Below are 576,716 nucleotides of genomic sequence, written 5' to 3'. Positions count from 1 at the left end.
ATCTCCTACACTGGCCGTACACCACTGGTGATCGTCGAGGGGACACTGAATAGTGCACGGTACATCCAAACCGTCATCGAACCCATCGTTCTACCATTCCTAGACCGGCAAGGGAACTTGCTGTTCCAACAGGACAATGCACGTCCGCATGTATCCCGTGCCACCCAACGTGCTCTAGAAGGTGTAAGTCAACTACCCTGGCCAGCAAGATCTCCGGATCTGTCCCCCATTGAGCATGTTTGGGACTGGATGAAGCGTCGTCTCACGCGGTCTGCACGTCCAGCACGAACGCTGGTCCAACTGAGGCGCCAGGTGGAAATGGCATGGCAAGCCGTTCCACAGGACTACATCCAGCATCTCTACGATCGTCTCCATGGGAGAATAGCAGCCTGCATTGCTGCGAAAGGTGGATATACACTGTACTAATGCCGACATTCTGCATGCTCTGTTGCCTGTGTCTATGTGCCTGTGGTTCTGTCAGTGTGATCATGTGATGTATCTGACCCCAGGAATGTGTCAATAAAGTTTCCCCTTCCTGGGACAATGAATTCACGGTGTTCTTATTTCAATTTCCAGGAGTGTATAAGGTCTCCAGTGGCCTTGCATAAGAATTTGTCCTCACATTCAAATACAGAATGTCAGGATTAAACTGTCATCACTCTCTGGAAGAATCTTTGACTATGTTCCTAGCTTCATATGGCGACAATGTACAAAACAAAGCATAGAAAGTAGAAAAATTACACAGTCGTCCTTATAGGTCACAACTTCCAATACTACATACATCGGTCAATCAGCAGTCGTCACAGAAAACCAATGACCACCGTCATACCATTCAGGATCCTATTGGAAACCTTATTCTTTCTAGGGGACACCAACAGTGGCTCCCAGCAGCAATAAAAGAACTCCTCGTGGGCTCCATGCCCGAAGTCACTCTGACAGCGTGGTCTGCCAGGAGCATATTAACCAAATGCGTCGCCGCAAGGGCAAACATCCAAACATAGGAGTCTTACCACCCGTTCTTTTTCCAGACTCAGGGATCCTGGAGAGGCCAAAAATATAAGAAAAACATTACAAGGTCATTCCAGCCGCAACCCATAGACGAGCCCACACATACTGAACCGACGACGAACATGATTCTGGTCCTCTCCCCGCCCACCCTCGAGGACCTGGAGTAGCAAGGAGACGTCTGGATGAACTTCAGCCCCTCCACGCCTTCCAGGTTGGTCGGGGAGGAGGGGTAACATATAATGACGTTGCGCCTGCAAGATTGGCAACACATCATACAGCCCAGCGTCGAGGATTGACGCCAGGCAAGCACTTCTCGCCGAAAAGCAGATTTCCTGCTGATCCACTAGGTGGCCCAAGCAGTATTTCCATAGGTTGCAGAGGACGGGACTTTACTTGCCTCCAAGATCCACATTACCGAAAATAGACCTCAAGATATGCTGCCACTGGATGGTATTTAGTCACGATCATCCAACAGTAGACCTCTCTGTCAGGATTCCAGTTCTGACATCGGAGCCTCCGTCCCTATAACCGACCAGCTGCTCCCACTACGGACAACGCCCTGATTCACTGTGACGCCACCGACAGACCTGTGACCGTGGTTGTGACTGTTGTAAGACTTCGCTTAAATTATTCTTGTAGTACACTCAATGTAGACTGTTCAAATGGAACTATAATTCCGTGCATAGACGGAAGAACGTTATTTGTTTGTTGAAATTTAGCACCGTTCCAACATGAAAGAACTGAATCTCTCAGCTGAATTTTGCTTCGAGACTTGCTCAGTACGGCTTAGCAGCTGTGACAGATTTGTTTCCTTAACTATGGCTTCCAGCCAGCGACCTTCAACTTGTAAATCTTGTACGATTTATTCCTGAAAGTAGACGAATAGTGTTTCTTATTTTTTTAAATAATTTTTGGTAGAATCTGTGACATTTTAGTGCCACCTACAGCATCTTATTTACCTATCACAAAAACATTTTATTATGCACAAGTTCTATGTTACTGTCTATGGGAAAAAGAAGAGGAAAGTTTATTGCAGCCAGAACAAAGCAGAGGAAAGGAGAATATGTCATCGCAGGGAAAGAAAATTTTGCAGACTAAGGTTGTAGATTTTCTCTTGTTAGATGTGTTGCTATATAAGAGTAGGCGTTTCTAAGAGCCCCTTAAACCATCTTCAGATAGTTCTCCACATACTGAATGCTCAACATAGCTTCCTGTACAGACACTATGTGTCTATGAATGCTCGCCAAGCGTTACTGTTTTTACAGTTCGTATCGTCTCCTCCACAGTGTCTTCAACTGTAGTCTGGACTGTCGCTGCCTTCGCTGGATTTCCAGTATTCAGTGACATGAGTCATCACCTGTCTCTCTTCCGACCTCACTCACCATTTCGTTAGTTTCCTCCTCATTTAGTGCATGTTTTCACAGTACATTGGGGACGATCCGTATATTGAGTAAGCAGTAAGGGAAACAAATGAAAAATTCGGATTAGGAATTAAAATCCATGGAGGAGAATTTGAAGTTCGCCGATGACATTGTAATTCTGTCAGAGACAGCAAAGGACTTGGAAGAACAGCTGAACGGAATGGACAGTGTGTTGAAAGGAAGATACAAGATGAACATCAACAAAAGCAAAACGAGGATAATGGAATGTAGTCGAATTAAATCGGGTTATGCTGAAGGAATTAGATTAGGAAATGAGACGCTTAAAGTAGTAAATGAGTTTTGCTATTTGGGGAGCAAAACAACTGATGATGGTCGAAATAGAGAGGATATAAAATGTAGACTGGCAATGGCAAGGAAAGGGTTTCTTAAGAAGAGAAATTTGTTAACATCGAATATAGATTTAAGTGTCAGGAAGTCGTTTCTGAAAGTATTTGTATGGAGTGTAGCCATGTATGGAAGTGAAACGTGGACAATAAATAGTTTAGACAAGAAGAGAATAGAAGCCTTCGAAATGTGCTGCTACAGAAGAATGCTGAAGATGAGATGGGTAGATCACATAACTAATGAGGATGTATTGAATAGGATTGGGGAGAAGAGGAACCTGTGGCACAACTTGACTAGGAGAAGGGATTGCTTGGTAGGACATATTCTGAGGCATCAATGGATCACCAATTTAGTATTGGAGGGCATCGTGGAGGGTAAAAATCGTAGAGGGAGACCAAGAGATGAATACACTAAACAGATTCCGAAGGATGTAGGTTGCAGTAGGTACTGGGAGATGAGGAAGCTTGCACAAGATATAGTAGCATGGAGAACTGCATCAAACCAGTCTCTGGACTGAAGACCACAACAACAACAATGGTGAAGACATGGATTGGTTCGCCGCCTCATTGCCATCTGCTACGTAAACTTCCTTTTTCTAGTGGTGTTATGTTCAGATTAAACTGTATCGCACACAACCAGTTTTATGCTGATAGTCGCCTAATACCATGATCGACAAAAAATTCATTAGTGGACAAATACTTTTCTTTCTGGCAGTATGAAAGTGTTTAGACTCTAGATGCCTTTTTCTCAAAACTTAGTAGCACAACTTAAGCAACTTCACTATGTGATTTTTATATTCTTTTTTGTTTTTAGTTAATGAGGCGATCAACTATCTGGGTAATGTGTTGATGGCAGCCAGACTGTGTCTCTTGAAATTTTGATACTGCATGTTGCTATGACCCACGAAAGTACAATGTCCGTTTAGCTTAAGGCAGTAACTTTTACTGAACAGATGGTATTGTGAGGTGAAATAGATGCTGTCGAGCAATAACTCAGACCAGTCATTATAAATCATTTTGGTCATACAAGAATGACCCACACTAGACCAATAAATCTTTAAAATAAAAAATTCTAGGGCCTTTGATAAAATATGAACAAAGTTTATAACACTACCGTATGCTACTGCTGCACCATAACCTTAAAGCTGGAAGTGGAAGCAGGTTGTGTAATAAAACTATTTTATTAAAGCAATTATGGTACAATGCAACAGAGCAGTGTTACCCTCTGAGAGGAATTTTGTTATGTTGACCGTGTTGTACCTAATGGAGGTGGTTTATCGGAAAATGAAAGTCAGAATTACGTAAATATTCGAACAGTAACAACCAATATTTTTGTCTAGCTATACTGTTTAGAGAAAAGGAAAACGGTCGCCAGCCTAATTAGGCAAGAGAAAGATTATCGTTCTCATTTAAGAAAGTAGGTATGAGTAACTTGAACGGACAAACACAACCTAGACTTGGCCACACGCGAGTGCAATGAACTCTGACACATACATATGCTTACGGTAAGACTGAAGCTAACAGCTAGAGCAGCACAAACTATTTGCACAAATATAATAGATACCGAAACACACTATTACTTTCAGGGCTTGTTCAAACTGAATGGTCTTTATAAAATTACTATTAACATTCACTGCAGGATCATAAATAGGACATAGGTTAAGTCTCTCTCAGTTAAATATTTTACTGTTTAAAATGAAAGTTAATTGGAATCCACTAACAGGTTGCTTCTCACTATCTTTTGGATAAAGAAATTATTGTTTACATAAATAGCGGTAAAGGATAACCTGTGGATTTTATTACACTATTACCATGCACTTTCAATACACAAAAGAAACAAGTGCTTAGCAAGCACGATTATATAACTTTCCACAACTGCAGTTTTCCACTTTTACTACAGTGAGACACAGATTTAACATATTTGTAAAATACTGACTCACCTTCTGCGATTTACAACAAGCAGCAATGTGATCATTTACTAAGCAAAACTTTATAAGCCTCAGTCTTAAAAACTTTTAATTTTGAAGTTGTCAACAACACATTAATAAGCAGTTTTAATAGGAAAATTATTTTCAGCAAGCATAATTTACTTTAACTCACTCTCTTGCCACATTAACTTTAACTTGCTTTTTACTATGTTCAAGAGCCATTAATTAGCAAAACACTGGGCTTTAATGTTCTTTCAGTAGGGATACTCGGTAATCACTATAGTTCAAACGGAGAGGAACCTGAGAGGTGTTATGATAAGGAAAAAAATCAAGGTAGGTACATGAATTCAATTATAAGTTACCTTATATTTGTGCACACTAAATCACCCAATAAGCTGATCCTTCACTATACATTGTTATAGTACTCCTTTGCAGTGATTGCGCAGTGTGGTGGCAACTGCATGTTGGTAGACGGATCTGCAGACAGAATTGCTGGACTCTGGCCGTTCTTGGTGGCGATGATGAATACCAATTCCAGAATCGTTCCAGCTATTTGTCCATCCATCCGAGGCATTGGAAAGTAGCAGAAAAAACTCTCTCGGAACCAGCACAATATACAACTTTTACATGGCAGTGCACAGTTTGGTAGCTCGTCCCCGACTGACTCTTGTTCCGCCTTTTCCACCTAGGCCAACCACAATTTGCGCGCGCTACACAGTTCGGTTCCCGAGGGGAACCACTACACCTTTTTCACACAAACTAACTAAGAATCCTAAGTGAAGGTCAGCAGTTTACATAACATCAAACAATCATTTTAAATAGAACAGAACATTTGCACATATTAGTGTTTCTACAAAAAATTATTCACACAGAAATTACAATTATATACAGTAAGTTTTGTTCCCTCCAAATGGGACAAAGAATTTAGATGACAGATATACTACTTTGCATAGAATCAAACCATGACATCAGTGTTTTTACAAAGAAAGGCGTAAACAATTTTGTGTTATCGATTCAGTCAAACACATTTACAGAAGCTCAACGATGTAACATTAAATAAAACAAAAGAGAAAATAAATCAGTAGAGCATTAGAGCTATGGTGTTACAAGTTAATTAAAGACTATGCTCCTGAGCTTAGTAACAGTCTTAAGTTTCTGTGTTATTAGTCATTTATTAGTGGATCATTTCCCAAATGGTCGAGATATGCTGAAGTTAAGGAGGTTGTTTAAGAAAGAAGATAAAGAAATTCCATCAGATCTCCGTTTTATTTCACTTTTCCCACCACTGTCGAAAATTATAGAAAACGTAATATACAGTCACCTTATTTACTATCTGACAACAAATAATATGTTGTCAAAGTCACAATTCCGATTTTGAGAAGGCTATCTACACATGCAGAGAGAATGTTTGGCCCGCTGGGGTGGCCAAGCGGTGTAACAGAAAATGCTCCAAAGTGGTTCAAATCCTGGACCTCCGACAGAAAACATTTGGTGTAAGTAGGAAAGGGATGTTTATTAAGCTATTTGGCATCATCTAACTGCGAACTGATTATATATGTTGTGCCACGAGGTTCCATCCTATTACCCTTACACTTCCTCGTAGGTATCAATGACCTTTCATCGGTAATGTTACCAAATCCGAAGTGTGTTTTGATTGCAGATGATACAAACACTGTAATAAATAGAAAATCAGGTATCATCTTACAAAGACTGGCTGGTTATCTTTTCATGGATATCAGTCTGTGGTTCCTAGCCATTTCTTTTTCACTAACGAACTATACGCAGTTCAGAACTTGAAAGATGTTTTTCGCCAGTTTATGATTAAGATACGACGACAAGTTGATAAAAGAAGTTGACGGTGCTAAATTCTTGAGAGTGAGCTTGACATTAAATTCAACACTGAACTACTGAATCTCTAAACAAATTTCTTATTGCAGTGCTAATATTGTCAGACAAAGGAGACATAAAAATAAAAAATCCAGCATCCTTGGCTTACTTTCATTCCAGAATGCCATATGGGATAATTTTCTGGTGTAATTTATCAAGCCACGTTGAAGTTTTCCAAGTTCAAAAACTTATAATAAGAATTAACTGTGATGTAAACTCAAGAACGTTCTGCAGAGTCCTGTTTAGGTAACTAGGGATACCACCTATTGCTTACCAGTATATTTATTCCGTAATGAAATTTATGTTTAAAAATATATCTCTTTTTCATACCGGCAGCGCAGCTCATGGAATCCATATAAAAAATGAGAATAAATTTCACCAAGATTTAAAGTCAATGACTTTGGTACAAAAAGGTGGCCAATACTCAGGAATACGCAGCTTCAGTAGCTTGCCAGTTCAGGAGGAGCCTGAAGGTTTTATTGGTAGTCAACACGCCTTACACTCCATTGATGAATTTCTTAGCGGAATCGATTGATATACATATGTTACTAATAATATCAAATAATGCGAGTTTTATGTACACCCTCAATTCTGTACGAATTCAGTGCAGTACTGTAATCATTGTAAATAGCTGCTGCACAATAGTTTTTCTGTTTGATGATGCGTGGCTACAATACTCTGCTAATTATCTTATACACCTCAGCATATTGGATGTTTGCATGTTTTGAACAAGTCTGTTATTTCCTCAACTGAAATTATATTTAAGATTTTCAGACTTATTCCACATCCATGAAGACTGTTTCACTTGGAGTTTGTACAAGGTATATTAGCAAATCTGTTTTTCCTTGTAAATATTTATTGCGCTGTTTTATTTACTGACATGTTCTACATCTTGGAGAATCTCCTCGTAGTGGCTACGTTACAACAAAAAGTACTCAAGGTCTAATCTAACAGTGTCGGCAGCGCTAGGCAGCGTGCTGGTGGTTCACAGCTGCCTCAGCTGCTGTGCTTAACTGTTGTGGGCGGCAGCCGTGCGGGCTCCTCCCTTAGCCCCGGTAGCGTGGCGAACACTTGTAAACAACAAAATTAAATTTTTAGTTCAATCTGATTACTTTTTCATTTTGCTGCCGGCAAAGTTAACAATAACTGTCTCAAAAATAGATTAATCTCTCCTCGTGTTAGAGCACAGTACCTACTTGACAGTCAGAACACTGAAGTTTTATCTGTTTCAGCTATTTAGCTTTGTTTTTCCCCTCTGAATTTAATGTAATTTTCTCTTGCTCCTACCAATATCATATAAATACATCCAGAATTATTAAGACAAATTATTCACTTATTACTAAAATGTGATACCTCTTCAGCAATTGCAAATCCAGGATTTGTCCGCTTTGGGTTAGTCAGACATAGGCGATTGGAACTTAATTGGGACTCCGTCTTTGCCTTGCCGCTTGTAACGCGAAAGGAAAGTACCTTTTTAATGGGCTATACTGCTGAATTTTCCTATATTTTCCGTACTATAAAGACTTTAAGTGAGCTACAACAAAGAATTTTTGCCCGTAAAGATAGGCTCCTTGTTTTACCCTTGCAATACAAATTTGGCCCAAATTACAAAAAGAATGAAACTTCCTGGCCGAGACTCGAACTCGGGACCTTTGCCTTTCGCGGGCAAGTGCTCTACCATCTGAGCTACCGAAGCACGACTCACGCCCGGTACGCGCAGCTTTACTTCTGCCAGTATCTCGTCTCCTACCTTCCAAAACTTTACAGAAGATCTCCTGCGAACCTTGCAGAACTAGCACTCCTGAAAGAAAGGATAATGCGGAGACATGGCTTAGCCACAGTCTGCGGGATGTTTCCAGAATGAGATTTTCACTCTGCAGCGTAGTGTGCGCTGATATGATAGTTCTGCAAGGTTCGGAGGAGAGCGTCTGTAAAGTTTGGAGGGTAGGAGACGAGATACTGGCAGAAGTGAAGCTGTGAGTACCGGGCGTGAGTCGTGCTTCCGTAGCTCAGATGGTAGAGCACTTGCCCGCGAAAGGCAAAGGCCCCGAGTTCGAGTCTCGGAGGGGCACACAGTTTTAATCTGCTAGGAAGTTTCATATCAGCGCACACTCCGCTGCAGAGTGAAAATCTCAACAAAAAGAATGTTGACTCCTTGGGTCTGTCGTTTGATCATATGCAGAAACTCGCTCTTCCACATTTGCCAGTGCAAGAACATTTTATCTCAGGCAGCTGTCGGTTTTTGATTTCAAGATACAGAACATGAAATCAGACAAGGCATGTTTTATTGTTGTGAAGTCCGAGATAAGAAAGGTCATAATGAAATGTGCACCTTTCTATACCATTAAATTGTGGACTTTGTCCCGAAAAACATAAAAGGGATCTACTTCTTCAGCAATGCATGCTGATGTCAAAATCGCAGTGAATAGTACTGATTTTAACAGACAGCGCCAGTTCTGAAAAAATCTACACTATTTCCTCATTAGAGTGCGCACTTATCTACCACGCGACCACGACTTTGGTGTCGTGATAAGAAAGTTGCGAATGCGCGAACGAAATCATATGATGGGAAAGTCCTCATAAACAAGAACAAGAAATATGTTGTTGAGAGACTAGTGAAATACATTACAGAACCGCAGTATCGAGTCCTCTATAATTGATCGAGGACGTGGCTTACCACAGAAGCGAATGAAGACTAAACTAGAAACAGTCTTTTTTTTTGCATAAATTGAACACAGTTTTAAGAATATGTGGCCTGTCGACTTTTTAGTATGTTTGGTTTTTTTTTATGAACGTATGGAAATTTAGTGAACACTTAGAGTAGTAGTACCCTCAGGACTAAAGCATTTCTTCGTTACATCTGTCGCGTTCGAAAAGATAGCGTTAATTACACTACTGACCATTAAAATTGCTACAACAAGAAGAAAGGCATATGATAAACGGGTATTCAATGGACAAATATATTATACTAGAACTGACATGTGATTACATTTTCACGCAATTTGGGTGCATAGATCCTGAGAAATCAGTACCCAGAACAACCACCTCTGGCTGTAATAACGGCCCTGATACGCCTGGGCATTGAGTCAAACAGAGCTTGGATGGCGTGTACAGATACAGCTGCCCATGCAGCTTCGACACGATACCACAGTTCATCAATAGTGACTGGCGTATTGTGATCAGCCAGTTGCTCGGCCACCATTGACCAGACGTTTTCAATTGATGAGAGATCTGGAGAATGTGATGGCCAGGGCAGCAGTCGAACATTTTCTGTATTCAGAAAGGCCCGTACAGGACCTGCAACATGCGGTCGTGCATTATCCTGCTGAAATGTAAGGTTTCGCAGGGATCGAACGAAGGGTAGAGCCACGGGTCGTAACACATCTGAAATGTAACGTCCACTGTTCAAAGTGCCGTCAATGCGAACAAGAGGTGACAGAGGCGCTGTCTGTGATGCAGCGTCAAGGGTAACCGCAGCCATGGTCTCCGAGCTGATAGACCATGCTGCTGCAAACGTCGTCGAACTGTTCGTGCAGATGGTTGTTGTCTTGCAAACGTCCCCATCGGTTTACTCAGGGATCGAGACGTGGCTGCACGATCCGTTACAGCCATGCGGATAAGATCCCTGTCATCTCGACTGCTAGTGATACAATGCCGTTGGGATTCAGCACGGCGTTCGGTATTACCCCACCGATTCCATATTCTGCTAACAGTTAGTGGATCTCGACCAACGCGAGCAGCAATGTCGCGATACGATAAACCGCAATCGCATTTATCGTCCTTATACGAGTCATCACAACAACGTTTCCCCAGGCAACGTCGGTCAACTGCTGTTTGTGTATGAGAAATCGTTTGGAAACTTTCCTCATGTCAGCACGCTGTAGGTGTCGCCTCCGGCGCCAACCTTGTGTGAATGCTCTGAAAAGCTACTCATTTGCATATCACAGCATCTTCTTCCTGTCGGTTAAATTTTCGTCTGTAGCACGTCATAGATAGATACGAAGCCCACACCTACTACAGTAGTACAAGTTTATATTCCAACTAGCTCTGCAGATGACGAAGAAATTGAAGAAATGTATGATGAAATTATTCAGATAGTGAAGGGAGACGAAAATTTAATAGTCATGGGTGACTGGAATTCGAGTGTAGGAAAAGGGAGAGAAGGAAACGTAGTAGATGAATATGGATTGGGGCTAAGAAATGAAAGAGGAAGCCGTCTGGTAGAATTTTGCACAGAGCACAACTTAATCATAGCTAACACTTGGTTTAAGAATCGTGATAGAAGGTTGTATACATGGAAGAACCCTGGAGATACTAAAAGGTATCAGATAGATTATATAATGGTAAGACAGAGATTTAGGAACCAGGTTTTAAATTGTAAGACATTTCCAGGGGCAGATGTGGACTCTGACCACAATCTATTGGTTATGACCTGTAGATTAAAACTGAAGAAACTGCAAAAAGGTGGGAATTTAAGGAGATGGGACCTGGATAAACTGAAAGAACCAGAGGTTGTAGAGAGTTTCAGGGAGAGCATAAGGGAACAATTGACAGGAATGGGGGAAAGAAATACAGTAGAAGAGGAATGGGTAGCTTTGAGGGATGAAGTAGTGAAGGCAGCAGAGGATCAAATAGGTAAAAAGACGAGGGCTAGTAGAAATCCTTGGGTAACAGAAGAAATATTGAATTTAATTGATGAAAGGAGAAAATATAAAAATGCAGTAAATGAAGCAGGCAAAAAGGAATACAAACGTCTCAAAAATGAGATCGACAGGAAGTGCAAAATGGCTAAGCAGGGATGGCTAGAGGACAAATGTAAGGATGTAGAGGCTTATGTCACTAGGGGTAAGATAGATTCTGCCTACAGGAAAATTAAAGAGACCTTTGGAGATAAGAGAACCACTTGTATGAACATCATGAGCTCAGATGGAAACCCAGTTCTAAGCAAAGAAGGGAAAGCAGAAAGGTTGAAGGAGTATATAGAGGGTCTATACAAGGGCGATGTACTTGAGGACAATATTATGGAAATGGAAGAGGATGTAGATGAAGATGAAATGGGAGATACGATACTGCGTGAAGAGTTTGACAGAGCACTGAAAGACCTGAGTCGAAACAAGGCCCCCGGAGTAGACAACATTCCATTGGAACTACTGACGGCCTTGGGAGAGCCAGTCCTGACAAAACTCTACCATCTGGTGAGCAGGATGTATGAAACAGGTGAAATACCCTCAGACTTCAAGAAGAATATAATAATTCCAATCCCAAAGAAAGCAGGTGTTGACAGATGTGAAAATTACCGGACAATCAGTTTAATAAGCCACAGCTGCAAAATACTAACACGAATACTTTACAGACGAATGGAAAAACTAGTAGAAGCCGGCCTCGGGGGAGATCAGTTTGGATTCCGTCGAAATACTGGAACACGTGAGGCAATACTGACCTTACGACTTACCTTAGAAGAAAGATTAAGGAAAGGCAAACCTACGTTTCTAGCATTTGTAGACTTAGAGAAAGCTTTTGACAATGTTGACTGGAATACTCTCTTTCAAATTCTAAAGGTGGCAGGGGTAAAATACAGGGAGCGAAAGGCTATTTACAATTTGTACAGAAACCAGATGGCAGTTATAAGAGTCGAGGGACATGAAAGGGAAGCAGCGGTTGGGAAGGGAGTAAGACAGGGTTGTAGCCTCCCCCCGATGTTATTCAATCTGTATATTGAGCAAGCAGTAAAGGAAACAAAAGAAAAGTTCGGAGTAGGTATTAAAATCCATGGAGAAGAAATAAAAACTTTGAGGTTCGCCGATGACATTGTAATTCTGTCAGAGACAGCAAAGGACTTGGAAGAGCAGTTGAACGGAATGGATGGTGTCTTGAAGGGAGGATATAAGATGAACATCAACAAAAGCAAAACGAGGATAATGGAATGTAGTCGAATTAAGTCGAGTGATGTTGAGGGTATTAGATTAGGACATGAGACACTTAAAGTAGTAAAAGAGTTTTGCTATTAGGGGAGCAAAATAACCGATGATGGTCGAAGTAGAGAGGAAATAAAATGTAGACTGGCAATGGCAAGGAAAGCGTTTCTGAAGAAGAGAAATTTGTTAACATTGAGTATAGATTTAAGTGTCAGGAAGTCATTTCTGAAAGTATTTGTATGGAGTGTAGCCATGTATGGAAGTGAAACATGGACGGTAAATAGTTTGGACAAGAAGAGAATAGAAGCTTTCGAAATGTGGTGCTACAGAAGAATGCTGAAGGTTAGATGGGTAGATCACATAACTAATGAGGAGGTATTGAATAGAATTGGGGTGAAGAGGAGTTTGTGGCACAACTTGACCAGAAGAAGGGATCGGTTGGTAGGACATGTTCTGAGGCATCAAGGGATCACCAATTTAGTATTGGAGGGCATCGTGGAGGGTAAAAATCGTAGGGGGAGACCAAGAGATGAATACACTAAGCAGATTCAGAAGGATGTAGGTTGCAGTAGGTACTGGGAGATGAAGAAGCTTGCACAGGATAGAGTAGCATGGAGAGCTGCATCAAACCAGTCTCAGGACTGAAGACCACAACAACAACAGCACGTCATCTTCGTGGTGTAGCAATTTTAATGGCCAGTAGTGCAATTAACTGATTATTACTTTGATGTGATTCAGATTAGAACTTTGGAATACTTTTACTTCCTCATTTATTGCTATACGGGTAAGTCCTGATGATAAAAGCCGCCATTGCAACTAAAATCATTTATCAAACAAAGCATTATTAGCCTTACAGAGACCAGAAAATGAATTGATCCTCCTGAAAGACAGAAATTCGCCATTAAATTATTAAAGATGTGGTGTGGAATATTTTTATCTTTTTCCTGAATAACAATATAAATCGTGAGTTATCACCTCTCTGAAATAAGTGATTCAAACGGTTTCACATGCGCAGTTCACTGTTACGCATAAGTCTTAAAAGTTACACCAAGGACAGTATCGAAAAAACTGCAGATAACCATCGAACTTCGATGTCGCCGGGTGGCTCTTGGTACCGCGAGATGAAATACGTGCTTAACCCAACACTCGAGTTGTCCAGCTGTGTAGCTCAGTGCACAGCGTGTGTGATTGATGTATGGAGACCCAATGTTCGATTCCAGGTTCTGTGAGACAGCTGGAATGAGGCGCAATCGGGCTCGTGGCGCTGACTGAGCAGTTACGTGATTTAGACGCAGCGGCTATGAAGTCAAGAAAGCGGACAACGGGTGTGCCGACCCCACGCCCTTCCATATGACATCTGAATGACGACATTGGCATCGCCCCCTAACTGACTATATATAGTGCACTTAACAAGATGACCACCGTTATGTGAACTGTTGTTTCTACAACACAATAAGTAGAAGCTGGTGAAGTTGTGCCTTGTATTTGAACAGAGTATCGGTTATAGTTCCTTCAAACGTATCTGCAGCTACACCGTGCCCATTTGCGTAATACGAATTGCAAATGAAATGTCATGTGACCCACACTCGATTTGTCTTCTGCATTCGTTTTCCACTTGGCGTAGATTAAACATCAAAGTATATATTTAATTCATGAAGAGTTGTGCCATGGTTGTTGTTAAACGTTTTAACTATACGACTCCCTTCCCCGTCCCCTCCGTCACGTTCTGCTCATTGCATTCGTTCCTGCTATCCAAGTGAGTGAATGAGGTGGCAGTAGGACTGTTCATAACGAACAATTGTTGTCCTTGATCCCTGTTGAAGTCTGCGTACTGTATGTTTTATTGTGGCAATGCTTTACATAAGCTTTCATGTATTTAAGAGAAAAATAAGTGGCATACGCTATTCAGAATTGCATTTGTAAGGTGTATGTAACTAATACATGCATATCAGCTTCATTTTTTTTGTCATCAGTTTTCTGACTGGTTTGATGCAGCCCGCCACGAATTCCTCTCCTGTGCCAACCACTCTTCACCTCAGAGTAGCACTTGCAGCCTACATCATCAATTATTTGCTGGATGCAATGTATTCCAATCTCTGTCATCCTCTACAGTTTTTGCCTTCTACAGGACCCTCTAGTACCATTGAAGTCATTCCCTAATGTCTTAACAGATGCCCTAACATACTGTCCCTTCTGTTTGGCAATGTTTTCCACATATTTCTTTCCTCTGACTTTACGGGGACACTCCTCATTCCTCACCTTACCAGTCCACCAAATTTTCAACATTCTCCTGTAGCACCACGTGTCAAATGCTTCGAATTTCATCGATTCCGGTTTCCCCACAGGCCATGTCTCACTGCCGTACAATGCTGTGCTCCAAACGAACATTTTTAGAAATTTCTTCCTCAAATTAAAACCTATGTTTGATAGTAGTAGTAGACTTGTCTCGGCCAGGAATGCCCTTTTCGCCAGCGCTAGTCGGCTTTTCATGTCATCCTTGCTCCGCCAGTCATTGGGTTACTTTGCTGCCTGGGTAGTAGAATTCCTTAATTTCAACTACTTCATGACCATTAGTCCTGATGTTAAGTTTCTCGTTGTTCCCCTTTCTGTTACTTGTCATTACTTTCGTCTTCCTTCGAATTATTCTCAATTCATATTCTGTAATCATGAGAGTATTCAATCCATTCAGCATATCATGTAATTCTTCTTCACTTCCATTCAGGATAGCTATGTTATCAGCGAATGGTATCATTGATATCTTGTCACCATGAATTTTAATTAGACTCGTGAACATTCCTTTGATTTCCGTCATTGCTTCTTCAATGTACAGATTCAACAATAGGGGCGAAAGACTACATTCCTGTCTTACACCCTTCTTTATCCGAGCACTTTGTTCTTGGTCGGCCGCTCTTGTTATTCCTTCTTGCCTCTTGTACATATTGTATACTACCCATCTCTCCCTCAGAATTTCGAACATCTTGCTCGACTTTATATTGTCGAACGCTTCTTTCTGGTCGACAAACGTGTGTTGATTTTGCTTTAGTCTTGCTTCCATTATCTACCGCAACGTCAGAATTACCTGTCTGGTAGTTTTACCTTTCCTAAAGCCAAACTGATCGTCATCTAACACATCCTCAATTTTCATTTCCATTCTTCTGTATATTTTTCTTGTCAGCAACTCGGATACGTGAGCTGTTTAGCTGATCCGCACATGTCAGCTCTTGCAGACTTCGGTATTGTGTGGATGATATTTTTCAGAAAGTCAGATGGTATGCCGCCAGTTGGTGCCCGCAACAGTTCGCCATCGCACTCCACCTCGTGGCCCGCAACATGGATGTCGTGTCCGGCCTCCTCGGCCGCCTGCCAGAAGCCCGCCTCCGGCCCTTCTGCCAGCTGAGCATCGGCGCAGGCCCAGAGGAGCGCGGCGGCCACGAGCAGGACAGCGGCGGCCTTCATGTCTGGCGGAGGACGTCACTTCGCAGCGCTCCTTTTATTCAAGCTCGTTTCGCTCACAGCAGATAACGACGGAAGGACACCTGAACGACGAACGGGTGTCGACAGCAATTTGCCGATATCGCCTGTGCAATCACCTAGAAGCAAATTCAAACTTGTTATTACCGCACTGTTATTACACAGATAATGAAACCCGTCCGGTAGTCGAGGCTGTCTTGATTCGAAAAATGTTGAGTGATAATGACATGTCTACATTTTACTAATGCCCAGAAGACAAAATACACTCCTGGAAATTGAAATAAGAACACCGTGAATTCATTGTCCCAGGAAGGGGAAACTTTATTGACACATTCCTGGGGTCAGATACATCACATGATCACACTGACAGAACCACAGGCACATAGACACAGGCAACAGAGCATGCACAATGTCGGCACTAGTACAGTGTATATCCACCTTTCGCAGCAATGCAGGCTGCTATTCTCCCATGGAGACGATCGTAGAGATGCTGGATGTAGTCCTGTGGAACGGCTTGCCATGCCATTTCCACCTGGCGCCTCAGTTGGACCAGCGTTCGTGCTGGACGTGCAGACCGCGTGAGACGACGCTTCATCCAGTCCCAAACATGCTCAATGGGGGACAGATCCGGAGATCTTGCTGGCCAGGGTAGTTGACTTACACCTTCTAGAGCACGTTGGGTGGCACGGGATACATGCGGACGTGCATTGTCCTGTTGGAACAGCAAGTTCCCTTGCCGGTCTAGGAATGGTAGAACGATGGGTTCGATGACGGTTTGGATGTACCGTGCACTATTCAGTGTCCCCTCGACGATCACCAGTGGTGTACGGCCAGTGTAGGAGATCGCTCCCCACACCATGATGCCGGGTGTTGGCCGTGTGTGCCTCGGTCGTATGCAGTCCTGATTGTGGCGCTCACCTGCACGGCGTCAAACACGCATACGACCATCATTGGCACCAAGGCAGAAGCGACTCTCATCGCTGAAGACGACACGTCTCCATTCGTCCCTCCATTCACGCCTGTCGCGACACCACTGGAGGTGGGCTGCACGATGTTGGGGCGTGAGCGGAAGACGGCCTAACGGTGTGCGGGACCGTAGCCCAGCTTCATGGAGACGGTTGCGAATGGTCCTCGCCGATACCCCAGGAGCAACAGTGTCCCTAATTTGCTGGGAAGTGGCGGTGCGGTCCCCTACGGCACTGCGTAGGATCCTACGGTCTTGGCGTGCATCCGTGCGTCGCTGCGGTCCGGTCCCAGGTCGACGGGCACGTGCACCTTCCGCCGACCACTGGCGACAACATCGATGTACTGTGGAGACCTCACGCCCCACGTGTTGAGCAATTCGGCGGTACGTCCACCCGGCCTCCCGCATGCCCACTATACGCCCTCGCTCAAAGTCCGTCAACTGCACATACGGTTCACGTCCACGCTGTCGCGGCATGCTACCAGTGTTAAAGACTGCGATGGAGCTCCGTATGCCACGGCAAACTGTCTGACTGACGGCGGCGGTGCACAAATGCTGCGCAGCTAGCGCCATTCGACGGCCAACACCGCGGTTCCTGGTGTGTCTGCTGTGCCGTGCGTGTGATCATTGCTTGTACAGCCCTCTCGCAGTGTCCGGAGCAAGTATGGTGGGTCTGACACACTGGTGTCAATGTGTTCTTTTTTCCATTTCCAGGAGTGTATGTTAAAAGCGAATTTTATCACAACAGTAATGTATAACAACGGACTGAGGCTCTCTTAACGTTTCCTTACACTGTACAATGTGTAAGTGCAATCACAACATTTAGCTCAACACTCATGGCATGGGAATGTTTCTAGTACCTGATATTTAAGATTGTTCTTACAGTGGCTTCTCAGTCAGACTATACCTATCGGCAGAGAAATCCAAATACATACAAACTGAATGTGACAGTACTACTTGAGGATTTCATGGACAACAATAAAAAAAGTTATGGAGATTTACTTTCAGTCTCATAACTTTTAGGTTAACAAATGATTTCGCATTCACATTCATTAAAATTAATCCTCTGAACTTTACATTGAAATGTATATTCCCCACATTCTTTCATTTTACAAAATCTAATTTTGTCAGTGCATACTACCGCTAAAGACGTATTTCAAGTCCCTGTATCACAACCAAGAATAATCACGAGATATACTATGCAGTATAGATAGACATCTATCACTATTAACTGAATAAATACTCTCTGTGTTACATTCACAGCCTCTTGCACACACACACACACACACACACACACACACACACACACACACACACACACACACACACACACACATACTCTGCATGATGCATTCAAAACAGGATTCACAAAGAATAAAAACATTTGCATACACTCCGTATAAATCATTACTTCTAACATTTCATTTTTCTTTGTACTTTGTATACAGTGTATACTGCCAGACAATACTGAGGGTTTCTGGTATTGGTGATCCATCTGTGGCGGTCATCGGCGATCAGATGATACTCACCAGGTATTTCTTTATACCTTGTTTTGATTGTGTTGCCAGTAACTTGCTCAGTTTAGAGGTGCACAATATTCGCAACATTGCAGGGTACAACCATGCCCCAAGTGCTTACTCCTGTTTAACACGTTAGCCACTTGAGCAGGTTCCTATTGTGGTCCTGCAGGTCAATGAATAGACATAGTGACAGATTTCTGCATATGCTGAACACAATGTACTGGCGGTTTGTCGCTGCTTGCAGCAGTGATTTGTGGAATATTCCTGCACCTACTGAAGTCTGTATACTGTAATCAAATCTGTATACGGTGTCTTTCATTGTGGTAATGCTTTAAGTATTTAAGACGAAAATACGCTGTGCAGAATTGTATTTGTAACGTATATGTAACTAATATATGCACATCAGTATTTTTTTGAGTAATCAGTTTTCTGACTGGTTTTAATCAGCCCGTCAACAATATCTCTCCTGTGCCAACCTCTTCGCCTCGGAGTAGCGCTTGCAAACTACTTCGTCAGTTATTTGCTGGATATATTCCAATCTCTCTCTTCCTCTACAGTTTTTGCCTTCTACAGCACCCACTAGTACCATGGAAGTCATTCCCTGGTGTCTTAACATATATCCTATTATAATGCCCCTCTCCTAGTCAGTATCTTCCATATATTCTTTTCTTCACCGTTTCTGCGCAGAACCTTCTTATTCCTTATCAGTCCATCTAATTTTCGACATTCGTCTGTAGCACCACACCTCAAATGCTTCTATTCCCACCTGTTCCGGTTTCCCAACAGTACATTTTCACTACCATACAGTGCTGTGCTCCAAACATACAGTCCCGGAAATTTCGTCATCAAATGAAGGCCTATGATTGATACTAGTTGACTTGTCTAGGCCAGGAACGCCCTTCTAGCCAGTGCTATTTTGCTTTTGATCTTTTGATGTCCTCCTTGCTCCGTCCGTCATTTGTTATTTAGTTGCCTAGGCAGTAGAATTCCTCAACTTCATCTACTTCGTTACCGTCAATCCTGATGTTAAGCTACTCGCTGTTCTCATTTCTGCTACTTCTCATCGATTTACTCACAGTCCATATTCTACACTCATTAGATTGTTCGTTCCGTTCAGCAGATCACGTAATTCGTATTCACTTCCACTCAGGATACCAGTGTTATCAGCAATTTGGAAAATTGATATCTTTTCATAAATGATAACCCTCAGCTGCTGACAGTTGTTGTTGACATATCTTGATGGGGACAGCTAGAAATGTGTGCCTCCAGCGGGACTCGAACCCGGGATTTCCTGCTTACATGGCAGATGCTCTATCCATCTGAGCCACCGAGGACACAGATCAATAGCGCGACTGCAAGGACTTATCCCTTGCACGCTTCCCGTGTAACTCACATTCCCAGCTGTCCACAATCTACATACGTAATGTTCGTAATAGAGCAGGGTTTCAATTAATTATCATTTATTCTAGAGAAGCTGCACGGTCATCAATGGTATCTGTTGTTTCGAGGACAGTCACTATCTTCATAGATATCTTTTCACCTTGAATATTTATTGCACTCGTCAACCCTTCTTTTATTTCCATCGCTGTTTCTTCAATGTACAGATTGAACAGTAAGGGTGAAAGACGACATCTCTGTCTTATACCCATTTTAATCAGGGAACTTCGTTCTTGGTTGGTCGTCCGCTATTATTATTTCCTCTTGCCTCTTGTACACATTGTATTTTACCCGTCTCTCCCGATAGCTTACTCCTACTTTTGTCAGAATTTCGAACATCTAGCTCCATTTTGTATTGTCGAGCGCTTATGCCTGGTCGACAAAGGGTGTCTTGATTTTGCTTTAGTCTTGTTTCCATAATCTACCGCAACGACAGAATTGCCTCTCTGGTTCCTTTACGTTTCCTAAGGCCAAGCTGATCGTCATGTAATACATCCTCAATTTTCTTTTCTATTCTTCTGTAAACTTTGCTTGTCAGCTACTTGGATGCATGACCTGTTTAGCTGATTGTGAGATAATTCTCGCGCATATCTGCTGTTTCAGTCTTTGGAATCATGTGGATGAAATTTTTCCGAAAGTCAGATGGTGTGTCGCCAGACCCGTACATTTTAAAGACCAATTTGAAATTAAACCAAACTGAACTCAAAAACTTATATAAAATAATGTTATTGCGTAGGATCTGAGGGCTCAAATGGTTCAAGCACATGTGAGGTCATCAGTCCCGTAGATTTAGAACTACTTAAACCTAACTAACCTAAGGACATTACACACATTCATGCCCGAGGCAGGATTCGAAACTTCGACTGTAGCAGGAGTGCAGCTCCGAACTGAAGTGCCTAGAACCGATCGGTCACAGTGGCCAGTGTAGGATTTGAAAGGAAGTTTCAGAGTTATGAACAGTGAATCGTGTCTGTATACATAGGGTTACAGAAGTAAGATGATGGTGAATATGTATTTCCCTTAATACGTTGTGGGAAAACAAATTACTCCTAATTATCCAAACGACTTTCTCATTTATTTATTCCTGAATGCGCTCAGTCTACAAGACGAATCTAAAAGAAATTGAATAGTATTATTCTGCGTATTTAAGCCCATCTATTATCATAAATTCACACTTCTACAATGGCATATGGTGGAGAAAAACATAGTGAGAAGATGTGAACCTTTTGTTGCAAGATTTTATGTCATGTATTCACAACAATACTAACTTCCATTCTCGACGAGTGTGACTTCCAGATTGCCTATCTTTTTCCCTACACATTATTAAACATGTGGTTCACATCAACATCATACATGTAAATTATCATATGTAAATGAAAATGTGATAATATTGGCTTTTTCGACGCATTTCGCAGACAAAATCCGTTCGAATTACCACCCGAGTTGGAGTCTCATTTTGAAATGTGACAAGATTACACAGGTAATTCAACTAGTTAATAGTCCACGACATTCCTTCAAACATTATGTTTCTTAAGATTCTTTGAGATAGTAAATGCTCCGCAATGTGAATTATGAATATAACTTTGGACGTATATTTGTTTATGTGACAACTGTTTAATTAATAAACTGGACAATGTCGAGGATACAGCTGTAGGCTGAAAAGTGTGTAGAACAGTGTGAAAGCCAGAGCCTATCTCCTTCAAAGCTATCCAAAGTGTAGACAGTACTGCCTTTTACAGAACCATTCCACGTATAGATGCCCTCACTATATGCGACACTACAGTGTGGCTACAGTAGCGCTTCCTGCCCCCACAGCCGACTTTTCTATCCGCAGCAGGCCGAACTCGTGCGCCGCCTCGCGGCCCGCATCTTCCAAGTCGTGTCCGGTCTCCTCGGCCACGTGCCGGAAGCCCGCTCCGGCCCTTCTGCCAGCTGAGCATCGGCGCAGGCCCAGAGGAGCGTGGCGGCCACGAGCAGGACAGTGGCGGCCTTCATGTCTGGCGGAGGACGTGACTCCTGCGCACCCGCAGCTCTCATTTTATTCACCCTCGCTTCTCTTATCGGAGATAATGGCGGAAGGACGCCTGGACATCGGACGAGTGCCCACAGCAAATTGCCGATATCACCTGTGCAACAGCCTTAAGCTGTTTTAAGCTCGTTGTGATTGGGGCACAGTTGTTACTCAACAGATAATGAGACCGGTTCGGTTGTCAAGGTTGTCTTGTTTCGAAAAATGTTGAGCGGTAATGACACGGCTACATTTTGCTAACGCCCAGAAGACAAAATCTGTTAACAGCCTATTTTTTCACAACGGTAATGTATCACTGTGGACAGATGCTCTTCCTAACGTGTCCTTACATTGTGCGATGCGTAAGTGTAATTACAACATATAGCACACCACACATGGCATGGAAATGTTTCTAGTGCCTGACGTTTAAGATTGTTCTTACAGTGGGTTCTCAAACAAAGCCACACTGATCGGAAGGCAAATCCAAATACGTCAAACTGAGTTTGACAGTACCATATGAGGATTTTGCAGACAACAATGAAAAAGAATTATAGAGATTTTGACTGTCTTCCATGTACTTTCAGTGTCATTACCTTACGTTTTGACATTTACTTGATTCCCATTAAGCACTTTTAGGTTAACATATGATTTCGCATTCATACTCTTTGAAATTATCCTCTGAACAGTACATTGAAATGTATATTCCCCACATTCATTCATCTTACAAAATCTAATTTTGTCAGTGCATAGTCTCGCTAATGAGATATTTGAACTCACTCTATCAAAAGCAAGAATATACAAGAGATATACTACACAGTATAGATAGAATTCTATGACTATTAAATGAACAAATATTTTCTGTGTTACATTCACATCCTCTTGCACACACACACACACACACACACACACACACACACACACACACATACACACACACACACGTGTACTCAGCCTAATGCTTTCAAAACAGGGTTCCAAAAAAAAAAAAACATTTTCATACCCACATACATTCTGTACAAATCTTTAATTCTTGCATTTCATTCAGTTACTTCGTTTGTAATTAATCAATTACTCTTCCCTCTTTGTACTTTGTATACAATATATACTGACAGACTAAAATGCAACAGCCGGAAGGACTCGCGCCCATATACACTCCTGGAAATTGAAATAAGAACACCGTGAATTCATTGTCCCAGGAAGGGGAAACTTTATTGACACATTCCTGGGGTCAGATACATCACATGATCACACTGACAGAACCACAGGCACATAGACACAGGCAACAGAGCATGCACAATGTCGGCACTAGTACAGTGTATATCCACCTTTCGCAGCAATGCAGGCTGCTATTCTCCCATGGAGACGATCGTAGAGATGCTGGATGTAGTCCTGTGGAACGGCTTGCCATGCCATTTCCACCTGGCGCCTCAGTTGGACCAGCGTTCGTGCTGGACGTGCAGACCGCGTGAGACGACGCTTCATCCAGTCCCAAACATGCTCAATGGGGGACAGATCCGGAGATCTTGCTGGCCAGGGTAGTTGACTTACACCTTCTAGAGCACGTTGGGTGGCACGGGATACATGCGGACGTGCATTGTCCTGTTGGAACAGCAAGTTCCCTTGCCGGTCTAGGAATGGTAGAACGATGGGTTCGATGACGGTTTGGATGTACCGTGCACTATTCAGTGTCCCCTCGACGATCACCAGTGGTGTACGGCCAGTGTAGGAGATCGCTCCCCACACCATGATGCCGGGTGTTGGCCGTGTGTGCCTCGGTCGTATGCAGTCCTGATTGTGGCGCTCACCTGCACGGCGCCAAACACGCATACGACCATCATTGGCACCAAGGCAGAAGCGACTCTCATCGCTGAAGACGACACGTCTCCATTCGTCCCTCCATTCACGCCTGTCGCGACACCACTGGAGGTGGGCTGCCCGATGTTGGGGCGTGAGCGGAAGACGGCCTAACGGTGTGCGGGACCGTAGCCCAGCTTCATGGAGACGGTTGCGAATGGTCCTCGCCGATACCCCAGGAGCAACAGTGTCCCTAATTTGCTGGGAAGTGGCGGTGCGGTCCCCTACGGCACTGCGTAGGATCCTACGGTCTTGGCGTGCATCCGTGCGTCGCTGCGGTCCGGTCCCAGGTCGACGGGCACGTGCACCTTCCGCCGACCACTGGCGACAACGTCGATGTACTGTGGAGACCTCACGCCCCACGTGTTGAGCAATTCGGCGGTACGTCCACCCGGCCTCCCGCATGCCCACTATACGCCCTCGCTCAAAGTCCGTCAACTGCACATACGGTTCACGTCCACGCTGTCGCGGCATGCTACCAGTGTTAAAGACTGCGATGGAGCTCCGTATGCCACGGCAAACTGGCTGACACTGACGGCGGCGGTGCACAAATGCTGCGCAGCTAGCGCCATTCGACGGCCAACACCGCGGTTCCTGGTGTGTCCGCTGTGCCGTGCGTGTGATCATTGCTTGTACAGCCCTCTCGCAGTGTCCGGAGCAAGTATGGTGGGTCTGACACACCGGTGTCAATGTGTTCTTTTTTCCATTTCCAGGAGTGTATTACACATTCATACTGAGGGGTTCAGGTACTGGTGATCCACCTGCGGCGGTCATCGACGATCAGATGGTACTCACGAGGTGTTTCTTTATACCTAGATTTGATTCTGTTGGCAGTAACTTGCTGAGTTGAGAGGTGCACAATATTCGCAACATTGCAGGGTACAACCACGCCCAAGGTGCGTACTCCTGATTAACAGTTTCAGCCACTTGAGCAGGTTCCTATAGCGGTCCTGCAGGTCAATCAATAGACATACCGATAGATTTCTTCATGTGCTGGACACAATGTATTGGCGGTTTGTCACAGCTTGCAGCATGATTTGTGGAATATTCCTGCACCTGTAGTCCATGTTATAGAAGTTCGCGTAACAAAGACGCAAGTCAAGATTGATGCGTTGTGTGACCAGCGATGGTTGCCTGAGTATCATCCAGGGGAGATATCTGAGTATCCGTTCATGACGGATGTACAGGTTTACTGTGTAAACCTGGTAGCTGGCCTATTCAAGAGTACGTTTGCCCACAGCACGCATGCCCCAACCCAGGCTTCATGGTGAGTGGGAGAATCAGTTGCAAATTGCAGTCATGTTTGTTGTTTTCGCACGCTAAATTGCAGGAAGGCGATGTACTTTTCCAGCAGGACAATGCATGTCCACATATGGTGCTGCAAAGCAGTGTGTTGTTTGTGCTGTTCAACAAATTCTTTATCCAGCAAGTTCACAATTGAACACGTATGAGACACGATGAAAAGGGAACATACGAACATACTCCTTCTCTAGAGCCTGCAACAACCATTGTCGAATTACGACAAAAGAATCTATGGTAGGATTCCGTTCGGCACCAATAGGACGGTTTGCGTGTGGGAATATACACATGCGTTGTCGCCAGGGAGGGCTACATTGTGTATTATTGCAACTGTTTGGAAATCCTATCCTGTGACGTATTGTGTCTTTCATTTCGTCTGAATTTGTTACTGTAATCACATCACTCGTGAATAAAATTACCTAGTCCTTCAGGCTGCTGCACTTTCTTGCTGGTACTGTATATATTTCATTTTTTAAACGTCTCTCCCTCGTGATATTTTTCTTAACTATAAAATCTGTCCCTGTTTTGCCACTTATCTTTCCCATTACTCCCACATTCACCTTACATAACTTTAAAAAGGCTTTATCTCTTACCTTAATCGTCTTTGAGAACTCTCTCATTACTATGAGCTACGCTGTCGACATGTTAAGTCATTACAGTTTCTTTCCTTTATTCTTTTCGTAATTACAGCTTGTGTATTATTATTACCTTATCGTTTCAAAAGAGGCACATACTTCGCTGTTCTATAATATTCAGTTATCTATGGCATATTTACTCCTCTTGGTGTGCACTTTGGCAGCAAGAATAGAAGAAAATCAGTCATCTATTATCCTTCGTGCAATTAGAGCTAATACTGACGTTTATCTACAACCATTCTACCCATGCGCCATTCACGAACGGAAAAGACGGGGGATCAGATAATGATACCAGAAGTACTGTCCAACATTCGCTGTCTGGTGGCTTGCATAATGTAGGACATAGATATAGATTGTATGCCTATGACAGTTGCTGCTATATCTTGTTAACTCTCAATGAACAAGAATAACATCTTATTTCTGTTCGTCTGAAAAGTATTGTATTCTCATAATTTTCTCCCACCTATCTTCTTCCATTCCCTCTCTTTGCCTGTTATTTGTCTTCCTAGTAGTTGTACCACAGAAGAACAAGTCTTTCTCAGTCTTTTTATGTTATATCCTTCGTTTCGGTTCAGCATTATATAGCTCAGCATCTTGTATAAAAAGCCATCTAAACCTAATAAAATAATGACTCTCAGTTTTGATAACATAAACATCGATTGACTAAAATACACGTCATCAGTGAAGAAATTTTGAATACTTATTTGATAACTATACTGCTGTTTCTGTCATTCACTCTTTGTATACATAATCTATTCGCTGGAAACCATACCCTGTTTGGCCGGCCGAAGTGGCCGTGCGGTTAAAGGCGCTGCAGTCTGGAACCGCAAGACCGCTACGGTCGCAGGTTCGAATCCTGCCTCGGGCATGGCTGTTTGTGATGTCCTTAGGTTAGTTTGGTTTAACTAGTTCTAAGTTCTAGGGGACTAATGACCTCAGCAGTTGAGTCCCATAGTGCTCAGAGCCATACCCTGTTTGGTTCTTCAATCTTGCGTCAAACTTCTTCTTGAGATAGCCTAAAAGTCGTACCGAGTCAAATATACTGCTAACCATATTGTACACCATTCTCTTGATTATAGGTCGCGATCTCACTCCTCCTGTTTGATCATGCAGTGACCGCATTTCAAATAACATGTCACTCTCTGCTTGCATTTTCTTTGCTCATCTGAGATTCACCTCTTACAACCCTGTATCCACCACTAGTGTTTCGGCTAAACCAACTAAATTCCCTTGGAATCTAGTGTCACTCATATCAAGTTCATTAATATTTTGTCCATCGTCTTCTAATGACCTTCTAACATGCACTACTTGCTCCTCGTTGACTACCTTTTCCTGCCTTGCCCATATCATATATTCTACATTAGTCCATGGTAGTAGGATGGGACTGCCGGTTCTGGGCAATAATTACTGATTCGAGCAGTGTCAGGTGACAGCTGATGCAGTTCTTCTTATTATAGCTCCACTGCTCTTGGCTAATAGAGATCATTCGAGTTCTTTACTCTACAGTGAGAGGTCCATAATTAATAAGAAAGAACGCTCACCATTAAAATTCGTACTAAATTGCCAAACTGGATGTGAAATTTGCAGAAAACTGGCAAAATTGTCGTAAACTTTTCAGGAAATTGCGAACTGGCTGTTAAATTAAACTGATGTTAAGATAACAGCTTAATTCCAACTCGTAATTTCTTGAGTCCTTGCGTTTTAACTCTGGACAGAAGAGATTAGGTTCTGTTTTAAATAATTACAATGATATAACAAATTATTGCATGAATTATTTCTAACAAAATGTTTTATCCTATTTTTAAGTACATTTTCTTAACAATATTTTTCAGTAATTTTTTTAATATTATGATTTGTTTGCAGATAATACATTTGTATTTTAAACATGAACATTTACAGTTTTATGATCAACAGTGTCAGGTGCATTTATATTATTTACTCTAGTAGAGGATCGATATCCAGAGTGTAACATTTAATCATTGGTCCTTCTCTCCGTATACTGCTCTATACAATATTTACATTTAATAACCAAGAATATGCAGCAATAGATGAAGATAAAGGGTGCGTGCATGTGCGAGCACACACACACAAACACGCACGCACACACACATACAGACACACACACACACACACACACACACACACACACACACACCACGTGTGTGTTGAAAGTATCGAGACTAACATCAACGACATCAACGCGAGTGATCTGGCATCGCAGTGTTGTTCTACTTGTGTAGACTGCTGTGTTCATCCCTTCTAGATGGTCTGTCCAAGTTTTAGCTCTGTGTAGCTATCACATGATTTTTGAGAGGGCCATCAGTGAAGTTGTGTTTTTATTGTGTGTTATGAAAATGGAACAGTTGTATTTAGAACTACGTTATACCTCAAGTTTTATATTAAACTTGGGGAATTGGAGAGTGTGACCTTTCAAAAGTTGAAACAATCCTATGGGTAACATTCCTTAACAAGAGTACAAGTTTTTCGCTGTCACAAATCATTTCTGGAAGGCCGAGAACACTTTGAAGATGAACCTCGCTCAGGAAGACCTTCAACTTCAAAAGCCGACGAGAATGTTGACTGCGTGTGTTCTCTTGTGAGATCATAGCGACGTTTAACAATAAGGATGATGGGCACCCTGTTAAACGTGAACACTTCCACCGTGTGGTGTCACCGCAAGACACCACACTTGCTAGGTGGTAGCTTTAAATCGGCCGCGGTCCATTAGTACATGTCGGACCCGCGTGTCGCCACTGTCAGTGATCGCAGACCGAGCGCCACCACACGGCAGGTCTCGAGAGACTTACTAGCACTCGCCCCAGTTGTACGGACGACTTTGCTAGCGACTACACTGACGAAGCCGCGCTCCTTTGCCGAGCAGATAGTTAGAATAGCCTTCAGCTAAGTCCATGGCTACGACCTAGCAAGGCGCCATTAGCCTTACATAGCAATTGATACTTATCGTATAAAGCATGTCTCATCAAGAACGATGTATACAACAAGGATGGATTAAAGTTAAGTATTCCAAAAGCTGTGTACTTTTCTTTATAGCATTCATTACGTATCCTGTTTCAGACCTCACGCCATCCTTCGTGTGTTTATAGCGTGCATAGCGGTCCCCTCGACTCACACTGTGTCGGCACTTCTGTCGACACATCACACCGTACATCAAATTTCGAAGGATGATGTGCACATAGCAGACAAGTATATAATGCATCATGACCATGCCACTTATCACACGACTACTTCCATCTCGGAATTTTTTATCTGAAAAGGCAGTCCTGTTATTGCACAGCCCTTTTATTCACCTTATCAGAGCCTTTGTGATTTTTTTTCAATTAATGCAATTAAAAATACTTAAAAAGACGTCTTCTTGAGATTCTGGAGAACATTCAGGTGTGTGTGACAGAGATGTTTAACACCCTATCAATTGAAGCCTTTTAGCGCTGCTACCAAGACTGGAAACAATATAGCAGCCTAAGGAAACTACTTTGAAGGTGACAAAGCTGTTGCTTGAGAAACAACTTTAGTAGATAAGAAATCAGTCTCATTACTTTTCTCATATAACTCTTATATCCATGCACATATAATGTGTAGTCATGTGCACAGCAGATGCAATATATTTACTCACACTGGAATCATTACACACACGCAAATGAATGTACTACATCAGATGAATTTTCTCGAGGTTGGTGACAGATAGAGCTTTCTACCTAAGTCTAAGGACAAATTCGAAATGTCAGCTAAATCTCAAAGACAGCAACATATTTGTAATAGGCACCAAACGCGGAATGGTAGCGATCCCTAATTAACATTATAAACTTTTTCAAATTTCGCACACAGTCTTACTTCCATGTATATATCACAAGAGCTATAACCATTAACGAAATGATGATTATATTATAATGAACCCGACACATACAGATATAAATAACGAAAGACGAATTCTTTTTACTGAATATTTTCTAAAAAATCGTTTAATTAAGGAGTGCGCCCAAATTCTGACATCGCCGTTTGGCTGGAAGGCGGTAAACACTGTCGGCCTCCCCTTTTGAAAAAAAACGAATGAAGTCGCCCAGCGCTTTAGACGAAAACTGGTCACTGTGCATTGGCCACGGTATCCTACATGGACTCAACCAGTGGAACTAGTGGCGGAAAAGTGTCCCTTCCCTAACGCTTTTCTGAGATGACTGCGAAAATTACTGTTAATGGGGATGTGTCATTGTTTTATAGCGGAAGAGTAAATGCGTTGGTCACTGCAGCTTTCATTACCGAGTAGTAAAAGCTTTTTTCCATGAAAAATGTGAAAATTCACATGTATTGTTAAACTTTTCATTTCTCTCTCTGTTCTAATTTTTCCATATCGCATCAACACGTAATAAGCTTACTATTTTCATCATGATCACGTGACCAGACGTACTCCAACCTTGAAACTTTACAATAAATACAGAGAACTTTTGGAGGTAGATGTCTCCCTAATATAGTGAATGTGTCACATCTGTGTTGAGTTGTACAACTAATGTGTGGCACGAATATTATTGCAGATTTAAGTTAGTTGCCTGCATGGACTTTAATTTGTTGTTAACATCTGACTTAATACAGAGGGACAGGGAAACACAAGTCACTGAATAAACAATATTATTTAACAGGCAGTTACGTCCAGAGCATTCACAAGAGTTTTAAATGAGGTACTATTTTGGAAATGTTAGACATCTGTTTAAGGCGGTACAGTATATTGATTGACACATACAGTATTCACAGCACCAGGTCTCGAAAAAAAGGAGATGTTGTGTTATCGTACGTTTTTCTCCTGTTAGTCGTGGAAGTGGAAATGTGGAATACCAATGAAGTGATAATAAAACAGCGGACTGGAACAATGTGCTCACACTTGACAAGGGCGACATGTTTACATGCTAACGTCGTTTTCGCTGTACCCGCAATGGAGTAGTACAATACGAAAACGCTACGTGGATAACACTACCAGATTATTGTTTCATTTTTATGCGTAGGGTAAATACTGTACTTATAAATGGAGGCTCACATACAAAATATTGGGCTAAAATAAGCTGTATTATGCAAGCTGTTAAGTATTTGAAATTATAGACATATTGATGATTTTTTGTAATAGGTATACCAGTTTTTTTTCTGGAGATCTATTTGTAGGGCTCAATCATAATCCGGTAATATCTTTATCTGACGGTACTGTCGTGAAAAATATGACTACGATGCTCTTTCAACATGACGTGTACTCAACGTCATTCGTATTGGTTCACACGCAACATGCGAGACGGAGCTCATATCAATGTCCGACTCCAATTTCTGTGTGTTTCTCAGAACAAGCCAAGAGTTGCAGAAATGGGAGTTCAGCCGACTATTTGATGTAGATGCGCACCTAAGGCAGTGCAAGACGTGTTTCTCCGTAGAAATGGTTTAGGTTTCGTACTTAAGAGTGGATGTTTGTGTGAAAAATTAGCTACAATTATAAAAAAGTATACAAAATGATCAATACATTGCCGGTAATTATTTTATTGAAGATATGAGACTTGAAGGCAGTCTTTAATGATGCCAATATTGGCTATCTTTTTAGGTGGGATAGCACCCTACCACGCACGCTCAATTTGCCTAGAGGTTAATATTTTTGCAGAATTTACTGTGTCATCATAGACTATAATGTGGAAGTATCTTAGTTTTATATTCATCACCATTTTGAAGAATATTCTGTGAACTATTAAATATATGCTGTCAAAATCTCAAACGGTACTTCGTAATTACAGCCATATTTTAGTTCGCAGATAATTGTCTTGTCACTATAGCGAAAGACGAAACTCAAACTGTGCCGATCTCATATGTTTTCCCCTGTTATACATAATTCACCTTTACTGTACTAGGATAGAGATGAATGAGTATACTGCGAGAGGAGTGAACAAGATCCTTGACTCTGTATTTTGTTTTATCCGTGGTTGGTGCGCTGGTCAGTTGTGCAGCGCTGGTGCGGACTTGTTTGAGGCCTTGTTGTGAGTAGCTGAATTTTTCAGATAATGAGATCTGTTTTTTGTGTCTGGGAGAAGCTATCTTGAATACTTTATTAAGCAGATGAAAACTCGTTAATAATACTTTCTCGCTCCTTATATTGTTGGAGAAGAATCTGGAGGCACTTTAGAGGCAAGAAAGGCATACACAAGAATGAAATGTTTGTTTCTCACAGCTTTTAACTAAAGGACATCTTTGTCCCTCTGATAACTAATAACATTCATGATTAGTGTTACTTTGATTTCTTTGTTTTTCATTACATCACAAACAGCTCAATTGGTTGAAATGTTTGTAGTTTTTTGTAATGAGAGAATTTTGTAATTTTTAGAGCCTTCTTATGTTGTGCAGTCTTTTCGTCAATAATCAGAGTTTCATTTTTCAAGAACGATATTTCTTGAAAGTAAAACTCACCTCCATGATTCTTAACAAATTTTGGAATATTTTGTCGTGTGTGCATTCCTCGCGATGTCAAAGGAAGTCACAGATTGTTTCTGACAATCAAATGGAAAGTTTCATTTAGCTGCTCCATTTGCTGATACGTATTTCCTTTCGAGAATGTCAGTACTCCAGCAACATAAACAGCGTGCTGAGCAAGGGGTAAGTCACTTTTATTTCAGGACAGATCTCACCTTGTTTTCTTGAGCAAACAATGTGTCGTCGGGATTGTCAGGTGTCGTGCTTGCAAGCAGATTAATTTTCAGTGAACAGTTTTGGCAATTTCAGACAGTTGCTTTCTTCGGAATTGCACAGTATTTATTTCTATGGATATTCCAAGTCAAACATTGTACTTCATATCTCGCAACGTTCATAATGAACTTCGGTACTGAGTTTTAGTTATATAGTTTTCACAGACCACACAATTAGTTTCTTTTGGCATTTAATTAGGTTCCATTTCTTTCTTTCATATTTTTCATATCATGAAGTTTAAAAGCTTTTTTGTCACGACACTGTTCACAGGGCAACCAAGAGTCAGTTTTGCTTAGTAATGGGAAAGATAAGTGGCAAAACAGGGACAGATTTTATATTTAAGAAAAATATCACGAGGGAGAGACGTTTAAAAAATTAAATATATACAGTACCAGCAAGAAAGTGCAACAGCCTGAAGGACTAGGTAACTTTATTGACGAGTGATGTGATTACAGTAACAAATTCAGACGAAATGAAAGACACAATACGTCACAGGATAGGATTTCCAAACAGTTGCAATAATACACAATGTAGCCCTCTCTGACGACAACGCATGTGTATATTCCCACACGCAAACTATCATATTGGTGCTGAACGGAATCCTACCATAGATTCTTTTGTTGTAATTCGACAATGGTTGTTGCAGGCTCTAGAGAAGGAGTATGTTCGTATGTTCCCTTTTCATCGTGTCTCATACGTGTTCAATTGGCGAGAGATGTTGTGAACTTGCTGGATAAAGAATTTGTTGAAGAGCACAAACAGCACACTGCTTTGCAGCACCATATGTGGACATGCATTGTCCTGCTGGAAAAGTACATCGCCTTCGTCGAAGAAATGGGAATAGTAAAGGAATAACAATCTCTGCAATTTAGCGTGCGAAAACAACAAACATGACTGCAATTTGCAACTGATTCTCCCACTCACCATGAAGCCTGGGGTGGGGCATGCGTGCTGTGGGCAAACGTACTCTTGAATAGGCCAGCTGCCAGGTTTACACAGTACACTTGTACATCCGTCATGAACGGATCCTCAGATATCTCCCGTGGATGATACTCAGGCAACCACAGTAACGTTACACTGCTATATATACGCATTTTTCACAAAAAGTGCAGTTATCTTTTGTATCTGTACAGTGCCCGAAAAGTTACGGTATACCTACACTTACGGCGGATATATGTCTCGATTCTCCTCAGTACTGGGAAATTATCCGACAAAGTCTTTGAATCAGCGCTTCTGGAAGGTGCTGCGTCCTGCCAAGATTCTCTCAAAGAAGTGGTATGAGGGACATGTGTCCAGCTCTATGCGATAATGAATACTGCACCTTCAGACATAATGCTTGTAAAGACATCACCGACACAAGTTGGTGTATTGTAATCAACATCACTGTCGATAGAAAAACAAGGAAAATGCGAGGGTATGCTTACGGGTGCCGATGAGGGGACGTATTGTTACAGCCGTATTGCCCGTCCTGTTTGTACACTATAGCAGATAAAGTTGAACACTGGCATTGCCATATTGTGCAGCTGTTTTTACATCATTCGTATAGCTATCAGCCGCAGACACTCGTACACATACCGCGAAGACAGACAGCATAAGCACATGCAGCGTAGGTGTACTCCCACGAGGTCCTGCGGTCGTCCACTAAAGACACGTGATCAGAGCGCCCTCAGCGGACCGAAGTCACTCTCAGAACTGTTCTACAAATACGGGTCAGCTCCCCTCGGCACAATAGTTACTGCTTCCGACCCAGACCTGCTAGCTTGCTCGCTTTTCTACACCCATATCCAGGATCTGGGATTACAAGAACATATGTAATTTCTCATGGTTTGCCAGAATGTCACACCATTTTCGCAATACTTCTCGATATCCATCATATAGCAGTATCCTACCGATCGCTCGCACAGTGTAATTCAGAAGATAAAGACTGGAACTTATTTCTCTACAGACTCGAAGCGTGGAGCGTGCTGTAAACTGTTGAGTAACTAGGAACTTCCCGTCTGCGAAGAACTTTATGAGAAAACTCGGAAAAAAATAGAGCGAACTGATATTTCCACCCGCAAGTACCACTGTTGGTGATGCAACAGATTCCAAATTATCCCTATAATTTACAATGTCAACTAAAGTGTTTCTCGTGTCTAGAGAACCAGCAAACTTGTCTTCCACCGGTCTTTCACCTGCTAGATGCACACACCAAAATCGATGTTTCCTCAATTAAATAAAGGCTCGAAATGTGAAGAAGCAATCAACCGAACAATCTACATTCGAGGGAATAATGGTCTAGCGCAAACACACGTTAATAATGAATCTTTTCAAATTTCCACGATATCACGAAAGCTAACCAACACCAACTATCAGTGCATTATTCGGCCATCTAGAGGACAGCGCAGTTAAGTCAGCGACATTCCTACCCTCCAACAGGCCTCTTCATTCGGACGGCTCCTACCATTAACCGGAAACGTGAATCATTCCCGCCACAGGCCACCGGTGCTGCACGGCAAGTACGCGTAGACAGTATCGTCCTAGAAAAAAAAAAAAAAAAAAAAAACTGGCCTTGTTTATATTTTATCACTGTACATACAACAAAATGTTGTGACTGCAGTCTCAATTGAATGACATTCGACAATGAGCAAAGTATCGGAAATACACCCTGCTGACGGATGTGGCTCTGGAAATAGAAATATCAGTACCATTCTTATGACTTCACATACTCTTCCCCTTGCTATCACAGTGGTTCTCGTCAATTTATACCTTCCTTACAGCTGGTCATAGTCATTTCCCTTGCAGATGTCGGAACACAAACACATACTTTATAAGCCTGGTGCTCAAGGCGAACGTATCACGCAACCCCTACTACTAATACTTCGTCAATAACTGATTGCTGGCGATACGAAATAATACTAATCGAAAATCAATGATGGTTGGGTGCATCTCAAATCTTTTTCTTGCAAGTGCTATCACTGTGTCTTACAAAGAGAGGCGTAATCGTCTTACAAACCGCTATATGTTAAAAGAACAGAACCATATTACCATCACAAGCAGTCTTGTTCGGTTACACGTGACCGATGATGACCCTCGTGATAAAATTACCAAATTTTGAAAGTGATTCAACCAAGTATATGGTGTGATGATTGAGATCGTAAGAAATGTACACTAGCTTTTCAGGTCTCTGGTGCTATGCTTCCGGTGGAAATGATGTCTGTGATTTGAAATCAAGTCTTTCCATTGAACCACATACCTCCGTTGGATCCTATGGAGAAGTCCTTACAGGCACTAGTGAATGATATTTCTGGCACTCTCATATCTCGAAACGAGTCACCTTTCTCGAACCTATCTGCTACAGTAAAATTCCAACATCTTGGAACTACCCCTGAGGCTCTGGACTACCATCCCACCGAGCGAGGTGGCGCAGTGGTTAGACACTGGACTCGCACTAGGGAGGACGACGGTTCAATCCCGCGTCCGGCCATCCTGATTTAGGTTTTCCGTGATTTCCCTAAATCACTCCAGGCAAATGCCGGGATGGTTCCTCTGAAAGGGCACGGCCGACTTCCTTCCCCGTCCTTCCCTAATCCGATGAGACCGATGACCACGCTGTCTGGTCTCCTTCCCCAAAAACAACCAACCAACCAACTACCATCCCTACAGGTTTGCGCATGTGATCGTTCCGATATAAGTCGGAACTGAGTAGAAGGCAGAGAAAGCTATATCTACCACCTTCTGCAACCCATGTAGAAACAGGCGAAGGTGAATTACTGCGACAGAATTGTGTTTTGGCCATTCGACGGAAACGGAGCCTTCTCTTGCTGCACGAGGCAGTATAAAAGATAGTATGGGAATGGGGAGAAGGACGTGAAATTTGCTATTGCATTGTGGTGCTTCTCAAAACTACAAGCAGATCCATGTCCCTCAGGGCCATTCCCATCTATCACCCCCTACATTGTCCACCATCCACCAGAGAAAATTTACGAACTATAAAAGTTCCACTATCTTTATCGAACAGAGAACTCAATAAGATTTTTACTGCATCTCTCTCCCCCCATATATCGAATGCAAATATCGCATGCATGCTGGCATGGAGCACATGTGACGATCTCATTAAATATACAGGTATTGATCCACTGCACAGACCAGTTTAAAGTTTCATCACCTGCATTGTAGGAGGATGACTATATCCCACAGATTATACTGTAAGTCGCAAGAGATGCTCCCTAAGACCCTGTGTCTTTGTATGAAACTTCGTTTTTTGTTGCCGTATCACGCTTTGTACACTGCCATACATTTTGTTTTTCCGCCAGAACTTCGAGGTCTCTGTCAGGTTCTAAACTGACATTAACACATTGTGATCCACTGCCTCTCACAGAAAACTAGATGTCGAGCGATGTAAATGATGTTGTTACTGCAGCTTCCCTAACACTCCACACACACTGGATGATTTTAAGTAAAAGACAATTACAGCATAAGGAAACTGGATGGCTTTGGCGGCATTGTGGAGAGTTTCCAAACTGCTGTCCGGAAGTGCTGGACGAGCTCTACATTTAAATAGCTGATGGCTGTGTTCCATTTCGATTGATTCCTCATATTGCAGTCATGTACGCGGTCGCTGTTTCAGTGCAATTCCTCCCCAGAAGGTGTTGTCGCTCCACCGAAACTCTTTCTCCAAACTCAAACTAGCGATGTCAGTCAATCATTATGTGGTAACCAACAGCATACCAGTGCACGGATGGGGTGATAAAGACACTACTGATTTACTCTAATAATAAGCATCACAGTTGATAGTGTGAATAATTTTAGCAAATTTACAGTATTTTCAACACCAAGCAATGATGCGACAGCATGTTTCCCAATTTCAGCATCATAGCTAAACTGCCCCCTCTCTACTATGCGAATATCATTGCGAATGTAGATAGATGACTGAGCAGTACTTCCATTCATTGTTAATTGTCAAACACATACATCATCAAGGTATACCAGACAGTACTCTACATGCTCCTAGCACCTATAGCACAGTGCGTAATTTACGATCTATCTCAGTGCAGATGGGTTTATTAGGATAAAATTAGAGACTGAAATGCCCCCTCCCCCCCACACTGTCTATGACCAGCCCACGCCGCAGCACCGTTACCGATTTAGTCTCCAGCTGACCAGAAGTTGATCGCATTCTGCGTCTCGTGAATGAATGGAGCTAGCCGAGTCCTCGCCCAATCAAGTACACAAGATTTCTCTAGATGCTCCCACGTCGAGGAGGCTAGCAGTCCTTATCGTTGTATAATAACAGATTTGAAAATGTGATGATGTAATAGCAGACGGTTAAGAAGAACAAGAACGAGTGATTTTTATGCATAATGGAGCTCCAGATGGAAGGTTTAGAAAGCATTTTACGTAAATCAACTACGCCATCAACTCTAAAGTATTGTTCTATAGTCTAGGCTCAGTACCTGGGAGGTATTGGTAAGAGAGAACATAAACTCATGCACTTCTAAGGCTACAACGTTCCTCACTTAAAACAGGCTATAATGTTAGATCGCTTGAGTTTCCGGTCTATCAGTCACGTGGAATGCAGCGCTGTTAATATTCCAATGTAAGAAATACATTTCTAGCAAATGACATACACTCTTCTTGCAGGTTTCTCTATGACAAACTATGGCATCGAATGGTAAAACGAGAAAACTACTTCCTTAATTGTGTGATACATGCACGATACAGCTTTCCAGAGATGTACAGTGTGCACGGTCTACATCTGAGCACGCTTCAGTAATTATACTATGCCCTCATCTGTCCTATAAAAGCCGGCCGAAGTGGCCGTGCGGTTAAAGGCGCTGCAGTCTGGAACCGCAAGACCGCTACGGTCGCAGGTTCGAATCCTGCCTCGGGCATGGATGTTTGTGATGGCCTTAGGTTAGTTAGGTTTAACTAGTTCTAAGTTCTAGGGGACTAATGACCTCAGCAGTTGAGTCCCATAGTGCTCAGAGCCATTTTTTGTCCTATAAAAAATGATCGTTAGTAATGGAGTATACCTCTTACAAGGAAACAGATAATCACATATCAGCGGCGTCCGACATGTGAAATTACAAGTCATGCCGCCACTAACTCTGTAAACAGCACATCTGTCAAGCAGATGTATACACAGGGGATTGCAGTGTCTCACAAACACCTATTGCTAATTTAGTTATGAAACTGAAGTATCGACTTAAGATGCGATAGGGGAATGGAGTACATCGTATAAATATTCGTTCGTTTAGAGGAGTGTGTCACTTTTCATCACACTTGAGATTTACTGTTAACGATCGCAAGTAGACACTGCTGTAAGACCCAAACAGTACAAGTGGTTATGTATGAGTCGAACGCAGGCTATGTCACACAACTCATGCATCCTGACGGTACATCAGCAAAAATGGTCAAATGAGCTGCAGCAACTTCTCCCTCTCTCTCTCTCTAGAATGCATCATCAGTCTACTATTAAATCGTAGCTCGCTACATCTCAACCGACCAATCCATCCACTCTATGTCATCCGTTAATGCAGATGCAAGTAAGTTCAGAGGTGGATGGTTCTCTGTCTTCCTGAAAAGCGTCAAATACAGTAGCCAAGTCGCGTGTATCACTGCTACCTAAATAGACATGCAGTAGAGTGGTGCCTCGATGGAAAAAAGTGAATGTTTCACTGGTTTCCTTCGCTTCCATGTCGATGTCTTCTCAGATACCTCTTTCCGTAGCATGCTTGTTCCCATGTACAAATTCTTCTGCGCCAAGCAGAACACATGGTAGTACTTCTACAATTTCCCCACATTTTGGTGTATGTTTCATCGATACGTACTGATTTTACGCAATTCTATCGATTTTTTTATGTCCGTTCTACACATGCGATCATGACATAACCTCTCGTTCCGTGTTCTAAAATTGCTTGTAAATGTAGTACAGCTGGCAACACCTAGCACAAATGCACTGATTGGGAGGTATAGTAAAGCATTGTACTCAATTGTATCCAGTCGCCTCCACCCCACATATTCCACATTGCACAGCGTCTGCTCTGTTTTCTGTATGTCTGTGTATGTGCTTGTGTCGGAATGGCTTCTACTTAGTTCCAGCTTAGACTGGAATGATCACATGCGCAAAGCTGTAGGGACAGTAGTCCGGAGCCTCAGTGGTAGTCACAAGATGCATAGCGGCTACCAAAAACCATGTTGGGATTTTACTGCAGCAGGTTCGAGAAAGGTGGCTCGTTTCGAGGTATGACAGTGCCAGAAACATCATTCACTAGTGGCTGTAAGGACTTCTCCATAGGATCCAACACAGGTATGTGGTTCAATGGAAAGACCTGATTTCAAATCATAGACATCATTTCTACCGGAAGTGTAGCACTAGAGACCTGAAAAGCTAGTGTACATTTCTTACGACCTCAATCATGACACTATTTACTACTGTCGGTGATCCTTCTCAATCAATCATCGCCTGTAAGTGAATATACCACAGAACCTCTGCGATGGCATCTAGACAGAATGCGTTGCAAATACTGGAGAAATATCTAGTGGTGTCGGCTTGAGGTAGTTGCAAATATCGGTTGCATACCACACTCCTTAGGCGAATCACTTTCAAAATTCGGTACTTTCATTACGAGTTTGCATCGTCGGTGACGTGTAACCGCACTGCTGGTCTGATAATATACACTCCGGCGATCACCGTCTATGTTGAGTGTCACGGTATTTGTCCGGAGAAACCACGTCATTCATAAGTAATGCAATACATGGGTTTATTAAGCCGGTATAGCTTTTAACATGGATACCTGTTTGCACCTTTAGAACCAAGACCGCTTGTCATGGTAATATGGTTGTGTTTTCTTAACATATAGCGGTTTTTAAGACTATTAAGCCTCTCTTATTAAGACACGGTGGTAGCACTTGCAAGAAAAAGTTATGATACATGCCCAACCATCGTGTATTTTCGATCAGTATTATTTAGTACTCGTATCGCCAGAAACCAGTTATTGATTAAGTATTATACTTAGTAGTAGGGGGTACGTGATACGATCCCCTTGAGCATCAGGCTTGTAAAGTATGTGTTTATGTTCCGACATGTGCAAAGGAAATGACTATGTCCAGTCGTAAGGGAGGTATGGATTGACATGAAGTACTGTGACAGCAAGGGGAAGAGTATGTCAAATCATAAGAATGGTATGGGTATTTCTATTTCCAGTGCCACATCCATCAGCAGTGCGTATTTCCGATACTTCGTTCATTGTCGAATGTCGTTCAATTGAGACTGCACTAATAACATTTAGTTGTAAGTGCAGTGATGAAATACACTCCTGGAAATGGAAAAAAGAACACATTGACACCGGTGTGTCAGACCCACCATACTTGCTCCGGACACTGCGAGAGGGCTGTACAAGCAATGATCACACGCACGGCACAGCGGACACACCAGGAACCACGGTGTTGGCCGTCGAATGGCGCTAGCTGCGCAGCATTTGTGCACCGCCGCCGTCAGTGTCAGCCAGTTTGCCGTGGCATACGGAGCTCCATCGCAGTCTTTAACACTGATAGCATGCCGCGACAGCGTGGACGTGAACCGTATGTGCAGCTGACGGACTTTGAGCGAGGGCGTATAGTGGGCATGCGGGAGGCCGGGTGGACGTACCGCCGAATTGCTCAGCACGTGGGGCGTGAGGTCTCCACAGTACATCGATGTTGTCGCCAGTGGTCGGCGGAAGGTGCACGTGCCCGTCGACCTGGGACCGGACCGCAGCGACGCACGGATGCACGCCAAGACCGTAGGATCCTACGCAGTGCCGTAGGGGACCGCACCGCCACTTCCCAGCAAATTAGGGACACTGTTGCTCCTGGGGTATCGGCGAGGACCATTCGCAACCGTCTCCATGAAGCTGGGCTACGGTCCCGCACACCGTTAGGCCGTCTTCCGCTCACGCCCCAACATCGTGCAGCCCGCCTCCAGTGGTGTCGCGACAGGCGTGAATGGAGGGACGAATGGAGACGTGTCGTCTTCAGCGATGAGAGTCGCTTCTGCCTTGGTGCCAATGATGGTCGTATGCGTGTTTGGCGCCGTGCAGGTGAGCGCCACAATCAGGACTGCATACGACCGAGGCACACACGGCCAACACCCGGCATCATGGTGTGGGGAGCGATCTCCTACACTGGCCGTACACCACTGGTGATCGTCGAGGGGACACTGAATAGTGCACGGTACATCCAAACCATCATCGAACCCTTCGTTCTACCATTCCTAGACCGGCAAGGGAACTTGCTGTTCCAACAGGACAATGCACGTCCGCATGTATCCCGTGCCACCCAACGTGCTCTAGAAGGTGTAAGTCAACTACCCTGGCCAGCAAGATCTCCGGATCTGTCCCCCATTGAGCATGTTTGGGACTGGATGAAGCGTCGTCTCACGCGGTCTGCACGTCCAGCACGAACGCTGGTCCAACTGAGGCGCCAGGTGGAAATGGCATGGCAAGCCGTTCCACAGGACTACATCCAGCATCTCTACGATCGTCTCCATGGGAGAATAGCAGCCTGCATTGCTGCGAAAGGTGGATATACACTGTACTAGTGCCGACATTGTGCATGCTCTGTTGCCTGTGTCTATGTGCCTGTGGTTCTGTCAGTGTGATCATGTGATGTATCTGACCCCAGGAATGTGTCAATAAAGTTTCCCCTTCCTGGGACAATGAATTCACGGTGTTCTTATTTCAATTTCCAGGAGTGTATATATGAGGCCGTTTTTTTTCCTAGGTCGATTCTGGCTATGTGTACTTGGGATGCAGTGCCTGTTACCTGTCGCGGGAATGATCCATGTTTCCCGTTAATGGTACGAGCCGTCCAAATGGAGAGGCCTGTCGGAGTGTAGGAATGTAGCTGACTTAACTTCGCTGTCCTCTAGATGGCCGAATAGTCAGCTGATACTTAGTATGTGTTGGATATAGCATTCGTGATTGCATGGCAATTTGAAAAGATTCGTTATGGACGTGTGTTTGCGCTAGACCATTATTCCCTCCCAAGTAAATTGTTCGGTTGATTGCTGCTGCACATTTCACGCCTTTATTTAGTTGAGGGAACATCGATTGTGGTGTGAGCATCTAGCAGGTGAAACTCCGGTGGAAGAAACATTTGCTGGTTCTCTAGACATGAGAAACACTTTAGTTGACTTTGTAAATTATAGGGAGGATTTGGAATCTGTTACATCGCCGACAATGGTATTCACGAGTGGAAATATCAGTTTGCTCTGTTTTTTTTTTCGAATTTTCACGAAACATCTTCACGGGATAAGTTTCTAGTTACTGAATGGTTTACAGCACGCTCCACCTGGCTAAAGCTTCGAGTTTGTAGACAAATAATTTCCAGTCTTTATCTTCTGAATTATGTTGCGCGAATGATCAGTAAGATACTGCTATGTGGCGGATATCGAGAAGTATTGCGAAAATGGTATGATATTCTGGCAAAAAATGGAAATTACATTTGCTCTTGTAATCCCATGGTCTGGAGATCGGTGTAGAAAAGCGAGCAAGCAAGCAGATCGGGGTCGGAAGCAGTAACGCTTTTGTGCCGAGGGGAGCTGACCCGTATTTGTAGAACAGTTCTGAGAGTGACTTCGGTCCGCTGAGGGCGCTCTGCCGGCCGGTGTTGCCGAGCGGTTCTAGGCGCTTCAGTCTGGAACCGCGCGACGGCGACCGTCGCAGGTTCGAATCCTGTCTCGGGCACGGATGTGTGTGATGTCCTTAGCTTAGTTAGGTTTAAGTAGTTCTAAGTTCTAGGGGACTGATGACCTCAGATGTTAAGTCCCATAGCTCTCAGAGCCATTTGAACCATTTTTTGAGGGCGCTCTGATCACGCGTCGGGAGTGGATGACCGCCCGACCTCGTGGGAAATGTTTAGTGCAGTGAGGGGGATACCTAGGCTGCATGTGCGTATGCAGTCTGTCTTCGCGGTATGCGTACGTGTGTCTGGCGGCTGATAGCTATACGGATGATGTAAAAACAGCTGCACAATATAGCAATGCAAGAGTTCAACTGGTCCTGCTATAGTGTACAAACAGGACGTGCTATACAGCTATAACAATACGTCTTCTCATTGGTACCCGTAAGCATACCCTCGCATTTCCCTTGTTTTTATATCGAAGTGATGTTGATAACGATACACCAACCCGCGTCGGTGATGTCTTTCCAAGCATTGCGTCCGCAGATTCAGTATTCATTATCACATAGTGCCGGACGCTTGTCCTTCAGTACACTTGTTTGAGGGAATCTTGGCGGGATGCAGCACTTTCCAGAAGTGCTGATTCGAAGACTTTGTCAGATAATTTCCTAGAACTGAGGAGAATCGAGGCATATCGCCGGCGTATGTGAAGGTATACCATAACTTTTTTGGGCGCTGTAGAGATATATAACTGCACTGTTTGTGAAAAATGCGTATATATTGCAGTGTAATGTTACTGTGGCTTATGTTGTGGCATGACCAGAGAAAATGAGTGTGTCTCCTATATTGAGGGACGTATAGATTAAGTGTACGATCAATATGACTGGATGTGAGAGGTTTTTACGTGGAAAATTATGTGCGTTGTAGATACTGAGATTCGGTCCAGTACCACGGCCATCAAGAGCAGACATTACCTGTTCATCGATTGGTGTCAGACCGCCGCAGCAATCGTCATATTTAATTGTATTTACACTGGTATTTGGTTGCTGATTCCCAATATTCTTGTGAATCTTGTATGTATTTGAAGAGAAATTTTGTGGCAATTGAAAGAGAAACAGCCCTTGGTCATTATATTTTTAACAAAGTAACCTGGTTTCAACACTGCTAGGAGAGTCTTCTTCTGAATTAAAAACAATGAATGATCTATATTCTTTAACATGGTCACAGAATAATGACTAAAAACGTATGATAGGATATAAGTACGTTGCAACCTGCACCTTAGTGGATCGCCATCACAGTTTTCTTTATCTTAAATAGTTTTGTGACTAATGTTCTTTTTGCATATTTATTATATTATAAATGACATATAAGTACTGTCAGTCTTTTACGATGTTTCCGTACATATACCCTATCATACGTTTTTAGTCATTATTCTGTAACCATGTTATAGATATAGATGTAGATCATTCTTTGTTTTAAATTCTGAAGAAACCACTCCTAGCAGTGTTGAAACCAGGTTAATTTGTTAAAAACATAGTTACCGAGGGCTGTTTCTCTTTCAATTATAACTATTCACGGTCTCTGAACGTGCAGCCATGTACAAAATTTTGAAATTTTGTGGAGTTTAACTGCTGTTGCCATATGTCGATGTGTACAAAATAGTTTTGCCGTTGAAAGTCTCTTCTGCAGAAAAAAGGGCGGACAGTGCTCCCACACCAGCAGCAGCAGCAGCAGCAGCAGCAGTTTGATGGGTAAATTCAGTGATGGCTGGGCTGTACCATTAGGATTGCTAGGAAGAATGCACCCTGTGCAGTTCTGGGAAGCATTGCGACACCTCTGTGGACCCTGGACCCACACCGTAGTTATGTATCATCGCACCAGCAATCGTGCTTAGATGAACACGTGTTTCGACAGGTTTTTCTCGGGTGTCATGTATGAAAGAGATGCCACTGCCTCACTCTTGCGAGACCCGAACTGACACCTACGCGCGATTTGGCAGCTGATGGCCGCATCGTCACTTCACGGGGACTGCCAGTGCATTCTGACTCCTGGGGTTGTGTGTGGAGTAGTCAGCGTTGGCGTGTGGTGTCAAGCGTTGGGATGTTCTTTTTATAAGCGATCATATGTTTAACTATATTCTGTCGATTTCAATAACAAATAGGATGCTGTGAATTAAAAATTATTTCAACATGGTGTTAGCGGTAGGGGAGGGTGTGTGAGAATGGGTGACATGGAGCAGAAGAGTAGGTTAAGTGCAGAACACTAGGTTAACTTGCATATTTCTTATGTAAAACTAAGTACAATACTCTAAGGTGGTGGGTAACAAAGAAGAATGGACCAGAAGTGGCATTGAAAGGTATGTGAAATTCGAGAAGTATACCAGAAAATGGTGGGAGGTCGTAACTAATTACTTAATTTGTTATCAAAGGTGGTACAATAGTTTAAGGAAATGGGGGTGACATGGAAAACCACTTAACAAAACAATAGGTTAAGTGCTGAAAAAGGGCCAAACATTAGGTTGACACACCCAGAGTACAGTGACGAGCATTCGGTTATGCAACATGTTTGCTCCATGTAATTACTTCTTACAAGACATACATGTGTCCAAAGAGCAGAGAATGATGAGGAAGAGAAATGCAACCACCATAAATTGATTTTTTTTTATAAATACACAATATACCCTTGAATTTCTAGTTATGACACCCTTCCTCTCCCCCACCAGACCGCCATCTTGCATTATGTTACATAAGGGACAACAGCGCCCTCTGGTGGCAGTTGAACTACAGACCTTAGGATGAACACACTTGATGGCAGTACTGCCTCTAATTGCTTAAATAACGACTGAAAATAAAGACTTATAACTCGGACATGAAATTGTAACTGTAGCAGTCTGGGGTGAGGTTTCCTGAGGAGGAAATGGAGTGGGAGGGGGTGGAGGAGCAATAGGCTAAGTGCCTGTCAATCAAAAGGAAGGATCCTTTTAGCAGAACAATCTGTTAAGTACCTGTCAATCAAAGGAGAACCATAGATTTGCCCCTGAGTGCATACCTGCACCTGATGTAGGACACCCGCACTAACAAAATGCACTGATGTGCAGAATAGCCTTCAGCTAAGTCCATAGCTACGACCTAGCAAGGCGCCATTAACCATTTCAAGATAGAGTCTCACTTGTATCATCAAGAATGCTGTATACAAATGATGGAATAAAGTTAAGTATTTCCGCAGACGTACTTTTCTTTATAGCATTCATGACGTCTCCTGTTTCAGACCTAAACTAGCCTGCGTGAGCTGACGCGTGCCCTTTCGGCTACCTCGCCTTGTGTCTCGACTGTTTTGTATAGACACAACAGATGTCCTTGTTGCCCCAGTGTTTACACATCTTCAATAACTTGCCAGTGACTGTAAAAAGTGTAACTATTGTTGAAGTTCAGTTCAGGAGGAGCCTGAAGGGCTTATGGGTGGTTAACTCCTCATACTCCATCGAGGAATTTCTTAGCAGAAACGACTGATATATATATATATATATATATATATATATATATATATATATATATATATATATATATATATATATATACATACTAATGGCCATTAAAATTGCTACACCACGAAGATGACGTGCTATAGACGCGAAATTTAACCGACAGGAAGAAGATGCTGTGATATGCAAATGATTAGCTTTTCAGAGCATTCACACAAGGTTGGCGCCGGTGGCGACACCTACAACGTGTTGACGTGAGGAAAGTTTCCAACCGATTTGTCATACACAAACAGCAGTTGACCGGCGTTGCCTGGTCAAACGTTGTTGCGATGCCTCGTGTAAGGAGGAGAAACGCGTACCATCACGTTTCTGACATTGACGAAGGTCGGATTGTAGCCTATCGCGATTGCGGTTTATCGTATCGCGACATTGCTGCTCGCGTTGGTCGAGATCCAATGACTGTTAGCAGAATATGGAATCGGTGGGTTCAGGAGGGTAATACGGAACGCCGTGCTGGATCCCAACGGCCTCGTATCACTAGCAGTCGAGATGACAGGCATCTTATCCGCATAGCTGTAATGGATCGTGCAGCCACGTCTCGATCCCTGAGTCAACAAATGGGGACGTTTGCAAGACAACAACCATCTGCACGAAGAGGTCGTCGACGTTTGCAGCAGCATGGACTATCAGCTCGGAGACCATGAGTGCGGCTACCCTTGGCGCTGCATGGCAGACAGGAGCGCCTGCGTTGGTGTACTCAACGACGAATCTGAGTGCACGAATGGCAAAACGTCAGTTTTTGGGATGAATCCAGGTTCTGTTTACAGCATCATGATGGTCGCATCCGTGTTTGGCTACATCGTGGTGAACGCACATTGGAAGCGTGTATTCGTCATCGCCGTACTGGCGTATCACCCGGCGTGATGGTATGGGGTGCGATTGGTTACACATCTCGGTCACCTCTTGTTCGCACTGACGGCACTTTGAACAGTGGACGTTACATTTCAGATGTGTTACGACCCGTGGCTCTACCCTTCATTCGATCCCTGCGAATCACTACATTTCAGCAGGATAATGCACGACCGCATCTTGTAGGTCCTGTACGGGCCTTTCTGGATACAGAAAATGTTCGACTGCTGCACTGGCCAGCACATTCTCTAGCACGTACCATCATAAGCCCTTAACTGCATGCCACTCCCTGTGTGCTGGCTGATTTTTTCTATTTTCAACAGAGTTTAAATGCTGTAAAGGACGTTTAGTTAGAGACATATAAAAACTACAGGTATGGTTTAAAAGTTTAAGGTTTCAACTTTACATGGGTTAACAGTCATGTGGATGGGGCATATACTAAGAAGTGATGCGGATTTGTCCTCAATTTTGCGAAAATAAATTTTTGTCAAAAATTTATTTTTACTACTTTATTCAATTTAAAGAAGAAATAAATTTTGGAAAGTGATCATTTGACACTGAAAAGACATTTGTTATACCATTTGCACATAAAGCATAGCTACATACACATAAGCTATTTTGCATAGTGAACCACAGTGTGATAAAACTTGAAGCACGGGGTGACACACAAACCTACATTACACCCACTGCACTCATAAGAAGTATCTTTCCTCCCAGCGTTCCCAGTAATGTTCTTTTGTTTTCCACTACACACTACACAACGTCTTTGTGCTTTCTTCTTCCTTCTGCCATTTCCACACGGTTCGGAAATGTTTCTGCGACAATCGAGCAATCGTTGCAGATCCATGAGAATCCTCAATTCTCTCTCCTCTCTGTAACACTAACGCAGAGCAGACCTCCTGTATAAACTTAGGAGTGCTCAGTTTCTTCTCGTTGATGCAATTGTGCAAAATACAACAATTGGAAACTGCCATAATTATACAGTGGAAGGCAAGCTTTCACCACCACTTCACTGTTTTGTGATCAAGTGCTCCATATGTAAGACGCTGATCAAAAAGGTCTACACCAGCTTTACGTTTGTTGTAATCCATCACTGCCAGTGGTTTCAACTTCTCATCTCCTTCTCTTGTAGCAACAGGCAACATTGAGGATGTGTGCCTGGTACTTATTATCCACACATCCCTCTTGTCTTTCCATCGCAATGCTAGCACATCGTTCTTGCGGCGAAATATTTGTTCACCCTTTTTGAGTTTACCCTCTTTGAGAGCCTTGGGCAATCCTTTTCTGTTTGGCATTACAGTCCCTACAAGACCAGTGTTGGCTCCAGCCAGTTCTTCGGCTAGCTGAACACTGGTGTAAAATCTGTCAACACATACAGTGTGGCCCTTACCTTGGAGTGAGCCGAGCAATCGCTTTACACTGCAGAAGCACTGTTGTCCAGTTTATCGTCCCTTCCGTGGTAAACTTCAAAGTTGTATATGTACCCAGTTTTGGATTCTGCAAGAATGTATAGCTTCATGCAATATTTGTTTGGCTTATTAGCCATATAAACTTTGAAACCTACACGCCCTCTGAAAGGACACATACCTTCATCAATGGTTAGCGCTTCACCTGGCTGATAACTTTCTTTGAAATTCCTTACCAAATCATGCAGAAGAGGCCTGACCTTATGAAGGGCATCAAAGTCTACTTCACCTTTATTTTTTTGCTTTGAATTGTCATTTATGTGGAACATAGACAAAATATTCAGAAATCTGTCCCTTGGCATAATATTGGGGCAAAAATTGCAGCTAACCACTGGATCACTACACCAGTGACTGGCCGTACTTGGCCTCTCACTGATTGACATGTGGAGTATAATAGCCAGAAACGTCTTTGTTTCAGCAACTGTTAGTGTCCTCCGCTGCTTGAATCTAGAATTGGGCCCTAATTTGTTTTGTGCTCTCAGTGTGGCCAGCTTGTGTCTAGCATATAGGTTTGTTTGTTCCTTCATAATTGAAATACCCCTTTCATTTATAAAATGAGAAAAAAATCTAAATATTCACTAGACTGACCGAGTCCTACATTATTTAGAACACCATGAGTCCCTGTAAATAACAAAATGTTTGGTGTTTGATCCACTATAGTCCAGCCATCCTGTGAAATGTCACTCAATCTTGGCCTCTTTCGATGATGAGTGGGGGGGGGGGGGGGGGGGGGGGAACAGGCGGTGGCTCACCTTCATCTGACGACAAATCTGTGTCTGAAATAATACAGAACGTAACAGAGCAAATCGCAACATGAACTGTCTTGTTCTGCATCGATTTAGTAAGATGTTAGACTTACCTAGACTATCGTTATTTTCGGGCATTTCGTAATCACTGTCACTATCGAAATCCGAAAAATCATCATCAGTAGGTTCAGAAAGTACTTCTTCAATCATTTTTCGAAGTTTTGCATCCTCATCACTCGCCATTGTGAGTAAAAAGAAGATAAACAAGCTAAACCAAAATACCAGCGCCAAAATCAACGGTAAACAAACGACAGGACACCACAGAACACGTAACATACGCGTGAAAAACACACGCGAATTCGTTCGGAAATAAATACGGATATATCGCATTACCTCACTAGGTGCTGCGATCTAGCGCTAATATGATGAACTGCAAGCATTTCAAGACCTACAGGTTGTAGCGGGAACGCTAACAATGCGTTTGAAACACTAAAACATTGTGGAATGCGGCGGGACGTAATATTACGGCGGCCGCATTTTCTTCGTTTCCGCCCGCGACGTAATATTACGGCAGCCTCACGGTAAGTGCTAGATCTCTTACCAATTGAAAACGTGTGGTCAATGGTGACCGAGCAACTGGCTCGTCACAATACGCGTCACTACCCTTGCTGAACTGTGGTACCGTGTTGAAGCTGTATGGGCAGCTGTGCCTGTGCAAGCCATCCAAGCTCTGTTTGACTCAATGCCCAGGCGTATCAAGTCCGTTATTACGGCCAGAGATGGTTGTTCTGGGTACTGATTTCTCAGGATCTATGCACCCATATTGCGTGAAAATGTAATCACATGTCAGTTCTAGTATAATATATTTGTCCAATGAATACCCGTTTATCATCTGCATTTGTTCTTGGTGTAGCAATTTTAATAGCCAGGAGTGTAATAGCCGGTATTTCCACCTTCTGCACGGGTAATAGCGAAGACGCGTCGTGGCATGGAAGCAATGAGGCCTTTGTACATCGCTGTATCGAGCTGACGCCACATCTGCACACACAAGTCACGCAAAGTAGTATATATATATATATATATATATATATATATATATATATATATATATATGTTAGTAACAATATCAAATAGTGCAGATATTACATACGCTCTGACTTCTGTACAAATTGAATGCAGTAATGTGATTAGTGTAAATAATTGCTATACAATGGTTTTTCTGTTTTATGATACATGGTTAAAATATTCTGGTAATTATCATATGTACCTCAGTGTATTGGAAGTTACCGTGTTCTGAACAATTTTGTTATTACCTCAAATGAGAATATGTTTAAGATTTTTAGACTTATTCCACGTCCATTAAGACTGTTTCACTTGGAGTTTGTGCAAGGTATATTAGCAAATCTGTTTTTCCTTGTAAATATTTCTTGCATTGTTTTATTTACTGACATGTTCTACATCCTGGGGGACCTCCTCGCAATGCACATGTTACAACAAAAAGTACTCAAGATCTAATCTAACAGTGTCGGCAGCGCTAGGCAGCATGCTGGTGGTTCACAGCTGCCCCAGCTGCTGTGCTTAACTGTTGTGGGCGGCAGCCGTGCGGGCTCCTCCCTTAGCTCCGGTAGCGTGGCGAACACCTGTAAACAACAAAATTAAATTTTTAGTTCAATCTGATTACTTTTTCATTTTGCTGCCGCGAAAGCTAACAATAACTGTCTCAAATATGCATTAATCTCTCCTCGTGTTAGAGCGCAGTATCTACATGAAACTCAGAACACTGAAGTTTTATCTGTTTCAGCTATTTAGCGTCGTTTTAACGTCTGATTTTAGCGACAGTTCCTGCTAAAAGAAGAAAACTCTTCAGAAATAGCAAATGCAAGTTTTGTCGGTTTATGGTTAGCGAGCCATATTCGCGTCGATTGGAACTACATCTGGACTTTGTCATTGCCTTGCCGCTTGTAGCGATCGGATCGATATATGCATTTGTTACTAATAGGGTACATCTCGATCAGGTGTCACATTTGAGAAATCAACATGTGGCTTGCTTTTAATCGGAGATTCTTGTTGTAAGCTTTATGTAATCCACAGTAATACTGACATCAGCATCTCACAGTTGGAACCTTCAAATGAAGATGAAGAAAAAGAAACCGATAGTAAGGTAAGCTTGCTTATCTTTTAATGGGCTATACTGCTGTATTTTCTTTATTATAAGGGTTTAACGTGAGTTACAACAAAGAATTTTTGACTATAACGATAGGATTCTGGTTTTGTCCTTTAATGAAGAAAGTGACCCATATTAACAAAAAGATTGATGACTGTTTGGCTCTGTCGTTTGATTACATGTAGAACCTCCCTTTTCCACATCTGCCACTGCAAGAACATTCTATCTCAGTCTGTTGTCGGTTTTTAATTTCAAGATACAGAACAAGAAAGCGTATCAAGATAAATTTTATTGTTGTGATGTCCAAGTTAAGATCGGTCCTAAAAACTGTGCAACTTTCCATACCATTAGACTGAGGATTTTGTCCCGAGAAACATAAAAGGGATCCACTTGTTCAGCGATGAATACTGTGGCCAAAATCGCAATGATAGGGGTATAAGAATGTTACTCATCTTAACAGACAGCGACAGTTCGGACAAAATGTACACTATTTCCCCATTAGAGTGCACTCTTAACTATCACGTGAGTATTACTTTGCTGTCGTGGAAGGAAAGTTCCGAATACGTTAACGAGTGCTTATTCCAGATCAGTACACGTGCATTGTCACCGAAAAAAGCCGCCTTGATCCCATTAAAGTTTGTGTCGCGAAACAAGCGAAATGGAGGATTTTGAAACATGATAGATCCCTTTATACAATCAGGTCGTCATATCAGCTGAAACAAAGGGACAAAGAACTAGAAAATAGAAAATATATGATTTGTCCCCACTCGTTTCTGTATACATTTCAGAAAAGAAAGTGCTCGTAGTTGTTAATTCCTATGGCGGAGGACTCTACATCGAGATCTTTACATCAGTGAAAGCAACTTTGGTCTTCCTGAAACAGAAGCATATGATGGGAAGGACCCCATAAACAAGAAAACGGAATATGTTGTTGAGGTACAAGTGAATTATATTACAGAACCGTAGTATAAGCTCTTCTATAATTAGCCGAAGACATGGCTTGCCACAGAAGTGGATGAAGATTAAACTAGAACCAGTCGTTTTTGTATAAACTTAACACTGTCTTGAGAATATGTGACCTGGCGACGTTTTGTATGTTTTGTATTTATTTTTTTATAAACGTATGGAAGTTTTCTGAATGCTTAACAGTTATAAAGTTAGAATTAAACACATTCAGTGGTTTGGATACAGAACGTTCGGAAAAAGAAAGTTGTTTCGTTATCGTTTATATGTACGTCATAACATTATTATGTATGGTGGTAGTACCCTTAGGACTGAAACGTAACTTCGTTACATTTGTTGCGAAATGCCGGTTTTAATTATATAATTAATCCTTATTTTCATGTAATTCAAATTAGAGCCTTGGAATATAATTGCTTCCTCATTTATTGCGATTAGGGTACGTCCTGATGATACAAACACCACTGCAGCTACAAACATGTTACAAACAAGGCAACATTAGCCCTACAGAGACCAAAGATTAATTCCTCCACCTAAAAGACCAAAATTCGCCACTACATTACTAAACAAATGTCGTGGAATATTTTTTCCTTTTTCCTGAATAACAATCGCTAGTTGTCCCCTTTTAGAAACAAGAGATTCAAACGGTTTCGTGTTACCCATAAGTCTTAAGACTTACACCGAGGACGATATTCATAATGCAACAAATATACCGAAAAATATTTGAGATAACCATCGAACTTTGAAGTCAGGCAGATAACTCTTAGTACAGAGAGACGCACTACGTCCTTAATACAACATTCAAATTGTCCATCTGTGTAGCTCTGTGCACACCTGTGTGATTGCTGTGTGGAGACCCTCAGGTTTTATTCCCTGTTCTGCCACCGATGTTTGATGAGTGACACAGCTGGGCTGAGGTGCAATCGGGCTCGTGGTGCCGACTGAGCGGCAACCTGATTGAGATGCAGCGGCTCCAAGGTCAAGAAATCCGACAACGGGTGCGCTGACCCCATGCCCTTCCATTCGGCCTATCGCCTACTAACTGATCATACACAGAGTACACAACAAGATGACCACAGTGTGTAGCAGTAAGAAATTGCCCTCCATTACGTGAAATGTTGTTTCTACAACACAATAAATAGATACTGCTGAAGTTGTGCCTGAATCAGTGATAAAACCCATTCCCGTTGTATTTGAATGGCAATATCGGTTGCAGTTCCCTCCAACGTATTTTCAGCCATGCTTTGCCCCATTGCGTAAGCCGATTTGCAAATTAAAAGGTCGTATGCTCCAAACGTGTCCGATCTTGTGCATTAGTTCCTCATTTGATGTGGATTAAACATCGAAATATATGTAGAACTTACAAAGAGTTGTACCATGGTTGTTGTTAAACGTTAAACTGGAGGACTCCCTCCCCCACCCTCACTGCTTCATTCTGCGCATTACATTAGCCCCTCCTTACCCAAGTCAGTGAATGAGGCGGCAGTAGGACTGTTTATAATAAACAATTGTTGCCTTAGATCCCTGTTGAAATATGTGTACTGTATGTTTTATTGTATTAATACTATTAATACTTTATATATGCCTCCATGTATTTAAGACGAAAATAAGTGGCATACGCGATTGAGAACATTGTCCTAATATAATGCCTCTCTCCTTGTCAGTGTTTTCCATTTATTCTTTTCCTCACTGTTTCTCCGCAGAAGCTCTTTCTTCCTTGTCGTATCAGTCCATCTAATTTTCGACGTTCGTCTGTGGCACCACATCTCAAATGCTTCTATTCCCTTCTGTTCCAGTTTTCCAACAGTCCATTTTCACTAGCATACAGTGCTGTGCTCCAAACATACATTTTCAGAAATTTCGTCCTCACATTAAACCCTATGTTTGATACTACTCGACTTCTCTTGGCCAGGAACGCCCTTCTTGCCAGTGCTATTTTGCTTCTGATCTTTTGATGTCCTCCTTGCTCCGTTCCTCACTGGTTATTTTGTTGCCTAGGGAGTAGAATTTCTAAACTTCATCTAATTCGTTATCATCAATCCTGTTGTTAAGTTATTCGCTGTTCTCATTTCTGCTACTTCTCATTACTTTCGCCTTGCTTCGATGTATTCTCAGTCCATATTTTACACTCATTAGAATGTTCGTTCCGTTCAGCAGATCGTGTAATTCTTATTCAATTTCACTTAGGATATCAATGTTATCAGCAAATCGTGTCATTGATATCTTTTCACCTTGAATATTTATTGCACTCGTCAACCTTTGTTTTATTTCCATCACTGTTTCTTCAATGTACAGATTGAACAGTAAGGGCGATAGACGACATCCCTGTCATATACCCATTTTAATCAGAGCACTACGTTCTTGGTCGTCCTCTATTATTATTTCCTCTTGCCTCTTGAACGCATTGTATTTTACCCGTCTCTCCCGATAGCTTACTCCTACTTTTGTCAGAATTTTGAACATCTTGCTCCTTTTTTTATTGTCGTACACTTATTACTGGTCGACAAACCTGTCTTGGTTTTGCTTTAGTCTTGCTTCAATTATCTATCGCAACGTCAGAATAGCCTCTCTGGTTCCTATACGTTTCCTAAGGCCAAGGTGATCGTCATGTAATACATCCTCAATTTTCTTTTCCAGTCTTCGGCAAATTTTTCTTGTCAGCCACTGCATGCATGAGCTGTTAAGCTGAATGTGCGATAATTCTCGCACATGTCTGCTCTTTCAGTCTTTGGAATTGTTTGGATGATATTTTTCCGAAAGTCAGATGTTATGTCGCCAGACTCATACATTCTAAAGACCAATGCGAAATTAAACCAAACTGAACTCAAAAACGTATATACAATAATGTTATTTCGTAGGATTTGAAAGAAAGTTTCAGAGTGGTGAACAATGGATCGTGTCTGTATTCATATGGTTACAGAAGTATGTTTATGGTGAAGATGTATTTCCATTAATAGATTGTGGGAAAACAAGTTACCCCTAATTATCCAAATGACTGTCTCATTCATCTATTCCTGAATGCAATCAGTCTACAAGATGAATCTAAAAGAAATTGAATAGATTTATTCTACGTATTAAAGCCCATCTAGTATCATAAACTCACACTTCTAGAATGGCATATGGTGGAGAAAACCATAGTGAGAAGATGTGGACGTTTTGTACCAAGATTTTATGTCATGTATTCACAACAGTACAAACTTCCATTCCTGACGAATGTGACCTCCAGATTGCCTATCTGTTGCCCTACACATTATGAAGCAGGTGGGTCACATCAACATCATACATGTAAATTATCATATGTGAATGAAAATATGGTATTATTGGTTTTCTCGACGCATTTCGCGGACAAAATCCTTTCGAATTACCACCCGAGTTGCAGTCTCATTTCGATTCGTGACAAGAATACACAGGTAATTCAACTAGTTAATGGTCCACGATATTCCTTCAAACATTATGTTTCTGAAGGCTCTTCAGACAGTAAATGCTCCGCAATGTGAATTATTAACATAACTTTGTAAGTATATGTGTTTAAGTGGCAACCGTTCAAAATGGTTCAAATGGCTCTGAGCACTATGGGGAGGTCATCAGTTCCTCTAGAACTTAGAACTACTTAAACCTAACTAACCTAAGTACATCACACACATCCATGCCCGAGGCAGGATTCGAACCTGCGACCGTAGTGGTCGCACGGTTCCAGACTGTAGCGCCTAGAACCGCTCGTCCACTACGGCCGGCTGACAACTGTTAAATTAATAAACTGGACAACGTCGAGGATATAGCTGTAGGCCGAAAAGTGTGTAGAACAGTGTGAAAGCCGGAGCCTATTTCCTGCAAAGCTATCCAAAGTGTAGACGGTAGTGCCTTTTACAGAATCATTCCACGTATAGATGCCCTCACCATAAACGACACTACAGTGTGGCTACAGTAGGCCTACCTGCCCCCACAGCCGACTTTGCTATCCGCAGCACGCCGAACTCGTGCGCCGCCTCGCGGCCCGCATCTTCAAAGTCGTGTCCGGCCTCCTCGGCCGCTTGCCAGAAGCCCGCCTCCGGCCCTTCTGCCAGCTGAGCATCGGCGCAGGCCCAGAGGAGCGCGGCGGCCACGAGCAGGACAGCGGCGGCCTTCATGTCTGGCGGACGACGTGACTCCTGCGCACCCGCAGCTCTCCTTTTATTCAGGATCGCTTCTCTTATCGCAGATAACGGCGGAAGGACGCCTGGACATCGGACGAGTGTCCACAGCACATTGCCGATATCACCTGTTCAACCACCTTCAAGCAATTTTAAGCTCGTTGTGATTAGGGCACTGTTACTACACAACCGATAATGAGACCCGTTCGGTAATCGAGGTTGTCTTGTTTTGAAAAATGTTGAGCGGTAATGACACGGCTACATTTTATTAACGCCCAGAAGACAAAATCTGTTAACAGCGTATTTTTCAACAACTTTAATGTATCACTGTGGACAGATGCTCTTCCCAAAGTTTCCTGAGATTGTGCGATGTGTAAGTGTAATTACAGCATATAGCACACCACGCATGCCATGGGAATGTCTCTAGTGCCTTTGTTCTTACAGTGTGTTCTCAAAATTCTGACAAAATTTTTATTTTTAGTTTCTGTTTTAATCGTGCCTTCCAAAACATTTCCCTACACAAAAGGTCGATTCGGACACCTCCCCCCTTCTAAAATGACGATTCATATATTGCAGGTGGTTGACAAATTATCTACTACCAGCAGTGTGCTAGTGAATGCTCTATTTCCTGTCATAATTTCTGCTTGTGTCTGCCAGAAAACATTCTGGGATTTAGTATGAATAGTACCTACTACACGACAGGTGCGAACTGCCAATGTGAGAGATCATCCCGTCTCACACATTTAGTTATAAAAATTCAGAGAAACCATGTTTGCTGAAGCACATGTGTCATTAACTACAATAGGATGTTCTCTATCTTCCGTTGCATCAAAGCCAGCTTGAACTACGGTATTGCTTTCTTCAAGACAAACGTTTGTACCTTATTAAATTAATGTGTTCTAATGTATTGCCCCCTTCAACTTCATCGATCTCAGTCTGACGGCACGATGTGGTCGAAATTACATAGTGGGATGTGTTGTAATTGTAGGATTACTTTTAATTATTTCTATTAATTAACAGGTTGGTTCGGTGTCTTCCAGTTTTGAATATTACTACTACCAGTACTTTGACTATGGTTAGGATTTTGTTGATACATATCCCATGGAATGGGATTCGTTGGGAACTAGGCTGTTGTTTGCCATGTCAGTGATCTATGCTGTTGTCACTGTTATTATGATTATTATTTCCTAGATTATACATCTTGTCATCCTTCCTCTTCTTATTGAACAGTGGTCTATCATTACCACAGTTCACACTGTTTTGCCTAAAATTTGTTGAAGTGATGACCTAATGTTACAGTGTCACTATAGTTACTGTTGTGATTGTTACTATGGTTATTACACTGTTCCTTTCCCTTATTGGTATCATAGTTATTGCCATGATTATACGATTTTGTATTCTCATGGAGTAGCATGGAGCAACTAACATGAACTATTCCCTGTGAGTTACTGAGGTATGTACTAATTTTCGCCTAAAGTGCATTGGCAATTTTACCTTTATAATTCTTATAACTAGATGAAATCTGGTGACCGCAGTAACGAGTTTCGTTTATGTATTTCTCAGAATATCTACGTAGCGTTCCTTATTTGCTATTGTTGTATTCTGGCCTATGTATCTCTTTTCGCAACCGATGTTGATGATGTGCAGACCAATATTGCGCTACGAAAGCTCTCTCAGATCGTTTGTAAGAATGACAATGGTCAATTATTTCCGAAGCTCATGGGGCTCTATGACCCCGTATATGTGACATGAAAAACTGTATCTTTTATGTGTCTGTATATGGTGTGGTTACAAAACCACGAAAACTTTTTATAAACACAACTATGAATGACGTTCTTTTCTTATGAGGATTAAAAACCTGAACCTGTTGGAATTTTAACAGACTTTCTGGCATTAGTACTGACGATGAAGTATTTGTAGCTTCTGTTTCAAAAGGCGAATAACTTGTATTTGGGTTAACGATAATCCTTTCAAGACGATACTATGTGTCAGGTTGTGCTGAAGGATAAGACTGAACGTTGCTACCACTTGCTACAACCAGAATTCGATCATGTTATTACACACTGCTGATGGCTCATGCTGGTAGTGGTGCTGGCCTTCTGAGACCTTTCACAATGTTTTCGTAAGAGGAAGTTTCAGACTACCAAAGTTGCAAAGGTATCACACCACATGTGGACATTATAGAGCCTGCACAGAATACCATAGCTGGTAGATGCGCACTTGGTTGGGCATTTGTGGGGAGAGTGGCGGCTGTTGGCAGACAGTGTAGAGGAAATGCTGAGTGTTGGAGGGGAGGGGTCATTCTAAACTAATGTCTATGCCCACATTTTTTGTACATATTAAGTGGAGACCGTCCACTCCCGTGCTTGCATGATGACCAATCAAACAAATGTCACATTATCTTTGGTTAATATCTCGAAAGAATTCCGCTTAAAATACAGCAATTTATTTTCGCCTGCTTCGATAACCATTTGCAACTTTCAGAGAGACTCACGAGTTGCGGATTTTGAGTAAAACCTACACATTTCTCTTGGTGCCATCCTAAAATTTGCTTCTTTTGCCAAAACACAACCGAGTTGTGTATCACCTCAATAACATGCTATGCTAACTCAATTCCAAGGGTATTCTGAAACATTCATTGATTGAGTATATGACGTGAGGAACTGAGGAAAAGTAAGGACAGTATCTTTTGAGAAAGCATATACTCAGAACAAAATAATCATGTAATGTCTTGGCTCGTGTTGTTCCAAAACCTATAGCATTCCTCGTTTCACCAGCTACACGTGGCCACTAAAAATTACATTGCTGTATTGTAAACGTCTTGAGTTACTGGAATAACAAGGTAGCTAATGAAGTTTCGCATAATAACCATATGGTAAAATACTGTCCTCTATGTGTGCTATCATTTGCCAAAGTCTCATTTTGACATATCAAACGGTTTATGAAATATGAGAAACGTTGTAGATATTTCATTCTGGCTTTATCGTTTGCGCGGCGCTATTGCAAATGTGTGTGCTTTATCAGAAGAATTTTCTCGAGGTTGGTGACAAATAGAGACTTTCACCAAATTCTATGGAAAAATTCGGTATGTTAGCTAAATTTCATAGACAGGAACATATTTGTAATATGCACCAAACACAGAATCGTAGCGATCCCTATTTTTCGTTGCAAACTTTAACGAACTTCGTGCTGTGTCTTACTTCTATGTAAATATCATGAACCTGAGACATAAAGATATAAGAAACGCAAAAGTGAATTGTTATTACTGAATACTTTCGATAAAATCGTTATTGAAAAGGCGTGCGCCTCGATTCTTTCATCGCTGAATGGCCGAAAGGTGGTAAACACTGTCGGACTCCCCTTGAGATGAAATGAATGAACTGGCCCAGTGCTCTGGACGAAAACTGGTCACTGTGCACCAGCCACCGTATGCTGCATTGGTGGCTGGAACTGGTGGCGGAAAGGTGTACCTCCCCTAACGCTTTTCTGAGATGACTGAAGAGAAGTTACCGTTCTTGAATACTGGGGATGTGTTACTGTTTTATAGCGGAAGAGTAAATGTGATGGACAGTGCAGTTTTTATTATCGAGAAGTAAAAGTTTTTTTCAGAGTGAAAAAAAATGTGAAATTCATATTTATTGTTAAACTTTTCATTTCTCTCTCTGCTCTAATTTTTCTCAATATGTAATGAGCTTAATATTTCCGTCATTAGCACGTGATCATATATATATATATATATATATATATATATATATATATATATATATATTGTGTGTGTGTGTGTGTGAGAGAGAGAGAGAGAGAAGTTCTGAAGGTGGCTGTCTCCCTAACACACTGAATGTATCACATCTGTGTTGAGTTAAATATTGTACGTTACTTGTAGCCTGTAGAGAATAGAAATACAGCAACATTCATATCCTGAATCTGCGTTGTTGACTTGTAGCCTGTAGAGAATGGAAATACAGCAGCATTCATATCCTGAATATGCATTGCTGCGCTTTACAGCGTGCGATGTGCGACATATTCTGTACGCTCGCACTAAGTACAGAACATACGATGTAAAGGTAGCTTCCTTCGATGGCTGCTCGTTCGCGATTCTGTGCATGATTTAGCTGTCATTCTGCGATATAAGTTTGCTAAACTATCGTGTGAATCATTACAACTAATGTGGGGCACGAATATCATTGCAGTTTTAAGTTAGTTGTCGGCAGAGAATTTAATTTGTGCTTAACATCTGACTCGATACATAGGGACGCAGAAACACAAGTCACTGAATAGGCAATATCATATAACAGACAGTTATCTCGAGGGCATTCACAAGAGTAATAAATGAGGTACTGTTTGACGCAGTACAGTGTATTGAAACATTTAGTATTACAGCATCATGTCTCGCAAAACAGGAGATGTTGTGTTATCGTACGTCCTTCCCCTATTAGTCATCGAAGTGTATTCTGGATTTGCAATGAAGTGATTATAAAACACAGCGGCCCTTGACAAGGGCGACTTGTGTGCATGCTAATGTCAGTGTTACTGCAGCCGCACTGTGGCAGTACAACACGAAAAAATATACAGGGATAACTTTATCCGATTATTGTTCCCCTTTTATGTGTAAGGTAAATACTGTACTTATAAATGGAGGTTAACATGCAAAATATTATGATAAAATGATGTATTATGCAAGCTGTGAGACGATCTCCTAGACAACATTGCCTCTCTGTCCTTGTTAAGTAATTGAAATTATAGACACATTGATTATAGACGCATTGATAAAAATATGACTCCGCTGCTGTTTTAATATAGCACTTACGCAATGTCATTGGCTTTGTATTGCTCGCAACATTGGAGATGTGTCGCGTATAAATGGCCACTTGCAATTTCTGTGTGTTTCTCAGAACAAGCTGAGATTTGCAGGAATGCGAATTTAGTCGACTATTTAATGAAAATGCGCACATAAGGCAGTGTAAGAGGTGTTTCTTCGTAGTAGAGTTGATACTTGTATGAAAAATCAGCTACGATTTAAAAGAAGTTGCAAAATAATCAATACATTCCGTTAATTGCATTACTGAAGGTATGAAATTGGAAGGCAGCCATTAATGATGCCAATATTGGCTATCATTTTCAGGTGGGATAGAATCGTACCACACACAGTCCGCCTAGAGGGTAACATTTTTATAGAATTTACCATGTTATCATAGACTGTAACGTGAAAGTATCTCTAGTTAATATTCAGCACCATTTTGCAGAATATTCTATGACCACTTTAATGTTTACTGTCAAAATCTCATACTTCGTAAAAACTGCAGCCATATTTTAGCTCTATAGTTAATTGTCTTATCACTAAAGCGAATGACGAAACTCAAGCTGTAAGGTTCTCATATGTTTTACGAAATTATGAGTAATTCACCTTTACTGCACTAGGACAAAAATGAATGAGCACACTGCACGAGAAGTGAATAACATCGTTGACTCTGTATTTTGTTTTGTCTGTGGTTGATGTGCTGGTCAGTCAGTTGTGCAGCGCTGGTGCATATTATTTGAGACTTGTAGCGAGCAGTTGATTTTTTCAGAAAATGAGATCTGTTCTTTGTGAATCTGGAAGAACCTATCTGGAATACGTTATTACGCAGATGAAAACTTGTTTATAATACTTTCCCGCTCCTTATATTGATGGGGAAGAATTTAGAGGAATTTTAGAGGCAGCAAAGGCATACACAAGACAGAAACGTTTCTTTGTCGGAGCTGTTAATTGAAGGACATCTTTGTCTCTCTGATAAATAATAACTTTGACGATTAGTGTTAATTTTATCTCTTTGTTTTTCATTATGTCACAAATAACTCTGTTTTTTTTTTATTTTTGTAATGAGAGAATTTTGTAATAATTAGAGCCTTCTTATGTTGTGCAGTCTTTTTGTCAATAATCAGAGTTTCGACATAAAAGTTTTCTGGCTATGGTACCGCGTCATATTGTAAAAAACTACTGCTGGTGATGAAGGAAAAAAACAAACAAACAAACGTTTCGGCCACCGTTGCAGCGGCCTTCTTCTGGGTCTAATGGTTAGACCCAGAAGAAGGCCGCTGCAATCGTGGCCGAAACGTTTTTTTTTTCTCCATGATGTGGGTTCCTGTTGTCATGTCCTAGTTCATGAACCACGGGCAATGTATGAGCGGCCAAGTAAGTGGTCCTGACAGTGGGGATACCAGTTACTTTGGAATAAGGCTGGGCATCTCGGACATATTCTGAGTCGTGGTCACCCTTGTGCTCAGACGGCAAAGACTACCAAATCCACCGGGTAATCCCTCAACCGTTAGGGGTAAAACTCAATGGGACCCGGGGCAAGTAAGGCTAGCAACCTGCTTCCCTGGTACTTTAAATATGATGCTGGCAACAATCAGAGCAAAATGCCTCGGACCTTTGGAGGTGACGAAGTCCCACCTCTAATTGACAAACCAGGGACTCCTAAGATACGATTCGACAAACGAATGGTAACGAGATGGGGAGCTATTAATATCAATTGGGGGCTATTCTGGGAAGAAGGTAGAGCTGGCAGAGGCTGCAAGTAAGATGGGGTTGGACGTTTTAGCTGTTAGTGACATTCGGGTAAGGGGTGAGAAAGAAGAGGAAGTGGGAGAATACAAGGTCTACACGTCAGGAGTCAAAGCAGGAATAGCACAATGGGGTGTAGGACTTTACATCAGGAAAGAAATGGAACCCAGCGTAGTTGCAGTAAGGTACGTAAACGAACGACTGATGTGGATAGATTTGACAGTGTCTAGCAAGAAAATAAGGATTGTGTAAGCATATTCGCATTGTGAAGGGACAGATCAAGATAAGATGGATAGTTTTTATGAGGCACTCAGTGAAGTAGTTGTTAGAGTAAAGGACAAGGCCAATGTTCTGCTCATGGGTGATTTAAATGCCAGGATTGGAAATCGAGCAGAAGGGTATGAAAAGGTTATGGGTAAATTTGGAGAGGACATGGAGGAGAACAGGAACGCGAAACAACTCTTGGATTTCTGTGCCAGTATGGGCTTAGTAATCACAAACTCCTTTTTTAAACATAAGAAAATTCACCAGTCTACATGGGAAGGCAGGGGAACCAGATCTGTCATTGACTATATAATAACAGATCAGGAATTCAGGAAGGCTGTGAGGGACACACGTGTATTCAGGGGATTCTTTGATGACACTGATCACTATTTAATCTGCAGTGAAATTGGTATTGTGAGGCCGCAAGTGCAGGAGGTCAAGTCCATATGTAGGAGGATAAGAATGGAGAAACTTCAGGATAAGGAAATCAAGCACAAGTACATAACAGTGATCTCAGGAAGGTACCAGTTAGTTGAATGCAGCCAATTACAGTCATTGGAAAAGGACTGGACAAGATACAGGGACCCAGTACTAGAAGTGGCTAAAGAATGTCTTGGAACAGTAGTGTGTAAAGATAGGATGAAGCAAACAGCTTGGTAGAATGACACAGTCAAGGCAGCCTGTAAAAGGAAAAAGAAGGCGTATCAAAAATGGCTACATACTATAACTCAGGTAGACAGAGAAAGTTATGTTGAAGAAAGAAACAAAGCCAAACAGATAATTGCAGCATCCAAGAAGAAATCTTGGGAAGACTTTGGAAATAGGTTGGAGACTTTGGATCAAGCTGCTGGAAAACCATTCTGGAGTGTAATTAGCAGTCTTCGAAAGGGAGATAAGAAGGAAATGACAAGTATTTTGGACAGGTCAGGAAAACTGTTGGTGAATCCTGTTGATGCCTTGGGCAGATGGAGGGAATGTTTTGAAGAGTTGCTCAATGTAGGTGAAAATACGATCAGTAATGTTTCAGATTTCGATATACAATGGGATAGGAGTGATGATAGAAATAGGATCACATTTGAGGAAGTGGAGAAAATGGTCAATAGATTGCAGTGCAATAAAGCGGCTGGGATGGATGAAATTAAGTCGGAACTCATCAAATACAGTGGAATGTCAGGTCTTAAATGGCTACACAGGATAATTGAAATGGCGTGGGAGTCGGGACAGGTTCCATCAGACTGTACGAAAGCAGTAATCACACCAATCTTTAAACATGGAAACAGAAAAGATTGTAAAAACTACAGAGGTATCTCTTTAATCAGCGTTGTGGGTAAAATCTTCTCAGGTATTGTTGAAAGGAAAGTGAGAGTATTAGCTGAGGACAAACTGGATGAAAATCAGTGTGGGGTTAGGCCTCTTAGAGGTTGTCAGGACCAGATCTTTAGCTTACGGCAAATAATGGAGAAGTGTTACGGGTGGAACAGGGAATTGTATCTATGCTTTATAGATCTAGAAAAGGCATATGACCGGATTCATAGGAGTAAGTTATTGTCTGTTATACGAGATTATGGAATAGGAGGCAAACTTTTGCAAGCAATTAAAGGTCTTTACATGGATAGTCAGGCAGCAGTTAGAATAGGCAGTAAATTGAGTTCATGGTTCAGAGTAGTTTCAGGGGTAAGACAAAGCTGCAAACAGTCTCCACTGTTGTTCATATTATTCATGGATCATATGTTGAAAACAATAAACTGGCTGGGTGAGATTAAGATATGTGAACACAAAATAAGCAGTCTCGCATATGCGGATGAGTTAGTTGTGATGGCAGATTCGATTGAAAGTAGCAAAGTAATATTTCAGAGCTATATCAGAAATGTAAGGACTATGGTATGAAGATTAGCATCTCCAAAACGAAAGTAATGTCAGTGGAAAAGAGATATAAATGGATTGCGTGCCAAATAGGAGGAACAAAGTTAGAACAGGTGGACGGTTTCAAGTACTTAGGATGCATATTCTCACAGGATGGCAACATAGTGAAAGAACTGGAAGCGAGGTGTAGCAAAGCTAATGCAGTGAGCGCTCAGCTACGATGTACTCTCTTCTGCAAGAAGGAAGTCAGTACCAAGACTATCTGTTCACCGTTCAATCTTTCGACCAACTTTTTGTATGGGAGCGAAAGCTGGGTGGATTCAGGTTACCTTATCAATAAGCCTCCCCCCATGAACCATGGAACTTGCTGTTGGTGGGGAGGCTTGCGTGTCTCAACGATACAGATAGCCGTACCGTAGGTGCAACCACAACGGAGGGGTATCTGTTGAGAGGCCAGACAAACGTGTGGTTCCTGAAGAGGGGCAGCAGCCTTTTCAGTAGTTGCAGGGGCAACAGTCTGGATGATTGACTGATCTGGCCTTGTAACACTAACCAAAATGGCTTTGCTGTTCTGGTACTGCAAACGGCTGAAAGCAAGGGGAAACTACAGCCGTAATTTTTCCCGAGGGCGTGCAGCTTTACTGTATGATTAAATGATGATGGCGTCCTCTTGCGTAAAATATTCCGGAGGTAAAATAGTCCCCCATTGGGATCTCCGGGCGGGGACTACTCAGGAGGACGTTGTTATCAGGAGAAAGAAAACTGGCATTCTACGGATCGGAGCGTGGAATGTCAGATCTCTTAATAGAGCAGGTAGGTTAGAAAATTTGAAAAGGGAAATGGATAGGTTAAAGTTAGATGTAGTGGGAATTAGTGAAGTTCGGTGACAGGAGGAACAAGACTTTTGGTCAGGTGAATACAGGGTTTAAATACAAAATCAAATAGGGGTAACGCAGGAGTAGGTTTAATAATGAATAAAAAAAATAGTAGTACGGGTAAGCTACTACAAACAGCATAGTGAACGCATTATTGTGGCCAAGATAGACACGAAGCCCACGCCTACCACAGTAGTACAAGTTTATATGCCAACTAGCTCTGCAGATGACGAAGAAATTGGTGAAATGTATGATGTGAGAAAATAAATTATTCAGGTAGTGAAGGGAGACGAAAATTTAATAGTGATGGGTGACTGGAATTTAAGAGTAGGAAAAGGAAGAGAAGAAAATAGTAGGTGAATATGGATTGGGGCTAAGAAATGAAAGAGGTAGCCGCCTGGTAGAATTTTGTGCAGAGCATAACTTAATCATAGCTAACACTTAGTTTAAGAATCATGAAAGAAGGTTGTATACGTGGAAAAACCCTGGAGATACTAAAAGGTATTAGATAGATTATATAATGGTAAGGCAGAGATTTAGGAACCAGGTTTTAAATTGTAAGACATTTCCAGGGGCAGATGTGGACTCTGACCAAAATCTATTGGTTATGAACTGTAGATTAAAACTGAAGAAACTGCAAGAAGGTGGGAATTTAAGGAGATGGGACCTGGATAAACTGAAAGAACCAGATGTTGTACATAGTTCCAGGGAGAGGATAAGGGAACAATTGACAGGAATGGGGGAAAGAATTACAGTAGAAGAAGAATGGGTAGCTTTGAGGGATGAAATAGTGAAGACAGCAGAGGATCAAACAGGTAAAAAGACGCAGGCTAGTAGAAACCCGTGGGTAACAGAAGAAATATTGAATTTAATTGATGAAAGGAGAAAATATAAAAATGCAGTAAATGAAACAGGCAAAAAGGAATACAAACGTCTCAAAAATGATATCGACAGGCAGTGCAAAATGGCTAAACAGGATGGCTAGAGGACAAATGTAAGGATGAAGATGCTTATCTCACTAGAGGTAAGATAGATACTACCTACAGGAAAATTGAAGAGACGTATGGAGGAAGGAGAACCACTTGCATGAATATCAAGAGCTTTGATGGAAACCCAGTTCTAAGCAAAGAAGGGAAAGCAGAAAGGTGGAAGGAGTATATAGAGGGTCTATACAAGGGCGATGTACTTGAGGACTATAGTATGGAAATGGAAATGTAGATGAAGATGGAATGGGAGATATGATACTGCGTGAAGAGTTTGACAGAGTACTGAAAGACCTGAGTCGAAACCAGGCTCTGGGAGTAGACAACATTCCATTAGAACCAGTGACGGCCTTGGGAGAGCCAGTCCTGACAAAACTCTACCATCTGGTGAGCAAGATGTATGAGACAGGCGAAATTCCCTCAGACGTCAAGAAGAATATAATAATTCCAATCCCAAAGAAAGCAGGTGTTGACAGATGTGAAAATTACCGAACTATCAGTTTAATAAGTCACAGCTGCAAAATACTAACGCGAATTCTTTACAGACGAATGGAAAAATTGGTAGAAGCGGACCTCGGGGAAGATCAGTTTGGATTCCGTAGAAATGTTGGAACACGTGAGGCAATACTGACCTTACGACTTATCTTAGAAGAAAGATTAAGAAAAGGCAAACCTACATTTCTAGCATTTGTAGACTTAGAGAAAGCTTTTGACAATGTTGATTGGAACACTCTCTTTCAAATTCTGAAGGTGGCAGGGGTAAAATATAGGGAGCGAAAGGCTATTTACAATTTGTACAGAATCCAGATGGCACTCAGAAGAGTCGAGGGGTATGAAAGGGAAGCAGCGGTTGGGAAGGGAGTGATACAGGGTTGTAGCCTATCACCGATGTCATTCAATCTGCATATTGAGCAAGCAATAAAGGAAACAAAAGAAAAGTTCGGAGTAGGTATTAAAATCCATGGAGAAGAAATAAAACTTTGAGGTTCGCCGATGACATTGTAATCCTGTCAGAGACAGCAAAGGACTTGGAAGAGCAGCTGAATGGAATGGACAATGTCTTGAAGGGAGGATATAAGATGAACATCAACAAAAGCAAATCGAGGATAATGGAATGTAGTCGAATTAAGTCGGGTGATGCTGAGGGAATTAGATTAGGAAATGAGACACTTAAAGCAGTAAAGGAATTTTGCTATTTGGGGAGCAAAATAACTGATGATGGTCGAAGTAGAGAGGATATAAAATGTAGACTGGCATTGGCAAGGAAAGCGTTTCTGAAGAAGAAAAATTTGTTAATATCGAGTATAGATTTAAATGTCAGGAAGTCGTTTCTGATAATATTTGTATGGAGTGTAGCCATGTATGGAAGTGAAACGTGGACGATAAATAGTTTGGACAAGAAGAGAATAGAAGCTTTTGAAATGTGGTGCTACAGAAGAATGCTGAAGGTTAGATGGGTAGATCACATAACTAATGAGGAGGTATTGAATAGAGTTGGGGAGAAGAGGAGTTTGTGGCACAACTTGACTGGAAGAAGGGGTCGGTTGGTAGGGCATATTCTGAGACAACAAGGGATCACCAATTTAGTACTGGAGGGCAGCGTGGAGGGTAAAAATCGTAGAGGGAGACCAAGAGATGAATACACTAATCAGATTCAGAAGGATGTAGGCTGCAGTAGGTACTGGGAGATGAAGAAGCTTAACAGGATAGAGTAGCATGGAGAGCTGCATCAAACCAGTCTCAGGACAGAAGACCACCACCACATCAACAACATATCAATAAGGTTCAGGTTACGGATATCAAAGTAGCTAGGATGATTGCAGGTACTAGTAGATGGGGACAATGGCAGGAGGGTGTCCACAATGAGGAAATCAAAGAAAAACTGGGAATGAACTCTATAGATGTAGCAGTCAGGGCGAACAGGGTTAGATGGTGGGGTTATGTTACACGCGTGGGAGAAGCAAGGTTACCCAAGAGACTCATGAGTTCAGCAGTAGAGGGTACGAGGAGTTATGGTAGATCATGGAGAAGGTACCTGGATTCGGTTAAGAATGATTTTGAAGTAATAGGCTTAACATCAGAAGAGGCACCAATGGTAGCACTGAATAGGGGATCATGGAGGAATTTTATAAGGGGGACTATGCTCCAGACTGAACGCTGAAAGGTATAATCAGTCTTAAATGATGATGATGATGATTCTCGAGCAGCAGCAGCAGCAGTAGTTTTTTACATTATGACGCGGTACCATACCCAGAAAACTTTTATGTCGACAGTCAGAGTTTCATTTCACAAGAGTGATTTTTCTTGAAATTATTACTCACCCCCATGATTCTTAGTAAAGTTTTGAATGTATTGTCGTGTGTGCATTGCACTTTATGCCGCAGGAAGTCATTGACTGTTTCTGACAAGAAAATAGAAAGAAATTAGTAGTGAGCACTTTATTTTCCTCTAGCTGCTGCATCTACCGATATGTATTTGCTTTCGAGAACATCTGTGCTCTTGACACAAAAACAGTGAACTGAGCAAGGGGTGAGCCACTTTTATTTCAGGACAGATCTTACCACCTTTTCTTGAGAAAACAGTGTGTCGTCGGGATTGACAGGTGTTGGGCTTTCAAGCAGATTAATTTTCAGTGAACAGTTTCAGCAATTTCAGACAGTTGCCTTCTTCTGAGTTTATTTTTATGGACATTCAAGTCTAACACTGCACTTCATATGTCGCACCGTTCATAATGAACTTCGGTAATGAGTCTTAGTTAAATAGTTTTGACAGACCACTTGATTGCGTTCTTTTGGCACTTAATTAGTTTCCTTTTCTTTATTTCAAATTTTACATATCACGAAGTTTAAAAGATTTTTTTTCATGACACTGTTCACATGCACAACGCATGGCCAACCAACAGTCAGTTTCGCTTAGCCGTCGAATAAGATATTTAAAATATATGAAGAGGAACTTTTAAAATACGTATATTCAAGTTTTCTTACCTACAGACAGGGGATCTTACATAATAAGTGGAATAATAATAATAATAAAAATTTGTTATATCAAATATCCAGCGCAAATTAATGTAGTTTACCAATGGGATAGGGTAAATTCCAATCTTCAATGGAGGACTAGTCACAACAGAGATGGCGAAGGTTTCTGTGCAGTTCAAGAAGCATGTGTACATTGGTGTATGTGCTGTGCACCTCTCGTAAGTGTATATGCACAAATTCCACTGCGAGTTGTGAAACCAGACTTTGCTGTTCCCAAGTTACCTTAGATGGCTACAGATAATTTTATCTGCGGAATGAAAGTCTGTGCTCCACATGAAATGATTATGTACAATACCTACACATTCGACACGTCTGTATATGCCACCAATAATCCTGTCTTTATAACAATGCAGAACAAGTAGGTTATCAACCTGATGAAATTCAAGGTGAACGCATTTATATTTAAGAAAAACATTGAGAGAAAGAGAGGTTTAAATAATCAAAGATATACAGTACCGAAAAAAAGTGCAACAATCTCAAAGAAAAGAAATGAAACACGCAGTACTTCACAGTAGCAATAATACATAGTGAAACCTCTCTGGCGACAACGCAGGTGTGTATTCTCATACGAAAACTGTCTTATTGGTGACGGGTGGCATTCTACAATAGATTGGTCCAAGCATTCTGCATCTTTTGTTGTAATTCGACAATGTTTGTTGCAGGCTCTGGGAAGGAGTACGTTCCCATTCATCATGTATCATAAGAGTTCAATTAGCGAGAGATCTTGTGATCTTCCTGGTTCAGGAAGTTATTGAACACCACAAAATAGCACACTCCACTTTAGCACCGCAAGTGGAAGTGCGGTGTCCTGCCGAAGAAATGGGGGCCGGCCGGAGTGGCCGAGCGGTTCTAGGGTCTACATCTGGATTTGCGCGACCGCTACGGTCGCAGGTTCGAATCCTGCCTTGGGCATGGATGTATGTGATGTCCTTATGTTAGTTAGGTTTAAGTAGTTCTAAGTTCTAGGGGACTGATGACCATTGAAGTTAAGTCCCATAGTGTTCAGAGCCATTTGAACCATTTTTTGAAGAAATGGGAACAGTACAGGAATAACAACCTTTGCAATTTAGCGGGCGAAAAGAGCAAATATGACAGCAGCTTGTAACTCATTCGTCCCATGAAGCCCAGGGTGGGACATGCGTGCTGTGTGCAAATGCACTCTAAGAAAGGCCACTTATCAGGGCTACACAATACATGTGTACGTCCATCATGTACGTACGTGTCGTCAGATATGTCACCTGGATGATATTTGGCAAACCACGGCTGGACACACAATGCATCAATTTTGACGTGCATCTGTGTTACGCAAACTTCTCAAGCAAGGTCTACGGATGCAGGAACTTTCCACAGATCACTGCTGCATGCTGCGTCAAACCACCAGTACTCTGTGTCCAACATATGCAGAAATCAGTCGATTAGTCCATCCATTTTCCTGCAGGACCACAATAGGAACCTGCTGAAATAGCTGAAAAGTACTACAACCCCTCAGTATGAATGTGTAATACACGGGCGCCACTGAGTCCTTGGCGGTGTTGCATTTTTGTCTGGCAGTAATATTATATACGAGTGTTATTCAATAATTAAATTGACATATTGGTCTATGGAAATAACTGTTAGTAGAAAAAGCTGGTACTTTTATGGTTTTAAGTTGGCATCACTGGGCTGACTCCTGATCAGCTGATGTATCAACATTGTTTTGTTTATTACCTCAAAAATACATTTCAAGATCGCGAGTCCGCTTGAAACGTCCGCATTAGTTGAACAACGTTCTGTTATTCGATTTTTACTTCTGAATGCGAGAAACCTGTGAATATATACTGTAGTATGCCTATAGTTAATGTTGAAGGTTTTGTGAATCGTGCGAATTTTTACAAATGGGTAAAGAATTTCAAAAATGGTCGCGACTCGGTGACTGACGAACACCGTTCTGACCGACCTGTTGAATTTTCAACTCCCTCACTTCAATGTTGAATTGATGACATTACTCGTGCTGACTGCCGTGTGACTGTGGAAATAATAGTTGGTAAGATTCAAGTTGGTACTGGTACAGTTCATAACATTATCTGTAACAAGGTGAAGTACCGCAAAACATGTGCAAGATGGGTCCCACTGGAGTTGACACGGCTACACAAAGAAACAAGATTGAGAGTGTGCACAGAGCTAAAGGAACATAATGAAAGAGAAGGCGAGCATTTCCTCAACAAAATTTTAACTTGGGATGTAGCTTGGGTACACTATTATGAGCCAAAATTGAAAAGACAAAGCATGTAGTGGAAGCACACCAACTCGCCTGTCAAGAAAAAATTCAAAACTCAAGCATCAGCAGGAAAAGTCATGTTACGGTGTTTGGGGATGCTGAAGGTCCAGTTTTTTGTGATCATCTCGAAGAGCAGAGTAAAATGAACAGCTAGTACTACTCGGTTTGCTTTTACACAAGGTGAAGCCAACCATGAGAAAGAGACGTCGTGGATCTCAGAGAGAGGTGTGATTCTCCAGCAAGACAACGCACATCCTCATATTGCTCACTAACCCATGAAACCATCCACAAAATGGGCTGGGAAGTATTGCCTCATCTCCCTTACAGTCTTGATTTAGCACCTAGTTTCCATTTGTGTTCTAGCAGTAGTGGACACTGAAAGATCCTGATGAACATCCTAGCAGAGAGATCGAAACGTCGATCATCTTAGAAGAAGTATGACACGGTCTAATAACACAGAAGATTTTAACTTCAGTGACAACGTTTACGAAAGCCTGCAGACTTCATAGTTTCCATTTGTTTGGTGCACTGAAGGAGGCATTACTTGGGAAGAGGTTCCAGGACAACGAGGACGGGGAGAAGTTTGTGGGAAATTGGTTCAAACGTTAAGATGACGAGTTCTTTGCGGCCGGAATAAAAAACCTAGTAGCCCGTTGGAACAAGTGCATGTATGTTCATGGGGACAATGTTGAAAAGTAGAAAAAGTATTGATTTGTAAAAGTAAACGTTTTTTCCTCGAGACCTTTTTGCCTCTTTAATTACTGAATGACCCTCGTACAATGTAGGGGAGACCAGGGCAAAACGACCCCTTTAAGGAGTCCGTCCATTTACTCTGGGTAAAATTCAAAATATTTAAAAAAATCCATTGGGTATATGTTTTGCACATATTTTACTTGTTATTTAACTTAATTATAAAATTTTGAAACTTAAATGAAGTTTAGAATAAATGCACAGATAGTTTTATGATAAAGGAAAGTTTTGCCCCTGGTCTTTGGGGTAAAACGATCCCCTGGCTTATAGTTTGCAGTTTACTGCCATTCTTTGTAATTTTGGTTTCTTTAGTAAATTAAATGCATACGTTACTCAACATTTACTGTGCAATGAATTTAGATAACATACTATTTTACATAAATGCAATTAATTAAGGGGAAATGAAATTTTTATTCACTGTCACAAAGTTAAAAAATGAAATATTCAAGGCTATCGTTTAAAATACAAATTGAACGAAAAGAATACGAAGCTGTTTACATATTCAACTTCCTTTTACTTGCCAGAACATTTCTGTTTCTACAAAAATCAGAAATGAAGTCATTATCGTCATTGGCAACTCCAGCACATTCTTCATGAGCCCAGTTTTTGCACCCCTGACACATAATCCAATCATCACCACTTAACGAACATAGAAAAGTTTCTTTGCAGTTAATACACTCTGGGTTGCCATCGCCATCGACATCCTCAGCATCGTCACTCCCACAACTCTCTAGCATTTTTGACCATCCCGTCTTCTTAGACGTTTCTTCACTGTGAGGATGTTTTTACATGAACTTGTTTACGTTTAGGTCTTTGTAGGCATATCTTTTTCTGTAAATCATCCTTTTTTCTTTTTTCCTCCACTAAGGCATTTTTATATGGACTACTAGTCAGTATTGTTGCGCCACCCCTCTGCCTCTTCCTAACACACCTTGCTCCTTTAGTTTTGGGAACTGGAATGATTTGGGCTGGCGATGTTGTGTCAAACGATGTTCTCCTACATAAAGTTTCGCCCACTCTACTTGGTCGTGGTTGGGAAATATCTGAACCTGGGAGGCCCGATTCAACAAAATTTGTGATTGTTGAGTGATTTTCATGTGTTCTAGGCTCTGCAGACTCTAATTCCTGATTGACAGAAGACTGTGCATGTGGTGTGCATTCTTAAATTAAGACTTTAGAACTGCTTTCACTTTCCAGTGCTTCACAATTTTACTGATCTTCCAACTGTTTCTGCAGCTATAAAGTCTGCATCAGTAAAGATTTCTAGGTCATAAGGATGTATCCCACATTTCTTAAATCCATTTATAGCTTTTATTGGTGAGCATGCTTTGAGGTAAGTTTCCTCAAAAATCTGACTTATCTGGAAAAGCGTCACTACCCTCCCTGGGTGGTTGTTAAGCCATTTCTCCAGAGCCTTGTCGTAATATGTGCTTAAAGGAAACATTAATGATACATCTAGTGGCTGGAGCTCGTGTGTGCAGCGGGGAGGTAAACATATGACGTTAACAAAGTTTTTTCTGGCAGCTTCAATCACATTCAAATTTTTCGTGTGACTGAGGTGTCCATCCATTATTAGCAGTGCTGGATCATCCTTTGATGGTTTTGCATGTTACACAGAATGCTTAAACCAATTGTCAAACACCTCGAGTCTCATCCATCCACTAGAGTGGCAGGCAGAAATAGTTCCAGGCGGAGCTCCATCAGTTAACCCTGCTTTCATCCTTTTTCGGGGAAATATGAGCATCGGTGGTATGAATGTTCCTCCAGCAGACATGCATAAAACAGCTGTAGTTCACTCACCATGCTCGCCAGACACAATTCACCCTACTTGTAATCGTCCCAGTCAGAATTTACTTCCCCAAGAATTTTGAAAAATTTCGTCACTACGGGCCAATTGAGTGCACGAGCTTTTGCAGCTGATGTTGATTCTGGAACTACGAGGGAGAGCTCTGGATGTCGTTGTCGAAAACCAGCTAACCAATGTTCTCCAGCCATACCCAGTTCTGTGTTAACGATATACCATTTTTCACTGCTAATTGGAATGCTAAGTGGCGCACTTCTTTTGTTGTCAGACCATAAAATCTTGTTTCCATATCCATGATTTGGTTAACCAGTTCCTCCTCTTGGCATTGAGTGAAAACGGGTTTATAATTTCGTAAGACTTTCTTATCTTGCACAACAGATGTATTTTTTCCTATTATTCTTCTTTTTAGCGCCATTCTAGGGACGTTAAAATTCCTACTGCCGGCCGCTGGTGGCCGAGCGGTTCTGGCGCTACAGTCTGGAACCGCGCGACCGCTACGGTCGCAGGTTCGAATCCTGCCTCGGGCTTGGATGTGTGTGTTGTCCTTAGGTTAGTTAGGTTTAAGTAGTTCTAAGTTCTAGGGGACTTATGACCTCAGCAGTTGAGTCCCATAGTGCTCAGAGCCATTTGAACCAAAATTCCTACTTTTTTTTTTACAGGCATTTCATTTTGAACTGCCTTAATGGCGTTGTTCATATTGTCAGCACACCAGCTTTGACGATTAGTTTTCCGAACGAAAGTTCGCACCATTGTCGAATCTGAAAATTGAAAGAATTGAATAAATATTCGCATGAAACTGAACAATTAAGCATGTCGTTAGGTAAACGCATGCATAAAAATATATAAGTAGGCTTATTTATACGTAATAGTTTACTAATGGGGTAATATGTTCCCTACGGGGTTCCATGATCTCCCCTACATGATCATTTTGCCCAAACCCTCGTCCTGCACTAACAACAACGTTGCGGGGGACTGCCATCTCGTATGCTAACAACAACGCAAATACAACCTCCTTATAAACTGCCTTAAGCGCCGAAATATTTGTGACTCGCTTTAGGGGCACACAGTGTGACATAAACAATTATAGATTTAGAACTTACCTTAGATCAACAGTGCATAAAACGAAGATTTCTTCTGTAAATCTTGTTGCAGAACACATGGCGGAACTATATCACTGGTGTAACCTCAGACTCATGTGAGCTCTTCATTCACGAACTATCCGCCGGATGGCAGCACTAACTGTGAAGACAGAGAGTGTGACCATTATGCCCCAAGGGATCGTTTTGCCCGGTCTAGCCTGCAAAGAGGGAAGAGTAAATGGTTAATTACAGAGGAAGAAACTGAATGAAGTGCAAGAATTAAAGATTCATACGGAGTGTATGTGGTTATGTAAATGTTTTTATTCTTTGGAAACCCTGTTTTGAATTATTGGGCAGGTTTTGCGTGTGTGTGTGTGTGTGTGTGTGTGTGTGTGTGCAAGAGGATGTGAATGTAAAACAGAGAGTATTGCTTGACGTATAGATTTCTGTCTATACTGCATGGTATATTTTGTGACTATTCTTGCATTTGATACACTGACTTGAAATATCTCATTAGCGAGAGTATGCACTGACGAAATTAGGTTTTGTAAAATGAAAGCAGGTAGAGAATGTACATTTCAATGTAATGTTCAGAGGATAATTTCAAGGAGAGTGAATGCGAAATCATATGTTAAACTAAAAGTAATTAATGGGAATCAAGCAAATATCAAAAGGTAATGAGACTGAAAGTAAATGGAAGACGGTTAAAATCTCTACAATTCTTTTTCATTGTTGTCCGCAAAATCCCCAAGTGGTACTGTCATACTCAGTTTGTACGTATTTGGATTTCCCTTCCGATCAGTGGGTTCTGATTGAGAACACACTGTAAGAACAAAGGCACTAGAGACATTCCCATGCCAAGCGTGGTGTGCTAAATGTTTTAATTACACTTACGCGTAGTACAATGTAAGGAAACGTTAGGAAGAGCATCTGTCCACTGCGATACATTAAAGCTGTTGAAAAATACGCTGTTAACAATTTTGTCTCCTTGGCATTAGCAAAATGTAGCCGTGTCATTACTGCTCAACATTAATCGAAACAAGACAACCTTGACTACCGAACCGGTCTCATTATCTGTCGTGTAATGACATTGCCCTAATCAGAACGAGCTTAAAATTGCATGAGGTGGTTGCACAAGTGATATCGACAAATTGCTGTCGGCACTCGTTCGATGTCCAGGCGTCCTTCCGCCGATATCTGCGATAAGAGAAGCGAGGGTGAATAAAAGGAGCGCTGCGTGTGCGCAGGAGTCACGTCCTCCGCCAGACATGAAGGCCGCCGCTGTCCTGCTCGTCGCCGCCGCGCTCCTCTGGGCCTGCGCCGATGCTCAGCTGGCAGAAGGCCCGGAGGCGGGCTTCTGGCAAGCGGCCGAGGAGGCCGGACACGACTTTGAAGATGCGGGCCGCGAGGCGGCGCACGAGTTCGGCGTGCTGCGGATAGCAAAGTCGGCTGTGGGGGCAGGTAGGCCTACTGTAGCCACACTGTAGTGTCGCTTATGGTGAGGGCATCTATACGTGGAATGATTCTGTAAAAGGCACTACCGTCTACACTTTGGATAGCTTTGCAGGAGGTAGGCTCGGGCTTTCACACTGTTTTACACACTTTTCGGCCTACAGCTATATCCTCGACGTTGTCCAGTTTATTAATTTAACGGTTGTTAGCCGGCCGTAGTGGACGAGCGGTTCTAGGCGCTACAGTCTGAAACCGTGCGACCGCTACGGTCGCAGGTTCGAATCCTGCCTCGGGCATGGATGTGTGTGATGTACTTAGGTTATTTAGGTTTAAGTAGTTCTAAGTTCTAGAGGGACTGATGACCTCAGAAGTTAAGTCCCATAGTGCTCAGAGCCATTTGAACCATTTTGAACGGTTGCCACTTAAACACATATACTTACAAAGTTATGTTCATAATTCACATTGCTGAGCATTTACTATTTCAAGAAGCTTCAGAAACATAATGTTTGAAGGAATATCGTGGGCTATTAACTAGTTGAATTACCTGTGTATTCTTGCCACGAATCGAAATGAGACTGCTACCCCGGTGGTAATCCGAAAGGATTTTGTCTGTGAAATGCGTCGACAAAGCCAGTATTATCATATTTTCATTTACATATGATAATTTACATTTATGATGTTGATGTGAACCACCTGCTTCATAATGTGTAGGGCAAAAGATAGGCAATCTGGAGGTCACATTCGTCGAGAATGGATGTTAGTATTGTTGCGTATACATGATTAGCATTTTTGTGAATACTTGACATGAAACCTTGCAACAAGCTTCACAGCTTCTCACTATGGTTTTCTCCACTATATGCCATTCTAGAAGTGTGACTTTATGATACTAGATGGGCTTTAATACGTAGAATAAATCTATTCAATTTCCTTTAGATTCATCTTGTAGACTGCTTGCATTCAGGAATAGATAAATGAGACAGTCATTTGGATAATTAGGGGTAATTTGTTTTCCCACAATCTATTAAGGGAAATACATCTTCACCATAAACATACTTCTGTAACCATATGAATACAGACACGATCCATTGTTCATCACTGTGAAACTTTCTTTCAAATCCTACGAAATAACATTATTGTATATAAGTTTTTGAGTTCAGTTTGGTTTAATTTCACATTGGTCTTTAGAATGTATGAGTTGGCGACAACACCATCTGACTTTCGGAAAAATATAATCCTCACCAATTCAAAGACTGCAAGAGCAGACATGTGCGATAATTATCGCACAATCAGCTCAACAGCTCAGACGTCCAACTGGCTGACAAGAAAAATTTACCAAAGAGTGGAAAAGAAAATTGAGGATGTGTTACATGACGACCAGCTTGGCCTTAGGAAACGTAAACTAACCAGAGCCAATTCTGACGTTGCGGTAGATAGTGGAAGCTAGACTAAAGCTAAATCAAGACAGGTTTGTCGACCAGGAAGAAGTGTTCGACAATATAAAATGGAGCAAGACGTTCGAAATTCTGACAAAAGTAGGAGTAAGCTATCGGGAGACACAGGTAATATACAATGTGTACAAGAGGCATAAGAAAATAATAACAGCGGACGAGCAAGAACGAAGAGCTAGGCTTAAAATGGATATAAGTCAGGGAGTCGTCTTCGCCCTTACTGTTCAATCCGTACATTGAAGAAGCAATGATGGTAATAAAAGAAAGGTTGACGAGTGCAATTAATATTCAAGGTAAAAAGATATCAATGATATGATTCGTTGATAACGTTGCTATCCTGAGTGAAAGCGAATAAGAAATACGTGATCTGCTGAACGGAACGAACTATCTAATGACTATAGAATATGGACATAGAGTAAATCGAAGATACACGAAGGTAATGAGAAGTAGCGGAAATGAGAACAGCGAGAAACTTAACATCAGGATTGATGGTAACGAAGTAGATGAAATTTAGAAATTTTACTGCCTACGCAACAAAATAACGAATGACGGATGGAGCAAGGAGGACATCAAAAGCAAACTAGCACTGGGAAGAAGGGCGTTCCTGGCCAAAATAAGTCAAGTAATATCAAACATAGGCCTTAATCCGTGGACGAAATTTCTGAGAATGTACGTTTGGAACAAAGCACTGTATGGTAGTGAAAATGGACTGTTGGGAAACTGGAACAGAAGGGAATAGAAGCATTTGAGATGTGGTGCTACAGACTAATGTCGAAAATTAGATGTACTGAAAAGATAAGGAATAAACAGATTCTTCGCAGAAACGGTGAGGAAAAGAATATGTGGAAAAAACTGACAAGGAGAGAGGCATTATGATAGGACATGTTAAGACACCAGGGAATGACTTCCATGGTACTAGAGGGTGCTGGAGAAGGCAAAAACTGTAGGGGAAGACAGAGATTGGAATACATCCAGCAAATAATTGAGGACGTAGGTTGCAAGTCCTACTCTGAGATGAAGAGGCTGGCACAGGAGAGAAATTGGTGAGGGGCTGCATGATACCAGTGAGAAAACTGATGACTCAAAAAAAAAAAAAATCTTGATGTGCAAATATTAATTACATTTACGTTACAAATGCAATTCTCATGGGGTATGCCACTTATTTTCGTGTTAAATACATGGAGGCATACATAAAGCATCAATACAATAAAACATACAGTATACAGACAGGAATGTAAGGCAACAATTGTTTACTACAAACAGTCCACTGACTTGGGTAGCGAGGGGCGAATACAATGAGCAGAAAGTGGCAGAGGAGATGGTGGTAGGGGGAGTCTTACAGTTTAACGTTTAACAACAACCATGGTACAACTCTTTATATAGAAACGAATGCAGAAGATCGGTAAAGTTTGGAGCGAACATACGACCTTTCCATTTGCAAATCGGCTCACGCAATAGGCCAAGGCATGGCTGAAAATACGTTGAAGATACATTGAAGGGAGCTGCAACCGATATTGCACTGATTCAGGAACACCTTCAGCAGCATCTATTTATTGTGTTGCAGAGACAATATTTCGCATAATGGAGGACAAATTCTTACAGCTACCCACTGCGGTCATCTTGTTGTGTACTCTATGTATGATCAGTTAGGGGGCGATGCCAATGGAATTATTAGGATGCTGATCCATTATGATTATCGTCCTTGGTGTAAGTCTTAAGACTTATGGGTAACATGAAACTGTACGTGTGAAACAGTTTGAATCGCTTTTTTCTAAAGGGGGATAACTCGCGATTGGTAAGTTATTCAGGAAAAAGAAAAAAATATTCCATACCATTTGTTTAATAATGTAATGGCGAGGTGTTGTCTTTCATGTGGAGGAATTAATTGTCTGCTCTGTGTAAGGCTAATGTTGCCTTGTTTGAAAAATGTATGTAGCTCCAATGGTGACGTTTATCATCAGGACTTACCCTTATCGCAGTAAATAAGGAAGCAAGAATATTCCAAGGCTCTAATTTGAATTAAATGAAAATAAGAATTAATTAAAGCCAGCATTTAGAATGCAAAAAATGTATCGAAGAAACGTTTCCGTCCTGAGGGTACTATTACCATACATAATAATGTTATGAGGTACATATAAACGATAACCAAACAACTTGTTTTTTCCAAACGCTTCTGTATCTAAACAGCTGAATGTGTTTAGTAATATATTCATAACTGTTAAGTATTCAGAAAAGTTCCATACGTTTATAAAAAAATAAATGCAAAGCATACTAAAAAGTCGCCAGGCCACATATTCTCTAGCCAGTGTTAAGTTTATACAAAACCGAATACAAGATTGTACTAAAAATTTAATTTTCTTGTTTACAGGCGTTCGCCACGCTATCAGAGCTAAGGGAGGCCACAAAAGTTAAGCACAACAGCTGAAGCAGCTGTGAACCACTGGCGCACTGCCTAACACTGCCGACACTGTTTGTTGTAACATATCCATTGCGAGGAGGTCCTCCAGGATGAAAAACATGTCAGTAAATAAAAACGCAATAAATATTTACAAGGAAAAACAGATTTGCTAATATACCTTGTACAAACTCCAAGTCAAAATGCTCTAATGGATAAGGAATAAGGCTAAAAATTGTAAACATAATATCACTTGAGGTAATAACAAACTTGTTTAAAATATGGTAACTTCCAATACACTGAGGTGTATATGATAATAATCAGAGTATTGTAACGATGCATCATCAAACAGAAAAACCATTGGACAGCAAAATACTGGTAATCCTGCGAAGGCAGCGGCGTTCCAAACTACAGGTGAAGACACAGTGGCTGCAGCACAGATAACGGAGGAGACGATACGAACTGTAAAAACAGTAACTGTATGGGAAGCTATGTTGAGAATTCAGTATGTGTATGAAGATGTGTAACTATCTGATAATGTTTAAGGGGCTCTTAGAAACGCCTGCTCTTATATAGCAACACATCTAACAAGTGCAAATCTACAACCTTGGTCTGAAATTTTTCTTTCCCTACGATGAAATATTTCCCTTTCATCTGTTTCTTCTGGCTGCAATAAACTTTTCTTTTTTCCATAGACAGTAACATAGAACATGTATATGATGAAATGTTTTTGTGGTAGGTAAAGAATATGTCGTTGGTGGCACAAAAATGTCACAGATTCTACAAAAAGTTTATTTACAAAAACAATAATCACTATTCGTCTACTCTGACGAATAAATGGTACAAGATTTACAATGGAGGTCACTGGCTGGAGGCCATAATTTAGAAAACAAGTTTGTCACACAAGTGAAAATGCTAAGCCTCACTGAGACACTCTTGAAGCAAAATTCAACTAAGAGATTAAGTTCTTCCATGTTCCAACATTCCTAGAATTCAACAAACAAATAACGTTGTTCCGTCTATGCACAGAATTAAAGCTCCAATTGTACAGTCTACAATGAGTGTACTACAAGAATAACAATCACAACCACAGTCACAGGACAGTCGGTGGGGCCAGAGTGAACCAGAGCATTGTCCATATTGGTAGTAGCTGGTTGTCAGAACAGGATTCCTGACTCGGAGAGATCTGCTGATGGATGATCGTGCCTAAATACCATCCAGTGGTAGGATATCTTGAGATCTATTTTCGTTCGCGTGGATCGTTGAAACAAGTAAGGTCTCATGACCTGGAACCTCTGGCAGTGCTGCTTGGGCCACCTGGTGGAACACTAGGAAATCTGCTTTTGGGTGAGAAGTGGTTTCCTGGCAAGTGGAGACAATCCTCGATGGAGGGGCTTGGAGCCTTTCATGCGTAACGTCGTGACATTCTATCCCTCATACCCCCCACCACTCCCCCACCCCGCCACCAGGAAATGTTGGATTGGGTGAAGCCTATCGGATTGTCTCCTTGTTGCTTCCAGTCCTCGAAGGTGGGCGGAGAGAGGGCCAGAAACATGTCCATATCCATCGTTGTCCGTTCAGTAAGTGTTGGATGATCCATGGGACTGGTTGATTCTTTGTGGCTTCTCCAGGGTCTCTGTGTCTGGAAAAAGAATGGGTGGTAAGGCTCCTATGTTTGGCTGTTTTCCCTTGCGACGCATTTGGTTAATATGCTCCTGGTAGGCCATGCCGTTTGTCAGGGTGTCTTTGGCCTTGGCCCCATCGTGAGGAGTTTTGTTACTGATACTGGGGGTATTGTTGGTGTCCTGTAAAAAAAAAAAGTTCCCATTAGGATCATGAAGAGTACATCGGTGGTGATAGGCTTTCTGTGGCGACTGTTGGTTGACCGATGTATGTAAGATTGGCAGCTGACCTATGTGGCAGACAATGTAATATTTCATCTGTCAAGGATCTGTATTATGCACTGTCACGATATGAAGAGAGCAACATAGTTAAAGATTCATCCAGAGAGTGATGTCACTGTAAATCTGACATTCGATATTTGAATGTGGGGACAAATTCTTCTGGGTGCTGTATGTATTAATTGCATACCATTCATTTCACGACAGGAAATAAAATGAACTGTAGCCCATTTCCAGCTACCTGGACTTCGGGGAGCCCTTGCACTGACAGAATTTTTGGTAGAGTCTAGATGAAACTTTCCTGGCAAATTAAAACTGTGTTCCGGACCGAGACTCGAACTCGGGACCTTTGCCTTCCGCGGGCAAGTGCTCTACCAACTGAGCTACCCAAGCACGACTCACGCCCCGTCCTCACAGCTTTACTTCTGCCAGTACCTCGTCTCCTACCTTCCAAACTTTACAGAAGCTCTCCTGCGAACCTTGCAGGACTAGCACTCCTGAAAGAAAGGATATTGCGAAGACATGGCTTAGCCACAGCCTGAGGGATGTTTCCAGAATGAGATTTTCACTCTGCAGCGGACTGTGCGCTGATATGAAACTTCCTGGCAGATTAAAACTGTGTGCCGGACCGAGACTCGAACTCGGGACCTTTGCCTTTCGCGGGTAAGTGCTCTACCAACTGAGCTGTGAGGACAGGGCGTGAGTCGTGCTTGGGTAGTTCAGTTGGTAGAGCACTTGACCGCGAAAGGCAAAGGTCCCAAGTTCGAGTCTCGGTCTGGCACACAGTTTTAATTTGCCAGGAAATTTTCATATCAGCGCACACTCCACTGCAGGGTGAAAATCTCATTCTGGAAACATCCCCCAGGCTGTGGCTAAGCAATGTCTTCGCAATATCCTTTCTTTAAGGAGTGCTAGTCCTGCAAGGTTCGCAGGAGAGCTTCTGTAAAGATTGGAAAGTAGGAGACGAGGTACTGGCAGGAGTAAAGCTGTGAGGATGGGGCGTGAGTCGAGCTTGGGTAGCTCAGTTGGTAGAGCACTTGCCCGCGAAAGACAAAGGTCCCGAGTTCGAGTCTCGGTCCGGCACACAGTTTTAATCTGCCAGGAAAGTTTCGTATCAGCGCACACTCCGCTGCAGGGTGAAAATCTCATTCTGGAGAGTCAAGATGGTTGACTGGACGACGCAGATGTAACGAAAAACCTACATCAAGAGCTATTTGTCAGATATGGTGGAGAAAAGGTCCGGAAAAGCCCAGGTATAGATCACAGGCAGTGACACACTCGGGGTGGAGTAGGGCCAGCTTTAGTTCTCCGATAGACGTGTCACACGGCAGTAGCGTAAAGTACAAGTATCTGTGTGATGGCGACATCGGTATCCCGGCAGGGAAGATGCTGGCATGCCAAAATTTTGGTAAGGACCACCCCAAAGTGCCACTCATGCAAATGGTTCAAATGGCTCTGAGCACTATGGGACTTAACATCTGAGGTCATCAATCCCCAAGAACTTAGAACTACATAAACCTAACCAACCTAAGGACATCACACACATCCATGACCGATGCAGGATTGGAACCTGCGACTGTAGCAGTCGCACGGTTCCGGACTGAAGCGCCTAGAACTGCTCGGCCACCGCGGTCGGCTACAGTGCAGCAGAGCCAGGACCTGTTGCTGTGGTCACGTCAGAATAACCACTCTCGAGCGCTGGGTCCCACTGTACAGGAGAAGAACGGTGTGGAGGCTTAAAAACACCCTTCTTCTAAGCCAGTATGCCCGGATTTCCTGGTTCTTGATGTGTCTTCGATCAGAGGTTTACCCCCGATGGAAGAACGACGAAGTCAGTGGGTGACCGGGTTGGCTGTGACTGGCCACCTGTGTATCGTCCAGTGGAGGTTATCTAAGTGAAAACCCTTCTGGCTCTTCGAAAAATTATGGGTCCTGACCTGCTGCTAATCAGGGGAGAAGTTCGGCATTAGCATTTTGTGTGGTAGAATGGAACTGGATGATATAACTATTTGCAGATAAAAATAATGTCCACCAATGTAAGCGGCGAGCTAACGCCTTGAAAAGGGTTAAGAATGGGTTATTATCTGCCAGAAACATGAATTTTCTACTATATACGTAAGTATGAAATTTTTTAGACTGAAGATGATGGCCAGTGGCCGGCCCAATGTGGCCGAGCGGTTCTAGGCGCTACAGTCTGGAACCGGGCGACCGCTACGGTCGCAGGTTCGAATCCTGGGCCGGGCATGGGTGTTTGTGATGTCCTTAGGTTAGTTAGGTTGAAGTAGTTCTAAGTTCTAGGGAATGATGACCCCAGAAGTTTAGTCCCATAGTGCTCAGACCCACCTGAACCATTTTTTTTTTTTTTTGATGTCCAGTGCTTCCTTCTAAATTTGACTAAAGTTTCTTTGAGCTATGGACCGCTGCATTCTATCGGTATTGTAGGATGACTGCTTCCACTCCATAGTCGGTAGCATTTGCCATTAAAACGATCGCTTGGGGTGGATCATAACTGGTGAGATACGTGTGTTGGAGGAGGACCAGCTTAAATTCTACGAAATGGCTGTCACACGCTGGTGTTCAATTCCACATTACGTTTGTTCTTAGGAAGTTAGGAAGATGTTTTGTGATGCTGCAGCCTTTTGTACGAATTTTTGCATTAGCTCAGTAGCTCTAGCACTGAATTGAGTTGGCTAATGTCTTTGGTGTGGACAGTGTTTGGACTACCTCTATATAATGTAGCGTGGGATGAGTGCCTGTACTACTGAGCACATGCCCAAAGTTTTGTTCCGGTTCTACAAAGAAGCTACACTTCTCTTTATTGCACCTACGATTTGCTTTCTGGTGCATTGACACAACTATAATCCACTGACATTTAGCGTGGTGATGTCCTAACTTCCCACATGTGTATTTTGTCCTGCAATAATGATATCAATGACATGAGTGTCATACAAAACACTGGCTACACGATGACAATTGTTGTCGACGCTACAGTATCTGATATTTTTGTGCCATCTGCCACTCCGTCGTGACTGGTGGTGGATGTCTACATCTGTGGACTGTCTTGGTTGCAAAAACTTGGTATGGGTCTTGGAGAGTTGCTGATGAAGGCAATGACTATCAAAAGTCCTACTGATGGAAAAAAATGATTAAAAGGAGGGTGCGTCCGTCCGGAATGCGTCATCTGGAGCCTGCAGTGATATCATGTTCCAGAGTAATGAAGCTGCATATGACTGTTTGATGTCCTGATTACTGGACACAAGTATACAGTCCCTGGATAGCTATTGTAGCTATGTAATCCACTTTCTGTATGACTTTATTTTCAGATTGTAATAGCTGAAGAACTTCCGTCTATGTTCAGCTATAGAAACTTGAGAATCGACATATTCAAGCAAACTTTATTTGACCATGTCCTATGGAAATATATGTTGCCCTGTCTCTGGGTTGTTGTTGTACGAGATAATATATCTCGCGCTCTGCTTAGGCCTACAAAAAAGTGCTCTGCTGCTAGTTGCCAGAGCTGCTCTGGACCAGGAAGTCTATTCTTCCAACGGATGCTGTGGACTAGGTAGTGCTACTCCATCCTTGCAATGTAGCTGTCCCACAGTTCGACCATGCAGTCAAATGACTGGAATGAAGGAGCTGCTGTGTGGAACACCTTGGCCATGGCTCAAACTGTGACTTCTCTGTCTGCCAGCAAAACTTCTGCTAATATCTACTGCCTGAGATATACTGAAAAAAAGAAGGAAAGAAAGAAAAAAAAGAAAAAAAACTTGTCGCAGTTTGAGATACATGCAAGCCACTGTTGGTGCACACGACAAATTTTTAATAATGCTCATGGCCAGAGTAGAATCGTCCATAGGAGGCACAAAAGAAGTCACCGAATCTTCAAAACGTTTAGGTACGAAAATGACAAACACTATTCGTCTCCAACGAAGAATAATTCAAGATGTACAAGTTGACTGTCAGTGGCTGAATGCCATAGTTAACGACTATGTTTGCCACACTAATGAAAATGCTTACTGACGAGGATGACGCAGCAAGTGCCATAATCCGAATTCCGAGAAACGTGGCTCACTGGAGGAGGAGTCCAAATACGCGAACACGTGTTTTGCCTTATTCATAGATACTCGACTGTTTCTAATAAAACTGCACTAAAATTTTCGTTGTAATTTAAATGCCTTCTAGTGCGTAATAGTTCAGCGCAACTGGTGGCGTACTGGCTAGGTTCGCGGCTTTTCAATTCCGAGTCCCATCTTCGAAACCCTGTTATTATGTTTACTTACTTATTTTTTTCATTTATCTGTTCATGTCCGTAGAAGGTTACGATACGAATTTTCCTTATCCAGTTAGTGGATGCAAGGGCATTACGTTAGTCGTAAAATTACAATTAGGTTTCCCAGTAAGTGTCATTCATTTGTTATATAAAACATGCGTGTATAGTATTTTCAGTGGTTTAGAATTTTCTAAATTTATGTGTCCTTCAATTTCATTCTGATATAAATTCTTAGTTGTTTCATTTTATTGTTCAGCAAGATTTAGTGATCCGTTTTATGATGCCTATCGTAGAAACATTTGAAACATAGAAATTCGGAATGCCCTAACTTCGTGCGAGGGCTGGTTTGCCCTAACGACATTTTTTCGTATGAATCTCACTAAGGGGAAGGTACGTCTTTAATGTTAATGATGATGTCATGGCAAATCACCCATAATAATTAACTTATTCGAAAACTGGCGCTTCGAAACGACTATGAGTCAAGATGCACCACACAAATTTCACCGAAAACAATGTCAAATAATTTTTCCCATTCATTTATTGCCTCTATTCTCTTTTTTAAAAAATTCTTGCACTAGACATGAAATCAGTGTAGACTGGAAAAAAAATTGTGCAGAAATCTTCTACGGAAATGAAAAACAAGAATAAAAATTATAGTCAGGTTTCGAAGACGGAAGGCGAAAGAATAAAGCCGGGACGGTAGGCACTGTGACACTGCTTCGGTTGGACTGTTTATTCTCGAAAAGGCACATTATTAATCTCAAAAACATTGGCTATCTTTTTCTCAGAATCGGTCAAATATCTCCTGATAAATTAGACATGTGTTCGCTTATGTTGACCCTCTTCCACTGAGCGAAGTTTCAGGGACACCAGGTTTTGGAAACTGCCATGCTTTCCTCGTGAGACCGTCTTGGAGTAAAACTGAAATACGTTTTAAGTTCTTCTGCCTATGCACAGAGTTAAATTTCAGCAGTAGTCTTAAGTTCTTGTGTTTATGTACAGAGTTAAAGTTCCCTTGGAACAGTCTACAGTCACTGTACTACAAGAATAATTTAAGCAAAGTTTTATTAAGTCCACAGCCACGATGACAGACCTACTGGCAGCGTCGCAGCGACCCAGGGAATTGTTCGTAGCGGCGGCGGCGGCGGCTGGCTGCTCGATCTGAATGTCCAAACTGCGGGCTTTGGTCTGAGTGCAAACTGTAATCCCAGCTCGGAATGAAACGCCGATAGATGACCGTACACCGGTCCAAAAATCGTCCAGCGGCAGGTCATCTTGTGATCTATTCTCGGTCATGTGGATCGTGGAACCTAGTAGTTTCCCGTGACTTGTTACGGTGCCGCTGGGACAGCCTAGTAAAGCAACAGGAAATCTGCCTTTGCCTGGTTGCCTGGAATTCACACAACCCTCGACACTGGAGTGTAAGATGTGTTGTCGGCCGAGCAGGCGTAACGTCGCTACATACATGTAGTTTAAGTGCAGAATGAAACTGTCAGTGCAGTAATAGTTTAAACATAGGTATAGTTTTTTTTAAGATAGCACTGGCCCCTTTCGGAATTGATGTTTTTATCATTCCATTATAGCGATTTCGACTTTTGAGCCATTATCCAATCCAACGTATCCGTGAAACTGAAAACAATAAGTCGTGTAAACGATAAAAAGTATGACAGAATGCGGTTAACGGATCATATGTGAAAACAAAAAATCAGGTAGCATTACATACGATAACAGTACATGTCAGCCATGTATTCATAATATGTCACAGTGAAAAATTTACTTTTTTCCTTTATTGTTGTTTCACTCCCTTGTGAGTAACAGCGCGCAGTTACTTCTATAAACCTCCCGCTCTACAATGAAACCGCTCTCCAGTGAAAAACAATATGTAACATACACAAAGATGAAGAACAATAGATTTAAAAGGTGAGTATTTAGAAATGTTTTTAAAGTTTAATAAAACGGACTGTACCTCTAATCTAACAAATTTTCAGGCAATCCTGGATCAGCCGTCCAGTTAAAATATATCGAATTCCGATTGAAAGATGGTCACAATGAAGGTGAAATAAAAAATTAACTTACATTTACAGTTCTTTCTGGAACTACAGTAGATGCTTTCTGTTGTCAACCTGCATTTCTCCACAGCAAGCGTATGTTTTGTCGAGGGTCAGTTCTTGGAGCTGCTCGTTACTTCCATAAGCGCTCAGCAGTGTCCGTTTGTCGACCGTTCTACCAGAATTTAGAATGTAAAAAGTGCCTCTGACAGACTGAAAGAAATCTGGCATTTCGTATTCTGCTGGCTACAGATAACGAAATGCAGAATGAAATTTTCGCTCTGCATCGGAGTGTGCGCTGATATGAAACTTCCTGAAATATTGAAACTGTGTGCCGGACCGTGATTCGAACTCGGGTCTTTTTCCGTGGTTCGAGTCTCAGTCAGGCTCACAGTTTTAATCTGGCAGGAAGTTTCGTTAGATAACGAATTGCTTGAGCAATTATATGATAAAACAGTTACAAGGCTAGATATAGACGTTGCCGCAATCTACCTTTGACATCGAGATGAAACTATGTCAGTTTGGGGCACATTTCAGTTTCTGCATTATCTAATAATAGGAGTTTCTCGATTGGTGCTTTATTAATCACCTCCCCACCGGAAGGCTTTATGCCGTCCTCAAGAAAGTGTATACGAAATATTTTGTACAAGTGAGGGACAACTGAAAATATCCACACGTTTTCTGCAGTGTCCTGTGGATGCACGGAGATCGGTTTTGAGATTTTCGGTTGTTGTCTTTAGGGTTGTTGGTTTTTGCATTTAGATACATCTGGAGGTCATCAGCGTACATGGGACAAAGCTGATGACATACGATGCAAAGAGTATAGGATCTCATAGTGATTCCTTGCGGACACCTGATTCTATCTGCCTCTATAGTGACTTTATGGTGCCAGATATGACTCGTTACTACCAACACGTCAGGTATGATCGAAAGCATTTGCATTGAATTTGGGGAGAAATTTAGGCTGCTAAGTGTGGCAAGTTAATGTCGATGTCGACAATATCAAAGGCTTTGCTGATGTCTGAGAAGCACATGATGGTCTCCTCTTGTGCATCCATGGCGAGCTTCAGGTCGTGCTTTAACTTTATTAAGGGAAGTGTGCTGCGATGTTTACGGAAACCTGATTGGTAGTCATCTAGCAGGTTATTTGTGTGTATTTTCTAAGACCTTGGACAGTGCAGGAAGAATACAAATAGGTCGGTAATCAGTGGGTGCTGTGGCAAAGTCTTTTTTATGTAGTAACTTAACTTGTCCCTATTTGCAGGTCTTGTAATTAAGGAGCGGTTGAAGATATCTGTAATAGTGGGAACTAGTGGTTCAGTGATAAGCTTCATCATTTGAACTGCGATGCCATCGTGTGCAGTAGATGATGATCTGATATGCACGTTGTCTTCTTTCATGGCGTTGCAAGCAGCATTATGTAGACAGAATTCTCCACTGCTAGAATCGGTTGCCCCCACGATGTCGATTGCGATTGTACATAACGTGAATTACCAGTTAAAGTCATCGGCTGGACAGATGGACCAGGTGCAGCTCTTACTTTACCTATACCAAGACCACTCAGGTATTTCTGTTGGACAGTTGCTCTGTTACTCTTGTCGGTTAATGTATGGACATACCTGAATTTCGCATTTGTCACAGCCTGGCTGAGTCTGTTCAGTTCTGCTTGTATGCAATATGATTTTTAGGTGTAGGGCGCAGAATGTATGCTCGAAATGCAGCGTCTCTGAGGTTCATGAGCTGTTTTAGTTCTTGAGTTACCAAGGTGCAATTTTCATTTTTAATTTTTCAATCTACAGGCGAGATTATTTGTCATATAGTTGAGTAAGTCAGGTAGTAAATCAATGAAATTTTTCGTTTGTGTTCGAGAAAGGAATAGAAGATATCCCCCAAACTATTTATTATACCTCAGATGCAGGATAAGCTAAGTTAATGCGTTTGAAGTCTCCGTATGTAGTTATTTGAGGTTTCTATCAGTGACATTTTAGCGAGTACATCAAGAATCTTACGGCGTGGGCAGACATGCTAGGTGCAGATAACAAAAATTACTCTGTTTGTGGTTTTCGTTGAAAATACATCTATGAGGATGAGACTATTTTTTGTATGATGACTAAGAGCAAACTGAAGCAGTGACAGGTTTGAAGAAAAATGCATCCGCTTGAATTTCGTACTGGAAAGACTATTTTTTGTATGATGACAAAGAGCAAACTGAAGCAGTGACAGGTTTGAAGAAAAATGCATCCGCTTGAATTTCGTACTGGAAAGACTACTGTATGGCAAATTTATGTTAGTGTCACCATCTATAACTGTGTGCTCGTACGTCGATTCGAAACTTGAAAGAGCATATTCGAAGCATGCAAATCCACCTACTTAAACAAGTTTGTAAAGGACACATACCATGTGCTTCCTATTAAGAGATTTGATCTCTATGAACATACGGTATATTTAATTTGTTTATCTTCAGTACTGTTGGATGTATGTAGCACAGATGACGATAATCAGTGCGTGTGCATGCTCCTACTGCACCCCTACGTCTGTTACATATGTTGTGTCTTAGAAATATGTAGACGTCTAGATTTACCAAACTCGTGAGTATTCTAGGTTTGAGCCAGGTCTCTGACACAAGTATTACATGGATATCTACGTCTTAAAGTATATAGAGGAAGTCGTCAAGATGAACTGGGAGAGACTGGAAATTTTCATGTGCAATATGGAGCTTGGTACGCTCAGGTACCAAGTACGCGAGGATGCCGCTGGTGGACTTTATTGACGCATGGTCAATGCTGGCGAAGGAACAGAGCATAGCGATGTACGCTGAGGTAGGGGCGCAGGTTCCTGGAAGTGATAGTGGCAGGTACTTCCAGGGAGGTTTAGTAGCCAAGGCTAGTGGGCTTTCAGGTGCTCGTTAGATAGCTGACTGTTGACAGGAAAGTTAACGCACTAAATAGAGCTAGAGTGATATGAACACAACAGAATTGAAAATTAGATAAATGTAATAAAAACAGGGTGAACTATCAATGGCCCTAATGATGAGAACAAAAATAATATATTACGTCGAAGGAAACGATTTATTGACAAATAGTGAACACGGATTCAGAAAATAGCACTCTTGTGAAACACAATTAGCCCTTTATTCTCACGAAGTAGTGAGTGCTTTTGACAAGGGATGTCAAACAGATTCTTTATTTTTAGATATGGTTGGTTGGTTGGTTTGGGGAAGGAGACCAGACAGCGAGGTCATCGGTCTCATCGGATTAGGGAAGGATGGGGAAGGAAGTCGGCCGTGCCCTTTGAAAGGAACCATCCCGGCATTTGCCTAGAGCGATTTAGGGAAATCACGGAAAACCTAAATCAGGATGGCCGGACGCGGGATTGAACCGTCGTCCTCCCGAATGCGAGTCCAGTGTCTAACCACTACGCCACCTCGCTCGGTTATTTTTAGATATCCACAAGGCTTTCGACTCCTTACGTCACAAGCGTCTTCTGATCAAATTGTGTGCCTATGGAGTATGGCCTCAGTTTTGTGACTGGATTCGAGATTTCCTGTCATAAATATAATGGATGAAAAGTCATCGAGTAAACGGTAGTAATATCTGTCGTTCCCAAAGGAAGTGTAATATGCTTGGTCTACTTGAACGACATAGAAGACAATCTGAGCAGCTTTCTTAGATTCTTTGCAGGTGATATAGTCGTTATTAAAGTCATCAGATCATCAAAAGCAGTTGCTTAATGATTTATACAAGCTTTCTTTATGGTGAGAAAAGTGGCAATTGACTCTAAATTATGAAAAGAGTGAAGTCATCCACATGAGTGCTAAAAGAAATCTGTTAAACGTCGGATGCGTGATAAATCACAGAAATTTAAAGGCTGTAAATGCAACTAAAACCTTAGGAATTACAATTACGAATAACTTAAATTATGAAGCGAGGTGGTGCAGTGGTTAGCACATTGGACTTGCATTTGGAAGCGTGACAGTTGAAATCCGCATCCAACCATCCTGTAATAGGTTTTCTGTGATTTCCCTAAATAGCTTCATGCAAATGCCGGAAGAGTTCCTTTCAAAGGGTATGGCTCATTTCCTTCCCCACACTTGCATAATCTGAGCTTGTACTCTGTCTCTAATAACCTCGATGTCGACGGAACATTAAAAACTAACCTCCCCCTCCTTCAGTAACTTAAATTGGAACGACCATATACATAATGTTATGCTTAAAGCAAATCCAAGACTCCAATTTATTGAAAGAGCGCTCATAAAGTGCAACAGGTCTACTAAACAGAATTCCTACAGTACGCTTGTTCGTTCTCTTCTGGAAAGTTCAGAGAAGGGCAGCTCGTTTTACATAATAAAAAACGGGCATTAATAATAAAGTAAAACAAAACAGTCAACACTTGGCTTAAGTTATGCATAACTATAATCTACAATAACCATATAAACACACGAACTACCGGCAGCAAAGTTTGACATGTTCTTAACTGCTAAAGCACAAGCTTTCGAGTTCATTTGCACTGCAAGCTGATTAGTTTCCATTCTAGCTCTTCACCATTACCCTGCCATCATTTGTCCATGACTTTTGTAGCCCAAATCTCGAAACTGCTTTGTTGAAAATGCTTAACCTTTCGGAAATGAGATACTCTCGTATTGTCACACCTGAGCTCCTGAGTTTCTTCTTAGCTCTGAAGATTTCAGATCTTTTCCCGTACGACACGAACTTTACTGTTATTCGTCCAGGTTTTGCAGCTCCTGGCGTCCTACTCCCACTCTATGATTTCTATGTCTGTCATTGTCACCTGCGTGTCTAGCTTCTCGCGGACAAGATTCGTTCCTAATTTATTTGTATACCCTCTGCTACTCTCTGGAATCCCGAAAAATCTAAGACTGTTACGTCTCTGATATTGTTCGTCAGAGCTCTCGACCAGTTTCTGTTCGACTAATCGTGCCCTACCATCGGTTTCTTTTAATGATTTGTTCATAGCACGGATCTCGTTCCGTTCGCATTCGCCTCTAAAGTTTACTGTATTTTGTCTGTGGCAGTGGCAGCACCGGTGATATTCTGAACAACAAGCGCAAGCATGCCCTGTGATTGGCGCACACTTAAGCCTTGACGAGTGCGGCGACGTCAGTGATGTCGGAAGATGCGGCCTCATCTTCCTGTGTCGGTTCGTACCCAGAATGGTCGGCATCCTGATCAGTGGCGAAGCAGAGCGTTGCTCGAAGGTCTCCTATTCTGAGAGCAGATTCACACAGCATATACTCCAAATGAATTGCTAATGTGACACTAGGCACGCATAACACGAATCTTGAATTTATAGAACAGCCTAACAGCTTAATAACACGCCCGTGCTTCGGGTAAACTTGCTAGCCGAACTACCGTCTGCCGTGTAGGAGAGATAAAGCGGAGGAGGGAGAACAGAAGCTTAGGACACGCGTGCAGTGAGATGAAAGGTGTGGAATTACGTATCGTTCATAATGACAAAGAATGGGCGATTAGGAAGATACATGCCCATAGTTAAGGGTGGTCCATTGATCGTGACCAAGCCAAATATCTCACGAAATAAGCGACAAACGAAAAAACTACAAAGAACGAACTCGTCTAGCTTGAAGGGTGAAACCAGACCGCGCTATGGTTGGCCCGCTAGGTGGCGCTGCCATAGGTCAAACGGATATCAACTGCGTTTTTTAAATAGGAACCCCCATATTTTATTACATATTCGTGTAGTACATAAAGAAATATGAATGTTTTAGTTGGACCACTTTTTTCGCTTTGTGATAGATGGCGCTGTAATAGTCACAAACATATGGCTCACAATTTTAGACGAACAGTTGGTAACAGGAAGGTCTTTTAAGTTAAAATACAGTACGTAGGTACGTTTGAACATTTTATTTCGGTTGTTCCAATGTGACACATGTACCTTTGTGAAATTACCATTTCTGAGAACGCATGCTGTTACAGCGAGATTACCTGTAAATACCACATTAATGCAATAAATGCTCAGAATGGTCCGTCAACCTCAATGCATTTGGCAATACGTATAACGACATTCCTCTCAACAGCGAGTAGGTCGCCTTCCGTAATGTTCGCACATGCATTGAGAATGCGCTGACGCATGTTGTCAGGCGTTGTCGGTGGATCACGACAGCAAATATCCTTCAACTTTCCCCACAGTAAGAAGTCCGGGGACGTCAGATCCGGTGAACGTACGGGCCATGGTGTGGTGCTTTGATGACCAATCCAACTGTTATGAAATATGCTATTCAATACCGCTTCAACCGCACACGAGCTATGTGTCGGACATCCATCATGTTGGAAGTACATCGCCATTCTGTCATGCAGCGGAACATCTTGTAGTAACATCGGTAGAACATTACGTAGGAAATCAGCATACATTGCACCATTTAGATGGCCATCGATAAAATGGGGGCCAATTATCCTTCCTCCCATAATGCCGCAGCATACATTGACCCGCCAAGGTCGCCGATGTTCCACTTGTCGCAGCCATCGTGGATTTTCCGTTGCCCAATAATGCATATTATGCCGGTTTACGTTTGTCGGGGAATGAAGACTCCTACGACATCTGTTGATGTTCTGTTAAGTCTGTACATTGTGCTGCCCTCTGCAGCGGATATATTTCAACTGTAACTGTAAAATGGACGTGTAAGAATGAAGGTGTGTGTGAGCTGAAGTTTTACTGTGTCCTTGATTTCACTAGTGTGTAGCAACATTTTGGTGCCGAAACCCGGGACGGACTTGCTGGATGACTCTGAATACGAAGTCGACACGGAAGCTTGTGAGGAATATACTGATAAATGCAAACGCGCCCTCCGAAAGGCGAAAGGCCTTCTAGGAGGAGCGCGCTCAGGAGACAGAAACGCGACGTCAGCGGCTCAACAACACGCCTGTATGGACATAAAATTGCCTACTATGAAACTGCACGCATTCTCAGGGAATATAGAAGCTTGGCCTCGATTTTGGGAGCAATTCACAGCTTCCAAAGACGAGAATCCGATGGTGTCAACAATGAACAAGCATGTATTCCTCCGTGGTTACCTTGATGGGGAACCTAAGGACTTGGTCGATGGGATTGCTGTTACAGCCGATACATATGAGCAGACTAAGCAAATTTTGAAATCCAAATATGGGGATAAGAACAGAATTATCCAAAGTCACCTGGATTTCTTGGAGAATCTTAACACTTCGACTTCAGGCGGTCCAGAGGCTCTCAATTCCACCTACATTGAGTGCCATAAGCGCATCCAAGCACTACGAGCTCTAGGAGAAAATGTGGGCTCTTATGGGAGAGTGCTTGCACCCAAATTTCTTCGAGCCTTTCCTGAAGAAATTTGCAAAAATTGGGTTGTTCATGCCCGAAGGCAAAAGATTGAAGAAGGGAACCTCACCCACCTTATGGAGTTCTTAAGTGAAGAGGTGGAAGGAGCTATCAACACACGCAAAATTCGTGGAGATACTGTACCACACGAAAATTACGTACCAACAGCATCTGCCTTCCATGTAAAGGTTAAAACGAAGAGGGACAAGAAGAAACAACAGAATTCAGAGCCCTTCTGTGTGTATTGCGGCGAAAGAGGGCACTGGGGCCAAGACTGCCAAAAGATTGCAAGCTTGCAGGCAAGAATCGACGCCCTCAAGACAATGAACCGTTGCTTTCTATGTCTGAGACGTGGCCACAACAGAAATCAGTGTTTCAAACGGGGAAAGGCGTCCTGTGCGAAATGTAAGGGGGAGCATCACATTTCTAACTGTAATAGCCATACCAAAACAGTAAATAAAATTGAAACTATGACTTCACATACCTGCAGACTGCTCGTGTGAATATCACAGGACCCACTGGTAAGAGCAAACAGACACGTGCCATCCTGGACACAGGGAGTCAATCGAGTAACTACTTTCGAATCCAGTTACAGTTCATCACTCTCAAGGAAGCAGGTGCAGTTTAATATGATGGGGTGCTCCACTCATTCCCACAATCAGTAACAGCCTTTGAAAGCACAAATAATTTTTCACAGCAACCAACAGTGCCACAAGATGTAGGAGATATGGCCTTGAGGGGTGGTACACCACTCGCAGATCCTAAAGGAGACACTGAAGATCTATTGAGATCCTGATTGGAGCTGATTATTACTGGAGAATCGTGACTTTGGAACAACCAATCAAGGTATCACCATCATTGGTTCTTCTCCCAACAATCTTTGGATATGTGCTCAGTGGAAACAGATCTAGCACCACCGTCAACAGAGCAACTGTCAACTTTATTCAGGGCAGCTGCAGTGATATATCTGATGAGTCAGTGCGCCGATTTTGGGACCTGGAGACAATCGGGATAACAGAACATCAAGAGCGAGCATTAAAACCCATGGACCACCCTATTTATCAGGTATTCCGAGAATCATACTGTGTGGAATATGGCCGCAGAGTTGTATCTATGCCTCGAAAGAAGGATATGCCTCTCTCCTGCAACCGCACAACTGCTGAAGCGCGTCTTCACTCCTTACAAAACAAGCTGCGAGGGAATGAAGATCTGAAGGTAATTTACCACGAGACCATGTCGAAATATATTGAGAAGAACCAGGTAGAGGTAGCACCTGAGGACCGTACTGCTGGAAACACATTTTACCTGCCACACCACATTGTGAAGAAATGCATCAGTGGAAGTGTGAAGTACAGAATAGTCTTCGATGCATCCTCACATGAGCCAGAGTCTCTATCGCTGAATGATGCCCTCGAAAAGGGACCAAATTTACTTCCGGATATTCTAGCAATCTTACTACGATTCCGCACACTTCCAGTGGGATTAGTGTGTGATGTGGACCAAGCTTTCCTGCAGTTAACGTTGAAAGAAGAAGACAGAGACCTCACGAGGTTCCTTTGGTATCGTGTTGAGCAAGCTGGAAGTGGTGCCTACATGACCACAAATGATGTGATTACATATCGCTTCAAACGTTTGCTATTTGGACTTGCATCAAGCCCATTCCTGTTGTCAGCTGCCGTAAGGGAGCTAGCAGCACTAAATAGTGAAAAATATCCACTATCTTCAGGACTTGTAAACAAGTCAGTGTTCATGGACGATTTCGTAGCGAGTGTTAGAGACAGCGACACCGCTGCAACTGTTTACCATGAACTGACAGAACTTTTCCAGCAGATAAGTCTTCCATTGTCCAAATGGGCGACTAATTCGAATGATCTGAAGGCAATATGGGATGTCAAAGGCCTTGAAACAAAGACCACAACCCAAGTGTTAGGAATTAATTGGAACACAGAAGATGACTCCATCTGCAGTGACTACGAGAAGATAGCTGAAAATCTAATGGACAAACTGGCTACCAAGAGAAATGTTCTTCGAGCAGCTGCTCAGTTTTATGATCCCCCGGGTGTGTACACTCCTGTTGGGCTCGTTTCAAAGATAATTTTCCAAGACACATGGCTGAGGGGTCTTATATGGGAGGAAGTTTTGCCCACAGATCTTGCATGTCGTTGGCACTCATGGGTCTCAAAGCTTCATCACTTGTCATCACTACATATTCCTAGATGGATAGGGACGCTGGGCACAGGTGGCTCTGCAGAGGTGCATGTATTCTGTGATGCATCTGAAAGAGCCTACGGCGCTGTTTTGTATATAACGACAGCTACTGAAACTGGATACACTGTGCACCTTGTCTGTAGCAAGAACAGATTGGCTCCTATCAAGAAGGTAACTCTACCCAGGTTGGAGTTACTTGCTGCATTGGTCGGATCACGACTCCTTCATTATTTTTGCCAGGAAACAGGGTTTGATGTCAACAGAGCTACCTTGTGGAGCGACTCAACAGTCACTTTGGAATGGGTACGGAGTGATCCAAACAAATGGAAAACATTTATCTGTAATCGTGTGACAGAGATATTGACATACACCACACCCAGCCAATGGAGGCATTGTCCGGGAAGCCAAAATCCTGCAGATCATCTCACGCGGGGACTAGAAGCAAATCTGCTAGCCACTCTTGATATCTGGTGGGGTGGTCCACCATGGCTTTCATAAGACAAGCAGTTCTGGCCACTGGAAATCTTATCCCCACCTCCATCAATGCCAGAAGCCAAAACGAGAGCAAATGTCTGATCAGCATCACTGAACCACTACTGGACATTGCAAGGTTTAGTTCATATTGGCGAGTACTGCATATAACTGCCATTGTATTTCGATTTATCAGCACAACAAGAAACAAAAATAGAATCTTTGGCAGTTTTAGTGCTTTTGAATTGCAAAATGCCCGCACCTACTGGATCAGAAGAGTTCAAGAGGAACTATTCACTAGTGAACTGTCTGCATTGCGTAAGGAAGAACAATTGCCCAAGGAATCAAAGATTGCTCGATACAATCCCTTTATATCGGATGGCATCCTTCGTCTTGGTGGTAGGCTGCAATGTGCTGCATTGTCACACTCAGAGAAGCATCCAGTTATATTGGATGGACGTCACCATTTCACTGAGCTTCTCATCAGACATACACATGTAAGACTGCATCATCTCGGTGTGCGGATTGTGTTAGGGGAACTGCGAGAAGAATTTTGGATTCTGCGAGGACGACAAGCTGTTCGGAGAGTTCTTCACTCTTGCCTACCATGCAAGATAATACACAGTCGCCGGTATGAAGAGATGGAGGCCCCACTACCACTGGACAGAGTTCAGCCTTCAAGACCATTTGCAGTAACAGGCATCGATTTTGCCGGACCATTATATGTCAAATCTGGACATCAAACAAAAAAGTCCTACATGGTCCTATTCACATGTGCAACAACACGGGCCATTCATATTGAACTTGCAACTGACATGTCCACTGACAGATTTTTGATGGCCATGCAACGCTTTGCAGGACGTAGGAGCCTACCAGTCACTGTCTACTCAGACAATGCTACAACATTCCATGCAGCCAACTCAGAACTGGCAGAGCTTTTCAAAACCATGCAGCATACTGAAGTACAGCTCTACTGTGCCCACCATCACTTGGAAATTCATACCACCACGTGCGGCTTGGTGGGGAGGCTGGTGGGAACGCATGATAGGCTCAGTCAAGCGCTGCCTGAGGAAAGTTCTTGGTCGCTCCCAGATGGATGATGAGAGCTTAAACACCACCTTGATCAGCATAGAAGCCGCAATAAACTCACGACCCATCACTCAAGGAGAGAGTGACACTGCACTGACGCCAGCCCACTTTCTAAATGGTGGGAAATTAGTAACAATTCCATGTGGGCCAGAGCCAGCAACTAGAAAGGACCTTGCCAAGGAGTTCCGACTCAGACAAAAGGTCAATGACGACATCTGGCGCAGGTGGAAGACAGAATACCTCCTGCTGCTAAGACAATATCATGAGGTGAAGGGATACCCTTCGCAGAGGAAACCGAGAATTCGAGAGGTTGTTCTGCTCCAAGAAGACAGCAAACCACGGCACTTGTGGAAGAGGGCTGTGGTAGAAGAAGTGCGGCATGGCAGAGACAGTAAAATACGGTGCATCATCCTCCGCCAGCCAGATGGTATGAAGATCTGTCGACCGGTCCAGCTGATCATCCCCCTCGAGATGGACCAGGGTGGGGAGGATGTCGGGGAATGAAGACTCCTATGCCATCTGTTGATGTTCTGTTAAGTCTGTACGTTGTGCTGCCCTCTGCAGCGGATATATTTCAACTGTAACTGTAAAATGGACGTGTGAGAATAAAGGTGTGTGTGAGCAGAAGTTTTACTGTGTCCTTGATTTCACTAGTGTGTAGCAACAACGTTACCGCTGTTGGTGAATGATGCTTCGTCGCTAAATAGAACGCGTGCAAAAAATCCGGCATCGTCCCGTAATTTCTCTTGTGCCCAGTGGTAGAACTGTACACGACGTTCAAAGTCGTCGCCATGCAATCCCTGGTGCATAGAAATATGGTACGGGTGCAATCGATGTTAATGTAGCATTCTGAACACAAATGTTTCTGAGATTCCCGATTCTCACGCAATTTGTCTGCTACTGATGTGCGGATTAGCCGCGACAGCAGCTAAAACACCTACTTGGGCATCATCATTTGTTTCCGGTCGTGGTTGACTTTCCACATGTCCTGAACACTTCCTGTTTCCTTAAATGACGTAACTATCCGGCGGACGGTCCGGACACTTGGATGATGTGGTCCAGGATACCGAGCAGCGCAAGCCCGTTGGGCATTTTGATCACAATAGCCATACATCAACACGATATCGACCTTTTCCGCAATTGGTAAACGGTCTATTTTAACACGGGTATTGTATCACGAAGCAAATACCGTCCGCACTGGCGGAATGTTACGTGATACCACGTACTTATACGTTTGTGACTAATGCAGCGCCATCTATCACAGAGGGAAAAAAGTGGTCCAACTAAAACATTCATATTTCATTACGTACTACACGATTATGTAATAACAAATGCGGGTTCCTATTTTCAAACACGCAGTTGATATTCGTTTGACCTATGGCAGCGCCATCTAGAGGGCCAACCATAGCGCCATCTGGTTTCCCCCTTCAAGTTAGACAAGTTTCGTTCTTTGTAGTTTTTTCGTTTGATGCTTATTTCGTGAGATATTTGGCCCGGTCACGATCAATGGACCTCTTATATTTTGTGTTCGCGACTCTTACGCGAAATATACATGGTCGAGAGATACTATTTTTATTTTTGAGCTAGTGCATAGGAGATGAGTGACGGGAGAAGATGTTGGAACAGAAGCTATACTGGTTGTCAGAAAGAAGGTCGTGTTGTTTCAGGAGTTGATGGATGTGCCAGGAGAGAATTGGTTCAAAGAACTTGCTGAATACTGAGTTGACGCTGTTGGGTGGGTAAGGGAAGCTATCAGTAGGTCGTTTGTGCAGCTTTAGGAAAAGTAGGCTTTTGGAGGTTTCCTACAGTTTAGGATCGTCACCTCTGGAGGTAACAGTCCTATAAAGTGAGAATTAAGGTGTTGATATTTAATACGATTGTGACCAGGGGAAGTGTAGCTTTTTCTGAGCTAGTTCTTTAATGTCATGTTCTGTGATAGGTGTATTTCATTCAGTTTGTGGTATGTTGTCCAAATACTGAAAATGGGGAGCCATGGTTGGGACACTGGTGTTTGTGTTTTGATGGCTTGTACTGCATAGGCTGTACTCAAGAAAGGACACCAGGAATTGTGAAGATGTCAGGAAGATAGGACGCAATGGAGTCAGGTTTGTTCAGTTTATCAGGCAAGGGATGATTACTGTGGAGGAGCAGGTAGAAAGCGATGGAATTACTGCCGGTGACAATATGGAGTGCTTTCGAATACTTGGGAGAGTTAATGGGGAGTGTAACATTGAGTCTGGTGCATGTCTGGCGCCAGTCCCGGCGTGTTTTAGCATTCAATAAGTCTGTGATATGTCTCTGTATTTACTGGTGGCATGCGAGTGTCTCTTGATCACGAGTCAATAGGAAGAAACTGTAGCAGCGACAGGCAGCGAGGGAGGTTTGCTGGAAGGTGTGCGATCCCCAAAATGAATGGATTTTTTAAAGAGTGTAATCGTTATTAATTTTATCAGCTGTGGGACGTGGGCAGAGGAAATTGTTCGGATGAATAACATTGTCGAAGGACGGTTTGGTATTGAATTTCTTGTAATATTGAACATGCTTACAGTGTGCTTGTGTGTTCATTGACTGCGATGTGACTTGCTTGTTAGTTAATGTGTGTTCAGGCAGTAGGTCCCGAGTCAGCGATGGGATTTACCAATGCAGAAGAAGCTGACTTGCTCATTGTGTATGGAGAATGTGGGCAGAATGCAGTTCGTTCTCGTGGCAAGATATCCCAATAGATGTCAACCATCAACTAATGTGAAAGCGGTACTGTAACGCCTAGACAACGTAACAGAAGGAAGCAAGTGACGACAGAGAAGCGCAAATGAATGTCCTTGCTGCTGTAGCAGTTGGTCTGTACTTTAGCTCCCTCGCAATCGCACGTGGAAGTGGCATGAGTCAGGAAAGTATCCTAGGCATTCCCCAATGAGATCCCTATCGCATCTCTCTCCACCAAGAACTTCATGGAAAAGATTATGAGAATGGTGCTAATTTTTGTACATGGTCATTAAGACAGGATACTCCAGAGTGTGATGAATCTTGTTTAATGATGAAGCCACTTTTACCAATCACGGCCAGGTAAACCGCCGAAACATGCACTATTGGTCTGTTGACAGTCCCTGTTGGCTTCGTGAGGTGGAACGTCAGCGTCCATGGAGTGTAAACGTGTGGTGTTGTGTAGTGAAGCATCAACTCATAGGCCCTTCTTTTTATAGGCGGAACATTGAAAACCTACCAGTATCGCAGCCTTCTAACTGACCATCTTCCATGGATGCTAGAAGTTCATTGGCAGACTAGTAGGAACCTGTGGTACCAACAAGATGGCTGTGCAACTTCTAGTGCACGAAGTACTACAGCATGTCTTCATGAACTGTTTCCAAATTGTTGGACTGGATGCAGAGGACCTGTACCTTGGTCTGCACATTCCCCCGAATTTAATACGTGTAGACTTTTTTTCTGAGGGAAAACTAAAAGACACTGTCTACAAGTACACACCAACTACACGCGATGATATGCAACGACGTATTACTGCAATCTTCTCTGACATCGGCCACTAAAATTCTAAAACGTGTGCAGCAGTCGTTCCATATCATTCTGGATGCGTCAATTGCCACTGCCGGTGGTCATTTTGAACGCAAGATCTGATGGTCAGTTGTCCCTTTACTGGTCAGAATCCACAGAAGTGGTGTATTTACTTATGTTGTTCTTTAGCGTGTGCTGCCACAGGTACTGTACAGGTGTCGGTCCTGGGAACTTTTCAAAATACGATATCTCGTAAACCACTCGACTAGAATCATGCAGCAAACACCACTGACATTTAATTTACCTTAGGTCTAGTTTGTTAATGTAAATAGGCATTATTTCATTTAAAAAAGTGAGTGGGAGGTATATATGCATGTGCTCAGTTTGCTATAGGACAGTGACTAGATGGTAGCAGTGACTGCTGGAGGTCTATGTTTACTGAGGACGTGGAGGACGTGTACTGTTCTGTTTTCTGTAGCTCTGACGCAAAGCCTCCGCTAACTCCCTGAATGTGGATACTTCATTAAGCATTTCATGATATGAGATACAGATTTTTGCCTTCTCCGTGGTACGTAACTTGGCCATCAGAAATCATGTCCCAGCTACACAACGCGGCGGTGGCTAATACATCGTCTACAAACACTGTAACGTCTTCAGTTGTGTTCCTAGGGAAGGAAGTTCTTAAACTTGTGGCCGAAGGGCCAATTAATGACGAAGGATTTACTGTTTCAGTATCACACAATCCCGATTGAGGTTGTTCTTCTGTCACTTGTTGCGTTAGCTGTTCGTTTAGTGTTTTTTGCCATTCAATAAGATTCAAACAATTTAGAAACTCGTTTCATAAGAACTCTCTCGCATCGTTAGTACTAGCTGCCCATGTTTTTCTAATTTTTGTGCAATTTAACTTTCCCTTTTTTTACACAGCTAGTACTACTACCAAAAAAAGAAAACTCTACAGCGAAAGTATTTTCTCCAAGTAGTACTGGTACAAATCTATTACAATGCGCAGAATGTCCCATTAATTTGCAGATTTTGCAAAGTGGCGGAATAAGATGCTCTTGCCGGCTGTTGCCTTTAAACTGGGATAAATCGGCTAGTTCTTTCGGTCCATACAACATCACTTCAAAGTCTTTATTATGGACGTAGCAAACAAGTAAAATAGTCTTCTCTTTGACGCTCTCTTTGTGACTGTTGCTTATGTTGGTGCGCTGGATCGTTGAAGGATACCCAACTGTCGCTGACGCTACGCTAGAACACTTCTGTACGCCAATTTGCATGGGCCACTACTATTAATTCGTCAGGATGCACACCGAGGACCTGGATGTTGAAACAATATGCAAAATGATTGCTTTTATTACTGAGAATACAAGTCGTTGCTGCTTCTTTTGCGACGACCTGCAGCTACGTAAGCCGGAGAAGACTCCGCTCAATTCAGTAGCAGACTCACGGCTGCCGAGGGCGCTGTATCAGCTCGGACACCCTGATGCGGCGATTATGCCGCCCCCTTGGTAGCTCTGCTTGAAAGTGGCGGTGACCACGGCTTGTGTGTTTTGATTCACACGCCGTTTCTGGGACTACTCAATCGCTCCCTGATCACTGACCGTATTGTCTCCTCAAGTGGACTACGATGTCTGACGCCGCGTAGTCGTGCTGAATGCTGAACCTGGCCCGCCTGTACGGTTTGCCTTCACACCCGTCTGACGCTGGAGTTTAGGTCGGTTCCTGCCCTATATTGGTAGGGTCGCGTTGGTAGACCCTCGAACAACCCATCAGTGCTGGCTGCTGTGCTGCCTTCAGGACTGGATGCTGGACCTCATCAGCCTGGCTTCCCATCGCTGATCGTCTCTTAGTGCAACAAATACAAGATCGACACTAGAACAGTGTCACACACACCATATACTAACCAGAGAACCGAATGCAAACGACATAAACGCCACAGATTCTACTGATCAACTGCCAAAAGCTTGTGGGAGTTATTTATTTTGCCTAGGAGAAATTGATTCTGCTCGTCCCAAGTCGTCAGTCAGCTTCAGTTCCACTGCATTTGCTTTACGATCTTGTTACGGGGCCTTTACTGCTTGCTCAAACTCCTATTAGCTGTTGTTGCATCGTAGTTAGTAACTTCCATATAGTGTCATGCGAATAACGAAGGCCATTCGGCCTGCGCTCTTCTATTTTCTGCTGAATTGCTTACTATCTCTCTTAGGAGTGTTGAACTGGCTGTGTTCCTGTGCACTTATGATACTCAAAAGTTTACATTTTCCACACTTCCGCGTGACTGAGTAATGCTAGCTGTTCGAACTCAGTAAAACTTTTTCTCTCATTTTTCCTTACTAATTTTGTTGCATAACGCCATAGACACATTCTATTTGGATGTTGTCTTGTATTAACACTGCGTCAGAGATTTTGTGAGATACAATGTTAAAAAAAAACACATATCCACATCAAATGACTGACCACTGTCGGCAGGTTGCTCCGTTTCGAACGCAGGATTGGTGGGGAACCTTGCCGTCGTGCAGACAGGTACATCAAGGCGAATAACCAGTTGATGAGCGAGGAGGAGTACAGGCCACGACTTCAGATACACTTTTACTTGGATGTAAACAATCTCTATGGGCATGCCATGCTTTTCTGCCGTTGGAAGATTCCGATGAGCGTTCAAAAAGGAAACCGTGAGAATGGATATATAGAACCAATGTCTGGCTGTAGATTAGTAGGATGTCATTGCTGGTTATGGTGCAAATAACTGACACCAGCGTCAGCTTTCCAGAAATTGGACTGATGTTAGGACATCTTGGTGTCAGTGTTCTGGGAATTTCATATTCCGATGTCAGCTTTTCTGGTGCTGAGGAAATTGTGCTTGTTACATTTAAGGTCATTGACTTCTCCTTTTTGCTCTCAGCCAATTACAAAATGTCAACTTCATATTCGACTCAGCAAGTCGCTGGGGGGGAGGAGGGCGGGGGGGAAATCGGGATGAGGATATTTATTATAACAAATTAATTTTTTCTTGTTATTCGAACTATGTTAGTTTCACCATTCACTGTAGTGATAAGATCATTAGCAGCAGAGCAAAAAATGGCTGCTAATGTTGTGAGGTAAAACATTTTGACAGTATAATTTAATAACGCCATGACGTAGAGGTGTGTGAGAAAAAAAATATGGTCCCCTTCAAAGCAGTTACCTTCGGCAGCTGTACACCGACGGAGTCATTGTTTCCAGTCTTTTTAGCAGCCCTGAAAGTTCTGAACTGGTAGTGCCTTCAACATGTCCGTCACATTCTTTTGAATGTTTTCCAGATTCCCAGAATGATATACTTTTCAGACACTTTTCAGTTTAGGGAAAAGAAAAAAGACACAAGGACTCAGATCGGTTGAGTGGGGGGGGGGGTGTTGTGCAACAAATAGGAATACCTTTTGAAATCAAAAGTCCGTGATAGTAGGGGCCATGTGACATAAGGCGTTATCGTGATGGAGCATCCGCTTGTCTGCAGTGTCTGGTCTCACTCGATTCACCCTTTTCTTGAACGTTTCAAGGACGTCTTTGTAAAGCATTTGGTAGACAATTTGTCCTGTAGGAACACACGCTGCAGTGGATGCCCACATTCGGCGTTTACGTCGGTTTTTGAAGTTCTAGGATTCTCTGAGCGACGTTAATCTTCAACGGGTTATCGGCCTTCCAAAACTGATTTGTGACAGAGAAACACTTGTGCTCTTGACAAGGAATGTTCACCATAGGCCTGTTTCAACTTTTTGTAGGTCATACTCACAGATTCCCCAAGTTCAATACAAAACTTGATGGGATTTCCCAAGTTGAACACAACAGTGGATGGCATAACGTTGTTCTAAATTCCTCTATTCCATTTTTGTAACACACTATAAAAACGCAACGTCACTTATGGTGCTCTCCAAAAACACGTGATGGCAGTTTGCATCTGAAACTCGGACTGAACATCTCGAAGGGACGAACACACCGCTCTTTAATACAGCGACACGGCATTGCCAGGAAGCTCGCAGTGTCGTCGACCTCATTATTTTCTCATACACACCGTATTCTGCAAAGAGCGGTAAAAATTAACATTAGATACTCTGACATTATAAATTAAGGGCGTCATGGCATATTCTGCAAAAATGTCAGTCCTCTAAGAGAACTGCGTGCGCTTGCGTGTGTATGTGTGTGTAACACGGGGATATCCCACATAAAAATCCTTGTCAAAATTGCACCGTTAATGAATTACTTCAAGTTTAGTATTTTCATTAACACAAATAGAAACAAAGTATTGGGTTAACAACAACACACACACAACGATGTCGCATGACATCATTTATGTAGCATGAGCGTTCCAATGACATTGCACCCACGTCACAGCAATATTACACGCACGTTATACTGACGTAGCTCAAAACTTCAATTGGCTCTAAGCACTATTGGACTTAACATCTGAGGCAGGATTCGAACCTGCCACCGGAGCAGCAGCGCGGTTCCGGACCGGAGCGCCTAGAACCGCTCGGCCACAGCGGCCGGCTACTGACGTAGCATCCATTACATCCTCTCATGACACTTTATGCAGGTTAATCTGTCTGCTGTGTACATACGTCCATTCTTTAACAAAAAATGCATCCAGATATAACCACACATTGTAAATAATTAGCTGCCTAGTTATATGTGACAGTAAATACTGCAAGAAGATTAGTCCTCTAGGCGAATTGCGAGTGTGTCATGGTGCTATTCAACCTAAAACTGAAAGCCAAATTGGCATAATTAATGATTGCCTTGTTTTCGGCAATTTGCTATAACTGTAGCTGATTTTTTACACTAATATCCACCCTACGTACGAGACAGAAACCGCTGCTACGAGGGAACATGTCTTTCACTGCCTTATGTGCTCATATACATTAAATGTTCGACTGAACTCGCATGTTTTCAAGTCTCAGCTTGTCACGAGAAACACACCCAAGTATTTCCACCGAGTCGGTAATAGGAAAATATTTGCTCTCTGACTTACCAATTTTGCTGTTCGAGCTTGTCGAGACGGTGCAATATGAAACTGCAGATGGGCATTAGTATGAGACCTGCCTCGAATGCCTTGTGACAACCAGAGCCATTTGTGTAAGTGTTATGTTACAACAGCTAGGGACTCATATTTTTCGCCACAGTACCGACAAATAAGCATTTTACAGAACTAATATCGAGCGCTGCAAGGAATGTTATTTCGTCGGTCTTAACGTGTATACAGGGTGTTACAAAAAGGTACGGCCAAACTTTCAGAAAACATTCCTCACACTCAAATAAAGAAAATATGTGGATATGTGTCCCGAAACGCTTAATTTCCATGTTAGAGCTCATTTTAGTTTCGTCAGTATGTACTGTACTTCCTCGATTCACCGCCAGTTGGCCCAATTGAAGGAGGGTAATGTTGACTAACGTGCTTGTGTTGACATGCGACTCATTGCTCTACAGTACTAGCATCAAGCACATGAGTACGAAGCATCAACAGGTTAGTGTTCATCACGAACGTGGTTTTGCAGTTAGTGCAATGTTTACAAATACGGAGTTGGCAGATGCCCATTTGATGTATGGATTAGCACGGGGCAATAGCCGTGGCACGGCACGTTTGTATCGAGACAGATTTCCAGAACGAAGGTGTCCCGACAGGAAGACGTTCGAAGCAATTGATCCGCGTCTTAGGGAGGACGGAACATTTCAGCCTATTACTCGCGACTGGGGAAGACCTAGAACGTCGAGGACACCTGCAATGGACGAGGCAATATTTCGTGCAGTTGACGATAACCCTAATGTCAGCGTCAGAGGAGTTGCTGCTGTACAAGGTAACGTTGACCACGTCACTGTATGGAGAGTGCTACGGGAGAACCAGTTGTTTCCGTACCATGTACAGCGTGTGCAGGCACTATCAGCAGCTGATTGGCCTCCACGGGTACACTTCTGCGAATGGTTCATCCAACAATGTGTCAATGCTCATTTCAGTGCAAATGTTCTCTTTATGGATGAGGCTTCATTCCAATGTGATCAAATTATAAATTTTCACAATCAACATGTGTGGGCGGACGAGAATCCGCACGCAATTGTGCAATCACGTCATCAACACAAATTTTCTGTGAACGTTTGGGCAGGCATTGTTGGTGATGTCTTGATTGGGCCCCATGTTCTTCCACCTACGCTCATTGGAGCACATTATCATGATTTCATACGGGATACTCTACCTGTGCTGCTAGAACATGTGCCTTTACAAGTACGACACAACATGTGGTTCATGCACGATGGAGCTCCTGCACATTTCAGTCGAAGTGTTTGTACGCTTCTCAACAACAGATTCGATGACCGATAGATTGGTAGAGGCGGATCAATTCCATGGCCTCCACGCTCTCCTGAGCGCAACCCTCTTGACTTTCATTTTTGGTGGCATTCGAAAGCTCTTGTCTACGCAACCCCGGTACCAAATGTAGAGACTCTTCGTGCTCGTATTGTGGACGGCTGTGATACAATACGCCATTCTCCATGGCTGTATCAGCGCATCAGGGATTCCATGCGACGGAGGGTGGATGTATGTATCCTCGCTAACGGAGGACGTTTTGAACATTTCCTGTAACAAAGTGTTTGAAGTCACGCTGGTACGTTCTGTTGCTGTGTGTTTCCATTCCATGATTAATGTGATTTGAAGAGAAGTAATAAAATGAGCTCTAACATGGAAAGTAAGCGTTTCCGGACACATGTCCACACAACATATTTTCTTTCTTTGTGTGTGAGGAATGTTTCCAGAAAGTTTGGCCGTACCTTTTTCTAACACCCTGTATATTACAATGGTGTATATATTACAAAATATTATCTGTTGTCCGTAATTTTAATTATTTAACAAAGAAAATTACGTACCTATTCCAAAATATTATCTGTTGTCTATATTTTTCATTATTTAAAGGGGCATTAGACATTGTTGTATAGGAGGTGGTATTACATCTCGCAGAATATAGCTATTCTCGCCGCGCTATTTTATGTCTTAAGTTTCATTTACAACTGCAGTGGTACCCTATACATAAAGAAAAACGTTTCATTGAGCCGAAAAAATTCATGTGATAGCACCTAATATCGTGTCGGATCTCCTTTTGTCCGTGTAGTGCAGCGCCTCGACGTGGCGTGGTCTCAACAGGTCGTTGGAGGTTCCTGCGGAAATATTGATCCGTGCCGCCCTTTAGGAGTCCATGATTGCGAAAGTGTTGCCGGTGCAGGATGTCGTGCACGAACTGACGTCTCGATTATGTATCATGAATGTTAGACGGGATCATGTTGAGCGCTCTGGCTGACCAAATCATTCGCTCAAATTGTCTATAATATTCTTCAAACCAATCACAAACAATTTTGGCGCAGTGACATGACATCGTTGTCTGGGAACATGAAGCCCATGAGTGGCTGCCAGTGATCTCCAAGTAGCCGAACATAACCATTTCCAGCCAATGATCGTCTCAGCTGTACCAAAGGATCCAGTCCATTCCATGTAAACACAGTACACACCATTACGGAGCCACCATCAGCTTGCAGAGCCCCTTGTTCACAACTGGGATCCAAGGCTTGGTGGGTTTCGCGCCTACCATCAACTCTTACCAGCTGAAACCGGGATTCATATGACCAGCCCACTGTTTTCCAGTCTTCCAGGGTCCAACCGTTATGGTCATGATCCCAGGAGAGACGCTGCAAGCGATGTTATGCTGTCAGCGAAGCAATTCGTGTCGGTCGTCTGCTGCCATAGTCCATTAACACCACATTTCGCCGCACTGTCCTAAAGGACACGTTTGTCATACGTTTCAGACTGATTTCTGAAATTATTTCACGCAGGGTTGCTTGTATGTTTGCACCGAAAAATCATCGCAGACCCCGCTGCTCTCGGTCGCTAAGTGAAGGTTTTTGGCCACTGTGTTGTCCGTGGTGAGATGAAATGCATGTAATTTCGTATGCTTAGCATACTTTGACACTGAGGATTTCGGAATACTTAATTCCTAACTATTTCTGAAATGGAATATGTCGTCTTAATGTTAAGCACTGATGCAGTAATTTACAGCTCGTGAGGAAGCTTAAATCTGGATGGTCACAGAAAATCTTGACACGTTTGCCACTAACGTAATAGTTAAACTTCTTTAGCGACCACACCACTGCCAGTGCTTCAAGCTCTGTTGCACCGTATGATCTTCCACATTCCGACACTGTCTACTTGCAGATGATTCTGATACCAATGTTAGAGTCATCTTCTTGTAGCTTGAAGAGATAAGATCAAAGGCCTGAAGACGAAGTATCTGTAGCTAAGAAAAAATCTGTTGATTTTAGGCTGACGCAAAATTGATGCATTCACCAGAACCTGCTTGATCTTGCCAAAATCTGCTTGACAGTTATCGTTCCAGCACTAAGCTGCATTTTTGCTTAGCAACTGGAGTACAGGTTCACTACTAAAAAATTGATTCGAAAAGACTCGGCAGTAAAATGAGACTGATTCTAAGAAAACTTTCAGTTCTTTTTTCGTACACGGAGGTGGCATATTTTTCAGTGTATATGTCTTTTTGCTGCCGGGTTTACTATCTACAGGTGAAATAATGGGCTTAAAAACTTAATTTTTTTTCTGATTGATTTTGATTTGCTTTTGTTTGCCATAACTCTTCCTTCCCTGAATTTCTGAAGCACTCTTTTTAGGAGCTTCACATGTTCTTTCCAAGTAGACATAGCTACCAGAAGTCATCTACATAGATGATTATTTTATCTGGGAGGTCAGGACTCAAAACTGTTATGAGTACACTAGCGCTAACATTGAGGCCAAATGGTAGGACATGAAAATGATAACGTCTTCTGTTAAAAAATAATTGCAGGGTATTGGCAAAATTCTTCCGACACTAAGACCTGCCAATATGAAGATCTCAAATTGATTGGAGGCACAAACTGTACACCATAAAACTTCTGGTTTTGTTCCTCCAAGTTTTTTATCATGTCCAGAAAGGTATGATAATCTTCTTTATTTCCCTTGCATCTAGTGCTAAGTGTACGGTACCTTCTGATTTCATGACGGACTGTAGGGTACTGGTAGAGGGGAGTGAGATGTTTCAATTATTGCCCAATCAAGCATCTTATTGATTTCACTATTTATGACCTCTTTCTTGGTCCATGGAATGGAGTAGGTTGATTGGCAATATGTTTAGTGTGGTTTCACTTGCATATGATATATATATATATCCTTTTTTTACAAGAGGTTTCTCAGTGAATACTGTTAAGTACTTATATAACAACCTACTAAGATCGTGTTTTTGATCCTCAGTTAAACATTCAGACTCAAATACTTTACCTTGCATGTCAGTGTTATTGCTTAAGATTTGGTTAATCACTAGGTATATGTGTGTTACCTCAATCCTTGTAAAACTAATTTTCACTTTTTGAAAACATATGCCATTTTTAGATTTTGTTTTAAGCAAATCTAATACCATTTTTTCTTGTCTCCTTCACAAAAGATGTCGCTGCAGAGGCCTCCATTCTTGCATCTCACTCTTCTCAAAAACTGATCCTCAGAATGCAACTGGTTGACACATTGTCTGCTACCAAGCATGTGCTTTTGAATTCTCCATTTCCTGTGAAAATCTTTACTTGTATCTGCCAGCTAACATTCTTAGCACCTACTACACTATAGTTTTAAACAACTAGTAATGTGAGAGGTGTTTCCCTCTCACACATTTCTTTATAAATATTCAAGGTCAAATATTTTCGTCGATGCGCGTGCTTCAATAATTAGAACAGTAGGTACTTTACCTACTGTTGCAGCAAAGGCAGCTTGAACTACTGTATTGGTATTTTCAAGACAAACGTTTGTACTTTATTAAATAAATGTGTTCCAATGTTCCAATGTTCCACAGTCTGAGGGCACGATGTGGTTGACATTAACTTGTTGAATGTGTTGCAGTTGGTTGATTACTTTCAATTACTTCAGTTAATTGAACTGGTTTTTTTCTATGATCCCCAGTTTAGAGGATTTTTTTTACTAGTTCTTTGACCATAGGATTTTGTTAATTCATATTCTATGGCATGGGATTCTGTTGCCAATTATGCTATTGCTGGAAAATCCAATAACCTATTCTGTTGTTACTGTTATTACAATTATTATTATTCCCTAGATTATACCTACTGTCATACTTTCTCTTCTATGGTATGGTGGTCTATTATTACTATCGTTCATATTGTTTTGCTTAAAATTATTTTGTTGAGGTGATGATCTACTGTTACCATTGCCATTATGGTTACGGTTATGATTGTTATTATGGCTATTATACTGTTCTTTTTCCTTATTGGAATTAGTCCCGTTGCCATGACTATACGACTTCGTATCCTCATGCAGCAGATCTATCGAATCTGTAACTGGCATGAACTCTTCCCTGTCAGTTACTGAAGCATGTGGGAACTGTTTACTCAAGTGCGTTGGCAATTTTGCCTTCAGAATTCTAATAGCATCTCTTGTTGAAATCGAGTCACTCCAATAACGAGTTTCTTAAAATATCTACGAAGCAATCCATGTCTGCTACTGTAGTATTCTGGGCTATACCCCTCTTTTCGCAAGCGTTCCTGATGACACGGAGCCCATACTGCGCCAGGAATGCTACCTCAGATTGTTCATAAGAATCACAACGATCAATTATTTCCTATGCCCGTAGGACTCCATCATACTGCATGTGTGATACGAAAAACTGCATAAAATATTCGTAGTTCTGTTTTTCAAGGCGCATAATTTGAATTTGGGCAAATATGATACGTTTCATCGCGATGCTAAGTATCAGGTTATGGTGTAGATTAAACTGTTTGTTGCTACCACCTGCTACAACCGGAATCTCGCTTATATTACTACGCACTGCTGATAGCACCTGGTGGTAGTTGAGCCACCCTTCGGAAATCTATCACAGTATTTTCAGTTTTCCCAATAAAGCTAAAAAAGGAACGACACCGTACAGACACGTTATACTTGTGAATCTGGTGTCGGATAAGTGTTTCTGTCTCAACGCTTTTCTGACGTGGAGAAGGAAGAATTATTGTCCTTGAATAATGGAAGTAGGTGTGTCATTCTTTTATAGCGGAAGGGTAAATACGATGGACATTGCTTCTTTTATTATCGACCAGTAGAAACTTTTTGCAACATGAAAAACTGTAAAATATATATTTAGTGTCAAATTTTTTATTTCTCTCTCTGTTCTAATTTTTCCAAATCGCCTCCATTTGTCAACAAGTAACCAGCGTACTAACTCCTTCAAGGTCACTTGACATGACGTATTATATGCTTCATTTGTCTGGCATTCTGTGATATATAGTGTTGCTAATAGTATCATGTGGACGTATACACTTTCCAGATAAATCGATGTTAATTTAGACTTGGATTATAACCAATGTGTGGTACGAATATCATTTCAAATTTAAGGTAGTTTTCTTCAGGGAACTTAATTTTTTGTAAACGTCCGACTCGATACAGAATACACGAAGATAAATAGACAATACCATGTAACAGATATTTATGTTCAGGGCAGTCACAAATGTAATAAATGACGTACTATTTTAATAAATGAGGTGCTATTTGGCAAATCCTAGACATTTGTTTAACGCAGTACAAAATGTTACACATACAGCATTTACAGCACCATGTTTTGTAGAGCAAGAGTTGTTGTCTTGTCGTAAATTCATCCCAAGGAAGTGATTTTAAAACATAGCGCCATGGAACAATGTGGCCACATTTGTGAAGGACTGTATGTGTACATGCTAACGTCATTTTCGCTTTACCCACACCAGAGTTCTACAATATGAAAAAAGCCACAGGGATAACATTACCCACTTAATGGCTTACTCTTATAAGTAGGGTAAACACTGCTGTTGTAAATGAAGCTTAACATACAAAATAGCGTCATAAGAGCAGCCGTACTCCGTATGATGTGATACTGACTCCTACACAACAATGTTTGATGTAATCGTTAAATAATTAAAATTATAGACACAGAGATAATATTATGGAATAGATACACCACTTTTCCCTTAAGATCTACAAAATAACAATCCTTGCAGCGCTCAATCATAGTTCGTTAATAAGCTTATTTGACAGTACTTTTGCGAAACATGTGACTCTCCAGTTGCTTTAATATAACAATTACGCAATGGCATTGGCTCTGGTTGTCACACGGCATTCGAGACGGATTTCATATTAACATCCACAAGCAGTTTCAATATTGCACCTTCTCGACAAGTTGCGACCTGCAAAAGTGCTTAGTCAGAGAGCACATACTCTTGCTATTACCCATTCTGTGGAATTGTGTGTGTGTGTTTCCCGTGACAGCCTGAGAATTGCTAAAATGCGAGTCCAGTTTTAATGTAAATGTGCTTATATGGCAGTGCAACACATGCTTCCTCGTAACACTGGTGTCTGTTCCGTACTTAGAGTGGTTATTTGCGTAAAAAACTAGCTATGTTGTAGCAAAATTGGGAAAAATGAGCAATCCTTTGCTGTTTATTTATTAAGTTATGAAACTTGAAGGTCACCATTAATGATGCCAATATTGGCTATCATTTTAGGTGTTATAGACACACAGTTCACCTAGAGGACTAATATTTCTGCAGAATTTACCACGTCATCAGAGACTGTATTGTCAAAGTATCTGATGTTAATATTTACCAGCATTTTGCTGAATATTCTATGACGTCATTAATGAATGCTGACAAAGTGTCTTAACTTGTAGTAACTGCACCCATTTTTGACTCTGTAGTATGGTCTTTTCACTGTGAAACTGATGTAACTGAAGTAATAATAAAAAATAATTTGTTATAAAAAATATCCACGCTATAACCCTCTTACTACAGAGCGCAGTAAAAAGTGGCGCCACTTCCTTTGATTAGCTAGGAGTATGGTTGCACTGACGTTTGACAGCTGAGAGTAAAACGATGGAGTGCTTGAGAGGTCAGTGCCGTTGAATATAACAACTCGTAGAATATTGACGTCGATGTCAGTGATTTCTTCTGGGACCCGCAGTGATACACCACTCGGTTTTTGCTTAAAGATATTTCCTTTGGGGGACCTGACATATCCTTCCCACTTTTATGATGCGCACAGCGACTTGCTGCTGTGTCTGAAGACCGAAGCTCGGTGCAACGGTTTGTTCCAAGCTGATGAAAGTGTAGGGGAATAAGCAGAGATACATTCTGCGCAACGGAAACCTCCAGAATTATCTTAGTTTGAGGAAGAAACGTATCGAAATTAGCGACATTATATTCTTCTTGCAGCGTCTCTGGTTGAAGAAGTACATTGATATAAATACCTAAAAGAGTAATCCAACGATTTGTGACTTCCGAAAGACTTTTTATAAATGAATAAAAATTCGGTATTAGAATCAACCGTGGAAAATGTAAGAAAGTACCGCGAAATTAATTTAGTTACGGCGCAACGGATTATATCACCAGGCTAAATCTTAAATCCAGGACTAGTCACTGAGGGGATGGCTAAGATTTCAGTACTGTTCAAGAAGCGTGTCTACATCGGTATGTCTGTTCTGGAGCTTTCTAAACTCCATATGTGCCGAGTTCCCAATGTGTTTGTGAAAGCAAACTTCTCTGATTTCAAGTCAGTTTATATGGATACAGACAGTTCAAAAAATGGTTCAAATGGCTCTGAGCACTATGGGACTTAACTTCTGAGGTCATCAGTCCCCTAGAACTCAGAACTACTTAAACCTAACTAACCTAAGGACATCACACACATCCATGCCCTAGGCACGATGCGAACCTGCGACCGTAGCGGTCGCGCGGCTCCAGACTGTAGCGCCTAGAACCACTCGGCCACTCCGGCCGGCACAGACAGTTCCAACTACTGGATGAAAGTCTGTGATCCATACGAAATAATTATGTACAATCCCAACAAATTCGACACTTCTGGATATGCCATCGATAATGCTTACGGTGTATTACCTCAGAACAACAATGTTATCAGCCTGATGAAAGTCGACGCGAATGGATTGCAGACTGCAGAGTTTGTAAGGCTCCAATCGAGGGCGTTGGCGCCACTCTGCATATGGTGCGTCAGGTAGTCTTTCGGTCAGAAGGCCATGATGTACGTACTACACTGCAGCTAAAAGCTGGCCTGTCACGTTGTGATGACAAATGGCTCATGTGTAGGTGGGTTCATGACTCTTCCATTCTCATGCTATCCACTTGGGTGATTGAGTGTATGGATGCATATATATTTGTAAATAGCAGATGAGTGCAAGAGCCGGCCGTGGTGGCCGTGCGGTTCTAGGCGCTTCAGTCCAAAACCGCGACACTGCTACGGTTGCAGGTTCGAATCCTGTCTCGGGCATGGATGTGTGTGATGTCCTTAGGTTAGTTAGGTTTAACTAGTTCTAAGTTCTAGGGGACTGATGACCTCAGATGTTAAGTCCCATAGTGCTCAGAGCCATTTGAACCATTTTGTGTGCAAGAGTGTATGCGGAATAGCTGGATTAATTACTTCTCATCACACGTGTGTGTGAATAATTTTACACTATCTGTATGTAAATATATTGTGTGTACTACGTGCATGGATGGATGCATATATATTTGTAAATAGCAGATGTGTGCAAGAGTGTATGCGGAATAGCTGGATTAGTTATTTCTCATCACACGTGTTTGTGAATAATTCTACACTATCTGTATGTAAATATATTGTGTGTACTACGTGCATGGATGGATGCATATATATTTGTAAATAGCAGATGTGTGCAAGAGTGTATGCGGAATAGCTGGATTAATTATTTCTCATCACAGTGTGTGTGAATAATTCTGCACTATCTGTATGTAAATATATTGTGTGTACTACGTGCAAGACTGCACACTATGTGTGCATGTATGTGTGAGGTCTGTGAGAAAAGTAATGAACTGATTTTTTATCTACCAATGTTTCTATTTCTTTCTAACAACATTATTGTCCCATTCAAAATAGTTCCCTTCGGTATCTATACACCCGTGGGTTGGTTGTTCCCAGCCTTGGTAGCAGCTCGGGAATGTTTCAATTGGTAGGGCCCGAAACAGCTCGGACACATTCTTTGGAACGTTCCCCAGAGTCCCAAAATGAAGTACTTTTTAGCCTTTTTCCATTTTGAGAGAAGGAAAAAAGTAAGAAGGACTCAGATAAGGTGGATAGTGGGGCTGCGGAAAAACAGTGATGCCTTTTGAACTAAAAAATTCCGCGATGGAAGTGGCGAAGTGACACGGGGTGTTATCATGATTCAGCACTCACTTGTCAACAAAGTCCAAATCTTCGGTCGACATATCCTGTACGGTGAAAGTATTTAATTTTAACAGGTGACCCATCATCTTTCTTGTTAAACGTTGCTCTGATCTCATAAGAGCATGCACATGTTCAAGGTTTTCAACGGTTTTTGAAGTTCAAGATCTCCCTGAGCGCGGGGCGCATCTTCAACGTATTTTGTCCTTCCAAAAATGATTTGTGCCTGCGAAAAACACGTGATCTTGATAAGGAATGTTCGCCATAAGCCTGTTTCAACCTTTAAAACGACAGACTCATGGATTCCCCACGTTTAACAAAGTACTTGATGTCATAAGTTCCACTGTTCCATTTTCGTAACACACAACAGAAACACAACTTCACTGATGACGGTTTAAAAAAAATCACGCGATGGCTGTATGGAGCTGAAACTCGGATTGAGCATCTGGAAGCGACGAACACACCAGTCTACAAATGGTTCAAATGGCTCTGAGCACTATGGGACTCAACTGCTGAGGTCATTAGTCCCCTAGAACTTAGAACTAGTTAAACCTAACTAACCTAAGGACATCACAAACATCCATGCCCGAGGCAGGATTCGAACCTGCGACCGTAGCGGTCTTGCGGTTCCAGACTGCAGCGCCTTTAACCGCACGGTCACTTCGGCCGGCACACCAGTCTACACAGCAGATTAATTAAAGTAGTATATGGAGTACATGTAGAGAAAAATGAATTATTATGTGGGAAATGTTGGATATAGCTTCTCTTCTAGTTTTAAATAGTGTACACACACACACACACACACACACACACACACAAGTCGTGTAAGACGTAACACTCCCTTTATTTCGGGGGCGATTGCACGTATCGGCATGCGGTTTTCGGCGAATCATAGCGGACTATGGGGCACATACGTTGGTACATGCACAATAATAACAACGTTTATATTGTCCGAGATAATGATGCAAGTACATGTTTTTTTAAATGGGACGCTATACTTTTTTTTCCATCATTCGAACGCTCTGGAAAAGACGCGTATAGTGATGTAACGCATGTTGCTATTGTGATTCAAACTTTGCTTAAAAGAGGGCGGATGAGGATTTACCTACGTAGCGTAGGCCGTGCATGCTGCATAGAGCACGGCAACTCGGCCCGCGGGTCGCGCGAGGCGTGTTTACAGTCTGCAGCCGCTTCCGACCGCCTCCACCTTCAATCGCACAATATTTCCCAGCGTCTTTTAAGCGAAGTTTGAATCACAATAGCTACATGCGTTACATCACTATACGCGTCTTTTCCAGAGCATTCGAACGACGGTAAAAAAAGTATAGCGTCCCATTTGAAAAACATGTACTTGCCTCATTATCTCGATCAATATAAACGTTGTGATTATTGTGCATGTACCAAAGTATGTGCCCCATAGTCGGCTGTGATTCGCCGAACACCGCTTGTCGATACGTGCAATCGCCGCAGGAATAATAGGGGTGTTACGTCTTACTCGACTCACCCTGTGTATATACAGTGTGATTCAAAAAGAATACCACAACTTTAAAAATGTGTATTTAATGAAAGAAACATAATATAACCTTCTGTTATACATCATTACAAAGACTATTTAAAAAGGTTTTTTCACTCAAAAACAAGTTCAGAGATGTTCAATATGTCCCCTCCAGACACACGAGCAATATCAACCCGATACTCCAACTCGTTCCACACTCTCTGTAGCATATCAGGCGTAACAGTTTGGATAGCTGCTGTTATTTCTCGTTTCAAATCATCAATGGTGGCTGGGAGAGGTGGCCGAAACACCATATCCTTAACATACCCCCATAAGAAAAAATCGCAGGGGGTAAGATCAGGGCTTCTTGGAGGCCAGTGATGAAGTGCTCTGTCACGGGCTGCCTGGCGGCCGATCCATCGCCTCGGGTAGTTGACGTTCAGGTAGTTACGGACAGATAAGTGCCAATGTGGTGGCGCTCCATCCTGCTGAAATATGAATTGTTGTGCTTCTTGTTCGAGCTGAGGGAACAGCCAATTCTCTAACATCTCCCGATACTGTAGTCCAGTTACAGTAGCACCTTCGAAGAAAAAGGGACCAAAAACTTTATTGGCTGAAATGGCACAGAAAACGTTCACCTTAGGCGAGTCACGTTCATACTGAGTTGTTTCCCGCGGATTCTCAGTGCCCCATATACAGACATTGTGACGGTTGACTTCATCACTAAACGCAATCTTTGAAACGAAAGATTCATCTGTTTCCATTTGAGCAAGGATAAAATCACAGAAATCGATTCTTTTAATCTTATCAGCTGCAGACAGTGCTTGAACCAATTCCAGACGATAAGGTTTCATAACTAACCTTTTTCGTAGGACTCTCCACACAGTTGATTGTGGAATTTGCAGCTCTCTGCTAGCTCTGCGAGTCGATTTTCCTGGGCTGCGAACAAATGCTTGCTGGATGCGTGCTACATTTTCATCACTCGTTCTCGGCCGTCCAGAACTTTTCCCTTTGCACAAACACCCATTCTCTGTAAAATGTTTATACCAACGTTTAATACACCACCTATCAGGAGGTTTAATAGCATACTTCGTTCGAAATGCACGCTGAACAACTGTCGTCGATTCACTTCTGCCGTACTCAATAACACAAAAAGCTTTCTGTTGAGCGGTCGCCATCTTAGCATCAACTGACGCTGACGCCTAGTCAACAGCGCCTCAAGCGAACAAATGTACAACTAAATGAAACTTTATAGCTCGCTTAATTCGCCGACAGATAGTGCTTAGCTCTGCCTTTTGTCGTTGCAGAGTTTTAAATTCCTAAAGTTGTGGTATTCTTTTTGAATCACCCTGTATATATATAATATGTTTGTGTATGTTTGTGCGTGTTTGATGTGTTAGTATCAGTGTGAGCGTGTAACAGATAGCATGAATTGAAAAGGATTGGAAATGTTCATGTTTAAAGTGTTTACTATTGATTTACTTTGCAGATAAATCATGAAATTAGAAAAATATTGGAAATGTACTTAAAATTAGATAAAGGATTATTATTAATAATAAATCAAATAATACTTTGTTATATCATTATTGAGTTGGAATTAATTAATCATCTTAACTTCAGCTAAATTTTATAGGCAATTCGCAATTTCCTTCAAAGCTTAGGATCTTACCAATTTCCTACCAGTTTTATAGACAATTTCCTGCCAATTTTTATTGTCAAATGTTCAAATGTGTGTGAAATCTTATGGGACTTAACTGTTAAGGTCATCAGTCCCTAAGCTTACACACTACTTTACCTAAATTATCCTAAGGATAATGACTGCAGCGCCTTAGACCGCTCGGCTAATCCTGCGCGACTTTTATTGTCAATGGTGTAGTCTACAACATTAATTATGGTTATGTCACTACAGACTAGAGATCTCAAATGAACCCTATTGCCTAAAAGCAGTGAAGCCCTGTGGCTATAATAAGCATAACTGAATTAGCTGTAATCTGACACAGCTGTCATCAATGATTTTTTCCTCCGAACTGGCAGTGCCATCCTACTACCACGGACTCATGTGGTATACAAGAATAAAAGTAGCAGACTGTCTAGAGCTTAAAACAACAAAATAGACCATGATGAAAAGTATTACTGACGTACATGTGCATTTGTGCGCTTTAAATATGATGAGACATTCCTGTTTTATCAAATCATGTCCTAACATGCTGGAGCCATAATGGCATCGACAAATGAAAAAACACAAAATCAGCGCCAGCATCGTCTAACATATATAAATAATAGTGTACACAAGAGTCACCTTGTCAGCCGCACTAACTACTGTTTAAAACAAACTGCCGTAGAGTAGCCACAAAACTTTTGTTTGCAAGTCTGCCATATGTCACTACCATAATTGTACGATGTAAAATAAAGGGGGATACAATCAGTAAAGTCTTTAATGAGCTTATAAGGTGCAGAACGCACTACAGTAGTAAAAAGTAATGAAGTAAAACATGATAAAAGTTATCTTGTTAAAAAAGAAAAAATTAAGAGACATTAATTGACGTAGTCAGGAATAATGTCGAGAAAACTGAAAAGAGACATTTGAAAAATTGGCTCAATAGACCAAACCTCAGAACGTGCATATTGTAAAACGTAAGGACGGCATTGAGCAACATCGCTTCAATGACAAGGTAGCTAACTTAAGAAGCATTGTACTGTTGTTGTTGTTGTTGTTGTTGTTGTGGTCTTCAGTCCTGAGACTGGTTTGATGCAGCTCTCCATGCTACTCTATCCTGTGCAAGCTTTTTCATCTCCCAGTACCTACTGCAACCTACATCCTTCTGAATCTGCTTAGTGTATTCATCTCTCGGTCTCCCTCTACGATTTTTACCCTCCACGCTGCCCTCCAATACTAAATTGGTGATCCCTTGATGCCTCAGAACATGTCCTACCAACCGATCCCTTCTTCTGGTCAAGTTATGCCACAAACTTCTCTTCTCCCCAATCCTATTCAATACTTCCTCATTAGTTATGTGATCCACCCATCTAATCTTCAGCATTCTTCTGTAGCACCACATTCGAAAGCTTCTATTCTCTTCTTGTCCAAACTACACTCCTGGAAATGGAAAAAAGAACACATTGACACCGGTGTGTCAGACCCACCATACTTGCTCCGGACACTGCGAGAGGGCTGTACAAGCAATGATCACACGCACGGCACAGCGGACACACCAGGAACCGCGGTGTTGGCCGTCGAATGGCGCTAGCTGCGCAGCATTTGTGCACCGCCGCCGTCAGTGTCAGCCAGTTTGCCGTGGCATACGGAGCTCCATCGCGGTCTTTAACACTGGTAGCATGCCGCGACAGCGTGGACGTGAACCGTATGTGCAGTTGACGGACTTTGAGCGAGGGCGTATAGTGGGCATGCGGGAGGCCGGGTGGACGTGCCGCCGAATTGCTCAACACGTGGGGCGTGAGGTCTCCACAGTACATCGATGTTGTCGCCAGTGGTCGGCGGAAGGTGCACGTGCCCGTCGACCTGGGACCGGACCGCAGCGACGCACGGATGCACGCCAAGACCGTAGGATCCTACGCAGTGCCGTAGGGGACCGCACCGCCACCCAGCAAATTAGGGACACTGTTGCTCCTGGGGTATCGGCGAGGACCATTCGCAACCGTCTCCATGAAGCTGGGCTACGGTCCCGCACACCGTTAGGCCGTCTTCCGCTCACGCCCCAACATCGTGCAGCCCGCCTCCAGTGGTGTCGCGACAGGCGTGAATGGAGGGACGAATGGAGACGTGTCGTCTTCAGCGATGAGAGTCGCTTCTGCCTTGGTGCCAATGATGGTCGTATGCGTGTTTGGCGCCGTGCAGGTGAGCGCCACAATCAGGACTGCATACGACCGAGGCACACAGGGCCAACACCCGGCATCATGGTGTGGGGAGCGATCTCCTACACTGGCCGTACACCACTGGTGATCGTCGAGGGGACACTGAATAGTGCACGGTACATCCAAACCATCATCGAACCCATCGTTCTACCATTCCTAGACCGGCAAGGGAACTTGCTGTTCCAACAGGACAATGCACGTCCGCATGTATCCCGTGCCACCCAACGTGCTCTAGAAGGTGTAAGTCAACTACCCTGGCCAGCAAGATCTCCGGATCTGTCCCCCATTGAGCATGTTTGGGACTGGATGAAGCGTCGTCTCACGCGGTCTGCACGTCCAGCACGAACGCTGGTCCAACTGAGGCGCCAGGTGGAAATGGCATGGCAAGCCGTTCCACAGGACTACATCCAGCATCTCTACGATCGTCTCCATGGGAGAATAGCAGCCTGCATTGCTGCGAAAGGTGGATATACTCTGTACTAGTGCCGACATTGTGCATGCTCTGTTGCCTGTGTCTATGTGCCTGTGGTTCTGTCAGTGTGATCATGTGATGTATCTGACCCCAGGAATGTGTCAATAAAGTTTCCCCTTCCTGGGACAATGAATTCACGGTGTTCTTATTTCAATTTCCAGGAGTGTATTTATCATCCATGTTTCACTTCCATACATGGCTACACTCCATACAAATACTTTCAGAAATGACTTCCTGACACTTAAATCTATACTCGATGTTAACAAATTTCTCTTCTTCAGAAACGCTTTCCTTGCCATTGCCAGTCTACATTTTATATCCTCTCTACTTCGACCATCATCAGTTATTTTGCTCCCCAAATAGTAAAACTCCTTTACTACTTTAAGTGTCTCATTTCCTAATCTAATTCCCTCAGCATCACCCGACTTCATTAGACTACATTCCATTATCCTTGTTTTGCTTTTGTTGATGTTCATCTTATATCCTCCTTTCAAGACACTGTCCATTCCATTCAACTGCTCTTCCAAGTCATTTGCTGTCTCTGACAGAATTACAATGTCATCGGCGAACCTCAAAGTTTTTATTTCTTCTCCATGAATTTTAATACCTGCTCCGAATTTTTCTTTTGTTTCCTTTACTGCTTGCTTTACTGAGTCGCGATGAAAATATTTTGCTGAATAAAGGTTTACAATATAAAATAAGTCCATATGTTACTAACGAAAATATTAAGCGAGTAATAGTTGAAACTAAAATGACATGCGAAGCGACTGGGAGGACGATATCAGAAATTTTAAACGTTCTCAGTCCCAACTCAGAGAAGGAGAAAGCAATGGTTATTCGAGCTGACAATGGGAATACGGCAGTTCTTACATAGCAAGATGATTACATTCGGAAAACTGGAGAGTTTTTTTGCAGAAAAAGATATTATAGAAATTCACAAAGATCCGACTGAGAATTTTCACACTAGCTTGCGGATAAAGACTGATGGCTCCTAGTTTCATCTCAACGAATATGAAAAGAAATCACTTAAAAATGATGAATCTTGATCTCCCCCAGCTTAGATCTCAAGTTAAGATTCACAAAGATGGAAATCGAGTTCGTACGATTGTGAATAATTTGTCATCATCAAGCTATAAACTAAATAAGTTTCTTAACAATAAACTTAAATCAATTAACACGCTCGATAATTCTTTTGGGGTCAATAACAGTTCTGAGCTAGCAACTACAGTCAAGGATATACATACACCAAGTAATGCGACTTCAGCATCCTTGGATATAAAAAACCTCTACAGTAATATCCCAAATAAAAGAAACTATTGACATTATTAAACGCAGTCTCCTATCCGATAACAAGATCAGTACTGTAGAGTGTACAGAACTAATTGAATTTCTAGATATTGTTTTAGCTTACAATTTTTTTACCTTCACCAACAAAATACAGTATATTATCAAAAACATGGGTTTGGGATAGGTTATACTCTACGATTTAGAACGTAAATTTTTTACAAGTTTCCACAGCTAAAAGATAATGTGATATATATATTGACGACATTTTATTACTGATAGAAGGTGACAGCAGTGAGGTCAACGCATTTGTCCAAGTCATTGTAGCGGAACCCAAAAATAAGTTTTACTACTGAAGTTGAAAAAGAGAGCTCCATTAACTACCTTGATCTTACTATTAGGAAAGTTGACAACAAGCATAAGTTTTCGATTTTCAGAAAACCTACTTGTACAGATAGTATCATCAATGGCAGTTTCTTGCCATCCTCCCCGATACAAAAAGACCTCCTTCACCTCCCTGATTTACCGGCTTCTTCGTGTACCTTTGGACGAAAGCAAAATACGTGAAGAACTCAGCATTTTAAAGAAGAATGCTGTAGCTAACGGCTTTTCTGTAAATGACGTCTGGAGCCCTTACAATGGGTTGAAGGAACATATAACAAACTGCGGGCACGCATACACTCACACAGAAAATGGAACCAGTAAAGAAAGAACGAAAACCATTGCTACGAAATTTAACGACAAAGTGCCCTACCAAATAGAAGAATATGTTTTAAGAAGTCTGATTTTAGATGTGGCTTTCAGGCTAACACCACCCTAAAACTGCAAGGTAAACATAAACTGAAAAGGACGTATGACAAATCTGATGGCCCTGGAGTATAAAGGATTGATTGTAGTAGCAGTGACAAATATTATGTCGGTCAAACGGGCCGCTCTTTTAACGTAAAGTTTAAAGAACGCTCACAGCTGTAGAACAAAGCTGATTTGAGACTACTTATCTGAAGCTGGTCATTCTGCAGCGAACATTAAGAACAGTATGCGTATTCTCCAGAGGGTGGATAAAAGCAGCGACCTTAACTTGTTAGAATTGCTTGAAGTTTATAATTTGAAGAAACAAAAGACAACAAGTATCTGCAACCGACACGACAATTTCGTACCAAAAACCTACTTCCTTTAGTCTGACTGAACGCTTCCGTTTTATATATTTTGCCTGTAGTTTCACCTAGTATAGAGTGCCCCCACATACATACTTCGTTTTCTTACGTCGTGCGCATAAACGTAGTGTTTTCTTGGTCCTTCTCTGTTTATATAATATACGTCATTAACTAGATAATATCTCTCATTCGCTCGTACGGGGATTTATCATTATTTCCTTTGAACCGCTTGCCGCAGGGAGCGAGGGCCCATCTGTTGGTCACGTTCCTCTAACCACTTCTCGCCTACGCGGCGTTCGGGCGTTAGCGCCAAACAAGGGCGCTAATTATGTGCGGCTGTCTGTTTTCATTCATTGAGCTTGTTTGGCTATTTGTTTCGCTATTTTTATATTATCCTGTGTGCTCGGAAAGCTTTTTATTATTGATGCCATCTACAATATCGTCATTTGAGCGAATGCCAATTGCTGTCACTAAACTTTTTCCTTTTCAACAATATAAATTTTGTCGTGTTTTATTTCATGCCTTTAGGCCTTATAAGCCCATTACAGACTTTACTGATTGTATCCCCCTTTATTTTACATCATACAATTATCATTGAACAGTATGTGTACGCCTACAGTAGCGACATCTGGCGAACCTTCAACAAAACACTATTGTTGGTGTGCGGTAGGTTGTTTTGAACAGTACTGCTGCTGACAAGATGACTCTTGTGTATACTATTATTTATATAAGTCCGACAATGGTGGCGCTGATTTTGTGTTCATTATTTTATGATGCCACTATGGCTACAGTATGTTAGGATATGTTCTTATAAAACAGGTATGTCTCATCCGCAAAATACAAAAAACCCGATGCAGATCCACCAACACAAGGAAAAATCCAGCTCTACATCAAAAAACTCAAGAACGAAGTCGACAGGAGAAGAAGGAATCATCGCAGGAATACTGAAAAAAAAAAACGTGGACCCCAAACACTAGAGGAAATCACACAGACCATTCAGGAAGTATGGAGAAGTGAAAACCTCTCAGACGACAGGAAATGTGCACCGATCCAACGACTCCACGAAAAAGGAGACAAAACTGATGTGAATAACTACAGAGGAATAACCCTCCTTTCAGTCCCTCATAAAATCATCTCCACGTGTCTCTTACAACATGCACAAGAACAAGTCAAACCCCTACTTGGTGAATACCAAGCACAATTCAGACCACACAGATTTGGCATCAAGCAAATTTTCTACCTGAAATCCACACTGAAAATATTACAGTGCTCTGCAGAAGAAAAACGTAGTTTTTCAAAAATTTCAGCCGAGAGATGCAGATTGTCAGATTCTAGTAACTATGACTGCATTATTATTTGTTGGTTCATATGAGCTTTTATGCCGTTTATTGTAACTACTTTTTAAATGTGGACCTGGAACAATAGAAACATCAGATTTTCGCGATATGGAATGTTCGAATTCACCTTAAGTCTCCACGTTTCGAGCAACGGCAGAATATCCGTCAGAAATGTTGACATCAAGAAACCAGGTCATGCCTCACTTCTTGTAGCTGTGACAATGACAGTGATCTCAATAACAATATTTTATGGCAAAGATAAGTTGCCAAATCAGCCACTGGAGAAGCTCCAAAATTCTGAATCGCGTCTGGTGAATACACTTACAAGGTTTCGGTCTGATTAAGACAATAAAACACAAATATTTGTCGTAGTTATTAATTTATGACGTTTCGTTTGCACTCAGTGCATCGATGTATTACAAGTAATTACACTCTAGCCCTTAAACCTAGTTACAGAAATCCGAATAAGACTCATTGACATAATAAAGAGGATATTCCGGCCCTTGCCACCCACAGCTAGAGACGAAGTTATAGTCACTTCCGAGGTCACTCACAGAACACATAAGCTAGTATCCTTCCTGGTAGTATAACTGAAACTTGGCAACAGCGCAGAATATGTTTGGGAACTCTGTGGCCGACGAGTTACTTCTTTGATGGCACAGAACTATCCAACTAAATTCACTTGATATTATCGTGTCGTTTCAATTGAATAATGTGAAGATTTCCTCTTGAGGTGTGATATGAGGATATCAGTTAATTCTTTTGAGTCCACGAAAGTCATCCCACACGGGAAATACAATTTCTCTCGTCTCTTATGTTGCGATTTATCTGCCATAGTGATAACTGAGCCAATAAGTAAGCCCACATGTCCTGCACCTCTTCGCTAGCTCAGAGGTAATGTGCCAGCGTACCAGCTACAAGCAGCTTTTGTTGGCCTTTCGAGACTCGCTGAGCGCCAGGTTTTTAATTCTTTTGTAGCACAGCTACAAGGAGGCAGATAGAAACTCAATAACGGAATAGTAAGACAACGCTCGAGCAAAAATCGTCTTGTTACTTTTAGCATCCCACAGTGTCAGAGCGAAAACCTGCCACTTTTGTTTTCTGCTGACATCTTTTTGTTGTTGTGAATACATAATTTTATCTATGACCTGCCACATTTTCATAATACTTGAGTATGATACAGGACATGAAGTAAATACAGACCTTCTCGAAGTCAGAAGTTGATAATATCCTACTAATTCGTGCTAAAATAGGTTCAAAAATGGCTCTGAGCACTATGGGACTTAACATCTGAGGTCATCAGTCCCCTAGAACTTAGAACTACTTAAACCTAACTAACCTAACGACATCACACACATCCATGCCCGAGGCAGGATTCGAGCCTGCGACCGTAGCGGTCGCGCGGTTCCAGACTGAAGCGCCTAGAACCGCTCGGCCACAAAGGCCATCACTAAAATAGGCACAATCGTCTTACAGGCACTTAATGCTTTATTAAGATAGACTGCCGTCGTAATGCTTCTGTAGTAAATTATATTTGTATTATTACAGCGAATATCAAATGGTTCAAATGGCTCTATGGGACTTAACAACTATGGTCATGAGTCCCCTAGAACTTAGAACTACTTAAACCTAACTAACCTAAGGACATCACACAATACCCAGTCATCACAGCGAATATCTTTAATGCATTTTCCAATAGTTTATTGAATACAATAGTAATCGACAGAAAGAAATTAATCTGCAACAGTATATTCTTTCACGGTATCTATAACAATCTGCCAGTGCTAAAGCAGTTTACAAATTCTACGCCTGTAGAAACCTACTGGTTCTAACGGTGTCATTAAACCAGCGTAATTTGAAGAGCATTTTCGTCTAGTTATGAGTTGCCTTGGCGGTTGATCGATGAGGAGCAGGAAAGGTAAAATTTTACGAGTATGCCATCAGAGGAACAAATGCCTGACTTCCGTATCAATCTCCTGAATAGTTTTGTTTCTCAAATCAACAGAGTGCATTATCACGCATGAGCACACGTGACGTAGTTTTGTCGGTCGATTTTTTTGCACTACGACCAAAAGGTGTCTCAACTGTTGGCGACAAATTCCAGCTGTGATGGACACATACTTGGGGAAGAATTTTAGTGCAAAACACACTTTTGGTGCTATCAGATGGAAAATATTATGTTCACACTACTCTTTGCTCGAGTTTAGGTCACTTGATAGGACTCAGCCTTTCATTTCTTCTTAGGAAATTAACGATAAAGGCATCATAACTTGTCACCAGCAGCAGTATTGCATAGGAATGCTCAATGGTGACGTTCAAGCAAAACTGCAGTAATAATCACTATGCTGAATTTTGTTGTTTCGAATTAGAGCATACAGTACTCCTGCACCAGACTTCTGAAGTTCAGATTCGAAAACGACAGCTGATACACACACTGACAGTTGTGCGGCGCCCGATTTCAGGCAGCGGGTAGCGTTTGGCCGGTGGCTGGTAGCCGGTACAGCGCGAGGAAACGCTCTAGCGTAAGCTGTTCTGATCTCGACGCAGCCACGAGCTGTCCTGCGGAATTGTTTCTGGAAATATTTGTTATTACTGGTGGGTGGAGTGTGAAGCGAAATATGTTAGATGTTCTATAGGACTCGCAACTTTAGACGAGGGCCCAAATGTGGTTAATAATAAAAAAAAAAAATAAAATAAAAAAAAAGAGAGACACAGTCGGAAGCGAACACGCGATTATACGTTTGGAATGCACGACGATTACCACTTGACCACAGTCTCACACAACGCATAAATATCTCGGAAGTAGTCAACACTTCCTCCTGACACATTTTACCGTGTTATCAGATTGTGCATATGGCCGGACTTAGCGTTTTCAGGGACGTTTGGTTTTATTGGCCACCTTAAGTGAACGACTCGAACATAGTCTCTGTGGCGGCGGACCGGCGGTCAGTTTTTGTGTAAGACTGTACATCGCCTTCCTGTCGAAGAAATGGAAGTAGAACAGAAATAACAGTATCTGCAATGTAGTGGGCAAAAGAGCAAATAGGACTGCAACTTTGCAACTTGTAACTCATCCCCCCCCCCCCCCATTCACCATGAAGCGATGTTTGTTACATTTGTTACATGTGTGTTGTGCGTGAATGCACTTAACAGGCCTACACAGAAAGATGTACATTCAGCACTCGTACACAGACAGAATCTACTCTGGTCAATGAAGACAACAGAACTCCATACCACTCTGCAGCCGAGTAGCCATGCTATAAGGATGTCGAGCTTATTCCTTGTTAAAGCAGACGGTTCCCATCGATTCTCGGTGACACAGCAGGTGCAACGTGTCCTATGATATCTTCCTTGGGTAAAATTAGGGTGGACACCGCTGGTCACACAATGCATCAGTCTTGACGTGTATGTGCATTATGCGAACTTCTAGAACATGGATTACAGGTGCAGGAATATTCCACAGATCACCGCTGCAAGCAGCCGCAAACCACCAGTACATTGTGTCCAACATATTCAGAAATTAGTCGATATGTACATCCATTTTCGTGCAGGAACCTTCTCAAATGGCTGAAGTTGTTCAACAGGAGTACGCACCTTTTGCTGGGGCATGATTTTACCCTAGAGTGTTGGAAGTACTGTGTACATGTAAGCTCAGCACGGTTACTGCCTACGGAATGAAAATAGAAGGCATAAAGACATACCTTCTGAGGTCTCCTGATTGCCGATGACCACCACAAATGAATGAGTAACACTACAACCACTCAGTATGTACATATTACACCTGGGAACCGCCGAACAGAATCCTTGGGGGTGTTGTATTTATTTCTGGCAATATATGTCATACACAAGGTACAAAGCGGGAACACTAAATGGTTAATTGTAAATGAAGAGTCAAGGGGATGGCTTAAATTTTTATATGGAGTGGATACAGATGTGCAAATGGTTTTATTCTTTGGAAGGCCTGGATCAGGCAGAAAGTGTGTGTGTGTGTGTGTGTGCAAGAAGGTATTAATTTGGAAGAGAATGTATTTTTATCTATAGTGCATAGTATATTTTGTGATTATCCGAACAGAGAACCCATCTTGCGTTTGATACAGCGACTTCAGATATTTCACTAAACAGATTGTGCACAGACTGTTGTGTCTAGACAAGACAGCCTAGACACAATGAGAGGAAGCCGAAAGGCACGCGCTTAAACTCACGCAGGCTGGCGTGAGGTCTGAAACAGGATACGTAATGAATGCTCTAAAGAAAAGTACGTAGCTTCTGGAATACTTAACTTTAATCCACATTTGTAGAACATCGCTCTTGATGATACATTAATAGAATCTCAATATCAATTGAATACGGCGCCTTGCTAGGTCGTAGCAAATGTAGCTGAAGGCTATGCTAACTATCGTCTCGGCAAATGAGAGCGTATTTGTCAGTAATCCATCTCAGGCAAAGTCGGCTGTACAACTGGGCGAGTGCCAGGACGTCTCTCTAGACCTGCCGTGTGTTGACGCTCGGTCTGCAATTACTGACAGTGGCGACACGCGGGTCCGGCGTATACTAATGGACCGCGGCCGATTTAAAAGCTACCACCTAGCAAGTGTGGTGTCTGGCGGTGACGCCACACAGACAACATTAGATTTTGTAAAATGAAAGAATATGGGATTGTAATGTTTACCAGATAATGTAATGGAACCTGAATGTGAAATGATTTGCTAACCTAATGGTACCCTATGGCAATGAACTAAATGACAGAACGTAAAGTAATGAGACGAAAGTAAACGCAGACTGTTAAAATCTCTACAGTTCCTAATAAATATTGTGCATTATTCCCAATACTTCGAATTATTACGGATTGTTCAACGTTTCTAGGCAATCGTCTACCCCAACGATGGGTAGATTTAAATTCATGTTGGCAGTTGCTGGAATCAAATGACGACCTATAGAATAGTAATAAAACTAGCTGGCCGTCAGCCTGCATCATATTACTGTTTGGTATCATCAAAGACTGTGCCCGGGTCTCACCGAATGCATCCTAACGCAAGAGATGTAACAGTGGCATTAGCTGTTCAACGTTCTCGTGCTGGCAGGGTTTCACATGAAGCTAAGATCAAGCTGTTGGATCGATTTAAGGTCAATGAGCAGTGCACACAACACCAGGTAGGTGAATAGGAAGGGACAGTAAGGTAAGCAGCACTAATGTTATTACTCCATTGGTGGACACTAGAGCAAATAACGTAGGCTGAAATTAGCTCTTCATGTAGTGATCTAATCAAAGAATTTGTTGCAAAACACTTTTAGATGGATAAGTGTTAGGGTGTATGGTACATTCTTTCGTTATTATCATCAGATGTCGCGTGTTGAGCTGTATGTTGTTATTACACTTATACATTGTACAATGTAAGGAAACGTAAGGAAGACATTCGGTCCACGTAGCACATTACCATTTTGAAAGAAATAAGCTGTTCGCATGTTTTGTCTTCAGGGCATTTTTGAAATGTACAGATGTCATAATCGGCCAACATTTTTCGAAAGAAGGCATCGTCGACTACTGGGTGGGTTTCATTATCTCTTGTGCAATAAGAGTGCCCTAATCATAACGAGTTTAAAATTGCTTGGAGGTGATATCGTCAAATTGCTGTCGGCACCCGTCCGTCTGGGTGTCCTTCCCCCGTTATCTGCGGTAAGCGAAGCGAGGGTGAATAAAAGGAGCACTGCGGGTGCGCAGGAGTCACGTCCTCCGCCAGACATGAAGGCCGCCGTTGTCCTGCTCGTGGCCGCCGCGCTCCTCTGGGCCTGCGCCGATGCTCAGCACTGGCTGGAAGACCCGGAGGCGGACTTCTGGCACGCGGCAGAGGGGGTCGGACACGACATCGACGACTCGGGCCACGAGCTGGCCCACGATGCCGGCCTGCTGCCGATAGGGAAGTCGGCTGTGGGGGCAGGTAGGTCTGCTGTAGCCAGGCTGTCGTTGCTTGGTTGGTTGGTTTGGGGGAGAGGGTCAAACAGCGAGGTCATCGATCGCATCGGATTAGGGAAGAATGGGGAAGAAAGTGGGTCGTGCTCTTTCTAAGGATTCATCCTGGCATTTGCCCTAAGCGATTTAGGGAAATCATGCTGAATCTAAATCAGGATGAACGGATGTGGCTTTTAACCGTCGTCCTGCCCAATGTGAGTCCTGTGTGCTAACCATTGACTCGATCCAATCTGTGGTGTGGCAGACTCTGAGCACGCCTATACGTGGAACGATTCTCTAAAGGGCAGTACCGTCTACACCTCGGATAACTTTGCAAGAGAGAGGCTTGACCTTCCTCACTGTTCTACAGATTTGTCGGTCTTCAACAATATTGTCGACGTTGTGGAGTTCACGAATTTCATAGTTGACGCATAAACACATAGACTTTGAAACCTATATTCATAACTCGCACTGCTGGACATCTATTGCCTCAATGCATCTTCAGGAACAAACGTTTTGAACCAATATCGCATGCTGTTTCAGATGAATTTTATATGTAATCTTCTCACGATCAAAATGAGACTGCGGGTCGGCTGGTAATTCGAGAAAATTCTGCCTCTGAAATTCGACGAAGAAGAGAATATTACCATATTCCCTTTTACACAGGAAATCATTTAAACATATGATATGGATGTCAACCACAGGGCGTGGGGCAAAACTGACAGTTGTCGAAAATGGAGGTTAATGTTGTTGTGAATATGTTATATAAAATCTGCAAGACCTCCACATCTTCTCACAACAGTGTCAGCCCCCGGTAGCTGAGTGGTCAGCGTGACAAAATGTCAATCCTAAGGGCCTGGTTTCGATTCCCGGCTGGGTCGGAGATTTTCTCTGCTCGGGGACTGGGTGTTGTGTTGTCCTAATCATCATCATTTCATCCCCATCGACGCACAAGTTACCGAAGTGGCGTCAACTCGAAAGACTTGCTCCCGGCGAACGGTCTACCCGACGGGAGGCCCTAGTCATACGACATTTACATTGTACTATACATTAAATAAACTCGCAGTTGAGAATAAGGACAACCATCAGCTGCAGAATGAAACTCGGATCCCGATTTTCAGCTTATCGCTAGCCGTCGCCTTACATTTGCCTATCTGTGCACGACTCACAGCCATATCCGAACTTCCACACGTCGTCAACTGTGCGTCTATGACCTGTACTAGTACATCCATGCTGTATATTCCCGTACAGGTCAGACGTTGAACTTGAACGTCGCTTCCCCGGTGTTGGCAGATAAATACGGTACTGCAGTGCCTGTGTTATTCAGATTACGAGACAAAGTTCCTTTGGACTTGCATGCATGTCGCTTTCAGTTCTGCTGCTGATCGATGTCCTTGCTCGCAATTGCGAATTCATTTAATGTATTTCATGATATGGAACTTTGATTCGTTATCAGAATAATACAGGCACTGCAATAACGTATCTTGTCACTATGGTTTTCTCCATTATATAGCATTGTAAAAAGTGTGGACTTAAATCGTTCCAGTAAATCTATTCAACGCCTTTAAGATTCATCTTATAATGGAACACATGAAGGTATAAGGAAATGAATAAGTCGTTAGGATAAATAGGGATTATATGTTTTCGCATGGCCTATTAAATAAAATACATCGAATAAAGGGGCATGGTTAATTGTTCATCACTCTGAAAGTTTCTTTCCATCCCTACAGAATAACACTATTCTATATTAGTTTTTTTCAATTCTGTTGTGTTTAATTTAAATTGATGTGCATTTATGTAAGTTACAAATGCAAGTCTGAGTAATGTACGTCCTTATTTTCCTCTTAAATACATGGAGGTATACTTAAAGCTTTACCACAATAAAATATACGATATACACGCTTGAAGAGACATCGAACACAACAATCGCTTGTTGTCAACAGTCCTGCTGAAACCTGACTGACTTGTGAACCAAGGGGAGAATGCAATGAGCGGAACGTGGCAGGGAGGGGGGATGGGGGAGGGAATCTTACACTTAAACGCTTATCAACAACTCTTTATAAGTTATATATTTTGATGTGTAATCCCAGCCATGTGAGAAACGAATACAGAAGACCTGTCAAATGTGGAACAAACGACCTTTTCACTTGTAATTCAGCTTACACAGTGGACCACGGTATAGGTGAAAAACCGTTTGATGGAACTACATTCGATATTGTTGTTCAAATTCAAGGGAAATAGGTTTCGTCACTGATTCAGGCAAAACTTCACCGGCATCTATTTATTGTGTTGTATAAACAACGTTTCACATAATGTCCGGCAAATTCTTACTGCTGCTCACTGTGGTCATCTTGTTATGTACCTTATGTATGGTCAGTTAGGGCCAATGTACCAAGATATCGTCCCATTCGGATGCTGTATGCAAGGGCGTGAGGTCAGCACACCCGTTGTCGTCTTTCTTGACCTTGGAGCCGCTGCGTCTCAACCACGTAGCCGCTCAGCCAGCACCACGAGCCCGATTGCACCTCGTTCCAGCTCTCCCACTAATCAAAAATCCTTCGCAAAACCTGGAACCGAACCTCGGATCTCCGTATAGCAGTCATACACGGTGTCCACTGAGCTACACAGGTGGACAACTTGTGTGTTGGGTTAAGCACGAATTTCATCTCGCCGTACCAAGAGTCACCCGGCTGACTTGAGAGTTCGACGTTTATCTCCTATTTTTTCGACATACTCGATCCATTGTCGGTTATTGTCCTTGATGAAAGTAATAAGACTTGTCAGCAAAACTGAACTGTGCATGCGGACTATTTGAATCGCTTATTTCTAAAAGAGGACAACTCGCGATTGATAAATTATTCAAGAGAAAAAAAAAATTCCACACCTTTTGCATAGTAATTTAATGACTAATTTCTTTCTTCCATGTGCAACAATTGATTTTTGGGCTCTGTAAGGCTAATATTCCCATGTTTGAAAAATTTATTTAGCTTCAACGGTGATGCAGTGCATGTAAACGATAACCATATAACTTACTGTTTCCCAATGCTTTGGTATCTAAATCACTGAATGTATTTAATATTAACTTTATAATTCTTAAAGGTTCAGAAAACTTTCACTAGTTAGTAAAAAATAAATACAAAATATGCCAAAAAGTCGACTAGCCAAATGTTCTCTAAACTGTATTAAGTTTATACAAAAATGCATACAAGACATACTACAAAAGATTGATTCTAGTTATTTTTCAGTCAACTTCTTCTACTTCTGTTCTGGGCCACACGTTCAGCAAATTATAGAAAACTTGATACTGTGCTTCTGTAATGTAATTCACTATTTTCTCAACAACCTATTTCTTTTTCTTGTTTCTGGGAAATTTCCAGTGACATGCTTCTATTTCAGGAAGCCCAGTGATCTTGTTGTGACAATACGTGTTAGCTTTCACTGGTTGTAAAGGTATGGACGTAGAGTCTTTCGGGATGGAACTTAGCAACTACATGCCGTTTCTTTTCTGAAATATACTCACTGTATACGAACGACTGGGGATCAAATATTACTTGTTCCTGATTTCTAGTGCCTCTTCCCATTGTTTCAGCTGATACAGCGACCTTTTTGTAACACGGTATCTGCTATTTAGCTTGGTTTTTCATTTCTTCTTTATTTCTTTTTTTTTTTTTTATTTGCACAAACTCTACAGCAACCAAGGCTACTGGACTCGGCGAAAAGTGACACTCACTGATCTGGAATAAACCATCGATCCCGCATTCGCAACTTCGTTATCTAACTCTCTCCCTCTAATGAGAAAATATTGTAGATTTTGTTAGATCTGGTGCTGTCTGTTACATCACTAACACTCTTCATAATCATATGACTGAGACTGTGTCCTCACGTTACATCGCTGAACAAATGGAGCTCTTTTATGTTTTACGGGACAAAGTTCCCAGTGTAATGGTATAGAAAGATGCACACTTCATCAGGACCTTTCTTAACTATTAGTTCACAACGACAAAATATATCTTCATCTGCTTTCATTTTCTGTACCTCGTAATGAAAAACCGGCAGCTGCCTAAGATAGGTTCTACCGATAATCAAACGAAAGAGCGAAACAATCATCATTCTTTTTGTAAATTTCAGCCACTTTTCGCATTGTAGTGTAAAACTTAGAAGCCTACCTTTTAAGGATTAAATTCTCATTATACCTTATTTAAAGGCTTTGTGGCGCGTAAGATATAGAAAAACTCTACAGTTTAGCACACAAAAAATAAACATTCTTACATTTCTTTCGGGTTCTTGTTTCTTCGTCTTTATTTGGAACTCTCAACGGTGACTTGCCGATCTTAATATTACTATGAAATATTTGAAGGTTACAACGAAACTCATCTAAGCGTTCAGTATGATTCCAAGGCTACCATATGTTTATTTCTCAAACCTGACTATTCATGGATTTGTAGCGTGTTAGAAACAAATACAAATTTCATTCCGATCTCTACAAGCGGAAAGACAATGGTGGCTTCTCAATTTACCTCAAATCGATGCGATCATGTCTCACTGAACCGAAACTGTCAAAACCTGCGTTTCAAACTTTTTAGAAGTTTTCCCTTTTTATCAATAAGTGATTAATTTTTTTTAATAATCCTGGATGTATGTGTACGATATTAGTAAGAGTAAAAAGAAACTGCTGCAAAAATCAGAAGGAGAAAACGGGGCAAAGTAGTTGAAACAAACTTCAGTGTTCTGAGTGTTAAATAGATGATGTGTTCTAGCATGAGGAGAGATCAATCTATTTTTGAGACATTGTTAACTTCTCGGACAGTCCAATGAGAACGTAATTAGACTGAACTAATAGATTAAATTTGCTGTTTACAGGCGTTCGCCACACTACCAGAGCTAAGGGAGGAGCCCGCACGGCTGGCGCCCACAGCAGTTAAGCACAGCAGCTGAGGCAGCTGTGAACCACTGGCACGCTGCCTAGCGCTGGATCAAGTGCAAGCAAATCCAATACGGGGAGATCTCCTGGATGTAAAACATATTAGAAAACAAAGGAACACAATAAATATTTACAAAGAAAAATAGATATGCTAATGTACTTTGCACGACTCCCGAGTGGAATGATGGTCGTGGATGTGGAATATGTAAAAAAATCTCAAAAACGAGTTTACTTGCGGTAATAATAAAACATCTCACAAAGCAAGTAAATATACAGCACATCGAGGTGCATATGGTAATTGTTAGACTATTGTAGCCGAGCATGAGCAAAGAGGAAAAACATTTTACACCAGTTATCTACAATAATCGGATTACTATACTGAATTTGTACAGAAGTCAAACTCTACGTAATATTCGCATTGTCTGAAATCATTAGTAACATATGCACGTCAGTCGGTTCTGGTAAGAGAATCCTCAGTTTAGAATAAGGAGTTTAGCACCAACAAACTCCTCCTAAACTGAACTTGATTAATAGTTAAACTTTTTACAGATTCTGGCAAGTTATTGAAGATATTTTTTCCTGAATAATGGACACCGTTTTCGACCAAGGTAAGTGACTTCAAATCGTTGTGAAGATCAATCTTATTTCTAAAATTGATTTCATGAGTTGAGCTGTTGGTTTGAAAAAGAGATAATTTTTAAAGATAAATTTAATTAAGAATAAATATATTGGAAAGCAATGTTCGTATCCCTAGTTCCCTGAAAGAGCCTCTGTAGGGCTTTCTCGAATTCACATCACAAATAATTCTTATTATACTTTTTCGACTTTGAAACCTTTAATTCGGCTTAATGAGTTACCCAAAAATATAATCCCATATGGCATTATGAACTGAAAGTAAGCAAACTTGCGGGCTTTTTTAATTTTGACATTGCAAATAGAGATTTGTTTTGCGCTTCATTATTTCTGTGGTATGCTCCTCCCAGCAGCAGTCATTATCAAGATGTTGTTCCATGAATTCAACACCCTCAACTACAACTATCAACGTGTCGTATTTTAGGCGTATACTGCAGGAAATATCTCACAAGTTCTGAACACAGTATAGTTCGTTATTCCAAAACGACAAAGAATTGGATAGGAACAATATATTAATATCCATGAACATGTAATCAGCCAGTCTTTCTAAGATGATAATTGATCTACTCTTTATTACAATGTTTGTATCAGCTGCAAACAAAACGTAATTGCGATCTGTTAGTATTATCGATGAAAGGTCATTTATATATACATGAAAACGTAAAGCCCATAGGATGGAACCTTGTGGGATGCCACATATCGCAGTTTCCATTTGGATGATGCCTGATAGTTTAATAAGCCTCACTTTCCTAATGATACCAACAGCTTCCTGTCAAATGTACAGGATCAGAAGCATTTTGCAGCATTTCCTGTCACACTGTAATATTGTGATTTACATAGATGCCTGTGATAGATCGCAAAATATACCGTTAGTGTAGTGTCGGCAGACTTGCCAACACTACGCACACTAATTGAAAGAGGCGGCCAAGATGCACGCGCTAACTCACGAAGGATGGAGTGAGGTCTGAAACAGGATTCGTAATGAATGCTATAAAGAAAAGTACGTAGCTCCTGGAATACTTAACTTTTAATCCATCCTTGTATACATCGTTCTTGATGAGACATCTGGAGATTGTGGCGATACAAGTGAGACTCTTTAGATACATACAATGTTACAAATGGCGCCTTGCTAGGTCGTAGCCATGGACTTAGCTGAAGGCTATTCTAACTGTCTCTCGGCAAATGAGAGAAAGGCTTCGTCAGTGCAGTCGCTAGCAACGTCGTCGTACAACTGGGGCGAGCGCTAGTCAGTCTCTCGAGACCTGCCTTGTGGTGGCGCTCGGTCTGCGATCCTGACAGTGGCGACACGCGGGTCCGACATGTACTAATGGACCGCGGGCCGATTTAAAGCTAGCACCTAGCAAGTGTGGTGTCTTGCGGTGACACCACAGTTAGCCTGTAATTTATTGTCTAATGAGATCATTACATCCATTTTCTCTGTATGTGTACGTGGCCTTCTGAAAATCGGAAATCTGACTTTGACAACATATCATTTGTTTCCAGAATGAGATTTTCACTCTGCAGCAGAGTGTGCGCTGGTATGAAACTTCCTGGCAGATTAAAACTGTGTGCCGCACCGAGACTCGAATTCGGGACATTTGCCTTTCACGGGGCAAGACCTCTACCAACTGAGCTACCCAAGCACGACTCACGCCCCGTCCTCACAGCTTTACTTCTGCCAGGACCTCGCCTCCTACCTTCCAAACTTTACAGAATCTCTCCTGCGAACCTTGCAGAACTAGCACTCCTTAAAAAAAATGGATATTGCGGAGACATGGCTTAACCACAGCCTGGGGGATGTTTCCAGAATAAGATTTTACTCTGCAGCAGAGTGTGCGCTGCTATGAAACTTCCTGGCAGATTAAAACTGTGTGCCGGACCGAGACTCGAACTCGGGGCCTTTGACTTTCACGGGTAAGTGCTCTACCATCTGAGCTACCCAAGCACGACTCCTACCTTCCAAACTTTACAGAAGCGCACACTCTGCAGCAGAGTGAAAATCTCATTCTGGACACATCCCCCAGGCTGTGGTTAAGCCATGTCTCCACAATATCCTTTCTTTCGGGAGTGCTAGTTCTGCAAGGTTCGCAGGAGAGCTTCTGTAAAGTTTGGAAGGTAGGAGGCGAGGTACTGGCAGAAGTAAAGCTGTGAGGACGGGCCGTGAGTCGTGTTTGGGTAGCTCAGTTGGTAGAGCACTTGCCCGCGAAAGGCAAAGGTCCCGAGTTCGAGTCTTGGTCCGGCACACAGTTTTAATTTGCCAGGAAGTTTCATATAATTTGTTGTCAGATGGTAAACAAGGTCACTGTATATTACATTTTCTAGAATTTTCGACAATGGTGGCATAATTGAAATAGGACTGAGATTTGGCGGCATTTCTTGATCTCTCTTCTTAAACAAAGGCTTAGCTTTAGTGTATTTCAAGCATTTAGTGAATGTTCCACTGATAAATGACTGATTATACAGATAACTTAAGAATGTTAATAAGCTCAGGAGCATAACTTTGTTCACAGTTTATCATGAGAACTAGAATATCTTGATTTTAATGATTTTATGGTGAACATTACTTTTATTCGTGTAGTGAGGGTCAGCCGGCCGGAGTGACCGAGCGGTTCTAGGCGCTACAGTCTGGAACCGCGCGACCGCTACGGTCGCAGGTTCGAATCCTGTCTCGGGCATGGATGTGTGTGAAGTTCTTAGGTTAGGTTAAGTAGTTGTAAGTTCTAGGGGACTGATGACCTCAGAAGTTAAGTCCCATAGTGCTCAGAGCCATTTTTTTGTAGTGAGGGTCATGTTTGTATTACTAAAGTTATTTGTTATCAATGGTCTGGGCTGTTCCTCGACAGCATATACTGCACCTGACAAGGCCATCTCTCCAGTAGCAATTATGAAGTGCTTAACAGCTGTTCGAGACAGAGCTAAATGGGGTTGTCTGTCAATGGCAGTCGTTTGTTAAGACTTCTGCTCGTTACTTTGGATTGTCTGTGACATAAGGCAGACGAACATCGTATTGGGTATTATAGCAACATGCAGTGTGAAAATCTGAAGAGACACAATCTGATTGGCATTACCACATCACCAATATAGATGTTCCCTTCATTTCCAAAACACGAAACGAAATTAAGAACCACATAGTAAAGCAGGCTGCTCTGTTCTGCTACTAAATGTTGAGAGAAAGGCATCCATAGTGAAAACGTTTTCATTATGGCAGAAGGAAAAGTATGTGAACCCCTTGAATTATTTTGGATCGTGGTATTAGATGACTTTTTGCATAAAGAAGTACGTTGTGTTAGACACGGTTTAAGCTGAACGCAACAGAACGTCATCAGAAACGTTTTTAAGTAGGGACAAAACACATTCGCCTCTGTGAAAAAGGAAGTTTACGTAACAGACTTAAATGAGGCGTTGAACTCATCCGTATCTTCCCCAAGGTACTGTCGAAATGTGCGCCAAATGAACATTGTCAGCAAAATGACGGGATGGACTGAAGGCAGGAGTGATGAGGGATGACGGAAGAAAAACATGTGATGACTCACGGTGGTGTCACAACACTGCTAGTCCTGCGAAGGCAGCGACGGAGCGGACCACTGGCAAGACACCACTGGCTGCAGCCCAGATGACGGTGGAGACGATACGAACTGTAGAAACACTGACGCACGGCGGTCATTCAGAGGCACATAGTGACTCTACGAGAAGCTCTGTTGAGCATTCAACATGCGTATAAAGACATGCAGCTATCGAATGATGGTCTAAAGGGCTGTAGAAACGCCTCGTCTTAAACAGCAACACATTTGACAAGTGAAAATCTACAACCTTAGTCGGCAAAATATTCTTTTCTTAGAATGAAACATTATCCTTTCCTCTGCTCTTTTCTGGGAAGAATAAACTTTCTTTCTCTTCTTCCCATACACAGTAACACAGAACTTCTGTGTAATGAAATGTATTTATGGTAGGTAAAGAACATGCCGTAGGTGTCACAAAAAGTGTCACAGATTCTAGAAAAAGTTTATTTACAAGAATAAGAAACACTATTCATCAAGAAGAAATCGTAAAAGATTTAGAATCTGAAGGTCACTGGCTGAAGCCCAAAATTTAGGAAACGAGTTTGAAACACAAACGAAAATCCTAAGCCCCACTGAGACCGTCTTCAAACGAAATTCAACTAAGAGATTTTCTTCCCTGTTTTAACGGTGTAAAAATTAAAAGAAACAAATCAGGTTCTTCCGTCATTGCGCTGCGTTAAAGTTCCGTGGGAACAATCCACAATCAGAGTACTACAAGAATAATTTAACCTAAGTCATAATCACGATGACTGGTCTGTAGCTGGCCTCGCAGTGAACCAGGTCGTTGTCTGTAACTGCTGCAGCAAAAACCTGTTCTACAAAGAAGCAACACTTTTTCTTATTTCACCCAAGATTTGAGTTAGAGTGAATCGACCTTGTTTTAGTCCACTGACATTTTTCATGGTGATTGACGTACTTATTCCCGCATTTTGTACATTTTACCCTGTGATACTGATATCGATGACACAGCATCATATAAAACAGTGGCTACACGGTGCCAATTGTTAGTGTCGATGCTTCAGTACCTGGTCTTTTTGTACCATCTGCCAATCCGTTCTGACTGGTGCTGGGTGTCTACACCCGTAGACAGTCTTGGTTGCAAAACTTCAGATAGGTCTTGCAGTGTTACTGCTGAACGCAATGATGGTTCAAAAGTCCTAATGACAGGAGACATGTTTCAGAGAAGGGTCTTTCAATTTCAGCATGTCCGTGCAGAGTGCGTCATCTGGACCGTGCAGTAATATCATGTTCCTGACTAATGAAGCTGCATATGACTGTTTGCGGTGTTGATTGTTGGACACAAATCTACTGTCCCTGGATAACTCTTGTAACAGTATAATCCATTCTCTTTACAACTTTCCTTTGAGGTTGGGGCGGTTGAAGAACTTGTGTCTAGCTACAGCTCTACAAACTTGAGAATCAAAATATTCAAGCAAACTTGATTTGACCATGTCATATGGAAGGTCATGGGGCTCTGCTCTGGGATAAGTTTTGTACGAGATAATATATTTCAAGTCCTGCATAGGCGTAGCTGCTAGTACTAGAGACGCTGTGGACCAGGTACTGCTAACCCAGCCTCGCAAAGTAGTTGGCCCACGGTTCGACGCAGTGGAATGGCTGAGACGACGAGGCTGCTGTGTAGAGCACCTTGGCCATGGCCTCGATTCTTGAGAGATGGTTGGTACCTAGACGATTGAGGCTTAAACTGTGACTTCTCTTTCTGTCATGGCTTGCACAGTTTGTCGGATGTACTGGAGCATCAGCAAAACTTGTGCAGTAATGTCTACTATTTCAGACATTCTGAAAGACAAAGAAAAATTTGGTACAGTCTGAGAGCACATGTAATCCACTAAACGTTTCTGCTGGTGCCCATGTGAAACTCTTAATACTCCTCATCACCAGTGAGAATCCTCCAGAAGAGGCACAAAAGAAGTCACAGAATCTTCACAAGGTTTATGCGGGAAAATGAAAAACACTGTTCGTTTTGGACGAACAATAATTTAAGATTTACAAGTTGAAGGTCAGTGACTGGAAGTCACAGTTTTGGAAACAATTTTGTCGCACGAATGAAAATGCAAAGTCTTACTGACGAGAAGAAGACGGCAAGTGCCATAATCCAGTTTCTTAGAAAATGTAAGTGAACGTGTCTCTAGGTTTCTCCATCGATACTCAATCGTTTCTGAGAAAACAACATTCAGAGATTTCGTTTTAATTCAGGAACCTTTTAGCGCGTAGAAAGCTCAGCGCATCTACTGGCGTAATGGCTAGTGTCGCGACTTTTCGCTTCTGAGTCCAATGGTCGAAACCGTATTATTGTTTTCATTTATTTTCTTTGTTTCATTTGTCAAACCATGTTCATAGAAGATTACTACACGAATGTTTCTTAGCAACTTAGTCGATACGAGGGCATTACATTAGCTGTAAAATTACAATTTTACCAGTAAGTGTCAGACATTTATAATATACACTCCTGGAAATTGAAATAAGAACACCGTGAATTCATTGTCCCAGGAAGGGGAAACTTTATTGACACATTCCTGGGGTCAGATACATCACATGATCACACTGACAGAACCACAGGCACATAGACACAGGCAACAGAGCATGCACAATGTCGGCACTAGTACAGTGTATATCCACCTTTCGCAGCAATGCAGGCTGCTATTCTCCCATGGAGACGATCGTAGAGATGCTGGATGTAGTCCTGTGGAACGGCTTGCCATGCCATTTCCACCTGGCGCCTCAGTTGGACCAGCGTTCGTGCTGGACGTGCAGACCGCGTGAGACGACGCTTCATCCAGTCCCAAACATGCTCAATGGGGAACAGATCTGGAGATCTTGCTGGCCAGGGTAGTTGACTTACACCTTCTAGAGCACGTTGGGTGGCACGGGATACATGCGGACGTGCATTGTCCTGTTGGAACAGCAAGTTCCCTTGCCGGTCTCGGAATGGTAGAATGATGGGTTCGATGACGGTTTGGATGTACCGTGCACTATTCAGTGTCCCCTCGACGATCACCAGTGGTGTACGGCCAGTGTAGGAGATCGCTCCCCACACCATGATGCCGGGTGTTGGCCCTGTGTGCCTCGGTCGTATGCAGTCCTGATTGTGGCGCTCACCTGCACGGCGCCAAACACGCATACGACCATCATTGGCACCAAGGCAGAAGCGACTCTCATCGCTGAAGACGACACGTCTCCATTCGTCCCTCCATTCACGCCTGTCGCGACACCACTGGAGGCGGGCTGCACGATGTTGGGGCGTGAGCGGAAGACGGCCTAACGGTGTGCGGGACCGTAGCCCAGCTTCATGGAGACGGTTGCGAATGGTCCTCGCCGATACCCCAGGAGCAACAGTGTCCCTAATTTGCTGGGAAGTGGCGGTGCGGTCCCCTACGGCACTGCGTAGGATCCTACGGTCTTGGCGTGCATCCGTGCGTCGCTGCGGTCCGGTCCCAGGTCGACGGGCACGTGCACCTTCCGCCGACCACTGGCGACAACATCGATGTACTGTGGAGACCTCACGCCCCACGTGTTGAGCAATTCGGCGGTACGTCCACCCGGCCTCCCGCATGCCCACTATAAGCCCTCGCTCAAAGTCCGTCAACTGCACATACGGTTCACGTCCACGCTGTCGCGGCATGCTACCAGTGTTAAAGACTGCGATGGAGCTCCGTATGCCACGGCAAACTGGCTGACACTGACGGCGGCGGTGCAGAAATGCTGCGCAGCTAGCGCCATTCGACGGCCAACACCGCGATTCCTGGTGTGTCCGCTGTGCCGTGCGTGTGATCATTGCTTGTACAGCCCTCTCGCAGTGTCCGGAGCAAGTATGGTGGGTCTGACACACCGGTGTCAATGTGTTCTTTTTTCCATTTCCAGGAGTGTATTATATGCAGTACGTGTATACCATCTTCAGGTGTTACGATCTTTCTAAATTCTCATATCGTTACGCTTCATTCTGATATCAGTTGTGCTTTCCGTTGGGTGATACCTGTCGTAGAAACATTTGAAATATAGGTATTGTAAACACCATGAACATCGCGCGAGGGCTGGTTTGCCATAGAGATATATTTTCGTGCGAATCTCACTCCGGAAAGAAACCTCTTTAACGTTGCTGAAGATTTCACCGTAAACCACTCATAACAAATCATTGTTTCGAAAACTGGTGCTTGCAAATGATTATGAATCAAAATACGCTACAGGAATATCACCGAAAACAATATCAAATAATGTTTCTCAATCGTTTATCACCAGACGCGCATTAAGGAGACGAATAAGACAACGTTATTTCAGTATACATTGAAAACATTCGCTTCTTGTCTTCTACGAACATGGGTATATAAATAGATAAGATAATAATCGTGTTTCAAACACGAAAGGCGAAAGAGTAAAGCTGCTACGCTAGGCGCTGTCCCACAGCTTCTGCTGGACTATTTACTCGCTAAGAGGCACATAAATTAACTGAAAAACTATGACCTCTGTTTTCTCAGAAACGGTCGAATATGTACTGATAAGCCAGTAACGTGTTCGCTTATTTTGACTCCTCTTCCACTGATCGAAATTTCTGGGGAACCAGATTGTGTCAATAGCCGTGTTCTCCTCGTGAGACACTCTTGAAGCAAAGTTGAGATATGAATTTAAGCTCTTCCGTTTACCTACAGTGTTAAATTTCAACAGATGTCTTAAGTTCTTGTGTCTATGCACAGAGTTATAATTTCCTTGGAACAGTGTTCAGTCAATGTCCTACAAGAAAAATTTAAGGAAAGTTTTACAACATCCACAGACACCATGACAGGCCTGTCGGCAGCGTCGCAGCGACCCAGGGAAATGTTCGTAGCGGCGGCGGTGGATACGGTGGCGTGGAGCTGAATGTCCAAATTGGAGTCCTGGTTCCGAGTGAATAGTCGATAGATGACCGTACGCCGACCCTTATTTCGTTCGGTGGAAGGATACCTTGGGATCTATTTTTAGTTATGTGGATCATGGAAGCGAGTAGGTTCCCGTGACCTGACGGCGTTGCGGGGGGGGTGGGGTGGGGAATGTGTGTGTGTGTGGGGGGGGGGGGAGGGGGTAGTGGAAAGCCAGGAGATCTGCTTTTTGGTGAGAAGTGGTTGCCTGAAATCCTGATAACCCTCGACACTGGGGTGTATGATGTGTTGTCGGTCTTGTGGGCGTATCGCCGTAACATATCAGTTGGTTATGAACGTTGGCTTCCGCGGCCATTGTCACAATCAATAAAAATTTTCTGAGATTGTGACCGCATTGTCAATATGTCATATTGGCAATGCTGTCACAAGCCCAGAAAATTTTTATTTGATATCGGTTGGTATATGCAGAATGAAATTGTGAGTGCAGTAATAGTTTAAACATAGATTTAATCTTTTTAAAGATGGCACTGACCTCTTTCGAATCTATGCTTTGTATTATTCTATGATAGTGATTTCAGGTTTGTAGCCCTTATCCAGCAGACCCTGTGAAAATGAAAACAATTAAGATGTGTAAATGATAAAAAATAAGGCGTAATGTGATTAACTTACCACATGTGAAAAACTCGAAAGCGTGTAGCGTTACTTACGATATCAGTACTTCTCAGAAATGTCTTCACAATACGTCGCTGTCAAAAAATTACTCTTTTCCTTTATTGTTATTTCATTCCCATCTTCCCAAATGAGCGAGGACGAGCTCTTATTTTTATAAACAACCCGCTCTCCAGCGAAACAATGTGTAACATACACAATGATGGCAAGCAATGCATTTAAAAGTTGAGTATTTACAACCGTTTTTAATATTTGTAAGCATGAATATGATGAAGGCTGTATATAAAAGAAACTGGTTTTCATCGTTTTGTGTATTTTAAGCAGGAAAACTAGAAGGTAAAGCAAAAATACTAAGAATACGTTTAAAACTAGTTTTAAAAAAATGTGACCTTAAGAACGAAGCACTGCACTCTCAGTAAATCTTGAAGTACCTGCCCTGACAAAAATGGCTCTTGTTGGAGAGGCAACGGTTACGTATTTAGCAGAATAAGAGGATGTGGATACAGGTTTGGAGGGTTGATGATCAGTACTGTTGGCGATGGATTGGGTGTTGGGTAGGTAGGAAGGGAGGCGTAGTTAGAGGTGTCCATAAGGCCATAGTATGAGGGGGAGAAAATGTTAGGGAAAGATGGGGAGGTAGAGGAAAAGGGTGGGGTGGGTAGGTGCAAGTTTATTCTATAAAGGATGAGCCCGAAGTTGACAGCTGCAGTGATGACAGTGTCGAAACAAATCTGCGAGGGAGGGTCGCGAAGTTGGATTGCTAGACACAAACAGAACTACTTAACACACAATATTTACTATTTACGCATTGTTTATTGATGGGTACTTACTTCGCCATCTCCCTCCGACAAGGAGCACCACTGACGAGATTTCCGCCTCTGTGATGCTGCTGCTTTCTCTCTCTTCAATTCCGTATTGAGGTACCGTACTCTAATGAAAATCAGCTCCAGCGCCACGTGAGGATATTTCAGCCTCCGCAGCGCAGCGGTAGTGTTTCCCCCATACTACGCAATGGGGCCCCGGGTTCGATTCCCCTCAGGAGACTGGGTGCTGTGTGTCCTTCATCATCTTTGGCACGCTAGTGACTTGCAGTACGGTGGCCGAACCCCGTATGGGATATCCCGGCCAATAAATGCCATACGATTATTTCATTTTCATCTCTGCTAAACCCTTAGAAATATTTATTTTCTTTTGGCTGAGTGTCACTTCCATTAGCCCCGTCGAACAGCCTCACCATCAAACCTGGCCATTGCTTCAGGCAGAATTCCGCAAAGCAAACTCGATGACAGGAATTCTTGTTCGTTTTCTTCCAGTTCCACAGATGGAGTGCTCGACAGCGGAATGTCATAAGCATTCTTTCCCAGAAGTAACAAATGGAGGCGACGTTTCACTTCTTTCGGAGAAGGATACTGATAAAAACGGCTTGGACCTCTAGTCTGAGATAACAAGTTTTCGAGGCAATCATGGTTCAGCTGTCCTGTTGAAAAGTACTTAATTCCGAGTGACAGGAGGTCACAATGAAGGCCAAATAAAGAATTAATTGATGTTAGTATAATTTTAATTAATATTGTGTTTATATTGGTTGCTGGTGATCCAATTCATCGGAAGTTCCCTTCTGATTACCAACGAAACGACACCTCCGTGCAAATTTCCAATTAGAGAATACATATATAATGAAATTCCTTACACACCTTTGATGTAAATGGTCAGTATATATTTTCTTGCGTAGCATACAATATATTTTCAATCTCTTTCTTCCAGTAATGACACATATTCAATGCGGCTATTCGGCACGGAGAAGATCCTAGAAGTCCCCTCAACACAACAGAGAGAATATTACAAAGAGTAATTATGCGCTCATGGAATAGTAATAGTGCTGCACTACTTTGCGCATCGATTCTGCGAGTATATAGATGGTCAAGTAGGAAACATAATTCACTCATAGAATTGTGCAGGGATAATTAGTAGAATATAAAGTTTTGAGGATCATTTTCTGGAGCTGCTCGTTACTTACGTAAACGCTCGTTAATGTGTTTTTGTCGATCGTACTACGAGAATTCAGATTGGTAAAAGAGTCATTAACAAGGTGAAAGAAGTCTGCCGTTTCCTCTTCTTCCAGCAACAGATAAAGAAGTGCTTGAGCAGTTGTGTTCGAAAACATTTGCAAGGCTAGATATATACGTTGCCAATTTCTACCTTCCTTTGACACTGAGATAAAACTGTGAAAGTTTGGGGCACATTTTGTTTTCTGTGTCATCTAATGATAGTTCCTCGATTAGCGCTTTAATAATTTCTGTCCCATTGGAAAGATTTAACCGTCCTCAGGAAAGTGATTGAAAAATAATTTATAGAAGTGAAGGACATCTGAAAATACTTACACTTATTTCGCTGGGTGCTGTGGATGCGGGAAACATGAATTGACGTGGTCAACATGCAGTCCATTCCAGACACATTGATATTTCGGCTAAAGATCAGAAACGACTGCGGCAACGTTGTTACTTTTATTATGAATCGTGGGAAATATTGAGTTTACAAGCTCCGCTGTCATCTGAATGTCAAAGTCATAAGATATCGCCAGTTGCCAACCTGAAAAATGTTTAGGAACGACAGCAACCACGTTACTATGTGGACCTTCTAACAACCCCACCACAACAAAGGTCAAAAATTAATTATGATTGTAGTGTTGCTCACGCTGCTAAATATTGCATTTCCGGCCAACAACAAAGTTATATTATGTGGCAGGTATCATTAGAGCACAGTTAATAAAGTCATTTCTTGAAATAATTGATAAACTAGGCACTCATCTTTTCGTATTTCCCACGCTGGTCTCGTTGTGAACTCATGGCTCAATCGTCGAAAATCTAGGTAGTGATGATTCCAAGCTCGGATGCAAAGAGGCATATGTGTTATTATGCGATATTCAAAAGTTTTATAGATGTGTTTCATAAACCAGTCTTGAAAAACTTTTGCAAGTTAGGACAATTGTGATGTAAAAAAGTAATCAGCACTCCGAATTTAAGTTACACTTTTTTTTATTACTTTTATTGCAATGTCACGTAACTCGTTCCAAAACATCACTTCACAATATAAAACATACTTGAAAATATCTTCCTCACTGTTAAAGTTCACATTTCATAAAATGACTACAATTTGCGTCTTTTTAACATGACGACCAAAGCTTGACTCTCCAATAACCGCTTACGCGCCCAAAAGTCAGAGTTACAAGTACGTCAAAGATCATAGTGATAAAAGAAAGAATATACATAAGAATAATATCATTGCAATAATTCGATGTATCGAAGTACTTCTACATTAATGAAATCAAATCTGAATGTTGTCACAGAAATATGTTAGCTATTTTACAGAAACACAGTAGAATATTGCTGGTATCGAGAGGTTGAGGTGAGGTGCCGTAATGGTTACGTAATTCAAGTACAATTACAACCTACAACACGATCCTCCTCTTCATTAAACGTCACAGTCCACTGACGAGGCAAACAGGCTTGATGTCGAAGATGACTGTCTCTCGGCTTCATCAGATATAAAAGGTCACTCAACAGTGGAGGGCGACAGTGGAACTAACTTGACAACCATCCCTTTAAAGTCGAAGTTCCATGCAATGGAAAATCTAGTTTGTTCCTTAAGAAGGTGTTGCACTTCCTAAGCATAGCATGAAATGTCACTGCTTTGCATATGTCCTCTGTTTTCCACTTGGCTTGCTTTTTTCAATGGCGCAAACAGCTAATCTGACTTTCTGAGAAAATCTTCTTCAAAACGTCATTCACTGTATTAGATACTAGATTATTAATTGCTAACTGACTCTTCCTTCATCTGTGACCGATATTTTTGTTCTTTATAATTCCATCACTCGATTCCTGAGCTGCCACAGATCTTCATTTTCTGGGTTTGATAAATCAGTTAACATGGACTGATAGACTTCAGTTTCTAACGTTTTCAGTGTCATTTTCAGACTCGCTCTCGCCTAAAACCGGTGTTCCCTGCTTTCTTTTACTTGCCTTTCTGCACCCGTGCAAACACTTGCACCAACCGTCAGATTCACACATTGTTCAGCATCTGGTTTCAGAACTTATCTGGTAAGTATACTCAAGAGCTCTGCATGGAAGTCCTGGACATAATCGTCTGATTTAAAATGCTGTGTACAGACTGTACCATTTACCACTGCAATATCGTCTTTACGGCAACACTTCGCGGTCCGCACGTATTGAAATTGTAGGTATCCGTGGGGAATTGATGATGCCTAATTCCAGTTCCCTTCGTTTTCATGTTATAAGACAAGCAAGCAGTGACAGCATAACCAGCAATTCCTGTAGCAATACGCCGAATAAACGAAGCAAAACTTTCCCGCGCGTGCACACTCAGAATTTAAGATTCCACTGGCTTACACAATGACTAGCTTCCGCACTCCACAGCCACGTGCTTCGACCGTGACGTCAGGCGCACAACAACGATTTTCTCACTCTGTCTGCGCATACCATTCGGGCCCAAACTGAGTGGGTGAACTGGTAGAATGAGTAAATATCGAAATAGATTTCATTGTATGACAGAAGGAGACTGTTGAAATTTCATTGTGGATAGATGTGGAGGGTGTGCAACCGCAAAGGTGGAGCATTGTGTCGCTATAGGCGTGGTAGCGTACTGAAATGGTAATTAGAAAGGAGACAGTAGGATTAACGGCGTAGAGTTTGCGGATAGTAGGTAGAGATTGTTGAAAGGTGTTGAATGTGAATTAGGAGGATTTAATGAGGTGGTAAAGGATCAATGTGAGGAAAGATAAACAGATATAGTAAGCGAAACGGAGTGCATAAAGTTCAATATCTGTAGGGGCTGATGGAAGAATGGATATCCATGCAACGTTAACATAAGAAGGATCAGATCAAGGTTTTGTGGGTGTGGAAGACAGTGCACGGGTTCCCAAGTACTGCCAGTTAGTGCTTTTTATAGGTTTAGAATATGGTGGACTTCCTGTTCTATGGTTAGTAGGTGGGATTTTCATGTTAGCTGCCAATCGAGGATTAGTCCAAGGTATTTAGGTGTATTACTTAACTTAGTAGGATGTTAGAAAGTGGTGAACTGGAAATCATGAAGGAGGTCTCTGAGGGTAATTTCCTTACAATTATTGACTGGCTTTTGGAGGGGTTGGTCTAGAGAAGCCATTGGTTGTACTATGACGTGAACTGACAGGTCGCTTTGGAGGGATCCATGGGACATCTGGAGTCGGTGTCGTCAGCATACTGGAGTTGAATCGGTGGAGGTGGTTTGGTCATATATTTATTTTTTATTTATTTTATTTATTTGTTTATTTAACCTGATAAAATCAGGAGGATCAGGCTTCCTCTTATATCGAACCAGGATTTCACACATGCCGTACTTTTTTTACATCATTGTCACCAAAGTAATAACAATTTAAAATTACAAATAGTATTAAATAATCTACCTATAGTGAGAACCTAAGTAAGTAATACTGACTATAAACCCACCCACTAAGAACTGTCATGTTAACTTACGCAAATCCTGTCCGCATGTCACATACAGGCTCTAATACTACAATTAGGACCTAAATGTAAGTAATGTGTTCATTTCTAAAAATAACGATCACTACACGTGTGCATACTACCCATTTGGGAGACGAAGATGTACACTACTCTGTCTGGAATGGAAAAAAGAACCAGCTGTGATTAAACATTAAAACTTTCCGTAGAGTAGCTCTGAAGGGTGTTGGACTGATTATGGCTGATTTGCTAAGTAGCCGCACCAATGTAAGTGATTTGACGAATATTGTCGGAAGCTCTGTGACACTTTTAATATCGTATTTTGTAGGAATATCCTGTTGAAAAAAAGATGATGATCACTGACGGAAAAAAATCGCAACAACAAATAGTAATTAACGTAGAGTAACGAAATTTCGGGAATGCCTAATTTTAGTGATTAACACTGCAAGATCGCAGGTAAATGTAAGCGCGAGATAAGTCATTGAAAATGTGAAATATTGGTACATTAATAACCTGTGTGCTTGTTGGAATGTAGAATGCAAGCACGCAAACGTGCATGCGTTCTGGTGTAAAGGTGTCGGATGTCGGTTTGTGGGACGAAGTTACATGGGTGTTGCACTTAGTCGCTCAATACAGTGGCTGTAAGTGTTGTTTGTGGGTGACGCTCGAGTTGTCGTCCGATGATGTCCGATTTGTGTTCAGTTGGTGATCGAGCAGGCCAAGGCAAAATGTCGACACACTAAAGAGCATGTTTGGCTACGAGAGAAGTATGTGAGCGACCATTATCCTGTTGAAAACACCCCCTGGAATGCTGTTCACAAATGGCACCACAACGGGTCTAATCATCAGATTGACGTACGAATTTGTACTCACGGCACGAGATATATCCACGAGAGTGCACCTGCTATCGTACGGAATCGCACACCAGACCATAACTTTAGGTGTAGGTCCAGTGCGTCTAGCACGCAGACTGGGGTTGGAGACCCTCAACTGGTCTCTTTCCAGTCAACAGATGTCCATCATTGGTACCGAGGCGGAACCAGTCGTCATCAGAAAACAAAACAGACCTCACGCATGGCACTACTTATGTCGCAAATGGCGGTGGTTTGAGATCAGTGGAAGGCACGCTATACGGCATCTAGTTCGGAGCTGTTCCTGAAGTAACGAGTTGTGACACTGTGATGCCAACTGCTGCTCAAACGGCTGCTGCAGATGCAGTGCGGTTCGCCAGAGCCACACGTCGGACAGATGGTCTTCCCTCTCGGTAGTCACACGTGGCCTTCCGCAGCCCGGTCTTTTTGACACCATACATTCTTGTGACCACAACTGCCAGTAATCATTAACTGTGGCTACATTTCTGCAATACAGCAGAAGGAATTTCCAGCTTCACGCAGCCCCATTAGTCGATGGCGTTCAAGCTCAGTGCGATGCTGTTAATGGCGTCTTTGTCGTCAAAGGCGATCTTGACCAACATCAGTTCACAACGTCCAATCTCAAAGGTAACTAACGCTTACGACCATTACAGCGTGTATTTAAAGCAAACCTGATTTCCATCCTCATAGTGCCACTCTTATCCGACTGACGCGAAACTAAAATAGACATCATCTTTCAGATGTAAAAACTCGCCTACCAATTTTTGTTGATGTCACATACAGGGTGGCCCACTGATCGTGACCGGGCCAAATATCACACCAAATAAGCATTAAGCGAAAAAACTACAAATAACGAAACTCGTCTAGCTTGAAGGTGGAAACCAGATGGCGTTATAGTTGGCCCGCTAGATGGCGCTGCCACGGGTCAAACGGATATCAACTGCGTTTTTTTAAATAGGAACCCCCATTTTTTATTACATATTCGTGTAGTACGTAAAGAATATGAATGTTTTAGGTGGACCACTTTTTTCGCATTGTGACAGATGGCGCTGTAATAGTCACAAACGTATAAGTACGTGGTATCACGATACATTCCGCCAGTGCGGACGGTATTTGCTTCGTGATACATTACCCGTGTTAAAATGGACCGTTTACCAATTGCGGAAGAGGTCGATATAGTGTGATATGTATACTGCTCGGTATCCTGGACGACATCATCCAAGTGTGAGGACCGTTCACCGGATAGTTACGTTATTTAAGGAAAGAGGAAGTGTTCAGCCACATATAAAACGTCAACCACGACCTGCAACAAATCGCGATGCTCAAGTAGGTGTTTTAGCCGCTGTCGCAGCTAATCCGCACATCAGTAGCAGACAAATTGCGCGAGAATCTGGAATCTCAAAAATCTCGATGTTGAAAATTCTACATCAACATCAATTGCACCCGTACCATATTTCTATGCACCAGGAATTGCATAGCGACGACTTTGAACGTCGTGTACAGTTATGCCACTGGGCACAAGAGAAATTACGGGACTATGACAGATTTTTTGCACGCGTTCTATTTAGCGACGAAGCGTCATTCACCAACAGCGGTAACGTAAACCGGCATAATATGCACTATTGGGCAACGGAAAATCCACGATGGCTGCGACAAGTGGAACATCAGCGACCTTGGCGGGTTAATGTATGGTGCGGCATTATGGGAGGAAGGATAATTGACCCCCATTTTATCGATGGCAGTCTAAATGGTGCAATGTACACTGATTTCCTACGTAATGTTCTACCGATGAGACTACAAGATGTTTCACTGCATGACAGAATGGCGATGTACTTCCAACATGATGGATGTCCGGCACATAGCTCGTGTGCGGTTGAAGCGGTATTGAATAGCATGTTTCATGACAGGTGGATTGTTCGTCGAAGCACCATACTATAGCCCCCACGTTCACCGGATCTGACGTCCCCGGATTTCTTTCTGAGGGGAAAATTGAAGGATATTTGCTATCGTGATCCACCGACAACGCCTGACATCATGCGTCAGCGCATTGTCAATGCATGTGCGAACATTACGGAAGGCGAACTACTCGCTGTTGAGAGGAATGTCGTTACACGTATTGCCAAATGCATTGAGGTCGACGGACATAATTTTGAGCATTTATTGCATTAATGTGGTATTTACAGGTAATCCCGCTGTAACCACATGGGTTCTCAGAAATGAAAAGTTCACATACATGTATCACATTGGAACAACCGAAATAAAATGTTCTAACGTAGCTATGTTCTGTATTTTAATTTAAAAAACCTACTTGTTACCAACTGTTTATCTAAAATTGTGAGCCATATGTTTGTGACTATTACAGCGCCATCTACCACAAAGCGAAAAAAGTGATCCAACTAAAACATTCATATTTCTTTACGTACTACACGAATATGTAATAAGCTAGACAAGTTTTTTCGTTTGACACTTATTTCGTGAGATATTTGACCCGGTAACGATCAATGGACCACCATATATATATATATATATATATATATATATATATATATATATATATATGGTGTTTCAAAAATGACCGGTATATTTGAAACGGCAATAAAACCTAAACGAGCAGCGATAGAAATACACCGTTTGTTGCAATATGCTTGGGACAACAGTACATTTTCAGGCGGACAAACTTTCGACATTACAGTAGTTACAATTTTCAACAACAGATGGCGCTGCGGTCTGGGAATCTCTATAGTACGATATTTTCCACATATCCACCATGCGTAGCAATAATATGGCGTAGTCTCTGAATGAAATTACCCGAAACCTTTGACAACGTGTCTGGCGGAATGGCTTCACATGCAGATGAGATGTACTGCTTCAGCTGTTCAATTGTTTCTGGATTCTGGCGGTACACCCGGTCTTTCAAGTGTCCCCACAGAAAGAAGTCACAGGGGTTCATGTCTGGCGAATAGGGAGGCCAATCCACGCCGCCTCCTGTATGTTTCGCATAGCCCAAAGCAATCACACGATCATCGAAATATTCATCCAGGAAATTAAAGACGTCGGCCGTGCGATGTGGCCGGGCACCATCTTGCATAAACCACGAGGTGTTCGCAGTGTCGTCTAAGGCAGTTTGTACCGCCACAAATTCACGAAGAACGTCCAGATAGCGTGATGCAGTAATCGTTTCGGATCTGAAAAATGGGACAATGATTCCTTTGGAAGAAATGGCGGCCCAGACCAGTACTTTTTGAGGATGCAGGGGCGATGGGACTGCAACATGGGGCTTTTCGGTTCCCCATATGCGCCAGTTCTGTTTATTGACGAAGCCGTCCAGGTAAAAATAAGCTTCGTCAGTAAACCAAATGCTGCCCATATGCATATCGCCGTCATCAATCCTGTGCACTATATCGTTAGCGAATGTCTCTCGTGCAGCAATGGTAGCGGCGCTGAGGGGTTGCCGCGTTTGAATTTTGTATGGATAGAGGTGTAAACTCTGGCGCATGAGACGATACGTGGACTTTGGCGTCATTTGCACCGCAGCTGCAACACGGCGAACGGAAACCCAGGGCCGCTGTTGGATCACCTGCTGCACTAGCTGCGCGTTGCCCTCTGTGGTTGCCGTACGCGGTCGCCCTACCTTTCCAGCACGTTCATCCGTCACGTTCCCAGTCCGTTGAAATTTTGCAAACAGATCCTTTATTGTATCGCTTTTCGGTCCTTTGGTTAGATTAAACCTCCGTTGAAAACTTCGTCTTGTTGCAACAACACTGTGTCCTAGGCGGTGGAATTCCAACACCAGAAAAATCCTCTGTTCTAATAAACCATGTTGTCCACAGCACACTTGCACGTTGTGAACAGCACATGCTTACAGCAGAAAGACGACGTACAGAATGGCGCACCCACAGACTGCGTTGTCGTCTATATCTTTCACATCACTTGCAGCGCCATCTGTTGTTGAAAATTGTAACTACTGTAATTTCGAAAGTTTGTCCGCCTGAAAATGTACTGTTGTCTCAAGCATATTGCAACAAACGGTGTATTTCTATCGCTGCTCGTTTAGTTTTTATTGCCGTTTCAAATATACCGGTCATTTTTGAAACACCCTGTATGTGTACCGCGGGTATCTTACAGGAACAGAAAGGCGAGATTCCTACTAAATTGAATGTAGAAGTTAACAAGAATGGAATTTTAAAAAATTGAACAATAAACACAGCGTTATTTTAGCATAGCACTTCACACATTTCTGACATATTTGAACTGAAAATATGCTTATACCACGTAGAATATCGTGAACCAGGTGACACGAAGCATATTATCATCAGCAGCTAGCACTTAAAGTTTCTGTAACCTTTAGCATACCACATCAATTCAACAGATGTTATGTGTGTGCTACAGCATAATACTATACCCACTCATATAAAAGAGATCTTGCTTCACACCCTCTGTTATGAACTACTAGGGACAATAGTTTGGACTGGTTATGTGCGAATTTCGCTCTCCAGTTCTTCCAGGTAGTAGAATGCTGACAACTCTTTGGTATGATGCATCATGGTGGTTTTCTCGAGAAAAATGATGTCATTCTGATTGCCATGACTTCACGTTGATGTTGTTATTAAAAAGTTAAAGATTGGTGTAAAATAAATATAAAACAACATCAGAGTGCTAGAGTTCTGTCCTCTATGACTGATAGGATGGCATATAGCTATGGGCAGTGGATATTATCTGTTGAACGTCCAAAGGCGGTGATGAGGCAGTGTTAACAAAATCTTCAAATGTGAGTGAAATCTTATGGGACTTAACAGCTAAGGCCATCAGTCCCTAAGCTTACACACCACTTAACCTAAATTATCCTAAGGACAAACACACACACCCATGCCCGAGGGAGACTCGAACCTCCGCCGGGACTAGCCGCGCAGTCCATGACTGCAGCGCCTTAGACCGCACGGCTAATCCGCGCGGCAGTGTTAACAGTACAGTCATTTATTATTTACATGGCTGGCACCAGTAAAGCGCCTGAAGGCTGCTAACCACAGCTGACAGCTGTACACGCCACATCATCTCAGCTGGTCTTGAGAGAAAGGCATGGACTCAGTGACCTCACTGGTTTCAGTTCGGCAGGAGTTGTCAGTGCTGCCACTAGCAGCAAGCTGCATGGTTAGCAGGTTACCAGGATGCTCGTTGACGTAATAGACAGTGTTCCAGAAAGGCACCAGCAAATCTGCACAAGGTGGCTGGAGTCGTTAACAGCTCTGATGAACAGCTCTGACATGGAATCTAGTGAGAGCATCGCCAGCGATGTCAGTGTTGCTCATAGACGTTAGTTGGGAGGTGGCAGCTACAGTGTCCTCCCAGATTGATGGAAGTTCAGCAGCACTCCAGATGACATCAGCTAGGCTTCCAGCATCTCTGTGATAGAAGGCACCCCAGCATCGCTATCAGCGAAGGGACTGGTGAGGTGGCAGCAGCCAAGTCCTGAAGGCCAGGCTGGCTGTTGCATTGTAGAGTGGAGCTGGTTAGCTTCAAATGGGAGCTGTATTTTGGAAATCAGGGTATTTATATCAGTCAGTCTATGTCAGTGACGTTATATTGCGGCAAGCATGGCTTAATGTGATCTAGCTCTCAGCACTCCTCAGTGGTCTGCACTGCTCTGTGGTGACCACCTCCTCCCTTCAGGCTTCAATTTTGAATTTCCGCAGTTCATGTGTGCTGGGAAGTCACTCTTGCACACGACGTACACGTTGTGTGTGGTTGGCAGAATGACATCATGCTCCACTTTCTGTGAGGTCACACTGATGCATTGCCACCTTGGTCACATAATTCAGGTAGTGTCCCCATGCTACATGCAATGTCTGTTGTTCTTCCTTGTTGGTATTACATCCCGTGTATTGCGTAGTAGCCTGCCTAGGCTTCAACTAACGCCTGTTTCAAGGCATCAGACGCTGTCTGACAGTCGGTAGACATTCAAATTCCTTTCTTTCATCAGTAATCTATTCAAAGACTCTGTAATTTCAGTCAAATATCTGACAAAGTTCCTACAATAATTGCAAATTCCTAAATGCAGTTACAAATTTTACACTGACTTAAGATAATAAATTATGTGTTTTAATAGCGAAGGTTATATATGTATACACTACTGGCCATTAAAATTGCTACACCAAGAAGAAATGCACATGATAAACGGGTATTTATTGGACAAATACATTATACTAGAACTGACATGTGATTACATTTTCACACAGTTTCGGTGCAAAGATCTTGAGAAATCAGTACGCAGAAAAACCACCTCTGGCTGTAATAACGGCCTTGATACGCCAGGGCGTTGAGTCAAACACAGCTTGGAAGGCATGTACAGGTACAGCTGCCCATGCAGCTTCAGCACGGTACCACAGTTCATCAAAAGTAGTGACTGGCGTATTGTGACGAGCCAGTTGCTCGTCCAACATTGACCAGACTTTTCAGTTGGTGAGAGATCTGGAGAATGTGCTGGCTGGGGGAGCAGTCGAACATTTTCTGTATCCAGAAAGGCCCGTACAGGACCTGCAACATGCGGTCGTGCATTATCCTGCTGAAATGTAGGGTTTCGCAGAGATCGAATGAAGGGTAGAGCCACGGGTCGTAACACATCTGAAATGTAACGTCCACTGTTCAAAGTGCCGTCAATGCGAACAAGAGGCGACCGAGACGTATAACCAATGGCACCCCATACCATCACGCCGGGTGATACGCCAGTATGGCGATGACGAATATACCCTTCCAATGTGCGTTCACCGCGATGTCACCAAATACGGATGCGACCATCAAGATGTTGTATCTGAAAAAATGACGTTTTGCCATTCGTGCACCCAGGTTCGCCGTTGAGTACACCATCGCAGGCGCTCCTGTCTGTCATGCAGCGTCAAGGGTAACCGCAGCCATGGTCTCCGAGCTGATAGTCCATGCTGCTGCAAATGTCGTCGAACTGTTCGTGCAGATGGTTGTTGATTTGCAAATTTTCCCATCTCCTGACTCAGGGATCGAGACATGGCTGCACGATCCGTTACAGCCATGCGGATAAGATGCCTGTCATCTCAACTGCTAGTGATACGAGGCCATTTGGATCCAGCACGGCGTTCCGTATTACCCTCATGAACCCACTGATTCCATATTCTGTTAACAGTCATTGGATCTCGACCAACGCGAACAGCAATGTCGCGATACGACAAACCGCAATCGCGATAGGCTACAATCCGACCTTTGATAGAGTCGGAAACGTGATGGTACGGATTTCTTCTCCTTACACGAGGCATGACAACAACGTTTCACCAGGCAACGCCACTCAACTGCTGTTTGTGTATGAGAAATCGGTTGGAAACTTTCTTCATGTCAGTACGTTGTAGGTGTCGCCACCGGCGCCAACCTTGTGTGAATGCACTGAAAAGCTAATCATTTGCGTATCGCAGCATCTTCTTTCTGTCGCTTAAATTTCGCGTCTGTAGCACGTCATCATCGTGGTGTAGCAATTTTAATTGCCAGTAGTGCATATATACTATCACCTGGAGATGAATTGCAGACAATATATGTGTTAAAATGTTAAGTTCAGTGAACTGAATGTGGAAACATAACGTTGTAGGATTAAGGTTCAAAAACATGCCTTGCAGTTCAGCTCCGTGAGAGCAGGAAGGCAACCAAAATACACATGTGTGACGACATTGTTCCAAGAACTTCCTGGGTAAGATTCCAGGCGAATTTTCCAAAGGGCAGGGTAGTGTTACGCCATAGAATGATATTCCAGGCAGATGTAGAAATTTTTAAAGTGCTCACTTGCCGGTACCAGCTCTAGAGCTAAAGCCAAGGTAAGCTGCCATGCAGTATGTAGAATGGAATACTAAGAAGGAAGAACAACAGAAACTCAATGTGGCATGGGCACACCACCAAGCTAATTGCCACATGTCACATGAGTTGGATGACCAAGGTGCTGACTGAGCAGAATCACCTCACCAAGAAGGAAGCATAATGTCATTCACAGCCATCCATACACAATGAAGCAACAATGGGTAACTTGTATTATTTACTTGTTAACTTATTGCCAAATTATAGACCTGTTACCTGATCTTTTAAAACAGGCCATACATCTTACAGTTTTCGTTTTTTATCTTTTTCTGCAATTTTCTTTTCTTTTTGCTTTTATCTACAACATTTCACTAAGAATAATACTTTTCCAAATGACAACAATTTAAGGTTGAAATATAAATAAAATTTTGTTGTTTTTTAAGAACAATATAAAAGATGATAGGATAGAGGAGCGATTTGTTAGCGTCATCACCGATTGTGACTGATGGTGAGTACCTTGGAGTGGTTTCTTCGAGTTGCTGACCACCAGTCACAAAAAAGAAATCTAGTAGCAGAGAAATAATATTGCTAATCCTATGTACTGCTAATCCTGTGTATTAACTTTAGGTGCTCATCTGTGTACAGCATTTGGTGATTTTTTTGGCTAGATCGCCAGCATCCTATGCATAATTTTACTATCTACTTTCTTTCTCCTGTTCCTCTTCAATGTCACTGTTCCCACTGTCATTGTGGGTATCACTGTCGACTCTCTGGAGACTGTTGTTGCGTTGCATATAGGCATGTCTGTTACGTGGTGTCCACACGTTTTTGAAATGCTGTTTGTCAATACATTTAGTTCTGCCCATTGTTCTTCATCTCTTATTATTGTGTATCTATGTGTCTGTTTATGTGTTTCCTAAGTTCAGTGTATGTCTATTATTCGCGTATTGCCCACACAAAAAGACAGTGTGTTCTGGGGAATCTTCTTCCTCGCATGTGCACGTAGATGTCTGTCTCAAACTGATGCGGTTTAAGTGGGTGGGATAAGGTCTGTGTCCAGTTAAGAAATGTACCGAATCACGGTTGGGATCGATATGTTTCATTCTCGTTCTCAGGGAAGAAGTCATGCAGCCTACATCCCACTCACCTTTGGGTCATATTCCGAGCACCACACACATTGCATCCACTGAGGTGGTGCCGGAAGCTCCAGATAGCCAAAGTAGGATACTTCTCTACTTTGTCTGACTGATGCTTTGTTGGTGAACAGGTTTAATCTGTGTGTCCACAGTGATATGCCAGAAAGACTGATAGCGGTGGTCTGTACTGTTTTGAATTTAGGTAGTATTTTTCTGATTTGTCTATTGTTAGCCTTATGTGTTCGTGAAAATTCAATTTCTCATCTATGTGTACCCCAAAATAGCTCATAACATGTGCTTGTTTGATGTTTGTGTCCCCAATATTAACTGAAGACTTTCTTTGGAGTAATCTGTTCAGTAATGTGTAGGATGTTTTGTTTTCGGCTATCCTGAGTTTGTTGTTCTGACACCATTATGTAATTCTTTGTGGTATTCCAGTGGCTTTCTCTTCTAACAGGGCTCTGTTGTTTGCAGTGACTACAACTTAATAGGTCATCTGCATAGGTGACAATTCAGTCTGACCTGTCATCCCCATTCAGAAGTTATAGGAGGGATTCCATTGTTATGTCCCAGAAGATGGGGCCGCAGATTGACAGTGAGGACAGTCTTAGGTAATTCTTTCCATTACTTTCCGACTGTCCATCTGCCATTCGACTATTTAGTCTTTACGTAGTCTAGTAAACTGTTGTACAATGATTGCGGTACCTCCAGATGCCTTTACCTCTGAAACATTGTGGGCCACCAGAGGTTATAGAGTGCCCTGGCAATGTCAATCATTATTGCCATGGCGTGTGTTGTAGTATTAACTATGTGTAGGGCCTGGTTGATGGCTTCATATACTGATTTGCCAGTTCTGAAGCCGAACTGGTGTTGGCTCATACCCCTGAGAGCTTCGTGTGTTTGCACGCGGTTACACAGTAGCTTCTTCTGAACCCTTGCTGGGGTGTTTATTAAGCATATCGGCCTGTATGTCTTTGGATCTGAAGGATCCCTGTCTGCTGATTTTTTAATAATGACTGCCTTGGAGGTTTTCCATACTGTAGGTACCCTGCCCAGCTATAACTCATCGTTCGGTACACTTCATTTTGTCTCATGCTTCTTCAACGCTTTTTGCCTTCATACGTTTTTCACTGATGTTGCAATAGCCAGCTCGGTCTGAAGCAACTGGTTGCTGCCATCTCGACTTTTCATTTGCGAATGGGAAGATTGGGATGCCTTCTACACAAGACTTCTGGAGGTCTAGCTGCTAATACCTAGCCAGCAGCTGCAGCACTTCCATGAGCTTGGGGAAGCGGAGTAGCTCCCACATCTCAACTTGTGTCTAACAGCAGAATCTGACATAGCTGGCCATCCTCCCACCAGGAGACCATAAAGGAACTCCTGACGACTCTGGCCACCTTGTGCAGAGGTGTTGCGTGCCTTTTTGCACCACTGTTTAAAACACTTAAACAGCAGCGCTCTGGTAGGCTGATATTGATGTAGCTTGCCTCTTGTGCCAGTGCGGACAGTACTGGCCGAATTGCAACCAACGTGCCTGTGACGTCGCGGGACGCTACGCTGAACGTGTGCCTTCCTCACAACAGCACCTCAGATGTGACGTGAACAGCTGTCAGTGTATTCCACTCTGGCTAGTGCCCTCCAACCCGCCATACCGTTGTCAGCCATGCAGGAAGACAACTGTGTATACATGAATAATAAATGGGATTACTGCTAATATTAGCACCTTTGGACATTCGGCAGATAATAACTGCCAAACACTGCTCGACGCCGTCATGGCACTCACTCAGCACCCAACTCTAGCACTCTAAATCTGTTTTATACTTGTTTTATATTTACGTTAATAGTGTTAAAACCATTATAGAAGGAAATTAGAATGATGGCCTCACTATTGAGAAAACCACCAGTGATGCGTCATTCCAAACAGTCAGTGAACAGTCAGTGCTGGTGGGCGAAATCCGTCACGTGACCTGTCCAAACATTGTGGAGCACTATTGACCCTCTGGTGTGATAAAGTTATAAAAACCTTAAATACTGACAGCTGACGATAATTTACCCCCCACCTTCTAACTTACGGAATTCCATTTGAATTTTTAGAGCAAATATGTCAAAAAGATCTGAGTGACATGTGTAGACTGCAGTATCTCAATTCTCATTGCTGTCTTCGTTCACTGAAACTATTACGAAATTGATGTAGGAAAGAATGCAAGTGTCATGAAGAGTTTAAAACACTATGAGAAAAGTAAAACTAGTAAGTAATTAGAACGACTGTTTGTGAGGTCCACTTAATGTTACACGTAAAAGACTACTTCACAAAGAGAGCTATTACTGCCGGCTGTGTTGTTTGTATGTAACAATATTACTCCGAAGTGTTTCGTAAAAGAAAATTGAATTCCTTGTCCATTTTCTTTTTAATTTCTTTCTTCGTGAGTTCTAAGTTCACTGTAGTTGGCAGCTCACCTTTTGGTTCCTTTGAGGTACTCAGGTGATTGACAGTATACTGGAAGCATTTTATCTCCTATCCTATTATGCAATGTAATAGACAGTGAAACCTTTAGAGTGCAGCACAACAAACAGCGAGGGATATCGCCAGTTCTGTCACCGACCATACATACAGAGATGGAATCGTAATATCAGTGTATAAGAGATTCCTTACAAATCACTGTGCATCGTTTTTTTAGAATATTGCTCATTGTTATATACGACAAGTAGAACTATCTGGGGATATTGAACGTATACAAACAAAAGGGCACACACAGTCGCAGGTCTGTTTGCCACGTGGGGAGTGTAACATAAACGCCAGCCGTTGGTGGCCGAGCAGTTCTGGCGCTACAGTCTGGAACCGCGCGACCGCTACGGTCGCAGGTTCGAATCCTGCCTCGGGCATGGATGTGTGTGTTGTCCTTAGGTTAGTTAGGTTTAAGTAGTTCTAAGTTCTAGGGGACTTATGACCTCAGCAGTTGAGTCCCATAGTGCTCAGAGCCATTTGAACCATTTTTGTAACATAAACGCTGAGAACGCTGAATTGGCAGGAATGTAAAGACCCCACTGCCTACTACAAAGTTTCAAAAATAAATAATAGCTGAGACTCCAGCGATAATTTCCATCCACCTATGCACCATTCCCATAGTAACAATGAGGACAAGATTAGAGTAATAACAGCATGCATAGAGACACTTACCTAGTTACTCTTCCCGCAGTCCATGTGACTGGAACAGAGACAATCCCTATTATGTGATGTCGTGCAAAGTACCACTGGTCGCAGTGGTCTGTGGAGTACATATACATATGTAGATACTGTTGAACTACTGTATGCACACTTTACAGATATCTTTATTTACAGAAACATGGTAACGTTGCTGATGTAGTTTTAAAATGAATGATTATAATCGTCTTGTTCCTTGTACGTGAGACCTATTACATCATTAGCCTCCCTAATAATTCCTGATGATGACGGTTATAGTCAAAAATTAAAATTTTCCTCGGTGCATCGAAAAGCTCCCCTGCAATTATGTATGTAGCTATGGAAAATTTAATGTTATTAAAAGAGCATTAGACGTGTTGTTATAAGTTCTTCTTTTCACTGCTTTCCCATAACGACAGATTCAGTATCAGTACTGTACTCTAGATAATCTGTTATTAAACAAAAAAAAAATTACTTTTACATGACAGCAGAATAAGCACAGACTACATTATTTGTTGTTAGCTACTGAAGCAATTTCAAAAAATTGTGAACTTTTGCAACATTTTCCTGTACTCATTTATTACCTATGTGTGCGTTTGAGCTTACATTTATATGATACTGGGTATTAAACACATTTTTTACGTGCAATGGTCCTTTATTTTTTCCACTCGAGTTCAGGGTACAGGGTAGTATAAGCAGCTCCAGAATGGAACCTCCGCTGTGTGGCACCTCTTCATCAGTGGTGACTACCTGCGGTGGGCAGCTCTGCTGGCAGCGCCTAACCTGGCATGGGGTCTGACTCCGGCTCTGGCCACACCGTGTCGGCTGCCTGCCCTCGCATGTTTGGCGCGGCCAGCACGGGCGTGAGGTCTCAGCAGAAAATTTCACATTATAACATCTACACCTGCTTATGGCTTCTGCAAACACTACGCTTACATTTTATAGGCAAAAAGTATACTAACGAAGGGGATGCGACTTAGTTGATTAGTATATTATCTTCGATACAATTGGTGCCTTATTCCTCGAGGTATACCCACTTGCACACAATGTGAGTTACTACAATTTTTACACTACGTTGATATGACACATATATCTACGAAGTTGTCGACACAAAAATAAGTTGTAATGTAGGTATTTATTGCAATGTTCACAATAGCATTACACATTTCTCGAACAGTTATGTAAATATCTGCTATGGGTTTTTTTAAAACCAGTTTCAGTGGTTTACACAGTTCACTATGCTCCTTACGTGATACTAACTTCATTAAGAGTAGTTTGTATTCTCTCAATCATTGCAAGATATACAGGCCCCCAACATGCAGATATATTGTGCTTTAAGACTTACTGTGTCTGTGTGCTAGAACCACAGATGCTGTAACCTGCTTGTTAAAATGCTTCATGAAAAAAGTTAAACAATATGAAAGATCTGAAGCAAGAGGCCCATATGAATGCTCAATGTGTCACTACATAGCCTCAAAAGATACAATACAGTTCTAACCCTACTCTAATGAACTTTCAAGTACAATGCAAGATTTCTATCTGTTCTGTCACGAAGAGTACCTTGTAAAATTATGTTAAATTTCTAAGTGCAAAATAAAAATACAAGTGAGTAAATCGCTACCAGAAAAAGATGCACTGCCGATAGCACAAATCAGGACACCTCATCTAATTAGAAAACACTTGGACCCTTCCCTGGATAGTTATGATTGTATATACTACCTCTAGAGCCGCTGTCTACCTTGGTAAGCCTGTTACAGCAATGTGTTGTTTGTAGTTTCTTTGTGATACCGTTCCATTTACTTTTGGAATGTTACTTTTAATAGATATAAGAGTATATCACACCAAAAAAATACAACATATATCAGATTCAAGACTCAGTGTGACACTAAGATTTACGCCTCAAAAAACTGTCATCTTATGTCTTTTTCGTACATCGGCACTGACACTCTACTGAAACTCTAGTAATTATCATATCTGTAATCAAGTAAGTCACATGATCACTGTGCCCTGTGCAAAACAAAATTGTAAGTATGGAACACAATCTAACCAAAACAAAGGGAATGTCAGTTATGTAATATTATACATGAATATTGTGTTCACCATATGTCTCAGCAATGAACAATGGTACTATGTTTGTTAGTTTGTTAATAATGTTGTACTTACTGGGTCAAAATATTACCATTGTTTCACACTGCAGGAGGAGGAAGAGCGTCACATTGGTTTTTGTCTATGTAGTATGGAAACAGTTGTTTATGATGGGTATGGACTTCTGTTAGCATCATTACCAATTCAACACTAACTCTTATGGAAATTTGTAGTGCGAATTTAGTACCTCCCTGTATAGGCGACTAAGACGTGTTTTTGGACTATACTATTAAGTTACATGGAAATGAGATATCCCTATAATTCAGTATATAGCCTGTCAGTGTATCCCAATATAAACCTGACGCGCCTTATACAGAGTCAACGTTAGTAAGTATAACAATTTTAAGGAGCTAAACTATCCACATTAAAAGAATGTGCGATTAAATACAGCAGCGTATTTAGCCTACTGAGGAATGTGCTAGTGGTATAATAGTAATATCACCAAAACCTGACGACATGAATGATGCACCTGCGCTACTTGCGGACGGACACAGTATTAGGGCTCCTGCCTTGGGGAACCAGTAGCGACACAAGGACGGTTAGGGCCACACACAACCTACCCCCTTTAGCTGCTATTTACCTTTCGTTGAAACCCTGCTCTCTCCACTTGGACCCTCCTCAACACCGCTGTCGTTGGCGTCGTCGCCTGTTAAGCTGTCTGTCTCGCCGTCATCAGCGTCTCTGATTTAGGCTATTTCTTCCGCCACTTCGTCTCCATCGTCTGCAGCAGCGAGCGGAGTGCAGTACGCTACAAGCAACACGCCAGAGATCAGCAGGACGAGGGCTCCCTTCATGGCTGTAGTGGCTTCTAAGTTGAGGGCCTTGTTACAAGTGCCACAAGCGAGCTCACTAGCCTCCTCTTATATGGCGTGTAGGACACTTATCGCTCATAATGTGGCACGCAAGGGCAGTTACTTAGTGTGTACTTCAAAGTACGAGATTAGCCCTGTCGTTGTTCTATCTTAAAGGTAGAAATATCTTGCTGGACATGATATGAAAGCTAGAGGCTCAAGGTACCAAAAGACGAAAACGGAAGTGTAAGAACTACAGCTGATAGATACAGTGCGACTAAGAAAACAATTAGTGTACCTGAAAGTTTGTAGACATGAATTACGAACCTCTTTCCTTTTGCAAGAACAAGGATATAGAACAGTAATCATTCGCTTTTAGAACTAATTTAAAAACTACAACAAATTTACTGTCGATATACTGTTGTACTTCTTGTTCTCATTACTTTGCGCTATCGTTGTCCTCATTTAGCTACAATCGTCCAGTGTGTTCTCTGCGTTCACTGATTATTTATATGACAATTCGTTACACCATTTTGCAATAATTTAAAGTATTTTTTGTTTTATTTGTGATGAGCCATTAGATAGTATCAAGTAACTTATTCAGTCGTTTAAGAGATTCTCCAAATTCTCTTTAGTATTAATCATGACATAAAAATAGACTAGTGAACTCCAGCACTGATCTTTGGTGCCCTATGATTACAGCCCATAGTAGGAACTTTTATTCACCTTCTTCTAATTGCTTCTTCGATTGACACAAATAATAGCAGCAGTGATAAGTATTAACCAGGTTTCACATTCATCTTAGTACGAGCCGTTCTTTCACCTTTACTACAGCATTATTCAAAATTTTTATATATATTGTGAAACGAAAAGAAAAAATTAAACTTTGTTATACCAGTCGATATTTATCAAAATTTGAGGCAATATTTATGAGGTGACCTGTCACCTTATGAGGTGAGTGTCATCTAAAACTTTGATAAATATCAACTGGTATTACATGGTGTAAGTGATTCTTTAAATAAATAATTAAACTTTCCTCCCACCGTCAACCCAGAACTGTCGCCCACCATCAACATCATTATGACTTGTGACTATCATGGACACTAATACATATATTGTGGTAGGAAACAAACAGCCCCTGACACTAACCTTTAGGAATCTTTTGGCATGCCTGAAAAATGTGCTGTATCAGTATATGAAAGCTCTTGGCTGGGGCCTGGTATGCAAATATTCATCTTTCTATGCCTACTTTGTGCATGACAGAACAGGAGACCAGGAAGTCCAGTCAAGAATCTGTACGTTCCTCAATCCATTTGTGGTGTGAAATGCAGTGTGTTGTCTTTCATTCTGATATTCCATTGGGCAACTCAGTCATAAAGGGTATGAAAACATACTGCTGTGGAACTAATTTTATAACGACCACAGACCAAAATTTCTGCACTCCATTTTTTGCGCATCTGAAACATAAAAATGGATAAGATTAATTTACATGATGATTGCTACATTGTTTTATCAACAACTATGTTACACCAAGTTGGACCTACCTCCAGGAAGTTTCATTCCATCCCTTTAATCTTTCTTGCAGTGCGATACAAAGTATTTAAAAATTATCAGCAGCCTTCCTAAACGATAAACGTCCAACAACAGCTTATTTTACATGTTTCAAATCTACTGCAGTCAATTTCCTGCCCATCTGAATATCAATAGACAGTGACAGCCAGTGATCGACGATGGTTAGCGAGACTGGCGATGGTCAGTGGACAATGATGGTCAGTGGACAGCGGCGGTCAATGGACAGTGATGGTCAGTGGATAATAATACTCAGTGGACAATAATGGTTCAAATGGCTCTGAGCACTATGGGACTTAACATCTGTAGTCATCAGTCTCCTAGAACGTAGAACTACGTAAACCTAACTAACCTAAGGACATCACACACATCCATGCCCGAGGCAGGATTCGAACCTGCGACCGTAGCAGTGTGGACAATAATGTTGAGTGGACAATGACAGTCATTTACAGGTTCACAGCTGTTACACTACGCCTTTAAAAATTCCTAATAAACTATCATGCTGTGCAAGTAGCAATAACATGATGCCATGCAATCAATAAAATTACGATCTGTTCTAACACTGATACTCACTCTACTTTCAAACAACAACAAACAAGATAACTTGCACTACGCTGTTATGAGTGACAGTGTGGGCAACACTCCCTCCTCCCAGAGGTCTCTCACTTGGGCATGGGTGTGCGTGTTGCTCTTGGCATAAGATAGTTTAAGTAATGTGTAAGTCCAGGAACCTACAGCGTGTTTCAAAAATGACCGGTATATTTGAAACGGCAATAAAAAGTAAACGAGCAGCGATAGAAATACACCGTTTGTTGCAATATGCTTGGGACAACAGTACATTTTCAGGCGGACAAACTTTCGAAATTACAGTAGTTACAATTTTCAACAACAGATGGCGCTGCGGTCTGGGAATCTCTATAGTACGATATTTTCCACATATCCACCATGCGTAGCAATAATATGGCGTAGTCTCTGAATGAAATTATCCGAAACCTTTGAGAACGTGTCTGGCGGAATGGCTTCACATGCAGATGAGATGTACTGCTTCAGCTGTTCAATTGTTTCTGGATTCTGGCGGTACACCTGGTCTTTCAAGTGTCCCCACAGAAAGAAGTCACAGGGGTTCATGTCTGGCGAATAGGGAGGCCAATCCACGCCACCTCCTGTATGTTTCGCATAGCCCAAAGCAATCACACGATCATCGAAATATTCATTCAGGAAAGTAAAGACGTCGGCCGTGCGATGTGGCCGGGCACCATCTTGCATAAACCACGAGGTGTTCGCAGTGTCGTCTAAGGCAGTTTGTACCGCCACAAATTCACGAAGAATGTCCAGATAGCGTTATGCAATAATCGTTTCGGATCTGAAAAATGGGCCGATGATTCCTTTGGAAGAAATGGCGGCCCAGACCAGTACTTTTTGAGGATGCAGGGACGATGGGACTGCAACATGGGGCTTTTCGGTTCCCCATATGCGCCAGTTCTGTTTATTGACGAAGCCGTCCAGGTAAAAATAAGCTTCGTCAGTAAACCAAATGCTGCCCATATGCATATCGCCGTCATCAATCCTGTGCACTATATCGTTAGCGAATGTCTCTCGTACAGCAATGGTAGCGGCGCTGAGGGGTTGCCGCGTTTGAATTTTGTATGGATAGAGGTGTAAACTCTGGCGCATGAGACGATACGTGGACGTTGGCGTCATTTGGACCGCAGCTGCAACACGGCGAACGGAAACCCGAGGCCGCTGTTGGATCACCTGCTGCACTAGCTGCGCGTTGCCCTCTGTGGTTGCCGTACGCGGTCGCCCTACCTTTCCAGCACGTTCATCCGTCACGTTCCCTGAGGTAATTTCGAAAATTTTGGAACTGTCCCAACGTTTTCCGTTCTCAGTTATCACGTACTTGTTGCTAGAGGTTGCGTCTATAAGACGTTGAATAATAAAGACATATATTTGCTGCAAATTGCAGTGGTGCTTTATTTTTCCCACATGAGTGCAGGGTAGAGGACAGTGCGAGCAACTCCAGCCTGCACCTCCACGGCGTGGCGCCCGTCAGTAGCGGCGACTACTCTCTGTGGGCGGCTCTGCGGGCAGAGCATGACCTGTCGTGGGGTCTGGCTTCAGCTCCGGCTCCTACTTGTCGTCTGCCTGCCCGCACGTGCTTGGCGTGACTTGCGCGGGTGTGGCCACCTGCTCAATAGTAAACAACAAACGTGAAGTTCCAGTAATGCCTGCTTACATTGTCGTCTCAACGGGAAACAGAGAAGCGGATAAAACATGAATGATCGGTTTGTTTCCTTTGGAATAATTGCTGGTCTCGCGTACAGTCCATTGTTGCATTGTATCCATTTCCACATAATGTGGGTAACAGTAATTTGGAATTTAGTCCATGGTGCTGTGACATATATTTACAGAGTTGTTGACACAAAATAAATTGTAAAATTGGCATTTATGACAATGTTGAAAATGTCATTTATCCTTTTTGTATGATTGTAAGGTGTCTAAGAGAGTTACACTGATGTCTCTGATGTCTGAAATCAATTTTTAGTGTTTTCCTCTCCTCACTATGTCTACTTGTTAACACATTTCCTGAGGCAAGACAAAAAATGTAAAAGAACTGAAGGAAGAGGACTGTACGGAAGCACAATTTACGTAGTTCCATAACGTCAAAAGTTGTAATACACCTTTAACCCTATTCTAATGATCTTTCAAATACTCAGCATGAATTCTGTCCTGGAGCTAGGCTTATTTTTTTGTTTTATCAGGGAGAGTGACTTCCATAATTATGTTACATTTCTAAGTATAAAATAAAAATACAGGTGACTAAACGACTGGTGGAAAAAGATGTATAGTGGATAGCACAAATAAGGAAACCACCTATCTTATTAGAAAGCGCTTAGAGTCATTACTGAGTAATTACGAATGTATGTCCCACATCTAGAGCGTTACAGCAATGTGTTGCTAGTAGTTTCTTTGTGGTATTGTCACTTTTGTTACTTTTTTTATTAGATACATGATTATATCACACCAAAAACAGTACAACATAATTATAGATTTAACTCTGTTACTGTGTAGTGTCAATGGCATTCTTCCTTAGACTTAGTGTACCACTAAGGCATATTTCACAAAAAGACTGTCATTTATGTCTTTTTGCTACAACATCGTCGAACCCAAATATAGCCTGTTGAGCACTGTGCTAATGGTATAACAGTAATATTAACATAACCTGATGACATGAATGCTGCACTTGAGCTGCCTGCAGAGAGACACAGTGTTCGGGGGACTGCCTCAGGGAGCCAGTAGTCCCACCGCATTAGTTAGAGCTATTAAATTTTATGTAACGGAAAATTAATTTAGTAAACAGATCAAAACTAGCTTCAGTGCACGATTTACTACAAATTCCTGAGAGACAATGACCGCATTCATGTGTTTTGACATCAAGAAAGAAAGATAAGCTACTAGTGTATATGGGAAAATAATGCTGCACACAATGTCATTGGTAATGGTGAGTACAGTAGTATTCTGTATTTAAGAGGCATATCGCAAGCTGTCTTGTCAGTTGTTGAGTGGACATTGAGTGACAGACAGTGTTACTATAAATCTGATTAATTATGTAATACTATTGTTGCACAGTATCATGGTAAGTGCTATTTGCAACACATAGTTGCTTATTATGGATTTTAAAAACATCAGCTAATAGCAGGCACCGTGTGCACTTGCTATTGTTATCCGCTGGCCATTCTTGTCCACTAGGTTTGGTTCAAATGGCTCTGAGCACTATGGGACTTAACTGCTGTGGTCATCAGTCCCTTAGAACTTAGAACTACTTAAACCTAACTAACCTAAGGACATCACACACATCCATGCCCGAGGCAGGATTCGAACCACTAGGTTTCATTGTCCACTGACCATCGCTGTGCACTCACCAACAATGTCCACTCGCCATTTTTGTCCACTGACTGCCACTGTCAGCTATCACCAAGAACTGACCATCATAGATTTCTAGCCATCATTGTCCATCGACGATCACTCACCCAGTTTTAACAGTTTTTATGTACCACACAAGTAGAAAATGGACGGCATAAAATGTAAAACACGCAAAACAAGCTGCTGGAGGTTTTTTGTTTAGGGAGACTGCTGAAAATTTAAAAATACCTCGTAGCACACTGACACAGCGGTAAGCCCTACTTTGTGTCACATAGCTGTTGAATAAGGCAATGTGGCGATCATCTTATAAACCAATCTCATGTATTTCTATGTTTCAGATGGTTACAAAATGGAGTGCAGAAGATTTGAGTGTAGTCGCTATACCGTTAGTTCTTCAGCACTACAGGATGAAAATGGTAACGCTGTTTTAATATCCTTTGCGGCTGTATTTCCAAATGGAATACTACAGTGAAAGCTGCCATGCTGCAGTTCACACCACAAACAGCTCAAACAATGTACAGCTTATTGACTGGCCTTCCCTGCCTCCTGGCATGAATAAAGAATGCATAAGAAGACGACTACTTCCATATTAGAGGCCGTACAGTTGCTTTCATATACTAACACAGCATGTTTTTCAGGTGTTGCAAACAATTCCTCAAGATTGCGCTCAGGGGCTGTTTGTTTCATGCATCAATGTAGGCATTAGTGTCAATGAGAGTTACAATTCATAGTGATGTTGGTGGTGGGCATCAGTTCTGGGTCTTAGGAGGAAAGAAATTTTGTTATTTTTATCTTTTTTTTTAGGTGAATGTCACGCAGAATTTGATAGGTATCAGACTGGTGTGACTTGGTGTAAGTGATTTTTCTAGCGTCACTCTACACGAAAATTGTGAATAGTAATCGAATAAAGCCCAAAGAATTGATTCTGGTAAGATGGATTGAATCCTGTTTAAGAGTTATCATTGTTCCTATTATTTATCACAGTGGATGAAGCACAGAGAAAAAGCTGAAAAAAAGTTCTTGATACAGAATGTAGTTATAGGGCAACAATCATCAGTACTGGGCTTCACAAGTCTATTGTTAGGTCATGGTTAATAGTAAGAGTCTATAGATTACTTAATACAAAGTTATAGCCACAGATTAACATAGCAAAACAAGAAATACTATTAATTGTTGCTAAAATGGGATAACGAATTATCATACAAATAATCAAAGAATGCAGTGAATAACACTGGATGATTTTAGCTAAATGTAGAGCATGGTAATGCAAAGTAACAAGACGAACAAGTAAATTAATAGTAAACGAATCAATTCTTTGTCGTTTTTAAATTAGTTCTTAAAATGAGTGATTACTCTTCTGTATTGTTGTTCTTACAATAGAAAGAGGTTTGTAATTCATGTATGTAAACTTTAAGGTACATCAAATGTTTTTCTTGGTTCTCCTGTATTTAGCAGCTGTAGTGCTTACAATATTGTTATCGACTTTTAGAACCTTGAGCTTCAAGTTTTACTACCACGTCCAGCAAGATATTTCTACCTTTAAGATAGAATATCGACAGGGCTAATCTCGTATTTTGAAGTACACTCTAAGTAGCTGTCCTTGCGTGCCACAGTATGAGCGATAAGTGTCCGACGCGCCCTATAAGAGGAGGCCGGTGTGCTCGCTTGTGGCACTTCTAGCAAGGCCCTCAACTTAGAAGCCACTACAGCCATGAAGGCAGCCCTCGTCCTGCTGATCTCTGGCGTGTTGCTTGTGGCGTACTGCACGCCGCTGACTGCTGCAGACGATGGAGACGAAGTGTTCGAAGATGACGACGAGACTGACAGCTCAGCAGACGACGACGCCGACGACTGCAGTGATGAGGAGGGTCTAAGTGGAGAGAGCAGGCAGGCAGCCAAAGGTAAACAGCAATTCAAGTGGGCAGGCTGAACACAGCGCTAACCGGCCCTGTGCCGCTACTGGCGCTCTATCACTGTGTCTGTCTGCAGACAGCATTCATGGTCTCATTCATGGTATCAGATTTTGATGTAGATTCCGAGCCTATCAAACCTTGTTGGGTCGTGGCAATTGTGTCCGACGCTTTGGTTGGTCGGTTTGGGGGAGGGGACCATACTAACGTCAGCTACATATTCTCCCACGCTCCGTGGACTTGATGGCAATATGCCCTAAAACATCTGCCTAATTCAAGCACATAGCATTCCGGAAGGTTCCTTGACACGTAACATACCAGAATATGAATCTCCTCTACACCGTTTCTTCTACAGGCCTTCATTTAAAGCCGGCCGTAGTGGCCAAGCGGTTATAGGCGCTACAGTCTGGAACCGCGCGACCGCTACGGTCGCATGTTCGAATCCTGTCTCGATGTGTGTGATGTCCTTAGGTTAATTAGGTTTAAGTAGTTCTAAGTTCTAGGGGACTGATGACCTCAGAAGTTAAGTCCCATCGTGCTCATAGCCATTTGCTCTCCCAACTTACTAAACACTGTTTCCGCTGTGGCTTAACGTAACGCAGAAATTTTCACAAATTCACCGTTTTATATTTATTTTATGTTGGTAACATTTCCCTGCAAACAAGAACGCGGTCAGTTTTCACTATTCTTGCTCGAGAGCGATCTTCCAACAGCCGGCCGTCAGATCGAGGCCCGTCATGTACCACACGTTATTGAATTTTTGCTACACCTCGTCCAAACACTCGGGACAATTTGTCTCACGCTTTATAATCTTGTTAAGATCGCGTGCATCTATCACAATCCTAATGCTATCATTTTTCTTGTTTACCAAAACGACCGGGTTATTATATTGGCCCACGGTTCGCGCGCCCCCCCCCCCCCCTGTCAGAAGTTCGAGTCCTCCCTCGGGCATGCGTGTGTGTGTTGTCCTTAGAGTAAGTTTAAGTTAGATTAAGTAGTGTGTAAGCCTAGGGACCGATGACCTCAGCAATTTGGTCCCGTAGAAACTTACCACCAAATTTTTCCTAGCTAACGTACCTGATAGACTGGTCCAAAAAATCGCTCATGGCGTATCATTTCAATTTTGTACTCAAGGTCATATACCCGAAACGCTCTCCACTATCTTTGCAAATTCGTCGTCGAAAGGTGATATCGTGTTCCCGTTTCTGATATGATAAGCCGCGACCCTTTACTCAAGCCTTCACCCATAAGTAACGTAACTAAACTCAGCCCTCTAACATGATTTTCAATCGCCTGATTAATATCGCCAAAATTCTCTTCTAGTTTACTGTCTACTACAGAACAAGTCATTAATATCTTCTCACAATGAAGAATCATGTTTCATCATCCAATCCATACCCAGTATAATTCGAGTACTTAACTGGTACACCATTAAAAATCATGCTCACATAAAATACCTTTAATACGAAATGGCAGCAAGAGTCACTTCTTAATCGGTTTGCTACAGGCACCACTAGCGTCTATAACTTCCACTCCTATAACTGGAATCTCAACGATATCTTCTACTGTTTTGGTATGCTCATAAAATTTTTGAGACGTGATTCTAATTTGACTACTGCTATCTATTAATACTGAGTTTCTTTTGTCTATACTTCGATAGGTACAATTTTGGTCACAACGCTGCAATTTATTACTTGTATCTTCCCACAAGTCTTGTTCCACTTCCAGATCTTTCCACAAAACAGGGACGGTAATGCCTGACATGAAATGTTCGCATTTAACGTTAAACGTTCTTTCAGCTAATTTATCTGGGGTGTTTTTCAGTCTTCCCCCCTCCCTTTCCTCCTTTTTACACATGACATGTTTAACCATTGCTGTATCTAAGTAATCGGCACGTTCACTTTCATTGTCACTGTTTTCTGAATGTATCACACCACCCTTGGCTTCGTACACATTGGAACCATATCCTACTCTTGCCATATATTACAGTTTCTGGATGTCTGATTAAATAGGTCGATTTCGATTGAATTGGGAATGGCATCTGCAAAATTCTTAATCACTTCCACTTAACGTGTTCCCTTGTACTACATCACGCAACATCTCTCTCAGATTGCTCACCCCCTGTACTTCACACACTTCATAATTGTCATCACTCTCAATTTTCTTCTCACTAAAACTTATTTCCTACTTCTCTTCCATTCTTTCAACTTCTAATATATTTTACTTAACCAATTTAGCCATTCGTTCTCCTTGCCCACTGATTCGACCTCGATACCAACGACAACACATTTCTTCGTGACCGTACACTGATCCATAATCGGCGCCGCCGTACTACACGTATGCGCCGCACCCGATGCCGCTCCGACAACACCTCTGATTTCATTCGCTACCACATTTCATTTACTTTGTTCGCGAAATTCATTAACCTTGCATTGATATTTAGCGCACTGCTTCTTACTTGAACCTGTTGGTGTTTACATGCTTGACTTTGTTGGTTACTGAGCACCTATTGTTATCGCTACAGTAACACTGTTTTTGAAGGCGTGGCCGCTACTGCTGTCCACACCAGCGGTCCCCATTACTGTTGCGGATCTCCGTTTTCCGAAGAGTGACTTTCGCAAATTCATCCATTCTGATTTCCTCTTCCACGACGGCTACCTCCTCTTCCTCCTCTCCTACCTCTTTCTACGTGAGCACACCAACCCTCGTAATCATTCTTATTATTATTGCTGTAGTTAAAGTTATTCCTGATTTGGTGATTGTAGTTGCTGTAGTACCGCTTTTCACTGTCTCGGTACCTAGCATGAATGTCGCCAACTTTTTTCAGAAGAGATAGTTATCATTTTCGCTCATTAAGTAGCCCTTGACAGTTCACGGTAACTTTCCGCGCAGCACCGTTAACACGTTCTGTTCTGACGTCTGGCCTTCTACGTACGTGACTTTTTTGATCAGTTTCTCGCAGTTAGACTTCATGTTTGTTTCTTTGCGTGACCGTTACAGAGTAGCTTGCATAAATTCCTGCAATACTTCGTCCTTGATATCTAAGACCAGTATTTCTCTTCGAACCTTTTATTTGAAAGTCTTCTGAAGTCCGGCAACTGTCCATAACATGGACTACCCAGCTAATCGCGTCCTCGATTAATTTTATTCTCCAATTGTAATTCGATCCTCTTCAGGTAATGCTGAAGGAATAATTTTCATCCATGTGTCTATAAAAATAAATGGATGGACTCCGCTTCTTTGGTCGAACTTTTGAATTTCGAAATTTACGTAACTGGGGTAAGGTCATCCTAGCGTAAATTTCTCATATTCTCTATTTTTTCATTTGACTTTCTTACTTTCAGGTTTCAGATTAACTATTATAAATTTTAAATTCCACCGATTAGTGATTCACTCTAACTTCAAACGTCTGAGTTTTTCCCGGTACATGAGTGTTGATAGCAGACGCGGAATGTTGTAATTTGGTCTCTGTCTCGTTTTGAACTTTCATGATCCGCCCTTTTCAGGTTTTGAGAGACCGATCTAGTTCACTACGAATCTTTTCCTCCTCATCATTTACTATTTTAATTTGATGGGCTACTTTCGTGCTTAATACTCACGCATAGCGGGCAGGGCATTAGTCATTTTACTGCTAACTGCAACATATCGTTCTTCTCTTTGATTTCATCGTTTACCGGCTTCTTTAAAGTCTCATTTTTACAGTTAAACGTCTAGCTTATTTATGTTTTCATTTACTGTATCGGCCATTTGTAGAATCAGACCTTTTATCTGTTTACCAATTTTGGTATCCAACGAACTCATTTAATTATTCAGTGCCTGAACTGACGAAGACATGTCATTTTTCAAACCATTATTCATCCACATCTACATCTACGTGATTACTCTGCTATTCACATAAAGTGTGTGATTGAGGGTTCAATGAACCACCTTCAAGCTGTCTCTCTATCGTTCCACTCTCGAACGGCACGCGAGAAAAACGAGCACTAAAATTTTTCTGTGCGAGCTCTGATTTTTCTTATTTTATCTTGATGATTGTTTCTCTCTATGTAGGTGGGTGCCAACAGAATGTTTTCACAATCGGAGGACAAAACTGGTGATTGAAATTTCATGAGAAGATCGCGTCGCAACGAAAATCGCCTTTGTTTTAATGATTGCCACTCCAATTCACGTATTATGTCTGTGACACTATCTCCCCTATTTCGCGACATTTATCGTTAATATCATCTGTTTCAATTCAGAACTCCCAATTGCACATCGCCCACCTGATTCAGTACCAGTTTTATTTCTGTTTTCGTTTCGATCTCATCCGTACAACCCACGCCCTATAAGAACATCTCTGAGGTATTTTCCTGGTAAGAATCGTCGCTCTCCTGTTTTACTGTAACATTACTGAGATCTGCCGTGTCTATTTAGCTACCCATTCCACTGTCATTAGTCAGCTAGCCGTCAAATAATTTCGAGATCGGCTCACGTTTGTATTGCTGTCGATTTTAGCATTTTTTCTTTTTCAATTGTCTGATCGAAAATTCCAATACCTAATATTGATTTCACGACTAAAATTCTCGAAGTTCAGCCACTGGACTTTGGGAAAACTGAAATACCTGATGACACATGTTCCTAATATTCATGATGCCTGACATAAACGCATTGTTTCCGCAGAACAAATTAAATATAAAGAAAACGTAGAATCCATTATAACCGAATCGTTATTGCGCTATTACTTCTACGCAATAAGGATCGAAAGAATTATGCCAAATGCTAAAAACTGCAAAGTAGTTTGCGAAATTTCAGACAATGAAGTCAAATATTTCTTAGTTTACATTGTAAGGGTTATAGAAAACTGTCGCCAGCTTATGGTGTGAGCGAATAATATTATATTGCTGTTAGTCAATTTGGAAAAGTATTTACGTAATAGTTAAGGAATGACAGTCAGCTGGGAATGGGCAAAATAACAAGGACTAGAGCTCAGAATCAAACTCAGTTAGCAACATGAAATAAATCTAATCACGAATTCAGTAAAGCAAATTGCACTAAGAGTATCCACATGACTGCTAATTGTTTGGCACTCAGTTTGAGTAATAAATAGCTTCTCACAGTCCCCCGTAAAGCCTAATGTTAATATTTCTACTATGTAATTGTTCTTAAACAAATATTTTCTGTTAAGCAAAATATGTCTTAGTATCATGTAACTTTCAATAAATAACTACTGATTAACTTTTACAGAACCTGTTTTGGGAATGAGAGCAAAAACTACTGATGTCAATGAAAAACTTCTGATCTGTACTAATCTTCAAAACTCACTGAAATTATCTTTTCGTAATCACTGAATATTTATACTCATTTTCAAGTGAAGATTTCACTGAGCATAAAGTCGATTGTCTTTAACTATCTTGATTATTTATAAGTTTTGATACTTTTCGCTTGTTTAAACAAATTATCAAGATTAATTCATCAATTTTAGTCTTTTTATCATCAACATTGACACTCGGTTTTAATTAATAATGAAAGAATAGTGTTAACATTAAGTTGCTAATAATTCACAAAATTTTACTACTATGCTAGCTACACTTCTAAATATTAAATTTGTTCTGGTCTTACTTCAGCGAATGGCCGCTGGTGCTGTGTAAAGGAAATAATCGCCGACAGTGCATGGCAATAGGCTTGTCGTCGCTTTGCAATAAACAACTTTGGATCCATAATGCTCTTCTTTCCTATTAACTCCTCTTGGTACTTTATGCATTGTTCCCAATTATCTCTGGCCATCACATACATTTACTCCAGTTTGGTAGGCCCTACGTTACAATGTGCTGCACTACATGCCGCTAGCAAATACTACACCTGAGCGTCTCTGTCAGACATTACTGCACAAGAGCCTGGGCAAGGCTCTACTGCACTGTGAGCGTCCGTGCCCAGCGACAATGTTCACTAATTCAGATATATTCTTTGATTGTTCACAACAGCAAATTTCCCTATGTAGAAAGGCGTGTTTACTACATGTTACTATCCAACTCTTTTTGAGATATTGCATTTAAATTATTTAATCGTATTCATTGACAGGAAAATATTTACAATATACTGAAAAAACATATTACAGAAAAATGTACTGTATTTTCAAAATCATAACATTAACAGTGCGAAAATATCTTACATTAGACACTATGGTGTTGTGTTTCTTTTTTAATTGGTAGGCTGTTTTGTGTTCCATACTTACAATTTTGATTTTGACAGGGCACAGTTACCATACTAATTACTTGATTATAAATATAATACTTTCAAGAGCAAACATTTATGTGTCATCCACTTCTCAAATATAAAGAAGCACATAAAATGCAAGCTTACTGTTTGCAGCAGCTGTAGACAGGTGTTGCTGTTATGAATACTCGAATTTTCTGGTGAGACACTTGATCGACAAGTCTGTCCTTTATTGTTGAGCAGGTGCTCACGCTCGGGCTGGCCACGCGAAACACGCTCGTGCAGGCAGCCGACACGCTGCGGGCAGAGCTGCAAACAGACCCCCCTCCAGGACAGGCACCGCCCGCAGAGCCGCCCACAAGTTGTAGCCGCCGCCGCTGAGGGGGGCGCCACACCGTGGAGGCGCAGTCTGGAGCTGCTCCCACTGTCCTGTACCCTGCACTGACATGGCATAAATAAAGCACCACTGCACTTTGCAGCAAACATATGTGTTTACTACTCAATGCCTTATAAATGTAAGAACACACATGGGTGATAACTGCAAACAGGATGATACTGAAAAAGTTCCAGAATTTTTTAAATTGCTTCAGTAATCGACTATAAATAATATACTGGATGCTGCAATGTAATATCACCTTTACTCTACTTTTTCTGAGTCCTTCTCTCCTGTAAATGGCAGTTTGTTTTTATGTTTTATAAATGCTTATCTACAATATACAGTACTGGGATTCATGCAGCAAAATGATACTGAGTGAGCTGTTGGAAAAGAAATGAAAAGAGGTATTTATAACAATTTCACACCTAATGCTTTTCTAGTTACCACAAAATTTCCAAAGCTAAATATATAATTGCAGTGGAGTTCTTTGATGTACCATGCAGAGATGAAAGGAAAATTATAATTTTTGTCAAAAATAGCTATCATCAGAAATAATTATTAAGAGATAATGAAGTAATTAGTGTGACAGCTGGTAGCAGGGCAGGGGACTGCTGGAGTGGAAGGGACAAACCGAGTTTAGGATACAGTATAACAATAATCTTTGTTTACCAAAATATAACTGCACGCAAGCATAGGCATCCTGATTCCAAAAGGCGGCACTGTCGTATATGTGCATTCTGAAATTGAACTGTGGCCCACCAGTTTACAGTGGGTGGAGACAGTGTCTGAAGCAACGCCTGACATGAAAAAGTCAAATATGTCCCACTGCACAACATATTAAAGAACAACAAACTGACAGCGAAGTATGATGGTACTTGTCAAGCCACCAAACTTTATCAACCATCAATATAAGACATTAAATGTTCCAATTAATCAACCAGAGAAAGAAAAGCTTTTCCCTTAATAAATCACAACGCTTCTAGTTGTTGAACATAGCTGCTAAGGTTCAGTGACTGTATCAGAATATGATCAATATAATTCCATCTTTAAACTACCACAAAAGGAAGGAAACTTAATGGAAAAACTATTCCACCGTTCCTATGTAACCACAATCAGAGCAGGCAGCCGAGTAATAATTAAACACATAAGAACAGTTCACAGATGGATGAGGCGATTATGCAACTGTCTAGCCTAAGTATTACCAATTTGCTGTAAGATGAAGCAGACAGCTTTGAAGTCTTACAGTAGTTGTAATACATATTTAAGTCAGTTTAAGAATTAATGACACATTATTAGTAGTTAGAACTTCTACTGTCTTCATATAAGAACACTTCAGATACTAATTGCCTCCCCAAACGATTGCCAAACTATTTGGAAGGCACAACCGTTAACACTGGCCTCATCGACAGGCACACCCAACTGGTGTAAGTCCATGTAGCGCATAGAAGGGTCAGAACTCGGTCACTGGTGAACCAGAAGAATAAGACAATGTAATCACAGCGCAGTACAGTTTCCAACAGGAAATGGGCCAACAACAGCTCAACAGCTCAGGGGACAGAACGTATTGCAGCAAACAGCTCTTCCACAAGAAATGGTGGAGTTGGCAGCAGTGAGGAGGCTGCACAATGCCACATGATACAACATGGCTGCAGCCAGCCATAAAACCCCCCACAGACAGAACGAATTCCACTGCAGGAACTGGCAACACCAGTTCCACTCAACAACTGTGCCTTGTGCCATGCAGTTCTATTCAACTGTGCTGCCCCTCTGCATTATGCGAAGCCAATGGCGACACTGCAGTACTCCAGTGCTGACTGCAAACCCTGTCTGTGATAGCCTCACCATTATTGGCACACTGGTGTACTGCGCTATCCCAGTCGTTCCAACAACTCTCTGTCAAACCTCGCTGGAAACCAACTGATTTCGTGACCATTGTATCCTGCTCCATTAAAGCTTTGCACAGCCAGTCACACTACAGCAAAGGGAAGCCAAATGGAAGAGCCAACACACAGTCAGCACAACAGCTCAAACTCCCACATAAAGGCAGAACTGGGGTGGGTAACTGGAATCTCCTTTCTCTAAATACTTGGACTTGCTGTCTGCCCATCACACATTTCTTGCATCCCTCAGCAGTGTGAGCCTTTCACCTACTACATAAGGTCTGACAAACTTGGGCAACATTTTCTGCTGATGCCTTGAATGCATTGGCTTTGTCCTCAAAAATTTTTGAGAAACGCTTCATCCCCTACTTTAACTGAAGCGATTTGCTTCCCATTCTCCTACCAAGCTTTCTCCTGAGAATCTCCCATTTTATTTTATTTCTTCCAGATCCGCCTATTCCAGTAGTAGATCCTTGAGCGGCCATAAAATGGTCACTGGAGAATTTAATGAGAATGTTTAGCATGGCAGGAGTGGTGATAGGGGCTTCATGGTGGGCGGTATCGAAGGAAAAACATAGACAATTTGGCAACATGTTCCATCACCTCTGGGCCCTTGAATGGTAAACAGTGAGGGATGATTTCAAGTCATGGCTTATTTTTCCAGTAGAATATGGCCTTAGATACTAAGATATCTTGGTAATACGTATTATTGTCAAAACAGAACCAATTGAACTCTTTAGATGTGAAGGCTGATACTCACTAACTAAAGTTTTCAGGGTCCAAAACCGACGAAAATTTTCTCAAGATGCTGAATATTAATAGCCGCAGGGATCAACGAGACATACTTAGTGAAGGTGTCGATTATGACCAAGGCAAAAAGGTTTCTGCTTTGGGAATGAGGCAAAGGTCCCAGGTAATCAATACATGATTTATCGATTGGTTGAAACTCGTACTCAGCGACCAGTTTCTGAATGTCCCAGTCCAGATGAAACTACATGTGACCTCCACACGAAGAATAAACTCCAGAGTACACATAACTTGGATTCCTCATCCTCCCTGGAACAGAAACACAAGAAATCCTTGAGCCGTGCGTGGCTCATCTTCCCGCCATCATGTATTTTACACTCTGTTTTTAACGTACTTACATCTCACTACGTTAATTTAAATTAACACTGTCACTGAGTTGCTGCTTTGCCTGACCGTGAGCGGCGTTAGCAGCGCGTATCGATACATCCCCTCTCGTAGTATCTTTGCTTGACTGCTATTACTTCCCGGTCGTTGTCTGTCGTAGCTCGTCAGTCCGAGTTAGGAGTTCTTTGGGAGTACAGGCTACCAGTCTGCTGGAACGCGTCTGGAGCCCAGTCCGGACCTGCCAGTCGGGGAGTTGCAATGCGGCACTAGTGCAGTTGGGTTGGAGCAGCGAGGTCTGTGCAGACATGGCTCGCTGACCACTGCCGCCACGCATCACTTGAGCCAGGCCACGGTCTTGGTGGATCGTCGGTTGGTCGTCCTACCGGACGGCGCGTTTTGGCTCGCCGAATGTTCATGAGTCGGCTGTGTGTGCTTCGACTCCCGATTTTGCTTCATGCTTGCTTAATTGCTGTTATGTTCTTGGCGTAGTGGCTCTGAGAGGTTGGTCGTCTCATCGGGCGACGTGTAACTGGTTCTCTGAGCGCTTCTGGGCCCCTTCAGTTACCATCTTGTGGAACTTGGGTCAGTCCTTTCCTGGTGCATGGATGCCGTTTAGCCAGTGGATGTGTTTCCTCTGCATGGTTGGGTCCGGGCCAGTATTTCCGCCGTCGTGTGTCTGGAAGTGAGTGGCAGACGCACCAGCAGTGCAGTCGCAACGGAGCAGCAGTCGCTGACGGACAAGCAGGCAGTCGGACGGTTGCTGCGGACCAAGGAAGATATCTCCTCGCAGTGCAGTCGCTGGGTCCGCTGCCGCTCCCTGCACAGTGTCGGAGCGTGTGTGGAGCTGTCTGAACGCTACGAGCTTCGTGCCCTGGCCACTGAAGTAATTTCAGGCAGCGTACTTTCCTCACCTGTTGGGGCTGTCCAACGTAGTGCGTGGTTTTGATAGCTTAATACATATTTCCTTGAGGATAATGACGTTCGTGACATTTGGGGTTTGAGTTCTCATGTACCGATTGGTGGCGAGCAAGTCGTTTTGTCGGTCGGTCCATGGCTGTGCCTTGGTTGGGTTTCCGACGGATCAAGTGTATTTGGTCTTACCACCTGTCTCGCCTAAGTGAACGAGGGCAGATCGACTTCCCTGTAGGCTTCTGAGTGCCACTGGTGTTTAATTATCTGTTTTCAGCTGCTTAAAATATAAGGCTTATGGTTACTTTTCTTTTTTTGTTAAAAAATTTGCAAATTTAACATGTGATATGTTTTTTATTTTATTTGCCTCTTTAATTGCATCTTAATTTGTCGACGTTTAATTTTTTTGTTTTTAAACATTGTGGCCTTCAGCAATTTGTATTGCACCTTGCATATGTTCGTTCTATCTACCTAGCTGCTTTTTTTTTAATTACTTTATTGCTATCTGAACTGGATTTTTATCTTGTTGATTTGTTAAGATTTCTCAAAAATGGCTCTGAGCACTATGGGACTTAACATCTATGGTCATCAGTCCCCTAGAACTTAGAACTACTTAAACCTAACTAACCTAAGGACAGCACACAACACCCAGCCATCACGAGGCAGAGAAAATCCCTGACCCCGCCGGGAATCGAACCCGGGACCCCGGGCGTGGGAAGCGAGAACGCTACCGCACGACCACGAGATGCGGGCTAAGATTTCTCGTTTCCAGGCCTTCAGCCGTGAAAGAGTTGCATTCGGTAAAGGTTCGGCTACGTGCCGCTTTGGTTGTAAAAGTGTTATTAAATTACAATAAATTACAATTAGAAGGTGAAACTGATCCCAACCTCTTTGGCGCTTTCCACAATCGTAATTACCAGTTCTGCACAGCGAGTTTAGCGCGCGTCAATCCTTCTGCAGGGAGTGTTGGGACTCCTGTGTTGCTGCGTATTAACCTGGGCACCTCACTCACATCACCCACTTGAAACAATTGGCTCAACGCATTGGCAGTTTGATTTTGCCGCACTTTAATATGACAAACATCGAACTAGAACTTAGAGGTCATTACTGCCCACTGTGTTATTTGGCTTGTGTAGCGTGTCTTAACGAAAATCCAACTCTGAGCCTGGTTATCGATTTCCAGTCGACAGCGACGATGTTCCAAATAAAAGTTATATTTCTCTAGTGTGAACATAGCGGCCAGTGATTATAATTTGTACAGTATCTGGTTTCAACTTGTGACAACGCCCATGATGTGAACACAAGAGGCCTTCCGTCTCCACCTCGCTCTCGTAATAGGGCAACTGCATCCCAAACATGGGAAGTGTTGGTTTGAACAATAAACGGGCAAATAAAATCAGGGATCCCTGACACTAGTGCTAGTTTTTGACTCATTTTAATGCTTCAAAGGCAACTTATTGTGGTTCACCCCACACAAATGTTCTACTCATGGTATGTAATGACATAATAGGAGCTGCTATCTGAGTGAAATTCAGCATGAATTCAGACTGAAATTCACTGTTACAACAAAACAGATGGTACCTGTCTCGTCTTTTGGGACTGGAATGAATGAACTGGTTCCAGCCGTTGTCGAGGGGTCCCAGTTTTCATATTTCGTCCCAGGTGAAGCTTACTTTGTTTGATTGAACAGTCAGACCCGCTTCCTTGATGTGGCAGAACACCTGGCGGATGTGGTCTACCCGCTCTGCGGAACTGGCTCTGTAAACAGACATGAACATAAAGTCCTCCAGACGTAATCCAATGGACGCCATCAGACTGCCGCTCCTCTGGCTAGTCCAAAGATGACCCTATTAAACGCAGAAAGGTTGTAGGCGGTATGCAAAGCCGTTAAAGACTTAGACTCTACTGGTAAAAGCATCTGATAGTAGGCCTATAATGATTTATCTCCTGGTAATAAGCTATAGGTCTAAACACTTTCCCATGAGGCTTAGAAACCAGACATATAGTGTAAGGTGAGGCGAAGGATAGATGACACCATCAGAAATTTAATATTCGATTATATGCAAATGTTGCAATTCAGGAGTTGACCAGTAGGGAGCCTGATGCACTGAGATGAGCTGGTTCCGGTATTCAACTTTAGTAGTTACTCGCAATCTATTAATCAACACATCCGGAAATTTGCCCACCACTCGCAGATTGACCTCTGGGTAAGCGGGTAACATCAACCCTCGCGTGCTCTACACTCACTCTACATACCCTCGTGCCAATTCTATGGGTACAAAACTTAATATTCTCCTCTGACCTAAATTTAATATACGACGACGACCCACATAATCAACCAAACACTAGGTCAATTACAAAAAAAAAAAAGAAAAATCACAACCCAGAAGTCTTCAGAGCCAAATTTTTAGCAACGAAGCACACAAGTGCCCACTAGAAACCCTGGAATCTCAGTCTGATACAAGACTGAGCAACGACAATAAGTGCTTGTCCTTCCACCACATGACTCATCCAACTCATCACACTTAGCTCTGGGAACAAGATCAATTGTTTATAACGCGTGTACCAGGCATAGTCCAGGAGGGGGACATTACTCCATAATCCAGAAGAGCACACACATGTTCAGTTCCTAAAAATGCATGCACACAAGGCAGTCGCCCACCTTTGATGGTGCACGAGTGGAAGCATTCTGCATAATGCAGAATGTGCCCCTTGCTTCTGGCGTCAGCTGTTCATCCACCTACCCTTACGTATCGTAGATTGCCTGACAAAAAGGCCAGGCATCTTGCAAAAATAACATACAGTGCTAGTAACATAATGTGACTGACCAGCTCTGACTTCATACATGTTATTCACAATGCCCAGGTTATTGCTCAGATTTAGTTCCCCCATTCATGGTCACTATAAAGAATGTTCACGAATTCCTGCCAAAAGTTTGTCTATGTCGACATTGTTCACTGGTTTTTCACTAAACAATTTTCTGGACCTGTCCTCTGCTCCCATACCCTCCAAGATAATGCCATCACCAGTTATTCAGAGATCGCAACACACAATACTAAAATGCAAAGATGCATTTCATTAACACAATGAGGCAAATGATTATCCTTGCCTTGTACGCAGTATACATGTTGGTCTAGCAAATCTTTCCTCTTACAAGCACCCACGCATTTATTTAACAGCAACTTTCAGAAGTCTCACAACGTATCTGCATCTTCGAATGCTCCCAGAATTATCTTCTGCAAGCGGCCTATGGTCAATGGATAAACCTGGATAAACTACTCCATGATTATCCTGTAAAAAATTAGCCTGTTGATGTAACCCAACAAACAACAACAACAACTCAGTTAACTGATCGGTACCCTCTACTGAGAAACGTGACACTCTTTCAAGAGTAGACATCATAGGGTTCGGCTACTCTCAAAATAGGCTGTCTATCTACTTTACAAACAGGCTGCTAATTCTTTGTTCATATCTGCCCTCACTAATATTAACATCAACATCCAGCTCCTCATCCCACCAACGTAGGACAAACATTTACTGTTTCCAGGCCACAACCTCGTCCTGCCATTCAACCGGACTTTCCAAATCACGTACTTTTTCAGGTGCGGCATCTTTTACAAGAGAGGCTATGTTCAACAGCCACAACCAATAAATGTGAGCAAGGGAAGATCTGCACGCAACCATTTTTCATGTTTACCGAGACTGCTTCGCTGCCAACACCTGGGCCACATTGGCAGGCGATAATCTGATCTGTTCACACATGTTTTCCTAGCGACTGAACTCAGAGAGATACTTAACCTTTTTACGAGATACACTGCCAGAGTTGTTGAAATATGTTGCACTCAGCATGAGACGGGGAATGAGGTACCAACACAATAGTGCATGTGTACGCTTTGCACATGCAATGCAAATGCATCTGTACGAAACCTTTGGTCACAAATGGATAGGGCGCGGTGGGCCAGTAGCATGGTCTGTATGTTCTCCCGATTTGATGTTCACTGATTTTTTCTTCCGGCGCCACCTAAAATCTTTTGTCTTTCAGAAACCCACTGAGGCTGATGAAGAATTGATAGCGCGTATTATGGCAGCTTCCAATTCTATGTACACTTTGCCAGGAGTGTTTGAACGAGTGCGACATTCACTCCAAGGTCTTCACAAGGAGTGCATTCAGGCAGGAGGGCGTAACGTCGATAACTTTTTGTAACTGTTTTCAAATAAAGTTTATAAAACATCACACAGACATCTCATTTACCCTGGTTCCACAAACACATTGAAATCGTTGCTCAACAGACCTCCTACCATGACAGCTCGGGTGGCATGTTGTGTTTCTAGCCTCTTGGCAGTCCACAAAACTGTTCAACTACGCCTAACACCGTCTCCTGACTAATGCAAGCATGGATTGATATGTGAAATATGTTTGATATGTGCCACTCTGCCAAACCTCTCATTTTCTACTTCATTTCAGATACACGCTGCATGTATATATGTCACTCAATTGAAGACACGTCAGTAATCATAACAAGACCTTTCAATACTAACTGAGAGCCACCACAAGTAGAATAATATTTCAAAACGAAATATGTAATTTGAGTCCAATTACAATAATTTCATGTATCATAAACAGAATAAGCATCAAAGATTCAACCAACCCCCTGAAAAGGGGAACTTTAAGCAAAATAAAATTTTTAAAAATATTAATGAATCAAAACCCCTTTGGAGAAAATGTTTTAAGTGACAGTTTAATTTATCAAACTTCTAGCCCAGTGGGCTCGTTAGAATCAAAACTCCTTAACTCTGTTAACGTAAAATACTATAACATGCATAGTATAATTTTAAGAGAAAACCTTTTCTTAACAACATTCAAACACATCAATTATTGTGTCAGTCCTGTACGGCACTCTTCAGAGAGCATAGGCCCTCCTGACTGAACTTCACGGCGACAAAGTCTGATGCAACACAGACAAAATAAGGCGCACTCTACAATACATGAGAGAATAATAAATTAATGGCCAAGTGTGATAGTACTTTTCAAGGCACCAACATTTATCAACCACCAATGTAAAGCAAACAAATTCGTATTAATCAAGCGGTGGAGGTAAGGAATTATTTTTAAAATAATTCTAAACACTGGTAGCTGTCGCAGTTCATATGACCAATATGATTCTATCCTCAAACTGCCACAAAATAAAGTGAAAATTAATGGAAGAACTATTCCGCTTTTCTTATGTAACCAGAATCAGAGCAGGCAGCGGATTAATACTTAACCACATAATAATAATTCTCGGAAGCACTAGCGAATTAAGAAACCGACTAAGAATAAACGTCAGAGTTACTGGTTATTAGAACGTCTACTGTCTTCACATAAGAACACTTTAAATAGTACGTGGCTCCCACAAATAACAGTCAACTCTCTTGTAAGGCACAACAGCTAACACTGGCCATAAACAGTCACAAGAAACCGGTTTAAATATACGTAGCACTATAGAAGAGACAGAATTGGGACAATGTTGAATCAGAACAGAAAGACAATGCAATCACAGCACAGTACGGTTTCTAACTGGAAAAGTGGTTACAACAACTTAATAGCTCAGAGTATAAAACCACAACTCTGTGGATGATCATATATTTTATATGTGTTTTAAGAAGTTTGCTTTATTAGTTGTGCCGAATATTATTCTTTTAAATATGCTGTCAAGCTACAAATGCTATTTGTTATTTAAGGAAGAGAACACGCATGGAACGTTAATATTTTGTAAGTAGATACGCTGGCCTAGTCAGGGAAAAGCTATTATCAAAGAGTATAATAAATTGTAAAACCATTATCGCTGGGCGTGCGAGCAGTTATGAGTCGTGAGGAGCCGGTTGTTGTTGTTGGTTGTGTGTATTCGCCGGCGTGACTATGCAAAAGTGCGGAGGTAAAAAGTCTGTTTAGGAAACGCAGAGCAGTGAAAATTGAAATGGTTGTTTTGGCAAATGTTTAATTTGGGCAAGGTATGTGTATGGCATTTAGTGCGCACAGTACAAATACAACAAGAGTAATCACATAAGATCAAGACTGCTGAAGGCCCTTGATATTGGCTATGGTATGGCAGGATCCACCTGTGCCCTATTTTACCACTAAAAGAAGCCGCACGACAAACCAACGACATCATAACGTTAAGGAAGATCTAGGCGTTTTATAACTAGAAGTGTAATAGGCTGACCAACGGAGTTGGAAATTCATTACTTAAATAACATTGTTTTCATGCATATTGTCACGTAAATAATTTTCCTAAGTCGTTATCCAAGTGGTGTCCATCCCACCCCTTTGTACGAACCGAGATAATCAGAAAATGAAGTGAACATTAAGTTATTAGTTTATCAAAACATAATTTTTCGAACTTTTGGACAATTACGTAATAATGAAAACTTTGGTTGCAGTGTGAATAATGTCAGAAACACAATGATGCAAAAGTCAGTATTAATTCATTTGCTAAGAATAGAGTAACTTTCATAATAAAAAATTGGTAATAAAACTTTACGTAACTTGGACACTGAATTTCACTGTCAAAGGACAGTTTCTAATTTATAGCTTGTGGCATAATTTATAACTTTTACTACAAAGAAATATCAGCGTAACTGCTATGCAAATGACAGTCCTTAGCAATGAGTAAATTCAATCTTTCTGTTGGCTACAATTACGGTGAGTAACGTAACCAAAAGTTTCTGTCCACAGCCAGTAAACAATCTTACTTTAATTGATCTATGAAAATTAATATAATATGTTGTATGTGTTTGCTATTTGATTATTATCTGACTACTGTGGCATGTGTGGTGTGAAAAACTTGAAAGTGTGCGTTAGGTACTGTTTCTACGGCATGATGGCAATAACTATTCTTACGTATAACTGCTCACCAGTATAAAGTTCAGTTCAAATTTAATTATTTCTGCTCCTGTGAGGAACTGGTTACCATTGGTTGTTTTCATTAATGACGTACTTTGAAAACCTTTTTTTCCAAATTTTCCACTAACTAATGTTAATTAAAAATTAGTTTACGCATTAAAAATATGTAAATGTAACCAAACTTTGTTTCTAATCGTCATTGCTAAAGTACTGAGCAGTAGCGAGTCGGTTATAACTTTATCTATTTCTCTCGGTTTTGCATTATTCTTCGGAGTAGATGCCTTTTCCCCACAGATTAGGGTCTTTAGGTATACAGTCATATAGAAAAGCCTAATTAGTCAGAGAGGTAGGAGGCTTATAAGAGGACAGTACGTCTAGCAAGAAACATGTCACTCACAAGAAAGGAAGCAGTCAGCAGCGGCAGCTAGAAGGCTGAAGACGTCGAGTGAGACTATGGGACGGGATATGGAAGCACCCATGCGTAAACCACCCACAGACAGCAATGGATTCCACTGTGGGCGCTGCCAACCCCAGTTACCATACGGTAAGAAGCCCCTGTATAGTCCCACGCAGCTGTGGCAGCCCTCTGCGTGGTGCCAAGCCAACATCGAACCTAGACTGCTTCGGCGTTGGCTTCCAGCCACGAACACAACAGCCTCACCACCGTTGGCGCACGGTATACTGCCCTCTCCTGATCGCCCTGTAACTCTGTGTCAAACCTCGCTGGAAATTGACCAATCTCAAGACCGTCCTAGCCAACACCATTAAAGCTCCATGCAGCCAATCACGGTACAACAACGTTAAGTCAAATGAAAGAACCGACACACAGAAATATATATGGAAGGCGCTATGGCTCTTAATCAAAGCAGTAATTCCCGTGCAAGAAAGAAGACGATTGTAATCATTTATTATAAAACTAAAACAGCAAGATTAACATTAAAATGTTTATAAAATATGCATACAGATTTTCAATAGATCTGCATCTGCACACATACTCAACAGAACATGTGAGAAGTTGTAGTTAGGATGGCGCTACATGTTAGGGACTCTATCCGTGCCAGTCACGTTATGACTGCAGGAAGAATAAATACACAAGTACATCTGTTCATATTATTATTACTCTAATCTTACCCTCCCAGTTCCAATGGAAATGATACTTAGGTGGATGGCAAATGTCTCTGGAGTCTCAATTAATAGCTGGCCGCTGTGGCCGAGCGGTTCTAGGCGCTTCAGTCCGGAACCAACCGGCAGCTACGGTCGCAGGTTCAAATCCTGCCTCGGGTATGGATGTTTGTGATACCCTTAGGTTAGGTAGGTTTAAATGGTTAAGTCTAGGGGACTGATGACCTCAGATGTTAAATCGCATAGTGCTCAGAGCCATTTGAACCATCTCAATTAATACGTGTTTTGCTGGACAGTTACTATCTACCTATAGGCTCCTGCATATTGATCTATTTCACCATTTATGTTGCAGTCCCCACTGGTCAATCGAACTTGTGAAGTATATGTCCCCTTATTTGTATACATTTAGTATTCCCATGTAATTCCGTTTCGCATAAGTACTATAACACTTAGAAGCAAAACAGTTATCTACAACCGTCACAGCCAGTAATGCAAACTCTCTTGGTGAAGTACACTTTTCAAGACAACATGAAGCAGACCTCATAAAATGGTGTTCAAATTATTTTCCAGTTTTATTTTTCTCACAGTGTTGTGAGTTTTTGGTGAAAGATACACATTTTTTTCAACATCAGTTTTATAATAATTTCACTAGGGAACACAGAACTAAGAATTAGGATGCTGCAGTTTACACACATTACTCAGACATTTCTCACATATTTAGACTGGAAAGGTACTTACATCGCATGTAATAGCCTCATTTGGATGACGGGAGGCAGATTATCGTCAGCAGCATACTAGAAAGAGTCGACAAATTATGCTGGGTGCTTCACCAGTTAGATTACATCATGGTCAGACAGAGATTCCGAAATAATATTCTGGATTGTAAGGCTACCTAGGAGCAGATATAGACTCAGATCACAATATAGTAGTGATGAAGAGTAGGCTGAAGTTTAAGACATTAGTCAGGATGAATCAATACACTAAGAAGTGGGATACAGGAACTTTGCCTTACACGGGCAAGTGCTCTACCAACTGAGCTACCCAAGCACGACTCACGCTTCGTCCTCGCAGCCTTACTTCTGCCAGTAGCTCGTCTCCTACCTTCCAAACTTTACAGAAGCTCTCCTGCGAACCTTGCAGAACTAGCACTCCTGAAAGAAAGGATATTGCGGAGACATGGCTTAGCCACAGCCTGGGGGATGTTTCCAGAATGAGATTTTCACTCTGCAGTGGAGTGGACGCTGACATGAAACTTCCTGGCAGATTAAAAATGTGTGCAGGACTGAGACGCGAACACGGGACCTTTGCCTATCGCGGGAAAGTACTCTACCAACTGAGCTACCCAAGCACGACTCACGCTCCGTCCTCACAGCCGTACTTCTGCCAGTGCCTCGTCTCCTACCTTCCAAACTTTACAGAAGGTGTCCTGCGAACCTTGCAGGACTAGCACTCCTGAAAGAAAGGATATTGCGGATACATGGCTTAGCCACAGCCTAGGGGATGTTTCCAGAATGAGATTTTCAATCTGCAGCAGAGTGTGCAATGATATGAAACTTTCTGGCTGACTAAAACTGTGTGCAGGATCGAGACTCGAACTCGGGACCTTTGCCTTTCGCGGGCAAGTGCTCTACCAACTGAGCTACCGAAGCACGACTCACGCTCTGCACACCGTTGCTTTATTTTGCGTGGTTGACAGAATCACGTTATGCTCCTTTCCGTGTGAGGTCACTCTGCTTCATCGGCACCTTGGTCGTCCAGTTCAGGTGGCATGTGGCAATTTAGCTCCGTGGAGTGCCCTGCCTATACGCCATTTCTGTTGTTCTTCCTGGTTTGTATTCCATTCTACTGGGTAAAAAATATTGAACTGTATGAGAAAACTAAATTAGTTTCAAACTACAGTGTGGACACACTTTATTCAACATGAAAATGTCGCTACGGAGATTCGGATTTAGAACAATTTTGAGAAACATTTTTGGAACAGCACTCAAAAAGTTTTTAAAAAAAAATTTCTGTTTAAAATTCAGTCTTGAACGCACCACGTATGCTACATGAACATAGGTGACACATTTTGGTCGAATCACATGACCATCATCAGACCTGTAAATTAATTTAGAAAGTAATAGAAACCTTACTAAATTGACAATAAAATATGACAAAATGCTTATGAGGATAAAATACAATAAGACTTGTTATACCCATGGCATCCCTCGAAGATGGTAGGTGGAGCGCTCTTCCCAGCTGCTGTCATGTCAACTGGTGCCAGCAAGTGACGGGCATATGCTTAAATACGAAGATGCTCCGCCTACCTCTTCTCCCTCTACCTCACGTCAACCAATCAGTATAAAATGGGTTCACATAATCGTCAAAACGTAAAAAACAAAGTACAATAATAACATAAAAGTAGTTATGTATAAAATATATCTCTACAACCATGGAACTACTTACATATTGTATATCGTATCTTTTATACAATATTTAAGTAGTTCCACGGTTGTAAAGAGATATCTTATACATAACTATTTTTATGTTATTATTGTACTCTGTTTTTTTTTTAACGTTTTGACATGTGAACCCGTTTTACACTGATTGCTTGACGTGAGGTCGTATTTAAGCGTATGCCCGTCACTTGCTGGCACCAGTTGACATCACAGCAGCTGAGAAAAGTGCTCCACCTGCCATCTTCGAAGGATGCCATGGGTATAACAAGTCTTATTGTATTTTGTCCTTATAAGCCTTTTTGTCATATTTTATTGTCAATTAGTAAGGTTTCTATTACTTTCTAAATTAAATTAAAGGTCTGATGATGGTCATGTGATATGACCGAAACCGGTCACCTATTCTTGTAGCATACGTGGTGGGATCAAGACTGAATTTTAAAAAGTAAGATTCGGATTTAGGTTATGACACGTTCGATATGCCTGTCATCGTTGGTGATGGTATGCTACAGACGAATAGCGAAATTCTCTATGACCCTCTGAAGTGCCGGAACATCGATGCTGTCAATGATGTCCTGAATGGCTGTTTTCAGTACAGCTGCGGTTTTGGGGTTATTCCAAAACCGTCTCTTACCGTCCGGTAGTCACTCTGCTATCAACGCATATCACATTGATTATTCCATGACCGGACATTACACACCGCACAGTCAGGCCCGTTGTAGGTGAAGAGACTTATAGATCACGAAATGGGGGTTCTCAGTCAGCAAAATGCTCCAATTTCGCTTATTGACGAACCCATCTAAATGAAGGTGGGCTACGTCGCTAAACCAAATCATATTCGCATACTGATTCCCATCATGACACTGGGCCAACTGTGGAGTTTGAATGTCTTAACGCAAACTATTCAGAAGATCCAGAATGAGATTTTCACTCTGCAGTGGAGTGTGCGCTGATATGAAACTTCCTGGCAGATTAAAACTGTGTTCCCGACCGAGACTCGAACTCGGGACATTTGCCTTTCGCGGGCAGAAGATTCTATTTCATGTAGTTCAATAATTGTCATCCTGTATGTATTGTATAGTAGTCTGCATCGGTTTCAGCTCTGATACCGACCAGGGAACACTTTAACAATTGCTTCATCAGCCTGCAATATTATCCTGTGGCGTAACAGTCCACTTTCCTTTAGAAAGTTCGCGTGGAATTTTGCTTTTGATGTTCTTGGAACAAATATCACGATTTGTGGCTTTGACCAAAATACCTTACACACAGCGTCACCGTCTATGCTCCCTGCCATCCAGGAACGCTATTACCCAGTGCTACAAACTCTGTCTTAATCTACTGTTCTTACTACGCTTCTTCCTTGGTTGGCTAGTTTGTACAGTATCTTGCAATCGAATTCACTGTACTTTAATGCCCACTGAACTGATCTGTCAGTCCCAACAAACGCTTTTAGTGCGGCATGATCCATCACTACTTTGAACATTTGTCTATAGAGAAAACAATGTATGTTACAAATACCATAGATAAGTGCTAACATGTCCATCTACATTTTGGAATAATTCCACTCTGCTTTAATCAAATGTCTGGATGCGTATCGCACTGGGTGTTCCTTATTGTCTGTCCATCTGAAAGCAAAACTGCTCATACTACAGGATAAAATCAAATCGTATTCGAAGTTGGAAAATAATAACGATGCATCTGAAGACAGTACTTGTTTCAAGGCGTGAAACACAGTCCGACAATCGGCAGATCACTCAATAGTTTCTCTTTCGTCAATAATACGTTCAAGGGCTCTGTAATTTCAGTAAATATCTGATAAAGGTCCTACAATAATTTCAAAGAATTGTATGTTATTAGAGCAGTTTCAGTGAGTTAAGATAATAAATTATGTTTTAAATTAGTAGATAATATTATAAATTCATGGAATGTTGTACAACCATGTACGAGATGAATCCGAGACAATATATACAATATAAATAAATAGAACTAATATACCACCAAGAAATGTTAAGAATAAAATGTATGATAGTCAATAACTTTCCATTATTGTTCCTGTTATTAACCCAACCAGGAATGTCTGGAGGATAATGAAATGTATTATTGATATTAAGGGGACACGTTCAATGGATTGAATCTGGTAACATAATGTTATAGCTTTGAGAGATTAAATCATATACACAGAGGCTGAGATTCATAGCATCAGGAAGACCAACAAAATTCGCAGCGTTTGACGAGATTGTTGCAAGAACATCCGGAGCAATATTCCCGCCGGATTATTCTAATGGAAGGTGCAGTGTTACGCCATTAAATGAAATTAGAGGTGGATGTAGAAACTTTTAAAGTGTTTCCTGGAAGCTACAAGCACGAGAGTTGAAACCAAGGCTAGCTACTATGTAATATATACAATACAACACCAACAGAGGAGAACAACAGAAATGAAATTTAGCATAGGCACTTAATCGATCTAATATTGCAACATGCCACCTGAATTAGATGACCAAGGTGCCAATGCAGCAGGCTGACCTCACAGTGAAGTGGACATCATGTCATTCTGCCAACCACGTACACGAAGTAACAATGTGTAAGTCATATACAAGCAGACAGCTGCTTTCATAAATTTACCCAGCACGTTTTTCAGGCATCACAAGCAGTTTCTCAACATTAGACTCAAGGGCTGTTTGTTTCATACCACAATGTATGCATTAGTGTCCATGAAAGTCACAACCCATACTGATGAGAAGAGAAAGTTTTATTTTTATACCTGTCAGGAGGACGAAATGATATGATTCTTTTAGCATCACTCTATACACGAAAATCGTGAATAGTAATGAAATAAATCTGAAAGAATGGCTCCTGCTAATACGTATGAGAATCCTTGTTAGATGCTACCACTGTTGTTAGTATTTGTCACAGTGGATGAAGCACTGAGAAAAAAAGTGAAAGAAAGTTCTTAACCCTCTATTGCCCAAATTATTATTTCCTGTAGAAAAAAATATTTATATGCACAGAATGTTAGAGAATAATGTATTTAACACATATCAGGTGAATTTTTGTTTTTGAAAAAAATTATTTTTTAAAAATAGTTCTGTGACTCTGAGGTCACAGTGGGCAGTTACATTGTTTGTGTATAAAGCAGCCATATTGTAACACTCAAGTCACACTGGTCAAGAAAGAAATAACGATCCTAATGCGAAATATAACGATAAAATTTGACGTGACTTCAGAGTCACGGTGGGCAGTAGAGGGTTAATACGGAATGTAGTTATAGGGCACCGAACATCAGTACCGGAGTTCACAAGCCCATTCTCAGGTCGTAGCTAATAGTAAGAGTCTATAGATTACATAATACAAATTTGTAGCTCACAATTAATAGAACAAAACAAAAAATACTATTAAGTGTTCCTAAAATGGGATAACGAATTGTCATATAAATAATCAGAGAATGCAGTGAATAACATTGGACAATTTCAGTTAAATGTAGAACATGATAATGCAAAGAAACAACAACAAGAAGTACGTTTATAGTAAATTAATCAACTCTTTGTCTTTTTTAAATTAGTTATTAAAACGATTGATTACTCTTCTGTATCCTTGTTCCTACAAAAGAAAGAGGATTGTAATTCATGTCTATAAACTTTAAGATACATCAAATGTTTTTCTTGGTTCTACTGCATTTATCAGCTGTAGAGATTACAATTTTGCTAGCGTCTTTTAGAACCTTGAGCTTCAAGTTTTACTACCGTGTCCAGCAAGATATTTCTGCCATTAAGATAGCACAACGATACGGCTAATCACATATTTCGAAGTATGCCCCGAATAGCTGTCCTTGCGTGCCACAGTATGAGCGATAAGTGTCCGACGCGCCCTATAAGAGGAGGCCGGTGTGCTCGCTTGTGGTACTTCTAGCAAGGCCCTCAACTTAGAAGCCACTGCAGCCATGAAGGCAGCCCTCGTCCTGCTGATCTCTTTCGTGTTGCTTGTAGCGTACTGCACGCCGCTAGCTGCTGCAGACGATGGAGACGAAGTGTTCGAAGATGACGACGAGACTGACATTGTAGCAGACGACGACGCCGACGACAGCGGTGCTGACGAGGGCCTAATTGTAGAGAGCAGGAGGGCAGTCAAAGGCAAACAGCAGCTGATGTGGGCAGGCGGTGCTCAACTCTAACCCTCATGATGGCACTATTGGCTCCCCTGGGCAGGCGCTCTGACATTGTGAATGTCTGCAGGCAGCATTCACGTTGTCAGGTTGTGGTGATATTGCAATTATACGACCAGCACGGTTCTCAATAGGCTAAATATGCTGCTACATTCAGTCACATTTCCCTTTAATATGGATATTATGGCCCATTAAAATAGTTACGCTTGCTATTTATGGATCCATGTTGAAAGGGCATTAGGTTTACATTTGTGTCATACTGAGGGACTGTCTACTGATCACTATGATACCTCACTTCCATGTAGCTCAACAGCATATCATTTAGCGGCAAGTAACACATTAGCACTAGTCGTCTATGTATGTTGGTACTAAATTTGCCCTACAGATTTCTATGACAATTTGTCGCTGAACATGTACCGATACTAACAAAAATCCACATACCATAAGCAAGGCGAAAGAATGATGCTGTCTTCAGCCCAGCAAGTATGACATTAATAATAAACTAACAAGCATGCTCTCAATGTTGAGTGCTGAGACATACACTGAACACTTATAACATATCTGTCCTTTTGGATAATTGGAATAATTGATGGGACATGTTCCTAATATCCGTATTGACTGGGAAAAAGCATCGATTCTGAACAACAAATGAAATAAAAAAATGTAGCATCTGTTATAACCGAAATGTTATTACTCTACTGCTTCAATACAATAATGGTTGAGAGAATTTTGACAGATACTAAAAACAGCAAAGTGGTTACCGAATTTACAAGTAATGAAGGGACACATTTTTTAGTTTAGATTGTAATGCTTAATGTAAATGGTTGCCAGTTCATGTTGTGAGCGAAAAATGTTGTATAGTTGTTATTAACTTGGAAAAGTATTTACACAATAGTTACTGCAAGCCAGTCAGGTGGGAATGGGCCCAACACTTACTTGAGCTCAGATGCAAACTCGCAGTTAGCAACATGAACTACATCGAATCATGAAATCTGTAAGACAAATTGCATTAAGCAATGCACTCGACTCCCAATTGTTTGGCACTCAGTTTGCAAAATAAATAGCTTCGAACAGCCTGCCATAGCGCCTACTGTTAATATTTCTACAATTGTAATCGTTCTTAAATAAATATTTTACGTTAAGCAAAATATGTCTTTTCAGCATATATCTTTCATTAAATAACCACTGACTAACTTTTGCATTACTCTGTTATGTATTTTAGAAATGTGAGCAGAAATTGTTGAAAACACAAGGAATATAAATTTTCTCATAAACAATCATCTTTAAAAACTTTATCGAATTACTTCTTCGTAATCAATGAATATTAGTACTGGTTTTGAAGTGATTATTTCGCTGTTCTTTAACAATCAGATTTAATTATTTTTTAAATTTTGGTAATTTTCAGTTTTTTTAAACAAATTATTAAAATTAAATTTGGTCAGCAGTTTTTGTCTTCTTGTATTCAATAGTGGCTCTCAGTTTTAATTAATAATGACAGATAGGACCTTTGTTGATAACTGTTGAGGTTTTAGCACTTGTAACACAGTGTTAACATTAAATTGGTAATTATCCACAAAATGAAACTACTACATTGACTAGCCTTGACGTACTTCTAAACATTAAAGTTGTTCTGGCCTTAATTCAGTGAGTGGCTGCTGGTGCTGCGTAAAATAATGAACGCCCACAATGCATGGCAACAGGCTTGTCTTGTCCCTTTGCAATACACAGTTTATGGCCCACAGCGCTCTTCTTTCATATTAATTCCTCTTCATGCTTGATGCACTGTTCCCAATTAACACCAAAATTACACCTCGCCATAACACATATTTCTTCCAGTTTGGTACTTAACAATGTGCCGCTGGCAGCCACTATGCCTGAGCACAGTGGCAATGTTCCCTAATTCAAATACATTCTCTGACACCTCACTGTAGCAAACTGCCCTGACTGGACTAGCGTATTTGCTACGTGTTAGCACATAATTCCTTTCTAGATATTGCATTTAAATTGCATAATCATATTCACTGATAATAATATATTTACAAAATAGCGTTAAAATGCGTTACATAAAAATTTACTCCTGTTCTCACAATTACAACATTAATGCTGCGAAACTTTCTTGTGTGTGAGACATTATGTTGGTGTGTTACACACTGTATCCACGTATGTTCCTTTTTGCATTGGTAGGCTGTTTTGTTTCCCATGCCTACAGTTTTGTTTTCCACAGGGCTCAGTTATCGTGTGAGTTGCATGATTACAAATATAGTTGTCAGAGTTTCACTAATGAAAACAAAGTAAACATTTATGTGTCAACCACTTCTTAAATACGAGTATAAAAAATGTAGATAAAATGCAAGCTTAGTGTTTGCAGCAGCTGTAGACAGGTGTTGGTGTAATGACTACTGGAATTTTCTGGTGAGACACTTGATCGGCAAGTCTGTCCTTCATTGTTGAGCAGGTGCTCACGCCCGAGCCGGACACGCGAAACACGCGCGTGCAGGCAGCCGACACGCTGCAGGCAGAGCTGCAAACAGACCCCACGCCAGGTCAGGCGCCGCCCGCAAAGCCGCCCACAGCGTGTAGCCGCCGCTGCTGAGGGGGCGCCACACCATGGAGGTGCAGTCTGGAGCTGCTCACTGTCCTGTACTCTACACTGACACGGCAGAAATAAAGAACTACTGCACTTTGCAGCAAACATATGTGTTTATGAGTTTCCTTTAATTTACATCGATGGTCACAAGCTTTTATGTTAACAGATTACTGGATTCGGTCTTTAATGACCATCGTCAGACCTGCAGCAGAAATGGAAAAACATTAATACTCTCTCAAACTGTCTACAGCTTAAGAACAATACATAGACCATAATGAAAAGTAGTACTGACAAAATATGAATTTGTGCACTTTAAATATGAAGAGGCATACCTGTTTCATAAAAACAAAGTTCTAATGTCCAGAATGAGATTTTCACTCTGCAGCGGAGTGTGCGTTGATATGAAATTTCCTGGCAGATTAAAACTGTGTGCCCGACCGAGACTCGAACTCGGGACCTTTGCCTTTCGCGGGCAAGTGCTCTACCAACTGAGCTACCGAAGCACGACTCACGCCCGGTACTCAGTTGGTAGAGCACTTGCCCGCGAAAGGCAAAGGTCCCGATTTCGAGTCTCGGTCGGGTACACAGTTTTAATCTGCCAGGAAGTTTCATATCAGCCCACACTCCGCTGCAGAGTGAAAATCTCATTCTGGAAACATCCCCCAGGCTGTGGCTAAGCCAGGTCTCCGCAATATCCTTTCTTTCAGGAGTGCTAGTTCAGCAAGTTTCGCAGGAGAGCTTCTGTAAAGTTTGGAAGGTAGGAGACGAGGTACTGGCAGAAGTAAAGCTGTGAGTACCGGGCGTGAGTCGTGCTTCGGTAGCTCAGTTGGTAGAGCACTTGCCCGCGAAAGGCAAAGGTCCCGAGTTCGAGTCTCGGTCGGGCACACAGTTTTAATGTGCCAGGAAGTTTCATATCAGCGCACACTCCGCTGCAGAGTGAAAATCTCATTCCGGAAACATCCCCTAGGCTGTGGCTAAGCCATGTCTCCGCAATATCCTTTCTTTCAGGAGTGCTAGTTCTACAAGTTTCGCAGGAGAGCTTCTGTAATGTTTGGAAGGTAGGAGACGAGGTACTGGCAGAAGTAAAGCTGTGAGTACCGGGCGTGAGTCGTGCTTCGGTAGCTCAGTTGGTAGAGCACTTGCCCGCGAAAGGCAAAGGTCCCGAGTTCGAGTCTCGGTCGGGCACACAGTTTTAATCTGCCAGGAAGTTTCATATCAGCGCACACTCCGCTGCAGAGTGAAAATCTCATTCTGGAAACATCCCCCAGGCTGTGGCTAATCCATGTCTCCGCAATATCCTATCTTTCAGGAGTGCTAGTTCTGCAAGTTTCGCAGGAGAGCTTCTGTAAAGTTTGGAAGGTAGGAGACGAGGTACTGGCAGAAGTAAAGCTGTGAGTACCGGGCGTGAGTCGTGCTTCGGTAGCTCAGTTGGTAGAGCACTTGCCCGCGAAAGGCAAAGGTCCCGAGTTCGAGTCTCGGTCGGGCACACAGTTTTAATCTGCCAGGAAGTTTAATATCAGCGCACACTCCGCTGCAGAGTGAAAATCTCATTCTGGAAACATCGCCCAGGCTGTGGCTAAGCCAGGTCTCCGCAATATCCTTTCTTTCAGGAGTGCTAGTTCAGCAAGTTTCGCAGGAGAGCTTCTGTAAAGTTTGGAAGGTAGGAGACGAGGTACTGGCAGAAGTAAAGCAGTGAGTACCGGGCGTGAGTCGTGCTTCGGTAGCTCAGTTGGTAGAGCACTTGCCCGCGAAAGGCAAAGGTCCCGAGTTCGAGTCTCGGTCGGGCACACAGTTTTAATCTGCCAGGAAGTTTCATATCAGCGCGCACTCCGCTGCAGAGTGAAAATCTCATTCCGGAAACATCCCCCAGGCTGTGGCTAAGCCATGTCTCCGCAATATCCTTTCTTTCAGGAGTGCTAGTTCTACAAGTTTCGCAGGAGAGCTTCTGTAATGTTTGGAAGGTAGGAGACGAGGTACTGGCAGAAGTAAAGCTGTGGGTACCGGGCGTGAGTTGTGCTTCGGTAGCTCAGTTGGTAGAGCACTTGCCCGCGAAAGGCAAAGGTCCCGAGTTCGAGTCTCGGTCGGGCACACAGTTTTAATCTGCCAGGAAGTTTCATATCAGCGCACACTCCGCTGCAGAGTGAAAATCTCATTCTGGAAACATCGGCCAGGCTGTGGCTAATCCATGTCTCCGCAATATCCTATCTTTCATGAGTGCTAGTTCTGCAAGTTTCGCAGGAGAGCTTCTGTAAAGTTTGGAAGGTAGGAGACGAGGTACTGGCAGAAGTAAAGCTGTGAGTACCGGGCGTGAGTCGTGCTTCGGTAGTTGGTAGAGCACTTGCCCGCGAAAGGCAAAGGTCCCGAGTTCGAGTCTCGGTCGGGCACACAGTTTTAATCTGCCAGGAAGTTTCATATCAGCGCACACTCCGCTGCAGAGTGAAAATCTCATTCTGGAAACATCCCCCAGGCTGTGGCTAAGCCATGTCTCCGCAATATCCTTTCTTTCAGGAGTGCTAGTCCTGCAAGTTTCGCAAGAGAGCTTCTGTAAAGTTTGGAAGGTAGGAGACGAGGTACTGGCAGAAGTAAAGCTGTGAGTACCGGGCGTGAGTCGTGCTTCGGTAGCTCAGTTGGTAGAGCACTTGCCCGCGAAAGGCAAAGGTCCCGAGTTCGAGACTCGGTCGGGCACACAGTTTTAATCTGCCAGGAAGTTTCATATCAGCGCACACTCCGCTGCAGAGTGAAAATCTCATTCTGGAAACATCCCCCAGGCTGTGGCTAAGCCATGTCTCCGCAATATCCTTTCTTTCAGGAGTGTTAGTTCTGCAAGTTTCGCAGGAGAGCTTCTGTAAAGTTTGGAAGGTAGGAGACGAGGTACTGGCAGAAGTAAAGCTGTGAGTACCGGGCGTGAGTCGTGCTTCGGTAGCTCAGTTGGTAGAGCACTTGCCCGCGAAAGGCAAAGGTCCCGAGTTCGAGTCTCGGTCGGGCACACAGTTTTAATCTGCCAGGAAGTTTAATATCAGCGCACACTCCGCTGCAGAGTGAAAATCTCATTCTGGAAACATCGCCCAGGCTGTGGCTAAGCCATGTCTCCGCAATATCCTTTCTTTCAGGAGTGCTAGTTCTGCAAGTTTCACAGGAGAGCTTCTGTAAAGTTTGGAAGGTAGGAGACGAGGTACTGGCAGAAGTAAAGCTGTGAGTACCGGGCGTGAGTCGTGCTTCGGTAGCTCAGTTGGTAGAACACTTGCCCGCGAAAGGCAAAGGTCCCGAGTTCGAGTCTCGGTCGGGCACACAGTTTTAATCTGCCAGGAAGTTTCATATCAGCGCACACTCCGCTGCAGAGTGAAAATCTCATTCTGGAAACATCGCCCAGGCTGTGGCTAAGCCATGTCTCCGCAATATCCTTTCTTTCAGGAGTGCTAGTTCTGCAAGTTTCACAGGAGAGCTTCTGTAAAGTTTGGAAGGTAGGAGACGAGGTACTGGCAGAAGTAAAGCTGTGAGTACCGGGCGTGAGTCGTGCTTCGGTAGCTCAGTTGGTAGAGCACTTCCCGCGAAAGGCAAAGGTCCCGAGTTCGAGTCTCGGTCGGGCACACAGTTTTAATCTGCCAGGAAGTTTCATATCAGCGCACTCCACTGCAGAGTGAAAATCTCATTCTGGAAACATCCCCCAGGCTGTGGCTAAGCCATGTTTCCGCAATATCCTTTCTTTCAGGAGTGCTAGTTCTGCAAGTTTCGTAGGAGAGCTTCTGTAAAGTTTGGAAGGTAGGAGACGAGGTACTGGCAGAAGTAAAGCTGTGAGTACCGGGAGTGAGTCGTGCTTCGGTAGCTCAGTTGGTAGAGCAGTTGCCCGCGAAAGGCAAAGGTCCCGAGTTCGAGTCTTGGTCGGGCAGACAGTTTTAATCTGCCAGGAAGTTTCATATCAGCGCACACTCCGCTGCAGAGTGAAAATCTCATTCTGGAAACATCCCCCAGGCTGTGGCTAAGCCATGTCTCCGCAATATCCTTTCTTCCATGAGTGCTAGTTCTGCATGTTTCGCAGGAGAGCTTTGTTAAGTTTGGAAGGTAGGAGACGAGGAACTGGCAGAAGTAAAGCTGTGAGTACCGGGCGTGAGTCGTGCTTCGGTAGCTCAGTTGGTAGAGCACTTGCCCGCGAAAGGCAAAGGTCCCGAGTTCGAGTCTCGGTCGGGCACACAGTTTTAATCTGCCAGGAAGTTTCATATCAGCGCACACTCCGCTGCAGAGTGAAAATCTCATTCTGGAAACATCCCCCAGGCTGTGGCTAAGCCATGTCTCCGCAATATCCTTTCTTTCAGGAGTGCTAGTTCTGCAAGTTTCGCAGGAGAGCTTCTGTAAAGTTTGGAAAGTAGGAGACGAGGTACCGGCAGAAGTAAAGCTGTGAGTACCGGGCGTGAGTCGTGCTCCAGTAGCTCAGTTGGTAGAGCACTTGCCCGCGAAAGGCAAAGGTCCCGAGTTCGAGTCTCGGTCGGGCACACAGTTTTAATCTGCCAGGAAGTTTCATATCAGCGCACATTCCGCTGCAGAGTGAAAATCTCATTCTGGAAACATCGCCCAGGCTGTGGCTAAGCCATGTCTCCGCAATATCCTTTCTTTCAGGAGTGCTAGTTCTGCAAGTTTCGCAGGAGAGCTTCTGTAAAGTTTGGAAGGTAGGAGACGAGGTACTGGCAGAAGTAAAGCTGTGAGTACCGGGCGTGAGTCGTGCTTCGGTAGCTCAGTTGGTAGAGCACTTGCCCGCGAAAGGCAAAGGTCCCGAGTTCGAGTCTCGGTCGGGCACTCAGTTTTAATCTGCCAGGAAGTTTCATATCAGCGCGCACTCCGCTGCAGAGTGAAAATCTCATTCCGGAAACATCCTCCAGTCTGTGGCTAAGCCATGTCTCCGCAATATCCTTTCTTTCAGGAGTGCTAGTTCTGCAAGTTTCGCAGGAGAGCTTCTGTAAAGTTTGGAAGGTAGGAGACGAGGTACTGGCCGAAGTAAAGCTGTGAGTACCGGGCGTGAGTCGTGCTTCGGTAGCTCAGTTGGTAGAGCACTTGCCCGCGAAAGGCAAAGGTCCCGAGTTCGAGTCTCGGTCGGGCACACAGTTTTAATCTGCCAGGAAGGTTCATATCAGCGCACACTCCGCTGCAGAGTGAAAATCTCTTCTGGAAACATCCCCCAGGCTGTGGCTAAGCCATGTCTCCGCAATATCCTTTCTTTCAGGAGTGCTAGTTCTGCAAGTTTCGCAGGAGAGCTTCTGTTAAGTTTGGAAGGTAGGAGACGAGGAACTGGCAGAAGTAAAGCTGTGAGTACCGGGCGTGAGTCGTGCTTCGGTAGCTCAGTTGGTAGAGCACTTGCCCGCGAAAGGCAAAGGTCCCGAGTTCGAGTCTCGGTCGGGCACACAGTTTTAATCTGCCAGGAAGTTTCATATCAGCGCACACTCCGCTGCAGAGTGAAAATCTCATTCTGTAAACATCCCCCAGGCTGTGGCTAAGCCATGTCTCCGCAATATCCTTTCTTTCAGGAGTGCTAGTTCTGCAAGTTTCGCAGGAGAGCTTCTGTAAAGTTTGGAAAGTAGGAGACGAGGTACCGGCAGAAGTAAAGCTGTGAGTACCGGGCGTGAGTCGTGCTTCGGTAGCTCAGTTGATAGAGCACTTGCCCGCGAAAGGCAAAGGTCCCGAGTTCGAGTCTCGGTCGGGCACTCAGTTTTAATCTGCCAGGAAGTTTCATATCAGCGCGCACTCCGCTGCAGAGTGAAAATCTCATTCCGGGAACATCCTCCAGGCTGTGGCTAAGCCATGTCTCCGCAATATCCTTTCTTTCAGTAGTGGTAGTTCTGCAAGTTTCGCAGGAGAGCTTCTGTAAAGTTTGGAAGGTAGGAGACGAGGTACTGGCAGAAGTAAAGCTGTGAGTACCGGGCGTGAGTCGTGCTTCGGTAGCTCAGTTGGTAGAGCACTTGCCCGCGAAAGGCAATGGTCCCGAGTTCGAGTCTCGGTCGGGCACTCAGTTTTAATCTGCCAGGAAGTTTCATATCAGCGCACACTCCGCTGCAGAGTGAAAATCTCATTCCGGAAACATCCCCCAGGCTGTGGCTAAGCCATGTCTCCGCAATGTCCTTTGTATCAGGAGTGCTAGTTCTGCAAGTTTCGCAGGAGAGCTTCTGTAAAGTTTGGAAGGTAGGAGACGAGGTACTGGCAGAAGTAAAGCTGTGGGTACCGGGCGTGAGTCGTGCTTCGGTAGCTCTGTTGGTAGAGCACTTGCCCGCGAAAGGCAAAGGTCCCGAGTTCGAGTCTCGGTCGGGCACACAGTTTTAATCTGCCAGGAAGTTTCATATCAGCGCACACTCCGCTGCAGAGTGAAAATCTCATTCTGGAAACATCCCCCAGGCTGTGGCTAAGCCATGTCTCCGCAATATCCTTTCTTTCAGGAGTGCTAGTTCTGCAAGTTTCGCAGGAGAGCTTCTGTAAAGTTTGGAAGGTAGGAGACGAGGTACTGGCAGAAGTAAAGCTGTGAGTACCGGGCGTGAGTCGTGCTTCGGTAGCTCAGTTGGTAGAGCACTTGCCCGCGAAAGGCAAACGAGTCTCGATCGGGCACTCAGTTTTAATCTGCCAGGAAGTTTCATATCAGCGTGCACTCCGCTGCAGAGTGAAAATCTCATTCCGGAAACATCCTCCAGTCCGTGGCTAAGCCATGTCTCCGCAATATCCTTTCTTTCAGGAGTGCTAGTTCTGCAAGTTTCGCAGGAGAGCTTCTGTAAAGTTTGGAAGGTAGGAGACGAGGTTCTGGCAGAAGTAAAGCTGTGAGTACCGGGCGTGAGTCGTGCTTCGGTAGCTCAGTTGGTAGAGCACTTGCCCGCGAATGGCAAAGGTCCCGAGTTCGAGTCTCGGTCGGGCACACAGTTTTAATCTGCCAGGAAGGTTCATATCAGCGCACACTCCGCTGCAGAGTGAAAATCTCTTCTGGAAACATCCCCCAGGCTGTGGCTAAGCCATGTCTCCGCAATATCCTTTCTTTCAGGAGTGCTAGTTCTGCAAGTTTCGCAGGAGAGCTTCTGTTAAGTTTGGAAGGTAGGAGACGAGGAACTGGCAGAAGTAAAGCTGTGAGTACCGGGCGTGAGTCGTGCTTCGGTAGCTCAGTTGGTAGAGCACTTGCCCGCGAAAGGCAAAGGTCCCGAGTTCGAGTCTCGGTCGGGCACACAGTTTTAATGTGCCAGGAAGTTTCACATCAGCGCACACTCCGCTGCAGAGTGAAAATCTCATTCTGGAAACATCGCCCAGGCTGTGGCTAAGCCATGTCTCCGCAATATCCTTTCTTTCAGGAGTGCTAGTTCTGCAAGTTTCGCAGGAGAGCTTCTGTAAAGTTTGGAAAGTAGGAGACGAGGTACCGGCAGAAGTAAAGCTGTGAGTACCGGGCGTGAGTCGTGCTTCCGTAGCTCAGTTGGTAGAGCACTTGCCCGCGAAAGGCAAAGGTCCCGAGTTCGAGTCTCGGTCGGGCACTCATTTTTAATCTGCCAGGAAGTTTCATATCAGCGCGCACTCCGCTGCAGAGTGAAAATCTCATTCCGGAAACATCCTCCAGGCTGTGGCTATGCCATGTCTCCGCAATATCCTTTCTTTCAGTAGTGCTAGTTCTGCAAGTTTCGCAGGAGAGCTTCTGTAAAGTTTGGAAGGTAGGAGACGAGGTACTGGCAGAAGTAAAGCTGTGAGTACCGGGCGTGAGTCGTGCTTCGGTAGCTCAGTTGGTAGAGCACTTGCCCGCGAAAGGCAGTTGGCCTTTGGCTGTGCTGCGGTGAGGACGCGCTGTTTGTGTTCCTGCCGCGGAGCGAGCGCTTGTGTTGTTTACATCGTACTCGGCCGTTTCGCGCGTGCCGTACTCAGCATATAGATCACCATGGCGCACCAATACAGAAAATCGACGCTCAAATTTACGTTCCGCAACGAATTCGCACGGCCCAAAGCACTCGAAGTCGAACGATTTCTACGAGAAGAAGTTAAAATCCCGGCGACCGACATTCTCGGCATTCACTTGTCCATTGTGAGTAGTATCGTATATGTCAAGATCATCAACGACGCAACATGTGAACGGATCGTTCGGGACACGAAACAGGGCCTCCGTTTCTGCCATGCTGATGGCAATGTGGGGACTGTACACGTCGATTATTCTGGCATGGGACTTCGCACGATCAGAATTTTCGAACTTCCTTTCGAATTACCGGCGGAGGACGTCGTGACAGCGCTGCGCCCCTACGGCACGGTCCATGATCATATTGCGGAAAAATGGACGCAATTCCAGACATATCCTGTGCTGAATGGAGTCCGCCAGGTCCGAATAGAACTTAAAAGACATGTACCTTCATATCTGACTATCGGTGGCTGCCGTGCCATCGTCATCTACGATGGGCAACCAAAGACCTGCTCTGGTTGTGGGAAGGAGGGACATCTTAAATCAGAATGTCTCCAACGTCGAATCACGCAACTGCCGCCGGCTGACGCAGACCCGCTATCGCAGCCGACGCTGCTTCCCGTGACTTATGCAGCAGCCCTCACGACAGCTACCACTTCACCACGACGGCCGACATCCACTGTTGGGTCGCGGCTCCATCCTCCAATACAGGGCGATGACGACACACCCGTTCCACAAGCTACGGATTCAATTCCGATGCCGCCGCCCCCGTCGACGGATAACAACATACATGACGATAGCATGGCCGTAGACTCGCTTATTGTGCCTACAGGTGCATTTGTGCCGGAACGTCGGGAATCTTTGCCGTCTTCTGACACTGAAGGACACTCCAGGAAGCAACGCTCCCCGAAGCGACGGAAGCGGAGGCGTAGAGCAACTTCCGAACGGGATGCGACGCAGCCTCCAGAGGACGAAGACTCCACCTTCAATGACGACGCTACCACAGAGGCAGCCGCCATTTGCTGCAGTGTGGCACCACCGAACGGAACTGAGGACACACCACATATACCTACAGTGGCAACATCGGATGCCGATATGCAGGACAGATGCTGCCCACCACCTTCTGGAGTGCAAGCACCCATGCCGAGTCCTGAGGACGCTAGGGAAGCAGATCTTGCATTGAGTTCCCCGACGTGGGCGGATGACCACGACGACGACGGAACCATGCAAGTTACGCCAACAGGGCCCACGCCATTGGCGCCGGCTCTCTAGAAAGGACGGCAGGTGCGCTTTGTGGGGATGCGGCGGTGTCAATAGAGTCAGAAGCGCCATAGGCAATTCCAGTCTTAATGGATAACTTAACACCTGCGGTTCGGCAACAAGCATATCATATCGCCACGCTTAACCTCAACACGATACGAACGGTAGTGAAGATCCAGTTGCTGCGTGAGATGCTTCGTTCTGCGGATGTTGACATTGCCCTGTTGCAAGAAGTGTATATAGCGGCCCTCCCCGTTTTCTACGGTTACGTGACACATATGTCACCGGCGGACCGGAATGGCAGCGGTACGGCAATACTAGTGCGCGACGGAATTGCCATCGAAGAAGTGACTTACATTCCATCAGGAAGGGGGCTGGCGATCACAGCACTGGGCACACGCATCATTAACATCTACGCTCCATCAGGAACTGACCAACGCCGCGAACGATCGCTGTTCTACTCGGAGGATATCGCCCCCCTCTTTCTCAGCCGCTACGATCAATATATCTTCGGCGGCGACTTTAACTGTGTGCTCCACCCCAAAGACCAAGTCCCACACTTCTCGACTTGTCAAGAACTTCGGCTCCTGGTTCGTGATCTGCTTCTCACTGACACGTGGGAGACAGTGCACGGTGACCGTCCCGGGCCGACATACCTTACTAGTCACTCGGCCAGTCGCCTAGACCGCATTTATGTCTCACGAGCTCTAGCGCCGGAAGTATTGGACGCCGAACGTTGGCCGCTTGCCTTCTCCGATCATAGCGCTTTCATATGCACACTCACTCTACAACAGCAGCGAATATGGCGCAGCCGAGGACCCTGGAAGCTGAATGTGGCACATCTTCAAGACCCGGAATGCCGTCGAATTATCGCCAACACATGGCTGGATTGCGAACGTCGTCTTCCCCGATATCCTTCGACTCTAGCATGGTGGGTGGACTGTGCAAAACCAGCGTTTCGGCGTGTGCTAACTCAATTCGGTAAAGATATCGCAGCTTGGCATCGTCACACATTGGACTTTTATTACACGATGCTTCGCGAACTCGACGGCCAACCACCATCTCCAAACCGACAAATGGAAAGCCGCCGAATTAAAGGTCAAATATTGTCTCTTACGAGGAAACGTTTGGAGGGGGTCGTCGTGCGATCGCGACGTCACGACCGAGCGGACGGAGAAAACCCGTCTATGCACCACATCGTGCTCGACAGCCGCCGACGCCGACAGCAGCTGATCACGGACCTCGTATTGCCAGGTGGTAGGGTCGTACTGACTCAGGCCGCGGTTACAGAAGCCTTTGCAGATCACTATCGCCAGTTTTACGACGAGGTGAATACAGAGGAGGAGGACGCGGACGATCACGACATACTGCAGCACGTGTCGCACACCCTCGACAATGCAGCAGCGGCGACGCTGTTAGGTGGAATTACACGGGACGACATCGAGGACGCGCTTAACAAGGGAGCACTCAAAAAATCTCCCGGGCCAGACGGACTGCCGCTCGAGTTTTATCGGACTTTCCGCGATCTAATGATGCCCCGATGGATCAGCATGTACCAAGAACTGATGACCCCCGGTTCCCACGTGCCACCTGCATTCGTGGAAGGTCTCCTTATACCGATACACAAGCCTTCAAGAGGTCGGACGGTCGAGGACTACAGGCCCATTACAATGCTCAACTCGGACTATAAAATCTTCGCCCGACTACTCGCCAGCCGCATAAAGCAGGTTCTGCCCCTACTCCTCTCAATGGAGCAAACGACACAGGGCGGAGTGACCAACATGCAAACGGCAACCAGCGAATGCAGGGATTTAATAGCCATCACCACATGCTGTCGCCTTCGAGCTGCTCTGATCTCCATTGATTTCGACCACGCCTTTGACAGAGTTCACCACAAGTTCCTTCTGTCCGTTATGGCCCGCATGGGCTTCCCGCCTGACTTTCTCGACATCTTTCAGCGCCTTTTCCGTGGAGCTGCATCCCGTGTACTGGTGAATGGACGGATTGCGGGTCCCTTTCCGATCCGACGGTCAGTTCGCCAAGGATGCCCACTCTCCATGATCCTTTACGCGATCGCACTCGAACCACTTGTCGGAGGGTTGAAAAACAGGCTCTCGGGAATGTCATTGAGGGATCACACCTTTCACTGCAGGATATATGCTGATGACCTGCTATTACTTGTCCGATCTGGTGACGAGGTACGATCGGTGATACAATGGGTCAATCGCTATGGATTGGCAGCGGGCAGCCTCATGAATGTGGCCAAGTCGGCAGCGATGCCGATTGGGAGAGGTCTACACGAGGACGCTTTAGCCCCACTCCCACTAGTTAACAAGATCCGGTTCTTGGGCATAACATTTACACAGGATGTGCGCCGCACGGCTGCAATGAACTATGCACAATTACTACAGGTCATACGCACAGAAGTTCGCCGGAACTTACTTCGACGGATGGACCTCCTACAGCGTGTGGAATACCTCAACCTTCACGTGGCGACTAAGATGATCCACATGGCCCAGGTCCTACCGATATCGACAGCGATGGCACACAGATTGCAAGCAGCGTTTGGATATTACCTTACCGCCGGACACCTATTCAAAGTCCGCTACGAAACACTCACCCTCCCTCCGCGTGATGGCGGACTGGGACTTATAAATGTACGAGCAAGAGCTACAGCGTTATACTTGTGCACAATGATGAAATTGTGGACCCACAAAGATGCTTCCCTTACGGGACGTCTGTTAGAGGAATTGCTGCCGGCGTCTCTTCTGCCACCTGTCACGGTTGCGCACATTACACCTTCACTCTCGCACCTCTCGGCATTTATTCTTGAATACAGTTACGTGCACCCAGACCTTCCCAACACTCGCACTCCCAAGGCGAGAGACGTTTACAGACTGCTGCTAAGGTCCATACCTCGGAATGTGATTGAGAGGAAGAGTCCTACGACCCTATGGCCGGCAGTGTGGAGAGCGGTCCAGAAGCCGTTCCTCCCCACGCGGGAACGAGCCGCGTGGTACCAGGTGGTGAACGGGAAGGTTGTAACACGACAACGGCTGCACGCTATTGGGATGACGGATTCCCCCCTTTGCCCACGTTGCCACCTCGTGGATACTGACGAACACCGTTTAACATGTGGATCGGCGTTAGAGGTATGGCTGCTAGTGCAGAAGATCCTCGCCTGCTACCTACGTATCGCGCCTCGCACAATTGAGCCACGGCTCCTACTTTGTCCAGAGGATACTTATTTCCCACCTGCGAAGAATCACGCTCTCACATGGTTTAAAGGCATGTCCATATACTACCTCTTTCGCGATGATGAGAAGATGGTGCTTGATTACTGGCAATTTCTCCAGGACAGTCATAGCACACTTGAGTGTACACCCCGATACCGACAGCTATTCGCGAACTATTTGCGCAGTGTCTTCGACAACCCCCCTCACAGTTGGGGAGTACCGGGCAGAGGATGACCGCCGACATGGGGCTCCACACGCCGCGAAATGTTGTAACAATTTGGAACATGGCATCTGTACGCCGAGGGGCCATGCCCATGGAATGGCGTGCGGGATTCGGTTACATTTTTCTTTCGTTATTATCTATCATCACACTATTAGTTTCAAATTCTTTTTCATAGTTTAGAAGAAACTCATGTTCTGTTGTTGCTACGGCTGTAATTTTCTAATTTTGTTTGTTGTAACTGAAAGACGCCTTTTGTCCATGTAATAAAAAAAAAAGTAAAAAAAAAAGGCGTTGGGTTGGTAAGCGAATGGTTAAGAGTTCAAACCTTGTGCGATGCTTTAAATATATATATATATATATATATATATATATATATATATATATATATATATATATTGCAAAAAAAAAGAGGTGGTAGAGCACTTGCCCGCGAAAGGCAACTAAAAAAAAAGAAAAAAAAAAGTTGGTAGAGCACTTGCCCGCGAAAGGCAAAGGTCCCGAGTTCGAGTCTCGGTCGGGCACACAGTTTTAATCTGCCAGGAAGTTTCATATCAGCACACACTCCGCTGCAGAGTGAAAATCTCATTCTGGAAACATCCCCCAGGCTGTGGCTAAGCCATGTCTCCGCAATATCCTTTCTTTCAGGAGTGCTAGTTCTGCAAGTTTCGCAGGAGAGCTTCTGTAAAGTTTGGAAGGTAGGAGACGAGGTACTGGCAGAAGTAAAGCTGTGAGTACCGGGCGTGAGTCGTGCTTCGGTAGCTCAGTTGGTAGAGCACTTGCCCGCGAAAGGCAAAGGTCCCGAGTTCGAGTCTCGGTCGGGCACACGGTTTTAATCTGCCAGGAAGTTTCATATCATCGCACACTCCGCTGCAGAGTGAAAATCTCATTCTGGAAACATCCCCCAGGCTGTGGCTAAGCCATGTCTCCGCAATATCCTTTCTTTCAGGAGTGCTAGTTCTGCAAGTTTCGCAGGAGAGCTTCTGTGAAGTTTGGAAGGTAGGAGACGAGGTACTGGCAGAAGTAAAGCTGTGAGTACCGGCCGTGAGTCGTGCTTCGGTAGCTCAGTTGGTAGAGCACTTGCCCGCGAAAGGCAAAGGTCCCGAGTTCGAGTCTCGGTCGGGCACACAGTTTTAAACTGCCAGGAAGTTTCATATCAGCGCACACTCCGCTGCAGAGTGAAAATCTCATTCTGGAAACATCCCCCAGGCTGTGGCTAAGCCATGTCTCCGCAATATCCTTTCTCTCAGGAGTGCTAGTTCTGCAAGTTTCGCAGGAGAGCTTCTGTAAAGTTTGGAAGGTAGGAGACGAGGTACTGGCAGAAGTAAAGCTGTGAGTACCGGGCGTGAGTCGTGCTTCGGTAGCTCAGTTGGTAGAGCACTTGCCCGCGAAAGGCAAAGTTCCCGAGTTCGAGTCTCGGTCGGGCACACAGTTTTAATCTGCCAGGAAGTTTCATATCAGCGCGCACTCCGCTGCAGAGTGAAAATCTCATTCTGGAAACATCCCCCAGGCTGTGGCTAAGCCATGTCTCCGCAATATCCTTTCTTTCAGGAGTGCTAGTTCTGCAAGTTTCGCAGGAGAGCTTCTGAAAAGTTTGGAAGGTAGGAGACGAGGTACTGGCAGAAGTAAAGCTGTGAGTACCGGGCGTGAGTCGTGCTTCGGTAGCTCAGTTGGTAGAGCACTTGCCCGCGAAAGGCAAAGGTCCCGAGTTCGAGTCTCGGTCGGGCACACAGTTTTAATCTGCCAGGAAGTTTCATATCAGCGCACACTCCGCTGCAGAGTGAAAATCTCATTCTGGAAACATCCCCCAGGCTGTGGCTAAGCCATGTATCCGCAATATCCTTTCTTTCAGGAGTGCTAGTTCTGCAAGTTTCGCAGGAGAGCTTCTGTAAAGTTTGGAAGGTAGGAGACGAGGTACTGACAGAAGTAAAGCTGTGAGTACCGGGCGTGAGTCGTGCTTCGGTAGCTCAGTTGGTAGAGCACTTGCTCGTGAAAGGCAAAGGTCCCGAGTTCGAGTCTCGGTCGGGCACACAGTTTTAATCTGCCAGGAAGTTTCATATCAGCGCACACTCCGCTGCAGAGTGAAAATCTCATTCTGGAAACATCCCCCAGGCTGTGGCTAAGCCATGTCTCCGCAATATCCTTTCTCTCAGGAGTGCTAGTTCTGCAAGTTTCGCAGGAGAGCTTCTGTAAAGTTTGGAAGGTAGGAGACGAGGTACTGGCAGAAGTAAAGCTGTGAGTACCGGGCGTGAGTCGTGCTTCGGTAGCTCAGTTGGTAGAGCACTTGCCCGCGAAAGGCAAAGGTCCCTAGTTCGAGTCTCGGTCGGGCACACAGTTTTAATCTGCCAGGAAGTTTCATATCAGCGCACACTCCGCTGCAGGGTGAAAATCTCATTCTGGAAACATCCCCCAGGCTGTGGCTAAGCCATGTCTCCGCAATATCCTTTCTTTCAGGAGTGCTAGTTCTGCAAGTTTCGCAGGAGAGCTTCTGTAAAGTTTGGAAGGTAGGAGACGAGGTACTGGCAGAAGTAAAGCTGTGAGTACCGGGCGTGAGTCGTGCTTCGGTAGCTCAGTTGGTAGAGCACTTGCCCGTGAAAGGCAAAGGTCCCGAGTTCGAGTCTCGGTCGGGCACACAGTTTTAATCTGCCAGGAAGTGTCATATCAGCGCACACTCCGCTGCAGAGTGAAAATCTCATTCTGGAAACATCCCCCAGGCTGTGGCTAAGCCATGTATCCGCAATATCCTTTCTTTCAGGAGTGCTAGTTCTGCAAGTTTCGCAGGAGAGCTTCTGTAAAGTTTGGAAGGTAGGAGACGAGGTACTGACAGAAGTAAAGCTGTGAGTACCGGGCGTGAGTCGTGCTTCGGTAGCTCAGTTGGTAGAGCACTTGCTCGTGAAAGGCAAAGGTCCCGAGTTCGAGTCTCGGTCGGGCACACAGTTTTAATCTGCCAGGAAGTTTCATATCAGCGCACACTCCGCTGCAGAGTGAAAATATCATTCTGGAAACATCCCCCAGGCTGTGGCTAAGCCATGTCTCCGCAATATCCTTTCTCTCAGGAGTGCTAGTTTGCAAGTTTCGCAGGAGAGCTTCTGTAAAGTTTGGAAGGTAGGAGACGAGGTACTGGCAGAAGTAAAGCTGTGAGTACCGGGCGTGAGTCGTGCTTCGGTAGCTCAGTTGGTAGAGCACTTGCCCGCGAAAGGCAAAGGTCCCGAGTTCGAGTCTCGGTCGGGCACACAGTTTTAATCTGCCAGGAAGTTTCATATCATCGCGCACTCCGCTGCAGAGTGAAAATCTCATTCTGGAAACATCCCCCAGGCTGTGGCTAAGCCATGTATCCGCAATATCCTTTCTTTCAGGAGTGCTAGTTCTGCAAGTTTCGCAGGAGAGCTTCTGTAAAGTTTGGAAGGTAGGAGACGAGGTACTGGCAGAAGTAAAGCTGTGAGTACCGGGCGTGAGTCGTGCTTCGGTAGCTCAGTTGGTAGAGCACTTGCCCGCGAAAGGCAAAGGTCCCGAGTTCGAGTCTCGGTCGGGCACACAGTTTTAATCTGCCAGGAAGTTTCATATCAGCGCACACTCCGCTGCAGAGTGAAAATCTCATTCTGGAAACATCCCCCAGGCTGTGGCTAAGCCATGTCTCCGCAATATCCTTTCTTTCAGGAGTGCTAGTTCTGCAAGTTTCGCAGGAGAGCTTCTGTAAAGTTTGGAAGGTAGGAGACGAGGTACTGGCAGAAGTAAAGCTGTGAGTACCGGGCGTGAGTCGTGCTTCGGTAGCTCAGTTGGTAGAGCACTTGCCCGCGAAAGGCAAAGGTCCCGAGTTCGAGTCTCGGTCGGGCACACAGTTTTAATCTGCCAGGAAGTTTCATATCAGCGCACACTCCGCTGTAGAGTGAAAATCTCATTCTGGAAACATCCCCCAGGCTGTGGCTAAGCCATGTATCCGCAATATCCTTTCTTTCAGGAGTGCTAGTTCTGCAAGTTTCGCAGGAGAGCTTCTGTAAAGTTTGGAAGGTAGGAGACGAGGTACTGGCCGAAGTAAAGCTGTGAGTACCGGGCGTGAGTCGTGCTTCGGTAGCTCAGTTGGTAGAGCACTTGCCCGTGAAAGGCAAAGGTCCCGAGTTCGAGTCTCGGTCGGGCACACAGTTTTAATCTGCCAGGAAGTTTCATATCAGCGCACACTCCGCTGCAGAGTGAAAATCTCATTCTGGAAACATCCCCCAGGCTGTGGCTAAGCCATGTCTCCGCAATATCCTTTCTCTCAGGAGTGCTAGTTCTGCAAGTTTCGCAGGAGAGCTTCTGTAAAGTTTGGAAGGTAGGAGACGAGGTACTGGCAGAAGTAAAGCTGTGAGTACCGGGCGTGAGTCGTGCTTCGGTAGCTCAGTTGGTAGAGCACTTGCTCGCGAAAGGCAAAGGTCCCGAGTTCGAGTCTCGGTCGGGCACACAGTTTTAATCTGCCAGGAAGTTTCATATCAGCGCACACTCCGCTGCAGAGTGAAAATCTCACTCTGGAAACATCCCCCAGGCTGTGGCTAAGTCATGTATCCGCAATATCCTTTCTTTCAGGAGTGCTAGTTCTGCAAGTTTCGCAGGAGAGCTTCTGTAAAGTTTGGAAGGTAGGAGACGAGGTACTGGCAGAAGTAAAGCTGTGAGTACCGGGCGTGAGTCGTGCTTCGGTAGCTCAGTTGGTAGAGCACTTGCCCGCGAAAGGCAAAGGTCCCGAGTTCGAGTCTCGGTCGGGCACACAGTTTTAATCTGCCAGGAAGTTTCATATCAGCGCACACTCCGCTGCAGAGTGAAAATCTCATTCTGGAAACATCCCCCAGGCTGTGGCTAAGCCATGTCTCCGCAATATCCTTTCTTTCAGGAGTGCTAGTTCTGCAAGTTTCGCAGGAGAGCTTCTGTAAAGTTTGGAAGGTAGGAGACGAGGTACAGGCAGAAGTAAAGCTGTGAGTACCGGGCGTGAGTCGTGCTTCGGTAGCTCAGTTGGTAGAGCACTTGCCCGCGAAAGGCAAAGGTCCCGAGTTCGAGTCTCGGTCGGGCACACATTTTTAATCTGACAGTTGATAGTCTGCGTTCGGCAGGGCAGCAGTGCTCACCGCGCTCGGCCGTCCACGCCGCTGCCCGCGCGGAGTGTTTTGTTTACTTCCTCGTCAAAGCGCTTCTCAGTCGAACAAGCTGTAATGGCCAACTCTTACAGGAAGAACACTCTTAAGTTCACCTTCTCAAAGGAATACGCACGACCCAAAGCACTGGCCGTCGAACGCTTCCTACGCGAAGACGTGAAGATCCCGCGTGACGAACTCATCGGCATACACCTATCGATCATTAGCAGCGTCGTTTATGTTAAGATGACTTCCGACGCTGCCTGCAACGAGATCATTCAAAGGACGCGACACGGACTAAAATTTCGGCACTCCGACGGAAACGTCGGACCTGTGGATGTCGACCATGCAGGACCTGGCCTTTGGACGATCCGTGTATTCGAACTGCCTTTCGAGGTGAATGAAGATGAAGTCATCGCGGCGCTAAGCCCGTTCGGAAAAGTCCAGAGCCACGTAGCCGAGACTTGGGCACAGTTTACGACGTATCCGGTGCTTAATGGTGTGAGACAAGTCCGAATCGATCTCAAACGGCACGTTTTCTCGTACATTTCTATCGGCGGCTGCCGTGCGGTGGTCATTTACGACGGACAACCTCGAACATGTTCCGGTTTTGGCAAAGAAGGCCACGTCCGTAATGAATGCCTGCAACGCCGCATCACACAACTAAGGCCCGACGATACGAACACCGACAGAACCACGACCACCCTTCCAGTCACCTATGCGGCGACACTGCACGTCCAGCCTTCACAAGGCGCCGTTCATGAGCGTCTCTCTGTTCCGATACACCCGGAGGCGTCCCAGCACCTTGACACCGGCGATGCCGCCCGTGAACATGCCCAACAGCCGGACACACCCACGCTAGAAGATCACAAGGATACCAATGAGAGTGTTCTGGAGAATGAAGACCGCATCATATCACCCGCGGCTTTTGTACCGGAACGACGTGAATCTCTTCCTTCCTCCGACACCGAAACTCATTGCCGAAAGCAGAAGTCGCCCAAACGACGAAAAAAACGCCGCAAGACATCAGACTCGACCATTGAGCCCCCTCCGCAGGACGAAGAGATGCCACATCACTCCGACGGAGAACACGATAACACTTTCTCCTCTGCCACGGAGACGCGTCATCCACAAGACGGTGAACCGTCCAACAGAGATCGTGCGCAAGCCCTGCGCCCAGAAGACATGGAACATAGCACGCCTGTTGTCACCGACGCCATTGAGCCGACTCGGCCAGAGCTGCCACCTCTCGCCGATGTCAAACCTGTCGGACACCTTTCATGGGCGGATGACACGGATTTCCCACCTCCTTCTGATGCGGAAATGAGATCTGTTTCTCCGTTAGACCAAAACTAAAATGGGGGAAGTTTCTACGGCGACTCCTGCGACTTCTATGGACTTCCAGCATCCACCGCAACAATCTTCACCAGCTACGCACCTATCGGCACCACGGATCTCCCATCAGGCGTACCGAATAGCTACTATCAATACTAATAATATCGGCTCCCACGCTAAACTTCAACTGCTCCGTGACACGCTAAGAGCAGCGGACATCGACATCGCCCTATTACAAGAACTGAGGACAGCGACTTGGACTGGGTGTTATGGATATGAGACGTACGCCGCCCCTGCAGCTATGGAACACACAGGCGCAGCCATCCTCCTCCGAGAAGGAATTGCAGTTTCCGATGTCGCATACCTCCCAACAGCGCGAGGGGTGGCCATAACAGTTGAAGGACTCAAAATCATCAATCTCTACGCCCCATCGGGCACTGACAAACGGAGGGATCGCTCCCAGTTCTACGCAGAAGATATCACGCCTTTATTCCTCGGTCGATACGATCATCTCATCGTAGGTGGAGATTTCAACTGTGTTCTCGAGCGCACAGACCAATACCCCCATTTCACCACATGTCGGGAACTTCGCTTCCTCGTCCGCCGCCTTCGTCTCCTCGATACTTGGCGAGTGGTCCACGGCGACCGCCCGGGGTATACACACATCACGAGCCACTCCGCCAGCCGACTCGATAGAATATACATCTCTGACGCTCTGAAATCAGTTCTCCTCGACGCGGAACGTTGGCCGTCTGCCTTTTCGGATCACGACATCTACATCTGTACCATGAACCTACGTCGACAATCTATATGGCGCAGTGCAGGACCTTGGAAACTCAATGTCGCGCTGCTGCAGGACCCTGAATGTCGACAACAGGTCTCCGACACGTGGCATACTTGTGTTCAACGCATTATGCGTTATGAGACCACACTGCAGTGGTGGTTGCTGTGCGCCAAACCGGCCATCCGACGCACATTGACACACTATGGCAGAGCCAAAGCCAGCTGGAATCACCATACAACTGTTTTCTACTATAGCGCTCTACGTGAACTCATGGATCATTCTCCATCCCCGGATCGCCTCAAAGAAGCTCAACGCATCAAGGCAAAGATTTTATCCTTGACCAGATGCCGTCTAGAGGGAGCCATTGTCCGAGCCCGCAGCCAAGACAGGATTAACGGTGAAGAACCTTCTATGCATCATATTGTTCAAAACGTTCGTCGACGCCGACAGGCTTTAATGACAACTTTAGACTTACCTGATGGACGACGGCTGACTTCGCAAGCTACCATTGCGGGTGCATTCACAACGCACTATAGACTTTTCTATCAAGAAGTACCTGCCGGTGCAGAGGCCATTGCTGAGGTTGCCCAGGAGACACTTGGTACTCTCAACGCAGCAGCTGCAACCCTCCTGACTGCTGAAGTGACCACCGACGACGTCCAAGGCGCTGTGGCCAAGGGGTCTCTGAATCGATCTCCCGGCCCGGATGGTTTACCTCTCGAATTTTACAGAACCTTCCAAGATTTGATGATGCCACGATGGAGGGACATGTACTGGGAACTTTTGTCCGGCGCGGCGAACCCGCCACCAATGTTCATGGAAGGCTTACTTGTACCAGTCCCGAAACCCGCAGGAGGAACACGACTCGACAGTTATCGGCCGATCACGTTACTCAATTCGGACTTCAAGATTTTCACACGCCTTCTAGCAGTGCGACTCAAACGTGTCTTACGGGACATTGTTTCCCCCGAACAAACATCCTTAGGCGGCGATCGTAATATACAGACAGCCCTCAGTGAGTATCGAGATGTGATCGCTGTGGCAACTCACTCGCGACTGCCAGGCGCTTTAATCTCCATCGACTTCAAACAAGCGTTTCACCGCGTCAATCATGCATTCCTCAACGCAGTGATGGACCGAATGGCAATTCCCCCGACGTTCACGCAAGTGATTATGCGGCTCCTTCGTGGAGCAACGTCCAGACTTCTCGTCAACGGCAGACTTACAGAACCTATACGGATTGAACGTTCAGTACGGCAGGGTTGCCCTTTGTCGACGGTGCTTTATGCCATTGCGATGGAACCACTCATTTGCGGATTACGGCGACGTTTGACAGGTATTCCACTCCGGGATCATATGTTCCGCTGCCGAGCTTACGCGGACGACTTGGCCCTCGTCGTACGTTCAGCGGCTGACGTACAAGCTGCGATGCAGTGGATTACCCGTTACAGTGCAGGGGCAGGGAGCGCTATGAACGTGGCAAAATCATGCGCCATGAAGATCGGCCGCGGCCTTCCCGCGGACAGCGTAGTTCCATTTCAACTGGTGGACACCCTTCGTTGTCTCGGATTGGTGTACACGCGAGACATTCGCCGCACCTCGGCGATCAATTTTCGGGCGCTGCTGCAACGCATCCGGGCCAACATACAAAACCACATACTACGCCCGCTGAATATGTGCCAGAGAGTCACCTTCGTCAATACCCATCTGGCAGCTCGGATACCCCATATAGCGCAGATTCTGCCCATCACTGCGACAATGGCGGCCAGGTTACAGGCGGCATTCGGCTATTTCATTTGTTCTGGACACATCTTCAAAGTCCAGTATGAAGCTCTCACCTTACCGAAGCGGGATGGTGGCCTCGATCTGGTTAATGTGAGAGCCAGGACCACGGCACTTTACACCAATACTATGCTCCGGTTATGGAAAAGCCAAAATGCTAGTTTTACTGGAATGTTGACCACCGAGCTCGCACCTGTTTCGCGACGACCACCGACGTCTTTGGCACACATCCCACCTCCGGTGTCACATATCGGCCGTTTCTTTTTGGAGTACAGCTACATATGCACCGAGCTCCCCAGGACCAGGAAGATGACCACCCGCGACATCTACCGCCTTCTCCGAAAGTCTCCACCCCGCAACCCCGTCGAAACACGTCACCCCCAGGTTTCATGGCCTACAGTTTGGAAAACGATCCACCAACCATATCACACCACTGATACCACCTCTATGTGGTATCTTCTCGTCAACGGCAAGTATACTACAAGACAGAAACTGCATCGCATCGCACTGGTGGACTCACCCCTGTGCCTCAAGTGCAATGTCGAAGATACGGATTTACATCGTTTTGAGTGTGGGCCAGCAGCAGCTGTCTGGACCCTCGTACAGAAGATTGTGGCTTTCTACCTCCGAGTACCACCACATCACGTTTCTCCCACAATGATGATATATCCCGACACGACCTACTTTCCATCGGCTAAGTGGCACGCCATCACATGGATCAGTGGCATGGCTGTCAACTACCTCTTCGGGGACGACATCGTCGATCCGGCGGACTTCTGGACACGCCTCCAAGTACATCACCACACCCTTCGCCGGCATCGACACTATCGGGCCACTTTCGCGAACTATTTACAGAGCATTTTCACCAACCCGCCACAAAGCTGGAATCTCAACGAACCGTGCCAGCCAAGACAGGACGATCCCACGTTCCCCTTCAATGGTCAATGATAGAATGCATTTTGTTCTGCTGGCGCGCCAAAGTGGAGCATGGCGCGGAAAGTATTCCTATTTTATTTCACTTCTCTTTTCTTCTCCTCTTCTAAATTTGTTTTTCTCCTTACACATGTTTATCCTTTTCACACATAGCTGTCTATCTGCAGACTATTTGTTTTCTTTCTCTTGTGCTACAAAAAAAAAAAAACAATGCTGCTGATGGTGAGACTGTATACTCATTTATGTTTAAAAAAAATACACAAGAAGACCGTTGCGGAAATATAACTACCTTTTATGTTTTACGTTTTCAAAGGATATTGTGTTATTTTATGAAGAACGTCGTCTTTTATTTTCATACCCAAGAGGTTTTTATTTGTTTGCTTTAAAAAAACAAACTTAGTAGAGCACATATTAAAAAAAATTAAAAAAAAACGTTGGTAGAGCACTTGCCCAAAAAAAAAGAAATAAAAAAAGTTGGTACAGCACTTGCCCGCGAAAAAAAAAAATCTGCCAGGAAGTTTCATATCAGCGCACACTCCGCAGCAGAGTGAAAATCTCATTCTGGAAACATCCCCCAGGCTGTGGCTAAGCCATGTCTCCGCAATATCCTTTCTTTCAGGAGTGCTAGTTCTGCAAGTTTCGCAGGAGAGCTTCTGTAAAGTTTGGAAGGTAGGAGACGAGGTACTGGCAGAAGTAAAGCTGTGAGTACCGGGCGTGAGTCGCGCTTCGGTAGCTCAGTTGGTAGAGCACTTGCCCGCGAAAGGCAAAGGTCCAGAGTTCGAGTCTCGGTCGGGCACACAGTTTTAATCTGCCAGGAAGTTTCATATCAGCGCACACTCCGCTGCAGAGTGAAAATCTCATTCTGAAAACATCCCCCAGGCTGTGGCTAAGCCATGTCTCCGCAATATCCTTTCTTTCAGGAGTGGTGGTTCTCCAAGTTTCGCAGGAGAGCTTCTGTAAAGTTTGGAAGGTAGGAGACGAGGTACTGGCAGAAGTAAAGCTGTGAGTATCGGGCGTGAGTCGTGCTTCGGTAGCTCAGTTGGTAGAGCACTTGCCCGCGAAAGGCAAAGGTCCCGAGTTCGAGTCTCGGTCGGGCACACAGTTTTAATCTGCCAGGAAGTTTCATATCAGCGCACACTCCGCTGCAGAGTGAAAATCTCATTCTGGAAACATCCCCCAGGCTGTGGGCTGTGGCTAAGCCATGTCTCCGCAATATCCTTTCTTTCAGGAGTGCTAGTTCTGCAAGTTTCGCAGGAGAGCATCTGTAAAGTTTGGAAGGTAGGAGACGAGGTACTGGCAGAAGTAAAGCTGTGAGTACCGGGCGTGAGTCGTGCTTCGGTAGCTCAGTTGGTAGAGCACTTGCCCGCGAAAGGCAAAGTTCCCGAGTTCGAGTCTCGGTCGGGCACACAGTTTTAATCTGCCAGGAAGTTTCATATCAGCGCGCACTCCGCTGCAGAGTGAAAATCTCATTCTGGAAACATCCCCCAGGCTGTGGCTAAGCCATGTCTCCGCAATATCCTTTCTTTCAGGAGTGCTAGTTCTGCAAGTTTCGCAGGAGAGCTTCTGAAAAGTTTGGAAGGTAGGAGACGAGGTACTGGCAGAAGTAAAGCTGTGAGTACCGGGCGTGAGTCGTGCTTCGGTAGCTCAGTTGGTAGAGCACTTGCCCGCGAAAGGCAAAGGTCCCGAGTTCGAGTCTCGGTCGGGCACACAGTTTTAATCTGCCAGGAAGTTTCATATCAGCGCACACTCCGCTGCAGAGTGAAAATCTCATTCTGGAAACATCCCCCAGGCTGTGGCTAAGCCATGTATCCGCAATATCCTTTCTTTCAGGAGTGCTAGTTCTGCAAGTTTCGCAGGAGAGCTTCTGTAAAGTTTGGAAGGTAGGAGACGAGGTACTGACAGAAGTAAAGCTGTGAGTACCGGGCATGAGTCGTGCTTCGGTAGCTCAGTTGGTAGAGCACTTGCTCGTGAAAGGCAAAGGTCCCGAGTTCGAGTCTCGGTCGGGCACACAGTTTTAATCTGCCAGGAAGTTTCATATCAGCGCACACTCCGCTGCAGAGTGAAAATCTCATTCTGGAAACATCCCCCAGGCTGTGGCTAAGCCATGTCTCCGCAATATCCTTTCTCTCAGGAGTGCTAGTTTGCAAGTTTCGCAGGAGAGCTTCTGTAAAGTTTGGAAGGTAGGAGACGAGGTACTGGCAGAAGTAAAGCTGTGAGTACCGGGCGTGAGTCGTGCTTCGGTAGCTCAGTTGGTAGAGCACTTGCCCGCGAAAGGCAAAGGTCCCGAGTTCGAGTCTCGGTCGGGCACACAGTTTTAATCTGCCAGGAAGTTTCATATCATCGCGCACTCCGCTGCAGAGTGAAAATCTCATTCTGGAAACATCCCCCAGGCTGTGGCTAAGCCATGTATCCGCAATATCCTTTCTTTCAGGAGTGCTAGTTCTGCAAGTTTCGCAGGAGAGCTTCTGTATAGTTTGGAAGGTAGGAGACGAGGTACTGGCAGAAGTAAAGCTGTGAGTACCGGGCGTGAGTCGTGCTTCGGTAGCTCAGTTGGTAGAGCACTTGCCCGCGAAAGGCAAAGGTCCCGAGTTCGAGTCTCGGTCGGGCACACAGTTTTAATCTGCCAGGAAGTTTCATATCAGCGCACACTCCGCTGCAGAGTGAAAATCTCATTCTGGAAACATCCCCCAGGCTGTGGCTAAGCCATGTATCCGCAATATCCTTTCTTTCAGGAGTGCTAGTTCTGCAAGTTTCGCAGGAGAGCTTCTGTAAAGTTTGGAAGGTAGGAGACGAGGTACTGGCAGAAGTAAAGCTGTGAGTACCGGGCGTGAGTCGTGCTTCGGTAGCTCAGTTGGTAGAGCACTTGCCCGCGAAAGGCAAAGGTCCCTAGTTCGAGTCTCGGTCGGGCACACAGTTTTAATCTGCCAGGAAGTTTCATATCAGCGCACACTCCGCTGCAGAGTGAAAATCTCATTCTGGAAACATCCCCCAGGCTGTGGCTAAGCCATGTATCCGCAATATCCTTTCTTTCAGGAGTGCTAGTTCTGCAAGTTTCGCAGGAGAGCTTCTGTAAAGTTTGGAAGGTAGGAGACGAGGTACTGGCCGAAGTAAAGCTGTGAGTACCGGGCGTGAGTCGTGCTTCGGTAGCTCAGTTGGTAGAGCACTTGCCCGTGAAAGGCAAAGGTCCCGAGTTCGAGTCTCGGTCGGGCACACAGTTTTAATCTGCCAGGAAGTGTCATATCAGCGCACACTCCGCTGCAGAGTGAAAATCTCATTCTGGAAACATCCCCCAGGCTGTGGCTAAGCCATGTATCCGCAATATCCTTTCTTTCAGGAGTGCTAGTTCTGCAAGTTTCGCAGGAGAGCTTCTGTAAAGTTTGGAAGGTAGGAGACGAGGTACTGACAGAAGTAAAGCTGTGAGTACCGGGCGTGAGTCGTGCTTCGGTAGCTCAGTTGGTAGAGCACTTGCTCGTGAAAGGCAAAGGTCCCGAGTTCGAGTCTCGGTCGGGCACACAGTTTTAATCTGCCAGGAAGTTTCATATCAGCGCACACTCCGCTGCAGAGTGAAAATCTCACTCTGGAAACATCCCCCAGGCTGTGGCTAAGTCATGTATCCGCAAAATCCTTTCTTTCAGGAGTGCTAGTTCTGCAAGTTTCGCAGGAGAGCTTCTGTAAAGTTTGGAAGGTAGGATACGAGGTACTGGCAGAAGTAAAGCTGTGAGTACCGGGCGTGAGTCGTGCTTCGGTAGCTCAGTTGGTAGAGCACTTGCCCGCGAAAGGCAAAGGTCCCGAGTTCGAGTCTCGGTCGGGCACACAGTTTTAATCTGCCAGGAAGTTTCATATCAGCGCACACTCCGCTGCAGAGTGAAAATCTCATTCTGGAAACATCCCCCAGGCTGTGGCTAAGCCATGTCTCCGCAATATCCTTTCTTTCAGGAGTGCTAGTTCTGCAAGTTTCGCAGGAGAGCTTCTGTAAAGTTTGGAAGGTAGGAGACGAGGTACAGGCAGAAGTAAAGCTGTGAGTACCGGGCGTGAGTCGTGCTTCGGTAGCTCAGTTGGTAGAGCACTTGCCCGCGAAAGGCAAAGGTCCCGAGTTCGAGTCTCGGTCGGGCACACATTTTTAATCTGACAGTTGATAGTCTGCGTTCGGCAGGGCAGCAGTGCTCACCGCGCTCGGCCGTCCACGCCGCTGCCCGCGCGGAGTGTTTTGTTTACTTCCTCGTCAAAGCGCTTCTCAGTCGAACAAGCTGTAATGGCCAACTCTTACAGGAAGAACACTCTTAAGTTCACCTTCTCAAAGGAATACGCACGACCCAAAGCACTGGCCGTCGAACGCTTCCTACGCGAAGACGTGAAGATCCCGCGTGACGAACTCATCGGCATACACCTATCGATCATTAGCAGCGTCGTTTATGTTAAGATGACTTCCGACGCTGCCTGCAACGAGATCATTCAAAGGACGCGACACGGACTAAAATTTCGGCACTCCGACGGAAACGTCGGACCTGTGGATGTCGACCATGCAGGACCTGGCCTTTGGACGATCCGTGTATTCGAACTGCCTTTCGAGGTGAATGAAGATGAAGTCATCGCGGCGCTAAGCCCGTTCGGAAAAGTCCAGAGCCACGTAGCCGAGACTTGGGCACAGTTTACGACGTATCCGGTGCTTAATGGTGTGAGACAAGTCCGAATCGATCTCAAACGGCACGTTTTCTCGTACATTTCTATCGGCGGCTGCCGTGCGGTGGTCATTTACGACGGACAACCTCGAACATGTTCCGGTTGTGGCAAAGAAGGCCACGTCCGTAATGAATGCCTGCAACGCCGCATCACACAACTAAGGCCCGACGATACGAACACCGACAGAACCACGACCACCCTTCCAGTCACCTATGCGGCGACACTGCACGTCCAGCCTTCACAAGGCGCCGTTCATGAGCGTCTCTCTGTTCCGATACACCCGGAGGCGTCCCAGCACCTTGACACCGGCGATGCCGCCCGTGAACATGCCCAACAGCCGGACACACCCACGCTAGAAGATCACAAGGATACCAATGAGAGTGTTCTGGAGAATGAAGACCGCATCATATCACCCGCGGCTTTTGTACCGGAACGACGTGAATCTCTTCCTTCCTCCGACACCGAAACTCATTGCCGAAAGCAGAAGTCGCCCAAACGACGAAAAAAACGCCGCAAGACATCAGACTCGACCATTGAGCCCCCTCCGCAGGACGAAGAGATGCCACATCACTCCGACGGAGAACACGATAACACTTTCTCCTCTGCCACGGAGACGCGTCATCCACAAGACGGTGAACCGTCCAACAGAGATCGTGCGCAAGCCCTGCGCCCAGAAGACATGGAACATAGCACGCCTGTTGTCACCGACGCCATTGAGCCGACTCGGCCAGAGCTGCCACCTCTCGCCGATGTCAAACCTGTCGGACACCTTTCATGGGCGGATGACACGGATTTCCCACCTCCTTCTGATGCGGAAATGAGATCTGTTTCTCCGTTAGACCAAAACTAAAATGGGGGAAGTTTCTACGGCGACTCCTGCGACTTCTATGGACTTCCAGCATCCACCGCAACAATCTTCACCAGCTACGCACCTATCGGCACCACGGATCTCCCATCAGGCGTACCGAATAGCTACTATCAATACTAATAATATCGGCTCCCACGCTAAACTTCAACTGCTCCGTGACACGCTAAGAGCAGCGGACATCGACATCGCCCTATTACAAGAACTGAGGACAGCGACTTGGACTGGGTGTTATGGATATGAGACGTACGCCGCCCCTGCAGCTATGGAACACACAGGCGCAGCCATCCTCCTCCGAGAAGGAATTGCAGTTTCCGATGTCGCATACCTCCCAACAGCGCGAGGGGTGGCCATAACAGTTGAAGGACTCAAAATCATCAATCTCTACGCCCCATCGGGCACTGACAAACGGAGGGATCGCTCCCAGTTCTACGCAGAAGATATCACGCCTTTATTCCTCGGTCGATACGATCATCTCATCGTAGGTGGAGATTTCAACTGTGTTCTCGAGCGCACAGACCAATTCCCCCATTTCACCACATGTCGGGAACTTCGCTTCCTCGTCCGCCGCCTTCGTCTCCTCGATACTTGGCGAGTGGTCCACGGCGACCGCCCGGGGTATACACACATCACGAGCCACTCCGCCAGCCGACTCGATAGAATATACATCTCTGACGCTCTGAAATCAGTTCTCCTCGACGCGGAACGTTGGCCGTCTGCCTTTTCGGATCACGACATCTACATCTGTACCATGAACCTACGTCGACAATCTATATGGCGCAGTGCAGGACCTTGGAAACTCAATGTCGCGCTGCTGCAGGACCCTGAATGTCGACAACAGGTCTCCGACACGTGGCATACTTGTGTTCAACGCATTATGCGTTATGAGACCACACTGCAGTGGTGGTTGCTGTGCGCCAAACCGGCCATCCGACGCACATTGACACACTATGGCAGAGCCAAAGCCAGCTGGAATCACCATACAACTGTTTTCTACTATAGCGCTCTACGTGAACTCATGGATCATTCTCCATCCCCGGATCGCCTCAAAGAAGCTCAACGCATCAAGGCAAAGATTTTATCCTTGACCAGATGCCGTCTAGAGGGAGCCATTGTCCGAGCCCGCAGCCAAGACAGGATTAACGGTGAAGAACCTTCTATGCATCATATTGTTCAAAACGTTCGTCGACGCCGACAGGCTTTAATGACAACTTTAGACTTACCTGATGGACGACGGCTGACTTCGCAAGCTACCATTGCGGGTGCATTCACAACGCACTATAGACTTTTCTATCAAGAAGTACCTGCCGGTGCAGAGGCCATTGCTGAGGTTGCCCAGGAGACACTTGGTACTCTCAACGCAGCAGCTGCAACCCTCCTGACTGCTGAAGTGACCACCGACGACGTCCAAGGCGCTGTGGCCAAGGGGTCTCTGAATCGATCTCCCGGCCCGGATGGTTTACCTCTCGAATTTTACAGAACCTTCCAAGATTTGATGATGCCACGATGGAGGGACATGTACTGGGAACTTTTGTCCGGCGCGGCGAACCCGCCACCAATGTTCATGGAAGGCTTACTTGTACCAGTCCCGAAACCCGCAGGAGGAACACGACTCGACAGTTATCGGCCGATCACGTTACTCAATTCGGACTTCAAGATTTTCACACGCCTTCTAGCAGTGCGACTCAAACGTGTCTTACGGGACATTGTTTCCCCCGAACAAACATCCTTAGGCGGCGATCGTAATATACAGACAGCCCTCAGTGAGTATCGAGATGTGATCGCTGTGGCAACTCACTCGCGACTGCCAGGCGCTTTAATCTCCATCGACTTCAAACAAGCGTTTCACCGCGTCAATCATGCATTCCTCAACGCAGTGATGGACCGAATGGCAATTCCCCCGACGTTCACGCAAGTGATTATGCGGCTCCTTCGTGGAGCAACGTCCAGACTTCTCGTCAACGGCAGACTTACAGAACCTATACGGATTGAACGTTCAGTACGGCAGGGTTGCCCTTTGTCGACGGTGCTTTATGCCATTGCGATGGAACCACTCATTTGCGGATTACGGCGACGTTTGACAGGTATTCCACTCCGGGATCATATGTTCCGCTGCCGAGCTTACGCGGACGACTTGGCCCTCGTCGTACGTTCAGCGGCTGACGTACAAGCTGCGATGCAGTGGATTACCCGTTACAGTGCAGGGGCAGGGAGCGCTATGAACGTGGCAAAATCATGCGCCATGAAGATCGGCCGCGGCCTTCCCGCGGACAGCGTAGTTCCATTTCAACTGGTGGACACCCTTCGTTGTCTCGGATTGGTGTACACGCGAGACATTCGCCGCACCTCGGCGATCAATTTTCGGGCGCTGCTGCAACGCATCCGGGCCAACATACAAAACCACATACTACGCCCGCTGAATATGTGCCAGAGAGTCACCTTCGTCAATACCCATCTGGCAGCTCGGATACCCCATATAGCGCAGATTCTGCCCATCACTGCGACAATGGCGGCCAGGTTACAGGCGGCATTCGGCTATTTCATTTGTTCTGGACACATCTTCAAAGTCCAGTATGAAGCTCTCACCTTACCGAAGCGGGATGGTGGCCTCGATCTGGTTAATGTGAGAGCCAGGACCACGGCACTTTACACCAATACTATGCTCCGGTTATGGAAAAGCCAAAATGCTAGTTTTACTGGAATGTTGACCACCGAGCTCGCACCTGTTTCGCGACGACCACCGACGTCTTTGGCACACATCCCACCTCCGGTGTCACATATCGGCCGTTTCTTTTTGGAGTACAGCTACATATGCACCGAGCTCCCCAGGACCAGGAAGATGACCACCCGCGACATCTACCGCCTTCTCCGAAAGTCTCCACCCCGCAACCCCGTCGAAACACGTCACCCCCAGGTTTCATGGCCTACAGTTTGGAAAACGATCCACCAACCATATCACACCACTGATACCACCTCTATGTGGTATCTTCTCGTCAACGGCAAGTATACTACAAGACAGAAACTGCATCGCATCGCACTGGTGGACTCACCCCTGTGCCTCAAGTGCAATGTCGAAGATACGGATTTACATCGTTTTGAGTGTGGGCCAGCAGCAGCTGTCTGGACCCTCGTACAGAAGATTGTGGCTTTCTACCTCCGAGTACCACCACATCACGTTTCTCCCACAATGATGATATATCCCGACACGACCTACTTTCCATCGGCTAAGTGGCACGCCATCACATGGATCAGTGGCATGGCTGTCAACTACCTCTTCCGGGACGACATCGTCGATCCGGCGGACTTCTGGACACGCCTCCAAGTACATCACCACACCCTTCGCCGGCATCGACACTATCGGGCCACTTTCGCGAACTATTTACAGAGCATTTTCACCAACCCGCCACAAAGCTGGAATCTCAACGAACCGTGCCAGCCAAGACAGGACGATCCCACGTTCCCCTTCAATGGTCAATGATAGAATGCATTTTGTTCTGCTGGCGCGCCAAAGTGGAGCATGGCGCGGAAAGTATTCCTATTTTATTTCACTTCTCTTTTCTTCTCCTCTTCTAAATTTGTTTTTCTCCTTACACATGTTTATCCTTTTCACACATAGCTGTCTATCTGCAGACTATTTGTTTTCTTTCTCTTGTGCTACAAAAAAAAAAAAAAAAACAATGCTGCTGATGGTGAGACTGTATACTCATTTATGTTTAAAAAAAATACACAAGAAGACCGTTGCGGAAATATAGCTACCTTTTATGTTTTACGTTTTCAAAGGATATTGTATTATTTTATGAAGAACGTCGTCTTTTATTTTCATACCCAAGAGGTTTTTATTTGTTTGCTTTAAAAAAAACAAACTTAGTAGAGCACATATTAAAAAAAATTAAAAAAAAACGTTGGTAGAGCACTTGCCCAAAAAAAAAGAAATAAAAAAAGTTGGTACAGCACTTGCCCGCGAAAAAAAAAAAATCTGCCAGGAAGTTTCATATCAGCGCACACTCCGCAGCAGAGTGAAAATCTCATTCTGGAAACATCCCCCAGGCTGTGGCTAAGCCATGTCTCCGCAATATCCTTTCTTTCAGGAGTGCTAGTTCTGCAAGTTTCGCAGGAGAGCTTCTGTAAAGTTTGGAAGGTAGGAGACGAGGTACTGGCAGAAGTAAAGCTGTGAGTACCGGGCGTGAGTCGTGCTTCGGTAGCTCAGTTGGTAGAGCACTTGCCCGCGAAAGGCAAAGGTCCAGAGTTCGAGTCTCGGTCGGGCACACAGTTTTAATCTGCCAGGAAGTTTCATATCAGCGCACACTCCGCTGCAGAGTGAAAATCTCATTCTGAAAACATCCCCCAGGCTGTGGCTAAGCCATGTCTCCGCAATATCCTTTCTTTCAGGAGTGGTGGTTCTCCAAGTTTCGCAGGAGAGCTTCTGTAAAGTTTGGAAGGTAGGAGACGAGGTACTGGCAGAAGTAAAGCTGTGAGTATCGGGCGTGAGTCGTGCTTCGGTAGCTCAGTTGGTAGAGCACTTGCCCGCGAAAGGCAAAGGTCCCGAGTTCGAGTCTCGGTCGGGCACACAGTTTTAATCTGCCAGGAAGTTTCATATCAGCGCACACTCCGCTGCAGAGTGAAAATCTCATTCTGGAAACATCCCCCAGGCTGTGGCTAAGCCATGTCTCCGCAATATCCTTTCTTTCAGGAGTGCTAGTTCTGCAAGTTTCGCAGGAGAGCATCTGTAAAGTTTGGAAGGTAGGAGACGAGGTACTGGCAGAAGTAAAGCTGTGAGTACCGGGCGTGAGTCGTGTTTCGGTAGCTCAGTTGGTAGAGCACTTGCCCGCGAAAGGCAAAGGTCCCGAGTTCGAGTCTCGGTCGGGCACACAGTTTTAATCTGCCAGGAAGGTTCATATCAGCGCACACTCCGCTGCAGAGTGAAAATCTCATTCTGGAAACATCCCCCAGGCTGTGGCTAAGCCATGTCTCCGCAATATCCTTTCTTTCAGGAGTGCTAGTTCTGCAAAGTTTCGCAGGAGAGCTTCTGTAAAGTTTGGAAGGTAGGAGACGAGGTACTGGCAGAAGTAAAGCTGTGAGTACCGGGCGTGAGTCGTGCTTCGGTAGCTCAGTTGGTAGAGCACTTGCCCGCGAAAGGCAAAGGTCCCGAGTTCGAGTCTCGGTCGGGCACACAGTTTTAATCTGCCAGGAAGTTTCATATCAGCGCACACTCCGCTGCAGAGTGAAAATCTCATTCTGGAAACATCCCCTAGGCTGTGGCTAAGCCATGTCTCCGCAGTATCCTTTCTTTCAGGAGTGCTAGTTCTGCAAGTTTCGCAGGAGAGCTTCTGTAAAGTTTGGAAGGTAGGAGACGAGGTACTGGCAGAAGTAAAGCTGTGAGTACCGGGCGTGAGTCGTGCTTCGGTAGCTCAGTTGGTAGAGCACTTGCCCGCGAAAGGCAAAGGTCCCGAGTTCGAGTCTCGGTCGGGCACACGGTTTTAATCTGCCAGGAAGTTTCATATCAGCGCACACTCCGCTGCAGAGTGAAAATCTCATTCTGGAAACATCCCCCAGGCTGTGGCTAAGCCATGTCTCCGCAATATCCTTTCTTTCAGGAGTGCTAGTTCTGCAAGTTTCGCAGGAGAGCTTCTGTAAAGTTTGGAAGGTAGGAGACGAGGTACTGGCAGAAGTACAACTGTGAGTACCGGGCGTGAGTCGTGCTTCGGTAGCTCAGTTGGTAGAGCACTTGCCCGCGAAAGGCAAAGGTCCAGAGTTCGAGTCTCGGTCGGGCACACAGTTTTAATCTGCCAGGAAGTTTCATATCAGCGCACACTCCGCTGCAGAGTGAAAATCTCATTCTGGAAACATCCCCCAGGCTGTGGCTAAGCCATGTCTCCGCAATATCCTTTCTTTCAGGAGTGCTAGTTCTGCAAGTTTCGCAGGAGAGCTTCTGTAAAATTTGGAAGGTAGGAGACGAGGTACTGGCAGAAGTAAAGCTGTGAGTACCGGGCGTGAGTCGTGCTTCGGTAGCTCAGTTGGTAGAGCACTTGCCAGCGAAAGGCAAAGGTCCCGAGTTCGAGTCTCGGTCGGGCACACAGTTTTAATCTGCCAGGAAGTTTCATATCAGCGCACACTCCGCTGCAGAGTGAAAGTCTCATTCTGGAAACATCCCCTAGGCTGTGGCTAAGCCATGTCTCCGCAGTATCCTTTCTTCCAGGAGTGCTAGTTCTGCAAGTTTCGCAGGAGAGCTTCTGTAAAGTTTGGAAGGTAGGAGACGAGGTACTGGCAGAAGTAAAGCTGTGAGTACCGGGCGTGAGTCGTGCTTCGGTAGCTCAGTTGGTAGAGCACTTGCCCGCGAAAGGCAAAGGTCCTGAGTGCGAGTCTCGGTCGGGCACACAGTTTTAATCTGCCAGGAAGTTTCATATCAGCGCACACTCCGCTGCAGAGTGAAAATCTCATTCTGGAAACATCCCCCAGGCTGTGGGCTGTGGCTAAGCCATGTCTCCGCAATATCCTTTCTTTCAGGAGTGCTAGTTCTGCAAGTTTCGCAGGAGAGCTTCTGTAAAGTTTGGAAGGTAGGAGACGAGGTACTGACAGAAGTAAAGCTGTGAGTACCGGGCGTGAGTCGTACTTCGGTAGCTCAGTTGGTAGAGCACTTGCCCGCGAAAGGCAAAGGTCCCGAGTTCGAGTCTCGGTCGGGCACACAGTTTTAATCTGCCAGGAAGTTTCATATCAGCGCACACTCCGCTGCAGAGTGAAAATCTCATTCTGGAAACATCCCCTAGGCTGTGGCTAAGCCATGTCTCCGCAGTATCCTTTCTTTCAGGAGTGCTAGTTCTGCAAGTTTCGCAGGAGAGCTTCTGTAAAGTTTGGAAGGTAGGAGACGAGGTACTGGCAGAAGTAAAGCTGTGAGTACCGGGCGTGAGTCGTGCTTCGGTTGCTCAGTTGGTAGAGTACTTGCCCGCGAAAGGCAAAGGTCCCGAGTTCGAGTCTCGGTCGGGCACACAGTTTTAATCTGCCAGGAAGTTTCATATCAGCGCACACTCCGCTGCAGAGTGAAAATCTCATTCTGGAAACATCGCCCAGGCTGTGGCTAAGCCATGTCTCCGCAATATCCTTTCTTTCAGGAGTGCTAGTTCTGCAAGTTTCGCAGGAGAGCTTCTGTAAAGTTTGGAAGGTAGGAGACGAGGTACTGGCAGAAGTACAGCTGTGAGTACCGGGCGTGAGTCGTGCTTCGGTAGCTCAGTTGGTAGAGCACTTGCCCGCGGAAGGCAAAGGTCCCGAGTTCGAGTCTCGGTCGGGCACACAGTTTTAATCTGCCAGGAAGTGTCATATCAGCGCACACTCCGCTGCAGAGTGAAAATCTCATTCTGGAAACATCCCCCAGGCTGTGGCTAAGCCATGTCTCCGCAATATCCTTTCTTTCAGGAGTGCTAGTTCTGCAAGTTTCGCAGGAGAGCTTCTGTAAAGTTTGGAAGGTAGGAGACGAGGTAATGGCAGAAGTAAAGCTGTGAGTACCGGGCGTGAGTCGTGCTTCGGTAGCTCAGTTGGTAGAGCACTTGCCCGCCATAGGCAAAGGTCCCGAGTTCGAGTCTCGGTCGGGCACACAGTTTTAATCTGCCAGGAAGTTTCATATCAGCGCACACTCCGCTGCAGAATGAAAATCTCATTCTGGAAACATCCCCTAGGCTGTGGCTAAGCCATGTCTCCGCAATATCCTTTCTTCCAGGAGTGCTAGTTCTGCAAGTTTCGCAGGAGAGCTTCTGTAAAGTTTGGAAGGTAGGAGACGAGGTACTGGCAGAAGTAAAGCTGTGAGTACCGGGCGTGAGTCGTGCTTCGGTAGCTCAGTTGGTAGAGCACTTGCCCGCGAAAGGCAAAGGTCCCGAGTGCGAGTCTCGGTCGGGCACACAGTTTTAATCTGCCAGGAAGGTTCATATCAGCGCACACTCCGCTGCAGAGTGAAAATCTCATTCTGGAAACATCCCCCAGGCTGTGGCTAAGCCATGTCTCCGCAATATCCTTTCTTTCAGGAGTGCTAGTTCTGCAAGTTTCGCAGGAGAGCTTCTGTAAAGTTTGGAAGGTAGGAGACGAGGTACTGGCAGAAGTAAAGCTGTGAGTACCGGGCGTGAGTCGTGCTTCGGTAGCTCAGTTGGTAGAGCACTTGCCCGCGAAAGGCAAAAGTCCCGAGTTCGAGTCTCGGTCGGGCACACAGTTTTAATCTGCCAGGGAGTTTCATATCAGCGCACACTCCCCTGCAGAGTGAAAATCTCATTCTGGAAACATCCCCTAGGCTGTGGCTAAGCCATGTCTCCGCAATATCCTTTCTTTCAGGAGTGCTAGTTCTGCAAGTTTCGCAGGAGAGCTTCTGTAAAGTTTGGAAGGTAGGAGACGAGGTACTGGCAGAAGTAAAGCTGTGAGTACCGGGCGTGAGTCGTGCTTCGGTAGCTCAGTTGGTAGAGCACTTGCCCGCGAAAGGCAAAGGTCCCGAGTTCGAGTCTCGGTCGGGCACACAGTTTTAATCTGCCAGGAAGGTTCATATCAGCGCACACTCCGCTGCAGAGTGAAAATCTCATTCTGGAAACATCCCCCAGGCTGTAGCTAAGCCATGTCTCCGCAATATCCTTTCTTTCAGGAGTGCTAGTTCTGCAAGTTTCGCAGGAGAGCTTCTGTAAAGTTTGGAAGGTAGGAGACGAGGTACTGGCAGAAGTAAAGCTGTGAGTACCGGGCGTGAGTCGTGCTTCGGTAGCTCAGTTGGTAGAGCACTTGCCCGCGAAAGGCAAAGGTCCCGAGTTCGAGTCTCGGTCGGGCTCACAGTTTTAATCTGCCAGGAAGGTTCATATCAGCGCACACTCCGCTGCAGAGTGAAAATCTCATTCTGGAAACATCCCCCAGGCTGTGGCTAAGCCATGTCTCCGCAATATCCTTTCTTTCAGGAGTGCTAGTTCTGCAAGTTTCGCAGGAGAGCTTCTGTAAAGTTTGGAAGGTAGGAGACGAGGTACTGGCAGAAGTAAAGCTGTGAGTACCGGGCGTGAGTCGTGCTTCGGTAGCTCAGTTGGTAGAGCACTTGCCCGCGAAAGGCAAAGGTCCCGAGTTCGAGTCTCGGTCGGGCACACAGTTTTAATCTGCCAGGAAGTTTCAAAGTTCTAATTTACTGCAGCCATAGTGGCATCGTCAAATGTTAAATGGAGAATCAGCACCAGCATCGTCAAATACATATAAATAACATCACATGCTTGAGTCATGTTGTCAGTTGTACTACTGTTTAAAACAAGCTGCCATACAATAGGCACAACGTGTTTGTGTTGTAAGATCACCAGATGTCGCTAATGTAGCCATACACTAGTTTTCAATAATTAATTGAAAAAAAAAGAAAATCAAATGGGATACAATAGTGGAAGGGACAAACCGAGTTTAGGATACAGTATAGCAATATAATTTGTTTAGCGAAGTATAACTGCACGCATTCATAGGCATCCTGAATCAAGCATGTGGCACTGTTGTATATATGCATTCTGCAATATAACTGTGGCCCACCAGACTACAGTGGGTGGAAGTGCCTGAGGCAACACCTGACATGAAAGAGTCCGATACATCCCACTGCACAACACATTAAAGAACAACAAACTGACAATCAAGTATGATGGTACTTATGAAGCCACAAACCTTTATGAACCATCAATATAAGACATTAAATGTTCCAATTAATCAATCAGAGAAGGAAAACCTTTTTCCTCAATAAATCGCAACACTTCTAATTGTTGCCACAAAAGAAAGTGAAAATTAATGGAAAAACTATCACACACTTATTATGTAACGACAATCAGAGCAGTAATAATTAAACACATAAGAACAATTCACAGATGTACCAGGTGACTAAGGAACCGACTAGCGTAAATATTACCAATTTGCTGTAAGGTGAAGCAGACAGCTTTGTAGTCTTACAGTCGTTATAACATATATTAAAGCCAGTTTAAGAATAAATGACAAATTACTAGTAGTTAGAACTTCTACTGTCATCATACAAGAACACTTAAAATACAACGTGCCTTGCAGAACGATTTCCAAACCATTTGGAAGGCACAACCGTTAACACTGGCCTCATCGACAGGCACACCCAACTGGTGTAAGTTCATGTAGCACATAGAGGGGTCAGAACTCGGTCACTGGTGAACCAGAAGAATAAGACAATGTAATCACAGTGCAGTACGATTTCCAACAGGAAATGGGCCAACAACAACTCAATATCTTAGACGACACAATGTCTGGCAGCAAACAGCTCTTCCTCAAGAAATGGTGGAGTTGGCAGCAGTGAGGAGGCTGTACAATGCCACATGATACAACATGGTTGCAGCCAGGCACAAACCTCCCACAGACAGCAACGAATTCCACTGCAGGCACTGGCAACACCAGTTCCACTCAACAAGCGTGCCTTGTGCCATGCAGTTCCATTCAACTGTGCTGCCCCTCTGCATTGTGTGGAGCCAAAGGCGACACCGCAGTACTCCAGTGCTGACTGCAAACCCTGTCTGTAATAGCCTCACCATTATTGGCACACTGGTGTACTGCGCTATCCCAGTCGTTCCAACAACTCTCTGTCAAACCTCGCTGGAAATCAACTGACCTCGTGACTATTGTAGCCTGCTCCATTAAAGCTTTGCACAGCCAGTCACACTACAGCAACGGGAAGCCAAACGGAAGAACCAACAAACAGTCAGCACAACAGCTCAAACTCCCACATAAAGGCAGAACTGGGGTGGGTAACTGGAATCTCCTTTCTCTAAATACTTGGGCTTGCTGTCTGTCCATCACCCATTTCTTGCCTCCCTCAGCGCGAAGGGAACAGCAGTGTGAGCCTTTCACCTACTACATAAGGTCTGACAAACTTGGGCAACATTTTCTGCTGATGCCTTGAATTGGCTTTGTCCGCAGAAATTTTTGAGAAACGCTTCATCTCCTACTTTAACTGAAGCGATTTGCTTCCCATTCTCCTACCAAGCTTTCTCCTGAGAATCTCCCATTTTATTTTATTTCTTCCAGATCCACCTATTCCAGTAGTAGATCCTTGAGCGGCCATAAAATGGTCACTGAAGAATTTAATGAGAATGTTTAGCTTGGCAGGAGTGGTCTGATGGGCTTCATGGTGGGCGGTATCGGAAGCAAAACATAGACAATTTGGCAACATGTTCCATCACCTCTGGGACCTTGAATGGTAAACAGTGAGGGATGATTCCAACTTACCGTTTATTTTTGCATTGAAATATGCCTTTGATACTAAGATGTCTTGGTAATACGTATTATTCCTTGTCGAAACAGAACCACTTGAACACTTTTAGACGTGAAGGCTGATACTCCCTAACTAAAGATGTCAGGGTCCAAAACTGAGGAAAATTTTTCTCAAGTTGCTGAATATTAATAGCCTTAGGGATCAACAATACAAACTTAGTGAAGGTGTCGACTTTGACCAAGATAAAAAGGTTTCCGCTTTGGGAATGGGGCAAGGGCCCCAGGTAACCTATACATGATTTATCGATTAGTTGAAACTCGTACTCAGCGAGCAGTTTCTGAATGTCGCAGTCCAGATGAAACTACAGGTGATCTCCACTCGAAGACTGATCTCCAGAGAACACATAACTTGGATCCTTCGTCCCCCCTGGAACAGAAGCGCAAGAAATCCTTGCATGGAACGATGGGACTCGTGTGTTGCTGCTTGTCATCCTGGAACACCTCAATCACATCACCCACTTGAAACATTTGGCTCAACGCACTGGCAGTTTGGTTTAGCCCCACTTTAATAAGGCAAACATCGAACTATAACATAGAGGTCATTACTCCCCACTGTGTTATTTGGCTTGTGTATCGTGTCTTAACGAAAATCCAACTCTGAGCCTGGTTATCGATTTCCAGTCGACAGCGACGATGTTCCAAATAAAAGTTATATCTCTCTAGTGTGAACATAGCGGCCCGTGATTATAATTTGTACACTGAGTATCTGGTTTCAACTTGTGACAACGCCCGTGATGTGAACATAAGAGGCCTTCCGTCTCCACCCTGCTCTCGTAACAGGACAACTGCACCTAAAACATCGGAAGTGTTGCTTTGAAAGATAAACGGGCAATCAAAATAAGGAATCCCTGACACTAGTGCTAGTTTTTGACCCATTTTAATGCTTCAAAGGCAACTTATTGAGGTTCACTCCATACAAATGTTCTACTCATGGTACGCAATGACCTAATAGGAGCTGATTTCTGCGTGAAATTCAGCATGAAATTCAGAAGGAAATTCACTTTTCCAACAAAACAGTTGGTAGCCATCTTGTCTTTTGGGACTGGGATGGATGAACTGGTTGCAGCTGTTGTCGAGGGGTCCCAGTTTTCATACTTCATCCCAGGTGAACGTTATTGTGTTAATTTTAGCTGTCAGACCCGCTTCCTTCAGGTGGCTGAACACCTGGCGGATGTGGTCTAGATGCTCCACAGAACTGGCGCTGTAAACAGACGTGAACTTAAAGACCTCCAGACAGAATCCAATGGACGCCATCAGACTGCCGGCCCTCTGGCCGGTACAAAGATGACCCTATTAAACTCAGAAAGGTTGTAGGTGGTACATAACGCCGTTAGAGGCTTAGACTCTCCTGGTAGTAGGCCTAGTGTAAATCCTGAACTGTAAAAGGTTTATAATTGCGTAGGCTTCCGCGGCCAGAGTCAGTCGACATAAAAGTTTTCTGGGTTTGGTACCGCGTCATAATGTAAAAAGTACTGCTGCTACAGAAAAGTCAACGTTTTTACATTATGTCGCGGTACCAAACCCAGAAAACTTTTATGTCGACTGTAAAAAGTTTGTCATCCGGAAATCGCGTAAAGCAGTTGCGTTATTCCGTAGGTGGGATAGACTCGAGCACGACATTCTGGTAATAAGCTATGGGTCGAAAACCCTTCCTATGAGTGTTAGAAACCAGAAATATAGAGTCAGTGTAAGGTGAGACAAAGGGTAGACGACACCATCAGAAAATAAATATTCGATGATTTAATGCAAATGTTGCATTTCAAGAGTTGACAACCAGTAGGGAAACTGATGCATTGAGAGCTTATCCGTGAGCTGGTTCTAGTATTAAACTTTAGTAGTTACTCGCAATGTATTAAACAACACGTCCGGAAATTTGGCCACCGCTCGCAGATTGACCTCTGGGTAAGTGGGTAACATCAACTCTTGCCTGCTCTGCACTCACTCTACATACCTTTGTGCCAATGCTATGGGTACAAAACTTAATACTGTCCTCTGACCTAAATTTAATATACGACCACGACCAACATAATCAACCAAGCACTGGGTCAATTGCAAAAAATCACAACGCAGAATGAGCTTCAGAGCCAGATTTTTAAAAACCAAGCACACAAGTGGCCACTAGAACCCCTGGAATCTCTGATTCAAGCCTTACCAACGACAATACGAGGTTGTCCTTCCACCACATGACTCATCCAACTCATCACTCTTAGCTCTGAGAAGATGGTCAGTTGTTTATAACGTGTATACCAGGTGCAGTCCAGGAGGGGGACGTTCCTCCATAATCCAGCAGAGCACATACATGTTCAGTTCCTAAAAATGCATGCACACAAAGCAGTCACCCAACTTTGAGGGTGCACGAGTGGAAGCATTCTGCATAATGCAGAATGTGCCCCTTGCTTCAGGCATCAGCTGTTCATCCACCTACCCTTAGGTATCGTAGATTCCCTGACAAAAAGGCCAGGCTTCTTGCAAAAATAGCATACAGTGCTAGTAACAGGATGTGACTGACCAGCTCTGACTTCACACATGTTATTTAGAATGCCCAGGTTATTTCTTAGATTTAGTTTCCCCATTCATGGCCACTATAAAGAATATTTACAAATTCCAGCCAAAAGTTTGTCTATATCGACGTTGCTCACTGGTTTATCACTAAACAATTTTCTGGACCTGTCCTCTGCTCCCATACCCTTCGAGATAATGCCATCACCAGGTCTTCAGAGATCGCAACACACAATACTAAAATGCAAAGATGCATTTCATTAACATAATGAGGCAAATGATTATCCTCGCCTTGTATGCAGTATACATGTTGGTCTAGCAAGCCGGCTGGGGTGACCGAGCGGTTCTAGGCGCTACAGTCTGGAACCGTGCGACCGCTACGGTCGCAGGTTCGAATCCTGCCTCGGGCATGGATGTGTGTGCTGTCCATAGGTTAGTTAGCTTTAAGTAGTTCTATGTTCTAGGGGACTGATGACCTCAGAAGTTAAGCCCCATAGTGCTCAGAGCCATTTTTTGGTCTAGCAAATCTTTCCTCTTACAACCACCCACGCATTTACTGAAAAGCACCTTTGAGAAGTCTCACAACGTATTTGCACCTTCCATTGCTCCCGCAATTATCTTTTGCAAATGTCCTGTGGTCAATGGATAAACCTGTTGTAAGACTACTCTTTGATTATCCTGTAACACATTAGTCTGTTGATGTAACCCAACAAACAACCACAACAACTCAGTTAACTGATCGGTACTATCTACTGAGAAACGTGACACTCTTTCAATAGTAGACATCAGAGGGTTCGGCTACTCTCAAAACAGGCTGTCTATCTACTTCCCAAACAGGCTGCAAATTCTTTGTTCATATCTGCCCTCACTAATACTAACTTCAACAACCAGCTCTTCGTCCCACCAACGTCGGACTAACATTTGTTGCTTTCAGGCCACAACCTCGTCCTGCAAACATTTTCCTTTGGACAGCACTGAAGGATCTTTACTGACACGGCATATGTCTCGAATTCTATTAGCTAGGAGGCCCAGAAGGGCCTACACTCGGCAAATCTGCCTTCGAGATGGGAAGCAAGTTTCAAACCTGTTACAGGGCGTTGAAGATCACCCAGTAAACTTATACAGATTTCGGAAGCTTGATTTACCTCGCCCATTGACTCGGCGAAAATGTTTACTGGGTCAGTCAAGAGCAGCACACAGGCTTTGACAATGTTCAGGTACGCTGCCCTCGACATTTACTTTATGAATGCGTAGCCCATATTGCAGGCGCGATTTTGTGAGGCTACCCACGTTGATGACGTTCGTTGCTGCCAGGGAACTGCTCATGAAGCACACAACAAACGCAACAGGACGGTATCCACACGAAAATTAAAAAAAAAAAAAAACACAAATAGTGTAAAAACACTACCACCAGTGTGCAATTTTATCCTTAGCCAGTGAAATCACAGCCATGATCTGTTACCATTGATAGCTGATAGCAGGGCACAGGGCTGCTAAGTAGAAAGACTGAATTCAACTGAGGATAGAATATTAATATATTCTTAAATCACCACAAAAACAGCATTACAAAGCATATCCAGTTTCCGATAATGAGAGTGCTGCTAGAGTGGGTCACGACGAGCTTATTTCACTTAGGAACATATGTCTGTAACACCTAAGTGTATGGCGCTAGGCGTCATTGATCAGCGTCGCTGCTGCCAAGAGGGTAGGCACACGGCATGCCGTGTAAGGCGTCTTGGTGGGAGAACTGCAGGGAAAGGGTTTCAATGTATTTGTGTCACCAAGGAAAAACCTCAGACTGAAGTTTTTGACCTTTGTTGGCAAATTGTATACTCAACATAGTTGCGGATATTGGCAGGACACACTACAGGTGTACCACCTATTACTGAGGCGTGAATGCATTGCTTTTGGTTGTCAAATGCCTTTCTGATAGGTGTTGCATAGCGGGCAGCACCTGTCCTCACTGGGGAGTCTGGTTCGCCCTGCAAAAGTTTGTCATCAAATGGGCACTGTCTTGTGTTTGTTACTGTGTGGAGCAGACAGGGAATGGAGAGCTGTTGTTGGGAGTAAAGGGATGCATATGGGGTTTGGATGGAAATACTCACTGTCCCCAATGTGTGTATGTTCGGCGCTTCCCCAGTCCACGCACATTTACCGCCATCCACAGGCCCCTACGACAGACAGGTTCACTTGGGGTATGATTTTCCTGGCACATTCTCGTGATGGCACACATGCATTTAAGGCCCATTTCGAAACCCAGTGTATTCACTTCGTGTTACAAGTGCGTAGGCCAAATAGACGAGGTCATCAGTGTTCAGTGCTTAAACTAGGACCTAATGAAGATGCTTTAGTATTCCTGGAAAACAAACCCACAACAAGCTGACAGTATGTTGCATAGGATATGAGTGTAAGCTATTCCACAGTTTGACATGTGTTACATAAAGATGATATGCACCCCTACCGATTTCAGAAGGTTCACGCCCTTAACCCAAACGATTTTCCACATCGAACTGCTAGTGGTTTTTGCAAAGGTGTGCCATTCAACTGGACTTTCCAAATCGCATACTTTTTCAGGTGTAGCATCTTTTACAAGACACGCTATGTTCCACAGCCACAACCAACACGTGTGGGCATGGGAAAATCTGCCCACACGTAAGATCTAGGTTTTTTATAACTAGAAGTGTAGTAGGCTGACCAGCGGAGTTAGAAAGTCATTGCTTAAATAACATTTTTTTCGTGCATATTGTCAAGTAAGTAATTTTCTTAAATCGTTATCGAAGTAGTATCCATTCCATCCCTTTGCACGAACCGAGATAATCAGAAAATGAAATGAAAATGAAGTGAACATTAAGTAATTAGTTTATCAAACATTAATTTTTCCAACTTTTGAACAATTACGTAATAATGGAAACTTTCGATGTAGTATGAATAATATCAGAAACAGAATTACGCAAAAGCCAGTATTCATTCATTTGCTAAGAATAGAGTAACTTTCATAATAAAAAATTGGTAATAAAACTTTACGTAACTTGGACACTGAATTTCACTGTCAAAGCACAGTTTCTAATTTATAGCTTGTGGCATAATTTATAACTTTTACTACAAAGAAATATCAGCGTAACTGCTATGTAAATGACAGTCCTTAGCAATGAGTAAATTCAATCTTTCTGCTTGCTACAATTACGGTGAGTAACGTAACAAAAAGTTTTTGTCCACAGCCAGTAAACAATCTTACTTTAATTTATCTATGAAATTTGATATAATATGTTGTATGTGTTTGCTATTTGATTATTATCTGACTACTGTGGCATGTGTGGTGTGAAAAACTTGAAAGTGTGCGTTAGGTACTGTTCCTACATCATGACGCCAATAACTATTCTTACGTAAGACTGCTCACCAGTATAAAGTTCAGTTACAATTTAATTATTCTTGTTCCCATGAGGAACTGGTGACCATTGATTTTTTCATTAATGACATACTTTGAAAACCTTTTTTCCAAATTTTCCACTAGCTGCTGTTAATTAAAAATTAGTTTACGAAATAAAAATATGTAAAGTAAACCGAGCTTTGTTTCTAATCGTCATTTATAAAGTACTGAGCAGTGGCGATTCGGTTATAACTTCATCTATTTCTCTCGGTTTTGCGTTATTCTTCAGAGTAGATGCCTTTTCCCCACAGTTCGGACCTTTAGGTATACAGTCATATAGAAAAGCCTAATTAGTCAGAGAGGTAGGATGCTTGTAAGAGGACAGTACTTCTAGTAACAAACATCTCACCCACAAGAAAGGAAGCAGTCAGCATCAGCAGCGAGAACGCTGAAGACGTCAGATGACGCTACGGGACGGGACATGGCCGCACCCAGGCGTAAACTACCCACAGACAGCAATGGTTTCCACTGTGGGCGCTGCCAACCCCAGTTACCCTATGGTAAGAAGGCCCTGTGTAGTCCCACTCAACTGAGGCACCCCTCTGTGTCGCGCCAAGCCAACAGCGAAACTAGACTGCTCCGGCGTTGGCTCCCAGCCCCGACCACAACAGCCTCACTACCATTGACGTACGGTATACTGCCCTCTCCTGGTCGCCTCTGTGCCAAACCTCGCCGGAAACCGACCAATATCATGACCGTCCTAGCCGACACCATTAAAACTAAATGAAAGAACCGACACACGGCCAGCAATAAAGATACAGGAAAAGTGCTATGTCTCCTGATCAAAGCCATAATTACCGTACAAGAAAGAAGACGAATGTAATAATTTATTATAAAACAAAACAGCAAGATTAACATTAAAATGTTCATAAACTATGCATACAGATTGTCAATAGCATCTGCATGTGCACACGTACTCGACAGAACATGTGAGAAGCTGTAGTTAGAATGGCACTACATGTTAGGGATTCTGTCCGTTACAGTCACGTTGTGTCTGCAGGAAGAATAAATGCACTCATGCATCTGTTCATACTATTATTGCTGTATTCTTATCCTCCCAGTTCCTATGGAAATGATATTTAGGTGGATGGCGAATGTCCCTGGACTCTCAATCAGTACTTGTTCCTGAAACTTTGTATTAGGGTTTTCCTTGACAATTACTATCAACCTATAGGCGCCTACATATTGATCTATTTCATCATTTATGTTGCACTCCCCACGGGTCAATCGAACTTGTGAAGTACGTATCCACTTATTTGTATACATTTAGCATTCCCAGGTAATTCCGTTTCGCATAAGTACTATAACACTTAGAAGCAAAACAGTTATCTCCAACCGTCACAGCCAGCAATGCCAACTCTCTTTGTGAAGTTCACTATTTAGGACAACATGAATCAGACCTCGTAAATTAGTGTTCTAATTACTATCGAGTTTTATTTTTCTCAGAGTGTTTTGTGTTCTTGGTGACCGATACAATTTTGTCTACATCAGTTTGTAAGCGTATTGTCGTATTTATGGCTTAGTTGTGGAGTATCTTTGCGGGCAGCTGCGTCTGTCGAGTCGCGCACGGGACACGGAACTGTTATGTTGTGTTGTGGGTAGCTCTGCATGTGAGAGGCATTGTTAGTGTGGAAGTTGAAGTGTTGCTATTTGTATAGTAGTTAGAATGGCACTACATGTTAGGGATTCTGTCCGTTACAGTCACGTTGTGTCTGCAGGAAGAATAAATGCACTCATGCATCTGTTCATACTATTATTGCTGTATTCTTATCCTCCCAGTTCCTATTACAGTAAAGTGATGAAATATGGAAGTGATTCAGAGGAAAGTGAGTCAAGATGTAATTAAAAATGAGCAGCGCCGCCAATAATATATTTGTGTATCCTCTCGTTGCGTGGCGCACTCCATCAATCATCCGCGCCGTGTTCAGTCTCCCAGAATGATGTGAATCAGTAAAAATTAGTTACCATAGAAGAGTGCAGTCAAGTGGCAGTGTCTTGTGGCGAGCGTGAGGACGTACGTTCGGTCATCGCGTTTCCGCATTATCAACAATCAGCCGCGCCGCGATGGTCACGCGCACGCTCGTACAAGTGAGAACTGAGAACTGAAAAATTAACTTTAAGAACAGTTTTATGTCATTACTAGTGTCAAGGAGGTCTGGTACCAAATGAAATCTGTGTATGCGTGGAGAGCGTAAGAACTTTCGTTCGATTATTCGGCTTTCGCATCATCAACAATCATCCGCGTCGTGTTCGGTTACGCATACGCTCGTCCACGTGATATTGTGGACAGATGATAATACCAGACGTGGCATCAAAACTTATGAATTAGAAAGTAAAGAGTGCAACCTGCTATTTTCTTTTATCGTCTCCGAATATAGCTGTTCATACCAGACGTAGAAGAGTGCTGTGTTTTAACGTTGAGTGGCTCCCCTAAGCCCGATTGCGTATTTCGATAGATAATTTCAGGCAAGCCAGCTGCAGTGTGGAGCAGAACACTACGACCGCGGCGGTATTATCAGGTATGTGGTGTGGACAGGGCGCACGGTCACGAAACGACAACCAGTTTAAGGTACCCCACCCATTCGTACTCCCGGGTGTGTTACAAGTTTTGTAATAATTTCACTGAACGAAGACAGAACTAAGAATTGGGATGCTGCAGTTTACACATTACTCGTACTTTTCTGACATATTTAGACTGGAATGGTACTTACATCGCATGGAATAGCCTGATTTGGATGACGGGAGGCAGATTATCGTCAGCAGCGTACAAGAAAGAGTCGACAAATTTTTGGTGGGTGTTACACCAGGTAGATTACATCATGGTCAGACAGAGATTACGAAATCAGTTACTGGATTGTAAGGCTTACCCAGGAGTAGATACAGGCTCAGATCACAAGAAGTAGTGATGAAGAGTAGGCTGAAGTTCAAGACGTTAGTCAGGATGAATCAATACTGAAAGAAGTGTGATACGGAAGTACTAAGGAATGATGAAATACGGCTGAAGTTCTCTAAGGCTATGGATACAGCAATAAGGAATAACTCAGTAGGCAGTACAGTTGAAGAGGAATGGACATCTCTAAAAAGTACCATCACAGAAGTTGGAAAGGGAAACATAGATACAAAGAAGGTAACTACGACGAAACAATGGATAACAGAAGAAATACTTCATTTGATCGATGAAATGAGGAAGTACAAAAAGGTTCCGGGAAACAGGAATAGAGAAATACATGTCCCTAAGGAATGAAATAAATAGGAAATGCAGGGAAGCTAAGACGAAATGGCTGCAGCAAAATTTGTAGATATCGAAAAAGAAATGATTGTAGGAAGGACAGACTCAGCATACAGGAAAGTCAAAACAACCTTCGATGCCATTAAAAGTAAGCGTGATAACATTAAGAGTTCAACGATAATTCCACTGTTAAAAGTAGAGGAGAGAGCGGTGGAAAGGATACATTGAAAGCCTCTATGAGGGGGATGATTTGACTGATGTGGCAGAAGAAGAAACAGGAGTCGATTTAGAAGACATAGGGGATCCAGTAGTAGAATCAGAATTGAACAGAGCTTTGGAGTACAGAAGATCAAATAAAGCAGTAGGGATAGATAACATTCCATCAGAATTTCTCAAATCAGTGCGGGAAGTGGCAAAAAAAAAACGACTATTCACGTTGGTGTGTAGAATGTATGATTCTGGCGACATACCGTCTGACTTTCGGTAAAATATCATCCACACAGTTCCGAAGAGGGCAAGAGCTGACAAGGAGGAGAATTCATCATAATCAGCTTAGCAGCTCACGCATCCAAGTTGCTGACAAGAATAATATACAGAAGAATGGAAAAGAAAATTGAGGATGCGCTAGTTTGCCGTTAGGAAAGGTGAAGGCACGAGAAAGGCAATTCTGACGTTGCGGTTAATAATGAAAGCAAGACTAAAGAAAAATCAAGACACGTTCATAGGATGTGTCAACCTGGAAAAAGATGTTCGAAATTCTGAGAAAAGTAGGGGTAAGCTATAAGGAGATACGGGTCATATACAATATGTACAACAGCCAAGAGGGAATAATAAGAGTGCGCGACCAAGATTGAAGTGCTCGTATGGAAAAGGATGTAAGACAAGGATGTAGCCTTTCGCCGCTACTGTTCAATCTGTACATCGAGGAAACAATGATGGAAATAAAAGAAAGGTTCAGGAGTGGAATTAAAATTTTACATGATCTGCTGAACGGAATGAACAGTCTAATGAGTAGAGAGTATTGGTTGGGAGTAAATCGAAGAAAGACGAAGGTAATGAGAAGTAATAGGAATGAGAACAGCGAGAAACGTAACATCAGGATTGATCGTCACGAAGTAGATGAAGTTAAGGATTTCTGCTACATAGGCATTAAAATAACCAATGACGGACAGAGCAAGGAAGACATCAAAAGCAGAATAGCAATGGCAAAAAGGGCATTCCTTGCCAAGAGGAGTCTACTAACATCAAATATCGGTCTTAATTTGAGAAAGAAATTTCTGAGAATCTGTCTGGAGTACAGAATTGTATGGTAGTGGACTGAGGGAAAACCGGAACAGAAGAGAATCGAAGCATTTGAGATGTGGTGATACAGACGAACATTGAAAATTAGGTGAACCGATGAGGTAAGGAATGAGGAGGTTCTGCGCAGAATCGGAGAGGGAAGGAATATATGGAAAACACTGACAAGGGACAGGAAGATAGGGCATCTGTTAAGACATGAGAGAATGACTTCCATGGTACTAGCGGGAGCTGTAGAGGGCAAAAACTGTAGAGGAAGACAAAGATTAGAATACATCCAGCAAATAACTGAGGACGTAGGTTGCAAGTGCTACTCTGAGATGAAGTGGATAGCACAGGAGAGGAATTCATGGCGGGCCACATCAAACCAGTCAGAAGACTGATGACCAAAAAGAGAGAAAAAAAAAACACCAGAATACCTGCCGAACCACCACTAACAACATTTATGACTTATTTTTTGATGGGACAACAAGAGGGATCCTGCTTTACAACGTCTATTACGAAGCGCTAGGGCCCACAGTGCTCCACAATGTTGCCTGGTCGTCGTGGGACGGATTTCGCCCACTGGTTCATTCAGCGGTAGAATTGCGACATGTATTTGGTATTGCACAACATTGTTAGTGTCCACTGGTTTTAACGATTAATGTTGCCACTGCGATTAAAATCTTCATGTAAATCAGATGTATTGCACATATAGATGGCAAGAACTGCAGCCAATATGTTTGCCAGGATGGCGTGGAATTGAGTGCCGCTGTATGGGTCTGTCGGATGGCCAACTGCACTATTGAGACCTTCATGAGAATATTCACAATTGTGCAGCTGTCTTCCTTCATGGCTGCTACAAGTAGTGGGAGCAGCTAGATCTTACCCACGCTGGAATGTGCTGACGGCGCCACGTTGTTTCGGCTGATGTTGCAAGGAAGGCACGAGCTCAACGACCCACATCACTCTTCACTAGTAGCGGTCTGGTCGGTGTTGTCCATTCTGCCACTGGAGGGAAGCTGCATGGCTAGTACGTTAATAGGGCGATCTCTATGATACTAAAATGTAGACTTTCACGGCCGGAAATATCATGTCCATTATAATTATCCGGGCTGTTATGCCGTGGTCGGTTGATGAATTTTGTGTCGATTCCCAACGTTTCGTCTCCGACTGCGGGAGACATCTTCAAGCGGGTCCGTAGCTACTGACTGCCGCTAAATTCCGTGTCCGCGCGCTCCCACGCCGCGGCGTGACGTCACGTGTTTTGAAAACGTCAGTGCAATTGGCCGCTGTCCGTCGCCGTCGATCGCCGTTGCCATCACCCAGTAGTGGACGGGTGGTACACATCTTCTTTAACACCGGCATCGATATACCGTTTAATTTCACGCCCTTCTCCTTTCGGTTGAAATTATTTGGGTGTTTAGCGATTTCGATTGCCTCCCTGTAGAGCCTTTCGTAATATCCGCTTGTGGCCGCTAGTACTTGCGTCTCCTCGAAACGAATATTGTGGTTCCCTGGCTGGAAAGCATGTTCCGCAACAGCTGATCGTTCCGTTTCTCCTCTTCTACAATTTCCCTTGTGCTCTTCCAAACGTTTAGAAACCGTTCTTTTAGTGGTACCCATATAAATATCACCACAGCTGCATGGGATCCTATACGCTCCAGCTTTTTCCAATGGTTTGCGAGCGTCCTTGGCAGGCTTAAGGTATTCCTGTATCTTCCTGGTGGGCTTGTAAATTACGGTAATATTCCGCTTCGTCAAGATCCTCCCTATTCTTTCCGTTACATTTTTAACAAACGGCAGGAAAACCTTAGATTTTGCAGTAGCCTGTACGTCAGTATGATTTCTGCGTGGCTGCATCGACGCACGTTTTATTTCGGCGGACGAATATCCGTTCTTCATTAGTGCATTGTGATGTTCCATCTCAGCGTCGAGCAACTCAGGTTCACAAATATTTCTAGCTCTGTCCGCTAACGTCTTGATAACACCCCGCTTCTGTTGTGGGTGGTGGTTCGAATCCCGGTGCAAATAACGGTCCGTGTGCGTGGGTTTGCGGTATACTGAGTGGCCCAAACTACCATTTTCGTTTCTAAAAACAAGCACATCGAGGAAATGAAATTTCCCATCTACCTCCTCCTCCATTGTAAACTGAATTCTCGTGTTTATACTGTTCAGATGTTCGTGGAACTGGCTTAGTTCCTCCCTACGATGTCTCCACAGCACAAACGTGTCATCCACGTATCGGAACCATACATTTGGTTTTTTGCTGGCAGTACCTAAGGCCTGTCCTTCGAATTTCTCCATAAATAAGTTTGCAATTACGGGACTTAGGGGCTTCCCATAGCCACGCCATCCGTTTGCTCATAAAACTGTTCATTCCACTTGAAATATGTGGTCGTCAAACAACACTTAAACTGTTGTGAAATGTCGGCAGGAAAAATTCGATCCCGCTGTTCCAATACATCATTAAGTGGAACCATGGTAAACAGCGATACCACATCGAAGCTGACCAATATGTCCTCCGGCTGGACCACTATGCCATTCAATCTGCTGATGAAATGTGTCGAATTCTTTATATGAGTCCGAACGGCCCACATGTTGTTTTAACAGCGTAGTCAAAAACTTGGCTAACGAGTAGATGGGCGAACCAATGGCACTTAGTATCAGTGTTAACGGCACATATTCTTTACGGTGTTAATCCGCGTTTTGTAATATATACGTCGCTACGGACATTCGGATTTAGAACAATTATAATAAACATTTTTGGAACAGCGATCAAAAATTTAAAAAAAAATTTTCTTTTTAAAATTCAGTCTTGATCGCACCACGTATGCTGCAAGAACATAGGTGACCGGGTTCGGTCATATCACATGACCATCATCGGACCTGTCTTACTAGATTGACAATAAAATATGACAAAATGCTTATAAGGATAAAATACAATAAGACTTGTTGTACCCACGGCAACCTTCGAAGATGGTAGGTGGAGCACTCTTCTCAGCTACTGTGATGTCAACTGGTGCCAGCAAGTGGCGGGCATACGCTTAAATACCTACCTATTCTCCCTCTACCTCACATCAACCAGTCAGTGTAAAACGGGTTCCCATAATCGTCAAAAAGTGAAAAACCAAAGCACAATAATAACACAAAAATAGTAATGTACAAAATATCTCTCTCCAACCATGGAACTACTTATATATTGTATATTATATATTTCATATGGCTGTAAAGAGATATTTTATACATAATTATTTTTATGTAATTATTGTACTTTGTTCTTTTTTTACGTTTTACATTTAGGGATTATTGCAAAACCTTCTCTTACCGTCCGGTATTCGCTCTGCTATCAACGAATATCGTATTGATTATTCCGTGACCGGACATTACACACCACACAGTCAGGCCCGTTGAAGGTTAAGAGACTTATAGATCACAAAATGGGGATTCACAGTCCCCAAAATGCTCCAATTTCGCTTATTGACGAACCCATCTAAATGAAGGTGGGCTTCGTCGCTAAACCAAATCATATTCGCATACGAATTCCCATCATGCCACTGGGCCAACTGTGCAGTTTGAATGTCCTAACGCAAGCTGTTCAGAAGATGTGACGATTCTATTTCATGTAGTTCAATAATTGTCATCCTGTACGTATTGTATAGTAGTCTGAATTGATTTCAGCTCTGATACCGACCAGGAAACACTTTAACAATTGCTTCATCAGCCTGCAATATTATCCTGTGGCGTAACAGTCCACTTTCCTTTAGAAAGTTCGCGTGGAATTTTGCTTTTGATGTTCTTGGAACAAATATCACGATTTGTGGCTGTGACCAAAATACCTTACCTACAGCGTCACTGTCTATGCTCTCTGCCATTCAGCAACGCTATTACCCAGTGCTAAAAACTCTGTCTTAATCTACTGTTGTTAATATGCTTCTTCCTTGGTTGGCTGGTTTGTGCACTATCTTGCAATCGAATTCACTCTACTTTAATGCCCACTGGGTCCACCAACTGAACTGATCTGTCAGTTCCAACGAATGCTTTTACTGCGGCACCATCCATCACTACTCTGAACATTTGTCTATAGAGAAAACAATGTATGTTACAAATACCATAGATAAGTGCTAACATGTCCATCTACATTGTGGAATAATTCCACTCTGCTTTAATCAAATGTCTGGACACGTATCGCACTGGGTGTTCCTTACTGTCTGTCCATCTGAATGCAAAACTGCTCACACTACAGGATAAAATCAAATCGTATTCGAAGTTGGTGAATAATAACATTGTATCTGACGTCAGTGCCTGTTTCAAGACGTGAAACGCAGTCTGACAAACGGCAGATCACTCAATAGTTTTTCTTTCGTCAGTAATACGTTCAAGGGCTCTGTAATTTCAGTAAATATCTGATAAAGGTCCTACAATAATTTCAAAGAATTGTGTGTTATTAGAGCTGTTTCAGTGAGTTAAGATAATAAATTATGTTTTAAATTAGTAGATGATATTATAAATTCATGGAATGTTGTACAACCATGTACGAGATGAATCCGAGACAATATATACAATATAAATAAATAGAACTAATATACCACCAAGAAATGTTAAGAATAAAATGCATGATAGTCAATAAATTTCCATTATTGTTCCTGTTATTAACCCAACCAGGAATGTCTGGAGGATAATGAAATGTATTATTGATATTAAGGGGACACGTTCAATGGATTGAATCTGGTAACATAATGTTATAGCTTTGAGAGGTTAAATCATATACACAGAGGCTGAGATTCATAGGATCAGGAAGACCAACAAAATTCGCAGCGTTTGACGAGATTGTTCCAAGAACATCCGGAGCAATATTCCAGCCGGATTATTCTAAAGGAAGGTGCAGTGTTACGCCACTAAATGAAATTAGAGGTGGATGTAGAAAGTTTTAAAGGGTTTCCTGGATGCTACAAGCACGAGAGTTGAAACTAAGGCAGGCTGCTATGTAATATATACAACGCAACACCAATAGAGAAGAACAACAGAAATGAAATTTAGCATAGGCATTTCACCGATTTAATATTGCAACATGCCACCTGAATTAGATGACCAAGGTGCGAATGCAGTAGGCTGACCTCACAGGGAAGTGAACATCATGTCATTGTGCCAACCACGTACACGAAGTAACAATGTGTAAGTCATATACAAGCAGACAGCTGCTTTCATAAATTTACCCAGCACGTTTTTCAGGCAGCTTTACTTCTGCCAGTAGCTGTGAGGCCGGGCGTGAGTCGTGCTTCGGTAGCTCAGATGGTAGAGCACTTGCCCGTGAAAGGCAAAGGTCCCGAGTTCGAGTCTCGGTCGGGCACACAGTTTTAATCTGCCAGGAAGTTTCAGGACCCTAGTTGATAACTGTTCAGGTTTTAGCGCTTGTACCACAGTGTTAACTTTAAGTTGGTAATTATTCACAAAATGAAACTACTACATTGACTAGCCTTGACGTACTTCTAAATATTAAAGTTGTTCTGGCCTTAATTTAGTGAGTGGTTGCTGGTGCTGCATAAAATAATAAACGCCCACAATGCATGGCAACAGGCTTGTCTTGTCCCTTTGCAATACACAGTTTATGGCCCACAGCGCTCTTCTTTCATATTAATTCCAGTTCATGCTTTTTGCACTGTTCCCAGTTAACACCATAATAATGCCTGGCCATAACACGTATTTCTTCCAGTTTGGTACCTAACAATGTGCAGCGCTACATGCTGCTGGCAGCCACTATGCCTGAGCACATCTGTCAGACTACTGCACTGTGAGCATCTGTGCCCAGCGGCAATGATCCCTAACTCAAATACAGTCTTTGACAGCTCACTGTAGGAAACGGCCCTGACTGGAATAGAGTATTTGCTACGTGTTAGCACATAATTCCTTTCTAGATATTGCATTTAAATTGCATAATCATATTAATTCATAAGAAAATAGTTAGAAAATAGTGTCAAAATGCGTTACATAAAAATTTACTCCAGTTCTCAAAATTACAACGTTAATACTGCGAAACTTTCTTGTGTGTTAGACATAGTGTTGGTGTGTTACACACTGTATTCACGTATATTCCTCTTTGCATTGGTAGACTGTTTTGTGTTCCATGCCTACAGTTTTGTTTTCCACAGAGCTCAGCTACCGTGTGAGTTACATGATTACAAATATAATAGCCAGAGTTTCACTAATGAAAAAAAGTAAACATTTATGTGTCAATCACTTCTTAAATACGAGTATAAAAATGCACATAAAATGCAAGCTTAGTGTTTGCAGCAGCTGTAGGCAGGTGTTGCTGTAATGACTACTGGAATTTGCTGGTGAGACACTTGATCATCAAGTCTGTTGTTGAGCAGGTGCTCACGCCCGAGCCGGACACGCGAAACACGCTCGGGCAGGCAGCCGACACGCTGCAGGCAGAGCTGCAAACAGACCCCACGCCAGGTCAGGCGCCGCCCGCAAAGCCGCCCACAGCGTGTAGCCGCCGCTGCTGAGGGGGCGCCACACCATGGAGGTGCAGTCTGGAGCTGCTCACTGTCCTGTACTCTACACTGACACGGCAGAAATAAAGCACTACTGCACTTTGCAGCAAACATATGTGTTTATTACTCAATGCCTTATAAATGTAAACTCTAGCACACCCACAGGTGACAACTGAGAAGATGAAAATACTGTGAAAGCTCCAGAATTTTCAAAACTGCTTCAGTTGCTGCAATGTAATACCGTCATTATTCCGTTTTTTCCATAAGATCTTCTCTGATGTAAATGGCACTTTGTGTTTATGTTTTATGAAATGCTTATATACAGTATACAGTACGGGGGTACAAGCAGCAAAAGATACTGAATCTGTTGTTATGGGCAAGCAATGAAAAGTGGAATTTATAACAATTTCACATCTAATGGTTTTCTAGTTACCATAAAATTTGCAAAACTATATATACGAGCTCTTTAATGTACCATGCAAGGATGAAAGGAAATTTTTATTTTTGGACTATAATAGTTATCATCAAAAATCATTATTGAGAGGTAATGAAGTAATAGATGTGATAGGTAATAGGAGGGCACAGTGATGCTGGAGTGGAAGGACCAAACCTAGTTTAGTGTACAATATAGCTATATTCTTTGTTTACCAAAACATAAATGCACTGTGCACAGGTAAAAGCATAGGCATGCAGATCCAAACAGATGGCATACACACACACACACACACACACACACACACACACACACACACACACATATATATATATATATATATAGTGTGTGTGTGTGTGTGTGCGTGTGTGCACGTGCCTCAATTCAAGAGAATGATAAGCCCTTTTAATGCAAACTGAGAGGCGTCACAATTACAGTATTGTTTCAAAATGAAAATTAGGATTTAAGTCTAATTATAATAGTTTCATTGTGCATAAGCAGAATGAGCATCAAGGATTCAATCAATCAATCAGTAATCAAAATTACTGCAGTGAAAATCTTTGAAGTGAGTTTTTAGTTTGGTAAACCTCCACCAGAAAGTAACCAGTAGAATAAAAACTTTTTATATCTTACAACGTAAAACAGTATGACTTAAAAACTGTAGTTTCAAGAGAATGTGTTTTCTTACAACACGCAAATGCATTGTGACTCTTCAGGCTTTGCCGGTGGATATGCTGTAAATAGTCTTCACGGATTTTCCACCGTATGACATTGTGCAAATTCCACAATATTTCCTCGGACCAACTCTCCGTATCTTTAGGTCGCTCAACCTTGCTGGTGGCTAGGTACGACTGACGGTATCCGCAGGTCAACGCCCTGAATATGGAACACGCGCGCGAAGAATGCGCAGGTGGGGTAATCACGCATGCGCAATGCTTTGCAAGTATATAGTCCCATACTAAAACTCCCTCTGCTGAGAATCGCAGAGCGCCCTCCTGCGCGTGAGCTGTACGCTACATTTACTGACAGTGTGGCCAGACGTCTCTCTCTAAAACAGTACACTAGACCAGTGTTACGACGGGTCTGTTGTCGAAAAAATCTTAATTTTCTCGACATGATTTGACGTAGGCGTGTATGACTCTTCTGTTCATCACAGCGTTCTCGTACTGTGCGACATGTCTGGCCTGTGTATGACGCCCACATTGACAAGTAATCTAGTACACAGCGCGTTTCTTCAGGCGAAGGTCATCCTTAACCGAACCCAACATGTTCCTCAATTTTGCAAATGGTCGAAAAACACAATCTCATATTTTCTGAGGACTATTCACATCTTGACGACATAATAATAAAATACAGCAAAAAGGCCAAAGTGGTGGGTGTCTCCGTATCTTCAAGATTCCTTGTCAATGTAGGGCAGCATATACAGCCCAGTCATGTTGCACACTACAAGAACGCAACGATAAATCAGCGTCATACAGCCCTACGTCAACCGGAAAAGTAGGCAGTTGTGGAACACTATCTGAACACAGGACATCACATGATTTTTTTTTTATTGTGATTTTACACATTATACAAAAGGTGGGCTGGCAGTGGCAACATTACGCCGCTTTTCAGCCACAGGCAGTACAAAGAGAAACAATGAAGACATAGAATAATATAACACTAGACAAAAAACAGTAGACACAGTAATTAAAAAAACACGGAGCCGTTCACAGGTGGAGTAAAAGATAGAAAACGGTCAGCACTGTACACGAACACTGATGACTGAGAGAACACACGTGAACGATGGAGCGTTGTTCGGTGAAAACACTGATGCACAATCACGACGGCACACACACAGAACCGATGGCTATGATCTCTGGCGCGCGAATGTTCACGTGACGTGTGCGAGTCTGGGGACCTGCCAAAAAGGGGAAAAAGGTGGGGGAGGAGGGAGAGGGGAGAGTGCAGATGCCAGTGGCAGCAGAGATGGGAGGGGGAGGAAAGAAGGTACAGGGTAGCGGAAGCCCGGGAGGAGGAGGGAGGGAGGAAGGTAGGAGGGAGAGAAGGGAGAGAGGGTGCACTAAGGAACCACAGGGAGGGGAGAGGGAGGATCAAAGTTGATAAGAGGGGTAGATGGAGGGGATGAGGTCATCATCAGGGAGGGGGAGTTGGTGGAAGCCACCTTGGGAGAGGGTATGGAGAGTGGAGAGATGGAGAGTAGGTGGGATGTGGGAATACAGGGGACAGGGGTGGGAGAGGATGGGAGAGACAAGCGGGTGAGGGGGATGAAGTTTACGGGAGGTGTAGAGGATTCATATCCGTTTGAGGAAAAGGAGGAGGTGCGGGAACGGAATAAGGTCGTACAGGATCCGCGTGGGGGAGGGAGACGGATGCGATAGGCGAGGCGGAGAGCGTGGCGTTCTGGGATTTGAAGGGATTTGTAAAAGGAAGGAGGGGCGGAGATCCAGGCAGAGTGAGCGTTGCATGGTTTATGAAAAGGAAGTTTTATCTTCGGACTCATATTTCTGTTAATGTGTCATGATGGAAGCAATACATACCCGATAAGCTGATAATCTTGTCAACAGGGATGCGGGATTTCAACTGAGCACAGCCCGGAACCCTGCATTAGCTGCTGTTAAGTCACAGCGAGAAAATTAAGATTTTTTTTGACAATAGACCAGTCGTAACACTGTTCTAGTATAGCTTCTTAGAGAGTGACATCTGGCTGCACTGTTAGTAAACACAGCGTACAGTGTACGCGGAGGAGGGGTGCTCTGCGATTTTCGGCAGAGGGAGTTTTACGATGTTTGGAACTTTAATAGTGGCAACTGAGTATTTACAGCTCGTTCAAAATAGATATGTGTTTCAAAGTGTTCCTGACCTTCAAAGTAGTCACCAGCATTGTGTATAGCCCGTTACCAGCGATGTAGAAGTCGTAGGATACTCTTAGAAGTACCAGTTTTCTTGACAGTTTTAGCGGCGCGGTCTATTGCCCGACGAATCTGTAGCAGTTCTGAAGCGAATGCCGTGAAGTGTTTCCTTCAGTACAGAGATCGAGTTGAACTCGCAAGGGCTTAAGTCAGGGGAGTGCAGTAGGCGGTATAGCCCTTAGCAGCTCCATCAGTCAAACAAATCAGTAACAACTTGCACTGTACATGCTTGAACATTGTCCTGCTAAATGATGGTCAAGTCCTGCAGAAAGTGTCATCACTTCTGCTTCTGTGCTGTTCTTTCTTGGAATACAACCTATGACCAGCTTAGCTGGTGTTCAAGCACGTACAGTGTAAGCTGTCACTGACTTGAAACTTCCTGGCAGATTAAAACTGTGTACTGGACCGAGACTCGAACTCGGGACCTTTGCCTTTCGCGGGCAAGTGCTCTACCAACTGAGCTACCCAAGGACGACTCATGCCCCCTCACAGCTTTTACTTCTGCCACTACCTCGTCTCCTACTTTCCAAACTACAGAAGCTCTCCTGCGAACCTTGCAGAACTATCACTCCTGAAAGAAAGGATATTGCGGAGACATGGCTTAGCCACAGCCTGGGGGATGTTTCCAGAATGAGATTTTCGCTCTGCAGCGCAGTGTGCGCTGATATGAAACATCCTGGCAGATTAAAACTGGTTGCTGGACCAAGACTCGAACTCGCGACCTTTGGCTTTCGCGGTCAAGTGCTCTACCAACTGAGCTACCCAATCATGACTCACGCCCCGTCCTCACAGCTTTTGCTTCTGCCAGTACCTCATTCTGGAAACATCCCCCAGGATGTGGCTAAGCCATGTCTGCGCAATATCCTTTCTTTCAGGAGTGCTAGTTCTGCAAAGTTCGCAGGAGAGTGTGATGGTACTTGTAAAGCCACCAACCTTAGAAAATTTGTGGTAGGTTCCTATGGGACCAAGCTGCTAAGGTCATCGGTCCCTACACTTACACACTACTTAAACTAACTTACTCTAAGGACAACACACACATCCATGACCGTGGGAGGAATCCATCCTCCGACAGGGATAGCCGCGCGAACCGTGGCAAGGCGCCTAAGACCACACTGCTATCCCGCACGGCAACTAACCCTTATGAACCATCAATATAAGACATTAAAGCTTCCAATCAACCAACCACTGAAAGAAAAGAATTTTCTTAATAAATCTTAACACTTACAGCTGTTGTGGTTCACATGATGAATATTATTCCATCCTTAAACTGCCACAAAAGAAAGTGAAAATTAATGGAACAACTATCCCACCTTCCTTATGTAACCACAATCAGAGCAGGCAGCAGTTTAATAACTAAACACGTAAGAACAATTCACAGATGCACCAAGAGATTAAGGAACCGACTATCCTAAGTATTAAAATCTGCTGTAAGGTGAAGCAGACGGTTTTGAAGTCTTACAGTCATTATAATATATATTACATGCAGTTTAAGAATTATTGTAGAGTTACTACGTCTTCTACGTCTTCACATCAGAACACTTTAAGTATTACATGCCTCGCAGAAAGAGTGCAAACCACTTGGGAGGCACAACTGTTAACACTGGCCTCATCAATAGGCAAACCCAACCAGTTTAAGTATATGTAGAACATAGAAGGGTCAGAACGCGGAGATTGCTGAATCAGAACAGTAAGACAGTGCAATCACACAACAGTATAGTTTCCTACAGGAAACGGTCCAACAACAACTTGATAACTCAGAGAGCAGGGCAGTACATCTAGCAGCAAACAGCTCATCCACAAGAAAGAGTGGAGTCAGTAACAGCAGTTAGGAAGTTGAAGATACTGCATAATGTTACAGGGCAGAACATGGCCGCACCCTGGCATAAAAAGTCCCATAGACAGCACTGCAGGCACTGCCAATCCCAGTTCCACTACAACAACTGTGTCTCTTGCCACTCAACTGTGCCGCCACTCTGCATTGTGCCAAGAGCAACACCGCATTGCTTCAGTGCTAGCTGCCCAAGCTGACCATAGTAGGCTCACCATTTTTGAAACACTGGTGTGCTGCTCACTCCCGGTCATCCCAATAACTCTCTGTCAAACCTCTCTGAAAACCAACCAATCTCATGACGATCCTAGCCCTATCCATTAAGGCCTTGCACAGCAAGTCACACTGCAGCAAAGGCAAACCAAATGGAAGAACCAACACACAGCCAGCGCCAAAGATAAAGAAAAGGTGCTTTGGCTCAGCCTCCCATATAAAGACCGAACAGGGGGCGGGAAACTAAAATCTCCTTTCTCTAAGTAAATGTGGTTGCTGTCCATCCATCCCCCATCTCAAGCATCGCTCAGCCGGAACGGTTCAGCAGTGTAAGCCTCTCAGCTACTATACAAGGCCTGACAAACTTGGGCAACGATTTTCTGCTGATACCTTGACTACCTTGGCTTTGTCCCCAAAAATGTTTCAGAAAAACTTCATCACTACCATAACTGAAGCGACTTGCCTTCCTTTGTCATACCAGGATTTCTCTAGACAATGTACTATTTTCATGTTATTTATGGTTGCCTCCCATTTTATTTGATCTCCTCGAGATCCACCTATTCCAGTAGCAAATCACTGAGTGACCATGAATTGGTCAATGGAGAACTTAATGAGAACATTAATTTGGCAGGAGTGGTCTTAGGGACTTCATGATGGATGGTATCGAAGGCAACAGAGAGCCAGTATAGCAACGTGTTCCATTACGTCTGGGACTTGAGTGGCAAACAGTGAAGTCTGACTCCAAGTTATGGTTTATCTTTTCAGTAAAATATGCCCATAGACTCTAATATGTCTTAATTATAAGTAGTATTCCGTGGTCAAAACAGAACCACTTGAACTCTTTAGACGTGATGGCTTGTGCATTATCACTAACTGAGGTTTTCAGGACCAAAAACTGAGGAAAATTTTCTCAAGATGATGAATATTAACAGCAGCAGTGGTGCCATTACTATGGACCAACGAGACAAACCTAATGAAGATGTCGACTATGACCAAGACAAAATGGTTTCCACTTTCTGTATGGGGCAAGGGCTCCAGGTAATCAATACATAATTTATCGATTGGTTGGAACTAGTGGCTTGACTGCAGAAAACCACATCTAGAACCTTTATGAGGTTTATCCACGCTGCATTGTTCACACTCAACGACCGGTTTCTAAATGTCTCAGCCCGGACCTGTTCAAATCAACTTCTCCAAGCCGCGCTTCGTGAAACCCCAGGTGACTTCCACACAAATTCTGATCTCAAGAGTACACATAGATTGCTCACCTCCTGCACAGAAACACAAGAAATCCTTTTCAGGGAGTGTTCTGGGAACAGAAACTCTAGCTATTGACTTACCATGAACAGAATCCGTTTCAGGGTCTTGTTGCTGTTCCGTTTTAAGATTGTAAAACAGAGAGAGTATCTCTCTCAGGACTCCTGTGTTGCATACAAGCTGGGTGTTAACCTGGGGCACCTCACCCACCTCATCCACTTGGCTCAACGCATCGCCAGTTTGGTTCCGCCCCCTTTAAAATGGCAAACATTTAACTAGAACTTAGAGGTCATTACTGCCCACGGTGTTATTTTCCCTGTCTAGGGAGTCTGAACCAACATCCAACTCAGAGCCCGGTTTTCGATTTCCAGTCGACACCGACGATGTTCCAAATAAAACTTACATTTCTCTAGCGTAACATAACGGCCGATGCTTCTAATTTGTACTCTAAGTATCTTGTTTCAGCTGGCGACAACGCCCGTGAGGTGAGCACAACAGGCCTCCCTTCTCCACCATGCTCCAGTAACAGAACAGCTGCCACCCTGACATTGAAAGTGTCTGTTTGAACTATAAGCGGGTAGTTAAAATCAGGAACCCCTTATACTAGTGCTATGCTTGTGCTCAGTTTTAATGCTCCAAAGGCAACTTATTGATCATGTAATGGGTTCATTGGAGCCGCTATCTGCGCGAAATTCAGCATGAACTTCCGAAAGGAATTCACCATTCCTATAAAACAGACTACACCATTCTTGTCTTTTGGGACTGGAATGTTTGGCACGGATCCAGCCGTTGTCGACGGGTCCCCTTTTTGATATTTCGTCGCAGGTCAAAGTTACACTTTGTGATCAAAAGTATCCGGACAACCCCAAAAACATACGTTTTTCGTATTACGTGCATTGTGCTGCCACCTACTGCCAGGTACTCCATTTCAGCGGTCTCTGTAGTCGTTACACATCGTGAGAGAGCAGAATGAGGCGCTCCGCGGAACTCACGGACTTCGAACGTGGTCAGGTGAATGGGTGTCACTTGTGTCATATGTCTGCACTCGATATTTCCACGCTCCTAAAGATCCCTAGGTCCACTGTTTCCGATGTGATAGTGAAGCGGAAACGTGAAGTGACACGTACGGCACAAAAGCGTACAGGCCGACCTCGTCTCTTAACTTACAGAAACAGTCGACAGTTGAAGAGGGTCGTAATGTGTAATAGGCAGACATCTATCCAGGCCATCACACAGGAATTCCAAACTGCGTCAGGATCCAATGCAAGTACTATGACAGCTCATAAGACACACATCACGCCGGTAAACGCCAAACGACGCCTCGGTTGGTGTAAGAAGCCTAAACATTGGACGCTTAAACAGTGGAGAAACTTTGCGTGGAGTGACGAATCACGGAACGCAATGTGATGAATATCTGATGGCAGGGTGTGGACATGGCGAATTCCCGGTGAACGTCATCTGCCAGCGTGTGTAGTGCCAACAGTAAAATTTGGAGTCGGCTGCTTTATGGTATGGTCGTGTTTTTCATGGCGGGGGCTTGCACCCTTTATTGTTTTGCGTGGCACTATCACAGTACAGGCCTACATTGACGTTTTAAGTACCTTCTTGCTTCCCACTGTTGAAGAGCAATTCGGGGATGGCGATTGCCTGGCGTGCCTGACACGATCGAGCACCTGTTCATAATGCACGGCCTATGGCGGAGTGGTTACACGACAATAACATTCCTGTACGAATCTGACTGCTCAGAGTCCTGACCCGAATCCTATAGAACACCTTTGGGATATTTTGGAAGGCCGAATTCGTGCCAGGCCTCACCGACCGGCGGCGATACCTCTCAGTGCAGCACTCCGTCAAGAGTGGGCTGTCATTCCCCAAGAAACCTTCCAGCACATGACTGAACGAATGCCTGCGAGAGTGAAAGCTGTCATCAAGGCTAAGGGTTTGCCAACACTATATTGAATTCCAGTATTACCGATGGAGGGCGCCACGAACGTGTAAGTCATTTTCAGCCAGGTGTCCGGATGATTTTGATCGCATAGTGTACTTTGGTGGATTTAACACTCAGACTCGCTTCCTCCAAGTGGCTGCACACCTGGCGGATGTGGTCTAGATGCTCCGCTGAACTGGCGCTGTAAACAGACTTGGTGGTTCGCAAGTTAGAACATTCTGTGTAATGCAGAACGGCCCGGCCCCTTGCTTCAGATGTCAGCTGTTCATGCACCTATCCTTAGGTATCGTAAATTTCCTGACAAAATGGCCACACTTCCTGCAAAGATAGCACGCAAAGCTAGTAACAGGACGTGCCTGACCAGCTCTGACTTCACACATGTATTTACGATGGCAGTACCGAATCCAAGAGACGCGATAAGCCGGCCGCTCCTGTGGCCAGTCCAAAGAGTACCCTATTAAATTCAGAAAGTTTGTAGGCGGTAAAGAACGCCGTTACAGGTTTAGACTCTCCTTCTAAAAGCATCTGATAGAACCGGAACCCTTGTAAAGCGGTTGCGTAATTCTGGAGATGGGATAGACTCGAGCACAGCTTTCTGATTTGTCGCCTGGTAATCAGCTACGCGTCAAAACTCCGTCCATGAGGCTTCTAAAATGGCTCTGAGCACTATGGGACTCAACTGCTGAGGTCATTAGTCCCCAAGAACTTAGAACTAGTTAAACCTAACTAACCTAAGGACAACACAAACATCCATGCCCGAGGCAGGATTCGAACCTGCGACCGTAGCGGTCTTGCGGTGCCAGACTGCAGCGCCTTTAACCGCACGGCCACTTCGGCCGGCGAGGCTTCTAAACCAGAAATATAGGCTCAGCATAAGGTGAGACGAAGGACAGATGACACAATCAGCAAGTAAATGTTCGATGGTTTTATGCAAATGTTGCAATTCAGGAGTTGACAACCAGTAGGGAATCTGATGCACTGGGTGCTTATCCGTGAGCAACTTCCTGTATTCAACTTTATTAGTTACTCGGAATCTATTAGTCAACGCTTTTGGAACCGGCCGGAGTGGCCGAGCGGTTCTAGGTGCTACAGTCTGGAACCGCGCGACCGATGTTCGAATCCTGCCTCGGGCATGGATGTATGTGATGTCATTAGTTAGGTTTAAGTAGTTCTAAGTTCTAGGGGACTGATGACCTCAGAAGTTAAGTCCCATAGTGCTCACAGCCATTTTTTAACGCTTTTGGAAATTCGCCCAACACTCTCTTTAATTGTGCAGGTTGGCCTTTGGATAAGTGGGTAACATCGACCCTTTTCTGCCCTGCACTCGCTCTACATATCTTCGTGCCAATGCCATGGATACCAAACTTAAAGCTCTCTTCTGGCCTCAATTTAAGAAACGACGACGACTCACATTATCAGCCAAGCGCTGGCTCACTTGCAAAAAATCACAACCCAGAATGAACTTCAGTGCCAAATTTTTAACAACCAAGCACACAAGTGTCCACTAAGAACTATGGATGCTCAGTCTGAATTAAGCCTGACCAATGACATTAAGTGGTTGTCGCTCCGCCACATGACACACCTGACTAATCAAGCTTAGCTCTGGCAATGTTACCAAACAGGTCGTGCTTTCTCCACCAGATACAAAGAACATCTTTTGGAGAAAAATAGTTCTAAGATTCATAACTCGACCTTTGCCGACCACTTGTTGATCACAGGCCACAAACCTATGGAAATTCATGACATCGGAATTTTGCACTGTGATAGAAAAGGTTTTAGACTAAACATTTTGGAAGAGTTACAGATTTTCAAACACCTTTCTCTGACTGATGGCCTCATTTTAAATGAACAATTGCAGTCGCATAGTAAAAAATTTCTTCAATGGCTTAAAGCCGCTACTAAAAGATGTTTGATAGCTAAAGTTGGTTTTCCGTTTCACTGTAGCCCTTAAATACTGTTTTCCTCTCCCTTGCTTGTATTATACACATCTTATTAACCTGTCAGTCACTACTTTTGTAAGTTCTGCTACTAGATGGCGCGATCTCTATCATATTCACGTCGTCATTTGGCACGGCCTACTCTCGCAGTTGCTGTTACTCACTCGTGGCCGATACCACTGTAGTGCCCTTAGTGGCATATTTACACATTGTTTTAAAATTTTGAGTATATCTGTTCTGAATTCAGGTGGAAAATTGTTTTAGTTGTGGTTTTAGCGTCTTGACTAGAGTGATGTTGCTCAAATTTCCTTTTAATCCACGTGTGAGTATTTTTATGCAATTTAATTTGTAAAAATCAAGTGTTTGTTCTAATTGCCTACCTGCTATTAATGTACCTTCCTGTGATATTATTAGGTAAGTTAACAGTTTCTTCCGAAGAAGGCGCCCTTAGTCGGCATTGAAAACTAGTTAAAGAATTTTAAATTCCGTTTGCAACTGGTTGGCTGGAAGTTTGTAACATTGTAATTAATTAAGGTAGCTGAGCACAGCCATGTTCAAAACATTATAATTCCATTTGGTATAGGTACCATCACACTTGAAAGCAAAATAGATTTCTACAACCAATGACAGCTCTCTTTGCAATGTGCACTTTTTAGTGCAACAGGAAGCGGACTCATAAATGGGTGTTCTAATTATTTTCCAGTTTCATTTGTCTCCCAGTGCTTTAAGTTCTTGATGGCAGATACATTATTTTCTGTATCAGCTTTATGATAGTTTCAATGAACAAAGACAGCACTAAGAATTGAGATTGTGCAATTTACACACATTTCTCAGACGTTTCCGATATATTTGGCCTAAAAAGGTACTTACAGTTTATGAAATAACGTAAATTGGATGACGAGAGGCAAAATATCGTTAGCAGTTAGTACTTGAGGTTTCTGTAACCTTTATCGCACAAGAGCGAGTCGACAGATTTTTGATGGGTGCTACACCCGAATAGTTGCCGAACCCACACTAACAACGCTCATTTGTTGATGGAACAGGCAAGAGAGAATTTGCTTTAGACCGACCCTCTGCTACGAATTGGTAGGGTCCACGGTGCCTCAAGATGTTTGGTCTGACCATGGGACGGATGGGACCAGCTCGTTCAGACGGAAGAGTGGCGATACCTGTGTGGAATGACACGTAACTAGTAGTTTCCTTGGGAGTGAAGATATCAAGCTACACCGCGATGCAGAGCGCCTCTCTTGCAGAGTCTGCCACTTGAATTTTCTAAACATCTCCGTAACGCTATCGCGGTTACCAAATAACCCTGTGACGAAACACGCCGCTCTTCTTTGGATCTTCTCTATCTCCTCCGTCAACCCGATCTGGTACGGATCCCACACTGATGAGCAATACTCAAGTATAGGTCGAAAGAGTGTTTTGTAAGCCACCTCCTTTGTTGATGGACTACATTTTCTAAGGACTCTCCCAATGAATCTCAACCTGGTACCCGCATTACCAACAATTAATTTTATATGATCATTCCACTTCAAATAGTTCCGTACGCATACTCCCAGATATTTTACAGAAGTAACTGCTACCAGTGTTTGTTCCGCTATCATATAATCATACAATAAAGGATCCTTCTTTCTATGTATTCGCAATACATTACATTTGTCTACGTTAAGGGTCAGTTGCCACTCCCTGCACCAAGTGCCTATCTGCTGCAGATCTTCCTGCATTTCTCTACAATTTTCTAATGCTGCAACTTCTCTGTATACTACAGCATCATCCGCAAAAAGCCGCATGGAACTTCCGACACTATCTAATAGGTCATTTATATATATTGTGAAAAGTAATGGTCCCATAACACTCCCCTGTGGCACGCCAGAGGTTACTTTAACGTCTGTAGACGTCTCTCCATTGATAACAACATGCTGTGTTCTGTTTGCTAAAAACTCTTCAATCCAGCCACACAGCTGGTCTGATAACTTTCACGTCTGTAGACGTCTCTCCATTGATAACAACATGCTGTGTTCTGTTTGCTAAAAACTCTTCAATCCAGCCACACAGCTGGTCTGATATTCCGTAGGCTCTTACTTTGTTTATCAGGCGACAGTGCGGAACTGTATCGAACGCCTTCCGGAAGTAAAGGAAAATGGCATCTACCTGGGAGCCTGTATCTAATATTTTCTGGGTCTCATGAACAAATAAAGCGAGTTGGGTCTCACACGATCTCTGTTTCCGGAATCCATGTTGACTCCTACAGAGTAGATGGAGGAGGAGGAGATTAGTGTTTAACGTCCCATCGACAACGAGGTCATTAGAGACGGAGCACAAGCTCGGGTTAGGGAAGGATGGGGAAGGAAATCGGCCGTGCCCTTTCAAAGGAACCATCCCGGCATTTGCCTGAAGTGATATAGGGAAATCACGGAAAACCTAAATCAGGATGGCCGGACGCGGGATTGAACCGTCGTCCTTCCGAATGCGAGTCCAGTGTGCTAACCCTACAGAGTAGATTCTGGGTTTCCAAAAACGACATGATACGCGAGCAAAAAACATGTTCTAAAATTCTACCACAGATCGACGTCAGAGATATAGGTCTATAGTTTTGCGCATCTGCTCGACGACCATTTTTGAGGACTGGGACTACCTGTGCTCTTTTCCAATCATTTCGATCCTTCCGTTCCTCTAGAGACTTGCGGTACACGGCTGTTAGAAGGGGGGCAAGTTCTTTGGCGTACTCTGTGTAGAATCGAATTGGTATCCCGTCAGGTCCAGTGGACTTTCCTCTGTTGAGTGATTCCAGTTGTTTTTCTATTCCTTGGACACTTATTTCGATGTCAGCCATTTTTTCGTTTGTGCGAGGATTTAGAGAAGGAATTGCAGTGCGGTCTTTCTCTGTGAAACAGCTTTGGAAAAAGGTGTTTAGTATTTCAGCTTTACGAGTGTCATCCTCTGTTTCAATGCCAGCATCATCCCGGAGTGTCTGGATATGCTGTTTCGAGCCACTTACTGATTTAACGTAACACCAGAACTTCCTAGGATATTCTAACTGCTATATCCACTGGTTTCAAAGAGTAAGACTGATGTTGGAATTAAAAACTTAATATAAATCAGATGTAATGTAGCCCTAGATGACCACAGCTGCGGCCAATATGATTGCCAGGGTGCCGTGAAATGGAGTGTTGCTGTGTGGCTGGGTCGAGTGGCCAAATGCACCAATGAGACATTGCTGACAATATTCACGGACAATGTTACTTATAATCTGTCTTGATTGCAAAACTGTTTATTCACATGAGCGGTTTCGGTTCCTCTAGAACCATCTTCAGATCAATAACCCGCCCACACACAGCAACGTTCACAAGCTGCGTCACATTATGTCTGTTTTTGCAAAATATTCACGGATGCACAGTTGTCTTCCTTGATGGCTGCCACAAGTACTGGAAGCAGCAACGCGTTCTTCTTTGTGGTGTGTTATTGTTTCCAGACACTACTGAAGGCGTCATCGAGGACAGTGTCACCAGCAAGACTAGTGCTCTAGTTAGCCATGCCGTAGTGAGCGTAATGGGCAATCAATCACGTGTTGATGGGTAGACAATAGCGGGATTTCATTGTGTCATTAGAATAATGTATACTGGGAATAGGGTTAATTATGGCACTAGTATTTTTTTCTGTGCCTCGATCTTGCATCTATTTGTTGTTTTGAGTGAAGGTTTTCCACCCCTTAAGAGAGTTCGGCTTTTGTATCATTATTTTAGGTTAGTAAGGCCCCATAGGATTATGTTGCACAACATTAATATTAATACTAACACAGCCAAAGGCTTGTAAATAAGTACAGTTTACTGCAAACCATTCAGTCATGAATTTTTCAGATATGATAATGGCAACATTACAAATTCAATTGAATAGCTGTTAACATTTTCAGGCCAGAGACTGTCTTTTATTTTGTTTCTGTATAATGTATTTGTAAAATTGTATTGTGAGTGTATTGGAGACGATGACTGACAGAGAATCCACCAGTACAGTTCAAGTGACATGACGCAGGCTGCACGACGTAAGCTGAACCCAACTCTGGAGTCGCCAGGTCTGAGTGAAAAGCCTGGGGCTGAGTCAAAATGCTGACACGCATTCTTCTGAGTGAATATCAGGGCAATTCCGAATTACAGAATTGCTTACCGGCGCATGGCGGAACAAAGCCAGAGGCTGGACTGGGTTGCAGTGCTGTATGTGTGCATCTGCCAGCAGTTGGTGGCGGTAGAGCGCATGTCGCCCAACCAGAAGAGGGCTTCCCCGAGAATCCTCTTTGTAGCAAGGGAAACGACTAGTAGCAGACGCACCTGTATGGCGACAATGTCATCGACCTTTGGAATCAATATCTACAGTGCACGCTGATGATATGCACTGTCAACACAACACTCCTTTCATGCTTTTATCTCCCACGCATTCGTGAGACCGCTAGCACAGTATAGTTCGTCCTAAAGAGTGTGGACACCTGTATCCCAATTCAGTTTCTGCTCCCCTAGAGAGACTGAAACATGAGAAGTCGATGTTAAATGACTCGAACCATAAATCAGCTTTCGAATCCGTGTCGCTGCATATCAAATCAGTGGTACCACTCCATCCAGGCCATCCTGTTCCTTGCACAATCCTGAAGTAACCATTTTCTTTCATTTGTCAGACAGCTGTCTCATAATCCTGACATTAGCCCATATGAGGTGGTCCACAGAAGGAATGAGACACCTATGGAGATTTCCTGTGATGGTGGATGCATTCTCCCATACAGCAGTCTACCCGTGATGAGCTGCCTTGCCACAATATAAGTCCCCTGATCCGACTGCTGGCAATTCTATCAAAGAAAAAATATGTCTGGTGCTCCTCGCTGGTACCTAACTCGGCTGTGACTTCTGAGGGACATCTGGCTGATGGCCCGTGCCACTATTTGCACCTTCTCCTAAGAGTGGGACCACACGAACGCCACCTCACAGTTCTGCACCACTGCCATGGAGGAAGGAGACCCATGTGACGTGAGTGGAAGGATGAAGTGTAAGCATGTAATAAGTTATATATGTTGGTACTGTTTGACAGTCTTGGTATGGGCAAGCTTATCAGGATCTTACATATTTTTCCTTGTTTAGTTTCTGTATACATGATATCTTGCCATGTCTTTCAAGCATCTAAACACTATTTTTTTAATATTTTAATTTGATGTTTCCTTAAATAATTCATCAAGATAATTCTAATTTTTAACCTTTTGGTAAATCAATGGGTAGCCACCTTTGGAGGGTTTCATACAACACTCGCTGTCAATGACTTTGCTAATGAAAAATGAAATCTTTTTTCTGTGTTTCATTCTGGCAGTGTAAATTTGGTACGTATATTTGATGCCACTGCGCCAACATATTTAATTATGTTGGCTATTTTGTTGTGATGTTGTTGTTTTGAATTGTTTCATGTAATTTGATATATACTTATGATTGCTTATCACCAGCTACAAAATGTGACATTATACAGATTCCACACAAACACTGATAATGTTTCATTATGCTGACAGTTGGAAGAATGCTGGATATTTGTTACAAATTTCCTGTTTCTGAGAGGACGTCTATCGCCTGCATTCAATGTACATACCTCAGCTGGTAAGGGAGATTGTATGTGTGTGAGTCAACAGAACAACTCTGAAGCTTAAACTATTGTAGTAACGACATTTGTCTTCTTCGACGATGAAAAATGTGTTTGGGCGCTCAGTCCGGAGTCGCGCGACTGCTACGGTCGCAGGTTCGAATCCTGCCTCGGGCATGGATGTGTGTGATGTCCTTAGGTTAGTTAAGTTTAAGTAGTTCTAAGTTCTAGGGGACTGATGACCATAGCTGTTAAGTCCCATAGTGCTCAGAGCCATTTGAACCATTTGAACCAAAAATGTGTTTGGTGTTGTATGTACAGAAAATGGATTTTTAATTGTTTAAGACTGTGTGTGAAGTTTCAGATACCACTGTGCCTACAATTAATAGCACTTCCAGCATGGCCTTCTGCCAAGAGCCCAATTTTCATTAATGACTTGCTCATGAGTGTGTGTGACATTCCTCAGCATGAGGCTGTGTTGAGTGATGTAGTTAGTGGGAAAGAGAGGTTGGCTCCATTGTTAAGTTTTCCACTTAGCTTCATATTCCTGCTGACTTTGTCTGATTTAAGACGGAATGTAAGTTCCAGCTTGTCAGATTTTTTATATGAATGACGCACTATCCTAACGTTAAGTGAATCAATCACTATAAAACAAAATCTTTTTTAATTGAGGGGCTATGAAAAAAGCCAAGCTCTTGTGACTTGTCCCCTTCCATTTTTTTTACCTTGGTTCAACGTTTTCTCGTTAAGTTCCCCAATGGTTGTGGCAAATTAAGGTCTCTACATCTACAGCTACATTTATACTACGCAAGCCACCCAACGGTGTGTGGCGGAGGGCACTTTACGTGCCATTGTCATTACCTCCCTTTTCTGTTCCAGTCGCGTATGGTTCGCGGGAAGAACGACTGTCGGAAAGCCTCCATGGGCGCTCGAATCTCTCTAATTTTACATTCGTGATCTCCTCGGGAGGTATAAGTAGGGAGAAACAATATATTCGATACCTCATACAGAAACGCACCCTCTAGAAACCTGGCGAGCAAGCTACACAGCGATGCAGAACGCCTCTCTTGCAGAGTCTGCCACTTGAATTTTCTAAACATCTCCGTAACGCTATCGCGGTTACCAAATAACCCTGTGACGAAACACGCCGCTCTTCTTTGGATCTTCTCTATCTCCTCCGTCAACCCGATCTGGTACGGATCCCACACTGATGAGCAATACTCAAGTATAGGTCGAAAGAGTGTTTTGTAAGCCACCTCCTTTGCTGATGGACTACATTTTCTAAGGACTCTCCCAATGAATCTCAACCTGGTACCCGCATTACCAACAATTAATTTTATATGATCATTCCACTTCAAATCGTTCCGTACGCATACTCCCAGATATTTTACAGAAGTAACTGCTACCAGTGTTTGTTCCGCTATCATATAATCATACAATAAAGGATCCTTCTTTCTATGTATTCGCAATACATTACATTTGTCTATGTTAAGGGTCAGTTGCCCCTCCCTGCACCAAGTGCCTATCTGCTGCAGATCTTCCTGCATTTTTTCTACAATTTTCTAATGCTGCAACTTCTCTGTATACTACAGCATCATCCGCGAAAAGCCGCATGGAACTTCCGACACTATCTACTAGGTCATTTATATATATTGTGAAAAGTAATGGTCCCATAACACTCCCCTGTGGCACGCCAGAGGTTACTTTAACGTCTGTAGACGTCTCTCCATTGATAACAACATGCTGTGTTCTGTTTGCTAAAAACTCTTCAATCCAGCCACACAGCTGGTCTGATAACTTTCACGTCTGTAGACGTCTCTCCATTGATAACAACATGCTGTGTTCTGTTTGCTAAAAACTCTTCAATCCAGCCACACAGCTGGTCTGATATTCCGTAGGCTCTTACTTTGTTTATCAGGCGACAGTGCGGAACTGTATCGAACGCCTTCCGGAAGTAAAGGAAAATGGCATCTACCTGGGAGTCTGTATCTAATATTTTCTTGGTCTCATGAACAAATAAAGCGAGTTGGGTCTCACACGATCTCTGTTTCCGGAATCCATGTTGGCTCCTACAGAGTAGATTCTGGGTTTCCAAAAACGACATGATACGCGAGCAAAAAACATGTTCTAAAATTCTACCACAGATCGACGTCGGAGATATAGGTCTATAGTTTTGCGCATCTGCTCGACGACCCTTCTTGAAGACTGGGACTACCTGTGCTCTTTTCCAATCATTTCGATCCTTCCGTTCCTCTAGAGACTTGCGGTACACGGCTGTTAGAAGGGGGGCAAGTTCTTTCGCGTACTCTGTGTAGAATCGAATTGGTGTCCCGTCAGGTCCAGTGGACTTTCCTCTGCTGAGTGATTCCAGTTGCTTTTCTATTCCCTGGACACTTATTTCGATGTCAGCCATTTTTTCGTTTGTGCGAGGATTTAGAGAAGGAACTGCAGTGCGGTCTTCCTCTGTGAAACAGCTTTGGAAAAAGGTGTTTAGTATTTCAGCTTTACGCGTGTCATCCTCTGTTTCAATGCCATCATCATCCCGGAGTATCTGGATATGCTGTTTCGAGCCACTTACTGATTTAACGTAAGACCAGAACTTCCTAGGATTTTCTGTCAAGTCGGTACATAGAATTTTACTTTCGAATTCACTGAACGCTTCACGCATAGCCCTCCTTACGCTATCTTTGACATCGTTTAGCTTCTGTTTGTCTGAGAGGTTTTGGCTGCGTTTAGAGTGAAGCTCTCTTTGCTTTCGCAGTAGTTTCCTAACTTTGTTGTTGAACCACGGTGGGATTTTCCCGTCCCTCACAGTTTTACTCGGCACGTACCTGTCTAAAACGCATTTTACGATTGCCTTGAACTTTTTAATAAACACTCAACATTGTCAATGTCGGAACAGAAATTGGAGTAATAAACTCTAGAATGAGAGATTTTTCTTTTCTTTAGATGGTAACTCGGTGATGGGGCTGGCGCACTTTATTAGGCATGGGAAGATGCATGGTGGCACACTTGCTTGAGCAACAAGAGTAGAGTATGGCCTGCTTGATGCACCTCAGGGGTTGCCAGAGGTTTTCGCCTTTTGTAGCGATGCAAGCAGACTGTTTTGGGACACGGGCAGCATTGGGGCTGGAGCCTCGCAAAACATTTTAGTGCAGTGGGGACCGCCGCTCACGTACCAGACGGCACCTTACGGCTGCATTGGCTGGGTCGGTTTGTCTTGGGGGTCTAAAGTACAGCGCCCGCATAGACCACTGCCGTAAAATGGCCGGAGGCAGTTCCAGGCCTATACTCTCCCATTCATAGAACGAAAAACGCCATCTGATTGGTGGACCAGTATGACGCAGAAGGGCACACTCCACGTTTGGCGGGACGACCGTGATAGGAGTGAAATTTGATACGATAGTTGGGAGGTTAAAGGAGCAGCAGAATCCAAGTGTATGGTTGGCAGCTAATTCTGTGTCCTCCCACGATCGGAGATTTTCCTAATTCGTGGGGAAAAGGCCCTAATCCTTCAGTGTGAAGGCGAAATGAGGATTTCAGGGATTCATTTCTGGACAGCCGCAGAGATCGGTCGTGTTTCGCTTCTGGACCGCCACAGAAAACGTTAGAGGTCTTCACTTTTGGTCAGCCAGATTGAAGATGACAATTAAACAATTTTTTCAGCCTTCAGTTGCAAGGTAATTTTATTCGTTTACCTAGGTTTCGATTCCAGTAATGGAATCTTCTTCAGAACAAAAATTAAATTATTTTGTGAGCCAAACTCTGGCCATGTCACAGATTAAAAATTAACATTAACGACGCATAATCATAAGATTATGTCAGTCAAATTTACACCATTGAGGCGAACGTGGACGCTACGCCGGCCAGAAATAAGGACCACACGTGACCAGACGTGTGGTCCTTATTTCTGGCCGGCGTAGCGTCCACGTTCGCCTCAATGGTGTAAATTTGACTGACATAATCTTATGATTATGCGTCGTTAATGTTAATTTTTAATCTGTGACATGGCCAGAGTTTGGCTCACAAAATAATTTAATTTTTGTTCTGAAGAAGATTCCATTACTGGAATCGAAACCTAGGTAAACGAATAAAATTACCTTGCAACTGAAGGCTGAAAAAATTGTTTAATTGTTGTACATTTCACAGTTGCTGACACGCTGCAATATGTTAAAGATTTGTAAGATTGAAGATGATCGCGAGAGTCCGGGCAGAGCCTGTCCATTGCCACTTGGTGGCTAGCAACCTTAATTGATATTGTTCGTAATAGTCAAGGGTGAAGGTATACTTTCATTCACAAAGTTTGTAGAGCTCTGTAATGTGATAGTTGATCCCACTTCTGCACAGAAATTCTGCCAACATCTCATTACCCAAGTTACATTATTCTTATTTATATTCCATTCAGTGCATGTGTATTGTAATACTTTAGGAATTTTTGTAATAAATCGCTTTGTGATACCAAACTCTTTGTACTCTTTTGTAGTCGAATTTCACCTTTACTATCAGGGCATTTTGACAGATACGATTGATCAGTTATAGGGCTATCATAAATAGAATTACGTCGAAAAACTGACCACAAACAGGACCATACCATAATTTTCTCCATAAATTATCAATTTCGTGATATGAACTGTGGTAGTTAAATGGGGAATTGAGAGCAGCAGCCTAACTAATACGGGTTTCTTTAATGAATTGGGGTAACTTGTGGACCTCTCAACCCCGGCATCTCACAGCCTATGATATTCCAGTAGACTGACACTATTGGCACTAGAGGTGAAATGGTTCAAATGGCTCTGAGCACTATGGGACTCAACTGCTGAGGTCATAAGTCCCCTAGAACTTACAACTAATTAAACCTAACTAACCTAAGGACAACACACACATCCATGCCCGAGGCAGGATTCGAACCTGCGACCGTAGCGGTCGCGCGGTTCCAGACTGTAGCGCCTAGAAACGCTCGGCCACCAGCGGCCGGCCACTAGAGGTGAGTGCATTCGATTACGAACTAGTGCACAAACCAGCAATCCAGAGAAGAGGCACAGTAACGCCTACAGACCGAGAAGAAAAACTGGTGTGTTGTGAGCACTGGGAAATACAAGGCGTATTCAAGAACTATGATTTGTTTGGTCGTGAAGAAATAATTTCATGAGAAAAAGTTATTATTGATAATGATATTTTACTACATATCTACTTTATTTTCCCATATACTGGCCGTCCACATCTATACAATTTCTGTAATGTTGCACCAGTTTCTTTAACACCTCTGTTGAGAAGTCTACCACGTGGGATGTGAACCAGTTACTGACGCCACTTTTGAGTTCATCGTCGTTTTGGAATCTTCCACCAAACCACAATTTCAAAAGTAAGAAGAGGAAATAGTCGCTTGGTGCAGGGTCGGGACTGTGCGAAGGGTGCCCGGAAGCTCCCAACGAAAATCTTGAACCTTTTCCTTGGTTTTGGCAGCGGGATAAGGACGTGCGCTGTCGTGAAGGAGGTTCATTCCAGACAACAGTTTCCCGCGTCGAAGACTTTTCGTCCCACGTCTCAGTTTCGTTAGCATTTCACAGTATACATCAGCTGTAATTGTTCTTCAAGGGCCATCATTTTTCGATTCGAGAACGGAGACTGCTTAAACTTTTTTATTTCGGTGAACTTGAGTGGGACCACTGAATTGACTGTTGTTTCGATTCTGCATTGGCGTCCGCCGTTTCGTCACCCGTAACAACGTTGGAAAACAAGCCATCTCCATTCTGTCTGTAGCGCTCCAGAGCTGTCTTGCACTATGCGTTCTTTGCTCTTTGTGCTGATGGGTGAGAATTTTTGGAACGGATCTCGGTCACAATTTGTGATATCCAAGATGTTCTGTACCAGTTCTGTAAACTGAGGTTAGAATAACATTTTGGAATTCATGATGCAGACCACTAATCGTCCGTCGCCGATCACCTCGAAGCTTCTCGTTCAGTTGATTAACGTTACCGTTGATTCTACTACTGGGTCTGTCACTTCATTGTTCATTGCGAATATTTGTGTGGGCATTTTGAAATTCTCGACACCGTTTTCGAACTGTTTATCACTCATTATGTAGTCGGCACACACGTGTTTGACAGTATATAGGTGGCACGATGTCTCCTAACCAGTCATGTATTGTTCCAGAGTGTAAAGTTTTGAAGTACAGCATAATGGATAAGTGAGGGTCTCGTTAATTCTGTCACCTGCTGTACACACAGAGATAGGATCGAAAAGTGAGAGTTTTAAGACTGCATAGGAGACTTTTAGAATATTGCTCAATATTGCCTGTGCCAAACAGATCTATCTGTGAACAATGAAGTAAGCAAAAAAGGTGACACATACAGTCACAATTCTGACTGACCCTTGGAGAGCGTACATAAACGCAGAAAAACCTAGATTGGCATTCATCTAAAGTTAGGCAGCAGGTATCCAGCAAAAGCGTACTACACAGACTGAGGAAAGAGTATTCACTGAGACTCTAGAGATATTCTCCATCCACCTATGTAGCATTCCCAGAGGACGAGTGAAGTCTAGATTAAAGTAATAGCACAGAGGCACTTACGTAATTATTCCTGCAGTCCATGTGACTGGATCGGGAAGAGTCCCTATCATGTGGTGTCATGCTAAGTACATCTCAAAGTGGCCTGTGGAGTACACATGCAGGTGTAGGTGATGTTGAAGTGCTGTGTGCACACTTTACAGATATTTTTATTCGCAGCCACACGTTAATGTTTCTGCTGTACTTTTATAATGAGTGTTTGTAATCGTCTTGTATTTTCCTTTACTGTTTTAGATCTTTTACTTCATTATATCTACTTAATAATTCCTGATGATAATTGTTATGGTATAAAATTAAAATTTTCCTTTCGTGTCTGTATGGTAAATTGAAGAGCTTCCCTGTAGTTATGTGTGTAGCTTCAGAAATGCTATAATAACGAGAACCATTACATATGCAGTTATTAAATAAGTTCTTCCTTTCACTCCTTCAATAATGTCAGACCCAGTACCATTTCTGTTCATGTACCCCACTACTGTTTGCTGCAGATAATCAGTTATTAAAAAGAAAATCGAAACTGACTTTTACATTAGAGGAGAATATGCAGGAAAAATGAATTAATCGGGAAATCATACAACAGCACAGACTATATCTTTTATAGTCGGTTTTTGATGCAATTTCAAAAATTCGGGAACTTCATTTTCTCGCCCCTCACTTATCACCTATGTGTGTGCTACAGTTTAGATTTAAAGGAGAATGGGTAATAAACACATTGGTTTGCTGCAGAAAGCTGTGGTGCTTTATTTTTCCCACGTGAGTGCAGCGTACAGGACAATGTGAGAAGCTCCAGACTGACCCTCCACAGTGCGGCGCCCTCTTATCAGAAGCGAATACCTGCTGTGAGCAGTTGTGCGGGCGGCACCTGACCTGGTGTGGGGTCTGTTTCCAGCTCTGGCTGCTGCATGTCGGCTGGCAGCCTGTGCATGCTTGGCGTGGCCAGCTCGGGCGTGACTGTGAGTTTAAGCCCTGACATCAGGCACTTTAACTGTTAAGCCTTCCACTTGACTACCTGGCCCATAAGTCTGCAAAAACTGATTTTGCCCTTGACTGTGTTTGTTATTCATAGCGTGTTACAAAGGTGATCACATTTATTAGAATTTAAATGAATTTGAATGCTGAAATAATATTAATGAAATGGTGGTTCTGTTATTATTTTAGTGAATTGTTGGTGGGCGGTTAATATATCAACATGGGATTGATCAATTATAAAAGTATGGCACAAGTTTATTGATTAAAAATAGGAACAAAGTACATGTTAAGCATTAAAACAAATAAACATAAACTGATGGCAGTAAAAATATGCTATCTTTAACAATCTCCTGTGTGGTAGCTGACTGGCAAAGACTAAGGTTTGTCTGATTGAACTATGCACTCTGGCTCAAAACATTGATAATTCAGTCAGAAGTTATCTAATGCTGAATAGACTTCGATGGATTTATTCCACATTGAAGTTATACTATGTTGATGAAGCTGAGAAAAAGTTAAGCTGTTTACCCTAACAAGCTGGAGCAGCAATACGATACCCTTTGATGCTTGGCGGTGTCACAATCGTGGTTCAGGCATCTGCAGAGCAGTGATGTGCGGCGCCCGTAATTCGCTATTACAGGCACGAAATATGCAAAATCGTGGCTGACGATCTGTTAGATGGAAATGGAAATGAGCGTTTGGTGTCATTGGCCGGGAGGCAGTTCTGGCCTCCTTGGTGCAGGTCTTATTACATTCCACGCCACATTGGACGACCTGCGCGCCGGATGGGGATGAAATGATGAAGAAGACAACACAACACCCAGTCCCTGAGTGGAGAAAATCCCCAACCCAGCCGGGAATTGAACCCCGTCCCCTTAGGACGGCAGTCCGTCACACTGACTATCGGGGCGGACATTCTGTTAGATGGATCGCAACTACTCTCTAATGGAGCTCGGAAATCTTGGCAGTTTCCAGCGTGTGACACTTCCTCTCGCCACTCATACCATATACCAATTTGAGTCACTTATACCCAGTATGCACAAAGAGATTAAACGTCAGTGTGGCAGACCTGCCAAGAATAAGAGTGCCCTTCACACAGCGAGTTGTCGGAGATGACTGTAATCTCTCTTGCCCCTGCCCATGCTGCAGCAAGAGGCATCTAACAGGTAGGTCCAAGTAGGCATTTTTACCATCTCTTCTACCAAACGTGTAGTCTGTACACCAGTGTGAGAAATTCTTGGGCCCAACATTCTGTCCCTAGTAAATGCAACAAGATGGTATTTCCTTAATAGCTGCATGTGGCTTTCAAGCCCCAGACGTCCAATGCAGGGTTTTATGTTAAATGACTAAACTGCCTGCTTGTTCTCAACTGCAGAAAATACTGTTCGAAGGAGAGGCACCATAAAAATCCCACATGCACTAGCAATGTTCCTGATCCCTTCAGTGCCAGCTCATGCCAATAACTTCCTTTCGTCTCACAAAAACGATGTTCTTGATGTAAAATCAACATTAAATTTTACCCATGCATATGGGGAATAGTCAGACTGTTTCATCCCCTCTCACTGCCCACCACCACGGCTGACTTCCACATGTGTAGTGGCTCATTTCAGAATTACATGGAAGCCAGAAATCATCCAATATTACTGAGATCTCACAATGTTGTCTTGAATTTTGGGGGCGATTTCGCCGCCTACCAAGATCATAAATAAAAAAGAAAAGATCCTAACTTGGCCTCATTCGCCTCAGGGCTTACTCACTCACAGAAAGCTACATGCCTGCAAGACATATAGGTGAACATTGCCGACTGTTGTATGATTCATTTGGATCCAAGGGTTGTTGCTACACCCCAGCCTTCAGATAGACAGTTAATAAGAGGTTAAAAGTCTTTGCAGCGGTACTTTTTTATTCATTCATACAGTTTCTGAAGGCAGAGACGACTGATGTCCCTAATAATATTACAGTTCTGAGGATTTTGCACCTTTTTCTGTCTCAGTGATGTAGCCCTGCTCAGTCATAAGCAAGATTTCATCATGCTTGATACATAAATAAACAATAATTATAACTTTAGAAATGCACTCATTTGCAAATTCTAAACAAATAAGTAACATGTGTCATCTGCAATGCGTATTTCCTATGGCAGAGTTATATTGTTATTTTACCTCCAAGACATTTGAAAATCACTCTCATTAAGTTGACAACATAAACGCTTCACAAATTCTCTACACTAGATTAGATGTAAAAAAATTAGTTTCATAAGACAATTTTCTGTACTACATGAATATGTGAAAGACGAATCATCCCATCGCTCCCTCCATAAGACCCTGGAGAGACATGTTACGTTCACAAAGACACACAGATAGAACATGGCACTAAACACAAGCACAAGTCGTCTTTGGACTGGCTGAAGCATCGAGGTGCAGCAAGATTGCATCACAGTGAGGGCCACCCTTCACTCAGTGCTTGATGTAGGAACAGCAGTGGATGGCTCTGTCCCCCATATGTCCCTCATATGGTCCATGACAACACCAGTAAGGCAGCTGGTTTGTTGACATCATCCAGACCTGGCAGCAGTTGGCAGGTGTGATGACATCTCTCGATCCAGTAGCTGAGAAAGCGCAGTCTCCCCTTGGACTAGGCAGTAAGACAGCGTTGCATTTGGTGTGCCTGTATCCTGGAGGGGATTTCCTCTCTCCCACTAAGCCACTGGTAACTTGTGATGTCTTCAGTGGCGCCAGTACCTGTCTGCATCCTCGTACATGACTGAATGAGCAACTCGTAAAGATTGTGGCCACCTAGTTATGCATGCCATTTGTAGAGGGGGTGTGTCGCCTGGAGAATCCCTCTGGGCCTTGTTGTGACGCTGGTGGGTCCTCTGAAGGCATGTCATGAAATTAGGGACGAGCCTCTAGTCCAGCAGTCCCATTTACATTGGTGGTTGCTGTTGGCTGTCATTTTCTTGGCGCCCAGTCCTTCAGCCAGGTTGTCGAGGAAGTGATGTGGCATCAATACCGAAACACGCTTATCTGGAAGGCCACCTCCATTCACAGCCATCTGGGACAGGCTGGTATATGTCAGCCATGGTGTGTAGCCTAGCTGCCCCTCCTCTTTCACTTTCGCTGGGTTGTGAAGGTGGCAGGTAGACCCCTAGTTGTCCTGGCATTCATTCAGCACTCGTACGCATCTCGTTGTCTCGCGGTAGCGTTCTCCCTTCCCGACCACGGGCTCCCGGGTTCGATTCCCGGCGGGGTCAGGGATTTTCTCTGCCTCGCGATGACTGGGTGTTGTGTGATGTCCTTAGGTTAGTTAGGTTTAAGTAGTTCTAAGTTCTAGGGGACTGATGACCATAGATGTTAAGTCCCATAGTGCTCAGAGCCATTTGAACCATTCAGCACTCACGATTGACCCTCTACTCAGTAGTTCTCTGGTTACACCACTCCAAGCATTATCATTCAGGCTGCCACAAGGTCATTGTCACTGGCTGCAGGACATTGCCTTGCAATGCCCCAAAGGGTTTGACGGCTCCCAAAATTTGCACAGTCCTCGTAGTACGTTTCAGTGCCAATGTCTTACAACATTCTACATACATAGTTTCTTATGAATGAAGTAACAACCCAAAAATAAGCTCTTTGAATAAATACATTAAGGGCACGTATATAATTCCTTGAGTGATCGGAATAACAAAAAATGAAAAAAAACTGTGTGTTATCACATAAATTCAACGTGACATCGTTAGCATTTACTCTTGTCTTAAACATATGGTGTGAACTGTCTCTGGTCTGTGCGTGAGAGATGTGTTAGTACCATTTTGCACCATGCATGACACCTATGACAGCCCAGCAGTGCCTCCATTCTTCACCCAACACGCTCTTTCCTCACAATACTTTGTATTAACTTCTTCTCTTTACCTAACGTCTGTCAACTTTACCTCTAAGCACTCTCTACTCATCCATGATGACTATACTACGTGTACTCCTTCTGTTCTTGGTACTTCTGGAAGCATTGTCACCCAATGCAAATATGGTCTGAAACCGCGCTCCCATGCATCTGCATAGATGCTCTGTCTCATGACACCTGCTCCTGCATGCGCACATCTGAAACTTACGAATGTCATTAGTTTCTACTTACCTGTTGCTGTACATGTTACAAAGACGGCGCCAACTTCATCTTCTTGAATCGCCACTGTAATAAAATTCAAAAAGATAAATAATTTCTCCAATGTGGATCGGTCCTCATCCTGACCAATTCGCCCTTTCTTGCTAATATTGTCCTCATTTTCCTGAAACTGAGTTGCGCCACACCAGCGTGACTCGTACTGTAGGTACTCATCCCGCATAGTGTAATGTGTGATTTGCCTAAGTGGCTTTCTAGGCACCAGCAAAACACAAAGACCTCTTGAAAGGCTTCATCGCATGACTTTCAATGACCCAGAATCCAAGAAAACTTAGCGTCTCCACGCACCTAATGTGTGGGAAGCTAATACCATTCATACCAGAAAACGAGATAAAAATATGCAGTGTTGTGGCCACAATCTTACTATCGCTAAACTGCAGAAAGCAATATACACCGCCTCCTGAGCAGTGCATAAGATACCGCGGAAAAAGGGACAGAAATACTCTTATAAACCATAGTGATATTATGGAAGACACTATTACGAGAACTAGACAGCTGAATTTGATGTTCGTAATGCTGTCGTTTCTTGATTAACATTCTTATACTCCTTGGCGCATGGTGATGGACAATAACAATGCGGTTCGGGGACGTAATGGCCATTCGTGACAATGGTAAATGGTAAATGAGCTCAGTTCAGTCAACGTGCAGAAGTTATCATGGCACAGAGAGATGTCGGTTAATACGAAGTGCAGTGAGTTATGACGAATTTCTACACAATCCTGACAACGATTTTCGAGCAGGGAGTGAACGGTTGATACAATGATCTAACAACCAGGCTACTCATTTGATCATGTTTTTCGAGGAGTCGTACCATAAGCTGATAAATGACAATTATAAGTACATCACTTTCAGAAATTCAGTAAGCGAATAATGCAGACTGCGCTACATAATTTAACCTAGAATTTGTTTATTCGTTGAAGATCTATGTACGAACTGATTCTAACTTAGCTGAACTGCTATAAACACCTATCCTATAAATGGTTTCACATGACAGATATGATAAATACCGAGAGATTTCCTTCTTTCCATATTTTCGAGTTTCATTGAGTTCATGTGAGCGTTCCTGCGAGTAGACGAATTTGTTGCACAGCTGTTTCTGCTTAATAGACAGACCGAAACTTTTTACCAACATCTTTTGACGAATGTGAAATTCTCTGACACGTGCCTTGCTATCCTAGATCTCTATGCGTTTCACTCCCACCTCACGTTGCTCCCTGAGAGCCAGGTTAACAATTTGATTGTGTTGCACTAGGATTCTCGGGAAATCCACGACTTCATTTATTAGATCTCTGCGTTGCCTGTTCTTCAGGACAGTCACTGGGGCTATCTTAGTGGCTTCATGTAGCAACTCTTTCATCACGTCCTGGAAGTCGCGCAGGAACACATCCCAGGTGGTGTGTCATTTTTTATTATTCTTTCCGCCAGGGACGATTGGGGATGCCGTATGGATGGGTATATAGGTTTAATCCCGTGTTTTCTTAACGTAACTTTCCGTCTCTCTAACCGGATCTGGGGTCCATTGTCGGACATAAGCCTATCTACCGATCTACCTTGATGAGGAAATCTTTGCAGAAGGCTCTGTACTTGTCTGTGCTGTTCCCTTTTTTAGGGTGGTTGAGGTACATGTTTGGATGTCCAGATGGGACTACATCCAGTACCTGTGCGCACAAGAGGGCCCATTAAATCGGTTGCAGCGATATGTTTTAGTTTGGTTGAATTACGGGATGCAGAAGTGCCTGCGTTGTCTCGATATCATGCTTTGATTCCCAAACCTTCCTAACTCGTATTTCTATATTTTTAAGGTTAGACGGCGTGTGTAATTTCGTGTAGCAGTACCTGGCTCCAAAAAGTGCATAGCTCAGTTGGGTGTGGGCCCTCCTTTCTCTTCGCTCCGAAACTACAAGATTCCGTTATGTATAATTGCCTGAGCTTGGTTTCCATCCTGCCTTTTAACCTTTTCTTAAGAGCAAGCAGGGCTGGGTCGTTGTCTTGTTCCCTGCCGATGTCATTTAGGCCCGTGGTGACGTAATCCTTAAACGGCACATTTAATAACACAGGCTGTAGTGTTCTTCTATTGGGTTTACGCTACTTCTTGCTACTCCCACAGGTGAATATGACAGCACATCTGCGATGATGTTCTTCTTCCCTGCTATGAGTGTGAATCGTACTCCTGTAGCAAGAGCGCCCATCTTGTGAGACTCTTATTGCTGAGCTTCTCCGTGAGTAGGAACTCCAAGGCTTTATGGTCAGTGATAACTCTTGTTCTTTTCCCATACAGAAATTTTCCGAAGCCAAACACGGCCGCCAAGGCTTACAACTCGGTTACCGAGTACTTTTCTCGCATTTACTGAGGACACGGCTTCAAAAAGCGATAGTATTGTGCACCATGTTCCACCCTTGTTGACGTCTCTGGAAGATGACTACGCCCAGACCAGAGTATGAGCTGTTCGTCGCCATGCAAAATTCCTCTGCCAGGTTGGGGTGTGACAAAACCGATGCATTAACCTGCGCGATTTCGATGGTCTGGAATTCATCTTCCGCCAAATCGTCCCAGTCCCACGGTGCCTTCTTCATGGCAAGCTGGCATAATCGGGTTGTAGCAAATTTCTTCACGTGAATGAATCTCTTGTAGAAAGCCACGGAGTTGTTTCTTAGTTGTTGGCGTAGCAAATTTTGCTATCGCCTCTATCTTGTACGGGTCTGGTGTGTATGGTATGGCCGAGGAATTTTACTTGTGGGGTCGGAATACATGACTTCGTGATGTTGGCAGTTACGCCACATTCCTTGAAGGTCTGTAGTATTTCTCTTAAGGCCACATTGCGTCTTTTCCACGTTGGTTCCACAATTAAGAAGTCGTCTATGTAAGTGATGATTATTTGTTTCACCATCAAGACCCTAATGAAGGTAGCTGTGGACCCGATTAACCCGACTGGTAGCCGTTTGCTACCAAAAGCGAGTAATGCAGTGTATTTCCTGCTGTCTCAGTGTAGTTTACCAGAAGCTGGATCGCAAATTGAGGGACGAGAATAGGTCGTGGAAGTTCTGTAGGAGTTCTCGGGACGATCGGTTTCTGGTTCTACAATGGCATTAATTTGACGTGAATCCAGCACCACACTGATTGAGCCGTCGGACATTTCTGCTACTTGAGGGGATTGTTGTACGTAGAAGTTGCTGGTTCAATGGTGTTATCATCTAGCACACTCTTGATCTCTGAGAAAAGTGAAAGAAGAAATTGGTGCTAGTCTTCTTCTAACGAAGGCTTAGAACAATGATACAAAGAATAATACTTCTGATGCAATAAATAGGATTATTCCTCATCGTGATCCATGTGAAGATAGGCGAGTGGGATCTGTTACGGTGGCACGAAGAATATTGTGAGCCCGTGCACTCGGAGTGCCTATTCGAAATTACGGATACCTCCGGGTTTCGGCAGAAATACGTCCGTGTTTTCAAGTAACATCTGTTCCAGATCCTCATTGTCATTCATTGGAATGTTTTCTAGGTTCCCTAACATGTTATCAGTCGCACTGACCACCTCCCGTCGAGTTTGTTCACCTTATTTCGCGATGCGACAACACTCATCACGCCACGATTGATTTCTGTCTTCCTTCCGTTTGGTGATGTAATTTAGCTTTAGGCATTCTGTAGGGATTTGCACAGATATTGCGTGATCAGCAAATGTAATTTTCCTGAAAAATGTCTTTTTGCTATGTGAGCTCTCCTCATCTCACGTCCAACACGGCCTGATGTTGGTTCAGGAAATCCATACAGAATATTATTTCAGTTGCCAGTGAAGGGACGACCAGGAATTCAAGGTGTGCCATTGGCAGCTGAATATCAACTGGGTTTGTATCAGCATCTCCGAGTGCTTTCCTCTCAGTGCGCCAGTGATTTACGTTTTCTTCAGCATGAACGCTGGCTATGCCGCAGTGCATCTCTTGTACGTAGATTCCGACATAGCCGCAACTTGGCTACCACTGTCCACAATTCCGGTTAGACTGATGTTTGCCTATGGTGACGAGAATGATAGAATGTAGGTCCGGTTGTGTCATGACTTCTTTTTCCTCACGCAAAAGCTCTGTCTCGTGTCCTCATATTCTGGCATGTTGATGTTGCTCGTTCCAAGTGTTCCTGCCGCCTTGTTTCGAGTTGTGCCCGCAGCAGCCGAGCGTTAGTTTCCGTAGACTTCTGCTTCGTTTCCCCTGTGACGTTTTGGGTATCCTAATATAGATATTATGATCTTGTTGGTTTTCTTGCTACCATCAACTGTTGTTCTCTAGTTGTTTCTTTGCTGCTGTGGTCCTCCAGTATCCTGCTGGAACTAGTTTGGATTTCGTTATTCTGTCCAGCTTCCTTTTTGCCGTTCGTTCCAATCACCGTTGTAATTGCAACGTCTACTGCTGTTCTCCCATGGTGACTGGTTCTACTTCTATAGTTCGAGCTGTTGTTTCCCTGTGATCGATAATTTCCCACATTTCGCCTGTTGCCGAACTTTTCTGACGAGCCTTGCCAGCTGCGGTCATTGTTTCTGTTCTTATCTCTTGCGTAACGCGCTCTTGAAGGATTCAGTGGAATCTTTGCACCTTTCGATGAGGCGTTGTCGGTAGTGCAGAGGTAATTTGACGTAGCAGTGCTTCATAACTTCCTTGGGACTGTACGGCTGATCGAAAAACCGATTCTTTTTAAATAGCGACTCCAAGAACTTCACCAAACTGCGTAATCCTGAAGACTCCCAGCATAATCTTTTGCTTGATTCTTTCCTGCGTTGTCTTGCCACCAACAAGTGTCAAGGAACGCGTCCCAGAACTCGTTATACGAGCGACAGCTCTCACCAACGCTGCGCATATAATCCGCAATCGATCCCTCTGTAAATCCGCAGATAAATTTCAGCTTTTATTTCAATGGCCACAATTCAGGTAGCACTTTATCTTACTGGGTTATCCAATTTTTTGGATGTAATGAACTGTTATTCTCTTTGTATGCTTAGAAATTTTGAATAGATAAGAAATGTCTGTGGTCGAAAGGTTCTACATTTCCTGCGAACGAATTTTCCCCTCGTTTCTGCAGCACTTGTCTCCATGAATATGTGTTCAAAGGATCCTTGCGCACTGTTAGGGCCTGCTCTTATGCCGTCAGAGTTACGGAGTAATGTTCCCATTCGCCTAAAACGTACACAACTGGGTTCTGGTTCAGCTTCTGTCACACTTGGCGTCTCCGACGGTGCGCTCTCTCTCACGCGCCCTGTGGCGGCTGGTCTGTTCTCCTGCGGCATTCGCCTCTGTGGCGGTCATGTAACCTTATACTGCCAATCGAAATGTTGTAATATATGCTATTCTCTCCTTCCTGATCATTGGAGCGTGTTGCCGTACCAGAACGTGACTCTAATTGCGCGCCCGCTGATGTGCTTCCTGGACGTCTTTTGCTACCTCGTTTTGCTGTGAGGTGATCCGAGTTTGTTCTTCTTTGATATTTCTGGCTCTTTGTTCTCGATCTGCTCTATGAGCTTCACGTTCTCGCTAATTTTTCTTGTGTTTCCTGGATGATCCTTCTTTCCCGTTTTTGTAGCGTGGCAAAAAGATTTTTGGTTTTCCACATTTCGGTTTTGGCCTCTTTTACTTGTTCCTTCGCTAGCAAAACGTCCTTGCATTCATTTTGGGCTACTAATCTTGCTGCTCTGGCATTGCGTTTTGCCTCCTTCGCGAACTCTCCCGTTTCTGTTAATGTTTTCTTCACGCTTTTTAACTCTTCCTTTACATTCGCGGCTTTCTTCTTAAATTGCTCTAAGTTTTCAACAAGCTGTTCAGCTACTATCCGTAACTCCTTCGTCTCCTTAATCGCTAATTCCTTCATCTCCTCCGTGACTATCCGCTCTCTCTCCTGCTTCTTCTTCTCCGTTTCCTGCATGAATTGCATAAGGACCTCTCCTCTAATACCTCCAGGACGGGACGAACGCGATTCCAGTGCTCTGTGACGTATTGTTCGTGAGTCCAATGTGCCACTTTCACAGCCGGTACGTTTTGCAATGCCTACAGATTATACCTGGCGCTCTGCTGAGGTTTCACCTTCGCCCTCGCTGTCTGACTGAAGTACCTCGTCACAATCAGTAAATTCTGCGTTCGACATATCCGCAAGGTCAGCTACTACATTCGACTGAGACCTCTCCGCAACTTTCTCCTCATCAATGCTACCAGTGTGACATTGATCCATTTGTGGCTATATTCGAAGATTCTCACTACTTTGGAATAAACGTGCTTTGCTTCTAGTGAGCATGCATTCAGGTTTCTGCTCCTGAGAAATTTAAATTGTCCCTCGTCGCAATGCCACAGAACTCTATCTTGAAATTTGGCGAACCACTAATCCTAAATGCCCGATAACGCATACCTAATAAAAACAATCTTAACCTACGATAAAATGCAAGAAACACAGCTAATCTATCATTCCACACATTAACGGAACGCCGTAATCTATCATCCCACACATTAACGGAACGCCGTTTCAATCAGGAACAATCAACAACTGACACAGAAATCACAAAAATTGAAGAAAAGTACAGACAACACACACAAAATTTACAAATCATCAATTTATTTAGCGCCAGCATTGCTTATGGTTACGCGAAACTATTGAACCTCAGTGCACAAACTGAATTGCAACAAGGGAATGCAGAAATCTTGTAAGAGAAATTGCTTCTGATGGTCATTGAAGGTGCCATCAATTCAGGATCCTAGCAACGGTCGCCAAACTGCAAGAGTACATTGGACTTGCGAAATGTGTTTGGAAGGCTTCAGGCGACTACGACTTTACGCCCTGATAGCAATCATTTAAATATCAAGCCTTCCACTTGATCAAGTGGCCAAGTGTGTTTTAAAATTAATTTTGCACTTTGACTGTGTTTGTTGTTGATAACCTGGATTAGAATTTATCACATTAATTAGAATCTAAACGAATCTGACAGGTGATACAACGTTAATGAAATGGTGGACCTGTCATTACTTTAGTCAATTGTTGATGGGTGATTAATACACTAATCAAAAGAGTTTTGCATCACCTCGGTTCCGAGAGTTCCTGAACCTGTACAGAAAACTGGAATAGAGATCAACATTAACATCATTCCCACACTTTTTTATTGCTTATGAAAACCACACATTGTATATTGTACCAACATACAGCGGATGGTCCGGATTGCTGTACACACCGGTATCTCTAATACCCAGTAGCACTTCCTCTCTCATTGATGCATCCCTGTATTCGTCGTGGCATACTATCCATAAGTCCATCAAGGCACTGTTCGTCCAGATTGTCCAACTCTTCAACGGCGATTCGGCGTGGATCCCTCAGAGTGGTTGGTGGGTCAGGTCGTCCATAAATAGCCCCTTTTAATCTATCCCACACATGTTCGATAGGGTTCATGTCTGGCCACTCTAGTCGAGCGATGTCGTTATCCTGAAGGAAGTCATTCATAATATGTGCACGATAGGGGTGCGAAGTGTCGTCCATGAAGAGGAATGCCTCGCCATAATGCTGCCGATATGGTTACACTATCTGTCGGAGGATGGCATTCACGTACCGTACAGCCATTACGGCGCCTTCCATGACCACCAGCGGATTACGTCGGCCTCATAAAACGCCACCTCAAAACAGCAGTGAACCTCCACCTTGCTGCACTCGGTGGACAGTGCGTCTAAAGTGTTCAGCCTGACCGGGTTGCCTCCAACACGTCTCCGACGATTGTTTGGTTGGAGGCATATGCGACACTCATCGGTGAAGAGAACGTGATGCCAATCCTGAGCTGTCCATTCGCCATGTTGTTGGGCCCATCTGTACCGCACTGCATGGTGTCGTGGTTGCAAAGATGGACCTCGCCATGGACGTCGGAGTGATGCTGCGCATCATGCAGCCTATAGCGCACATTTTGAGTCGTCTAATAGGCGTTGCACATGCATGGTTGTTTACATCTTTGGGAGGGTTTAGTGACATCTTTGAACAGTCAAAGGGACTGTATCTGTGATTCAATATCCACAGTGAAAGTCTATTTTTAGGAGTTCTGGGAAATGGGGTGATGGAAACCTTTTTTTTTTTGGTGTGTGTATATCAACACAATACTGATCTTTTACAACAGTTATTCTATAACTTTGTTGGTAAAAATAGCACAATATATACATGTTAAGCGTTCTGACAAATAACGGTGAACTCGTGGCAGTACAAATTTTCCACAGACACTTACCACTTCCCTAAGTCGCCACTTGTTGGCAAATACTAAGGTTTGTCTCACTGAACTGTGTGCTCTGGCTCAAAACATGGATAACACAATCTGAAATTATCTACTGCTGAATGCACTTTGATTGATTTACTTTACACAGATGAGACTCTAGGTTGGTGCAGCTGAGAACAAGTGGCGTGACTATTTTTACCCTAACAAACCGGAGTAGCGATACAATATCCCTTTTCTCAATATGTTACGCTGTCTCAGATGAAAGTCATGGTTTAAGCGTCTACAGAGTGTTTGGGGCCTGTAATTCGCTACTGCAGGCACGAAAGAAGCAAAGTGGCCGCCAGAGATCTGTTGGACGGATCTCAATTACTCTCTAAGGGAGCGCTGAAATCTCGCAGATTCCAGCATTTGACACTCCAGTTCGACCATTATTCCGTAGACCAATCTGACTCACTTATGCAGATCAAGCGTCAGAGCGGCAGACCTGTCACGAATAAGACTGCCCTCAAGTTGTCAGTACAGCTAAGTCCTCGCCATGGGCCTTCAGGCAAGACTAGTGCTAGTACACAGCCACATTCAGGACATTCAGGACTGTCCCAAGAGCAACCTACTCATAACAAAAGTCAAGACCTGTATTCAGACTGGAGTCTGAATCAGAAGACCAGTTCCTCCTCATTTTCTATCAAACGTCAGTAAACTCCACAAAAGCAATCACCTCCCACAAAGGGTTTCGTGTCAATTGCAAGACTCCACAGACTCCACGTCTCCCCTCTAACATGTTTGCTCTACTCCTCGGCCAATCCTAATCAAAGTTAACAGTATTCTTCTCTTTTCAGGAGAACCAGCCAATACATGACTAGCAAATTCCCGCGCAAGTAGGAGGAGATGTTGTGCTCCCGACTTGTTTTTTCCCACAGCACCGACCTGCTGCAAACACTAAGCTTGCATTTTATGTGCAAAAAGTATACTTACGAAGGAGATATTGTAGGTGATTGATTTGTTTTCTTTGTAATAATTGCTTTCTCACACCTCATGAGCACTGTTCTAGCCTAAAATTCCTGTTGCATTATATCCAGTTTCTCATAATGTGGGTTACTGTAAATAGGGATTTTAATCCGTGGTGATCTGATGGACATATTTACAAAGTTGTCAACACAAAAATAGGTTGTAAAGCAGAGATGTATATAATGTTCTAAATACCATTTATCTTTTCTGGATATTTAACGTGTTCCTAAGAGAGTTACATAAATATCCGTGGTGAGATGTTTAAAAGCAGTGGTAGCTTCTTCCTCAGTACACCATGACGTATGAGGTACTATCTTTCTTAACAGGAGTTCGCGTTTATTCTGTCACTGTATGATATACTTTGTTGTAAAGGTCACTAAAATGCAGACTTTTTTACCGTAAGATTTATTGTACCTTTGTGCTAAAATAAGCCGGCCGCGGTGGTCTCGCGGTTCTAGGCGCGCAGTCCGGAACCGTGCGACTGCTACGGTCGCAGGTTCGAGTGGCTCTGAGCACTATGGGACTCAACTGCTGAGGTCATTAGTCCCCTAGAACTTAGAACTAGTTAAACCTAACTAACCTAAGGACATCACAAACATCCATGCCCGAGGCAGGATTCGAACCTGCGACCGTAGCGGTCTCGCGGTTCCAGACTGCAGCGCCTTTAACCGCACGGCCACTTCGGCCGGCCGCAGGTTCGAATCCTGCCTCGGGCATGGATGTGTGTGATGTCCTTAGGTTAGTTAGGTTTAAGTAGTTCTAAGTTCTAGGGGACTAATGACCACAGCAGTTGAGTCCCATAGTGCTCAGAGCCATTTGAACCATTTTTTTTGTGTGCTAAAATCATAATTTCTGTAACCTACTTGTTAACAATGTTCTTGAAGTAAGTTAAACAATGTAAAAGAACTGAAGGAAAAGGCTTATATGAAAGCTCAATGTACCTCACTACAAAAGAAGTAATACACGTTTAAGCCTATCCCAATGAACTTTCGAGTACAGTGAAAGAATTATACCATGGAGCCAGATTTCGTGTTTCATGAGGAATAATTTCCACAACTATGTTACATTTCTAAACATAAAATAAAAATACTACTGACTAAATGACTTCTGAAATAAGATGCAGAGTGGGTAGCAACAATCAGAGACACCTACTACCTAATTAGAGAACACTGAGAGTAGTTGCTGAGTAGGTATAGTTTTCTGTCCTACATCTAGAACAGCCATCTACTTCAGTAAGCATGATATGGCAACATGATGGTTTGTAGTGTCTTAGTGATGGTATTTTATTTACTTTTTCGTGTTGCTTTTATTAGATATATGAATATATCGCACCAAGAAAGTGCAAAATAATTACAGATCAGCTTAAAAACTACTGATACTGTGTAGTGTCAGCGACATTTTCCCTTACGCTTATTGTGAGACTAAGTTTATTTCATAAAATAATTTTATATCTTTTTTGGGATAGCAGTGTCGATACTGTACAAAAACTCTGGTAATTATTATACACTGAGGGAAAAAATCGAATCGCCAAGCAGGAGTTATGCGACATAAACATATTGCCTTGGACTGCTCAATCACCAGATCTGTCTCCAATCAAGAACATATGGGACATAATCAGACGAAACTCCAGCGTCATTCATAACCGGCATTAACCATCCATGTATTGACAGACCATGTGCAACAGACATGGGTCTCCATCACAAAACTGACGTTCGACACCTCCACAACACAACACATGAATGTTTGCATGCTTGTGTTCAACATTGTGGCAGTTACACTGGTTATTAAGATACCAGCATTTGACATTTGCAATAGCTTATATCGGGCTTACATTAACCTGTGATCTTACCATGTTAATGACTTAAATATATTGATCCTAAAATTTCATCACTCCATATTAATCATGTTTTGGAGTTGCGCCTTGTTTCCCCTCTCTTTATTTATAATCAGGTAACTCATGTAGTAACTGTACCCTCTGCAAAACTGAATTGTAAGTATGGAACACAACACAGTCTACCAGTGCAAACGTCAAAATACGTGTTCAGTGTATGTCTACCCACTGAACAACGGTAGCACTCTTGTTAGTTCGTTGGTTGACTGGAGGGGAAGGACTAAACAGTGAGGTCATCCCTCCCATCGGATTAGGGAAGGACGTCGGCAGTGCTCTTCCAAAGGAACCATCCTAGCATTTGCCTGGAGTGATTTAGGGAAATCGTGGAAAACCAAAATGTGGATAGCCGGATGTGGGTTTGAACCGTCATCCTCCCGAATGCTACTTTAGTGTGGTAACCACTGCGCCACCTCGCTCGGTTTGATAGTTTGTTAATAATGTTGTGCTTACTGGGGTCAAAATAGTATCATTGTTCCACACTGCAGAAGAAAGAAACTGTGACATTTGCTTTTTACGTATTTGTTTATGCAGCATGAATGCAGTTATTTCCAATATGCTAATTTGTGTTAATATCATTACCAATTCAACGCCTGACTATTATAGAGAGCTGTAAGATTTTGTTCCACCCTGGATAGATGACTGATACTAATGTATTATGTGGACTCTAAATGTTATACTGTGTAGCTACATGGAAATAACGTGTCATCGTGATTCAGTTGATAGTACCTCTCTGTGGCACACATGTGAAACTAATGGGACATAGACAAGGGTTTTATTTAGCAAGTATAAAAATTTTAATGAGCCATACTATCGACAGTGAAGGAAAACGTGATTGAATGTACAAGCATATTTAGTCTCGTGAGAAAGTTGAGAGTTGTATAATAGTAAATGTCACCAAAGCATTACCCCATGAATGCTGCACTAGAGCGCAGCTGTTGGAGCCGCGCACAGCCTGCCCGCCTCAACTGGTGTTTACCTTTCGCTGCCACACTGCTGCCTCCAATTAGACTGTCCACAACACCACTGTAGTCTCGTCGTCGTCTGCTAAGATGTCGATTTCATCGTAATCAGCGTATGTATTTTCGGGTGAGTCATCAACCACTCCTCCTCCATCGTCTGCAGCAGCGAGCGGCGTGCATTGCGCCACGAGCAACACGCCGGCGATCAGCAGGACGAGGGACCCCTTCATGGCTGCGGAGGCTTCTGCGCTGGCTGACTCGCTGCAAGTGCCCCTAGCGAGCACACCGGCCTCCTCTTGTTGGACTCTTATCGTCCAAACTGGCAGGCAAGGGCAACTATCAGTGCGTACCCGAAAAAGAGTGATTAGTCATATCGTGGTCCCGTCTAAAAGGTAGAAATATGATGTTGGGCGCGGTATGAAACTTTGACGCTCAAAGACGAAAACGAATTTGTAAGTACCTGAAAGTTTATAGAAATGAATTACGCACCTCTCTCTTTTATAAGAACAAATACATAGAAGAATAATCACTCTCTCTAAGATCTCATATAAAAAGGACAAACTATTTTTTTGTTCACTCTTAAGGTAGTTAATGTTCTTGTTACTTGCACTATCATGGTTCACAGTTAGCTAAAGTCATCCTCATTGTCTGCGTTGTCTGATTCTTTATGTGGAAATTCATTATCCAGTTTTAGCATTAATTAACAGTATTTTCTGTTTTGTTTTATCGTGAGCTTTAAGTTTGTTGGCTGTAAGTAGCCAGTTGTGCTGTGAAACAGGTTATTTATTATTTCGTCATATTGGGGTATGCATTCAACCCACCTTGTGTGTTTCTCTGAACAGTGAATCCTTTCGAGTTTGCCTACCTCACAGAAGCATTTCTCAACTGGAATCGATGTCACATGGCAGACGCTCGTACGGTGGAGCGTTGTAGGGGTTAGTCCCTTGAGTGATTACGTCTATCGTAACTGACTCCATGTGAGGGATATTTTCTGTCGTGTGTTGTGGAGGAGCATGTTGCCAGCGATTCGACTCTCGGTGCTTCACACTTGTACCTTCAATATGGACAAACATGACGTTCCACTCTCCTAGTTGACTCTGTTTTCCAATTGTTTCTTTGACTCGTCTCAGTCTGAATATTTGCTCCTCCGAAAGTTGACAGCTCTTCTGTGCAGAAGCTTGTGGTTTCAAGTGCACAGAGACAGCAATTACCTCTCTCTGTTTGTATGAATGAAACAGCCCGCAATGGGTCTCCCTACTACCGGGACCTAAGCTCCTCCAGCAGGTAGAAAGGCAGCGATTGGTATTGCTGGACCAGCACTCGCCACAGAGGCCGACAGGGGAGCTGGGGTGGAGGACGGAAGTACCACTGTGGCTGACAGCCCCTCCCTACTGGGTCTCTGACAGGCCAATCTGTGTATACAACTTCGCAAAAGAAATTACGCCAAACTCAGAAGTGTGCCAACTCGTCGCAGAGCTTAACACCCTACTTACTGGCGTGTTCTCTAACTTACTTAATATTTTTCTCCAGCACCTCATAATATGCAACAATTTTTTCCGTTGTTTCCGTGCTAAGCTATGCAAGTTTCCTCTCTGTTGTGAGAATCCTACTTCCAGTTTCACAGAAAAGCTCCATGTGACCTGAAACAAATGCAACACTTTCCGTTGCCCGCCCACTCAGCAACTCCGAAGTTGGCTGCTGCCTATCTGGATGTTGTACAATACTAAGAACTTGCTGTTCTACTCCAGTAAACTTGCTCTCGGTAGCACACAACAGTGTGTCGACTTAAGCTAACGACCGCCGTTTTCGCTCAGAACATTGTCAATTAGCTCACCCTGTGCCTTTAATGCTAGGGCATGAGATTATAACAGCCTTACTCAATCTCGAATTTAAATTTATATACTGTTCCTTTGGCTCCGTCCTCTGCTCTTTCACATCGTCAGGTAATTCAGCCCATAGATGACCATTCTCCACCTTTAGTTGTTACCTTACACTGCGGGGACAAATGTCATGGGATACATCCTAATCTCCTGTAGAGCATATTTTTGCCCTGCGTAGTGCAGCAACTCAAAGTGGCACAATCTCAACAAGTCGTTGGAAGTCCCCTGTAGAAATACTGAGCCATGTTGTCTCTATATGCGTCTATACGTGCGAAAGTGTTGCCGGTGCAGGATATTGTGCAAGAACTGATCTCTTTATTACGTCTAATACATGTTTGGTGGAATTCGTCTCGGGTGATCTGAGTGGCCAAGTCTTTCGCTCGAATTGTCATCAATGTTCTTCAAACCAATCACCAAAAATTGTGGTCCGTTGGCATGACATCGTTGTTTGGGAAGATGAATTCATGAATGGCTGCATATGTTCTCTAAGTAACTGAATGTAATTATTTTCAGTCAACGATCGGTTCAGTTGGACAAGAGGACCAAATTCATCCCATGTAAAAACAGCCCAAACCACCAGCTTGCATAGTGTCCTGTTGAAAACTAAGGGGAATGCCTTCGAGGGGTCTGCGCTGCACTCGAACCCCACTGTAAGCCCTTCCCAACTGAAATCTGCATTCATCTGATCAGGCCACGGTTTTTCAGTCGTCCAGGGTCCAACCAATATTGTGACGAGCCCGAGACAGGCGCTCCACGCTATGTCATGCTGTTACCAAAGACACTCACGACGGTCGTCTGCTTCCACAGTCTATTAACGCCAGGTTTCGCAGCACTGTCCTAACGGATACGTTCGTCGTAGGTCCAAATTGATTTCTACGCTTATTTCACGCAGTGTTTGTTGTGTGCTAGCATTGACAACTATATGCAAATGCAGCTGCTCTCGGTTGTCAACGGAGTGGCCGTACGGCTCTAGGCGCTACAGTCTGGAACCGAGCGACCGTTACGGTCGCAGATTCGAATCCTGCCTCTTGCATGGATGTGTGTGATAGGTTAGTTAGGTTTAAGTAGTTCTAAGTTCTAGGGGACTGATGACAGATGTTAAGTCCCATAGTGCTCAGAGCCATTTGAACCATTCGGTTGTTAAATGAAGGCCGTCGGCCACTGCTTTGTCCGTGGGGATAGACAATGCCGGAAATTTGATATTCTCGGCACACTCTTGACACTGTGTATCTTGGAATGTTGATCGTGTAGCTCGAACTACTGTTCCGCATTCAAAGTCTATTAACTCCTATCGTGCGGCCATAATCACGTCTGAAATCTTTTCACATAAATCGCCTAAGTACGAATGACAGTTCCGTCGTTGTACTGCCGTTTTATACCTTGTGCATGCGATACGCCGTCTGTATATGTGTATATCACTAGCCCATGGCTTTCTTACTCCAGCGTAAATTCGTGGTGGTTAATCGTTCACTGAAGATGGCAATGTGATCCTTGAACATCGTCATCATCTGACCCAACAAAGTCATTACGTCACCTCCCACAACAGCTGATTTGGGAGCAGTGTTTGCCTTGTTGTGTTTATCTGCGTTCGGCAGTCGCCTTCAGTCGTTCCACATGCTGGCGGTGGCCGCATCGTCGGCGCTGGGGATGCCCACGGTGGTCGGAAGGACAGGGGTGGCAGGGAGCGTCTCTTCTGAGCAGGTACCGTTACCGTCAGCTAGAAAGGTCTGGCGTTCTTCAGACGCTGTGGAAAGCAGAGGTCGTCGTTCCATGCGATTGCCCTTTCGTGCTCTCCTGTCTTCATCATTCTACAATTAGTATTGCCATGGAAACTACACTCACTCTGTCTCAGTAATTAAAATGAAATTCACTCGTCCCCTGCAGCAGCATTTGGCGGAAACGGGTATGGTGATGCCTGTCACTGCGATCGCTCAACCAGGTGTAGGTAACTTAAAAAAAAAAAGGAAAAGATGAATGGAAATCACAACACTGGGAAAAGTCATAAATCTAATTTTGGAATTACAGAAACCTAATTCATCATGGTCCTGTCACGGCCAACATGTTTGTAAATGCTACTACGTTCTGATAAAGGAATGTAGCGATACTGATTGTAGATTGATGAAAATTGCCTCATCTCTGATTCCCAGTTAACGGGTACATTAAGCATTACCTGCTACTTCACTACTGCCTCGAATGTGGCCAATATAAAAATCCATCTCGTGTAGCATGAGTTTCTGATTACTAAAATAAATGGTTCTAGGAGGCAACAGGGGCATTCTTCGGACCAGAAGGCCGACAATTCTGATAAAAAATTGCATGTATTGTTGATAAAAGCACATAGAAATGTAAGGCAGCCAGTTATAGTTAGAAATTTTTTCTGGTTACTGTCAACAGTATCGATATACTTGGAGAAATGCATGATACACACTGCGCTCTCTTACATTTATTCACTACAGATTTGATAATGGACCATCTTGACAGTTAAAGCACAAAAGTCGAATGCAAGGAAAACTGGAATATCAACACAAATTACATTTTCGTGAGAATTATTGGCCAAAAAAATTGTGAAGTTACGAAAAATATCAACTGCGGCAACTTCACATGGCACACATGCTGTTTAACCAAAGATGTGTACGTCACTGCTGACTAGAAAGCATAAAAAACAATACTTAACGCTACAATACAGGATTAAACAAGCAGAAAACATGTAGCAGCAGTAAGTGCAAAGCACTATTTCTCAGGCATAACAAGACTCAGTAAGCTAGCTCACAAGAGTAGATGAAAGAAGCTACAAGCCAAATTCAAAGATAATTGGTCAAAGGACAAGTTCAAAAATATGTGTACAGTGTAGAACAGTTACACAGAATGTACATGAACTCAAATCACGAGAAAATAAATACAATAAAAGAAGATACAGTTGTATAATAAATTTTTCCTGTTATGGATACAGTATTTTATTTTTTTCGCCTTTTTAACTTTTAATTTCTTTTTCATTTTCAGTACAATATTATATAATAAAACAGTCACATTGTGCTATTATAACGTCACCTGATGAAAACAATCCAACAATTTGGTGAAAACCATCACATATCAAAACAGAGATGCACATGTACAATATTATTCAATACAACAGTCACATGTTGCGATTGTAATGAGACCTGATACTACAATGTCACATGATAAAAATAAACTGACGGTTTGACAAAGACTACAACATACGAAAATATACATAGATATTTTATGTTGCAACAATATGACTACCACAAATCATTCAGACTAGCAGCAGCAAAACAACTCGAATGTCAGCTCCATATCAGCAGTTTGAGAATACAAATAGCGTAACTAAATGAGGAACTGCGTATAGTACTCTGTAATTTAATAACTCCATGATACTATTGATAAATCCTGTGATATTACAGTGTCACATAATAACGAGCCAACCATTTGGTGAAAAATATACCAGAATAACAAATATATACGCAAACATTTAATCTTTAAACATTACAAGAGAAATGGCACTAAAAACAAAGAGCATAAAAACTAATCAACAGCTAAACCAAATCCAATCTCAAGTCCATAACAGGAGTTAGAGGATAAACATAATGTAAGCAACTGAGACACCAAGGCCAATATCACTTGTAATGATGTCATACAAAAACTGTAATTACTCATATAATTACAACATGTGTGACCTACTACAAGCGCTAACCAATTTTATTAAACTAATTTACCAGTGGACTGAACCTGGCATATGTCCAGTATACCTATTAGCCAACCACATTAGCATGAAACATCTAACAGTGAATTTGACTATCAATTAAATTTACACATCTGTTCCCATATTCAAGTGACCTTAGGTGTGAAATTATTTCCACATCATAAAAGTCAGTGTCCCAAAATAGGAGGGAGGGAGAAATGTGAGTAATATGTGCTCTATGTCTCCACAAACATTAAATAATACACACACAATAGGGCAGATCATGGTACATCCCCCCTACCCACCACTAGCCACAGAAGTTCCGTTTTGCTGCCTGTCTACACCAGGTCTCTGCAGATGAGGACAAATCAGAGGGTCACCGGTCTCTCGTGTGAGGGACATCGATGCCGAGTTCTAATGAGGGAGCAGTCCTTCCATCTGTCGGGACAGAAAGTACCTCACTAAACGCAGCAGCACTGTGATCCACTCAGTCGGTACTGTTGCCTCCGCATCAAGAAGATATGGGTCGCCAAGGCGACATCTTGCTACCATTGTTGGTCTCACTGGGCTCTCATGTGCTCCTGATCATGCTAACCAGTTTCATCGTTCCTCCTGTTCCTGTCACATAAACATTAGAAATAAAGGTGTGTATGTAGCTACAATCAGACACCAATGTGGTGAAGCTGTTCCTCATAAATATGATAAAAAAATAAAATAAAATTAACCCCAACAGTCAGACAATCCTGAAATGAATTATATTTTTTTTAAACTTTGATAATCTGAGACATTCTATGTATTATGTCTTAAGTGTGATTTTAATCATCATTTTATTTCACTTGTACATTTTATCCATATTGTCATGTTTTGAATGCCTATGTTAGGTTAATACACAAAGTACTTATGTGGTCATTCCATATTACATAAATATCGAGAGAACTTGTCAATTTTGCTTGTATGTAGATTTACACAATTGTACACTAGCCAAGCACTGGACTTGGGCAGACATTGCTAGGACTCTATAATTAAGACATTTACACCACAAACAAATAAATGTCCAGCAATAGTGACACATAGTGTGTTTAAGACTGTACTAATGGCTCTTTGCTTCACCTTAATTGTAAAAAGACCGATCATGACATTACTGTCACTCTGATTTACATTTAGGTTATTAAAATTTCTATTTATTTCAAATTGTATAGGGATGGATGTTTGAGTTTTCAATGGACCTTCAGTCAAAAACATGGGTTTGCCAATCGGGTGAAAAGCACCAAAGTGCACACCTATGTAAACTGATTTTGCGACGTGGGTCCTTGTATTTTATATTTCATTTTTACTTTTGCAATGAATTGTCCATAATTGGCAGAGAAATTACAGTCAACAATAAAGAATAACAACGTCAATAAATGTAAATTCCATCAACAAAGGTATTATCCAAGGAATGAGTGAAAGAATGATTGAGAAAGGGCAGCTGGCAGTCAATTGTCCGTGAATAGCACTCTCGAAACGATTTTGAATCGTTAAAATGATCAACATACTAATTTTGTAATACAGGAGATGACACAAAATGGGACTGATCACTTTTAATGATTTGAGCTGTCTCTTAACGCCACTGACACTAATATCTATTTCTTCATCTTTTCAGTGGCAAGATATTAGATTGGGGCAATACTCCTGGGTTTTCCCTTGTAAAGCAACATTTGAAAACAGATTTAAGAATATTTAGTTTTGCGCTGCTGTGGTACAGCACGGAATAGTGAAGGGTTGGAAATTATGAACTTTTATTAAAACTTATTCACCTTGCTACAGGCAAAGTGCAGTTACGCCGGAGGCCGAGACAGACTCAGGAAATAAGCGGAATGTCGGAAATGAGCCAGGCATCGTCACGTTACAGCACTGCACCAAGAGAGGGAGAGGACGAGTTGAGCGGAAAATAGCGTGGAACAGAAAAAAGACGGAAAAGCGACACACACATTCGTTAGCTCGTAAGAGATGCCAGAAGAAACTGCACCTGCTTCATAAGAACCAGTATCAGAGAATGTACGTAGCAGTTAATCCAATATAGCAGGATAAGGACACATGCAGTCATTACGAACCGAGCATCAAGTTATAGCGTCTTGTTAGCTCCTTTTAAATATTCGACCTCTCCAGATCTCAAGGAGTTGATCATTGGGATCGATATGGTTCACAGTAATAGCGCTACAAACCAGCCGAAATGTACCTGAAACGACTATTTTCGACTGATGAACTTCATGCTGTTCGCCTCTTACCATTGGTGATGGAGAAACTGTCTATTTTCTGACAACTCCACGTCATGGAGTGTTGATATCACCGAACTTCAACGCGGAAACCGCCAGCCGGGCCTCGAGGAATCTACGATCCTGTTTCTTTAGCGCCTCTGGGTGCCGAAACTTACGTGGCCGGCAAGAAGGAGATCGACCGACCAGACGACTTATGACAACACTACATCGCGGATGTATCGTGAAGAGTCTACATGTTTTTCGGAGTGGGATGAGGCACACTCCAGCAGCTAGTAGGAGGCCATTCGTGGTGGCCTCTAGCAGCGTCGCGGCGCGAGGTTACTTACTCTTCACCTGGGCCTGCTGATAACGAGTTGACCCGGCAGTCGTCAGCGGGAATCCAACAATCAGCTGGACGACGCATCGGCTACAAGGCCGGCGTGGAACAAGACGACTGTAAACATGGTTGACGAATAATTGGACTCTGACAACATTTTACAAGCGTTAGAGATACTTCGCAGGTACCAAACTGCTATCCTGACATCACGTAGAGGTATCTCCGCTCGGCGCCTCTCAAAATTAATTCAGAAGTGTGAACTCCCACGCCGTCATCAAAGGATTTGGCATCGGAGGTGTTCGACTCCAGCGCCTTGAATTCGGACCAGGCCTATTGATGGATAACCAACGGAGCCTGTTGATTTAGCAGAGAGCAGAAGCAAGTATTTGATACCAGTGAAATCTGCTGTTTGTAATAATTTAACGGCTCATAGTGAACCGGCCGGCCGCTGTGACCGAGCAGTTCTAGACGCTTCAGTCTGGAACCGCGCGACCGCTACGGTCGCAGGTTCGAATCCTGCCTCGGTCATGGATGTGTGTGATGTCCTCAGGTTAGTTAAGTTTAAGTAGTTCTAAGTCCTAGGAGACTGATGACCTCAGATATTAAGTCACATAGTGCTCAGAGCCATTTCAAACATTTGAACCATAGTGAACCATGAACTATATTTGTGCTGGCGACTTGTTCTACTTGTAGACGTTACGATCGTGCAGCACGTGAATGTGCTCAGTGTCACTGGGTGATGTTCAGGCAACAGAACTCTCGTTTCGTACAGTGTAAGCCGTATTTTTCCTGTCCGGTGTAATGTTACTGGTATATATATAAGATAGTGATAAATTACACAAATATGCTGGACACAAGGTCAGTTCCTATGAGTGATAGTATAGCCACTTCAACGGACCAAGTGTCACAATTGTTGGAGGAAGTTGCTCAACAGAAGTTACGCCATGAGAAATTGGTGGCACACAGAATCTGTGTGGGCTGCGCGATATTCACTGCAGGGTTCAAGTGCATTTTAGTCGTCAGTAGGAATGGCCCACCTATCCGTAGATTCTTTAATAGCTAACCTCATCACTCCCCTCTCCAGCAAAACAACAGGGCACGTCAGGGTATTCATTAATGATGTACTAGCTAAAGCCAGAATGTGTAATTGGTCAGCTGAAATTACTTTGCGGATGGCCAATTTACTTCCTACTTGTCAGGCCAAGACGCACGTGATGTATCATGACACACTGAGCAGTACATCTGAACAGTTAAGAGAAGGTTAGCGTCAGAGATACCATAAGCAAAATAGTGCCAGGTTTCTTAGGGGAAAAGTTGAATGGGCAGACAGACAGAAGGCAAATGAGACTGTAGAAACTTCCACAAAATAAATGCTCAAACATATGAGAGGTCGTGAAATCCTCATACGGATCGCGTATTACTCAGGGAATCAGAAAACTGATCACTCGATGTGTTTTTGCGAGGAATTCCGTGGAGGTTTCACGAAGAGTCCGAGTGGAAAATCCAGAGGATTTGGGTGCAGAAATACGTATTGCCACGCATCTGCAGGAGGTAGATATTTTTACATGGTACTCACTGATGGCGACTTTTTTCTTCTGAAAAGAATTGTTATTGTTGTGGGAAGAAGGGGCATTTGAAGATTCAACGCAATCAAGCACAATGTTACAGATGAGTGTGTTACCTACACAAGGCAAACGATTGTGAGAATTAGAAGCAGGGTAAAGGAAATAATCAACGGAAAACGTTACACATAAACGGGGTTGTTTCGTGCGTCGGAAAACATTCCTGGTACATAAGAGTACTGCAGACACTAAGGCAGAGACGGACAGTTGTTTCATGGGCTTTTTAAATAATGAAGACTGTAAATTTCTAGTCGATACTGGTGCATATGTATCTGTTATTAGTCTAGACCTCATGGGTAGGAGAAGACTAGGGATTCCAAGATATAAATTATATGGAGGGGAAAACAATTACTTGGTGTCATTGGGGACAAGACAGCTCCATTTTACGACTGAAACTTTCGTGAGCATATGGAAGTGTTGCCAACTGTGGGGCAAGGGTAGTCTGCGATTCTTGGACATTTGTGCCACAGCAGGTATTATGTGTGATTGAGCCACTGCAGAACACTGAAGCATTAGATGAATTGCGGTTTAAGCAACGTTAAAGGGGAACTGATGATTCCAGTAGGCTTGGATAACTTCAGGACGGATGAAGTGAATCTGACTAAAGCATTACTTATAACGAGTTTAGAGATGAGAATATCGAAGGATGAATCCGTGATCACAGTATCAAACAAACCGTCAATGCATCTGCACTGCTTTACAAGGTTCGTCACTTGAATTATGGTGAACGAGAAGCCATGGAGCTCTGTTGCTAGAATACTCAGACTTATTCAGTTCAGGTGGTCCACTACCAGCAACATCTGTCCCACAACACTGCATACCAACAGGCGACAGCCCATCAGCTTATAGCACACCATACAGAATAGCGAAACATCTACAACTACTATCGGACGAAGTTATAGACCAGTAATTGTGTGAGGGTATTATCGAGCATAGCGGTAGTCCTCGGTCGGCAAATATTACCCTTGTACCCAAAAAATCATTTGATAGTACCAGAAAATTCCGATTTTTCTGCCACTATCGCTACTTGAACACATGAACCACAATCGGTGCACATCAAATGCTGAACATAATGGATACATTAGACGACCTCACATTTCTCAACGATTCATCTTAGAAGTGGTTATTACCAGCTTGAAATGCTTCGTGAAGGCAGACCCAAGACTGCTTTCACAGCGGGTTATTAACAATGGTGGACAATGCCGTTTCGATTGAAAAATGCTCCAGCGACTATCAGATGGTGCACTTCGTGAGTTACAACCGAAGATCTGTACGGTATGTCTTGAAGATATAGTCATCTATTCAAAAACTGTAGAAGATCGTGTTAAACGTCTGAATCAAGCGTTTAGTAGATTGAGGGGAGCACACCTTACACTAAGTGTGGAGAAACGTAATTTTACTCAGACACAAGTAACTTATCCTGAGCATATTATCACTTGAGACGGAGTGAGGACGGATCCTCGACTTACATCTGACATACGTTATTTTCCGACACCGCAAACTACTACACTGCCAAGAAGTGTTTCTGATACGCAAGAGTATGTTAATACCAGATCCAGTGTTAATATTCCCTGACTTTGAACTGGAGTTCATGCGTGTGATGTGTCCAACAATGCTTTCGGCTCTGTCTTAAGTCGGAATGTTGATAGAAAAGAACATCCGGTAGCATATGCCTCCACACAACTGAATAACGCTGAAATTAATTATTCAGCAGCTGAAAAAGAAATGTTAACAGTTGTGTACGGAATCCCTTATTTTCGTTGCTGCTTGTTTGTCTCGTACGCAGCTTTTGTTTCACCGCAAGAAGGCATGCTGTACAGATGTACAAAGTGCGGACCTCGCATTGTAGTTCCTGCAGCACTGAGGTTGGAAGTATTACATCAAGCGCATGACCACCCATTATTAGGCCGCGGAGGAAAATCGACAACTGATAGATGGGTCGGTGAAAGATTTTTATGGAAAACGCGTCACAGTGATGCTGAACAATACGTAACGAACTGCATCCAATGTGCACAATGAGTAGATTTTTGTCATCAGAGAATTCATTTACAACCCCTACCAGAACTGACAAACCATCCTATTTGTTAGCGTTAGATGTCCTCGGACATTTTAATAGAACACAAGCAGGTGACAAATATGTCATTATGATGTTAGATAATTTTTCACGATATCTGGTTATGGCAGCCATTCTAGATCAGAAGGCTAGTACGTTAGCACAGGCAATAGAAGCAACTGGTTATTAAATAATGGCGCTCCAGAAATCATTATTACAGAGCAAGGCAGTAATTTAGTACCAGACCAAATAACACAGCTTTGTCACTTATTAAAATTTAAGAAGTTACGTACCAGCCCATTCCAGTCTCAGACGAATAGGTGGACAGAACGAGTCCACCATATGTTATCCAAAATGTTAATCCAGTACGTGGATTCACAGCACTCAGATTGGGATTTATATTTAAGTTTTGTCGTCTGTTCATATATAAAAGTTCATACCAGAACTGGCCTCTCGCCGTACGAGTTAGCGTACAGGCGGAAAATGTCGTCAACTTTGGATGCAGTTCAACCTAAACTGGGTCCAGATGGTGAACCAATGAAGAATTTTGCAAAGAATTTGAAAAAATTTGACAAAGGGTAAAGCGTGCCAACACAAAAGCTTTAGAGAAGCAAGAACATATTGGGCCATGAGAGAAAACTGCCACAATATAGGATAGGACATTGGGTCAAATTGCAGTTCTACAGTACACGTAATTAGAGTAAAACCGTATGTGGAAAAAGTAGAAATACAAACGAAGCAGATGCATCAGAGAGACATACCTTATGCACTTACATCTAGAAGTAAATAGCGGAAGTTCTGGGATACAATGCAAATATAGGTTAGTCTTAATTTTCCTTACTTGTTATGTTCTATATTTATTTACATATATAAAGGAGGATGGGAATATATGGTGCTTCCCTTTCTCTCAAATGGCGTGTCAAGACGCTGACCAAAACACATTTTCTGTGCATAGTGCTACTATACTGCTGCAGAGGAGATATCATAGAGAATCAACCGCTATGTAATGGAATTTTATTTGTTACGCAATCAGATATTCTACTAACGAATCCCAGTCGGACAGTCGCGTTTACATTTAACATCTTGGAAATAAGTAATGATGTACGAAGACTGCAAGATAAGTTTACAGCTTTACAAAAGGAAGTGGAGATAGAAGTCTTATTGGAATATATTCAGAAAGAGTATCAGGAATTAAAACTCATGTGTGATAAACTGAGGACTCAATTTCAGCAGATAACAGAAATTGTACCATAAATGTTAATATGTAAAAAACGTGATTGGTTAAACGCAGGAGCGAAACTGTTCAAAACTGTGTTTGGAACAGCGGATAACGAGGATATCAAGAATTTAAACGGCAGAGTTAGCAGAAGATAAAAATACAAAGGTAGATTGGCACACAACATGTGCTGGGAAAAGGAGCAAGGAATGCCCAACGTTAGTAAAACAGTACGAAACTTAACAACAGAATTAGGACAATATGCACGTAACTCCAGGAAAGTCTTAAATAGTGATCTAGAAAAACACAACGTCGGTTGAGAAGATTATATGAAAAAGTGTTAACAGCTACATCATTACGAGCTTTAGCAGGAAGATTAGACGATGCATGAATCGAGGTCGAAACTTTGCATTAAGCAATACATCACGCTACTCGTGGGCAATTTATTTCCACGTTATTGAATCCACATCAGGTGCTGATGGTATTACATAAATCCCAAAGAGACTCTCCAGAATGCTACAACAAGTCGTGCTAATAACATATAATGATAAGGCTTTATTTTACAGCAAATCTGATGTGACACTAGATACTGATAAGATTAGACTGAACATTAAAATTGTATTTTCAATAGTAGGAATGAATGCACAGTACCAGTGTTACACGGTACGTCCATACCCTGTTAATTGGAGTACGATTGGGAAATGTATACAGATTCAAACTCGTGAAGATTTATCAGTTTCTAGACGGAGAGATGCTCATGTCGTCATGTCTGTAACAGATTTCAAAGAGTGTATTAGAGAAAATATTATTTGTTCAACAAGGATGATGCAGACGAGCAACAAACGATCACTGGCTTTACTCTGTATTTGCACCACAAACAGTATGTATCACTTGCTACAGAAACGGTAAACGAACTGGGGTAACGAAACTAGAACACTAGGCAATAGATTGTTAATTAACAGAACTAATTGTGAACAGCAAAAAGACAATTTCATCTTCCAGCTACCATCACTGGCACAACAATGACTAACGTCTCCAAACCAATGATGTATTGGCCGCAGGAAGCACGACACGCCTTATCTAATCGAAACTTAACTTTTACTAACCAAAGCTTAGATTTAGCTTTGCTACAATCAATAGCCAAATTAATAGCTTCAGAAAAATGAAACAATTCAGTCAATCAAATAGAGCACGTGAAACAATTCGATAAGCAACGTAGACAGAACACAATCATTTACACTTTATCAACGACAAGCATTAATCTTGGTTCCAGTATTTATGTGTGTAGCTTAATTTTGTGTAAAGCGTATGATAAAAAAAATCATTCAAATGAGGCAACCAGTAACTAGATACCTTTCAAGTGGACGCACACGAGTAATAAGTAACAGAAGACGAACACATACATCACGTAGTTAACCAGGGCAATATGACAAAGTAGGTTAATTAAGCTAACTAAGATTCAAGACTCTGGTTTGAAGCAACACAGGAAACAGTTGTAAGCCAATTTATTTAAAATACACTGAGGAGCCAATGAAAATGGTACACTTGCCTAATATCGTGTATGGTCTCCTACCAGAACGCAGAAGTGCCGCAGCACCACATGGCATGGACTCGGCTAATGTCTGAAGTAGTGCTGGAGGGAACTGACACCAGAAATCCTGCGGGGTTGTCCACAGATCCGTAAGAGTACTAGGGCGTGGAGATCTCTTCTGAATAGCACGTTGCAAGGCATCCCAGATATGCTCAATAATGTTCATATCTGGGGAGAAGTGTTTGAACTAAGAAGAGTGTATCTGGGGCCACTCTACAGCAAGTCTGGACGTGTGGAGTGTCGCATTGTCCTGCTGGGATTGCCCAAGTCCATCGGAATACACAATGGACATGAATGGATGCAGGTGATCACATAGGATACTTACGTAGTTGTCACCTGTCAGAGCCGTATCTAGACGTTTCGGGGGGTCTAATATCGTTCTAATAACAACTGCACACACCCCACACCATTACAGAGCATCCACCAGCTTGAACAGTCCTCTGCTGACATGCAAGGTCCATGGATTTATGATTTTGTCTCTGTGGTGTCACCGCTAGACACCACACTTACTAGGTGGTAACTTAAATCGGCCGCGGTCCTGTAGTACATGTCGGACACGCGTGTCGCCACTGTGTGATCGCAAACCTAGCGCCACCACATGGCAGGTCTCGAGAGACTGAGGAGACCTCGCCCCAGTTGTACGGACAACATAGCTAGCGAGTGGACGTGCTAAGCCTTGCTCTCAATTGCCGAGAGATAGACAGTAGAATAGCCCTCTGCTAAGTTAAATGGCGACCAACTAGCAAGGCGCCATTTGTATCAGTGCCTATAGCTTACTAATATTCAAGAGAGATGTATTCCAAGGACTAATTAAAAGTTAAGTAACAAGCATCTACGTACTTTTCTTCTTATTCATTTATAAGTTCTCATGTTCCAGACTTCACGCCCGTCTGCGTTAGCCTTGCGTGCCCTATCGGCTACAGCATTGTGTCTAGGCTGTATGGTCTAGACACAACAGTCTCCATACCCCTACACGTCCTTACTCTCGATACAATTTGAAACCAGACTAATCCGACCAGGTGACACGTTACCAGTCATCAACAGTCCAATACTGGTCGTGACGGGCCCAGGCGAGACCTAAAGCTTTGTGTCGTGCAGTTATCAACGGTTACACAAGTGGACTTCCGGCTCCGAAAGCCCATATCGATGATGTTTCGTTGAATGGCGTGATACTTGTTAATGGCTCAGCCCTGAAATCTGTAGAAATTTGCGAAAGGCTTGCACTTCTGTCATGTTGAACGATTCGCTGCCATTGTAGCAGCAGTAGCCGATCTAACAACTGGGCCAGACACTTGTTGTCTTATATAGGAGTTGCCGAGTACAGTGTGGTATTCCGCCTGTTTACAAGTCTCTGTATTTGAATACACATGCCTATACCAGTTTCTCTCGCACTTCAGTGTATAAGGCAGGTGCTGGGTAAGTAGTAACAAGTAAAGCAGAGAAAATTCGGGCCGGATTTTATTAAAGAGTAGGGATGTGCTATGGAACAGAATAGTAACGGATTGAAAATTAGAAAAAAATTCATTAAAACTCATTAACCTTACTAAAAGCAAAGGGCGGTCATCCCAGAGGCAGAGACACAACGAAGAAATAATTGATGTGTTGTATGTGGGTCAGGCCTCGTCATCTTACATCATGCCAAGAGAAAATAGCATGGGGCAGAAAACCAAGGGAAACGTGGCACATATATTCATTAGCTCGTAAGATATGACGGAAGAAACTGTACCTCTTTCATAAGAACCGGTATCACAAAAACTTCGCAGCAGTTAAGAGCCTGTTAAGCGAATATAGTAGAATAATACACATGTCATTAAGAACTCAACATCACGTCATAGCATCAAGTTAGCTCCCTTTAAATACTCGAGGTCTGCAGCTCCCAAGAAGTTGGTCGTTGGAATCTATGGCGTTCAGAGTAATAGCACTCGACTCCAAGATTAGCTGTAGTAGTATGAGCTGTAGTGGTATACTCTATGATGATACTGTAGGGAATCTATGTCCTATATACCCCAGAACCGTCTAGGAAACAGCCGATAATGTACATGAGATGACGGTCTTTATTTGATGAACTTAATCCTGTTCGCCATCTGCCATTGCTAATGGAGAAGCTGACTCTCGTCTGACAACGCAACATCGCAGGGTTCTGACAGCACCGAATTTCAGCTTGGAAACTGGCTGAAGGGCCTCGTGGGGACCACGTTCCTGTTTAACACTTTGGCGTCTCTGGGTGCTGAAACCTACCTGGCCAGTAGGTAGGAGATCGACAGGCCACACGACTTCCGACAATGCAACTTCACGGATGGGTCATGAAGTTTCAACATTGAATTCGGATTGTGATGACGCACACTCCAGCAACTAGAATGACACCATTCGTGCTGGACCACAGCCACGCCAGGAGCGTGCTGCGACGTGAGGTCACTCACTCTTCACCTGGGCGTGCAGACGAGGAGCTGGCTTGCCAGCCATCAGCGACAATTCAACACGTAACTGAATGAGGCATCGGCTAGAAGGCCAGTGTGGAACAAGACGATAAATAACTGAACTTCGAAGACGTTTTTCTAGCGTCAGAGACGCTTCAAAGATACCCATTGCTATCGTGACTTCATGCAGAGGTGTCTCTGCATGGCCCCTCTCCAACTTCTCTCAGTTTCAGTTCCTGTCTTGTCCATGAGTGAGTGGACACTAAATTTAGTGCCACTAATAACAATTAGGTATGACCAGAATTACTTCGGATTTTGTGGAAGATTTTCCGACAATATTCTGCTATGGTAGTCACTGAAGACTTCAGGCATTGCTGTCTTGAGTGTCAAATGCATTTCGTTCAGCACCTCTCTGTCCATGGCTCTAAGCTCTGTTTAATACCTCTCATACGATAGTCCTTTGTTCTTTAGATATTTCTTTACAGTGGCAGTATACTATGGAGGATGTATCCCATGGTCAATTACTCTTTTAAACATGAGACACAGTTCCTCTACATACTTCTTTCCTGAGCTAAACGTTTCAAGTTCCTCGTTGAGATATAACTGCTTCTTTGCCTAGTTTTCTGAATATATAGCCCGTTCTATTCGTTTTAGTTGCCTTTCGTACTTTGGTCTTCATTGCACTCTATCTCATTGTCATTACAAATTTCGATGTAGAGGTGCTCAAAGAGCACAGGTGTTTTTGCTGCCATTAGATCTAATACATTTCCATCATGAGTAGCGTTCCGAACTATTTGTTATAGGTAGTTTCCAGAGAAAGCATTTCGTAGTGTTTCATAGGATGTCATGTTACGCCCATCACTAATGACTCTATAATTATAACAATTGATTGTTGAAAGATTAAAGTCTCCTCCAATGATAGCAACATGATTAGGGGAGTTATGTACAAGCGACCTGAGGTTTCTTCTAAAGTTAATCGTTAGGAGTCTGGTGGTCAACAAAAGTATCTTTTTATAATTTTATATCCACCCTTTACACTGAGTCTTGCCCAAATAATCTTACATACATGTTTAATTTCTCCCCTAGTGTATTTGAGATTCTTATCTACTGCAACAAATACACCACCAGCATTTCCCATGTCCCTATTCTTTTGGTATACGCTTTGATTTCTCCCAAAGATCTCACAACTGTCGGGTTCAGGTTGTAACCAGCTTTCTGTGAACAGTATAATGTTAGCTTCACTTGTTCTTAGTAGCAAGTCAAACTCTGTCACTTGGTTGCAAATCCTTCGGCAATAACCTCAATCATTCTAATACTGTCACCGGTGCGGGCCATTTCTTTGGATGTTGCAATGATACGTCTGTGTTTACTACAGATATCGCTAATCCTTTTGTCCACCACACTCACAGTCAGCTAACTGGGTAGCTCCTTTTGAAGTGTAGTGCACACCTATCCCCTCAATCAACATCGCAATATTCATCCTAGCTTGTCAGAGAACGTCTGCTGTCTCTGGTTCAAGACTTCCATTCGACGCACATGTTGGGGCCACGACCTGTTCTGGTGACAATGTTTCAGACTTTGAGCGTCGATGGAACACTGTGAACAAGGCTGGTATTCTCAATATTCTCTGCTTGTCGCTGTAACGGTCCAAGTACGCCGGCCGCTGTGGACGAGCGGTTCTATGCGCTTCAGTCCGGAACCGATCTGCTGCTACGGTCGCAGGTTCGAATCCTGCCTTGGGCATGGATGTGTGTGTGTCCTTAGGTTAAGTTAGGTTTAAGTAGTTCTAAGTGTAGGGGACTTATGATCTCAGATGTTAAGTCCTATAGTGCTTAGAGCCATTTTTGGTCCAAGTCGATCCAGAGTCTAGATAAGACACTTCGTTTATTCCAACTTCCACACCTTGCAGTTGCTTGTATCCTTTTCCTTCAATGACTTCTGGAATAACCTCAGCAGCGTGCTGGATTTTGCCCGCAGGTATACTTACTGAGTGCTCTTGTGCGCTTGGTGTTCCTTCCTATCCATCCCTGCCATTTCAATAATGGATACCATTATTCACCGTCCATTTGAACTGCCGATGATTAATAGAATCCTACCCGTTTGCTTCTACTGTCCCTTTACGCAGGGCACTGCAGGTTTCCCAGCAACTGAAGGCGAGTCTCGTTGGTGTAGTTTAAGTTTCAGTGGTAAACAGCAACTCATACTTGTTGGCTATTTGGATTGGTGCAACATCCTGAGTTATCTACGAGCTCTGTCTCCCTGTACTTCACATATTGGCTTACTACTGAAACGCTATTTACAGTCAAGTTGACGACTAATGATCGGTCTTGAGTTTCATGTAGGACAGGCATTATCCAGAGGTAAGGATAGTAGTTAAGGTACCACTGGTGTCTCTGGTGCACAACTCTTGGTAGTCCTCCCAAGACAAGTCACAGCATCTTCCAATCACTTGACAGTCGTCAGATACATTGTCCACTGCATACGAATAGCAATCAACGCATTCCTTGCCTCAGAACAGCAAACACAGTGAAGCAGCGTTATGTCTGGTGCAATATTTTATGGAACAGTAAACAAATAGCAAATGCCTAGCTTAGTGTTTCACAGAGTAGTAAACAAATAACTTTATACTAAGGCTGCTGTATCTCCTTTAATTTATGAGTCTCATATACTACAAGTATACCAGTAACTCTTTGGAAACAAAGCGATTTAGAGCCTCTATGACATACCCGTTACAACAAAAAAACTAGGTACAAACTTTACTGTTTCTATCGGTGTGGTGTGATTTATACGAACTGTAAATCACAAACACAGATTTATTACGAAATAGATAACGCAAAACATCCATTATTTACGAAAATATTAAAAAATATATATATATCTTTTTCCTTCTAGATCTGTAATGAAATTTAGGAATGGCTAGATCTGAACGACGATACTGTGGACAAATTTAAGTTTGCAGTTGACTATATAATACTACAAAGTACATCACATTCGGTTGCTGAAAAACACACATTATGTGTACAGTTGACAATTATACACTACACTATGTATCACGACGCCTGCAAGATTTCTTATTAGAATCAATATGAAAACCACGTTTAAATTCTACGTCAAGTTCTTTATACCTAAGTTTTAATAATGAATTTGTGTGACGCACGTGATTTCACTTGAAGACAGACGAACATATGGGAGCCGATTTAATAAAGTAAAGTAAGTAAATAAACGTGAAAACTGCCCAAATGTTGCAGCTTAGCTCATTTTTCGTCCAGTTTTAAACAAGTGTACCAAAGATGAACACTGCAGATTAAGCATATCTCACAAAAACGACATAAAATATAAAGCCGTTTGGGGTGGCTAAAATTTGGTTACTGAGACATAAATTTGTAGTTTACTGCTCTCACATTGATTGTGGATCTTTTGAGAAGTATGAAAGTATTAGATTCACATAGGGTTAGGTGGAATTAAACGAATTATTGTTAAACATATATCTTTGTCTACCAGGGGACAATTTAATATGCTAAAGGAGTGTCAGAGTTACATGTGGAATCAGTCAGCTTCTGGCTGATTACTTTATGCTTGGTAATAAGAAATTAAAATTTATCATTGATATACATTAGTATCAGATTTTGGAGTGATATTGGAGCACGATAAAAGTATATTGGGATAGTTTCTTGAATTTCTTCTTGAAATTGGTGGAAATTAGTAGTAATTCATGCGATTTTGTTGCAAAAGAATATTGTGGTGGCTCTGATTGGTCAGACATAAGTTGAGATACTGTAATTCATGCTGAGTCGTCTTTTTCAGAACGATTCAAGGTACACATGAATGTTTTGTAGTAGTTTGATACTATGTAGGTAAAAATTTTGGAAATTTGAATTCTGTTAGGCACACATTCCTTTTGGAGTATCCTATTAATATTGTGTGTTACTTTCATATGTTATGCAGCAAACATCAGTTTTATGTTCCACTAAAACATTGATTTGACTGTCAACTCAATTTTTATGAGTGAAGTGTTTTGACAATGTTTGTGTTGAATATTGGATTTCTGCCACCATATTATTTTTTATTGAACAGTGTTTGTGAAATATAGGAAGTATGATGATGTCATCGATTAGGTCACAACTCGCCAAGAGGCTTAATTAAGAACAATTAGGCCAAAGTGGTGTCACATGAGCTGAAGTGTGCACTTACATTTTTAGTTGCATTGTATGTACGCTGACATAATTTTTGCTATGTTCAAGCATCTTTAATTTGTTTTCCTAACACATTCATTGCCTAGTTTAAATGGGTATTTTGTATGTGAATCTACCTACTACAATGGATCTATGTTCTAATAGGAATCTTATTATCTTAGAGTGTCTGCTTTTTTATAATCATTGCACACATTCAGGAAGTATTTTGTGTATACTGAGAACGTAATAATCTATCGATTCCACCATTTATACTTGAAGATTTCCTGTGATAAATGTAATTATCCATTGTGCTTTGTTTAACTCCATACTAATTCTATTTATAAATATTTTCATGTTGCAATGTGAGTGAGTGATGCCCCCAAGTTACCATGAGATCACAAATGAGGATGAGCCATGCTCTAAACGAAGTTGATTTCTCTACTAGCAAACTTATGGGCATCCACTACACAGACACACTTGTCATGTAGCATAGCCTGACTGTATGGCACTCATGTAGGAGCAATACTGGAGACATGTTCCAAGCTGGGTGACATGCTAGCTGTCAAAACGTTGACTGGACTGCCAATAAATGATGACTTGCAGAAGTTAATGCCCTCCATCATACGACATGGCTATGGATATAGGAGATATTATATAGGACGACAACCACAGCCATGAGTGTGTCTGTGATCTCTAGAGTCCAGTGTTCTTCATTAAGTGTTACATGAAGCCATTGGAGAAGGTTGAGTAACTAGAATTCGAGACAGAGTTCGTTCTAGAGACACCCTCTTAAGATCCATCTGTCTGTCGGTTTGTACACAGACAATAATGTAAATCATATGAAGAATATAACTTACCTCTTCTTATTCTATACCAAACTACTATCAAAAGGCTAATATATTAGATCGTTATGTGTTTTAGTAGGATGGTAGCTACAAAAAGTTCTGCTTCCTGCAAATTTAGTTTCATATGTAGATATTTGTATTCCTATTCAGAAAAAAGATAGTTATTTAAATAGTGTTTATGCGTTCTGTATCAGACAAAAGATTGTAATTAACACTGTATTAATATATAGTGTTTAAGTTATTAATGAGGAGAGTGTGTCCTTCTGAATAACTGAATATACACTGAAGCACCAAAGCAACTGGTGTAGGCATGTTTATTGAAGTACAGAGATATGTAAACAGGCAGAATTCCGTGCTGCGCTCGGCAGGGCTTATATAAGGCAACAAGTGTCTGGTGCAATTGTTAGACCGCTTACAATGGCAGGTTATGAAGATTTAAATGTCTGTGGTGTTTTAGTCGGTGCACTACCTATGGGACACAGCATCTGTGAGGGAGTGATGAAGTGGGGATTTTCCCGTCCGACCATTTCACGAGTGTACCGTGAATGTCAGGAATCTGGTAAAACATCAAATCTCCGACATCGCTGCGGCCGGAAAAAGATGCTGCAAGAATGGAACCAGCGACGAATGGAGAGAATCGTTCAGCGTGCCAGAAGTGCAACCATTCCGCAAAGTGCTGCTGATTTCAGTGTTGGGCCGTCAGCAAGTGTCAGCGGAACATCAATATGAGCTTTCGCAGGCGAGAGCCCACTCGTATACCCTTTATTACTGCACAAAAGAAAGCCTTAGTCCTCGCCTGGGCCCGTCAAGACCAACATTGGACTGTTGATGATTGGAAACATGTTGTTTGGTCGGAAGAATCTCGTTTCAAATTGTATCGAGCGGATGGACGTGCAGGCGTATGGAGACAACCTCATCAGTCCATGGACCCTGCATGTCAGCAGGGGACTGTTCAAGCTGGTGGAGGGTCTGCAATGGTGTGGGGTGTGTGCAGTAGGAGTGATATCGGATCCCTGATACATTTAGATGCGACTCTCACAGATGTCACGCAAGTAGGCATCCTGTCTGATCACTTGCATCAATTCACATCCATTGCGCGCCCAGACGGACTTGGTTAATTCCAGCAGGACAATGTGTCACCTCTCATGTACAGAATTGCTACAGAGTGGCTCCAGGAACACTCTTCTGAGTTTAAATTCTTCCCCTGGCACCAAAATCCCCAGACATTAACATTATTGAGCATATCGGGGATGCCTTTCAGCGTACTGTCCAGACCTCCACACGCTCATACTTTTACGCCTTTATGGACATCCCTGCGGGATTCATGGCGTCAGTTCCCTCCATCAGACTATTTTAGGTTAGTGTAGATAATAAGTAAGTGTTATCTTCGTTTCATGTGTATATGGAAGGTAATGTTATAATTTCTGGAATGTCTTCTGCTGGCCACCCTCCAATGGGACATTCAAAATCTGATCTTAATCCAAAGCGAGTGTGATGAAAATGTTTCGTTAAAATGCGAACACTCGAATCATTCATTCGCAGGCGAGTTGTGACTCTCAAGTGAATTGCAAAGGGATTCTGCACCAGGAGTATCGAGAGCTTAATGTGTTATTGTCTTTGAACTATCGAGTAAACTCACATCTGCAAACCTATACTTTGGAGACGTTGTGTACAGATCTGCGTGAATAGTTTTGCGTGATTATTAGTCCCTTTTTGAGTGTTCTGCTCCTTAGTATTTCCGTACGGTGTATCCTAGGTGACGGATGTGGCAGCTTGCTCATGGACACTGGGTGTCTGAAGGGAAGTTACATTCTAATGGCCGTTCTCAGGCTACAAATTACAAGCAGTATTTAGAGGTTGCAGGAAGCTTTATGCAGCTTGGCGTAATATTCTGTCTGCATCGTTTTGGATCCTTAAATCGGCCTACACTTGTGTTCAGACTTAACTTTCTTGTTGAAAAAGATGTATCATGGTCCACGTCTGTGGTACAGTATCAATTTCTCACTCATTCATCCGTACAGTTGAGGTACTGGCTACGCCACTTTTCCGCTAATTCAAATATTTTAACGATTTACTAATGCGTCTACAGTTTTTATTTGTTCAATTTTTCATATATTGCGACCTTGTATACCATATGGTATACCACATGACACGTGTAATCTTTTATTTGATATCACACTTCACACTTGAAATGAGCGTTAACAGTAGAATTTACTGAAACACGTATTATTTGTTTTCCTTCGCCAGTGACTTACGCAATATATGCTAAAATTCGACTACATGCGTGATTTATTATTGATTGTAGAATCTGTATTTAATGTTTGTGTTCAGATTAAATACAGATTCTACAATCAATAATAAAGCACGCATGGACTGTATTGTTTAATACTGTCAATTCTGCATTCGGCAACAATATTCGCCTAGGTGAAGCAAACAAGCAATCAATAGAAGCTCTTTGAAATCGTTGCATACTTTATAGCACAGAAGATAAGTGATGCTGCTGAGACTCTGAGGTTACTTGCTGTTTTCCAGATTATATTCGAGATAAAGTTTATATTTCATTTTCTAGTGTACACATGTGCTATGCTATTAGATTGTGGCTAACATCCTCATTACACTTCGCCTATCCACAAGTCAGATTAAGTATGCATTCACCAAATCAAGTTATAAAATATGCTGTGATCCTAAATTCACTCAAAGATTCATTAATGTCCTCATTTTTTCCAGTTGCACAATGTAAGCATTCCTGAGCCACGTGCGGCTCGTGTTCACACCGTTTCTTGCTTCACAGCTTCTCTTTACGGAACTGTCCCCTCGTTTCTTATTCGATTTACTGGCGTCACTACGTTGCTGGCTTGCCTGTCCGTGAGTAGCAGCAGCAGCGCGTATCGATAAGAGCACTGTCGTATTATCTTTGAAGCGACCGCTAGTATTTCCGGCTCGTCATGTGTCAGGGGTTCAGTCGGGACGCAGCGCCAGTGAGGTCCGGACAAAAAGTGGCTCTGAGCACTATGGGACTTAACTTCTAAGGTCATTAGTCCCCTAGAACTTAGAACTACTTAAACCTAACCTAAGGACATCACACACATCCATGCCCGAGGCAGGATTCGAACCTGCGACATAGCAGTCGCGCGGTTCCAGACTGTAGCGCCTTTAACCGCTTGTCCACTCCGGCCGGCAGGTCCGGACAGCCAGTACTCGCCCAACGCTTGCGACACACATGCACTGTCCGACGGAAGGAGACTGGAGCGGGGACGACCGTTGGTTAGTCTTTCGTCTCATCGGGCGATGTGTATTTGGTCTTTTGACAGTTTCTGGGCCTCGTCAGTTCGTCATCTTGCGGGACGTGGGTTGGTTCCTTGTGCAGAGATCGGGTGGCCAACGGCAAGTGTTACGTCCGCATGGTTGGGTCCGATTCAGTGTGCCATGGTCGCCGTGTCTCCGAGTTCCGAATGGACATGGAGTTGAGTCGGGATGGAGTTGCAGTGACCTCCGGACAGCCATGACTCGCCCGAATGTTGCTGACACACATGACTTGAGTGGGGACGACCATGGTTGGTCGTTCGGTCGGTCGTCTCATCGGACGACGTTTATTTGGTCGCCGACCGTTTCGGGTTCTCTGTATGTGTCGATTTGTCATTCGTCCTGGCTGTTCCACAGTGATTGCTTCTACGATTGTTTGAGTTCTTGTGGAAGTATTTTCGTGGAACTGTGTCTAGCTTGTGTAATTTCGACTGAGCAGTTATGCTAATGCTGTCTGCGTACTGGAGTAGGCAGTCGGTCGGTTGGGACAGAGCAGCGAGGAAGTGTTCGCGGCGAGGGCATTAGCGTAGTGTTCGCAGTGTGTTTTTCCTCGCCGTGTTGATGCTGTCCGTACCGCGTGTAGTTTGACAGCCTTGGTGTTGCTGATATTTTTGAGTGGTTATTGTGCCTTGCCTGTTTTTAGACGCCAAATTTGAAGACGTAGTGCTGCTGGTATCTTCGTCCTCGGCTGATATTTTCCGTTGTCGTGCCGTTGGTCGGCGCAGCGGAATTGATTAGGTTGTTGGTCGGTCCTTCAGCCGTCCCTGGGTCAGGTTGCCATCTGATTACTTACACTTATTCTTACTTACATTTATCTCACGTAACCTTACGTTAGAGTTACCTCCTCAGACCGACCCTTGGAACACTTCTGAGCACCATTGTTCTGTTGTTTTTAGATTGTGATTTTTGTCTCATGTACGGTGCGAGGCCTTCAGCCGCCTATTAATTCAGTTTGTTTTAATTTTAAAATAAGGCCTATAGCCGCCTTAAGTTAAGACTTCGAAGATTCTTGTTTGAACAAATTTTTTTAAAAAGAAAAAAAGGGGAATTTTGCTCTATTGCAAATTCTTGCTATCCAGGCCTTAAGACTCAGTTCTTCTGTGTCCAGTGCCTTCAGCCGAGTATTAGCGTAAAATTTTCTTTTTTAAGTAAGACCTTCAGCCGCGTGTATTTCTTAAAGCAATTGTAATAAGTTGTGTTTGAGCTTTCAGCCATATTGTTTTGAATCCTTTTAAGGGTATGTGTGATTAAGTGTTTTTAGGAAAATAAAGTTTGTGTGTTTTGTGCAACTGACAGTAACTGATTTTGGCCCCTTTCCAGAACCTTAACCCTATCCTGTGGGACCTCTGGTTACCCACCAACCAGGTTTCAATTCCCTCTTACACACATTGTGAAACCTTGGTCAAGTACCGTTATGGGTTACTGCTTGAGACATAATTTTCTAGACAATGGGCACATTTTCAGGGAAAATGCCGGTCGATGTGGTCGAGCGGTTCTAGGCGCTTCAGTCTGGAACCGGGCGACCGCCACGGCTGCAGGTTCCAATCCTGCCTCGGGCATGGATGTGTGTGATGTCCTTAGGTTAGTTAGGTTTAAGTAGTTCTAAGTTCTAGGGGACTGATGACCTCAGCTGTTAAGTCCCATAGTGCTCAGAGCCATTTCATTTGCAGGGAATTTTATTCAGGCAACTTTTTCTCATGTAATCAGTGTAGCTAGAAAAGAGAGTGAGAGTCTTACAACTGTTAGAGAATGAAATTTTAATTTTCGTTCCATCTATAAATGGACGTCCACGGACTTGCCTGCAATTATGTCTGCAACTTTGGAAACTTTATAATAAATTAAAAGTCATAGAATAGGCTGTTATTATAAGCACTTCTTTTCTTGTGTCAGCTCAACGACGGATTGAATATCAATTTGGTGCATGTGTCCTAGTACTCTATACTGCAGATCATCATTTCTTAATGAAAAAATACAAATTGGAATTTACGTCACTGCGCAACGTTCATAGAAAATGGAGTAATGGGGAACTTCTGTTACATCACTGAACATATTATTTACAGTCGACCACAGAAGCAGTTTCAAAAATCCTGGAACTTCTGCAATCTTTTTCTAGCCCTCACGTGTGTGCTAAAGCTTATATTTATAAAGTACTGATGAATAAAAACATATCTTTGAAACAAAGTGCAGTGGTGCTTTATTTTATCCATGCGAGCACAGGGTACAGGAGAGTGTGAGCAACTGCAGACTGCACCTCCACGGTGTGGCGCCCCCTCAGCAGCGGCGGCTACCTGCTGTGGGTGTATTTGCGGGCGGCGCCTGACCTGGCATGGGGTCTGACTGCAGCTCTGCCCGCAGCGTGTCGGCTTCCTGCCCGCGCATGCTTGGCGTGGCCAGTCCGGGCGTGAGCGCCTGCTCAACAGGAAACAACACACGCGATGTTCCAGTGACAGCTGCTTGAATTCATGTCTGATCAGAAAATTGCAATAGTCGTAATAGCAACACGCATTTACAGCTAACACAAACAGTAATCCTTCATTTTATGCGCAGGTAACATACTGAAGGATTAGACGACACACAGCTTTTCTGCTGACTGATTTTCTCTGTCCTGCTCAGCCAGAGCACTGCTTAAGCTATAGCTGCTTGTTGTGGTGCGCTCACTTACGCACAATGCGAGTACCTTTAAGTAAATATTTTACACCATACTCATCTGCTACAAGTTAAGGGTGATCAAATAGTCAGTATAAATTTGAAAACTTAATAAACCACAGAATAATGTAGACAGAGAGGTAAAAATTGACACACACGCTTGGAATGACATGCGGTTTTATTAGAAAAAAAATCACAAAATGTCCGACAGTTGGCGTCGTTTGGTGATGATCATGTGCTCAGCCGCCACTTTCGTCATGCTTGCCCTCCCAGGTCCACAGACCTCAGTCTGTGCGATTATTGGCTTTGCAGTTACCTGAAGTCACAAGTGTATCGTGATCCACTGACATTTCTAGGGATGCTGAAAGACAACATCCGACGCCAATGCCTCACCATAACCCTGGGTATGCTTTACAGTGCTGTTCACAACATTATTCATCGACTACTGCTACTGTTGATGAATAATGGGGGACATATTGAGAATTTCCTGTAAAGAACATCATCTTTGAATTGTCTTACTTTGTTATGCTAATTATTCTCATCAGGTGAAGCGCCATCTGTCAGACATATTTTGAACTTTTGTATTTTTTTGGTTCTAATAAAACCCCATGTCATTCCAAGCATGTGTGTCAATTTGTACCTCTCTATCTACATTATTCCATGATTTATTCAGTTTTCAAATTTATACTGACTTTTTGATCACCCGGTGTTTGTGATAAGGTCGACGCAGATAAGTTGCAAAGTATGTATCTTTGGCAATGTCCAAAAGGTCACTGTTTCTTTTAGATGTTTAAGATGATTTATTTCCTTAGATAATTATATCCTTGCCTGTTGTATCATTTTAGAATCCAATTTAAGTGTTTACCTCACATAACTATTTCTCAAATGTGCTGTTATCTTCATTAACAGTATTTCAAATTTACTGTATCATTGCCAAACAAATCTTGTTGTAGACACCATTAGTGCAGAGACGTCCTGTGTCGCACGATTTATTTATTGCATTTTCGTGGGAAAACCTGATTCTGAAATCCAGTGCTCAATTTTATTGCTGAAACAAGTTAGAGAACTTAAAAGAACCTGAGGAAGGAGCATAGTATTGAAATTGAATAAACGAAACTACGTGTCTCTGAAAAATATAAGGTTAACCGTATTTCAATGAACTTTCAACTACATACTTTGCAATAATTGTATCTTGGCACCAGACGTATTGTTCTATGAGAAAGACTAGAGGTCGTATCTGAATGAAAGATTAAATGACAAATAACTGGATGTCTACTCAAACATGTATACTGTGTGTAGGGTAAATCACGAGACGTTCTACCAGATTAGAAAACTGTTAGAGTGGTTACTGGGTAATTTAGAGTCTAAAACTACCTTCTACTTTGCGACGACTATGTATTAGAAATAATCATACATAACACAAAAAATTGTATTGTAACAAATAAGCCCTCGGTCACAAATATTAAGTCATAATTGACCTGGTTTCGACGCTACTATGAGCGTCGTCTTCAGAATTAGACTAACTGTACTAAAACATTAGATATATAGTACATTAATAAAATTAAAGTTTGTACTGACTCGAAAAGATGCAGTACTTACAAGCCACATATTAAAAAAGATCTAGGCCGGAAAGGCGACGTCATGAACACTTGTGAGATGGCGATGGGTTGCAACCCTTGTTCACAGTACGAGCAGCCCTTAGCGGCTCGCCATCTCACAAGTGTTCATGACGTCGCCTTTCCGGCCTATATCTTTTTTAATATGTGACTTGTAAGAACTGCATCTTTTCGAGTCAGTACAAAGTTTAATTTTATTAATGTACTATATACCTAATATGTTTTAGAACAGTTAGTCTAATTCTGAAGACGACGCTCAGCGTCGAAACCAGGTCAATTTTGAATTAATATTTGTGACCGAGGGCTTATATGTTACAGTATAATTCTGACACGGTCACTGAACCTTAGCAGCTATGTTCAAACAAAAAATTATATTTCAGCTTGAAAATTGTAGCTAATCGGCAGTATCAAAACTATTTTTCCTTGTACTCTCAGTTAAAAGTGTGACGCTAAAATCTGTTTCAGAAAGCAATTATTGTCCTTTACATTTCGCAATAACAATGACAACTCTTTTTGCTAGAGCTCTTGTAATCATTGCACTTGTAATCAATTAAATGATCTGTTGATTGTGTCTTGTGCAAACTAGTCGTGTAGGTATATGACATACAGACTACTATCGGGAAAAGAGGCACAAGTGCGGTGAGCGGTGGTAGTGTGTTTGTTAATTTGTTAATAATGTTGTGCCTAGAGGCCGCTAACGTACTACCAGTGGTTCTCATTAGAGAAGCGAGATATATAACAGTTCGTTTTTACGTTTCTCCTTTAGTGTTCCCTTTCTGGTTTGTGAATTCCTGTTAATATTATCTCCTATTTAGCAGCTTTAGCAGGTCTAGAAACTGGTAACGGAAATTTTGTAACACCCTGTATAGAAGACTGATACAGACGTTTTATTTGGACAATATGTTGCCAAGCCATTTGGGAATAGACATCATCAACATACAATAAATAGCCCCTCATTTTAGTGTAGATGTAAATCAGCTTTCTCCTAATCAGAATCTGTATTTAGCAAATATAGCTGTTTTAATGAACCATACTACCAACGTTAAAGGTCGATGTGGTTGAATGAAGCAGCATTTTTAACATATGCAGTTATGGAATGTAGTAATAATAAAGATCCTCAAACTGCTGGTCGCGTCTGCAGACGAATGTCTTACACTTTTAAATTGTAAGAATAATTTACATTATCAAGTAGAAGCTTAAACCTACGATCGACTAAACAAAGACAGACTTGCAGTCGACGTCAAAACCTGGGGCCGTTAGGGTAGGGTGCACCCCGCGCACCTCAGCTGGTGTTTACCTTTGCCTGCCAGCCTGTTCTCCACACTCCCAGCGTCTCCGCCGTCGCTCCCGTCGGCGTCGTCGTCTGTTAGGCTGTCGGTGTCGTCGTCATCAGCGTCTCTGTTTTCTGCTGCTTCATCCACCACTTCCTCACCATCGTCTGCAGCGGCGAGCGGCGTGCAGTACGCCACAAGCAACACTCCAGCGATCAGCAGGACGAGGGCTGCCTTCATGGTTACAGTGGCTTCTACTCTGTGTGCCTCTCGACAAGTGCCACTAGTGCCCTCACGAACCTCTTCTTATAGGGCGAGTCCGATTCTTATCGTCCAAACTGTGGCAGCTAAGGACAGCTGCTTAGTGTGTACTTCACAATGTGCGATTGGTCATATCGTCGTCCTATCTTACTGCCGAAAATATCTTGGCAACTTTGTAAGCGACCTTGAGGCACAAGGTATTGTTACACGAAAGAAAATTGTGAGCACAAAAGCCGATAAATACACTAATATCAATAAAAGCAAATAATATATCCGAAAGTTTATAGACCTGAATTACGAACTTCTCTGTTTTGTAATAACAATACACGCAACAGCACTTTAATAAGAAATTTACAAAGGAATAAGAATTTCTTCTACTGTTAATCTATTTCTCGTTCTTTTTGCTTTGCGTACTCGTCGTCCAAATTTGCCTCAAATTGTACAATATTTTTGCACCATCCTCTCATTTCGTATGTAGAAAATCGTTATCTCATTATACCAATAATTAACAGAATTTTTTTTTTGTTTTTCAAGGAACCATGTTTTTGTCTCATGTAACATATCCACTTACAATTACCAAATATGCATGTTTTATTTATTCACTTTTGCAAAAGTGAATAAATGTTTTATTTATTCACTGTTGCAAAAGTGAATAAATAAAACATGATTTTGCGACTGGTTGCTGCATATTTGGTAATTTTATGGTTTACGGTCGCTGCACGACTTGGGAACTACATGGAGCCAACAATTCACATATCCACTTGTTTAAGAGTATCTCTAAAGTCTCCTTACCAGAGCTCATGAAATGAAGGTAGACTGAATACAACATGGATATCTGGTGCACTACACTACATTCCACTTTCGCAATTCTCTTACATTTCTTTCATCGATTCTCCCATGCATACAAAAATAGCAACGGCTAGAACTACACACATCAAAAGCGTTTTGCAATAACCCTGGTTCCGAGAGTTTCGGAACCTGTACAAAAAACTGGAATAGAGATCGACATAAACATCATTTCCGCCCTTTTTATTGCCCATGAAAACCACACATTGCATGTTGTACCACCATACAGCGATACCTTCAGAGGTGGTGGTCCAGACTGTTGTACATACCGGTACCTCTAATACCCAGTAGCACGTCCTCTTGCATTGTTGCTTGCCTATATTCGTCATGGCATACTATCCACAACTTCATCAAGGCGCTGTTGGCCCAGATTGTCCCACACATCAACGGTGATTCTCTGTAGATCTCTCGGAGTGGTTGGTGGGTCACATCGTCCATAAACAGCCCTTTTCAATTTATGCCAGGCATGCTCGATAGGGTCCATGTCTGGAGAACATGGTGGCCCCTCTAGTCGAGCGATGTCGTTGTACTGAAGGAAGTCATTCACAAGATGTGCACGATGTGAGGGCGAATTGTCTTCTATGAACACGAATGCCTCGCCAACATGCTTCCAATATGGTTGCGCTATCGGTCGGAGGACGGCATTCACGTATGGTACAGCCGTTACGGCACCTTCTATAATCACCATCAGCGTACGTCGGCCCCACATAATGCCACCCCAAAACGTCAGGGAATCACTACCTTGCTGCACTCTCTGGACAGTGTGTCTAAGGCGTTCAGCCTGACCAGGTAGCCTCCAAACACGTCTCCGACGATTGTCTGGTTGAAGGCATATGCAACATCATCGGCGAACAGAACGTGACGCCAGTCCTGAGCGGTCCTTTCGTAATGTTGTTGGACTCATATGTACTGCGCTGCATGGTATCATGGTTGCAAAGATGGGCCTCGCCATGGACATCGGGAGTGAAGTTGCGCATCATGCAGCCTATAGCGTACAGTTTGAGTCGTAACACGACGTCCTGTGCCTGCACGAAAAGCATTATTCAATATGGTGGAGTTGCTGTAAGGGTTCCTCCGAGCCATAATCCGTAGGCAGCGGTCACCCCTATATTAGTAAACCTTGGGCCGCCTGAGCGAGGCATGTCACCGACGGTTCCTATCTCTCTGTATCTCTTCCATGTCCGAACTACATCGCTTTGGTTCACTTCAAGACTCCTGGACACTTCCCTTTTTGAAAGCACAAAGCAACAATGAGGACGCGATCGAACCGCAGTATTCAACGTCTAGGCTTGGTTGAACTACAGACAACACGAGCTGTGTACCTCCTTCCTGGTGGAATGACTGAAACTGATCGGCTGTCGGACCCCCTCCGACTAATAGGCGCTGCTCACGCATGGTTGTTGACATCTTTGGGTGGGTTTAGTGACATCTCTGAATAGTCAAAGGGACTGGGGTTGTGCTACAATATCCACAGTCAACGTCTGTCTTGAGGAGTTTTGGGAACCCGGGTGATGCAAAACTTTTTTTAATGTGTGTTTTAAGCAGGTGTCACATCCATCTTTGTCGTTATTACACACATTTTTTGTATGTGAACTGACTCAAATAGTATGGGTTACAACGTGCCTCACCAGTCCGGTGTTTATAAAATTTTGAAGCGTCGTTCTTCACATAATTGGTACTTATAACTAAACTTTCCTTCAATCCTGAAGAGAGACCGGTCATCAATAGCACTATGACGTGTGAGCAACACGGATTCTGACACATCCTTGTGTATATTGATGCACGGAAGCAAGCAGACTCTAAACGTATTCTTCAGGAATCTCTTGCCACGAATAAAGACCCTTGCTGTGTCAGTTAATCTAGATTTCTGGCTGCATCCTGCTCTGGAAGTAATCGTCTTCCCAGACATGCTCTATGGGAGATCAGCAGACCAGGTAGGCCTGTAATGAATCTGTACGTTCCTCAAAGCTTCCACCGTAGTCATCAGCGGTATGAAAACTGCCTTTCTCCCTGTGACCCTCCACCTGGTTGTCTATGGACACATTTCTGCCAACCTAAACACAACAAACATTGGCGAGACTCGTCGATATACATATTCAAGTAGTCTTTCTGCTTTCTTGCGTATTATTCATGATGCAATTTAGTACATGTGGCATGGCCCGTGTGCTTGTTTTACAAATTCCGGTTCCTGTTCTCTCATATTAGATTTCAGTTAATAAAACAATTCCCACAATCCGAGAGTAGATCTAGAAATATTGATTTTCTTCACGAGGCTAAATAAGCTTTTCATCTACTACTGCAATGTAATATACAGCCCGACAGTCACTGGCAGAGAGTACTGCAAATCCATATGCTCAACTAGGCGTGGACTGTCATTGGGTAATTTCTTTCAAATACCATGTCATGTCTCCTGAATCTTCCTTGGCTGCTTAAAAATTAATTTCACGTTTAAAAGATAAATACACTAAGTGTGTATGTTCTACTGTAAACTCATTTCCGAATTAGCTCATTTCCTATTTAAATGTTTTACTGCCTCTTCACGCAAATATCCCTGTCATTTTGAAATATAGCTGGTTCCCTTCCGATTTTTCAGATGTGATGTAACTAGTCAGTACTGCCCATATTCACGAGAAACCGCCTCAATTTATTATGTGCTCAGTGATGAGTATGCTCAGACGACACCCACATTTATTTATATCTTTCTAATTGTACATGACTATCAGAGTTTCGTTTTTCTTAGTGCTACTGGGCAATAATTAAAAGTCGCTCATGCATTATATGCAGTCATCATCACATTACGATTGTGTTTTCTTCTGTGATTTTCTTCCTACTCCCTTTTTCCACCGTCCCGTATATAACAACATGAATACCAGGTGCATCAACTGCACATACAGCAGCTGCAGATATTCCTGTACAGTTACTTCAAGAAATTACTTCTTTGGTTTATATTTCGATTCACTATGGCCAACGAAATCTAGCTTCAGATTACCTCTCTCTCTCTCTCCCTCTCTCTTTCTCTCTCTCTCCCTCTTATGGCATTTGTTCCCAACCTTGATAATTCATGCTCCGAATTGTTCAGCTTTTATGCCACTTCTCCCGACTTTTTCTTCCAGAATCACTCTCATCCGTGTTCAGAATGGGGCGTACTGTAGCCGCATAGCTTTCTTTCCCATACGAAATGGCATTTAAGATGATTTTAGATGTTTTTGTGCCCGCTAGCAACCGAAACCAAGTATTTCTAATATAGAATTCTACAACGAAGTTAATAACGTAACCTGAGGGTGAAAGTTTCTAGCCAGTTCTTTCAGTTAATCAGAAATAGTTGTGACACTCCATAGTAGAAAAATAACGCAGAGTTAAAGAATGTAACAGGTTTCTTTTTTATGGACAAAGAGATATGAACGACTTTAAACACAAGTGGGCTATTATACTTCACTTACAGCTGTTTCTTTATGCGCATTTTGTGAGCATTGTCTATGATGTGTCGGCAGCTGGGCCAACACCTTGTAGATCGAAGTGGCTGAAAGTGCACGCTAAACTAACGCAGACGGGCGTGAAGTACTGGAACATGAGACTTATTAATGAATAAGAAGAAAAGTACGTAGCTGGAATAATATACTTAACTTTATTCTCTTGTTGGAATACATCTCTTGAATAGTAGTAAGCTATAAGCACTGATACAAATGGCGCCTTGCTAGGTAGTAGCTATGGAATAAGCTGAAGGCTATTCTATCAGTCTCTCGGCAAATGAGAGGAAGACTTGGTAGGTCTGGTCGCAAGCTATGTCGTCCGTACAACTGGGGCGAGGTCTAGTCCGTGTATTGTGACCTGCCATGTGGTGGCGCTAGGATTGCGATTACACAGTGGCGACACGCGGGTCCGACATGTACTACAGGACCGCGGCCGATTTAAGTTACCACCTAGCAAGTGTGGTGTCTAGCGGTGACACCACAGTCTACATCTGCATCTACATGATTACTCTGCAATTCACATTTAAGTGCTTAGCATTGTTTGTCTTTACGCAATATATTAGCCTAATTTTTCTACTTCCATACAGTGTAACATACACAACAAGAATAAGTTCTTGTTGTCAAACGGACTTAGCTACATTCTTGTCCTAGGCTGATACACTCGGCAGTCAGCACTGTGGCAGTTCGGCCCTCCCATTACTTTCTGTCTAACCATACCCATTTGAGTTAATCTCTCGTCGATGTCACGCGGTTGGGTACGTTAAGACAGCATGTATAGTTGTACATGAGTCGTGTAGCTCAGCTACAAACAGCTTGCTGGCCTAAAGGCTTAAGAGAGTAACATATCCCAAGCATAAAAACTTTCTCTAAATGTTCACTTCCTTGGCTCTTTGCATTGCACTTACTTGTTTGAAGTCGGCTTTGATTATCCCCTCTTCAGGTTGATTTTTTTCAAATATTAACCATTATCTTCACATCCATCAGCACAATCGGTAATCATTTTTGGTAGATTGTTTTTAAGAAGACCAACTATTTTAGATGGAATAATAAGTACTCAGGTGGAGCTAATTTAGACAGTTTCTTGTGAGCACTTCATAAAAATTATAAATAGAACATATTTATGCCTCATTCTAACGTTTTTTGTTTCACAGTGCGCTTCGTTGGTCCATACCAACGTCTACTGATGGATAATTGCTTATTTGTTCTCGTGGAATTACTGCAAAGCGCAAGCACCTTCTCACAGCAACAGGCCAATGAAAAGCGACTGGGTTTCATCTCTTACTGGTCATAAACATGTTGCTTTTTTGAGCTGTTCTACTACTGAAGCTGAAACTTAAATTATACTGGGTGTTACAAAAAGGTACGGCCAAACTTTCAGGAACCATTCCTTACGCACAAATAAAGAAAAATGTTATGTGGACATGTGTCCGGAAACGCTTAATTTCCATGTTAGAGCTCATTTTAGTTTCGTCAGTATGTTCTTCCACCTACGCTCGATGGAGCACGTTATCATGATTTCATACGGGATACTCTACCTGTGCTGCTAGAACATGTGCCTTTACAAGTACACAACATGTGGTTAATGCACGATGGAGCTCCTGCACATTTCAGTCGAAGTGTTCGTACGCTCCTCAACAACAGATTCGGTGACCGATGGATTGGTAGAGGCGGACCAATTTCATGGCCTCTACGCTCTCCTGACCTCAACCCTCTTGACTTTCATTTGTGGGGGCATTTGAAAGCTCTTGTCTACGCAAACCCGGTACCAAATGTAGAGACTCTTCGTGCTCGTATTGTGGACGGCTGTGATACAATACGCCATTCTCCAGGGTTGCATCAGCGCATCAGGGATTCCATGCGACAGAGGGTGGATGCATGTATCCTCGCTAATGGAGGACATTTTGAACATTTCCTGTAACAAAGTGTTTGAAGTCACGCTGGTACGTTCCGTTGCTGTGTGTTTCCATTCCATGATTAATGTGATTTGAAGAGAAGTAATAAAATGAGCTCTAACATGGAAAGTAAGCATTTCCAGACACATGTCCACATAACATATTTTCTTTCTTTGTGTGTGAGGAATGTTTCCTGAAAGTTTGGCCGTACCTTTTTGTAACACCCTGTATAAGAATAATATGTACTTAGTGGTAAAACAGACTGAAAAATCTGCAGTATGCTGATTTTCCTTGTATGTGCTCTTCACTGTATTTGGTGTGTTAGGCATTGTTACTTTTAAAGCAACGTTAGGCGTATCAGATGCACCGCTATATTTAAAATAAGCAGAAAGGTAAGTGACAGCTACGATTTCTGGTCTTTATTGTATTGTACATCATTATTCAGATATTATATTATATGATTAAATGTCCGTTTTTCTTGTATTATTATCAAGTTTATGTATTTCAACAAAAAATGCGTATTTGCATAAGCAGGAGATAGAATCAGTAACGACTACATTTAAACTAAAACCATTGGAAGTTAGGAACGTGTTGTGGATTTCAAGTAAAAGAACGTAAGGGGGCCAATATTTGCTTGTCTATTCCACTGTGTTTATACACTATTTCTTGCATAGCAGTTATGAATAGACTGATACTGAGTATTCATATGCTGACGATGGAGAATATCAGCGTTCTAGAGCAAGAGCTTAATTAAATTTCTGTGCACTGACGTTTATTGTAAATGAAGGAGAAACACTCTAAGTATCACGTCAGAACTTTTCAAAAATTGTTAAATTTGTTCTATAACAGCCACTGAGCATATTTTCCTCCAGCTTTCTTTCTGTGGATATAAGTTCTTAGGTCTTCATACAGAGATACTTATGTTCTGTGATCAATATTCAGTGACAGACAACCTAACTTATTGAATAAAGGCATATAATATAACACAGAACAGCAAAACTAGCAATATTAAATATATAATAATAACTACTAAAAATGCAACAGACCCTGCAAAGTTAGATAACAAAAATACAAACGCTACACTACGAAAGGATAAAAGGCTGACTGACAAAGAAGCACAAGAGATGAAGAGAGAAACATCATCACTGTCCTTTAAAATTTATCCCTCTACATACAATTAAAAATGGAAGACCATAAAGAATTAGTGAAAACAGCCAACAAATTGAAATTAATTGTAATTATGGTTGAGATACACAGATCTACGAAATTTTAAAATGTATCGACGAAAACGATATCATCCAGCTGGACAAAAGCCCCACCAAGGAATCTGAAACCGAATTTAAGGTTCTACTGAAAAATATTTACTTATCGCTCACTGAAATTGAAAATATTGTGACAACAAATAAAAGTAGCAGATCCCATATGATGGTCTGGATAGGCTCACATAACGATTTGCATGAGGGATGCAGTTCAAGGGTGGAAATACCTGTGCTCAGTTTTCATGCAGCCATATATAGCTGTAGAGAAAGTGTCGGATGTCACAGAAATGGTGAATGTTAGAACATCAGACAGGCCACTGATAGGAGTAATCGCCACATTCAGAAAGGAAACATTCCATTCTGAAGCACTTTTAAAGACACTGATTGCGATTTAGTTGCTCCATCTCTGATGCATATACTATGGACACTAAGTGCATGCATCTGATATTTATTTCCAAACCATTGCAAACTGATAACAGTTAGCTGAATAATAATACAATTACGTAAACAACTCAAATGAAAGTTATTGGGGAGAGCATTCGTTTGTCCTCAACACCAGTAAGCCTTCTATGCATCTCCAAACACAGCCTCAAGAGATCGATGATTGATCTATTAGTTATAAACAATTTGGTACACAATTTAATCAGCATCATATAAATAAACACCAGAAAGAAAGATGTGTACGGCAGTTGTAGCGTTTGGTATTGAGATATTCATTTTCAGTTACTTCACTGCACACTGTTCTACTTTTGTGTCTTAAACAATTATCAGAATTTATAAATGCTACATGATGCACGAAATCGGGCTGTGCCTTATAAATCAGCAGGCAAAAATAAGCGCTGTATAACAACCCACTCTGATTATTGATGTTACTGTTCTAACATTGTTTGTATTCTGATGGTTTCTCATAATTTTGTAAGTTTTATTAAAGAACCTTAGCCAATAGTTTTACCTGTAAAAGTATGATCGGCTACCATTTTGAAATCACATCGTCACACATCCTGTAACAGTATTACCATGTTTTTTGATTGCTTTTATTTATTGGTTATTTGTTGCATAGGATCGTGCAGTGTCGTTATTTATGTCAATCCTACAGAGCCAAATATAGTACAGACCGTGTGCAGTTTCTTAAAAAATGAACTGTAAGGTTTAGGTCTAATTCTCTACATGTGAGAATTTTATTAAAGTGATATGGCGTTCCTTATGTGACCTTTTATCCCATGTATGCCTTCCAGTATTCTCAGAGCCATCTTCCAAATGCGTAAGCTCATCTACCCATCGTATCAAGGAGCCATTTAACCATAGATTTTCCTTTGCTAACATGTTTGATTGTCAGGTCATAATCGTAATATGTGTGTTTTTGGTGTTAATATTCAGACCTATGTTACTGCTGTAGTCCTCTAACATGCTGATTAGTTGATGAACATCATGAGAATTATTAGCAATCAATACTGTATCATCAACATAACAAACACTGTCAATGAAGAGCTCTATTAAGTCAAAAAAATTTGGTCCACGAAAACGTGAAGAAATTCAAATAATTTGGCATTTTCACCAACATGTTTAGCCAGATTGGGAAGTTCTTAAAAACTTGTGATGACTATAAAAAGTACAAAGCATCCATCACACAGCACAAGGGCAAAATGCATCACACTATTACAGAAATATCAAATCAAGAGGCTTACATACTTCAATTCAGTCCATTGGCAGTCCATTGGCTTGTTCAAAGAATCAAATGGTGAAGGAGGATATCCTGATCAGATAAAATAAGCCAGTGGACAGGATTACAAAGTGCAGATCAGTTACTAAATGAAGCGATAATGGTCAGCAACATTTATGTCAGATTGAGAGAAGAAGAAGCTGTAGAAGAATACATGATATTTCAGCGTCCATGGTAGATCCTATAGCAGATGGTATTGGATACAATCTAGTGCAATATAAATTATCTGAGATTTTTCAAAATGACATCTGCATCCAAACATTCTTACTGGTTTCTTCGAAAGGATGTCTGGTTATATTTCAGAACTCCTGAAAACTCCTGCTTCTGTGCTTCTGACGATTTGTAAATTTCGTGATCTTTGGCAGTTTTGAATCCAGGTGCGGTCACTGCATTTCTCTTCAAGCAAATAAGTGTCATATAAATGATCACCATCACAATTGCAGTATCTAAGTACATGCTTGAATAACATATCTGTCAAGATGTACAATCAGCACTTTTGTACTCATTTACGAAAGACTCCAACATATAGCAGTATACTGTTTTAATCACCATCTTTCCAAATGAAACGTACTGATTCAAAATATATCTTTTCTAACAGCTACGTGAAAAAGTCAACACCTAAGATGAATCATGAACTAAATTTATCTGTAACAAGAACCACATATTCGAATTCATAGATTGCAACACAAAACATGATCTTTAATAGATTCACTGCAATTGGCAAGCCTTCTGCCCCCATCCATCCTCTCCTCACCCCGCTCTCCATATATTTCCTCCTATGTCCACCAATATGTATTATAGATTATTGATACTGACACTGAAAAAATTCTATGAACAATTTACGCAAATAGCATAAATATTTATTTGCCATATCAAGAGTTTATCCACTGTTGCATTTTGGAAATGAGAACAGCTTCTAAACACTTATTACAGTTGGCAAAGAAGAAATAAAAGTGTCTTTACCTGGAAGCGGCTGTCAAGTAAATCAACAAGAAAATAAATATGCCTTTATTGTACTACAAATTATGGCAACAAATAGTTATGAGAAGAAGATTTTCAAAACAATGAAGGAAATTTAAAAAAAGTTTCAAATAAAATTTACCTAGAGTCTTCATGTTGAAAGTAGTTCTAGGGATTTATATGCATTAAAACTATGATAAGAACATTTCAAGAAAGAGAAAAAAGAGAATGCAGTAGATGCCCTCTATTAGATTAACGTCAGTCGGCAGCATGCATTCTGCTACCAGCAATTTGTACATTACACAGACAGTTGGTGCAGTAAGCAGTCAACAGCGCAAGAATGAGCGAAGAAACAATGCAGATAACATGCAGCAACTGGAGCTAAGAATGCATGACAATAGCAGATGGCAGATGAAGTTGAAGCTATGCATACAACATCCCAGCAGAATCCAATGCATTACAATCGAGTAGGGTCTGCTTTTCCCTAATTCAGTGTACTGTGAAGTGGTTTCCCAGTTACCATTAATTTTGTCAGATTATAGCGTGAAGCGGTTACCAGAATTCCCAGTTACAGAGTTAATTTGTCAAACAATGTTCGGTTTCGAAAGAAATGTAATTGACGTTATTTAGTTCGAAAGTCGAAGACAGAAACAGAAGAAAACTAAATAATTTAATATTAGTACATCTTAAAATAGAAATTGTGAGCTTTTACTTCGAAACAAAAAAAAATGGTTCAAATGGCTCTGAGCACTATGGGACTCAACTGCTGTGGTCATTAGTCCCCTAGAACTTAGAACTACTTAAACCTAACTAACCTAAGGACATCACACACATCCATGCCCGAGGCAGGATTCGAACCTGCGTCCGTAGCAGTCGCACGGTTTCGAAACAACTAAGAGCATTCAACACACAACCACGATAGATGTTTTTCAGATGAAACGCAGAATGTAGCTTTTAAAGCAAATATGAACCATAAAAGGAAAAAAAATGCTCAAACAAATGAAAAATTTTCTCAGATAGATAACCGATTTTCCAAAATGAATTAAACAGAGATAAGGTCTCAGTTAAATAATAGATATTACTTAAACAAACCAACATATTCACGAAAAGAAAGGTGCAAGATTTAATCTACATTTAGTGGGAGAAAAAAGACTGTAGAAGACGTTAAGCACATTGAAAGTATCCTAATGAACATTTAATACATGATAAGCCACATTATTTTGTTAATACTGATAAGCTAATAAACTCACTTACTACTGACAAACTGTTAATTCTGAGAAGGATTTCAATTTACTGTTGTAGTTCTGTAGATAAAATGAAGTGTTTTATATCGATGTTTTATATCAATGTAAACGTGTAGTGGTCTGAGAACCTTCTTTGCCGCACTTAGGAATACCGTTAATGAGAATATATTATAGAATATTGTAAAATGCAAAGGCTCATGTTGGGTTGTAATAATAATACGATGTTGTAGTAACCAATTTTCTTTTTCTCTTTAAGCGGCGAGAGTAGATGTGATGCATATTAAGGTAGCGTGAAACAGCAGGAATTCGTGGAGGGTCAACCAGTAATCAATATGGTCTTAGTATCCTTTGCCGACTGTGCAAAGAAATCCTTTCCTTCCCTTTTTACATGGAAGTACCAGTTTACTGGCAATTACCATGATTTTTGTACACTTACTACTCTGTGGAGGGAACAATGTTATTCTTTGCTACAGAGAAACACCAATTTTCTGATTGGAATTTATTCAGATAGAACTGTCAATTAGAAATTGTAATACTATTAGTGTTTGAAATTCTGGTGGAAACTGTACATCCTCTAAGTCCTTTGCTATGAGAGAAATGCTACAATTTAATGGCCTTAGCCTCCAAACAAATTACAGTAAAATTATCACCTAAATTAAGAACTGTGTCTACTCAGGAACAAGTCATGAATAAAGATTTTACGAAATATAATTTAGTGTATTTTGTGAGGTATTCCGTAGGTTTAATTTATTGAATAACAAAATGTGATAAGGATGTACATGTTTTTCTGCTGTATTGTAATAACAATTGGTACAGTTTGCGTACAATGCTATGATCCGGTTATATAACTTTTCTAATAAGTAGTCAACTTACTTAAAAGTTTCAATACTAAACAAGAGCTGTCGTCTTTATATTTAGTCCATATAGCCAACAGATTACACAAGTTCCATCCCAACAAAACATTTTACGATCTTAGCAACCAACAGAAATTAGCAATTTTTTGAACACATAGTTACGGAAAAAATCACAAACCAAGGAGTTTTGTGACGCGAACGAAAGTTGGTAGGCGTGTTTCTACATCTAGAAGATGATATCTGCTCAAATTTTGCGCCAGTAGCTTAAGAGTGGCTCTAGTAGCGCCGCTATGAGGATACAGACAAGATTAGCTTTAAGTAAATGCTATAACGATCGTGAGCGTTAGTTTACTGTGAGACTGGACGTGGTGACTTGACGTCTGTCAAGGATGCATTTCTGACGACAAAGACGCCATTATCAGCTGGTTCCTGAGTGTGAACGTGGTCTTGTGAATACGGAATGTTTCTTCTGCGATGTTGCAGAAAGACTGTACGTGTTAGCTAGCAGCGGTGTTCACGAGAATCTACGATCGCAAGAAGACCGGATTCTCGACGGCCACGCGGCACTACCGAAAGGGATCGTTATGGTGTTCGGAGTGTGGCTGTGGCGCATCTTAGTGCTACTGCAGCAGGAATTCGAACAGCAGTTGGTACCACAGTGGAACAGTGACAAATCGGTTACTTCAATGGCAGCTGCGAGCCGGTCGCTCTGTAGCGTGCATTCCCCTGGCCTCAAACTACCGCCATGGGCAACTCCAGTGGTGTTAAGCGAGGGCTCACTGGAGGCCAGGGTAGTTGCACATTTGTGCCGGTATCGACCATGTGTTGGTTAGAAAGAGGCCAGTTGAGGACTTTCAGCCAAATTGTAGGCATACTAGACACAATGGAAATACACTGAGTTATTGTCTGAAGTGCGATTTCGTTTGACATCAGGAGCACCCTGAATGTAAATTTGTACATTCTAGCGATTCGACCTCTTGCACTGCCATTCAAGAACAGCATTTCAGAGGGTAATTTCCAGCGGGATAACGTTCGCCGACATACTGCTGTTGTAACTCAACCTGCTCTACAGTGTGTCGACATGTTTCTCGATCATAAGTTCTGTCTCAGTCGAGCACATATGAAGGGCTCATTTCAGTAGTGGTACAAGTCAAATTATGTTCATTCTGAGATACAGAGTCCTAAAGTTAATTGAGCGCTCAAAAATCTGCAGTTGAGATACCAGAAATATTCAAGTATATATACTTGAATATTAGTATAATTTATACACTTGATAGTACATGTACTTGAATATTTATGGTATCTCAACTGCAGATATTTCAGCGCTCATTTAACTTTAGGACTCTCAGAATGAAAAAAAAGCCCCTCATATGGGACATCATCGGACGACAACTCCTGTGTCATTTATAAACAGCACTAACCTTCCTTGTATTGACTGACCAAGTGCAACAGTCATCGATTTCGTTCCAACAAACTGACATCCGGCACCTTTTAAAAGGAGATTTTCACTTGCTTTAACCGTACATTGTCGCTCATTATGAACGTATCTCTCAAAGGCGTAGAGAGCGGGCATCCCCGACCCACGTAACCATACCAAGCTGGTCAGCCTGCCTGCTGACAAAGGGAATTCTTCGGTACTGCTGCTGCGCTCAGAATGTAAATAGAAAGAGTACGAACTTCTCGACGAAACAGCGTACAGGAGGATATAAGAAGACCCGACAAGTCGCCTGCAGAGAAAAACTATCGAACTTCTTCGCATTATCTTTGATGCGAAAACTGTTAAAAAGCTTCGACCACGAGCTGCAGCACCGCCACGACTACATGGGATGCCGGAGGCCCACAAAGAGAACATCCCAGTGCGTCTGATAGTAACGTAGGAGCATCAATATATGGACAGGTCAAACACCTGACTGCTTTTCTGAGACCATCTCTGTGAAAATGCGAACATTACATTCGCAGTTCGACTCACTTTGTAAAACTCCTATAAGAACTTGCCTCCGTGATTGTGATCTGTTGGCTAGTTTCACTGTAGTGTCACACTTCACCAAGGTACCACTGAAGGACTGCATGGAACTGGTAAGCCACACCAACCTGAAAAGGTTCTTAGAGTTTGTGTTCACTTCAACGTATTTCCTGTTCGATTGAAATTACTGTGAACAAACAGATGTCGTCGCCATGGGGTATCGCCTGTCACCAGTTATGGAGAATTTTTTCAAGGAGAACCCCGAAGAGGAGGCCCTAATATAAGTTCATGTAATACCAACATGTTTCTGTCACTACATAGAGGACAGGTTTGTCGTTTGAATCACATGGGCGGGACAGCTTAAGGGAATTTCTCCAACATCTCAATTCGCCGCACCCTTACATACAGTTTACAGTAGAGGCGGAACAGGATGGCGCCCTTCCGCTTCCTGACATCTTAGTGGAATGGAAACCTGATGGCAACCTGGGACACAGTGTATTCAGGAAGCTTACACATACTAATCTGAATCTGCATGCCGCTAGTGGCCCCCACAACCCCCAGCGTGAAGGCGTTTTAGGCGCACTCCTTCGCACAAGACAGCCTTCCAACTGAGCTGAAGCAGTCGAGAATACCTCCAGAAGAAATGGGTACAGCAATCAGCAGATAAGATTTACATCCAGACAGACTGTTCCAAGGCAGTAGGAGGAAGAAGGGAAAGAAAAGTACAAACCACTGGCGAACCTATCGTGCGTCGGAAATACGTCCAGAAAAATCTGCATTGTAATGTGTATTTCGATTGAAAAAGGAACAATCTATCTTTTCTTAAGAAGTATTCTAGGGACTTCATTATCCCTTGTACTTTTGGTCGCCGAGATGCTAGGACGTACTACTAGCATTGCTACCAGTTGTATTTTTATTTTGTGTATGGTTCAAATGGCTCTGAGCACTATGGGACTCAACTGCTGAGGTCATTAGTTCCCTAGAACTTAGAACTAGTTAAACCTAACTAACCTAAGGACATCACAAACATCCATGCCCGAGGCAGGATTCGAACCTGCGACCGTAGCGGTCTCGCGGTTCCAGACTGCAGCGCCTTTAACCGCACGGCCACTTCGGCCGGCTTATTTTGTGTAAAAACTATGTGAAACGACGAACAAATATTTCGATAACTCGGGTGTGGATACAATGTACTTACGCACACGCAAGGACATTTAATTTTAAGAAGGAACGGACTGACAAAGCAGCGATTATTGGACTGCGCCATTTACAAAAGAAATATCAGATGTAAAGTCACGCATTTATTGTGTATTTGTCAATGTGTTGAAATTTAAAGCCAATTTGTTCAAAATATATTAATATTTTACGATGCAGTAATTTTTTTCTTATTCTTTTCTTTCGCCAACCAAAAATGATGTTCAAATTGTATATGATCTTTGTTACAGGTTCGCTTTTTATCGCGGTGTCTCGATTGTATTTGGGAGACCACTAATGTGTTCAACTTCCGAAATGTTAATCTTTCGCTTACGAAATTCCACTAATTTGCTTTCATTTCCGTTTTTATATTCAAATGGATCCTTCAGGTATTTTCAACGAAGATTCTGATTGCGTGAAGGCAATCCGGGTCAAAAGTTCAATTATTCGCCTAATGAATACGTACATCTCCTGAACACAATCGAGAAGCGACGCATCGGTGATCAATTAATAATCTCTATCTCTTTTAAAGTCGTACTAAAAAATGGTCACACAGGATAGCCGTAAGTACGCAGTCTAGCGTTAGGTTGCGTTTAGTCAGTAAATATTACCAACCAACAATTACAACATCACTAGTTTCTAACGTCAGACATTTTGCAATTTTTTATTGATTACACTTTCCTTATCAGCTGCTTGTGTAGTATATAATTTCACATTTGATTAGTTTGTTGAGTATAGATTTTCTTCATACGTAATTCTTTTCGTCAAATTTCACCTTGTGCCTGAAGGTTTCACACCATGTCCTGCAAGACATTCCTGGTGGTAAGACAGGACGACGATACGGACAATCGCACATTTTAAAGTACGCACTAAGTAGCTGTCCTTGCCTGCCACCCTTTGGGCGATAAGCGTGTGACAGGCCGTAAGCGTCTGCTCACTAGCAGCACTCACAGCGATGTACCCAACGTAGAAGCCGTGCAGCCATTATGGGAAACCTCGTCTTGCCGATCGCCAGCTTTTTGAACGCGGCGTACTGCACGTCGCTCACTGCTGCAGACGAAGACGACGAAGCGTCAGAAGATGTAGATGTAGATGAAGTAGCCGATACCACAGACGAGGGTGGCGCTGGGAACGAGTGCTCAGATGACGCGGAGGCGAGTGGTCGCGAGGAGGCTGCGAACTCTGACGTCCCCTCTCCCCTTTTGATGTCGCTGTTGATGTTGAGCCGCTACTGCTACAGCTCGGTCGGTGGAATGGAGACGCGACGCGCAGTGTTGGTTGTCCCCGTCGGATAACGTGGAACAGGACCTGAAAATCTCTAAAGAAAATTGTTCCTCGCGTAATGTATGAAAGTCCGTTTGCGAGTCCGCACAGTCGTCTCAGCGATGCGAACTGCCGATTTTAATAGTTCTTATGGTTTTATGATGATTTGCTATGCCCAGTTAGTTAGTAAGTGCAGTATTGAGTGAATCATTCATCACCGGCGTCGTTTCACACCACTGAAGCGAGGAAAAATTCATTTGCGGTTCAGTATCAGTAGTTGTTGTTACGTTGCTGGGCAGAATTGTTCACTACGGCACGACGCAAATCCAGAGATAATCTGTAATGTTATCTTGCTTTCGTGCGTCGTGATATTATTTCGGCAAAACACTCCTTTCAATGCTCAATGGTTGATCATCAACTATCACACAATTCAATTAATGATGGAGCCAACACGTGAGATTTCCATTACTGACGAACAATTTTATTGTTCCTTCTTAGCAATTAGTTTATAATCATCACACCACACGAACACCGATGGATCAGATCAATTACGAGTCTTTTCAATTCGGTGATCGTGACAATTACGACAACTTTGACAATCGGCGTATTTGTGTTATCTTCGTGTGGTCATGTTAATGTTTCCTACTCCAGGCTAATCAGGTATTGCAGTCTTCAATACTATGTCCATTCTTCGTGTAACTGTTCACTTTGATGAGGGTTGAGTCCAACAATAATATCTCCAATAATTGAAGTTCATTATCTCGTCGTACACTATCAGCATATCGTTTCAGTTCCAGTTCTCAAGTCAGAATAACTGAGAACAAAGTCCGCGCATCTCTATCACACAATATTAATTTTTATTTTGAACAGAAACAAACTCGTAGCGTTCCGTTTGTAGTACTATAACAAACGAAGCTCTCTCTCGACTTGATAGCAAGCAAGCTAGCAAGCGACTAACATTTCCATGATCGAGCATTGTAGACGCACTGAATTTCCTTTTCGCTTCGTTTACAACTCTCTTTCACAATAAATGTTACCTCTGACCGACATATTACTTTGGACTTAACTTTCGTCGTACTGATTTACAGTTATTACTGAGATGTTTGATAGCTAATTAAAAATAACCTTTCTTTCTTCTTACCTTTATATCATGACGTACACAGTAATTATTGAAATTGGTGTTCATCAAAAGTTTAAGGTGTTGTATTATTGTCAAAGTTGTCGTAACTGTCAGGATAACACTGTTCCAGACTTTAAATTGTCATGACATTCTTCTTTGGGTTTTCGGGTTTCTTGGGGTCTTACAGAACGGAGAGGGCTGCCTGGAGGCAAAAGGTAAACATCAATTGAGAGCTGATGGAAGTAACGTTCTATAACACCCTGAAGCTGTCATTCCACGGACTGTGCATTCGAACGTTCACGTTAAGCATGACGACTTTCTCACTTCATAAATCGGCAAAAACACGCTACGGAGTATTTCACAACGTGCAAGAAACACGAAGCATGTCTGATATTCTGAAACTGCATTTGAACCGAAACTAATGAGTTGATAGAGGGTCGCTTACACCACATGCAGTTCTTCTCTCTTTCCAGTACAGAGTTGTGAGACACCATATCAAATTAAAAAAAAAAAAAAATGGCTCTGAGCACTATGGGACTAAACATCTGAGGTAATCAGTCCCCTTGAACGTAGAACTACTTAAACCAAACTAACCTAAAGACATCACACACATCCATGCCCGAGACAGCATTCGAACCTGCGACCGTAGCGGTCACACGGTTCCAGACTGAAGCGGTTAGAACGGCTCGGCTACTACGGCCGGCTATCAAATTTCAATTGAAGCGATTATTTGGATAATTTATACTATTACACTGGCAGTAAAAAATAGAACATTCTTTTACAGGTTTCCAATTGACTCGCGATTTATTGTTGCAACAGTGCGTATGGAGTACATGAAATGATTACATTTACAGATCAATAACACAAACGGTTGTGAATTACCAGTTGTCAGCCCAATCTGCAACACCCATATTAGTACATGATGTAGCCTCCATGGGCGGTAATGCAGATGCTGACTCCGGCATCCAGTCAATCGTACAGACGGCGAATACTGTCCTGGGATAAATTATGCCACGCCTCTCGAACTGTTCACGTACTTCTGTAAGAGTTGTTGTTTGTCGAGTCACACGAGTCACCTCTTGTCCAGTCATATCCTGCACGTGCTGAATTGACGACAAGTCAGGAGATCGAACTGGCCTGGGAAATTTATGCACGTCTTGCAGAGCACATTGAGTGTCATTGGCAGTGTGTGGGCTTGCTTTATCCTGTTGGAACAACACGTCACCTTCCTGTTGCAAGAATGGTAAAAGAGTGGCTCTATAAACATTATGCAAGAACCGAGAGCTAGTTAGCGTCCCGTTGAGAAACTCCAAAGATGAACTAGAGTTGTGACTTATCGCTCGCCACACCATGACCGTCTGTCTTGCACAAATGCACTTTGACAGACAGTGCACACCAGATCTACGTCGTACGCACAAATGACCATTACCTGCAGGCAGGCACAATCTGCTTTCATCGTTGAGGACCGCGGCGCGTCATTCCATCTTCAAGTGATCCTCTGATGTCACGAGTCGAGCCGTGGACTTCGATGGTGTGGCGTGAGTGGAAGACGGCCTAGAGGTGGGCGTACCGTAGCTAATAACTCCTTATCAACAGTTCATGTTGACATGCCAGGGCTCACATGCCCTCTTACCTCTGCTGTAGTAGCCGTACGATCTGCCACTGCTGTCCTTACAACACGACCATCCTGGCAGGCGTCTGTGCTGCGTGAACGTCCAGAACCTCGTCTACGTGTGTGGTGATGTTCACGTGACAACTGATACGAACATCGCTCCACAACTGACGGGCCACGCCCAACTTATGTGACATTTCTCCGAAAAGACCATCCCACCACCTGGAAGGCCACATTTTGACTCCTTTCAAACTCGCGCATTTTGCTGTAGGAAGCACGAGTGCACCTTTGGGACGTCGTTGGCTACTTGTTTCACACGTTTGCACCACACTGATACTTCTGGCTGTCAGTATTCCCAATTATTGGGTAGGCACAGATGGCACTCTAGTAGCTATGCCACTACACTATCTGCTCACGGACTACGTTTAAATCATTGTCAGTACATGTGCTATCTCCCAGGTGGCATATGTCGTCATCAGATCAAAACTGATGTCGCCTTTCCAATAATGTATTTTTCTCGGCTCTATGTAAGGAATGTGTAGTGGCGTGGCAAGACAGCCAAGCCACTCGGAGGTAGCCGAAAGGCACGCGTTAAGCTCACGCAGATTGGCGTGAGGTCTGGAACAAGGTAAAGGAATTAATAGTAGCAAATAAAGTACGTAGTTGATGTAATACTTAACTTTAATCCATAATTGGAGAACATCGCTCTTGATGGTACATGTTTTATAATTTCAATATTAACTGGTAATGGCGCCTTGCTAGGTCGTAGCAAATGACGTAGCTGAAGGCTATGCTAACTATCGTCTCGGCAAATGAGAGAGTATGTCAGTGAACCCTTGCTATGAACGTCGGCTGTACAACTGGGGCGAGTGCTAGTAAGTCTCTCTAGACCTGCCGTGTGGCGGCGCTCGGTCTGCGATCACTGACAGTGGCGACACGCGGGTCCGACGTATACTAATGGACCGCGGCCGATTTAAAGGCTACCACCTAGCAAGTGTGGTGTCTGGCGGTGACACCACAGAATGTACTATGAGTATATACCATTTCGAAGTATACTGAGGATCTCTTAAGTCTTTATTGGCTCAGTTGTCGGATTTGAATGTCAGTTAACAACATATTGGTGACGAAAACGATCACAATATAGCAGCATAGACGACGTGATCGTAAGTTCCGAAACTTCAGTGCGGTGTAATGGATACGGACGTGTAGCTGTTTTACATCTCGCTAAATCTAAAAAGCTTTTTATGCACCTTCATGTGCTTAAACGGTTGTGGGATTTTCTTATTACATCAATAGAAGCATCTTCTGTAATATTCGAGGTTGTGTCAATTTGTACTTTTATTTTCAAATCACGTATTTCAAGTCTTCCGAAAATTCCACTACAGAATACAAATAGTGATTTAGTAAGAATAGTTTTCGGTTTTACTAAAAAGTGATAATCATGAAATAATTTTTGTCTGCTATTCAAGAATATTAAAAATTTGCATTGCACTATTTGTAATGGAACTCTTACAATCTGATATCCTTACTGACTGGACACGAAATTTTCCTTTTTGCCTTGAACTTCCTATTATATACACCATAGACAGACTAAAATGACTACCATATGGACAAGGCCCTCCCCCCATGAACCATGGACCTTGCCGTTGGTGGGGAGGCTTGCGTGCCTCAGCGATACAGTTAGCCGTACCGTAGGTGCAACCACAACGGAGGAGTATCTGTTGAGAGGCCAGACAAACATGTAGTTCCTGAAGAGGGGCAGCAGCCTTTTCAGTAGTTGCAGGGGCAACAGTCTGGATGATTGACTGACCTGGCCCTGTAACACCAACTAAAACGGCCTTGCTGTTGTACTGCGAACGGCTGAAAGCAAGGGGAAACTACAGCCGTAATTTTTCGCGAGGGCATACAGCTATACTGTATAGTTAAATGATGATGGCGTCCTCTTGCGTAAAATATTTCGGAGGTAAAATAGTCCTCCATTCGGATCTCCGAGCGGGGACTACTCAAGAGGACGACGTTATCAGGAGAAAGAAAACTGGCGTTCTACGGATCGGAGCGTGCAATGTCAGATCCCTTAATCGGGCAGGTAGGTTGGAAAATTTAAAAAGGGAAATGGATAGGTTAGTTATAGTGGGAATTAGTGAAGTTCGGTGGCAGGAGGAACAAGACTTTTGGTCAGGCGAATACAGGATCATAAATACAAAATCAAATTGGGGTAATGCAGGAGTAGCTTTAATAATGAATAGGAAAATAGGAGTGCGGGTAAGCTACTACTAACAGCATAGTGAACGCATTATTGTGGCCAAGATAGATACGAAGCCCAAGCCTACTACAGTAGTACAAGTTTATATGCCAACTAGCTCTGCAGATGACGAAGAAATTGATGAAATGTATGACGAGATAAAAGAAATTATTCAGATAGTGAAGGGAGACGAAAATTTAATAGTGATGGGCGACTGGAATTCGGTAGTAGGAAAAGGGAGAGAAGGGAACGTAGTAGGTGAATATGGATTAGGGCTAAGAAATGAAAGAGGAAGCCGCTTGGTAGAATTTTGCACAGAGCACAACTTTATCATAGCTAACACACCGTTCAAGAATCATAAAAGAAGGTTGTACACATGGAAGAACTCTGGAGATACTGACAGGTTTCAGATAGATTATGTAATGGTAAGACACAGATTTAGGAACCAGGTTTTAAATTGTAAGACATTTCCAGGGGCAGATGTGGACTCTGACCACAATCTATTGGTAATGAACTGTAGATTAAAACTGAAGAAACTGCAAAAAGATGGGAATTTAAGGAGATGGGACCTGGATAAACTGAAAGAACCAGAGGTTATACAGAGTTTCAGGAAGAGCATAACGGAACAATTGACAGGAATTGGGAAAAGAAATACAGTAGAAGAAGAATGGGTAGCTTTGAGGGATGAAGTAGTGAAGGCAGCAGAGGATCAAGTAGGTAAAAAGACAAGGGCTAGTAGAATTCCTTGGGTAACAGAAGAAATATTGAATTTAATTTTTGAAACGAGAAAATATAAAAATGCAGTAAATGAAGCAGGCAAAAAGGAATACAAACGTCTCAAAAATGAGATTGACTGGAAGTGCAAAATGGCTAAGCAGGGATGGCTAGAGGATAAATTTAAGGTTGTAGAGGCTTATCTCACTAGGGGTAAGATAGATACTGTCTACAGGAAAATTAAAGAGACCTTTGGAGAAAATAGAACCACTTGTATGAATATCAAGAGCTCAGATGGAAACCAGTTCTAAGCAAAGAAGGGAAAGGTGGAAGGAGTATATAGAGGGCCTATACAAGGGCGATGTACTTGAGGACAATATTTTGGAAATGGAAGAGGATGTAGATGAAGATGAAATGGGAGATATGATACTGCGTGAAGAGTTTTACAGAGCACTGAAAGATGTGAGTCGAAACAAGGCCGCGGGAGTATACAACATTCCATTAGAACTACTGACGGCCTTGGGAGAGCCATTCCTGACAAAGCTCTACCATCTGGTGAGCAAGATGTATGAGACAGGCGACATTCCCTCAGACTTCAAGAAGAATATAATAATTCCAATCCCAAAGAAAGCAGGTGTTGACAGATGTGAAAATTACCGAACTATCAGTTTAATAAGCCACAGCTGCAAAATACTAACGCGAATTCTTTACAGACGAATGGAAAAACTAGTAGAAGCCGACCTCGGGGAAGATCAGCTTGGGTTTCGCAGAAATATTGGAACACTGAGGCAATACTGACCCTACTACTTATCTTAGAAGAAAGATTATGGAAAGGCAAAGCTACGTTTCTAGCATTTGTAGACTTAGAAAAGCGTTTGACAATGTTGACTGGAATACGCTCTTTCAAATTCTGAAGGTGGCAGGGGTAAAATACAGGGAGCGACAGGCTATTTACAATTTGTACAGAAACCAGATGGCAGTTATAAGAGTCGAGGGACATGAAAGGGAAGCAGTGGTTGGGAAGGGAGTGAGACAGGGTTGTAGCCTATCCCCGATGTTATTCAATCTTTATATTGAGCAAGCAGTGAAGGAAACAAAACAAAAGTTCGGAGTAGGTATTAAAATCCATGGAGAAGTAATAAAAACTTTGAGGTTTGCCGATGACATTGTAATTATGTCAGAGACAGAAAAGGGCTTGGAAGAGCAGTTGAAGGGAATGGATAGTGTTTTGAAAGGACGATATAAGATGAACATCAACAGAAGCAAAACGAGGATAATGGAATGTAGTCGAATTAAGTCGGGGGATGCTGAGGGAATTAGATTAGTAAATGAGATACTTAAAGTCGTAAAGGAGTTTTGCTATTTGGGGAGCAAAATAACTGATGATGGTCGAAGTAGAGAGGATATAAAATGTAGACTGGCAATGGCAAGGAAAGCGTTTCTGAAGAAGAGGAATTTGTTAACATCGAGTATAGATTTAAGTGTCAGGAAGTCATTTCTGAAAGTATTTGTATGGAGTGTGGCCATGTATGGAAGTGAAACATGGACGATAAATGGTTTGGACAAGAAGAGAATAGAAGCTTTCGAAATGTGGTGCTACAGAAGAATGCTGAAGATTAGATGGGTAGATCACATAACTAATGAGGAGGTATTGAATAGGATTGGTGAGAAGAGAAGTTTGTGGCACAACTTGACTAGATGAAGGGATCGGTTGGTAGGACAAGTTCTGAGGCATCAAGGGATCACAAATTTAGCATTGGAGGGCAGCGTGGAAGGTAAAAATCGTAGAGGGAGACCAAGAGATGAATACACTAAGCAGAATCAAAAGGATGTGGGTTGCAGTATGTACTGGGAGATGAAGAAGCTTGCACAGGATAGAGTAGTATGGAGAGCTGCATCAAACCAGTCTCAGGACTGAAGACCACAACAACAACAACATGGACAAGGCAGGGAGTGTGCATTTTAATGAAGTTAATTTAGGAATTTGGCACCTGTGCATTTTATAAGCAAATTGTATGATTTACGAGTCAGACGTACAGTCATTCGGGAGGACGATGATTGAACCCGAGTCCAGTCACCCTAATTTAGGTTTCCCGTGATTTCCCTGAATCGCTACAGGCATATGCCAGGACGATACCTTTGAAAGGGTACTGCCGACTTCCTCGTTACCCTTCCGTAATATGATAGGTGAACTTCCCCCAAATCAACAACAGACATAGAGCTGATAACTACCGGTGGAGAGCTCTGCAATCGTAAATCACAAACGTACATTAGCGTATCACATTAAGTAGCTCATCCAATGTGACACGGGCACAGTGTCTCGTATACCTGAATTTTGAACCACCGTCCACATCGTCGCCAGCTGTCTCGCCTCATGTGAGAACGAGTTAAAGCTATCGCAGATAGTTATAATTGTCCATTTCGAGAAGGAACGTGTACTGTGTAGATCGCGTGCGTCACCTGTAGCCGGGAATTGCAGGTGGAGAATGCAGCTGTCACGTATACCAGGGAGAGGCATGTGTACGGTATGCACAGGCTAGGTCATTCCTGAGGGTTCAGCAACATTGTGGAGATCAGGTCGGCATGCTCCACGTTGCGTGCCACGGCCCGTGTTACTATGGCTTAAATGCCACAGTTTCACTAGTGGCACTCAGAGGCCGGTCCTCTCACGCTGCACAAGGTCAGCATTTACGTCACCAGGTTTTGGCTTAAACCCCCAGCCTGTTTTTATGGAGTTTCGTGCAGATTTAAACCAATGATTGATAAAAGTAATTTGTGTGACACACTAAGCTTATCTGCTTTGGCCGTACCATCAGTACAGTCCGACAGCTATTCATCTGTAGCAGATCTCTGACATGATAAGAAACACTCTGTGTGTGGTTGTTTCTTCAGCTCCATTCAGTGCCACTGTCACGCTCATTGTCTTGTTGTTATGGGTGTTTCAACACTACGGGACTATCTGTATCGCAACGTATTTCACCGAACTGACATGACGTGACCAACTGTGCTACTCAGTATTTCCGTCAAACTACCCAAAGCTCTCTTTTACGCGTGATCGTTATCTTTCATGTGAATTGATTCTTAACTCACTGCTTTATTATCAGTTTTCTGATCAGTTACAAGCTTTAGGGAGTATTCATTGAATACATGGAAGGTTTCAGTGTTTTTTCTAGTGTCCGTTCAGCGTAAGTCCAAGTTTCTCGAAGATGAGGAAATAATGTCGCAGCTGCTACAAACTGATGACCAACAGTCAAGTTCAGAAGATTGGGAGCACAACAATGAAATAAATGAGAATTACACGAAATCAAATGTGGTCACTTCTTCAAGAGATAAACCTCAGAGTTCACTTGTTAGTAAATAATGCTGAATCAGTAAAGATTGGCACACTAAATTGAATGTGAAACCAGTCAGCCATAGGGGAATACCGGAAAGCTATGTATCAGTTCTCATAAGATAGGCACTTTAGCGCTGTCTAGAGCAACAAAGACTCCAATGGAAACGTTTTCCCTTTCTTTGATAATAAATTGATGGATAACATTGATATGTACACTAGCATGCACATAATGGACATTTGAGGACAGTTTGACAGATTTCGTGAATTACAGGATACTGAGTATATGAAGACGAATGCCTTTCTGCATGTCCTGCAATAAGCTAAATCTTACAAAGCCTCACATGGCCATTTCAAAGACAAGTGGACTACGTGTGGGTGTGATATGTTTACAGTTATTATGTCATATACAAGATCCCTGGTTTACGTCTCTGTTATCGCTTCGGTATAAAAGCACTAGAAACATGATTTCAGAAATATTGCAATGACTCGTTATTCCTCTAGAGGGTATTGTCGGCAATACATCTACTGACAAATGGTACACCACAGTGACTCTCACCATCGGAGAAAAGTTGATATTAGCAGAAGCATTACGAAAGAACAGAACATATATTCTTCCACAACTTTTACCCAATAAACGAAGAACTGTACCTTCGAGCCTGTTCGGTTTTACACAAGATGTAAAAATGGTATCATATCTTCCAGTCAAATTGTGAGATATTGTTACCATCTGCACGATGTATAGTGATGGAAAAATCGATGCTCTTAGAAAAAACCAGAAGCTGTAACGATTTTCTCCATAAAAGAGATCTAGTTACTTAGTAATTATAGAGTCGGCAGAAGTGTTTTCTCATTTTGGAAACGTATCTACTCCGAATTCACTCATATATCCTTTACAACTGGACCTCTGGTAAGAAAGTTACAAGATGAGAATTTTTGAAGAATATTCTAAAGCCTAACAAATCGACTTTATTGTCCAAAAGACGAACAGTTGTAATGCACATAGAAGTCTATGACAAAAAATCAGAGAGAAGACCTGGTGCCAGCATGCAAGGCTGTGAAGAACATGACCAGCTACACTGTATAGCAAGGGAAGAAGATGTCACATGTGCCCAAGTACAAATGACAACAAGCTTTCAACAGTATAAGTATGTCATTTGTTCTATACGTAACTGTAAAAGCCACACTAAACGGATCTTCAGGTCCTGTAAAGATCACAAGGAAGAATTAACATTATATACTACATAACGAGTTAAATAGTACTCCTCTGTCTTAAAAGGTTACTGAAAATTCATGTTTAAAAATCAGTTATTTGGAAGTAAAAATCATGAAATTATCACTGTAATCAGTATTACCCCTTAAGGGGGAATAGAAAGTATGCTTTAAATAATTATCTGTCGCAGTTATGGGTTATTGTGTTCTTCTTTGTGTTTTACTTTCGAGTAAAATACATTCAACATGAGCGTTGTTGTGTTAAAATATCACATAACTCGTAAGATGTAAAATGGGAGAAGAGACCCGCATCTCGTGGTCGTGCGGTAGCGTTCTCGCTTCCCACGCCCGGGTTCCCGGGTTCGATTCCCGGCGGGGTCTGGGATTTTCTCTGCCTCGTGATGGCTGGGTGTTGTGTGCTGTCCTTAGGTTAGCTAGGTTTAAGTAGTTCTAAGTTCTAGGGGACTTATGACCACAGCAGTTGAGTCCCATAGTGCTCAGAGCCATTTGAACCATTTTTTTGGGAGAAGAGATTCAAATATCTTTGTTATTACAACTATACCATTGGAACATATGTTATATACTCTGCTACATTTAACGACATTGGTCTTTAACATTGATAGTAACACTCATTAAAATATTTATAGTCTCTAAATATGGATTCTGTGTAAGGCCCAATAATAATACGTCAATGCCACAGGGAGAAGACTATCTACTGTATCTTAACCATACCTCATTTCTACATTGCTTAACAATATAAGTCAAAATATCATATTTGCATCTGCTCTCTGTACAGAGCGTTACAAAATTTCCATCAAAAGTTTCTACATGGATCACAATCGCTGAATAAGTAAGGTCTACTTCTATGCTACTTGTATAAATAGGAAAAAACAAAGTGTGACCGTCTCTTGCTTCTGTAATGTGAGAAAGTAATATTGTATTGTTTCCAGTGAAAACCTTACTAGCGCCATTGCTCAGAGCTGAGACATACACTGAATATAGTATTCATATATATCATTAGAAACTAAATGCCGGCTGGGGTGGCCGAGTGGTTCTAGGCGCTACAGTCTGGAACCACACGACTGCTACAGTCGCAGGTTCGAATCCTGCCTCAGGCATGGATATGTGTGATGTCCTTAGGTTAGTTAGGTTTAAGTAGTTCTAAGTTCTAGGGGACTCATGACGTCAGATGTTAACTCCCATAGTGCTCAGAGCCAGCCCAGAAACTAAATTTCATCCTTTTGCATTATTAGTCTCTATTATGTTCCATGGCTTTAAGTCCATTTTGTACAGGACACAGTTACCACACTAGCTACTTGTTTACAGATACTATAATTACCCTAGTTTCAATAAAGGATGGCATAGTTCTACCCAGAAGACCTAGGACATCAATTTGTTAAACTAACCTTAGTGTTAAACTTACAACTGATAGTTTAATGACCAATATTACTGACAATGCACATAAGCAGTAGTTTTAAGCTGATGTTCAAATTAGATTGCTTGATTTTGGTTTCATAAACCCATCCTTCGAAAACGTGCAACCTCGGTAACGCAGATGGAATACTATTACAAAGAAACTGATGGCAGTATTTTTTTACAATATCTTCCCAAAGTGGAAGTCATTTCTAGATGAATGTAGAATCAGATTTACTCAATAATGATTAAAAGTTTTATGTGTTTTCTAACGAGGCAATAAGTAATTTTGAGAACAATTCTCCTGGAGAATAGCGGTTTGTCTTAGTATTTTAAAATGAACATAAACAAATTTTGAGAACAATTCTCCTGGAGAATAGCGGTTTGTCTTAGTATTTTAAAATGAACATAAACAGTCTCGACAGCAAGGAACCTCTATTTTTTATGTTCATGGAGTTTGTAATGCCTGATTGGCTCACCGACACCACCTATCAAAACGGTATGTGGTCTAAATTTGGCCAGTAACTAGTCGCCACCGTTTATCACAAAAATAAAGGTTTTTGCCATCGAGATCATTTATGTCATTTTGTAGGCAATAAGTGTCCTGGTATGTGCTACCAGAAGGCTATATTTCATTTTAGCATCCATTTGGTCATATTTTTATCTCATTCTCTTAAAGTAAAAGTGATTACAGCAATTTCTGTTTCTAAAAGGAGGATACATCACCTGGAACATGAGAATATAATTAGAGTAATTGAAAGAACATGGTCAAACGGATAAACGCCTTATATACTGGAAGAGCAATGCTCGCTGAAGTGTAATACTAGCCTCTTGCCAAAATATTCAAAATTCTGTAAGCTGTTTAGGAATCTTATTAGCAAGTAAGATAGGGTAAGTTAGTTTTGACATATGGATACAGTAAGATGATGTCACAAGATGTCTGTGTGTTTCTGACTATATGAAATACCATTTCTAGATGTAAGAGTGCAAGAAAAGTAAAGTGATGTGAGAAAACTAGTTCGATTTGTTAGAAAAATTTAGCCACATATAAGGGAATAACTCTTGAGCAGTACATGTTAAACAAGGAAATATTTTCAATAAACTGTTCAACTTTATCATAGACCCACAGTCTGCGTCCATTTTGTGTCTGATTACAATTACAACTACATGTATACTACATCTATGATGTAAATTACAGCCTTAGGTTAGCCCATATAGTATGTAACTGTACAAGTATATAAAAAGCTTTTGGAAGTTACACACTATAATAAGGAAAATAATGCTTCCACACGTAAAGGAAACACAAAGAAATTAGAAGCTAGACCATTGTTTCTGATGTGCAGGGCAGCTATTAATTCACTGAAAAAAATTTTATTTTCTTTGAAGGCAATCAGCAAACCAGCTATGTGTTGTTCACTTCTTCAGTGCTGTAAGCTTTTGGTGTATGAAATGCTGGCTTAGATTTTGCAGCAGCTGTAAACTACAGAGGCAGGGATTTAAGCAGGTACTCTGGAACATGATGTGTTTTGGTTATTGTTGTGCAGGTTCTCACGCCTGGTTGCACCAAGGATGTGCAACGAGGCAGCCTACACACTGGTGCCAAAATGTTTGCCAGACACACTACACAAGGTCAAGCTTGACCAACATGTCTGTCTACATTTATTAGTCACAGCTGCTGAGATAATGCTATTCCTTGAAGGTTTTAACACAGTACTGGATGCATCACGAAATTAAATAAAGTAACATTGTACCTTACATACATTAGTATTACCAAAACTGCCAGCCAGAGTGGCCGAGCGGTTCTAGGCGCTACAGTCCAGAACTGCATGACCGCTATGGTCGCAGGTTCGAATCCTGCCTCGGGCATGGATGTGTGTGATGTCCTTAGGTTAGTTAGGTTTAAGTAGTTCTAAGTTTTAGGGGACTGATGACCTCAGAAGTTAAGTCCCATAGTGCTCAGAGCCATTTGAACCAAAACTCTTGTACAGGTGTTTCAGGATAATACCTGTCAGGGATCTGACAGGTATTGTACTTTGAAGCAAAAACCTTTAAATTTTTGTGAGCCTACATTGTGTGGGCAGGAAAATGACAAATTTTTGGTATAATATATCGTATATTTTTATTTTATTTTTATTTTATTTTATTTCTTGCTTTTAATTTATTTTATATTTTTTATATTTTTAGTAATTCTAGAAAGAAGGATAGTCTCCCTTTGGAATTCCACATTAAAAAACGTAAAATGACATTAGTTGTCAGTACATCTTTCTTTTCAAATAAAGTAAGGTAAAAATTATAATGGAATTCGCATAGAAAACGGTAGAACATGAAATTCATTATTATTATTTATCAATTTATTCAATCTATTGCATTTCAGTTTAGCCTGTCCATCTTCAAAAAGCTGAAAATTTGAATTAGTTGTTCATTTCAAATATCTAGCAGGATAAAAAAGTCTTAAGCTCATTAAAATTACAACTGGTTGGGTTACTGAACTTCTTGAATAGGGCTCATTTTATATATATTAATTTTTATTAGTAAAATTTAAATCTAGTTTTAAAAGCCAAACTCCAGGTCATATGAAAGAAATCTCAAGTCTTTTTCTAGGTGTTTCTAACTTTCTGCTTATTTTCACTCCCCTTTATATTTCATGGTGCTGCTACTGCACCTCTTTTTTTTCTGTGACACTGCTGCTGTACCAACTTCTCCTTCTTGTAATTTGTTGAGCTGCCATATTTAGCTGCCAGATGTCCTCAAAGGAAATTACTTAGTAATGGCAGGCCAGACCACCAGTTTAGCTCACACTAACTAACAAAAACTGTTTACAAATCATACATATACATATACATAACACACACACACACACACACACACACACACACACACACACACACACATATATATATATATATATATATATATATATATATATGTGTGTGTGTGTGTGTGTGTGTGTGTGTGTGTATGTATATGTATATGTATGATTTGTAAACAGTTTTTGTTAGTTAGTGTGAGCTAAACTGGTGGTCTGGCCTGCCATTACTAAGTAATTTAAGTAATTTCCTTTGAGGACATCTGGCAGCTAAATATGGCAGCTCAACAAATTACAAGAAGGAGAAGTTGGTACAGCAGCAGTGGCACAGAAAAAAAGAGGTGCAGTAGCAGCACCATGAAATATAAAGGGGAGTGAAAATAAGCAGAAAGTTAGAAACACCTAGAAAAAGACTTGAGATTTCTTTGATATGACCTGGAGTTTGGCTTTTAAAACTAGATTTAAATTTTACTAATAAAAATTGATATATATATATATATATATATATATATATATATATATATATATATATATATATATATATGTGTGTGTGTGTGTGTGTGTGTGTGTGTGTGTGTGTGTGTGTGGTTTTCCAAGCAACGAAGTTGATTTGAGAACAAAACATGAGACATCTGTTAGCAGTTTTCTGAACTATGATTGTACTAAGTGTATCTTTTCTGCAACAAAGATAGAGGAAACTGTGGTCAGATACTGAGAACCAAACACAGTAGAACAATATTTGTCATGTATTTTTCCTGAATGGGCTAGCCAAGTCAGTGCTCTCACGCTAGTGGGACCTATATACTGTGGCTTCCTAGCTCAAGAAGAAATCAACTTTTTTTTATTTCTCGTCCAAATATCAACCAATGTTAAAAATTGAAATAGCTCACATAATCTATATTTATAGCAGTAATAACAGATATCATCTTTTAATTTACATACTAAATACAAAGGATGTGTAACATTTTATTCAGTTATATAGTTAAAATTTCACTCAACAGTATATGCCAAGCATCACGTGTTACATTTCTTTTAACTTACATGAATAAGTAAACAATTATTTCATTCAGACGTTTATCATTGAATGTGATTATTTTTTCGATTAGTTAACAACACAGCAAAATAAAATAAGGCATATCAAGTTCTCCATAATTATAGTATTTGGTGATATCTGACTCAAAATTTCTCTTTCAGTAAAGCAGTCTGAGGATTGAGGTCCAAAAAAAAAATGGAAATCTTCGAATTCTTTAGTCTTTCTTGTGCCAGCTAGACTAAAAATTCTGATGCATATCGATCCACTGCACCATGGATTTTCATTGTTTCAACAACGATTTTACCCTGCTTTGGAAATGTTGTCACGTCTTCAACATCAAACTGATTGTGGTTAGCCCATCAAAGAAGGCATCATTTGCACTATAACTCAAAGTAAAAATTTCAGTAACAATCCTTTGCTACGTTTATCGAGAATATGATCTTCATGGCTGACTCACTGGCTAGAGACTATCACATAATGACAGATAAAGAAGTAAATGGGTGTTCTGTTCTACACACAATATTGTTTCCTTTTTTATGTTGATAATATCGAACAGGTTTGGCGCATAATCATCTATTAATTTTGTTAGATTTTCCATCATTTGTTGGGAAATTAGCTCTTAATTCTGAAGATCATATATGTATGGGTGTGATTAGGATGAGCCTAATCATTTCCAATATTTATGTTGGCCTCTGTGTCCTTGTTGGGAAGATAGAGGTTATTTTTAGTTTTTTCATTCACAGGGAATGAGTAAAGCTGATAGCTCTCAAATGTAATCATTGATAAATGATAAAAATTTATTAATTAGATGCGAAATACAAAAAGCTTTCACTTTTATTAGCTGCAATTATTTCCAAGTCCTGAATTTCAAACTAAACTGTAATGAGTACAGGAGAAAGTGGTTAATGAATTAGTGGTTCACCAAATTCACCATTAGGCTTGAATGAAGGGACTTTATTGGTTTCTCGATGAAAGTGACCAGTATGCTTCACAAGCATTACATCAGCCAAATTAAAATTTGTTGATTAATTCAAATGGAATAATTTTAGGAACATTCTTACCCACAGTCTTTTCATTAACAAGAATAATTTGGCCACCCATTTGAAGCACACTTCCGATACTATAATTTACACCCATATACAATTAGATATCACTTTCAGTCATAACTCTACTAAAATGTCATTTGAGTTAATGTGAAATTTGGCTTTTTTTATTGAATAAATTTTTCAAAGGCTTTCGAGGACATTGACCAACAGGAATCTCTATTGACTCTCTATCACAATACAATTTATGAATTTCGATGCAATATTTGGAGTTAAAAACGTTGCGTAGTAACCAAAAAGTGCAACATTACTGTTACTGTCATGTATAGATATAGTCAAAATGTTTTGAGAACAGATGACCTACCCTCACTCTTAATAAGTCTCATTTACTGGTATTAAAAATGTAGTAATTACATGCAAACTGATGGGCAACCAAAAATAAGAATTCCAGAGATGAAGTAAAAAAATAAGTATGGAAATCTCTTACCTGATTCTATTCAATGTGTGATAATAGCGCCAAGTGGTTGTGGAAAAACAATGTTAATCATTGACAGTTTTTTTATAGCTCCAATATGTTTCAACTGGAATAAAGTCACTCATCTGTAAGTTTACTGCAAGAATTTAGATCGTCCAAAATATCAAGTTTTTATAAAAATGTGCAAGGAAGTTGAAGATAAGAACAGTGAGAATTCACTACTTTTATTGAAAGTAATGATGAACTCATACCGCTGGATCAGTGTCAAGACAATTCACTCTCGATAATCAGGATATGGTTATAGAACATTTTGTAAGAGATAGGAACAAAGGAATAGTTGGTTATTATTTAGATTAGGGATACTGGAAAATACCAAAACAACTAGTGAGAGACAATGTAAATTTTTAAAAATGAATTTGGACAAGGTGATACAAATTTAAATCATATTTACGATAAGGTTGTTGGTAGTGATTTTAAAGGCTACATAATAAATCCTGGGATGGGGATAAGTTTGTATTTTGTAAAATAGATATGAGTAGGAAACATAATGAAGGTAAGTACATATACGAAATTAAATATTTTTTTTACAAGAGTAAAAAACAGATATTAAAAACTGAATTCTTAATTTTTGTCTGTATCTTTGGAAAACACAACCACGTAATTGTTAAAAAAAGCTAAACAAAATGGAAAAAAATTAAAAATACAATTTAAAAAATTTTAAAAATCCAAGACAGAATATGAAAAGTATATAGAAGAAGATCAATGAGTTCTTGATGCAACTGAACAAGCAAGACTTTCAGTGGAGACAAATTAACTACTGCAGAAAAACATATGATGCTGCAGATGAAGTGATGAATTGTTTAATTCATGGATGATAGAGGTACAAAATCTGATAGTATTGTTCCATTCAGGACCACTAGATTCCTATAAGAATGTCAATAAAGTAAGAACAAATAAATATATTAAATACAGTAATTTTATAAAAAATCTATCTATGGTTATTTTGCGAAAGTAAAACAAATATATCAAGTTGACATTCTTTAGTGTAGAATGAGAAGAAACGTGAAGGTTTGACCAAAATATGCAGGAAAACCATTTCAATATATCTAATGAAGGGTGTGCCGAATTAATCAATAGATTAGCAATAACACATTTAGAATACCTAGCAGGAAATAAAAATTACCATAATCAAAAAATTGAAATAATACAAACATTAATGAATAGATTCTGTGATTTCTTTATCAACATTTTAAAAGGAATATCATGTCTGATTAGGGTATTGAATAATCTACCACACACAATTTGTAAATCTGAAAAATATGGAAAATAATTAGTAAAATGGACTTTAAATAATTTGCTAATGCCAGAGATGCATCTTCCATGATTTTCGTGTTTCAAATCATTCACTGAACTAGATGAAATACTAGCACAAAACGATGAGCATATAAATTCTTTAGATGAAGTTTGCAGGCAACATGATACTACATACAGAGATATTTAACATATAGACATCAAGCTGACTAAGAACTTCAATTACCTGTAAAAGAGAAAATGTTTGCAAAAGTGTCATTGTTTGCAGAAAAAATTGTAGCAACAGCAGCTACAGGAGTAATGAGTGGAGAACGAAAATTATGAATGGACTTGGATGAAAATGGATGGAGACTATAAAATATTACATTCTCATAAAATTATGTTCTACACTGATTGTTAACTGGTGCCACAAATAAACAAAAATAAAAAAAATTAAACTCAGTAGTGAACAGTTTCATAGTACAGACAATTTTTTCATGAGGTTCAAAAAAGAATGAGAGATTCTAAAAACTGACAACATTAGGCATACCTGTTCTGAAAAAAATTATAGAATATATAACAAGAAACAAGAAAGTTCTGGATTAACACAGCAAAAAAGGAGAATCTCTTTCATCACTTTGGGCACCATTAGCATATTCAGCTACTACTGGTCCATTTGTTGATGAAGCAGGTGCATTTGCGAGTGAAGTTATAAGCAAAGAGAAAGGTGATCCACAATTGGAAGGAATAAGAAGCCTAAAACAAGCTATGGAGAAGCAAGGAAGTAAAGTGAAGAAAAGAAAACGAACATTCCAAAATTAATCCAAGAATAATAAACTACTATCAGACTTTGATCTAGAAGATTTAGGTGGAGAACTAAAAATCAAGTATTATTGTTGCATTTTGTAATTGGTGAATCACATAATAAATCAGAAAATGAATATGGAAAGGTTAATTTAGATATTTCTGATAATGTTGCAAGTCATTGGATAACCTTTTATGAGAATTATGCTAAAAAATCTCTGTTTGATTCATTTAGATGAAATATTTACTGTGAACTTTTAAATATCACGGCTCAAGTATGTAGTTGTATAATCAACAGAGAATACAAAATTTTCGTGAAGTAATATGTGGTCATTTATGTGTATGTGTTTTAAAACTGTTGTCAAATGGTAATCAAATTAATGATGGTTTGACTTTAATAAGTGAACAATTTTGGAATAAGATAAACAGGCAAATATTAGAAACATAAAATCAGGAGAGTTAGAAAAATTTTTAAAAAACATTGAACAATTGCAATCAAAAATTGGTCGAAAAATGGATAATGTAATTGAACAACACCATAAACAATTTTATAACCTCTTTCAAGTAACTGAACAATATATCGATTTTGAATTGGAAGATTAGTAGGAATAAGAGATCCTGCAAACTGTTGTCATGCAGTTACTTAGAATATTTAGAAAATGAATTAAATGATTGTGTTTCCAAATCTGCTATGCAAGTATTCTGAAGCAGTTCAATAACCATATAATCAAAGCACATCTCCATAAAAAAATCAGATTCATAATGACAACTTAACCAATTACTCTACAAAAAAAGAAGAGGGAAAAGTTTTTGCAGATTAATTCTCAATGACAGATTTAGCTGCACACAGAAGCCAATTAAGCTATTTTTAAAACGGAATGTGTCACTAATGTAATGTAAAATTTAATATGCTTACTGATGACGAAGTATTAAAAAATATATCTAAATATACATGAGTATGACATAAAAGTTTAGAAAATTTTTATATTTGGAGCCAATGTAAATGGTAATCTGTCACCTACTGATTTTAAAATAGAGACGAACAATGTAATGCCAGTTAAATGATAATTTACTATCCCAGTGAACTAAACAATTTGTCCAGAATGAGATTTTCACTCTGCAGCGGAGTGTACTCTGATGTGAAACTTCCTGGCAGATTAAAACTGGGTGCCGGACAGAGACTCGAAATCGGGACCTTTGCCTTTCGCGAGCAAGCGCTCTACCAACTGAGCTACCCAAGCACGACTTACACCCCGTCCTCACAGCTTTACTTCCGCCAGTAACTCGTATCCTACCTTCCAAACTTTACAGAAGCTCTCCGGCGTACCAAGCAGGGCTAGCACTCCTGAAAGAAAGGATATAATGGAGATATGGCATAGCCACAGCCTAGGGGATGTTTCCAGAATGAGATTTTCACTCTGCAGCGGAGTGTATGCTGATGTGAAACCTCCTGGAAGATTAAAACTGTGTGCCGGACCGAGACTCGAACTCGGGACCTTTGCCTTTCACGGGAAAGCGCTCTACCAACTGAGGTACCCAAGCACGACTCACAACCGTCTTCACAGCTTTACTTCCACCAGTAACTCGTCTCCTACCTTCCAAACTTTACAAAAGATCTCCTGCCAACCAAGCAGGACTAGCACTCCTGAAAGAAAGGATATAGCGGAGACATGGCTTAGCCACAGCCTATGGGATGTTTCCAGAATGAGATTTTCACTCTGCAGCGGAGTGTACGCTGATGTGAAACTTCCTGGCTGATTAAAAATGTGTGCCGGGCCGAGACTCGAACTCGGGACCTTTTCCTTTTTCGGGCAAGCGCTCTACCACCTGAGCTACCCAAGCATGACTCATACCCCGTCCTCACAGCTTTACTTCCGCCAGTACCTCGTCTCCTACCTTCCAAACTTTACAGAAACTCTCCGGCGAACCAAGCAGGACTAGCACTCTGAAAGAAAGGATATAGCGGAGACATGGCTTAGCCACAGCCTATGGGATGTTTCCAGAATGAGATGTTTACTCTGCAGCAGAGTGTACGCTCATGTGAAACTTCTTGGCAGATTACAACCGTGTGCTGTACCGAGATGAGAATTCGGACCTTTGTCTTTCGCGGGCAAGCGCTCTACCAACTGAGCTACCCAAGCACGACTCACACCCCGTCCTCACAGCTTTACTTCCGCCAGCCAGTACCTCGTCTCCTACCTTCCAAACTTTACAGAAGCTCTCCGGCGAACCAAGCAGGGCTAGCACTCCTGAAAGAAAGGATATAACGGAGACATGGCTTAGCCACAGCCTAGGGCATGTTTCCAGAATGAGATTTTCACTCTGCAGCAGATTGTACGCTGATGTGAAACTTCCTGGCAGATTAAAACTGTGTGCCAGACCGACACTCGAACTCGGGACCTTTGCCTTTCGCGGGCAAGCGCTCTACCAATTGAGCTACCCAAGCACGACTCACACCCCGTCCTCACAGCTTTACTTCCGCCAGTACCTCGTCTCCTACCTTCCAAACTTTACAGAAGCTCTCCTGCGAACCAACAATACAAAGGGTGAAACTGCTAAAAAAATTGTAGGTTATAGGATGCGTTCTATCATCCAAGAAGAAATAATTAATGAATATCCATAAAATTAGAAATTTTTTAAAAAAGTAATGTGTTGTCACATTTGTTATAGATGATTTATGACAAGCTGATCAAATAGAATTGAATTTAGGTAACTCAAAAGCAATTTCAATAATAAATAAAGGCTATAAACATCCATTAACAGTTTTGATGTTTTTTCATTTGCTTGGGCTGTCCCAGTCAAGGACAAATTTCTTAAAAGTGTAGCTCATCCTTATGAAAACACATTTAGAAAGAGAACTCCAAGACAACTACAAACAGGTTAGAGAATAGAATTCTACAATAAACATTTTCAGGAATGTGTTAAGAAATGTAACACAATCTGTTGTACAAATATTTAATAGGACACTGAAATATGTTAAATGGTTGTTTTTTGTAATTTGCATAACATTCTGATAAATAAAGGCAAAATTATTCTATAAGATTTTATACACATGAAGGGAAGTGTTTACTGAAAAGTTAAAGCTCTTTGGAATTGATTATTTTTGCTGACACTGTCATTAAAGAAGGTGGAATATATTACAATAAAAGTAAAAAAAATGACAAAGTCAGGATTATTTGAAAATTTCAAATCTGAGTCGATTGAATCAGAAGGATTTAATGTGTTCAGTTTATTACTTGTATATAACAAATTTTATGAATGTCACATTAAATTTAATTATGAAAAAAGTAAAGGTGTTTTAACTTCTATTGAGAAATATTCTAGTACTTATATTAACTCATTGTGAAGAAGATTCATTCTATGAATAATCAAGTCCTCTTTTGTGTAACTATCGAAAGGATTGAAATAACTCTGCCAACAAGTAATATTCACTTTATCCACCTGCCTTACACCAAAGTCTCAGCATTTCTTTACAGTCTGGATCATAACCTCTAGTATTTTTCAACCGTCATTGCCAATTATTTCTTTGTACTCTAATGACATAAGAATTATAGTGACTTACCATCGAATAATTTTAAAATAACAAAAGTTCGTCTCAAAGTTTTATTGGCTGTTGCAGGTACAACATGTGGTAATAGTATATCAGTTTCGGTGTTTCTTTCAGTTTCTTTGAAATAAAGGGGAGGGACTGGCAATCCAATCGTAAATTTTGTAATACTTTTGTATCATGTGATCAACATATTTGCTCAAGACATTTCTTGAGACCTTTTACTTGAGAGATCTTGTTCCATCTTTTACTTTAGAGCACAGGTAGTCTTTTCATCAGTTATAATAAATGCATGCTTACTGATGTATGTAAGCCTCTTGTTGACCTACTCGATATAAATTTAGAATTTTTTTGTTTTATTAAATTTTAGTTATAATAAACGGGTGCTATTACTTGGTGTATTCATGTACTGATACAGTTTTGGTATCATTGATGTATCTGTTATCACTACTATCCATTATTTCGTTGTATGAAATACTTTACAGTGAATAAATGAAAGCAAATTGAAGTAGTATGTTGTTAACAAAGTTTAATGAATTCAGTTTAACTGAAGTTGGAGCATCATGATTCACTGCATTTATAAATATTTCTAAAGCTTCAATTATTAATTGTTGATCATATTTAAATGTTTTAATTCACACAATTTTCCTTCAGTTAGAAAATATCTGAAACAGTTTTACCACAGTCAATTATCAATTTTTTCCTAAAAATTAAACTTTTTTTATAGTGTAATGCTATCTTTGTGATAAATGTTGTCTAGGGTATTAATTAGTGTAAATAAATCTTCACTCTCCCAAGTTCTTTTTCAAAACTTTGCAGTTCACCTGGGTCTCGTGTTTTACAACTTTGCTCTTCGTTCCAGTAATACCGACTATGTACACTCCCGTTACTGGTAACATCGGTAAGTGATGTTTAGTTCGTAATGTGCTAAAGAATGTTCGAGAAATCAGTGACACCTCACTCCCGTAATCTATAAATGTGTTAACTTTAAAATCAAAATGGCTCAAATGGCTCTGAGCACAATGGGACTTAACCTCTGAGGTCATCAGTTCCCTGGACCTTAGAACTACTTAAACCTATCTAGCCTAAGGACATCACACACATCCGTGTCCGAGGCAGGATTCGAACCTGCGACCGTAGCGGTCGCGCGGTTCCAGACTGAACCTCCTAGAACCGCTCCTCCATAGCGGCTGGCTAACTTCAAAATCCTTCACTTTTCCTATTATTGTTGGTTGTGGATAAATGGTAGTTAAGCTCGGTTCTTCCAGTAACAACGATTCTTTGGTTGGTATTTTATGCGTGAAATAAACATATTTATTATAAACTGGGCCTCCTAATGTATTTCTACGACCTGGGCCCCAGTCCTGAATCCAGTTCGCGTTACGTTTACCTCATTATCGGTAATCACTGGTTAGTTACCGAATCGGGGTATTACGTTACCCTTTTGTACTCTATTAGTGCCTGGAACTAATTACTGCGACTTTACTGGGCCTATATTCGAAGGTGGCTGATTCTTCTGGTAACAAATGTTACCATTACTCCTATCACTTTGGTGTACTCTAGCAAAGTTGACTTCATGTCTCTTAAAACTACTATTAGTACTATTACTGTAATTCTGATTTTCTCTCTGATGTACGTTTTCGTTGCGGTCTTTGTTTAAGGCATCAAGTGCGTTTACAAAAGATAACAGTTCTTCTACGGTTTTCCTCCCACTACACAGTATATCTCCTCTGGCGTAAATAGGCAAACGTATTATTAAAATTCGAACTAACCCTTCTTCCTCCATGAGTTTATCTAAGTACTTCGCGAGTGGAAATGGCAATCAAAATACTTTCTCATCTTACCCCACGTACTGTTATAATACTTAGGGTCCCACAAATCAGATATTAGTTTTTCCTGGGCACTTGCCGACCAATACTTCTCCTTTAACTTCTTCTGTAAGTCTGCCTAAGAGGAAAAGTTTTCGATGTTCACTGTACCCCACTCCGAAGTTTCTCCTAAAAGGTACCCTACCGCGAATTCCATTTTTTTTAATCTTCCTAGTTTTTCGGCAAGGTTTGGTTAAACTGTTTTACAAAATGGGTAGGATGTACTTCGCCATCCGGCTTAAACTTTGGGAACTGTCTAGATAACCCTGAATTTGCTCCCCATTGTAAATCTGTCATCGATTCTCTAGTTAATACTACGTTGGGATAAATCACTCTATTAGCTGCTTTGTCCTGCTAAAGTTTGAATTCCTTCTACAGTTCATCTACATCCCTCTTGGTATTACTATATTTGGAAGATAAGGTTGGAGATAAGTTGTCTGAGATTACTCTCGCGGCAGCTTCCTGTGTATCATCTCTTCTACGTGTTCCCCCAGATTACTGATATTTATTGTATCTGAAGTAGCCAGTGTCTTTTTAAAATTTCTTTCCACGTTATCGTCTCCCGTGTTAACGCCTCAATTTGCGATTGGAGTATAAGAATTAATTTGTCCTGACTCACAACACTTTCCTTTAAAGTGCATAATCTTTGTTTTGCAGCATAAAATGTAACATTACATACACCCTGAAATGATCCTAGTTTTTCGCTCAATTCAGACTCTGCACTGTTACAATTATCTTCAATATCAAGTTCTAATTTCTTTGCCAAGTCCTGAAATTGATTACTCTGTGTCTGACTAAAGTCAGTGAACAACAGATTGATGTGACTACTTAAAGATCTAGTTAATTCACCTTTCAAATCTAATTTATAAATTTCTACTTTAGTGATTAAAATGCAAATTCAGTCTTCAAATTTCCCATGCCTACACGCAACTGGCTCAATTCCTTATTCTGTTCATCTAATTTTGCACTTAACAGTCCTAAAGCCTTATTCTGAACGTACATTTTATTCTTTACTTTATTATTCACTGTGTCTATTTCTCTACTTAAATTAGCACCCTGTGCATCGAGCTTTTCAGTTTTAGTTGCTGAAACCGCCTACTGGTCATCTAATCTAGCGCTTACTTTCCTGAGCCTATTTTAAGACTTAGAGCTTTAATTACATTAGCTACCTCAGTCCAACCTGGTATTTCCCTAGTCATTTAAATGGCTGTGGCTGGTTCTGATAGTTGATGTACTTGATCAATATTCCTTTTGAAACTTCCTGGTAGATTAAAACTGTCTGCTGGACAGAGACCCAAACTCGGGACCTTTGCCTTTCACGGGCAAGTGCTCTGCCAACTGAGCTACCCAAGCACGACCCACGCTCCGCCTTGACTGCTTTACTTCTGGCAGTACCTTGCCTCCTACCTTCCAAACTTTACAGAAGGTTTCCTGTGAACCTTGCAGAACTAGTCGGAGACACTGGGTGACATGTAAGATGTCAAAATGTTCACTTGACTCCCAATGAATGGTGACTGGTAGAGGTTACTGCACTGCCATCATACAACATACCTATACATATATCAAGAAGATATTAGGCAGAACTATATTCACAGCCATGATTCTGTCCATGCAGTCAAGTTGTCCCCATCCAGTGTAACATGATGCCACTGGGGCACCTTGAATAACTAGAGTTGGACACCGAGTTCATTCTGGAGACAGCCTCCTGAGGAACATTTGTGGATAGCTGTAAAAACGTCTGCTTCCTGTCAAATTACGTTCATGTGTAGATAGTTGCGTTCCTATATACAATAAAACTGTAATTTAAGTTGTGTTAATGTATTATGTTTGAGACAAAATACTGTAATGCACATTATGTTTGACTAATGAGGAGAATTTTTCTCTATGAATAATTGAATATATATGTGTTTTGTGTAGATTTGGGTTCATAGAACAATCGAAAGTTGTTAGGTAACGTATAAATATGTGTAGGACTATAACATTCCCGTAAGTTCATACAATGTAAGCTTTCACGGCCGGTATTCTCTTCACTTAAAACTTCCGGGCTGATAGGCCGTGGTCGAAGTATAAAACTCCTGACGTTTCGTCTCCGACTGCGGGAGACGTCCTCGGAGGTTCGCCGCTTTGCCTCCGAGGATGTTTCCCGCAGTCGGAGACGAAGCGTCAGGAGAGAGTTTTATACCTCGTCCAAGGCCTATCAGCCCGGAAGTTTTAAGTGAAGATTGCCGTAAGTATTCACTCAAAAACAACAACGATTGGCAAGTTTGCCATATCATTTTTACTGTGCTTGGGACATCTTGTTTACGGAAAAAATAGGTGTTTTAATTAATATTGTTAAAATGGACTATTACTGGCAATGATGCCACATTGTTTTTACTCTGTTCCGGAAATTGTTTGGTTACAAAATAGTTATTGAAAATAATACATGACAATTTAGATGTCCCTACAAATGTATATGTGACTATTAGAAAACCATTACAGGATAGTAAAGATACTGGATAAGTATTATGCATGTTTTATGTGCTAGTAAAGAGCACAGTTATCATTGCTGGAAAGGCTTCTGCTGGCAACCGTGCAAACAAAAATTTCAATCTGATCTAAATCCAAGCTGAAGGTGACGCAAATCTTACCTTAAGATGTCAAAGTTCAAATTATTCATTCATATGCGAGTATGAGTCGCAAGGTAATTGCAAAGACCTTCTGCACCGCTGCTATTGACAGCTTGACGTACTACAATCTTTGAACAGTCGAGTAAAAGCATGTACCTTAACAGAATCGTTGGATACAGTGTGTACAGGCCAGTCACAGACCACGTGAGCCATGTTGCGTGCTGAGAAACTTTGCTTTATAGCAGAGAGTGTCCTCATACTGGTCTTTCGATCGTCTCATCTCGCTGGTTCGACATGATGTATTCTGGACAAATGGTGTCGCAGCTTGCTCATGGACACTGGGTGTCTGAACTGAGGTTACGTTCTGATGGCCGTCCTCAGGCACAAATTAGAAGCATTATTGTCAGGTTGCAGGAAGCTGTTTTCAGATTGGTGTAATACTCTGTTTGTAGCGTTTTAGGTCCTCAAATTGTCATTCACATGTGTGCAGACCTAACTTCCGTTGTCTAAAGAGACATATCTTGGTCTACACCTGTGGTACAGTATGGGCTTGTCACTCATTCACCTGTACGGTTGTGATACTCGCTACATCACATTTCCACTAACTCAAACATTTTCAAGATTTGCTATTGGATCTATAGTTTTTCTTATAGTTAGACCTTGTATACGATATGGCCTATCACACGAAAAATGTAATCTTTCATTTGTTATTGCAGTTGAATCGGGTGTTACTAATCTGAAATTTGAAAAAAAATCATGTATAACTTACCTTCCATTGTGAGTCTTTTATGAATTATGTGCTAAATTTTGATTATACACGTGATGTATTATTCACTTTGTTAACCAGTCACAAACTTTTTCTATTAAATTAACCTTCTGCAGGCATATTCATCTATGTGAAGCAAAACTACAATCAACAGAAGCTGTGTGAATTCATTGCGTACTTTATAGCTGAGAAGATAAATGATGCTTCTGAAATCTGAGGTCACTTGCAGCAATTTTGTAGAAAATGCCCACATTTTCATGGAATTATACTGAAGTAACATTCTCATGTAATCAGTTCAGACAGAAAGATGAGTATGAGACTGACAACTGAGACTAAATATAAAATTTTCGTTCCATCGATAAATGGGATGTCGAAGGACTTCCCTGCGATTACGTGAACACTTTTGGAAGCTTTATACCAACTAAGAAAGCATAACAGGGGAAATTATTAAAAGCACTTCCTTTCTTGCATCTCTACACACTGATGCAAGAGCCCTAGTGGTGTATAGTGTAGATCGTCGTATCTGAAGGAAAAATGCAAATGGCTTCTACATCAATGTGCAACGTTTATAAATAAACAGGTAATTGTGATTTTAGGTAACATCACTAAACATATCATATACAACCGACCACTGAAGCATATTCAAAAATGTTTGTACTTTTGCAGTCATTTTCCATATTTGATTTCCACCTACGTACGTGCTGGAGTTTACATTTATAGGACACCGAGTAATAGAGACATTTGTTTACTGCAAAATGCACTGCTGCTTTATTTTATACACATGAGCGCAGGGTACAGGACAATATGAGCAGCACCAGACTGCGCCTCCACAGTGTAGCGCCTCCTCAGCAGCGGCGACTACTTGCTGTGGGCGGCTCTGCGGGCAGCGCCTGTCCTGGCGTGGGGCCTGACAGCAGCTCTGCCTGAAGCGTGTCGGCTGCCTGCACGAGCATGCTTGGCGTGGCCAGCCCGGGCGTGAGCACCTGCTCAACAGGAAACAAGATACATGACGTTTCAGTGATGTCTGCTCACATTCATGTCTCACCAAAAAACATCAGTAGTCATATTAACAATACTTGTCTTTAATTAATCACTAAGCCAACATTTTATACTCAGTTAACATACTGAAGTACTTAGACGACACACAGCTGGTTTTCTGACTGTTTTTCTCTGGAATTACTGCTATCCTATTCTTCAAGAGTACTGTTCTAAGCTATAACTGCTCGTTGTGGTGAGCCGAATTATGTACAATGTAACTTACGTCGATATTTTAAACCATACTTACCTGATGCAGGCATTTGTGATCCAATCACGGACAGATAAGTAGTAAAGTATGTACCTGTGATAATGACCAAAAGTTGTTGTTCTGTTGCAGATGTTTAACATTTGTTTTTTTCGGAAAACAGTAACATAGAGCTTCTATTATGATTCTGAAAGCACTTTTAGTGTTTTTTTTTCATGTAACTATGCAACTTATGAGCTTTTATATTCGTTAACAGTGATTCAAAATCAGAATATCATGAAAGACTTAAACGTATTTGTATGCTAAAACCTAAATTCTGCAACTTGTTCCGTAATATCATTCCTTAAACAAGATAAAGATCTATTTAAAAACTCAGGCAAGAGGGCAGCGGGAGAACAGAATGAACGCCACAATGTAGCTTCAGATTATATGATTCACCTTATAACGGTATTTCAGTATATATCATGAACTTTGCAATAACTGTATTCTGAAGCCAGATGTGTTGCTCTATCAGATAGAGTAACTGCAGAAACTTTTCTTCGTACCAGTATGAAGGATTAAATGACAAGTGGCCGAATGGCTAACTGAGGAAAGTATCGCTTCCCACGCCCGGGTTCCCGGATTCGATTCCCGGCGGGGTCAGGGATTTTCTCTGCCTCGTGATGACTGGGTGTTGTGTGATGTCCCTAGGTTAGTTAGGTTTAAGTAGTTCTAAGTTCTAGGGGACTGATGACCATAGATGTTAAGTCCCATAGTGCTCAGAGCCATTTGAACCATTTGAGGAAAGTATAATTTGTGTAGCCCAAATCACGAGACTTTCTATCAAATTAGAAAGCTCTTAGAATGATTACTGAGTATTTGTGGTCTTACATCCTACCTCTACAGCTGAATTCTATTTTGTGAGGCTTGTAGCATTAATGTGTATTCGAAACACTAATGGATAACGCAAAAATTATATTTCAGGTTGAAAAATATTGCTAATCCACAATGTCACAAACATTTTTCATTATACTCGCAGTAAAAAATTTGTTTGCTAAACAATATGCAATCTTTCACATTTGGGTACAACAGTGACAACTATTTACTAGAACTCTTGTGTCATTGCACTTGTAATCAAGTAACTTGTCTGGTGACTGTTTCCTGAGCAAATCAGTCTTGTATGTAACATAATAAGAACTACCGACAGAAAAAGAGACATCAAGATCAGTGAGCAATATTGTCACATTTGTTAGTATGCTGCTAATGTTGTAGGTTCTGGATAAAGAAACACTATCACTGGTTCTCATTAGAGAAGCAAAAGTGTGTAACAGTTAGTGTTTACATGATTCTCCATTGTCACTGATGCACTGCTTTCTGGATTATGAATTCCTGTTATCATTATATCCCATTCAGCAACTCTAATTGATGTAGGAATTCTTAACAGAAATTTTGTAGCACCTGTATAGAAGACTATAAAAACGTATTATTCGGACAATATGTTCGTAAGCCATTTCGGAATAGATATCATCCACATATGACAGACAGCCTCTCCCTGAGGCATATACATGAAACAGGGGGGTCCTAATCAAAATCCGTGTTTAGCAAGTACAAACCAACGTTAAAGTTCAGTACTGTTAAATGTAGGAGTATATTCAATGTACACCGTAATGGTATAATTGTAATAAAAATGTTCTTCAAACGGCCTGTCTCATTTGCAGACAAATGTCTTACACTTTTAAAGTGCAGCAATAATTTACGTTATCAACTAAGGGTTTAAACGTAACGAAATTACGAGGGCAGTTCAATAAGTAATGCAACACATTTTTTTTCTCGGCCAATTTTGGTTGAAAAAAACGGAAATTTCTTGTGGAATATTTTCAAACATTCCCGCTTCGTCTCGTATAGTTTCATTGACTTCCGACAGGTGGCAGCGCTGTACGGAGCTGTTAAAATGGCGTCTGTAACGGATGTGCGTTGCAAACAACGGGCAGTGATCGAGTTTCTTTTGGCGGAAAACCAGGGCATCTCAGATATTCATAGGCGCTTGCAGAATGTCTACGGTGATCTGGCAGTGGACAAAAGCACGGTGAGTCGTTGGGCAAAGCGTGTGTCCTCATCGCCGCAAGGTTAAGCAAGACTGTCTGATCTCCCGCGTGCGGGCCGGCCGTGCACAGCTGTGACTCCTGCAATGGCGGAGCAACTCAGTGCTCAACTTGACATCTCTGTTGGTAGTGCTGTCACAATTGTTCACCAGTTGGGATATTCAAAGGTTTGTTCCCGCTGGGTCCCTCGTTGTCTAACCGAACACCATAAAGAGCAAAGGAGAACCATCTGTGCGGAATTGCTTGCTCGTCATGTGGCTGAGGGTGACAATTTCTTGTCAAAGATTGTTACAGGCGATGAAACATCGGTTCATCACTTCGAACCTGAAACAAAACGGCAATCAATGGAGTGGCGCCACACCCACTCCCCTACCAAGAAAAAGTTTAAAGCCATACCCTCAGCCGGTAAAGTCATGGTTACAGTCTTCTGGGACGCTGAAGGGGTTATTCTGTTCGATGTCCTTCCCCATGGTCAAACGATCAACTCTGAAGTGTATTGTGCTACTCTTCAGAAATTGAAGAAACGACTTCAGCGTGTTCGTAGGCACAAAAATCTGAACGAACTTCTCCTTCTTCATGACAACGCAAGACCTCACACAAGTCTTCGCACCAGAGAGGAGCTCACAAAACTTCGGTGGACTGTTCTTCCTCATGCACCCTACAGCCCCGATCTCGCACCGTCGGATTTCCATATGTTTGGCCCAATGAAGGACGCAATCCGTGGGACGCACTACGCGGATGATGAAGAAGTTATTGATGCAGTACGACGTTGGCTCCGACATCGACCAGTGGAATGGTACCGTGCAGGCATACAGGCCCTCATTTCAAGGTGGCGTAAGGCCGTAGCATTGAATGGAGATTACGTTGAAAAATAGTGTTGTGTAGCTAAAGGATTGGGGAATAACCTGGTGTATTTCAATGCTGAATAAAACAACCCCTGTTTCAGAAAAAAAATGTGTTGCATTACTTATTGAACTGCCCTCGTACACAAAGACCGGCACTCAAACTACCCACTTGACAGTGGTGCCAAAGCAGAGTTACTAAACACAGCCTTCCGAAAAGCTTTCACAAAAGAAGACGAAGCAAATATTCCGGAATTTGAATAAACATGAGTAACATAGAAGTAAATATCCCCGGAGTAGTGAAGCCACTCAAATCGCTTAATAGAAGCAAGTTTTCTGGTCCAGACTGTATACCATTTGGGTTCATTTCTGAGTATGCTGATGCTTTAGCTCCATACTTAACAATCATGTACAACCGCTCGCTCGACGAAAGATCTGTACCCAAAGACTGAAAAATTTTACAGGTCACACCAATATTCAAGAAAGGCCCATGCCGTTAACGTCGATATGCAGCAGGATTTTAGAACATTTATTGTGTTTGAACATTATGAATTACCTAGAAGGAAACGGTCTATTGACACACACTCAACATGGGTTTAGAAAACATCGTTCCTGTGAAACACAACTAGCTCTTTATTCACAATTTGAGCAGCCGTCTTCGGTTGTTTGCAGATGACGCTGTCGTTTGTCGACTAATAAAGTCATCAGAAGATAAAAAAAACTCCAAAACGTTGAATGGTGCGAAAAGAGGCAGTTGACCCTAAATAACGAAAAGTTTGAGGTCATCCACATGAGTGCTAAAAGGAACTCATTAAACTTCGGTTACACGATAAATCAGTCTAATCCAGAAGCTGTAAATTCAATTAAATACCTAGGTATTACAATTACGAACAACTTAAATTGGAAAGAACACATAGAAAACGTTGTGGGGAAGGGTAGCCAAAGACTGCTTTTTATTGGCAGGACACTTAGAAAATGTAACAGACCTACTAAGGGGACTGCCTACACTACGCTTGTCCGTCCTCTTTTAGAATACTGCTGCGCGGTGTGGGATCCTTACCAGATAGGGCTGACGGCGTACATCGAAAAAGTTCAAAGAAAGGCAGCCCGTTTTATATTATCGCGAAATATGGATGAGAGTGTCACAGAAATGATACAGGATTTGGGCTGGAAATCATTAAAAGAAAGGCATTTTCCATTGCAACGGAATCTTTTCACGAAATTCCAATCACCAATTTTCTCCTCCGAATGCAAAAATATTTTGTTGACACCGACCTACATAGGGAAGAACGGTCACCAAGATAAAATAAGGGAAATCAGAGCTCGTACGGAAAGATATAGGTGTTCATTCCTTCCGCGCGCTGTACGATATTGGGATAATAGAGAATTGTGAAGGTGGTTCGATGAATCCTCTGCCAGGCACTTAAATATGATTTACAGAGTATCCATGTAGATGTAGCTGTAGATGTAGATACACCTAAACCTGATGATATGAATGCTGCGGCAGTAAGGGCCGGGCGCTTCCCACCCGCCTCAACTGGTGTTTACCTTTGCCTGCCAGCCTGTTCTCCACACTCCCAGCGTCCCCACCATCGCTCCCGTCGACGTCGTCGTCTGCTGAGCTGTGAGCGTCGTCGTCATCAGCGTCTCTGTTTTCGGCTGATTCATCCACCACTTCCTCCCCATCGTCTGCAGCGACGAACGGCGTGCAATACGCCACAAGAAACACACCAGCGATCAGCAGGACGAGGGCTGCCTTCATGGTTACAGTGGTTCTACTCTGATTACCTCTCGACAAGTGCCACAAGTGAACTCACCCACCTCTTCTTATACGGCGCGTCCGACTCTTATCGCCCAAACTGCTGCAGGCAAGGACAGCTGTTTAGTGTGTACTTCAGAAAGTGCGGCTATCCATATCGGCGTCCTATCTTACTGCTGGAAATGTCTTTGGACACTTGGTAAGAAACCTTGAGCCATAAGATTAGACGAAAGAGAATTGTGAGCGCAATAGCCGATAAATACGCTACAATAAATGAAAGCAAATGATTAAATAGTTTATAGACTTGAATTATGAACTTTCCTCTTTTGTAAGGACAGTACATGCAACAGCACTGACTTAGTTTAGTAACAAATTTACGAATGAATAAGAATTTCATTTGTGCAATATTTTCACACCATCCTGTGATTTCTGATGTTGCGAATTGTTAACTCATTATACCAATAATTAACAGTAATTTTGGGTTTAGTTCCTCATGAACCATTGTTACAATTTTTATATATGGACTGATTCAAGTAGGAAGTGGTACGACAAGCCTCATCAGTCCGATGTTTATCAAATTTTGAGGCGTTGTTCATCACATAATGTATACTAGTAATTAAACTTTCTTTACATCCTGAAATGAGACTGTGACTTGTGACGCCAAGAGATTCTGATACATTTTTGTATTTATTGCGGCACGGAAGTAAATAGACTGCTGCGCGGGATTAGCCGAGCGGCCTGGGCGCTGCAGTGCGGCTGGTCCCGGCGGAGGTTCGAGTCCTCCCTCGGGCATGGGTGTGTGTGTCCTTAGGTTAATTTAGGTTAATTAGTGTGTAAGCTTAGGGACTGATAACCTTAGCAGTTAAGTCCCATAAGATTTCACACACATCTGCACATTTAAATAAATATACTGCAAACCTATTGTTCAGTAATCTCTTATCACGAATCAAACCTTTGCTGTGTCAGTTAATAGAGGTTTCTCGGTGGAGGCTGCTGTGGAAGTATTCGTCATCTCAGAATTGCTCTACGGGTGGCAGATCAGGACGCCCGGTAGGCCAGTCGTGAATACGTGCTTCTGTGGTGTGAACTGCAGTTTTTCAGTGGATTATTGCTTTTGGCACTGCATTCATCAGTGGTATGAAAACTGTATTTCGCTACATACGGGGTAATTATAATCAAACTTTCAAACCACAGTAGAAACAACACCACTGGTCAGAATGACGTCAAATTGCAACGGAATATTATCGGAGATGGGGGAAAACGTATGCCAGAAGAAAAATAAATAGTTATGAAATGTTTCAATAGATGGCGCTGCAAGCATTATAATTTAGTAGTCGTCGACTACGAATAACAAATGAATCATACAATAGTGAATAAGGTATACGTTTGACGTTAAACCAAGTGTGCATGGGCGTACAGGTGTGGTCCTTTTAGCTCCGTAAGCCCATCCACCATGGAAAGGTCATATCACATCGGATGGGAAGAACCGGTTTTTAATTGTCCTGAGGCGAAAAACGACATAAAAAGCATCACTCACATCGGTTTTTATTTGTCCTGAGGAGAAAATCCACATAAAAAGCATCACTCGCTTCGGTTTTCAACTTTACTGAGGCCAAAAACTGCATAAAAACAATCAAAATCAAATCGGATTATTAATTTCTGTGCGTTTTTTTCACAAAAAAATGTTCAATATGCTGTCCACCGTTTTCGGTAAATGGTGAAAGCGAGAAACAGCATGTTCCGCACCTGATCGAAGTGACTCTGGGGTCACGTTCAGAATGTGTTGCGCGATGCGTGTCTTCAGTGCACGTAGGTTTGCAATCGGAACATTGAATATTCAACATCTTTCAGGTAGCCCCACAGCGAGAAGTCACACGAATTAAGATCAGGCGTTTGGGATGGTCAGGCTGTAGGGAAATGATGGCTGATAATTCTAGCATTTCCGAAATGGCGCTTCAGCAGCTGCTTAACTGGATTTGCAATGTGCGGAGGTGTGCAATCTGGCATTTAAATGAGCCCATCCACGCTGTTGGAGAGGTGGAATGAGATGGTTGTGCAAAAGACAAATCGCTTACCACTGACGATACAGGTAACAGGACTGAAAGCACAGCCTCTCTTCGAAAGAATGTGGCTCTATGATCAATGATGCTGTAAACCGCACGGGTGGCGTTTTAAGGATAAAGTGGTGCTGGTTGATTTGCGTGTGGATTTTCCGTTGCCCATAGTTGACAATTCTGTGTATTGACATATCCTGTCAGATTGAAGTTTGCCCACAAAATCTTCCACGGGCAGTCATATTCTACTTACGTACGAGCAAGCAATTCTAAAAAGTCTCTCTTCTGAGAGGTCAACAGCAAGCAACTCGTGCAAATGGGTAATTTTGAATGGATATCAAAGAAGGATCCAGAATGAGATTTTTCACTGTGCAGCGGAGTGTGCGCTGATATGAAACTTCCAGGCAGATTAAAAGTGTGTGCTTGGGTAGCTCAGTTGGTAGAGCACTTGCACGCGAAATGCAAAGCTCCCGAGTTCGAGTCTCGGTCCGGCACACAATTTTAATCTGCCAGGAAGCCTCATCAAAGAAGGATGTTTCGTAGGATTTTTCGCGCCGTGCTCACGAGTATGTGTAATGTTCGGGCAATTCTCCGTGCAGTACACGTTTACTCCCACCACTCGTCTCCTCCTGTATTGCTGTGGCCACTGCTTCCACTGACCTGGAATCAATTAATTTCCTGCCTTTACTCGGTTGCACATCAAAAGAACCCGTCTTTTTGTATTTCCGAATCATTTTCCGCAGACCCACGGCAGTCATCGGACCAAAGCCTTTTTTCACACACTTCAGTGTCCGGAACTTCTGGAAAGCTACCTGTGCACAATCATTCTTGTAATACAGCCTTACAAGCAGAGCGCGATCCTGCATTGAGACAGTGCTGGCAGACGCGAAAGGAGGATAACCTTCTTTTTCTTCTTTTTCTTTCCTTTCCCCTATGCGACATGATACAGTACAGCATCACCGGTCTTTCGCGGTCTAACTGTGTTGGTGAGGTAGTTAATTCATCCACAGGGCAATGACGCAGCGTCATGTACTTTGGAGGTGTGACGATGGGACTTGTCTCGTACCACCCTCCAACGATGACAGTACATCATTCAGGCAGAAAAATGTGGCCCGACATGGGCAGGTAGGGTGGTAAAGTTTTGGATGTAGAATTGGGGGCTAGTCCCAGCTAAGGATGTAGCCGAGTTGGGCTTGCCATGTCGTTAGCCGAGATCGGGATCTGAGTCCTCTAGGACGGTTGGAGGAACCGAATGTCGATGCCAGCAGCATGGCAGTGTGGTCCCAACGTGGCGCATCCATGACAAGTGTCCCGCAGGGCATCCACTTTCTCACAGAGCCGTCACGCGTTGTTGCGTATGGTCGTCTTGAGGTGGACGATACCTTCTTCCTCATGGAGAGACACAATTGTCGTGAGTGGTGGGGCGTGCAGGCTCCACTGGAGAACCTTCTTCTGCAGGCACTGCATCGTCCACATCTTGGTGACACTAATCGTTGCCCATGCAGTGGACTATACGTGCGAGTAGTAGGATAGCTGCCCGGTGCATGTGGAGCTTGGTATGTAAGTCAAGTTCCCTGCTGCGGAAGAGAGGGTACAAAGCCCTTGTCAGTTCTTGCCCCTTGTTGGCGACATACTTCGCATGACAGTGGAATGGCGACTTGCGGTCCATCAGAACCCCTAGATACGTGGCTGTCGGGGCCAGGGCACCTGCACGCCTGCAGTATATTGCGGTGGAGGAATGGGTGCCGTTTCGCGAAATAGACTGCCGTAGTCTAGGTGGCATTGAAATCTATTTTGTTTGTCTGCCACCTGGTGATGGTGGTGTCCACCTGTCTCTAGAGGCGGGCGACGACGGCGTCAGTGAAACGTCGAGTGGTGTATAGTGCTGTGTCATCAGCATATTGTGCCAGCTGTCACTCGGTGATGACTGGCATATCATTCACATGGATATTTAAAAGAACAGGAGACAGCACTGATACTTGTGGAGTGCCTGCCTACAATCGGTGAATGCCAGAAAGCATTCCCCGTTGAACCACGAGGAAAGTCCTACCGCGAAGGAAATCATCCACAATCTTAACGTAGATATCCAGTATACGGGTCTGCGTCACCATCTTGCGTGACAGATCTTGTCGTAGGAGATCTGAAAGTTCAAAGAAAACGGCTGCTGTCGACTTGGTGGTGTTGAAGGCTTTGCTGACTTGTTCAATGATTTGTAGAAACTGAAGTTCGGCAGAGAGGTGCGAAATAAATCTGTACTGTTCAAATCGGATTGTCCCTGCCGCGCCAGAGGTTGGGAATGTTGGTGGAGGATCACAGATTCAAGGACCTTCACCACGGTATTTAAGAGGCTGATGGGCCTGTTGTTGGTGGGGATCTGGGGACCGTAGGGCCCTTGAACAGCTTGGGGATTAGAATCAGCTCGGCTGCTTCCACTGAGTGGTGAAAAAGCTGGACGTGAGACAACGATTTAAAATGTTGGTGAAAAATAAGAGAGGTGTACGCGGAAGGCAGCAAAGATGTTCATTTAAAATTCCGTCCAATCCGGTGGCTGACCGGCTGCGTTTCCGTCGTAGGATCCGATGGAGTTCTGCCGCGGAAGTAAGGTGGGGGGCAGACAGAGGTGGACGGCTGCAGAAAGCGGCAACAGCTGATAGGACATCGTGTTCGTCCTGTAGTTCGTCCAGGGAAATGTCTTGGACAAGAGGGTGGTTTGGCTCCTGTAACGCGTCCGCTGGCGTTTCGACAATTTGAAGTATATCCTTCGACAAGCCCGCTGCCGCACGAATAGGATGGGCAGTCGCCGGCTCAGAACGTCACAGGGCGTGAATGGCAGCCCAGTTATGGTGTAGGAGGTGGAGAGCTTCACTGTTTTCTGTTTTCTGGCAGTCAAGTAATCCATGGCATGGACTATATTTCCCGCTGCTGTCAAGTCGAGGTCGTGCGAGTGAAGTTATTAAATACCCTGGTGGACTTGTCCCTATCAGTGATGGTCGCAGTGGAACGAACTTGAAATGAAAGAGTAGTACCGGTGAGGTGCAGGGTACTGTGTCATGGCCAGAGGCCAGTTTATGGAGAACCTCCAGTGAAAACTGAATGGCGACGTTTTTGAATATGGCTACATCCAGAACGTCCGGTTGGGAGTTGGAACGGACTGGTATATGGGCAGGTTAATGGGGGCTATAGACCGACAGCGCTGAAGTGTCCTCCAGGTCAAAGAGGAGTTGGCCTTCGGGTTTAGAGACCCGAGAATGCCAAGTTGGGTGATTAGCATTGAGATCCTCCAGAAAAGGTGAGCCTGTCGAAGGCCGTCAACAGGCGAAGGTCCACTTCAAGCAATGGCTTGTTTGGGCTCAAGTACGCTGCTGCAAGGTAATGGCACCAAGGCGTGTGTAGATAGTAACTGCTGTGGCATCTATGTGTTCCATTGGGTGGAGAGTCTTTTACATATGGACAAGAGCTTTATTGTGGAACAGAGCCGTGCATCCACCATGGTGACTGAAGCGGTCAGAGCGGTAACACACCATGTTATGGAGGGAGAACTCATCCACCAGTTGAGGTTTGTTCCTGTGACCATTAAAATATGCACATGATGCTCATGGAGGAAGGCGTTCAACTCCATCTTCATGTGTTTGATGCCATTGGCATTAAAAATGCAGGTGACAAGTTCCTGAGGGGACTGGTGGGGGTGTGATGGTCTACTCGCCATTACAACAATATTTGACTAAGCCATTCCACTAGGACCATAACCTCAGAGAGTCCATCCTCCAACCAATGGATTTTTTGGACAGTGTCACGAATGACAGCCTAGATGTGGGGTTCGATGAATAAGACGACGAGCTGTAGGATTTCACCCATGTCCTCCTGAAAGGACATATCACTCTTCACCACTGGGCGAGGGTCCCGGGTGGGCTGCTTGCACCTGCGTCGGGCAGTGGCGGGATTAACTGTAGGCAGAGTGGCGGTAGGGGTAGAGGGCTGGGATACAGCCACAGGTGGACTAGAGGGGGTTGCAACTGGCTCTTGTAGTCGGTGAGCAGTGGAAGCCACCGTGGAAGACAGGCAATGAGGAGGAGGCTGGGCTGCAGCAGCAAATGATGTGATGGGAGTCTGGGCAGAAGGGGACACATGTGCCTCAGAAATGTCTGGTGCCTGAAAACAGGGAAATTGGTTCCCATAGCGGTGGGGGAGGTCTTTTTGTTCTTGGTTTCCTTTCGGAAGAACGTGAAGACTTCAGTGCCTTATGGTAGACAGGGCACCCTCTCCAGGATGCCATGTGGTGGGGATCGTGGGTTGTGTCCAAACACTGGGTTCATGTAGATTGCTCCAATGTGGGGAATGCGCAATTCTGCACTAAATGTGGGCTGGTACACTTACTGCTCGGCAGTGGTAGGGAGCAGTAATCCCAGTATGTCGTATACATTGGCATTTGCTACAGATGATGGGCCCATTTCGTACAGAAGGTCCCGGATCTGGTAAATGCACTCTATGACCTACCTCTGGGAAATGGAGAAGTCATGGGTAGGGGAGGGGATCAACGCCTGGGCCTTTTGCTATAATGGCGGACCAAAGGGTCCTCGAAACGGAGTCAATGCAGTTCCTTCTTGACCTCCTCTAGTGTAACCTTTGGTGGCAAATCCTTGAGGACGATTTTGGTTTGGCGATTTCTCAACGTCTGGAGGGTGAAGTAAGGCATCATCCTTGATCTGACAAATTAAAGAATGATTAGGTAGTAGACCCTACTGTCGAGCAGGTATTTCACATGATCTTCCTCGTAAAGAGCCCGCACTTGCCAGATAATGAGCCGCTGGAGGACAGTGTCCAGTTTAGTATAATTAGTGACATTACACACCAAAACAGGAAGGCCTGACGGGGTCTATTGAAAAGGAGTATCTGGAGCAGGAGCCATTTCCTCATCCACAGGACCGTCTGGTGCACCCTCACCTGGGAAGGAGGTATTGGAGCTGGATCCACACTAAATGTGGGCTGGTACACTTACTGCTCGGCAGTGGTAGGGAGCAGTAATCCCAGTATGTCGTATACATTGGCATTTGCTACAGATGATGGGCCCATTTCGTACAGAAGGTCCCGGATCTGCCCGCGTTGGCGGAGGAGCGTCTAAAGCGCCTGGAGTGACCGGCAGAGGACTTTCTGACTGTGTCAGGGCGCCCTGAAGACTCGCCACGGTGGCGGGACAACGTAGGAAGTGGTGCACTCATAGTTACAGCCGGGTGGTGATCAGGCACAGCCGAGGAGTTCGCCACGTCACAACGAGAAAGATCACTTACTAAGCAGTCAGGTGAGTCGTCGGGCGACGATGATACGGAAGAACGGTCCCTGACACGGGCGGCGGAGACAGTCGTCACCGTGATCACGGTGATCGGTTTCAGTGCCGGTGGTATCCACCGGCGATTTGTGGCAGTTGGCGCGATTCAAACGATACCTCGCCCGCTGCGAGTTGGGCGGAACATCAGGCGCGATTGGAAGCCGGGGCGAGCGGCATCTCCTATGAAGGGCAGCGGTGGAAGTGTAGGAGAGCCGCGACGGTTGCTCTGCGGACTCCGCCATGGTAGACATGGGTCCGCCTTACGTAGCCAGGGGCCCAGCACTGGATGACTACGCATACCAAAAGCTTCCCAGCTAATCTGGGACAGAAACGACGAACGACCAATGCCGAAAAGGCAGGTAAACAACGCTGATATACGGTGAAAAGTAGAATGATACGACACGCAACGCACTCGTACAGGAAAACACTTCCAGGGATCCAATCTGTAGCACAAGTAAAAGTCGTGTACATGGCGTGTTTATAGCATCTTTAATGGGTCGTGCGCATGACATACAGCGCCATCTACTAATCAATTTTCAGATTTTTTTTTTCTTCTGCGTTACGTTTTCCCCGTTCTGCGATAATATTCCATTTCAATTTGACTTCATTCTGACCAGTGGTGTTATTTCTACACCGTTTTGAAAGTTTTACTTTAATTATAATCACCCTGTATATTCAAGTAGCCTTTCTGCTCTCTTGCGTATTATTCATGACGTGTATTTAGTACGTGTGGCGTAGGGCTTGCAGTGTGTTCGTTCAATAAATTTCAGTTCCTGCCCTCTCATCTTAAATAATCGACTAGCAAAACAATTCTTGCAATCAGAGAATAGATCTATAACTACTGATTTCCTTCGCGATATTAAATAACCTTCTAATTTTTCCGTTTTAACTTACTACTTTATATTTACTTGTGCAGTGTAATATATAGTCCGGAGGTCACTGATAATATGTGCTGAAAATCCATAGATACAAGCAGGCATGAATTGTCATTGAGTAATTTGTTGTAAACACCATTTCGTATTGCCTGAATCTTCCTTAGGTGCTTAAAAATCGACTTCACATTTAGGAGGGAAATACACCAAGCGTGGCTGTTCTACTACGTTCATTTCCGAATTAGTGCATTTCGTATTTACAAGCTTTACTTGCTTGTTCATGCAGATATCCTTGTCATTTTAAAATATAGATGGTTCTCTTCCGATTTTTCAAAAGTGAGTTCTGCCAAAAATGTTTAGAATGTGTTAGATCTGAAAAGTAGCGAATAATAGAGTCATTACAAATGAAAGGGAAGCACAACTGGTGGAAGGAAAAGCAGTTACTGCGTCATCTTGTTTTGGTCGAATCTGTCCTAATGAACATTTTATACGTGATAGTCCACATTCTTCTGCAAACTCTGCTAAGTCTCTAAACTCAATTACTGCTGACAGAGTGTTACCACCTGTTAATTAAGAAAACTAACTAAGAGACTAAATGTTATGTATGTTAAGGTAGTTGAAGGAGGTAGTGTGTGGAGAGTCAACCAATAATTAATGTGCTCTTAGTATTTTTTGTCGATTGTGCAAGGAACTCCATTCCTTCTCTTGCTGCAGGGAAATATCAGCATACTGGTAATTACCATCATTTATACCCTGTGCAGTGAAACAATGTTGTTCTCTGCTATGGAAAATATCTTCACATAGGAAGGTAAATTACAAAGGCTAATACTAATAATAGTTTAAATTCTGGAGGAAACTGAACATCCTCAAAGTCTTCTGCTATGAGAGAAATACTATAATTTAATAAATTAAATACCCAAACCAATTACAGTTAAATTTTATTAAAATTATCGATTCTGTGCAATCAGAGGCAAGTCATGAATGAAGAATTTATGGAATATTATTTAGTGTATTTTATAAGGTATTCCATACTTTTGATTTTATATATACATAATCAAAACACCAATAAGGAGCTGTGTGGCTTGAGTGAAAGTTGATAAGCATGTTTCTATATCTGAAAAATGATGTCCATCTACATTTTGCCACAGTCGCATAAGAGTGGCACTACTAGCGCTTCTATGACGATCCGAAACTGATTTGCTTTAAAAACTGCTGTAACGATCATGAGAGATATTTGGCTTTGAAATCGGACATAGTGAGATGATGGTTAGTCAAAAAAGTTGAGAAAGAAGCCATTATCAACTCTTCACGGACTTTGAACGAGGTCGTGTAATATCGCTATGCGGAATTGTATGTTCCTACTGCGGTACTGCATAAAGACCTAGCAGGAATGCCGTCATTGTACTTGATAGTTGGCAGAAATGGTCACGAGAAATGTACGGTTGCGAGAACACCAGATTCTGGACAGCCACGTGGTACCAGCGAAAGGGAAAGCCATAATGTTCAGAGTATCGTATAGCACCTGCAGTACCAGTTTGAACAGATATTTGCACCACATTGACACAACGAACTGTTAATAATCGACCACTTCAAAGACAACTCCGAACCAGACGTTATGTGCCGTGCATTAACACTGGGCCTACAGCTACAACTATGGTCTGGAGTACGATTTCGTATGACAGGACCCCACGCATCCCAACTGCAAATTTGTTTGTCTGTCTGGTGATTCAACCTGTTTTGTTTTCATTCATGAACAGCATTCCAGGGCATGTTTCCAACAGGATGTTGTTCGCCCACTTACTGCTGATCAACAGGTGTTGACATGTCGATCTGTCTCTAATCCAGCACATATGTGACACCATTGGAGAACAACATTTGCAAACAGCATTAAACTACCTGTATTGACCGACCAAGTACAACAGGCACCGAACTACACCCCACAAACAGACATCTGGAACCTGTACAACACACTGCGTGAACGTTTGCATGTATGCATTCACCGTTCTGGCTATTACACAGGTTATTAACGTACTAGCATTTCCATTTGCGATGGTTTATCCCGCGCTTACATTAACCTGCGATCTTCCCTGAATTTCAGTTTCAGATCCATTGATGGAGCCTTTGTCTAGCTTTATAACATCGCTTCCTCCGATAAATGTAAAAATGTGGTATATGTATGTATCTCAACTACAATTATGGCTCAGATGCTTTGGTTGGCAGTATCACAATTTCTTTATGGTCTTTGTTTTTATTTAATATAACTTTCTGTAGAGAGTTAATTTTCGTTGACAGTAGTGATGGTTCTAACTTTATCTTTTGTGCTCTGTTTTTTGGTCAGATTTTTATCCTTTTGTTCTCCAACATTTGTAGTGTTCTCTGTAACTTAGCAGTGTCTGTTTTATTTTTGGTAGCTATTTCACACATTTAACATTTCTGACATATATAATCAATAATTTTAGTGTGGTTGTTCAGTGTTATATTATAGGTATTTATTAAATTAGTTTGGTTATCTGTCGCTGAATTTTGAGCAAAGGACGTGAGTTCACTTTAAATGAATGTCAAACAGTTTATATCAGTAGGCAGGAAGCTGGATAAACATATGCACAGTGACAGTTATAGAACGAATTCAAATGATTTTTTGAAAAGTTTTGACATAATAGTTAAAGTGTTCTTTTTATTAGATCTTCATCTACATCTATACTCTGCAAACGACCGTGAAGTGCAATGCAGAGGACTTATCCCGTTGTACCAATTATTAGGGTTTATTCTTGTTCCATTCACATATGTAGCGTGGAAAGAATGATTGTCTGAATACCTCTGTGCATGTAGCTATTATTCTAATCTTACCCTTATGATCCCTATGTGAGGGATATGTAGAGTGCTATAGTAAGTTCCCAGAGTAATCATTCAAAGCCAGTTCTTGAAATTTTGTTAATAGACTTTCTCGGGATAGTTTACATCCGTCTTCAAGAATCTGCCAGTTCAGTTGCATCAGTATCTCTGTGTAACTCTCCCATGGAGCAAACAAACCTGTGATCATTCATGCTGTCCTTCTCTGTATACATTTAATATTTCCTGTTAGTCCTATCTGGTACGGGTCTCACGCACTTAATTACAGTAAACTTCATTGACCAATAACTATTGAAGCTCGTGTACTCTGGTATTCTCCATCGTCAGTACACGAATGTTCAGTATTACTTCATTCATCTTGGTGATGGAAGCAATTATTTAGTAAACATATGTTGCAATACGTAAGTAAACGTATGTAAGCACAACAAAATAGGGAACCAAGCATTGGCACGATTAACTCTTTTCGTTTGAAATTCACAATGCATTCTTAATTGGAATAATGATGTACATTAAAACAAACAGTCAAGCACTAGAAGTGGTACATATCAGCGGACTTTGTGCTTAGTGTAAATATCGCCACGTATCTCATATGCGTAAGACCGCTGTGCAAAGTAACAGTGTTAAACGCCAAGTATATTGAATAGTACATTCAACAAATAGCCGCATTCTGCAGATTTTTTGTCTGTTTTACCGCTAAGTACTTACTGTTCTTAAATATTTTATTTTTTTCATTTAGCAGTTTAGCAGTTAAAAGAAAGAACATGTTTATCACCAATAAGAGACGAAGCCTAGTCGGTTTCCAGGTGATCTGTTGCTGCAGAAAGTTGTTTGTGATTTACAATAATTCCAAGAATACAGTTACACAATTCTACGTCAGCTGATGATGGTGCGAACCGTGGAAGCGTAGAGAAGTATTTTTTATTCCATCTAAAATACCTGGTGTTTTTCAGCACGGACATGCTATTCTGCCCCCATTCTGAACTCGAAGTAGAGAGATTCTGGACGAAAAAGTCAGGAGAAGTGTGTAAAACTGTTCGAGTCGAAATCTGGATTATCAAGATTTCAAATGTTTTGAAGGAACTGCAGCAAATGACACTAGAGAGAGAGAGAGAGAGAGAGAGAGAGAGAGAGAGAGAGAGAGAGAGAGAGGTAACCTGAAACTTGAAGCTAGATTTCATTGGCCTTAGTGAATCGAAATAGAAACCAACGAAGTGTTTCCTTGAAGCAACTGTACAGCAATAACTGCAGCTGCTGCATGAGCGGTTGATGCATCTGGTATTCATGTTGTTATACATGGGACAATGGAGAAGGAAGTAGGAGACTATGAAAAACACAGTAGAAATCACAATCGAAATACGATGTCACTGTTTTAATACATGAGCAACTTTTAATTATTGCCCAGTGGTACTAAGAGAAACGAAATTCTGATAGGCAAGATCTAACCTGGAGGTTACACGACAAAAATATGAATAATATTGGTGCTGTCTGAACATACTGAGCACTGAGCACAGAACTAATTATGGCGGTTTCTCGCGATTTTGGGCAGGACTGATTGGGCACAAAGAAGTCACTTTTGAAAAAGTAAAGCTTGTAAATACGAAATATGCAAATTTGAAAATGAACATAGTAGAACAACAACACGTGGTGTATTTGTCTCTTAAACGTGAAATAAATTTTATGCAACCAAGGAAGATTCAGGCAACACGAAATGGTGTTTGTAACAAATTACTCAAAGACAATTCATGCCTGCTTGTGTACATGGGTTTACACCACATACTGTCAGTGACCAATGGGTCATATATTACACTGCAGAAGTAAATATAAAGAAGTAAGTTAAGATGGAAAAGATTAGAAGCTTATTTAATCTCGCGAAGAAAATCAGTAGTTATATATCTACTCTCTGCTTGCAAGAATTGTATTGTTAGCAGATTATTTAAGATGAGAGAGCAGGAACACAAATTTATAGAACGAACACATGGTAAGCCCCATGCCACACCTACTATATACACGTCATGAACAATACGCGAGAGAGCAGAAGGCTAGTGTAATATATATAGCGACGAGTCTCGCTACTGTTTGTAGTGTTTAGATTGCGAGCAATGCGTCCATAGACAACCCGTTGAAGGGTCATAGGGAGCAATCCAGTTTTCATACCACAGATGGCTGCGGTGCAAAAAGGAATAATCCATTGAAAAACTTCAGTTCACATCAGAGAAGCACGTATTCACGAATGGCCTACTGGGCGTCCTGTCGGTGTGGCCGTGCGGTTCTAGGCGCTTCAGTCTGGAACCGCGTGACCGCTATTGTCGCAGGTTCGAATCCTGCCTCGGGCATGGACGTGTGTGATGTCCTTAGGTTATTTAGGTTTAAGTAGTTCTAAGTTCTAGGGGACTGATGACTACAGCAGTTGAGTCCCATAGTGCTCAGAGCCATTTGAACCATTTTTTTTTGCGTGTTGATCTGCCACCGGTAGAGCAATTCTGAGATGACGAATACTTCCACAGGAGCCTCCAGCCAGAAACCTCGATTGACACAGCAAAGGTTTTATTCGTGATAAGAGATTCCTCAACAATACGTTTGCAGTCTTTTTTTGAATCTGTCCACATATAAAAATTGTGAGTAATAATGGTTCATGGCGAACTAAACCCAAAATTACTGTTAATTATTGATATAATGAGTGAACAATTCGCAACATCAGAAATCACAGGATGGTGTGAAAATATTGTACAAATGAAATTCTTATTCCTTCGTAAATTTGTTATTAAACTAAGTCAGTGCTGTTGCATGTACTGTCCTTAGGAAACAGGAAAGTTCATAATTAAAGTCTATAAACTTTTCAATCATTTGCTTTCATTTATTGTAGCGTATTTATCGACTATTGTGCTCACAATTTTCTTTCGTCTAATCCTATCTTATGGCTCAAGGTTTCTTTTCCAGTCTCCAAAGATATTACCAGCAGTGAGATAGGACGTCGATATGGATAATCACACTTTCTGAAGTACACACTAAAAAGCTGTCCTTGCTTGCAGCAGTTTGGGCGATAAGAGTCGGACAAGCCGTATAAGAGGAGGTGGGTGAGTTCACCTGTGGCACTTGTCGAGAGGCACCCAGAGTAGAAGCCACTGTAACCATGAAGGCAGCCCTCGTCCTGCTGATCGCTGGTGTGTTGCTTGTGGCGTACTGCACGCCGCTCGCCGCTGCAGACGATGGGGAGGAAGTGGTGGATGAAGCAGCCGAAAACAGAGACGCTGATGACGACGACGCCGACAGCTCAGCAGACGCTGCCGCCGACGGGAGCGACGGCGGGGACGCTGGGAGTGTGGAGAACAGGCTGGCAGGCAAAGGTAAACACCAGCTGAGGCGGGCGGGGTGCGCCCGGCCCTTACAGCCACAGCATTCACATCATCAGGATTTGGTCTAGTTTGAGGACCCGTCTTTGTGTAATTTCGTGTAGGTTTAAACCCCTAGTTGATAACGTTAATTATTCTTACGCTTTAAAAGTGTAAGACATTTTCCTGCAGAAGAGACATGCTGTTCAAAGAACTTATTACAATGATGCCATTACTGCGTTCATCAAATATACTGCTACATTCAACCACACTGACCTTTAACATTGGTGTTGGGCATCATTAAAACATTTATACTTGCTAAATACGGATTCTGATCAGGGCCCCACCGATTTATGTCCATGCCACAGGATGGGGTTTTCTGTCATATGTGGATGATATCTGTTCCAAAGTGGCTTAAAAATATATTGTCTAAATAACACATTTGTATCAGCCTTGTATACAGATGCTACAAAATTTCTAATATGAATTTCCACACCAATGAGAGTTCCTGAATAGGATATAATAGTAATAGTAATTCACAATCCAGAAAGTACCGCATCGGTGGTAATGGGGAAACATGTACACTAGATGGCCACCGAGTAAGATCTCAGGTATTTTCTTTATCTGCTAAAGAATTTATTTTCCTTGTTTTGTATACTTGCTGTAGTGTCTGTTCTTGTCAAATAACTAAATATTAGCGTCCCAGCAGAGCTTCTTCTCGAAAAAGCTTGTTCTTTAACTGAAGTCCTGATAATCGCGAAATAGCACGAAATTTTGCGTGACATAAACACCACAGGTTCTATTCAAGTTTTCTTGACAGTGCAAAATTCGCTTAAAAAAGACACTACTAGTTTCGTCAGTGTCTATTGTCTCAATAAAAGTGTAATTAAACGGTTCTAAATCGTATTTAAGTAACACATTTCATATTGTTTACTAGTTAGATAGACGCGATCCAGGCCTAAATTTTAAGAGTTATAAACGTCTTAAAAACTGGCCAAACACACCTGATATCGCAAATTCTCTAAAAGCAAAGTAATTACAAATTTATTCTTCCGTCATTGTATCTCTAAATCAGTACAAAAAGAACAACCACCGCACATAAGGCATTTGCGTCTTTTTTTTTTACACACTGCCAATCTCGCGTCCTTGACAAATTTAAAATATTCATTAAACTTAATTATTCTTTTGAAACTGACCATGAGTGAGAAACGTGGGAGCTGTTATAGGGTAGTAAGTAGAGGGATTTGTTGCCAAACTTGTAGGAAATATTTTCACTGAGGGGCATGCAGTGGGGAGAATGTTGGCAGAAGAGGCTCTTACCTGGATCTGCAGAGTATGCAGTAGGTACATTTTGATTGGGGAACAGGAAAGGAGAATCCGTGCCCTTCAGGTACAGTTGGAGGAAGCAAGGAAGGAACTCATAAGGATCAAGGGAGAAAAGGGGGAGGAGGGTGGTTGTGAACTGACAGCTGGTAGGAGGACAGGAAGAGAGAGAACTCTATCTGACAGTTTTATCATCAACGGCAAAAACAGGTGTCTATCACTGCCAGAGTTAAGTGGAGAAGAGCCTCAGGTAGAACAATGAGCAAGGATTGTGCAGCACACTTCAACTGAAGCCAAGAAGCCTAGGAATGTACAAAGTCTTAGGGAGAATAAAGTGCTGCTGCTAATTAGTAGCCATGGGCAGAACGTAGGCCCTCATTACAGGAAAGATTAGGGCAGTGTACCAGGCCACCAGTGTCTTCAAGCCAAATACAGGGTTAAGTCATGTCCATAGAGGACCTAGCGTTTTTATGTAAGGACTTTACAAAAGAGGATCATGTAGTGATAGTGGGTGGGGCACGAAACAGTTTGGACAGGGATGGGACATATGACATAGGTGTTGACCTGGACAAGATAGCTACCCTTACTCATGGCAACAACGTACACATTGTTGAGGTGTTGTGGCGTCATGATCGACCACACCTTGATGGAGCTGTGAGGCGAATCAATGTGGGGTTAGGGATGGCTCTGAGGACAGCCAATTTTGCTTATGTTTCTCTGATGCCGTTGGGACTATCAACAGCTGGGGTTTCACTAGGCATGGCCTACACCTAAACAGGACTGGGAAGGGACGATGGGTACAGCTGATTCACGAAAGTATAGGGGATGGATCTCAGGCCACACATGGTCAACTACCTGTTGTCATAGGTAGGAAAATTAGGTTTTTTTTAGTATAAATCCAGACAACAGGTTCCCCTGCCTAAAGAATATCTCCAGAAGTTTAAAAAATACTGAAACACTCACTCACAAAACAGATTTTACAGATTTTAACACTTCTAATATCACATATACCAGACGTTGTAAAGAAAAACCACTGGAAAAAGTAACATGGGGCATTTCACATCACAACATGCAATCAATAAAAAATTAAATATAACTATTAGAAAGAGAACTCCGCTCTTTGAACTGTACAGTAGTTTGTATTACTCAGCACTGGTGTAGAGACACAGAAATCCAATATGTAGTATTATCATTGTATGAAAAGGCAAAGTCTTATTGGAGAACTAGTTCAAGGAGTGGAGGATCATGCATTTATATCAAAAAAGGAACACAGTTCAAATGAAGACATGGCCTCAGTACAGTAAGTGAAGACAAACACTTTGAAATCTCAATCACTGAATTAACAGGAATTGATATCGCCAAGAAATTAATCATTTTGTGTGTGTATAGATCTCCCAGTGGTAGTGTGGACACTTTTTTCAATAAAATGACAGAAGTTCTACATAAAGTCTCAAGTACGAAGGTCAAAATAATTCTGTGTGGGGACATTAACATCAACACTAATGTCATAAATGAATCTAGCAGCACCTTCATAAAGATCCTTCAAAGCATTGACATGTCCTTATTGGTCAATTGTGCAACAAGTGTTACTACAACGACTGCATCAGTAATTGGCCATGTGGCCACAAATATGGACATGGAAAAAAGGTGATGTAGCTGTAAAAGATCTCGGACTATCAGACCATCTCTGTCAAATAACAACAGTAAAATCAGGCATCGAATGATTCTCTAAACTACAAGCCTACAAACGACATCAATCACAAAAGGACTAGAAACAAAAGCTGGGATAAAGTGTATAAGGAATCCAATGTGAATATGAAATTCTCTAAATTCACAACATTGTTTAAACTGAACATTGAAAAGGCATTTCCAAAAGTATGCTTGTCTGTATCAATATCTCACAAACACAGATGGATAATAGCAGGTATTAAGAAGTCCTCCCAAACACCTCAGTTCCATGAAAAAATTAGCAATGATCCAGAATTCTCAAATCTCTATCATACAAAAAGATCTATAGGAAGGTGCTGATTGTTGCAGAAAAGACGTTTAATGTCAACATAATATATAATGCAGAGAATAAAAGCAAAGCAGTCTGGGAAGGTATATAAAAAGGAAATGGGGGAGGCAAACAAACGCAGAATAACATACTGCTAAGGGAGGGGGATATGGTAATAAATGATCCATAACACTTAGCAAACCATGTAAACGAGCATGTTTACAGTATGGCAGAGAGTTAACAGCAAAAATTCCCCCCCCCCCCCAAAAATACAACGCCTGTAAATAACGTTGCAGTAAATAAATGGTGTTAGTTCCAACCACAGAGAATGATGTCAATAAAACTGTTCAAAAAGTAACAAAATTAAAAGCCGGTAGGCATAGATGAAGTAGCAATGTGTGTACTGAAACAATGCATGGGATTATACAAGGCCTCTTAAGAACTGTAATAAGTGAATCCTTCACATCAGGGACATTTCCAGAGCAGTTAAAACAGGCAAGAGTTGTACCTTTGCTTAAGAAAGGTAATGCATAAGACATAGAAAATTACTGGCCCATTTCCCTTCTGTCGGCCTTCTCAGAAGTAATAGAAGTAATTATGAAAGACAGAGTAATGAATTACCTGAATAACTACACTCTTTTAAGCGACTCACCGTTTGGTTTCCAGAGTGGCAAAAATATGGAGTTAGCCAAATCAGAATTTACAAAAGTTGTACTTGATGCTCTCGATAAAGATGTGTGTGTCACAGGCATATTTTTAGATTTTTCTAAGGATTTGATACAGTCGACCACATGATTATATTAAATAAATTAGAAGCATTAGGAATAAGAGGGGTAGCTAATGACTGGTTTAGATCATACCTAACAGATAGGGTACAAGGAGTAAAGATAACACATACTTCAAATAGATCTAAACATTTAGTAAGACACTTATCACAATCAAAATGAATTAATATAGGGGTTCCACAAGGTAGCATATTAGGACCAATACTGTTTCTGATATACATCAATGACTTTTCCAGCTGTGTTATTCATGGTGAAAAAATTCTCTTTGCCGATGACAGCAATATTATAGTCACTGAGATAGCAAGAGAACTCCTTGCTGAGAAAGCAAATGAAACTCTCAAGGAAGTTTATGACTGGTCAATAAGCAATAAAGTGACATTGAACATAAATAAAACTAATGCCAAGAATTTCAGTTTGAAGAGAAAAAATGAATATGTTCAATTAAATGTAGGTGGCACCTCTATAGACTATGTAAAAAGCGCAAAATTTCTAGGAATGATTAGTGATTCTCAGTTGAAGTGGTATGAACACACAAAGGTACATTCAAACAGAATGTCATCAGCATGTTATGCCCTTAGAATCCTATCATCAGTATGTAATATGCATTGTCTTTTAGTTACATATTATTCATACATACACTCAGTTCTTAGCAATGGAATTCCTTTTTGGGGCACAAATGCACAAAATATGAAGACAATTTTCAAACTCCAGAAAAGACCCCTAAGAATAATAACCAAAAATACCAGTCGATTTCATTGTAAGGATCTGTTCAAAACCCTGGGGATTTTAACTGCTCAATGTGAATACATCTAACAGTCAGTTGCACACATAAAAAATAACATTGGTAATTACTACACGAACAGCTCTGCCCATGACCATGCAACAAGAGACAGAATCAACTTACATTTAACAAGAAAAAATAAACATAAAACTCAAAACAGCATTTTCTACCAAGGAATAAAATTGCAAAATAAATTACTAAAAGAGATTAAAGAAATTGCAAAAATACACTTATTTAAAAAGTCAGCTAAAAAGTACCTGTTATGCAATGCATGTTATACATAGAAGGATTACTTAGCTGAAACAAAGTAAGTGTTTAATAAAAAAGCTATACAAATAAATAATAATAATAATGATTATAAAACATTGACCATTCTACATAACACCTTCACTTTATGTCTTTTTCCTTCTTTTTCGTTTCTAGAAATACTTACCCCAAGCTATGCATAGCACTATGTTAACACCTCCTCCCCTTTCTGAGCTAAACATGTCATTCATTGTGGAGGGATGCTGATTCAGTTTTTCAGGATAGCAAATGGGAAACTGTGGTACAAAAAATGGCACAGAGATGACCAGTGTCTGTGTATGTGTGTGTTTGTGTGTGTGTGTGTGTGTGTGTGTAGTGAATGAAGTGTTATGAAGTAATGTGTGTATAGTGTGTGCAGTGACTGATAGGGAGATTTGACTGAACAGTGTGGCATTACATTATTTAATAAGTTATTTGTAAGAAAGTGCTGTATCCCAGGAGTAAATCTAAAGATTGTCCCTAACTAGAAGTCTGTAAATATATGTGTATACAAACTAGCTCGTTTTAAATTGATCTAAACTTGTAAATACTTTGACATGTCCTACATCCTTGTAAAAAGAGATTTATGGATGAATAAAGCTACTACTACTACTACTACTACTACTACTACTACTACTAACAGTTACACACTGCTGATTCTGGAATGAGAACCAGTATTGCTATGTCTGTATCCAGTAGATACAACATTATTAATATACTAACAAACATGCAAACATTGCTCACAGAACCTGATGTCTCTTTTTCTGTCGGTGGTTTGTATTACGTTATATACAAGAAACAGTAACCAGACAAGTTACTTGATTCCAAGTGCAATGACACGTGAGCTCTATTAAATAGTTGACACTGTTGTACCCAAATGTGAAAGACTGCGTATTGTTTATCAAACAAATTTTTAATTGAGAGTATAAGCAAAAACGTTTGTGACACTGGCGATTCGCAATAGTATTCAACCTGAAATATAATTTTTGTCTTATCTATCTGTGTTTCTAATACACACTAATGCTATAAGCCTCGCAAAATAGAATGCAGCTATAGATGTAGGATGTACAACCACAAATACTAAGTAATCATTCTAAGAGTTTTCTAATTTGATAAACATTTCGTAATTTGCGCTACACAAAATATACCTTCCTCAGGTAGGCATTTGATCACATGTCATTTAATCTTTCATACAGATACGAAGAAAAGTTTCTGCAGTTTCTCTTTCTGATAGAGCAATACATCTGGCTTCAGAATACAGTTATTGCAAAGTTACTGAAAAACGGTTATAATGTGAATTATATAATTTGAAGATACAAAGTAGTGTTCAGTGTGTTTCATGCTCTGCTTATCTATGATATTGTGAATTTGAAACACTGTTAATGAAGATAATAGCTCATAGATTGCATAGTTATGTGAGAAAAGCACTAAAAGTGCTTTCGAAAATCATAATACAGGCAGTACGTAATCGTATATGTTAAACATCTGCAACAGACCAACAACTTTTAGTTATCATCACAGGTACATACTTTACAACTTATCTGTGTGTGATTGCCATCACAAATACCCGTATCAGGTAGGTATGGCGTAAAATATCGACTTAAATTACATTGTACATAACTCGGCTCATCACAACAAGCAGTTAAGGCTTAGAGCAGTTCTCTTGGAGAATAGGACAGCAATAATTCCTTAGAAAATCAGTCAGAAAACCAGTTGCGTGTCGTCTAAGTACTTCAGTATGTTAACTGAGTATAAAATGCTGGCTTAGTGATTAATTAGAAACAAGTATTGTTAATATAACAACTGATGTTTTTTGGTGAGACGTGAATGTGAGCAGACATGACTGAAACGTCATGTACGTTGTTTCCTGTTGAGCAGGTGCTCACGCCCGGGCTGGCCACACCAAGCATGCACGTGCAGGCAGCCGACACGCTGCAGGCAGAACTGCAGTCAGGCCCCACGCCAGGTCAGGCGCTGCCCGCAGAGCCGCCCACAGCAAGTAGTCGCCGCTGCTGAGGAGGCGCTACACTGTGGAGGCGCAGTCTGGTGCTGCTCACATTGTCCTGTACCCTGCGCTTATGTGTATAAAATAAAGCAGCTGTGCATTTTGCAGTAAATAAATGTCTCTATTACTCGGTGTCCTATAAATGTAAGCTCTAGCATATACATAGGTGGTAAGCAAGTATGGAAAATGATTGCAAAAGTTCCAAATTTTATGAAAATGCTTCAGTGGTCGATTGTATATGATATTTTCTGTGATGCAACGTAACATCACTATAACCAATTTATGTATGAATGTTGCATATTGATGTAAATTCCATTTGCATTTTTCCTTAAGAAATGATGGTGTGCACTATACGGCAGTAGGGATCTTGCTTCAAAGTGTTCAGATGCAAGAAAAGCAGTACCTATAATGATTGCCCATGTTATGTGTTCTTAGTTGGTATTAAGCTTCCAAAACTGTTTACATAATTGCAGGAATGTCCTTCGACATCCCATTTGACGATGGAACGAAAATTTTAATTTTAGTCTCTAACAGTTGTGAGCCTCATAGTCATCTTTGAATTGATTACATGAGAATATGTTTCTTCAGTATAATTCCATGAAAAAGTGCACATTTTCTACAAAATTACTGCTTAATCTTCTAACGTTTTTCGGACGACAAGAGACAGTGTGGTATTGAGTTGCAAGGCTGGCACGTCTCTCAAATCAGTTAACTTGCACGATGTGTTGCCGATCCTCTTCTCTGGGCAATCAGCTACGTCGATCTCCTAAAAGCTTCTTCTCCGAAGACTATAGCTGGTTAAAGGAATTTACTAAACTACTTCTCTATTAGTGAAATAATTAAGGTAATTGTAGAATACTTTTCAGCTCAATCACTTTATATTTTCAACTTCCACAGACAACAACTTCTGCAAGTTGACGTAGTCCTTAAGCTTTATACTCATTTACACATATTCAAATATCAATGGTTTGATAACCAATAGCCAAGACGTGAAGTAAGTGAAAAGTCTCTATACAATCCATGCTTCATCTGTCTCTTTAACATGGCACCACAAACCACGGAATATTACACACACATTCCTTGTACCTTTTGATATAGATTGCAGAGAGCTGCCGGTAACCACTTGTCGGTTCCGCTCATCTGACGCAGCTCCTAGTCTTCTCACGCCAAACGTCAGTCCTGCAGACACAGACACGTGTCGCGCAGTAAATAGGGTCTATCACACTTGTGTTTAAAACATCGGCAGAAGGTCGAGTGGTTCCAGAATTTACGTGGAAATTCTCGAATCACTACATATCCCCCCACCCTCAGCTCGAACACGCGATATTTTATACATAATCACCATGTACATTAATATCACATAGGACAACACTTATGTCCTCAACCATGTCTCTTCTTTTATTAATCGCCATGCGTACCCTTATTATTGTTACCTAGTCGTTTCTTTTTCTTTTCATAAATCTTTATACTCCAAACAGCAAACTTTTTTTTTTTTTTAGGTTATAGGATGCGTTCACCCAAGAAGAAATAATTAATGAATATCCATAAAATGAGAAAATTTTTTAAAGAAGTAATGTGTAGTCACATTTGTTATAGATGATTTATGACAAGCTGATCAAATAGAATGGAATTTAGGTGACTCAAAAGAAATTTCAATAATAAATAAAGGCTATAAACATCTATTAACAGTTTTGATGCTTTTTCATTTGCTTGGGCTGTCCCAGTCAAGGACAAATTTGTTAAAAGTGTAGCTCATCCTTATGAAAACACATTTAGAAAGAGAACTCCAAGACAACTACAAACAGGTTAGAGAATAGAATTCTACAATAAACATTTTCAGGAATGTGTTAAGAAATGTAACATGATCTGTTGTACAAATATTTAATAGGACACTGAAATATGTTAAATGGTTGTTTTTTGTAATTTGCATAACATTCTGATAAATAAAGGCAAAACTATTCTATAAGATTTTATACTCATGAAAGGAAGTGTTTACTGAAAATTTAAAACTCTTTGGAATTGATTATTTTTGCTGACACTGTCATTAAAGAAGGTGGAGTATATTACAATAAAAGTAAAAAAATGACATTAAGTCAGGATTATTTGAAAATTTCAAATCTGAGTCGATTGAATCGGAAGGATTTAATGTGTTCAGTTTATTACTTGTGTATAAAAAATTTTATGAATGTCACATTAAATTTAATTATGAAAAAAGTAAAGGTGTTTCAACTTCTTTTGAGAAATATTCTAGTACTTATATTAACTCATTGTGAAGAAGATTCATTCTATTAATAATCAAGTCCTCTTTTGTGCAACTATCGACAAGATTGAAATAACTGTGGCAACAAGTGATATTCACTTTATCCACCTGCCTTACCCCAAAGTCTCAGCATTTCTTTACAGTCTGGATCATAACCTCTAGTAGTTTTCAACCGTCATTGCCAATTTTTTCTTTGTACTCTAATGATATAAGAATTATAGTCACTTACCATCGAATAATTTTAAAATAACAAAAGTTCGTCTCAAAGTTTTATTGGCTGTTGCAGGTACAACATGTGGTAATAGTATATCAGGTTCTGTGTTTCTTTCAGTTTCTTTGAAATAAAGGGGAGGGACTGACAATCCAATCGTAAATTTTCTAATACTTTTGTATCATGTGATCAACATGTTTGCTCAAGACGTTTCTTGAGACCTTTTACTTGAGAGATCTTGCTCCATCTTTTACTTTAGAGCACAGGTAGTCTTTTCATCAGTTATAATAAATGCATGCTTACTGATGTATGTAAGCCTCGTGTTGACCTACTCGATATAAATTTAGAATTTTTTTGTTTTATTAAATTTTAGTTATAATAAATGGGTGCTATTACTTGTTTGATTCATGTACTGATACAATTTTGGTATCATTGATGTATCTGTTATCACTACTAACCATTATTTGCTTGTATGAAATACTTTACAGTGAATAAATGAAAGCAAATTGAAGTAGTATGTTGTTAACAAAGTTTAATGAATTCAGTTTAACTGAAGTTGGAGCATCATGATTCACTGCATTTATAAATATTTCTAAAGCTTCAATTATTAATTGTTGATCATTTTTAAATGTTTTAATTCACACAATTTCCCTTCAGTTAGAAAATATCTGAAACAGTTTTACCACAATCAATTATAAATTTTTTCCCAAAAATTATACTTTTTTGTAGTGTAATGCTATCTTTGTGATAAATGTTGTCTAGGGTATTAATTAGTTTAAATAAATCTTCACTCTTCCATGTTCTTTTTCAAAACTTTGCAGTTCACCTGCGTCTTGTGTTTTACAACTTTGCTCTTCGTTCCAGTAATACCGACTATGTACACTCCCGTTACTGGTAACATCAGTAAGTGATGTTTAGTTCGTAATGTGCTAAAGAATGATCGAGAAATCAGTGACACCTCACTCCTGTAATCTATAAATGTGTTAACTTCAAAATCAAAATGGCTCAAATGGCTCTGAGCACAATGGGACTTAACCTCTGAGGTCATCAGTTACCTGGACCTTAGAACTACTTAAACCTATCTAGCCTAAGGACATCACACACGTCTGTGCCCGAGGCCGGATTCGAACCTGCGACCGTAGCGGTCGCGCGGTTCCAGACTGAACCTCCTAGAACCGCTCCTCCACAGTGGCTGGCTAACTTCAAAATCCTTCACTTTTCCTATTATTGTTGGTTGTGGATTAATGGTAGTTAAGCTCGGTTCTTCCAGTAACAACGATTCTTTGGTTGGTATTTTATGCATGAAATAAACATATTTATTATAAACTGGGCCTCCTAATGTATTTCTACGACCTGGGTCCCAGCCCTGAATCCTGCTCGCGTTACGTTTACCTCATTATCGGTAATCACTGGTTAGTTACCGAATCTGGGTATTACGTTACCACTTTGTACTCTATTAGTGCCTGGAACTAATTACTGCGACTTTACTGGGTCTATATTCGAAGGTGGCTGATTCTTTTGGTAACAAATGTTACCATTACTCCTATCACTTTGGTGTACTCTAGCAAAGTGGACTTCATGTCTCTTAAAACTACTATTACTGTAATTCTGATTTTCACTCTGATGTACGTTTTCGTTGCGGTCTTTGTTTAAGGCATCAAGTGCGTTTACAAAAGATAACAGTTCTTCTACGGTTTTCCTCCCACTACACAGTACATCTCCTCTGGCGTAAATAGGCAAACGTATTATTAAAATTCGAACTAATCCTTCTTCCTCCATGAGTTTATCTAAGTACTTCGCGAGTGGAAATGGCAATCAAAATACTTTCTCATCTTACCCCACGTACTGTTATAATACTTAGGGTCCCACGAATCAGATATTAGTTTTTCCTGGGCACTTGCTGACCAATACTTCTCCTTTAACTTCTTCTGTAAATCGGCCTAAGAGGAAAAGTTTTCGATGTTCACTGTACCCCACTCCGAAGTTTCTCCTAAAAGGTACCCTACCGCGAATTCCATTTTTTTTAATCTTCCTAGTTTTTCGGCAAGGTTTGGTTAAACTGTTTCAGAAAATGGGTAGGATGTACTTCGCCATCCGACTTAAACTTTGGGAACTGTCTAGATAACCCTGAATTTGCTCCCCATTGTAAATCTGTCATCGATTCTCTAGTTAATACTACGTTGGGATAAATCACTCTATTAGCTGCTTTGTCCTGCAAAAGTTTGAATTCCTTCTACAGTTCATCTACATCCTTCTTGGTATTACTATATTTGGAAGATAAGGTTGGTGATAAGTTGTCTGAGATTACTCTCGCGGCAGCTTCCTGTGTATCATCTCTTCTACGTGTTCCCCCAGATTACTGATATTTATTATATCTGAACTAGCCAGTTTCTTTTTAAAATTTCTTTCCGCGTTATCGACTCCTGTGTTAACGCCTCAATTTGCGATTGGAGTATAAGAATTAATTTGTCCTGACTCACAACACTTTCCTTTAAAGTGCATAATCTTTGTTTTGCAGCATAAAATGTAACATTACATACACTCTGAAATGATCCTAGTTTTTCGCTCAATTCAGACTCTGCACTATTACAATTATCTTCAATATCAAGTTCTAATTTCTTTGCCAAGTCCTGAAATTGATTACTCTGTGTCTGACTAAAGTCAGTGAACAACAGATTGATGTGACTACTTAAAGATCTAGTTAATTCAACTTTCAAATCTAATTTATAAATTTCTACTTTAGTGACTAAAATGGCAAATTCAGTCTTCAAATTTCCCATTCCTACACGCAACTGGCTCAATTCCTTATTCTGTTCATCTAATTTTGCACTTAACAGTCCTAAAGCCTTATTCTGAACGTACAATTCAATCTTTACTTGATTATTCACTGTGTCTATTTCTCTACTTAAATTAGCACCCTGTGCATCGAGCGTTTCAGTTTTAGTTGCTGAAACCGCCTACTGGTCATCTAACCTAGCACTTACTTTCCTGAGCCTATTTTAAGACTTAGAGCTTTAATTACATTAGCTACCTCAGTCCAACCTGGTATTTCCCTAGTCATTTAAATAGCTGTGGCTGGTTCTGGTAGTTGATGTTCTTGATCAATATTCCTTTTGAAACTTCCTGGCAGATTAAAACTGTCTGCTGGACAGAGACCCAAACTCGGGACCTTTGCCTTTCACGGGCAAGTGCTCTGCCAACTGAGCTACCCAAGCACGAGCCACGCTCCGCCCTGACAGCTTTACTTCTGGCAGTACCTCGCCTCCTACCTTCCAAACTTTACAGAAGCTCTCCTGTGAACCTTGCAGAACTAGTCGGAGACACTGGGTGACATGTAAGATGTCAAAATTTTCACTTGACTCCCAATGAATGGTGACTGCACTGCCATCATACAACATACCTATACATATATCAAGGAGATATTAGGCAGAACTATATTCACAGCCATGATTCTGTCCATGCAGTCAAGTTGTCCCCATCCAGTGTAACATGATGCCACTGGGGCACCTTGAATAACTAGAGTTGGACACCGAGTTCATTCTGGAGACACCCTCCTGAGGAACATTTGTGGATAGCTGTAAAAACGTCTGCTTCCTGTCAAATTACATTCATGTGTAGATAGTTGCGTTCCTATCTACAATAAAACTGTAATTTAACTTGTGTTAATGTATTATGTTTGAGACAAAATATTGTAATGCACATTATGTTAATGTACAGTGTTCATGTTTGACTAATGAGGAGAATTTTTCTCTATGAATAATTGAATACATATGTGTTTTGTGTAGATTTGGGTTCATAGAACAATCGAAAGTTGTTAGGTAACGTATAAATATGTGTAGGACTATAACATTCCCATAAGTTCATACAATGTAAGCTTTCACGGCCAGTATTCTCTTCACTTAAAACTTCCGGGCTGATAGGCCGTGGTCGAAGTATAAAACTCTCTCCTGACGTTTCGTCTCCGACTGCGGGAGACATCCTCGGAGGTTCGGCGCTTTACCTCCGAGGATGTTTCCCGCAGTCGGAGACGAAGCGTCAGGAGAGAGTTTTATACCTCGTCCAAGGCCTATCAGCCCGGAAGTTTTAAGTGAAGATTGCCGTAAGTATTCACTAAAAAACAACAACGATTGGCAAGTTTGCCATATCATTTTTACTGTGCTTGGGACATCTTGTTTAAGGAAAAAGTAGGTGTTTTAATTAATATTGTTAAAATGGACTATTACTGGCAATGATGCCACATTGTTTTTACTCTGTTCCGGAAATTGTTTGGTTACAAAATAGTTATTGAAAATAATACATGACAATTTAGATGTCCCTGCAAATGTATATGTGACTATTAGAAAACCATTACAGGGTAGTAAAGATACTGGATAAGTATTATGCATGTATTATGTGCTAGTAAAGAGCACAGTTATCATTGCTGGAAAGGCTTCTGCTGGCAACCGGGCAAACAAAAATTTCAATCTGATCTAAATCCAAGCTGAAGGTGACGCAAAAGTTACCTTAAGATGTCAAAGTTCAAATTATTCATTCATATGCGAGTATGAGTCGCAAGGTAATTGCAAAGACCTTCTGCAACGCTGCTATTGACAGCTTGACGTACTACAATCTTTGAACAGTCGAGTAAAAGCATGTACCTTAACAGAATCGTTGGACACAGTGTGTACAGGCCAGTCACAGACCACGTGAGCCATGTTGCGTGCTGAGAATCTTTGCTTTATAGCAGAGAGTGTCCTCATACTGGTCTTTCCATCGTCTCATCTCGCTGGTTCGACATGATGTATTCTGGACAAATGGTGTCGTAGCTTGCTCATGGACACTGGGTGTCTGAACTGAGGTTACATTCTGACGGCCGTCCTCAGGCACACATTACAAGCATTATTGTCAGGTTGCAGGAAGCTGTATTCAGGTTGGTGTAATACTCTGTTTGTAGCGTTTTAGGTCCTCAAATTGTCATTCACATGTGTGCAGACCTAACTTCCGTTGTCTAAAGAGACATAGCTTGGTCGACACCTGTGGTACAGTATGGGCTTGTCACTCATTCACCCATACGGTTGTGATACTCGCTACATCACATTTCCACAAATTCAAACATTTTCAAGATTTGCTATTGGATCTGTAGTTTTTCTTATAGTTGGACCTTGTATACGATATGGCCTATCACACGAAAAATGTAATCTTTCATTTGTTATTGCAGTTGAATTGGGTGTTACTAATCTCAAATTTGAAAAAAAAATCATGTATAACTTATCTTCCATTGTGAGACTTTTATGAATTATATGCTAAAATTTGACTATACACGTGATGTATTATTCACTTTGTTAACCAGTCACAAACTTTTTCTATTAAATTAACCTTCTGCAGGCATATTCATCTATGTGAAGCAAAACTACAATCAACAGAAGCTGTGTGAAATCATTGCGTGCTTTATAGCTGAGAAGATAAATGGTGCTGCTGAAATCTGAGGTCACTTGCAGCAATTTTGTAGAAAATGCCCACAGTTTCATGGAATTATACTGAAGTAACATTCACATGTAATCAGTTCAGACAGAAAGATGAGTATGAGACTGACAACTATTTGAGACTAAATTTAAAATTTTCGTTCCATCGATAAATGGGATGTCGAAGGACTTCCCTGCGATTACGTGAACACTTTTGGAAGCTTTATACCAACTAAGAAAGCATAACAGGGGAAATTATTAAAAAACACTTCCTTTCTTGCATCTGCACACACTGATGCAAAAGAGCCCTAGTGGTGTATAGTGTAGATCGTCGTATCTGAAGGAAAAATACAAATGGCTTCTACATCAATGTGCAACGTTCATAAATAAACAGGTAATTGTGATTTTAGGTAACATCACTAAACGTATCATATACAACCGACCACTGAAGCATATTCAAAAATGTTTGTACTTTTGCAGTCATTTTCCATATTTGATTTCCACCTACGTACATGCTAGAGTTTACATTTATAGGACACTGAGTAATAAAGACATTTGTTTACTGCAAAATGCACAGCTGCTTTATTTTATACACATGAGCGCAGGGTACAGGACAATGTGAGTAGCACCAGACTGCGCCTCCACAGTGTAGCGCCTCCTCAGCAGCGGCGACTACTTGCTGTGGGCGGCTCTGCGGGCAGCGCCTGACCTGGCGTGGGGCCTGACAGCAGCTCTGCCTGAAGCGTGTCGGCTGCCTGCACGAGCATGCTTGGCGTGGCCAGCCCGGGCGTGAGCACCTGCTCAACAGGAAACAAGATACATGACGTTTCAGTGATGTCTGCTCACATTCATGTCTCACCAAAAAACATCAGTAGTCATATTAACAATACTTGTCTTTAATTAATCACTAAGCCAACATTTTATACTCAGTTAACATACTGAAGTACTTAGACGACACACAGCTGGTTTTCTGACTGATTTTCTCTGGAATTACTGCTATCCTATTCTTCAAGAGTACTGTTCTAAGCTATAACTGCTCGTTGTGGTGAGCCGAATTATGTACAATGTAACTTACGTCGATATTTTAAACCATACTTACCTGATGCAGGCATTTGTGATCCAATCACGCACAGATAAGTAGTAAAGTATGTAACTGTGATAATGACCAAAAGTTGTTGTTCTGTTGCAGATGTTTAACATTTGTTTTTTTCGGAAAACAGTAACATACAGCTTCTATTATGATTTAGAAAGCACTTTTAGTGTTTTTCTCATGTAACTATGCAACTTATGAGCTGTTATATTCGTTAACAGTGTTTCAAAATGAGAATATCATGAAAGACTTAAACGTATTTGTATGCTAAAACCTAAATTCGGTAACTTGTTCCGTAATATCATTCCTAAAACAAGATAAAGATCTATTTAAAAACTCAGGCAAGAGGACAGCGGGAGAACAGAATGAACGCCACAATGTAGCTTCAGATTATATGATTCACCTTATATCGGTATTTCAGTATATATCATGAACTTTGCAATAACTGTATTCTGAAGCCAGATGTGTTGCTCTATCAGATAGAGTAACTGCAGAAACTTTTCTTCGTACCTGTATGAAAGATTAAATGACAAGTGGCCAAATGGCTAACTGAGGAAAGTATCGCTTCCCACGCCCGGGTTCCAGGGTTCGATTCCCGGCGGGGTCAGGGATTTTCTGTGCCTCGTGATGACTGGGTGTTGTGTGATGTCCCTAGGTTAGTTAGGTTTAAGTAGTTCTAAGTTCTAGGGGCTGATGACCATAGATGTTAAGTCCCATAGTGCTCAGAGCCTTTTGAACCATTTGAGGAAAGTATAATTTGTGCAGCCCAAATCACGAGGCTTTCTATCAAATTAGAAAGCTCTTAGAATTATTACTTTGTGGTCTTACATCCTACCTCTACAGCTGAATTCTATTATGCGAAGCTTGTAGCATTAATGTGTATTAGAAACACTAATAGATAACACAAAAAATATATTTCAGGTTGAAAAATATTGCTAATCCACAATGTCACAAACATTTTTCATTATACTCGCAGTAAAAAATTTGTTTGCTAAACAATATGCAATCTTTCACATTTGGGTACAACAGTGACAACTATTTACTAGAACTCTTGTGTCATTGCACTTGTAATCAAGTAACTTGTCTGATGACTGTTTCCTGAGCAAACCAGTCTTGTATGTAACATAATAAAAACTACCGACAGAAAAAGAGACATCAAGATCAGTGAGCAATATTGTCACATTTGTTAGTATGCTGCTAATGTTGTAGGTTCTGGATAAAGAATCACTATCACTGGTTCTCATTAGAGAAGCAAGAGTGTGTAACAGTTAGTGTTTACATGATTCTCCATTGTCACTGATGCACTGCTTTCTGGATTATGAATTCCTGTTATCATTATATCCCATTCAGCAACTCTAATTGATGTAGGAATTCTTAATGGAAATTTTGTAGCACCTGTATAGAAGACTGTAAAAACGTATTATTTGGACAATATGTTCGTAAGCCATTTCGGAACAGATATCATCCACATACGACAGACAGCCTCTCCCTGAGGCATATTCATGAAACAGGGGGGTCCTAATCAAAATCCGTGTTTAGCAAGTACAAGCCAACGTTAAATTTCAGTACTGTTAAATGTAGGAGTATATTCAATGTACACCGTAATGGTATAATTGTAATAAAAATGTTCTTCAAACGTCCTGTCTCATTTGCAGGCAAATGTCTTACACTTTTAAAGTGCAGCAATAATTTACGTTATCAACTATGGGTTTAAACGTAACGAAATTACACAAAGACCGGCACTCAAACTACGCACGTGACAGTGGTGCCAAAGCAGAGTTACTAAACACAGCCTTCCGATACGCATTCACAAAAGAAGACGAAGTAAATATTCCGGAATTCGAATAAACATGAGTAACATAGAAGTAAATATCGCCGGAGTAGTGAAGCCACTCAAATCGCTTAATAGAAGCAAGTTTTCTGGTCCAGACTGTATACCATTTGGGTTCATTTCTGAGTATGCTGATGCTTTAGCTCCATACTTAACAATCATATACAACCGCTCGCTCGACGAAAGATCTGTACCCAAAGACTGAAAAATTTTACAGGTGACACCAATATTCAAGAAAGGCCCATGCCGTTAAAGTCGATATGCAGCAGGATTTTAGAACATTTATTGTGTTCGAACATTATGAATTACCTAGAAGGAAACAGTCTATTGACACACACTCAACATGGGTTTAGAAAACATCGTTCCTGTGAAACACAACTAGCTCTTTGTTCACAATTTGAGCGGCCGTCTTCGGTTGTTTGCAGATGACGCTGTCGTTCTCGACTAATAAAGTCATCAGAAAATAAAAAAAACTGCAAAACGTTGAATGGTGCGAAAAGAGGCAGTTGACCCTAAATAACGAAAAGTTTGAGGTCATCCACATGAGTGCTAAAAGGAACTCATTAATCTTCGGTTACACGATAAATCAGTCTAATCCAGAAGCTGTAAATTCAACTAAATACCTAGGTATTACAATTACGAACAACTTAAATTGGAAAGAACACATAGAAAACGTTGTGGGGAAGGGTAGCCAAAGACTGCTTTTTATTGGCAGGACACTTAGAAAATGGAACAGAACTACTAAGGGGACTGCCTACACTACGCTTGTCAGTCCTCTTTTAGAATACTGTTGCGCGGTGTGGGATCCTTACCAGATAGGGCTGACGGCGTACATCGAAAAAGTTCAAAGAAAGGCAGCCCGTTTTATATAATCGCGAAATATGGATGAGAGTGTCACAGAAATGATACAGGATTTGGACTGGAAATCATTAAAAGAAAGGCATTTTCCATTGCAACGGAATCTTTTCACGAAATTCCAATCGCCAATTTTCTCCTCCGAATGCAAAAATATTTTGTTGACACCGACCTACATAGGGAAGAACGATCACCAAGATAAAATAAGGGAAATCAGAGCTCGTACAGAAAGATATAGGTGTTCATTCCTTCCGCGCGCTATACGAAATTGGGATAATAGTGAATTGTGAAGGTGGTTCGATGAACCCTCTGCCAGGCACTTAAATGTGATTTACAGAGTATCCATGTAGATGTAGATGTAGATGTAGATGTAGATACACCTAAACCTGATGATGTGAATGCTGCGGCAGTAAGGGCCGGGCGCTTCCCACCCGCCTCAACTGGTGTTTACCTTTGCCTGCCAGCCTGTTCTCCACACTCCCAGCGTCCCCACCATCGCTCCCGTCGACGTCGTCGTCTGCTGAGCTGTCAGCGTCGTCGTCATCAGCGTCTCTGTTTTCGGCTGATTCATCCACCACTTCCTCCCCATCGTCTGCAGCGACGAACGGCGTGCAATACGCCACAAGAAACACACCAGCGATCAGCAGGACGAGGGCTGCCTTCATGGTTACAGTGGTTCTACTCTGATTACCTCTCGACAAGTGCCACAAGTGAACTCACCCACCTCTTCTTATACGGCTTGTCCGACTCTTATCGCCCAAACTGCTGCAGGCAAGGACAGCTGTTTAGCGTGTACGTCAGAAAGTGCGGCTATCCATATCGGCGTCCTATCTTACTGCTGGAAATATCTTTGGAGACTTGGTAAGAAACCTTGAGCCATAAGATTAGACGAAACAGAATTGTGAGCGCAATAGCCGATAAATACGCTACAATAAATGAAAGCAAATGATTAAATAGTTTATAGACTTGAATTATGAACTTTCCTCTTTTGTAAGGACAGTACATGCAACAGCACTGACTTAGTTTAGTAACAAATTTACGAATGAATAAGAATTTCATTTGTGCAATATTTTCACACCATCCTGTGATTTCTGATGTTGCGAATTGTTAACTCATTATACCAATAATTAACAGTAATTTTCGGTTTAGTTCGCCATGAACCATTGTTACTCACAATTTTTATATATGGACTGATTCAAGTAGGAAGTGGTACGACAAGCCTCATCAGTCCGATGTTTATCAAATTTTGAGGCGTTGTTCATCACATAATGTATACTAGTAATTAAACTTTCTTTACATCCTGAAATGAGACTGTGACTTGTGACGCCAAGAGATTCTGATACATTTTTGTATTTATTGAGGCACGGAAATAAATAGACTGCCGCGCGGGATTAGCGGAGCGGTCTAGGCGTTGCAGTCTTGGACTGTGCGGCTGGTCCCGGCGGAGGTTCGTGTCCTCCCTCGTGCATGGGTGTGTGTGTGTGTGTCCTTAGGTTAATTTAGGTTAAGTAGTGTGTAAGCTTAAGGACTGATAACCTTAGCAGTTAAGTCCCATAAGATTTCACACACATGTGCACATTTAAATAAATAGACTGCAAACCTATTGTTCAGTAATCTCTTATCACGAATCAAACCTTTGCTGTGTCAGTTAATAGAGGTTTCTCGGTGGAGGCTGCTGTGGAAGTATTCGTCATCTCAGAATTGATCTACGGGTGGCAGATCAGGACGCCCGGTAGGCCAGTCGTGAATACGTGCATCTGTGGTGTGAACTGCAGTTTTTCAGTGGATTATTGCTTTTGGCACTGCATTCATCAGTGGTATGAAAACTGTATTTCTCTACATACGGGGTAATTATAATCAAACTTTCAAACCGCAGTAGAAACAACACCACTGGTCAGAATGACGTCAAATTGCAACGGAATATTATCGGAGATGGGGGAAAACGTATGCCAGAAGAAAAATAAATACACTCCTGGAAATTGAAATAAGAACACCGTGAATTCATTGTCCCAGGAAGGGGAAACTTTATTGACACATTCCTGGGGTCAGATATATCACATGATCACACTGACAGAACCACAGGCACATAGACACAGGCAACAGAGCATGCACAATGTCGGCACTAGTACAGTGTATATCCACCTTTCGCAGCAATGCAGGCTGCTATTCTCCCATGGAGACGATCGTAGAGATGCTGGATGTAGTCCTGTGGAACGGCTTGCCATGCCATTTCCACCTGGCGCCTCAGTTGGACCAGCGTTCGTGCTGGATGTGCAGACCGCGTGAGACGACGCTTCATCCAGTCCCAAACATGCTCAATGGGGGACAGATCCGGAGATCTTGCTGGCCAGGGTAGTTGACTTACACCTTCTAGAGCACGTTGGGTGGCACGGGATACATGCGGACGTGCATTGTCCTGTTGGAACAGCAAGTTCCCTTGCCGGTCTAGGAACGGTAGAACGATGGGTTCGATGACTGTTTGGATGCACCGTGCACTATTCAGTGTCCCCTCGACGATCACCAGTGGTGTACGGCCAGTGTAGGAGATCGCTCCCCACACCATGATGCCGGGTGTTGGCCCTGTGTGCCTCGGTCGTATGCAGTCCTGATTGTGGCGCTCACCTGCACGGCGCCAAACACGCATACGACCATCATTGGCACCAAGGCAGAAGCGACTCTCATCGCTGAAGACGACACGTCTCCATTCGTCCCTCCATTCACGCCTGTCGCGACACCACTGGAGGCGGGCTGCACGATGTTGGGGCGTGAGCGGAAGACGGCCTAACGGTGTGCGGGACCGTAGCCCAGCTTCATGGAGACGGTTGCGAATGGTCCTCGCCGATACCCCAGGAGCAACAGTGTCCCTAATTTGCTGGGAAGTGGCGGTGCGGTCCCCCACGGCACTGCGTAGGATCCTACGGTCTTGGCGTGCATCCGTGCGCCGCTGCGGTCCGGTCCCAGGTCGACGGGCACGTGCACCTTCCGCCGACCACTGGCGACAACATCGATGTACTGTGGAGACCTCACGGCCCATGTGTTGAGCAATTCGGCGGTACGTCCACCCGGCCTCCCGCATGCCCACTATACGCCCTCGCTCAAAGTCCGTCAACTGCACATACGGTTCACGTCCACGCTGTCGCGGCATGCTACCAGTGTTAAAGACTGCGATGGAGCTCCGTATGCCACGGCAAACTGGCTGGCACTGACGGCGGCGGTGCACAAAAGCTGCGCAGCTAGCGCCATTCGACGGCCAACACCGCGGTTCCTGGTGTGTCCGCTGTGCCGTGCGTGTGATCATTGCTTGTACAGCCCTCTCGCAGTGTCCGGAGCAAGTATGGTGGGTCTGACACACCGGTGTCAATGTGTTCTTTTTTCCATTTCCGGGAGTGTAGTTATGAAATGTTTCAATAGATGGCGCTGCAAGCATTATAATTTAGTAGTCGTCGACTACAAATAACGAATGAATCATACAACAATGAATAAGGTGTACCTTTGACGTTAAACAAAGTGTGCATGGGCGTACATGTGTGGTCCTTTTAGTTCCGTAAGCCCATCCACCATGGAAAGGTCATATCACATCGAATGGGAAAACCGGTTTTTAACTGTCCTGAGGCGAAAAACGACATAAAAAGCATCACTCACATCGGTTTTTATTTGTCCTGAGGAGAAAATCCGCATAAAAAGCATCACTCACTTCGGTTTTCAACTTTACTGAGGCCGAAAACTGCATAAAAAACATCAATCAAAATCAAATCGGATTTTTAATTTCTGTGCGTTTGGCGCAAAAAATGTTCAATATGCTGTCCACCGTTTTCGGTAAATGGTGAAAGCGAGAAACAGCATGTTCCGCAACTGATCGAAGTGACTCTGGGGTCACGTTCATAATGTATTGCGCAATGCGTGTCTTCAGTGCACGTAGGTTTGCAATCGGAACATTGAATGTTCAAGATCTTTCAGGTAGCCCCACAGCGAGAAGTCACACGAATTAAGATCAGGCATTTGGGATGGTCAGGCTGTAGGGAAATGATGGATGATAATTCTAGCATTTCCGAAATGGCGCTTCAGCAGCTGCTTAACTGGATTTGCATTGTGCGGAAGTGTGCAATCTGGCATTTAAATGAGCCCATCCACGCTGTTGGAGAGGTGGAATAAGGTGGTTGCGCAAAAGACACTCAAAGCGCTTACCACTGACAATACAAGTAACAGGATTGAAAGCACAGCGTCTCCTCGAAAGAATGTGACTCTATGATCAATGATGCTGTAAACCACACGGGTGGCGTTTTAAGGATAAAGTGGTGCTGGTTGATTTGCGTGTGGGTTTTCCGTTGCCCATAGTTGACAATTCTGTGTATTGACATATCCTGTCAGATTGAAGTTTGTCCACAAAATCTTCCACGGGCAGTCATATTCTACTTACATGCGAGCAAGCAATTCTAAAGCAAAAGTCTCTCTTCTGAGAGGTCAACAGCAAGCAACTCGTGCAAATGGGTAATTTTGAATGGATATCAAAGAAGGATCCAGAATTAGATTTTTCACTGTGCAGCGGAGTGTGCGCTGATATGAAACTTCCAGGCAGATTAAAAGTGTGTGCTTGGGTAGCTCAGTTGGTAGAGCACTTGCACGCGAAAGGCAAAGCTCCCGAGTTCGAGTCTCGGTCCGGCACACAATTTTAATCTGCCAGGAAGCCTCATCAAAGAAGGATGTTTCGTAGGATTTTTCGCGCCGTGCTCACGAGTATGTGTAAAGTTCGGGCAATTCTCCGTGCACTACACGTTTGCTCCCACCACTCGTCTCCTCCTGTATTGTTGTGGCCACTGCTTTCACTGACCTGGAATCAATTAATTTCCTACCTTTTCCAGGTTGCACATCAAAAGAACCCGTCTTTTTGTATTTCCGAATCATTTTCCGCAGACCCACGGCAGTCATCGGACCAACGCCTTTTTTCACACCCTTCAGTATCCGGAACTTCTGGAAAGCTACCTGTGCACAAACATTCTTGTAATACAGCCTTACAAACAGAGCGCGATCCTGCATTGAGACAGTGATGGCAGACGCGAAATGAGGAAAACCTTTTTCTTCTTTTTCTTTCCTTTCCCCTATGCGACATGATACAGTACAGTATCACCGGTCTTTCGCGGTCTAACTGTGTTGGTTAGGTAGTTAATTCATCCACAGGGCAATGACGCAGCGTCATGTACTTTGGAGGTGTGACGGTGGGACTTTAAGTCCCGTACCACCCTCCAACGATGACAGTACGACATCATTCAGGCAGAAAAATGTGGCCCGACATGGGCAGGTAGGGTGGTAAAGTTTTGGATGTAGAATTGGAGGCTAGTCCCAGCTAAGGATGTAGCCGAGTTGGGCTTGCCATGTCGTTAGCCGAGATCGGGATCTGAGTCCTCTAGGACGGTTGGAGGAACCGAATGTTGATGCCAGTAGCATGGAAGTGTGGTCCCAACGTGGTGTATCCATGAACAGTGTCCCGCAGGGCATCCACTTTCTCACAGAGCCGTCACGCGTTGTTGCGTATGGTCGGCTTGAGGTGGACGATACCTTCTTCCTCATGGAGAGACACAATTGTCGTGAGTGGTGGGGCGTGCAGGCTCCACTGGAGAACCTTTTCTGCAGGCACTGCATCGTCCACATCTTGGTGACACTAATCGTTGCCCATGCAGTGGACTATACGTGAGAGTAGCGGGATAGCTGCCCGGTAGATGTGGAGCTTGGTATGTAAGTTAAGTTCCCTGCTGCGGAAGAGAGGGTACAAAGCCCTTGTCAGTTCTTGCCCCTTGTTGGCGACATACTTCGCATGACAGTGGAGTGGCGACTTGCGGTCCATCAGAACCCCTAGATACGTGGCTGTCGGGGCCAGGGCACCTGCAGGCCTGCAGTATATTGTGGTGGAGGAATGGGTGCCGTTACGCGAAATAGACTGCCGTAGTCTTCGCGGCGTTGAAATCTATTTTGTTTGTCTGCCACCTGGTGATGGTGGTGTCCACCTGTCTCTAGAGGCGGGCGACGACGGCGTCAGTGATACGTCCAGTGGTGTATAGTGCTGTGTCATCAGCATATTGTGCCAGCTGTCACTCGGTGATGACTGGCATATCATTCACATGGATATTTAAAAGAACGGGAGACAGCACTGATACTTGTGGAGTGCCTGCCTACAATTGGTGAATGCCAGAAAGCATTCCCCGTTGAACCACGAGGAAAGTCCTACCGCGAAGGAAATCATCCACAATCTTAACGTAGATATCCAGTATACGGGTCTGCGTCACTATCTTGTGTGACAGATCTTGTCGTAGGAGATCTGCAAGTTCAAAGAAAACGGCTGCTGTCGACTTGGAGGTGTTGAAGGCTTTGCTGACTTGTTCAATGATTTGTAGAAACCGAAGTTCGGCAGAGAGGTGCGAAATAAATCCGTACTGTTCAAATCGGATCGTCCCTGCCGCGCCAGAGGTTGGGAATGTCGGTGGAGGATCACAGATTCAAGAACCTTCACCACGGTATTTAAGAGGCTGATGGGCCTGTTGTTGGTGGGGATCTGGGCACCGTAAGGCCCTTGAACAGCTTGGGGATTAGAAACAGCTCGGCTGCTTCCACTGAGTGGTGAAAAAGCTGGACGTGAGACAACCCTTTAAAATCTTGGTGAAAAATAAGAGAGGCGTACGCGGCAGGCAGCAAAGATGTTCATTTAAAATTCCGTCCAATCCGCGGCTGACCGGCCGCGTTTCTGTCGTAGGATCCGATGGAATTCTGCCGCGGAAGTAAGGTGGGGGGCAGACAGAGGTGGACGGCTGTAGAAAGCGGCAACAGCTGATAGGACATCGTGTTCGTCCTGTAGTTCGTCCAGGGAAATGTCTTGGACAAGAGGGTGATTTTGCTCCTGTAACGCGTCCGCTGGCGTTTCGACAATTTGGAGTGTATCCTTCGACAAGCCCGCTGCCGCACGAATAGGATGGGCAGTCGCCGGCTGAGAACGTCACAGGGCGTGAATGGCAGCCCAGTTAGACATGGTGTAGGAGGTGGAGAGCTTCACTGATTTCTGTTTTCTGGCAGTCAAGTAATCCATGGCATGGACTATATTTCCCGGTGCTGTCAAGTCGAGGTCGTGCGTTATTAAATACCCTGGTGGACTTGTCCCTATCAGTGAGGGTCGCAGTGGAACGAACATGAAATGAAAGAGTAGTATCGGTGAGATGCAGGGTCCTGTGTCATGGTCAGAGGCCAGTTTATGGAGAACTTCCAGTGAAAACTGAATGGCGAAGTTTTTGAATATGGCTACATCCAGAACGTCCGGTTGGGAGTTGGAACGGACTGGTATATGGGCAGGTTAATGGGGGCTATAGACCGACAGCGCTGAAGTGTCCTCCAGGTCAAAGAGGAGTTGGCCTTTGGGTTTAGAGACCCGAGAATGCCAAGTTGGGTGATTAGCATTGAGATCCACCCCAAAGATGAGCCTGTCGAAGGCCGTCAACAGGCGAAGGTCCACTTCAAGCAGTGGCATGTTTGGGCTCAAGTACGCTGCTGCAAGGTAATGGCACCAAGGTGTGTGGAGATAGTAACTGCTGTGGCATCTATGTGTTCCATTGGGTGGAGAGTCTTTTACATATGGACAAGAGCTTTATTGTGGAACAGAGCCGTGCCTCCACCATGGTGACTGAAGCGGTCAGAGCGGTAACACACCATGTTATGAAGGGAGAACTCGTCCACCAGTTGAGGTTTGTTCCTGTGACCATTAAAATATGCACATGATGCTCATGGAAGAAGGCGTTCAACTCCGTCTTCATGTGTTTGATGCCATTGGCATTAAAAATGCAGGTGACAAGTTCCTGAGGGGGCTGGTGGGGGTTGTGGTGGTCTACTCGCCATTACAACAATATTTGACTAAGCCATTCCACTAGGACCATAACCTCAGAGGGTCCATCCTCCAACCAATGGATTTTTTGGACAGTGTCACGAATGACAGCCTAGATGTGGGGTTCCATGAATAAGACGACGACCTGGAGGATTTCACCCATGTCCTCCTGAAAGGACATATCACTCTTCACCACTGGGCGAGGGTCCCGGATGGGCTGCTTGCACCTGCGTCAGGCAGTGGCGGGATTAACTGTAGGCAGAGTCGCGGTAGGGGTAGAGGGCTGGGATACAGCCACAGGTGGACTAGAGGGGGTTGCAACTGGCTCTTGTAGTCGGTGAGCAGTGGAAGCCACCGTGGAAGACAGACAATGAGGAGTAGGCTGGGCTGCAGCAGCAAATGATGTGATGGGAGTCTGGGCAGAAGGGGACACATGTGCCTCAGAAATGTCTGGTGCCTGAAAACAGGGAAATTGGTTCCCATAGCGGTGGGGGAGGTCTATTTGTTCTTGGTTTCCTTTCGGAAGAACGTGAAGACTTCAGTGCCTTCTGGTAGGGCACCCTCTCCAGGATGCCATGTGGTGGGGATCGTGGGTTGTGTCCAAACACTGGGTGCATGTAGATTGCTCCAATGTGGGGAATGCGCAATTCTTCACTAAATGTGGGCTGGTACACTTACTGCTCGGCAGTGGTAGGGAGCAGTAATCTCAGTATGTCGTATACATTGGCATTTGCTACAGATGATGGGCCCATTTCGGACCTCATACGATTCAGTCCAGACCTTCGTGTACAGAAGGTCCCGGATTTGGTAAATCCACTCTATGTCCTACCTCTGGGAAATGTCATGGGTAGGGGAGAGGATCAACGCCTGGGCCTTTTCCTATACTGGCGGACCAAAGGGTCCTCGAAACGGAGTCAAAGCAGTTCCTTCTTGACCTCCTCTAGTGTAACCTTTGGTGGCAAATCCTTGAGGACGATTTTGGTTTGGCGATTTCTCAACGTCTGGAGGGTGAAGTAAGGCATCATCCTTGATCTGACAAATTAAAGAATGGTTAGGTAGTAGACCCTACTGTCGAGCAGGTATTTCACATGATCTTTCTCGTAAAGAACCCGCACTTGCCAGATAATGAGCCGCTGGAGGACAGTGTCCAGTTTAGTATAATTAGTGACATTACACACCACAACAGGAAGGCCTGACGGGGTCTCTTGGAAAGGAGGATCTGGAGCAGGAGCCATTTCCTCATCCACAGGACCATCTGGTGCACCCTCACCTGGGAAGGAGGTATCGGAGCTCGATCCGCTGTCACCACTGCCAGCGTGGGCGGAGGAGCGTCTAAAGCGCCTGGAGTGACCGGCAGAGGACTTTCTGACTGTGTCAGGGCGCCCAGAAGACTCACCACGGTGGCGGGACAACGTAGGAAGTGGTGCACTCATAGTTACAGCCGGGTGGTGATCAGGCACAGCCGAGGAGTTCGCCACGTCACAACGAGAAAGATCACTTACTAAACAGTCAGGTGAGTCGTCGGGCGACGATGATACGCAAGAACGGTCCCTGACACGGGCGGCGGACAGTCGTCACGGTGATCACGGTGATCGGTTTCAGTGCCGGTGGTATCCACCGGCGATTTGTGGCAGTTGGCGCGATTCAAACGATACTTCGCCCGCTGCGAGTTGGGCGGAACATCAGGCGCGATTGGAAGCCGGGGCGAGCGGCATCTCCTATGAAGGGCAGCGGTGGAAGTGTAGGAGAGCCGCGACGGTTGCTCTGCGGACTCCGCCATGGTAGACATGGGTCCGCCTTACGTAGCCAGGGGCCCAGCACTGGATGACTACGCATACCAAAAGCTTCCCAGCTAATCTGGGACAGAAACGACGAACGACCAATGCCGAAAAGGCAGGTAAACAACGCTGATATACGGTGAAAAGTAGAACGATACGACACGCAACGCACTCGTACAGGAAAACACTTCCAGGGATCCAACCTGTAGCACAAGTAAAAGTCGTGTACATGGCGTGTTTATACCACCTTTAATGGGTCGTGCGCATGACGGGTGTTTTCATTTACGTATTCTGAGACATACAGCGCCATCTACTAATCAATTTTCACATTTTTTTTCTTCTGCGTTACGTTTTCCCCGTTCTGCGATAATATTCCATTTCAATTTGACTTCATTCTGACCAGTGGTGTTACTTCTACACCGTTTTGAAAGTTTTACTTTAATTATAATCACCCTGTATATTCAAGTAGCCTTTCTGCTCTCTCGCGTATTATTCATGACGTGTATTTAGTACGTGTGGCGTAGGGCTTGCAGTGTGTTCGTTCAATAAATTTCAGTTCCTGCCCTCTCATCTTAAATAATCGACTAGCAAAACAATTCTTGCAATCAGAGAATAGATCTATAACTACTGATTTCCTTCGCGATATTAAATAACCTTCTAATTTTTCCGTTTTAACTTACTACTTTATATTTACTTGTGCAGTGTAATATATAGTCCGGAGGTCACTGATAATATGTACTGAAAATCCATACATACAAGCAGGCATGAATTGTCATTGAGTAATTTGTTGTAAACAGCATTTCGTATTGCCTGAATCTTCCTTAGGTGCTTAAAAATCGACTTCACATTTAGGAGGGAAATACACCAAGCGTGGCTGTTCTACTACGTTCATTTCCGAATTAGTGCATTTCGTATTTACAAGCTTTACTTGCTTGTTCATGCAGATATCCTTATCATTTTAAAATATACGTAGATGGTTCTCTTTCGATTTTTCAAAAGTGAGTTCTGCCAAAAATGTTTAGAATATGTTACATCTGAAAAGTAGCGAATAATAGAGTCATTACAAATGAAAGGGAAGCACAACTGGTGGAAGTAAAAGCAATTACTGCGTCATCTTGTTTTGGACGAATCTAGCCTAATGAACATTTTATACGTGATAGTCCACATTCTTCTGCAAACTCTGCTAAGTCTCTGAACTCAATTACTGCTGACAGAGTGTTACCACCTGTTAATTAAGAAAACTTACTGCTATCAGTCACTACTAAGAACTGTAAAACTTCTGTTGCACTTCTGTAAATGAGGTGGAAGTGTTATTTATATATAAATTTATATATGTACGTATATATGGCATTGTATGTAGAAATGAACTTAAATCTGCAGTGATCTGAAGAACGTCTTTGCTGTACTAAGGAGTACCGTCCTTCAGAATATATTATGGTATGTTTTAAGGGCTCATGATGGGTTTTAGCAATAATGCGATGCTCTAGGAACCAGTTTTCATTTATCCTTGAAGGGGTGAGACTAATTGTTATGTATGTTAAGGTAGTTGAAGGAGGTAGTGTGTGGAGAGTCAACCAATAATTAATGTGCTCTTAGTATTTTTTGTCGATTGTGCAAGGAACTCCATTCCTTCTCTTGCTGCAGGGAAATATCAGCATACTGGTAATTACCATCATTTATACCCTGTGCAGTGAAACAATGTTGTTCTCTGCTATGGAAAATATCTTCACATAGGAAGGTCAATTACAAAGGTTAATACTAATAACAGTTTAAATGCTGGAGGAAACTGAACATCCTCAAAGTCTTCTGCTATGAGAGAAATACTATAATTTAATAAATTAAATTCCCATACAAATTACAGTTAAATTTTATTAAAATTATCGATTCTGTGCAATCAGAGGCAAGTCATGAATGAAGAATTTATGGAATATTATTTAGTGTATTTTATAAGGTATTCTATATTTTGATTTTATATATATATATATATATATATATATATATATATATATATATATATATTATCACAACACCAATAAGGAGCTGTGTGGCTTGAGTGACAGTTGATAAGCATGTTTCTATATCTGAAAAATGATGTCCATTTACATTTTGCCACAGTCGCATAAGAGTGGCACTAGTAGCGTTTCTATGACGATCCGAAACTGATTTCCTTTAAAAACTGCTGTAACGATCATGAGAGATATTTGGCTTTGAAATCGGACATAGTGAGATGATGGTTAGTCAAAAAAGTTGAGAAAGAAGCCATTATCAACTCTTCACGGACTTTGAACGAGGTCGTGTAATATCGCTATGCGGAATTGTATGTTCCTACTGCGGTACTGCATAAAGACCTAGCAGGAATGCCGTCATTGTACTTGATAGTTGGCAGAAATGGTCACGAGAAATGTACGGTTGCGAGAACACCAGTTTCTGGACAGCCACGTGGTACCAGCGAAAGGGAAAGCTATCATGTTCAGAGTATCGTATAGCACCTGCAGTACCAGTTTGATCAGATATTTGCACCACATTGACACAACGAACTGTTAATAATCGACCACTTCAAAGACAACTCCGAACCAGACGTTATGTGCCGTGCATTAACACAGCTACAACATGGTCTGGTGTACGATTTCGTATGACAGGACCCCACGCATCCCAACTGCAAATTTGTTTGTCTGTCTGGTGATTCAACCTGTTTTGTTTTCATTCATGAACAGCATTCCAGGGCATGTTTCCAACAGGATGTTGTTCGCCCACTTACTGCTGATCAACAGGTGTTGACATGTCGATCTGTCTCTAATCCAGCACATATGTGACACCATTGGAGAACAACATTTGCAAACAGCATTAAACTACCTGTATTGACCGACCAAGTACAACAGGCACCGAACTACACCCCACAAACAGACATCTGGAACCTGTACAACACACTGCGTGAACGTTTGCATGTATGCATTCACCGTTCTGGCTATTACACAGGTTATTAACGTACTAGCATTTCCATTTGCGATGGTTTATCCCGCGCCTACATTAATATGCGATCTTCCCTGAATTTCAGTTTCAGATCCATTGATAGCCTTTGTCTAGCTATATAACATCGCTTCCTCCGATAAATGTAAAAATGTGGTATATGTATGTATCTCAACTACAATTATGGCTCAGATGCTTTGGTTGACAGTATCACAATTTCTTTATGGTCTTTGTTTTTATTTAATATAACTTTCTGTAGAGAGTTAGTTTTCGTTGGCAGTAGTGATGGTTCTAACTTTTTTTGTGCTCTGTTTCTTGGTCAGACTTTTATCCTTTTGTTCTCCAACATTTGTAGTGTTCTGTGTAACTTAGCAGTGTCTGTTTTATTTTTGGTAGCTATTTCACACATTTAACATTTCTGACATATATAATCAATAATTTTAGTGTGGTTGTTCAGTGTTATATTATAGGTATTTATTAAATTAGTTTGGTTATCTGTCGCTGAATTTTGAGCAAAGGACGTGAGTTCACTTTAAATGAATGTCAAACAGTTTATATCAGCAGGCAGGAAGCTGGATAAACATATGCAGAGTGACAGTTATAGAACGAATTCAAATGATTTTTTGAAAAGTTTTGACATAATAGTTAAAGCGTTCTTTTTATTAGATCTTCATCTACATCTATACTCTGCAAACGACCGTGAAGTGCAATGCAGAGGACTCATCCTGTTGTACCAATTATTAGGGTTTATTCTTGTTCCATTCACATATGTAGCGTGGAAAGAATGATTGTCTGAATACCTCTGTGTATGTAGCTATTATTCTAATCTTACCCTTATGATCCCTATGTGAGGGATATGTAGAGTGCTATAGTAAGTTCCCAGAGTAATCATTCAAAGCCAGTTCTTGAAATTTTGTTAATAGACTTTCTCGGGATAGTTTACATCCATCTTCAAGAATCTGCCAGTTCAGTTGCATCAGTATCTCTGTGTCACTCTCCCATGGAGCAAACAAACCTGTGATCATTCATGCTGTCCTTCTTTGTATACATTTAATATTTCCTGTTAGTCCTATCTGGTACGGGTCTCACGCACTTAATTACAGTAAACTTCATTGACCAATAAATATTGAAGCTCGTGTACTCTGGTATTTTCCATCGTCAGTACACGAATGTTCAGTATTACTTCATTCATCATGGTGATGCAAGCAATTATTTAGTAAACATATGTTGCAACACGTAAGTAAAAGTATGTAAGCACAACAAAATAGGGAACCAAGCATTGGCACGATTAACTCATTTCGTTTGAAATTCACAATGCATTCTTAATTGGAATAATGATGTACATTAAAACAAACAGTCAAGCACCAGAAGTGGTACATATCAGCGTTCTTTGTGCTTACTGTAAATATCGCCACGTATCTCATATGCGTAAGACCGTTGTGCAAAGTAACAGTGTTAAACGCCAAGTATATTGAAAAATACATTCAACAAATAGCCGCATTCTGCAGATTTTTTGTCTGTTTCACCGCTAAGTACTTACTGTTCTTAAATATTTTATTTTTTTCATTTAGCAGTTTAGCAGCTGAAAGAAAACATGTTTATCACCAATAAGAGACGAAGCCTAGTCGGTTTCCAGGTGATCTGTTGCAGCAGAAAGTTGTTTGTGATTTACAATAATTCCAAGAATACACTTAAACAATTCTACGTCAGCTGATGATGGTGCGTACCGTTGAAGCGTAGAGAAGTATTTTTTATTCCATCTAAAATACCTGGTGTTTTTCAGCACGGACATGCTCTTCTGGCAATTAACTGAGAGAACGGACTAGAAACTTTCACCCTGAGGTTGCATTATTAACTTTGTTGTAGCATTCTATGTTAGAAGTATTTGGTTTCAGTTGCTAGCGGGCACAAAAAATCTACAACAATCTCAAATGCCATTTCTCATGGAAAGAAAGCTTCGAGGCTACAGTATGCCCCCATTCTGAACTCGAAGTAGAGAGATTCTGGACGAAAAAGTCAGGAGGTGTAAAACTGTTCGAGTCGAAATCTGGATTATCAAGATTTCGAATGTTTTGAAGGAACTGCAACAAATGACACTAGAGAGAGAGAGAGAGAGAGAGAGAGAGAGAGAGAGAGAAAGAGAGGTAACCTGAAACTTGAAGCTAGATTTCATTGGCCTTAGTGAATCGAAATAGAAACCAACGAAGTGTTTCCTTGAACCAACTGTACAGCAATAACTGCAGCTGCTGCATGAGCGGTTGATGCATCTGGTATTCATGTTGTTACACATGGGACAATGGAGAAGGAAGTAGGAGACTATGAAAAACACAGTAGAAATCACAATCGAAATACGATGTCACTGTTTTAATACATGAGCAATTTTTAATTATTGCCCAGTGGTACTAAGAGAAACGAAATTCTGATAGGCAATATCTAACCTGGAGGTTACACGACAAAAATATGAATAATGTGGGTGCTGTCTGAACATACTGAGCACTGAGCATATAACTAATTATGGCGGTTTCTCGCGATTTTGGTCAGAACTGATTGGGCACAAAGAAGTCACTTTTGAAAAAGTAAAGCTTGTAAATACGAAATATGCTAATTTGGAAATGAACGTAGTAGAACAACAACACGTGGTGTATTTCTCTCTTAAACGTGAAATACATTTTATGCAACCAAGGAAGATTCAGGCAACACGAAATGGTGTTTTTAACAAATTACTCAAAGACAATTCATGCCTGCTTGTGTACATGGGTTTGCACCACATACTGTCAGTGACCAATGGGTCATATATTACACTGCAGAAGTAAATATAAAGAAGTAAGTTAAGATGGAAAAGATTAGAAAATCAGTAGTTATATATCTCTGTTTGCAAGAATTGTATTGTTAGTGGATTATTTAAGATGAGAGAGCAGGAACACAAATTCATAGAACGAACACATGGTAAGCCCCATGTCACACCTACTATATACACGTCATGAACAATACGCGAGAGAGCAGAAGGCTAGTTTAATATATATAGCGACGAGTCTCGCTACTGTTTGTAGTGTTTAGATTGCGAGCAATGCGTCCATAGACAACCAGCTGAAGGGTCATTGGGAGCAATCCAGTTTTCATACCACAGATGGCTGCCGTCGGTGCAAAAAGGAATAATCCACTGAAAAACTTCAGTTCACATCAGAGAAGCACGTATTCACGAATGGCCTACTGGGCGTCCTGTCGGTGTGGCCGTGCGGTTCTAGGCGCTTCAGTCTGGAACCGCGTGACCGCTATTGTCGCAAGTTCGAAACCTGCCTCGGGCATGGACGTGTGTGATGTCCTTAGGTTATTTAGGTTTAAGTAGTTCTAAGTTCTAGGGGACTGATGACTACAGCAGTTAAGTACCATAGTGCTCAGAGCCATTTGAACCATTTTTTTTGGGCGTCTTGATCTGCCACCGATAGAGCAATTCTGAGATGACGAATACTTCCACAGGAGCCTCCAGCCAGAAACCTCGATTGACACAGCAAAGGTTTTATTCGTGATAAGAGATTCCTCAACAATACGTTTGCAGTCTTTTTTTGAATCTGTCCATATATAAAAATTGTGAGTAATAATGGTTCATGGCGAACTAAACCGAAAATTACTGTTAATTATTGATATAATGAGTTAACAATTCGCAACATCAGAAATCACAGGATGGTGTGAAAATATTGTACAAATGAAATTCTTATTCCTTCGTAAATTTGTTATTAAACTAAGTCAGTGCTGTTGCATGTACTGTCCTTAGGAAACAGGAAAGTTCATAATTAAAGTCTATAAACTTTTCAATCATTTGCTTTCATTTATTGTAGCGTATTTATCGACTATTGTGCCCACAATTTTCTTTCGTCTAATCCTATCTTATGGCTCAAGGTTTCTTTTCAAGTCTCCAAAGATATTACCAGCAGTGAGATAGGACGTCGATATGGATAATTACACTTTCTGAAGTACACACTAAAAAGCTGTCCTTGCCTGCAGCAGTTTGGGAGATAAGAGTCGGACAAGCCGTATAAGAGGAGGTGGGTGAGTTCACCTGTGGCACTTGTCGAGAGGTACCCGAGTAGAAGCCACTGTAACCATGAAGGCAGCCCTCGTCCTGCTGATCGCTGGTGTGTTGCCTGTGGCGTACTGCACGCCGCTCGCCGCTGCAGACGATGGGGAGGAAGTGGTGGATGAAGCAGCCGAAAACAGAGACGCTGATGACGACGACGCCGACAGCTCAGCAGACGACGACGTCGACGGGAACGATGGTGGGGACGCTGGGAGTGTGGAGAACAGGCTGGCAGGCAAAGGTAAACACCAGTTGAGGCGGGTGGGAAGCGCCCGGCCCTTACTGTTGCAGCATTCACATAATCAGGTTTTGGTGAAGTTTCAGTGCCAGTCTTTGTGTAATTTCGTTTAGGTTTAAACGCCTAGTTGATAACGTAAATTATTCCTACCCTTTAAAAGTGTCAGACTTTTGTCTGCAGAAGAGAGAGACTGTTTGAAGAACTTATTACAATGATGCCATTACTACGTTCATCAAATATACTGCTACATTCAACCACACTGACCTTTAACATTGGTGTTGGGCATCATTAAAACATTTATACTTGCTAAATACGGATTCTGATCAGGGCCCCACTGATTTATGTTTATGCCACAGGATGGGGTTTTCTGTCATATGTGGATGATATCTGTTCCAAAGTGGCTTAAAAATATATTGTCTAAATAATACATTTGTATCAGCCTTCTATACAGATGCTACAAAATTTCTAATATGAATTTCCACACCAATGAGAGTTCCTGAATAGGATATAATAGTAATAGGAATTCACAATCCAGAAAGTACCGCATCAGTGGTAATGGGGAAACATGTACACTAGATGGCCACCGAGTAAGATCACAGATATTTTCTTTACTGCTGAAAGAATTTATTTTCTTTGTTTTGTATACTTGCTGTAGTGTCCGTTCTTGTCAAACAACTAAATATTAGCGTCACAGCAGAGCTTCTTCTCGAAAAAGCTTGTTCTTTAACTGAAGTCCCGATAATCGCGAAATAACACGAAATTTTGCGTGACATAAACACAACAGGTTCTATTCAAGTTTTCTTGACAGTGCAAAATTCGCTTAAAAAAGACACTACTAGTTTCGTCAGTGTCTATTGTCTCAATAAAAGTGTAATTAAACGGTTATAAATCGTATTTAACTAGCACATTTCGTATTGTTTACTAGTTAGATAGACGCGATCTTGGCCTAAATTTTAAGAGTTATAAACTTCTTAAAAACTGGCCAAACACGCCTCATATCGCAAATTCTCTAAAAGCAAAGTAATTACAAATTCATTCTTCCGTCATTGTATCTCTAAATCAGTACAAAAAGAACAACCACCGCACATAAGGTATTTGCGTCTTTTTTTGTTTACACACTACCAATCTCGCGTCCTTGACAAATTTAAAATATTCCTTAAACTTAATTATTCTTTTGGAACTGACTATGAGTGAGAAACGTGGGAGCTGTTATAGGGTAGTGAGTAGAGGGATTTGTTGCCAGTCTTGTAGGAAATATTTTCACTGAGGGGCATGCAATGGGGAGAATGTTGGCAGAAGAGGCTCTTACCTGGATCTGCAGAGTATGCAGTAGGTACATTTTGATTGGGGAACAGGAAAGGATAATCCGTGCCCTTCAGGTACAGTTGGAGGAAGCAAGGAAGGAACTCATAAGGATCAAGGGAGAAAAGGGTGAGGAGGGTGGTTGTGAACTGGCAGCTGGTAGGAGGACAGGAAGAAAGAGAACGCTATCTGACAGTTTTATCATCAACGGCAAAAACAGGTGTCTATCACTGCCAGAGTTAAGTGGAGAAGAGCCTCAGGTAGAACAAGGAGCAGGGATTGTGCAGCACACTTCAACTGAAGCCAAGAAGCCTAGGAATGTACAAAGTCTTAGGGAGAAGAAAGTGCTGCTGCTAAGTAGTAGCCATGGGCAGAATGTAGGCCCTCATTACAGGAAAGATTAGGGCAATGTACCAGGCCACCAGTGTCTTCAAGCCAAATACAGGGCTAAGTCATGTCCATAGAGGACCTAGGGTCTTTATGTAAGGGCTTTACAAAAGAGGATCATGTAGTGATAGTGGGTGGGGCACGAAACAGTTTGGAAAGGGATGCGGCATGTGACATAGGTGTTGACCTGCACAAGATAGCTACCCTTACTCATGGCACCAACGTACACATTGTTGAGGTATTGTGGCGTCATGATCGACCACACCTTGATAGAGCTGTGAGGCGAATCAATGTGGGGTTATGGATGGCTCTGAGGACAGCCAATTTTGCTTATGTTTCTCTGATGCCGTTGGGACTATCAACAGCTGGGGTTTCACTAGGCATGGCCTACACCTAAACAGGACTGGGAAGGGAAGATGGGGGCAGCTGATTCATGAAAGTATAGGTGATGGATCTCAGGCCACACATGGTCAACTACCTGTTGTCATAGGTAGGAAAAGTAGATCTTTTTTTAGTATAAATCCAGACAACAGGTTCCCCTGCCTAAAGAATATCTCTAGCAGTTTAAAAAATACTGAAACACTCACTCACAAAACTGATTTTACAGATTTTAACACTTCTAATATCACATATACCAGATGTTACAAATAAAAACCACTGGAAAAAGTAACATGGGGCATTTCACATCACAAAATGCAATCAATAAAAAATTAAATATAACTATTAGAAAGAGAACTCCGCTCTTTGAACTGTACAGTAGTTTGTATTACTCAGCACCGGTGTAGAGACACAGAAATCCAATATGTAGTATTATCATTGTATGAAAAGGCAAAGTCTTATTGCAGAACTAGTTCAAGAAGTGGAGGATCATGCATTTATACCAGAAAAGTAACACAGTTCAAATCAAGACATGGTCTCAGTACAGTAAGTGAAGACAAACACTTTGAAATATCAATTACTGAATTAACAGGAATTGATATCACCAAGAAATTACTCATTTTGTGTGTGTATAGATCTCCCAGTGGTAGTGTGGACACTTTTTTCAATAAAATGACAGAAGTTCTACATAAAGTCTCAAGTACGAAGGTCAACATAATTCTGTGTGGGGACATTAACATCAACACTAATGTCATAAATGAATCTAGCAGCACCTTCATAAAGATCCTTCAAAGCTTTGACATGTCCTTATTGGTCAATTGTGCAACAAGTGTTACTACAACGACTACATAAGTAATTGGCCATGTGGCCACAAATATGGACAGGGAAAAAAGGTGATGTAGCTGTAAAAGATCTTGGACTATCAGACCATCTCTGTCAAATAACAACAGTAACATCAGGCATCGAATCATTCTCTAAACTACAAGCCTACAAACGACATCAATCACAACAGGACTAGAAAAAAAAAGCTGGGATAAAGTGTATAAGGAATCCAATGTGAATATGAAATTCTCTTAATTCACAACATTGTTTAAACTGAACATTGATAAGGCATTTCCAAAAGTATGCTTGTCTATAACACTATCTCACAAACACAGATGGATAATAGCAGGTATTAAGAAGTCCTCCCAAACACCTCAGTTCCATGAAAAAATTAGCAATGATCCAGAATTCTCAAATCTCTATCATACAAAAAGATCTATAGGAAGGTGCTGATTGTTGTAAAACAGACATTTAATGTCAACATAATATATAATGCAGAGAATAAAAGCGAAGCAGTCTCGGAAGGTATATAAAAAGGAAATGGGGAAGGCAAACAAACGCAGAATAACATACTGCTAAGGGAGGGGGATAAGGTAATAAATGATCCATACCACTTAGAAAACTATGTAAACGGGCATGTTTACAGTATGGCCGAGAGTTTACAGCAAAAATTCCCCCACAAAAATATAACACCTGTAAATAATGTTGCAGTAAATAAATGATGATACTTCCAACCACAGAGAATGAAGTCAACAAAACTGTTCAAAAAGTAAAAAAATTAAAAGCTGGTAGGCATAGATGAAGCAGCAATGTGTGTAGTGAAACAATGCATGGGATTATACAAGGCCTCTTAAGAACTGTAATAAGTGAATCCTTCACATCAGGGACATTTCCAGAGCAGTTAAAACAGGCAAGAGTTGTACCTTTGCTTAAGAAAGGTAATGCATAAGACATAGAAAATTACTGGCCCATTTCCCTTCTGTCAGCCTTCTCAGAAGTAATAGTAGTAATTATGAAAGACAGAGTAATGAATTACCTGAATAACTACACTCTTTTAAGCGACTCACCGTTTGGTTTCCAGAGTGGCAAAAATATGGAGTTAGCCAAATTAGAATTTACAAAAGTTGTACTTGATGCTCTTGATAAAGATGTGTGTGTCACAGGCATTTTTTTGGATTTTTCTAAGGATCTGATACAGTCTACCACAAGATTATATTAAATAAATTAGAAGCATTAGGAATAAGAGGGGTAGCTAATGACTGGTTTCGATCATACCTAACAGATAGGGTACAAGGAGTAGAGATAACACATACTTCAAATAGATCTAAACATTTACTAAGACACTTATCAGAATCAAAATGAATTAATGTAGGGGTTCCACAAGGTAGCATATTAGGACCAATACTGTTCCTGATATACATCAATGACGTTTCCAGCTGTGTTATTCATGGTGAAGAAATTCTCTTTGCCGATGACAGCTATATTATAGTCACTGAGAAAACAAGAGAACTCCTTGCTGAGAAAGCAAATGAAACTCTCAAGGAAGTTTATGACTGGTCAATAAGCAATAAAGTGACATTGAACATAAATAAAACTAATGCCAAGAATTTCAGTTTGAAGAGAAAAAATGAATATGTTCAATTAAATGTAGGTGGCACCTCTATAGACTATGTAAAAAGCGCAAAATTTCTAGGAATGATAAGTGATTCTCAGTTGAAGTGGTATGAACACACAAAGGTACATTCAAACAGAATGTCATCAGCATGTTATGCCCTTAGAATCCTATCATCAGTATGTAATATGCATTGTCTTTTGGTTACATATTATTCATACGTACACTTAATTCTTAGCAATGGAATTCCTTTTTGGGGCACAAATGCACAAAATATGAAGACAATTTTCAAACTCCAGAAAAGACCCCTAAGAATAACAACCAAAAATACTAGTCGATTTCATTGTAAGGATCTGTTCAAAACCCTGGGGATTTTAACTGCTCAATGTGAATACATCTAACAGTCAGTTGCACACATCAAAAATAACATTGGTAATTACTGCACAAACAGCTCTGTCCATGACCATGCAACAAGAGACAGAATCAACTTACATTTAACAAGAAAAAATAGACATAAAACTCAAAACAGCATTTTCTACCAAGGAATAAAACTGCAAAATAAATTACTAAAAGAGATTAAAGAAATTGCAAAAATACACTTATTTAAAAAGTCAGCTAAAAAGTACCTGTTATGCATTGCATGTTATACATTGAAGAATTACTTAGCTGAAACAAAGTAAGAGTTTGATAGAAAAGCTATACACATAAATAATAATAATAATGATTATAAAACATCGACCATTCTACATAACACCTTCCTTCTTTTTTCGTTTCTAGAAATACTTACCCCAAGCTATCCATAGCACTATGTTAACACCTCTTCCTCTTTCTGAGCTCAACATGTCATTCATTGTGGAGGGATGCTGATTCAGTTTAGCAAATGGGAAACTGTGGTACAAAAAATGGCACAGAGATGACCAGTGTCTGTGTATGTGTGTGTGTGTGTATGTATGTGTGTGTGTATGTGTGTGTGTGTGTGTGTGTGTGTGTGTGTGTGTGTGTGTGTGTAGTGAATGAAGTGTTATGAAACAGTTTGTGTATAGTGTGTGCAATGACTGATAGGGAGATTTGACTGAACATTGTGGCATTACATTATTTAATAAGTTATTTGTAAGAAAGTGTTGTATACCAGGAGTAAATCTAAAGATTGTCCCTAACTAGAAGTCTGTAAATATATGTGTATACAAACTAGCTGGTTTTAAATTGATCTAAACTTGCAAATACTTTGACATGTCCTACATCCTTGTAAAAAGAGATTTATGGATGAATAAAGCTACTACTACTACTACTACTACTACTACTACTAACAGTTACACACTGCCGATTCTGTAATGAGAACCAGTATTGCTATGTCTGTATCCAGTAGATACAACATTATTAATATACTAACAAACATGCAAACATTGCTCACAGAACCTGATGTCTCTTTTTCTGTCAGTAGTTTGTATTAAGTTATATATAAGAAACAGTAACCAGACAAGTTACTTGATTCCAAGTGCAATGACACGAGAGCTCTATTAAATAGTTGTCACTGTTGTACCAAAATGTGAAAGACTGCATATTGTTTATCAAACTAATTTTTAATTGAGAGTATAAGCAAAGAGGTTTGTGACACTGGCGATTCGCAATAGTATTCAACCTGAAATATAATTTTTGTCTTATCTCTCTGTGTTTCTAATACACACTAATGCAAAATAGAATGCAGGATGTAGAACCACAAATACTAAGTAATCATTCTAAGAGTTTTCTAATTTGATAAACGTTTCATGATTTGCGCTACACAAAATATACCTTCCTCAGGTAGCTATTTGATCACATGTCATTAAATCTTTCATACAGATACGAAGAAAAGCTTCTGCAGTTTCTCTTTCTGATAGAGCAATACATCTGGCTTCAGAATACAGTTATTGCAAAGTTACTGAAAAATGGTTATAATGTGAATTATATAATTTGAAGATACAAAGTAGTGTTCAGTGTGTTTCATGCTCTGCTTATCTATGATATTGTGAATTTGAAACACTGTTAACGAAGATAATAGCTCATAGATTGCATAGTTATGTGAGAAAAGCACTAAAAGTGCTTTCGAAAATCATAATACAGGCAGTATGTAATCACATATGTTAAACATCTGCAACAGATCAACAACTTTTAGTTATCATCACAGGTACATACTTTACAACTTATCTGTGTGTGATTGCCATCACAAATACCTGTATCAGGTAGGTATGGCGTAAAATATCGACTTAAATTACATTGTACATAACTCGGCTCATCACAACAAGCAGTTAAGGCTTAGAGCAGTTCTCTTGGAGAATAGGGCAGCAATAATTCCTTAGAAAATCAGTCAGAAAACCAGTTGTGTGTCGTCTAAGTACTTCAATATGTTAACTGAGTACAAAATGCTGGCTTAGTGATTAATTAAAAACAAGTATTGTTAATATGACTACTGATGTTTTTTGGTGAGACATGAATGTGAGCAGACATCACTGAAACGTCATGTATCTTGTTTCCTGTTGAGCAGGTGCTCACGCCCGGGCTGGCCACGCCAAGCATGCTCGTGCAGGCAGCCGACACGCTGCAGGCAGAGCTGCAGTCAGGCCCCACGCCAGGTCAGGCGCTGCCCGCAGAGCCGCCCACAGCAAGTAGTCGCCACTGCTGAGGAGGCGCTACACTGTGGAGGCACAGTCTGGTGCTGCTCACATTGTCCTGTACCCTGCGCTCATGTGTATAAAATAAAGCAGCAGTGCATTTTGCAGTAAATAAATGTCTTTATTACTCAGTGTCCTATAAATGTAAGCTCTAGCACATACATAGGTGGTAAGCAAGTATGGAAAATGATTGCAAATTTCCAAATTTTATGAAAATGCTTCAGTGGTCGATTGTATATGATATTTTCTGTGATGCAACGTAACATCACTATAACCAATTTATTTATGAATGTTGCACATTGATGTAAATTCCATTTGCATTTTTACTTAAGAAATGATGGTGTGCACTATACAGCACTAGGGCTCTTGCATCAAAGTGTTCAGATGCAAGAAAAGCAGTGCCTATAATGATTGCCCATGTTATGTGTTCTTAGTTGGTATTAGGCTTCCAAAACTGTTTACATAATTGCAGGAATGTCCTTCGACATCCCATTTCACGATGGAACGAAAATTTTAATTTTAGTCTCTAACAGTTGTGAGCCTCATACTCATCTTTGAATTGATTACATGAGAATATGTTTCTTCAGTATAATTCCATGAAAATGTGCACATTTTCTACAAAATTACAGCTTAATCTTCTAACGTTTCTCGGACGACAAGAGACAGTGTGGTATTGAGTTGCAAGGCTGGCACGTCTCTCAGATCAGTTAAGTTGCACGATGTGTGTAGCCGATCCTCTTCTCTGGGCAATCAGCTACGTCGATCTCCTAAAAGCTTCTTCTCCGAAGACTATAGCTGGTTAAAGGAATTTATTAAACTACTTCTCTATTAGTGAAATAATTAAGGTAATTGTAGAATACTTTTCAGCTCAATCATTTTATATTTTCAACTTCCACAGACAACAACTTCTGCAAGTTGACGTAGTCCTTAAGCTTTATACTCATTTACACATATTCAAATATCAATGGTTTGATAACCAATAGCCAAGACATGAAGTAAGTGAAAAGTCTCTATACAATCCATGCTTCATCTGTCTCTTTAACATGGCACCACAAACCACGGAATATTACACACGCATTCCTTGTACCTTTTGATATAGATTGCAGAGAGCTGCCGGTAACCACTTGTCGGTTCCGCTCGTCTGACGCAGCTCCTAGTCTTCTCATGCCAAACGTCAGTCCTGCACACACAGACACGTGTTGCACAGTAAATAGGGTCTATCACACTTGTGTTTAAAACATCGGCAGAAGGTCGAGTGGTTCCAGAATTTACGTGGAAATTCTCAAATCACTACATATCCCCCCACCCTCAGCTCGAACACGCGATATTTTATACATAATCACCATGTACATTAATATCACATAGGACAACACTTATGTCCTCAACCATGTCTCTTCTTTTATTAATCGCCATGCGTACCCCTATTATTGTTACCTAGTCGTTTCTTTTTCTTTTCATAAATATTTATACTCCAAAGAACAAACTTCTGACTCTTGTCTTCCCACTAACTCTTTATTCTACTTATTTTTTTTTTTTTGGAAATAAGCCCTTAATTATGTTCTCAACTCGCATTGCTTTTACCTGCGATTTGCGAGGACTGTGACCTTAACTCCAATCGTCAACTCCAGATGTTCATGAGACTTGAATATTTCATCCTTTATTTTAGAAATTTGTATTATCCTTTTCTCAGTAAGTACTAGTATCATTATTTCTAGTAGTCTGTAGCCTAGAGGAACTCTAGGCAAAATAATAGTGTTCCTATTGACACTCATAAAACATAATATAGAATTCAAATTTACCAGAATAATTTCTACAAAATTTTTGTGACTTGTTACAATACTGTCCTTTCCCCTCTAGGAAGAGTACCTATTCCTTACATACGGGTTGATCTTATGAGTACCCTTTCTCCTTCCGTTTTGGTAGGTACGCCCCTTTTTTTAATTCCTGTTTTCCTGTGATACAGGTCAATCCCCTTCTTGGTGCCCTTGTCCGCATGGTATAGGTCAGTCTTTCTTAGGTCTCCCTATCTGCCTATTCATCCAATACTTGTTGGGTGCGTCCCCTCTTATCATTCTTACTTAGGTTATAAGAGTCCCCCTATCCCACAAGTCGTCAGAGTATTTGTTAGACTGACATTCCTGAATAATTATCACAATTAGTTCCTGACTTATGCTCCTTATCATTACGATAGTTTTTTTTCAAGTACCTAGGCGATGTAGAACCGTCATAATGAACAACCATAAGCGCATATTTCTCTATGTGCATATTCCCCCCCCCCCCCTACAATACTTGACGGTTCTCACATCCTTTTAATCTGGACTTCCATTGCTTGCATCTTCGTGTTATGGTGTGCATAGGCGGAAGTGTGTTTGTGTAGCCTGAATCTTCGGCCTACTTATATGAAATAATATGAAGGTTGTTAGACACCACGGAAAATAAGGACTTCAGCGATAGAAGTATGTGCATATGGAAAGAGGGAAAGCTAGACCGGTACTCAAACGAGAAGTAAGAAACGAAAAAATAGAAATGGTTGCTAAGATCGAAGAAGAGAAAGGAGATCGCCCCAAAGATAGGAAACCCTTCCCACCCCCCTTCCCCAGGATCCCTACTTCACCGGTACTTGAGTTAGAAGCCGGAGGAGATATGATATTAAACGGCTCCTACAGAATGGATATTCTCACTTTAACCTTTGAACTCCATGAAGAAAAACCTTAGCAACCCCTATGGAACTGCAAATGGTGAATAATCAGTCACACTTGTCTGCACGGGTTGTCTGAAAGGTGTGGTGTATGTTTACTGTTAGTCATGCTTGTACTTACACTACCCACGCCTTCCAAAACTAATACAAACCCTGCCATCCACTTCACGTCTCATAAAAGGTATAAAAAGTTCTACAAAAAATAGAAAATTGTACACTACGATAACACAGTTGTTTAGTCATACAGTTTATGGTATACTTTTATACACATGTAAAATCCTCTATCCAGTTTATGTCGTCTCGTCATCACTTGGTTTAAATAGTACCATCATATTATACTTTCCACTAATATAACATTCTATTCCTTTCACTTAATATCTAGAGATCACTGTTCGTCCATGATTATCTCAAATTGGTCTCAATCTTGTAGTCATATCCGGTTTCCTACTTACTAAAATTATAAGATGGTTTAAGAATTCAAGAATAGGTTACAGAATAGTTTAAGATTTGAAAGGAATTCGGTGCAGGAAAAACAGTACAAAAGAAACTGTAAAGAACTAGGGATCATACGGTCGTCGCTTCGCCCATTAACACAGAACGTCAACATCTCTGGGAGATGTACAATTTTATGTCTTTTACATTCTGTTTTCCTTTTTCTGACTCTGTTATAGGATCTACTAAAACTAAGGCTTTGGGATGTACCACCGTTTGTGCTCGGCGAGTTCCCTCACACTTTTGAAAAAATTTCTGTGTTTCTTTCTTCAGGGCAGAGCTCTGAAGATGTTGTTTTACTAGAACTAGGTCATTAACCGTGTACTGAAGTTCGACAGCCTTCTCGTTACATTTACTCACTCGTTGTTGTGCTCTTTCAACCAAGTTCTTAGAAACTATCGTTTGATTAAGTTGGTAATCTACACTAGGTTGTTCTGGCCAAGTGCAACATTTAATAAGGGGTTCTCCCACATAGGGTTTACCTATTACTTCCAAAGGTGTTAATCCACTTGATAAATGAGGTAATTCATTTAAAATAAACTGAAAGTTTTTAACTTACATTGCACATGACATATGTTTTTCATGGCAGTATGTATGGCATAATTTCCCAATTTCTTTAATAACCCTTTCACCCGGGTTAGAAGACGGATTATAGTTGAAGATTAATACTTGACGAATATCTTTCCACGCTAAGAATTCTTTAGAGTCGTTACTAACAAACTGTGGTCTATTATCGGAGAGGAATCGTTTTGGTTTGCCTACCACGAGGAAGTATTGTTGCAGACAGTGTATACTGTTGGTGTATTTGCTATCTTAATAGGATACAACTTAACATACCAACACTGTATGAGGACAAAAATGAACGAACCTCCTCGCTTTCCTACCGTTCTAATTAAAGATGTTACCGTATGTCCCAGCTTTTTAAAATAATAGAACTTGTTCATGTGGGATAAACACTATTTTTATTCCGAAGTGTCCATACCCTGTATGGACATAGAACACTATTTCGTCCTCCATCAACTTTGCGATGCATAAACGCTACCTTCGAGATGTTATATTGTCTCTCCAAAATAAATTATTCCCTATAACCTTCCATTACTCTGCTTGATTAGGAGGTAAAGATTTTCTACTACACATAGCATATATTTCTGTAAAGTAGGGATCATGATGGATGTTGTGTGGATATTATACTGTCATGAAATTAATTGCAAAAATTACTCTGGCTCCTTCCGCACGTTTTAATTCGTCCATGCCCACAGGCAACCTAGACAAAGCGTCAGGCCCAATATTCTCAGTACCTTTTACGTACTGTATCCTAATGTAATACTCCTGTAGGAATAACATCCACCGCATTAATCTACTATGCAACAATCGACTGTTCATTAAAAAGGACAACTCTTGATGGTCAGTACATGCATCGATTTCTGACCCTCATATAAGTGTTTGGAATTATTGGATACTCTATACTATTGCCAATAGTTCCTTTTCAGTGGCTGTGTAGTTTAATTCATGGTTATTAAGACTACGGCTAGCAAAAGCTATAGATCTGTGATTTACTTTATCTATACATCGATCTCCTTGGGAAAGTTTTCCTGCAATACCATAGACGAATGCATCTGTTGAAATTTTAAATGACTCACCCATAACCGGATAGTGTAATATGGGTGATTCGACCAGTGCTCTTTTTATATTTTCAAACGCATCATTGGCCTCTTGGTCCCAATCCCACAGTATTCCCTTCCTTAATAAACATAAAAGTCTTGGGTCGTTCAGCTCTTGACTTCGTATATATCGTTTATAGTACCCAGCAATTCCCATAAATCTCTTCAATTGTCATATGTTTCTAGGGGGTGGACACTCCTTAACGCCCTTTATACGTACCGGTTCTGGTCTAATTCCTTGCACTCCTATGATATGCCCTAAGAACTTAAGCTCTTGCAAAGTGCGATTGAGACAGTTTTACTGGAATACCTTTTTCTTTAAACATTTTCAGAGTTTCACTCAAGGTAAGGCAATGGTCTTCCCAGGTAGATGAGATTACGAGTATGTCATCCACGTATGTTATCAAATCCCTCAACAACTCCATTCCTAACGCCTCGTCCAGTGCACGTATAAACGCGCATACTGAGATATTTAGCCCGAATGGCAACACATCAAGTAGAAACGCTGTATATTCCATTCATTTGGGAGATAACCTAATGTTCCAATATCCAGCAGTCAGGTCCATTGTGGTAAAATACTTTGTTTCTCAAATTTGGACAATAATTCATCGATGTTAATGGGTCTGTCTCGCTCCGTCTCTTTATGTGTACACAAAGTACGCGCGTCTAGGACTAACCGCACACCTCCTGTTGCCTTTTATACTACTACCAAGGGATTATTCATGACGCTAGAGCTACGTTCTATTATGTTATTGTCAATCATCTTGTCAATTTCTTCCTTAACTAATTCTTTCAGGCTTACCGGTATTGGATAGGGCTTACAGAAAAATGGAGTACTATCTTTGATTTTAAATTTACATGTATAGTCACTAATACTACCCAGACTATCGGAAACACCACAGTATTCCAATAGAGTTTTAGATAAATCTAATTTTTAGTCGTTGTTTAATATTGGAGATTCGTTTACTTTGTTTTGTATGTCAGCTCGATGTGATACATGACTTACGTAATCGATTGTTGTGCTGTTGATGTTAATCTCAGACATCGATTGTCTGTAGTTTGTTTATCAATATAGATGTTTGTCACAAACGGTACCCAATATCTAGTATCTCCTTTTTCAAAACATAGAAAATTTTCCTGAAAGTTTAAAACAACTTTATATTCCAACAGCCAGTCTAACCCAAATAAGATATCCTTGTTAATATTTCCTACCACTAACAGTGTCTGACGAAATGGGAAATTCCAAATATTGCAGTTCACCTGGGTCTCGTGTTTTACAACTTTTCTCTTCGTTCCAGTAATACTACGTACACTCCCGTTACTGGTAATATCGGTAAGTGATGTTTAGTTTGTAATGTGCTAAAGAATGTTCGAGAAATCAGTGACACCTCACTCCCGTAATCTATAAATATGTTAACTTCAAAATCCTTCACTTTTCGTATTGTTATTGGTTGTGGATTAATGGTAGTTAAGCTCAGTTCTTCCAGTAACAACCGTTCTTTGGTTGGTATTTTATGTGTGAAATTATCGCATTTATTATAAACTAGGCCTCCTAATGTATTTCTACGACCAGGGCCCCGGCCCTGGTTCCAGCTCGCCTAATATTTTCCTCATTATCGGTAATTACAGGTTGGTTACCGAATCGGTGTATTACGTTACCACTTTGTACTCTATTACTGCCTAGTACAAATTATTGCGACGTTACTGGGCCTATATTCCAAGGTGGTTAATTCTTTTGGTAACTATGGTTACCATTACTCCTATCACATTGGTGTACTCTAGCAAAGTTGGCCTCATGTCTCTTAAAACTAGTATTACTATTATTACTACCTCTTCTGTAATTCAGATTTTCAATCTGATGTACGTTTTCGTTGCGGTCTTTGTTTAAGGCATCAAATGCGTCTACAAAAGGTAACGGTTCTTGTACGGTTTTCATCCCACTACACATTATATATCTCCTGGCGTAAATAGGCGAACGTCTTAATAAAATTGTAACAAGCCCTTCTTCATCTATGGGCTTATCTAAGTATTTCGCACGTGTTAAATTCAATCAGAATATTTCTCATCGTACCCTACGTACTGTTATAATACTTAGGATCCCACAAATCAGATATTAGTTTTTCCTGGGCACTCGCTGACCAATACTTCTCCTTAAACTTCTTCTGGAAGTCTGCCCACGACGAAAAGTTTTCTATGTTGACTGTGCCCCATTCCGAAGCTTCTCCTAAAAGGTACCCTACTGCAAATTCGATGTTTTTTGAATCTTCCCAGTTTTTCGGCAAGGATTGGTTAAACTGTTTCAGAAAATGGGTAGGATGTATGTACTTCTTCATCCAGCTTAAACTTAGGGAACTGTCTAGATAACCCTGACTTTGCTCCCCATTGTAAATAAGTCCCAATTCTCTACTAGTTAATACTACGTTGGAAGAAGTCACTCTATTATCTACTTTGTCCTGCATAAGTTTGAAATCCTTCTACAGTTCATCTACATCCTTCTTGGTATTACTATGATCGGATGATAAGGCTGGAGATACGTTGTCGGAGGTTACTCTCGCCTCAACTTTTCTGTCTATCATCTCTTCTACCTGTTCCTCCACATTACTGATATTTAATATATCTGAAGTAGCTAGTTTCTCTTTAAAATTTCTTTCAACATTATCAACTTGCGTGTTAACGCCTCAATTTGCGATTGGACTATAGAAATTACTTTGTCCTGCTTCTCAACACTGTCCTTTAAAGTGCGTTACGTTACATACACCCTGAAATGATCCTAGTTTTTTGCTTAATTCAGACTGTAGTCTATTACATTTATCTTCAATATCAAGTTCTAGTTCCTTTGCCAAGTCCTGAAATTGGTTAGTGTCTAACTGAAGTCAGTGAACAACTGATTGACATGACTACTTAAAGAGCTAATTAGTGCACCTTTCAAATATATTTTATAATTTTCTAGTTTAGTGATTAAAATGTCAGATTCAGTCTTCAAATTTCCCATGTCTTCACGCAACTGGCTCAATTCCTTATTTTGTTCATCCAATTTTGCACTTAACAGTCGTAAAGCCTTATACTGAACCTACAATTCATTATTTACTTGAGTATTGACTGTGTCTATTTCTCTGCTTCAATTAGCACTCTGTGCATCGAGCTCTTCACTCAAAGTTGCTGAATCTGCATTGTGGTGATCCAATCTAGCATTTAGTTGAGTATTTCCTGAGCCTATTTTAAGACAGTGCTTTAATTAAATTTGCTACCTCAGTCCAATCTGGCATTTCAGCAGTCACTTGAATAGCTGTGGCTGGTTCTGCTAGTTGCTGTTCTTGTTCCATATTTCTTTTACTTTTAGCTCCGGTGATGATTAAAAAGAATTCACCTGTGAGTATAATAACTACACTGACAATCTGTAATTCAACAGGTCCTTCAACTTTACCAGATGATTATTGTTTTTCGCTCACTCAGCTTAGAGTTCTAGCTGCCTTGGTGAGCAGCTGTGTAACCAGCTCTGGTGGGCATCATTGGCGAATCGGACGCGGAGTCAGCTCCGGTGTGCAGCAGCTGATGCAGTCGTCGTCGGTGGCTGATTACTGCGTCGGCGTCGGCGCGATGTACGTGTGTCAAAACTGCTTACTCTCGACACCCAGTCTTAAGGCTCACGCATCTCTCAAATCAGTTAACTGGCACGTTGTGTGTAGCCAGTCCTCTTCTCTGGGTAATGAGTTCAGTCACTTTATATTTTAAAATTCCACAGACAACAACTTCTGCAAGCTAACTTAGTCCTTAAACATTAGACTCATTTACACATATTAAAATATATACATGGTTTGGTAACAAAACAATTTGTGGACGTCGTACATGTGTCTTGCTTCTTTCATAGCCAAGACGTGAAGTAAGTCAAAAGTCTCTATACAAATCATGCTTCATCTGTCTCTTTGACATGGTACCACAAACCAACGGAATGTTACACATACGTTCCTTGACCTTTTGGTATAGATTCCACGGCGCTGCCGGTAACCACTTGTCGGTGCCGATCGTCGGACGCAGCTCCTGCTTTCTCATGCCAAACGTCAATCCTGCACACACAGACACGTGTTGCGCAGTAAATAGGGTCTCTTACACTCGTATTTAAAACATCGCGTGTTTGAGGCGGCAGACGGTAGAGTGGTTCCGGAATTAACGTGGAAATTCTCGAGTCACTACAGTCTGACTTGTAGATAGACCAAGTGTAATGAGGATATGAGCCTAAACCCGACAGTCTAACATATATGTACACAAGACTGTTGAATATAACCATATGTCAAACATAATATGGAAAACAGAAAGTGATCTTCGATCTCAGCAGCATCATTTAACCTCTCAACTATAAAGTATGCAAAGATCTCAAACAACTTCAGTTGATTGTAGTTTTCCTTCATTAGACGAATATTCCTGCAGAAGGTTGATTTAACAGAAAATTTTGTGATCAGATTAAATACAAATTACAAAGTGAATAATACATCATGTATATAATCCAAATTTAGCATGTAATTCATAAGTGACTCACAACGGAAGATAAATTTACATGTTTTTTTTTTCAAAATTCTGATGATTAACCCTCGATTCAAATGTAACAACAAATGAAAGATTACATTTTTTGTGTGGTGGACCATATGGTATACAAGGGCCAACTATAAGAACTGTAGACCAAATAGAAATCTTGAAAATTTGTGTATTAGTGCAAGTGTGATGCAACAAGTACGCCAACCATATGGGTGAATGAGTGACAAGCCCATACTGGACGACAGGCATAGAGTATGTAATGTCTCTTTAGTCAATGGAAATTAGGTCTGCACACATGTGAATGAAAATTTGAGTGCCTAAATCGTTACAAACAGAATACTACAGCAAACTGAAAAAAGCGTCCTGCAACCTTGGAATAATTCTTATAATTTGCAGCCTGAGCACCGCCAGCAGAATGTAACCTCAGTTCAGATTATGATTAAATCATTCAATAGAGACGAAGTCAATTGCATAACAACAGATGAAGAAGTAAAGGGGTGTTCCATTCTACACAAAATATTGTTTCCTTCCTTTATTGTAATAATCTCGAACAGCATTGCCACATAATCATCGATGAATTTTGTATTGGATCTTCCATCTATGTTGGGTAATCAGTTTATAAATCTGAAGCTCATCTACAGCTGAGTGTGGTTAGGATGAACACAACCATCTACAATATTTATGTTGATCTTTGTATTCTTGTTGGGAGGACATAGGTTATTTTTAGTCTTTTGATTCACAGAGAATGACTAAAACTGATAGTTCTCAAACTTATTCGTTTATAAAGGATAAAAAATTATTAATTAATTTCTAAAGGTAATGATACAGTAGCACCACAGAAGTCAAAAAATTATCATTTTCATTAGTTTCAAGTATTTCCAATTCCTGAATTTTATTGTGAACTGGAATAAGTATGGGATAATATAGTTAATGTATTAGTGGTTCACGAAATTCACTTTTTGGCTTGAATGAAGCGATGTTGTTAGTTTTTCGATGAAAGTGATCAGTATGCTTCACAAACATTCCATCAGTCAAAATGAATGTACCAGGTGATCAAGAACTCAGTATAAATTTGAAAACTGAGAAAATCATGGAATAATGTAGATAGAGAGGTACAAATTGACACACATGCTTCGATGACATAGGGTTTTATTAGAACCAAAAAAATACAGAAGTTCAAAAAATGTCTGACAGATGGCTCTTCATCTGATCAGAATAGCAATAATTAGCATAAGAAAGTAAGTCAAAGCAAAGATGATGTTCTTTACAGGAAATGCTCAATATGTCCACTGTCATTCCTCAACAATAGCTGTAGTCAAGGAATAATGCTGTAAACAACACTGTAAAGCATGTCCAGAGTTATGGTGAGGCATTGGCGTTGGATTTTGTCTCTCAGCATCCCTAGAGATGTCAGTCGATCACGATACATTTGTGACTTCAGGTAACCCCAAAGCCAATAATCGCACGGACTGATATCTGAGGACCTTAGAGGCCAAGCATGACGAAAGTGGCGGCTGAGCATCACCAAAAGACGTGCACAAGAGATCTTTCACATGTCTAGCAATATGGGATGTTTTCTTTGTTCTGATAAAACACCATGTCATTCCAAGCATGTGTATCAATTTTTACCTCTCTATGTACATTACTACGTGGTTTATTAAGTTTTCAAATTTATACTGACTTTTTGATCACCCGGTAGGTTGATTAACTGGAATAGAATAATTTTAGGTGTAATTTTACCAACAGTCTTTTCATTAACAAAAATAGATTGGCCAACAAACCGAAGTCCACTTTCAATACTGTCATATATATCGGTAACCAATCAAACATCACTTTTAACAGTAACTCTACTCAGAATATCATGCAAATTGAAAATTGGTATTTTTGATTGAACGAATTTTTCAAAGATTTTAAAAGTAGATCGACCAACAGGAATCTCTATTGTGTCTCCATCACAATACAATTTATTATTTTCGATGTAATATTTGGAGTTAAAAATGTTGTATAAGAAGCAGCAAGTGCAACATTAATATAACTGTCTTATACACATATAGTTCATGTTATTTCTAAGAACAGATAACTTACCACTCAGTCATAATAAGTGACTTATTTACTACAAGTAAGAATGTTATTAATTAAATGAAAACTGATTGGCAACCAAAAATAAGAATTCCAGGTAAGATAAAAAAGTGAGTAATGGCAAGCTCTTTCCTAATTCTGTTCAATGTGCAATAATAGCGTCGAGTGGATATGAAAAAACAATGTTAATTATTGAGAATTATGTTCTAGCTCCAGGGTGGTTCAATTCGAATAAAAGCTCTCATCTATATATGTAATGTAAAATATTAGATCAGTCAGAATATCCAGAACTTATAAAAATGTGCAAAGAAAAGTTTACTACTTTTATCGAAAATAATGATGAACTCATCCCCCTGGATCAGTGTCAAGACAACTCGCTTTTGGTGTTGGGTGATTTCATTCTGAAAAATGAGGATGTGGTTAGAGAATATTTAATGAGAGGCAGAAATTTAGGAATAGATTTGCTTATAGTTAGGTTAGAAATATTGATAAATATCAAAACATTTAGTGACAGATAATGTAATTTTTTAAAAATGTACTTAGACAAGATAATACAAATTTAAATGGTATTTACCATGAGTATTTTGGTGGCGATTGTAAACAATATTTTAGTATATCATATAGTAAAGATACGTTTGTACTTTTTACAATAATTATCAGTAGAAAACGTAATGAAGGTAAGTACACATGCCAAATTAAACTTAAAAAAATAATTTGTTAATGCTTTTTGTCTACAGTAAATGTTTGGAAAGAATCACTCATGAGGGTGATCCACTCTCTAAACGAAATTACCGTCTTTATTAGCAACATTGTGGGCACCATCCATAGAGGCACACTTTTCGCATCACATAACCTTACTGTAGGACTAATACTGGAGACACCTTCTGCACAGGGTGACATGCAAGATGTCAAAATGTTCACTTGACTCCCAATGAACGATGACTTGCAGAGGTCACTGCACTGCCATCATACAACATACCTATACATATATCAAGAAGATAGTAGGCAGAACTACAATCACAGCCATGGTTCTGTCGATGTAGTCAGTTTGTCCCCATCCAGTGTAATGTGATGCCACTGGGGCATGCTGAATAACTAGAGTTAGAGACCGTGTTCATTCTGGAGACACCCCTCTGAGTAACATCTGTGGATAGCTGTAAAAACTTCTGCTTCCTGCCAAGTTACATTCATGTGTAGATTGTTGCGTTCCTATCAACAATAAAACTGTAATTTAAGTTGTGTTAATGTATTATGTTTGAGACAAAATATTGTAATGCACATTGTATTAATGTACAGAGTTCATGTTTGACTAATAAGGAGAATTTTTGTCTCTGAATAACTGAATATATATGTGTTTTGTGTAGATTTGGATTCATAGAACAATCCAAAGTTGTTAGGTAATGTATAAATATGTGTAGGATTATAACATGCCCCTAAGTATTCACTCAGAAACAACAACTATTCGCAAGGAGGCCATATCATTTTTACTGTGCTTGGGACATCTTGTTTAAGGAAAAAATAGGTGTTTTAATTAATATTGTTAAAATGGACTATTACGGGGAATGATGCTACATCGTTTTTACGCTGTTCCAGAAACTTTTTGGTTACAAAATAGTTATTGAAAATAATACATGACAATTTATATGTCCGTGTAAATGTATTTGTGGCTATTAGAAAACCAGTCCATTACAGGTTAGTAAAGATACTGGATAAGTATTATGTTTGTTTTATGTGCTTGTAGAAGGAAAAGTTATGATTGCTGGAAAGTCTTCTGCTGGCAACCCTGCAAAGAAAAATTCCAATCCGGTCTAAACCCAAGCTGAGAGTTGCGTAAATTTTCTCTTAAGCTGTCAAAGTTCCAATTATTCATTCATATGGGAGTATGAGTAACAACGGAATTGCAAAGACCTTCTGCACCACTGCTATTGACAGCTTGATGTACTACGATCTTTGCACAGTTGAATAAAGGCATGTCCTCTAACAGAATCGTTGGAGACATTGTGTACAGGCCAGTCACATCCCCACGTGAGCCATGTTGTGTGCTGGGAAGTTTTTGATTTATAGAAGAGAGTGTTCTCCTACTGGTCTTTCCAATGTCTCATCTCGCTGGTTTGACATGATGTATTCTGGACAACTGGTGTCGCAGCTTGCTCATGGACACTGGGTGTCTGAAATGAGGTTACATTCTGATGGCCGTCCTAGGTCACAAATTACAAGCATTATTGTGAGGTTGCCGGAAGTTGTTTTCAGATTGGTGTAATATTCTGTTTGTAGCGTTTTAGGTCCTCAAATTGTCATTCACATGTGTGCAGCCCTAACTTCTGTTGACTAAAGAGACATATCATGGTCTATGCCTGTGGTACAGTATGGGCTTGTCACTCATGTACCCATACGATTGGGATACTTGCTACATAAAGTTTTCATTAATTCAAACATTTTCAAGATTTTCTATAGGGTCTATAGTTTTTCTTATATTTGGCCCTTGTATACCATATGGTCTACCACACAAAAAGTGTAATCTTTCATTTGTTGTTGAAGTTGAATCGAGTGTTACTAATCTGAAAAAACATGTATAACTTACCTTCCATTGTGGGTCAGTTATGAATTATGTGCCAAAATGGAGTTTACGCACATGATGTATTATTCACTTTGTTATCTGTTCACAAAATTTTCTGTTAAATGAAGCATCTGCAGGAATATTTGTCTATGTGAAGCAAAACTACAATCAACAGAAGCTGTCTGAAATCTTTGCATACTTTATAGTCGAGAAGATAAATGATGCTGCTGAAATCTGAGATCCCTTGCGTACATTTTCATGGAGTTTTACTGAAGTTACATATTCTCATGTTATCAGTTCAGACAGAAAGATGAGTATGAGACTCAAAACTAAAATTTTCGTTCCATCGCTAAATGGGATGTCGAAGGACTTCCCTGCGATTATGTAAATAGTTTTGGAAGCTTTTTACCGACTAAGAAAGCATAACATGGGCAATTATTATAAGCACTGCTTTTCTTGCATTTGCAGACTTTGATGCAAGAGCCCTAGTGCTGTATGGTGCAGACGATCATTTCTTAAGGAAAAATACAAATGGCATTTACATCAATGTGCATCATTCACAGAAAATTGAGTAATGGTGATTTATCGTTACATCACTGAACACATCATATACAGCTCACAAATGAAACATTTTCAAAAATTTTGGATCTTTTGGAATTATTTTCCATACTTGCTTACCACCTATGTACGTGCTAGAGCTTACATTTTTAGGACACCGAGTAATAGAGACATTTGTTTACTGCAAAATGCACTGCTGCTTTATTTTATACACATGAGCGCAGGGTACAGGACAATGTGAGCAGCACCAGACTGCGCCTCCACAGTGTAGCGCCTCCTCAGCAGCGGCGACTACTTGCTGTGGGCGGCTCTGCGGGCAGCGCCTGACCTGGCGTGGGGCCTGACAGCAGCTCTGCCTGCAGCGTGTCGGCTGCCTGCACGAGCATGCTTGGCGTGGCCAGCCCGGGCGTGAGCACCTGCTCAACAGGAAACAACGTACATGACGTTTCAGTGATGTCTGCTCACATTCATGTCTCACCAGAAAATATCAGCAGTCATATTAACAATACTTGTTTTTAGTTAATCACTAAGCCTGTATTTTATACCAAAGTACTTAGAGGACACACAACTGGTTTGCTGACTGATTTTCTCTGGAATGATAGCTGTCCTATTGTGCAAGAGAACTGCTCTAAGCCGTAACTGCTTGTGGTGGTGAGCCGAGTTATGTACAATGAAACTTACGTCGATATTTTACATCATACTTACCTGATACAGGCATTTGTTATGACAATCACACACACATATGTTGTAAAGTATGTAACTGTTATAATAACCAAAAGTTGTTTGTTCTATTGCAGATGTTGAACAAATGTTTTTTTCCTAAAACTATTACATACTACCTGTATTATGATTTTCGAAAGCAATTTTAGTGTTTTTCTCACGTAACTATGCAAATTACGAGCTGTTATCTTCGTTAACAGTCTTTCAAAATCACAATATCATAGCTAAGCACATTTCGTTGTAGAGACCAGTAGTTTCCAGATCCTGTGGTGCAAGACTTAAACGTATTTGAATGCTAAAACCTAACTTCTGTAAGTTGTTCCTTAATATCATTCCTAAAACAACTTAAATATCTTTTTAAAAACTCATGCAAGAGAGCAGTATGAAACAGACTGAACGCCACAATGTATCTTCAAATTATATGGTTCAAATTATAACTGGATTTCAGTAACTATCATGTACTTTGCAATAACTGTATTCTTAAGCTTGATGTATTGCTCTATCAGTTAGAGTAACTGCAGAAACTGTTCTTCGTACCTGTATGAAAGATTAAAGGACAAGCGGCCAAATGGCTACCTGAGGAAAGTATCGCTTCCCACGCCCGGGTTCCCGGGTTCGATTCCCGGCGGGGTTAGGGATTTTCTCTGCCTCGTGATGACTGGGTGTTGTGTGATGTCCCTAGGTTAGTTAGGTTTAAGTAGTTCTAAGTTCTAGGGGACTGATGACCATAGATGTTAAGTCCCATAGTGCTCAGAGCCATTTGAACCATTTGAGGAAAGTATAATTTGTGTAGCCCAAATCACGAGACTTTCTACCAAATTAGAAAACTCTTAGAATGATTACAGAGTATTTGTTGTCCTCCAGCCTAAATCTGCAGCTGAATTCTATTTGCGAGGCTTGTTGCATTAATGTGTATTAGAAACACTGATAGATAACACAAAAATTATATTTCAGGTTGAAAACTATTGCTAACCCACAGTGTCACAAACATTTTTCATTATACTTGCAGTAAAAAATTTGTTTACTAAACAATATGCAGTCTTTCACATTAGGGCACAACTTATGACAACTATTTACTATAACTCTTGTGTCATTGCGCGTATAATCAAGTAACTTGTCTGATGACCGTTTCCTGAGCAAACCAGTTTTGTATGTAACATAATAAAAACTACCGACAGAACAAGAGACGTCAAGAACAGTGAAAAGTATTGTCACATTTGTTAGTATGCTGCTAATGTTGTAGCTTCTCGATAAAGACACACTATCACTGGTTTTCATTAGAGAAGCAAGAGCGTGTAACAGTTGGTATTTACATGTTTCTCCATTGTCACTGATGCACTGCTTTCTGGATTGTGAACTCCTGTTACCATTATATCCTATTCAACAACACTAACTGATGTAGGAATTCTTAATGGAAATCATGTAGCACCTGTATAGAAGACTGATAAAAACGTATTATTCGGAAAATATGTTGGCAAACCATTTCGGAATAGATATCATCCACATACGACAGATAGCCCCTTTCTGAAGCATAGAGATGAATAAGCGGGGCCCTAATAAAATTCCGTGTTTAGTAAGTATGAACCAACGTTAAAGATTAGTACTATTGAATGTAGGAGTATATTTAATGTACGCAGCAATGGTAAAATTGTTATAAAAAAGTTCTTCAAACAGTCTCTCTCTTCTGCAGGCAAAAGTCTGACACTTTTAAAGCGTAGGCATAATTTACGTTATCAACTAGGGGTTTAAACCTAAACGAAATTACACAAAGACGGGCACTGAAACTTCACCAAAACCTGATTATGTGAATGCTGCGACAGTAAGGGCCGGGCGCTTCCCACCCGCCTCATCTGGTGTTTACCTTTGCCTGCCAGCCTGTTCTCCACACTCCCAGCGTCCCCACCATCGCTCCCGTCGACGTCGTCGTCTGCTGAGCTGTCGGCCTCGTCGTCATCAGCGTCTCTGTTTTCGGCTGCTTCATCCACAACTTCCTCCCCATCGTCAGCAGCGGCGAGCGGCGTGCAGTACGCCACAAGAAACACACCAGCGATCAGCAGGACGAGGGCTGCCTTCATGGTTACAGTGGCTTCTACTCTGGGTGCCTCTCGACAAGTGCCACAAGTGAACTCACCCACCTCCTCTTATACGGCTTGTCCGACTCTTATCTCCCAAACTGCTGCAGGCAAGGACAGCTTTTTAGTGTGTACTTCAGAAAGAGTGATTATCCATATCGACGTCCTATCTTACTGCTGGGAATATCTTTGGAGACTTGGTAAGAAACCTTGAGCCATAAGGTAGGATTAGACGAAAGAAAATTGTGAGCACAATAGCCAATAAATACGCTACAGTCAATGAGAGCAAATGATTAAAAAGTTTATAGACTTGAAGTATGAACTTTCCGCTTTCGAAAGGACAGTACATGCAACAGCACTGACTTAGTTTGATAACAAATTTACGAACAAATAAGAATTTCATTTGTACAATATTTTCACGGCATCCTCTTATTTCTGATGTTGCAAATTGTTAACTGATTATACCAACAATTAACAGTAATTTTAGGTTTAGTTCGCCATGAACCATATTTTTGAGTTATATAAACATTAAAGTTTCCCTAGATACTCCTTACAATAAACCATGACATGAAGGTAGACTGTGAACTCCAGCATCGACGTTTGGTGCTCTACAGCTAAATTCCACATTTGCATTTTACACTTTCATTTCCTTCATCGTTTCTTCCATGCAGGCGAGAATAACAAACGTGAGAACCATTAGCCAGGGTTCACTGCCGTCTTATTTTCCATTTTTCTTTCGTTATTAGTCACAGTTTTAATATAGGGACTGATTCATATAGGAAGTGTTGCAAGAACCTCATCAGTCCGATGTTTATCAAATTTTGAGGCGTTGTTCATCACGTAATGTTTATTAATAATTGAACTATGTTTCCATTCTGAAATAAGACCCATTATCAACAGCACTATGACGTGTGACACTGACAGATTGTGGTGCATTTTTGTATATATTACGTCACAGAAGAAAACAAACTTCTAACGCGTTGTTCAGGAATCTCTTATCACGAATCAAACCTTTGCTGTGTCAGTTAATACTGACAACTCGAAACTGCTCTGTGGGTGACAGATCAGGGGGCAAGGTAGGCCAGTCGTGAATACGTGTCTTGAGGCTTCTGTGGCTGAACTGCAGTTTTTCAGTGGCTTATTTCTTTTGGCACTGCAGTCATCAGTGGTATGAAAATTGTGTTTCGATATATACAGGTTGATTATAATTAATTTAAACTTTCTAACCGCAGTAGGAAAATCACCACTGGTCAGAATGAAGTCAAATTGCAACATAATATTATCGGAGAAGGGGCAAAACGTATGCCAGAAGAAAAGTAAATAGTTAAAAAATGTAGCAGTAGATGGCGCTGTAAGCATCATAATTTCATAGTCGTCGACTACACATGACAAATAAATCATACAACAATGCATAAGGTGTGACGTTAAACCAAGTTTGCATGGGCGTACAGGTGTGATCCTTTTAGTTCCGTAAGCCCATCCACCACGGATAGTTCATATCACATCAGATGGGAAAAATTGGTTTTTAATTGTCCTGAGGCGAAAAACCGCACAAATAGCTTGACTCACATCGGCTTTTAATTGTCCTGAGGCGAAAAACCGCATAAAAAGCCTCACTCACATCGGTTTTTAATTGTCCTGAGGCCAAAAACCGCATAAAAAACATTAATCAAAATCAAATCTGATTGATTTCCGTGCGACTGTCGCGAAACATGTTCAGTATGCTGTCCACCATCTTCTGCAACAGGGTGAGATGAGAAACAGCATGTCCCACAACTGATCGAAGTGTCTTCGGGGTCACGTTCAGAATGTGTTGCGCAATGCGTGTCTTCAATGGAGCTACAGTTGCAATCGGAACACTGAATATTCAACATCTTTCAGGTAGCCCCACATCGAGAAGTCACGCAGATTAAGGTCAGGTGATCGGGATGGGCAGGCTGTAGGGAAATGGAGGCTGATAATTCTAGCATTTCCGAAATGGCACTTCAGCAGCTGCTTAACTGGATTTGCAAATGTGCGGAGGTGTGCCACCTTGCATGTAAATGAACCCATCCACACATCCACGCTGTTGGAGAGCTGGAATGAAGTGGTTGCGCAAAACACACTGAAAGCGCCTTCCACTGACAGTACAGGTAACAGGACTGAAAGAACCGCGTCTCTTCGAAAAAATATGGCCCTATGATAAATGATGCTGTAAACCAGCACCACACAGGTACTGGTTGATTTGAGTATGGATTTTCCGTTGCCAATAGTCGACAATTCTGTGTAATGACATATCCTGTCAGATGGAAGTGGGCTTTGTGTGTCCACCAAATCTTCCACGGCCAGTCATTGTCGACTTACATGCGAGCAAGAAATTCTGAAGCAAAAGTCTCTCTTGCAGGCAGGTCAACAGCAAGCAACTCGTGCACATGGGTAATTTTGAATGGATAGCAAAGAAGGATGTTTCGTAAGATTTTACGCACCGTGCTCACGAGTATGTGCAACGTTCGGGCAATTCTCCGTGCACTACACGTTTGCACACCACCACTTGTCTCCTCCTGCATTGCTGTGGTCACTGCTTCCACTGACGACGAATCAATTAATTTCCTCCCTCTATCAGGTGCACATCGAAAGAACCCGTCTTTTCGTATTTCCGAATCATTTTCTGCAGATTTACGGCAGTCATTGGACCAACGCCATTTTTCAAACACTTCAGTGTCTAGAATGTCTGGAGAGTGATGTGTGCACAATCATTCTTCTAATACAGCTTTACAAGCAGAGCGCGATCCTGCATTGAGACAGTGATGGCAGACGCGAAGGGAGGAAAGCCATTTTTTTCTTCTTTTTTCCCTTTCCCCTATGCGACATGGTACAGTACAGCATCACCAGTCTTTCGCGGTCTATCTGTGTTGGTGAGGCAGTTAATTCTTCCACAGTGCAGTGACGCTGCGTCACACAATTTGGAGGTGTGACGGTGGGACTTGGAGTCCCGTACCACCCACCAACGGTTACAGTACGACACCATTCAGGCAGAAAAATGTCTCCCGACATGGGCAGGTAGGGAAGTATTGGATGCAGAATGGGGGGCTAGTCCCACCGAAAGATGTAGCCGAGTTGGGCGTGCCATGTCGTTAGGTGAGATCGGGATCTGAGTCCTCTAGGATGGTTAGAGGAACCGGATGTCGATACCAGCAGCGTGGAAGTGTGGTCCCAGCGTGACGTAACCCATGGACAGTGCCTACAGGGCATCCACTTTCTCACAGAGGCGTCTTGAGGGGAACGGTACCTGCTTCCTCATGGAGAGTAACAATTGTTGCGAGTGGCGGGGTGTGCAGGCTCCACTGTAGAACCTTCTTCTGCAGGCACTGCATCGTCCACATATTGGTGACACTAATCGTTGCCCTTGCAGTGGACTATACGTGAAAGCAGGCAGTATAGCTGCCCTGTAGATGTGGACCTTGGTATGTAGGTGAATTTCCCTACTGCGGAAGATGGGGTACAAAGCTCTGGTCGGTCCTTGCCCCTTGTTGGCGACATACTTCGCATGACAGTGGAATGGCAACTTGCAGTCCATCAGAACCCCTTGATACGTGGCCGTCGGGGCCAGGGCATCTGCACGCCTGCTATCGAAATATTGCGGCGGAGGAATGGGCACCGTTTGGCGAAATACTGCCGTAGTTTTGGCGGCATTGAGATCTATTTTGTTTGTCCGGCACCAGGTGATGGTGGCGTCCACCTGTCGCTGGAGGCGGGCGACGACGGCTTCAGTGATACGTCCAGTGGTGTATAGTGATGTGTCGTCAGCATATTGTGACAGGTGGCACTCGGTGATGACTCGCATATCATTCACATGGGTATTTAAAAGAATGGGAGACAGCACCGATCCTTGTGGAGTGCCTGCCAACAATTGGTGAATGCCACAACGCATTCCCCGTTGAGGCACGGGGAAAGTCCTACCACAAAGGAAGTCATCCACAATCTTAACATAGATATCCAGTATAGGGGTCCGCATTAGCATCTTGTGTGCCAGATCTTGTTGTAGGAGTTCTGCAAGTCCAAAAAAAAAAAAAAAAAAAAAAAAAAAAGCCTGCTGTCGACTAGGCGGTGTTGAAGCCTTTGCTGACTTGTTCAATGATTTGTAGGAACTGAAGTTCGGCAGAGAGGTGCCAAATAATTCCGTACTGTTCATATCGGATCGTCCCTGCCGCCGCCAGAGGTTGGGAAAGTCGGTGGAGGATCACAGATTCAAGGACCTTCACCATGGTATTTAACAGGCTGATGAGCCTGTTGTTGGTGGGGAGCTGGGGACTGTAGGGTCCTTGAACAGCTTGGGGTTTGGAATCAGGTTGGTTCCTTCCACTGAGGGGGGGGGGGGGGAAGCAGACGAGAGACAACCATTTAAAATGTTGGTGAACAAGAGGAGAGGCGTACGCGGAAGGCGGCAAAGATGGTCATTTAAAAATCCGTCCAATCCAGCGGCTGACCGGCAGCGTTTCCGTCGTAGGATTCGATGTTCTGCTGTGGAAGTAAGGTGGGGGGTAGACAGAGGTGGACAGCTGCAGAAAGCGGCAACACCTGGCAGGACATCGTGTTCATCTTGTAGTTTGTCCAGGGAAAGGTCTTGGACAAGAGGGTGGTTTTGGGCCTCTAACGCATCCGCCAGCATTTCGACAATTTGGAGGGTACCATTCGACAAGCCTGCTGCCACACGAATAGGATGGGCAGTTGCCAGCACAGAATGTCACAGGGCGTGAATGACAGCCCAGTCAGACTTATGGTGTAGGAGGAAAGCAGACATCCTGTCATCCCACTGTCCGGACTCTAGTCGGCGGCCGAATTCACGCTGGAGGCACCTCATTGGGCGTTTGTCCTTAGGATCGCAGAAATGCTTCCACCGCCAGCGGTAGCGATTCTTTTGCACCTTCAGCTCCTGTAACAGGGGAGGTAAATCGTCCAAGGAGGCTAGAGGTCGAGGTACAGAGGAGGCGGAGAGCTTCACTGCTTTCTGTATTTTGGCAGTCAAGTAATCCACGGCAGAGAGGTGCGAAATAAATCCGTACTGTTCAGATCGGATCGTCCCTGCCACCGCCAGAGGTTGGGAAAGTCGGTGGAGGATCACAGATTCAAGGACCTTCACCACAGTATTTCCCGGCACTGTCAAGTCGAGGTCGTGCTGGGTGGTGTTATTAAGTACCCTGGCGGACTTGTCCCTATCAGTGAGGGTCACAGTGGAATGAATATGAAATGAAAGAGCAGTATCGGTGAGGTGGAGGGTACTGGGTCATGGTCGGAGGCCAGTTTATGGCGAACCTCCAATTAAAACTGAGTGGCGACATTTTGAATATGGTCACAACCAGAATGTCTGGCTGGGAGTTGGAACAGACTGGTATATGGGTAGGTTCATGGGGGGTCATAGACCGACAGTGCTAAAGTGTCCTCCAGGTCAAGGAGGAGTTGGCCTTTGGGTTTAGAGACCCGAGAATGCCAAGCTGGATGCTTGGCATTGAGGTCCACCCGAACAATGAGCCTGTCGAAGGCCGTCAACGTGCGAAGGTCCACTTCAAGCAGTGGCTTGTTTGGGCACAAGTATGTTGCTGCAAAGGTAATGGCACCAAGGTGTGTGTAGATGATAACTGCTGTGGCCTCTATGTGTTCCATTGGCTGGAGAGTCTCTTGGGTATGGACAAGAGCTTTATTGAGGAACACAGCCGTGCCTCCACCACCGTGATCGAGGTGGTCAGAGCGGTAACACACGATGTTATGAAGGCAGAAATCGTCCGCCAGTTGAGGTGTGTTTCTCTGACCATTAAAATACACACACAATGCTCATGGAGGAAGGCGTTCAACTCCGTCTTTATATGTTTGATGCCTTTGGCATTAAAAATGCAGGTGACAAGTTCCTGAGGGGGATGGTGGGGGTGCGGTGGTCGATTTGGCCATTACAACAATATTTGACTAAGCCATTCCACTAGGGCCATGACCTCGGGGAGTCCATCCACCAACCGATGGATTTTTGGGCAGTGTCACGAATAACAGCCTGGATGTGATGTTTCATGAAAAAGCAGACGACCTGGAGGATTTCGCCTACATCCTCCCAAAAGGACGTATCTCTCCAGCACTGGGGTAGGGTCCTGGGTGGGCTGCTTGGATCTGCGGCGGGCAGTGGCGGGAGTAACTGTAGGCAGAGTGGGGGTAGGGGTAGAGGGCAGGGATACAGCCACAGGTGGACTAGAAGGGGCTGCAGTTGGCTTCTGTAGTCGGTGAGCATTGGAAGCCATCGTGGAAGAAGGCAGTGAAGAGGAGACTGGGCTGCAGCAGCAAACTATGTCGTGGGAGTCTGGGCAGAAGGGGGCACATGTGCCTCAGATTAGAAACGTCTGGTGACTGAAAACAGGGAAATTGGTGGTATCCCGTAGCGGTGGGCTAGGTCTATTTGTTCTTGGTTTCCTTTCGGATGAACATGAAGACTTCAGTGCCTTCTGGTAGACAGGGTACCCCCTGTCGGGATCGTGGGTCGTGTCCAAACACCTGGTTTCTCCAAGGTGTGCAGTTCTCCACTAAATGTGGGCCGTTACACTTAACACTCGGCAGTGGTACGGAGCAGTAATTCCCAGTATGTCGTAAACGTTCGCATTTGCTGGAGATGATGGGCCCATTTCGGAGCTCGTACGACTCAATCCGGACATAGAAGGTACCGGGTTTGGTAAATCCACTCTCTGGGAAATGGAGATGACATAGGTAGAGCAGGGGATCAACACCTGGATCTCAGGATCTCTCTTGCTATACTGGTGGACTAAAGAAGCAGTTCCTCCTTGACCTCCTCTACCATAACCTCTGGTGGCAAATCCTTGATGACGATTTTGGTTTGGCGCTTTCTCGAGGTCTGGACTGTAAAATGAGGCATCCTCCTTGATCTGACAAATTCAAGAATGGTTAGGTAGTAGATCCTACTGCCGAGCAGGTATTTCATATGATCTTTCTAGTAAACAGCCCGCAATTGCCCAATGATGAGTCACTGAAGCTCAGTGTCCAGTTTAGTGTAATAAGTGAGATTATACACCACAACAGGACGGCTTGACGGGGTCTCTTGAGAAGGAGGGTCTGGAGCAGGAGCCATCTCCTCATCCACAGGACCATCCGGTGCAGCGCCCCTGGGAGGGAGGTATCGGAGCTCGATCCGCTGTCACCACGGCCCGCGTGGGCGGAGGAGCGTCTGGACCGCCTTGAACGACAGCCAGAGGACTTTCTGACTGGGTCAGGGCGCCCGGAAGACTCGCCATGGTGGCGCGACAACGTAGGAAGAGATGCACTCATAGTTACAGCCAGGTGGTGATCAGACACAGCCGAGAAAGATCAATTACTAAGCAGTCAAGTGAGTCGTCGGACGACGACGACACGGTGATAAAGGTGATCGGTTTCAGTGTCGGTGGTATCCACCGGCGATTTGTGGCGGTTGGCGCGATTCAAACGATCCTTCCCCCACTCCAGGTTGGGGGGAACATCAAGCGCGACTGGAAGCCGGAGTGAGCGGCATCTCCTACGTGATACATGACGATTGGCGGCTGTGGAAGGGAAGTGTCGGAGAGCCGCGACGGTTGCTCCACGGACTCGGCCATGGTAGATATGGGTCCGCCTTACGTAGCCAGGGGCCCAGCACGAGACGACTACGCACACCAAAACCTTCCCAGCTAATCTGAGGCAGAAACGACGAACAACCAATGCCGAAAAGGCAGGTAAACAACGCTGATATACGGTGAGAAGTACAACGACACGGAATGCACTCGTACAAGGAAACACTTCCAGGGATCCATCCTTTAGCACAAGTAAAAGCCGTGTACATGGCGTGTGTATACCACCTTCAATGGGTCGTGCGCATGACAGGTGTTTTCATTTACGTATTCTGTGACATATTGCGTCATCTACTGCTCAATTTTCACATTATTTTTTTTCTTATGCCCTACGTTTTCCCCGTTCTCCGATAATATTCCGTTGCAATTTGACGTCATTCTGAGCAGTAGTGTTATTTCTACAGCGTTTTGAAAGTTTAACTTTAATTATAATCACCCTGTATATTCAAGTGTACACTGAAAGATCTGAGTCGAAACAAGGCCCCGGGAGTAGACAACATTCCATTAGAACTACTGACGGCCTTGGGAGAGCCAGTCCCGACAAAACGCTACCATCTGGTGAGCAAGATGTATGACACAAGCGAAATACCCTCAGACTTCAAGAAGAATATAATAATTCCAATCCCAAAGAAAGCAGGTGTTGACAATCAGTTTAATAAGCCACAGCTGCAAAATACTAACGCGAATTGTTTACAGACGAATGGAAAAACTAGTAGAAGCCGACCTCGAAGAAGATCAGTTTGGATTCCGTAGAAATACTGGAACACGTGAGGCAATACTGACCCTACGACTTATCTTAGAAGTTAGATTAAGGAAAGGCAAACCTACGTTTCTAGCATTTGTAGACTTAGGGAAAGCTTTTGACAATGTTGACTGGAATACCCTCCTTCAAATTCTGAAGTTGGCAGGGGTAAAATACAGGGGGCGAAAGGGTATTTACAATTTGTACAGAAACCAGATGGCAGATGTTCATTAGGATGGATTCGTCCAAAAGAAGATGACGCCGTAATTGCTTTTACTTCCGCCAGTTGTGCTTCCCTTTCATTTGTAATTACTCTATTATTCTCTACTTTACAGATGTAACAAATTCTAAAGATTTTTGGCAGAACTGATTGAGTACAAAGAACTCACTTTTGAAAAATTGGAAGAGAACCATCTATATTTTAAAATAACAAGGATATCTGCGTGAACAAGCAAGTAAAGCTTGTAACTACTAAATGCACTAATTCGGAAATGAACGTAGTAGAACAGCCACGTTTGTGTATTTCTCTCTTAAATGTGAAGTCGATTTTTAAGCAGCCAAGGAAGATTCAGGCAACACGAAATAGTCTTTGCAACAAATTACTCAATGACAATTCATTCCTGCTTGTGTGTATGGATTTTCAGCACATATTATCAGTGACCACCGGGCTATATATTACACTGCAGAAGTAAATATAAAGTAATAAGCTAAGACGGAAAAAATTATAAGCTTATTTAATCTCGCGAAGAAAATCTGTAGTTATAGATCTACTCTCTGATTGCAAGAATTGTTTTGTTACCGGTAGTCGATTATTTAAGATGAGAGAGCAGGAACTGAAATTTATAGAACGAACACACTGCAAGCCCTATGCCACACGTACTAAATACATGTCATGAATAATACGCGAGAGAGCCGAAAGGCTACTTTTATATGTTGTTGTTGATGTTGTAGTCTTCAGTCCTGAGACTGTTTTGATGCAGCTCTCCATGCTACTCTATCCTGTGCAAGCTTCTTAATCTCCCAGTACCTACCGCAACCTACATCCTTCTGAATCTGCTTACTGTATTCATCTCTTGGTCTCCCTCTACGACTTTTACCCTCCACGCTGCCCTCCAATACTAAATTGGTAATTACTTGATGCCTCAGAATATGTCCTACCAACCGATCCCTTCCTCTAGTCGTTTTGCCACAAATTTCTCTTCTCTCCAATTCTATATATATATATATATATATATATATATATATATATATATATATATATATATATATATGGCGGCCACTGAGTGACGCGCGTTTCTTTGGCTCGCGAGATTTTCCGCTCATTGAAGGTGTTACAGAGAAGTGCGGCAGTCCACAACGTGTGCATCCGACTAAACAAGTGTTACTTGCCGTGGTGTGTTGTTCTCCGTTGATTACCACCTTGTGGTAAAAAAAGCGCCGGCTTTAGGGTGGGGCGACTCGGGCGGTCGCTCAGGGCGCCGGGGCCCAAGGGGCGCCACGTACTAAACGCATGTAAAAAAAAAAAAAATTACAATTTACAATCACCCATTTCGCGAAACTAAAATATTATTCAGTCTCATTCAACATACGTCGCTAATCTCACGAATGCGCGATGAATTCGGGGTAGCAGAAGAGAAATCATGCTGAATGCAATCTTCGTATTGTCTGCAACCATCCATGTTTGACGCGGGCTAGCACGAGCTCTACCAAAGCGCCTCTCTTATTTGTTTCAAGAACTGCAACAAGGAAGAGCCCATGCAGCCGCACCATCTCTCGTTTACAACAGAAACTACCGGTCGCTCCAAATAAAAGAAAATACAGACTGTGAAATATACATTACATCATGATTTAATTAATACGAATGTATTTATATCGAATATTTGTGACTTAATGACTCATGTACATTAATTAATAGATCATGCAATGCGTGCACTACATTCATAGAGAATTCTCCCCTAACTTACTGAAATAATACAGCGCCACACAATGTTTGTTAGACTGCATATGTTGGCAGCGCTACGATTTGCACCCGCATGTCAGTAATTGTCAGTAAGAGTCGGAGGCAGCGGTCATGTTTTCGTGGCTGAATAACTGTGAGTGAAACGAGTGTCGTGACTGTGTCAACATTTTAATTTTCTGGTAGGTGCGAAAAACATTTTTATCTTTCAGTTCAGGTTTTTTTCTAGTTACGTCTACTGATAGGTGAATTTCTTTATTTGTTATAGATCGAATATTGTGGTCGCGAAATAGAGCAGTGTCCAAGCAATAATTTGTCAAATTATTAAATCATGCCAGAAGAGAAGGAAATGATTAAAAAAAAGCTTTCTGGTTCAGAAAATCGGAAAAGAAAAGCTGAAAAAGAAAAAGTTCTTGAAGAAACTAAAAAGCACATGAATATTTATAAGTACCTTAAAGGAAATTCTAAGGCAAATACTTCAGATATTGAATCAAAAGTCCATGTATCAGCAAATATTTCTTCAGACTGTGAACAATTATACACAAAAAATATACAATCACCTATTGAAGGTGATCAAATTGACCAGCGCAGTACATCTTTGCATGAATCCTCTGATATTTCTCCAAGTCAAAATCAACACATGACATCTGTGGTCGATGAAAGTATCAACGTTCTTGCAATAAAAGAATACAATGTTTCTGATGTAGGTACGTGGCCAAAAGTACTTAATGCTAGAGATATAGATCGCATTATAATATGTGGACCCTCACAAGTATGTCTAAATAACTTTCCAAAAGATGAAAATGGGCGTCATTTCTCTTCAACTCATTACACAAGAAAACTATCAAACGAAGAAACTATCAGACGACGGTGGCTAGTTTATTCTGTATCAGACGACAGTGTCTTTTGCTTTTGCTGTCGACTGTTTGACTTAAAGTCAACTACTAATTTGACTACCACTGTGGCTTTCAGAAATTGGAAACATTTAAGTGAAGCTCTGAAACTGCATGAAAATAGTCCTAACCACAAAAAAGCATTTACTCAATGGACTGAAGCTGAAATCAGGTTTAAAGCTGGATTAACTATTGACCAGGAAGAACAAAAGCTAATTTCTAAAGAAAGTTCACGATGGAGCAATGTGCTTCAAAGATGATGCACATTACTTCGTATTTGGCTGAAAATAATATGGCATTCAGAGGGTTATCAGATAAATTATTTACCCAAATAATGGAAAATTCTTAGGTCTTGTACAGTTATTGGCAAAGTTTGATCCAATCATGGAAGAGCACGTCAGACTGGCATTGAATGGTGATTTGGCTGACCATTATTGCGGCAAAAATATACAAAATGAATTAATAGAACTCATGGCATCACACGTTATGTCTACAATCGTATCCCGCATAAAGGGTTCAAAGTATTATGCAATCATAGCTGACTGTACTCCAGATACAAGCCACAAAGAACAACTTTCGATAACTTTAAGATGCGCCGACATAACAGAGGATGGCGTAAGTGTAAAAGAACATTTCATCTCATTTCTGCAAATAGATGATACAACCGGTGAAGGCCTCACAGAAAGCATTTTAAAAACATTGAGTGATCTTGACCTTAACATTAATGACTGCAGAGGACAGGGCTACGATAACGGCGCGAACATGAAGGGGAAAAATAAAGGCATCCAGAACAGAATTAAGAAGTTAAATCCATTAGCTTTTTTTGTGCCATGTGGATGCCATAGTTATAATTTGGTATTGTGTGATGCAGCAAAATCATCAGTAAAATCCGTGACACTGTTCGGAATGTTACAAAAAACGTTTAATCTATTTGCTGGATCGGTAAATAGATGGAAAATTTTGACCGACCATTTGAAGATATACACCCTGAAAAATGTAAGTGACACACGCTGGGAAGCTCGAATTGATAGCGTCAAAGCGGTTCGTTATCAATTACGCGAAATGCATGACGCTTTGGTTTCCTTGGCCGATGCTACTGAACAAAGCGATGCTGCGGTGTCACACGAAGCGACAACACTAGGACAATTAAAAGACTTCAGCTTCATTGTTTCTCTCGTGACATGGTATGATGTTCTGTTTCAAATTAACGTTGTGAGTAAAGCAAGTCAGTCACCCACAATCAACTTTGTCGAGTTTATGGGAATCCTTGACAAATGTTGCTCTTATTTGGAAACATATAGACAAACAGGTTTCGAACAAGCTATTGTAACAGCAACTGAACTGGCTTCGGATCTTGATACGCAGCCATTATTTAAACCACAAATGCGATTAAGACGTATTAAACGCAGGCCGGGTGAAGAGGCTGTTGATGATCAAATAACTGACCCAAAAAAGAAGTTTAAAGTAGAGTTTTTCAATGCACTGTTGGACACCGTGCACATATCCATGAAAGAAAGATTTGAACAGATGCAAGAATTTTCTGCGACGTGGAGTTTCTTGTTTGACATTAAAAAAAAAATCAAAATAAAGAAGAACTAATACAATGCTGTTCTAAATTACAAGAAAAGTTAACTGTCAACATGAAGTCAGATATTGATGGAAATTTGCTGTGCGACGAAATTTTAGGCCTGCAACACTATCTCGAAGACAGCCAGGCAACGCCTATTGAAGCCTTAAACTTCATAAAAAAGCATAATCTTCAAGAGTTGTATCCCAACATCTGGATAACGTTACGTATTTTGCTAACAATACCAGTGACTGTCGCAAGCGGCGAACGCAGTTTTTCCAAACTGAAGTTGATAAAAACGTACTTGCGGTCTACAATGTCTCAAATAAGACTAACCAGTTTGGCCTCACTGTCCATTGAAAATGAAGTTGCAGAAAACCTGGACTTTGCTAATCTGATCAGAGACTTTGCCGACAGAAAAGCGAGAAAAGTAAAATTTTAGTCGTTTATAATTGTTTTTCATTAGGCGTAATATGTTTTGTGTTCAGATGACTGACAGAAAATATAGGTTTATGGCTTACAGTTATATTAAATTCAATAAAAATATGTTACCCAATTCAAAATTAGTGTTTTTTCGTTATACATATTACCTCCTATATATAAAAATCAATTGTTGTGTGTTAGTCTCACCAAAACAAAGAAATGGCTTGACCAATTTGAATAATTTTTGTTTTGTTTTGTTCGCTTTAGTACAGGGATGCTTCAGAAAAGAAAAGAAATATTTGGGATATACGAGCCTGTTTCAACCACATTTTACGCATCTTTTCTTTGTTTGGAACACGCAAAAACAATTTTCTGGAGTTGTTGTAGATGTACAGTGCAGTACTACGCAATATTTTTAGACAATTTCCCAAAACGTGAATGCCCAAACAATATATCACTGCTATACTGACTGTTACGGCAGCGACAGCAGCATGCTGGACTGACGTCACAGGCTACACAAGACTCACATGGAGCGTCTTAGCGGGCTTTCAGATTATTTGGATTTCATTTCCATTTAAAAAAATAAAATACTCAAATTTACGATGGAAAAAACCATGTTATGATCATAAGATGACGCCATTAACCACTTAAGACGATTTCTAGAAAACAGTCAAATACCGTGTTGCAAAGCACTGCCAGGTTCGCTATTTATACAATAAAGGGCGCCAACTGGACGACTCGCCCGGGGCACCTGGATGGCTAAGGCCGGCCCTGACCACAAGTGATAAGTGATAAGTGAGTGAAAAATGGGAAGAGCGCGAGTAAGCGGCAGCAGGCGAGGCTACAGGGGCGCAGGCAGCGCGGGCGCCCGGTCTCTGGCGGCAGGTGAGGCCTCGCTTCCCGACATCGGGGAGCTCGTCCGGTCCCAGGTGAGTGCGGCGCTGCACAGTAAAGACACGCTAGACGTAATCGTGCAATCCATCACGGACTCTGTGACGGCCGCGGTCATCGACAAACTGCAAGAGTCTGTCGGGCGCAACAGCACCGAAATCCGGGCTCTTAGAAAGTCCCTGGCCGCACAAGAGAAAAAAGCCGCCGACCTAGAAGCTAAACTGTCTGCGGCCACCGATGAAACTGAGCAGTATCAGCGAAGGAACAGCTTGCGCTTGTTCGGGGTAGCTGAAAACGATCGTGAAAACACCGACGACCTGGCCATTAGCCTCGTGCGTGAAGAACTTGGCGTGCAGATCGACGTGGCCGATATTGACAGAAGCCACCGTGTTGGGCGCAGGATACCAGGTGCCATGAAACCCAGGCCCATAATAATTAAATTTGTGTCATACCGGAAAAGAGCTGAAGTGTTTGCTCAGAAAAGAAAACTCGCCAAGAGTGGGGTTACCCTGAGGGAAGATCTGACACGCGAAAGACTAAAAGTTTTGAACCCTGCGATCACACAGTTCGGCCTTCAAAATGTATGGACCCAGGATGGCAGGATCGTAGTCAAGACGGAAGGAGGGAGGAAAACGGTGACGCACATGTCCGATCTGAAAGACTGAGCGAAATCTCGCGAGACACAAAGTCTCATATTGTACTCTGTCTAATATAAGTTAATTTTTATTCTTTTTTTTCATTTTTTAACGTAAATATCGCTTCGTTATTTCTATAAGTACCATAAGTACTCTATTTAAAATCAGTCAATTGTTTCACATAAATATTGCTTGTTTATTTGTCTATCATAAGTGCTCATGTATATTCATATTGTCAGTCAAACAGGAATTAACATTCTCCATTAACAGGAATCTCCTTAAAACCGCCTTTCTCTATCTGTTATTTTCATCCTCGTCACTACCACTACTACTACTATTATCTTTTTCGCAACCACTACTGCCACTTTCCATCTTTCTTTTCGCTCCCTTCTCCAATACCTCCAGCCTGTCTTTCACCTTTAGTCCACAGACGCTTGAGTCAGTCACGACCTTGGGCACACCTGTAAACATGTCTTCCCCCGCGAAATCCAGCTTTTGTCCATCTTCCGGCCAGCAGGTAAACGGATCGCGCTCGGTCCTACAGGCGGCCACAATGGGACGGACCGGTTCCGGCGGCGGGCTCTTTTATGGCCCACGCGAACGCGCAGTCGCTAACGGCTCACTTCGATGAGTTCTGTGACCTGTTCTGCCAATCGCTGTTCGATATTATCCTCGTCTCTGAAACTTGGTTGAAACGAAACATTTCTTCCGACGATATCCGAATCACTGGTTACTCTCTCCTAAGGGCAGATCGTGAAACACGACGCGGGGGTGGTGTGGGTGCCTATGTTCACTCTGATCTGAGACCTACTATTCTATGCACATCGGATGCAAAGGGCGAAGAAGAAGCAGAGTTCTTGTTTTTCGAAATAAATACATCAAATCAGAAACTGCTAATTGGAGTAATCTATAAACCTCCAAACGTCGCTGCTATGTCCTCCTTTCAGTCTGCCCTGTCCTCGCTCGTGACACTGTATGAACACATAATCATTATGGGCGACACAAACATCGACTTACAGTTAAAATCTCCCTCTGCAGAAAAACTAAGGAGACTGTTCCACTCCAATGATATGACTTTAACACCGCTGGACCCAACTCATCACACGCCACATAGCCATACACTCATAGATATAATAGCAACAAAGCGACCAGATAAAATAATTCGCGCCAATCAGACATCCGCTCCGGGACTCTCTGCCCATGACGTGATATTCTTAAATTAGTCAGTGCATACTATCAAAGAAAAATCTCACCTGGTAACCTACAGAAACCTAAAAAATGTTAACCATGACGCTCTTCAAAAGGATTTCTCAGACATCCCTTAGCATGATATAAGCAATGAGCCGACTTTAGACGGAAAAATTCGAGAATTATGTCGCAAAATTATTGCACTGTATGATAAACATGCTCCTCAACGCACTGTCAAGGTAAAGAGAGCTCCCGCTCCGTGGCTCACCACTGCTTTACGCCAGTTAATGAATAAACGTGATGCTGCACATAGGGCCTTCAAGCGTAACCCAACTCCCGAGGCGTACGAAGCTTATAGGAAACTCCGAAACAGAACCAAGCAAAGCGTGAGGAATGCCAAAATCAGACATGCCCGCTCTGTCGTATGCGGCATATCAAAACCTGCTGCGCTGTGGAAAAAGCTGCGCAGTTTCGGTATAGGGAAGCGAAGATCTGACGCTGTTTATCAAGCGTCTGCAGAAGAATTAAACGATTTCTTCTCAACAGCTGTAAACTGCCACGTAGCGACAAATTACCAGCCCCAAGATATCAATCTCTCGAGAGACAAGTTTTTCCTAAAACATGTCACTACCGGCACAGTACACAAGGCAATTATGAGAATCTCTTCCGAGGCAGTAGGAAATGATGGAGTGAGCATTGGCATGATTAAGAACGTCGTAGACACTATTACTCCAGTTATCACAGACATCTTCAGCCTATCTCTTGTCAGTAGTACATATCCTACTGAGCGGAAGCAAAGTTTAATTCAACCTATACCCAAGACTGACAACCCTAAGTCGCCAGGTGACTACAGGCCGATCAGCATACTACCTGCAATATCTAAAGCCCTATACTACATCGTTCATGAACAGCTGACGGATTACCTCAAAACTCATAACATCCACGACAAATATCAGTCAGGCTTTCGAAAGCACCATAGTACAGCAACTGCATTAATCAAAGTAACTGATAACATTAAACATGCTTGGACAGACGTGAAGCTAACATCCTAACACTGCTTGACTGTAGCAAGGCTTTTGATACAGTTGACTCTGATATATTACTAATTAAAATGAAGCAGCTGAATTTCTCAAACAGCGCAATACACTGGTTCGACAGCTACCTCAAAAACAGAAGTCAACAAGTCATTTGTGGCTCGGAAAAGTCATCATGGAAAAACGTGCGCTCTGGAGTTCCCCAAGGCTCTGTCCTTGGTCCATTACTCTTCTCACTGTACATTAATGATATTTCTTCAGTGATTCACTCCTGCAACTACCATCTATATGCCGACGACATCCAACTGTATATAAGTGCAAGCCCCAAGAACATTGCTGACGCAGTAGCGAGTATGAATGCAGATCTCTGCTCTGTTTCTCGATGGGCACAGAACCTAGGTCTGAAACTAAACCCCAAGAAATCCCAGGTCATACTTATATCTCATCCAAAGCTAATCAGCCGTTACTTTCGCGAAACAGTCCCTCAAATACTCCTCAATGGTACCCAACTACCATACCAAAAAACAGTAAAAGACCTTGGAATAATCTTGGATGAACACCTAAACTGGGAAGAACAAACAGTCACAGCTTGCCGGAAATCGCTCTCCTCCCTACATGCAATTCAAAATTTTAGAAAAATATTTCCAACCCATGTAAACAAAAATTAGTCCAAACACTAGTCTTGCCTAATCTTTACTACTGTGATGTAGTTCAACACGGCACAAATAGTGAAAATTCGAGATTCCTCGAGCTAGTGATGAATGCTTGCGTTAGATACGTGTGCAATATACGGTTGTATGATCATATCAGTCCTTCATACTCCCAGCTAGGTTGGATACGCCCACATAAGGCACGAGATCTCCACACGATGTGCTTACTTCATCGATTTCTTAGCCACTGGTGCCCCCAATACTTATCTTCTCACATTAAACACCTATCATCATTCGACAACCGCAATACCAGATCGGATACGTCTAGCATCTGGGCTGTACCTTTACATAACACAAAATCTTTCTCCGTGTCATTCTCCATCTCAGCCATACTACTATGGCACGTGCTCCCCTGTGATCTGCGTCTTATCCAGAACCACTCAACATTCAAGAGGGAACTCAAAACTTACATATTAGGGACGGTATAGCCACCATTGTTGTGCCCCTCTCATCTCTTTCTTTCTCCTCTCCATCATAGCTTCGAATTTTACCATTCTATTTCTCTTCCTCTAACCTATCTACCTCTTCTATATCTCTTTCACCCCATTCTATCGTCTTATGTCTCTGCTCGATGCGAATAACTCACAAGCTGCAAGAATATAACGAGAAAATTCCCAACTACCAATATGACTGACATTCATAAAAGAAAAATATGTTTACTTTCATATACATAGTCATTATTATTATTATTATTATTATTATTATTATTATTCTTGATTGTTATAATTATTTTTTGATATAATTATCATTGTACTACTGTTATAATCTCTATTTTTTCCTGTAACATTAATACTGTATAACATGTTATATGCCCTTAATGTTCTGTAGAAACTGAAATTTGTTCAATCTGAGTATGCCTGGTTAGGTGTAAGAGAGGGCCTGAAGGCCCTAATCTTGCCAGGTAAAATAAATGCATAAATAAATAAATAAATATTCGTGGTAAATACTAAAAAGTAATACTAATAAGTAATAGGCACATGCATGATGCATGGTGCATGCAAAATCAGTGAGCATGCTCTCTGTGTGCGGAATAGGGAAGTGGAGCGATCTGTGTGACTGAGGGCAGACTGTGATGTGTGATGGCCTAGAGGCTTGGCACAAGCATTTCATAAAGTGCACGGCTTGATGGGTGTTCAAGAAGTGCTCATGTGAGCGTCTTCAACACGAGGCGAGACAATAGTGAAACCACATCCACACATCGTGGTGTTGGACAGCCACCTCTTATTACTGATGTTGGACGCCGTAGGTTGGGAAGACTGGAAAATAGGACAGGATTTTAATGCTGACAAGAGTACAAGTGTGTCTGAATACACGATGCACTTAACACTCCTAACCATGGGACACAACAGCCGATGCCCGCCGCATGTGCCACGTTACACCACGACATTGGCAACTGCAACTTAAATGGGCACATAACCGTCGACACTGTTCGTTGGTGCAAAGCATTGCATAATCTGATGATTCCCGATACCTTCTTCATGATGCTGACGGCAGGGCGCAAATCCATCATCTTCCTGGGGAACAACTCCAGTTTTGCAGGGTGGAGACAAGCTGCCGGTCACTCCATTACGCTATGGGCAAGATTCATGTGAGCATCCATGGGTCCAGTAGAGCTCGCGCAAATCACCACAACGGCCAAGGAGTGTTATACATTAGCTGCAGGCCACGTGCATCCTTTCATGACGATCATGTTTCCCGATGGAAGTGGCATTTTACAGCGAGATAATGCGGCGTGATACAAACCTCGAAGTGTGATGGAGTGGTTCAAGTAACACAATGGTGAGTTACAATTAATCTTCTGCCCCCCCCCCTCCAACGCAACAGATCTGAATTCGGTGCAACATATCTGGGATATGATTGAACGTGGCATCCGGAATTTACAAGTATTCTGTAAGTCGTGTGCAGATATGGTGCCAGATCTCTCCAGGGACCTACTGAGGAGTCATTGCTTCCATACCATGACGCATCGTTGCTGTTATCAGAGCCAAAAGCGGTCATACAGGTTGTCTGGTAGTTGGTGATAATGTTCTAGCTAATCATTGTATGCTTTCGTAGAACAAGCGGTTAATTACATTGACTCAATGAGAAAGATATCACTCCCTCCCCCCCCCCTCCCCGAAAAAGACACTTCCTTAAGTAATGTACGGAAATGCCTTCATTTTCTGTTTTCTCCAACAGATTTGAAAAAAACTCCGACTGATGAAGCCCAGTGTCCCAAATATAAGGTGAACGATATGACGGTGGCACAGTCCTTTCATTTCACACATGCTTTCCTTATAGTGCAGCACTGTAACTAGTTATTTATTTCATACATTAACAGAAATACTTTTGAAATTTATTTAATTAACACTTCAGTAACTTCTTTTTTTTTCTTAATTTTCTTATCACCTTTGTGTGTGTTACATGGTGATGTTCAACAACCAAGTGTTTTTTGTTCAAAATGTTCCATATAAGCTTGCACATTAAATTAAACTAAAAAATTAATTCACCCAATGTTTACCATTTTGATGATAAAATAATAGTTTTGTAACAGTTGGTAGATGAAAAGAAGCCTTTAGCTCGATTTAACTGTGCCTTATCATCCATTATGATCCTATCGTAAGTATAAGACTGAATGTGTGAAATTTAATAATTACATTATGCAAACAGGTTTAGTATTCTACATTACAAATGTTTTCTCCTAATTTACCATGGTCACAGAGGACTTGTAAAATCATTTCGGTATATCTTTTTCTTTGGAAGCAAAAATATATATCATGGACATAAGGTAACAGTGAAAACTACGAACTTGGTCTGGCCTGAGAAGAAAACAGTAGACAAATTAAATTTAGTGCAACATTTCTATTAAGCCTGCAGTTGATCTGCAAAGTAACTATGGAAGATATACTTCATATTGTATGAAATTAAGAACGCAGCTGTCGATGACAAAGCACTTCTAAGGGTTTGCATCACGTATGACAAGTGGCAGACGAGCTAAACATTAACTTTCCGAACTAGCATTATATAGGACAAGACTAAGTACATATAGAGTATGAAATTAAGATTGGGAAGAGTGCACTCTTACTTAGTCTAGTGAAGAAAAGCAGTAACTCTAAATTTTCACCGTATTTCGACAATGAAAGATTATTTCCAATGCTCTGAACTGATACTAGAGTAGACTGTATAAAGCTAAATGCGGGTACGACGAATATTTTAAATAACAGTAGGACGCTTCTGTGCCATACGTGGCCCTGTCAAAAACAATGATAATGTAAGGTGAAATATTTTGAAAAAACCGTGGATAATTGCAGAAAAAATTGACTGTGAATATCTACATATTCGCTACATACTCGTATATTTTGAGTAATAACGAAGAAAGTGCTTCATAGTAAGAACGATATGAACAATAGTTTCGTAGGGAATTAAAAAAAAAACATGAAAGATAGTTCCTGATCATACATCAATAGTGATGTTCGTAGATTACCTTCCTCTTCTGATTCACAGCAACGACAATTTAGAGAAACTCTTACAGGAATGGATAGGGTACAGATCACCTAAGTCCGGCTAAAGGTAAACAAAATCAATAGATTCCTAATCACAAATTATATTAAGGAGTTTCGACGTGAGTACCACATATAAAATAAAAAAGAGGCCTAGAAACAGAAGTGTACGATTTTAGTAACGTGGTAACCGAAATTACACAAAGTAATCACCACAAGAGAAACACTAAAATGGTTGAACACAATCTTTCTAGAGAAATGCTTGGTGGACCTAATTCTTACCCTTCTGTGTATTCGTTCTTCTAAAGAAACGAAATTCATAATTCAGATCTATAACTGTTCTGATACACGCATTTTTTGTTGTTTACACAATCTTTGCCAGCTGCTTGTGCAGTGTTCAATTATATTGTGTGTCTTTGTTGAGTGTAGATTTTCTGCATACATAATTATTTTCGCCAAATATTACCTTGTACCTCAAGGTTTCACACAAATTCCTGGAAGATATATCTAGCAGTAAGAGAGGACGACGACGATAAGGGCAATCGCAAATTTCAAAGTACGCACTAAGTAGTTGTCCTTGCCTGCCGAACTTTGGGCGATAAGCGTCCGACACGCCGTATAAGAGGGTGGGGGGGGGGGTGCTCATTAGCTTAGAAGCCATTGCTGCCATGAAGGGATCCCTCGTCCTGCTGATCGCTGCTGTGTTGCTCGTGGCATACTGCATGCCTCTCGCTGATGCAGACGAGGAAGACGAAGGATTAGGAGATGTAGATGTAGGTGAACTAGGCGATACCGAAGATGGCGCTGGGAACGAGGGCTCGGGAGAGACAGAGGGGAGCGGTGCTGGCAGTGGAGAGGGATGGCAGGAGGTGAAAGGTAAACACCAGCTGAGAGCTGACGCAGGCAGCACTCTGCACCACCCTAAAGCTGTCGTCCCACAGATCGTGCATTCGAACGTCAACGTTGATCATGCTGAGTTTCTAATGTCATAAAGCGGAAAAAATGCGTTGTACATTTCCCAACGTGCAGGCAGTATGAAGCATCGCAACTGAATTGTGACCAATGAGATGGAAGATGGCGACCCATGTCATATACAGGCTGTCTTTCTTTTCAATACAGAATTGGCGAACGCCATACTAGATTTCAGCTTAAGCCCACATTGAAGGGTTTAATGCAGGGTGTCCTATGTGAAACTCATATGCCCCACATATCGATTAATCTTTTCTTGTCGAATTGCTTGTGAATTGGCAGTACTGCCTCGAAAATGGCTACAGAGCATTTTATCAGAAAACTGAGTTCAGTTGTGTGATCATGCGCGAGTTGCTGTGAAAAGCTGGCACTGTTTAAGTTCTACAGAAATGGGTCTGTTTGCATTAGGACAGCGAATTTATACTGTGGAGTGTTACATAAAGACAGACTCTCTCAAAGAATTTAAGAAAGTGCTTAAAGCGAAGTATCCTGGTAGGAAAGTCCCCACTACCACTACTATTCAGTAACTGCACAACAGGCTGTAGGATCCGTTCAGAATGTGCAGAGGAGCAGACGACCAACAGCGCGGATCCCTGAAACAGTAGTAAAATTGGCATGGACAATATGAGAAGTACTTGCAAGTCGGTAAGGAGGCTATGGCTAGAGGGTGGTGTATTTTCTACATCATATCATCATATACTAGAAGACTGAAATTAAAAGTCTATCGTGTGAGTGCGGTGTAAGAGCTGAAATTTGAGGATCAGGAGAAAAGAGTTCATTATTGTAACTGGCTGTTAAGCTGACTGTTACCCCCTGCTTCATTTCATGTCAGATGAGGCCTGGTTTCAAAAGTCAGATTATGTAAACTCCCTGAATTGGAGATACTGCTCTCAGGACAACCCACATATTCTGTACGAAGAACCTCTCCACTGAGAGAAGATAGACATTTGGTGTGCGTTGTCTCCCATGCGCATTATTGGCCCCATACTTTTCAATTACACTTTACACAATGGCAGATATCTACAGATCTTTTGACCCTTTCTGTGCACAATTAACAGATGCGGAGAAGCTGTATGCAGAATTACAATAAGATGGAGCAACTGCTCACACAAGCAAACTAAGTACTGCCCCACATTACCAACGTGGTCCCTGAAGACAGACTTGTCAGTAGAGCCTCTAGTCCCCAGACCGCAAACATAACATCATACGATTTTTGTTTATGAAGCACACTAAAAAGCAAAGTGTATGACCATAATCCTCGTACGTTAGACGATCTTAAAAGGAACTTTTTTGGAGAAATTAACAACATAACGCCTGCAGAATTACAGCTTGCTGCTGGTAAGGTAATCACGTGAAGTCAGCGATGCCTGGATGCCCATGGCCACCACGTCCAGCATCTCTTATAAACAGGTAACTACATGTCTGTAAAGTTACTGTTGTCAGTTGTCTTGGTTACTTCGCTCTTAATTGAATCTGGGGTGTGAGGCTAACCGTTTTTACGTGGGACACACTGTATTATAAGGTACGTCGCATGAATATCTACTGTTTCAAAATACCTGCTGATTGAGAATCTCATACTTCACTATTGGCACAATTTGTTGTATTTAAATATCATTTAACAACACATCGGCGATTAATGCCTTCACGATATGATAACATGGAAGCTTAGCGTGATGCGATGGATATAGGTGTGTCACTTCTGACTAAATCTAAAATGTTGTTTATGCACGTTCATATTTTCTAAATGATTATGGGACTTTCTGAAACTTCCTGGCAGATTAAAACTGTGTGCCGGACCGAGACTCGAACTCGGGACCTTCGCCTTTCGCGGGAAAATTCTCTAACAACTGAGTTACCCAAGCACGACTCACGCCCCATCCTCACAGCTTTACTTCTGCCAGTACCTCGTCTCCTACCTTCCAAACTTTACAGAAGCTCTCCTGCGAATCTTGCGGAACTAGCACTCCTGAAAGAAAGCATATTGCGGAGACATGGCTTTGCCACAGCCTGGGGGATGTTTCCAGAATGAGATTTTCACTCTGCAGCGGAGTCTGCGCTGATGGTAGAGCACATGCCCACGAAAGGCAAAGGTCCCGAGTTCGAGTCTCGGTCCGGCACACAGTTTTAATCTGCCAGGAAGTTTCATATGAGCGCACGCTCCACTGCAGAGTGAAAATCTCATCATGGGACTTTCTCATTAATTTAAAGTTTGAAACTGTGTAAATATAAGAATATCAGTGTGCTTTCTCCCACGAATGAGTTTGTTTGTTTGGTTTGCTCTACAAGGAACGTTGTAGTACTTGCAGTAACATTTTTCAGTTTCTTTTTTCAAGTCAAAAATTCTGCTACTGCATAGAATTAGTGCTTTAGTAAGAATGATCTTAGTCTTTTTTTTAAAAGTTAGGATTATGAAATAATTTTTCTTTTGTGTGGGGAAGTTATTGTAACTTTGTATTGTAGCAATTGTAACGGAACTATCATAATCTGATATTCTAACGACTCGACATCGAATTTTCCATTTTGCCTTGTAACATGTTCATGGACATCGAAGATTTATTTATGTATACTGCAGACAGAACAACATAACTACTATATTGACAAGAGAGGAAGCGTGTGTTTTTATAGATCTAATTTAGGAATTTGACGCCTGTCCATTACGTAAACAAGGTGTGTGGTTAGCGAGTCAAATACGCAGCCAATAACTGCTGCTGGAGAGCACTGCAGTCGCAAATCATAAAGATAAACTGGTAGTTTGTATTAACCAGCACTTCCACTCTGATGTGGGCACAGTGTCTCGTGTAGTTGGTTTTAGAGCCCGAGCCCACATCAGCGTCAGCTGCCTCGTCATGTGTGAGGAATAGACAAAAGTATCTAAGGTAAGTTAGCGCTCGCCAATTTCTAGGCGTTCAGCAGAGTAGTGGAGACCAAGTCATAGTGTTGCAAGTTGAATGCCACAGCCCATGTGACTACGGCTTAACTGTCGCAGTGTAGCTAGTGGCTCCTAGAAACAAACTCTCTCACACTGTGTCTGTCTCCAAACAGGATGTGGGCACCACTCATCTCGTCATGTTTTGGTGTAGACTCCGAGCCGGTGTTTATGTTGTTTTGTGTAGTTCTAAGCCCCTGATTGGTGAAGGTAATTCTTGTGATATGTTAACGCTTAAATGCTCGCGTCGGATCAACCTGATCCTATAGTGTTCTTATGGTGAGAAATAAAATGTTGTGTGGTTGCCTCTTAAGTTCTACTCATTACTACTGTCGCCCTCATTGTTTAGTTATCTTTCGTGCTTTGACCCGAAGGGACTATCTGTGTTGCAACATAATTAACCGAAGTGACGCAACCGTGTGTGCAACTCAGTGTTTCAGTCAAGTTACCCAACTGGCTGGTTTAGCCGCGATCATTGCCTTCGATGTGAAACAACTCGTAAATAACGTTGTTATTATCAATTTTCTGGTCAGTTAAAAGCTTTAAGAAGTATTCAATGAATACATAGGAGGTTTCAGTGTTCTTCCTCCCACTCTTTCAGAAAATGTTTAAGTTTCTCAGAGATGAGGACGTTATGTCAGAGCTGCTACGGACTGATGACGAACAGTCAGTGTTAGAGGAAAGTACCGAAGATGGAGAGCAAACATCGAAATAAATGAGCATGATACGGATTCAGGTGTGGTAGTCTCTTCAAGTGATGAACCTTCGAAATCGCTTGTTATTACAAATTACTGTATGAGTAAAGATGTCACAAAAAAATGGAATGTGAAACCAGTTAGTCATAGGGCAAGATCCAAAAGCCATAACGTCGGTTCTCATAAGACACTATATACAGCAATAAACACACCAGCGAAAATCTTTTCTCTTTATTTTGATGATAAATTGATGGCTGACTTTTTTTGTACATTAATATGTATATAATGGAATTTCGAGGACACTTTGTGAAGTACAAGAACCTGACTCTATAGACACAAATGCCTTTCTGGTTCTCCTGTAATACGCAGAATCTTACAAAGCTTCCCATATCCATATCAAACACGTTTAGAATACATATTAGTGTGATGTATTTTTAATTATTACGCCATATACAAGATTAGGGGTTTACTTCTCTGTTATAACTTCGATATAAAAGGACTAGAAAAGGCTGGAAAAAGACTGACAAGTTACATGCTGTGCGTAAACTAGTCACTTCGTTCCAAGATAAATATTTGAAGCCTTATATTGCTAGACAATACATGAGAAATGACGAGGAACTAAATCTATTTCGAGGACGATATTCCTTCCGACAGTATCTGCCAAAACAGCCAAGCAAATATGCCATTAAGAATTTTGCTTTGGTAGACTCTAGAATATTTTACGGTATGAACTTTGAAATATATAAACCTCTGAACAACCAATGAAGCTTTCAGAAATGTTGCAACGACTTGTTATTCCCATGTAAGGTACTGGCAGCAATATAAGTAGTGACAACTTGTATACCAGAGTGGCTCTTCATCGAATTCTATTGGAGAAATGATGACATTAGTAGTAGTGTTAGGAAAGAACAAAACAGATGTTCATCTACAACTTAACAAAATAAACAAGGAATTGTAATTTCGAGCATGTTCTGTTTTACACAAGATGTAACAATGGTGTCATATGTTCCAGGCATATTGCGATTTGTTGTAATCATCTCAACGTCGCACAATGATAGAAAGAGCGATGAAGGTACAGATTCTCAGAGGAAGCCTGAAGTTGTAACGTTTTACACTATAAAAGAGATGGAGTTAGCAGAAGAGATTTTTCATTAGGCAAACGAATCTGCTCTAAATTTACTCATATATTGCTTGCAAATTGAGCTCTGCCAAAAATTTACAAGAAGTGAGTTTCTGAAGAATGTTGCTAAGGACTTAACAATCGACTTTATTGTCTAAAAGACAAACAGTTGTAATACACATCAAAATCTATGACAAAAAACAAAATGTTATCTAGCACAGAGCAGAAATGGTGCCAGTACGCAAGGTTGTGAACAAGACCAGTTACTAATGACTAGCAAGGGTAGAAGATACCTAATGTGTTCAAGTACAAACGATCATTGGCTTTCAGCAGTATCAATATTTGTGATTTGTTCGAAACGTGTGTAAAAGACACACTAAACAGATCTGCATGTCCCGTAAAGACCACAACAAAGAATGAACATTTTATACTGTGTAACAAATAAAATGTTATGCCCCTGTCTTAAATGGTCAAAACTTAGTTATTTTGAAATAAAAAATGAACAATATATCCTTTTAAAAGGGAATAAAAGAAGTTTATTGCAAATAATTATATTATGTAATTTTGGAATACTGTGTTCTTCTTCGTGTTTTAATTTTCGGTAAAAGACACCTGGCACAAGAGTCTGTGTGTTAAAATTACGCAACACTAGTAAATGTTAAAGCCTCTGCCAGAACCACACCTCACATGAGATCAAGCTTGATCCACATCTATTAGTCACAGCTGCTGAGAAAATGCTATACGCTGAAAGCGAACTCTGAAGCTACTAACTACTCATGTATGCACCACACACATGTTATAAATAAAGCACTGTTACACTTTACAGCAAAATACTTATGTGAAGGGGAATTCTGAAGCTGGTAACTACTCTCGTATGCACCACATATATGTTATAAATAAAGCATCATTATACTTTACAATAAAAAAGGCGAATTTTGAAGCTACTAACTACTCTCGTATGCACCACATGTGTTATAAATAAAGCACCGTTATACCTTACAACTTGTGTATTACCAAAACACTTGTACTGGGTGTCCCAGGACGAATTGTCAATACTGAGTGGTGTGACAGGAATAATAATTAGAAGCAAAAAATATCAAATGGACATATGACCTTTATCAAATCGTTTCTCACATAGAACACATTTTATAGACATGTGAATAATAAGTAGGCACATTGAGTCCCTTGGGAGTCTGCTTTTTGGGAGCACAGAAATCGCTAATATTAGGTATAACATATTTCATACTTTTATTTTATTTTATATATCTTTTATTTTATTTCATTTACTTTATTTTATTTATAGGAGGATGTTCCCTCTCAGGAATTCCATATAACAAAGCATAAAATGTTATTCATGATCAATATATTTTTCTCTTCAAATAGAATAAGGTAAAAATTTTAATGGAATGCACACTAAAACTTTTAGGTCATCAAATTCACTATTATTATTTTTCAATGCCTTTATTGTATTTCAGTTTAGCCTGTACATCCCCAAGAAAATGAAAATCACTTACTTGTTAATTTCAAATCCAGTAATGTTATACAAAACATTCACCTCTAGCTCATAAATATTTAACAAAATTAGAGTTGTTTATGTTGTTGAGCTTGTTGAGTTGGGGCTCCATTTATACAGAACAAATTATATTAGTGAAATTTAAATATAATTTAAAATAGCAAAACTCCAAGCCATATCAAAGAACTCTGGAAATTTTTTTGTTGCTGTCTCTTGCTTGCTTTTTATTTTCACCCTCTCGGTTATTTTCTGGTGCTGATGCTGTGTCACTTTTTTTCTCTGACACTGCTGCTGTCCGCTCTTTATCTGTTTGTAGATTGTTGACCTGCCAGAAGTTCTTGAAGGATGCAGGTCAGCAAATAATTTAGAAATGTTCAGCTGAAACATTACCTAAAGCAGTAGGCTAGCAGAAACCGTTTACAAATCATATTTATTTGTGGAACAAATAAAGGGGAAACTGTTGTCTGCTACCTAAGACTGAGCACAGCAGTCAGCAGTGCTGTGTGCCATGTGTGCTTCCTGAGTTGCCTAGTCAAGTTAGTGCTCTCATGCAGGCAGGACCTGTATACTGCGACACCACTTCTAGGCTCCAGAAGAAATCGATTTTTTGTTTTTTTTGTTACCCAAATATTAACCAATTTTAAAAATTCATAAAGGCTAACGTAATCTAAGTCCAGTGAAATAATAATGGATATTATTTCTTAACTGTTATAGTCATACTAAATTTTTCATTTATCTTGTTTTGCAGAGGAAATCTACTCATACTATTTTATTCAGATAACTAAAAACTTTTACTCAGAATGGTATGTCAAACATCATATGTTAAATTTATTTTACCATACATGATTATGTAAATAATAGTTTCATATAGAGTCTTATCAGTGAATGTGGAGTTCAGGTTCATTGTAGTTTTCTGTATAGCCAATACATTCATTCTAACTGACATATCTATGATGTAGATGGGTTAACGTCAATGACAGAGTATGCACTTATGTTAACATCACTATTCAATTGTGTGGCTTACTTAAAATCTCAGAAAACATCATATGCATAGAGACAATTGGTTGGTGGATCTAGATTCCACATTTATTGAGGAAAAACTTCATTTTTCCCATTCTTTATGTACATATTCTGTAGTTTTATGTGACTGAGTAAGGAGGAGTCAGTATTCTGATTATTTTATAGATGAGCCCGAAACACAACAAAAATAGAATGAGCAAATCACATTGTGCAGAATTATAGTAATTGGTGATATCTAACTCAAAATTTCTCTTTCTATTTAATCCAGCAATGACTACAATCTGTGGTCCAAAGGAAGATGTGGGAATCTTCAAATCCTTTAGTCTTCCTTATGCTACCTCGAGTGAATATTCTGGTACTTATCTAACCACAGGAACACGGATTTCGTTTGATTTTCCAACATTTTTACCCTGCTTTGGAAGTATGGTCACATCTTCAACGACACACTGATGGTGGCCTGCCCATCCAAGAATGGCATCGTTTCCACTAGAACTTAAAGGAAAATTAGAATCGTATCACCCTGTCACACCATTTCCTTGTAAGAAGAATCCCCAAGCAAATATACTGGGAAAAGTACATCATTTTTATTTTTTGTCTCCCATTATTTAGGATAAGGTCATCACATAGAGACAAAGTCAATTGCATAAGGAGAGATCAAGAAATAAATGGGTGTTCAGTTCTACACAAAATATTGTTTCCTTTCTTTATGGTGGTAGCCTCCAACAACTTTTCCACATAATCATCGATAAATCTTGTATTGGTTTTTCAATAATATGTTGGGCAATAAGCTCCAATGATACTGAAGCTCATTTACAGCAGAGTGTGATTTAGATGCACCCTACCATCTTCCTTATTGGGAAGATTTAAATTATTATTAGTCTTCTTATTTTCTGGGAATAAGTCAAAGTGATAACTCTCATTCATTTGTAAAGGATAAAAACTTATTAACTAATTTCTAAAATTAATTACACTGTGGCGCCACTGAATTAAATCAAATTATCATCTTCATTAGTTACCATTATTTCCAAGTCCTGAGTTTTGTTGTGTGTAAGTACAGGATGTTGTGAGTGATGAACTAGTGGTCCACCAAATTCACCATTAGGCTTGAAAGATGCAATAATATTCATTTCTTGATGAAAGTGATCAGTACGTTTGACAAAAATTCCATCAGCCAAATTAAAATTTATGTTGATTAATTTAAATGGAAATATTTTGGGAACATCGATAGCAACATTCTTTTCATTAACAGGAAGAGTTTGGCCACTAAATCTAAGCACACTTCCAATAATATCATACACATTTAAACGTCACTTTGAAATAGTAACTCTGCTTAAAATGTCATTTGCATTAATGTGAATATTTGGCTTTTCAAAGTATATTGAGCAACAGGAATCTGTATTGTTTCTCAATAGCAAGACAGTTTATTATTTTTAGATATAGTATTTGGAGTTAAAATGTTATATAAAAAGCGACAAGCACAACATTACCCTATCTGTCTCCTATAGACACGGAAAATGTTTTTTTTTAGAAAACACAACACCAATCGAAACAGGTGACTCATTTACTGCTAATAAAAATGACATCAATTAAATGAAAATTTATTGGAAAACAAAACTAGGAATTCCAGAGAAGAAACCGAAAAATAAGTGTGCCCAATTTTATTTGGTGTCAAACAATAGGGCCAAGTGGATGTGGAGAAATCAAGATAATTATTAACAATTGTATTTTATATCTAGAATGGTTGAATTGGAATAAAATCAACCATCTGCATGTTTACTCTAAAAACTTAGATCAGCCAAAGTACCAAGAACTTATAAAAATGTAGAAGAAAGTGGAAGATAAAAAAGTGAGAAGATTACTACAGTGATGAAGTCATACCCACGATGAGTGTCAAGACAATTCGCTTGTTGTATTGGATGATTTCACTCTCGAAAATCAGGATGTGTTTAGAGAGTATTTTACAAGAGGTGGACATAAAGAACAGAATGTTTTTGTTTAGCTTACACATATGAAAAATATAGGCTGTATCAAAAAGATTCATCCAATTTAAAAATACCATAATTGTTATGTTGTATCCGATAAGTGCATCAACAACTACTTTTGGAAAGAGCAAACTCTTGAGTTTTTCATCGTTCCTGCTAGGTGGCTGCAGTGTGCACCCACTTCAGTTCTACTAAAAATGGTATCAGGACAACAGAAAGAATTTTGCGTTCTACGTTTTGCACAGGGCGGGAAAATAATAACTGTTCGGCGTGACTTTCGTGCTAGGTATGGTGTGGACCCTTCTACAACAAAGAGCAGTACACGATGGCACAAACAATTCTGAGAAACAGTCTGACATAATGTCGAATGCATTGGCCGTAGTTCTGTCAGGATTGCGCAAAGATCCGTTCCCCATGCAGCTCAACAGCTCAACACGCCACCCGAAGTCCATCTGGTGTGTGTTACATCGATGTTAACAACCAAAACAATACAAAATTCAGCTACTACAAGTTCTTCATGAGGGTGACAAATAACAAAGTGTTGAGCTTTGTAATTTCGTTCTTTTCTTCCACATTTAGTGTTTAGTGATGAGGCAACATTCCATTTAAATGGAAAGGTGAAACGTCACAGTGTGTGAATAGGGGTTATGGAAAAACCGCATGAAGTTGTACACCATGAGAAGGACTCACCAAAATTTAATGTGTTTTGTGCAGTTTTATAGGAATAAGTGTATGGTCCATTTTTCTTTGCAAAGAATACTGTTACAGGAAGCACATATCTCAATATGCTGAAGAACTTTCTTTTCTCACATTTGGAGACTGATTCGAACGACTTTATTTACCAATAGGATAGTGCACCGCCACACTGGCATCTGGAAGTGCAGGAATTTTTAAATCAAAGGATTACTGAAAACACAGATTGGTCACACTGGACCAAGTGATCCATCGTTACGTTACTGGCCTGCAAGTTCACCAGATGTGACTGTATGTGATTATTTCTTGTGGGGGTTTGTAAAAGACTCCTTGTGTGTCTCTGTGACCAACTTCAATGAACGAACTGAGACATCTCTTAACAGCAACTGTGGAAGTTGTAGCTCAAGACATGCTTGCTGCAGTATGAGAACAATCTGAATACTGCATTGACATTCGAGATGCATTTGTAGGGGGGGCATATAGAACACCTATAAAAAGGTATGAACGAAAACTTTTTCAGTTTCCCATTCATCAAACAACAAAATTCATTATACACATTTATTAGTTTCAGAAACATAGATGTGCCAGATTCGATTATTTTTATACACTCTACCAAGACAAATAGTGAGAGATAATATAATTTTTTTAAATGTATTTAGAGAAGATGATACAAATTTATACTTACCACAAGTCTGATGGTGGTTATTTAATGTAAAATGACTCTTTAGACAATAGCAGTGATTACAGATTGTTACCTAGCAGCAGAATTAAACCAAAGGAAATAAAAGTTAAACTTAGTAATGAAAACCTGCTTGAAAGAAAAAGAGAGGTTTAAAAATGGCAAAATTTGGCTCATAACATTAGGTATTACTGTTCTGAAAAAGTTATTGAATACATAACACAAAAAGAAAGAAGGTTCTGTAGTAACACAATACAAAGGAGTATTTATTCCATTTCTTTGGGCAGCATTACAATATTTAGCTAACACTGGTTCATTAGCTGATGGTGGAGTGCTGTTGAAATTGCAGTCATAGACAAAAGCGAAGGTGGTGCACAATTAGAGGAACAAAAAACATGGTAATTGAGAAGAATGGAACTGGAGTGAAAAGAAGTAAAACAAAACTTCCAAACAATAGTCAAAGCATAATAAACCTTTATGAAAGTTTGATCAAGAAAAAATAATAACTAAACATCAAGGGTTTTTTCTGGTATTTTTATGAGTCACCTGATAAACGAAAAGTGTGAGTCTGGAATGATTAATTTAGATAATTCTAATAATTTTGGAAAACATTGGATATGATATTATAACAATAATTATAATTTTTTTTCATTCATTTAGGGGAGATACCCAGAAAGCATTGTTTAAATATCTTGGTTCATCTGGGTTGTTCTGTAAAATAAAATTTTAATGAACTAGTATGTGGTCATATGTGTCTATTTGTCTTCAAAATTGTCATCAAATAATTAAAAGTTTAATAATATTTTGACTTTAGTAAAAGGTCATTTTTGGAATAAAATGAAGAAACAAATCACTGGAAGTATAAAATCATGAGAATTAGAAAAGTGTAAATATGTAATCGAAGATTTACAGTCAAAACATGATAAAAAAGATATTAAATTAAGCAACTCAATAAACAATTATATACCATCTTTAACTTAACTGATAGATATACTAATTTTAAAGGTACTATATAGGTAGATTTAAGAGATCCTCTTAATAGTGATGATGCAGATACTGAACAATACTTAGAATACAAATTAAATGATTGTGTTACCAAATCTGAATCAGCAAGTGTTCTAACACAGTTCAATAACTATGTTACACCAGCACATCTCAATGAAAAACTCAGATTCATAATGATAATGTAAACAATTACTTTACAAAAAAGGAAAGGATTTAGAGATTAAGCTGTCTTCATAATAGACTGTGTGACCAACATAATATGAAATCTCATTTTGTTACTGGTAATGATGTATTAAAATACACATGCTGTAAAAATTAGGAGAATTTTTATATTTGGAACCAATGTAAATGGTAAAATGTCACATACTGATTTTGAGAAAGAGACAAAAGATATAATGTCAGTAACTGCAAATTTTTTATCCCACTCAACTAAATAATCCATCACTTTGAATGAAAATAAAATATAAAATCTTTATGCCTCTAAATCAGTCTGTAAAAAATCTATTTCAGATGAATTATTCATGTTTAGTGAATTGATTTTAGTATCTGATAGATTGGAACCAGAATTAATGAATTTTTAATCTACGTAAATGGGTAATGGTATCTGACAGTTGAAATGCAGAAAATTTTCTGGAACACATAATCCTCATAGAGTAAGTACTAAAAATGGAAGACAGAGAATTGAAGGTCTTTGCACAATATGCAAAATTAAAAAGAGTAAATTTCTTAAAATTTCTTTTACACTATGAGATGCAATCTAATATTCAAGAGTAAATCATTAATGGGTATCCATTAATGAATGAGAAAAAAATTAAAAAATAAGTGGTTTCGCATTCATGATAGATGATCTACGGTAAACTGATCCAGTACAATTGGAATCAGGTAAACTGATAGGAATTTCAGAAATAAATAAAGGCTGTAGATATTATCAACTTTGCTGACATTTTTTCAAAATTTGCTTCAGCTGTTCTACTCAAGGACAAATTGTGTAAAAACGTGACGGATGCATCTGAAAAATATTTAGAGAGAGAACTCCAAGAAATCTAAAAATGTAAAGGACTAGTTGTAAACTGTCTACATAACAAATTTTGAAGATATCTAGCATAAATATAAAGTAGGACACAAATTGGGATTCATCAAGTTGAAGGGAGTTTTTAAAAAATCTTGTACTACTACTAACTGGTCAACAGACATTTTCGAAACTAGAAGTGATATTTTTTCCAGTTCAGTCACATAGATATTGAAAGATGTAGATGGAGAAAAAGTGAAAGGAAATTTTTATAAACAAGAACTACAAGAAACAATTTCTCATGACATATATCTTGTTGGAAAAATTTCGAGGAAGCCAAGAACAAATTGGTTAAGAATATAGCTGGTGCTTCTTAAAAATATATTTAGGAAGAGAAGTCCAAGAAATCTACAAACAGGTAATGGAAAAGAATTCTACAACAAAAGGATTCAAGAATGAGTAAAGAAAAATATCATTAACCACTACTCATTTTTTCAAAATTAAAAGCATCTGTTGTAGCAGGATTTAAAGGAACATTGAAATATGTTAGATGACTGGCTCTTGATAATTTCCAAAACTTGTGGTTAGATAAAGGAAACAATGTTCTATAAACTTTTATGTACATAAATGGAAGTCATTACTGAAATTTCAAAGATGTTGAGAACTGATATATTACTGTTATGACTGTGTTATTCAAGAAGGTAAAGTACATTTTAATGTTACTATAAACTTTAATAAAAATGACATAATGACAGAATTGTTTGAGAATTTTAAATGTTAATTGATTCAATCAGAAAGACTTAACATATTTAATTTATTAGATATACATAAAAAATCCTTATAAATTTTACACAAAATATAATTCTGAAATATAATTTTGTTTTCACTTTTATTGATAAATAATCTAATTTTTACATTAACTCTATACAATGAAGGTTGATTATATCATTAATGAAGTCTTTTGTGGAGCCATCCACAAGATTAAAATAACTGTACCAACAAATAATATTCAACGTTCCTCCATCCTTCTTTGGTATAAATTTATGGAACTACAATTATAGCTCAGTCTTAGAATTTCTTCACAAACTGGACGAAAACCTCTAGTATTGTTTTATTGTTTTTGCAAATTTCTTCTTTGTACTCTAATGATTTAAATATTATACTTAGTTATCAGTGAATAATTTTATAGGAAAAGATGTTGGTATTAAATTTTGATTCGCTGTTTCACATACAACATGAGGTAATAGTATATCAGTTTCTCCTTTCCTTTCACTTTCTGTGCAATTAAAGAGAGGGACTGGCGGTCCACTGCTGAATATCCTACTTTATTTGTATCATTTACAAGAAGATTTTCTGGTGTCCTTGTACTTGAGGACTTCTGTCATATCTTTTCCTTTAAACTATAGGTTACTTTTTTCATCAATTACAATAAATGCACGCTTACTGATGTATGTAAGCATTTATATATTATGATTCTTAAACTTCAATATTTAATTGTTGATCATTTTTAAATCTTTTAATTCACACGCTTTCCCTTCAGATGGAAAATATCCAGCTAAATCACAAAGAGTTTTACCACAATAAAGATGGTTATCAGTTTTTCTACCAAAATTTAATCCGGTTTTCATATAGTTTATTGTTATCTCCGTGATTAATGTCGTCTAGGGTATTAGTTAGTCTAAATAAATCTTCAGTTTCCCCAAATTCTTTCTCTAGATGTTTTTCCATTTTTCTACCTTCAGTAGTAAAATAATATGATTTCAACATACTTTTTCAGATTTTGCATAAGCAGTTCTAGGACAGTTGATGGTGCCATTGTATTTATTGCCTAATAATTTGTTTACATCCAATAAAATTTTTTCTCTTTTAAATGGAAGCTATAATTCCAAGAATTGTGTAAATTTTGAGCTGGAGATGCAAACTGATAATTCTCATTCAGATAAATATAAAAGGGATAAACATGCACATACATTAAAGAATGCAGTACCAAAAATAAAAAAAATAAGTATAACGAATTGCTTTGGGTATGTGGAAAATATATTACACCTAAACATTGGAGGTTTAAAACGAATTTCTGAAGTTCTATTATCGACAAAGCTGATGATGGATAGCAACAATACAACTGTAAAAAGTGTATTAATTGTTAAGAAATTAATGATTTTGTTTGTTTTTACTTAAATCCTACATCTAGTAACGAGCTCACAAGTAGGTGCAAGATTTGTCAATGAAAAGATATAAAAATTAAAAAAATGATGTTTAAATGTGAAGAAGTAACTAAAAAGATCTCGAAGACATTTACTGTCAGCCAAAGGTATGAAATTAACCGAAAATGAAATTTAACTAATCACTACATTTACTTTTATTTTGTAGAACTTCTGAAATATCTGCTACATTTTTCATTTTTCTTTTTTCGCAAACCTAATAAAATTTTTGTCTATTAATTGGAGTACAGACTGATATATTTTACAGTCACTCAACTTTGCAATGTTGTTCCTTCTCATTGTACTTCAAATTTCAGTGCCAAGTAAGTAACTGAGTTAAAAGCTATAGCAAAAGACTTCACATTAGATACTACCGGAAATTAAAGAAATGTGAATTGGTTAATTCATTTATGTTACAGGAGTCTCCATTTCAAAAAGAATTATTTCAGGAGACTATATCAAGAACAAAATGTGTAGCAAATGTAAATTGCTTTTACAAATTTTATATTAATATTTTTGAAACAACTTGGCCACAAAGAACAACAAAAAACATTGGGACTATACCAAATATTTCCTTTCAGTAGTAAAGTATTTTAGCAAGTAAAAGAGGATAAACTGTCTAAAAAAAGAATTATTGAAAATTAAGGAAGTAAGATCAAGATTTAATGAAAAATTTAAATTATGATGTGTTGATTACAAAACTGTCTTAACAGTACTAATAGCAGTAAACGTGATATCATTCATGAAAAAACAGATTACGTAGTAAAAGCAATGAATTCTGTAGTACAGGTAGCCAAAACCTCAGCCCACAAGTAGAGGCCTTGACCTATTTTGGGGGAAAAGCATCATACTGTCAGCATCTCTGTATGTAACTCTGTGAGTAAGGCTGGTATTAATTTTCTGTACTAGTCGCTGGAATGATCCAAGTATGACCTCCAGGTCCAGACGACAGGCATCGTTTATTGAAAGCACACAATTTGCAGTTGCGTGTGCCCTGTTCCCTCAATGACAGAGGAACAGCTAGTATGTTGCATTGGGTCCCCACGTGTTCCAACATAACCACAAGCGCTGGAACAATGAGGAAGAACAGAAGACCAGAGGAGGGGATGAGGAAACATCAGCCAATAGCCTACTGACAAGGACCGCACCACAACAGGACAACCCTCTGCAACAAGTGAATATAAGTGTCTCTCCTGCCAGCTTCGACCGGTCATATTGACTCTGTATATGGACGTTAGTGGACAGGATTCGCAGAGCAGAGTTATCAGTGATGTGTGACAAAGCTGCATGAACTCTGACTTGGTTGCATGTCACTCTTCACTTGTGATCCCTTCGTAAATACAAGTATTGTCAATCTACCTTATAGAAATAAAATTACTAATGTCATTCACTTGAATTATTGGGTAGCATTCTGAGAACACAGCATCCCTTAGGCAGCCTATAAGTGATGAGTAGGCAAAATCCAACACCACACATACATGCTGAGTGCACTTGGTGTCCCTTTCGTTCCCTTGCTGCCATTTTCCTAAGGGTACCATTATTCACCCACCGTTTGAACTCTTGATGGCTAATAGACCCCTACATGTTTGATTGGTTGCCCCTTGACACAGGACACACAGGTTTCTCAGCAGGTAAAGACGAGTCTCCTTTACTACATGTCATGACCTACTATTGAAATGCCATTCACAGTCCAGTTGAAGAGTAATGATGGGTCCTTTTTTTATGTGGGACAGTTATGATCCACAGGTGAGGGAAGTTGTTAAGTAAACTTTGGTGTCATTGGTAAACAACTTTTGGAAGTCCTCCCAACCCAATGACTCACAGCACCCTCTAATCACATAACAGTGGTCAGAGGGTTTGTCAGCTGCTTTCAAATAGCAGCAAATACAGTGGAGCTGCATTATGCCTGGTACAGTATTCTACAGAACAGTCAACGATCAACGAATAACAGATGCCTGGAGGAGCGTTTTACAAACTAGTAAACAAATAACTTTCTACTAAGGCTGCTGATTCTCTTTTAATTTATGAGTCTGATATGTTACAATTATCACCAGTAACTCTTTCGAACTAAAGTGATTTAGAGCCAACAACGACAGAAAATTTACTAGAAGTTTTAATGTTCCTATGAAACGTTTTTCGTGTTATGATAACTAAGAAAATTCGACAGTAGCGTTCCTTTACGATAAATGCAGACAATGTACACTCCTGTTAAAAGGGAGAACTAATTTTACAGTTTGTTACTGATTTACAAAAAACTGTAAATCACAAACTCCGATTTATTACGAAATCGATTACTCAAAACTCCCATAATTTACGAAAACCTTCACAAGCTTCACAAACTTCTCAAAAACATTTCATTTTCTTGTAAATATATAATGAAATCAGTGAACTGTTATTTCTCACAGACAATTTAAAGCTAAATTTACAGTTGGCTTTATATTGCCACACAATGTATTACGTTTGGTTGCAGAAAAACGCAGTCTATGTTTACAGTTAACAAATACGCATTACACAATGTATCACGACACCAACAAGGTTTCTGATTAAAATCAACACAAAAACAGAGATTAAATATTACGTCAGGTTTTTGTAGCTACGCTTTCGAAATGGATATATATATATATATATATATATATATATATATATATATATATATATATATATATACAATGCACATTATTCCATTTGAAGAGAAAGGAAATAATGGGAGTCGGGTTACATGCATAAGTATAAGTATATAAATGTGCCAACTGCTCAAATATTGCAGCTTTGCTGAGATGTCGTCCTATTGTACACAAGTGTCCCAGAGACAAACGCTGCAGCTTGAGTATATCTCACAAAAACGATGTGAGAGGTAGAGTGTAACAGATGCACATCCAACTGGGACAGCTAAAATCTGGTTACTGAGACATAAATGTATAATTTAACTGCTCTCACATTCATTGTGGATCTGTTGGGACAATATTTGAGGAAGTATTGGAGTAACATAGAATTAGGTGGAATTAGACAGATTATTTTTGAACATATATATTTATGTGTTTTAGGGAACAGTTTCATATGACAAATAAGTGTGATGTCTACATGTGGAATCCGTGGCCTTCTGGGTAATTACATTATTTAGTAATGAGAAATTAAAGCTTGTGATTGCTTATAAATTAGTATCAGAGTTTGGAGTGATGCTGTAGTGGGATAAGTGTGTACTGGGATCTTTCTAGACTTTCTTCTCGAAATTAATTGAGATTAGTAATTCTTCATGTGATTTAATTGCAAAACAAACTCATGATCATACCGAATTTTCAGACATAAGTTCTGTAATTCTCCCTAAGTTCTTTTTTTTCGGTTTAAGAACATTTCAACGTACACATGGATGGTATGTAGAAGTTTGATACTATGGAGGTAAAAACTCGAAAGAATTTATCATGATTTCCAGTGCTGGTATTGAATGTACAGTCACTTTAACAAATTTCAGTTCTGAGGCCAGACTATCCTTTTGGAAGATTCGTTTAATGATGTGTGTTACTTTCCTATCTCGTGCAGTGAACATCAGTTTTATATAGCAGTAAAACATTGTGTGGACTGGCAAGAGAATTTGATGGCTGAGCTGTTTTGAAGATATTGTTGTTGAATATCGAACTTCTGTCTGCATATTATTCTTTATTCAACAGTATTTATGAAATATAGGAAGTATAATGAAGTCATCAATTACGTTACAGATCGCCAAAAGACTTAATTAAAAGCAATAAAGTGGAAGTGGTAGCACCTGAGCTGAAGAGTGCCCATAGAATTTTAGTTACATTGTGTGTATGCTAATGAAACCTGTGATGTAAATTTAACTTTGTTCAAGTTTCTGATTTGTTTTTGCAACACATTCATTGTCTATGTTAAATGACTGTTTTATATGTAAATCTATTTCTAGTGTGTGTCTATTCACTAATACGAATTTATCAACTAGTGTGAATCTTGTTATCTTACATTATCTGCATTTTTGGTCTTATGACTTTTGTCCATGTTAAGGAAGCATTGTTCAGACATTGAAAATGTGATGATCAATTGCCCCCATCATTTATAATTCAAAATATTCTGGTCTAAATGTAATCATCCATTGTATTTTGTTTAACTTCAAACTAATTCTATTTATAATTTCATTCTGAAGTGTGACTGAGTGACAGCTACTGACCTACCATGAGATTACAAATGTGGATGGTTCACACCCTAGACGAAGTTACCACCACTATGGAGGCCACTGCTCATGTCACATAACGTGCCTGTATGACACTCACATATAACTAGTGCTGGAGACACTTTAAACATAGAGTGACACGCTAGCTGTCAGAAGGTTGACTAGGCTCCCAATAAATAGTGACTTGCAGAGGTTAGTGCACTGCCATAATAGGACATGGCTATGGATAAAAAAAGGTGCTATGAAGGGCGACAATCACAGTCATGAGTCTCTCTGTGATCTCTACAGTCAAGTTTTCCTCATCAAGTGTAAAATGATTCCACTCGAAAACCTTGAGTAACTATAGTTGGAGAAAGAGTTCATTCTACACACACCCTCCTAGGAACCATCTGTGTGTCAGCTTGCACCCACACAATACTATAAAATATGTGAACAACATAATCTACTTCCTCTCACTTGATAGAAAAGTAGATCATTATACATTTATGTATGGTAATACATTCAGAATGATAGCCGTTACTGTTCAGAAAAAGGTTGTAATTAAAATTGTGTATGTGTATACCGTTTCAGACAAAGGAATTGTGATCTACATTGTAACAATATATAGTGTTTGTGTTTTACTAATGAATAGAATGTGTCCTTCTGAATAACTGATTATATATTTATTTTGCAGAAATCTCAGGTCATATAATAATCGAAAGTATTTAGATGTTGTATAACTGTGTGTAGCATTATAACATTCCCTTAAGTGTTTACGTACAAACAACAGTGACTGACATGTTTGCACATCGTGTTTACTGTGCTTATTGCACTTTGTTTTAACGAAAAAATAGCTATTTGAAATAATATTGTTGTTATGGACTATTATTGATGTTGATGTCATACCATTTTACTGTGCTTGGACACCTTGTGTAACGACAAAATAGATGTCTGAAATGACCTTGTTAGCATGGACTACTATTGGCAATGATGCTATACCATTTTTGCTCTGTTAGGAAATTGTTTAGTAACAAAATAGTTACTGAAAATAATAATGTCAGTTTATATATTCCTGTAAATGTATATGTGGCTATTAGCCCACCAGTCCATTGTAGCTTAGTGCAGATGCTGGATAAGTACTATGTTCGTTTTATGTGCATGTGGAAGGGTATGTTATCATTTCTTGAATCTCTTCTGTTGGCAACCCTGCAAGAAAACATCCAAAATCTGTGGTGGGATGAAAATCTTTCGTTAAAATGTCAATACGCTAATTATTCATTCATATGCAAGTTTAACTCGCAAGTGAGTTGCAAAGGCATCTGTTCCAGGGCTATTACTGCTTACTGTATTACAGTTTTTGAGTAGTCGAGTATAGTAATGGCTGCTAACCTATAGCCTGGAGACTCTGTAAGAACCTGTCACAGACCTGTGTGAACAGTGTTGCGTGTTTGTTAGTCATGTTTCATAGAAGACAAAGTGTTCTGCTCCTGCTCTTTCCCTCATCTTACCTCGCCGGTTCCACACAGCCTATCCTGGATGACTGGTGTAGCAGCATGTTCGTGGCCACTGGGTGTCTGAAGTGAGGCTACATTCTGATGGCCGTTCTCAGGCTACAAATTACAAGCATTGCAGCTTTCTGTAATATTCTGTCTGCAACGTTTCAAGTTCTTAAATCGGTCTTCACTTGAGTTCAGACTGAACTACCGTTGTCCAAAGAGGTATATCACGTTCCAAGCCTGAGCTACTGTATCGGTTTGTCAATTCTGTACAGTTGGGATATTGATTATGTCACATTTCCGCTAGTTCAAACATTTTAAAGATTTGATAATGAGTCTGCAGCTTTCGTCTGTTCGATTTTTCATATTTTCTGACCTTCTATACCATGCGGTCTACCACACAAGAAGTGTAATGTTTCATTTGATATTACATTTGAATTGAGTGTTAATAATCAGAAATTTACTGGAACATGTATTAATTATCTTTCTTTGCAGTCGTTATGAAATACATGCTACATTTCGACTACACACGTAGTTTACTATTCACTGTGGAATCTGTATTTAATCTGAACACAAACTTTGGTGTCAATTCTCCATTCATCAGGAATATCCGTCTATGTGAAGCAAAACTACAATCAGCAGGAGCTCATTGAATTCTTTTCATAGTTTAAAGCACAGAAAATAAGTGATACTGCAGTCTCTCAGAATACTTTGCCATTTTCCGGATTCTGTTCGACATAAGCAAAATTACAATGAACAGGAGCTCTTTGAATTATTTGAAAGTTTAAAGCATAGACGATGAGTGATGCTGCTGAGACTCTCAGACTACATGCTACTTTGCAGATTATGTTCGATATAAATGTTGTATTCAACTTTCTTTTGTACAGATGTGTTAGACTGTCAGATTGTAGCTCACATCGTCATTGCGATTGGTCTGTCTAAATGTCAGATTGAGTATGCATTCTCCACATCAGGTTAAGAACTTTAAGTATTGTGATCCTAAGTTCACTCAAATATTTATTAATCCCCCCATTTGTTCCAGTGCTAAAATGTAAGCATTCCTAATACATTGTGAAACCTTTCTCAAATGGCGTTATTAGATACTGCTTGAGTCATATTTTGTAGAAATTAGCACTCCATACCTTCGAAAAATGTTAATCACTTTTAACTGTACTTCAATGAACCTTCAAGTACTTTGCAATAAATGTGTCTTGGCGGCAAACATATTGTTCTATGCGAAAGATTAACTGTAGTAATCTTTCATATCTGAATTAATAGCAAGTGACCAAATGGCTACCTAAAACACGTATCCTGTGTGTAGCGTAGTTGACAATAAGTTCTGCCAAATTAGGTAACTGCTTCTGTGATAATTGGGTACTCGTGATTCTATGTCCTACATCTAAAACTGCTCTCTACTTTGTGAGTCTTGTGGCAGCAATGTGTTTTAGAAATATGCATATATAACACAAAAAACATCTGAAAACTATAGCTACTCGGTAGTATCAGAACTACTTTTCCTTATCTCAGTTAAAAATATGGTGCTAAAGTTTGTTTCAGGCAGCAGCACATTTGGGTATAACAGTGACAACGTTATTTCATGGAACTTGCAACTGAACTCGGGCTCGTTTACTACCTATTTTTCACGTGGCTCATCTGTAAAGGGGGTTGGTAGTAAACGGTTGCATTTGCGCCCCTATTATTGAGCCTGATATTGGCTGGCTTTTGAAGAGCAGTGAATTGAACTATACACGTTCAGATTGTAACTTATTTATTCAAAAGAAACACTTTAACGTTGTGGCCATGCATTTTTAAGTTCACAAATAATAATTGGTGCAATTCGTACACTGTTTGTCTCACACCCACACACTTTCACTTTGTTCCTTCGCATACTCTGCCGTCCATGCTTGCACTCGCGGCACTTTGCCGCTCCCAACTCACAACCACAACGGCCAACGACAAAAGACCCCGATTTTCCCGCTCACATCCACAGTCCTGAGTCGGGTCACATGACACCACAGTAGTCAAAACAATTGCTAAACATGGCCACAATTCGTTTACAATATTTTATAATATTTAAATACTTAAATCTAAATACATTATATAATTTTACAAATTATCACCACACTTATATAATTCGTTGCAATTAAAAGAAAACCAAAACACTATCCCATGGAACTACAACGTCCATCAAAACACAAACAAGTATTTTCCGGTCTATTTATGCCCAGCATATTATCTCTGCTGCCGTGCTTTAAATTTTAAATTACTTGAAAGAGTTCCCTATTATCCCCTGTTACCTTACATACCCCCACTTCATGGTGACATTACCTTAGTAACGGCAACATGAAGTAGCACCAAATGGAGTGAACCCATATTACTTTATATATTAAACATTTTAATTATAACTATAATGGCACCAAAACATGTAGAACAGTGTTATAGTGGTGAGTTAATCAGTGTATGTACTGTCATTAGGAAAACATACATACATAATCCAACAATGTATGCAACTCAAATATACAATTAGATAGTATCCTATTGAGCAACTGGGCAGGCAAAATAAATGCCCATGTTAGTCTATATGTAGGTTGCCCACTCACTGCACATTAACACTTCCACTTTTTACACAGTTGTTTCTGTAAGTTGCACGAAGTTGTTGTAACCAGATCCTTGTGTTCACAGGTTTATGCATTGGAATACAGTCTTTCCAAACTTGTCAGCCAACAGCACCGTGCTTCCTCTCATTAGCCAAGTCATCCTATCAAAATTTAATCAAATCCTCATAAATCTTGCCCAGACATGCAGACCCACATTTCCCAGGAATCAGGCTATCCAAATCCTCCCTGGAACATCCTGTTTTCACTGATCAGTTCTTATTGAGGTTTGTACAAATGACAAACATGCACACAAATCAAACACAAACATGGCATAGTTAAATATATTCTATTTCACCCTTCAAATGTTCCCAGATCAGGACCTCCGACACTTCTACCCCCACGCACCAGTATCAACTGCAGGTGCCACAGATACATTAGAAATTTTAATAAAAATATCAACTATTTTTTAACAAACTATTTGCAGATTTCCTCCCTCCTATATTCTCCACATATTTATACAGAAATAGACTATATGCACAGTAGGTTTCAATTCCCGTATGACTTTCAACAAGGCTTTTATCACACCCACACCAGTTGTGCAAATCCATTGGACAACAGATTCCCTTATTGCAAATATATACAGTAACACAAATAATACTCCAATTATAAATACACGTGTACATAGCCCCCAATAATTTTTTTTTAACTCGACAATAGTGTACATGGGAATCTCACTTCCTTAATCTTTATTCTTTTACCACATATTTTTTCAACTCCGTTACATTTCTCAGTCCAAATGGCTTTTTGGACACTGGATATACCAACCTATATGCATTAGGGTGTGGACAACCCATTATCTCAAAGGGTCCTTGGTATAATTCAAATAACTTTTTGATTTCGCCATCAATGTCACTGGATTTTTTCTTGTTCCTCATCAGCACCTTATCTCCCTCCTTGAACTTTGTTGTCTTATACCTTTCTCCATGCCTCCTCTGTCTCTCATGTCCTTTCTTTAACATTTGCTGTCTGGCCACCTGCATTTTCTCTTGACTTGTCAAGTCTTGAGATGGAGGAAAATCTATGTTTTCTGCTATTAGATTGTCAGGCTTGATATCTTTCATGAGCTCATAGGGTGAGAATCCTGTTGCACAACTCTTCACTGTGTTCATAAGATCCTCAAACACAGTTATATATTCTGCCCAAGTACTATGCTTTTTACTGCAATATGTCCTACATAGCCTACCCAGCTCCCTCATATACCTCTCAGCAGGGTTTCCTGCAGGGTGATACACTGAAATCCTTATATGCTTCATCCCAGATCTTTGCATAAACTTCCCCCACACACTAGATACAAATTGTGCTCCATTATCAGACAGAAAATTCTCTGGTTTTATAACATTCACAAAGTAATCTTTCTCTAGCTTGTTAATTATATTCTGGCTAGTGGCCTTTTTCAGTGGATACAGCCTTACAAACTTTGAGAATACATCAACAGCTAAAAGAACATACTTTACACCCCCTCGGCCTGTTGGCAGCCTCCCAAATAAATCAATAGCCAGCAGTTCACCATTTCTTTTAGGAACAATATTCTGCATCTCTCCTTGTACTGCAATAGTATTATACTTCACTTTTTGACATTTGTCACAAGAAGCCAACTGTCTCTTTACTCTCCTGGCCATGTTGTTAAAACTAACATAGTCCTGCAGTATTTCCAAACATTTTTGAGCCCCATAATGCCCATGGCTAAGGTGGATGTAATTTATTAATTTTTCCACATGCTCATCTGGAAAACATACCTTCCACTCCTCTTTGTCCAAATTTCTTCGTCTAAATAAAATACCTTTATAAATTCTATAATATTTAGCTATTTTTTCATGTTCTTTACTTCCAAAGTTTGTTTTGATAAACTTCAAGGTTTGGTCCCCATTCTGAAGTCTCCTCATGTCCTTACTAATGGATCTGATTTCCTTCTCTCCACCCACTCCTTTCATATACAATATCTGTAGTTCTTTCTCGTCTCCATTCACTTCATGTTCTTCTCCAATGAAAGGTAATCTTGATAAGGCATCAGCCACATTGTTGTCTGTGCCCTTAATATATCTTATCTCATAGTTAAACTGCTGCAAAAACATGGCCCATCTCATGAGTCTATTATTTAACAGCTTACATTCTTGCAAATAGCTCAGAGCCTTATGGTCTGTGTAAACAATCACTTTCCTACCTTCCACATATATCCTGAACTTCTGAAATCGAAAAACTATGGCTAACAGTTCCTTCTCTGAGATACCATACATCAATTCATGTTTGGACAGCATTCTGCTTGCAAAAGCGATTGCCCTGTGCTCGGTCTTCCCATCTACTACCGTCTCCTGAAATAGCACTGCCCCTATCCCATAATCTGAGCTGTCTGCCCCAATACAGAAAGGCAAAGACAAATCTGGATAGAACAAAATTTTGCTGTTTTTAAGCTATTCTTGATGGCTTTAAATTCCTGGTCACAGTCAGATGTCCAGCACCAGGTTACACTTTTCTTTAATAGTCTACATAAGTTAGGTGAATTCAGGCTATAATCACTTATGTACTTCCTATAGAATGAACATAGTCCTATAAATGATTTCAATTGTTTCCTGTTCGTTGGCACCTTGCAGTCAACAATAGCCTTGATTTTCTCTTTATTGGGCAGAATGCCATCAGGAGTTAACTGCTGACCGAGAAATAGTAATGTTGCTTGAAAAAATTCGCACTTACTTAACTTTAGGGTCATCCCCCCTTTAGATATAGCTTTGAATACATCCTCCAACAGCTGACAGTGCTCTTGCCAATTGCTACTCGTAATCAAAATGTCATCTACATACACTGTCAATTTTCTCATTAGTTCATCACCCAACACATAAAGCCCTTACAAAGACTGCTACAGATATTGATAAACCAAATGGCACAACTGTAAACATATAAGTCCTGCCCTCAAATAAGAAAGCAGTGTACTTTCTGCTCTCTTCAGCCAATCGCACCTGCCAGAACCCTGAAGTCAAATCAACACTTGACAGAATTTTAACATTATAAAATTTTTGCAACAGCTCATCCATGTTCTCTGGCTGATCATTTTCTTTGACTATTATTTTATTTAGCTTTCTTGCATCCAGTGCTATTCTTATAGAACCATCCCTCTTTTTCACCACTACTATTGGATTACAAAACTCACTCCTCCCCATTTCCAGTATGCCCCACTTCAACATCATCTGTATCCTTGCCCTTACAGCCTCTCTTTTAGCTATTGCTATAGGATAAGGTTTGGCCCTTATCACTTCATGTGGCAATACCCTCAAAACGTAACTGAAATCTACGACTTTTCCAGGTCTGTCAGAGAACACATGCTTATGCTTACACAATAAACCTGTAAGCTGCACCTTTTGTTTCTCATTTAAATGTCCCATTTCATTTACTTTGTCATGTATCTGCTGTTCAGTGCAGATCTCATCACCTATCTCTTCTAGCCTTTGTAAATGAGTAATTGTCTCACCTCCTTTTAATTCCCCTTTAAATTTTATTCTTCGTCTATTTCCACCAGCATCAAATTCTACCACTCTGTCCTTTACAAAAATGCTACTGTCATACTTGTACAAGAAGTCCATACCCAAAATTACATTCAACGCCAAACCCTTCACCACAAAGCAACTAATATCAAAACAATACTCATTACTATTAAATTCCAGTAATACTTCCCTGCTGATGGGCTTGCTACATGTCCCAGTTGCTGTTTTAATTTTGACTCCTGTAACTGGTAATTCTATTAATCCTAAACCTTTAATTTGCTGCCAGAAAGATTCAGAGATTGCAGATAAACTTGAGCCAGAGTCTAATAATGCTACATCTGTAACTCCTCCCACACTGATATCAATTATTGGCTGTATCACCTCTATTTCTACTCTGTTCAGCCCTGATTCCTGTAATAAATCTCTTTCTACTTCACTCCTGCTTTCCTCTTGCATAATGCAAATATCTCTAGGTCTTTCTCCAAAACATACATCAGTATCCCCTTCAAACAGATCCTTAATAGCAAACTCAACATTCTCTTCTTCACTTAATTCTTCCAATTTTCTGGCAATTTTAAATTTTATTTTACCCCATTCTTCAGGCATCAAAGCTTTATGTAATTCTGCATAGGACACCCAATCACTCAAATCATAATCAGCCTCCTCCTTTCCTAACCATCCACAATTAACATCTTTGAGGCTTGCATCATCAGTTAAGAAAACATAGGTTTCAATTTTATCTTCTGGGCACCCTACAGCAACATTCTCCATATCATTACGCATTTCCATATCCACACTGAAGTCATTATCACTACCACAGTTAACACCTGCACCCACAAGCACAGTAACCTCATCAGTAGGTAATTTACCAGCATTTTCCACATTGTCAAATACACCACTCATATTAGCCTTTACATCACACTGAATAACCCTCTCCTCACCTTTTCCACAATTCTCCATACTATTTCCAATAGACATCTCTACCCATTCATCACACCCATTATTACTGTGAACATTGCCCCTTAATTCCATATCCACTTCTGTTCCCCCTTTTGATGAAACTACCTCTGTCTCTGATCTTTCAATGAATTTTGCTGCACACAAACCAATATTGTCCTCCTCTGCTTGTAATTTCTCTTCCCTTTTAAACATGTCATCAATGTAAAACTCACACTGTTCATTGCTGATATTAGCCTTGTTCCCTTTTTTCCTCTTATACCTTTTATCTGTATTTCTATAATTGTTAAACCCCCCCCCCCATAGATTTTCATTTCCTAAGACAGCATCCATATGACATATCCCAATTTCCCTATTCTCCTTGCTGACTTTATTACTCATCCCATCATGTCCTTGTCTGGCCCTGTTCACATAATTACCAGCCCCCCTGCGGACCTTAAGTGAGGCATCAATTAGTTTTTTGATTGCCTACCCTGTCCATTTGCATCTGGCATTCCTACTCTCATACCTTCTCTATCACTCCTCTTCTGATCAAAATTGTCTCTTCTCCTTCGAAAATTTCTGTTATACCTTTGTGGCGTGCTTCTCCAATCTCTATCCTGATTATTCTGATTACTTCTATCTTCTCTCCACCTGTTATGGTTATTACTGTATTCATAATTAATACTGTTTCCCCTTTCATGATACCTTCCACTCTCCCTATGTTCCATGTATTTAGGTCTGTAGCACAATGCCCTGTCCATATTATCCACAAAATTAAGAAATTCTTCCACTGAATCTGTTGCACTGTGAATCAAATCCTATTGCAAATGCTCTGGTAATCTTCTCTTTAGTGTAGATATTTCTGTTAATACGCCCAGTGGCCTATCCAGATGATTTAATTTATTCAGTTCTCTAACACAGAACTCTCTCATACTTTCCTTTCCACTCTTGTAACTGGATCCATTCAAAAAATCGTTTTGCAATCTTAATTGTTTTGCTTGGCCCCAGTATTTGTTCAAGAACAGGTTTTCGAAAGTTTTAAAATCACAAAATTTATCATCATTTTGGTTTGCCCATGTTTGAGCTCCCCCTTCCAACTGCCTCTTAACATATTTAATTTTTGCCTGCTCACTCATCCCTGTCACAAAGTTATCCTTACACGCAGCTAGAAAGTCAACTGCATGGTATTTACTCTCCCCATTAAAAGGTTTTGACTGAAATCCATACCCCAGAGGATATCCCAACAATAAATTTCCATTCCCTGCTGCCACAGTATTAACTGTTTCCCTCAAGACATTTATTTCCCCTTCTAATTCCTTCTTATTGTCAGTAATTCCCTTATGGCAATCCAGCACTCCTATCTTAATGGATTCAATGTCTGCCTCTGTTTGTCTTTGAAATAATGTGCATTTCTGTTCCTGTACCTGAATCTGCCCCACAAGATTACTTTGCACAGTGTCCACCTTGGCTACTAGGCCTCTTTCAACCTCATCAACTCTCTCAATAATTCCCTCAACAATTTTAACTGTGTTTTCAACTTTATCTGTAATTTGAGTGAATTTGAGATCTAGCTGATCAAATTTTTCACTCACTGTCTTTATTTTATCACTAAGTCTTAATTCCATATCCCCTATTTTCGAATCCATTTCTCAAACTATTGCAGTTTTTATATTCCCTATTTTCGAGTCTATTTCTCCTAATTTACTAGTAAGTTTTACAAAAAATGTGCTGAGGTCACTTCCTGGTATCCAGCCTATTTCTTTTGACATGCTAGGGCTACTACAGGTACTCCTAACATCCACTGATTCGCCTTCACTTTGAGATTCTCGCGTCTCATCGGCCATGGCTAATGAAAGGACACAATTTTGCAATGTAGCTGCTGGCTGTACTTATCTTTTAAATCCTCGTTTGACGCGACGTCTGCAGTGAGCTCCGCGGAACAGCTATGCAATGAATCTTAATCGGCGGCGTGGACACACAGCAAACTCAATCAGGAGCGAGAACACGTTGCGTAGGCCCCTGGCAGCATGTAGTCGTGTTGGTCGGTGGCACGGACGACGGCGTTGATCGTCGGCAGCACGTGGATACGTAGCAACACATGGACGTGGCACGGACGACGGTTTCTTCTCGCGGCAGCACGTATCGCGGCACGGACGACTGTTTCACCCGCGGCAACACGTGGATACGGCAAGCACGGCGGTTTTACCCGCGGCAACACGTGGTCGACTCATTAGACTGTGTAACCGACTGCTTCACAATCGTGGTGGCCTTATATCGGCGTAACCACGGGGCAGCGCGTATCTTGTCCAGCACAAACACTCCGGTACTGCTAATGCACCGATTTAGCTCAGAGCCCCCACACTGACTGTTCAAAAGCCTATCAGATGGACATTCGATTCCGAAATGCTATGGAATATGGAAGAAAAGTCCTAATCCCGGACGAGCCCCCAATTGCAACTGAACTCGGGCTCGTTTACTACCTATTTTTCACGTGGCTCATCTGTAAAGGGGGTTGGTAGTAAACGGTTGCATTTGCGCCCCTATTATTGAGCCTGATATTGGCTGGCTTTTGAAGAGCAGTGAATTGAACTGTACACGTTCAGATTGTAACTTATTTATTCAAAAGAAACACTTTAACGTTGTGGCCATGCATTTTTAAGTTCACAAATAATAATTGGTGCAATTCGTACACTGTTTGTCTCACACCCACACCCTTTCACTTTGTTCCTTCGCATACCCTGCCGTCCATGCTTGCACTCGCGGCACTTTGCCGCTCCCAACTCACAACCACAACGGCCAACGACAAAAGACCCCGATTTTCCCGCTCACATCCACAGTCCTGAGTCGGGTCACATGACACCACAGTAGCCAAAACAATTGCTAAACATGGCCACAATTCGTTTACAATATTTTATAATATTTAAATACTTAAATCTAAATACATTATATAATTTTACAAATTATCACCACACTTATATAATTCGTTGCAATTAAAAGAAAACCAAAACACTATCCCACGGAACTACAACGTCCATCAAAACACAAACAAGTATTTTCCGGTCTATTTTTGCTCAGCATATTATCTCTGCTGCCGTGCTTTAAATTTTAAATTACTTGAAAGAGTTCCCTATTATCCCCTGTTACCTTACAAACTCTTGTAATCATGGCACTTGTCTGGTGACTGTGTGCTGTGTAAACCAGATATGTAACATAATAGAGACTACTATTGTAAAAAGAGGCATCAAGCGAAGTGAGTTGTGGTAGCTGTTTAATAGTTTCTTTTTTTTTAAAGGTGTGCCTACTGGATGCCAACATACTATCAGTGGTTCTCATTAGAGAAGCAAGATAATTTAACAGTTTGTTTTCACATGTTACTTAATGTATATATTTCGGCACAGAAGAAATAGACTCCAAACGTATTCTTCACTAGAATCTTGCCACGAATCAAACCCTTGCTGTGTCAGTTATTCGAGGTTTATGGCTGGAGGCCAGACATGTTTTATGGGTGACAGATGAGGGGGCCAGGTAGGCCAGTCGTGATTCTGTACGTGGTGTGAACTGCAGACCTTCAGTGGATTATTCCATTGGGTACCGCAGACATTAGCGGTATGAATACTGCATTGCTCCCTGTGACTCTCCAGCTGGTCGTCTACGGACACATTTATGGCAATCTAAACGCCAAAAACAGTAGGGAGGCTGGTATCTGTACATATTTAAGCAGTCTTTCTGCCTCTGGTGTTATTAATGACGTGTATGTAGTACGTGTGGCATGGGTCTTACAGTGTGGTCGTTCTATAAATTCCTGTTCCTGCTCTCTCATCTTACGTAATTGCCTGATAAAACTAATTTTGCAATCCGACAATAGATCTATAACTACTGATTTTCTTCACGAGGTTAAATATGCTTCTTATCTTTTCCATCTTAACATACTATTTTATTAATTTACCAATTAACTACTGCAATGTTATATATAGCGGCACAGTCACTGGCAGCGTGCTCCGGAAATCCACATGGACAACAAGGCGAGGGTTGTCACTGGGTAACTTGTTGAGAATAACATTTTCCACGGCCTTGAATCTTCATTGGCTGCTTAAAAATCAACTTCACGTTTAAGAAAGAAATACCAGTGTAGCTATTCTACTAGGTTCATTTTTAAATTAACGCTGTCTATAAGTTTTGCTTGCCTCTTCACACAAATCTCCCCGTCATTTATGAATATAGATGGTTCTGTTCTGATTTTTCAAAATTGAGTTCGTACACTGTCCAAAATGGCGAGAAGCCGCCATAATTTGTTACGTGCTCGGTGCCGAGTGTGCTCAGACAAGAACCACATTGATTTATATTTTTGGTGTGTTCCCTTCGGTATCATTCTAATCGTACATGACTATCAGCGTTTCACTTCACTTAGTATTACTGAGCAATAATTAAAAGTTCCTCATGTATTTTATTCAGTCTCGATCATATTACGATTTTGCTTCGTTCTGCGTATTTCGTGATATCCCCCTTCGTTTTCCACTATGTATACAACATTGTCAGTACGTAACACATCAGCTGCAGATACCGCAGCTGCAGTTATCACTGTAACGGTGTTCCAGAAAAAAAAACTTGTTTGCTTTCTGTTTCTATTCACTATGGACGATGCAATCTAGCTTCTGGTTACCCCGCTCCCCCCCCCCCCCCCCCATCTCTTTCTCTCTCTGTCTCTCATGCCCTTTGTTCCAGTCACTTCAAAACTTTCAAACCCTTCATAATCATCACCCAGGTTGCAGTGGGGAAGTATGCTGATAAGTTTTACTTTTGGATCGTCTAATTACAACTGAATGAAACCTAGTTTTCGTGCCATGCTCCTTTCTCTTTATTCTTTCCAAGGCATCTTTACTGGCCTAGAATATCACCATACATTTTTCTAATTTGTTTACATTTTGGGACAACTTATTCACCGGTTCTAAACAGTACTGGTGTTTGGTTTTTCTACGGATTATTAATATTTTAAATTCTAGTTAGAAGTTCTGTGGATCACGTTCTAAATGTTGTGTTTTTGTTCGATTTTAGGTGCTGTTCTTCTTCTTCTATTAATTGCCATCTGAGTTTTTATTTTCCAGAATTCAGAGCTCTAGGAACTGAACACTTGTTTTGATGTTACATTTTGGTTTGTGTTGCCGACTGTCGACTGTTATTGCCTACAACACACACACACACACACACACACACACACACACACACACACACACACACACAGAAAGAGAGAGCGAGAGACAGAGAGATGCATGTGTCGAAAACGCAGTAAATGAAGGACAAGAAGATGCAAAGAGAATTGATATCCTTTGGCCTTCTCAAAAATCATGTTAATAGCAATGAATGCAGTGGGGAAACTAGGTGTGTCATGTAGATAGGGTGAGGCAGCTGAAACAGTGAAATACAAATACATACAGGATGAATTAATATATCGAACTGTGGTTTTCGCCAAATTATAGTGGACAAAATGAGAAATTTCCTCACGTTCGCAAGTAATTTTTGTCGTTTATAGTCACCGAATTACGACACTGACTTTGTTTTTATTTTTAATGGAACTACAAACTTTTTTTCTTTCTGTGCCACTTGAAAGAAAATTTTGACGTGTATGGGACTTGATCAAAAGCATCGAGATAAGGGCATCCAAGCTACTGTCCTGCCGTCAGGAGAAGAGATTCCACAACCATCTGCCTTATTATATCAAATGTAAGCAAATACGTAACTCAAGCACAGTCTGTGTGTTTACTATCTAGGCTATCATACCAAGTGCTCAGAATGTTGACTTTGAGCAGTGCTACACGCTATTAAAGAGGTGCAGCCAATAATTTCGATGACGAGCCAAGCCCTCGCACGAGTGCCATAGCGCTCAGCCTCGCCACACATTTGCCCCACTGCCATGGCACGCAGCCTGAGCATGATGAGGGCGAAAGGGGAAACTTCGAATGCACTGTTTCTAAATGGCAACGGAGCTGGGCTGTATGTAACATGGTTTTATATTACATGTCTCAACAATATAGATCACAAACAAGACACATTCTCAGCATTATTTAATTATTTTTGGGACACTGAAGGCTACTATTTTACAAACTGTTGGAATACCGATAGATGCAGACAACTGCACAGATTTTCACAATCGGGTTGTCATGTAATCGCAACTTCTTTAGTTTCATAATCGAAAAAACCTCTTCCACACCCAAATGTTGATCGAAATATTGCGACTCTCTTGCAATGTAATTATGGAGACCTGGGAACTGTATCTGAGGATTAAAGTGTACATTCTGGACAGTTCTAAGATGAAAGGATTTGTCATTAGAATGGGAACTGCCTTGCAGGTTACTCAGTTACTCTGCACATGCGCAGGGGTGCTTTCTACTAAAACCACAAACGATCTCGAAGACAGATATAGGAGATGCAGTTTCCTCAAAACGTTTATGAAACTTTTCTCGTAATTCTTACAAGCCCACTACGAATTATCAGATATCACATTTTCTTGAACGCCATTGAGTGTAGGGAACTCTACTGAATTTGTCACAATGTATAGCCTCAACTACGTGATTTTATTTTTAAATGCATCTAATCAAATCGTAAAGAAGTTGCTTATGACCTGTCTTACTTTGGGCAGTGTGCAGCCAAGTCCACCTAACATGCGAGATCTCCAGTCCATTCTGAATGCTCTGATTTTCATTCTTGCTCTCCTTTTTCCTTCATAATTCCAAAAACAGCGAATTGCTAACCTAAAACTTGTTTCCTGGCATGCCCCTTGACTTAACCGACGTACAATGCAGTAATATATAAGGTCTCCAAAATGTCCATACTCTTCGTTGAACTCTAGACAGTTATTACAACTGATAGTGGAATAATGCGTGCAGCCTCAGATATTATACTATTTGTACCATCAATTTCTTGACGTGCTACATGCCTGTAACTTTAGCACAAAATGCTTCTTCATGTACAGAATAATGAACCCGGTTTGTCAATCGTCGAGATTTCTTGCTCATTGTCTACTAAATCTTTAAATTCTTGCTGCATAATATTGTAATGTCGTTTCACTGGAAATTTACAGTGCCCGTCGTTTATGTGACTGCATTATTCTCAGTGTATTGAGAACTCACAATCGTCTCTTCTGTCATTCAGATTCATTTCTAAAGACTTGTGACAATAGATCACTATACTGCATATTTTTGTCCAGACAGTTATTGGCCCCATGAATGTCGAACACACCAGGAACAAACAGCGAAGATAAAACAACACTGACATCGCAGTTTTGCCAAACTGAACAGAGTTGTGCGGGCCGAAAAATGCTGCACCGCAATACTAAATGAAATGTCACATTGTACCGAGTACTTCCGAGAAAGACTGAGCTTATTGGAGACATGCCGAGTCTCGGCCCGCTCGCTCTGCCCGCACACCGTGGTCAGCTCTGCTATAACGTCATTCTGGAGAAACAATTTGCACGTTAAATTTCATCTGAAGTTAACGGAAGCACAGATCCACGTTATAAGGTTTTTTATGTCTTCTGGAGTCATCAGTGTTTCTTAATATACTTCTTGTTTTAATTTTCACCACAAATAAAAGTATAGAAATGTTAGGTCTGGTGAGTGTTTAGAACATTTTGGGTTTGCTGAACCGACATTCCAGTGCTTTCCAAATGTTATCTTAATAGGGTCTGTCGTTTCATGTGCAGAATGGGAGGACATCCATCCTGGTGGTACAACAGTACTTGCCTTATGTCCAGTGGAGTGCCTTCCAATAACTGGGGCAGTAGCATATATTAGACACTCGCGACATTCTGGTGTATTTAGATTCCTATCTGTAAAACGGGGGCCAGTGACGCAAATCTTGAAAAACACACTGATATCTCACAACAAGGGTTGGGATAATTTTAAGGAAAACACATGGAAGGTGGACCCACATATTACGCCATTTGTTGTTTCGTAGAATAAACTTTATTGCTTGAAAACAATATTATAATTACAACTGAAAAACCCTTGTCAAAGGAATAACAAAGCTCAAATTGATTAAAAAGAACTAGAAAAGTTTCAATACATTAATAAAAAGCCTTAAGAGTTCACACCATTTACAATTGGGCTTGAAACCAGGATTATGCAGTCGAAAAACAAATATGAAGTAACACCAACTAGGCGTGGCTGCCAGAGGGCTCAACAAACTTTTATCAATAAAATGAACTACAAATGACTGCCACTAAATGTACTAACAATTCCCAAGCATGGATAACACGTTAAACAAATGGATAACGCCCATCCAAAATACGGACACCATAACAAGCCAGAGATTGTGGCTGCTGGAAAGCCCTTAAAATGTATAAGCCTTAACGATTCCCATAGCAATAAAATACATAGTCCCCAAAATACGAGTAAAGTTGCGAAGGCATACAGTTTAAATGTGACTCCAGCTGGTAGACACCAGCAAAAACATTGAACATGACACTTAAGTAAATACACTGTTGCCCAAAGTGCAAGCAACGCCTGAGAAGACATGCAATTTAAATGTGACCCTCAACTGATATGCACAAGCGGAAACACAGACCATGACCCTTAAAGAAATATACAATTGCCCAAAATACAAGATGAATTGGGAAATACAGCAGGTGGCTATCACAGCCAACAGGGAACAAGCAGGTAAGTTTCACAATAAAAGGAGTTAGCTAATAATGACTGAGGATAAAAGGAAAGGCTCAAGAGTTCATATTCATAAGTAAACTTAACTCGCTCCAGAAGCAGCAATAAGTGTGCAGGGTTTAAACGGGTAGTCAAAGAGCAGGTCTAATGAGGAGGTCCTTCGAGCCCGAAAGCAACAACTTGCCAGGCAGCATGCGAGGACGGAAGTGCCACCACAACAGAAAGAAAACACGTCTCTGCTCTGGGCCCAGGGAAGAGGAACGCGTCGTCTGCTGCCAATAGTAACATCCCAACACATTTCAGAAAGGAACAATAACTGCCCTAATAAGGCTGCAGACGAGAATGCCGAAGATGTAGGGAATATAAACTTATGGTGGAAGCGAGTACACATACAAGTTACAAGCTTAACATCCTTAAAATTACTTGTAAATTAGAAGATGAAATATCAGAGCCTGCTGACGCAACATGTAAGGCATAGTCATCTACAAGGGTGCTTCGCCTCTGACACAGACTATGTTATCATTTGAATTTCATCGACTCAGTACATAATAGAGATGTACACTCGTATGGAATATGACCTTGAACAATAAATTATTGGCCGATGATCATACACACAATCACTCGGAGGCGCAATAATATGACAGGTCCAGTTCCACGTTAACACAGACGTCACCTTATGACAACAAGACACAAAAAATGTAAAAGCAACACTTAACTCCAATAAGGTGTAAAGTGGCCGCGACTTCCAGGATTCGAAGCTGAGGTGTTAGTTGCCTGTACTCCGTGCAAGAGATCTTTCAGGGGCCATAAAATTTAAGTTTCCAGATTGAGTCGTGAACTTGCCGATCAGGTTACATGCGACGTCCACTATTCCCGCAGCTCGCCGCTGTCAGTCCTTAAGCGAGTCGGCAAGGCTTGAATCCGAGCTATTTAACCACTCGCGGCTTCTCGAGTTCTGTACCAGACACCAGGAGCCGCCCGAAAGCAACAACTTGCCAGGCAAGTGCCCTCCCCCGCCAAACCAACAACACACGAATCAACAAAAGATCCAGACGTGTGAACAGATCGATAGCGACAATCTAAGTCATTGGTGGTGGCAGTGGAGTGGCATGCAGCCAAAATTAAAGCTGCCACAGCTCACACACATTGAACGTTGACAGACCAAGAGCTTGTTTTTATCCTCTTCTTTGTGTCAGCATTGACCTTCACCTGGCGATTAGTGCATATTGCGAGGATTGACTTGCCCATGATATGTAAATGATGCTTCTACCTCACACAAAATTTTCCATTGGTCTGCCGCATGAAAAGTCAGAATGTTATCTTTCTTTCTTTTTCAGTCTTAAACTGTGTCATTCGTCTTGAGTGAATACTGATATTTAATCAAATAGACAATGATGCGTTTCCATCGAGTGAGAAACTCGCATAATCTTTAAATTTATGTATATCTTAGATTAATGTCATCTCTCTTAAACGATGAGTAATTCTAAGTTTCTATCACTGAAAATATCTCTGTCGGTGTAGTTTAATTCACATGCTTGTCCTTGTTTATAACTTTCGGAGCGGAAGTTGCCTGTACGTCTTCTTAAATAATAATGAATGTTTCAATAGCTAGATTATGGTGTCTCTTTATTTCAGTACCATAACAGGTTTTCTGAATATTGAATGCTTACGCGACGGTTGCTGAGTTTTTGTGAGAAGAATTAATCGACTTGGTTGCGATTTTCACAGCCGCCATTGTGACCACATCATTGAAATAATTATCATTTACATTTAATACAGAATATAGAAATGCATTTTATCTTAACACAGTCCACTCTATCAACAAAAACAGAAACTGATGCACTTATAATTTTGAAGATTCACGTCAATAAGATTTTCAACCAAGCCACTAGATTTCCAAAAATAAGTATTTCGTGTTCACAGATTTAATGACGTCGAGAGAGAGAATTTTCGGGGATAGTAATATTATCATGAAAGACTCAGCACTGTTTTCTCTCTCGAGAATGTAACGGGCGTTCTTATACGATCTGAAGCCACGATTCTCTATTGAATTAGTCTTTCATTTCTCAGATCGTGTATATACGACATTGCACGTATCACTTTGCACTTTTCGCACATAACATTAGGAGAGGCACAACCGTTTTGGGAAGTCACTACCATGAAGCAGCAGTTACAGCGAAATCTGAAGATGATAAAGTGTGATGGAATGCGGTGTTCGTAGAATACTCGTTTGGTCGATCCCTCTCGTGCTTCCGAGATGCCTCTAGCGACATTTACATTATGGTTACTGTTGCGAAAATGATATTTTCATTTCTTTCATTAGCCGCTCTTCTTTTGACTTCTTCTGTACACTTCCAGTTTCTAGAACTTTTTTTATAATATTCGCAAAGACAAATCGCACTATCTGGATACTCAACAGACTATATAATACACTCCTGGAAATGGAAAAAAGAACATATTGACACCGGTGTGTCAGACCCACCATACTTGCTCCGGACACTGCGAGAGGGCTGTACAAGCAATGATCACACGCACGGCACAGCGGACACACCAGGAACCGCGGTGTTGGCCGTCGAATGGCGTTAGCTGCGCAGCATTTGTGCACCGCCGCCGTCAGTGTCAGCCAGTTTGCCGTGGCATACGGAGCTCCATCGCAGTCTTTAACACTGGTAGCATGCCGCGACAGCGTGGACGTGAACCGTATGTGCAGTTGACGGACTTTGAGCGAGGGCGTATAGTGGGCATGCGGGAGGCCGGGTGGACGTACCGCCGAATTGCTCAACACGTGGGGCGTGAGGTCTCCACAGTACATCGATGTTGTCGCCAGTGGTCGGCGGAAGGTGCACGTGCCCGTCGACCTGGGACCGGACCGCAGCGACGCACGGATGCACGCCAAGACCGTAGGATCCTACGCAGTGCTGTAGGGGACCGCACCGCCACTTCCCAGCAAATTAGGGACACTGTTGCTCCTGGGGTATCGGCGAGGACCATTCGCAACCGTCTCCATGAAACTGGGTTACGGTCCCGCACACCGTTAGGCCGTCTTCAGCTCACGCCCCAACATCGTGCAGCCCGCCTCCAGTGGTGTCGCGACAGGCGTGAATGGAGGGACGAATGGAGACGTGTCGTCTTCAGCGATGAGAGTCGCTTCTGCCTTGGTGCCAATGATGGTCGTATGCGTGTTTGGCGCCGTGCAGGTGAGCGCCACAATCAGGACTGCATACGACCGAGGCACACAGGGCCAACACCCGGCATCATGGTGTGGGGAGCGATCTCCTACACTGGCCGTACACCACTGGTGATCGTCGAGGGGACACTGAATAGTGCACGGTACATCCAAACCGTCATCGAACCCATCGTTCTACCATTCCTAGACCGGCAAGGGAACTTGCTGTTCCAACAGGAAAATGCACGTGCGCATGTATCCCGTGCCACCCAACGTGCTCTAGAAGGTGTAAGTCAACTATCCTGGCCAGCAAGATCTCCGGATCTGTCCCCCATTGAGCATGTTTGGGACTGGATGAAGCGTCGTCTCACGCGGTCTGCACGTCCAGCACGAACGCTGGTCCAACTGAGGCGCCAGGTGGAAATGGCATGGCAAGCCGTTCCACAGGACTACATCCAGCATCTCTACGATCGTCTCCATGGGAGAATAGCAGCCTGCATTGCTGCGAAAGGTGGATATACACTGTACTAGTGCCGACATTGTGCATGCTCTGTTGCCTGTGTCTATGTGCCTGTGGTTCTGTCAGTGTGATCATGTGATGTATCTGACCCCAGGAATGTGTCAATAAAGTTTCCCCTTCCTGGGACAATGAATTCACGGTGTTCTTATTTCAATTTCCAGGAGTGTAGTTTGGTGACATTCTCCATAAACGATATTCAAGTTTTCGACTGCTTATGCATTGTGAATGGCTTCAATTCTTCGACTGTCATATACATTGTAAGTGTCTAATCGGCTCTACAGACGTGTTATCTGATTGCTACAACCGCAGAACACAGACTGATGGGCCTCAAGTGTACAGGTAAACACAAGAACAATAACTGAGTTATGTGTTTGCTTGTATTTGCTATACTGGGGAATCTCTCCTTTGTCGGCGGGACAGTGGTCTGCGGGTCTGTTATCTTGATACTGTTTGTTGAAGTCACATACATGATATGTCGTTGAAGTGCTCTTAGAACCTTGTTACAAATTCTACAGAAGAAAACTATATAGTTCAATTACAAAAAACAAAGTCTGTATCATAACTCAGGGGCAAAAATTTATTGCTAATATCTGGAAATTCGCCTTAATGTCAGCTATAATTTAATGAAAATCGCATCTCAACATCTTTATTCATTCTGGGTACACTTTGATTGGCTTACTTAGCTGCTCAAACTGTACAAGTATGGCATCCGAGTCAAGTGGTGCAGAGGTTACCACAATGGGGATGAATTAGGGAGGAAACGCTTCAAATCCTCGTAAGCGGATCAAGTTACCATGGTTTCCTCAAGGGAGATACTGCCACGCTTCCTTGGAAAGAGCAAGGCCGATTTATTTTCCCATCCTTTCCTAATGCAAGCTCGTGCTCGGTCTCTAATGACTCGCTATCGACGGGACGTTAAACGCTAGTCTTAATATCTTTCTTTTTGCATAGCCATTAAGAGTGACATTGCGAATGACAATGTTTGGTGTGTAGCGGAGCGTGGATTTCGCGATCCTCGGGAACCAGTGAACCCATCTGTTTTGTAATGTAGAAACTTAAAAAACACCTGCCTGTACCTTGACATCTATGTCCTATCGAACAACAGATGCATCCATAAAACCGTGTGTACTATATAACTACAACTCATCGTGGGTAAGCTGCCATTAGCGAGAAAGTGAAATTAGAGGTATAGCTCCAATTCTCGGTTTGTCGTGGGACTGTTACATCGTATGTGTAACGCACTCACTTACGGTTTCTCATTGAATGTCACTAACTGTTTTATACAGGCGAGGCCATTGGTTGAGTGGCGACTGGTTTTCGCAGCACAGTAGTGGATACTTGTCATCCGAAACTTTTCGTCATTAAACTCTGAGAGGCAAGTGAGACTCTACACTATATACCATCATTTCGTGTTTCTCTAGGCCCATATTGTCTGTTGTGAGTTGAATGTAGTGTCTCAGTGTAGTTTACCACCCAGTGCCACAAAAACAACAATTGAACTCTGAGTGGAGGCTATTACCCTGAGACGGTTAAAGGAGGTTACACACAAGACAGAATCAGTTTAGGATGTACTGAGTCTGCAGCAGAGATTCATACAGAAGCTTTGGCAACCTCTGTGGAACCAGGACATTTTTCATCGTAGTCCGGTGAGAGGATCGGGTAGTAGCAACACTCCGCAATATTGTTGACATCCGATTCTAACTGCATTCAGAATGCTACAATGCCCGTGATGAAACGCGTTTCAGAGATTTCGGACGGAGCTCTTCTGCTAACCTGGTTTGCGAGAGTTCCGGGACTTGTACAAAACATTTTGAACAACATAAACATCATTTCCGCACTTTTTATTGCTCGTGAAAACCACATACAGGACATTGCACCATCATACAGCGAGACCTTCATAGGTTGTGGTCCAGATTACTGCACACACCCGTACGTCTAATACCCAGTAACACATCCTCTTGTATTGATGCAAGGGTCACGTCGTCCATAAACATCCCTTTTCAATCCATCCCAGGCATGTACGATAGGGTTCACGTCTGGACAACATACTGGCCATTCCAGTCGAGCGATGTCGTTACCCTGAAGGAAGTCATTCACAAGATGTGCACTATGGGCGTGCGAATTTTCATCCATGAAGGCGAATGCGTTACCAATATGCTGCCGATTTGGTTGCACCATCGGTCGGAGGCTGACATTCCCGTAGCATGACAAACTGTCTGTCATCCCATCATTTACCATGCCGCAAAGTATCGATAACGAACGAGACTATCTGTCTCTACAGGGTCCTGAAAACGCCGTAGATTGTTGGCTGCCACAGGTCTCAAACTGTAAGTATTTACAATCACCTCTACCTTTTTTGTGTTCATAGCTGTTGGAGCAATGATAATCGTTTCTAAACATCAAATTTATTGTATTACTATTGGGACTAGTGGCGGAAAAATTAGAAATCACTTGATGATAACATTGGCGTGGTGAAAATTTACTTTCTTTATTCAAATTTAAATTCTTTGTTAAAATTTGAGACATGGAACTGAAATTGTGAACGAGAGGTTGCTGTCTCGATAGACTGAAGCACTATCTGTAACCAGTTGTCCTTCAGTCATTGAACAACGTTTTCTTAGTCTGTCTGAAGTGCTCATTATGTATTCATTTCGTGGATTTGGAAATATACTTCCACAATAAATAGATCCTTTAAGGCATTCGATATATCAATATTTGTACGCTGCTTTTATTCAGTTTCACAGTATTCCTCATTATTATTATTATGGCTATTTACTACTTGGAGGATTGTCAGAGACGCTACTGGCACTTTCCAACCCTTTGCTCCTTTAAATCATTCAGATTTTAGACTGAAAATAAAGTGCAGTTGAATTACTGCAAGATACCACATGAATTTTACATACACTATGTGATCCATTGTATGCGGACGCTTGGCTGAAAATGACTAACAAGTTCGTGGCGCTCTCTATTGGTAATGCTGGAATTCAATATGGTGATGACAGCATCCACTCTGGCAGACATACTTTCAGTCAGGTGCTGGATGGTTTCTTGGGGAGCGGCAGCCCATTCTTCACGGAGTGCTGCACTGACGAAACGTATCGATGTCGATCGGTAAGGTCAGGCACAAAGTCGGCGTTCCAAAACATCCCAAAGGTGATCTATAGGATTCAGGTCAGGACTCTGTGCAAGCCAATCCATTACAGGGATATTATTGTCGTGAAACCACTCCGCCACAGGGTGTGCATTATGAACAGGTGCTAGATTGTGTTGAAAGATGCAATCTCTATCCCCAAATTGCTCTTCTACCGTGAGAGGCAAGAAAGTGCTCAAAACATCAATGTAGGCTCTGAGCACTATGGGACTTAACATCTGTGGTCATCAGTCCCCTAGAACTTACAACTACTTAAACCTAACTAACCTAAGGACATCACACACATCCATGCCCGAGGCAGGATTCGAACCTGCGACCGTAGCCATCAATGTAGGCCTGTGCTGTGATAGAGCCACGCAAATCAACAAGGGCTGCAAGCCCCCTCCATTGAAAACACGACCACACCATAACAGCACCTCCTCCGAATTTTACTGTTGGCACTACACACACCGGCAGATGTTCACTGGGCATTCACCATACCCACACCCTGCCATCGGGTCACCACATTGTGTACTGTGATTCGTCACTCCACTCCACTGTTCAGTCATCCAATATTTACACTCCTTACACCAAGCGAGGCGTCGTTTGTCATTTACCAGCATGATGTGTGGCTTAAGAGCAGCCGCTCGACCATGAAATCCAAGTTTTCTCCCCTCCCGCCTATCTGTCATAGTACTTGCAGTAGATCCTGATCCAGTTTGGAATTCCTGTGTGATGGTCTGGATAGGTGTCTTTCTATTACACATTACGACCCTCTTCAACTGTTGGCGGTCTCTGTCAGTCAACAAACGAGGTCTGCCTGTACGCTTTTGTGCTGTACGTTTCCGCTTCACTATCACAACAGTGGAGCTAGAGATGTTTAGGAGTGTGGAAATCTCGCGTGCAGACGTATGACACAAGTGACACCCAATCACCTGACCACATTAGAAGCCCGGTCCGTGAGTTCCACATTGATCCCCATATTGCTCTCTCGCGATGTCTAATGACTACTAAGGTCGCTTATATGAAGTGTCTGGCAGTAGGTGGCAGCGAAATGCACCTAATATGAGAACGTATGTTTTTGGTGGTGTCCAGATACTTTTGATCACATAGTGTATATATTTATTTAGAGAAGACTGTGATTACTGTTGGTACACTTTTACAATGGCTCACCTGCAGTCCTCTTGATATCTTCCAATGTTTAGAGTCATTAAATAATTATATCACCATAGTCCTTCCATATAGGAACGTCGTCATCTGAAATTAAAATTATCCTTTCATCTATTAACGGAATGAACCGGAGCTCTTCTGAAACACCATCTGCTGCTTTGAAAAATATTACTAATTGACATTTAGATCTGAATGGGAAACACTGAGGCCATGAAGATACAGGTAAATTTTCTCCCAGCACAGTACACATTTACAGTTGAGCACATAATTCCATTAAAGACTTCACAGTTTGGTAATATGGTATCTCATAGTCCTCTCCTTACACATGTAAGACATTGGATAATAAAACCATTTTTTAAGTGCATCGGTGCTTTATTTCTGCTTTGTGAGTACAGGATACAGGACAGTATGAGCAACTCCAGATGGCATCTCCATGGCGTGGTCTCTTTCAGCAGTGGCGACTACTTGCTGTGGGCGGCTCTGTGGGCAGCGCCTGACCTGGCGTGAGGTCTGTTAGCAGCTCTGCCTGCAGCATGTCGGCTGCCTGCTCCCGCGTGTTTGGCGTGGCCAACCCGGGCGTGAGCTCCTGCTCAGCAGGAAACAACACACGTGACGTTCCAGAGACATCCGATTACCTTCTTTGTTATCAGAAAATTTCAGTAGCTGAAAAAGGAACACCTGTTTACAGCTGCTGCAACCACTAAGCTCGCATTTTATTGGAAAAAAACTATACTTTAAAAGCATATGACACAAGAAGATCTTTTTTGCACGTTTAAAATGTTCATAAAAGAGCTATGTAAATGTCTGTGGTGAGACTTTTAAAACCAGGCTTAGTGTTTTCCTCAGTTCAATAGTACCCCCATGTAGTACTACCTTAATTAAAGTAGACCATAATCACCTCAGTCACTGGATGGTATACTTTTCTGAACAGGCTGCTAACATGCAGACATATTGTGCTGTAAGACTTACTGGATTTGTGTTCTAAAAACAGAATTTCTGTATCGTCCCTGTTCTCACGATTCCAAAAGTTAGTGAAACAATATAAAAGAACTAAAGCAGTAGGATTATATGATGGCTCAAAGTACGACGCTACATAGCTTCAAAATATATACTACTCCTTGAACTCTATTCTAATGAACTTTCAAGTGCAATGCTAGAATCCTATCATGGAGACAGACTTCTTGTTCTATAAGGTAGAGTAACTGCCGTTATTATGTTACATTGCTAAGTTAAAAATGAAAATACAAGTGACTAAATGACTACTGAAGAAAGATACACTGTGTCTGCCACAAATCAGGACACCTTCTATCTAGTTAGACAATGTTTAGAGCCATTACAGTTACGATTCTGTGTCCTACATACAGAACTACCACATACTTCTTAAGCACTGTCTCGCTTGTAGGTTTTTCTGATAATATTTCATTTACTTTTGCCACATTACTTTTATTAGACATTTGAATATATTGCACCAAAAAATGGGACTTAATTACAGACTACAACTCTAAAAACTGCTGTTACTGTGTAGTGTCAATGAAATTTCTCCTCAGATTAAGGTTTATTTGAGAAAAGCTATCATCTTCTGCCTTTTTGGTATAGCAACGTCGTCACTGTACCAATTCTCTGTTAATAATTACATTTCTAATCAGGTAACTCGTATGACAACTATACCGTGTTGCATAACAAATTTGTAATCAGGGAAAACAATATAGTCTACCAATATAAAAAGGAACGCCAGATATGTAGTGAGATACATGAATACCATGTTCAGCGTATCATCGTATTCTCAGCACCACAGAATGCTGGCGCGCTTGAGGGTTTGTTAATAATGGACTAAAATACTAACTTTCTTTCACACTGCAGAAGGAAGAGTCTGTACCATTTGGTTTATTAGTGTTTGTTTATGTAACATGGTAGACAGTTATTTATTGGAATGTAGTTTTCTGTCAATATCCTTACCTATTCAATGACTAATTGTATTGAAAGTGCAAATTTAACACAAATTTTTATACATGACTGATACTAGTATGTTTTTTGGAATGTAAATGTTATACTGATAAGCTAGATGGAAATTAAGTATCATCTTGATTCAGCAGATAGACCCTCAGAGTGAGACAAATGTGAACTTGATGGGTCTTATAAGGGGCCCATATTTTTCAAGTACATACTTTTTACGAGCCATAATATTTAAGAGAAATGTGACTGAAAGTAGCACAATATTTAGTCTACTAAGAAACGTACTACTGGTCTAATAGCAATATTGCCAAGACCTGACGACATGAATGCTGCACTTGAGCTGCCTGCAGACAGACGAAGTGTCAGAGCGCCTGCCTGAGGGAACCACTAGCAGTTAGAGCCATGCACAGCCTGTTCGCATTTGCTGGTGTTTACCTTTGAGTGCCCGCCTCCTCTCTTCAATTAGACCCCAATTAAATCCGCTGTCGTCGTCGTCCTCGTCTGCTATGCTGTCGGTGTCGTCGTCATCAGCGTCTCTGTTTTCTCCTAATTCTTCCGCCACTTCGTCTCCATCGTCTGCAGCAGCGAGCGGCGTGCAGTACGCCACGAGCAACACCCCAGCGATCAGCAACACGAGGCCTCCCTTCATGGCTGCAGTGGTTTCTACACTGGGTGCCTCGCTACAAGTGTCACTATGGAGCTCACCGGCCTCGTCTTATACTGCAGTGGGGCGCTCATCACCCAAACCGTAGCAGGCAAGGACAGCTACTCCGTGCATACTTCGAACTCTGCAATTAGCCGTATCGTAGTCATATATTAAAAGCAGAAATATCTTATCGGTATCTTATTGGTATGAAACCTTGAGGCTCAAGGTACTAAAAGAGGAAAACAAAATTGTAAGCGCTACAGGTGATAAACACAGTACATCAAGAAAACCATTCATGTACCTGAAAGTTTATATACAAGAATTACGAAACTCTTTCCTTCGTAAGAGCAGCGATATAGAATGGTAATCACTCACTTTAAGAACTAATTTAAGAAGGACAGGAATTTATTCAATAACTGTTAATGTCGTTCTTGTACTCTTTATTTTGCATTATCATGGTACACATTTAACTAGAATTTTCCAATGTTCTGTATTCCATTCTGTCATTATTGATGTTAGACTTAGTTATCACATTTTATCAATAATTAACATTTTTTGTTTTTTTCTCTTTACAATGATATATAAGTTCGTATCATATAACCTATCCACTCATTTAACAGTCTCCCCAAATACTCCATGCTGTTTAACCATGACAGACGAATAGACTTGTGAAAAGCAGAACTGATGTTTGGTGCCCCTATAACTACTGTATGTTCCATATAAGGAATTTTCTTTCCCCTTCTTCGTATTGCTTCTTCCATTGTGACAAATATTTCAACATTGATAACTATTAACCATGATTCACACCACTTTATGTCAGTCCAATACCTATAAAAATCTGAGGCGATGTTAACTTCATAACAGTTATAAATAATGAAACTTTGGCTCCACCCACCACCCAGAACTGACGCAACATCAGTTTCAAGTGTGACACTAGTGGGCACTAATGCATACATTGTGGTTCAAAGCGAACAGCTGCTGAGCCGAAGTTTTCGGAATCTCTTGCCATGCTAAAATACGTGCTGTGGTATGGAAGCATTGTTTATGCATGACAGACCAGGAGACCAGGAATGCCAGTCAAGAATCTATATATTCCTCAAGCTGTTTACGGTCTGAACTGCTGTGTGGCGGCTTTCATTCTCATATTTTATTTGGTAATGCGTTCATTAAGGGTATTAGTAAAGCGATTATCATTTACACCATGTAGTGCTGTGCAATTGATGGTATGGTGACTACAGCCCCTAATCTACTGCTCTCCGCTTTGTACCCATCTGAGACATGAAAATGGATAAAATTTGCTTAAAAAGTCATCACCATATACTTTTAATCAGCGGCTGTGTGACACAAAGGGCTTACCTCTCCGTCGGATTAATTTTCTTTCTTAAGTCTGTCTTGCAGTGTGCTACAAGGCATATCAAAATTTTCAGCAGCCTTCCTAAACGACAAACCTCAATCTTCAGCTTGTTTTACATGTATCAGGGCTTCTGCAGTCCATTTTCTACACGTATGAAACATAAAAATGTTTACCATTAGGTCAGTAAAGATTAATGGACAATTGTGGTCAGTGATCAATGATGACAACTGTATCTACATAAATAATAAATGTGTATGTACTGTAGCAGCGTCTGATTAGCGCCTTTGGACATCCGACAGATAATAACCGACGCAAACAGCTTCGTGCCATCCAGGCATTCACGGAGGACACAGCTGTGGCTCTCTATAGTGAATCTATATTTCTTTCACATCTACATTAATGTTTAATTGCAATATTTTACTATATATTTACTCCCGAGGAAACCGCCAGTAATGCATCATACTAAACAGTTCTCGCCATTCTTCCACCTGACAGAGCTGGTGTGCAAAATCCGTCACGTGGCCAACCCAAATATTTTGGGGCACTATTGTCCTTAGTGGTTCGTAATAGAATGTGTAAAGCAGCATTTCTTTTGCCTGTTCCCTCAACAAAAAAGTGTTGTTAGTGGGGTTCCAGAGAGTCTTCTAATGTATCACCCACTAAACGTATGTCGACTCGATCTGGTGTGATAACGGTTACAGAAAGTTGAAGTACCAACTACAGAAAACAATTTGCCTCCCGTCATATAATTCACAGTACTCCATGTGATGTAAGCACCTTTTCAGTCTATATATGTCACAATTATCTGAGTAATGTGTGTAAACTTCTGCAATACAATAGAGAAGAAAGCGTCCATCATCAAGACATTAAAAGATGGTGAGAAATATATAATTCGAAAGTAATACGAACATCCATTCGTGAAATCCACTTCACTTTGCACAGTAGTGTGTACTTCACAAAGAGAGTTGTAATTGCTGGCTGTGATTTTTATCAATCACAGTTTTACTTCTAAGAGTTCTGTTAAAAAAAGCTGAGTTTATAGTTCCATTTATTTAAATTCCTTTCTTTGCAACTACTACATTAAGTGTAGTTGGCATTTTTGCCTTTTGGTTGCTGTAAGAAACACTCTGTACTCCTGTGATTGACAGCATATCGGTAGCAACATGCCTGCTGGACTGTTATGCACTGTAACAGACAGTTAAGCTTGGTAGTTCATCACAAGGAAGAGGCTATGAATCTCGCTTTTTACGTCACCGACCATATTTACAGATATGGAATCGAAATACCAGTGTGTCATGTCTACATAGGAGATTACCTACGAATCACCCATGCATCATCTTTTAGTGCATTACTCAATATTACTAATGTGAAATAGAACTCTCTGGGATATTGAATACATACAAGCAATGGCGCACATACAGTCACAGGCCTGCTTGACCCATGGGGACTGCAACATAAAGGCAAAAAAAATCTGAACTGGCAGGTATCTAATATAGACACCTAGTAACCAGCAAAAGCCTAATAAAATTTTGCAGAACATGTATTATCTGAGGGTTGAGAGCTATTCTCCAACCACTTATGTACTGTTCTGGCAATCCAAGCGACTGGAATGGAAAACATCCCTACCATGTGGTGCTGTGGTGCTATGCTGAGTACACCCCCCCCCCCCCCCCCACCAGAGTATGAATTGAATTTGCAGATGTGGATGCTGTTGAAATATTGTGTGCACACTTTACAGATATTTTTATTTATAGAAAAATGTTAATGTTATTACTGTAGTTTCATAACTAGTGATTATAATGGTCTTCTTTCTTCTGCAGAAGGTAGTGCTTTAGATCTATTACTTGATTAATGTCCTATAATAGTTCCAGATTATAACTGTCATAGTCTAAAATTAGAATTTTTCTTATTTCTGCATGTACATCGAACAGTTCGCCTGCAGTTATGTATGTAGCTTTGGAAAGTATTTAGTAACTAGAAGGGAATTGGAAGTGAGGTTGTTATAAGTTATTTTTCTCATTGCTTTTCCATAAACACAGATTTAGTATCATTTTACTCAATGTACCACAGTACTGTATACTGTAGATAATCAGTTATTAAATAAAATATAGGAATTGACTTTTACTTCACATCAGAGTAATTGAAGTAATAGCGAAATTATATCGCAGCACACTATACATTATTTATAGTCGACTACCGAAGATACTTTACAAATTTGGAAACATACAACATTTTCCCATCCTTATATATCAGTAATGACTGTGCTAGAACTTACATTCACAAGACACTGGTTAATAATCATGCATGTTTGATGCAAAGTCCAGTGTCGCTTTATTTTTCCCGTGTTACTGCAGGGTACAGGTCAGTGTGAGCAGCTTCAGACTATACCTCCATTTTGTGGCTCCACTTCAGGAGTGGCAACTGTGGTCAGCTCTGGAAGCATCGCCTGACCTGGCATGTGATCTGGTTCTGGCTTTCACAGCAGCATGTCAGCTGAAAGCCCATGGGTGTTTGGTGTGGCCGGCCCAGGTATGAGCACCTGCTTAATGGTAATCAACACATGTGATGTTCCAGTGACACATGCTTACATTCCTGTCACATCAGAAAAATTCAGTAGGCACAATAGCTACATATGCTTACATCTGCTACATCACTAAGCTTCCCTTTGATGTGCAAAAAGTATATGTAAGAAGTGGATGACAAGAAGATGAGTGGTCTATTTTATTTGGAATAACAGTTATCTTAAAACTCAGGAACACTGGTCTAGCCAAAAAGTGCACGCCTTGGCATACCATTTACATATTATGTGGCATACCCTAAGCCAGTATTTTACACCATGTTAATGTCATACAGATATGTATAACGGGATAAACACACGAGTAAATTGCGGGAATGCATTTGTTTAATATCCAAAAGGTAATTGCTCTCTCTCTTTACGTTTAACATGTTTCTAAAACAATTGCGGAAATGTAGTAAGATTTTTAAAAACAGTTATAGAGTTTTCCTCAGTTCACCACGCCCCTGATATGCTATTATCTTCATTGAAAGTACTCTATTATTACTCTATCACTGAATAAAACATGTAGACATATTGTTCTGTAAGCCTTATCTGTAACTTACTTTTTAACACAATTGTAGAAGCAAGTTAAACAACATAAAATAAAGTGGAGAAAGTAGACCAATATGAGTGCTCAATGTATGTCGCTACATATCATCAAGGTTGAAAAATATTTTAATAAGCTTTCAAGTACAATGCAATAATTGTATTGTGGATCTAGACTTCTTGTTGTATACGACAGAGGAAATGCATCAATTGTTTTTAATTTCTGAGTATAAAATACATGACTTGTGAAGAAATATGCACCACTGGTAGCACAAATCAAGACACATACTATCAATTTTGGAAAAACCTAGACTCATTAGCGAATAGTTATGACTCTATTCCCCTACAACTATAACCACAGGTATAGCCAGTATTTCATTTCCAGGGGGTTTCAATGAAGGTCATCATTGTACTGGACTTGTAATACAACCCCCTATTGCAATATATAGCGTGTGTAATTATATATAAAATCTATTTTGTTGTCAGTCATTCAATTAGTAAATTATAACATTTATCATCAAGCAGAAATCAGTCGATAAAATTCATTTGACGATGGTATCTCCACGGAGATGTGTTTCTGTACGGCGGTAACGTTCTTAAGAGATGACAGTGAACATTTGTGTATACATGTCCACCGTCCACGTCTTTCCAGCACGAGGTTCAATTCCTAACAATAACAAGTTAGTGAGTGGAGTTAACAGCATACAATAACAGCCACGAAGAGAGGAAAAGTTTTACTCACGGTTTACACTTCGTAGGGAGGTCGATTGTTTGATTTGGTTGAAATGAGGATATTAGTTAAATGCTTTATGTCTCGTCGACAGCTAAGGTTGCTGGACACGGAGTATTGATCCGATTATCATTTACTGGGATTGAAGGAAGCGGCGTGGCCACTTCAAGGTAGCATTCAAGCATTCGCGTACGGTGAGCTGTGAAGCCACTTACAACCTAAATCGGAATGGCGGCCCTGGGGTTCAACTCGTATATGTCGACTGCAAGTCTAGTGCATTAGACACTATGCCAACCCGCTCAGTGCCGTGGTGGAAATGGGAAACGAAAACAACAAGGTTTCCTGAAAGCACACAGTAGGAGCGCCATGTTCAAACCTGTAACTTATTATCAGTAATCAAAAATGTATTAAATTAAGCATATTTTAAAAAAGGTCGGTTACAGAGTTGACTGTGCTCGGATACTGCACGAAACTTAACGACTTTTCCCGACACTTAGGTCTACTGATTACGACTATAGTTTCTAGAAGTTCTCTTGGCAGTATGTTCTCCTTTCCCTGATAGGTATTTGTCGGTAATGTCGGAAATCGCCTTTCCGTTTGTGTACTGTTTGAGGGTCCGGTCAAGCTTAGCAGTCAATGATTATTTGTAAGTATTACATAACACGATTAATTTAATTTTATCCTCATTACTTCAAATAAGCACCACATTGAGGATATGAGAGTATCTGTAGTAGGCCTTCACCAACCCTAGCTACAATACATCAGAAAACTGTAGTTCTTCATGTTGCAATTACCATCCGTTTCATTGCGGTAAGGAATGCAGTGTCTCAGATTTGGCTGGTTTGACGGACACGTTTCTGAAGGAAAGTTATAGATCCTAAAATGTGTTTCCAAAAATTTAAAGAAAGTTTCGAAGAAATTTGTTGGTTAATGTATATTGTTACGTACTAGTTTTATGGAAATAGTGTGTTTAATGACTACCGAGTTTTAACTTTCTACCCAGGTTTTACAATATTCAGCTGTGTAGTTTCACTAATTTATCAGTACAGGCATCTGTACTTAGTTGTTCCGCTGTCAGAAACATGCACTTCCTGCTGGGTCTTTGTTGAACACTGCTATGTTTGGCTATGGAGGAGGCATCAGTCGTCAACAAACAATAGATTATTTACGTTCTTAAATGAAAGTCAGCACAATATTTCAAAATTTTATTTGTGGTGAAAGTGTTTTGGGCGGGATAGAGCTAACAGAGTGAAGGGAAAAGAAATACAAATGTTCATTGAGGGAACATGTTATTCTGGAGATCTGCACCGATGTTGTTCATGAAAAGTGCAGGAACTTTTATTAGAAGGATCATTATGCTAGAACAGGTATATAGTAAAAAGAGGACTACATTTTTCGATCGTCAATTCAGAAATTTTGTCTTAAAAGAAACTGTTATTTCTGTGAGAAATCCGCATCCAATGTGAAACGAAATAAGAAAACCAATTTTATGTTGGTCGTGACTTTAAGAAGATATTTTGAAAATATCTAATGGAAATAATGACACAAACAGAATAAGGACTGGGTTACTGAAGTACAATTTCGAGAAGGGCATATCGACGATCGTCTTGTTGTTGAAGATGTATACCACGGTAACTCAACGAAAAGGATTTTCAAACTTAATGTTGTAATAATATTCATAGTAAGACTGAACGATCATATGGTGATGACGTATCTGGTTGGGGGAATTTCATTGGTTATCATTTGGAAGCAAATGAAGATGAATGACAGTTCGCACTCTTAAGACATTCTGAAGAATTGGACTGGTTACGTACCAAAAACCGGACGAAACGAAAACGGCTGTTCTGAAAGTTCTATGAAGATTTCTTATTCGTTTGAAAAATAAATCAGCATAAGAAAACCATGACAGCTTTCGAAATACAAGTTATTCCTTCTCTTATCTGAGGTCAGGAGGAAAGGCCAAAAACAGGAACGTATCTACGTTGATGAAACTCTTTCTGTAAATCCAGGAGGGCAATACATCACAAGTTTATGAAGTGGAGACGTATCTCCCTTCAGACATGTTCTTGGACAAAGCCACAAGAGACATCCAGAGTCAATGAAATGACTTCTTACAATTATCGTTTGTCCGAAAAGAAAGGAGACCGTTCATATCTAAAGCTCACAATTCTGTTATTTCAGCTGCAAGACCGAAATCCATCGTTAGTTGTCTGCAAGGGTGCCTCGCCTCTGAAACAGACGATGTTACAACTTGAATTTCATCAATTCAGTTTGTAAAAGAGAATACTCGTACACTCGTACAGAATATGGCCTGGAACAACACATTAACATCAGTTACACTGATCGATGATCATACACACAACCACTCGGAGGCGCATTAATACAACAGGTCAAATTCCACGTTAACTCAGATGTGGCCTTATGACGATAAGTACACAAAAAACGAAAAATACAACGCTTAACTCCACTCAGATGTGAAGTAGCCGTGACTTCCAGGATTCCAAGCTGGGGTGTTATTGCCTCTGATCCGTGTAGTTGGTCTTGGAGACTAGGTCGGTTACTTGCTGATAATTATTCTTCCCGCAAATTGACGCTAACAGTCCTTAAAAGAGGCAGTAGGGCTTGCCTCCGACCTATCTAACCACTCGCGGCTTCTCGATGTCTGTACCAGAAATCAGGAATCAACCAAAGGCAACCACTTGCGAGCCACGTACCCTCCAGCTGGCTGTCGGTACCAGGGCCCGCCAAACCAACAACACACTCCTCGACCAAAGGCTCTAGCTCCAAACGTATGATCGGATCATTATCGGGAACCTAAGTTATTGGTGGTGGCGTATAACTTTTTTTTTAAATAGTATAGAAATTTTCAATAGAAAGATCATGGTTTCTCTTTGTTTCAGAACCTTTTTAGGCTCACTGAATACTGAATGCTTACTAGCCATGTCTTATCTTAACAAAGTCCACTGTGTCAACACGAAGAGAAACTGATGCACTGGAAATTTTGAAGATTCATGTCAAAAAGATTTTCATCCAAGCCACTTAATTTCCAAAAATAAATATCTCGTGCTCACATATTTAATGACGTCGAGAGAGAGAAAGTTCGACGTTAGTAATATTATCATGAAAGACACGGCACTCTTTTCTCTCTAGAGGGCGTTCTTATGCGATCTGAAACCACGATTCTCTATTGAAATTGTCCTTCGTCGGACGTTTGTTGAAGTTAAAACATTTTTCGTTATTCTGTCTTTGCTTACATCGTATATAATCGACTTTACACGTATCACTTTACACTTTTTGTAGACAACATTCGGATATTTACAACCAATTTTGGAAGTCATTGCCATGAAGCTGCAGTTGCAGCGAAATATGAATATGACAAAATGTGATGGAATGTGGTGTTCGTAGAAGACTCGTTTGGTCGATCCCTCTCGTTCTGCCAAGATGCCTCTTAGTGACATTTACATTATGGTTGCTGTTACCAAAATGTTATTTCCATTTTTTCATCAGACGCTCTTCTTTTTATTTGGCATATTTTTTTCTCTGCAGTTCCCGATTCTAGAAATTTTTTTATAATATTCGGAAAGACAAATCGCGGCAGTTGGCACTATCTGGATACTCATCAGCATATAATAGTTTTGCGACATTCTCCATAAACGATATTCGTGTTTTCGACTCCGTATGCATTGTGAATGTCCTCATTTTTTCGACTGTCATATACATTGTAAGTGTGTAAATGGCTCTGCAGGTATGTTATCTGATAGCTACAACAGCAGAACACAGACTAATGGGCCTCAAGTGCATGGGTAAACACAACAATGATACCTGAGTTATGTGTTCACTTATATTTGATTTAATGGGGCAGACGTGTGTGGAATCTCTTTGTCGGCGGGACCATGGTAGGCGGGTCTGTTATCTTGATACTATTGGATGAGTAACCACATGTGGTATGTCGTCGAAGTTCTCTTAGAACCTTGTTGTAAATGACACAGAAAATTGTGTATAGCTCAATTGCAAAACACTAATCCTGTATCATAAAACAGGGATTGTTTACGATAAACATTTGTTGCTAAGATCAGGAAAATCGACTTAATGACAGCTATCATTTGACGAAAATCTCACCTTGACATACAAAATTGTTAAGGCTTTCGTGGCCACTTGTTGACAAACTGCCTATTGGCTTCTGTCTCGGGTTCTTCGGCCGACGTTCATCTAATGATTTTTCTGACGTTTCGCCAGCACGAGTGGCTGGCATTGTCAAAGCTTCACCCTCCATTGCCGGTGGTGAACTGGAGGCGAGCTCGCGGCCGCAGACAATATGTACCTGGCGCGCCAACGTCCGAGGGCTTCTCCGCGGTCATTTCCGGTGCGGTTCTCCTCTTGCTACCTGCGACGGTCGTTCGCTGCAGTACGGGAAGCCAGGATCCGTTTACCTTAAGGCTTTCCTCTTTCTTGTTGAAACTGTTCGCGTGTTTTTGGATTTCTACAGCTTCTCTGAACAAGCGTGTGTGATAGTGCTTCTCTACAGCCAGAACTTCCGTGTCGGCGAATTTTATTACGTGGTCGGTCTCATTCAGTGCGTGTTCTGCCACGGCCGATTTCTCCACCTGCCCCAACCTACAATGTCGCTTATGCTCTTTGATCCTGGTGTTAATGGATCGTCCAGTCATTCCGAATTACTGGACGATCCATTAACACCAGGATCAAAGAGCATAAGCGACATTGCAGGTTGGGGCAGGTGGAGAAATCGGCCGTGGCAGAACACGCACTGAATAAGACCGACCACGTAATAAAATTCGCCGACACGGAAGTTCTGGCTGTAGAGAAGCACTATCACACGCGCTTGTTCAGAGAAGCTGTAGAAATCCAAAAACACGCGAACAGTTTCAACAAGAAAGAGGAAAGCCTTAAGGTAAACGGATCCTGGCTTTCCGTACTGCAGCGAACGACCGTCGCAGGTAGCAAGAGGAGAACCGCACCGGAAATGACCGCGGAGAAGCCCTCGGACGTTGGCGCGCCAGGTACATATTGTCTGCGGCCGCGAGCTCGCCTCCAGTTCACCACCGGCAATGGAGGGTGAAGCTTTGACAATGCCAGCCACTCGTGCTGGCGAAACGTCAGAAAAATCATTAGATGAACGTCGGCCGAAGAACCCGAGACAGAAGCCAATAGGCAGTTTGTCACCTTGACATGTTTTTTTTTCATTTTGGGTCCATTTTGGGATACTCCTTACCTGCTCACGCTGTACAGTTACAAAATCCGAGTGATTTGGGGCGGAGGTTAACACAGGGGGGACGCATTAAGGAGGACAACAGGTCCAATTATCGTCCCACCATCATATAAGGTTTCCGTGATTTCTTCAAGGGAAATACCAGGATGGTGCTGTGAAAAGAGCGCTGCTAATTTATGTTCCCATCATTACGTAATGTAAGCTCGTGCTACGTCTCTCATGACTCACTGTCAACGGGACGTTAAACGCTGGTCTTAATGTCTTTCTTTTCTTATGGCCATTGAGAGTGACTTCGTGAATGACAATATTTGGTGTGTAGAAGCGTGTGGATTTCGCTATCGTCGGGAACCAGCGAACTCAGATCTGATTTATACAGTAGAGACTTAAAAAACACCTGTACCTGTCTCTACCTTGACATCCATGTCCAATCTAACAACAGATGCATCCATAAAACCGCGTGTATTATGTAACAACAACACATCGTGGGTAAGCTGGCATTAGTGAGAACGTGAATTTAGAGGTGGAGCTTCCATTTATCGGTTTGTCGTGGAACAGTTACCTAGTATGTATAAAGCACTCACTTACGGTGTTTCTCATTGCATGTAACTAACTGTTTTATACAGGCGAGACCACTGATTAAGTGGCGACTGGTTTTCGCAGCGCACTAGTGGATACTTGGCATCTGATGCTTTTCAACATTAAACTCTGAGAGACAAGGGAGACTCTACACTCTGTACCGTCATTTCGAGTTTCGTTAGGTCCAAATTGTCTGTTGTGAGTTGAGTATAGTGTCTCGGTGTAGTTTATTACCCAGTGCCACAAAAACAACATTTGGACTCTGAGTCAAGATTATTATGCTGAGACAGTTAAAAGAGATTACACATAAGTCAGACGCAGTTTAGGACGTATTGAGTCTGCAGTGGAGCTTCATATCGAAACTTCGGGAACCGCTGTGGAACCAGGAGGTTTACATCGTAGTCCAGTGAGAGGATCGGGTAACAGCAATACTCCGCAATATTGTCGACATCCGACCCTCACTGCACTCAAAATGCGACAATTCCCGCGAGGGAACACATTTCTGAGGTTTCAGATGGCGCCCCGGTGCTAAAGGAATGATACAGAGTTTTCTGTGTTCTCTGTTATAGGGGGTCTATACAGGGGCGAAGTTCTTGAGGACAATATTATGGAAATGGAAGAGGAGATGAAGATGAAATGGGAGATATGATATGTTGTGAAGAGTTTGACAGAGCACTGAAAGACCTAAGTCAAAACAAGGTCCCGGGAGTAGACAACATTCCATTGGAACTACTGACAGCCTTGGGAGAGCCAGTCCTAACAAAACTCTACCATCTGGTGAGCAAGATGTATGAGACAGGCGACATTCCCTCAGACTTCAAGAAGAATATAATAATTCCAATCCCAAAGAAAGCAGGTGTTGACAGATGTGAAAATTACCGAACTATCAGTTTAATAAGCCACAGCTGCAAAATACTAACGCGAATTCTGTACAGACGAATGGAAAAATTGGTAGAAGCCGATCTCGGGGAAGATCAGTTTGAATTCCGTAGAAATGTTGGAACACGTGAGGCAATACTGACCCTACGACGTATCTTAGAAGAAAGATTAAGGAAAGGCAAACCTACGTTTCTAGCATTTGTAGACTTAGAGAAAGCGTTTGACAATGTTGACTGGAATACGCTCTTTCAAATTCTAAAGGTGGCAGGGTTAAAATACAGGGAGCGAAAGGCTATTTGCAATTTGTACAGAAAGTAGATGGCAGTTATAAGAGTCGAGGCACATGAAAGGGAAGCAGTGGTTGGGAAAGGAGTGAGACAGGGATGTAGCCTCTCCCCGATGTTATTCAATCTGTATGTTGAGCAAGCAGTAAAGGAAACAAAAGAAAAGTTCGGAGTAGGTATTAAAATCCATGGAGAAGGAATAAAAACTTTGAGGTTCGCCGATGACATTGTAATTCTGCCAGAGACAGCAAAGGACTTGGAAGAGCAGTTGAACGGAACGGACAGTGTCATGAAAGGAGGGTATAAGATGAACATCAACAAAAGCATAACAAGGATAATGGAATGTAGTCAAATTAAGTCGGGTGATGCTGAGGGAATTAGATTAGGAAATGAGACACTTAATGTAGTAAAGGAGTTTTGATATTTGGGGAGCAAAGTAACTGATGATGGTCGAAGTAGAGAGGATATAAAATGTAGACTGGCAATGGCAAGGAAAGCGTTTCTGAAGATGATAAATTTGTTAACATCGAGTATAGATTTAAGTGTCAGGAAGTCATTTCTGAAAGTATTTGTGTGGAGTGTAGCCATGTATGAAAGTGAAACATGGACGATAAATAGTTTGGACAAGAAGAGAATGGAAGCTTTCGAAATGTGGTGCTCCTAAGTAGGAGGTATTGAATAGAATTGGGTAGGAGTTTGTGGCACAACTTGACAAGAAGAAGGGATCGGTTGTTAGGACATGTTCTGAGGCATCAAGGGATCACCAATTTATTACTGGGGAGCACCGTGGAGGGTAAAAATCGTAGAGGGAGACCAAGAGATGAATACACTAAGCAGATTCCGAAGGATGTAGGCTGCAGTAGGTACTGGGAGATGAAGAAGCTTGCACAGGATAGAGTAGCATGAAGAGCTGCATCAAACCAGTCTCAGGACTGAAGACCACAACAACAACATTTGACCCGACCAAAGCAGAAGTTATTTCTAAGACGGGATATAAGTAGGTATGTGTAACGAGTGTGTGGAACTTGACCAAATGAAAGGGCATATGTGCAGATGAATGGGATTAGATGAGAGCCAGCCTAGGTCGTGGAGATGTTATGTCTCCTGGTACAAGTCAGAGATTACTCCCTTGAAAGTTGAGCACCACACTTTACGATTCACGAGAAAGTCACAACGCCATCTCATGACAGAACAGCGTTCCGCACTTCCCACTTGAATCTCATCTTCAGATACGCATCTCTTGTTCTCAGAGATGATCGAAAACATGTTTTGTTCCAAGTAAGAATGTTAGAAATACAGCCAGAGTGACAAGTTCACAACAGTTTCTACTTTTCTTCGTAGCATGAGAAACTGTTGCATCCCATCATTTACCTTTCCGCAAAATATTGATAAAGTACGAGATTATCTGTCTCCAAGGCGTCCTGAAAGCGCCGTAAATTGTTGGCTGCCATAGGTCCCAACCTGTAAGTATTTTACAATGACCTCTAACTTTTTTTTCATAGCTTTTGGAGCAGCGAGAATCATTTCTAAACATGGAATTAATTGTGTTACTATTTTGACTGATGGCGGGAGAAATTAGAAACCACTTGATGATAACATTTCCGTGCTGAAAGTTGCCGCTCTTTGTTCAATAATTACCTTAAAATTTCGGAGACACGAAAATGGAAGTGAAATTGTGAACAAGAGATTGCTTCCTCGATAGACTGAATTACTATTTGTAACCAGTTGTCCTTCAGCCATTGAACAACGATTCATTAGGCTGTCTGAAGTGAAAATTATGTATTAATTCCGTGCATTTGGAAATATTCTTCCACAATAAGTAGGTCCATCAAGGCGTTCGATTCATTAATATTTGTACTTTGATTTGGTTCAGTTTCACAGGATCACTCATTATTACTATGACTATTCTACTACTTAAACTTCGGCTATCAGCACTTCCCAAGTCTTTCCTCCTTTAAATCGCTCAGAATTTAGAAAGAAAATGAAGTGCACGTGAATTACTACACGAATTCTACATATATATTTATTTAGAGAAGAGTGTGATTACTGTTGATATACTTTTACAATGGATCACCTGAAGTCGTCTTGATATCTTCGAATGTTTAGTGTCTTTAAATGATTGTAACACCATAACCCTTCCAAGTAGGAACGTTGTGACTTGAAATTGAAATTTTCCTTTCATCTCTTAACAGAATAAACAGAGCTCTTCTGCAACACCATCTGCTGCTTTGAAAAATATTACTAATTGACATTTAGATCTGAATGGGAAACACTGAGGCCATAAAGATATGGGGAAGTTTTCTCCCAGCACAGTACAAAATGGTTCAAATGGATCTGAGCACTATGGGACTTCGCATCTGTGGTTATCAGTCCCCTAGAACTTAGAACTACTTAAACCTAACTAACCTAAGGACACCAGACACATCCATGCCCGAGGCAGGATTCGAACCTGCGACCGTAGAGGTCACGTGGTTCCAGACTGAAGCGTCTAGAACAACACGGCTACACCGGCCGGCTAGCACAGTACACATTTACAGTTAAGCACATAATTCCACTAAAAATTTCACAATTTTGGTAATATGGTTTCTCATAGTACTCTGCTTACACATGTAAGACATTGGGTAAAAAAGCCATTTTTGTTAAGTGTATCGGTGCTTTATTTCTCCTATGTGAGTACAGGATATAGGACAGGATGAGCAACTCCAGATGGCATCTCCATGGTGTGGGCTCCCTCAGCAGCGGCGACTACGCTCTGTGGGCGGCGCCTGACTTGGCATGGGGTCTGTTTGCAGCTCTGCCCGCAGCGTGTCGGCTGCCTGCCCGCGCATGTTTGGCGCGGCCAGCCCGGGCGTGAGCACCTGCTCAACAGGAAACAAAACACGCGATATTCCAGTGACATCTGGTTACCGTCTTTCCGACCAGAAAATTTCAGTATCCGAAATAGGAACACCTGTTGACAGCTACTGCAACCACTAAGGTTGCATTTTATAAGCAAAAAGTATGCTTCAGAAGGATATTGTTAGTTTTCTCTGGAATAACTGTTACCTTACACCTCAGGAACGCTGATCTAACCTACAACTTCTTGTCGTGGTATTATAGTGTTTCTAGTTCCAAATAACGTAGGTTATTGCGAAATGGAAAATTGCTCTATGGTGCTCCGATACATATATTTACAAAGTTGTGGACACTGAAATAGGTTGTAAAATAGGCATATATAGTAATAATCAAAATATGATTGATCTTTTTGCACATTTAAAATGTTCAGTAAAGTGTTATGTAAATGTCCATTGTGAGACTTTTAAAACCAGTTATAGTGTTTTTCTCTGTTGAGTACAACCCCCCTATAGTACTACCTACATTAACAGTAGACCATAATCACCTCCGTCACTGCATGATTTACTTTTCTGAACAGGCCTCTAACATGCAGACATATTGTGCTGCAAGACTTAACTGGATTTGTGTTCTAAAAACAGAATTTCTGTATCGTCCCTGTTATCACGATTTCAAAAGCATGTGGAACAATATAAAAGAACTCAAGCAGTAGGATTATATGAAGGCTCAATGTACGACGCTACATAGCTTCAAAATATATGCTACTCCTTGAACCCTATTCTAATAAACTTTCAAGTGCATTGGATACAGACTTCTGGTTCTACATGAAAGAGTAACTGCCATTATTATGTTGCATGGCTAAGTAGAAAATGAAAATACAAGAGACTAAATGATTACTGAAGAAAGATTCACCGCGTGTGGTACAGATTAGGACACCTTCTATCTAGTTAGACAATGTTTAGAGCTATTACAGTTACGATTCTATGTCCTACTTACAGAACCAGTATATACTTCGTAAGTATTCTCTTGCTTGTAGGTTCTTTATGATAATATTTCTTTTACTTTTGTCACATTACTTTTATTAGACATTTGAGTATATCACACTGAAGAAATGGGACATAATTACAAATTACTAGTCAAGAACTGCTGTTACTGTGTAGTGTCAATGACATTATTCCTCAGACTAAAGTTTGTTACAGAAAAACTGTCGTCTTATGTCTTTTTGGTATAGCAACGCCGACACTCTACCGAAACTGCGTTAATTATTATATTTCTAATCAAGTGACTCATATGGTAACTGTACCCTGTTGTGTAACAAAATTATAAAAATGGAACACAATACATTCTACCAATGCAAAAAGAAACATCAGATACATAATGAGATACAAGAGTACCATGTTCAATATATATCTCAGCACCATACAATGCTTGCATGCTTGATAGTTTGTTAATAATGGGTTACAATATTACTAGTGGTTCACACTGCAGAAGGAAGACTCTGACACTTTTCGATTATTAATATTTGTTTATGTTGCGTGGAAAAGAGTTTGTAGCGCAAATTTAGTACCAATTTTTATAGATGACTGATACTAATATGTTTTTGGACTATAAATGCTATACTGATATGCTAAACGTAATTGAGATATAATTGATGATTCAGCAGATTGACCCTCACAGTGAGCGAAATATGAACCTGATAGGTCTTATAATGTGTCCATATTTGGCACGTAAAACAATCTTTACGAGCCATAATATTGAAGGGGATTCTATCTGAATGTAGCACCATATTTGGCCTAATGAGAAAAGTGCTAGTGGTGTAAAAGTAATATCACCAAACCCTGACGACATGAATGGTGAATTGAGCTGCCTGCATACAGACACAGTGTCAGAGCGCTGTCTCAGGGAGCCACTAGCGACACTACATTATCAGCTAGTGACGTAAACCTACAAGAAAGTACACTCAGACTCACAGTCTACACAGTAACCTGATGGCGTGAATTCCACTGCAGTTAGAGCCGTGCACAGCCTGCTCGCCTTTGCTGGTGTTTACCTTTCAGTGCCCGCCTGCTCTCTATAGTTAGACCCTCATCAATTCCGCTGTCGTCGTCGTCCTCGTCTGCTATGCTGTCGGTGTCGTCGTCATCAGCGTCTCTCTTTTCTCCTACTTCTTCCACAACTTCGTCGCCATCGTCTGCAGCAGCGAGCAGCGCGCAGTACGCCACGAGGAACACACAGGCGATCAGCAGGACGAGGCCTCCCTTCATGGCTGCAGTGGTTTCTACACTGGGTGCCTCGCTACAAGTGTCACTATGGAGCTCGCCGGCCTCCTATTATACTGCAGTGGGGCGCTTATCACCCAAACCGTAGCAGGCAAGGTCAGCTACACAGTGCTTACGTCAAACTCCACATTCAGCCGTATTGTGGTCATAACCTAAAGGCAGATTTATCTTGCTGGACATGGTATGAAACCTTCAGACTCCAGGGACTAAAATACGGAAACAAAATTGTAAGCACTACAGGTGATGAACACAATACATCAAGAGAACTACTGACGTTAAAAAAAAATAAAGGTTCAAATGGCTCTAAGTAATATTTGGCTTATCATCTTAGGTCATCAGTCCCCTAGACTTAGAACTACTTAGACTTAACCAACCCAACAACAGCACACACATCCATGCCCGAGGCAGGATTCGAACCTGCGACCATAGCGGTCGCGCGGTTCCTTACTGAAGGAACCGCTCGGCCACAACGGCCGCCACTATTCATGTACCTGAAAGTTTATATACACGCATTACGAAACTCTTTCTCTCGTAAGAACTAATTTAAAAAGGACAGGAATTAATTCAATGTAAGTTAAAGTCGTTTGTGTTCTGTTTATTTTGCGTTATCATGGTGAGCCTTTAGCTAGAATTTTCCAATGGTATGTATTGCATTCTCTCATCATTTATGTCAGAATTCGTTATCACGTTTCATTGGTAATTATCATCTTTTGTTTTGCTCTGTTTACAATGAACTGTAAGTTCGTATAATGTAAGCTATCCACTCGTTTAAGAGTCTTTCCAAATTCTGCATACTATTAACCATGACACAGGAATGGACTTGTAAACACCAATACTGATGCTTCATGCCCTATAACTATTTTCCAAATTAGAAACGTTCTTTCCCCTTTTTTGTATTACTTCTCCCATTGTGACCAATAATAGAGACATCGAAGACTATTAACCAAGATTCAAATCTATCTTAGCAGGAGTCATTCTATGAACTTTATTTCATTATTATTCACAACTTTATATATAGAGTGACGCATAATGCAACATTTACAGCATTTTATACCAGTCCAATACCTACCATAACCTGAGGCTACGTTCATTTCATAACAGTTGTAAATAATTAAACTTTCTCCACGCACCACTCAGAACTGAGACATCAACATCAGTTTGAAGTGTGACTCTCGTGAGCACTAATGCACAGAGTGTGGTAGAAGCTAACAGCCCCAGAGCTCCATTTTTTGAATCTCTTGCCATGCCTAAATACGTACTGCCAGTGTATGAAAGTTGCTGTCTCACGCCTGGTATGGAAGTATTCGTCTTGCATGCATTGTTTATGCATGACAGACCAGGAAGCAGGGAATGCCAGGCAAGAATCTATACATTCCTCAAGCACTTTATGGTCTGAATTGCAGTATGGCGGCTTTCATTCTCATATTTCATTTGGATATTCATTCATAAAGGGTATGAAAAAAGTGTTAATCATTTACGCCATGTAGTGCCCTACAATTAATGGTCAGGTGACTACAGCCCCTACTCTTCTGCACTCCACTTTGTACCCATCCGAAACATAAAAATGAATAAAATTAGTTTACAAAATCATCACCACATAGTTGTACGCAGCAAGTGTGTGATACAAAGTAGGGCTTACCTCTCGCTCATATTCCTTTCTGTAATCCATCTTGCAGTGCACTACTAGATACATCAACATTTTCAGCAGCCTTCCTAAACGATAAACCTCTAGCAACAGCTTGTTTTAAATGTTTCAAATCTTCTGCAATCCATTTTCTACCGGTCTGAAATATAAAAATGTGTACCATTGGGTCACTGAAGGTTAATGGACAATGTTGGTCAGTGATCGATGATGACAACGGTATATACATAAATGATAAATGTGTATACACTGTTAACTGCGTCTCATTAACGCCTTTGGACGTCCGACTGATAATAACCGCCGCACACTTCTCGGCACCATCCAGGTAGTCACAGAGTTCACAGCTCTGGCTACCTAAAGCTGCTCCTTACTTCTTTCTTATTTACATTGTACTGTATAGTGCAATTACAGTAATACCTTCACTCTCGTGGAAACGGCCATACGGAGTAGTTGTCGCCATTATACTTCCTGACACAGCTGAGGAACAAAATCCAGCCCAAATATTCTGGGGACTTATTGTCCCCAGCGATTCATAATATAAGGTGTAAAGCAGGATTTCTTTTGTCCGTTCCATCAACAATACGGTGCAGTTAGTGGAAATTAGTCTTCTGGTGTATCACCCATTAAATGTCTGTTGACTCGATATAGTGTGATGATGGTTACAGAAAATTGTACTAAACTACTGACGATAATTTCCTTCTCTTATCTGATTCACGATGTTCCATGTGACGTAATCAGCTTTCCAGTCTAAATATGTCAAAAATATCTGAGTAATGTGTGTAAACTGCAGGATATCAATTTTTAATTTTGTCAACGTTCGTTGAAACTAACATGAGACTGATGCAGAAAGGAAAGTGTCTGTCATGAAGACAAAACATTGTGACAAATGTATAATTAAAAAATAATTAGAACATCCATTTATAAAGTCTACGTCACGTTGCGCAATAAAGTGTACTTCGCAAAGAGAGTTGTGACTGCTTCCTTATAAGTGATTTTTAAATTCCTTCTTCGACAACTACTACATTATGTGTAGTTGGCATTTTTGCCTTTTTTCCCTGTGTGACAATCTCAGAACTCATGTGCTTGACAGTATATTGGTAACAACGTGTCTGGTGGCCTGTTACACACTGTAACAGACAGTGAAGCTTTGTAGTTCAGCATAAAGAAGAGGTCAAGAATCTCGATAATTATGTCATTGACCATGTCTACAGATATAGAGTCGAAGTATCAGTGTTTTTACGTCTGCATAGGAGATTACCTGCGAAACACCCACGCATCACTGGTAACGACGTTACTCAATATTACTAATGTCAGAAGGAACTATTTGGGGTATTGAATATATACAACTAAGGGTTCACATACAGTCACAAGCATGACTGACTCATGTGAAGGGCAACATAAACACTAAAAAATCTAAATTGTCAGGCATATACGATAGGCACCTACTATCCAGCAAAAGCATAATAAAAGGTTTCAGAACAGATATTGTGAGTCCAGAGATGTTCTCAATTCACTTATGTACAGCTCCGGCAGACCAAGTGACTTAAATGGGAAGGATCCCTATAGTACGAAGTGCACATGCAGATGCAGTTGCTGTTGAAATTTTGTGTGCACACTTAGCAGATACTTTTATTTATAGATACATGTTAATGTTGTTACTGTAGTTTCATAACGAGTGATTATAATCGTCTTGTTTCTTGCACAGCAGACACTGTTTTAGATGTATTATGTCATTAATTTCCCATGATAATTTTGATGATAACCGCCACAGTCTAAAATAAAAATTGTCCTTTCATGTCTGCATGTACATCAGAAGACTCGCCTGCATTTATGTATGTATTTTTGGATATTTTATAGTAACTAGAAGAGCATAGGAAGTGCGATTGTTATAAGTTCTTCTTTTCATTGGTTTCCATAATGGCAGATTCAATATCATATTGCTCCATATAGCACAGTACTGTATACTGCAGATAATCAGTTATTAAGCAAAATATAGAAACTGACTTTTACACCTCATCAGAATAAATGAAGTAATAGCGAAATTATATCCAACACAGTATACAGTATTTATAGTCGAGTACTGAAGCAATTTTAAAAATTTGGAAAATGTTGCAACATTTCCGAATCCTCATTTATCATCAATGAGTGCGCTAGAGCTTGCATTTATGAGACACTGGGTAATAACCACATGTCTTTGGTGCAAAGTGCAGTGATGCTTTACTTTTCCCATTTTACTGCAGGGTACAGGACAGTGTGAGCAGCTTCAGACTGTGCTCCACTTTTGTGGGGCCACTTCAGGAGTAGCAAGTGCCTACTGTGGGCACCTCTGCAGGTAACGACCGACCTCTAGCATGTCAGCTGCCTGCCCATGCGTGTTTGTTGTGGCCAGCTCAGGTGTGTGCATCCGCTTAATGGTACTCAACACATATGGTGCTCCATTGACACCTGCTTACACTCCTGTCACACCAGAAAATTTCAAGAGGTACAATAGCCATACCTGCTTACACCTGCTACAAACACTATGCTTGCCTTTTATGTGAATAGATGATATGAAAGAAGTGGATGACAAAAGACAACTGATCTCTTTTCTTTGGAGTAATTGTTACCTGACATCTCAGGAAGACTGGTCTAGCCAATAACTGCATGTCTTTGTACACCCAGTGACACATTATGTGTCTTACCCTAAGACTGTATCTTACAGCATGGTAGTACCATACACAACAGTATAACGGGATACACACATGAATAAGTTGGAAGTATATATTTCTTGAATGTCCAAAAAGTAATTGCTCGTTTTTGTATTTAACATGTTTAAAAAGCGCTGTGTAAAGATGTTACGTTTTTAAAACCTGTTATAGTGTTTTCCTCGCTTGAATATGCCATCATTTTGCTATTATCTTCGCTGATGGTACTTGCTATTCACACTATCAATGAATGATATACTTCGTTGTAGATGCCACTAACATGTGCACGTAGTGTGCTGTGAGCCTGAGCGTATGTGTGCTCTAAAACCTTAATTTCTGTAACTTACATTTTAACATAGTTTCTGCAGCAAGTTTAACAACTTAAAATAAAACTGGGAAACTTGGCCTATGTGTAAGATCAATGTATATCACTACATATTATCAAAGTGTATAGTACATAATACAGGTTTAATGCTATTCTAATAAACAGTCATGTACAAAGCAATAAGTCTTCATTGGAGCTTGCTTCTTGTTGTATAAGAAAGAAGAAATGCGGCTCATACTTTTAATTTCTGGTTCTAAAACTACACGACTAGCGAAGAAATGTACATCGCTCGCAATACAAATCAGGACACACAATAATTAATTCGAAAACACTCAGAGGCATTAGTGAATAGTTATGATTCTATTCCCTACACCTATAACCATAAGCATCAGCAGGATTTTATTTCCAGTGGGTTTCAACAAATGGTCATTATTGTATACTGTAACAGAACCCACCATGGCAATATATAGAGTGTCTACTGGTACATAAAACTAAATTACTGTCCGTCATTTAGTTAGTAAATTATAACATTTATCAACAAGCAGAACTTAGCCAGTAAATTTCTTTGGACGCTGGTATCTCCATGAAGATGTGTTTCTGTATGGCGGTAATGTTCTTTAGAGATTATAGTGAAGATTTGTGCATACATGTCGGCAGTCCACATCTTTCCAACATGAGGTTCAGTTTCAAACAATAGCGAGCTGATGAGTGGAGGTAACAGCATAGAATAACCGCCACGAAGAGAGGAGAAGTATCTTTAAAAGAATTTCCGTTTTACTCAGTGCTGATATCAAACACACAGTTTCCACTTCGTAGGCCCTGCGATTATTTACTGTGGTTGGAATAAAGAAATCAGTTTAATGCTTTACATCGCGTCCACAGCCAAGGTCACAAAACATGGATTATTGCTCCGATTTTTATTTACTGAAATTGAAGGAAGCGGCGGGGCAACTTCAAGGTACCATTCCGGCATTCGTCTAGAGGAAACTGCGAAGCCACAGAAAACCCAAATCGGGATGTCGGCTCTGGGGTTCATCTCGGGTATCCCAAATGTGAGTCTAGTGTTTTAATGCGACACCGCTCAGTGCCACGTTGTAAAAGGCAGACGTAAACCACAAGGTTTCCTGAAAGCACACAACAGGAGCGTTATGTTCAAACGTACTACGTATTAATAGTAATGAATAATTACTTAAATTAAACATATCTTAAAAATGTTCGATTCCAAAAGTACACTATGCTCGGCTACTGCACGAAGCTTAACGACTTTCTCCGACACATAGGCTTACTAAAATCAACCATAGCTTCTAGAAGTTTTCTTGTCAGTTTCGCCTCCTTTTCGCGATAGGTACTTGTCGGTAAAGTGGGACATTGCCGTTCCGTTTGTGTTCTGTTTGAGGTCCTTGTCAGCTTCAGCAGTCAATGAATATTTGTGTTAGCCTACATAACTGGATGAATTTAATTTTATCCTCATTACTTCAAATAAGCACCACATTTGAATGTGAGAGTATCTATAGTAGGCCTTTCTTTTTTTTTGAGAGATTTCTTAAAGCCTTCAGCTGCCATTATTTCTTGTACGATTCAACCATCTAAAACGGAAATTTCATACATTAGATACATTAGTGACACTTGTGATTTTGAGTGTGTCTGGAGTGTGGCACTATATGGGGCAGAAACATGGACACTGAGACGAGAGGATGAAAAAAGGTTAGAAGCATTTGAGATGTAGATGTGGAGGAGAATGGAGAGAATAAGCTGGATGGAAAGAGTGAGTAATGAAAGAGTATTGGAAAGGGTTGGTGAGAGAAGATGTCTGCTGAAGGTTGTAAGAGAAAGGAAAAACAACTGGTTGGGACATTCATTGAGAACGGAGTGCTTGCTAGTAGATGCTTTGGAAGGATTGGTTTGTGGGAGAAGACTGAGAGGAAGAAGGAGGTACAAGGTGATAGACGACATAAAGGGAATAGGAAATTATGCAGACCTGAGGAGGATGGCAGAAGACCGGACAGCCTGGAGAACTACCATGCGAAAACCTGCCTTTAGGCAGAACACTGATGATGATGTGATTTTGATGTAGGAACAAGTCATATCTGTCGACGTAGTAGGCGCATTATAAATTCCTTTAAGGATGATTTTTTAGTAAGAGATTATGTAGTATATGTCGTTGCTCCTGTGACCTCATGTTATGCTCATACATTAGTTCGAGGTGTTCACACTATTTTAGAAGTACGTTACTTCCGAGCAGTTGTTGCAAAGCTCTTATATGTAACGTATTTAACACTAGGAAGATTACAATTATTTTACAGAAATTTGCTACCTGAACTGCATATGATTTTGTTCTCAGTTATATTTAATTATCGCTCATCATTGGTGTAAATATGACTGTAAGTAATTTCCTTAAAAAAATTTCTAAATATTTGCGCTGTTATTGTAGGAGCACGTCATTTTTGTACAGTTCGTGCAAAGATCTTATATGTCACATTTATCACAGTATTGTAATGAAATAGAGTGTAAGGATAATTTTACATTCTATGCCTCTGTAACACTTCGCCGTAGAACTGGTAGAAGTTGTCTAGGAATTTCCCATTTCGCAGGTCTTTTTGCTCATTTAGAACTCTGTCTGTCATCTTTTAGATGTATGTGGATTTCAATTTCTTCGATTACATCCATGACTTTTCCTTTCTATAACTGATGTAATATTTGAAGTGATCCATCTATGTTATGTATTTTATGGTTGGTGTCTTTTACGTGTGCAGCAAATGCGGATTGGTTATTGTCGCTTAATGTCGTGTGTTCTTTAAATCGTGTACTAACTTTTATTCCCGTTTGTCCAATATAAAATTATGGGCATTCTTCACAGTTCATTTTGTAGATTCATGATTGCGAATACGGTTCTGATTTACGTGCGATATGTCTCAACAATGGATTTAGATTTTCAGTGGTTCTGTAACTGGTGTATAATTTTGAATCCTTGAAACATCAAGTAATTTTTTCGGAAATACAAGAACTTTATTTTCCTGTGGTTCGTTTTAGTTATTTCATCTATGGACTGGCATGTATCTGGTTTTCTTTTTGAATGACGTGCTTACCAACTCTTTAGGATTCCTTATGCATTTCGAAAAAGATCTATTTCTTTCTCAATGTTTCCTCTTTTCAGTGAAAAGTTGTCTGTGTAACGTAGAATGACAGTATGGGAGCTTGTGTGATCTCGGTGGTATGACTGGTTGTGGATAATTATGTCTGTTGTCGTTGGTTTACGAAAAATATCGAATACGTGTTCAGGGTTTTGGTTTGAAATTTTTAAATCCAGAAAGTTTATTATGTGATTGTAGTTTCTTACGATAAAATAACACAACTAAAGTTAAAAACTATTAGATAGTTTTTATTAAACTGAAACGCGTAACAGAGCGACTGAACAAAAACGCCTGTTTTACTCTTTGATGGTACAGCACTTAACGTAAGTCACACAGAGAATCATTAAAATTGCAAGCGTAATACCCCTCCTCAGTTTAATGATTTTACATTTAACACTAACAAAAATTAAAGTAAACCCAACAAACTCCTCAAAGCCATGAATCTAGGAGCTGGTAAGCCTTTAGTAAAAATATCTGCAGTCTGGTCTTCCGAACGTGATGATGCTGCGGTGGTGAAGTTGACGAACAAAATTATATTTAACATTAACGTGTCTCAAACGTCGATGTTCCTTGGAATTTGAATATCGTCCAGCAAATATTTCACCCAGAGTAACAGCTGCAGCTGTCGCCAGAGCTACACATTCTGCTTCTGTAGAAGACAAAGCAACACTAGTCTGTTTCTTTGTTGCCCAACAGACGGTGTTTCCAAAACATTTTAATAGATGTACAGGGGTAGATCTTACGTCTTCTTTTCTATTCCATTTGCATCAGCATAACCAGAAGAACTTCTTGATTCACCTTTCGATAATGCAGTCACATATTGACGGTTCCTTTGATATATCTCAAAACTCTTTTTAAGCTTTTCCAGAGTTGTTCCGATGGATTGTTTTGGTATCTGCTCAACAAGTTGACCACAGCACACAAATCAGCTCTTTTTTCTGTCACTGCGTACATCAACCACCCAATCAACTCTCTGCAGGGCTTATCGATCATTTTTCCTTCCTTGATTTCCAGTTTAACGTCCATAGGCGTCTTGATCGGATTACAGTCTTGATGTTGAATCGTTGTAGCAAATTCTTCAAATATGATGCTTTGGCTCAGACACATTTCTCCGTTGTTCACAGAAATCTCGTTTCCCAAGTCCATTTCCTATTACTTCCTGCCATCAAAATGTCATCAACATAGAGCACAATATAAATGACCACGTCCTTTAAAATGATATAGTAAAGACATTTATCTGAGTCAATCGTATAGACATAAGAATGGTATGAATAGAGTGATTTCATGCTAGTGGTGCTTGGTTTAAGCCATATATAAATTTATGTAACCTGCAAACCAAACCAATTGTGTCTTTCAGTTCTTCTGGAACACCCACTACTTCAGGAATAGTCATGTATATTTCCTCCTTAAGTAATTCATGAAGAAAAGCGTTGGCGACATCAAGCGGTTCCAGAAACAGTCCTAGTTGGATTGCAATGACTAGCATTATTTTAACAGATGCTAGTCGAGTCACTGGTGCATACGTTTCGTCGTAGTCAAATCCCCTTCTCTGTGAATATACTTTTGCCACAAGTCTAGCCTTGTGTCTTATGATATTTCCATCCTTGTCCTTTTTTAATTTGAACACCCACTTACTGTCAATAGTCTTCCTTCCAGGTGGTAATTTAAGAAAGGTCGAACTCTTTTTTTCCCTTATATCGTCAATTTCGTCCTGTACAGGTTTATACCAGTATTCCTTATCTTCACGATATGCAATTTCCTTGTAACTTTTCGGTACATCATCCACAAATGAATCAGCATTGAGTGCGAAGAACAGCATAGTCTTTCAGATATTTAGGAGGGTTCATCTTCCTGGTAGATCATCGAACAGTTTTCTTTTCCGATAAATTTTCAGCTTCCTCTTCGTCACTGGTCAGTTCTGGTATGGGAATTTTTTCATGACGCCTATCACTTGGTTTGGCATCTTCTTCGACGATGTCTTCTTCATTATCATCCTTCTCGGATGATTCCTGTACAGATTCTGGGATCCAGTCCTCAGCTGGTTTACTTTCAAAGTCAAATCTTCCTTTGTAGAAAACAATGTTTCTTCCTCAGACTATTTTTCCTTCCTCTAGACACCAAAGCCTGCAGCCATTAGGGCAGTAACCAGTGTACTTGAGATCAATATTATGGAAATGGAAGAGGACTTAGATGAAGATGAGATGGTAGATACGATACTGCGTGAAGAATTTGACAGAACACTGAAAGACGTAAGTCAAAACAAGGCACCAGCAGTAGACAACATTGCATTAGAACTTCTGATAGCCATGAGAGAGCCAGCCCTGACAAAACTCTACCATCTAGTGAATGCGAAATAACCTCAGACTTCAAGAAGAATATATTAATCCTCGTGCCAAAGATCGAAAGTGTTGATGGGTGGGAAAATTACTGAACTATCAGTTGAATAAGTCACGGCTGCAAAATACTAACACAAATTCTTTAGAGACGAATGGAAAAACTAGTAGAAGCCGACCTTGGGGAAGATCAGTTTGAATTCCGTAGAAATGTTGGAACACGTGAGGCAATAGTGACCCTACGACTTTTCTCAGAAGATAGATAAGGAAAGGTTAAACTACATTTGTAGCATTTATTGACTTAGAGAAAGCTTTTGTCAATGTTGACTGGAATACCCTATTTCATGTTCTGAAGGTGGCAGGAAGTGAACGGGTATTTACAATTTATGCAGAAACCAGATGGCAGTTATAAAAGTTGAAGGCCACGAAAGGGGAGCAGTGGTTGAGAAGGGAGTGAGACAGTATTGTAGCCTGCCCCCAATGTTATTCAATCAGCATATTGAGCAAGCAGCAAAGGAAAGAAAAGAAAATTTCGAGTACGAATTAAAATCCATGGAGAAGGTATAAAAACGCCAAGGTTTGCTGACGACATTGTAATTCTTTCAAAGACAGGAAAGGTCTTAGAAGAGTAGCTGAAAGGAATGGACAGTGTCTTCAGAGGAGGGTATAAGATGAACACCAAGAAAAGAAAAACGAGAATAATGGCATGTAGTCGAATTAAATGAGCTGATGCTGAGGGAATGAGATTAGGAAATAATAGACTTAAAGTAATAGAAGAGTTTTGCTATTTGGGGAGCGAAATAACTGATGATGGTCGAAGTAGACAGGACATAAAATGCATTCTGGCAATGGCAAGGACATCGTTTCTCAAGAAGAGAGTTTTGTTGACATCGAGTATAGATTTAAGTGTCATGAAATCTTTTCTTAAAGTACTTGTATGGAGTGTAGCCATGTATGGAACATGGGCTGTAAATAGTTTAGACAAGAAGAGAATAGAAGCTTTCAAAATGCGGTTCTACAGAAGAATGCTAAAGATTAAATGGGTAGATCGCATAACTAATGAGGAGGTACTGAAAGTACTGGGGAGAAGAAGAATTTGTGGTACAATTTGGCTAGAAGAAGGGATCTGTTGGTAGGACACTTTCTGAGGCATCAAGGGATTACCAATTTAGTACTGGACAGAAGCGTTGAGGGTAAAAATCGTAGAGGGAGACCAAGGCATCAATACAGCAAACAGATTCAGAAGGATGTAGTGTGGAGTAGTTACTTGAAGGTGAACAAGGTTGAACAGGGTAGATTAGCATGGAGGGCTGCATCAGACCAGTCTCTGGTCTGAAGACCACAACAGTAACAACAACAATTTGCTTCAGCAACTGTGTTAAGAAGCATAACTGGCTTTAAAAATCTTATCATATTTACATAACTCTTTTAGAAACATGTTAAACATGAAAACGAGCAATTAGTTTTTGAACATTCAACAAATATATTCTTCCAACTTATTCAAGTGTTTAGCCCATTACACACATGTGTCAAGTGCATAATGTGTCACTGGGTGTGTCAAGACATACAGATATTGGCCACACCGGTGTTCGTGAGGTGTAAGATAACAATTATTCCAAAGAGAACAGACTAGTTCTCTTTTTGTCATCCACTTCATACTTTCTGCACATAAAAGGCAAGCATAGTGTTTGTAGCAGGTGTGGCTATTACGCTTACTGAAATCTTCTGGTGTGACAGGAATGTAAGCAGATTTCGCGGGAACACCATATGTGTTGATTGCCATTAAGCAGGTGCACACACCTGGGCTGGCCACACCAAACATGCAAGGGCAGGCAGCTGAAACACTACAGCCAAAGGCACAGCCAGGTCACATCACAAGTCAGGTGCTGCCTGCAGAACCACTCACTAGCAGCAGGTAGTTGCCACTCCTGAAGTGGAGCCACAAAACAGAGGCACGGTTTGAAGCTGCTCACACTGTCCTATACCCTGCAGAAAAATGGGAAAAGTAAAGCACGATTACACTTTGCAGTAAACATACGTGGTTATTACCCAGCGTCTCAAAAATGTAAGCTCTAGAGCACTCATTGGTGATAAATGGGGATATGGAAATATTGCAAAAGTTTCCATATTTTTTGCTTCAGTGGTCGACCATAAATAATGGATACTGAGCTGGTTATAATTTCACTATTACTTCATTTATTCTGATGTGATGCAAAAGTCGGTTTCCATATTTTGTTAATAACTGATTATCTACAGTATACAGCACTGTGGTACATGGAGCAAAATGATACTGAATCTGCCATTAAGGAAAGCAATGAAAAGAAGAACTTATAACAATCGCGCCCCCAATGCTCTTCTAGTTACTATTAAATCTCCAAAGTTACATACATAATTGCTGGCGAGCCCTCCGATGTACATGCAGAATGAAAGGATAATTTTTATTTTAGACTGTGACAGTAATCATCAAAACTATTATGGGAAATTAATGAAGTAATACATCTAAAGCAGTATCTCCTGTGAAAGAAACAAGATGATTATAACCACTGGTTATGAACTACATTAGCAACGTTAACTTGTATATATAAATAAAAATATCTGCAAAGTGTGCACACAGTATTTCAACAGCGCCTACATCAGCATATGCTCTTCGTACTAGAGGGATTCTTCCCATTCCAGTCACTTGGTCTGCCGGAACAGTATATAAGTTGATTGAGAATATCTCTGGACTCACAGTTAATACCAGATCTGAAAACATTTACTATGCTTTTGCTGGATAATAGGTGTCTATCGTTAGATGCCGGCCAATTTATGTTTTTTAACGTTTATTTTTCACTCCGCATGGGTCAGTCAGGCTTGTGACTGTATGTGCCCCCTTGCTTGTATATATTCAATATCCCAGACAGTTCTATATAACATTAATAACATTTAGTAATATACTAAAAAGTGATGCATGTGATTCGCAGGTAATCTCCTATGTAGACTTGAAACAGTATTATCTCGATTCCATATCTGTAGCTATGGTCGCCTGACGTAAAAAGCGAGATTCCTAGCCACTTCATTATGCTGAACTATAAAACTTCACTGTCAGTTACAGTGTGTAACAGGCTAGCAGACACGTTCCTACCAATATACTGTGAATCACATGAGTACCGAGTGTATCTTACAGAACCAAAAGGCAAAAATTCCAACTAACGTTAATGTAGTATTGGCCAGGAAAGGAATTTAAAAATAATTGAACTATAAACTCAGCTTTTTTTTACCAGAATTGTTAAAAGCAGATCTGTTATCGACAAGAATCACAGTCAGCTGTTACAACTCTCTTTATGAAGTATACTTTATTGTGCAACGTGAAGTGGACTTCATAAGTGAATGATCGTATTACTTCCGAATTATATATTTCTGACAATGTTTTAATGTCTTCATGACAGACACTTTCGTTTCTACATCAGTCTTATGGTAGTTTCAGTGAACGATGACAGCAATAAAAATAGGATTGCTGCAGTTTACACACGTTACTCAGATATTTCTGACATATTTAGATTGAAAAGGTGTTTATATCACACGGAATATCGTGAATTAGATGACGAGAGGCAAATTATCGTCAGTAGTTAGTACTTCAACTTTCAGTAATCCTTATCACACAAGACCGAGTCGACAGACGTTTAGTGGGTGATACACCAGAAGACTCTCCAGCCCCCACTAACAACACTTTTTTGTTGAGGGAACATACAAAAGAAATCTTTCTTTATATCTTCTATGACTAATCGCTAAGAACGATAGTGCCCCACAATATTTGGGTAGGCCACGGGCACTACTAGCAGTTTCCTCGGGGGTGAAGATAAAGTGAAATGTTGCAACCAAACATTAACGTAAATGTGCAAGGGTATGAAGTCGCTTTAGTCGCTTTAGATATGCATAGCTGTGTCCTCTGTGACTGCCTGGATGACACGGAGCGGTATGTGGCGTTCATTATCTGTCGGATCTCCAAAGGCGCTAATGAGACGCTGTTAACAGTATATAAACATTTATCACTTATGTAGATACACTTGTTATCATTGATCACAGACCTTCACTGTCGATTGATCTTTACTGACCCAAGAATATACATGTTTATGCTTCATACTTGTGGAAAATGGACTGCAGAAGATCGGAAACATGTAAAACATGCTGTTTTTTTAAGGTTTATAGCTTAGGAAGGCTGCAGAAAATTTGGATATGCCTTGTAGCACACTGAAAAATGGATTAAGAAAAGGAAATGAATCCGAGCGAGAGCTAACCCGCACTTTGTGTCACACAGCCGCTGATTAATTGGTGATGAATTTGTAAACTAATTTTATCCACTTTATGTGCGAGATGGGTACAAATTGGAGTGTAGAAGATTAGGGGCTGTAGTCACCATACCATTAAGACCATTAACAGCTTGAGGAGTGCATATATTGACTGACATTCCTGGCCTCCTGGTCTATCATACATAAACAATGCATGTAAAGACGGATGCTTCCATTGCAGGCCTCAGACAGCAGCTTTCCTATACTGACAGCACTTATTTAGGCATAGTAAGAGATTCCAAAAAATTGTCGACGAGACATACAGCATTAAACTCATATCTTTGTTCCAACCAAAGAAAAACAATCGATGGGCTACGAAGTGGAAACTGTATGTTTGTTGTCACCACTGAGTAAAACGTACATTCTTTTCCAGGTACTTCTCCTCTCTTCGTGGCGTTTATTATATGCTGTTATCTCCACTCAGTAACTCGTTATTGACTGAAACTGAACCTCGTGCTGGAAAGACGTGGACTGTCGACATGTATGCACAAATGTTCACTGTCATCTCTCAAGAACATTACTGTCATACAGAAACACATCTCCATGGAGATACCATCGTCAAATGAAATTTATTGACTGATTTCTGCTTGATGATAAAAGTTATATTTTATTAATTGAATGACTGACAATAAAATAGACTTTATATATAATTACACACTCTATATATTGCCATAGGGAGTTCTATTACAAGTCCAGTTTTCAATGATGACCTTTACTGAAACCCCCTGGAAATGAAATACTGACTATACCTGTAATTATAGGTGTAGGGAATAGAGTCATAACTATTCACTAATAAGTCTAGGTGCTTTCGAATTGGACAGTATGTGTCCTGATTTGTGTTACCAGCGGTGTACATTTCATCACTAGTCATGTATTTTATACTCAGAAATTAAAAAAAAATTGATGCATTTCCTCTGTCGTATACAAGAAGATGTCTAGCTCCACAATACAATTATTGCATTGTACATCAAAGCTTATTAGAATAGCATTCAACCTGTATTATGTACTTCACACTTCGATGATATGCAGCGATATACATTGAGCACTCATATAGGCCTACTTTCCCAGCTGTATTTTAAGTTGTTTAAGTTGCTTCATTAACTGTGTTAAAAAGTAAGTTACAGAAATTATTATTTTAAAGCTCACATACGGTAAGGCTTATAGCACAATATGTCTACACGTCAGTGGCTTCTACAACGAAGTATATTATTCAGTGATAGACAACTGACAGAGTACTGCCAATGAAGATAATTGCATATCATGGGCGTAGTGAAGTGAGGAAAACTCTGTAACTGGTTTTAAAAATCTTACCATATCTACGTAACTGTTTTAGAAACACGTTAACGTAAAAAGGGAGCAATTACCGTTAGGACATTTAACAAAAGCATTCCTCCAATTTATAAATGTGTTTATCCCATTATACATATACACTCCTGGAAATGGAAAAAATAACACATTGACACCGGTGTGTCAGACCCACCATACTTGCTCCGGACACTGCGAGAGGGCTGTACAAGTAATGATCACACGCACGGCACAGCGGACACACCAGGAACCGCGGTGTTGGCCGTCGAATGGCGCTAGCTGCGCAGCATTTGTGCACCGCCGCCGTCAGTGTCAGCCAGTTTGCCGTGGCATACGGAGCTCCATCGCAGTCTTTAACACTGGTAGCATGCCGCGACAGCGTGGACGTGAACCGTATGTGCAGTTGACGGACTTTGAGCGAGGGCGTATAGTGGGCATGCGGGAGGCCGGGTGGACGTACCGCCGAATTGCTCAACACGTGGGGCGTGAGGTCTCCACAGTACATCGATGTTGTCGCCAGTGGTCGGCGGAAGGTGCACGTGCCCGTCGACCTGGGACCGGACCGCAGCGACGCACGGATGCACGCCAAGACCGTAGGATCCTACGCAGTGCCGTAGGGGACCGCACCGCCACTTCCCAGCAAATTAGGGACACTGTTGCTCCTGGGGTATCGGCGAGGACCATTCGCAACCGTCTCCATGAAGCTGGGCTACGGTCCCGCACACCGTTAGGCCGTCTTCCGCTCACGCCCCAACATCGTGCAGCCCGCCTCCAGTGGTGTCGCGACAGGCGTGAATGGAGGGACGAATGGAGACGTGTCGTCTTCAGCGATGAGAATCGCTTCTGCCTTGGTGCCAATGATGGTCGTATGCGTGTTTGGCGCCGTGCAGGTGAGCGCCACAATCAGGACTGCATACGACCGTGGCACACAGGGCCAACACCCGGCATCATGGTGTGGGGAGCGATCTCCTACACTGGCCGTACACCACTGGTGATCGTCGAGGGGACACTGAATAGTGCACGGTACATCCAAACCGTCATCGAACCCATCGTTCTACCATTCCTAGACCGGCAAGGGAACTTGCTGTTCCAACAGGACAATGCACGTCCGCATGTATCCCGTGCCACCCAACGTGCTCTAGAAGGTGTAAGTCAACTACCCTGGCCAGCAAGATCTCCGGATCTGTCCCCCATTGAGCATGTTTGGGACTGGATGAAGCGTCGTCTCACGCGGTCTGCACGTCCAGCACGAACGCTGGTCCAACTGAGGCGCCAGGTGGAAATGGCATGGCAAGCCGTTCCACAGGACTACATCCAGCATCTCTACGATGGTCTCCATAGAATAGCAGCCTGCATTGCTGCGAAAGGTGGATATACACTGTACTAGTGCCGACATTGTGCATGCTCTGTTGCCTGTGTCTATGTGCCTGTGGTTCTGTCAGTGTGATCATGTGATGTATCTGACCCCAGGAATGTGTCAATAAAGTTTCCCCTTCCTGGGACAATGAATTCACGGTGTTCTTATTTCAATTTCAAGGAGTGTATGTATTATTACATTACCATGGTATAAAATACTGGCTTACGGTGAGCAACATAATATTTAACTGGTATGCCAAGACATGCTAGGCCAATGTTCCTGAGTTGTAAGATAACTATTATTCCAAATAAATCAGACCATTCATCTTTTTGTCATCCACTTCCTACATATACTTTTAGCACATAAAAGGGAAGATTAGTGATGTAGCAGGTGTAAGCATATGTGGCTATTGTGCCTACTGAAATTTTCTCGCATGACAGGAATGTAAGCATGTGTCACTGGAACACCACATGTGTTGATTACCATTAAGCAGGTGCTCACACATGGGCCGGCCACACCAAACATGGATGGGCAGGCAGCTGACATGCTGCAACCAAAGCCAGAACCAGACCACATGCCAGTTCAGACGCTACCTGCAGAGCTGACCACAGTGGGTAGTTGCCTCTCCTGAAGTGGCGCCACAAAACAGAGACACAGTCTGAAGTTCTCACACTGTCCTACAACCTGCAGTAAAATGGGAAAAGTAAAGCTCCACTGCACTTTGCATCAAACATACATGATTATTAACTAGTGTCTTATAAGCTCTAACACAGTCATTGCTGATAAATTAGGATCAAAATGTTGCATGTTTCCAAATTATTAAAATTACTTCAGTAGTCGACTATAAATAATGTATTCTGAGCTGGTTATAATTTCACTAGTACTTCATTTATTCTGATATCATGTAAATTTCAATTCCTTTATTCTGTTTAATAACTGATTATCTACAGTATTCAGTACTGTGGTACATTGAGAGAAATGATACTGAATCTGCCATTATGAAAAGCAATAAAAAGAAGAACTTATAACAACCGCACTTTCAGTGCTCTTCTAGTTACTAAATCATTTTCTAACCTACATACATAACTGCAGACGAACACTTCTATGTACATGCAGACGTGAACACAAAATTTTAATTTTCGGCTATGACAATTATCATCTGGAACTATTATAGGACATTAATAAAGTAATATATCTAAAGCAGTACCACATGTGCAAGACACAAGACGATTATACTCACTGGTTATGAAACTTTAGTAGCAACGTTAACATGTATCTATATATAAAAGTACCTGCAGTGTGCACGCAAATTTCAACGGCATCTACATCAGCATATGCACTTCGTACTATAGGGATTCTTCCCATCTCCAGTCACTTGGTCTGCCGGAACAGTACATAAGTGGATTGAGACTATCCCTGGACTCGCAGTTAATACCAGATCTGAAACCTTTTACTATGCTTTTGCTGGGTAATAGGTGCCTATCGTTAGATGCCGGCCAATTTATATATTTTATCGTTTATTTTTAACTCCCCATGGGTCAGTCAGGCTTGTGACTGTATGTGCCCCCTTGCTTGTATATATTCAATATCCCAGACAGTTCTGTATAACATTAATAACATTTAGTAATATCCTAAAAAGTGATGCATGTGATTCGCAGGTAATCTCCTATGTAGATTTGAAACAGTAGTACCTCGATTCCATATCTGTAGCCATGATCGCCTGACGTAAAAAGCGAGATTCCTAGCCACTTCGTTATGCTGAACTACAAAACTTCACTGTCCGTCACAGTGTGTAACAGGCTAGCAGAAACGTGGCCGTGCCAATGGTTAAAAGATTGGGTTCATCTGCCATTTCTCCCTATTAGGCTACTGTACAGAATAAATGGAAAAATACAGCTTCTCACAGGCCGAAATGGACAGTTGTTTAAATTCCTAACTTGATCATAGGCAATATGTGGAATTACTTGTGCATTATGGCAAAAATATCAGAAAGGTTACCAAAGGACTTTGTGTTCTTAAGGTCTTTCACTTCTTTATAGGGGGTCTTCTGATTTTAATATATATCTCTACTTCCATAACAACACCTTTTTTCAGTTTATACAAGGTTTTTCATGTTTTCTTCAGTGTGCCCTACTGTGAGTTCATGTGTTTTAAAGTGGTCACTCAAATCAGCTTTATGACTGGAATTACAGCGTTCTTTGAATCTTATCGTAAGCTTCCTTCTTGTTTGTCTACGTATTCTTCATCATATAGACCACAGATGAATTTAGACACCTCTGATTTATCATATACGTCTTCCTTCTCTATCTTGTGCCTTAACAATTTCCCTTACCTCATTATTTATTTGAAAAACCACTTTAGCAGTACCACTTCAGAAACATGTTCTATTCCAGCAGGGATCTTTGCCTAAATATGGCATCATTACAAACCTAGGGTTTCCTTTATTTATTATTTTCTGTAGCCTTATCACTTGTTGTCTGCACTTCTCTTTTAATCAAATCTGTGTCTTGTAAACCTTTTCTCCTGACATAAGGTCAGACCCATTGTCCACAACTACGTGACGTAAAATGTTATTCTCACTGTCTATACTTTCTACAGATATGGGTAATCAACTGAGCATGTCATCATGGCGTGAAAAGTGCACACTTGTAAGGATATGAGATGAAATGAAGACACATATATGATTGCATCTGTGGTTGTTAGTTTTCTAAATATGTTGTAAGTATGTCATTCATTAAGTTTGGATATCTTCAAAACGAAGATAGCTTATAGAATTATTTTCTTCTACCTACATAACACAATTAATATTAGGAAGTAGCTCATTTGAGTTACTGTGTAGGTTTTTCAATCTATGTTGTACTGTAACCGATAAGTATGAGCCTGTCCTCAAGGCAACTTTTATAGTTGTTCAGTGAAACAATTTATTTTCAGAATCATCCATGAAAATGTTTGCTAGTGTCACTGCCAAGCAATTAACCATTGGTAAACCATTTGGCTATCTGAAAAAGGTCAAACCGAATACAAAATACTTTTGAGACAAAACTAGCCTGAATTGACCACATACCTATTCAATTTGCTAGTTATTCATTTTCTTGTATGTCGGTCGATTATTTTTGATGATGTTAATTGTTTTTCAACTAGTTCATTTGCATATGGATTGCTAAGCTCTAATGATATGAGTTTAGCTGCTGGGTTTGTAACCTCTAAGGTGACCTGCATCAGTTCTGTTGCATTTTTTAATATGTGACTATTTGTGAATCTGTAGTTTTCAGTCGTAATCTTATTCGATTCTTGACTTACAAAGTGACAAGTGCAATCGATGTAATTGAAAATTGCTTATAGGGAAGCGCAATTTTATGTATTTTTGAATTAACTCTAAGCTTATTAGCGATTGAGTTGATACCTATACACTTTTTCATTGAATGTCAGTAAAAATGGAACAGGAATTATTACCTTCCCCTTAATTTCGTCTCTGTATTTACCAGTGGGAGCTTTCGGAATCTTAAATATTTGATCATCTTTTAATAAGAGTTTTAGTAATATATGTAGTTCTGTAAGGATGACAAGCGAACTGCCTTTGTGTGCCTTGAAATTTAATTCGTTATTGTCTGTACCAATAATACCTAGGTCACTTTTGTGAAACCTTTGTCTTTTGCCAGGTGTTACACGCTCTTTCATGATGCTGTCAATACATTTCTCTAAAACATCAATACACATATGTACAACACACCCCTCTATATTCTTCAGTCTGTAGAGGATGGTTTCCTTACCTATGTTTTGCTTTTAATTCACCCTTAAGCACTTTATTTGTACAACATATCTTGATATTCTCAGATACATCATTCCTAACCTTGATATCTATGTAGAAACTGGAATCAGTTTCAACGAAATACACTTCCTTACAAATCTCTTTGCTTGTACACACATAAATTACTTTAAGTTGCTTCTTTGGTACTGTAACAGTTGTGGTACTATATGTGACACTTCTGTCACAAAATGTAGCTGGGTTTTCTCTTTTGATGCAAGTCAATTGTCAGGATGAGCATTCTAAAGCATTCTGTCAGGGTGAAAATATTAAATAAATTAACTTTTCTCTCTTAACAACATGTGGGCAGGGTGGGTTCTTCCTTGGCTCGGGTATGAGGTCGAATGAAACATCATTTTTACATAAGATAACTTTTATTGAAGATTTGTACAACTGTATCTTACGGAATGCTCTGGTTCGGAGAGCGGCAGCTGTGTCGTTTGTGAAGTCTTCTGCTGCGGCAGCGGCGGCGGCGGCGGCGGCGGCGGCGGCGGCGTCTGATTACGCGTAGCGGTGTGTATCTCGTGTCGCCGTCTCGCCCAGTTGACTGGAGACGCGCAGCGCGAGGTGGCCCGTTTAATTATTGCGAGCGAAATCGTGCATCGGATGATACCTTGGGTGTCGCGTCCCAGTGTTTCTCTTCTCTAAGCGGCCGCGTGTGTTGTGCGTCGGCCAGCGGAGCGGCGCGGCGGGGGAAGGCCAGTGTGGCGGACTCGAACCACGGACTTCCGCTTGCCAGTCTTCGGCTGTCAGGTCTTCATCCCAGCTCACAGGCGACCACTGATGTGAGGCCGTCTCCTTCCCGTCCTCACGAGACACCCGGGTATGTAAAAACCAGACTTCAAATACCTTTTAACTTCTGTCTTCTGGCGCCGCGGCTGCTGCTTGCTATTCCATTACAGCGGCGGACTTGGTTCGTCTGTGCATGATGCAGTCTCTTCTTGCATGACGGTCTTCAGCACCGAAACTGACTGAAAACTACTGCTACTTCTTCGTCTTCTTCGTCTCCGTCTCCGTCTCCGTCTTCATCTCCGTCTCCGACTCCGTCTTCGTCTTTCGGGCCCATCGCGTCTCGCGTATTTATTCACTTCAGTTCACTGGAGGTGAACGACTTCACGGTCATTGCCTCTTCTGTCACGTTGAGAAGCTCCTCGAAGAATCTTCTTAACGTCGGTAATTGGCTCTTGGAATGTAGGCAAGGGCTTTTGATCCCATGTGACGACTGAGAAACACGTGAGCCGGGTATTGCCTCTTCTGTCACGTTGAATAGCTTCTCGAAGAATCTTCTTTACGTCGGTCATTGGCTCTTGGGATGTAGGCGAGGGCCTTTGCTCACATACGACAACTGAGAAACACGTGAGCCGGTCGGGCGATGCCCTGACGGCTGAATCGACAGCGCCCGCTTATGTGGAACTTGCTGACTTCACGGTCATTGTCTCTTCTGTTCTGCTGTTCGGCCCGCTGTTTGCGAGTATGTAACTCTCTAAACTAAACCAAGTTTTTCATTTATATTCTAATTTCTAGTTCTCTTTGATTTCACTAATTTATTTACTTAAGAACCACTCAACAGTACATATTGACCACCAAACTTGCTTTACTGGGCACCGCAAGAAATATTTTGTGCATGTGGCGCTAAAGAAGTGCCATGAATGTTAAGAACCGCATTATGCAATACAAGTCATAACGATATATTTTATAACAGACAATCGATTTTGGTCTAGGATCAGACCATCATCAGGTCTCCAGCACCAAAGAAAAACAGGAACCCATATTACTAAGTGTGTAACATGAAAGCATACAGCTGATATGTGAGACACCAATAAATACTTTACAGCTTATAGCAAAGTAACAAAGAACGTACAGACGCATCTTAGCTTTGCGTCTGCGTGATTGTAGTATCAGATACTGGATGTACAATGTTCGAACTTTGCTATTAGCTTGGTCCATTTATCCTTATAGCTGTTAACTGTGTGAAAAACGCATGGATCCAACAGAATAGGTAAAAGATTTAACGAAAAGCCAATATGCATCTGATAGAAATACACCCCACTGACGTTAAGATCATACAGAATAACAAACTCAAGGGGGATCCATTATATTACGGCTATCGAGCGTGCAGGGTGCAGCCAGCTGCAGATTGTTGCTCATTTCGGCACAAACGATGCCTGTAGTCGGTGTTCCGAGGATATCCTTGGGTCCTTTCGACGGCTGGCTGAATTGGTGAAGGCAGCCTCCATCTCTCCAGGAGTGGAAGCTGACGATCTGCAGCATCATACCGAGGGTGGACCGGGGTCCTCTGTTTTGGAGTGGAGTGGAGAATCTAAACCATAGGCTACGTCGACTCTGTGACGAAACTGGCTGTAGATTCCTCGACTTACGCTATGGGGTGGAAGGTTACAGGACGCCCCTCGATAGATCAGGGGTTCACTACACACAGGAAGCAGCTACATGGGTAGCACAGTACTTGTGGCATGCCCGTGGGGGTTTTTTAGATTAGGTTCCTCCCCATGGGAAAAAAACCGTTGGCCCGAAAAATTAACAGATCATGACACTGATGTGGGTGTGCCAACTGTAAAAATTGTTAGTTCGCCTAAACAGGTCATTCCAAAGGATTTAAATATACTTAATCTCACGTTAGTAAATTGTCGAAATGTCTGTGGAAAGATCCCCGAGTTAATCTCCGAAATAAACAGTAGCAATGCCTATTTTGTATTAGATAGGAGAGATAGGACTGATGCTATAGGAGGTGGTGTGTTCATTGCAGTTAATAGCTGTTTAAACACAGTTGAGATCGATAATGGGTCGGACTGTGAAATAGTTTGGATAAAGCTGTCAATCAGACAAGGATTGGCCATTGTATTAGGATGTTTTTATAGACCACCAGCATCTTCAACAAACGTCGCAGAACGTTTCAGGGAAAGTGTTGAGTACGTAGGAAGTAAATATCCAAATTATCCATAGGTGGAGACTAATCTAGCTTCCATTGACCGGCAAAATTACACGTTTATCACAGGGGGCAGAAGATAAGATTCGTATGAAGTTATTCTAGGAGCGCTCTCAACATACAACCTTCAGCAATTGGTTAGAAAACCAACTCGAGATGTGGACATATTAGATATCTTGGCGACAAACAGACGTGATCTTTTTGAGGAAGTTAATCTAGAAGAAGTTATTAGCGACCATAATGTCGTTGTGGCTTCTATGTCAGTGGAAGTTGCAAAAAAAAAAAAAAAAAAAAAAAAAAAAAAAAAAAAAAACAAACAAGGAACATCGTAGAGTTTTCTTCTTTGGGAAAGCAAATGAAATTATCATTAATGAATATCTTCATCGTCAGCTCCAATCACCGCGGGACAAAAAGATATTGAGCATCTTTGGTCGGAATTTAAAGGTATTGTTCACAACGTACTACAGAAGTATAATCCCAGCAAAAGTATAGGGGAGGGAAAGGATCCACCTTGGTACAACAAACATATTAGGAAGTTGCTGAGAAAGCAGAGAATTTTTCACAGTCGTTTTAAACGTAGTCACTGCCCCGCTGACAAACAGAAATTTTGCGACATAAAAGCAGCTGTCAGAAAGACAATGAGAGACTCTTTAACAAATTTGAAAGCAATATTTTATCTGCAGATTACTCCAAGAAATTTTGGTCGTCTGTAAAATCTATGAATGCTCAAATAATTCTATACCTTCTCTTGCTGACAGTACGGGTAATATAACTGATGATGATAAACAGAAGCCCGAAATTCTAAACCTAGCTTACAGCAACTCGTTTACAATAGAGGACTGGAGCACCATTCCCCCTTTCAATTATCTAACAAACGCAAGGATGGCTGACATAGTGTTTAGTGTATCTGAGATTGTAAAACAGTTAAGATCCTTAGACGCCAGCAAGGTATCTGGCCCAGACGGTATTCCCGTTAGATTTATGTTAACTATGCTACAAATATAGCACCATTCTTATCCGTCATCTATCAGAGATCATTGGAACTGCGACAAGTTCCACGGGACTGGAAGAAGGCCCAGGTCATAGCAATCTATAAAAAGGGTAGAAAATCGGATGCTCAAAATTACCAGCCAATTTCACTGGCATCGATTTGTTGTGGAATCATGGAACATATTTTGTGTTCGGACATAATTATTTTTCTAGACTGTGAGAAGCTCACCTGCAGAAACCAACACGGTTTTAGGAAACAGCGGTCATGCGAGACACAGCTGGCCCTCTTTGTACATGATGTACAACAGGGTCTAGATACCGGCTCCCAGGCTGATGCCATATTTCTCGACTTTCGAAAGGCATTCGACTCAGTTACGCACTGTCGCTTTCTACAAAAAGTACGCCCTTACGGTGTATCCAATGACATATGCGGTTGGATAGAATGACTGGCAGTTATCTCTCAATATTAGAAAGTGTCGCCATGAATGGGGTAACTTCAACAGAAACAAGAGTAACTTGAGGTATGCCCCAGGGCAGCGTAATAGGTCCTCTGCTTTTAACGATTTACATAAACGATTCGGTTGATGGTATTAACAGCGGCCTTAGACTGTTTGCCGATAAGGCTGTAGTCTACAGGAAAGTAGTATCACACGAAAGTTGTGAACAAATCAATGAGGATTTGCAGAAAATAAATGAGTGGTGTAATTACTGGCAGTTATCTCTCAATATTAGAAAGTGTAATTTACTTCGTGTAACAAGGCGATAACATAAGTCAAGTATCTATATGTGACTTTTCGAAATGATCTCAAATGGAATGATCAGTTTACACAAGTAACGGGTAAGGCGAACTCTAGATTGCAGTTTATTGGTAGAATACTGAAGCGATGCAGTGCTTCAACAAAAGAAATAGCTTACAATACGTTAGTTCGTCCAGTCTTAGAGTACTGTTCGTCTGTACGGGACCCTTACCAGTTGGGTCTGATTAAAGAGATCGAGAAGGCCCAAAGAAAATCGGCAAGATTCGTGACTGGTATATTTAGCTATCGCGAGAGCGTTACAAATCTCATAGGAAGTTTGAAGTTTGACACACTTGCAGATAGACGAGACGCTAAACAGAAGGTTCTGCTCTCTAAATTCCGAAATCCAATCTTCACTGAGGATGTAGAGCATATATTATTACCACCAACTTTCAAACCACGTAGTGATCATCATTCAAAGATAAGGGGAAAAAGAGCTTGTACTGAGGGGTTCAGAGAGTCGTTTTTCCCTTGCGCGATTCGCGAGTGGAACGGTGAGGGGGCTGGAGGAGAAATATGACTTTGGCACGAATTGTGCCCTCCGCCACACACCGCTTGATGGCTAGCGGTGTATTTATGTAGATGTAGATGTAGAAATGCATGACATGTTCACGTATATTTCATAAGTGAAACAGCACCGTTATGGATCAAACATCATCAACCAGACTTTTAAGGTCTTTTAATTGGCTACTATTACATCAAAAATGTTACTAAATAATGGTATGTTAATCTGAATAAAGGTGCTATAAATGTGAATGAAGGAATAGTATGTTCATCTGAATTTTTAGCACCTATTAGGCATAAGATTCCACAACTGTTGCAAGTTACATAATTATCAGAACTCGTCACCTGCATCTTGCTTATTATTCTAATCAGTTGCCGTAATTAGTTACTAATTATCCAAACGCTCATAACTTTTCATCACATGCCATTAAAAAGTATACAATAATTCATTTGCGAGTGGGTTCTTTGTACATTTTCTTGCAGGGCATTAAAATAATAAAAAAAAATTGTAGCATCAACAATTCTTGTCACACTATAACAATCAGTAACCACTAGTAGTACAACACAGATTCCAAAAACTACACAGTAAATTCCATGAGCTAAATCCTTATATAATCTTGACTATTCAGGTAAAAGTATATATTGCTATCAGTTTATGATAGCTCAAGAGTGTAAAAAATCACTTGTGGCCTTTGTGACCAGGAAAACATAGACTAACAGGAAGGAAGCTTAACATAAGATTTAAAGAACATTGTAAACCCAGGCATAAATCTTCTTTGAGTGACAACCTTTCAAAACTAGAAAATACAATGGGGAACATTGAGAAAACGTGGAAATATTTCATGAATGGAAAAAGGTATTCAGATTAATCTTCTGAAGGAGGCAGAGATGTATAACAATCTGAAAACCCAACCTAAAAGATACTTAATGTACAGAGAGAGCCTAACAACACAAAGTACTATGACAACTTTGTTGATGTCTTTGCCAGAATGCAGGTCAAATTATACCAATGTCCCTTATGCCATGTTGTAAGTTAAAGCTACATAGTTTGTGTTGAGTCCTCGTAGTCAATTTCAGCATGATTCAAGGTATGCACAGATGTTTTGTAAAAGTTTAGTACTATGGCAGGATAAAAAGTTTAAATTGTGTGTAAGTTTACAATATTGTCGTAATACATTCCTTGCTTTGTTGAGGCAGTATTTTAATTGTTGCATATATTCATTAATGTGAATGTCATTATCCTGGAGTTTTGGCACTGTTGGTCTTATAATTACTATAAACGTCAAGGAAAAAAATTGTGTTTATTAAGGCTGTGATGATCTACTTCTACCACAATTCAAATCGAATTTTTTTTGTTACATGTAGATACTAATTGTGTCTTTATTTAACATTGTACTAGCAGCCTTTACAAATATTTTCATATTGAGATATGAGTACAAGATGATCAGTATGAGATAATGTGAGGTCACACATGAGAATGGGTCATTCTTTGAATGCAATTGCTATCTTTACCAGCAAAATGGTGGGCACTCACACTACACAAATAGCGTATCAAACAATGATGCTCTATGGCATTCCCACTGGACTAATACTGCAGACACTCCAGACTGGGTGAGGTGCTAGCTGACAAAATGTTGATTGAAATGTTAATATTAGGAGTGACCGCCAGTGGTTAGTGCACTGCGGACGTCCTACATTGCCATGGCTCGAGAAGATATCATGTAGGACTGAAATCTAAGCCATTCTTCTGTCTGAGGTCTCCACAATCATGTTCTCCTTGGCAGGCGCAACACAGTTGGTTCTGTACTCCATGATTCTGTTGGTGAACAATAATTAACTAGATTTGGAGAAACAGTTTATTATAGAAACAGCCTCCGTTTTCTACATGCATCGTTTTCTATATGGAGCAATACTGTAAACAATGTCATTAACACAATTTACATCCACTCATTCGACAGCAGACTGATATTAAAAGTGTAATAGATTAGGTTGTTTGGTGCTTAAGTAACATATTCAGGAGGAGAGCCACAAAAAGTTCTGGTTTCTTAAAATTAGTTTCATTTGTAGGTATTTGCGTTCTTTTCCATAAAAAAGATTATTTATACTGTATTCATAAATGTTTCAGACAGATATATATATATATATATATATATATATATATATATATATATATATATATATGTGTGTGTGTGTGTGTGTGTCTGTGTGTGTGTCTATGTGTGAGTGTTGGTGCATATGTATATATATCTGTGTGTGTGTGATTTCAGAAGCATAGCATTCTGTTATGTATTCACTTAAAATGGATGATAACTGCTCTTGGGAGATCTGGTTTACTCACAAGATAGATGTCTGAAGTAACATTTTTGATCTGGTAATGATGCCATATAATTTTTACTCTTTTCAGGAAATGTTATTTGCTAAGAGTACAGTTATTTAAAATAATGATGTTCTGTTGATATGGACCCATAAAGATATACATTGCTATTAGAGTATCAGTCTATTATATGTTAGTGTAATTACTCAATAATTATTGTGTTTGTGTTAGGTGCATGCCGGAGGTTAAGTTACCATTTCTGGAATGCTGACCACCCTGCAAAATAGCATTCGAGATTTGCTGTAAATCTAAGGGGTGTTTGATGAAAGCTTTTCCTTAAAATTTCAATGATCAATTTATCGATTCTTACATGAATTCATGCTCGCAAGTCTGTTCAAAAGCTTTTCCTACCAGAACTATCGATTGCTTAATGCATTCCAGTCTTTGACTATTCGAGTGATAGCATGTCCACAAACTTATACTTTGCAGACACTGAGTATGGATCAGTCACAGAACAGCATGTACTGTGTCACGTGTTTATGGGCTTTGTTTTATAGTGGACAAAGTGTTTCCTTAGTTTTGCGATCTTCTCATCTCGTGAGTTCTACATGTTCTGTTCTGGACGACTAGTGTCGCAACTTGCTCATGGACTCTAGGTAACTGAATTGACATTACATTCTGATGGCTATTCTCACACTACAAACTACATCAACAGCTACATGAATCCTCTGCAAATCACATTCAAGTGCGTGGCAGGGGGTTCATCTGGCACCTTCACAATTCTCTGTTATTCCAATCTCGTATAGCGCGTGGAAAGAGCGAACACATATATCTTTCTGTACGAGCTCTGATTTCCCTTATTTTATCGTGGTGATCGTTCCTCCCTGTGAACGTCGGTGTCAACAAAATATCTTCGCATTCGGAGAAGAAGGTTGGTGATTGGAATTTCGTGATAATATTCCGTCACAACGAAAGAAGTCTTTCTTTTAATGATTTGCAGCCCAAATTCTGTATCATTTCTGTGGTACTCTCTCCCATACTTCGCGACAATACTAAACGTGCTGCCTTTCTTTCAACTTTTACGATGTACTCCGTCAGTCCTACCTGGGAAGGATCCCACACCACGCAGCAGTATTCTAAAAGAGAACGGACAAGCGTAGTGTAGGCTCCTTAGTAGGTCTGTGACATTTTGTAAGTGTCCTGCCGATAAAACGCAGTCTTTGGTTAACCTTCCCCACAACATTTTTTATGTGTTCCTTCCAATTTAAGTTGTTCGTAATTGTAATACCTAGGTATTTAGTTGAATTTACGGCTTCTAGATTAGAGTGATTGATCGAGTAACCGAAGTTTAACGAACTCCTTTTAGCACTCATGTGGATGACCTCACACTTTTCGTTACTTAGTGTCAATTGCCACTTTTCGCAACATTCGGATATTATTTCTAAATCGTTTTGCAGTTTATTTTGATCTTCTGATGATATTATTAGTCGATAAACGACAGCGTCATCGGCAAAAAACCGAAGACGGCTGCTCGGATTGCCTCAAAAATCGTTTATATAGATAACTACCTTGGGGAACGCCAGAAATCACTTCTGTTTCATTCGATGACTTTCCGTCAATTACTACGAACTGTGACCTCTCTGACAGGAAATCACAAATCCAGTCACATAATTGAGACGATATTCCATATGCACGCAATTTCACTACGAGTCGCTTGTGTGGTACAGTGTCAAAACCCTTCCGGATATCCAGAAATACGGAATCGATCTGAAATCCCTTGTCAATAGAACTAAACACTTCATGTGAATAAAGAGCTAGTTGTGTTTCACAGGAACGATGCCTTCTAAACCCATGTTGAATGTGTGTCAATTGACCGTTTTCTCCGAGGTAATTCATAATGTTCGAACACAATATATGTTCCAGAATCCCGATGCATATCGACGTTAACGATATGGGCCTGTAATTTAGTGGGTTACTTCTACTACCTTTCTCGAATAATAGTGTGACCTGTGCAACTTTCCAGTCTTTGGGTACGGATATTTCGGCGAGCAAACGGTTGTATATGATTGTTAAGTATGGGGCTACAGCATCAGCATACTCCGAAAGGAAAGTAATTGGTATACAGTCTGGACCAGAAGACTTGCTTTTATTAACTGATTTAAGTTGCTTCACTACTCCGAAGATATTTACTTCTACATTACTCAATTAGGCAGCTGTTCTCGATTCGAGTTCTGGAATATTTATTTTGTCTTCTTTTGTGAAGGCATTTCGGAAGGCAGTGCTTAGTAACTCTGCTTTGGCAGCACTGTCTTCTGTAGTATCTCCATTGCTATTGGGCAGAGAAGGCATTGAGTGTTTCTTGCCGCTAACATACTTCACACAGACCAGAATCTCTTTGGATTTTCTGCCAGGTTTCGAGACAAAGTTTCGTTGTGGAAACTGTTATAGGCATCTCGCATTGAAGTTCATGCTAAATTTCGAGCTTCCGTAAAAGATCACCAATCTTGGGGATTTTGGGTCTGTTTCAATTTGGCATGTTTGTTTCTTTGTTTCTGCAACGGTGTTCTAACCCGTTTTGTGTACCAAGGAGGATCAGCTCCGTCGTTTGTTAATTTATTTGGCATAAATCTCTCAGTTCCTGCCGATACTGTTTCTTTGAATCTAAGCCACATCTGGTCTACACTTATTCTATTAATTTGAAATGAGTGGAGGTTGTCTCTTATGAAGGCTTCAAGTGAATATATATTTTTCGCTTATTTTTCGAGGATTTGGGGATTGCAGTGTTCAATCTCGCTAAGACACCTGTGTTCACTAATCCCTGAATCGGGTTTGATGCTCGTTGTTAGCTCAGGATTCTTTGTTGCTAAGAGGTCAAGTGTGTTTCGACGACCATGAGCCCACTCTTCGCGTGGGCTCATGACCTAACTGCTCGAAACAATTTTCAGAGAATCCGTTAGGCACAATTTCGGATGATATTTTATGCGTACCTCCGGAATGAAACATGTATTTAGGCCAAAATATTGAGGGTAAGTTAAAGTCACCACCAACTATTATCGTATAGGTCGGGTATGTGTTTAATA

At 41.8% G+C, this 576,716-nt stretch overlaps 3 protein-coding genes and 5 non-coding genes across 16 annotated transcripts; 5 read left to right on the top strand and 3 right to left on the bottom strand.

The window, feature by feature from the left end:
* Positions 1-83,876: 83,876 nt before the first annotated feature.
* On the bottom strand, positions 83,877-83,951 carry Trnap-cgg (transfer RNA proline (anticodon CGG)). Its single transcript has one exon. It is a non-coding gene; the product is annotated as a tRNA-Pro (tRNA).
* A 94,612-nt stretch (positions 83,952-178,563) lies between these two features.
* On the top strand, positions 178,564-441,755 carry LOC126198459 (uncharacterized). Of its 9 annotated transcripts, none has more exons than XM_049934798.1 (2): positions 178,564-178,790; positions 441,519-441,731. In XM_049934798.1, exons 1-2 carry the CDS (start codon positions 178,601-178,603, stop codon positions 441,641-441,643), a joined length of 315 nt encoding a protein of 104 aa, XP_049790755.1. In that variant the 5' UTR covers positions 178,564-178,600; the 3' UTR covers positions 441,644-441,731. The 9 variants fall into 9 exon arrangements, with proteins under 9 accessions (XP_049790755.1, XP_049790753.1, XP_049790756.1 ...); XM_049934796.1 differs by lacking the exon at positions 441,519-441,731 and adding an exon at positions 262,625-262,861; XM_049934799.1 differs by lacking the exon at positions 441,519-441,731 and adding an exon at positions 206,342-206,578.
* Positions 221,638-221,712, top strand: Trnas-uga (transfer RNA serine (anticodon UGA)). The gene has a single exon. It is a non-coding gene; the product is annotated as a tRNA-Ser (tRNA).
* Positions 223,142-223,216, top strand: Trnas-uga (transfer RNA serine (anticodon UGA)). Its single transcript has one exon. It is a non-coding gene; the product is annotated as a tRNA-Ser (tRNA).
* On the top strand, positions 232,150-232,224 carry Trnas-uga (transfer RNA serine (anticodon UGA)). The gene has a single exon. It is a non-coding gene; the product is annotated as a tRNA-Ser (tRNA).
* On the top strand, positions 241,768-241,842 carry Trnap-cgg (transfer RNA proline (anticodon CGG)). Its single transcript has one exon. It is a non-coding gene; the product is annotated as a tRNA-Pro (tRNA).
* An 83,924-nt stretch (positions 441,756-525,679) lies between the features above and the next one.
* Positions 525,680-527,941, bottom strand: LOC126198457 (trigger factor-like). Its single transcript, XM_049934794.1, has 2 exons — positions 527,703-527,941; positions 525,680-525,900 (listed from the first exon to the last, which is right to left on the bottom strand). The coding sequence occupies exons 1-2, from the start codon at positions 527,914-527,916 to the stop codon at positions 525,776-525,778; spliced, it is 339 nt and encodes a 112-aa protein (XP_049790751.1). The 5' UTR covers positions 527,917-527,941; the 3' UTR covers positions 525,680-525,775.
* A 14,847-nt stretch (positions 527,942-542,788) lies between these two features.
* On the bottom strand, positions 542,789-545,178 carry LOC126198458 (uncharacterized). Its single transcript, XM_049934795.1, has 2 exons — positions 544,949-545,178; positions 542,789-542,924 (listed from the first exon to the last, which is right to left on the bottom strand). Exons 1-2 carry the CDS (start codon positions 545,160-545,162, stop codon positions 542,812-542,814), a joined length of 327 nt encoding a protein of 108 aa, XP_049790752.1. The 5' UTR covers positions 545,163-545,178; the 3' UTR covers positions 542,789-542,811.
* Positions 545,179-576,716: the final 31,538 nt, after the last annotated feature.

Source organism: Schistocerca nitens, chromosome 8 (genome assembly GCF_023898315.1).
Source record: "Schistocerca nitens isolate TAMUIC-IGC-003100 chromosome 8, iqSchNite1.1, whole genome shotgun sequence".
NCBI lineage: Eukaryota > Metazoa > Arthropoda > Insecta > Orthoptera > Acrididae > Schistocerca > Schistocerca nitens.
Note: the sequence above shows the minus strand (reverse complement) of the source record. Positions and strands in the feature narration are given on the sequence as shown.

What these genes read in the sequence shown, in the direction of transcription:
- LOC126198459 (XM_049934798.1), top strand. Translation starts at nt 178,601, where the DNA reads ATGAAGGCAGCCCTCGTCCTGCTGATCTCTGGCGTGTTGCTTGTGGCG. An exon ending in GAGCAGGCAGGCAGCCAAAG is followed by an intron (nt 178,791 to 441,518) that starts GTAAACAGCAAT and finishes CCTGTTGAGCAG; the next exon opens with GTGCTCACGCCCGGGCTGGC.
- LOC126198457 (XM_049934794.1), bottom strand. Translation starts at nt 527,916, where the DNA reads ATGAAGGGAGGCCTCGTGTTGCTGATCGCTGGGGTGTTGCTCGTGGCG. An exon ending in GAGGAGGCGGGCACTCAAAG is followed by an intron (nt 525,901 to 527,702) that starts GTAAACACCAGC and finishes CCTGCTGAGCAG; the next exon opens with GAGCTCACGCCCGGGTTGGC.
- LOC126198458 (XM_049934795.1), bottom strand. Translation starts at nt 545,162, where the DNA reads ATGAAGGGAGGCCTCGTCCTGCTGATCGCCTGTGTGTTCCTCGTGGCG. An exon ending in GAGCAGGCGGGCACTGAAAG is followed by an intron (nt 542,925 to 544,948) that starts GTAAACACCAGC and finishes CCTGTTGAGCAG; the next exon opens with GTGCTCACGCCCGGGCTGGC.